At 42.2% G+C, this 528,288-nt stretch overlaps 1 protein-coding gene and 1 non-coding gene across 2 annotated transcripts; both read right to left on the bottom strand.

The window, feature by feature from the left end:
• Window positions 1-143,314: 143,314 nt before the first annotated feature.
• On the bottom strand, window positions 143,315-477,111 carry LOC126175231 (low-density lipoprotein receptor-related protein 6). Its single transcript, XM_049921865.1, has 22 exons — window positions 476,838-477,111; window positions 218,760-218,845; window positions 200,578-200,697; window positions 198,728-198,918; window positions 198,324-198,614; window positions 197,949-198,190; window positions 197,677-197,840; window positions 195,900-196,073; window positions 190,841-191,074; window positions 189,167-189,476; window positions 186,399-186,543; window positions 186,182-186,312; window positions 185,232-185,385; window positions 183,939-184,188; window positions 180,451-180,739; window positions 180,221-180,372; window positions 177,450-177,700; window positions 172,128-172,316; window positions 167,964-168,150; window positions 163,813-164,125; window positions 152,789-152,977; window positions 143,315-148,693 (listed from the first exon to the last, which is right to left on the bottom strand). The coding sequence occupies exons 1-22, from the start codon at window positions 476,890-476,892 to the stop codon at window positions 147,822-147,824; spliced, it is 4,989 nt and encodes a 1,662-aa protein (XP_049777822.1). The 5' UTR covers window positions 476,893-477,111; the 3' UTR covers window positions 143,315-147,821.
• Trnas-uga (transfer RNA serine (anticodon UGA)) lies at window positions 189,901-189,975 on the bottom strand. Its single transcript has one exon. It is a non-coding gene; the product is annotated as a tRNA-Ser (tRNA).
• Window positions 477,112-528,288: the final 51,177 nt, after the last annotated feature.

Here is a 528,288-nt window from a genome sequence, read left to right as displayed (position 1 = left end):
TTATCAGGGACTAAACTTGTATATAAATTGCCAAAGGAGACGAAAAAATTACTAAAATAGATCTATTTCGAACGACAGCTAAAAGCAATGCTTACTGCACAATTAAAAATTACTTGTGGACTCAGAGTAGTGATTGATAATGAAAGGAAAGGGCTGTCACATTATAATCCATAAGCCAAGTGTATTTCTTTTACAAAAGTACCATGCGCAAGGAGATTACCGTGCATGATAGAAATCTCTTTTCATTCTCCTGAGCTCGTGAAGCATCGCCTACTCCACATAAGCCAGAGCCATCAATATGACAATATCATGCACTGTCAAATAGATGCCCAGATGTGCAGATCGGACATTCCATTGCACATTAAAAATGAAACTTTTTTACTCCCTAATACATGCTGTTGTACATTTAATACGTGAATACAATAAAGACTTATTGATATCTTCCCATTTTTGACAAAAACTTGTTTTTAGTGAGCATTGAAAATTATGAGAGACGAAAACGGAAAAATGTGCAGAAATCAAGTACCTGGAGGGACATATTGTATGCTCAGACATAAACACAATGGTACGATTGATATATCTACATCTGTACTCTATGAACTATTGTGAAGTGGATGGTAGGGGATATGTCCCACTTTACCAGTTATTAGGGCTTTTTCCCTTTGCATTCACGTATGGAGCGTGGGAAAAATGACTGTTTAGATGCCTCTGATAGTGCTGTAATTAATCTATCGTATCCTCACGATCACTATGGGAGCGATATGTAGGGGGTTGTAGTATATTCCTTGAATCATCATCTAAAGTTGGTTCTTGAAATTTTGTTAGTAGGCTCTCTCGGGATATCTTCAAGAATCTGCAAGTTCAGTTCCTTCAACTTCACTCCCTAGGGTCAAACAAACATGTGATCATTCATGCTGCCCTTATTTGTACACGTTTGATATCCCTTGCCAGTCCTATTTGGGAACAGTCCCAAACACACTTAGATGGGTTGCATGAACGATTTGCAATCAATCTCCTTTGTAGACTGATTGCATTTCCCTAGTAATCTACCAACAAACCGAAAACTAGTACCTCCTTTACCCACAACTGAGCCCATGTGATTATTCCACATCATGTCCCTGCTCAGTGTTATACCAAAGTATTTGTATGAGTTTACAGATTCCAAATGTGACTCAGTAATATTATATTCATAGGATACTATGTTTTTTTTTTAGTTTCGTGAAGTGCACAACTTTACATTTTTGTACATTTATAGCTAACAGCCAATCATTGTATCACTTAGAAATTTTACCAAGGTCTGATGGAATATTTGCACAGCTTCATTTAAACCATATTTCGTTGTAGATAAGTGCATCATTTGCAAAAAGCCTGAGGTTACTATTAATACTGTCTGCAAGGTCATTAATATACAATAATAATAGCAAGGGATCCAATATATCATATGTGCAGAGAGTTGAATCAGTATCACTGTTCCCATTTCAACAGACAAGAAAGGACTTTTAAAAAATGATGACAATTATGAAACAAGAAAAAAACGTTATGCAGCTGTCAAGTATATGACAGCACAAATGGTACACATATACATAACACATCAAGAAACCTTTTTTCCACGGCAACAAATGTAAAAGATGATGACAAATTGTCTCATGTATTAAAATGCTAAAAAGGTATGTAGTTCCATGTTGTATAAGGGCAATATAATAGCGACATTGCATGGTGTAGTGATATAACAACATCTTATTTTGCATTGTTAATACACTACGGTAAGACATGTTTGCATTACAAGAAGGCATAGAACATAGACTGTACTGTCTCCCCACGAAATGGGACCAAAGGAAGTACATGCCTTGGAGAGAAATCACTTGTCAGTGGTGTTACTTTGCGTGTAATTCCCACAAGATGCTCTGCCCCCTCTTACCCATCCTGCAGAACAATGGAAGGAAGGTACTGAGGTTATCAGAGCGCTGCATGGAGTTGAAAATACTGCAGCTATGTGGGTGGGTAGAGCATGCAGCCGAGGCAGAATTGTTCCACAGCGATCAGTGTTATGGGCGATCTGTTAAGGTCACGTTGTATGAACCATCCTTACTTAGTATTGTTGCTGTCTTGGTGGTTAGTGCAAATCGAGAGGATTTGAGGAAGATTGAGGAAGCCATCGGAAGAGTGGTATGATGAGACGCCAGCTGTGTCAGCGTCCGCAGGCAGTATGTGAGAACAGGCGAACTGGTAACTCATGGACCCATTCTCAGTATGGTGTTTGGGATAGTTGCCTTTGAAGACGAGAAGGTTGTCTATTAATTTGATACTGACATCTTCAAGTTGAAACTCGTTGGTGTCCATCGTGATTATGAAGTTGGCGATGGGCAGAGTGTGTGTGTGAGCACATTGTCGAGGAGATTGGCGGGGGTCGATGCTTCAGCACTGATCAGATCATCAGGAAGATTCCATGCTGGCTTCAAGCGATTTGTTGAAACCTTGGTAGGTTTTTAGGATTGCGAATGTGTGTGCACTGCATTTTAACAGCTTTTGTGGGCCCATATAAGGGGGCTGCACCGTGAGGCTGTGGGAGCGTGATTTTTAGGCGAGCAGTGTGTTCTTTAAATCTCATGACAAGATCAGGATGTTCAGTGGTATCCACTGGCAGTACCTAATGCACGAAATCGGTGGGAAGGGCGAGTGATTTGCCATATAAGAGTTCAGCGAAGGTTGCGTTTTGTTCTTTCTTGTGAGTGGTATGTATGCCTAGCAGCGCCCACGGCAGTACTTCTGTCCAGCAACCTCCATGGCACATTAAAGCAGCCTTTAGTGTGGAGTGCCACCCTTCTACTATACAATCCGTTTGGGAGCAGTGGGCACCACATGGGGAGCACACTACACGAAGCAGCTATCGACCCTGGTCATTGGTAATGGATTCAGGACATTGGTAGCAAGAGGTTCAGGTATGGAGTAAGGCCCTAGCAGTAGATTCTGCTGACATGTCACATAGGGCAACAGCTTCGATCTAAGGTGCAACGCTGTCAATCATTGATGGTATACACTGGTAACCATCGGATTTGGGTAAGTCAGTGTGGTTGTGTTGCAACTGTTCTTTCGGTATGCTAAATTCTCCAAGCGGTAGTTGTGCATATCGTCCTACTTTGTTCCTCTGGCGAGGTATACATGTGCATATCCATTCTCTGTAGTCTTTTTTGATATGTGTCCACACAAAACAATCGGTAACTAATTTTGTCGTTGCTCGGATTCCATTATGTGCTAAGCTGTGCATTTGATCGAAAAGAAGTTTCTGCAACTGCTGTGGTACAAGAGAACGAACTCGTCTCTGTGAGCCATCACATAATATCTGCCGTGTTGTGCCTGGATTGAAGTGATTTTCAATCTTGAGGTTTGCTGCAGTGTCACTGAGCAATTCTTAGGTTTGTGCATCTAGTACTTGTGCTTCTGCAAACTCGTCTTAATTAATTTGTGTGGATATGACGTTGATACGATGGTAATTGGCGAGACATTGTCTATACCTTTAACGTGACAATCATTTGTCAGGAACTGAGCAATGTAATAGAGGTGCCAGAAGCGTCTTGAGGATAAATCTTTTTATTGCTTACGGATGGAGTCCGCTACTGTCCTGTGGTCTGTGTAGATGGTTAAAGCTCAGTCTTCGACGTCGCCTTTAAAGTGGTAGATTGCCTTGTAGACTGTGAGGAGTTCACGAGTCTAAGCCGACCATTTGTGCTGTGAGGCAGTGAGCTTCTGAGAAAAGAATCTGAGGGGTTGTTGCATGCTTGACACCTCCTATTGAAGAATAACGCCTATTGCAAAGTCACTCGCTTCCATCGTTATTCATAACTGTGTGTGAGGGAGTGGCTGTGCCAGAGTTGTCGCCTCAGTAAGGCAGTCTTTTAGTTTTTCGAAGGCTGTCTACACAACGATACTCTACTGCAGCTTCAGTTTTCTGTTGACGTTTTCACCGTTTAGTGCTTTAGTGGCAATTGAATCTCAATGTAGACAAGTGTAATGTGCTGCGAATATACAGAAAGATAGATCCTTTGTCATTTAGCTACAAAATAGCAGGTCAGCAACTGGAAGCAGTTAATACCATAAATTATCTGGGAGTACGCATTAGGAGTGATTTAAAATGGAATGATCATATAATGTTGATCGTCGGTAAAGCAGATGCCAGACTGAGATTCATTGGAAGAATCCTAAGGAAATGCAATCCGAAAACAAAGGAAGTAGGTTACAGTACGCTTGTTCGCCCACTGCTTGAATACTGCTCAGCAGTGTGGGATCCGTACTAGATAGGGTTGATAGAAGATATAGAGAAGATCCAACGGAGAGCAGCGCGCTTCGTTACAGGATCATTTAGTAATCGCGAAAGCGTTACGGAGATGATAGATAAACTCCAGTGGAAGACTCTGCAGGAGAGACGCTCAGTAGCTCGGTACGGGCTTTTGTCAAAGTTTCGAGAACATACCTTCACCGAAGAGTCGAGCAGTATATTGCTCCCTCCTACGTATATCTCGCGAAGAGACCATGAGGATAAAATCAGAGAGATTAGAGCCCACACAGAGGCATACAGACAATCCTTCTTTCCACGAACAATACGAGACTGGAATAGAAGGGAGAACCGATAGAGGTACTCAAGGTACCCTCCGCCACACACCGTCAGGTGGTTTGCGGAGTATGGATGTAGATGTAGATGTAGATGTATCGGTGGGGCCTTTAAGGTGGGTGCCTGTGGCAGGTGGCACAAGTGAAAAGTTACCATCCCTAGGAAACAGAGTAGTTCATGGAGTCTTGGTGACAGGGTAATTGACAGATGAGTTCTTTGTTGGGTTAGGCTGATGCCGATGGCAGAAACCACGTGACATAGAAAAGTAACTTTGGCTTGTTTTTGTACTTGACTTTTTCGTTGGTGTCGTTATTTTGCAAGAATATGAGAAAGTCATGTAAGTACGCATAGCAGAAGGGAAGTTCGAAGAGGATGCTATTGTAGAATCTTTACCACATTTGAGCTACCTTTTTGAGGCTGTATAGCATAAAAAGATATTCAAACAGGCCAAACGGTGTAATGATTGCCATCTTCTGGATATCATCTGTGTGCATCGGAATTTGGTGATAAGTCTGTTTGCAGTCCAACATGCTAAACACAAATTTGCCCATGAGGTAGTGGGTGAAGTCCTATCAGATAGCTTTCTATGTTAGTACATGCGTTAAGGATTCTGTAACCACCAGATAGGTATAGAGTATCGCCTTTTTTAGACGCTTGCTTGATGTGTGAAGCCCATGAGCGGTCTGAGGATTGAACTGTCCCAGCTGTTATGAGTTCATCACTCATGCAAAGTTTATCAGGTGTGAACTGGCGTGGGTCTGTGCCAAACCAAGGGCCCTGGCATGGTAAGGTTTCGATGCACTGTACTGTTGGTAGCTGTGCATTGGAAGAAAGTCACACATAAATGGGCCTTCAGAGGCTGAGATGAGAAATGGGTAGGGGAGAGGTAAGACGCACATCTGCAAGAAATACGTTATTGACCTCATTGGTATGTGAAGGTAGCATAGGCAGTGGCATGAGTTGTGAGGTGGGTGGAGGGGTGGTGAGGCAGTATGGTGTTGCAGATCGTGAAGACAAAGACATGGTTTAGTGACCTCGCTGGATAACCTGTTGCAGCGAGTGGTTGTCCATTTGGAGGCAGAGAGATTCTAAGCATTCTTCGATATAACGAAACTGGTTTCACTGAATTTGTTCAAGTGTGCGGCACATCCAAGGGGTTGGCAGCAATTTTCATCTGTATCAGTATTGTATCGTTCTTCATTATAGATAACTGTAGGAATGTTGTGTCACTTTGGAGGGAGGTCATCGCTCATGGCGCCTGAGACTGTGCGAGCAGTGACCCACTGAATGAGCGTACCTTTCACTGAAACTGATAGTATCCATAATGACAGAGCAAATCAGCTACAGCTCTGAGGGTGGTTTCGGTAACTCCTGAAACTTCAAAGTTCCACGGAAATGTCGTTTTGAAGCCAAGGTTCAATGTGTATGTTTCAGAGCTGTAAACAGTAATTGTAGGATTGTTCACTGCACAAAGTTGAACAGCCATTGCTGTGGAGTTGGCAGTTGGAGGTGCCATGCTGCCATCCAAGCTCGAGTTGATTAAATAGAATTGTTGTCCCATCAGGTCGAGGATGTAGACCTTGCCAGTATTTAAGGGGAGTGTTATATATAGCTAAATAGTTACATGTTCCATTGATCATTTGAATGATTCTTTTATCGAAATTATATCTATGAGTCAAATGGTTCAAATGGTTCTGAGCACTATGGGACTTAACATCTGTCGTCATAAGTCCCCTAGACTTAGAACAACTTAAACCTAAAGACATCACACACATGCATGTCCGAGGCAGGATTCGAACCTGCGACCGTAGCAGTCGCGCGGTTCCGAACTGAAGTGCTTAGAACCCTTGGCCACCGTGGCCGGCTATAATGAGTCAGTTTACAGTATATTTATACATTATTACTGTTAACATTAATGAACACATTATAATTTTATTCCTACTCATGCAATTATACTTAAAAACTTTCTTTTTACTTACTGCCAGAGTTAAGTAGAAATTCATCAGTGGAATAGAAAGAGTTGTCCAGGAGAAATGATTTTAAATTAGATTTAAAACTTACTTTGCTACCTGTCAGACATTATATGTTACTGGTCACATGATCAAAACATTTTATTGCTGAATATTGAACTCTTCTCTGCACCACTGACAGCTTAAACAATGGTTAATGAAGATCATTTTTCCCTCTAGTTTTGTAGGCTTGTACTTCACTGTTCTCAAATTGTGGTGGATTATTCAGGGTGTATTTCATTAGCAAAAATATGTATTTAATGCACTTAAATTGCCTAGCTCCTTGGAGAGGGACCTGCATGACGTCCATGGGCGAACACCACACGTTATTCTCACTGTTCGCTTTTGTGCAACCAAGACTTTCTTTGTAAGTGTGGTATTACACCAGAAAATTAATCCACATGACATTAATGAGTGGAAGTACTCGAAAACATCAGTAAGTTGATATATTTGTTTCCAAGATTAGCAATTATACAAAGAGTAAAAACAGCTGAACTAAATTGTTTCAGAAGCTCAGTAATATGCTTCTTCCAGTTCAAACTTTCATCAGTATGTAAATCCAAAAATATGGAGCATTCCACTCTACTTACAGAATGCTGCTCATGCGCTACATCAGTTGCTGGTATGACTATTTGTTGTACAGAACTGAATATAGTGTGCTTTTTCAAAATTTTGGGAGAGGCTATTTTTTAAGAACTACTTAATAATTCTTCGGAAAATATCATTGACTAACTCTTCTGTTGCATTCTCTCTAACTGAATTTGTTATAAAACTAGTATTTTCTGCAAAAGGTACCAATTTTGCCCATAGAATGTTAAGTGGAAGGCCCTTCACACACACACACACACACACACACACACGCACGCACACACACACACACACACACACACACACACACACACACATATATATATATATATATATATATATATATATATATATATATATATATATATGATTCTGGACAAAAAAAGTCATATGAACGTGTGTCCTGTGCTTAACAGATTCCGAGGAAGGTAATGAAAACTATGAGGAATAGGAAAAATGCAGGTGATAGTAAATGAAACATTTTGAACTCATTATAACATAGCCTCTGGTAAAAAAGGAGTATAAATAGGCTATCGATACACAATAATAAAGAAGCGTGATCTGCATTTTCTGAATCGAAATAATTATGATCTTTGTCCATTTGTATAAAAAGAATGATCGTTTTTTGTTTCATTGTCTTCTCGATTCTGATGTTCACGGTCTGTAATTCATACAATTATCTGTAGCAATATTAGAATTTGTTTGAATATATACAAAATTACTGGTTATAAAATGTGTTTTTGTCAGTAGCGAGTACCTTTCCTGAATATGATTTAGTTATGTAAAAATTAAATGTTGCCCTGGCCATTTTTGTGTAGGCTCATTGTTGTAGTGTCGCCATTAATGATAAAAATGATATAAACTCTTTTAATAGTCCTTTCATGCTAAAAGTATTAAAAAGAATAATCGCAATAAATGGAAAACGGCGTCTTGTAATATTTTCCAATTCATATTAGGCCAGAGGTACAGTTTTTTTATTAACAGGAATTTCTATAAATGCTTATGCAGTCATTGCACCTAGGCAGCTATCCTGGAGCATCAAGCTTCATAGAAAAAAAACTAAATATTGTGTTTAATGGATTATTGTGTAACATTAAAGAAAGAGTTTTAATCCATTGTGAGTAAGACAGATGTCTTCATGTTGGGATACATATGATATTTCTGGCGATAGCGCGCTGAGAAAATTTAACCGTGGCTTTTAAGAAACACAAAAGAGTATTTTCAAAACCATTTCATATAATAGAAATAACAGCACAGTTATCGTTGTGTGAATTCACAGCATTTTCAAAAAGTTACACAATATCATGTGCACAGGTTGCTCAAAAAGTCTACCATAAACTGCAATGCATTTTGCTGCCCTTGTAGACAGCTGCTGTGCTGCTGATCTTATTCATATGGTCCTTTACTTGAGCACACACATGTAAAATACGGGTTAGATACTCCTCCTTTGTGTCGAGTCTTGTGGTCAGTAAAGACAACACTACCCAGCCTAACGTTGCTTTCTTTGTATTTGCTTGTGAGTACTGGTAAGGAGGACATGTGACTGACAACTATGATTTTGGAACACTTGTATGTCGGATGCAGTTGAGAAAAATTCATATGTTCATTTGAAATTTTTCCCAATACTATCAGCCTTCAAAGCATGTACCTTTCCTCCTGACTCATCCTATATATATATATATATATATATATATATATATATATATATATATATATATATATATATATATACATTGTGAGTCACTAACTATTTCCACCTAGAATAACTCTGAAAGTATGATAGTAGCTGAAAAGTTCGTGGGACAAATGTTGGATGGGACAATGGGAGCCATAATATGATGTTGGTTTTTGGTTGCTAGGTGGGGTCACGTCAGAGATATGAAGGTCAACTTTGTTTTTTCAAATGGGATGGTATAGTTTTGCGACATGCAGCAGCTGTTGCATGAATGTCCATTTACAGTAGGTGCTCGAAGTGATGACCACAGGTATCAATATAGTACTGCAATCTGCTTATCAATTCTCAGTCGAGAGGCCTTTCTACAATCTAAACTGTGATGTGCCAAATAAATTGTTTCGACTTAAGTGTGTGACTACTCTTCAACATATTGCTTTTTGAATATTTTTTTAAAAAATATGAAAACTGGACAATAATTGTTTAAGTCTGTGTTGTCACCATTGTTATGAAGTGGTTTAATCATTGCATATTTTAACCTTTCTGGCAAAATTCCCTAAGCCAGTCATGCACTGCATGCATCACTGAGGACATTACCTATTAAGCTGGAACAACTCTTCAGAATTCTGTTTCTTAGAATATTTACAACTGCATTACTTTCACTGTTGGATGTTGGTTGTACTTTTAGTTGCTTAAAATTTCGTACAATTTTTATATATTCTCTTGCTTCTTCAACTGAAACATTTATTCATATATTTGCTGCTACGTTTAGAAAGTGATTGTTAAAAGTACTTGCAACTTCTGACTTATCAGTCATAACATCTCATTTAATTTGTTATGGGATCTTGTGCAATGGATGGATTTACTGTCTTCCATTTGACAATGTCCCATATAGTTTTAATTTTATTATCTGCACTATTTCTTTCCATCAGTACATACATACATCTAGACATTTTAATTACTTTTCGTAAAATTATACAGTTTTTTTGTAGTACCATATGCAATTAATGACAGATCTTGACTTATTCTGGCTTTCACATAAATTTCTCTCTTCCTCTTAAATGAGATTTTAGTTCCCATGATTATCCATGACTTACTTGTTTTTAATAGATTTTTGGCTAATTTTTTTAGGAAAACAACTTGCAAATACTGACACAAATTTACTAAGGAATAAATTTAATTTGGCGTTAACATCTCTTTCTACACAAACCTCATCCTATATCACTCCTCTTAGCTCTTATAATGTTGTATTATGTTTTCATTAATAAGCCTCACTGCTTTGTATCACCCTGCCTCTGATGTAAGGTGCAATACTGTTTATTTCCATTAACTGTGCATCACGATCAGATAGTCCATTAGCAGTTGAGTATACAATAATTGGTTCAGTCTGATCAATGTATATGTTATCAGCCAGTGACCTACTATTTTACAGCACATGAGTTGGAAAACTGGCTACTGAAATTAGATTGAAACACACAAATAATAATTCTAGTTCATTTTTCTGTCTGTATCTTTTAAGAAATCTAAGTTGAAATGTCCACAAACTACTAACTGCTCTTTCAGGCAGCTCAATAGTCGATTTAGATTTCTCATAAACAGCTGAAAGTTTCTTAGAGGGGATCTGTAGACTGTTACAATTATCAGAGAAGTATTCTGCAGTAAAAACTCACAAGCACATGCTTTTAAGTTCTGAACAACACAAAAACTGTTTGATTCAATATTTTTAACTTTATGTCCAACTTCTTCTTTTTCCATGTTAACACTATACGAAAATGATGCAAGTCTGATCATTCAACTTCTCTAGCCCTGCGGTTACACTGTGTTCAGAGAGCCACAGAACATCTATCCATTCAGAATTTCTCTCACCTTCTGGGGATGCAGTAAGCTCATGTACCTTGTTTTTCAACCCTGTAGTGTTCTGATAAAACAAATTAATTTTTCTGGAAACTTTTACACATATTATGATCTTGTACTGCTCTAATTTCTTCCAATACATTCTGTCTGTAATCTGACTATAAAATAAAAACGTACCCCTTTGATTCCAGGAATCATGGGGGTTTTACCTTGTCTGCTTGTGGGTCCCCTTACACTTTTTTCAAGATGCACATGATGAACCCTCGATTCTTGAAACGATGTGACCTTTTTTGGGCATCCCCATTTGGTGCCCTGCTGTGAACCCTATGCACCATTTGGGTGGTCACAAGGAAGACGACATTTATGAGTGTCACCACTGAATTATGTGCGATACCAGTAGTTTGGTAAGGTGCCATATTTTTGGATAGTTAAGGAAATTAAAGGATATGATTGGTTTAAAATCATCTGAAAGCTTTAGAAAATGTTTGATGCATGTAAAACATAATAGATTTTAGTTATATATAAACTTTCATAGAAAAATTAAAAGAAATTTAAAAATTTCATAATTTATGACAAAGAAACTTGTGCATTGTGGAGAGTGTAGTAAAAGTGTGCACAATTTGCGATAGTGTGGTTCTTAATTTCGGATAGGATTATTTCATAAGGAAAATTCAAAATTGCTTACCTATAAAAATATTATTTTATTACAAAAAATACAAAAAGTAATGTAGAGATGTCCCAATTTCTTTACAATATGATGTATTTATAACTATATTGAGGCTATCATTAGCAGTTTTCACATCTATACATCTTCCAGCTATGTTCCTCAGTCCCAGCACACAATTCATGTACCTAGTACAAACATCCTAAACACTTTATCCAATGTTCTCCAGATTTATCTTCCTGGTATAGGACAGAATAATAGATGCATTCCTCATCTGCACTGTCTTCATCATCTTTCGAAACAAGGAAACAGAACTTTCGTAATCATCAGCAGATGATAACTCACATGTTGGTCTTCTTTGTTAGCTACTTGTTTTAGCTTTCTTGGTGTTTTGGTTGGCCTTTTGGGTGCTTTGATTTTTCCCCCTTTTGGAAGATCCTGCTACTTCTTCTAAAATTGCCAAGTTGCATTTTAGCCTGTCTTGAGCTGAAGGCTCTTCCTGAAGCACATTTTCTGTGTATCCCAGACGCCAGTTCCTCTTCCAAGTATTCTGCCTTTATGTGCCAAGTGTACTGCTGTTATGTAATCTAAAAGTGTAGTTTTTGATACTTGAAACATTTTGTACACCTTTAAGAATCCCATTTCTTTAATTCTAATGGCTTCTATTGCCTTCTTAATATTTTCCTCTGCCCAACACTTTCTTTTATTTCCAGCTACCTCCAGAAAAGCAATAAAAAGCGAAATCTATAAAGGGCTCATTTGTCTGAGGGTCGAAATTAGGCACCCCAGCAGTATCCAAAATTAGGTACCAGTTGACAAACATGGGTGAACTATCGAAACATTTAATAATTATTGCATTTAAAAGCTACTCACAAATTTCATTAATTATGATATGTTACTAATAAATAAGGCTAAAGCATCAAAACTACATGCCATGTAGCTGTGATGCTTACACTGTGTTTGCAAAATATCACATTCAAATGAAAGATATTAAGAAAAACTCAACTGCAAGCACAGAATGTGACAGATGTGCTTAGCAGTTAGCAGTACTCTAAAATGCCGGACATACAAGCATTTCAGCTAGTTTCTGCATCGGCAGCACTGACCAGGGAGCAAATATCCACCTACCTGGAATTGGGTCACCTTATCCTAGCATGGGGCAGTAGTCCGCTTCTTTCCAGAAATATGAATTTAGCAGTGAGTGGATACGCTAAAATTAATTGTGGGAAAGAAAAAAAAGAACAATTAAGCGGGATTCTCCAAGTTAATTGTGCCAAAACATAAAGGAATATAAGATTATAATTCAACCTTACGATCTTTTCGCATTTTCTGAACTAATACCTAGAGGAAAGTGGCACCTTTAATAGCAATGCTTAAAAAAAAGCTCTCATATGTGTGTACTGTTATTAGAATCTAAATCTTTACCAGAGGATAAAACTCGGATGTCTCGCCTAGCGCAGGGCTACAAGCAATACAGTGTTAGCCCCTGAGTGCAATGCTTCATCGTACAGTGCTCCACAAGCAACCTTCCCACGAAGTGTTCTAGTAAAAAGTGACAGGTGACACATGTTACTGCTGGGACTAAAAAACAGTATCAGTGCCGAATAATAGTGGTGGATTTACTGTGCCACTTTGACACCACCACCTCTTTGCATGCAGTACCCACTGAACATTTACCATACTCATCTCTCATCCATGCAACCACCTACCGCGATCTACTTTTCTAATACACCGCATGAAACAGATTTCGAATTGGCTCCTGCGTATGCATTACATAGCTCGCACTATAGTACACACTACCAACTACACCACGTACTTCAATGAGACATTCGACTGCATTATCACTGCACACGCTTCCATGGCAACAAATGCAATCAACCACTGACTTCAACCCTTCAGATTTAGCGTTTTACCAAAACTTTCACTATTTTGCTTGGCTCAGCCTTTCGTATAGTTCGTCATATTGGACAATGACCTTGCTGCCCATAACATCATGAATGACATCTAAATTCGTCACACTCCTAACCAACCTTGGGGAAAATGTAGACTTGGTTAGTGACATCGTCTTGGCTCCACTAGCAGAAAGCAAATATTCGACACCAAGTTCGACATTACTGCAGCATCCCTCTAGGACGTTAGAACGACAACCATGTGCAGTTTGCATACAATAAAGTTATATCCTGTTGTGATTAAGATAATTTAATGGATACTGCAGTTGTGTGAGTATTAAGTCCTTGTTGTAAGCGGAAATAAATAACTTTTTATGTTACATCATACACTTGAAGCACTAATCTGTAGGCCTAATTTTTGGTGCTCATATGTAACAAAACCGCGTGTAGTGTAAAGTGTGTTGAGTGATTTAATTCTACGGGGGGTGGATCTTTAATAGTGGCAACTATTCATTTACAGCTCGTACAAAATAGATACATCTACATCTACATTTATACTTCGCAAGCCACCCAACGGTGTGTGGCGGAGGGCACTTTACGTGCCACTGTCACTACCACCCTTTCCTGTTCCGGTCGCGTATGGTTCGCGGGAAGAACGACTGCCGGAAAGCGTCCATGCGCGCTCGAATCTCTCTAATTTTACATTCGTGATCTCCTCGGGAGGTATAAGTAGAGGGAAGCAATATATTCGATACCTCAGCCAGAAACGCACCCTCTCGAAACCTGGACAGCAAGCTACACCGCGATACAGAGCGCCTCTCTTGCAGAGTCTGCCACTTGAGTTTGCTAAACATGTCCGTAACACTATCACACTTACCAAATAACCCTGTGACGAAACGCATCGCTCTCCTTTGGATCTTCTCTATCTCCTCTGTCAACCCGACCTGGTACAGATCCCACACTGATGAGCAATACTCAAGTATAGGTCGAACTAGTGTTTTGTAAGCCACCTCCTTTGTTGATGGACTACATTTTCTAAGGCCTCTCCCAATGAATCTCAACCTGGCATCCGCCTTACCAACAATTAATTTTATATGATCATTCCACTTCAAATCGTTCCGAACGCATACTCCCAGGTATTTTACAGAAGTAACTGCTACCAGTGTTTGTTCCACTATCATATAATCATACAATAAAGGATCCTTCTTTCTATGTATTCGCAATACCATACATTTGTCTATGTCAAGGGTCACTCCCTACACCAAGTGCCTACCCGCTGCAGATCTTCCTGCATTTCGCTGCAACTTTCTAATGCTGCAACTTCTCTGTATACTACAGCATCATCCGCGAAAAGCCGCATGGAACTTCCGACACTATCTACCAGGTCATTTATATATATTGTGAAAAGCAATGGTCCCATAACACTCCCCTCTGGCACGCCAGAGGTTACTTTAACGTCTGTAGACGTCTCTCCATTGAGAACAACATGCTATGTTCTGTTTGCTAAAAACTCTTCAATCCAGCCGCACAGCTGGTCTGATATTCCGTAGGCTCTTATTTTGTTTATCAGGCGACAGTGCGGAACTGTATCGAACGCCTTCCGGAAGTCAAGGAAAATGGCATCTACCTGGGATCCTGTATCTAATATTTTCTGGGTCTCATGAACAAATAAAGCGAGTTGGGTCTCACACGATCGCTGTTTCCGGAATCCATGTTGATTCCTACAGAGTAGATTCTGGGTTTCCAGAAATGACATGATACGCGAGCAAAAAACATGTTCTAAAATTCTGCAACAGATTGATGTCAGAGATATAGGTCTATAATTTTGCGCATCTGCTCGACGACCCTTCTTGAAGACTGGGACTACCTGTGCTCTTTTCCAATCATTTGGTACCTTCCGTTCCTCTAGAGACTTGCTATACACGGCTGTTAGAAGGGGGCAAGTTCTTTCGAGTACTCTTTGTAGAATCGAATTGGTATCCCGTCAGGTCCAGTGGACTTTCCTCTGTTGAGTGATTTCAGTTTCTTTTCTATTCCTTGGACGCTTATTTCTATGTCAGCCATTTTTTCGTTTGTGCGAGGATTTAGAGAAGGAACTGCAGTGCGGTCTTCCTCTGCGAAACAGCTTTGGAAAAAGGTGTTTAGTATTTCAGCATTACGCGTGTCATCCTCTGTTTCAATGCCATCATCATCCCGGAGTGTCTGGATATGCTGTTTCGAGCCACTTACTGATTTAACGTAAGACCAGAACTTCCTAGGATATTCTGTAAAGTCGGTACATAGAATTTTACTTTCGAATCCACTGAACGCTTCACGCATAGCCCTCCTTACGCTAACCTTGACATCGTTTAGCTTCTGTTTCTCTGAGAGATTTTGTGTTTCAAAGTTTTACTGACCTTCGAAGTAGTTACCAGTATCATGTATAACCCGTTGCCAGCGATGTGGAAGTCGTAGGATACTCTTAGCAGTGCCAGTTGTGTTGACAGTTCGAGTGGCGCGATCTATTGCCTGACGAATTTGTAGCAGTTCTGAAGCGAATGCCGTGACGTGTTTCCTTCAGTTTAGAAATCGAGTTGAACTTACGAGGGCTTAAGTCAGGGGAGTGCAGTAGGTGGTATAGCACTTAGCAGCCCCATCAGTCAAACAAATCAGTAACAGCTTGCACTGTATGTGTGTGAGCATTGTCCTGCAAAATGATGGTCAGGTCCTGCGGAAAGTGTCATCACTTCTATCTCTAAGCTGATCTGTTTTGGAACACAACCTATGACCAGCTTAGAGACAGAAGGGATGACACTTTCTGCGGGACCTGATCACCATTTTGCAGGACAATGCTCAAGCACGTACAGTGCAAACTGTTACTGATTTATTTGACTGATGTGGCTGCTAAGTGCTATACCACCTACTGCACTCCCCTGTCAGAAGCTCTCGTAAGTTCAACTCGATTTCTAAACTGAAGGAAACACTTCACGACATTCGCTTCGGAACTGTTACAAATTCGTCAGGCAATAGACCGTGCCGCTCGAACTGTCAACACATCTGGCACTGTTAAGACTATCCTACAACTTCCTCATCGCTGGCAACGGGTTATACAAAATGCTGGTGACTTCTTGGAAGGTCAGTAAAACTTTGAAACACGTATCTGTTTTGTACAAGTTGTAAATAAATAGTTGCCACTATTAAAGTTCCAACCCTCGTATTTTGAAGCATGTAATCAGTGTTCAATGTGCATTAAGTGTGGGTTCTGCTGTAGGATAGTCAAAGAGGGAGTGGTATGTGTAGACTGTACGATGGAATTTCACTGGGGTGAACGTAGTGGGGAAATGAATGAGGCTCTCCCATAGGACTGCAGTATCTGCAAAAAAGAAAAGAAAATCGCTGAGCAGATGGCCAAGATCTGTGACTTTCAGGCTGAATTAGATCACACGAAATTTGAACTAGATAGACTGAAATGGAAAAAGATATTGGTAACTGGGCAACGGTAACAAGCAATGGGGGAAAGGAGAACAGCTCTTCAATTTCACCTACATTTCAGCTAACAGTATCGAATAAAGTTGACTTTTTACCTGAAGTAGGAGGGGAAGAGCCTCATCCAGCCACAGGTTTCAGTAGGGTGCAGCAGATTTCTAGCAAAGAAAAATGTAGGTCGGTAGCAAAAGAGAGTAGGAAGAAAAGAGTCTTGCTGCTAGGTAGTAGTCATGGGAGGGATGTAGGCCAGATGGTACAGGACAAATTAGGGACAAGGGTACCAGGTTACAAGCATTATGAAGTCAAGTGCCAGCCTTAGCCACGTGACAGAGGTCACAGGAAGTTTTTTGCAAAGGTTTTGGCAAATAGTGTCAGGTTATTATAGTTGGTGGAGTAGGGAACAGCCTGGCTAAGAACAGTAATCACAGCATTACGGTGACCTGGATGTAATATTAACAACAAATGCACACACAAATGTGAGTTTCGTGGAGGTCCTGCAGTGCCATGACCAGCCCCAGGTACACACTGTTGTGAGCCATGTGAACAATGAGATGAGCAAAGCTGCTGCTGACTAAAACAAAGTCTCATATCAGTGCAGTGCCAATTGCTACAATTGGGAGATGGGAGTATACTAGATATGGCCTAAACCTGAATAAGAGAGGCGAAGATAGGTTGGCTGAGCTTCTTGCTGATAATTTGTAATTTATGGGAGAGGGGGGTAGGTAGGGGGTGGCGCAATTACAAGCAGCAAGATCCCTGTGGTTACTGATGTCAGAGGGGCACCTTTTTTAGGTTGGAATCAGAATTCTGACAGCCTGTTTCGAAAGAAGTGAAAATAATATAATATCCCCACAAAATGATTAATAATGCACAAAACTATGAGGTTATCTTATTTCATCAAAATATTAGAGCACTGAGTAGTAAGGTATAAGAGCTTCTTGTCTGTGTGGAAAATGTAGAGAGCTCTGTAAAGATAGACATCCTGTACCTGTCTGAAAACCACACAACCACAGGGTTAGGTAAGTTACGTATAAAAGCTTACACTATTGCAGTTTACTCATGCAGAAGTAACATGGGAAAAGGAGAAGTTGTTACAGACATTAAGACAGAACACAAGTTCCAAAATACTGAGACAAGTAGATTTAGTACTGATTAGCACAAGAAGTGTGTGCTTGTGAACTTTTGCTGAAAAATAGTTCACTTTTAATAGTAACTGTATATAGATACCCACTGGGAACTTTTGAACTACTTATGACGAATCTGGATTCCTTATTGACTTATCTGTCAAACAGTAGTGATTTCAATGCAGATTATCTGTGTTTGGGAAAATAAATCTGGAAACTTTATTCAGATCCTAAAATTTCATCTCTGCATTTAACTCTCCAACATGGGTGGATAAAGTCAGTAGGAACCTAATCAATAATGTTTTCTTTGGTGAAGCTCAAAGTAAGAAAATAATTGCTGACTCACTAGCAAATTCTCTCTCTGGTCGTGGTGCACACTTAGTAAGGTTAAATAACATATCACCTTACAGTATGGATATGTCCCAGTGGAAAGTAGTTGGAATAATTAGTGACTCGAGGACAAATGTTTTTAAGAATAGTTTACAGAGATGACATGGAATGTAATTTATAATGAACCAAATGTTAACATAAAATTTAATCTATTCCATGATAGATTCATATCATTATTTGAAAATAGCTTTCTGCAGAAGCTAATCAGAAAGGACACTAAACAGCCATGTGGAAAACTATGGATCACTAAGAAAAGAGAAATGTATCTTTTGACAAGGAGAAGTAGGGATCCTGCAGTAGTAGCATACTACAAAAACAACTCAGAATTATTAAGAAAAATTATTAAAAATTAAGGAACATGCTTATAATGTCATAAATCAGTACTTCCGACAACATACTCGAGGCTATATGGAATGTAGTGAAAAGAGAGACAGAGCAAGCAGCGACAGAACAAGACAGCATCACTACTGAACTGAATCAAAGGGCTATAAATGATGAGTAAATGCATTTTATAATCATTCCTTAAATTTAGTAGAAAGCATAGGGACAAATAGTCCAAGAGTAAAATCACAGCAGTGTGTCGAAAACGTAACTTTCACAAAATTCAGTCATATAAATCTATCACCAACTTCTCCTTCTGAAATTATGAAAATTATACATTCCCTCAAAAATAAAAACTCATATATGTAAGGAAATGAAACACTTACAGCCATCATTATGATGTTATTTATTGTGTGGCTACCAGTTTTAGTGCTTCAGTGCATCATTCTGAGACCATAGCTGATGTAGCGAATGTGAACACCATCCCTCTGCATCAGCTAAGGGCTCAAGACAGTGCACTGAAACTCTGAAACTGGTAGCCATACAATAAATGACATCAGAAGGACAGCTGTAGGTATTTCATTTCCCAACATAATTGAACTGGTGTAGTCCCCCAGACCTCCAATCACAAAGATGGACATACAAAAAAGCTCATCTGGTTTGGATGATGTTTCCAATGGAGTACTAAAAATTTGTTCCAATGTAATAAGCCCAGTCTTATTTAAAATATGTACTGCATCATTAACTCAAGGCATTTTTCCAGAGAGACTGAAATATGTCAGTGTTAAAGCCCTCTTTTAAAAAGGTGAAAAGAGATATGTCAATAGCAATGGGCCTGTTTCACTGCCAATATCATTCTTCAAAATTTTTGAGAAGATGATGTGTTCCAGATTAGCATCACACCTTATCAATAATAGTATCATTAACAAATCACAGTTTGGGTTTCAGAAGGGTTGCTCTACTGGGAATGCCATTTATAGGTTCACAAACCAGATTTTACAAGCATTAAATAATAAAATAGCATGTGTTGGTATTTTATGTGACCTCTCTAAGGCATTTGACCATGTGATATCATAGTATTCTCCTAAATAAATTGACGTTTTGTGGGATTAATGGTATAGCCAACCAATGGATAATTCCACATCTAACCAAAAGAGGGCAGAAAGCTGTAATTAATAATTCAAGTAATATAGTCCAGAGTCATAATTCTGACTGGGAAGAAATCATTCTATGGAATTCCCCAAGGTTCAGTCTTAGGTCCACTACTATTCCTCATATTTATAAACAATCTTCAGTCTATTATACAACAAGCAGCATTAGTTCTTTCTCCAGATGATACTAGTATTGCAATAAATCGAAGCATATGTACAGAAATATAAGAAATGGTAAACAAAGTTCTTAAAATTATCATTGACTGATTTCCTGCAATTGCTTTCACCCTCAATTTTAAATAGACACAAACATATTCAGTTCTGCACATCTAGAAGTACTACACCAATGTTAAATGTAACACATGGTGAGGAAATAATAAATAGGGTGTAAACTTCAAAATTCTTAGGGGTCTATATTGATGAGAATATAAATAGGAAAAACACATTTTGGAACTCCTAAAACAATGTAGCTCAAACACACTTGTACTTGAAATATTGCAAATTTTGGAAAGAGATAAATCAGCAAGTTGACATATTTTGCACATGTCCATTTAGTAATGTCATAGAGATTAATGTTCTGAGGTAACTTATCGTTAAGAAAGGAAGTCTTCATTGCGCAAAATCATCCTGTAAGAATAATATGTGGTGCTCACCCACGATTATCTTATTTTAAAGAGTTGAGTATTCTGATTACTGCTTCACAGTGTATTTGTTCTCTCATGAAGTTTGTCATAAAAAATCCACTACAGTTCAAAAGGAACAATGAAGTACATAATTATAATAACAGAAGGAAAAGCGATATTCATTACTCCACAGTAAGGTTGTCTTTAGTACAAAAAGGGTGCACAATGCCTCAACAAAAATTTTTGGTCACTTACCCAGTGACATAAAATGTCTGACAGACAGCAAAGTAAAATTTGATAGCAAACTGAGAAAGTTACTCCTTGACAATTCCTTTTGTGCCACAGAGGAAATTCTATTACTATATTAATGTAATGTGTAAAAGGTGGTGGCTAGGAATTACTAACTCACATCTGTATATCTTTTCTCTTTTTATAAAAAAAAATGAAAAATGACTCATTCCACATCATTACGATCTATCTTGGAAAATGATCCCTGGAACATGTAACTTACTAACCAAATAATTTGTTAATTACAACGTGCATAGCTGCATGCTGACTTCATTGTTATTGTACAATATCCAGTTAATGATGTATTTGCCATAATGTATGGCCATCACATGTCACTAACGTATGCCATGATCAAGATACAAGAAGTAAATATGATCTTCACATAGATATAAAAAATCGAAGTGTGATACAGAGAGAAGTACATTATTCAAGCACAAAAGCATACTCTAAACTTCCAGTTCAATAGAGACACATCATGGTGTAATGGAATGATGATATTTCATTTTGCACAATTGAGAGAAAGTGGTAAGACACATCTGTGTTACAATGAGGCATAGGCAGTACTGCCTCACCACACAGTAGTGCCAAAGATTGTACACTTTGGAGAGAAGTCACTTGTCAGTGGCGATACTTTGTGTGTAGTTGATACAGGTATTTCAACTGAAAATGCCATTTTCTCATTTGTGAAGCACAAGCCGGAATCTTCTGTGGTCTAACTAAAGCATTTGATGACATAGATCATAAAATTATCCTTAAGAAGGCTGAGCACTACAGATTAAACTGTAAAGTAGGGATGTGGCTTCAGTCATATCAAGAAGACAGAAATTCTGTAATGGCACAGTGAAATGTGGAGCACCACAGGCCTGAGTGTCTGGTCCTTTCCTATTCTTAATCTTCATCAATGACCTACTATGGTGTATGAAACAAAAAGCATGCATCATCTTATTTGCAACAACACAAACATTAGCATCGACAAAGCACCCAACTCCAGTCAAGAGAACATTTTGACCAAAATTTTTAAAGAAAATCTAGATTGGTTATTTCAAATGTTGTGTCCTTCAACATTAACAAAATTAAGTTCACTCGATTTCACACAACACACAAGAAACAGGAAGTTTCGAAATAAAGTGTCACGACAAATAAGTATTTAGAGTCAAGTCTTCCAAATTTCTGGGACAACACATTAAGGATAAACCAAACAACGTAATAAAAGTGAACTTGTCAGCATTTGCCATTCACTCGATTGCATCTCTTTATGACACAGAAACAGCAAAGTTGCCTGTATTAGATAGTTCCATTCATTTATGACAAATGGCATCATATTTTTGGGAAACTAGTTACAAGTTACCACAGTCTTATTGCACAGAAAAGGGTCATCAGAATTATGTCTGAAGCTCTTGTAAAAAATTATTCAAACAAAGTGATTTCTCACCATGCGATGGCAGAACATTTTACACTTATGTGCTTTGTCACCAAGAGTCGTACAATGTACAAAATACACAGTAGATGCCATGATCAAGATACAAGAAGTAAATATGATCTTCACAAAGACATAAAAAATCGAAGCATGAAACAGAGAGAAGTACATTATTCAAGCAGAAAAGCATACTATAAACTTCCAGGTCATGAAAAATCAGTCATTGAGGATCTAACCAAATTCAAAAAAACAGCTAAAAGTTTACCCTTTGAATAACTGTTTTCATTATTTACAGGATATTTTTGACAACAAGCAATAATTTGTGAACTGAGTTTAATTCTAAGGGCTATATCGTCAAATTTTTTGTAATAGCACTGTATAACACTTATTGACATATTACTTTATGTATCAATTAGAGAGTAAACCTTATAATTAGTCTGCAAAGCTCTTATTGCTACTAGAATCTGAGTTATATGAACATCTGTACCTCAGTTTTCATGTATCTACTTACACATGATGCACACGGTAAGCGTTATGAACATTTTCACATGATTATTTCTGTGTTCTACATCGATAATGTACAAACAATAATGAATCAGAAACATACAAATTTCAGAATACATGAGATGTACCTCACAACAAATATTATAATAATATGTTACAATTTCAATCAAAGTTCAGTCATAATGAAGTAGTACCAACATTATAAGGTGTGTAATCGATGTATTAAGAAAGTAAGACATATGAATGTATAGGACAGAATGACAGTTAAGAAAAGAGAAAATGTATCACTAGAAATCGAATCATTTAAAGAAGCACCACATGGCTAGGGGTGTGTTTACCAGACACTGATACGCATAGGAATTACATTATCCCTGAGGAACAAGTTTTCACATCTGAGAACCAAAAAGTAAATTGTACACAATTGATACTGGGTTATAGCTTTCTTTTAATGTTTGAACTTAGCTACCAACATTGCTTCCATTTTTATATTGTTGCAACTGTGCAATGCTTCTTAGACCAAATAGTTTCATAGATTTTGGATAAAGTAACCTATAAGCATTTAGATGAGGAATTTCAAATAACTCATACTGTCTGATACAACTGATAAAGATTTTTGATTTAGAAGTTTCATAAAAATAAGAACACCTATCTTAAATAATGTCACTCCCAACACTGTTTTCTGATGTTACATTGCTGTTCCATTGTTTTCCTGGCTACTTCTGCAGTAAGATGTCATTTAGCCAGGAATTCTTTAAACTCATTTATGACATTGACGGATTCCTTTTTATAACAGATTTCTTAAGGAGAAAAGCCGGTTGTTGAATACTGTAAATCACTTAAAACGTCTTCAAAACTACCTGCATGTTCTGTCCTATGAGAGTGTTCCTAGTGGCAATAAGTCTTATATAGGCTCCATATCTCTTTCATATATTTCTTCTTCTTGGGTTGCTAGATGGATGATATGCTGAAATTAATGCATGCTTAATGCTTTCTTCTTCTGAAATATTCTTCAAAGTTTTAAAGGTGAACTAGGATCCATTAGGATCCACATATTTAAAATAATCTCTTTTAATTTCTAGTATTATGTTTTTAGTGGTTGCTTTCTTTAAAGGATGCAGTTGCATAAATTTAGAAAATAGATCTACCATAACAAATATGTAACTGCAACCTCCTTTTGCTTTAAGCAATTCTGCAAACAAGTCAACTCTCTCCAGTTATATCCATTTTTTTGGAACTTTGTTCTGCATGCACCCTGTACTTATTTCGTTTCTGACTTTCACATGTTGACGTCTTTTACAAGTGGTAGAATCGTAAAAATATAAATTTTCCTGAATTTTTGACTACAGTTTACGGCTCTACAATGTACAAAACGTTTGTGTATATATTTTATCAGAGTACCTGTCAACTTTTCTGTCCAACATAACCTCCAATTACCATTGTCTGGGCTGTTTCAGCTAAATAATACACTCTTGTGAACTTTATAATATTGTTCTAACTTCTCTGTTTCTTTCTTTCCCAAATAATTCTTTACAAGTCACTAATTCCTATGATACTACTTGTTTCACCTTATTTCTTTACAATTTCTTCCAACTTCTTTTCCATCTCTAATTCCTTCCATATATGTAATTTTGTAATCTTTCTTTGTGACCACTGCTGGTTTCACATTCACACCTCCCAACCCCCACCCCACCCCTACTGGCAGTCTACATAGGGCATTGGCAATAATTTCCTTTCATATATTTTACCGAATTATCAAACTGTTGTAAGGAAAGTGCTCATCTTCCGATACTACTGTGATACAGTTTACATTCTACAGATAACTTAAAGCCTTATTCTTATAATATACATTGATTTTGTGTCCAGTAAATAGTTTCTTAACTTAGTAAAAGCCCAGTGAATTGTTAAAATTTCTGTTTCAGCGACAGGGCAATACTTCTCATAATTTTGTAGTGTTTTGCTTTCAAAAGCCTGCCAGTTAGTTTGTCCTCTTGGAATAAATGAGCTCAATTTCCTGTTTCACTACTATTAATCAGGTAATATTTGGTCTGTGTAAAATGTTGTTATCACTGAGCTGACTCTTGCTCTCATCAAAAGTTAGTTAACACTCAACAAACCATACCCAATTTTTTTTTTATAGAGGAGAGGTTATTCAAACTTACTACTTGTGTGCTATCAAAATTGGCTTTCTTGTCTTAGGGGCACAAAACTTTGCTGTGGCTAAGATTTTGTCACTATCAAGCCAAATTCGACCCTCAGTAGCGCTGTCGCCAAGAAATTTCAATTGTTTCATAGCAAAGTTGCCTATTCCAATTTGAATAACATACAACTTAATTTTCTACTTACTTCCGTTAACAGTTCTAAATGTTCTTCGCAACTTCTACCTGAAATCGGAATCTCATCTACGAAAGTAGTAAACTTTGGTAACAATTCCTTCCCCAGAACAAAATTTTAACCTCATATAAATTCTGCTACAGAAATTTATAAACCAAAGTACTGATAGCCTCTATCAACATACAGGAAAGGAGTGTATTTTCCAGACTTGGGTTCAAGTGATGTGTGATGAAGTCCACAAGTATGGTCAAGACTGGACTTACAGGTTACATGTGAAAGTTGTGTAATAACAAGTATATATTTTTATGATGATTGGCTTCTCTTTCTAAAACTTTGTTTAAATATCTTGATTGTAACACTAGCCATATTCGTCCACCTTTTTCGCATACCACAACAAGCCGATTACTGTATACAATACAGCTCCTATCTATAATTCCCGAGCTCTCCATCTTTCGTAGTTCTCTCTCTACAGGCTCCCTTCTTGACATTGGTATACCATAGTTTAATAAAGAGCTGTTTGTGCGATTTTAGTTTTAGTTTACACTGGTAATTCTTTACTCTCCCAGGCATCTCATTATCTAAATACATCATAATACTTCCATAAAAAGTCCTTAAATCCTTTTTCTGATTCTGCCTCAGCTTCTCTACACATTCTACTTTGACTTCCACTGAACTATGGTATTGTTCATCTCCTCTCCTTTCCTCAAGACACTTCTATTTTTCATCATAGCTTCTATTATCTACATATTCCATCCTTCTGACTTAAGTAATATCGCGTATTGGGTTCACCATGATTAATTTTGTTTGAGATGAAATTGCACTTCTAGGTTCTGTAAGAATTATTTCCTTGTTTGTTCAACATTATCCTACTTTGGAGAACTCAAACCCATGCTCAGAATACGTTTCTCACTCAACTTGAGCATTACAAGGCAACCTTGTACAAATGCTTTGTTGTTAATTCTGAATGGCTGTAATATTTGTTTATTCACAACTTTGCTATATATTTCAATAGTTTCTCTAATTTAATCCCTGTCACAGGTAACTCAACAAAATTGAACTGTGTTTACTTCTAGCTCTCAGTTTTTTAGAAACCCCACAAATTGAACTCCCAGTGTCAATTAAACAGTTACCATCCCAGTTATCTATTTCAGTATGAATATATGGACTCCCTTGTACATCACAATCATTTTTCTTCTCAGCTTTACATAAAAGATTTTCTTCCATTTCTCTGAACCCTCTTTTCCTTTATCTCATCTTTGTTGCTGTATGGTTCGAGTTTTGGTTTCATTGCACTTAGAACCATATCAAATTTTTCTGACTCAAATGATTTATTGTCTGTTTCCAACATTCTGTATGTGGACTTTCACACATCCTTTCTAAGGTACGTATATTTTCACTGCTACAACAATCACTACTGATGTTTTCCTAAGCTACTTTCAATATTTCATCATTTACACATTTTGCATATTCCGTTTATCTTTAGAAGTGCTCACTGTTTTACTAATATCATCGGGAAAACTTTCACACTCATGTACCTCCCTACAATAGTTCTGGCCTCCCCAGATACTGTTCACAAAATTATCTTCCTCTATTGCATCTTCCTTAAAATCACACCACCTGAGATGCATACATCCAGAACAAAGCGACAAATGAAAATTCATATTAGGCAGATGCGCTAACCACTATGCTGTGCTTGCACAATAGCATTGCACAACTTTATGGACTACCCTTTCCTGCCTACCTGCTCAAACCAAATTCCCATTCATGCCTCAGCCTGCTGTTATTGCCTCTAAACTCGAACAGCATTGCAGATGCACTCTAACTATATTGGATCCTGCCCGAAATGTAGGCATGTGTGCTTTACTCAAATGAAACTATGTGGTTTCAGAGACCTTTTCCAAGTCTCAAACATCTATGATGTTTGTATGTAGACTGGAGTCTCTGCAATAGCATTTTGGTTTAGAGGGAATACCAGTGGACTGTAGCATGAATGGGAATTTGGATTGAGAAGGGAGGCATGCTAGGGTAGTCCACGTAGTTGTGCAAAGACACTGTGCTAGGGTGGCATAGCAGTTAGCACATCTGCCTACCCTGAGCAAGAGACACAACTCCAGATCCCAGTCTCAGTACAAATTTTCATTCATTGCTTCATTCTGAACACATACATCACAGATGTTGAAAAGGTCACTTGATCACACTACCTAACTTCTCACAAAAATCAATCTCACTTTCCATGATTTCTTCAACAGCATCTTCACTATTCGCAATACTGTTCTCTTATACAACCTCCTTACTAATGTCATCCTCCGCAGCCTTCTCTTTATGAATACCTGACATAACTTCTTCCCTCCTAGGTACACAATTGTGAGGCTCACCAGCCTCAATATCAGAAACAGTAAGTTCACCTTTCGTTTCTATTGCGTCCACAATCATCAGCTTCATCAAAGCCTTTACTTGTCATATCTTCTCCCACCAAAATTTCATTATGCGATATGCTGTAAAGATTTTTTAGTGATTCTGCATTCTGTTCTACTTCCTCAGTGTGAGTAAGGTATACCTTTCTTTCCCTGCGCCCCCCCCCCCCCCCACACATACACAAATCAATGTTAATTGCCTTCCAAAACTCTGTCTCAAAATACATTCTATTCCTCCTTGCCTGATAATTTTCTCAGTGATTTTTAGTCCAGTTTTGATCATTTCTTCATGTTCCAAACTGACAAGCACCCAATGGGATGACCCTTTGTTTTACTGGTTATTACCTCTTTTCTCATTATTCCTGTTATCAAATGGTCTGTTATTCTCTTCTTGTGGTTCATTCCTGTTTTCATGCTCTCTACTCTCATTTCCATTTCTGTAATTCCACTGTGAATCTCTCCTGTCAACTCTTCCTTGATAATAATCTCTCTAGAACTTCTTTCTCTTCTCTAATAAGTCCCTATATTATTGGCATTTTGATTTCACCCTTTACTGAGACCCAATGTATCTATTCTATGAAAATTAGGTATATATCATTTCTCTCTAATGATCTGTCCAATTTTTCTATATACTTTAAAAATTGTTCAATAGAATCATCTGCCCCAAAATCAATCCTACTGAACTTTTCCTACTCTTTAATGTATCTGTTTGTGTAAGTTCATCAGATATTTTATATAAATGGATTAATTATCTTAATTGCTTCTCACAAAATTCCTTCTCTACAATTCCCCTGTAGCTTACTTCCAAATTTTTGTCCTTTTTACAATATGAGAAGTCTGTTGGTTCAGAAGTTTCCAACCTATCCTCCACCAGACTGATGCAGCATCATAGTATGCAATCTCAATACCAATGTTTTAAATCTTCAGTTTGTCAGAGTAGCACTTTATTTCTGTAAAATGGGTGATTGATTTGTATTGATATTACTGGAATTCCTTAAGGAATTTCTGAAAAATTTTCTAGCGCTCTAACTGCTAAATTATCAACTGCACGCTGTAACGTTTGCTTAAGTTGTTTATTATGTTATGAAAAATATACACAGACTCTAAAACTGACCAACAGTAACTGACTGTGAAACTGAGCAACAACTCGACCATGTGGCCTCCACCACATCAAAAAAATGCAGGTTGAACAATTACATTGTTAAATCTCTACATTAAGAAGTTTACAGTTATAATATTTCATATCTGCGTAATTTGGGAGTATATTAGACTTGGTTTGGAGCATAGAATAATTGCATTGATAATTTATTAACAGTAAATTTTGTAAATATGTGATTTAAGTTGGATTAACAGCATTATTACGAATTATTAAATAACTTTCCAATCAAGTTGATTTTGATATTCCTAACATGTTCGCAATATTAGAAATTTGTGTGCTTCAGATACAATTTCTGTGGAACAATCTAAATAATATGAGAATCCTACTACTTGCATTTGTTTACATTCTGAATTTGGTCACATGGTTTGACTAGTAATACATACTGAATTTATAATGACACATAGCCCATTACATTCCAATTGGAATTCACACACAAGCTAAATTATCAATGGTAATTGTAACTTCCATGTACCATTGCAATGATCACCATGTGGTACTGTAGTTTTTTATGGATATGTTATTGAAATGTTCTTAATAAACTACCACTTTACAGGATGTGCAGAGTGGTTTCTAATGTTGTTATGCTATCGTTTAATTCTAAGGGAATTTCATTACCAAATTCCTTGGTGTTAACAATTTATTTATATATTTATTTATCATGCTTTGGTCACTTCTGTAGTGATTTTGCAAATTTCAGAATATAAATACATGAGTTATGACGTTTTTTGTATTTATGCAAGTACAGAAAAAGTATGCACTGTCTTACACTTTTGTGACAAAATTGTGATGATTTGAAGTTTACACCATGTAATATAAAGACAATCAACAGCGGTTTTCTGTAAACGCACACACACACACACACACACCAACACACACAGTATAGTTTCACACAGAGTTAAAAAGTATAGTGGTGCATAGATACAGTTACCAGCACAATGTCATTGCATGATTTTATGTGGAATATGTAGAAGAATTTCTGATTTAAGGATTTATATCACTGGTTTTAAGAATTCCCTCACATTGTAAAACAGGTTGAGACCAGGTGAAAGCTTAGTTTTGTTTCAATGTAGACGGTGTTTTTAAGTTACTGATGCTACATGGAAGTTTGTTATATTATACATGCACATGTGGTTATTATCTTCACACATACTGTTGTAATAACTTACATTTTTGTTCTGCAAAACTGTGCAGTTTATCTTTAACAACATAATTGTTTAATATATGTACAGTGTAGGCACTGTCAATATTTGGAATTCTTTATATTTATTTTTGCAGTATTGGCTTCATGATGGATTTAAAATGCACCTGAGACACTTCTTTTATGTAATTTAAATATATACACATTAGCTACAGTGATCAACACAGGTATACATTACAAGATATCTGGCGAAATAAGACCGTAATAAGTATTTCATTAAGTTGCACAATCAGCAGTTTGTGACATTTTTCTTAGGAGAAATATATTGGTGCTGATTTTTTAACAGATTTTTTTCTATATACAGCTCCCATGACGTGAAACTGTCCACAGTGAATGCCAGACTTGGTGCAATAAACTTCTGGAACAGTATTGAGTCACCAAGCTTGATATCAAGAATATCGGTTTTGACTGCCCTGTCTACTTGTGTTCATGTGAAAGTTGTTTTACTTCCATTTATAAAAAGGTTGGACCCCAAAATTTTGTATGCCTATCTATTTCAAAATATTTACTCATTACTGGGTTCTTTGCACATTCACTGGTCACTGCCAAAGATGTATCAAGAGCAAACATAGTCATTGTTTCTTTAACAGTTTCTGGCATGTCATTTACACATAGGGTAGACAGTAATGGTCCCAGTACTGAAACTTGCAGTACATTATACACTGAACGGAAAAAGTCATAGGATAGCGATATGCACACAGAAAGATAGCGGCAGTATCGCATACACAATGTATAAAATGGCTGTGCATTAGCACAGCTTTCATTTGTACAAGTTGATCCATGCAAAATGGTTTCCTATGTGGTTATGGCCGGACGACGGGAATTAACTGACTCTAAACACAGAATGGCAGTTGGAGCCAGACGTATGGGACATTCCCTTTCATAAATCGTTAGGAATTCAGTATTTCGAGATCTGCAGTGTCAATAGTGTGCCAAAAATACCAAATTTCAGGCATTAAATCTCACCACAGACAACAACGCAATGGCCGATGGCCTTGACTTAAAGATCGCGAGCAGCGGCGTTTCCGTAGAGTTGTGAGTGCTCACAGAAAGCAAGACTGCGTGAATAACCACAGAAATCAGAATGGTACGTACGACGAACGCATCTGTTTGGATAGTGCAGCGAAATTTGGCGTTAATGGCCTTTGGCAACAGACGACCTACGCGAGTGCCTCTGCTAACAGCAGAGACCACACTGACTGGAAAACCATGATCTGCTCAGAAGTGTCCCGATTTCAAATGGTAAAAGCTGTTGGTAGGGTCCAAGTTGGTAGTGGTTCCATAATGGTGTGGACTGTGTTTACATGGGATGGAGTGGGTCCTCTAGTCCTAATGAGCTGATCACTGATTGTATGTAAACGGCTATGTTTGGGTACTTGCAGACAATTTGTAACCATTGATGAACTTCATGTGTCGAAACAACGGTGGAATTTTTATCGATGACAATACGCCATGTCACAGGGCCGCAATTGTTCGCAACTGGTTTGAAAAATATTCTGCACAACTCAAGCGAATGATTTTACCACTCACATCGCCCAACATGAATCCCCCTGAACATTCATGGGACATAATCGAGTTTGAGGTCATAATCCTGCACTGGCAACACATGAGAACTTATGGGCTGCTACAGAGGCAACATGGCTCACTATTTCTGCAGGGGACTTACAGCGAGTTGTTAAGTCCATGCCACGTCTAGCTGCTACCCCTCACCAGAGAAAAAGAGGTCCGAAATGATAAGAAGTATCTTATGACTGTTGTTACCTTATTGTAGTTTAACTCTGTGAATGTTGAAAGCTTGTTCTGCACCCGTAAAATATAATCTCTGCAACTTGTTGTCTATTTTCAGTAAATGTGCTCATAATATTTATTGTTCTACCTCTTATGCCATAATCGTTTAATTTTTTTGCCCCAACGAAAGACGCCTTTGTTTTAATGATGTCCATCCCAAATCCTGTATCATTTCAGTGATACTCTCTCCCCTATTTTGCGATAATACAAAATGTGCTGCTTCTCTGACTTTCCCGATTTATTCCGTCAATCCTATATGGTAAGTACCCACACCATGCAGCCTCATTCTAAAATAGGACGAAAAGGTGTAGTGTAGGCAGTCTCATTAGTAGATTTGTTACATTTTCTAAGTGTCTTGCCAATAAAATACAGTCTTTGGTTAGCCTTCCCCATAAGATTTTCTGTGTGTTCCTTCCAATTTAAGTTGTTCATAATTGTAATTCCTAGGTATTTAGTTGAAATCACGTCCTTTAGATTTGATTGGTTTATCGTGTAACCGTAGTTTAACGGATTCCTTATAGCACTAATTGGATAACCTCACACGTTTTGTCATTTAGGGTCAACTGCCAACTTTTGCGCCATACAGTTACCTTTCCTAAGTACAGATATCTTTTGCAATTTGTTTTGATCTTCTGATGAATTTACTAGTCGATAAACGACAGCATTGTCCGCAAAAATCCTAATATGGCTACTCAGATTGTCTCCTAAATCGTTTATGCAGATAAGGAACAGCAAAGGGACTACAACACTGCTCTGGAACGCCAGAAATCACATTTGTTTTATTCGATGATTTTCTGTCAATTACTACTAACTGTGACCTCTCTGACACGACATTACGAATCCAGTCACATAACTGAGACGATATTCCATAAGCACACAATTTCACTACAAGCTTCTTGTGTGGTACAGTGTCAAAAGCCTTCTGAAAATCTAGAAACATGGAATCATTTGTAATCCCTTGTCAATAGCACTCAACACTTTATGTGGGCAAAGAGCTAGTTGTGTTTTACAAGAACAATGTTTTCTAAAACCGTGTTGACTGTTTGTAAATAGACCATTCTCTTCAAGGTAATTCATAATGTTCGAATACAATATATGTTCCAAAATCCTGCTGCATATCGACGTTGATGATATGTGTCTGTAATTTAGTCTATTACTACAACTACCTATCTTGAATATTGGTGTGACCTGTGCAACTATCCAATCTCTGGTACAGATCTTTAGTCGAGCGAACGGTTGTATGTGATTGTTAAGTATGGAGCTATTGTATCATCACACTCTGAAAGGAACCTAGCTGGTATATAGTCTGGACCAGAAGACTTTCTTTTGTTAAGTGATTTAAGTTGCTTCACTACTCCAAGGATATCTACTTCTACATTAGTCATATTGGCAGCTGTTCTTGATTCGAATTCTGGCATATTTACTTCGTCTTCGGTGAAGGAATTTCGGAAAGCTGTGTTTAATAGCTCTGCTTTGGCAGCACTGTCGTCTGTAGTATTTCCATTGCTATCACACAGAGTAGGCATTTATTGTGACTTGCCGCTAGCATACTTCACATACGACCAGAATCTCTTTGGATTTTCTGCCAGGTTTGGAGACAAAGTTTCACTGTGGATACTATTATAAGCATCTCTCATTGAAGTCCGCACTAAATTTCGAGTGTCTGTAAAACATCGCCAATCTTGGAGATTTTGCGTCCATTTAAATTTGGCACATTTTTTTCGTTGTTTCTGCAACAGTGTTCTGACCCTTTTGTATACCAATAAGGATCAGCTCTGTCGTTTATTAATCTATTTCGTATAAATATTTCAATTGCCACCAATACTACTACTTTGAATTTAAGCCACATCGGGTTTACTCTTACATTGTTAATTTGGAAGGAGTGGAATTGGCTCTCAGGAAGGCATCAAGTGAATGTTTATCTGTTTTTTTTAATAGGTATATTTTTCGAATATTTTGGAGGATTTGGAGGCTACAATATTCAGTCTTGTTACAACAACCCTGTGTTCACTAATCCCTATATCCATGTTGATTCTTGTTATAAGCTCAGGATTATTTGTCGCTAAGATGTCAAGTGCGTTTTCACAACCATTTACTATTCACATCGGTTCATGAACTAACTGCTTGAAATAATTTTCAGAGAATGCACTTAGCACAATTTGTTTTATGCATACCTATGGATTTAAACATGTATTTTCGCCAACATATCTTGGGTAAGTTAAAGCCACCACCAACTATAATTGTTATGAGTTGGGTATGTGTTTGAAATTAAACTCTAGTTTTCTTTTAACCTTTCAGCAATTGTGTCATCTGAAATGGAAGGTCGGTAAAAGAATCAAATTATTATTTTATTCTGGTTGCCAAGAATGATGTCTGCCCATACTAACTTACAGGAACTATCTACTTCAATTTCGCTACAGCATTGTACTCTGACATCAGATCTGCCACAGATCGCTGCCTAACCAAGATTACACAATGGAGGATTCTCTGACCTCCATGTTGTGCAATGAGACGTGATCGTCCAGTAACATATGTCCTACTCGTTATTTCACCATCCTTCAACCACTTTCCATAGATGCTCAAGACAGTAGTAGATTAGATTAGATTACTTTTTCGCTCCATAGATCCATGCTGAGGAGACCCTCGTGGATATGGAATATGTAATTTTTTTTAAAGCTGAAATAACAATACTAATAGTATGAATATATACAATGCAGCATTTGTTTCTATTAAAAAATTCGTCAATGGAGTAGAAGGAGTTGGCCACTAGTAAGTCTTTCAGGCTCCTTTTAAACTGATATTTATTTGTAACTACATTTTTTATGTTTGCTGGTAAATTATTGATGATGACTGTTCCTGAGTAGTGGACCCCTTTTTGAACTAAAGTAAGTGCTTTTAAGTCCTTGTGCAGATCAGTTTTGTTCCTGGTATTGTATGTATGAACTGAAGTGTTTGTTGGAAAAACAGATGCATTATTTAGGACAAATTTCATTACGTAGTAAATATAATGAGAGGCAGTAGTTAGTATACCCAGTTCTTTGAAGAGGTTTCTACAGGACGTCCATGAATTTACTCCACAAATAATATGTATTACACGCTTTTGGACTCTGAAAACTTTTCTTTGACTTGAAGAGTTACCCCAAAATGTTATACCATATGACATTATGCCATGAAAGTAGGCAAAGTATGCAAGCTTTTTCATTCTTATGTCGCCTATGTCTACTAACAATCGAATTGTAAATACAGATTTGTTAAGGTGATTCTACAGTTCTGTGGTAGGCTCCTCCCAACTAAATTTATTATCAAGTTGTAATCCCAGGAATTTAAGACTGTCAACCTCTTCTATCTGCTCTTCTTCATACTTTATGCATATGCTGGGTGGAAACCTCTTACAGGTTCTGAATTGCATATAGTGAGTCTTTTTGAAGTTTAATGTCAGTGAGTTGGCTTTAAACCATTTATTAATATCCATGAAAATATCATTAGCAGATCTTTCTATAACTACACTCGACATACTATTTATTGCAATATTTGTGTCATCTGCAAACAAAACGAACTCTGCTTCTGGAAGTGTAACTGATGAGAGATCATTAATGTACACAAGAAAAAGCAATTGCCCTAAGATGAATCCTTGTGGGACACCACATGAAATTTCTTCCCATTCTCATGATGACTGATGACTTAATTCACTAGTCCCTTGCACTGACACCCTTTGTTTTCTGTTAGCGAGGTATGACTTGAACCATTTTGCAGCACTGCCCGTGACACCATAGAATTCTAATTTATTTAAAAGGATGTTGTGGTTCACACAATCGAATGCCTTTGACAAATCACAGAAAATACCTGCTGCTTGTAACATGTTATTTAATGAATTAAGTACATTTTCACTGTAGTTGTAAATAGCCTTCTCGATATCAGAACCCTTCAGAAATCCAAACTGTGTTTTGATAATATGTTATTTGTGGTTAGATGGTGTGGCGAAATAAATAAAAAAACATTTGATTTAATTGTGTTTTTTAACTTTATAATTTTTGAAAGGCTTTTCTACGGATTGTATTGACCGGCTTGAATGCGGACAAATACAGTGCTGCGTGAAATATGCCTGTAATATAATTTACCATTTCGATTAATTACATTTTGAATTCTACGTCATTGTTGATTTAATCAGAGTTCTCACCTTAGACGTAGAATTAGTCCTTCTGCCACAATATTAATTCATCAGTCGCCATCGAAGTTCTTCTCTTTGTTGACCGTGTGTATCTTCCTAAGTCGGCATCGGTTCACTTCACGAAGACGGTGGAAACCAAGGAATACAATGCTACGTTGCTTTAAATAATTTTCGTAACACTTCGATACTTCTCACTATTTTTATTCACAAGACAATAAGACTTGCTCTGCTAGTCGCACAAACCATAATTACTAACAATATGGCTGCCTTTCCGCACAGTCCAAAAATCACGTCCATCCTCCATGAGGCAACAATCGAGAGTGTCCCTTAGCTCCTTGGAGTATGAAACAAAAGAGAATCCAATGTGAACTTTACAAAGATTATAATATACATGCCTCTCAATTTATCTTTGGCGCAGCTTTTAAGATATTGTATGTCTCTGCATAGGAATGTGTCATTACAACTGCCCCCCTACTGTATACTGTCACTAGAAAATTTTATTTGATTGACAGGATACAGTAGTCGACCTTGCAATTGATAGGTTTGGGGGTCTTTTATTTACAACCTTCATTTTTATTGTCTCATTTTCATGGCACTGTAAATTCTTTGGTATTACTGAGTGTGTGTCAGTTTTTGGTATACTTATGCTAATATTTACAAACCTTAATCCTAATATACAAAGTTTTGGTTAACATTGAGAAAACATCATGTGGTAAAGTTTGTACAATAAAATATACAATGAATACAACGTTATTTACAAATGTTTCCTTCCTCATCAGAGGTGAAAATTAAGTCCTTGTATTGCTTTCTGTATTTATTCTGGGGCGACGAGCTTTGTTCGCTAGCCCGTGTTGAATGTGGGCGGGTGATACGCGCGCCTGATTGTTTGGTCGTCCGTTAGCGGGCGACGTTGGTTGAATGCGCGCGCCAGTGCACTGAATATACACCGACGTGAGGGTACCGTCAAGACTTCCGAACCTCAGTATGCGTGTGCTTTTTGTTGTTCCTTCCAGTACTTACACTGGATATGACGAGGTACATTGGAATATGTGCCCCGAAGAACACACCACACTATGTGCGAGGTGGAGGACGATCCCGTCGATGCCGCTCCAGGTAAGAAGCGTACCATGTCAAACTTGTTTGGCATTGTCCTTTCCTATTGTGACGCCATGGGTCGTTTGACGATACTAGCTTCAATTTTTCGATGTCCCTTGTTTAGGCTCGCTGACACTTGCAACGTAGCACTACTTTGCACAATTTCAATTTCTACACACACCACTTTAACCGCGAGTATTGCGATCGAAACTTTCTTTTCACTACACTTTTTCCTTCGTATTAACCCCTTTTACCTATTGTACCGAGATTCATTCCCCTCAATATTTCTGGTCAATGTACATAAATATTCACAAATTTGTAAGTCACGGGACTTGGTATGAAATACAAAGTACATCACATACAATGGAATAACATAAAACACATACAATACATTGGTTACATTAATTACAGGAAAAAACTATCGACGAAAATTGAAAAAAAATTTTTGACCACTCATAGTGGCTTCTTCGTCTTGGATTTTACTGACACACACACACCTTTTTCCATTAATCAGTTAGAAGGAACAAGTCCTTTGTTTTCTTTCTTGAACTCGAGTATAAGTTAAGGTTTACCTTCGTTACGTATTCTTCATACGCAACGACATGCATCAGCATGCAGAGAATACACCTGTAGCCGCTCCACTGCACCTTGGGAAGGGAATTTTCTACCTTCTACTTAGGGTAATGGCAACGACTACGTGTATGCTACGGTTTTTACCTATAAAATCTGAAAATGCACGAAATAATCATTTATATGCAGCGTAACCCTAATATGTACAGTGTTTTGTGCTTAAGCACGTTCTGGTGTGCTTGTAAATCATTACCTCTAATAAAATTTCCTACATTAACATAGACATATAAACATAAAATTTTGAAGTTCAGGGTGTAACTACTATTAATATGTACAGTGTTTCATAATAGCGGCACACCCTTGTGTGCGTGTATCATCTTCAATTAAAGTGCGCTTATAGGCGTCTTGTGTTATCATGGGAGAAAAAATACAGTCATTTTAATGCATCGGTTGTCATGAAAATCTATGTACACGAATAATCCGACTTTCATAGCTTCAGTGCAGCATGAAATTCTGTATGACGTCTCTTTTTTTTCAGTTTATTTTATAGACGATTCCTTTGCTTACAGGTCGTCGATCACACTACTTACCTGTTTCTCGTACAGCGGCGATATTATTTTCATTCTTTGTGACTGTAAATCGTGATATGTATGTAAGATATAATTTTAACGTGATTTATCATTTCATGTTTCAAGTGTGTAAAGTAATCCATACCTTCCTTCTGCATACATGAGTGAAGAATCGCTAATGTTGCACTTTGTATCAGGTTTTTCGCATTTTCTCGTAAACTCGTAGAGTCTTACGGTTTTAATTAAGTTGGTTCTTGACGTTAGGTATACCTGTTTATACGAAGTTGTCTTAGAGTTTAATTTTCCTTATACACTTCTACGTTGTTTAAGTTCCGTACATGTACAGAGCTTCTTTCGCCTTTCACACATTCATATATACGTTTCTACACACAAAAAATATCTACCACTTAATCTACACATTGCTGGTGAGGCCCTTTTTCGGTACCTTGCACCATTCCTTCAATATTCCAAAATAGTTCAGGGTGTGCTGAGCATCGTCCCTTCATACTAATAATACTTACAACTAAATATTTCTTCTTACATACATAACTGCCTTACGGTCCATTAATGCGCAATCATTCCATATTTTCCTCCTTTACACTTTAGCCTTCGTACATGTAACCTCGTGTATAGCTTATATATTCTACGAAGTTGTTTGCTGAGTGCTTTAGGTGTTTCCTAACGTTAATGTGTTTCAAATCCTAGGTATTTGTTTTGAGAGCGATTCAGTTCATTACTCAAGCTGCATAGATCTGTTTATTTTTTTCCTATTTTAACGCTTGTGTCATTCTTTTCCTTAGTCACAAAAATTCACACGTTTACCTTGTTGTTCATTCTAAAAATCGCTAGCTACTGTGTAATGTAAATGTATGCGTTATCTCTTTGCTTTCCTCTTTGCTGCTTTTTCCCAATATGTAATTGTGTGTTGTTCTCGTGTACATAGCCTTTCTTCCGGTTATCTATCTGCATTATTTATTTATTTATTTTTTTTATTTTCTTTCTCCTTCCGTACAAGCTAAGATTTTACTCAATATAATATAATATTACAATACCGTCCATGACCAGTATGTCCTTGTATGTTCACTTTTATTACGTAATACCAGCTTATAATTAAATTTTCTAAGCTACTATTTACAAGACTTGAGTATCCTTTTCTTTCTTGTTTTTGAATGGCTCTCGTCACTGTGTCTCATAGTAAGCGTGGTCTCAAAACTTTTAAACGTTCCGCGCATGCGCGCTTGTGTACCATGACTGGACTGCAGGCGCGGAGAAAACTCTGCATTGTTGGTGAACATTATTCGTGATAGCCGCCATCGTGTAATATGAGTCACGTGTCGTCTGGACTCGACCGCGCATGCGCCTTCGCGCTTTGTATACACTCAGCTGATCGGACAGGGAAGGGGGAAGATTTCTCCCCGGCTCGCTGCCTACAGCGCGGCCAATGACCTTGTCTTGACATGCAGCTATCGCGTGCACATCAGCTGAGCGTCGAATTGCAACTTCGACGCGTGGCTTGTTGCTCGTCTCAAGCGAACAAACCCTGGCCTTCGCGTTAATTTGGCATTGTTCCTCTCTCTTAAATAACTGAGTTGGACTACAAAAGTACCGTATGGTTTATTTTATAGTGTTAAAGACTCACAGTATCACATATTTCATTAGGTGTGGTTAACTATGCGTTGTTCAGCTGGCATATGCCCCCAGTTGGTTACTAGTTTCGATGTTTACTTTATGCTGCCGGAAAACTTCCATACCTAAAATACAATTGACGATTACTTTCTCAACGATTAAGAATGTACAGTTTATCGTGACATCGCTAATGGTAACAGGTATTTGCGTCTGCCACTTAATACTTTTTGACTTGTTACCTACAGCTGTCAAGATTTTACAATTTTCCGTTGGCAACACTGGTACTTTTAATGCTTTCGAAACTTCTTTAAATAAACTGTTAGAAATAATATTCGTAGATGCGCCTGTATCTAAAATTACGTTGGTAATTATAGTTCCTATCTTTGCTGTTATTACAGCCTGCACGAGGTCACTTACCTTGTCCGGTGCTTTCTTCTCTTCTTCACATAGATCATCTTCTACGGTCGCATCCTGATCATATCTTAAAAATAATTGTCTAAGATGTAATGTGTGCTTGTTTGTGCCCCCTGTCGTCAAATCGGTCGGCCGGTGGGGGCTCATTACGACCGATTGTTATTTACCGGGGGAGACAACGGCGTTGCTTCAGTACTGTCCGTTACCTCTACAAAGTGTACTGAGTGGTTATTCTGTCGCCAATTAGTTTCCGGACCGCTGCGTGCAACATTTTCTTGCGACCGGCCGTCGCTATTCCTCCTTGGTCTGTCATTCCTATTACTGTAACTATTGTAATTTTCATTTGTGTGCCGCCTTTCATCACGCGGGCCTGACCAATCATTCTCGTGATTTCTATCATTTCCATACCGGCGTGGACCGTAATCTGTACTATACCTTCGGTCTTCACGTCTCTGTGGCGCCGAATTCCTCCGATTCCCGTAATTCCAGGTTCCATTATTTGGCCTTGTCGCATACGGATGCCAACTGTGTGGGTTTTGTCCACTGCCATTAAAATGATTTCCGTTACCGTTGTTTTGATTGGTTACGGAGTGTTCATTCCGATTACTTGTGCTCGGCTCTTCTTCGTATATTAGATCAATTGAGTCAAGCACGGAAAGAAAGTATTCAAGGTCGTTCTCCGGTATGGTTACCAATTTTTCGCGTAAGTTCGCGGGTAGTCTGTTTTTCAGAATTTTGAGAACGTCTACGTGCGGTATTGGATTATTCCAATAGCGCGTCTTATTCAAGTACTTTTCGAAATACTTTCTCAACCCGCCGTTTTTTAGGTTGAACGGTTGTGGGTTGAATACCTCACGTCGCAGTCTTTCTTGGACCCCAGCAGACCAATATTTCTCCAAGAAAGCCCGTTCAAATTGTTCGTAGGTGACGCACTGTTCAGCCATGTCTGTGGCCCACAAAAGTGCGTCGCCTTGTGTGAAGCCTACTACATATCTAATCTTCTGTGCCTCAGTCCAGTTTCTTGGTAAGACATTTTTAAATGCTCTTACAAATACGACTGGATGAGTTTTTCTGGATTCTGTGGAGAAAACTGGAAACTGTCTATGTTTCAACAGGCTCTCATCGACTAGAATCGTCGAGATGCAAGGCGACACGCCTACTGCCTGTTGCAGCACCGCGTTTGGAGAATAGCCATTGTTTGCCTGCGCCGGTGCGTGCACATACGCCGAACTGGGCGCGTGATGTTCTGCGTTATTGACATCGTAATTTGGCACGGGTGAATAAGTGTCAGGCTGCCTGTTGCTTGACGTAGGCAAATCATTTGAAACATTTAGTCTACCAGCAATTTCCTTACGTATTCTGTCCTCAGCTACTTTGATTTCATTACCTAATTTTTCAAAAAGTTTTGTTTCCCGGTCAGTTATTGATTCATTTACATTACCGTTTTCTAAAGTTTCATTTATTTTGATAATGTCCGCGTTGATACGTCGAGTCTCCTGTTTCAGAAAACCGACTTCTTCGTTAACTTTATTAACTTGGTCAGGTATTTCTTCACATGCGGACTGTACTCTTGTTAAATTTAATTGAATAGCCTGTACGTTTTCATGTATTTCTTTTTGTACGGTTTGTGTTTGATTGTGTGTTTCTACTATTTCTGACAGTTCCTGTTCCTGTTTGTTTGTAAGATCTGACAATTTCTTTTCTAAGTCATTTGCTAATACATTGTATACACTATTGACGGTTTTTATGACTTTGTCTTCGATCTTTTGATCGATTTCATTGGTGAGTTTATTTAAGCGTTGATCGAAATGTCTGTGCATGTTTTCAAATTGCGTGTTTACACTTGAAAACTGCTGTTGGAACCCAATTTCCATGTTTGACAATTTTGTGTTTGTCATGTTGTGGCTGATTTCTAGATTCGACAGATTTGTGTTGGTTGTGTTGTGGCTGACTTCTAGATTCGCCAGTTTTGTGTTCGTTGTGTTGTGGCTGATCTTTAAATCAGATAATTGCTCGCTCACGTTTGACATCAGACTATATAATGCCTCAAGCGTAACTGACGAAGCTTGTGTGTTTGTATTTATGCCATTATTTGTAGCCATTGTTTCTCTACCACGATCTGATTGAATCGAAACCGGGCTAGGTTCACTGATTTCACGCGAAATATTTTCATCTGATCTGGTAATCGATGCTTCATCGACTGTGCACAAGGTTTCATTTGCAAGTGGTTCATTATTGTTAATCCCTGTGGAGTGCAATTGAATCGTATTTACTTCTACATTATGTTGTGCTGAAAAACTAATTGCGTCATCATTTACGTCACTATTGTCAGAATCGGTGACGTGTCCATGAACATTTGTCAAATTAAAGTTCTCCGATTCCATTGTGGAGATATTATTTTTATCTGTACTTTACTGTTAATCTAAATCTTTAAATTCTCTCGCAGTTGAATTAATAGAAATATCTCGCAATTGTTATTTGTTGCGCGTCGGAAGTTTACAAGATGGCGCACTACGTCTTCTAATTCTGCGATTGTTGAACATAAAAAAGTAATTATCAAAGTGTAATTGTGTGTTGCCACAAACACTACCAGGATTTTAATATGGAAAGGAAAAGGTTCTGCTTTAAGTGGAGCTAAGCCAAGGTGCAGCCACTGCATGCGTTTGCGCTTTCCTACCTTAATTCCGGCTGAGCTGCGTCACTCACGATTACGTTAGTTTTGTAAATCCTTGTCCTTGTTCCTTCTGGTTATTGTGCCATCCGTTTATACAGTTAATATTGTTTCACTTTATTCGTCATTTTCCATGTGCGTCATGTAACAGAGAAACAGTAATTAGTACAAGTACATTTGTAGCACAACAATCAAGTACTTACTCTTTGTTCCACCAGCACTGTCCCTGTCAGCGGTCGCCAGTGTGGCGAAATAAATAAAAAAACATTTGATTTAATTGTGTTTTTTAACTTTATAATTTTTGAAAGGCTTTTCTACGGATTGTATTGACCGGCTTGAATGCGGACAAATACAGTGCTGCGTGAAATATGCCTGTAATATAATTTACCATTTCGATTAATTACATTTTGAATTCTACGTCATTGTTGATTTAATCAGAGTTCTCACCTTAGACGTAGAATTAGTCCTTCTGCCACAATATTAATTCATCAGTCGCCATCGAAGTTCTTCTCTTTGTTGACCGTGTGTATCTTCCTAAGTCGGCATCGGTTCACTTCACGAAGACGGTGGAAACCAAGGAATACAATGCTACGTTGCTTTAAATAATTTTCGTAACACTTCGATACTTCTCACTATTTTTATTCACAAGACAATAAGACTTGCTCTGCTAGTCGCACAAACCATAATTACTAACAATATGGCTGCCTTTCCGCACAGTCCAAAAATCACGTCCATCCTCCACGAGGCAACAATCGAGAGTGTCCCTTAGCTCCTTGGAGTATGAAACAAAAGAGAATCCAATGTGAACTTTACAAAGATTATAATATACATGCCTCTCAATTTATCTTTGGCGCAGCTTTTAAGATATTGTATGTCTCTGCATAGGAATGTGTCATTACAATGGTTGAGAAGCTGCCTGTACATTACTTTTTCTAAAATTTTGAGAATTCTGGCAAAAGTGAAATCGGTCTGTAGTTTGATGGCCTTCTCGATATCAGAACCCTTCAGAAATCCAAACTGTGTTTTGATAATATGTTATTTGTGGTTAGATGGTTGAGAAGCTGCCTGTACATTACTTTTTCTAAAATTTTTTAGAATTCTGGCAAAAGTGAAATCGGTCTGTAGTTTGATGGTATCTCTTTATCCCCTTTCTTGAATAGAGGCTTAGCATTTGCATATTTTAGCCAGTCAGCTTCGCTGTGTCGAAGATTCTCATTTCCAGTCACAGCGCCACAACAAACCTCTTGCATCAGTGGATTTCTACATTTGTGGGCGGTATCTTAGCTGTTATGGCTGCCCACTCATCTCTTTTCAGCTTACATTCTTTCCTTAGTGCGTCAAGAGCCCGCAACACCATCAGGAGGCATTCAGTCTCGAGTTGGGCAGTGGTCATAATGTTTTGCCTCATCAGTGTGTTTGTTAGTTTGGGTGTCTGATAAAATGTACTGAGTGTTATGTACGTCAAGGGTTAAAGGAATGATTGGATATTATGTAATGACTTGTTGAACAGCGTTCTCAAATTCATTGTGAAGAATTGGGTCAACGCCTTTCAATGGGTCTGCGTAATCTCACAGTTAGTATAATCACTGCTTCCCAATCTCAGAGCCTTGTTCTATGACTTATTTTTGATATGAACTTGTTTCTGTAACAAATGCTTGTAACCCATTACTGTCTTACACTCACTGTTTCCTGTCATAGACCTCTTAGTGAATGGATTTAATATAAGGTTACATCTTATTATGACTGTTTAAAGAACTTGAATTATATAAATCTGAAGATTTACTACGTTCACCTGTGTTATCTAACTTACTCCTTGACCTCATCTATTAATTTTTAATGTTCTTGAGCAAATATTCGTTGGTCGTCTTAGTACGATGATGTAACGGATAGGCCGCCACTGTCACAGCCTTAAGTGCTCGCAACATGTTCCAGGAAACGAATCTATCTTCATTTAATTACTTGATAACAGTCCAATTCCGATTATTAGTGTCGTTTTACTGCAAAGTTAATTCGCCTGCACAAAACTGAATAATAATCTTTCCACAGTCCTTTTAAGGATATGCCAACAACATAGGCTTAGCCGATTTTCGTTGTTCTGTCTGCTCTCTTCTGACTAACTGACTAAAAGCTTACTAAATGGAAGAGCGATCTATAAGACGAGGTGCATGGGGATGTGTTCTGTACCAGGTACCAACTCCATGCAAGTGACAAAGCTTGGTAGGTTCTGTGACATGAGTTGCAACAATATTTTGAGACATATAAGAAGGCCACCCTGCCCATTCACCATTATACAGAGGGGATGCAGGAATTACAGTCTACACTGGATACCAGCTCCAATAAGGTGATGAAATTTGTTAGGTTATGTGGCACAAGATGTAAAAATAATATTTTTTGTCACTTCATGTCTGAGACATTGTATTGTATTGTATTGTATGTTAACTGGGGACATAGAAACGATGGAGAGGCTCTGTCCCCCCACAGCCGCAGTGGTCCACAACCCCCCGATGACTATTGCAGCCGCACGGGATTAGCCAAGCAGTCTAAGACGCTGCAGTTATGATCTGTGCGGCTGGTCCCGGTGGAGGGTCGAGTCCTCCCTCGGGCATGGTTGCGTGTGTTTGTCCTTAGGATAATTTAGGTTAAGTAGTGTGTAAGCTTAGCAGTTAAGACCCATAGGACGTCATACACATATGAAAATTTGAACATTTGACTACCACAGTCCACTTCACCCCTCCACCGCCCCACGCCGAAACCAGGGTTATTGTGTGGTTCGGCTCCCAGTGGACCCCTCCCAGCTCACACCAGACGAATGTAACTCTTATGTTTGTGTGGTAGAGTAATGGTAGTGTACGCATATGTGGCGAACTTGTTGGCACAGCAATAGCCGACATAGCGTAGCTGAGGCGGAATAACGGGAAGCAGCCCGCATTTGCCGAGGCAGATGGGAAAACCCCTAAAAACCATCCACAGACTGGCTGGTTCACCGGACCTAGACGCAAATCCGCTGGGTGGATCCGTGCCAGGGACCAGACGCTCCTTCCTTCCTGGAAAGCTGTGTGCTGTCTGTGACATACAGGAGCAGGAGGGCAACTAGAGAGTTTATAGTCTCGGTCTGACCCTTTTGCATGCCTACATGCGTTTTACCGATAAAATAGTGTATAAACAAAACTTATTTCCATACAGCACTTGATATAATGACGTCAATGATATTAGTTTGATATTTTTTGTATAGAGGCCTTGTTAATATAGCTTTCCAGGAATTCAAATTTTTTACAATCTGCTTTTGCTGTAAAGGTTTTCGTGATGATACATTCTGGAGTAAGCAGAGTTCTGAGACTGTAAAATTTGAAAAAAACCGATTCCGTTTTAGTGCAGGTACTGTGATCATAAAGAAATTTGAAGTCATTAGTGAAGGAGACATCCGTTTTTGGGTCTTCTGCCTCCAAAAAAATTGTTTTTCTACAAAATCCATAGCTCAGCATGTGTATTCATGTAAGTTTATTAAATTATACTTCTCAGCCAAAAATTGATTATTTTAGGACACTCCTCAGAGACATTCACTGGACTGATGTTTACAGTGCTCATGGCATGAATGAAAAATATAACATTTTTGCTAATAAAGTGCTTACCTTATTCGAACACTGCTTTCCCCCAAAACTTATCAAGGTTAGAGCAAAGTCTACAAAGAAGCCATGGATTACTCGAGGAATAGGGGTATCTTGTAAAACAAAAAGAAAACTGTATCTGTCAATCCGAAACATTTCCAATGTTGATGCTATAGCACATTATAAGAAATACTGCAAAATATTAAAGACTGTAATACGGATGTCAAAGCAAATATATTACAAGGAAAAGATAGTCATATCAGATAACAAAATAAAGACAATATGGGATATAGTGAAGGAGGAGACCGGTAGAACCAGACATGGAGAGGAACAAATAGCATTAAGAGTAAATGATACATTGGTGACAGATATGTATAGTGTTGCAGAACTTTTTAACAAACATTTTATAACTGTTACTGAAAAGATATTGTTGTCAGGTTCGGTAGATGCTGCTATGGATTACCTTAGACCAGACATTTCAAGTAACTTCCATAATATGAATTTGACCCTCACTACCCCAACAGAAATAATGTCCATCATAAAATCTTTAAAATCAAAAACATCTAGTGGGTATGATGAAATATCAACAAAGTTAATTAAAGAATGTGATTCTGAGCTAAGTAACATATTAAGCTATCTTTGTAACCAGTCGTTTATCAGTGGAATATTTCCTGAATGGCTGAAATATGCTGAGGTTAAGCCACTGTTTAAGAAGGGAGATAAAGAAATAGCATCAAATTTCCGTCCAATTTCACTGTTGCCAGCATTCTCAAAAATTTTCGAAAAAGTAATGTACAGTCGTCTTTATAACCATCTTATCTCAAATAACATACTGTCAAAGTCACAGTTTGGATTTCTAAAAGGTTCTGATATTGAGAAGGCTATCTACACTTACAGTGAAAATGTGCTTAATTCATTAGACAAAAAATTGTAGGCAACTGGTATATTTTGTGATCTGTCAAAGGCATTTGACTGTGTAAATCACAATATCCTTTTAAGTAAACTAGAATATTATAGTGTAACAGGAAATGCTGCAAAATGGTTCAAATCTTATATCTCTGGCAGGAAACAAAGGGTGTTATTAGGAAAGAGACATGTATCAAGCTATCAGGCATCATCCAACTGGGAGCTAATTACATGTGGGGTCCCACAAGGTTCCATTTTGGGGCCCTTCTTTTTCTTGTGTATATCAATGACCTTTCATCAGTAACATTACCAGATGCCAAGTTTGTTTTGTTTGCCAATGATACAAACATTGCAATAAATAGCAAATCAAGTGTAGTCTTAGAAAGATCAGCCAATAAAATATTTGTGGACATTAATCACTGGTTCCTAGCCAATTCTTTGTCACTAAACTTTGAAAAAACACACTACATGCAGTTCAGAACTTGTAAGGGGTGTCCCAAGAGTATATGTCTAACATACGATGACAAGAAGATAGAAGAAGTGGACAGTGTTAAATTCTTGGGATTACAGCTTGATAATAAATTCAACTGGGAGGAGCACACAACAGAACTGCTGAAGCGTCTTAACAAATCTCTGTTTGCAATGCGAATTTTGTCAGACATAGGGGATACAAAAATGAAAAATCTGGCATACTATGCTTACTTTCATTCCATAATGTCACATGGGATTATTTTTTGGGGTAATTCATCAAGCCAAGCTAAAGTTTTCCAGGCACAAAAACGTGCAGTAAGAATTATATGTGGTGTGAACTCAAGAACATCCTGCAGAAGCCTGTTTAGGGAACTAGGGATACTAACTACAGCTTCCCAATATATTTATTCCTTAATGAAATTTGTCATTAAAAATATATCACTTTTTCAAACCAACAGCTCAATTCATGGAATCAATACTAGAAATAAGAATAATCTTCACAAGGATTTGTGTGTGTGTGTAAGTATAATCTAACTTCTGCACCATTTCAGTGCAGTAATGTGTTTATTGTAAATAAGTATTACAGTAGTTGTATTACATGATTATTACCTTATAAATAAATAAAAAACTTTTTTATTTTAAATTCAGTGCATTAGTATTTGTAAAATGACTCTTAGTGTTCATTAAAAAATGACGATCATTGCACTTGGGACCTGTGGAATGGTACATTAGCTTATTTGTTTTAGTTGTAAATATTTGTCATGTATTGTTGTTTTTCTGACATGTTCCACATCCTGGAGGACCTCCTCACTAAGGATCAATTGGAATGAAAGTAAATCTAATCTAATCTAATCATCCAGATGAATTACTCTAGTTGGTCATATGTGTTTACAATGAAGACATGCCTGTTACATTTGTTAAATCATGTAGTTGAGATAGCACATTCTTCGATACAGCATTCTTTCCAGAACTGTTTTACATTTTTAATTATGTGATGCAAATTTATAAGTACTCACAACAGAATAAAATAAGCCAAGAGAATTTTGCCTTGTCTAGTTTTAAACTCTCTGCTGCAACATATTCACTTTTATTGTGCCCATGTTTGCAATAGTGTAATCAGACTTATAACTGATATCATAGTTTCACATTAAACTTCCATTACTGTGTGTCTGACTCATTGTCAATGCAACTGCTAGGGTTCTTCTATCATTCTGCTTGACCCAAAGCCAGTGACCATCTTCAGTTGCAAGACAGTCTACAGAAAATCAAATAAAGTATTAATTTATTTGTATATAAGCAAATGAAAATTACTTGCAAATGTTTCTTGTATATCATTTGTTCCTCGTAAGAAACATTACAAGACACTTCTTTTTCCTTGATGCAAAATTCCTGAAAATTCTGCAGGATTACTTTGTGATGATGACGATGATGATGGTGATGATGATGTGGTACTTGTGAGATGTTTCTCCATGCTTAAACATAATAATGTTAAAGAAAGTGGATATGATGTTTATTCACTTATTACAGCACCAGGCTATCCAACAATGGAATCTAAAACTGATCAAGAAACTTCTTGAAACAGGCCTCAAACTCTCATGAATTGTCCATGAATATATTATTCTGCTGAAAATCAGTAATGTTATTTCCTGTAATGTGAGTAAACGATATACTAATTTTTGCTAGCAATCAACGAAACAAACTACAATGGACAGAAAATCTGAAAGACAAATTTTGCATGGAAGATACTGATAAAGTGAAACAGTTTATTGGCATGAACATAACCAGAAATAGTGAAACAGATGTGATTAAGTTAGATCGAAAGAAGTATACCAATGAAGTGTTGAATTTTTTTGGAATGTCTGATTGCAGACTGATTTGGACTCCTGGCGGGCTAAATGCAAAATTTGATAAAAATCCTACTGAAAGAAGAGATAATATGCCCAACAGGCAAGTGATACAGTAACTGCTTTATCTTGCACAAGTGACAAGACAAGATATTTCATATGCTGTAAACAAGTTAAGTCAATACTGCAGTGATCCACAGAACCAGCACTGGCCTTGCTGTGAAATGAGTTTTCAGGTATCATCAGTGACCCAAGGATCTGCAGCTATGGTTCACTAAAGAAGACTCCACAGAATTAACTGGATGTTGTGATGCAGATTGGGTTAATGACCCTACATATTGGAGATTCTGTACTGGCTACGTTATTCTGTTACAGAAAGGTAGTAGTGCGTGCAATCTGTGCAAATTGCTTTCTATGGCGGAGGCAGAATACATGGTGATGGCAAAAGTAGTTCAGGAAGGGTATCAGATGGATGCCATATTCCTTGACTTCCAGAAAACGTTTGACTTGGTGCCCCACTGCATACTCATAACTAAGGTACGAGCATATGGGATTGGTTCCCAAATATGTGAGTGGCTCGAAGACTTCTTAAGTAATAGAACCCAGTACGTTGTCCGCAATGGAGAGTGTTCATCAGAGGTGAGGATATCATCTGGAGTGCCCCAGGGAAGTGTGCTAGGTCCGCTGTTGTTTTTTATCTACATAAATGATCATAGCAATGTGCGGCTGTTTGCTGATGATGCTGTGGTGTATGGGAAGGTGTCGTCGTTGAGTGACTGTAGGAGGATACAAGATACTTAGACAGGATTTGTGATTGGTGTAAAGAATGGCAGCTAACTCTAAATATAGATAAATGTAAATTAATGCAGATGAATAGGAAAAAGAATCCCGTAATGTTTGAATACTCCATTAGTAGCGGAGCATTTGACACAGTCATGTCGATTAAATATTTGGACGTAACATTTCAGAGCGATATGAAGTGGGACAAGCATGTAATGGCAGTTGTGGGGAAGGCGGATAGTCGTCTTCGGTTCATTGGTAGAATTTTGGGAAGATGTGATCCGTCTGTAACGGAGACCCCTTATAAAACACTAATACGACCTATTCTTGAGTACTGCTCGACCGTTTGGGATCCCTATTAGGTCGGATTGAGGGTGGACGTAGAAACAGTTCAGAGACGGGCTGCTAGATTTGTTACTGGTAGGTTTGATCATCACGCAAGTGTTATGGAAATGCTTCAGGAACTTGGGTGGGAGTCTGTGGAGGAAAGGAGGCGTTCTTTTCGGAATCGCTACTGAGGAAATTTAGAGAACCAGCATTTAAGGCTGACTGCAGTACAATTTTACTGCCGCCAACTTATATTTCGCGGAAAGACCACAAAGATAAGATAAGAGAGATTAGGGCTCGTACAGAGGCATATAGGCAGTCATTTTTCCCTCGTTCTGTTTGGGTGTGGAACAGGGAGAGAAGATGCTAGTTGTGGTACGAGTTACCCTCCGCCACGCACCCTATGGTGGATTGCGGAGTATGTATGTAGATGTAGATGTATATGTAGGAAGCTCTGTGATTTCAACAGCAACAAACTGAACTCGGTCAACAAGGAAATAACGCGGTAATTATGCACTGTGTCAGATAAAGTGCAATAAAATCAGCCTCAATAGACTGCTCTCATCCAAAAGTGAAACATGTAAATATCCATCACATGTTCTAAAGCAAAATATTACGAGGACAAAAATCAAGCATGTGTTCATTAACAGATATGACATGGTATCTGATAGCTTGAATAAAGGAACTATATTCTGGAGTGGGAAGTAGCGCCTGGTCCCCGGCACGAATCCGCCTGGCGGACTTGTGTCGAGGTCCAGTGAGCCGACCAGTCTGTTGATCGTTTTTAGGCGGTTTTCCATCTGCCTCGTCGAATGCGGGCTGCTTCCCCTTATTCTGCCTCAGCTACACTATGTCGGTGATTGCTGTGCCAACAAGTTCTCCAGATACGCGCACACTACCATTACTCTACCACACAAACATAAGAGTTACACTCGTCTGGTGTGAGACGTTCCCTGGAAGGGGTCCACCGCACCGGGAGCTGAACTGCACAATAACTCTGGGTTTGGTGTGGGGTAGCAGAGGTGTGAAGTGGACTGTGGTAGTCGTCGTGGGGTTGTGGCCCACTGTGGCTGTGGCAGGAACGGAGTGTCTCCATTGTTTCAAGGTCTCCAGTTAACATACAATACAATACAATACAAAGTAACTATATGTGAAGAACATTTGTATTGTGTCAGTAAAATGGGTTTTCCTTCTAGTGAATATGATAGATATTAAAATGTGAGTTATTGTGTGCTCACACAGTCTTAACAACTTACAAAGTATATATAAGTATCCACTGACTGCAAACTTTCAAAGATTACATTCTGGTTATGTGTGATCTTTGGGGTTAATTAGCTTAAATTTTTCTGTCATTGAGTTGGACTGTTAAAGGAAGTCTTATCATTTACTGCAAATAACTGCATAAAATTTCCTTCAAGTTTTGTAGTTGAAACAGTCACTGTGAATAATGGCTCCTTTTTTCTGATGCGAAGAGTAAAACCAAATGAGACAAGTAACCATTTAGCCAAAGCATTCCTGCAATAAATCACAATATTACTATCACATATTTACCTGTATCTAGACTGACCAAGTGGCCAGCTGTGAAAAGCAAAACATAACTGTAAAGCTGGTCTAATATAAACCCAGAACTGTTTTTCTCCACAGTTACCTGTTTGGTATGTTGTATCAATTATTGTAGCAAAAAGGCATTGAAAACTACAAGAAAATACAATATCAACTGATCATTTAAAGCAATCGTGGCATCAATTTACATATTAAGCACGTGATTATGAGATGGAGAAATGTGCCTGTTATTGGCTATTTGTGAATTTCTGATCCTCATAGGAAAAAAAACTGCATCAAAGCTTGTACCCCTACAGTATATTTAACGAATGAGTAGTATCTCACTTAAACCTAAAAATCCAAAGGGATCTGGAATAAAATGTGGTTCTTATAGTAGAATGTAGAAATACATTTGAAGTGTATGTAGGAATGCAGCCTGATGGTTTGTTCGGGCAGCCTATCCGTCTTTCACCTGAAAAACGACATCTTATTACTCATATAAAAGATTCAGACAGGAACATAACTACTGATAAATGCAGGTAACCAGTGTCCCACTTGCCAGAAATTTGATTGGCCTGTAGAGGACTTTAGTGGGAACATTATTAAAAAATAAACTTGAAATTTTTTTTCAGGTCTCCTGCCTAATAAATACAGAGATGTTGAGTTCAAGTTTACTTGGTCTTACAAAACAAATGCGTATTATGTCCTGTATTCTGAAGAACCTTCACTGTTTAGTTCTAATGTAAGGAATACTAAACAATACCGAAATATATGAAGTAAAATAAAGTTACTTTCTACAGCTGCACTAAGCAAGAGCTGGACACATGAAACCATCTACTGAATAAGTGTAGTGTTGGCCACAAAACAACCACATGCCACCTTGCTGTGTTCTAATTCTTAAATGTCTGCACATTAAACTCCTATGTCGTTTACAAAATGAACACCAGTAAAAATAAATACAAAGAAGAGCATTTCTTGTTAGTAGCAGACCTGGGTTCAAATTCTGGCTATGTCACAGATTTTAATTCATTTCTTCAACTTCTGTCATCATCAAAGATGAAATGGAGACTCTCATATGTCTTAAGGAAAATGTAATTCCATTTCTCAAGGAGATTAAAACTAACATTTCATGTAAAACATTGGTAATGGTAATGGTCACATATCCCTTATGATTAGTTGGAATGAAATTGTTTCTAATGGATTGTGGAACAGAACCACCAACTCAGCAGCCACAGAAGGAACAACAAGAAAATGAGCAGGTAAGGACTGAGTGGACATGTAGAAAATGAAGAAACATCACATCTACTCTAGCACAAACATTAACTAGCATTCAACATAGCATGCTACTTGCAAGGTAAGTGTATGCCAAATGAGTAAGAAAATCGTATGCACAAAATGTTTAGTGAAGTGAAGTACTTTAATGCTACAAAGCATTTTGTGTTATAATTTTGAAACATTGGATACATACTAAGTTTTATTTTCTGAATTTTGCATACAATAATTTCAGTGTCATTAAGTACTGGTAAGTAAATGATGCTTGTACTTAAGGAATTAACTGTTTTTTTTATAATTATTACGTTTCCATCAAAGAAAAGTTGTTCTCATTGAGTAACATAAAAATTATTTAACAAAATTTATTTCTTTTTGCATAAATATAATTTAAAATATATACAAAAACATAAAATAACATGGTCTAAGAGGAGCACAGAAAATAAAATATCAGAGCACGAAAGTTTTGAAAGACCAATCGCTGGCCAACTCAGTACTGAAATTTGATAAACGTTCTATCCAGCATCAACTGTTCAAAAAGTGCCAGTCCCAAACAACAAGGAAGATGATAATGGAAAATTATCTCAATCTGAGAGTGACTTTTTAGGGAGTAAACAAACTGACAGAAGTAACAAAAATGGAGAACCAGTTAGAGAAGATATTCACAAATAATCTGAACAGCTCAAACGAAATGTTCAAAATCTTCTAGATAACTGTAACATAAATGAAAATAGATTGGGAAACTGTGCATCAGATGAAGAGTGAGCAAACGAAGAAGAAACCACAGAAAATAGTAGTAATGTCTTGTCTCCTCACATCAATCGGCGGCAATTCCCTGTTACAGACAGTATACCGCTTGACTTAATTAAAATAGGAAGCTTCGTATTTCAGAACAAAGATGGACCATTTGTTTCTGTTAACACTAGCCAAAAAGGATAACATGAAAGACTGTCATCTAGTTGGTTCCATACCAGTCAACCAAATGGTGAGAAAATTCTGAGAACCTGGATGGCACACTCAACTTAAAACCAAAGTTTGCAGTGTTTTTGTTGTAATCTATTTAGCAAAGATGCAAGTTTGAACAACACATCTCAATTGTAACTGCTTGTCAAGATTGGTAGAAAGTTTACAGCCACAAAACCTCAGAAACACACGAAGCTTGTTTTGAAAAATGGAAAACTTTATGAACAATTCTAAATGGGTATTACAATGATGATGATGATGAGGACGATGTGGTGATGGGAGGCACATGACAGCAACGTCTTTAGTGCTTGTACTAAAATGTAATCAGATGAATTAAGGTCGCATTTATGAAAATGGGTTCTGGAAATAGAAACTTTAAGAACATCCTAAATATCTGCATAGCAATAAGATTAGAATGTGAATATATACTGAAGAGCCAAAGAAACTGCTACACCTGTCTAATATCATGTAGGGCCCCTGCAAGCATGCAGAAGTGCCACAACACAAAATGGCATGGACTTGGCATATCTGAAGTAATGTTGGAGGGCACTGACACCACGAATCCTGCAGGGCTGTCCACAAATCCGTAAGAGCACAAAGGGATGGAGATGTCTTCTGAACAGCCCATTGCAAGGCATCCCAGATACGTTCAATAATGTTCATGTTGGGGGAGTTTGATGGCCAATGGAAGTGTTTAAACTCAGAACAGTGTTCCTGGAAGTACACTGTAGCAATTCTGGACGTCTAGGGTGTCGCATTGTCCTACTGTAATTGTCCAAGTCCGCCGGAATGCACAGTGGACATGAATAGATGCAAGTAATCAGACAGGATCCTTACGCATGTGTCACCCATCAGAGTTGTATCTAGACGTCTCAAGCGTCCCATATCTCTCCAACGGCACATGCCCCACACCATTACAGTACATCCAACAGCTTGAACAGTCCCCTGCTGACATGCAAGGTCCAAGGATTCAAGAGGTTGTCTCCTTACCTGTACATGTTTATCTTCTTGATACAATTTGAAACGAGACTCGTCCGACCAGGCAACACGTTTCCAGTCATCAACAGTCCAATGTTGGTGTTGACAGACCCAGATGAGGCGTGTAGCATAGTGTCGTGCAGTCATCAAGGGTACATGAGTGGGTCTTCAGCTTCAAAGGCCCATATCAATGATGTTTCGTTTAATGGTTCGAATGATGACACTTGTTGATGTCCCAGCATTGAAATCTACAGCAGTTTGCGGAAGGGTTGCACTTCTGTCATGTTGAACTATTTTCTTTACTCGTCTTTGGTCCAGTTCTTGCAGGATCTTTTTCTGGCCGCAGCGAGTCGGAGATCTGATATTTTACCGGGTGAAATGGTCGTATGGGAAAGTCCCCACTTCATCTCTACCTCGAGGATTGTATGTCCTATCGCTCGTATATCGGCGAAAACACCACGTTTACACTCGCTTTAATCTTGGTAATCTGTCATTGTAGCAGCAGTAACCGATCTAACAACTGCGCCAGACACTTGTTGTCTTGTATAGGCGTTGCAGATCGCAGAGCCATGTTCTGCCTGCTTACATATCTCTGTATTTGAATAGTCATCCTGATACCAGTTCCTTTAGTGTGTGTGTATATATATATATATATATATATATATATATATATATATATATGTGTGTGTGTGTGTGTGTGTGTGTGTGTGTGTGTGTGTGTGTGTTGCGTGTTGTATAAGTTTGTAGGACGTTCCTAATGTTTTTATTAGCAGTTCCCATTTTAATAATTTTGTGATCTTTATTCATACTCATCTCATTATATTTTAGTAGGAACACTAAGGACCTTGCTTGTGTGTGCCCTAATTACAACATCATCATCATCATCATCATCATCACTGTCACAGCCAGTTAGACTTGTTCATAAAGGTTTCCATTTTTCAAAACAAATGTGATACCTTTCTGATGTTTCGTGGTTGTAAACTTTCAACCCAGCTTCCAAAGCAGTGTATATTACATCTTCTGACGATGTTATATTCGTTGTTTTGTATATATATATATATATATATATATATATATATATATGAGTGTTTGTGTGTGTGTGTGTGTGTGTGTGTGTGTGTGTGTGTGATCAGAATGACATCTCCTTCCCCTGACACTGTAGGACCATTTTCTCTGCTGGGTACAAGTGCTGCAACGAAGGGAGGGCGCTAAGAGAATCGGAGCATAAGAGAAACTGTTTGTTCGGATGACACAGTCAATACAACAGTGAATCACGTTACCCAGACATTAAAAAGGAAGTGGTGCAGTACTTTAAAAAACTGCTTGACGTTTTTGGCTGAATAAAATATTCTGTTCTGTTCTGAGGCCTCAGAGAGCATACACCTGCAGAAAATGAAGGAAATTTTCGGCAGTTGATTAAACATTCATCTAAATACCATGCGGTACGAAAAGATCAGTTGGTCGAGCTCAAAATTCCACTCATCCACAGTCAGGCAAAAGATTTACAAATTATTTTTCCCCAGTACAAAAAATGATTTTATCTTACTTCTAAGTGGAATTGTTAAGGAATAAAATTTAAATCTCATAAAAAATTTTAAGTTTTTGCAACATCTTTTACAGCGCACCAGACATCTCACACATAGGTCAAATCAGTGAAATCATTCATTACTTTTGTGGGTACTATGATTCACAATTGAATAAAAGCTTTGTCAGTACTACACATTCTATTACTCGAATCAGAACAAAAATCAAGGAACAAAATTTCAGGAGAGAACCAGAAAGATAACTCAAAAAAAATTGTTAAACATAACCAAAGATGCTACTAGATCGTCCGCCATGTAGGCACAAAGATGGCCCACACTGTCGATTACATGTTCGACTGCTTGTGTCACCACACAGCCCTGTTCTCTTGTAGAGTGGAGCTCCTAGTATGAAAAGGGAAATTGTGCTGAATTGTCCTGCCCAATCTTGTGAGGACTGACACTGGTATCAGTGAGAACACTTACTGAAAGGAGAAGGGACTGACGACATGTGATTGACTGTCGTGGCAGACACCATTGGCAATGATGGTGGGGTGCAGATGGAGACAGTGGGGTTGAGGGCAGTTCAGCAGAGAAAGGTCTAGAAGGAGGTGCCAGCCGACAGAGAGGGGCTGTTGTGCACTGTCATACGGTGGTTTTACTAGTGTAATAGAAACCCTGTTTGGTTTGAAGTTAATTAAGAGCTACACTGTGTGAGGGTCTCTGTCTAAGACTGCAAAGGGGGCAGTGTAAAGTGGTTGCAGGTGTGCTCTAACGACATCTGTCCAGAACATGACTTGCATACATTGAACATTGTGTTTTCAAATAACGTCTTGATCACCATTTGGGGGTACTGTGATGTGCAGCTGAAGGAGGGTGGTGTGAGTACTGTATAATTTATTACTACAGTCAGTACAAAAATCGAGGAATAAAAACGCAGGAGAAAACCAGAGTGATACCTCAAATGCAGTGGTTAAACGTAACCAAAGTTGCTGCTAGATCATCCATCCAATAGGCAAGAGGTAATTCAAACTTTCAAACATATGTTCACATAGGAAACAAAAGAGTATAAGTGAAGGAATTTTTTTCTAGATAATGTTCAGCAAACTGGCACAAGAGCCATTAGCAAAACTGAAGATATTTTAAAAGTTATTGAACGGGATGATCTGGATATAACAATGAGGTGAGGACAAGGACACAACAAGGCTCCTACAGTGGCTGCAGTACATTGAGAAATTCAAGTAAGGGTTTGTTAACTTAATCCTAAGGCATTGTTTGTACAGTGCATGAACCACTCTCTCAATCTGTTTGAGTTACACACTTTTGCAACAGTTCTGTCATGTGTGACTTTTTTTGGGACCTTAGTGTGAAAGTATTAATGTTTAATTGTTGTTATATATATATGAATCATATATATACTTACGTATCGTTCATATTCTTTGAAGGTTGTCTATCACGTCTCATAAATTCTTTGGTTCATTTTTGGTGTAATTGTGATGATCTCTGGCTATGTTTTGAAATGTGCAATTGGTGTTTCGTATCACGTTGCCATACTGTGTGGTGCTTAATAAATGATTCGTTTCTAAAACTGCATTTGATGATTTGATAACACTTAGGGATTGAAAAATAAAATTGATGAGTTTCTGCTTTGTTTAGAAGATATAGAAACTGAGAATGTAATAGATTTACTATGCCTGTCTGAGCATCACATTGTCACTGATATGCAAAAGGTTAGCATCAATGGGTACAAATTAGCTGCACATGTAAATAGAGATAATATGATGAGAGGAGGAGTTGCCATAAATGTCAAAAGCTTCCACAGTGTAAAAAAATTTAGAAACTAAAAATTTTTGTGTAGAGCAACATATGGAAGCATGTGCCACTGAACTAAAGTTAAATGATGGCACTTTCATAATTGTACAGTGTATATGTCCCCCTCAGGGAATTTGCAGCTATTTCTAGAAAACTTGGATGCTTTGTTGTGCTATCTGTCAGACAGTGGGAAGCAAATTATCATTTGTGGGGATTTCAATGTTGACTCACTGAAAGAGTGTAATAGGAAGAATGACCTTGTAGTATTACTCAGTTCTTTCAATTTCAGCTCCGTCATTGATTTTCCTACTTGGATAACAAAGAACAGCAGGACATTGAGGGATAACTTTTTTATAGACCAAGATAAGTTTAAGGTCATAAGTGCTTATCCTGTTGAGAATGGTCTTTCAGATCATGGTGCACAGCTAGTTACAGTACATGACATAGCTCCATGCAGTATATCAAATCAGAATTTCAAAGCAGTGTGTTCAATTAACAATATAAATATTGCAAACTTTAGGGAAAGCCTACAGCAGCTAGACTGGGATGAAGTGTATAAGGAACCCGATGCAAACTTGAAATATAACCTATTTCACGATACATTTTTATGGGTATTTGAAAATTGTTTTCCCAAGAAAATAGTTAAACATAATTCCAAGAAAACATATAAAAAACCTTGGCTAACTAAAGGAATAAGAATATCTTGCAACCATAATAGAGAACTGTATCTAACAGCAAGAGGGAGTACTGACCCCAAAATTGTTCAATATTATAAAAACTATTGTGCAGTACTAAGAAAAGTTATTAAAAAGTCCAGAAGCATGTGTATCATGTCTGAGATCAGTAACTCTGATAATAAAATTAAAGCAATTTGGAATATCCAAGAGCACAGGAAGACTTTAATGCCGTAAAACTGAATGACAAGTGTACTAACAAACAATCAGAAACTGAAAATATTTTCAATAATCATTTTTTTAAATGTTGTGGAGAAAATAGGATCTAGATCTTCACTAGAAGAGGCAAGGCTACTAATAGAAGAGGCCATACCTGTGCAGTTTGAAACAACTGTATTTCCACCAACTTCTCCCTCTGAAATCAGTAAAATAATAAACTCACTGAAAAGTAAAAGCTCTTACAGAATTGATGGCATTTCCAGCAAGGTACTTAAAGCTTGTTCCCCACAGATAAGTAGGATTCTCAGCCACGTATGTAATAGCTCTTTGGAACAGGGTGTTTTCCCCGATAGACTGAAATATGCCATTGTAAAACCATTGCATAAAAAGGGGGATACGTCGGATGTCAACAACTATCGCCCAATCTCTCTTCTGACATCTCTATCAAAAATTTTGAGAAAGTAATGTATTCAAGAGTAGCCTCCCATATTTGTAAAAATAAAGTACTAACAAAATGTCAGTTTGGTTTTCAGAAAGGCTTTTCAACAGAAAATGCTATATACACTTTCACTGATCAAATATTAAATACTCTGAATAACCGGACATCACCCATTGGTATTTTTTGTGATGTCTCAAAGGCCTTTGATTGTGTAAATCATGGAATTCTGTTAGATAAGCTAAATCATTATGGTTTGAGGGGGGCAGTGCACAAATGGTTTAATTCATACTTAACTGGAATAAAGTTGAAATAAGTGGTTCATGTAATGTTAAAACAACAGCTGATTCCTCAAACTGGGGGGGCTATCAAGCACAGGGTCCCGCAGGGTTCGGTCTTAGGTCCTTTACTGTTCTTGATATATATTAATGACTTACCATTCCACATTGATGAAGATGCAAAGTTAGTTCTTTTTGCTGATGATACAAGTATAGTAATAATATCCAAAAACCAAGAACTAAGTGATGTAATTGTAAATGATGTTTTTCACAAAATTATTAAGTGGTTTTCAGCAAACGGACTCTCTTTAAATTTTGATAAAACACAGTATATATAGTTCCGCACAGTAAATGGCACAACTCCAGTAATAAATATAGACTTTGAACAGAAGTCTGTAGCTAGGCTAGAATTTTCAAAATTTTTAGATGTGTCCATTGATGAGAGGTTAAACTGGAAGCAACACATTGATGGTCTGCTGAAACGTCTGAGTTCAGCTACGTATGCTATTAGGATTATTGCAAATTTTGGTGATAAGAATCTCAGTAAATTAGCTTACAATGCCTACTTTCATTCACTGCTTTCGTATGGCACCATATTCTTGGGTAATTCATCGTTGAGTAGAAAAGTATTCATTGCTCAAAAACGTGTAATCAGAATAATTGCTGGAGCCCACCCACGGTCATCCTGCAGACATCTATTTAAGGATGATACAAGTATAGTAATAACATCCAAAAACCAAGAACTAAGTGATGTAATTGTAAATGATGTTTTTCACAAAATTATTAAGTGGTTCTCAGCAAACGGACTCTCTTTAAATTTTGATAAGACATAGTATATACAGTTCCGTACAGTAAATGGCACAACTCCAGTAATAAATATAGACTTCGAACAGAAGTCTGTATATAGGGTAGAATTTTCAAAATTTTTAGGTGTGTCCATTGATGAGAGGTTAAACTGGAAGCAACACATCCTCACAGTAACCTCACAGTATATATATTCACTTATGAAATTTGTTGTTAATAATCCAACCCAGTTCAAAAGTAATAGCAGTGTGCATAGCTATAACACCAGGAGAAAGGATGATCTTCACTATGCAGGATTAAATCTGACTTTGGCACAGAAAGGGATAAATTATGCTGCCACAAAAGTCTTTGGTCACCTACCAAAGAGCATCAGAAGCCTGACAGATAGCCAACCAACATTTAAAAATAAATTAAAAGAATTTCTAGATGACAACTCCTTCTACTCATTGGCTGAATTTTTAGATATAAATTAAGGGAGGGTAAAAAAAAAACAACTTAAACATTAGTGTCATGCAATATTTTGTGTAATGTAATATCTTGTACAGACATCTTTTATTAACCTGACACGTTCCACATCATTACGAAGTGTCGTATTCATGATCCATAGAAGAAGTATTAATCTAATCTAATCTGTAAGTGGTTTACTTCACGTCTACCTACAGTTTACAATCTTTCTGAAAAACGTAACTGTTAGGGGTTACAGTTACGAATCTTCCAGATATATGATAAAGGGCTTACTGTGCAGCTGTTAAACCTGTGTTTCCACGCCTTAAAAATGGCATTTGATGATTTTTCAACATGGTAGCAGAACATGGTTGATGAAGTTTGTGTGACGTGCGACAGCTGTGGCGATTTCGGAAAAGAATTACTCGACGATACAGAAGTGCAAAGACAAGACAATGGCCGATGGAAGACAACAATTAGATAAACACACCGGCACAGAAAACTGGGGGAGCTGTAGAATTATTATGAGAACTATTTTAGAGTGTGACGAAATCATTGATGTCGTAAGTGGTGAACTGATTAGGCCAGAAGGAAGCGGACAGAGTTACGAAACCGAACTTTCAACATGGAGAAAGGCTAATGCAAAGACAAGGAAAAGACTAATTCTGTCACTTGACACGAAGCCTTTACTTCGTGTTGGGGAATCCAAGACTGCTAAAGAGGTTTGTGCAATCAGCTGAAAACAATTATCTGCTTAGACATAAATCCTACAACATTGTGTGGGAGGCATCTGGTGGTATACAAGGTCATTCAGCCAAATTTGATGATGTACAAACTCAGCTTTCGTTGTTGGCCAAGCCGATTGACGATGGTGACCTTTGTGCACGATTTTTGCAAACTCTGCCAGAAGTATTCGATTATATTTATATTATGTGGCATGATCTACCTGCTTAAGAAAAGATATGGAATAAATTACAAAAACGGTGTTTGAATTATGAACTAAGAATAACAGATCGCGATGACCAAAGTGCTGCCACAGCAATGATGTCGAAAATGAAGATTAACAAACCACAACAGAAGCGCAAACAAGCCTCCTCTGAAGCAGATTCGTTAAAAACACCTCATTATAAAAGGAATGAAGACAGAAAATGCTTTTCGTGTGGGGAAGTAGGTCACTTATCAAAACAATGTAAGACAGGGTTGGTTTGTTTTAAATGTAAGAAAAAGGGCCATCGATCAAGTGAATGTAGTAGTGTAGACAAAAGAGAAGATTGTGCTATGTTGTTAACTAATGTAACGTCAGTGGATAATTCAAGAAGATGCAGCTACACTGATACTTCAAAATCGGTGGAAACAGTATCCAGTTTTTCAGTAGATGTGAATACACTGGACTGTGATGGGTGGTACATTGACAGTGGTGCAACACATCACATAACAAATTGGCGGGATTGGTACACTACATATGACCAATATGAAAATCCAAGGAAGATGGATAGTGTCAAGAATGTGTACATATTGAAGCATTTGGTACAGGCTGAATTGATGTACAGGTGTTCAATGGACAGACATGGACAGAATCATATTTTGAAGATGTTTGGTTTTGCCCTGATGGATCCTGTAACTTGTTTTCTGTTAACAAAGCTGCACAGAAGGGAATAAAACAAATAATCGAAAATGATGGCAAATCATAGGTATTTTTCAAAAATAATATTGCAATTGCTATTGCCACATCCTGCTGTGAAAATGTGCTTTATCATTTGACTGTGAAGGTTGTACATCAAGAAAAGTCTTGTGTTGTTACTGAAATTAATGACACTTTACAGAGCTGGCGTGAAAAAAATGGGTCATCCAAGTAAACGCTTTGTGCACCAATTTTTGAAGGATCTTGGTGTAGATACAACAACTGATAACAATTTTTGTGCAGAGTGTGTCTATGGTAAACATCACCAGATGCTGTTTGGTGAAAGAGTGCAGAAACACTCTAAACCTGGAGAGTTAGTGAGTGCAGATGTTTGTGGTCTGATGGAAGAAAATGATTTGCAGGATCATCGATACTTTTCTGTTTTTAAGGATGATTTTTCCAGTTTTAGAGTAACAAACCTTTTGCAACACAAAGATGAAATTAAAGGAAAGGTACTACTGTTCATTAAAATGCTAAAGACTCAGGCTGATGTTACTGTGAAAGAATTATGTACAGATTGTGGCAAGAAGTTCTATAATGAAGATGTGCAAACTTTGCTGGCTCAGTTGGACAGAAATATTCAAACACAGCACCATAACCGCCTCAATAGATTGGAACTGCTGAATGGGAAAATAGGATCCTGTGTGAGATGGCATGTTCTTGGCTTTGCTCTGCTGAACATCTGTCAAAATCATTGTGGGGTGCAGCTGCTCTGGCTGCAACATACACTTTGAATCGGATGAGTCCCACAAAAATTAAAGGTAAAAACTCCAATTTAAATATTTTAGAAGAAAGATGGTTGTTTTGATAATTTGGTGATACTTGGAACTGAATGCTATGCTTGGATTCCTACACAGAAATGGAAGATGTCTGATGCAAAATCGTCAAAAGGATATGTGATTGATTATGATGATTGTGGATACCATGTTTATTTTCCTAAAAAAAGGTGCATGTGTGTTTGCAGAGATCTAAAGTTCAATTGCAAGCCATTACAGAAACCTCTTATTGGTACTCAAAAGTCTAAAAGGTTTGTTGATATATCAGCTGTAGATAAGAATGCAAATATTTTGGAGACTGAGCATGACGATGTTTATTTAGAAGAGGATTGCATGAACCAAGATGTTGCTATAAGTGATTAAGGTGTTAACAACCAGTCATATGACACTGAGGGAGAAGTTGGAAGTAGCTCAGAAGCAAGAAATGAGGAAATAGGAAGCCACAATTTACGTGAACAGCGACTATCTTGTTACTGTGAAGATTCAGTTCATCAGCCAAGAATGATGTTTCTTTGTGAGACACCAAGAAGCTATAAAGAAGCATTGCAGTCAGAGAATTCTGAAGAATGGAAGAAAGCAATGGAAGAAGAGATGGATACTCTAAAGAAAAATGGAACATGGGAATTAGTTTACAAAATTTTAACCAAACAATGTGATTGGAAATCGATGGGTCTTTGTTACAAAATTAAATGCAAATAATGATGTTGTTTGATATAAGGCTCGACTGGTGGCAAGAGGATACACTCAACAGTTAGGAGTAGATTATTTTGACACATTTACCCCTGTTGCAGGATTTGAGACAATGGGATGTCTTTTGAGTGTTGCAATTCAACTTGATTGGTGTATAAGGCAATTTGATGTGAGGACAGCATTTCTCGATGGTATTTTGAAGGAAGAAATCTGCATGAGTCAACCAGAGGGATTTGATGATGGTACTGGATGGGTGTGTAAGTTACTGAAGAGTCTATGTGGTTTAAAGCAAGCCTCAAAATGCTGGTATGAATGTCTTGTTGGGTTCCTTACTGAATGTAACTTACAGAAGACAAGTTCGGATCCATGTATGTTTTATGGTGAAAACCTGGTTTTATTGTTTTATGTTGATGATGGATTGGCTATGGGCTCTACTAATGTCACAGCTACGTTCATTGAACAGTTGGGTAAAAGTTTTCAAATCAGTGTGGAAAAAGTTGATTACTTCTTGGGTTTACAAATCAAGAGGTTTGACAACTGTATTCAAATAAATAAATCTGCATATGTGAAGAGAATTTTGGATAAATATGATATGATGGATGCAAAACCATTGTCTTTACCAACTGACCAAGGATGAACACCAGGTGAGTCACCTCCTTTTAATAATACAGGACTGTATCGAGAAATAATTGGAAGTTTGATGTATTTAACACAAGGCACAAGACTAGATTTATCATATGCTGTCAATGTTGCCTCAAGAGTTCAAGACTCGCCAACTCAGGCGCACTTTGCATTACTCAAACGAATATTTAGGTATCGTAAATCAACAATTACAGATGGCTTACGAAGGATAAAGACTGCAGTATAGAAGGCTATAGTGATGCTGAGCATGGTAGAGACAGAGGCACTAGACGATCAACAAGTGGCATCCTGCTCAAGTTCCATGGGGGGCCAGTTGTGTGGAAAAGTAAATTACAGCAGTGTGTTTGCTCTTTCTTCAATGGAGGCAGAATATCTGGCTGCAAGTGAAACTTGCAAATCACTTGTACGATTATACTGACTTCTGAAAGAAATTGGAGCTGTTGATGAGTCATCAGTTCCTGTTTTACAAATTGATAACCAAAATGCTATCAAATTTATTAACGGATCAAAGTTTTATGAACAATCAAAACACATAGAGACAAGGTATCATTACATTCGTCAACTGGTTAGAGAGAGGAAGATTGAAGTGAATTACATACCAACTGATGGACAGGCAGCAGACATTCTGACAAGAGGGGTACCATTCACAATGTTACAAATGATGAAGGAACTTGTTGGTGTAGTGACTGCTTCATCATATATATAAAACATTGTGGGAGAGTGTGAAAGTATTAATGTTTCATTGTTGTTATATATATGTATACATATGTATCATTCATATTCTATGATGGTTGTCTGTCGCATGTCTCATAAATTCTTTGGTTCATTTTTGGTGTAGTTGTGATGATCTCTGGCTATGTATTGAAATGTGCAATTGGTGTTTCGACTCATATTGCCACACTGTGTGATGCTTAATAAATGATTTGTTTCTAAAATGGCATTTGATGATTTGTATGATAGTTTGTAAGTGTTTTACTTGATGTCTATCTACAGTTTACAATCTTTCTGAAAAAGTAGTTGTTAGGGGGTACAGTTAAGAAACTTCCAGCTTTATGATAAAGTGCTTAATGTGAAGCTATTAAACCTGTGTTTCCATGCCCTAAAAATTATTGATGACTGTGAGGATTTGTCTGATTCCATGTAAACAGAACCAGAGGCGCTGCACAAACTCTTTTTCCTGCATTGTATGATTACTCTTTTTTGTTTTTATGAAGCACTGCATTCGAAGAAGTCGACCATGCTCAAAAGTATTTACAGGTTCCTGGAATCAGCTTTGCAATGTATATTACTAAGATAAGAAGCCTTAAGCTCTTTTTGAAAGACAAGAGAAATTATTTTGTTGACAAAGCACTTTGATTTGCAAAGGACACATGTTACAGAATTGGAATTCCTGTAGGAAAAAGTAGGTCTATCTGGATGAAGAAAATGATACTTGTAGGAAGGTTGCAGACAAGACGCTGATTTTACACCAAGAACTAGAAGGCCCATGTTATCGATAGGTTTCTACAAAAAATCGATACACATTGCAAATCCATGGAATGTATGAGACCGTAATGCCGTTTTAAGGCCAGCAATCTAATTGAAGCCCCAAAAACGGAACTACCAACGATTTTAAAAAGTTTTGTTGACAATTATGATGAGATTTCTGAAGATGCATGCTTTTAGAAATTCCACATCTAAGAAGATTACTGAAAGCTTCCAGAGTTCTGAAAGAAAGTCTCTTTATTGGACATCTTTAAGATTATTACAGTTCAATAATACGAATTTTCCAGATTTTTCTCAACCTCATTTTGGCGTTAAGATCTGCTTGTTTCGGTAGTATCATGTGAGAGAAATTTTTCAAAACTCAAACTAATTAAGAATTATCTTAGGTCCATCATGACTGAAACATGACTCTTAAGTCTGACAGTTACGTCAATTGAAAATAGAGTAGCTAAACGTATCGATTTTGAAGTCATAGTTTCAAAACTTGAAACAGAAAAGGTTACTATTCGTGTTGCTTTATTACCACTCAATTACGCTGTGTTATCTATAAAAATGCAATTTACTTGTTTCTGTTTATAAAAACTATTAGCAAAATACTTAATATTATACCTTGCATACTTAACCACTTGAATTAAAAAGCTTCTTCCTCAAAAAGTGTTATTCGATACTTTGTGAGTTTTGTTGAAGTAAGGGTTGGTGTGACAAAACTCTACACCAGAAGCTAAACTACGTATCTAGCTGTACCACTGCCAGTATATTGATAAGATATATATGACAACAATCAAATAGGAGAAGTTGACAGTGCTAAAGTCTTTGGAATATTTCTTGATGATGAATTCAGTTGTGGAAAAAATACCACAAAACTGCTGAAGGCCCAAAATAAATACTTATTTACAATTTGGATATCGAGGAAAAATGTAATTTAAAAACAAGAAAGTTAGCACAATTTGCTTGTTTTCATTCTACAATTTCATACCGTTTCGTTTTGGGGTAACTCATTAACACAAACTGAAGTTCTCTGAGCCCAAAAACGTATAATATAAATTGTTTGTAGTTTGAGCTCAAGACCATCCTGTAAAGACCTGTCCAACAAACTGAGGATGCTCACTACTGCTTCCCAGCATATTTATTCCTTCGTGAAATTTGTCGTTAAAAATACATCTTTTTCAAACCAACAGCTCAGCTCATGGAAACAATACTAGAAATAAGACGATTTAAAGTCACTTACTTTGATTCAGAAAAGTTTTCATTGTTCAGAAACACACATTTTCAATAATTTTCCAAGAGCCCTATCCAGTTTAACTACAAATTAAGCTCATTCTGTATGAGAAGCTTAAAGCATTTATTGGTGATTAACAACTTCTACTCTTCTACTTCAAAATTCGGCAAAGGAGTAGATCATGTTAATTCTGATTTCTGTATAAACTCAGTGCATTAATGCGATTAATGTAAATAAGTATTGTAAATTTGCTTTCCTGTTTGGTCATGCCTGGATACAACAGCCTAACATAAGCCATAGGATATGTGTCTCATTTCATAGCACGCCAGACATAGCTTCTGTCATCAAGAAACGTGCTCCTCATCGTGATTTGCCTCAGTGCCCTCCAGTTGCAGTCTACAGCATCTGGCGTGGCATCTAGCTTGTAAATCAGTTTCTTGCCAAAAATGAGCACACGTAAAATAGCTGTCTTAACTCTGTTAGCGACTGTCGAAAAAAAGTGGGTGAACTCATGGAGAAGACTTTGGATTCATCAGTGGCTTGAATAGCGAATACTGCTCGATAATGACCTGACATATACACTGGTAGAAGTTATTCGCTTACTCAACTGAATCTTCATCCCATTTTCGGTTTTAAATGGAATATATAGTGTCTAATGTCAGTTTGTACATGCGGTATGGGAGCTAAGAATGTGTGTTTTCATATGGTCACTCATTCTGTGCAATCATTGGTGTGACCAAGGCTCTAATTACCTCTGCAGTTGTGCCACGTCTTACTGGCAAACTTCAACTTACACCACTGAAGAGTGGTATGGGACTTAATGTCCCACCGCCACACTCCTCCAGCGTGAAATACTATGACGTCATTGCTGTGCCGTCATCGTAAGATATACAAACATTACTGTGATGCCAAGACAGTTACACCAATCTCCACCAGTGACACTGTACCGCACTTCACACAAAAAAGAATTGTACTTATATCATATTTATATTCTTGATGTTGCATTGATTGCCATCACTCTCAAGTAATGTACTTCACCACATAGATTTTGAGATGAAGGTTGGTCTCGTTTCGCAGTTTCCTTTGAATGGAAGAGGAAACTCTTTTCGGAGCGACTATTTGCCAACAATAAAAACATGACGCAGTCCGAAAACACTCAGTACCACAGTCACTGTAGTGTAGTGGTAATTATTCTGGACTGCTGCGGAGAGTCGTGAGTTCAAAACTCACCTGAGCCGTAAAATTTTAGTTTCTATATTTTGTCCGAATACATTCCAGAAGTATCCCCAAATGTCAAGAATGATTATATTGGAATGCTCTGTAATTGTATATATACCGTATGTGTCCTGTCCGGAGGCAGTTCGCTCCGTGCTCTTGTATGTGCAAGTGCCGAATAAACCTTCGTTAAGTCAAGTTAGTTTTCGTCATTCATCTAATTACACCTCCTTCTGCGTGACATTATTCTGGTGGAGGCGCTGGGTATTGGAACTTTTGATAGCACACGCTATCGGCGACCCAGTGGCTCTCATCAGGCCACGACAGAGCCGCCGTTTATGTGGCGAGAAACCCGGAGCCATAGTCAACAGATCGTAATCTATCGGAGACAGAAGAAGAAGAGGACGTTACAATGACAGCAACTGTGTGCCACCACCTGAAAATCCTTCCGAGCTCTCTGGTGACTATGGCCAAGATCCAAACAAGTGGCTGAAGATGCATGAGCGTATAGCGAAATTTAACAAATGGGATGACACCTTGTATTTGGCTAACGTATGTTTCTACTTGTAAGGGCCTGCCAAGCAATGGTATGAGAACAACCAGGAGAAGTTCACAAGCTGGGAAGTATTCCAGGTGGAACTGCGCAAGTATTTTGGCGACACAACGACAGAAGTGCAAGGCTGAAGATAAATTAAAGTGCAGAGCACAGCGTCCAGGAGAAACTACAGAATCCTACATTCAAGACGTCTTGGAGCTGGGTAAATTGTGGATCCTAGAATGAAGGAGGAAGATAAGGTTGCACATCTCATGAAGGGTGTTGCTGAGGACATGTATCAAGCCCTACTCCTGAAGGAGGTTTCGACAGCAGACGACTTCATAAAATGGTGCCAGTATATCGAGACAATGCATCAAAAAAGAATTACACGCAACAAGTTTGAACGGCTTCCAAAAGTAGTAAAAATGTCTGTGATGGAGGAAGGAACTGATTTCACAAGTGTTCTTCGTCAGAGAGTGAGCGAGGAAGTTCAGAAGGCACTTGGATTGTAGGGCGAGCAAAAAACTGAGACGCTTAAAGAGGTCATAAGGGAGGAAGTGGAACAGACATTGAACACAATCTCTCGTCCTTCATTTCCCTTTTAAACGGTGAAAAACTGAAGCCCCAGGAGAAGTTACGTTACTACAATGCCGCATGAGAAACCTGTTTGGGCACCAAGGAAGAATGACGTCTGGATATCCAGGATAACCAACCAGTATGTTTCCGCTGCGGAAGACCGGGACATGTGGCGCGCTGATATTTGTTGACGCCCGCACCAGAAGACAGCAGACCGATCTCAGCCGACGCCAACTCCGGGATGATGAAGATGGGTGCAGGACGACGTAGGTCACCATTGCCACAAGCTATCCGCTGGATAGGTCGCTCCCCAACACACTGATCAAGGTCTCCATCGCCGTTTCGGAGCTCCAGCCGATCACCTAGCTCAAGCTCTTGTGGGCTCTAGAGCATCATATTCAGTCATTTCGGAGAAGTACCGTCCCAGTTGCAGAAAACCGTATTCGTCGACAACAAAACATCTCTGCTAAAGGTGGCTAATGGGAAATATGTAAAACCTACAGAAGATGGTGTCATTTGTGTAGGTATAAGTGGCCATATACAAGCCTTAGAATTTACAAGAGTGTAGTCGTGACGTCATTCTCGATTGGGATTTTTTGAAAACTTCTCACACAATTATAGATTGTTGTTGGTCGAAGATTATGCTAGACGAGATGAGATTCTGTGGACAGGAAGATCCGCATCCGAGCGTGTGGAGACTATGTATGCTGGATGAAGCGATCATTCTTGCAGTCAGCGCTAGAAAGGTAACTGTCATGTGTCATGCCATGCATCAACCCATGGATCTCGTAGTGGAATGTAAGAGAAGCATACAACTGAAGAATAACTTGGTCATCCCAGTCTCTGTCGTCTCGTTTAAGAACGGACTCGGTGAATTGTGGATAGTTAACTGTCGCCGAGAATCGCAGATCCTTCCAAGACGCATGTGTGTAGCAAACGCTGAGCCGTTAATTGCAGATCAGCTGAACGTAATAGAAACCTCCCATGCCGAGTCTGTGGGCGAAATTAGCGCTACCACTATGAGACAAGATCTTCTAGCTCAACTATCACTACATCTCAATAAGGAACAACAGAAAAGCTACTTGCCATTCTTCAAGAGTTCTCTGAATGCTTCAATCCACAGGTGAAGGGAAAATTTGACAAATCGGAGGTGAAGCACCGGATTATCACTGGAGACCATTAACCAATAAACCAGAGAGCGTACCGTGTGTCAGCAACAGAACGTCGAATAATTCGCGACGAGGTAGAGAAAATGACGAAGAATGACATCATTCAACCTTCGCAGAGCCCATGGTCGTCACCAGTGGTTCTCGTCAGGAAGAAAAATGGCAGTTGGTGCTTTTGTGTTGGTTACAGGAAGCTTAGTAAGATGATTAAAAAGGACGTTTACCCCCTTCCACGACTGACGATACACTAGATTGCCAGAAGGGTGCTAAATTTTTCTCAACCATGGACATTTACTGGCAAATGGAAGTAGATGAGTCTGATCTTGCGAATACTGCATTCCCCGCCCCTGAGGGCCTGTATGAGTTTAAGGAAATGCCGTTTGGTTTGTGTAATGCACCAGCAACTTTTGACTGGATGATAGATAATCTTCTAAGTCACCTTAAGTGGACGATGTGTCTTTGTTATTTATATGACATTATAGTGTACTCAGAGACATTTGATTAACATGTAAATAGACTGAGGCCGTTCTTAAGTGTCTCCAACAAGGCGGACTGAAACTTAATCAAAAAACGTATCTCTTTGGAGCAAAAGAAATCACATTACTTGGACATCTTGTGTCAAACGAAGGTGTGCAGCCAGACCCAGAAAAGGTGAGATATATAACGGAATTTGCTATTCCTAAAAGTATTACAGATGTGAGGAGCTCCCTCGGAGAATGTTCTTATTACCGATGTTTTATAAAGACATTTGTATCAAAGCCAGGCCACTCCAAGAGTTGTTAAAAGCCAATGCTAAATTTATCTGGGGTGGTGCTCAACAGGATTCTTTCGATATGTTGCGAAAAGCTCTGTGACTGACCCTGTACTTGGTCTTTATGATGAGAGAGCACCTACAGAACTACACTCAGATGCCAGTGGCTATGGGATTGGTGTTGTTCTGGTGCAAATTTCGGATGGAAAAGAGAAGGTTATAGCCTATGTTTCTAGGACACTTATAAAAGCCGAGAGAAACTACTCAACTACAGAAAGAGAATGTCTTGCTGTGATCTGGGTCATGCGCAGATTTCGACAGTATCTCTATGGAAGCCCATTCACAGATGTTACAGAACATCATTCACTTTGTTGGTTGACAGGTCTTAAGGATCCAACAGGACGACTCACCAGGTGGGCACTATGTCTTCAAGAGTATGACATTTTCATAGTGGAGAAAAGTGGAAGAAAACACCAAGGTGCCGACTGTCTCTCAAGAAACATTGTACAAGAACATCAAGACTTTGATGAAGATAGTGACTGTCTCGCTGCAGAGCAAAGGAAGGACGCCAAGATATCTCAAATTATGCTTGCCTTAAATCGGTCTGAGGATGTGAAAGGACAATTTAAGGTAGTTAATGGATTACTTTGCAAAAAAAACTTTGATCCGTTTGGAAAGAGGTGCCTACCAGTGATTCCTAAACACATGCGCTTAGATGTTCTACAGAAATTCCATGACACACCTGAGGCTGGACATTTAGGATTTATTAAGACATATGATAGGATCCACAAGAGATTTTCCTGGCCATATTTATTTAGGAGTGTCCATTACTATGTGTCGCACTGTCAGGAATGCCAGAGGAGAAAGACACTCCCTCAGAAACCACCCGGCCGACTCATACCAATTCCACCAGCCGAAACGCCTTTCCAGCGTGTTGGGCTTGACCTCCTTGGACAATTTCCAATGTCCGGTAGTGGCAGTAGATGGAGTATTGTTTGCACTGACTATCTGACACGCTGTGCCATTACAAAAGACGTGAAAAGGGGGGAGCAATGTCGCAGAAGAAGCTGAGTAGCACAGTCACAGTAGTGTAGTGGTAATGTTACTAATTTATATATTCATTTCGAGTGCATTCATTTTTTACTAGAAGTATCCAGAAATGTCAAGAATCATTGTATTGGAATGTTTTGTAACTGTATATATACCATATGTGTTCTACTCGGAGGTAGGTCACTCTGCGCTTTCGTATGTGCAAGTGCTGAATAAACCTTTGTTAAGCGAAGTTAGTGTTCATCGTTCATCTAATTACATACCTTCTTCTACGTGACAATATATATATTAGCAAAAACTTCCAGTGTGTGACTGACTTATCATTGCCCAGTTCAAACCGCTAAGGATAGGAACTTGAAATTTGGGGAAGGTGTGGATCTTATACTGATATTGCTGGCATTGTTTAAGAAGGCCTTTTTCGAAATTCCAAACGTAAGGGGTTGAAATAGGGGTTTATGTGTTTGTTTTGAAAAATGTAGCTACTGAGGAAATTTTGAAGCTAGACCTACGAAAATTGGCATTTGGTTTCTCAGTTAGAAGTAAATAAATACATGTTTCAGCATTTTTTTAAATTTAACCCTATTTGGGTGAAATGGTGGGGGACAGCTTTTTTTGAAAATATATCATTAATAAAGAAATACCAAAGTATTTTTGGTTACAAATAAAAGTTACATGTTTCAGTGTTTTTGAAAACTGAATCCCTAAGTGGAGGAAATAGGGGACAAGATTTTTTTGAAAATATTTCATTATAAAGGAAATTTTAAAGTTCAATCAATGAAAATTTAAATGTGGCATCTCATTTTCACTGTTTTTGTAAATTCAGCCTCCCTGGGAGCGAAATGAGGAATGACAGTTTTTGTGCGAATATTTCACTGCACAAGCGTTTTTGAAGCTAAATCTACAAAAATTTGTGTTTGGCTTCTCTGTTAGAAATAAAACATGTGCATGTCACTCTTTTTGGAAATTCAACTCCTAACTGGGTGAAATAGGGGATGAAACGATTTATGAAAAATATTTCATTGTGAAAGCATTTTTAAAGATAAATCTTAGAAGACTGGTGTTTGGCTTCTCGGTTAAGGATGAAGCAACACACGTTTCACTGTTTTTGGAAATTCAATCCTAAGGGAGTGAAATAGGGTCAGACTGATTCATAGACTCATTATCGCTGAGGATAGAAACCCGAAGTTTGGAGAGGCTGTGGATCTTATAGTGTAGTCATTGTTTAAGAATGGATTGTCCAAAATTCCACTCGTAAGGAGGCGAAGTAGGGGTGAAAGGCTTTTTGGAAGTAAGTCGCTATTAAGGGAATTTTGAAGCTAGAACTACGAAAATTGGTATTTGGTTTCTCAGTCATAAAATAAGAAACAATTTTTTGGCAGTTTTTAAAATTCAACAACTAAGGCAGTAAAACTGTGACTGATAGTGTTTTGAAAGTAAATAATTAGTAAAGAATTACTAAATGATTTTCAAGGCTACATCTTTGATAATTGGTATTTGACTTCTCAATTAGAAATCAAAAAAATATGTGTTGCAGTGTTTCTGAAAATTAACCCCTAAGGAAGTCCAACACAGGATGAAAATCTTTAAGAAATTATTTCGTTTCATTAAAAAATTTTAAAGCTAAATTTATGAAAGTTGGTATTGCACTTCTCAGTTATATCTGTTAGTTCCTGAAATTTGCTATGGAAATATATCCACAAGAACGCAAAAGGCATGGTTAGCAAAACCTTTGGACTCTAGCTGCCAGGATCGTTTTTTGGTTAGAAGTGCATTGGGAAAAGATCATGTTCATACAGCCTTAATTAGCATGAAACACTTGGATGTTGCAATTTATGAAACACATAAAAATTCCATTAAATAAAAACAAAAAAATCTCTGCAGACCATACAGTCTATGCAAGTGAAGCAGTGTATGCTAAGCTGATGATGCTATACTCTGGTGGGCAAATCAAGCGTGTCACTTTGCAGTACGAAGTTGGACTTTTTATGGCGTGGCAAAAAGTGGCACAACAGCAGTGATGCCACCGAAAACTAGATATTCACACTTTCAATGGCAGTGCCAATAGAGTATGGCATGAGCAGGGACCTCACTAGTGGCATATGCGAATGTGACTGAATTATTGCTCCTGAAGTCCATTCGATTTCGTATGTTGCCGTTTTCTTACTGAAAAAAGGTCAAAGTGGTAACAGGCACAACTTCAGAGTTTCTGGAACTACATGAAGAGCAACCTAATATCACTGTTAGTGTGTGTGTGTGTGTGTGTGTGTGTGTGTGTGTGTGTGCGCGCGCGCGCATGTGTGGCGTCGATAGGTCATATCGACCACACAAATTACAATCTTTGGAACATTAACTGCTCTGACGAGCCGCCACGTCTAATTCAGTCTGCCTTTGTACTTCATGTAGTGTTCATATGTATCAGTCTTTATGGTAAAATATATGTGTATACAGAAAACTTGGGAACTGTTTATTACATATATCACGATCCGTATCCAAAATCCCATATTGGCGACCCCGGACAAAAAAGTTCTACGTCTTCCGCGACTTCCACGCTGGTAGTATAGAATCAGCAGGTTTCACGTCTGACGCCATCGCTACATCACCGAACATTCTTTACGAAGATTTGGAGGCCCATATCTTACGATCAGGCCAACACAACCTTCCGCCATCGGTTATTTCGCAGCTAACGGACAATGATCTATGATCTTCGACAAGAATAACCTCTACTTTAGCAACTCCACAACGACTGAGTGTTATGCAGTTACTTCAAGCAATGTACTCAGGTTTCGTTTCGCCGGATTACGGACAACGACAAGTGAAAAGTGAAGTGGACGATCTACTAAATAGTGTGACGATCGATCACTCGTACGAGTTCAAAGTGACCGAAATTCGCACACGTGCTTTGATCCTCTACGCGACACGACGTCGGTTACAGTAGTGCCGTGTGCAACGCTGCCATTTGTGCAAAACGCACATGCGGTCAACTATTACCAAGCTATGCCAGCCTCGCCTTCCTACAGTAATAGACGTTTTTATGCATCCAGTTCGCCACAACAGACCACCGGATCGATGGCCCAGTTTCGCAACCATTATCTTAGTAAAATGGAAGTTCAGGATCGCTTGCCATGAAGGGAAACGAAACGGGACAAAGAATATCGTCGACGTACCACTGTGCTGTAAGGCTGTAACGGATGACAGCCAAACAAGTCCTGCTATGGAAAGAAATGGCATCCAAGATCATCACACCTGGTTCCTATGCCATTTGGCGGGCGACAGTCAGGTTGGTATCCCATTGCTGTCTGGAGCATCTCCACATACATCTTTGCTGCTCATCGGAGTTCAGTGTAACGTGGCACTTATCGCTGAAGACAATTGTACTCGAGTCAATGATATTCCAGGCTGAAAGTGCCCAACATCACTGCAGATGGGCTTGTTGGTGTACAGAGGTCAACTGGTACTCAGTGCAAAAGGCGCTGTGAGCTCATCTCCTTTCTGTGAGTCGCCTGTTAACGGTGCTTGTGGTCACTGAAGCACCAGTTGCACGCAGAGTTGATGAAAATCAGTAATCCAGGGCTCTGAGTCCTCTCTGACGATTGCTCGTTCCTCACATTCTGTCGTCTCTAGGTCGACTGCTTCCTGTATTCGGCCATGGTTCACCCATTCCGGTCACCATCGATGAATATTGGCATCGCTCCTTTTCAAATGTTTTTCAAATGTCGAACGATTTGCTGATTACTCCAACTAGCTTCTCTGAGCCCGGTTACATGTCCTCTCTCAAATGTTGACGTCTGTGCATACTGTTCATTCACCTGTCTGCGAGGCATAGTTACTGTCCAACTGAAATTCGCAAAGACTTCATGCCCTTGTATCGACATGTCCCCTGTTTACTAACCTTGCCAGCTGCGTAGTGAAATTGTGGTAAAGCGTCACACATTCATTCATCAGTCACAAATATTTAGAGCGTTGAATTTTCTGTCGATATCTGTATGAATATCAATTTGTGATCGATTTGCAGAACTCCTTCGTGGTGAGGAGGTTTTTATTGTCTTAGAGTGTACCTTATGTAGGAGGTGAATGCTAACACAGACAACATGGGTAGTATATGTATGTGATGTATTTCAGCTGGGTAGAAATTTTTTTCCTTCTCGATCCAGGATCCTGTTAAAGTGATATAATTGACATCAAAGTTCTATACCGAGATCAGTAATACCTAACTTGCCTTTTAGGGGTGACAGATTCAAAAGCCACAACACCCTTCTGTTGTCAACTGAAAAACATGATTGGAGATTTTAGCGTGAAAAACATGGATGATCGACTTTCTATTGCATGTATGCTTCAGCAGTAGCAGCATAAAGTCTCGAAGGAATCTATATGACAACAGGAATTGAGAGTAAAGTTATAATGTCATCCATATCAGCTTCTCCACCCACCATTTCACAGTTATCTAGTACGGAAGTACAGATTGCTGACAACTGTCTGTCTACATATTTTATTATTTAAGTACTAATACAAAATATTGCATTTTGGGACATTTATTACCAAGGATGCATATGTTTGGGTTAGGTCAAGATGGGAAGGGGGGGGGGGGGGGTATATCGACTGAGTCCTGCTCTAAGAAACCTATCTGGTAAGGCCATCATATTGCACATCAGTACTCTAGATGAGGGCAGACATTATTAGTAGCTGGATACATCTCGTAAGTGTTTCACAGTTGTTGTCTGCTGTTCCACATGCTATGGCCATTCTTACTGCATAATTGTGTGTGTGTGTGTGTGTGTGTGTGTGTGTGTGTGTGTGTTTGTGTGCGTTTGTCCCACAGCCATTCAACAGTAAACAATGGGGATTACGAAAATATTTTGATAAATATATAAATAAAACGAGGTAATGGAGCAAACCTATCTCTCATGTAGATGTGCAAAAAATTTTGAAAGTTAGGTTGACACCGAATTTCCGCAAAAAATTAGTCACAATACCAGAAACAGATCTTGAATATTTTATCTCTGAGTCAGACTCCATTGACTTAATTTATGAAGAAATGCGAGATCAAGGCGGCAACATGAGCATGGAACCAAATTTTCATGGCAATGGGACCACACAACCCAGTAATAAAAACAACATTCATGGCTGGCACCCTTTATGCCACCACAAAACAATAGATAAGAAAACTCTGGCTATCGAGGAAGTAACCATTATCAAAAGAAAGGGGACCTTAGCTACAAACACAAATACCAGAACCCCTCGAATCATGACAACAGGAATGGATACAACAACTGGCAAGACGCTCTATATAATAAGCCAGTAAACAATAAGACATGTAATAAGTATATGCCAATGAGTGCTGGTCCAGACAAAACACAGAAGTCAGACAAGGGGATCAAGGCTACTGTAGTAATCAGTATACTACTTGGGTAATAAAGAACATGTAGTATGAATAGTTGAAGAGGTGAACAACAACGGTGTTACTCCACCTGGTCGATGGAAAACACCAGTCAGTCATGCCAAGCCTCCCAATAATGATTGCACACAAAGTGAACATGTACACTTTTCAAGGTATGACCGAGAGCAGGCTATCTGAGATAATATCTATCTGAGAGAATAATGTCTCGTAGAGGAAGGTGTAATTAGATGGATGATGAAAAATAACTTCACCTAAAGAAGGTTTACTCAGCACTTGCACATACAAGAGCACAGAGCGAACTGCCTCCGGTCAGAACACATACACTATATATACATATATATATATACACTCCTGGAAATGGAAAAAAGAACACATTGACACCGGTGTGTCAGACCCACCATACTTGCTCCGGACACTGCGAGAGGGCTGTACAAGCAATGATCACTCCTGGAAATTGAATAAGAACACCGTGAATTCATTGTCCCAGGAAGGGGAAACTTTATTGACACATTCCTGGGGTCAGATACATCACATGATCACACTGACAGAACCACAGGCACATAGACACAGGCAACAGAGCATGCACAATGTCGGCACTAGTACAGTGTATATCCACCTTTCGCAGCAATGCAGGCTGCTATTTTCCCATGGAGACGATCGTAGAGATGCTGGATGTAGTCCTGTGGAACGGCTTGCCATGCCATTTCCACCTGGCGCCTCAGTTGGACCAGCGTTCGTGCTGGACGTGCAGACCGCGTGAGACGACACTTCATCCAGTCCCAAACTTGCTCAATGGGGCACAGATCCGGAGATCTTGCTGGCCAGGGTAGTTGACTTACACCTTCTAGAGCACGTTGGGTGGCACGGGATACATGCGGACGTGCATTGTCCTGTTGGAACAGCAAGTTCCCTTGCCGGTCTAGGAATGGTAGAACGATGGGTTCGATGACGGTTTGGATGTACCGTGCACTATTCAGTGTCCCCTCGACGATCACCAGTGGTGTACGGCCAGTGTAGGAGATCGCTCCCCACACCATGATGCCGGGTGTTGGCCCTGTGTGCCTCGGTCGTATGCAGTCCTGATTGTGGCGCTCACCTGCACGGCGCCAAACACGCATACGACCATCATTGGCACCAAGGCAGAAGCGACTCTCATCGCTGAAGACGACACGTCTCCATTCGTCCCTCCATTCACGCCTGTCGCGACACCACTGGAGGCGGGCTGCACGATGTTGGGGCGTGAGCGGAAGACGGCCTAACGGTGTGCGGGACCGTAGCCCAGCTTCATGGAGACGGTTGCGAATGGTCCTCGCCGATACCCCAGGAGCAACAGTGTCCCTAATTTGCTGGGAAGTGGCGGTGCGGTCCCCTACGGCACTGCGTAGGATCCTACGGTCTTGGCGTGCATCCGTGTGTCGCTGCGGTCCGGTCCCAGGTCGACGGGCACGTGCACCTTCCGCCGACCACTGGCGACAACATCGATGTCCTGTGGAGACCTCACGCCCCACGTGTTGAGCAATTCGGCGGTACGTCCACCCGGTCTCCCGCATGCCCACTATACGCCCTCGCTCAAAGTCCGTCAACTGCACATACGGTTCACGTCTACGCTGTCGCGGCATGCTACCAGTGTTAAAGACTGCGATGGAGCTCCGTATGCCACGGCAAACTGGCTGACACTGACGGCGGCGGTGCACAAATGCTGCGCAGCTAGCGCCATTCGACGGCCAACACCGCGGTTCCTGGTGTGTCCGCTGTGCAGTGCGTGTGATCATTGCTTGTACAGCCCTCTCGCAGTGTCCGGAGCAAGTATGGTGGGTCTGACACACCGGTGTCAATGTGTTCTTTTTTCCATTTCCAGGAGTGTATATATATATATATATATATATATATATATATATATATATATATATATATATATATATACAGAACATTTCGGTACAATGAAACGTGACATTTGTGGATACTTCTAGAATGTAATCGAACTAAATATAGAAATTAAAATTTTACACCCCATAGGAGTTTTTAACTCACGACCCTCCACCTAACAGTATAGTATCATAAGCACTACACCCCGGTGACTGTGCTACTCAGCTTTTTTGCGACATTGCTCCTTCCTTAAGAGAATAGCCTCTAGGTGTTAGGTCCTCCTAGTCCAGGAACGAGATAATATCTGAGAGAATAACGTCACAGGAAGGTGTAATACTCCGACTCCCGATAACTGATGTTCGCCCTGGCAGTGATCTTCTTAGAACTTCCCTTGCCGCTACGCTCTTCGTCACCTTTCCGCTTGTTGCTTGCCGCTGGAGCTTCGAATTTACCCTGTGTTGCAGGATCCATATAGGGCTTCATTCAAAGGACATGGACCATACCTCTGATCTTTCGTCGTCTTGTGTCTTCAACTTCATAAGTAACATTAGATAACTGTTTTACTACCTAATAAGGTCTAAAGTAGCGCCTGAGGAGCTTCTCAGAGAGACCAATCTTCCGAGCAGGAGTGAAGATCCAGACGAGGTCACCAGGCTGGTAGTCAACAGGGCGGTGGCTTGTGTCATACCTTCAGCGATTGCTTTCTTGAGCCTGCAGCGTGTGGAGTCGAGCGAACTGGGGAGCTTCCTCAGCTCTGGTTAACACCTGGCTGATGTAGTCGTTGTAAACCTCATCAGGATGTAACGGAAACACAGTGCCCATCGTCGTAGTCGCCTCATGCCCATGCACCAGTAAAAAAGGTGTAAATCTGTGGTGTCTTGTTTGGAGGTGTTGTAGGCAAACGTCATGACAGATAGCACCTCATCCTATTTGCTCTGCTCAACATTGACGAACATTGATAGCATGTCGGCCAAGGTCTTATTTAGGCGTTCAGTAAGCCAGTTAGTTTGCAGATGGTAGGCAGTCGTCATGTGATGAGTAATATTGCACCAACGGTTTATCTCTGTCACAAGATACGATTGAAAAACTTTCCCTCGATTCGCAATTAACGACCTTGGGTCACTGTGTTTTAATACAATGTGTTCCACGATGACTTTGGCTACCTCAAATGCTTCGACTGTTTCCACGTCTTTTGTAATGGCACAGCGTGTCAGATAATCAGTGCAAACAATACTCCATCTATTGCCACTAGCAGATAGAAATAGTCCAAGGAGGTCAATCCCAACATGCTGTAAAGGTGTTTCAGCTGGTGGAATTGGTATGAGTCGGCCAGGTGGTTTCTGAGGAGCTGCCTTTCTCCTCTGGCACTCTTGACCTGGCCAGAAAAATCTCTTGTGGATCCTATCATATGTCTTAATAAATCCTAAATCTCCAGCCTCAGGTGTGTCATGGAATTTCTGTAGAACATCTAAGTGCACTCTGGTAGCCACCACTTTCCAAACGGATCAAAGTTTTTCTTGCAAAGTAATCCATTATCTACCTTAAATTGTCCTTTCACATCCTCAAACCGATATAAGGCAAGCAAAATTAGAGATATCTTGGCGTCCTTCTTCTGCTCAGCAGAGAGATCCTGGAGTGCAGCGAGACAGTCACTATCTTCATCAAAGTCTTGATGTTCTTACACAATGTTTCTTGAGAGACAGTCAGCACCTTGGTGTTTTCTTCCACTTTTCTACACTATGTAATGTCATACTCTCGAAGACGTAGAGCCTTAAGACCTGTCAACCAGCGAAGTGAATAATGGTCTGTAACAACTGTGAATGGCCTTCCATAGAGACATTGTCGAAATTTGCACATGGCTCAGACCACAGCAAGACATTCTCTTTCTGTAGTTGAGTAGTTTCTCTCAGCTTAGGTAAGTGTCCTAGATTCATTTCTTTTGCTCCAAAGAGATAATTTCTTGGATTAAATCCCAGTCCGTCTTGTTGGAGACACTTAAGAACGGCCCTAAGTGTATTTACATGTTCATCAAATGTCTCTGAGAACACCATAATGTCATCTAAATAACAAAGACACATCGTCCACTTCAGGTGACTTAGAAGATTATCCATCATCCGTTCAAAAGTTGCTGGTGCATTACACAAACCAAACGGCATTTCCTTAAACTCATACTGGCCCTCTGGGGTGATGAATGCAGTTTTCTCACGATCAGCCACATCTACTTCGGTTTGCCGGTATCCCGAGTACATATCCATCGTTGAGAAAAACTTAGCCCCCTTCAGACAATCTAGTGTATCGTCAATTCGTGGAAGAGGTAAACGAACTTTTTAGTCATCTCATTAAGCTTCCTGTAATCAATACAAAAGCGCCAACTGTCATTCTTCTTCCTGACGAGAACCACTGGTGACGACCATGGGCACTGCGAAGGCTGAATGATGTCATTCTTCATCAGTTTCTCTACCTCGTCGCGAATTATTCGACGTTCTGTTGCTGACACACGGCATGCTCTCTGGCTTATTGGTTGATGGTCTCCAGTGATAATCTGGTGCTTCACCGCCGATTTGTCAAATTTTCCCTTCACCTGTGGATTGAATCATTCAGAGAACTCTTGAAGAATGGCAAGTAGCTTCTTCTGTTGTTCCTTAGTGAGATCTTGTGACAGTCAAGCTAGAAGATCTTGTCTCGTAGTGGTAGCGCCAATTTCGCCCGTAGGCATTGGAGGTTTCTATGACGCTAAGCTGTTTGGCAGTGAAAGCTCAGCGTTTGCTATGCACATGCGTCTTGGAAGGATCTGCTGTTCTCAGCGACAGTTAACTATCCACAATTCAGCGAATCCGTTCTTAAACGAGACGACAGAGGCTGGAATGACCAAGTTATTCTTCAGTGGTATGCTTCTCTTACATTCCACTATGAGATCTATGGGTTGATGCATGGCATGACACATGACAGTTACCTTCCTACCGCTGATTGCAAGAATGATCACTTAGTCTCCACACACTCGGAGGCGCATCTGTCTGTCTACAGTACCTCATCTCGTCTAGTATAATCTACGAGCGACCACAGTCTATAATTGCCTGAGACGCTTTCAAAAAGTCCCATCCGGGAATGACGTCATGACTACACTCTTGTAATACGATGCATTCTAAGGGCTATGTATGGTCATTTATACCCACACAAACGACACATCTTCTGTAGGTTTTACATATTTCCCATTAGCCACCTTCAGCAGAGATGTTTTGCTGTCGACGAATACGGTTCTCTGCAACTGGGATGGTACTTCTCCGAAATGACTGAATATGATGCTCCAGAGTCAACAAGAGCTTGGGCTGGTCAGCCATCCATGAGGATACCAACGTAGTTTCCTATCATTTTTGTAGTGATCGACGGCAGAGGATTATTCTCTTCGGCGACCTCACCTCCAAGGCAAGTCGCACCCTTTAGTTTTCCAGGTTGCGGCGGCTATGTGATCAAAAAATAGCTCTGAGCACTATGGGATTCAACTTCTGAGGTCAGTAGTCCCCTAGAACTTAGAACTAGTTAAACCTAACTAACCTAAGGACATCACACACATCCATGCCCGAGGCAGGATTCTAACCTGCGACCGTAGCGGTCTCGCGGTTCCAGACTGCAGTGCCTAGAACCGCACGCCCACTTCGGCCGGCGGCTATGTGATCGCCTGGAGCTTCGAAACAGCGATGGAGACCTTGATCGGCGTATTGGGGAGCGTCCTATCCAGCGGATAGCTTGTGGCAATGGTGACCTACGTCGTCCTGCACCCATCTTCATCATCCCGGAGTTGGCGTCGGCTGAGATCGGTCTGCTGTCTTCTGGTGCGGGCGTCAACAAATATCAGCGCGCCACATGTCCCGGTCTTCCGCAGCGGAAACATACTGGTTGGTTATCCTGGATATCCAGACGTCATTCTTCCTTGGTGCCCAAACAGGTTTCTCATGCGGCATTGTAGTAACGTAACTTCTCCTGGGGCTTCAGTTTTTCACCGTTTAAAAGGGAAATGAAGGACGAGTGATTGTGTTCAATGTCTGTTCCACTTCCTCCCTTATGACCTCTTTAAGCGTCTCAGTTTTTTGCTCGCCGTACAATCCAAGTGCCTTCTGAACTTCCTCGCTCACTCTCTGACGAAGAACACTTGTGAAATCAGCTCCTTCCTCCATCACAGACATTTTTACTACTTTTGGAAGCCGTTCAAACTTGTTGCGTGTAATTCTTTTTTGATGCATTGTCTCGATATACTGGCACCATTTTATGAAGTCGTCTGCTGTCGAAACCTCCTTCAGGAGTAGGACTTTATACATGTCCTCAGCAACACCCTTCATGAGATGTGCAACCTTATCTTCCTCCTTCATTCTAGGATCCACTATTTTACACAGCTCCAGGACGTCTTGAATGTAGGATTCTGTAGTTTCTCCTGGACGCTGTGCTCTGCACTTTAATTTATCTTCAGCCTTGCACTTCTGTCGTTGTGTCGCCAAAATACTTGCGCAGTTCCACCTGGAATACTTCCCAGCTTGTGAACTTCTCCTGGTTGTTCTCATACCATTGCTTGGCAGGCCCTTACAAGTAGAAAAATACGTTAGCCAAATACAAGGTGTCATCCCATTTGTTAAATTTCGCTATACGCTCATCCACCTTCAGCCACATGTTTGGATCTTGGCCATCGTCGCCATAGAACCCGGAAGTATTCTCATGTGGTGGCACACAGTTGCTGTCATCGTAACGTCCTTTTCTTCTTCTGTCTCCGATAGATTGCGATCTGTTGAATATGGCCTGAACTCGGGCTTATCGCCGCGTAAACGGCGGCTCTGTCACGGCCTGATGGGAGCCACTGTGTCGTCGATAATGTGCGCTATCAAAAGTTCCAATGCCCAGCGCATCCAACAGAATAATGTCACGTAGAAGAAGGTGTAATTAGAAGAATGACGAACACTAACTTCACCTAACGAAGGTTTATTCAGCACTTGCACATATAAGCACGCTGAGCGAATGCCTCCGGCCAGAACACAATCGTATATATATTGTTACAGAACATTCCAATACAATGATTCTTGACATTTGTGGATACTTCTAGAATGTACTCGAACCGAATATAGATGAGTTTTGAACTCACGACCCTTCATGCAACAGTTTAGTATCATAAGCACTACACCACCATAACTATGCTACTCAGTTTCTTCTGCGACAATATTTAGATGACGTACATGATGATGAAGAACCTGATGACGTTGTACGGGCGGTGCCTCAACAAATATAGTGCCAGCAAGTTTACTTAATGAAATTAAGAGGAACATGCATGTACCTACCTTAAAAAAAAACTTTAGGATTGTGAAAGCAGTGGATAAAAAATGACGAAGGGTAAAAACACGGACCTATATACCTATTACTCTTCATAATACCACAATAAAGCGGACCTTCCTCGTAGTGGAGAAATAGATTGTCAGTTGTATTTTGAGATGGATTCCTTCTGACAGGTGAGGTGAAAATGGATTTAGATAATGACAAACTGACAATTGCATAATTCCTCTCGATCTAGTTCAGATAAAAATAGGTCACAACAAAGGTTGAAGTAAGGTATATCTACAGCTTGATTGTTCAGAGATATTTTTTTTATAAATGAACAATATGTTGAACAGTTGTGTGAGATTAAGTACAACAGTCTTCCTGCTTATCCATGATGCGAGGGATGAAATGTAAATTATTCTTACAGTATGTACTGGTAATTGAAAAGTGCACTTGAATTATTAAAGGTTGTTGTTGTGGTCTTCAGTCCAAAGACTGGTTTGATGCAGCTCTCCATGCTATTCTATCCTGTGCAAGCTCCTTCATCTCCCAGTACCTACTGCAACCTACATCCTTCTGAATCTGCTTAGTGTATTCATATCTTTGTCTCCCTCTATGATTTTTACCCTCCACACTGCCCTCCAATACTAAATTGGTGTTCCCTCGATGCCTCAGAACATGTCCTACCAACCAATCCCTTCTTTTGGTCAAGTTGCGCTACAAATTTCTCTTCTACCCAATTCTATTCAATACCTCCTGATTACTTATGTGATCTACCCATCTAATCTTCAGCATTTTTCTGTAGCACCACATTTCGAAAGCTTCTATTCTCTTCTTCTCCAAACTATTTGTCGTCCATGTTTCACTTCCATACATGACTACACTCCATGCAAATACTTTCAGAAACGACTTCCTGACACTTAAATCTATACTCGATGTTAACAAATTTCTCTTCTTCAGAAACGTTTTCCTTGCCATTGCCAGTCTACATTTTATATCCTCTCTACTTCGACCATCATCAGTTATTTTGCTCCCCAAATAGCAAAACTCATTTACTACTTTAAGTGTCTCATTTCCTAATCTAATTCCCTTGGCATCACCAGACTTAATTCGACTACATTTCATTATCCTCGTTTTGCTTTTGTTGATGTTCATCGTATATCCCCCTTTCAAGACATTGTCCATTCTGTTCAACTGCTCTTCTAGGTCCTTTGCTGTCTCTGACAGAATTACAATGTCATTGGAGAACCTCAAAGTTTTTATTTCTTCTCCATGGATTTTAATTCCTACTCCGAATTTTTCTTTTGTTTCCTTTACTGCTTGCCTAACGTACAGATTGAATAACATCAGGGATAGGCTACAACCCTGTCTCACTCCCTTCCCAACCACCGCTTCCCCTTCATGTCCCTCGACTCTTATAACTGCCATCTGGTTTCTGTACAAATTGTAAATAGCCTTTTGCTCCCTGTATTTTACCCCTGCCACCTTCAGAATTTGAAAGTGAGTATTCCAGTTCACATTGTCAAAAGCTTTCTCCAAGTCTACAAATGCTAGAAACGAAGGGTTTGCCTTTCCTTAATCTATCTTCTAAGATAAATCGTAGGGTCAGTATTCCCTCACGTGTTCCAACATTTCTACGGAATCCAGACTGATCTTCCCCAAAGTCAGCTTCCACCAGTTTTTCCATTCGTCTGTAAAGAATTCGCGTTAGAATTTTGCAACCATGACTTATTAAACTGCTAGTTTTGTAATTTTCACATCTGTCAACACTTGCTTTTTTTGGGATTGGAATTATTATATTCTTTTTGAAGTCTGAGGGAATTTCGCCTGTCTCGTACATCTTGCTCACCAGATGGTAGAGTTTCGTCAGGACTGGCTCTCCCAAGGCCGTCAGTAGTTCTAATGGAATGTTGTCTACTCCCGGGGCCTTGTTTCGACTCAGGTCTTTCAGATCTCTGTCAAACTCTTCACGCAGTATCATATCTCCCATTTCATCTTCATCTACATCCTCTTCCATTTCCATAATATTGTCCTCAAGAACATAGCCCCTGTATAGATCCTCTATATACTCCTTCCACCTTTCTGCTTTCCCTTCTTTGCTTAGAACTGGGTTTCCATCTGAGCTCTTAATATTCATATAAGTGGCTCTCTTTTCTCCAAAAGTCTCTTTAATTTTCCTGTAGGCAGTATCTATCTTACCCCTAGTGAGATATGCCTCTACATCCTTACATTTGTCCTCTAGCCATCCCTGCTTAGCCATTTTGTGCTTCCTGTCGATCCCATTTTTGAGAAGTGTACCCCCACCAAACCTTCTGCCAAATCGAAAGCATCATGACTTGGAGGATAACAGAACCACTCCATCATCGTACTGTAGTTCTCTCTTGACAGTCAGAAAACTGAATGGAAATGTCAACTGGGTGTTAGATGCAAGGGAAATCAACAAAATTATTGTCCCTCTTAGGACAAATCCAGTGAACTTGGCTGAATAATTGTTGCATGCTTACTACTGGCAGATTGCATTTCACCCAGAGAACTAAAGTATATTTCTTTGTTCATTTAGGCAGAAATTATCATTTTCCGTCTTCTCTTTTGGATTAACATAATTGCTGGGGAATTTCTCGCATCCCTGGATGCAGTACTGGTCCCAGAGTTGCTAAATACAACAACAGTATACGTAGATGATCTACTAATTGCAATTCAATATAGGAAGAACACACAATTTTCTGAGCAAAGTGCTGGAATAGTTTCTGAAACATGGTGTTACACTAAACCTACGAATGTCTGAATCTGACGGTGACAAAATTAAATTTTTGGCCCACATCATCTCCCAGCTGGAATCCTTCTGGATCAAGAAAAAATTGAGTCAGTTAAACATTTTCTGGCGCCTCAGACCAATGGACAACTAAAGGCATTTCTAGGATTAACATATTTCTTTAAAAAATTGTATCAAACTAGTTACCGTTAGATTTATTACAGAAAAACACTACATAATTATGGACAGAATAGTGTCAAAACTAATCTGATGCAATCAAAGAAGCTTTAGTGAATGCCAACTTATTATACTACCCTATCATGAGCAAGGATATTTGCCTGAGCATGATTGCATCAGTACAAGGAGTGGGGACATCCAGATTAGAGAAATTGATGGGGAGTTTACTGTATGCTTAATCAGTATCTTGAGTAGAACCCATACTGAGTGTCAAATATCTTATTCTGTGATGGAGCTGGAGGCATGACGGATGTCTAAACTTTCAGAAAATTCCAATACTATATATGGGGTAAACACATATGGATGTTTTGCGATCGCCAAACCTTTTAATTTATTTTGACTTGCAAGCTGTTACACAAATATATAGCACGTTCCTCCCTCTTTCTACAGGAGTTCAGTTAAGAAACTGTATATATAAACGAAGAACAAAACAACATTGCAGATGCACTTTCGTTTCTACTACAAGGTCTAATCGAATTTATTGAGTTAACAGAACAAAACTCTGATTTTCGTATTTTGTTTATGCAAACGCCACTCATTGCCCTTATTATTTGAAAATGTGTCGAAATATGAATCGATTGCAAGAGGAGGACATGCGTTGGAAGAGTGTAAATTAGAAACTCCAAGGAAATGATAGGGAACTGAGCAGGTATTATACCTTACACCAAGGAGTACTGCTCAATCACCACATATCTGAGTCATCTCAGTGGTGTGTATATTCACCTGATGCTTGTGTTAATGATTTTAGTAAGTACACCCGTCATGCTTGGGGACACTATGGAATGTCAAAATGCACTGACAAAATTGTATCCTACTGTTATTTTCCAAAGGACCAACACTGAGTATAACAAGTTTTAAGAACATGTGTCATATGTAAAGGCAAAACACTTAAATCAGTCTTGGAACTGCATCCAATAATTTTTACCAGACCATTAGAATTGGTATCACTGGATGCAACTGGCCCTCTACCACGAGCTAGGGATGGGGTGACGTATGTGATTGCGTTATATGACTTTTTTACGAAATACCTGTGTATGTATCAATCAAAACAATAACTGCAGCCCCTATAATAAGAGTATTACAGAGAACTATTTACCAAATATTGGCAAACCAGCAGAAATCTTAAAATATTATGCCACAAATTTCAGAAGTAGCGAATGGAAGGATTTTTTGAAGGAACAACAAATAATGCATATTTTGGTTTCAGGTTTTCACCAAAAGGCAAGTCCAGCTGGGAGAGTGTTTAAGAGTTCAACAGGGGTATTAGAATGAATGTTCCCTGCAAACAGATTCAATGGCTAGAGTTTTCAGCTCTATTTCAATCAATTGTCTATAACCTATCTCACACTTCCACTAGCTTCATGCTGACAGAGTTAATGTTCTAAAAAACTGAAATGATGAGTAGGCAAAACCATTACCACAAATGCCTCATGATAAGGTATCGTTGGGAAGAAACGATGTGACCATTTGCGTTTTATACGAATTTAATACACAACCAGTAATAGATGGTAAAATGCTTATGTAAGTTGCATTTCCTGGAATGGTCTCAACACCTATACTATGTCAGTACGTTAGTAGAATAGTCACACATATCTGTATAAGGATATGAACGAGATGAGGGTTACTGTGACTTTCCATGCAAGAGAACGAGATTAATTTTGTAAATATTTATAGTTATAAGAATGATTGATGGAAAAACGACCAAAAGTAGATGCATAGCTGTATCACTATTAAGGTCAAATGACAGTTGCAATAATGAATGTATGTTGCAAATGTATCAAAAGTATAGAAGTTGGAGAGTTCATAACAGTACTAACAATGTGAATGTACATTATACTGAGTTTTATCTCGATTTCTGCAACTGAAAGAGGGCTTCTAAGTAGATACAGTAATCAAGTCTTCCTTAGATGCTGTTGAATATGTTTGCAGATATGTGGATTACAGATTTTCAGTTAAGATTTTGCAATGACCAGTGTAAAACTGATAACAAACAATGTGTCCCTTGAGAAAATTACTCGATACAGCACATTATGAATTAACAGATCACATGAAAAGCCCAAAACAGATAACAAAGGAGAACTATGTGACGTAGTTATTACATAGGAAAGTTTTCATTGTAACACAAATGTAAGATACTGAACTTTAATGTTCTTTTATACATAAAAGTGTATATGGAAGGTGAACTTAACTATGACTGTTATCACGACATTGAGGGAGAGATAAATGAGATTTACATAAAGTAAGTTTGTAGAAGGTAAATAATTATACAATTTTACGATGAATATGTGTAAATGGTTTTCAGTTAACGTGATAAAGTGATTTGTACTGTGAAGAGTAGGCTTCGTATCAGAATTTCAAATATGAGTGGAGCTAAGCATGCAACTGGCGCCATAAGGTGGACTACATCAAAGTAAATTACAATTACATGGCGAACTTACTGGACTGATGTCTTGGCTGTACATACCATGTCTGGTACAATGTTTGGTTTCTACCAGGCCATGGGTGAACCATCGTAATATACTGGAGATGTGCCATGGAGGCATGAGGCAAACACCAATGTATGTCTAGTGTACTTATTCACTCACACAAACCAAAGTTCCGACAACAGTGTGCATTCCAATGGTCGGCCCAAAACAATGCAACTCGATAGGAAAACAGTGCAACCATAATACCGAATGTACAATGGTTGGTTGGCACAAATTAACGAAAAGTTATAAAATCATTCCCTGAGAAAGAACTAAATGATATTTTTATATAGAAAATGCTCTCCCATAAAGCATAAAGCACAAAGCAAAAAAACGTTCAAAAACAATAACTTTTGTGTAGCTTTAAGTATTTTATAATTATTGTTTGTAGATTTTGTGTTTCTGTAGAATTTAAGTTTTACCTTTCATTATGGTAGATACATGCCAATAATGAAGTTAAGGTATAAAATAATTTCTGATACCACATACCTATCTTTCGTACAATAATAAAGGAGTTATAGCCCCAGACCATGATCTTAACCCAATGGTATTCAAGTGTGCAAGGGAAACAAAATCGTACCTTATAAATATAAAAACGAACTTGAAACATATTGTCAATGTGTTATGACTTTGTGATCATTTACACAAAAATTTTAATTTCATGCATTCAATGAAGGACATAACTGCTGTCATCAACAATTAATGATGTTTTCGCTTCTAGGAGACAGTGGGGGCATATGTGATATAATGTATGTATGGTAAAAATAAGCTGATTTTCTTAAAATTAGAGATGGTAGTAGAACTGATGATAAAAACAAATTTTTATTGACTCTCTGTAATTAAGTTGTATAAGATGTACAGGAAAGTTAAGATATAATATCGCTGAAGAGGTCAAAGGACTCTTAATTAAAACTGAAGATTTTCTATCTTCTTTTATTACTTGTTACCTCTTGTCCTATGACCTGCACTTTAAGTAGAGCCTGTTTGAATACTTCATGATAAAATCGGTATATTTTTATTGAAATAAACTTCAAGAAAGTTGAAATGTTTTCTGAAAGTTATCTAAAACCAGTATGCAAATACTAACCAGCAGTGGAAGACAAGAAAGCACAGCTAAAAAGTTCGATTGTCTTTCGTTATAATTGTACATGGCATAAAAATCATTATTAGGAGATTGGAGAAAACTACAACCTCCTGGGAAAAGGAAAATCTCAAAAAGGTCATCTTTCTTGGATGCCAATTATAGCAGGGCCTACTGGCTAAACATCCGAAAATACAGGTACAAATATGAAATCCAGCTTTAAAGCTAAATCCAGCTTTATTTTATTTCCTTACAATATTAATTTTTATTTCTTTCTATCTACACATAACATTAAAAATACTATAAGTCTCAGTATTGCTGTCATGAATACATAAAGAAGAGCATCGAACATTATTTATGCCTTTTAAAGTTCATTATCTTAATAGAATTTGGCAGGATGGGATGGAAAACATTATAATGGCAAGAAAATTTACTAAAATAATTAAAGGTTTAATAAATTTTATATGGTACTCATCGAAGTACTTTTCTCAGTTCAAAGACCTGTCAATTGAAGTTGAGAAAGAAACTGTAAAATGTTTACCTATTGTCCAACAAGCTATATACACTGAAGAGCAAAGGAAATGGTACACCTGCCTAATATCATGTAGGGCCCCCACGAGCATGCAGAAGTGCCACAACACAACGTGGCATGGACTTGACTAATGTCTGAAGTATTGCTGGAGGGAAATGAAACCATGAATCCTGTAGGGCTGTCCATAAACCCGTAATAGTACGAACGGATGGACATCTCTTCTGAACAGCACATCACAAGGCAGCCCAGATATCCTCAATAATGTTCATGTCTGGGGAGTTTGGTGACCAGCGAAAGTGCTTAAATTTATAAGAGTGTTCCTGGAACCACACTGTATCAATTCTGAACGTGTGGGGTGTCACACTGTCCTGCTGGAATTGTCCAAGTCCGTCGGAATGCCCAATGGACATTAATGGATGCAGGTGATCAGACAGGATGCTTACGTACATGTCACCTGTCAGAGTCGTATCTAGACGTATCAGGGGTCCCATATCACTCTAAATGCCCATGTGCCACACCATTACAGAACCTCCAACAGCATTGAACAGTCCCCTGCTGACATGCAAGGTCTATGGATTTATGAGGTTTTCTCCATACGCATACACATCCATCAGCTCGATACAATTCGAAACGAGACTCGTCCGACCAGGCAACATGTTTCCAGTCATCAACAGCCCAATGTCGATGTTGACAAGCCCAGGCGAGGCGTAGAGCTTTGTGCTGTGCAATCATCAAGGGTACACAAGTGGGCCTTCGGCTCCGAAAGCCCATATCGATGATGTTTCATTGAACAGTTCACACGTTAACACTTGTTGATGTCCCAGCACTGAAATCTGCAGCAATTTGCGGAAGGGTTGCGCTTCGGTCACGTTCAAGGATTCACTTCAGTCGTCGTCGGTCCCGTTCTTGCACGATCTTCTTCCGGCCACAGCGATTTCGGAGATTTGATGTTTTACCGGATTCCCGATATTCACGGTAACTCGTGAAATGGTCGTACGGGAAAATCCTCACTTCATCGCTACCTGGGAGATGCTGTGTCCCATCTATTGTGCGCAGTCTATAACACCATGTTCAAACTCACTTAAATCTTATTAATCTGCCATTGTAACAGCAGTAACCGATCTAACAATTGCGCCAGGCACTTGTCTTATACAGGGTGTTACAAAAAGGTACGGCCAAACTTTCAGGAAACATTCCTCACGCACAAAGAAAGAAAATATGTTATGTGGACATGTGTCCAGAAACGCTTACTTTCCATGTTAGAGCTCATTCTATTACTTCTCTTCAAATCACATTAATCATAGAATGGAAACACACAGCAACAGAACGTACCAGGATGACTTCAAACACTTTGTTACAGGAAATGTTCAAAATGTCCTCCGTTAGTGAGGATACATGCATCCACCCTCCATCGCATGGAATCCCTGATGGTCTGATGCAGCCCTGGAGAATGGCGTATTGTATCACAGCCGTCCACAATACGAGCACGAAGAGTCTCTACATTTGGTACCGGGGTTGCGTAGACTAGAGCTTTCAAATGCCCCCATAAATGAAAGTCAAGAGGGTTGAGGTCAGGAGAGCGTGGAGACCATGGAATTGTTCCGCCTCTACCAATCCATTGGTCACTGAATCTGTTGTTGCGAAGCATACGAACACTTCGACTGAAATGTGCAGGAGCTCCATCGTGCATGAACCACATGTTGCTTCGTACTTGTAAAAGCACATGTTCTAGCAGCACAGGTAGAGTATCCCATGTGAAATCATGATAACGTGCTCCATTGAGCGTAGGTGGAAGAACATGGGGCCCAATCAAGACATCACCAACAATGCCTGCCCAAACGTTCACACAAAATCTGTGTTGATGACGTGATTGCACAGTTGCGTGCGGATTCTCGTCAGCCCACACATGCTGATTGTGAAAATTTACAATTTGATCACGTTGGAATGAAGCCTCATCTGCAAAGAGAACATTTGCACTGAAATGAGGATTGACACATTGTTGGATGAACCATTCACAGAAGTGTACCTGTGGAGGCCAATCAGCTGGTGATAGTGCCTGCACACGCTGTACATGGTACGGAAACAACTAGTCCTCCCATAGCACTCTCCATACAGTGACGTGGTCAACGTTACCTTGTACAGCAGCAACGTCTCTGACGCTGACATTAGGGTTGTCGTCAACTGCACGAAGAATTGCCTCGTCCATTGCAGGTGTACTCGTCGTTCTAGGTCTTCCCCAGTCGCGAGTCATAGGCTGGAATGTTCCGAGCTCCCTAAGACGCCGATCAATTGCTTCGAACGTCTTCCTGTCGGGACACCTTCGTTCTGGAAATCTGTCTCGATACAAACGTACCGCGCCACGGCTATTGCCCCGTGCTAATCCATACATCAAATGGGCATCTGCCAACTCCGCATTTGTAAACATTGCACTGACTGTGCTTGATGCTAGTACTGTAGAGCAATGAGTCGCATGGTAACACAAGCACCGAAGTCAACATTACCTTCTTTCAATTGGGCCAATTGGCGGTGAATGGAGGAAGTACAGTACATACTGACGAAACTAAAATGAGCTCTAACATGGAAATTAAGCGTTTCCGGACACATGTCCACATAACACCTTTTCTTTATTTGTGTGTGAGGAATGTTTGCTGAAAGTTTGGCCATACCTTTTTGTAACACCCTATATAGGTGTTGCCGACCGCAGCGCCGTATTCTGCCTGTTTATATATCTCTGTATTTAAATACGCATGCCTATACAAATTTCTTTGGCGCTTCAATGTATTTCGATTACAAATTTTACTGAATTTTGATTACCGTGTTAAAGCAAACTGATAGACTGATATCTGCCAAAGCATCAAGATTCCATGATTATCAAGTGCACATCCTGCTTTAACATTTCCTATTGAATTTTTCCATCGAGTAGAAATTTTAAACACAGGATAATGGAAGTCTAATGTATGTGTCATCGAATCCTATGAAAAATAGAAGCAGTAACTGATGTTTTCAGCACTTCTCGTGATTTCAATCTTGAGGAAATTTGGTGTGAATGTGATCACATGTTTACATGGGACACATTTTCCAAGAGACGAAAACCGAATTTGGAAAACCGTTTTTCGCATGCAAGTCATGTTATTTTGTAAACTTACTGCGGTATTACCGATAAATTAGATTTCAGTCATTTGTTAACTACATTTATTTTGTAACATGCAATGCGCAATGTAGCTGTTTCATTATATGTGTGACTTTTTGTACTGAACAGCATTTAATAAATAATGTTTCCTGAATTATTTTGAATTATTTTTGTAGGAGGAGGGACCCTCTTTTGGACAACTGTCAACTCACACAAAACATCAACAGCTGGGCTTCAAAGTGCTTGTAAAAAATCCTTTCTTTACAGCTTTTGGAGATTTTATTTTTCCAGCGATGTCTTCGATTTGTACAATATCGTTCAGTTTTGGCTTTTTCCACTTCATGCAGTCGATTAGAGAATCCCTGTCTTTTATTCGCTAATTACAGAAAAAACTGAATAAACAACATTTGTGCCATTCTCCATTTCAACAATTTGTGCCATTCTCCATTTCAACAATGATACTTTCGCACCAGTTTTGAATACACACACATCGTCTGTAGATTTGAAATTTCCACGAAAAGACAAATTCGACAAGTACATGCAGCAAAGTGCAATAATAAGCTATAAAGAATTTTCACCCCACAGCGGAGTAAGCACTGCTCTCAAACTTCCTTACAAATTAAGACTATGTCCCAGGCCGAGACTCGAATCTGGGAACCCGATCTGGCACAATTTTAATTTGTCAGGAAGCTCCATGTAAGAAACTGTTTCAACTAACTTGGGAACTTCTTGAATTTGACGAAACTAGTGGATGTAGATGGGAGAGGGGAGGGAAGCTTGCATATATGGTCGTTCGTAACATTCTACGCAATTCTGTGATTGTGTGGATAAAACGGCATAAATTTGGTTTCAGGATTACGATGTTAGAGTGGTTGCAAGATAGTCAAAAAAACTGCAACAACTCTATGAGGAAGGCTGAATTTTTATCTACAATAAAGGAAAACAAACCAGTCATGAAAGTGTACGTCGTGGATAAAATCGCTGAGAGCAGAGGTTACAAAGTAGTGCTTTTACCGCCCTACAATTGCGATCTAAATCCCACAAAATTGGCATAGGCCAAAATAATGCACAGTTTCAGGGACAACAATGTCGCTGGTGACATGTGGCTCTGAGCACTATGGGACTCAACTGCTGAGGTCATAAGTCCCCTAGAACTTAGAACTACTTAAACCTAACTAACCTAAGGACATCACACACATCCATGCCCGAGGCAGGATTTGAACCTGCGACCATAGCGGTCGCGCGGCTCCAGACTGTAGCGCCTAGAACCGCTCAGCCACTTCGGCCAGGTGACATGTGGAAGGAAAGATTGCAGTCTTTTTAATGCTGCTTTCGTTCTAGTTACTGCACAGGACTGGCAAGGCTCATGCAGGAAAATGCAGCAGCTGGAGCAAGAGTGTTGGACACGAAGATGGAATAATGGAGATGGCCATCGAAGAAGTTATCAATACCATGTCCTCCAGCGGTGATGCTGTTGATTATCTTGAAATAAACATAAATGACAGTGATCTTTAGTGAACATCATTCTGATAGTTCTTTCAGGCACAATTAAGCACATTTTGTACACTTTATTGCTGTCTTCGTGTAATAAATGCTATATGTAGGCAGATTCCAATCATCAGTTTTTTTTTCGATTTATAGTATCATAAGTCGTACATTCATCTACATTAGCCAGCCAGGGTGGCCGAGCTGTTCTAGGCGTTACAGTCTGGAACCGCGCGACCGCTATGGTCGCAGGTTCGAATCCTGCCTCGGGCATGGATGTGTGTGATGTCCTTACGTTAGTTAGGTTTAAGTAGTTCTAAGTTCTAGGGGACTGATGACCTCAGCAGTTAAGTCCCATAGTGCTCAGAGTCATTTGAACCATCTACATTAATTTTTCGTTGTTTTCAATACATAAAGAACAGATAATTTATAGGTAAAACTCTCGAGCATGAATATGTCAGCAAATTAGGTGATTTCTGATCCGACAGAAATAATTCCGCGGTTGTCACCTGCAATTTCATGTTAAGCATAAAACACGGGTAGTGGTGCCAGGACTGCTGCAAGCAGCCGAAGCTGCCTTCCCCTGATCTCTCCTCTTCCCTTGGTGGCCTAATCCGGGGACAGGGCCGTTCCCGACGCCATCGCTCTAATGGTCAACTTAGCATGGATGAACAGTATTTAATGCGCGTCTTGAGCTCATAGTAATATCGCATTTGAAGGTTAGATATGTGGTTCAGGGTCACTTGAGCCCAAACCTCGAGACAAAAACAATGGACTCAGGACATCCACTTTTATATTTTATATTTACAAGTTTTTAATCTGCATGTTTATATGGTTTACATTATAAAATTATTAAGATGACTAAGGGTAAAGTTGTTAAAGGTATGACATTTTAAAAATTACACTTATCAACCAACTGTAACCATTGATGGTGCATGCATAGACGCAGGTTGAGACGTAAGTGAAACAATAATTTGTCGCTGTGCCAAACGAGCCAGAAAAGAGCCTTTGGTGGCCAGTATATGAACTACATCAAGGGTGCTCATACCAAGGGGCAATGAGAGGAGCCCACTCCAGTTCTCGTTCCAGACTTTAAAAGCAGCTGCAGAGAGCAGTAGCTGTCGTCTCCACAGCTTCCCATGGCTACAGGGAGCAGGGGGCCATGGCACTGAGTGGCACAGATTGGGGTGGGGGAGGGGCGGCAGGTACAGGCCAAGCTGGATAATCCTGTCTGTGTGATCATTAGATCAGATAACTGTATGGTCAGTGGGACCAGGTACTTACGCAGAATTTCAAAGCTATTTGATAAGTGGAAGTGGTTCAGCATAGTGTTGTAAGGTGCACCTAAACAAATTCACTGTAAGCTGCCCTAGCTATTACTTGAACCCCAAGGGTTATCGTTCACCCAAAATAGAACGAAGTTTCGGTCTGTTGTCAGAGGCAACAGTTATTGATGAGAGTGTTAGTACCATGATTCACTGATAGATAGCAGCAGTAGCTTTAGTAAAGATAGAATTTTTACATAGTTCAAGGGCACCTTTACGATACTTTGTAGGCTGGCGATTGTGGCTAAACCTGGACGTATCCATGATTTAAAATCAGTATTACACAGGTTTTTAAAAGGGTTGAAAGTGGAACTTTTTTGTGGCTACTCATGAGTTCCCATTCGTCTGCCAAAAAATACCCTATACGTCCAGGTTTAGCCACAACTTCCAGCCTACAAAGTATCATATGGGTGCCCTTGAACTATGTAACAAATCTGTCTGTAGTAAAGATACTGTTGCTATCTATCAGTGAATCATAGTACTAACACTCTCATCAATAACTGTTGCCTCTGACAACAGGCTGAAACTTCTTTCTATTTCGGGAGGACGATAATCCTTGGGGTTCAAGTAGCCCTAGCTTACAGCAAATTTGCTTAGGTAAGTCTTACAACAGTGTGCTGAACCACTTCCAGTTATCCAATTGCTTTGAAATTCTGCGTAAGTACCTAGTCCCACTGACCATACAGTTATCTGATCTAATGATCACACAGACAGGATTATGCAGCTTGGCCTGTACCTGCCCCTCCCCCCCCCCCCCCCCACACTCCAATCTGTGCCACTCAGAGCCATGGCCCCCTACTTCCTGTAGCCATGGCACTCTCCCCCCCCCCCCCCCCCCCCCCCACACACACAAACACTACACCTCTGCTTTGGCCACTGTTTGATCAGAAAGCTCTGGAGACGACAGCTACTGCTCTCTGCAGCTGTTTTTAGAGTCTGGAACATTGATTGAGAAAAAACGTCTTAAGAAAGATGACATAGTTGCATTCATGGATATGGTGAGGTCAGAATGGACTGGAAACTGTCAAAAGGAAACAGAAACATGTATAATAAATGGCTGCAAGAGAAAACAGATGTCTGGACAAAGCTTTGAGAATACTTTGCACAAGCACAAACGTTTAGGAAGAAAAATAATCAGTAGGAGGAGATATAAGTTTGTTAATAGTAATATATACGTCAAACTTACTTTTTTTCACAGTTGCTACACATGTTGAATCTCCCTCATGACCAGATGTTGGGTGACAGACGAAGTTCGTTGACTGTTGCTCCAGTAAGGTACTATAGACAACCGCCAGTGCAGTGTCTGCAACACTAAATGAGGAATAGCATGCTTGAGTTACAGCAGGTAGAAAATGTAAGATTTTTAACAATAATACACTCCTGGAAATGGAAAAAAGAACACATTGACACCGGTGTGTCAGACCCACCATACTTGCTCCGGACACTGCGAGAGGGCTGTACAAGCAATGATCACACGCACGGCACAGCGGACACACCAGGAACCGCGGTGTTGGCCGTCGAATGGCGCTAGCTGCGCAGCATTTGTGCACCGCCGCCGTCAGTGTCAGCCAGTTTGCCGTGGCATACGGAGCTCCATCGCAGTCTTTAACACTGGTAGCATGCCGCGACAGCGTGGACGTGAACCGTATGTGCAGTTGACGGACTTTGAGCGAGGGCGTATAGTGGGCATGCGGGAGGCCGGGTGGACGTACCGCCGAATTGCTCAACACGTGGGGCGTGAGGTCTCCACAGTACATCGATGTTGTCGCCAGTGGTCGGCTGAAGGTGCACGTGCCCGTCGACCTGGGACCTGACCACAGCGACGCACGGATGCACGCCAAGACCGTAGGATCCTACGCAGTGCCGTAGGGGACCGCACCGCCACTCCCCAGCAAATTAGGGACACTGTTGCTCCTGGGGTATCGGCGAGGACCATTCGCAACCGTCTCCATGAAGCTGGGCTACGGTCCCGCACACCGTTAGGCCGTCTTCCGCTCACGCCCCAACATCGTGCAGCCCGCCTCCAGTGGTGTCGCGACAGGCGTGAATGGAGGGACGAATGGAGACGTGTCGTCTTCAGCGATGAGAGTCGCTTCTGCCTTGGTGCCAATGATGGTCGTATGCGTGTTTGGCGCCGTGCAGGTGAGCGCCACAATCAGGACTGCATACGACCGAGGCACACAGGGCCAACACCCGGCATCATGGTGTGGGGAGCGATCTCCTACACTGGCCGTACACCACTGGTGATCGTCAAGGGGACACTGAATAGTGCACGGTACATCCAAACCGTCATCGAGCCCATCGTTCTACCATTCCTAGACCGGCAAGGGAACTTGCTGTTCCAACAGGACAATGCACGTCCGCATGTATCCCGTGCCACCCAACGTGCTCTAGAAGGTGTAAGTCAACTACCCTGGCCAGCAAGATCTCCGGATCTGTCCCCCATTGAGCATGTTTGGGACTGGATGAAGCGTCGTCTCACGCGGTCTGCACGTCCAGCACGAACGCTGGTCCAACTGAGGCGCCAGGTGGAAATGGCATGGCAAGCCGTTCCACAGGACTACATCCAGCATCTCTACGATCGTCTCCATGGGAGAATAGCAGCCTGCATTGCTGCAAAAGGTGGATATACACTGTACTAGTGCCGACATTGTGCATGCTCTGTTGCCTGTGTCTATGTGCCTGTGGTTCTGTCAGTGTGATCATGTGATGTATCTGACCCCAGGAATGTGTCAATAAAGTTTCCCCTTCCTGGGACAATGAATTCACGGTGTTCTTATTTCAATTTCCAGGAGTGTATATGTGTCTGACATATTTTTGGAGAGTTGTGCATGTGTCAAAACAGAAGGAAGTGTTGAATGACAGGTATTGTGGTCATCATCAGCCAAGAGAGGCTGCTCCTGCTATTATAACCCCCTTTAAGCTGAGTCAGCAATTGCTGATGTCTGCACATGCACATTGATGTAATTTTCAAGTGTATCATAACAAAATGAAATGTTTTATAGAAACATGAAACTTATTTCTTCAAGCATCATACCATTAACTTACATCCATAACACCAGTAGTATGATAAAAAGTAGAGCATTATTATAACATCCAACAGATCATTCAGATAATATCAATATTGATGCTAATTTATGAAGTTTGGCTTTAAAATTATGGGACTACTGCTGCAAAACATTTTATTTCAAAAACATATATATTTTCAATCTCACCCACCATATATTCCCCTTCTTTATCCCTACAACACTCTATGCAAATTTTCCATTGATGGAAACAGTGCGAGAAGTCTTCCTCTGTGAGCTCCTTGATAACACGCGCTGCTTTCTCTTCCACTCCTTCAATGGATTGAAACATTGTTCCTTTTGTTTGGACTTTGCTATAAACCTCTTAGCAGACAGTGCAGCATGAGCTGGTGCATTGTCTTGATACGGAACCAATGACTTCTTGTTCTTCCACAGTTGGCGTTCACTGGAAACTCCCCCCCCCCTCCCCTCCTCCACTCTGCTGGGGTTGAGCAAGAACCTCCACATAGTAATGTTCATTAATAGTTTGACCTGCAAGAACCCCAGTGAAGGTATACAATTCCATGAATATATGAAAAAAAATCATCATTGCTTCTAATCTTTATTTGCTCATTCAAGCATTTACACCCTCGGTGAAGCTGGGCCTTTCCATTGAATGAATTGGCACTTATTTTCACAGTCATAAATGAGAAACCAAGATTGGTCATATGTTATACTCTTTCCAAGAAATTATAATCACTTTCAATGGTATTCAAAGCTTTAGTACAAACATTTTCTGGTCTTTTGGGTACTTTTCAACATGGTGCTAATTTATGCATGTTCAGATTTTCCAGGTACTTTTGATTATGATGCTACTTTATGCCTAATTCAGGTCATTCTGATACTTTTGATCATGATACAAAATTCAGATTGTTCAGATACTTTTGGCCACCATGCAAAATTCTGGTCATTTGGGTACTTTCAATCATGATGCAAAATTCAGGTTATTTGCACACTTTTGATCACTGTGCAAAAAAATTCAGATCATTCAGAAAACTTCTGAATGGGGCGTTAATTTACACAATTTTGGTGAAACTTACCTATTTTGGTAAATAATACAAGTAATTCAGAAAACTTTTGAATATGACAGGCTGTGTTATTGCATGCCAGTTCATTTGTGGTGATGTGGCAGCAATCATTTACAAGTGTATTTCACAGTTGTCTCATTAGCTGCCCTCCGCCACACACCATTGGGTGGCTTGCGGAGTATAAATGTAGATGTAGACATTATGTGTCTCATGCAGTATTAAGTTGTGTTGGCTCGTAACCATGAATTCACAATCATCTCACAAACAGCTTGTTCACTGCAAACATTTCTTGCATTTACTTTATGCTACTTTTTTACTGTTAGTTATGATATGGTACTTCCTGTGTATGTAAGATGTAATCACTATTTACAAATGTGTTTACCAAAATGCAACACCGCACTATGTGAACTGCCACCTCAGACTGTGATATCAATATAGCATACCTCAGCTGAGATCAGTTAATCTTGTGATTATGATTCAAATAATCAGACAAATTGGAAGCACTTTCTTGGTGTTCTGAAAGCATTCTCTACAAGAAGATAGCAATCCCAGAAGTTTGTAACAAAATGCAGGAACATGGGATAAATTTGTTGCAGTTCTGCTGTAACATGGAGACAATTTGTTACAATTTTGCTGTAACATGGGTCAATTTGTGACAATTTTTGCTATAACAGGGTAATTTGTTGCAATTTTACTATAACTTGGCAGTGTATGAAGCAAATTGTTAAAATTTTGCAGTAACATGATGCCGTATGGAGGTGAAGTATCATGTAGTCTCCACTGTGTGAATGCAGAAGTTCATTTTATCAGCAGAAGGAGACAAACATTTTTACTGCAAAATAAAGTTAATACCCTAGCATTACACACATTAAATTTACAATGAGGGGATGAAAGTTATGGTATACCTTCTAATATTGTGTCAAACCTCCTTTGGCGGTAGTGCAACAGATTGACACAGCGTGGACTCAGCAAGTCGTTGGAAGTCCCCTGCAGAACTATTGAACCATGCTGCCTCTATAGCTGTCCACAATTGTAAAAGTATTGCCAGAGTAGGATTTTGTATGTGAACTGACCTCTCAATTACATCCCATAAATGTTGGATGGGATTCATGTCAAGTGATCTGGGTGGCCAGATCACTCATGCGAATTGACCAGAATGTTCTCCAAACCAATCATGAACAATTCTAGCCCAGTGACATAGTGCATTGTCATCCACAAAAATTCCATCTTTGTTTGGGAACATGAAGTGCTCCGATGGCTGCAAATGATCTCCAAGTAGCTGAACATAACAATTTCCAGTCAATGCTGAGTTCAGTTGGGTGAGAGGACCCAGTCCATTCCAAGTACACACAGCCCAAACCATTATTGAGCCGCCACCAGCTTGCACAGTGCCTTGTTGACAACTTGGGTCCATGGGTTTGTGGGAACTGCACTGCACTCGAACCCTACCTTAAGCTCCTACCAACTGAAATCCAGACTCATCTGACCAGGCCATGGTTTTCCAGTTGTCTAGGGTCCAACTAAAATAGTCACAAGTCCAGGAGAGACACCGATGTCATGCTGTCAGCAAAGGCACTCGCATGAGTCTTGTGCTGCCATAGTCTATTAATGCCAAATTTCACTGCACCGTCCTAACTGATATATTCGTTATATGTCCCACACTGATTTCTGTGGTTATTTCATGCAGTGTTGCTTGTCTGTTAGCACTGACAGCTCCACGCAAACGCTGCAGCTCTCGGTCGTTAAGTGAAGGCCGCTGGCTGCTGCATTGTCCATGGTGACAGGTAATGCCTGATTTTTGATATTCTTATCACACCCTTGACATCGTGGATCTCAGAACATTGAATTCCCTAAATATTACCGAAATGGAATGTCCCATGCATCTAGCTCCAACCAACATTCCGAGTTCAAAATCAGTTAATTCCCATTGTGCAGCCATAATCATGTCAGACATCTTTCTACATGAATGACCTGAGTACAAACAACAGCTCCATCAATGCTCACCATTTTATACCTGGTGTAAATGATACTACAGCCACCTGTCGCAATCCCATGGCTTTTGTCACCTCAGTGTAGAATGCTTCTAGGGCTTCATTCGACATTGCTCGTACTGCAGAAACATAGGGACGCAGAATTGGTAACTGAGGCAGTTGTACAGGATGTTTCAATGTGCACTTGTTGACTTTTCTGTTTGTTTATAAGACTGAAATAAAAAATGTGTGACCTTGAGACCAGGTCTGTACACATTATGTGCGTAGCAAAGGGTATTAAGCAGTCTTCTGTTAATAGGTTAAACATTGGTGGTTACAGGTAATGTTGTTGGATTCAGAAGTTAAAAAAACTGCACAGTATTTAATTCAATCAAAGCAGCATGTAGTTTCTACTGTAAAAGAGAAGCAAACTATGTTTATCTGCACAGGATAATAAACGTTTTATACTTCCAGATGAGGTGAGCATTTAGCTTGGGGTTACTACTATCTCCTCATCATTTGGCCTCACAAGGCTGAGACAAAATTCCATTCCAGACCTCTCCACCTCAGAATACTCTGAGGAGTAATAGGAAACAAACCCGGCTTGTTCTGCACCAAAGGCAGCGATGCTAATCATTTGCCAATGGAAGTGGTCAGTTTTGCGTATGTGTGAAAATACCAACTGAAACATCATGAAGAATTATTTTGTTTTGTGTGTGTTTGTGTGTGTGTGTGTGTGTGTGTGTGTGTGTGTGTGTGTCTTTATTTGGTGCACACCCTTGTGATAAATGGCATCAATTTACACCATTTAGGTAAAGAAACTTACATAATTTCTTTGCAAATACTGAAAAGTATAATTTTTAATAGGGTACAAAATATTCAGATGCTTTTGAACATGGTAGGCCATACATACTGCCTGATCTATTTCATTTTAAGCCAAAAAAATAATAATAATTGCACTGCTGTCATTGGGTGTTTTGTTTTAATGAAGTTACAAAATAGTTTCCCACTGGTGCCAGTTTGGATTTTTTTAAATTTCCACTATTGCCATCCTGGATTTTTAAATTTCCTGCCAACATCGTCTTCCATATTTGTAAATTTTCAAGTCTACTGCCATATTCCATACATTTGTATTTCTTACTGCTGCCATTTTTTATTCAAAATTATCTGCCATCTTGGATTTTTTAATTTCCTGCTGCCACCATCTTGATGACATGATGCGAATGCAGCATTTAATGTCAGTGGAAACTTGTACTGTGAGCCAAGTAGTATCATGATATACTACTTAGACACTTGTCTGCATACTCATTTTAAAATTGAACTGTTGAACTGAACATTGTCATGGAACTTGCTGGCATCCTGTACAAGTTTCCTCCATCTGCTGCAGTCTTTGACAAGCTCCTCTTATTTGTCACAGTCTACATTACAAGAGTTCATATCACACTTGGTCCAATACTTAAAACTGCAATGCAGGTCTTTCAGATGGTATTTTAGCAAGTTTTATCTCACTTAGTAGCATGCATTGGGGAAGATGGAAGTGGTCCATATGAGATAAGTATCCTAGGCAATGTCCTTGAGAATGGCAGTGATGCACTGTAGTTTAAAAGTATTAAGGACTGTCTCCTTCATGACATGGTCTCTCCATGTAATGCCTAGAACATTGCATAAGCACTGTACATGAAAGATGTTGAGTTTACATTCATTCTTGTTTAGCTTATGATGTTCAAGTCTCCGTACCTTACAAAAGATTTCTTAACACACGTGCTTGATGGATGAGTATTTTTGTGGCCATCATAAGTTGTTTGTCATCCCATACTCTTGTGTAGATTTTCCCAAAAGTATTCACCAATTCACATGTTATTTTGTTATCCAGAAAGAGGTACTGAGGTACCAGAATTTGTCAATTTCATTCAACAAGCAGCCATCTAATCTTATGGCAGGAATATCCATGTAGCCTTGCACCACATGTATAGACATAGATAAGAGGTTGCATGCAGTAGCAGATTAGTCAAGAAGCCTGAAGGTCATCTTGAGTATGTGCTATGAATGCTGCATCATCAATGAATAAAAAGTTTCTTCAAAGTAAGCCCTTACAGTAGTGCTTGGATCCAAATAGCATGGTGTTGTAAAGTTTCCCATCAGTCCTGGTATGTAGATGAATGTCCAAGTTTGTTTCACTAAAAGCAACTTTGAGAATTAGTGAGAAGAACATAGCAAACAAGGTAGTGGCCAGTACAGAGCCTTGATGACCTCTGTTTTTCACACGAAAGCTTCTGCCAAATATCAGAACACTCTCTACATATCACTGTTAAAGCCACTGATAATCTGCAGGAGACACCTTGTCTTCCCTGCAGATGGCATCAAATACCACATTGAGGTCAATGATAGGAATGGACAGAGGAGGTCTTCTGCTCATGGAGTGTGAAAATTATATCAATAGTAGTTCACTGAGCTGCTGGATGAAGGATTTCATGGTCTTCTTCCATGCCCAAAGCTACTGTGGAGAAGTTCTCCCAGCGAGCCCCTAAAGAGATCCGAGCGAGCAAGCAGACATAGAAGAAGTCTGCTGAGAAACAGGACCCTCTGATGGCCCCAAAACCACCACTCACTACCAGTTCTGCACCTGAGGATGAATTGGAGATTTTAACGTCCCTCAAGGACCTGGATCTCTCAGACACCTCATCCGCAATGGAAATGGATGCAAAAACTCAGCCGGTAGTGCCAGCCGGTAGTGGGATGCTGAGGCATAAACTACCTCCTTGGTCACTTCATGCCTTCCCTGACTACAAAAAGCATTATCCTCCAGTGGAACTGTGATGGTTTTTTCTCCCCCCTGACTGAGTTATGACAATTCTTAAGAGTCACACCTGCTTTTTGTGTTGCCTTTCAGGAAACCTGGTTTCCCACAGTGCGGACCCACACCCTTTGTGGCTATCGGGGGGGTTCTATGAAAACAGTACTGACTGTGACAGACTGTGACACTGTCTGTAACGAACCTGTGCCACTTCCAACACTTTTCGAAGTTGTGACCGTCAGGGTGAGGACAGCGCAGGAAATTACCATCTATCTTGCTCCAGATGGTGAAGCACTGTCCCATGTACTGGCTGCACTAATTTCCCATCTCCCTCCACCTTTTGTGCTTCTGGTTGATTTTTACACCCATAACCCTTTGTGGGGTGGAACCAAGGTTACTGGTCCTGGTAAAGATGTCGAGGACATACTAACTCAACTTGACCTTTACCACCTAAATACTGGTGCCCCCACACATTTCAGTGTGACACATGGGACATACTTGGTCATTGATCTCTCGGTTTGCAGTCTTGGCCTTCTCCTGTCTATCCACTGGAGAGAGCTCACAACGGCTTGTGTGGTAGTGACCACTTTCCACTCTTCCTGACCCTATCCCAGCATCACTCATCTTGATGCTTGCCCAGATGGGCTCTTCCCAAGACTGAATGGGATGCTTTCACCTCCGCTACCACCACAGAATCTCAGTTGCATGCTAACTTCGATGAGGTGATCCACACCATCACTGCTACCATTGTTGCTGCAGCTGAATTGGCTATACCTTGTTCCTCAGGTTGTCCCCCCACAGAAGTCAGTGCCTTGATGGTAGTCAGAAATTGCTGCAGCCATTAGAGACCATAGATGGCCCTCCAACATCATAAGCACCACCCATCCCTGGAGAACTTCATTGCCTTCAAAAGGCTCTATGCCCAGGTCTGCCTAATTATCAAACGATGGAAGCAGGAGTGTTGGGAACGATAAGTCTCTTCCATTGGAACATGAACCTCTCCTTCCCAAGCTAGGCCCAAGATCTGACAGCTTTACGGCTATCAGACACCTGCAGGTTTAACTGGATTTTCCATACATGGAGCTGTATCTGCCGATCCAGACATAATTGCAGAGCGTCTTGCTAAGCATTATGCTCGCACCTCTGCATCTGAGAATTACCACCCCACCTTTCATCTCCTCAAACTGCGGGTTGACTGACAACACCTATCTTTTGCTCCACACCACCCAGAGCCATATAATACTCCCTTCAGTGAGTGGGAATTTCTCAGTGCCCTTGTTGACTGTCCTGACACACTCCTGGCCCAGACTGCATCCATTCCCAAATTATTTGTAGTAACAACTTCTGACATCAAATGTAACAGCAACACCAAATGTAGTGGGAAGAGGTAGAAGGCACCATATTAAGACTTGTCCGAGCTGTTCAAGTGATTTATTGTTTCCAACTACAGTGCCGTGTTCCCCTCAGTCTGTGTCACCGGGTCCAGCAATGCTGAGGACACCACTTCACCGACTGCAAAATGGCTTGGCATGGAATGGCTGCCTCAGCAACCCATACACACACTGCTGTGTGTTGGCCTTGTACAGTCGCGACACTAGGATGCACTAGCAGCCGACACAGTGGCCTTTGCCTCTGCTGCCTCAGTGCCATCCGCTGCAAAGTGACCCGCAGTGCGTTCCCTCGCCAGCATGGCTAAGGAAGTGGCAACAATGAGCGCCCACGATCCAGCATCCAAATCTGTGGCCCTCATCCTGGATATCTCTGGTGCATGTTGGGAGCCAAGAGGGACTGCCCGCAGTAGCGAGCTGTGGCATGGCCCACTGCTGGCTGGCTGCAGACCCCACATTGGCCTCAGAGGGTCGAACCTGTGACCTGCCATGGACTGGAATGCTGGCACCCCATCTGCTGCTGTGTCCACTAGACTCAGGTGGAGTGACACACCCCGCCTTCCAGGAGAGCTGTCACATTTGAATGTCCCGCGTTGGCCTCAGAGGTTCGAACCAGCGACTCGCTGTGGACTGGAATGCTGGTGCCCCATCTTCTGCTATGTGTAGCCACTGGTGTAACACGACCTGCCATCCAGGAGAGCTGTCACACTTCAGTGCTTTGTTAGTGAACCGGCACCTATTTATATGGGGCTGTGCATGTCTGTTTTGCTAAATGCATCATTCCGGGTCACGTACTCATAACACTTAGGTTGGCCAGTGGACCTCTTCTGCCTGTGACTTGCATGATGCAAACTGTTGCATGTACTTTTCCCAGCGGTTCTACACCCCTGTGGCCTCTATTTTACTTCACAGCTGTTGGTGAGCATAACTCAATGTAAACAGGCCCGCACCTAGCTGCAACTTGTACGCTCATAAATATTGCACCAAAATTGACTTTTCCTATCCCAAATGGTAGTGCTATTACATTATTCCCCCCTTCGGAAAGATCCAGTCCCTGGATTGACCTTTAATTAACTCTTAACTTGTTTGGGTCGGCACCTGTGACATATTTCCTTATTTTTAGAAAACTTTAGTGTGGTCTAGTGCCCCTTAAAATGCAAAAATTCCTTACTGGATGACCATTGCTCGATCAACCCCTTACCTACTCATCTCACACCCTCAGTATCCAATCCACTGGGATTTGGACCACCCTAGGTTCCCTCTTGGAATTGGCTCTCCACCTAATCAGAATGAAAACAACACATAACAAAGTTAAGGCTGTGAAGACACTTGGCACAGAGGTGCTCAAAATGATCGTTGTTTGCCGTTGCCTTTCCCTATTCTGAGTGACATGTTGCACAAGCTGTTCGGTTGATATGCGCCCCTCTTTCTCTAAAATGAACTGGTTTGCAGATCTCAACAGACCTAGCTCCAGAGTTTGATTTAACAAGGTCAGTTTCTGCCTTGGCAAAACTCTAAAATGGCTTCTGGCCAATACAACTGTGGCTGCGTAACATTCAATTGCGTGACTCCTGAAATTGGCACTGGCAGGTGGAAGGTTGGTCCTATTATGTTACACACAGTTCCATTGATTAAAATTCTGCTCCCCTCGAGCTCTATATGTTTCACTTCTGCAAATACTCCCTGCTCAAAGCAACTTGCTACTACTACCAAATTCTCGTAGGTGGAGAAGATCCAATGCATCCCGACCCATTGCAAGCTCAGTTTTGGCTCCACAATGTCCCTTGGACAGTCTATTTCTTTCCTCCTGGCTAAAAATAACTGCACCATGCATGTGTCCGGATTGGTGCTTATCACCCTGGCTGGACATACCGTTACCTTCCCTCTATGGTAGCTCTGTAATTCCTCCCTTGTCAATTCGGCGTACTGGCTGTTAACTGCTGAGATCAGGAATACCTTCTCAGTTTTTACTTCTACCAACTTGCTCAACACTTCTCTTTTCAGTGACCTGAGGACAGGGATCACCATCACACTTCCTCCCTCATCCAAAGGACTGCTGCCCGCAGCAGGCTATACTCGAAAAAACATATACAAAAATATGATGCCTAATTAATCTATTAATGTATCACAAAAAACTACAAATACTGTACTACTTTCTGGATCACAAAGCATATGGTACATCATGCTGTACTCTATATTCCTGGTTTTCTCTGTGCTGAACACCTCTCTTCACTCTCTCTTTCCTCCTCTTTCCTTCCTGTGACACGCCTGGAATCACATCCGGGCAACCCTTAAATGGCCATAACTGCCCAATGTGTACTATCGTTGTTCTAGTTGGCAGCTGAAGCTTAACATTAATGGGGGATGTGGTTTCAACTACTTGGTATGGCCCTTGACACCTCGTGGCGAACTTCTTCGTTTTTCCCTTTTTGCGTATAGGGGATGGATAGCATTACTCATTGCCCTACTCTATATTGCGGTAAACTTCCTTTTCACTTCACTGTGTCTTCCTGCCTTTCCAAAGCCTTTGTATTTCACTTTTGTACTCGTTTCCAAACATCCTGAATTGTTGTCGCAAATTGATGTAAAGATTCACTGGTCCTTCCTTTCTGTAGCTTCACTAAATCAAATAGTGACAGCATCTTTCGCCCTTGCACTACCTCATATAGAGACAACCCAGTATTGGTATGGACTTTTGCATTGTATGCGCATACAATATGCTTCAAATACTTGTCCCACAGACAGTGATGAGAATCTACATAAAAACTCAGCATCTTCCCGATTGTCCTGTGTACTCATTCTGTTCTTCTGTTGGCCTGTGGCTGCAACAAGCTCGTCCTCAACTTCTTTACATTCAACAGTTTACACAGTTCCTTCATTAAATCCAACATGAAATTGGTCCCTTGGTCAGTAATTATTCTCTGCTGTACACCAAACTTCAAAATCCAGTTGTTTACTAATGCTTGTGTGACCAATGCTGCCTGTTGATTTGGCATAGCCACCATCTCCACATACCTCAGAAAATGCTCTATTAATGTCAGAACAAATCTGTTTCCTGATGGTGTTTGCCTGCAAGGTCCTAAGACATCAATCCCCAACATAGAGAATGGGCATGTCGCTTCCGGCAATCGTTGTAGCTGCATCTGTTTCCAACTCAAATCTGCTCTCTGCGCACATGGTATACAATTCTTGAATGCTGATCCACATCTGCTTTCCTACCTCTCCACCAATATCTCTCTGCCACTCTCCTATTCATCGCTCTACACCCTCCATGACCAGATAACACATGATCATGTGCTTCCTTTAAAACCTCATCTCTCAGCTTCGCTGGCACTACTACCCTTGGTCCTAACTTCATTTCCCTGCACAAAGACTGACGTACATATTAAATTGTGGCTGTGTCCGATACAATTTACAGTCGTTGTCCACGTCCTGTAATTCTTGCCATACCGCTAGGTCATAACCTATGACTTCTACTTTTGCCACCTTCCTACTTAGTGCATCCGCATTACCATGCTTCTTTCCAGGCTTGTGCACCACCTCATAGCCAAATTCACTACGCCTCAGAGCCCATCAAGTGAGTCTAGTGGACAGATCCTTAAACCCCAACAACCACTTCAACGCAGCATGATCTGTCACTACCCAAAATCTTCTCCCACATAAATAACATTTAACATATGTGATTACATAGATTACGCTAAGCATCCCCCTCTCTGTTGTTGAGAAATTCCTCTCTGCTGCATTCAACTGCCTAGACACATAGGCTACAGGACGTTGTTTCCCATCAATTTCCTGACTAAGAACACACTCTAATGCTTGATTCAATGCATCACAAGCTAGTATAAACACCTTTTCAAAATCTGGAAACACAAGAACCGGACTTGATGCTAACACTTCCCTCAGTCTGTCAAATGCTTTCTGACACTCTTCTGTTCCCTCAAATTTCACACCCTTCCATAACAATTGCATCAATGGCTGTAATAATCTGTAAAATCCTTCATGAACTTTTGATAGAAATTGCAAATTCCAATGAATGACTGCACTTCCTTAACTGTTTTCGGTTCCTGAAAATCCCTTACAGCCTGTACCAACCTCGGATCTGTTCGCACTCCGTCCTTACTGATAATATGACCCAAATATTTTACTTCTTCTAATGCAAAATGACACTTCTCCAGGCTCTACGTCAAACGAGCTGCTCTTAACCTCATAAAGACTTCTCTTAACTGCCGTTTATGTTGCTCTATACTACTTGAAAACACTATAATGTCATCCAAATAGAAAAGACACTGCCGTGGTTTCAAACCCCTCAAGACACTGTCTAGCAACATTTGAAACGTTGCTGGAGCATTTTTCAAACCACATGGCATTCTGATGTACTGGTAATGGCCTCCAGGCGTAGAGAAAGCAGTTTTTGGGTGATCCTCTCGAGCCACCTCTAACTGATGATAACCACTTGTCAAATCCATCGTAGAAAAGTACTGGCACTATCCTAAGTGATCCAAAGTCTCCAATATGTTTGGAATGGGATATGCGTCCATTACTATCTTATTATTGAGGTATTGGTAGTCACAACAGAACCTGTATTTCTTAGTTCCATCCATAGATTTTTTAGGCACAATGACAATGCCCGCTCCGCAGCAACTATTACTATTTTCTATAATACCGTCCGCAAGCTGCTGATCAATGAAATCCTCCACAATCGGCTGCAAATACCTTGGTATTCCATGTGGTTTATGGTAAACAGGTGCTTCATTTCCTGTTGGTATCCTATGTTGAACTAATGGAGTTTCTGGCAATGGCCCTTGTGGAAAAAACAAATCCTTAAATTCCCACAATAATTCTTCCATATGCTCTCTTTCTCCTCCTTTCACATGCTTCATTTTGTCACACAATGCAGTTCTGTCGGCAGTTAGTGGTTGATCGCTTCGCCTACCTCTCAAACAACAGTCTTCATCATCTGGCACATCCAAATTTGCTATTAAAACTCCTTTTCTCAAATTCGCGTCTACAGTGCTAAAATTATCCACGTTCACGGGAGATACTCACCTGTCATTCCCCTCCTGTACGTGTACAATACGACATTTCACAAAACAACCCAATGGACCCAAAACTTCATTATCCTCCAATGGTTCAATAACAGATACTGTACCCACAGGTAGATTCAACTCCACACTTACCCAAAGCGACTTCCCGGTGCCACCAGACACACACTCATGTGAATTAAGCCTTAATGCTAATGTACGTGGTTCAATTTGTTTGTTCATTACATTGAACGCCCATCGCGACAGCTTTGCATCGATAACAGTTTCCCCTAGCTGAAATAACATTCCACCAAGTTCCACAGTTTGTTTTCCAAGGTCAAGTTTGGCATGATGTTGATGCAAGAAATCTACTCCTAGGATCTTGTCGTAGCCCTCGCTTACCCGTGGTACTACCTCCATACATGCATCAAATTGGACTTTCCCTATGTGAAAGTCAACTGTCACTGACCCCAAAGGTGTGACCTCCTTATCCCCCACTCCATGCAACCTATTAAGTGGTGGGTCTAACTTCCTTCATCCCATTAAACGCTTAGTAGCTATTGACACTTGCATCCCTGTGTCCAACAACATGTTAAACGTTTTAGTTCCTATGGATCCTACCACTGAACATTCCACCTCTGCATACATATTTGTAGCATGGAAATTAAACGGGAGCTCCCTTAGGTGGCTCTTGGGCCCCCTCTGCCATTTAACGATTGTCCACCTATACTAACTCCACTTCTCCATCCTCCATGCTGCTGATTTCCACCCCTTCCTCTATTCCTCGGTGGCTGGGTACATTGCCTCTGCACATGTCCCATAAGACCACACTTATAACATTTTATACCCGCTGTAAACACTGTTCGTCTGTCACATACCTCTGTTGCCACATCTGTTTCCTTGGATTGCCAGCTGAATGGCCGAATACAAATCTTTCGGAGTCCCTTCACTCACTTTCCAATATATATGCGCTGGTAACCCCCTCAAAAATACATCAAGTGCCCTTTGCTCAGCCTCCTGCAACAGAACACCATTTGCTTCATTGCTTTGACCCAACTCATAAGTGTACTTGTTAATTTCTCTTATTCTTCCGCACATTTCTCTACCATCTCCCCCTGTCTGATCGTCATTGTACTCAACCTATCCCTAAAGTACCAAGCGCTATTCTGTTTCTTGTATCTTTGTAAAAGCCCCTCCTTCAACTGCTTAAACTTTCCTGCCTTCCTTCAGGCCTCAGAACACCTTACATATGCCTTCGCTACACCCGTTAATCTAATCTTGGCAACATGTAACAACTGTTCATCCGACCAACCATTCATCACAGCTGAAGTTTCCAAGTCCTCCACAAACCAATGCTCATCCTCAGATGCCTTACCAGAAAATGGAATAATCAAACTTGCAGCAGCTGGATCAATCTCCTGCTGCAGCATTGTAGGCAACAATGACTGATCCAATCAGATCCGATGCGATTTCCTGCTCACTTCTAGATGTTAATTCATTCCTCAACTGTGTATTGTCTGCTGTGAAATGTGCTTATTTTCCCAACAAAATCTGTACCACTTCTGGTCCCGACACACCTCACATTCCTGACTCTACCATTGTGTTGGTTTCATTCCCCATTAATCCTGAAACAAAACAATTAAGTACAAAAATAACCCAACTCCCTACACCTCAGTACCATCATACTCAGTAACATCATTCTCAAACCAATACAAAAGTAATCAAATGCCATGAAAAACAACGTCTTACTGCCCCAAACACACTAACACTTATTCTGACAAAAAAATAGTATGCCTACGCAAAACATCGACAATGGCCTCCCATGAGCCATACTCAAAAACACAAAAATAAAGAAAATGTCCAACACTCAAAAGAAAAGTGGTCAAAACTCACCACACCTTGTGACTGTAATGCAGGCAGTGGGCTCAAACGTCGTACTGTACAGACGACATCCACTGTTCTGACACCAAATGTAGAGGGAAGAGGTAAAAGGCACCATATTATCGCTAGTCCGAACTTTCCAAGTGATTTATTGTTTCCAACTACAGTGCCGCATTCCCCTCAGTCTGCGTCACCATGTCCCACAATGCTGACACCACTTTGCTGACTGCAAAACAGCTTGGCACAGAATGGCTGCCTCAGTGACCCGTGCTGCTGTGTGACGGCCTTGTATGGCCGCAATGTCAGGATGCACCAGCAACTGACAACAAACGCCTGAGATCCGGCGTCCGAATCTGCGGCCCTCACCCTGGATGTCTCCGTGTTGGGAGCCAAGATGACTGCCCACGGTAGCGAGCTGTAGTGTGGCCCACCACTGGCTGACTGCGGACCCCGCGTTGGCCTCAGAGGGTCGAAGCAGCGACTTGCCATGGACTGGAATGCTGGCACCCCATCTGCTGCTGTGTGTAGCAGGTGGTGTGACACACCCCGCCTTCCAGGAGAGCTGTCACACTTCAATGCTTTGTTAGTGAACCGGCACCTATTTATATGCGACTGTGCACCTCTGTTTTGCTAAACGCGCCACTCCGGGTCACGTACTCATAACACTTAGGTTGGTCAGTGGGCCCCTTCTGCCTCTGAGTCGCACGAAGCAAACTGCTGCGTCTACTTTCTATGGTGGTTCTACACCACTGTGGCTTCTATTTTACTTTGCAACTGCTGGTGAGCGTAACTCACTGTAAACAGACCTGCGCCTTGCTGTAACTTGCGTGCTCATAAATATTGCACCAAAACTGACTTTTCCTGTCCCAAACGGTAGTGCCGCTACAGATTAAACATCTGTCAGTACATTGCTAGCGCCACCTTCTTGCCATATTCAGCTGCATCTGGAGCAATGGTAAATTCCTGTTGCAATGGTGGGACCACTCACAACTTGATCCACCTCGATTCTGCCATTTGATTAACCTTTTCTCAACAACAACACCATTGCCGTCTTTTTCGACCTGACAAAGGCCTGCAATACCCCTTGGTGACACCACATCTTCGCTACTCTGCATGAGTGGGGTCTCCAAGGCACACTGCTGATTTTTATAAGGAACTTCTTGTCACTCGGCACTTCAGAGTTTGCGTCAGTGCTTCCCACAGTGCGCCCCATATAAAAGAGAATGGGGTCACACAGGGCTCTGTCCTGAGTGTACCACTCTTTTTAATTGCCGTTAATGGTCTTGCATTTGCAGTGGGGTCCTCAGTATCTCCTCTCCTATAGCCTGACGAGTTTTGTATTTCCTTCTGCTCTTCTTCTATTAGTGTGGCTGAACGCCAGCTGCAGGGAGCCATACAAAAGGTGCAGCCGTGGGCCCTCACTCATGGCTTTCAGTTTTCAGCCACCAAGATTTACATCATGCACTTCTGTTGTCATTGTACTGTCCACCCCCATCCAGAACTTTACCTCGATGACCAACTACTTGATGTTGTGGAGACATACCACTTTTTGGGACTGGCGTTTGATGCCCGCTTAACTTGGTTTCCCCTCTTCAGCAGCTTAAGGTAAAGTGCTGGTGGCATCTTAATATTCTACAATGCCAGACTCACACCGACTGGTGTGTTGATCACCCTACATTGTTGCAGCTGAACAAAGTCCTTGTGCAGTCCCGTATTGACTATGGGAGCCTGTTGTATGGTTCAGCATCACCCTCTGCACTGCAGCTGTTGGAACCTATCCATCACTCTGGAGTTCGGTTTGTGATGGGAGCTTTCTAAATGAGCCCAGTGAACAGCCTCCTCATGGAAGCTGGCATTCCTCCATTGCAGCTCCGGTGGAAACTACTGCTTGCAAATTAAACCACCCACATTCATAGTTCACCTTACCACCCAAATTACCATCTCCTTTCCCCTAAAATGGCGAGTCATCTTCTGCAACGGTGGCCCAGACCGGGAAATCCTCTTGCAGTCCATGTTCGGTTGCTTCTTACTGAAATTGATACCACCTTTCCTGTGGGTCCACTTATGTACACCTCCATTATCCATGCCACGGTCACAGCTACATCTGGTCCTATCGCGAGTACCCAAAAGGCTCAGTTCTGCCTGAGGTCCTCCACTGGCAAATTTTCTCTATCCTCAGTGAGTTCCAGGGCTCAGAAATAGTCTACACCAGTGGATCAATGGTCGATGGTCTCATTGGCTTCACTTACGCTTACATTGGACATACTGAATAGTGCTCCTTACTGGATGGCTGCAGTGTTTTCACTGCGCTCTTGGATATATCTGCTCCTGTGTTGGTGAGTCCTTCGTCATCTGTAGTGTCTTCTTAAGCAGCCTAAAGCTCTCAACCAGAGCTTCCCTCGCCATCCTTTGGCCAGGAGTCTCTTTAAGCCCTCAGCAACAGTGGATGTTCAGTGACCATCATTTGGACCCCAGGACATTTCAGGATTCCAGGCAATGAACTTGATGACAGCCTGGCCAAACAGGCCACCAGTAAACCAGCTCTTGAGACTGATGTGCTGGGGAATGATCTTTGATCAATCTTCTGCTGTAAAGTTTTCGTGATCTGGAATACTGAATGGTGCACCCTCAGTACACCAAATGAACTACATGTTGTCAAGGAAACAACAAATGTGTGGCGATCATCCATGTAAGCCACTCACAGAGACTCCATTGTCCTTTGCCAGCTCTGCATCAGCTGTACTTGGCTAACACATGGTCACCTCTTCCATCGCGAGGACCCACCTCGGTGTCGCTGTGGCTCTCACATGACTGTCATCCACATTTTGTTAGACTGGCCAATTCTAGTTGCTCTGCGGTGGCCTTTTAACCTTTGCAGCACCCTTCCTTCGGTATTTGGTGACAAGGCCTCAATGGCTGATGTCATTTTACATTTTATTGGTAAGGTGGGTTTTTTTCACACAACCTAAGGATGGGTGTCTGGCCTTCTCTCCCAGGCCTCCACCATCCCCCTATTATAACTCTTTCTCACTCTTTCTTTGCTGTTTGTTTGCCTTTTTGTTCTTGTCCCTATGTGTGTTCATCTCGCCTTGTCTTTTAGGCTGGAGATTTTAGTGTGTTGCAGAGTGGCTGGCTCATCCTTTTTTATTCATGTGATCAGCCAGCCTAGATCATCTGCTATATTAATACCTTCCATGACTTTTCCTTTTAGTGTACATTTCCACTTTTGGTTAGCTTCTTTCATTTTCTGTTTTCCTGTGGTTCCCTGTTAGTTTTCTGACATTTTACTTTCCCAGACTCCTTTTTGGGAATTGTGTTAACTTGAGACTTGTTTGCATGAGGAAAAAGGGACTGATGACCCTATAGTTTGGTCCCTTTGTACCCCAAACCAACCAACCAACCAACCAGCATTTTTCATTCAGTCCTTTATTCTAGATGACATCATCATTGCTAAAAGTCTTAGGTTGCTATTAATATTGTCTGCAAAGTAAATATGCAACATAAGCAGCAAGGCTGCCAACACACTTTCCTGGGGCATGCCTGAAGTTTCTCCTACATCTTTTAAGGGCTCCCCATCCAGGATAACACATTTGTCCTATGAAGAAATCCTCAGTATTTACAAATACTTCTCAATACCATATATGATTGTACTTTTGATAACAAGAGTAAGTGTGGGATTGAGTCAAATGCTTTTTGGAAGTCAATATAACTGCACCTAATTGACTGTCTTGATCTATGATTTCAGGATGTCATGCAAGAAAAAGCACACATTCGGTTTTGTGTGGCCAATGTTTTCAGAATCCATGCTGGTTGTCAATGAGGAGCTCATTCTATTTGAGATATCTCTTTATGTTTGAGTTCAGAATGTGTGCTTTTTGCAATAGAAGAGTGTAACTTGTGCTTTCTTCCAACTAGTGGGCATAGCCTTTTTGTTTAAATCATCAAATCTACATTGTGGCTGAGAGTGGGATTAACTCAGGTGCAAATTCCATACAGAATCTGATAGGGATTCCATCAGATCTTGTAGCTTTCTTTAATTTCAGTGCTTTCCACTTTTTCTCAACACCAGACATATATCATTCAAATCTTTAACATATTGCAGCGTGTCAGCAACTGTGAAATGTACAGCAAATAAACAATTTTTTCAGCCTTCAGTTGCAAGGTAATTTTACTCGTTTACCTAGGTTTCGATTCCAGTAATGGAATCTTCTTCAGAACAAAAATGAAATTATTTTGTGAGCCAAACACTGGCCATGTCACAGATTAAAAATTAAAACATTAAAGACGCATAATCATAAGATTATGTCAGTCAAAATTAAAACCATTAGGGCGAACGTAGATGGAGCTGCGCCGGCCATAAATCAGGACCACACGTAAGCGGCTCGAAAAGTTCTATTTGGGGTATTTAAGTTTCTTGTCTACAGTGATAAATAGACCATTTTCATCTCCCATCAGCTTAGTCTATTAATATACAGTTAAATCTATGAAGAGGTGTCTTAGAAATGTTTGTTGTCACTGCAACTTCCATCAGTAAAACTTCTGGCCAGTGGAAGAAGCAGTCAGCTATAGTCAGATAGTAACTATATCCTCCTCAGGACAGCAATGGGTGTATAATGTTGATGTACACTTGATCAAATCAGAACTTGATGACACGGAAGTGAGTTGTGGTGCTGTCATGTGCCATCTGATTTTGTTGCATTGTCATGTGTTACATTGTGGGACAAACATCTCAGAATCCTGGTCACTACTTTTCCAGAAAAATGTTATCTTTTCTAGACATGGTATGTCTCCAGCCTGGGTGTGAAATTGTAACACTACCGCCCAGTCGGACGTGCGTTAGCTCAATAAAGCCTGTACTGTAATAAGTTCACGGGCTTCACCTTGTAAACAAGGATTTAGTACATAAGTTGACCGCGTGTACCTAATGGAAGCAATTCGGACTTATTCAGTAAGTAACTACAGTGATGCGTCAAGTAAATGTAAAGTACAATTACGCGTTCTCATGGACAAGAAGTACACACAGTAGATACTACCAATGATTAATAATACGGTCGCCAGCCTAATTAGGCATTGAGTGAGTTTTTCCCTGTACAAGTATGTGCATGTACAAGCATAATGACACGTAGTAATGTTGCGTTTTATAGCAAAATTTAGAACCAGAAAGAATCTACTGAACTAAGGTTTTCTTCTATTGTACTAATTTGGATGAGCTAAACTTACACAACACCACACAGCAATGATTACTACGAGCTGCACGTTGTATATTGATCAGACTGGAATCGGGCATAGATTACCCTAGAATCAGCAATTTTGAAAACACACATACAATGTCACTATTAAAATTGGAAAAAAAACACTAATACACTTAGGTTTAACATAGAAATTAATTTTACTATTCAATTCTGATCAGTACACTTCAAAATGTGCAAGAATAGGCAAGAGGAGGGGGGGGGGGCCTGAAACTGTTACGGTCGTTATGCTGAAACTAGTAAGTCCTGAAGGTACATTAACACTCAAAATTATCAACCTATGGATTACTATTCTTTTGTCACGCTTCTGGAGTAATTGACTAACATTCTTTCAATCTCAAATGAATTAAATATCATTGCTAGCTCAATTCATAATTTATCTTTCAATTTAATCACACTGTAGTTCTTTACTAACATTTACATTGGCATTCCTAACTCTCAAACTGCTTTATAGCTTAAATTGGTCTGCAGATAATTTAGTACTAACAGTAAACTTTCAATTCAGGATACTCGGGTTGCACAATATGTGGTAAGGACCCTGTCTAGGTCAATGATAAGGATAAATGACGGCTAAGGCAATTCTGGTAAAAGTCACATTATTATTTAACAGTCAGAACAGTTTCAACACTGGTCCACACAGATACCCTTCTAAAGAAGAAATAAATGTTTGACCTGTGCACGTCGTTGCGGCGGATGGCGGGCAGCGAGATAGCGGGCAGCACAGCACACATACAAGCACGGCTAAGGCTCTCACAGTACCGGCACTTTCATTCTTCTTGGCGTCGTAATCTTTCCAGTTTTGTGCCTGAGAATATAGCCATGCCAAGTAGTCGTCGGAATCGGCCCATCCGAGGCTCAATGGAATCCACTTTTCCTAGACAGCCTCCTCGGTACAGTACAAGTTCCTCTGACCGATGCTCAACTCCGACTGTTTCACTGAGCCCGTTGTGCCGATCCGCGCCAGTGTGCGTTTTCCCGCGCTCGCCAGCATCCACCTTTTCCCGCGCCCCTACAGGTAGGGTATTCACCACAGGTTTTCTACTACACATATTCTAATGCATTACCTACGTATGGACCAAGTGTTTAAATTACAATTTACACATTTTACAATAGTTTTAACATTAAATACATTTTCCTTTGGTTATCAAATTGCTTAAAATCTAACATAAGTAATGACATTCATTTCAAAAGTTGTGTACAGTTTCTTTAACATGACACGAAAAGAAAAAAATCTAAAATAATATTTACATTATTTCACATAAATTCAGAAAGGAACATTTATCTAAATGCATAAAGAAAAAAATTATTATAGGTACATTATTGTTACACATGCCCCTGTTTCCAGAAATTTTCTTAAGTCCAAATTTTATGGGAACACTAAATTTAACAATAATACACTGGTTCTGAATCTTTACGTAAAAGTTCAAGAAGATTTACACTACATATTTCCTTCCACTCACTGTATATAGGTTCATACTATATTAATATATTAAGACCAATATCTTGTTATTTACTTAAGTGCCTTTTGCACAGCCCAACTTCCCTTCATAACATTACTAAAATAGCAATTTAATCATTTTTTTTTTCCAAATTTCTTAAAGAAATAATTTAAAATTCTGGAATACACACATTTAACTACAAAAAGAAATGCATATTTCGTATACACTATAGGATAATTTGTCGCTGCTTGCTTTGAATAGCAGTCCAGTTCTTAATTTATTAAACAAAACACACCCACAAAATTTTCAGAAATTATTTACACATATTTGCTGCCTATTATGTGGATTTGGGCAGTCCATTTCACTTCATATTGTCACATCCTCTGGATTACATTTACTATTTACCATCAATTATTTATCTGCCCTCATTGGTATTTGGCAGTCCTTCATATTCTGGTTCATACACTGCCCATTTTCATTTTAGACAGTTCCATCTTTTATCTGGCTGAAAGCATTTATCCTTTCCTTTCAGTCCTTTCCTCCATACATTTTTATAGTTACAGTACAATTGGTAATCTGAAACTCACATAACTACATTAGCACACTTTCAAGATTATACAGACATTTACAAAGAATAGTTACATTTGAAATAACTTGGGTTCAGCATAAAATACAGCATAATTACTCGTTCCTGGGAACATACAGTTTCAGATCCACTATATTTCTTACACCTAAAGGTCTTTTGGATTTTGGGTAGATTAGGTAGTAAGCATTTTCGTGTGGAATGTTCTGTATTATATATGGTCCATTATAGATATATTTAAATTTTGAAATTTCATGGTTTAGTTCACTAGATTTTTCGTGGGTTTTCAGAAGAACATGATCTCCAATTTTAAACTTTGAAACTTTTAGATTCTTATCGTGTCTTCTAGATCTAGATTCGGCTCTTTGCCTTGCCCTTTTTATTACCAATTTTTTCTTTTGATTCAATCCCAAACTTGTACAAGGTGGAAACTCTAATTTTTCTTCAATTAAACTTTTACTACTTCTATCTAACAAAATTTCTTCCGGTGGGAATCCTGTCGTTTCATGATGTAATGTGTTCATGACATTCTCAAAATCCGATATGAATCTGCCCCAAGCTCTATTTTAACAAAACAATAATTCATTTTCAGATAACACTGAGCTATAGTAACAATCAAGTAATGCATAATATTAATAATATCTACAAATACAGCATCCTGCCCCTGCTCGTCTCTTTATTAACAAGGTAGCCTTTTGTGGTTCATAAAACAGTCACTCAAGTCTGGTGGCTTCTTAGGCCTCTGGAGTTATAAGTCTTTGCTCACTTGAACTCTTCGCAAAATAAACACTGAGTCGTCAGGCGGCTCTTTCTTTCTTTGTTCAGTCACAACATCTGGATTCTGTTTTGACACTTCGTCATTGTTAGGTACAATATCGTACTTAACTACATCCCCTTTGATTTCACTGATTTTTTCATACCCTCTTTCGGTAAAAGTATATTCACTTTCTTTTACCCCGAAAAATTCATCTTCACTAGAGTCATCACTACTTTCTTCCTCCACATCAGATTCATTTAAGTACGCTACTTTTGCACAACAGGGAAAGCTAGTATATTCAATTTTGTCTGTATTTACGTATATTTCATCATCTGAACTATCGTCGGAATCCGACCATTCCGGATCGCTATCAGGTTCTAACATAAAGGCTTTTCTGAGACAGGCACTAAGTTCCTCCTCGGTATTGTCGTCAGGCTTAGATTTTAATTCAATCTCCTCTTTCGGCGAAACGGCCTCATCATCAGCTTTATTTACATCTACTGTGACTTCATATTCATTGTAATCCTCGTGGACTTTAATTACTTTCATGTAATCATCTGCCCCTTCTCCACGGTGCCTCTCGGTAGCAGCTTGCACTATTGGCGGATTGTTAGCAGAAGTTATTTCTTCGTCAATGCTGAGGATTTCATCCTCCAAATCCTTCCTATCATTAACCTTCCCCTTATCGGCAGCACGCGTACTTTTCGCGGCGCTATTTATTCTCCCTTCTTCAAATTTGGGCCACGTCACTATATTGACTCCCCTATCATTTCCCTTTCTATCAACTAATTTCTTCGTCTCATACTCCTTCTTAACATCCTCCCACTCACATTGCTTTAGGCCCTTGTACAGATCGTCGATCTGCACACGCCAATCAGTTACTTCTGCTAATTCATTATCGCCCTTTTCCTCATTGCAAACACTGCTAACCGCACCTCTCTGTGTTTTCACAGTCTCATCTATTGTTTCCTTTGCCACGGAATTATCACTCGTAAAATTTTCATTATCTCTTACGGCTACGTTCGCACCTACTGCTGCCGTATTGCTAGCTGCTTCTCTCTGAACAGATGTTCCGCTAGGCTGGGCCGTTGCCCTCTGATGCTCCACTCGCCCCTTAATCTGGAGTATTCTGTGCGGCCTATATGACTCACGCTGGCTCGCACCTGACGCTTGTCTCGCCACAACACATTGCGTCGCTTCACGCCTGTCTCTAGCCTGTCTCATTACATTACGGTCGGACCGGTATCTTTTCTTAATTCGGGGCCGGTATGTATTGTCCGCTTCCGTTTGGCCCGCAACGTTCGCGGAAATTAGTTTCCCGCGTCGTTATTATTTTGCGCGGCATACCCTCTACCGCGACCTTGATAATTTCCCCTGCCTCTTCCTCTGCCTCTTCCTCTCTGTATCATATTGACGCGAAATCCATCGCCGTCATTTCTTTCGTCATTGTGTCGGTTATTATGGTTACCAAAATTTTGATAATTGGCACGACTTGCGCGCCAATGGTCTTCGTCTTCGACCCTTTCCAGAAATGCTTGGAAGCTACGATGGTTGCTTCCTACATACCTCTTGGAATCTTCTGGGAGCTTTTTATACAGTTCCCAGATAATTTCTGAATCTGATCTTCGGCCTTTTAAATGTGTCAATTTCCGGTACCAATACTCGCAGAAATCTTTCAAAGAATTCCTGCCCCTGCTATCATGCTGTTTTGCCATGATAAACTCGCGCCATAAATGGTCCTGTTTTTGTTCTGACCAATATTCTTCGGTAAAATTTTGCCTAAATTCTTCGAACGTCATTCGTTCGGTATTTAAATTTATTCCCCAGCGCTTAGCGTCACCTGCTAAGGCGCTAATTACAACGTTTATCTTTTCCTGATCAGACAAGTGCTCAGGAAATACTCTCTCGCAATTTTTGATGAAGTCTAACGGATGCCACCCGTTATGTTTCTTGGCTGGATCGAAGCGTTCCTCGCCTTCTAACAGCTTCGTAATTGGTGCGCCATTACAGACCACACCAGGCCTATCTTTAATTTTGCTCTCTAGATCGAAAATTTTGCCTTGAATTTTCGTACAATTTTGAACACATCCGGTTACTTTTTCACCTAATTCTTTTTCAGTGTCTACAACTACCTTTTTCAACTGAGATATTCCGTATTGACATTCGTTTACGATCTCAGTTTTAAGACCGAAAACTTTTTCGTCTACCTTAGTTTCAACCAGCGGTTCTACTTTCTCTTGGATGTTGAGAATTTCGACATCGAATCTACTGTTAATGTTACTAATTTCCTCCTGCATAGTATCCATATTTTTGTTAATGGTGTCAATTTCAAATTTCATATTATTTACCACAGAACTTAAATTTCCCACTTTTTGTTCTACCTGCTCTATTTGTTTACTAATTCTAATTCCTTGATCTTTGACCTGTGCTTTAATTTGATCAACGTGTGTTTTAAGCTGCTCGTTCTGTGTTTTGATCTGATGGCCCTGTGTTTTGAGTTGCTCGTCAACGTGCGTTTTAAGCTGATCAACCTGATTACCGACTTGTTTTTGAAGCTGATTACTCTGTGTTTTAAGCTGCGCATCAACGTGCGTTTTAAGCTGCTCGTTCTGTGTTTTGAGCTGCTCATCAACGTGTGTTTTGAGCTGATTAACCTGATTGCCGACTTGTTTTTGAAGTTGCTCATTCTGTCCTACAATTTGTTTGGTTAATTGTTCAAATAAGTCATTCATGCTTAAAATTTTTACACTGTTTTGTTCTACGGAATCCGTGTTTTCCGGTCCTACTTCATAAGTTTCTTTCGGTTCTTTCTTTATTTGTGGTGAATCAAATATGCCAGTGGATTCGTTCACGTACCCACTATCATCTACAAAGTCACCCTCTACTTCCTGTTTTGTCCCTTTCTGTGTTCGAGGCGATCGCGACATTTCAAGCTGTTCATTGACGTGTTCATGGTATTGTATGTACGCCAATTGTCTTCCGCTAACGCCATCTGTTATCTGGCCGCGTAAACTCCTGATACTGCAAGCTGAATTCTCCATTTCGCTCGGCACATCTATCCTGTCCCCGTTCTTGTCCATATTGAATGCCAATCACACACACTATTATACTTGACTCACACTGCAGTTTAATTTACTGAACTTTATTGCTATTCGTGCCACTGAACATCCACTGTTCGGTCTTTAGTTTATCACCGACCACAACTGGATGTCCTGTCACCGGGAAGCCACGTGTAACACTACCGCCCAGTCGGACGTGCGTTAGCTCAATAAAGCCTGTACTGTAATAAGTTCACGGGCTTCACCTTGTAAACAAGGATTTAGTACATAAGTTGACCGCGTGTACCTAATGGAAGCAATTCGGACTTATTCAGTAAGTAACTACAGTGATGCGTCAAGTAAATGTAAAGTACAATTACGCGTTCTCATGGACAAGAAGTACACACAGTAGATACTACCAATGATTAATAATACGGTCGCCAGCCTAATTAGGCATTGAGTGAGTTTTTCCCTGTACAAGTATGTGCATGTACAAGCATAATGACACGTAGTAATGTTGCGTTTTATAGCAAAATTTAGAACCAGAAAGAATCTACTGAACTAAGGTTTTCTTCTATTGTACTAATTTGGATGAGCTAAACTTACACAACACCACACAGCAATGATTACTACGAGCTGCACGTTGTATATTGATCAGACTGGAATCGGGCATAGATTACCCTAGAATCAGCAATTTTGAAAACACACATACAATGTCACTATTAAAATTGGAAAAAAAACACTAATACACTTAGGTTTAACATAGAAATTAATTTTACTATTCAATTCTGATCAGTACACTTCAAAATGTGCAAGAATAGGCAAGAGGAGGGGGGGGGGGGCCTGAAACTGTTACGGTCGTTATGCTGAAACTAGTAAGTCCTGAAGGTACATTAACACTCAAAATTATCAACCTATGGATTACTATTCTTTTGTCACGCTTCTGGAGTAATTGACTAACATTCTTTCAATCTCAAATGAATTAAATATCATTGCTAGCTCAATTCATAATTTATCTTTCAATTTAATCACACTGTAGTTCTTTACTAACATTTACATTGGCATTCCTAACTCTCAAACTGCTTTATAGCTTAAATTGGTCTGCAGATAATTTAGTACTAACAGTAAACTTTCAATTCAGGATACTCGGGTTGCACAATATGTGGTAAGGACCCTGTCTAGGTCAATGATAAGGATAAATGACGGCTAAGGCAATTCTGGTAAAAGTCACATTATTATTTAACAGTCAGAACAGTTTCAACACTGGTCCACACAGATACCCTTCTAAAGAAGAAATAAATGTTTGACCTGTGCACGTCGTTGCGGCGGATGGCGGGCAGCGAGATAGCGGGCAGCACAGCACACATACAAGCACGGCTAAGGCTCTCACAGTACCGGCACTTTCATTCTTCTTGGCGTCGTAATCTTTCCAGTTTTGTGCCTGAGAATATAGCCATGCCAAGTAGTCGTCGGAATCGGCCCATCCGAGGCTCAATGGAATCCACTTTTCCTAGACAGCCTCCTCGGTACAGTACAAGTTCCTCTGACCGATGCTCAACTCCGACTGTTTCACTGAGCCCGTTGTGCCGATCCGCGCCAGTGTGCGTTTTCCCGCGCTCGCCAGCATCCACCTTTTCCCGCGCCCCTACAGGTAGGGTATTCACCACAGGTTTTCTACTACACATATTCTAATGCATTACCTACGTATGGACCAAGTGTTTAAATTACAATTTACACATTTTACAATAGTTTTAACATTAAATACATTTTCCTTTGGTTATCAAATTGCTTAAAATCTAACATAAGTAATGACATTCATTTCAAAAGTTGTGTACAGTTTCTTTAACATGACACGAAAAGAAAAAAATCTAAAATAATATTTACATTATTTCACATAAATTCAGAAAGGAACATTTATCTAAATGCATAAAGAAAAAAATTATTATAGGTACATTATTGTTACAAAATGACTGTGGGCGAGGAGTTGGCAGTCCGGCAAAATTTCACAAATGGTAGCACTAACCATGTGTCAATGTCACAATACAACTTTACTTTGGAGCTTGGCAGTGTGAACATCAAAATTGTATACCACACTCCAGCATGAGTTAAGGCTAAAACATTGTTGGTCATTTGCCGATGAGTGGATACCTCTAATTCCAAAGTTCTGCATTAGCATCAATGTGAGATAGTGCTGCACTGGCCAGCGACATTTGTTCTTCTTCACAGTGTCTAATATCTGCAGTAAAACGTGCTTGTAGGTCCAAGTAAGTGAAATGTCACTGAATTTTCCAACTCCTTTAAAGGCTTGACCACCTATGAAAACAGTCATGTCATATGAACAAACTATCCAGCTGTATGAGTGCCCATCACAAATTGTGGCCAAAGGCAACTAGACTACCCATTTTCACAGCATGGTGCACAACATCATGATGTTGATTTCAGTAGCTGCCCCATGTCGTGTCATTTACATTCTCTTCTCCCTCACCTCACTCGTATCCATAAAAGCCTCTAACTCCTCCTGTTTTCCTGTCCACCCTGGTTTACCCAGTGTGTTGCTGTTGTTGTTGTTGTGGTCTTCAGTCCCGAGACTGGTTTGATGCAGCTCTCCATACTATTCTATCCTGTGCAAGCTGCTTCATCTCCCAGTACATACTGCAGCCTACATCCTTCTGAATCTGCTTACTTTATTCATCTCTTGATCTCCCTCTACGATTTTTACCCTCCACGCTGCCCTCCAATACTAAATTGGTGATCCCTTGATGCCTCAGAACATGTCCTACCAACCGATCCCTTCTTCTAGTCAAGTTGTGTCACAAACTCCTCTTCTCCCCAATTCTATTCAATACCTCCTCATTAGTTATGTGATCTACCCATCTAATCTTCAGCATTCTTCTGTAGTATCACATTTCGAAAGCTTCTATTCACTTCTTGTCCAAACTATTTATCACCCATGTTTCACTTCCATACATGGCTACACTCCAAATACTTTTAGAAATGACTTCCTGACGCTTAAATCAATACTCGATGTTAACAAATTTCTCTTCTTCAGAAACGGTTTCCTTGCCATTGCCAGTCTACATTTTATATCCTCTCTACTTCGATCATCATTAGTTATTTTGCTCCCTAAATAGCAAAACTCCTTTACTACTTTAAGTGTCTCATTTCCTAATCTAACTCCCTCAGCATCGCCCGACTTAATTCAACTACATTCCATTATCCTCGTTTTGCTTTTGTTGATGTTCATCTTATATCCTCCTTTCAAGACGCTGTCCATTCCGTTCAACTGCTCTTCCAAGTCCTTTGCTGTCTCTGACAGAATTACAGTGTCATCTTCTCCATGGATTTTAATACCTACTTCGAATTTTTCTTTTGTTTCCTTTACTGCTCAATATACAGATTGAATAACATCGGGGAGAGGCTACAACCATGTCTCACTCCCTTCCCAACCACTGCTTCCCTTTCATGTCCCTCGACTCTTATAACTGCCATCTGGTTTCTGTTCAAATTGTAAATAGCCTTTTGCTCCCTGTATTTTACCCCTGCCACCTTCAGAATTTGAAAGTGAGTATTCCAGTTCACATTGTCAAAAGCTTTCTCTAAGTCTACAAATGCCAGAAACGAAGGGTTTGCCTTTCCTTAATCTAGCTTCTAAGATAAGTCGTAGGGTCAGTATTGCCTCACGTGTTCCAATATTTCTACGGAATCCAAACTGATCTTCCCCGAGGTCAGCTTCTACCAGTTTTTCTATTCGTCTGTAAAGAATTCACATTAGTATTTTGCAGCTATGACTTATGGTCGGCTTCTACCAGTTTTTCTATTCGTCTGTAAAGAATTCACGTTAGTATTTTGCAGCTGTGACTTATTAAACTGATAGTTCTTCCCTTCTGTCAACACCTGCTTTCTTTGGGATTGTAATTATTATATTCTTCTTGATGTCTGAGGGTATTTCGCCTGTCTCATACATTTTGCTCACCGGATAGTAGAATTTTGTCAGGACTGGCTCTCCCAAGGCTGTCAGTAGTTCTAATGGAATGTTGTCTACTCCCGGGGCCTTGTTTCGACTTAGGTCTTTCAGTGCTCTGTCAAACTCTTCACGCAGTATCATATCTCCCATTTCATCTTCATCTACATCCTCTTCCATTTCCATAATATTGTCCTCAAGTACATCACCCTTGTATAGATCCTCTATATACTCCTTCCACCTTTCTGCTTTCCCTTCTTTGCTTAGAACTGTTTTTCCATCTGAGCTCTTGATATTCATACAAGTCATGCTCTTTTCTCCAAAGGTCTCTTTAATTTTCCTGTAGGCAGTATCTATCATACCCCTAGTGAGATAAGCCTCTACATCCTTACATTTGTCCTCTAGCCATCCCGGCTTAGCCATTTTGCACTTCCTGTCAATCTCATTTTTGAGATGTTTGTATTCCTTTTTCCTGCTTCATTTACTGCATTTTTATATTTTCTCCTTTCATCAATTAAATTCAATATATCTTCTGTTACCCAAGAATTTCTACTTGCCCTCGTCTTTTTACTTACTTGATCCTCTCCCATTCCTGTCAATTGTTCCCTTATGCTCCTTCTGAAACTCTGTACAACCACTGGTTTAGTCAGTTCATCCAGGTCCCATCTCCTTAAATTCCCACCTTTTTGCAGTTTCTTCAGTTTTAATCTGCAGGTCATAACCAATAGATTGTGGTCAAAGTCCACATCTGCCCCTGGAAATGTCTTACAATTTAAAACCTGGTTCCTAAATCCCTGTCTTACCATTATATAATGTATCTGATACCTTCTAGTATCTCCAGGCTTCTTCCATATATACAACCTTCTTTCGTGGTTCTTGAACCAAGTGTTAGGTATGATTAAGTTATGCTCTGTGCAAAATACTACCAGGCGGCTTCCTCTTTCATTTCTTACCCCCCAGTCCACATTCACCTACTATGTTTCCTTCTCTTCCTTTTCCTACAATCGAATTCCAGTCACCCATGACTATTAAATTTTCGTCTCCCTTCACTATCTGAATAATTTCTTTTATCTCATCATACATTTCTCCAATTTCTTCGTCATCTGCAGAGCTAGTTGGCATATAAACTTTTACTACTGTAGTAGGTGTGGCCTTCGTGTCTATCTTGGCCACAATAAGGCGTTCACTATGCTGTTTGTAGTAGCTTACTCGCACTCCTATTTTTTTATTCATTATTAAACCTACTTCTGCATTACCCCTATTTGATTTTGTATTTATAGCCCTGTATTCACCTGACCAAAAGTCTTGTTCCTCCTGCCACTGAACTTTGCTAATTCCCACTATATCTAACTTTAACCTATCCATTTCCCTTTTTAAATTTTCTAACCTACCCACCGATTAAGGGATCTGACATTCCACACTCCGATCCATAGAACGCCAGTTTTCTTTCTCCTGATAATAACGTCCTCTTGAGTAGTCTCCACCCGGAGATCTGACTGGGGACTATTTTACCTCCGGAATATTTTACTCAGGAGGATGCCATCATCATTTAACCATACAGTAAAGCTGCATGTCCTCGGGAAACCTCTCTTTATATATTTCTCTTCCCTGAATTCTTCATCTTTCAGCTCTTCTCTCCTTTTCTTTTCTCTCTGAGTTTTCCTCCTGGCAGTCCCCAACTCTATTAACCCTGCATGAGAAACATGTTCCTTTCCAGCACATTTTTCCATACGTCATTCTTCACTCCAGAAATAAACGTTTTTCCAATCATAATTTTTTAAAGTATAGTTACCAACACAGCCATACTGGTCATACATCACCATGATAGTTACTAACACAGTCATACTGGTCATACATCCCCATGATTTTTGTTCTCTGCTTCATAAAAAATGTCCTTGTGCGGATTAAAGCAACTGTAAAGATTCTTGCTTTGTTCCAAGAAATGATCCAGAACTGAACAAAATCTGGTTCATAGTCTGAACCTATGGAAAAATTTTATACAGTCTCCACAAGTCTTAACAATGTTTGTAAAATCTTTATTGAACAACAGATTTTCCATTATAACTGATAAATTTCATATAATCCCACAATTAAGAGATATTTTGGTAAATCAAAGAACAGACTTGTACGGCACTGTTAAAAATACTAACAAAAATGAAGAGGAACAATTTGAGTAGCAGATACACAATGGACATGTACTGAGACGTTATGCACATAGGTACTGCAGATTTTTAGGAGGAATGTGCAGATGAAGGGGTCACTAAAGTCAAAAATATAAAGCAACAAGTAGGTATTGGGTTAGAAACAAGCCTGCTATTCAGCTTGGTTGTTTTGCCATAATACAGCAGGATTTGTTTGACTGGAAGTGAGAGATCATTTTAAACACCATTAGATGTTTCAAATGCCATAATTTTGGGCTTATTACTATGGAATGGAATGTTCAGGTAGCTTGAGTAAATTTGGAATGGTGACTCCTGCTGAAGGAATGAAATCTGTTACTGCTATATTTCATTAGTTAGTCAAGATATCATCCAGTGTTGAACAAGAATGTCTTATCTTTGGGCAGTGAGAGAAAAAAAAATCCAGTAGCACATATCATATGCTAAGGTGAAAGAGAAACACAAGGCTCTTCAAGTAGCCCCTTGATTTACATCTTTTCAGCAACACTTGAGAAAAGCAACAACAAAAAACGCATCAACAAAAACAAAGATGCAGACCACAGATACCAGTGCAAACCAGTTCTTGTACAAATTAACAAGTAAAAGTAAAGTTTTAAGTGGGCCTATTACTAACTCGAACCAGCTCCAGCAGTTGGTAAAAAAAAATAAAAAAAAAAGTTTAAATGATTATGAAAAGTGATGCTGGTGAAGTAGGAAATGCTTTAATAGCAAAACATTGCCAATTTCATCAAAGAAGAAGTATAAATCTGCAACTGAACAAACTGACAGGAGTTTATAGGCAAAACAAGCATACCATAAATCACCAGTTATGTCAGATAACAATTCCGTATGTTACACATTGAGGTCTACTACAGTTTCTCCTCTCAGTTCTGCCCCATCTGGTTCTTATTCTCCAGTTGAGAAATGGTAAAAATGGAGACAAAAACTTCATTATTAAATGGCTACTATATTACTGTGAAACATGAATGGATTCAGAACAAAAGTGGAGAAATTGAAACTGTTAGCATAGGAAAGATCCTTGTGGTTGTGTCCACAGGAGACAAATTTTAACCAAATGACATCCCTGTGCTCAGGACAGATGTCCGTATCAGAAAGAAAGCAAGAAGGGGAGTAAAAAAAACTATACAAACTGCCTATATCACTCCACCCCCATCTCTTTCACAGCAGCTGTTCAAACTGGTGTTGAGAAAGTAATAATTTCATGTGCAGCTCCACTGTGGAAAATTTACCAACCGCTCAACAAAGTTCTGAATAATCCATGTAAGAGACATGGGGATCAGTACCAGTCTCTTCTATGCTTCAAGTCTATGTATACCATTTGTTGGAAGAGCTATGTTTTTATAAATATGTTTTTGGGGCGGGGGTGTCATTTGTCACTATTGCCCTCACATTCTGTTGTTGCACATGCTGTGCAATGGGAATTAGTCAAAGAATTACACTCAAAAGACCACTTCTCTGTCTGAAAACATCTCATAAATACATCAGTCCCTTTTTTTTTTTTTTTTTTTTTTTTTTTTTTTTTTTTTTTTTTTTTTTTGTTGTGGTTTTAGGGCGCAAAACTTCTATGGTCATTAGCGCCCAGCCCGTGACTTAAGACAGTAAAAAACCGAAATTTAAAACCAGCAGCAATGGGAACAGTCAGAAAATTGGAGAAACTAAAAATAGAAGACTGCTTAAAAATCCACTACAGAAAGGGGGTGATTGTCCCCAAAAAAAGCTTCAAATGACTGACGTCATTTCACTGTCACTAATAAACTGTAGAACGCGGTCGGCGGAGCGCGTGTCATCTGCTAAAATCGACGATAGATCAGGCGATAGCTGTAGACGGGAGCGTAACGGATTAAAATAGGGGCATTCAATTAAAAGGTGTCTTACCGTCCACAGCTGAGAGCAGTGGGGACAGAGTGGGGGAGGATCGCCGCTTAAAAGATGTCGATGGCTAAAACGACAATGCCCTATCCGGAGTCTAGCTAAAATTACCTCCTCCCGACGACGCGTTCGGGAGGAAGAGGTCCAAGCGCAAGGAAGGGCTTTCACTTCCCGCAATTTATTACAGGGAAGTGCCGACCAATGGGCATGCCATAATTGAGCAACATGGCGACATAAATCGTTCCGAAGATCGGTGAAGGGAAGCGACTGAATAGCTGGCCGAGGAAGAGAGACTGCGGCCTTGGCCGCTATATCGGCCGCCTCATTCCCACAGATACCAGCGTGTCCCGGGAGCCAGAGGAACGCCACCGAGACGCCCCTCAGGTGAAGCAAGCGCAGACAGTCCTGAATCCGGTGGACCAGAGGGTGCACAGGGTAAAGAGCTTGGAGACTGAGGAGAGAGCTGAGAGAATCTGAGCAGATAACGTACTGTATCCGCTGATGGCGGCGGATGTAGTGGACAGCCTGGAGAACAGCGTAAAGCTCCGCAGTATAAACCGAACACTGGTCGGGAAGCCGAAAGCGATTTGGGGTGTCGCCAACAATATAGGCACTCCCTACACCTAACGATGTTTTCGAGCCGTCGGTGTAAATAAATGTGGCGTCCGTCATTTCTGCACATAGAGCAGCAAATGCCCGACGATAAACAAGTGTAGGGGTACCATCCTTGGGAAATTGACAAAGGTCACGGAGCAGGCAGATCCGGGGACGGAGCCAAGGCGGAGCTGTACCCTAAGTTGTCAAGAAGGTTTTAGGAAAGCGGAAGGAAAGAGAATGGAGCAGTTGACGGAAGCGGACTCCCGGGGGTAGTAGGGAGGAGGGGCGGCCTGCATACCCTACATCAAAGGAGGCGTCGAAAAAAAGGTCGTGGGCTGGATTAGCAGGCATGGAAGACAGACGGCTAGCATAACGACTCAGGAGGACTGCTCGCCGATTGGACAGCGGAGGTTCAGCAGTCTCAGCATAAAGGCTTTCCACAGGGCTAGTGTAAAAAGCTCCAGACACTAAACGTAATCCACGGTGGTGGATAGAGTCGAGACGCCGAAGAATAGACGGCCGAGCAGAGGAGTAGACTATGCTTCCATAATCCAATTTCGAGCGCACTAAGGCGCGATAGAGGCGGAGAAGGGCCACTCGGTCCGCTCCCCAGGAGGTACCATTCAGGACACGGAGGGTGTTAAGCGATCGCAGACAGCGAGCCGAAAGATAGGAAACGTGGGAGGACCAGCATAGTTTTCTGTCAAACATAAGACCCAAGAATTTAGCGACGTCTGAAAACGGAAGGTTGACAGGACCTAGATGTAAGGAGGGCGGAAGAAACTCCGTACGTCGCCAAAAATTGACACAAACGGTCTTACTGGGTGAAAAACGGAAGCCAGTTTCGATGCTCCACGAGTGGAGGCGATCGAGACATCCTTGAAGACGTCGTTCAAGAAGGCTGGTCCGTTGAGAGCTGTAGTAGATCGCAAAATCGTCCACAAAGAGGGAGCCCGAGACATCAGGAGGGAGACAATCCATAATTGGATTTATGGCGATGGCAAACAGTACAACACTCAGCACGGATCCCTGGGGTACCCCGTTTTCTTGGGAGAAAGTACGGGAGAGAGTAGTGTTCACCCGCACCCGAAAAGTGCGCTCTGCCATAAATTCGCGAAGAAAAAGGGGCAGCCGGCCTCGAAAGCCCCAAGAGAACAGTGTGCGGAGGATGCCTGTCCTCCAACAGGTATCGTATGCTCTCTCCAGATCAAAAAATATTGCTACCGTTTGGCGTTGCCGGAGAAAATTGTTCATGATATAAGTGGAGAGAGCGACAAGATGGTCAACTGCAGAACGATGCTTCCGAAATCCGCATTGGGCTGGTGTTAAAAGGCTGCGGGATTCCAGCCACCAAGCTAAACGGTAATTCACCATACGCTCCAAAACCTTACAGACACTACTCGTGAGAGAAATGGGGCGATAGCTAGAGGGGAGATGTTTGTCCTTTCCAGGTTTCGGAACGGGAACGACAATAGCTTCCCGCCACCGTCTGGGAAAGGTGCTGCCGGTCCAAATTCGATTATAAAGGCGAAGGAGGTAACGCAGACTATGGGTGGATAAATGCAGCAACATTTGGACATGGATACCATCCGGTCCTGGGGCGGAGGAGCGAGAAGATGAGAGGGCATGTTGGAGTTCCCGCATGGAGAAAACAGTATTGTAGCTTTCGTGATTTTGGGAGGAGAAAGCAAGAGGTCGCACTTCCGCTGCACGTTTCTTCGGGAGAAACGCTGGCGGGTAATTTGAAGAGCTCGAAATCTCAGCAAAGTGCTGACCCAACGAGTTAGAAATTGCGACGGGGTCCACTAAGGTATCATGCGCGACAGTGAGCCCAGAAACCGGGGAGAAACTAGGCGCGCCTGAGAACCGTCGAAGCCGACTCCAAACTTCCGAGGAGGGAGTGAAGGTGTTAAATGAGCTAATAAAGAATTTCCAGCTTGCCTTCTTGCTATCGCGGATGACGCGACGGCATCGCGCACGGAGCTGCTTATAGCGGATACAGTTGGCCAAAGTAGGATGGTGACGGAAAATGCGAAGAGCACGTCGCCGCTCACGTATTGCGTCACGGCATGCCTCGTTCCACCAAGGAACTGGGGGGCGCCGGGGCAATTCGGAGGTGCGTGGTATTGAACGTTCCGCAGCTGTAAGGATAACGTCGGTAATGTGTGTGACCTCATCGTCGACGCTGGGAAAGCGACGGTCATCGAATGTCGCGAGAGACGAAAAAAGTGTCCAATCGGCTTGGGCAAACTTCCAGCGTCGCGGGCGCATATATGGCAGTTGAGGCTGCAGTCTGAGGACACATGGAATGTGGTCACTCGAGTGTGTATCGTCAAGGGCGAACCATTCGAAGCGCCGAGCTAGCGGAACAGTACCGACCGCAAGGTCCAAATGAGATAAGGTTGTCGTGGAGGCAGACAAAAATGTGGGGACCCCAGTGTTGAGGCAAACTAGATCCGCTTGGTGGAAGACGTCTAGCAATACGGAGCCACGTGGACAAGGGTGTGGAGATCCCCAAAGCGGGTGGTGGGCATTGAAGTCCCCAACCAGCAAATAGGGGGGTGGAAGCTGACCAAGAAGATGAAGGAGATCAGCTCGTGCCATTGGTGTGGACGATGGAATGTATACAGTACAAAGAGAGAACGTGTATCCGGAAAGTGAAAGACGGACGGCGACAGCTTGGAAGGAAGTGTTTAAGGGGATTGGGTGATAATGGAGAGTATCACGGAGAAGAATCATGAGTCCTCCATGGGCTGGAGAGCCTTCAACAGAGGGGAGATCATATCGGACAGACTGAAAATGAGGGAGAACAAAGCGGTCATGGGGACGCAGCTTTGTTTCCTGAAGACAGAAGATGACCGGCGAGTAGGAGCGTAAGAGGACCGACAATTCATCCCGATTGGCTCGAATGCCGCGGATATTCCAGTGGATAATGGACATGGGGTGAAAAGAGAATGGAGGAATGGGACCAAAGTTGCTGTCAACTCAAAGACTGCTCGGAGCTAGCAACCGACAGCATGGAATGGCATTCAGCCGAAGGCAGAAGATCCTGATCCATAAGTTGGTCAGGAGCAGTCCCTGCCACCAGCGATCGGCCGGTTGACCGGCCACCAGCAGTGCGCCTCGGCGACACAGAAGATGGCCGAGGGCGATTTCCGCCAGGTGGTGCTGTAGAGGGGGCACGCCTTGGCGGAGAAGGAGAGGAACTGGGTTTCTTTGTAGCCTTCTTGGAAGAATGTTGTTTAGAGGAAGGAGGAACCGATGGTTGTGAAGCTGCGGTCCGTAAAAACTCTTCACGAGTATGCTCTTTTTTCGAAGACTTGGCGTCCGACTTTTGGGCTCGAGATGTAGCAGAACCCGACGAAGGCTGAGCCATAGAGTGGGCAGGCGAAAGTGGTGAGGTTGAACGAGCGATCTTTGCGCTGGCCGATCTGACGACCGTGGTACTAAAGGTGAGGTCGCAAGTCTGCGTGGCCGCCTCCTTTGTTGGCCGAGGAGAAGCAAGGACAGTGCTGTATTTTCCTGTCTGAGGCATGGTGGGCTTGCGACTGGCGAATAATTTTCGAGCAGCAAAGGTCGACACCTTTTCCTTCACCCTTATTTCCTGGATGAGCTTCTCATCCTTAAAAACGGGGCAATCTCGAGAGGAAGCAGCGTGGTCACCCATACAGTTGATGCAGCGAGGGGATGGAGGTGGACAAGCACCCTCATGGGCATCCGTGCCACACGTAACACATTTGGCTGGATTGGAACAGGACTGGCTGGTGTGATTGAACCGCTGACATCGATAGCAACGCGTAGGGTTTGGGACGTAAGGGCGAACGGAAATTATCTCATAGCCTGCTTTGATTTTCGATGGGAGTTGAACTGTGTCAAATGTCAAGAAGACAGTGCGGGTTGGAATGATGTTCGTGTCAACCCGTTTCATTACTCTATGAACTGCCGTTACGCCCTGGTCAGACAGATAGTGCTGAATTTCTTCGTCAGACAATCCATCGAGGGAGCGTGTATAAACGACTCCACGCGAGGAATTCAAGGTACGGTGCGGTTCCACCCGGACGGGGAAGGTGTGGAGCAGAGAAGTACGCAGCAATTTTTGTGACTGGAGGGCACTGTGTGTTTCTAACAACAGGGTGCCATTCCGTAATCTGGAACAAGACTTTACAGGACCTGCTATTGCGTCGACTCCTTTCTGAATAATGAAAGGGTTGACCGTAGAGAAGTCGTGACCTTCATCAGACCGAGAAACAACAAGGAACTGTGGCAACGATGGAAGAATCGTCTGTGGCTGAGACTCAGTATGCTTACGTTTGTGACTAGACTTAGTGGAAGGTGAGGAAACCATTGCGGAAGAATCCCCCATGATTACCGGCGTCTCCGATGGCGCGCTCCTCCCTTGTGGGGGCCCTCTCTGAGGGCACTCCCGCCTTAGGTGATTGTTCACACCTCAGGTCACACCTCCCGACAAACGGACGGAGGGACCAATCGGCATTTTCGGAAGGTATCAGCTCGGGTAAGCACCCCTCCCTGGGCCTGGCCGTTACCAGGGGGTACGTACGTGTCCTACCTGTCTACCCGGGGCGGGGAATTACGCGTTACCCCGTCACCGGCTACGCACGAAGGGCGTGGGTCGGCCTTCAGACACGCACAGGGAGGAAGAAAGAGAAAGGGAAGGGAAGGAAGAGAGGTCTCAAACGCCGCAGCGGAGAAAAGAGAAAGAGAAGAGGTAAGGAAAAGAGAAGGACAAAGGAAGGAAAAAGACAGAGAAGGACAAAGGAAGGAAGAAGACATAAAAGCAAGGAAGGCAAGAAATGCAGTACTTTTACGAGCGTCCGTCTCCGGACGTAGGCACAAACCATACTCCCAGATGGGGAGAAAGAGAAGGAAAGAGCCAGAGGTGAGGGGAGGAGGGGCGAAGATAAGGATGGGGAAGGATGCGGAATGGGAAGGTATGCAGCCCGGAAAGGAAGGAAGGCCACATTAGCTCGGGGTCCCGTGCTCGCTACGCACGTATCCACAAAAGAGTTGTGGACCCCCTGGGGGGACATCAGTCCCTGAAAACAACCCCCACCCCCTTCCAAAATGGATGTTCAGAAGAGCTAACTGAATGTTGAACAGAAAACTGGCTGTTTTTGATTACCAAGACGGTACTCAGGGTTTATGTAGTGTCGTTTTGACTTTTTTAAGAAAAGGAAAGTGCGCAACTCTGGAAGGAAGATTGAGTTTAATGCCCCGCCAACATTGAGGTCATTACAGACGGAGCACAAGCTCAGATTGTGTCAAGGATAGGGATGGAAGCTGGCCATGCCCTTTCAAAGAAACTGTGCCAGCATTTGCCTGGAGCAATTAAGGAAAACCATGAAAAACCTAAATCTGGATGGCAGGATCCAGTTTAAACCCTTGTCCTCCTGATTGTGAGTACAGTGTGCTAACCACTGTGCCACCTTGCTCAGAAATATGTGCAACTCTAATTGTTCAAAAGCCACATATTTGACGAGAGCCATTTAGCCTTTTGAGTAACAAGGGCAAAGCCAGAACTATCAAATAGATCAAGCATAAGTGTTCTACTAGCTCTATACAGATATTATTTCTAGAAAAAGTTGGCTCTAAACAGTTGTATTTTACCAGAACCACTCTTTATTGCTGAAGAAACACATGAAATGGGATATGTTTGTCCCTCTTTCAGATAATTTGTAAAACAGATTTTTCCCTCATTTGTCCTGCCTTCGTGGGACAGTGGACTTATTAATTTGTCTGTCACAGCACTAAATAACTTAGATGTAGATGGTTGTAATCCTTAACTAATAAATATGTCGGATGAATAACAGCACCAGTCTTCAAACTGTGAATTATAAAGTAAGTTTAGTTTAATGTGCCATTGTAGATCACATCATTGGAGACCAAGTAAACAAGAGCTCAGTTTGGTCACGGACAGCTAAGGAAATCAGTTTCATTATTGTTAAATGAACAATCCATTAAGTTATTTTGGGGACTCACAGAAAACTCAAATTTCAGTGTTCAGTTTATAGATAAATATTGCTGGATGGAGACTTCCTGTATGCAAACTTGCACAGCCAGTAACTCTTGTTAGTTTTTGGAGCAAATGTTTGGAGACTCAGAGGGGACGAATTGTCTGAAGTACTGCTTAAGACAATGGATAATGTATAGTTTTTAAAACTATCAATTACTTTGGCATATGTGACAATCTTCTCCTTTGCCCCACATTGTGAAAATAACCTTTTGCATTGAAATATCCTTAGCAGTATTTGGTACAAAAACAGTCAAGCCAATAACATAGATACCAATGTTGAGCTTCACCTGTAATCAATTTTGCTGTAACATTTTAAAAGATGGGCACTTCTACGGCTTAAATAGTCCCCATCATAGAGTTTTGTCACAAATTAGGAAACCAAAAGACAACTTAACATTCAAGAATATAATTTATAATACAACATCATGTTGTGGTCATCAGTCAAAAGAGTTGTGTGATGTAGCTCTCCATACTTTCCTGTCACATGCAAATCTTTCATCTGAGTAAGTACTGCTACCTACATTCATGTGGACCTACCAGCTGTATTCAAACCTTTTTGGTCTTCCTCTACAGTTTTCATCTCCCACACTTACCTCCATCAGTGAATTAACTATTCCTTGATGCCTAAAGATCTGTCTTAGAAACTTAAACCTTGTTTGTCAATTTCAGCTATAACATTTTGTTGTCAAATTTGAGTTACTACCTCCTCATTAGTTATCCAGTCTACCTGTCTAACCTTCAGAACTATTCTGTAGCACAACATTTCAGAAGCCTCTATTCTCTTCTTGTATGAACCATTTATGATCGTCATTTCAGTTCCATATAAGGCTACACTGCGGGCAAATTATTTCAGAAAAGACTTCCTTACAATGAATTTTAAATTAGATGTCAACAGTTACTTTGCTTCCAAAATAGCAAAACATTTCTAGAGCTTTCAGTCTCTCTCTCTCTCTCTTTTTTAAATCTAATTCCCTCAGTGTTTTCCGATTTAATTTGATTACTCTCCTTTACATTTGTTTTCATCTTGTTGCCATTAATGTTATAACTGCTTTTCCACACACTATCCTTTGCAGTCAGTGCTTTATAGTCTCTAATAGAATAACATTGTCACTGGTAAACCTTCTTCCCCCCACACTTTTACTCCATTCTCAAATTGCTTTTTTGTTCTCTTTACAGCTTGCCCAACATGTTTGGTTAACATCCAAGATATTTTACATCTCTTGTCTCACTTCCTTTTCAATGACAGTCTCCCTTTCATGTCCCTTGATTGTGAGAGCTGCAGTCTGTATTTTTCCTGATCATGTCACAGTTATAAAAAACTTAAAATGAGCAGCAATAGAGAAGTTACATAAACTGAAGGAAGATTAGGGTTTAATGTTCTTTCGATGACTAGGGCATTAGAGACAGCACATGCTTAGTTACGTAAAGAAAAACTGGTTGTGTTCTTTTTTGATGAAACCATCTTTGAATTTTTGTCTTGTTTCAAGAAATCGTGGAAAACCAAAATCTATATGGCTGGATGGGGATTTGAGCTGCTGTCTTCTCTAATGCAAGTTAAATGTCTTAACTATTGCACCACTTAATCTGAAGCTACCTACAGCAACACATTAATTTGGGCGATGGGAGAGTGAACAGGTTTTCTTGATATCTAACAAGTAAAGATAACTCACAATATACAAATTCTTTTGAGAATTTATTGCAGTTAGCAATTGCGGCAGCAAGAATATATTCTACAAACACAATGTACACTTATTTACATTTTCTTATATCTTTGACCTTTGTACAAGAATTACAACAACAATGAATAGAACCATGTCTTAAGCTTCACTTTTATGGCACAGTAATTTAAAAACAAAAATATCAACATTTAAATGCTATTTTCAGGAACATTTGACTATGCAACTAATGTACAAGCTCAATGCACATGATTCTGTATATATACACACACACATAAGTCCTGAGTAATGTTTTGCACTTTAATAAATCACACACTGAAAAAAGAGGCACTTTTCCAAGCACATATACAGGGGTGTACACAGTTACCATCATACACAGATTTACATAATGACAATAGGTACCTTCATATTACCAAGTAAGTACTCATCTTTAACTTAAAAAATAAAATGTGCAGCAATTAGGTGCTTTTGAGATGAAATGACCAGGCAAAATTCGATACTTAAATATAATATATTTTATGTAAGTATTAGATGTACTGACAAAATACAGCATAGCACATACTGTGGAAAATCCAGGATGAATAATGGCAATATCATGAGAAGGATAGATTGCAACTCACCATTCAGCAGAGATGTTGAGTTGTAGATAGGCACAACACAAAGACTGTCAAACAAGTTACCTTTGGGCCAAAAATGCTTTCTTCGGAATTAGACCACACACACACACACACACACACACACACACACACACACACACACACACACACACAGAGAGAGAGAGAGAGAGAGAGAGAGAGAGAGAGAGTTAGTTGTATGTGCATGTTGTCTTATTCAGAAGAAGCCCTTTTTGGCCAAAACCCAATTTGTTTGACAGTCTTTTTGTTGTTCGTATCTGTGACTCAACACCTCTGCTTTGTTGTGAGTAGCAATCTGTCCTTTTCATAATATTGTCATAGCACGTATTGTCATTGTGTAAACTGTGGCTATCAAATAATGGACCTATACATATCTATTGTCTTAAGAACAATCAGTCACTTTAAACAGGAAATCACAAGAAATAAAAGTAAGGAAAGTCTGTTAGATCTTAATATTCTAACTCAATATTTTTCTCTCATAGCCAAGGTTACAACACTTGAATTTGTAAACGGGATCTGACGGTGGATGTAAAGAGGGTACCTTTTATATCAGTCTCTGAAATACAGCTACTGAATACGGGACAAGTAAATATTCTGTCAGTCACTGAATTTGTCTATGAAGAGTGTGACAGATGTGTCCTTGGTGAACATTTCAGAATGTCACACTTCCTAAAAATCCAACAGGATGAAGCAAAATGGAATAATTAAGTACACTGCTAACAAAGATAAACACATTTAGTTTATGACACAGCTTATATGCCTTCCAACAGATTTCTTCAGCCTCCAAAACAAATTACTACAATGTCTTTGCACCATGCAATATGATTACAAAAATAGGATATGTTATTGTTGCACAACATGTTATTAAAATTATAAATGGCAAATGCCATTTCAAAAAATTGTTCCTAGTTTACAGTTTATTTTAACACTTATTTAAGGCACCCTTTTAGAATAATGTTTAACATTTACCAAATATTGTATGTGTGTCTCCTGTCTAAATAATTATAGCCATTACTTTGTTTACAATACCTTCAAATAATAGGAATGCCATCCTATAATTTGCATTTCAAAAATTAACCAAATTACACGAACAATTGAATATGTCTGCAATTCAATTGGAAGTCTGATATCTGCGACAATTTGACTAAATGAATACTGGAAATAATTATTTTTAATAAAATGTTTGTTACTGTAATTTAAGAGATAAGCCTCATACCACTGAATCTAAATTGGTATCAGTTTTAAATGATGTGTTGCAAAATAAAATAGACTGTATCAACTGACAACTACAGAGAAGATGCAAAAACTGAGTTGGTAGTTCTTGCATGTTCAAGTCATAAGTGTAAAAGGCAATATTAAAAACATATATACACATTTACAACACGCCATTATAATAAAGGTGAAATACTGAATATAGAGACATGACATGCAAAGTAATGAAAATGGAAAGTAGTGAAAAGAAACTTTAATAAATAAATGAGGAGAAAGTTAATGAGTGTACTTTTTAACATAAATGCCGATGTGGGAATAAAGAAGCTCACTTGTTCCTGTATGTGTAAGTGCAAAGTTTGCTTAGTCTAAGTCCATTTCTGATCAGGTTAACATTATACAAATTAAACTGTTTCATAAATTATTCTCAAATTAAATCAGAAGTGAATTCTGTGTGCAAGGGTACAAAAACGCACAAAAGCTCTGGAGAAACAGAAACTGGTTATTAATTGAATGCCCATAATTTTTTCCATTTAATAAAAGAAATTCATAATGCTTTGACCAATATTTTGAAAGGACAGGACTGATATGAATGTGCCACATATCAACCCATTTCTCAAAGATTTGATCAAAGCAGCTCACAAAGTTAAAATTAAATTTACACGTTAGATTACATTCAAATCAACATAAATGTTACAAGCTGTTCTGAATAAGACTATCATATTAACACAGTTAAGGAAGTAAACACCTCTGAAGTATTTCTCTAGCTGCCCCCAAATCAAACAGTTTGTGCGATTGAATGTTTTTGTTTACACAAATAACATAAGGCAATATTATGACACTGCACAAATATGCTTCACTACCGATAGTGTGTTGAGCATAACAGGTAAGAAATTTTTTTCCATTAATGAAACATATTAGACTATCATGCTGCTCATCAAAGTAAACGGTAGCAAAGCAAGTTACAAGCATAAGCCTAATGTATTATAAAAATTCTCTCACTGAAGGACAATTACACAACTGAAACGAACAATCATTATATAGAAACTGTTAAGTACAAAAATGTTGAGCAACACACCATTCTGTTTATAAAATGGGAAATTTGACAACAAATAAGCCAATACAGCCCATTTCTTGGAAAATTAGCCTCATATAATATACACATGTACATAAATCACACATTTTAAAAAACACTCTAAATAAACAAATGTACATCATTTTATAAAAATACTTATTATCAACATAATTATATATAAATATACAGAAAAGCTAAATTTCCAACAAGACGAAGTATGAACTAACTGAAACTCGATAGAAATACAATTTTTGATACATGTAGTTTGTAAGCCATGAACATCATAAATTATTTTGACATAAAATTCACATCAATTGTTTCAAATCGCTAGGCTATGTTATTACACGTATTTTCAGTGACTGTCTAGCTTCACAGAAGCACATACACTAGAAATGTCAAATTATGCTCCTTAGAGAAACAAAACATATTTAGAGTTTGAAATGGCACATAACATTACAGATGATTTATTGATTATTAAAAACGTACTAGTTTTTAAATGAAATCAGTTTTAGTATACTTTTCAAAGTGAAGGATCATTTTCAAATTTAGGGAAGATCTTGTATTTGCTGACATTAAATTAATGTGTAAAATTTGAATATAAAGCTCTCATCAATTAATAATGTACCAGAAGATTAATGTCTACACGTACTACAAATTAACATCGCTTGCCACATTTTTCTGCCTGTAGGTGAAAGTTTATCCCAGGAACTATGGTAGATATTTTGATATGGTTTTCTCTAATAGGTAGACTTATTTATGAGGAAGGTTTGTGTATATAATTTATTTCTGTTTTTCCAGACAAGTCGTCCACTTTTAGATACCTGTGTGAAGCCAGGGTGAGGCAGGTCAATAGTTGTAACGTATAAGTTAATTATATTTTCACATTTCAGATCTAATACAAAAAATATTTTCCCTATTTACAATGTCAGCAACTACCAGAAGGCGCAGTTAATATTTCATATTTATAATATACAAGAAAAAACAAAGTCTCAATAAAAAAAAGTCTGCTGTGTTAACTAATATTATCAGTCTAATACAATGCAGTCATCACAACATGCTGAAACATTGCATGCAAGTGACACAACATTAATGTCATATAAAATTTTATTTTAACAGTTATTAAAGATTAATACTCCACATGTAACAAAAATAATTTTCATATATATGTTTATACGTATATGGCATTAACGTTAATGTACAAAGGATATGGCTGCATAGGATATAGCAAACATTCTGCGGAACTTCTTCCTCCAACAATAGCTAAACATAAAAAATTGTTTCAGTACATATGCTATCATGATTTTAATAAAAACTCATTCATTATATATGCTTAATTTCTATTCAACAGAAAACTCTCACTAACTGTCTTTCTGATCAATATTATATCATAAAACAAAAATTAGATTACAGAATTGTTTTTTTTTTCACTTACATTCTTTTGAAACACTTCTGTTTTCATTCTTAGCACCAGAAATAATCCTCTTACTCAAACTGATCACATCATGTTGCAGCTGCTGTACTGTTCAGATGTTCAATGTTACGAGTCTGAAAACAATGATGCCTCCAATCCACACACTGATTCACTATCAGCAATCACAGCGGCTACCAGGAGATGGCACTGGTGAAGGTGGAGGTGGAAGGGGATTGAAGTACGTGGACGATCTCCCTGCAGTAGACGATGGTGATGGGGGACACGAAGTTGGTATTCCGCCTTCACTATGATAGTGAGATCTTGGTGTGGGAGGTGGAGGAAATGGATCTGAGTCATACTCAGAGGCAGGAGGAGCATAATACCTGCCACCACGCAGTGGATAATTTGAATCTGATTCATCACATACATCTGTGCTACACGGTGTTGGAGGAGGTGGCTGGTTAATAGCCCGGTAATGCCTATAGGGTCTATATCTAGAAGCACCAGAAGAAGAACAACAATAATCCTCATTGTAACTATGGTGAAGTCTTCTTGTAGAATCAGCTGTGGTTGCAGGACTAGGAGGTGGATTCAGTGTTTCACGAGGATAACAAAGCAGAGATGAAGATGACATTAACATTGGAGCAACTACAGGTCCACCACCTTCAGTTGTGGAGCTGGAAGCTCCAGTAATGTGATTCCTATCATAGCTATTTGTAGTAGTTGTACTGCCATTCAGCATTGACATGTGCACACCATCAATCCCTGGTTTTGTGGGTCCTTTAACTAAACGATGTCCATTCTTCTGCAGTGTGGTCACAGTACAAATAGGTTTGGGAACACCTCTTAAAGGCTTAGGTGATAACGGATCACCTGCAGAGTCATCTAGTTCATCATCTAGAGCTATATTGTTGGAACCCATTAAGCGTTTTCGGCAGTAATACAAGAAAAGACCAATTGTTATCAGTGCAGCTACAGCAATGATGACACCAACAGCTAATGCACTTTTGTGTGATTTTTCTGCCAATGCTGGGTCCCCTTTTGAAGCTGTAAAATGAAAATGTTAAAGCATTAGCACATTATTAACACAGGTACTTATTTGTTAAATCTTTAACAAATAGGTTTAGATTCAGAATATTTTATTATAGACAGCTTTTGTAAAAGGAAAGGGAAAGAACTATACAGGGTGCTGGAGGAAAGAGAAAGTGTGTGTGAGACTGGAGTGGGAGCAGGGAGGGCTAAGAGGCAGGTAAAGGAATTAGCGAGGTTTTTGGCTACTGAGGTTACAGGAATGAAGTACGTTATTGGAGGAGTTTCCACCTGCGCAATTCAGAAAAGCTGCTGTTGGCGTCCAGAATCCATAGGGCATGCACTGTGACGCAGCCGTTGAAGTCAAGAACACAGTTTTAGGCGGCATGCTTGGCAACTGGGCGGTCCTTCTGTCTATTAGGTGGAGTTTGGCAGCAGCTGTTCATGCAAAGACAGACAGCTTGTTAGTGCTCATGCCTACATAGAATACATCACAGTGGTTGCTGCTTAGTTGGTAGAACACATGGCTGTTTTTACAGATGGCCCTGGCTTTGTCAGAGCAGGTAATGCCTGTGACGATTGAAATAGGCAGCAGCAGGTGGATGGATGGAACAGGTCTTGCAGCTAGCCACGTGGCAAGAGGTTAGGAGCAGGGGTGGAATAGTCCCTATTCCAAGCTAGGGCTAGCTCAAAACAGCCATGTGGTTCACCATCTTATCCACTATTTGGCATTCTGTATGGTCACGACCACTAACAAGCTGTATGTCTGCATGAATGACCACTGCCAAACTGTGGCCAAGAGACACCTGGGCCACCCAGTTGCTTACCATGCCATCCAACATGGTGTGCTCATCTTCAACTAACTGCTTCACAGCCCATGCCATATGGATTCTTCCGGCCAACATCAGCTTTTCTGAGCTGCACAGGTGGGAAGTCTCCCTGCATCCCACTAGTCTCAACCTACACTTGTCCCTGTCCTCCACCTTTTTCTGTGCCATTCCCTATTCCCACTCAAACCTCACAAATGCCTTCTGTCCTCCCAACACACCTACATATCCCTTCCACTTATTTGCATACCTGCTGTCCATCTCCCCCCCCCCCCCCCCCCCAAAGAAAAAAAAGCTTCCCAGTGCCTAGAGATGACAAAGGTACCGTGTGTGTGTGTGTGTGTGTGTGTGTGTGTGTGTGTGTGTGTGTGTGTGTGTGTGTGTGTGAATATAAATCTGAAGAAGGAAGGACAGTGTCCACTTGCCTTGTCTACTTTTAAATGTGCCTATCTGCTGCTCAGCACCTCCTCTATGTGGTGAGTCGCAATCTATCCTAATCCTTATTGTTAATAATAAGATTGTAATTTAATTTTTGAGTTTCTGGTATTCTAATTTTCATTTCCTTGTGTAAGAGAATTGTTTCAAAGAATGCAGAACTCTACTATGAATTTAAGTATCCATCATAAACTTTTCTTGGACACTGCTTTCATAATCTTCTGCTATGGTCATATGCTGAAAGGAACACACAAGGCCTGCAAGTGTAAAATTCTTGAAAATAAATTTGTGGGTTGGTGGATCAACTCTGAATACTATGCTAAGGACAAACAATGGTTGCAAAATTATGTGGGCAAGTTTGTTTGAAGGGCAACATAATGCAAGGCACATCAAAACTGAAAGCAAGCCGTACACCCAGAAAAGTTGTGTTTGGGATTCTTTATTAGCTCTCTCATACTATTAAGAAACTTTTCTTTTAATGTCTTTGTTACATATCTTATGCAGGACAAGAAGAGGTGCACACCAAATAGTGAATGTTTACAGTTAAGTTATTTTATATTACTTAAGTCTCATTTTAGTTTTATTCCAGTGGCTGTAAAACTTTAAATGCTTAGGTTTCCATGTATGACAGTTTTTGGTGAAACCAACAACAAAGAACTTGGGAAACCTCAAAAAATTCTTTTACAACTTTAATCATGTAGTGATATAAAATTACAAGTATTGCATTAAATACTGTGATCCCATTGCTTTGTATTGCTTGGAATACATTATAAAGAAATAAGCAATGTAAAAAGCTCAAGTTGATCACACATCTCAAGTTCATTCACAGTCAGATCCGCATGGGTTCAATTTATTTTCTCTGCAGCTCCACAAAACCAAGATATAAAACATTCATTCAGCATCTTCTACCACACAAAAACACCAGGAATAATACGTACTGGCCAACAGCAGTGATGCTAACAAAAAGCCAACCAAACATTGAGTAGAATAAAAACTGAAAAATATTTTGAAACTAAATACACTATAACAGTCATTTCCCTTCTTCAGAAATAATATGAAAATCTGAAGATGTTCATTTCTCATTCTCTTCAAAGGTATACCGTATTTACTCGAATCTAAGCCGCACTTTTTTTCCCAGTTTTCGTAATCCAAAAAACCGCCTGCGGCTTAGAATCAAGTGCAAAGCAAGCGGAAGTTATGAAAAATGTTGGTACGTGCCGCCACAACTAACTTCTGCCGTCGAATATATGTAGCGCTACGCAGGCATGCTTTGTAGGCACAAAGATAAATACTGGCGCCAAAACCTCTGCGTCAGTAAAAAAAAAAAAAAAGTGGAAGACGAGCTTTTTTTCTCCGCCACGAGTTTCGACCACTGCATTTTCATACATTGTCCAACGAAGTAAATACAAATTCCGTATTGTTCATCTTCGAATGTAGCACAATTTCAGTGTACTACGAAAATCTGACTGGGGAGACTGTTTGGGATGTTTGTCAATATGGCCAACTCTACGTTCTGAATTTTTTCCTATCTGTGAGAAGAGATGGTTGCTAATAGGAACCTGATGAAATTTGAATCACATACAGTATTCTCTTCACCATAAGAATAATACAAATATAAACATTTTGCCATGTATTCTTTCGTGTTTGCTGCTATCTCATTTAAATCCTGTCTCCCTAATAAACTACGAAACTAGAGTGAGACAACAGCAAACGCGGAAGAATATACGTATCGTGTCATGTTTATATTCATATTATTCTTATGCCTAATAGTGATACAGTCAGAAATGAAGCACAGCAAGTGACTAGATTTTTAAATCTAAGATGACTAATTTCTGTGCAGAATTTGATGTAATAAAGAAGCGGCCGCAAAGATTTTCAAACAGAGAAAAATTTTCGCCTAACTCTCGTTCAGAACATGTTCTATCATACGCAGTCTATTATTTGATTCTTGTTGATCATTATCAAAGAAAGCAGCAGTGTAAGTAACAACAAATAGCAGTCTCTTGCCATTGTTTCGCTAATGAGATGATTCCTCTCTTTTTTTTTTTTAATTGTACGTGACGGTAGCACGCACAAAAGAAAGCCATGCGGCGAACCGCGTCAGGCCGTAAACACGCACTATCAGAATGCAACAAACAATGCATGACACAGTGCAGTAATGCATTTTCAGCTTAAGAATGACGCAAACACCTATAACAAAGAAAACGGCACTTATCAGATCAAAGCAAAATAAGCAATCGATTCAAACCAGACGAAGCACGTGAAAAAGGAAGGGTACCTGTATAAATACGGACGGAGCGCCTGACGCATAGCAATGGCTACGTGGTAAAGCTTAACTGCTAAGCTTACGACTCGAACCAAACTACTGTAGCTGTATCGTCATTCATTCGACCTAAATTGTGTCTCATATTACAATGGAACAACTTTGTTTCGATTTGGAGGTGCGGCCTAAAACTTTTCTCTCCCCTTGAATTTCGAGTCTCAAATATCAGGTGCGGCTTAGATTCGGGAATTTTTTTTTTTTCCTTTATTTTGAGTCTCATTTTTCAGGTGCGGCTTAGATTCGAGTGCGGCTTAGATTCGAGTAAATACGGTATATTTTAGTGCTTTCTTTATCAGCATGGGAAAAAGGAGCTAAATCACGATAGTAGAAAGCTCAATTACTTTGTAGATTTTATACACATATCTGAAATGTTGACAGGATTGTACCTATTGTTGATGATTCTAATACAAGAATAATAAATGTAACCTGATTCAAAACACACTGATGAAGCTCCTAATACTGATAAATTTAACTTAGTGTTTTCAGATACTTTAATTTAATGTGAACAACACAAAAATAAGTACTCACATCCCAATATACAAAGAGCATGGGCTTCATCACTGCCATCATTACAGTTTTTTATACCATCACATTTCATTGTGTTTGAGATGCATATTCCCGTATCAATACACAGAAATTCATCTCTCGACTTGCAACAATGTGATTCGTCAAAACCATCTGGACACTGTGGGGTACCATCACATACCCACGCCTTCTCTGTAGAGAAAGGAACCAAAAGAATAAGAACTATTAAATATAATCAAAACATTCATCTGGCAATCCAAATATTAGGACTATGTAATTAAAACAAACATCATTTCTGTACTTGATATGCAATAACTGCAGCATGACAGACAACGCTGTGTAACATTTACAGAAAATAATATCCTGTTATAATTTTGAAATTTTGTAGACTGCTAGTTATAAATGTGTAATGCTGAGTTCATCATCTTTCATTTGTTCCTTTAAACAATGGTATGAATGGAGAGATTGTTATTCACCACATCAAGTCACAGCAGCCAAAGACAACGGAGGCCATAAATGTTAGAGTTTAGTGTTCTTATTTGAACCTGGATTTCTCCTTTGTTTATTTAAGGTATATTAAATGAAGTAAAATGCTACAGTGTGAGAGTATGTAGAGTTATAGAGACATGCATCTCATGAAAATTTATCTGCTGATAAAAATATACCAAATCTAATACCACACTGAGAAACAAGAACATCCATAGGCTTCACTAATTTTGGATGCAAGAGATAAAAGTGGCACTTTTGAGTCACTTTTCACATAATTCTGATACCTATGTAACATTATTTCCAGGCAACCCAGATGATGTAGCACTGTTTTTGTATGGTAGTCAGCTCAGCCAATTTCCGGCGGCCGGGGAAAGGAGTGTTCTGCTTGAAGAGGATGGACTGGATTTTCTATAAACCTTCTGAATGGTTGGTTTCACAGGGAGATAAATTTTCCCATTACAGCCATGCAGAAAGGGTTCTAAATGTCCTGTCAGATGGCAGCACCTTCCACTAGTTCTGTAAGCAGGAGTAGGGGAATGGCCAATGACAGTGCCTATTGTTTGCTCCTTTTTTCCAACTGACTGAAAAGCCTGTATTTTAAACAATTTTGTGGAGTGGTGAGGAGCACACAAAATAGAGAAAGCCAGTCATCAGCCCTTTTGGGTTGGGGTGGCAAATCATGACACCTCTGTGCTGGAATTTTTATTTGAGTGTAGTTTTCATTTCGGAGTTGTGGAGTGAAGGATCCACCATGATTAACCAAGTCACATGTCTGCAACAGAAAGCTGACAAAGTATTCGGAAGTGCATTCCTCTATGCGGGAGTTAATTACAGGTTGGGCATTTTCCTGCTGTTGTCTGTGACCATTGCGGAGTAACATGTGTGGACTTTTTTGATGAGTTATGAGGTCGCGGTGAAAAAGGAGCCAGTGGCTTGGCTACAGTTAATTCTGGTCAATAAATTTCACTGGTTTCTACGTAAATTGGAGAGTAGTGCTTTTGGGTGACCTTTTCTCTGTTGGCATTGAACTATGTTCCCATCTAGTTGTCAGATGTTGTCAATAGCAATCACTAATAGATAGTTGAAGGTATTCACTGAACAGTTAGTGGTGAATCTTTCCAATCCACTGGTCACGTCTAGGAATCTTACCTGAAAGCAGTTAAGTCATCATCACAAGGAATGGATTAGCTAACACTGATGTGGCACTATATGAGTTTTGTGATGTCACTTCTGCTATTTCACATTGAGGAGCCATTTCATTATGTGAAACACAAAATAAGTTCTGTGATATTTCGGCACATGCCACGTAAAGTTGAACCAATAGGAAGCAGGAATGCTCCCTAAATCACATGCAGAAAGAGAGATGCCATATTGTATTTGTCATATCAGTAGACATATATATTTGGTGGGTTTTACATTAAACCTTACACTCAATGAGTATATGTTGTTTGTAAGCACCTGCACATTGAATATCTTGAGAAAGAATCATTATTGGTACAATTTGTTGTAATAAAATGATAGGAAACTTCTGGTGATTAAATAATTCTCATATCATTATTTTTGTGTTATAACTCTCATGTTATGAAAGTAAGCTATTTCAAGGAAATGGCTCAGGGAAGATTCGTGAAAAAATGTCGTTCTTGTTGGGATTTATTAGAAACATCAATAAATAACAGTTTGACAATTAAAGCCTTTAAAAGACCACAACATAAAAAACAGCTAACCAATAGCAAAGCTTTAGTGCAGTGTAGTTAGTAGATGCGTCACATTACAGAACAGAGGGTAGATCAAAACAGGATTTGTGTTCCACTATTCCCACCCTTTCATTTTCTAAAAGATTGTGATATTTTCATATGATAGAAATAATTTATGTACTATTTGATGTTGTGTAAATATAAGTGCACACTCTGTAAGGAACAAGTTTGTTCAGTTTGGTGAATTTTTATAAGTTGACATTGTTACTGACTGGACATGTATCTTACCTTTTTGCCTTGTTACATGTTCATGTACAATAAAGCTTTAATTTATGTACACCACAAACAGAACAACATGAGCAACATATTCACAAGAGAGGAAATTTGTATTTTAAAAGGGCTAATGTAAGAAATTTATACTTGCCCATTTTTGTGGACAAACTGTAAGGTTTGCTAGCCAAATAAAATCAACAACTCCACTAACTGCCACTGGAGAGCACTGGGAGCAAAATGACATTTACCAGCTCATCCTGCATGCTTATGGCAGTATTTCTCATGACACTGGATATCCTGTCTGCATGCATGTCAATCACAGCTGCCTTGTCTCATGTGGCAATGGCTTTACATAGCAACACAGCTTTTCATAAACAACTGTGGAGCTGAGAGACGTATAATTTTGTGTCAAAGGTCAACCCTTATTTCACCTGACTGAATAGTGCAGTACAGTAGACACTTAATCTGGGTCCATGAAATCTGAGGAGCACTACATTGCATCACCAGTCTCGTGCTCCACATACTGCCAAGAGCACGTTGATTCTGGCTGCAGCTGTGAGTGTGACTTTGCGCAGCACTACGGAAGCTTTGAGAACGGACAAAAGGAACTGTACAGGAGATAGTGATAAGCCTTGTAATGTTTCGAGAATTTTCGCATAAATTCTAGAACCACTCAGCCTTTGATCATCTCAAATGCACGATATTTTAAATATAAGTGTGAGAGAGCCTATCAACTATGTGACGCCTGTCTGTGTGTGCACGTCCAAAGTGTGTAGTAAAATGCCTGTAGACACAGCAGTCGAACAGCACCAACCAGTGTTTGCTGGTCGCGCCATGGAAGTTTAATGAAAGAATGTGGCAGACGCAAGGAACTTCTGTGTTATTCTGTACTGTTTTACAACTTAGATTATTGTAGAGAAAAAAAAAAGAAAGGGAAGGAAAGTTGAAATATTGTTAAATGGATACTCGTTGGTTGGTTGGTTGTTTGAGGTTTAAGGGACCAAACAGCAAGGTCATCAGTACCTTGTTTCAAATATGGTCCATTCCGCTAATGGAACATCTCAAGAAAGTCAGAACAATAAAAGGGAAAAAGCTAAAAACATAAAAGAGCAGTCATGTTGTCAATGGTAAAAACAAAATGAGGGAAGTCAGCAAGAGAACGAACCCAATGCTATGCTGAAGCAGCATAGGCAAGACCACCTGTGACTTAAAAGGTGCAATCGCTAGAATGTAGAAGTACGTATGGGAAAAGGAGACTAACCAATCCTTAAAAAAAAAGAGTAAAAACAGAGTAAAAGGGGAAGAAAAGAGGATCTCGGTCAGGGAGGTGAATCGGGAATCTCCGAACACGGCATACAGTGGGAGACACCCAAACACTCACCGCCCTGCCCCAACACCAGAGAGAGATTAAAAACCTTAAAACTGAGAATAAAAACCACTTTCCCGGAGGAAACCGAGAACCAGAGATACCATCCGGGAATCGTCAGCCAACATCAAAGGTAAGGTGTGGGGGAGTCTGTACTTAGTACGCAGAGCCAAAAGAAGGGGGCATTCAACCAAAATGTGGGCTACTGACTGGAAGGCTCCACAACCACACAGTAGGGGTGGCTCATCACGCAAAAGAAAACCATGGGTCAGCCTGGTATAGCCAATGCGGAGACGACACAGTGTGGTCAAGTCCTTTCGGGAGAGGCGAAAGGAAGAACACCACGGGCCTGGTGTCACCTTAATCGCACGAAGTTTATTAGACAGGGGAGTAGCCACCCAAGAATTGGCCCATGACTGTGCGAAGTGGGATTTGATATGAAGCCGTAAATCCGCTGCAGGAGGGGTTACAGAAAACGGGGGATAAGTGACTGCTCCCCCAGCCAAACGATCAGCGAGCTCATTACCCAGGATACCCACATGGCCAGGGACCCAAAGGAAGTCAATGGAACAAGCAGCACGGTGAATATCAGCAAGATGGTCATGGATGGCAGAGACCAAGAGATGGCGCAAAAAACACCGGTCAATAGCAAGAAGGCCGCTCATCGAGTCCATACATAACAAAACACGGTTGTGTTGGGACTGTTTAATAAAGGTAAGGGCCTGGGAAATTGCCATCAATTCGGCAGTAAACACCCCACATGTTGGTGGCAGTAGATGATTTTCCGTTCCAACAGAGGATGTGAAGGCATACCCCAGATGATCAGCAGATTTAGAGCCATCAGTGTAAAAAACAACAGCATCCCAAAACTCCCATAAAATTTGGCAGAAAAAAGAACGGAACACCATCAGGGGGATGGAATATTTCAGACCTCAGCGGCGATCCATCCGAATTCGAGGCCGAGGAACTAACCAAGGGGTGGGGGTGGGGGTGGGGGTGGGGGTGGGGGGTGGGGGGGTGGAGGGGAGGGAGTGTGGAAGACAGGACAAAGAAGGAAGCTGAAAATCACAGCAAAGAGACGCAAGGCAGAGCCCAACCGGTAAACCCGCCCGTGGGCGGGAGTCGGGTGGGCGATGTCCATGGTCTGGGAACAGGATAGAATAGGAAGGATGAGTGGGAGAGGAACGGATAGCGAGTGCATAAGACACCAGAAGCTGGGACCGCCGAACGGAAAGGGGGAGGATCCCAGCTTCAACCAGGAGACTATCAACAGGGCTAGTAGGGAAGGCACTGGTGGCCAAACAGATACCACGATGGTGAACTGGATCCAGCATGTGCAGTGTGGAAGGAGCAGCTGAACCATAAACTTGACAACCATAGTCCAAGCGAGACAGAACTAGAGCACGATAATGACGGAGAAGGAGGGAACGGTCCGCATCCCAAGAGGAGTGGGCAAGGAAGCGAAGGACATTGAGTTTACGGAAACATCCTACCTTCAGAAGTCTGATATGGGGCAGCCAAGTGAGCTTGTTGTTGAAAAGAAGACCCAAGAAACGAAACTGTGGGACCACAGGCAATCTTTGTGCAGCGAGATAGAGCTCTGGATCAGGGTAGATCGTAATACGGCGACAGAAGTGGACCACTCGCGATTTTAAAGGAGAGAATTGAAACCCGTGTGAGAGGGTCCATGCAGAGGCATGCCGTATAGCTCCCTGGAGCAGCTGTTCTGCAGATGCCATCGAGGAGGAACTAACCCAAATGCAGAAATCACCCACATACAGGGCAGGGGCGACCAAGGGACCAACAGAGGCCACAAGTCCATCGATAGCAATGAGGAAAAGAAGGACACTCAAGACAGAACCCTGTGGGATGCCTGTCTCCTGGGTCCGTGGAGAACTAAAAACAGTACCAACTCGAACTCTGAATGACCTATGGAACAGGAACTGGTGGATAAAAATCGGGAGTGGGCCCCGAAGACCCCACTGATGAAGGGTAAGTAAGATTTGATGTTGTCAGGCCGTGTCATAGGCCTTGCGAAGGTCAAAAACCACTGCAACCATATGGCGGCGCTGGGAAAAAGCCTGCCGAACTGCGGATTCCAAGCGAAGTAAATGATCGATTGGAGACCGTCCCTCTCGAAAGCCACACTGGTAAGGGGACAATAGATCCCGAGATTCGAGGACCCAATTGAGCCAACGGGCTACCATCCGTTCACGTAACTTACAAACAACATTGGTCAAACTAATCGACCGATAGCTGTCAACAGATATGGGGTTCTTACCAGACTTAAGGACAGGAACCACGATGCTATCCCTCCACTGAGAAGGGAGGTCACCCTGGAGGCAGATACGGTTAAACACCCGAAGCAGATGTTGCCGTTGTGGAGCACTGAGATGTTGAAGCAGTTGGTTATGAATGGAATCTGGACCAGGGGCCGTATCATGAGAAGAAGATAGAGCAGAAAGAAATTCCCATTCAGTAAAAGGTTTGTTGTAAGATTCTGACTCACAAGGGGTGAAACAGAAGGTGGAAGCTTCAGCCCGCTGTTTCTGGTGAAGGAAAGCAGCTGGATACGAGGCTGATGCTGATGCCACTGCAAAATGGGTCGCAAGATGTTCTGCAAGAACTAATGGGTCCGTAGAAAGGCCATCTGGGAGGTGAAGGCCTGGGAGGGTGGACTGCCGATGGCAACCTTGGAGAGAGCGAAGTGTAGCCCATACCCATGACAAAGGGACAGTAGAACCAAGGGAAGAAACGAATCGTTCCCATCATATCCACTTGCTCTGTTTGATTAAATAACGGGCTTTAGTGCAGAGGCGTTTAAAGGTAGTAAGGCTGGCTACGGATGGGTGCCTCTTAAAGTGTTGCAAAGCTCGACGGCGATCACGGATGGCAATGGCCATGGCCGTACTCCACCATGGGACTTGCCGGCGACGAAATGGCCCAGATGAGTGTGGGACAGCAAGGCTAGCAGCGCGAACAATCGCGTCAGACACGTCACGTAGGACGTCATCAATACAACTCGACAAAGAGGGAGAAAACACGACCTGTGCAGTGTATAGAGGCCAATCAGCACGTTGGAAAGACCAACGAGGTAACTTGTCCACCGGGGAGCAGGAAGGGAGCGAGATAATAAACGGGAAATGGTCACTATCACAAAGGTCGTCGTGTGGCGACCAGTGTAATGAAGGGAGGAGAGAGGGAGAAGAAAGAGAAAGATCAATGGCAGAAAAGGTTACCATGACCGGTACTGAAATGAGTAGGGGAGCCATCATTAAGAAGGCACAAGTCGTGGTCTGCAATAAACTGGTCATAAGAAGAACTCATCTAGACGGAAAGGCACTGCCCCACAAGGGATGATGAGCATGAAAATCCCCAAGGAGGAGGAGGAGGGGAGGAGGAAGTTGCTGAAAAAGGGCAGTTAAGGCAGCAGGTGTAAGAGTACTGTCAGGAGGGAGATAAAGATTGCAAACTGTGACCGCAGAGTCTAAGTGGACTCTAACAGCAACCGGTTCCAATGTAGTTTGAAGAGGAATCCACGTGCTAGCAATGTCTGTACGGACCAACGTACAAACGCAACCAGAAGCCCGCAGGGGTCCGACCCGATTTCGACAGAAAACGCGGAACCCACGGAGGGTCGGTGAGTGAGCATCAGTAAAATGAGATTCCTCAGAACCACACAAGCTGCAGAGTAGGACGAAAGAAGGGATTTCAATTCCGAAAGGTGACGATAGTATCCATTACAATTCCATTGGAGAACCACAGAACGATGATTTAAATGGGGGCTGAACACGCTAAAGCCAGTCATACCGCCGGGTCCCCAGCTGTCACCGACAAGGAGGGGGCGACATCCATGAACGACAGGTCAGAATCCGGTTGTGAAGTCGGGGAAGGGACCTCTGGTGAAACCAGAGGCTCTTTCCCCGGGACTTATGTTTCTTCTTATTTTCAGGCCGAGATCGAGGATGGGCTGTGTGGCATAAAGGAGCCAGCTGCAGCAAGATCAGCAACAGAAAGACACCGGGCGACCTGGGGGCCGACAGACCGCGGTTCTTGCGGTCGTCGCGTGGCAGCAGACCTTTGGCCTGGAAGGTGCGGGGAAGGGGCATCCCGGGAGAGGCGCCCTTGACTGGCAGACGCCGAAGGAGTGGGACACTTCTCCGGCTGGGGAGGGGGAGCAGCGCCCAGAGGAGAAGGAAGGTGTGGGAGCCGCAGGGGAGGGGGGGAGGAGAGGGGTCCAGGATGGGGGGGGGGGGGGAGGAAGGGATGAAGACGTAACCAAGACATAACTAGATGTCATGGACACAGGGTGAAGACGTGTATATTTCTTACGGGCCTCTGTGTAGGTTAAACGATCGAGGGACTTATACTCCTGTATCTTCTTTTCCTTCTTATATACTGGGCAATCTGGTGAACGTGGAGAATGACTACCATGACAATTTACACACACAGGAGGGGGAACACAGGGATTCCCTTCATGGAGTGGACATCCACAGTCACCACAGAGAGGGGCCTGTGAACAGCGGGAAGACATGTGTCCAAAACGCAAGCACTTAAAACACCTCATAGGAGGTGGGATGTACGGCTTCACATCACATCGATAAACCATAATCTTAACTTTCTCAGGGAGGGTATCCCCTTCAAAGGCCAGGATAAAGGCACCAGGAAACAAAGGAAGTAGGTTACAGTACGCTTGTTCGCCCACTGCTTGAATACTGCTCAGCAGTGTGGGATCCGTACCAGATAGGGTTGATAGAAGAGATAGAGAAGATCAAACGGAGAGCAGCGCGCTTCGTTACAGGATCATTTAGTAATCGCAAAAGCGTTACGGAGATGACAGACAAACTCCAGTGGAAGACTCTGCAGGAGAGACACTCAGTTGCTCGGTACGGCCTTTGGCAAAGTTTCGAGAACATACCTTCACCGAAGAGTCAAGCAGTATATTGCTCCCTCCTACGTATATCTCGCGAAGAGACCATGAGGATAAAATCAGAGAGATTAGAGCCCACACAGAGGCATACCGACAATCCTTCTTTCCACGAACAATACGAGACTGGAATAGAAGGGAGAACCGATAGAGGTACTGAAGGTACCCTCCGCCACACACCGTCAGGTGGCTTGCGGAGTATGGCTGTAGATGTATATGTAGATGTAGATGTATCAATGTGATTGTCTTTAGGACCCTTCCGAACACGCCGAACAAAGTGAACACCCTGCCGTCCGAGATTGTCCCGAAGTTCCTCATCAGTTTGAAGGATGAGGTCCCTGTGAAAATTCACACCTTGTACCATATTTAGAGACTGGTGGGGGGTAATGGACACAGGAATTGTGCCAAGATGGGTACAGGCATGAAGAGCCGCAGATTGGGCAGCTGAAGCAGTTTTGATCAGCAACGAACCCGACCGCATCTTGCTCAGGGAGTCCACTTCGCCAAACTTGTCTTCAATGTTTTCCACAAAGAATAAAGGTTTGGTATTGGTGAAAGTATCCCCATCAGTCCTGGTGCAAACCAGATAATGGGGGAAAGGTTTCGCCCCTAGCCGACGGGCCTGACCCTCTTCCCAGGGGGCAGCCATGGAAGGGAAGGCCGAAGGGGCAAGAGAAGCAGCACTTGAAGAATCAGTTCCACGCAGAGAGATGGCCACAGAAGAACGGCCAGAGTCCTGGACCCGTATGTGTTTCATGTGCATAGCGTCTGCCCTGATACCACCCACTCCGATCAGGGGCTCTCCACACGGGCGCCACCCAGCCACAGCAAGGGCCGCCTGGCATGGCGGCCACTGCCGGGAGTTCCGATGCTCCAGGATGACGCGCAACCACTCCAAGGCATGCATGATGAGGTCACTGCTCAGGTATCAGAAGTGTGATCCCTGTGTGTTCAGGGGGCTCAACCAAAAGGGTACATAGCGACCCCACCACACAGGCTGGCTACCGTGCTGGCTATGCACCCTAGCATCAGACAACGACGTGAAAGAAGAGGTGGAATGTACTAGGAGGGCGCACGTCGGAGACACAAGGTAAGGTGCTCTTCCCCAAATGGCTCACACTATGGAGGAGAAATTTTGTAATGGAGGTCAAACCGCAGAGGGGGACCAAGGAATGCCAAAAGGAGGAGATGATTACGCAACAAAGCAGAATTGTAAAACCAACAGAACCAGGAGAATAGCGGGGGCCAACATAAGCAAGGACACCAAGAGAGGGAAAGGAGAGGGGGACAGGAAAGGAGCAAGGAGTGGAAAGGAGTGGAAAGGAGTGGAAGGGAAAGGAAGTGCAGCCCTGGAGAGAAAGAAGGCTGCAATAGCTCAGGGCCCCGTGCTCGCCACGCACATATCCACAAAAGAGTTGTGGACCCCCTGGGGGAATGGATACTCTTCTTGGACTTGGAGAGGATAAGATGTGTATTCAGATTCCGGATGAGAATGGACTTGGTTTTTTAAGCCAACTTTCTTTTATGTGTAAGTGAACTTCGTTTCTAACCTTTGGATATGCGAAGAGACTTACCTGACATTGTTTGTTTACGTGGAGAAGGAGATTTGTAAAAGTTTTGATGTTTGAATATACATCGTTAAGTGAAGCAAAAGAAACTGTGTATGTCTGCTTATTTTTTTTATAAATAGAAAGAGTCTTGAGAAATACCTGTTCCTAGCAAATATACTTCAGAGAAGAAGAGAAAAGGAGGTTGCAGAAGCAAGCTAACCAGCAAGGAAAGTCGGCTGACAATGTCAAGTAAGTCATACTGTTAAAGAAGTGGGAGTTTACACACATACTTCACCACTTTTAAGTTGTCCAAAGCATTAGAGCCTCCCACATGAAAAAACAAATACAGGTTTGACATGCATCATCAGTGGAGCTACCTTTGTGTAATGAGAAACAATGCTAAAAGAAATTATAACAATGTCTTAAAATTTCAATACTCTGAGGAAAGTTTATAGCTGACGAACTGATGGCAAGACTTTAGAAATGACACAAGTGACAAATCACAACATTTATGTTTAGTTATATAAATAAATAACTACACTGATAGGAGAACAATACTTTTTCCACAGATATTCTTGACAGAAGGTGGTTGATTTATATGTCAGTTAAATCTAGAGACTTAATTCTAAACAACTTATAGTGGCTTTGTAATAACCCTACCAGATTTTGCAGATGTCAGTAAACATAAAAAGAGAGATTATAAATTTGTAAATCACGAAAGACAGTACCAATGCATCGTCCACTCTGGCATTTAAATTGATCTGGTGGACAAGCAGGACAATCCTCTTCATCACTGCCGTCAGCACAATCCTTGTGACCATCACAGCGCCAAGATGCAGGCAGACAGTCCTTTAATGAAATGCTCCCTGTGGCACATGTAAAATGATCTTGCCCACATGCAGGTGGTGGAATGCATGTTCGTTCATCATCCTGCAGCCCTAAACCAGCTGGGCAACCACAGGCAGGACCATCACTACCAACTGCCCCTTGCAACTGTAGGCATATATGTGAGCATCCCTCACATGTTCTTTCCACATATAACTGTAAACAAAAAGAAATTTTTGTTGGTCAGAGACTGAGTACTAAATCTTCACAAGTTTCACTTGCATACTGCCAGTGGCAAGGGATATGAGAGGATTAACATACCTTCCCCAGCCTGAATAGCAAGACAGAAAATATTTAGTAGTACAAATATATTGTGGAAAGTTTTAGCAGAATGTAAATAATTTAGGAGTAAAGGTAACAACTCAGTGAACAGCATAAACAATACTGAACAGTTATTTTGGTTTCAGAGAAATAATTTTTTTACACTCTCACTCACTCACTCACTCTCCCCACCCCCCCACCCCACCCCCCCTCTCCTCTCTCTCTCGTTCTCTCTCTCTTTCTTCATTGTTATATTTGTTTCACATATAATGCATGGGTGTTTTGGTTGAAAACCTCAATGTACAGCAGTCTTTCCCTTATGCATGCTGCAACTCACTCCTCTGTATGATGAATAGCAAACTCTTCTTTTCATAATATTCTCGTTATTCCAAATGAATGTAAGGACTTCGGTAACAACAGGAAGCTGCCTGTGAGAATTTTATTATTTTTCCCTTGCTTTCAATATTATTTGAACTCTAGCAGTAGTGAGCTTGTCTACACTGAAAGGAACTATTTAGGCAAAGTAAAAGAAAAACAAGTCTAAGAGCTTTTCAGTAGAATGGTATCCATTAACAATGAAAATGTACTTCATGATCTACATTATCTACACTTGTTTTATGAATCTACAGGTGTATACAATGAAATTGAACTTGTTTACAAGTGCAAACAAACCTGTTTTGAATGCACACCACAGATGCGATTGAGCAGCATTTTTCTAAAGTACTGATATATGCACATAAGAACTCGGTATAAATATTTATTTGTTTATTAATCTATTTTTTCCTCTTAGATGTACTTCCACATGAAGTTTGTTGTCAGCAGTCATTCACCATAGGAAAACAACAGTAAGATTTACTAGTACTAGAAGGACAAATGACTAATAATATTAATCACTCAGTCTTTAAGAAAATACATAAACAGTCAGCTTGTTGCCATACTGACTTGTTCCATATCATAACAGGAGGTCACAATTATGATCCACAAAATATGGAAATGACCAACACATCCAACTTCAGGCAAATGTGATACGATCAAACTATTGTACTCATGACAATAGTTTATGAGTACCATCCTGTTAAATATACTAACATGGATGGGTCAGTATTTTAAAATCCATTCAATTTCTACAAGCAGCAATTACATACACTGAACATATGACAATGGACATATTGCATGAGGAGCTATGGTGTTACAGAGTCCAAGTACGCTGCTGTGCCTTTTGTAGAAGATATCAGGACCTGAATTCTATGAATGTAACAATATTGTGATTTCCATTCTAGAAAGTGCAAGTGTTTGTACAACAAATTCTAAACATTGCAGACCTGATCTCTCTAGTTTTCTCAATGTTTGAGATTAATAATGAGCTTTCCAGTGTTCTGCCATGTTACTGATAGCATTGTTTCTACATCTGAAGGAGACAACTGGGTCATTCATCAAAATATTGAGCAGAAAAATGGCAACAACAACTTGGCTGAAACCCTGAAAGCACACTAGTAACTGCTGACACACATTTATAGTCTGATAATAGCAACTGGATTTTCTTCCCATACACAAATGATTATTTCAGTTGCTTCCAGAAATTGACGTATTAACAAAAGTATCACCAGAGTACAGCATTCACATCTCTCTTCACCTTTCAGTATAATAAAATAGCATTAAAACTTTTACTTTGGTGTGTATCCACAGACCTCCCAAGCACACCTGCATTTAGTTGTCAAAACTGTTATCGTTAATGCTAATTAACCATACTTTCTGCATGTGGTCTTATATTCTAGAGGGAGAGATAGTGGTACAATTACCAGGTGTACCAGTATGAAATGAGTGTCTTTTTTGAAAATGAAACACTAATTTTGAATTGAAAAGTAAAAACATTTTATTCAAAGTACTGACCATTGCTTTCTATAGATTTTGACCACCTTTCTGGCAATTTGTGGACACCACACCAATAGAAATGTTCATATTTTAAAGCAAACCAATCAGACACCCAATTTTTGACTTCTTAGCAGGAATCGAAGTGTTCCTCAGCTAATGCACGTCCCATTGATGAAAACAAATGGTAGTCGGAAGGGGCAAAGTCTGGTTAATACGGCGGGTGGGGTAGCAGCTCCCAGCCAACTGTTTTGATTGTATCCTGAACCAGTTTTGCTTTGTGTGCATGTGCATTGTCGGGTAAAAAAATTACTTTGCCACGTCTTCTGGCCCATTCTGGTCTTTTTTCGATCAATGCATAGTTCAAATTGATCATTTGTTGTCTGTAGCGATTAGTATTCACAGTTTCACCGGGTTTTAGAAGCTCATGATACACCACACCTTTCTGATCCCACCAGACACAGAGCATTGTCTTCTTGCCGAATTGATCTGGTTTTGCAGTCGATGTTGATGGTTGTCCCGGATTAACCCATGATTTTTCCCATTTAGGATCCTTAAAATAAATCCATTTTTCATCGCCAGTAACAATTCGATGCAAAATTGATTTTCTTTCATGTCTTTGAAGCAAAATTTGACAAATGGTTTTTCGGTTTTCCATCTGTCTTTCACTCAATTCATGTGGCACCCATTTTCCACACTTTTGGATCTTTCCCATAGCTTTCAAACGGTCAGAAATTGTTTGTTGTGCAACATTTCCGCATTGCTGCCATTTGCTTCTCACTCAAAGTATCATCTTCATCCAATATTGATCGCAATTCGGTGTCTTCGAACTTTTTTGGTGGTCTTCCACATTCTTCATTTCTTACATCAAAATCATTATTTCTGAACTGTTGAAACCATCTTTTCTATGTTGCTTCTGATAGAGCATGATCACCATATGCCTCGACAAGCATTCGATGCGACTCTGCAGCACTTTTTTTCAAATGAAAACAAAAAATTAATGCTTTCTGCAAATCATCACTTTCTGGTACAAAATTCGACATTGTTAACACGATGAAAACATATGATGTTGTTTGTTCCATGACTTGATGTATACTAAATGTCTTTGACAGATGTCATACCAACCAAACAAAAAAAATTAAGGCTCACTCACAACAAATGTTCCCTATCGACACATTTGTATCTTAACGCTCATTTCATACCGCTACACCTGGTAGTACCCTCTACCATACACCATAAGGTGACCTTTTGTACACTTGTAAATGTAAATGGGACTATTTATGTCTGGAGTAGTAGTGTGATGATATAAGGTAAGGTAAGTGTCAGCCACATTAGCACACTGTAATGTTATAGAATCAGCAGTTACTATATTACAATGGTTCGGGAGGTACTTGGTCGAAAGTTCACTTAGTCTGAACCACTTGACATGGTGGAATCACAGATTAATACATATAGTGTATTAGACTAGAAGCAGTTATTTCTCATATGCGACTCCAAAACTGCTTAATCCAGTGTCAGAAAAATCTAATGCTATTGTAAGAAATAGCATAATAAAAAAGCAAATCAGTTATAGCTAATGATATTCAAGCTCCTAAATCAGAACAGTATTTTTAAGGGGCACTAATTCCAGAAAATCAGAATAAATACAATGAGGCTTCAAAAAATATGCCAACAGTTTTTTTTCTTTTTTCTTTTTTGTGATGTCATTACAAAGCCAGCAGCTTTATACCTCTGTTACTCAAAAGAATACTTTACACTTTGGTTTCAATAATACCTCACTATTCCAGAAATATTTTTAAAGCACAGAATACAGTTACTTTTTAGTTGTCCTTAAGTTATAATATTCTTTAATGTCTTTATTTACCTTTTCATCAAATGGAAGCACAGCAACAAGTTCAGTGAGATGAGATGCTCTAACAACAGCTTCCTGATGTTTGCCTGTGAGTTTATCTGCTCGTTCTACTTGTTGTTGATCACCATCAACCCAGTATAAGTAGTCTCCCCAAACAGCAAGATGCTCTTTAACTACTACTTCTGCCAATACCATCCTTCTGAAAAATAGTTATTTGCTTGGTTAAAATTTGTACATATTGTGAATTATTCTTAGAGTTACTTCTGGCATCCGCAATTCTACTTTCCAACAGTATACTTAAACCCATAGCTGTTTTTGTATGGCCTTCCTAAGTAAAATTACTCAACATTACAGAAGCCAACATGTTTTAAAATAATGGTTAACAGAATCATCTAATTGATATTGTTGTCATTAAGATAATGAAGCAAATGAATCAAAGATGATGTTATTTTTGTAAACTAAATTAATAGGATATGACATTTTAACAAATATATCTTGGAGAAGAAATGCAATTACATACTCTTGGAAAAGAAATGCAAAACCCAGGAATACAATCTCTGAAGTTTGTCCACTTTCTTCTTTATAGCATTGTGCAGCTACTTCTCCATTTGCACTCGCTTTCTGAAATATCTCTCAACACTTCTTCTTTTAAGTCTTTGAAAACGTCATATCTCTACAACAGTTAGTTTTGATTTGAGAGAAAAAAGCAAGAGTTCTTGGCTTTTAGCATCATTTCTTGCTCATTTCTGAGTGTTATTTCCCTGTCTTTTTGCTTTCAATATATCTTATGCAGCATGAAAAATGTCATTTGTCACTAATTAAATGGGTTTTAAAAAATAACCCAAAAACATGCCTAACAAATTTTTACAACATTTAAACAGACAAATATTGTTATCACCAGAATTTTTAGATTTTTTTCGTAGCCTAGTGATTTATTCAGTGCGCTATTTGAAACAGTGTCAATGGTAATACATTGTGCATCCACTTTTCCAATTTTTTACTTCTTTCTCTTGGCAATCTGTTTACCTTTTTCCTAGGTATACCTCTTTTCTATTTATTCAACACAACTTTTTTTTTCCTTTTTTAGTGATCTGAATCCTGAAAATGTCAAATAACACTATCAATCCTATGAACTAATTTTTCTGCCTTGCTTACTTTCAATCCAATGGACTATGCCATTTGTCATTATTAATGATGCTTCATTTTCCATCCACTGTCAGCCAGGCTTTGAACTTTCACTTCATTCCTTCTTCAACAGACAAGATACAGGTATACAGCAAGTATAAATTACATTACTGTCTAACACAATTTACGAAAAATAGGATAGGATTAAGGACTCCTTGAAAGACAGAAAACAACATTTAACACAACGCATACAGATGAGAGTATCTCATTATTAATCTCTGCTACTCTATCAGCAAGCTACTTGAAAATTGCACATAACCAAAATAGATTTGTTGTTTATCAAGAGAAACATTCATCCTCATCTTTCCCCAGTTCAACAATTGGTAAGCAGGTGTTCTTATTATGTGCCTCCAAATACTACATTTTCAACAATCACATTTCTAAAAAAAGTTCCTTAACATGTTAACAACACCCTTAGAAGCCAAAGAGTATGTAATGTGATGTTATTTTGTGTAACAGATGTTTAAAGTTGAGACACTCCAGAAAATTCAATGAACACCTTAAGGAAAAAATGATTATTTGCACACTTTTGAAGCTTTGCTGCCTACCTTATCCAGAACATCAATGCTGAATTCTGTCAGTCAGTAATTTTTCATAACCAATTAAAAATCATGGTTCACAGTGACATTCATAGGAGCACTTAAATGGCAGGTAGTAACCTGTTATGTGAGTTGAACATGACTACGAGTCTACTCAGAGTCTGTTTCTAACATACTGGAATTGTTCATTTTTCTGAATAACAATCTTCTTCATGATTTTGATTAACTGGCTTCAATGTTCTTGCAGCTTCATGGACTGAAAGTATCTGGTAAAATTCATCATGTACTCGTGGCAAAAGAGAAAGTAGAGTCTGTAACTCCCTATACCTTGTACATTTTAACTTACTTTATTCACTTCTTATTTCTAGAGCTGGGAAGACACTGACATTTCTGCTGCAACAATGTGTTTTCTCGTTATTAATATTTTGAAAATCTTCCAGCTCTTCATTGAGGGATTCTTTGTAAAACAACATCAAGGGTGACTTCTTTTGCAAATGCAGCCACTGCATTTGTCTCAAGCCATTCACCGAGTCCTTGAGATAATCACTGTGTCCACTTAGTGTGATGTCAGTGATTGAATTTCCTGATGGCCTTGGAAATAAGCAATGCCCCTCATCAAGTACAAAAAATTTCAAGTATTTTTCCTGGCATCCTTCTCAATAATTCCACAATTTTGATTGCATCTCACCATAAATAATTAATTTTTGAACTACAGTTTAAATGTATTTATTCTGGGTAATGTAAGGCCAGAACTTTACAATGTATTTACTTGACCTTCAGAATTTTCACTAAAAGCTGTGATGTGTTGAACTGATGTGGGCAATTTACTTATGCAGTGCAAAACACAGGAAGCGTCCATGAGCAGCTTGACTCTCATGCCAAATGTACATCATTGCAACTCCAGAGACAAAATCGTGTACACAAAAATTGTGGGTCCACAGCTGTTGCAAGAGGGAGTGTCTTGGACAGGTCAAAACATATTGCTATTTTTGAACTATCATACTTTGAACATTCTTTGGTCCTGTCTTTTGCTTCACTAGCTGCCTGTGACTTATGCAAATGTAATTCTTATTCAAGAGTCAGCATCTGAACATTTTTGGTTCTCCATGAACCACCAAGTTCTGCAAACTGTTACATGTCACACAATTATCAGTACAAGACGTATGGAAACCCAGAGTAAAGGCCATATTGAACATAAATCTATAGTAACACTCTTTAATAGTGGGTAAATTATTTTCTGCACAAAACTCTTTAAAAACTTCAGACTTTTTCCACAGATGGGTCTTATTTTTTATAGTTTAAAAACCATCAATAACATTAATATTATGTAGGAAATAAAATAGTAACAATAAATCATGAATAACCAATATAATAACTTTAAATTAAATATCTTCTGTTAAACACTCAGCCAGGAAAACAGAGCTGTTTGCTATCACATGGTAGCCAAGAGGTACAAGTGCACTTATACCCTTGGACCTCCAAAGAAAATAGGAGATAGTCTTAGCAGTTTTCCTTTCAGCTACTAGATGCCAGCACTGTACTGCTTGTTAATTGTATCTATTGGCCACAAAGATTTGTGTCGGCTTTAACAACTAACATCTACACTTACTTCCAAAATTTGTCACTTATACCGCTTGACTTTTAAGGGTCTCTATTTCAGTGCTAAAACACTTAATGAAGAAAAGTGGTGCAGTGGGCAGTAATAATCTCTAAAGTCAAGAGCTGGGTGGCAGATTTGAACCATCATAAACAGAGATGACTATATGCAAGAACAACAACCCACCACCCAACATGTTGCATGTTGTCTTACAGGGAGCTGTGATCTCTCCTTTCAATCATGACTTGCACACAATATACAACTTTCCACTGTCATCATATAATACATTAATAATGGATCTTTGTGTGGCATATGCATGTTCATAATTTAGGAGATTCTTACTACAGAACCACAACTGATAATATGTAAGGAAAATGACAACAGCTTATCTCTGCCAGAAGAAGATTCACAATAACCAAGTTGCTACAGATAGTGACCCATAGCTTGTTAATATTACATTTTTCTTTCACATATTGCTATTGCAAAAGTAGCCTCTCACAACACATTTTTCAACAGTACTGTCACAAAACATTTTAAAGGTTTATTTTTCAATGAATGAATTACTTTCATTAACACTGTTCATACATTGGAATTTGTATAAAACCAAAAGAAAAGCACAATACTATTGGAAAAGCAGATTTTCTCAACTTTATGTTTTATTTGCAACCTTTCTTCAAGTCACTGTACATAATTTCTTTAGAAATACTCATTAATGAATAGTATATATTGTTATTAATACTCAAATGAAAAACAGAAAACTAATTGTTTGATTAAAATTAATTAAGACAATTTATCAATAACACTGTCACATGTGGTCATAGTTCTCCTGAATATACATCTACATGAAGGGCTCACCTTTCTCTCCCATCCAACGTAGCTCTCTCTATTCCCTTAGAAGAAGCCCAAAACACCAGGTCATCCAACCTATCAACAGCCAATGCCATTGGATTCTTCACATCTGATGCAATTATAGTTTTCTTTTCACCATCAACACGGGATCGTCTAACACTTGGCTCAGCCCCAACATCAGTCCAAAACAGGAAACTGTAATTCAGGAAAACTTTCAACATCACCACACAGACACAGAGAAGTCACAAATCAATAACAACTATATTTTCTCAGTCTTTAGCTACAATATAATAATAACAACAATAATAGCCCACCCACAATCTATGCTCTGTTATATCTGTTACTTAAGGATTTTGACTATTAGAAATGGAAAAAAAACTGAATATTCTACAGACCCAGTCTTTTTTATAATTATGATATTATTACCTCTGCTAATAGGGCAGAAAAAGTTATCAGTCCAATGTAAGAGAAATCTGTAGCCAGTGAGGTGAGTTAATGCATACAGTGTGTTTTTCAGGAAATGTTACAAACCACATAGAGCTTGGTACTCCTTGTCAGCAACTTTTGACTGTGAAGCAGATTCTACTCATATTAGAGTGTGGAGTGGTGTCTGGGAACAATTACAAAACACTGTGAATTTTTGCTGGATTTCTGGGCTAAACTTTGGCCAACCAGTTGTTTCTGCAATGTGAGGGCAATCTTTCCAGTCATTCACTAGTTTGCAAAACTACGTTATAAATGGATTGTCAGACGTCATCTTAAAACAGAAAATTGATTTTTGACTGTAAAGGGATTGTACCAATGGTAATGGTCACAACTAAGAAACAAATCACTCATTCTGCAGTCCCAATGTGGACCAGCTGAGAGCATATTTTAATGCAGGTATCCATGATTTTATGGCTTGTTATCTGACAGGTAATTATGAGTTTCAAACTTGATTATATAATCATTTATTGGCTGTTATAAGGTGGCAGTCATTTATCAGATGAGGAAGCTGTGAATTAGCTGAAGGAGATGCTGGTCAAATACTTTACCAGATCTACTGAAGTGGGGGAAAACTAGATTGTAGACAAGGAAACAGATGTAAAATTTTTCTATGGCTTTCTGTTGCCAAAGTGTCACCACCTGCTGATAAACAGCAACACAGAGATCGTTGGAGGAAATGGAAGAACTAGTGGGCCAAGGTACAAGGACTGCAGGCTTGGCAGCGTCAGTGCTCATTTCACATCAGGTCAGCATGACCATTGACCCAAATAAACATCACAGGGGCTCCATGAAGAAAGAGAAAGTGAAAGCTCTCCTGGACTCATTGCACTAATGGATGGACAGTTCACAGCACACAGAAGCTCTGTAGGGCACTGAGAGAGTTGGAGCACAATACATAATTGAAAAGCCTGTGTTGCCAGATGTATTGCATGGTCCGATACAGGACGAAAAGCTCTGCTGTAAATACTGAGCAGTGTTCCGGAAGCCGACACTGAAAGTCATTGGTGCCAATGACGAATGCACACCCAACACCACGGTCAATCTGAGAGCCATCAGTGTACATGAAGTTACTATCGCGAGGCTGGAGTAGCATCCCTAGGAAGCGAATACAGTACAAGGTGAACACGGGCTGCCACACACGAAGCCAAGGTAGTGAAGGGTTCACACCCATTGGGAAACTTGCAGCTAGTGTGAAGTTAAGCTGCTACAGCAATATCCGAAAGCAAACTCTAGGAGGTAACAGAGAAGAGGGACATGACATGTACTGGTGATCAAAGGAGTCACTGAAGAAGGAGACATAGGATGGGTAGTTAGACATGGCAGACAAATGATATGCGTGTCTGCTGAGGAGAAAAATCACAGCTGTATGACAGCAGTTGTTTGGTAGCTTCGGCATACGGACTCTCAACCGAGCTAATGTAAAAGGTGCCAGTGGCCAAACAGATACCATGATGGTGGATTGTATTGAGATGGTATAAGAGGGATAGATGTGCAGATGCATAAATGAAACACCCATGGTCTAGTTATGAACAGACAAGGGACCCGTACAAATGGAGGAGGGTGGTCTGATCCACTCCCGAAGAGGTACCACTAAGGACACATAGGACACTGAGGGACCGTGTACAGTGGGCAGCCAGGGAATATTCATACAAGGACCAAGATAGTTTCCTATCGAGCATGAGCCCCAGGAATTTCATAGTTTCAATGAACAGAAGAGGAACAGGCCCAATATGCACCACCAGAAATTCATACAAATGGTTTTGTCAGTGAAAGAAAAATGCACTGACGATGCTCCACAAGTAGACGATCGAGACAATGCTGAAGACGCCGCTCAAAGAGACAAGCACCACCTACAGTGACACCTACTGCTATATCGTCTTTTTGACAATTTTGTGAACAAGAGGAATGGCTCCTGTGGTTGTCCCAATCTGAAGTTCGTGTCATCGTTCACAATGTACCAGCTACCGTGAAACTTTCCTATCTATTATCGACAGGACAAAGTACAATGTTCCGCCTAATCAACGAACTTTTTCCTAATGCCACTTTGAGTGAACTTAGTTATGAACAGGTGACACAGTTGTTAACTGACTATTATGAACCAACAAGTGAATGTACTAACAGCTACGTATCAATTCTTTACTTGCAAAAAACAGTCAGAACAAACTTATCACGAGCAGGTAAGAGATTTGCAGGGTATGACAAGTACATGCAAATTCAAATGCGTTCATGGTGCTTTATATTCAGACGTTGCGTGATGCGATCGCGTACGATGTAACTGATGTCAAACTTGGAGTACAGCTTTTGAAACAGTCCGATCCATTTCAGCCGGTAGTGCAAATACTAGATCAGTAAAATTCAGGTGCCCTGTTGGCTGATAAATTTGAGCATGCGGCTATTTGTCGGGTTGAGTCCCTTGGTTGCGATCAGCCCCTTCCACGGCAGCTTGCGCTAGCCCAGCGTAGCAAAGGGCTGACAGGCTTCAGTACACGCAACCATGAGGAATCGTGGTGCAGCTTGAAGGGTCTTTGAATCATTAGCCTCATTCCATTGACTTTAAGTAAATGTTTATGGTGAAGATGATGATTGGTTCATTGTGAGAAAATCCCTCATGATTTCCAGCGTCTCCGATGGTGTGCCCCTTCCAACTGGGCACCCCCCTCAGTGGAGGCACACTTACTTTAGTGTGATTGTTCATACCTCAGGTCACACCTGACAGAGGGACCAACTGGAAATTTGGGAAGGTAGCAGCTCAGGCAATCACCCCTCCCTGGGCCTGGTGTGTTCCAGGGGGTATGTGCAAATCCTACCTGTTGACCCAGGGCTGGGAATTACACATTACCCAGTCACCTGTTATGCGTCAGATGCATGGGCCAGCCTTCAGGAGCACATAGGGAGGAAGAAGAAAAAGATGAACCTCAAACACCAAAGCAAAGGAGGGGTAGGAGCCAGGGAATGAAGAAAGAAACAAAGAACAAAAAAACAGTGGAGGATCTGTTCTGCTGTCAGGCTACTGAAAATGCACAAATTATGCTAATTAACTGATATCTAATTCCTATTTTTATGAAAAATGCTCTTCTTTTTATTTCTAATTACTGCACAAGTAAGTTTAGTTTACATTGCAAATATAAATCTTTAATTACTGATATATTATGAGATTGTTTAAATTTTTAAAAGAATTCCAAATTAAATTCTTTTTCATCCTTATTTATTTTACTGTTCACGGAAATGTTTATGTTTAAAATTTTGGAAGGACTGGGAATCAAAACTGCAGCACACAAATGGTAGGCAAGAATTATACCACACAGCTGCATGACCTAAGGAGAAAAATTGATCTTGCTTTAACATATTAAAGATGGCCCGAAAACTTCGAAGTCGATTTTCTCAAGAACTTTTGAGATTCCCAGTGAACTAATTTGGGGAATTAATATTTGAGTTCTGAATTTCAAGTACTATAAATATAAAAATTTCAAAAATCAGTTTCCCGTGTGGTCCCCTTGTAAGATAGGATAACAGTATAGTTACATTTTCCAACTGGAACCAATATCCAGAAACTCCTAACCACCAACTGGAAGTCTTATCATTGGCCACACAGAATAAGACTCAACGGCATTGCGTGGTTTCACTTTGAGGATATGAATAACACAAGTGCATGTTTGGTTGCTGTTTTGCTCATTTGGTCTCTGGAGCTGTGGGTTGCTAGAATTTGCACAGCTTACAGCAGGAATCTTAGAGCTATTGCTTACTATTGAGTTTTGGATGGTAGTAAATGAGAGAGGAATTGAGGAACAGGTGGTGTGGCTGCCACTCAGGTGAAAAAGGACTGAAATAAATTCATTAGAGTCAGAAATTGTGAAACTATGAATGGAGACAGAGACCAGGAAAATGTAGTAAAACCATTTAACTACACATTGAAGCCAAGTGTTAACAGGACGAAGTGCTAGTAGAAGGATTTTCAAGGTTCATTAAAATGCTAAGAAACTTGTGAAGCAGGAACAGTGTTCTTCAAGAACAGTGAAGGTAAAGAAAAGGAATGGGAGCAGCACAATATACAAGGAAAAAAAAAAATGCGAGACTGCCAAGTTCCACTGATGCGTACAAATTACAGGCAAGAACATTTAAAAAAAATAAAAAAAATATGCTTGGCGATCTTCTGTATGGGTAAACTGAAGTCTGTATGAAAACATGGAGACTAGCCAACACAGATGGAAGGACATCGTGGTAAGGATGCAAAAACAGCAGCAAAATGCACAGCAAAAACATTTTCAACAAATGCTTGTGGCCAGAACATAGTCACCAAACAAGAGTTTCCAGAAATCGCAGACACTGAGATTCCACAGCACATGCACTGTGGTGAAAAGGCTGAAGCCAAATTTAAAACAGAATCTAGTAATTGGAAGACTTGGAAGACGAATATGAAATTAACAGGGCACTGGCAAAATATATACATCTTCTAAAAATAAAATCTCTTTTTGGATATGAGGAATTTAACACATACGAGAAAAATACAAGAATCATGAACATGTTACAAAATATGACGACAACCCCCACACACAAGTGTATGAAAATGCATTATCCATACAAGAATTGAATAAAATCTTGCCAATTTTCTTTAATACCAAATCTGTGGTAACTGCTGAAGAAACACATTCACTAGAATCTCACTGACAATCTGGAGTTTATATAACACCCCCCCCCCGGAAAGGTTTACTTTCTTTCTTCTTTTAATGTTCTTAGAACATAGAAAAATAGATGTAATTTATTAATTATAAAAACTGTTACTTGGCAGTTTATGAAACACTCCCAATAACTGCACAAGATGTTAAGTAGCATAAAAAAGCCTACCCTTTCTCTGGATGCAGTGCAATACTTCGTGGCTTTTCACCCTTTCCTTTGATGACAAAGCCCACTTTCGAAGCATTATCAAGCCGTGTAACATTTATAACATCAGCCATAGCACATGACCAGTAGAGCAATCTGCGATAGGGGTCCACTGCTAAGTCATAAGGGTGACGTTCGCTGCTCGCACTCACAAACACGGATGCATGTGTACCGTTGTCAAAAGCTCGTTTCACTGACTGTGTTCGTCCATCAACCTAGAACAAGAAAGCTGTCCATTACATTCTTGTTTCAATGGGTACAATAATTCCTAACTTTTTTTTCAGAATCTAAAGGTTACCAACTATTTCTTCCTTTATACATCTACTCTCATCTGCAGATAATTTATGCTTTTTTTTAATAGAAACCATTAAAAATACATACTACAGGAAGGAAAAGTGTGTTCAAAATTAACTCACAATTAAATATATGTAAACAACATTTCTACTTACCTAGCAGAGAGAGGCACACACAGCTAATCACACAATTGTTATTTTTTGGAACTGGTGTTCCTTCTCCTGGCAAAAGACAGTAAAGGTTTGAGAAAACAGTACCTCATGTCAAAGAAGGTTCAGTAGGGAGAGAAGAGAGATAAACAACAAGTTTTTGCTTTTCTTATCCCCTTCTCCCCTTCATTGTCAGTGCTATTATTTTCCTATATCTTAACTTTTTTGTCTCTTTCATGGTTTTTTGTTTCTGGCTGGTTCTTGACCAATATTTTCAGCTCTTTCTCCTTCGATTTTCCTGCTGCACTTTTTTGTACTCATGTACATCTACATTTACATCTCTGTACATTCTCCGTAAGCCACTGTACGGTGCAAGATGGAGGATACCATGTACTACTACTAGTAATTTCCTTTCCTGCCCAACTTTTTAACTGAGTGAGGGGAAAATAACTTTTTACAAGCCTCTCTATGTTCTCTAATTTCTCTCATCTTATCTTCACAGTCCTTGCACGAAAGTAAGCTGATAGCAATAGAATCACTCTGCAGTCTACCTCAAGTGGCGGATCTCTACATTTGCTCAATAATGCCTAAGGGAAAAGGATGTCATCATTCCTTCAAGGATCTCCACTCAAGTTCACAAAGCATCTACATAATACTTTCATGCGGACTTAACCTACTAGTAACAAATCTACCAGCATGCCTCTGAACTGCTTCAACATCTTCCTTCAAGTCTGACCAAATGGGATCCCAACACTCAATCATTAGTCAAGAATGCGTAGGCGTCGCACTAGTTTTCTATAAGCCATCTTTATAGATGAGCTACACTTTCCCAAAATTTTCCCAATAAAATGAAGTTGAGCATTTTCTTCCCTACTACCAATCTGACATGGTCATTCCATTTCATATCATTTTGCAATATTATGCCTAGATGTTTAACTGACATGACTGTGTCAGCAGCATGCTACTAACGCTGTATTTGAATGTTATAGGATTGTTTTTCCTAGTTATCCACATTAACTTAGACTTTTCTATATTTAGAACAAGCTGCCATTCATCACACCAACTAGAAATTTTGTCTAGGTCATCCAGTATCCTCGTATAAACAACAGAAAATCTAAGATGGAAAGTAACAATAGTATGAAATGGATAGTTGCTACTTACCACATGGCAGAGATGTTAAGTCACAGGTAGGCACAACAAAAAGACTGTCAGAAAGTGAGCTTTTGGACTTAGCCTTCCGACAGAAATAGACACCACACACGCGCGTGCGCACGTACGCACACAAATGCATTTGAATTTTTTTTTTTTTTTTTTTTGCCTTATTGGCTGAAAGCTCACTTTTTTACAATCTTTTTGTTGTGCCTATCTGTGACTCAGCACCTCCACTATGCGGTGTGTAGCAACTATCCTTTCCATAATGTTATTATCCTCTTACAGCCGCTCGATGACAAACCTTTCCCTATACCCAGTGTCATCAGCAAACAACTGTAAATCGCTGCTCACTCTGCCTGTTAGATATTTAAGTACACAGTCAATAAGAGCAGTCCTATCACACTTCCCTAGGACATTCCTGGTGATATCCTTGTTTCTGATGAATACTCACTGTAGAGGACAATATATTGGGTTCTATTTGTTAAGAAGTCTTTGAGCTACTTGTATATCTGGGAACCAAATCCATATGCTCAGACCTTCATCAAGAGTCTTCAGTGGGGCACCTAAACTTCTATTACTGTTTGATCTTTAAACTATCCTCTCTAGCACCCTTTCAAGTTTGAAAGCTTCTATGTTGGTAGGTTTTTATTGTTAACATCTTTCCGCTATGCCCAGCAGTTTTTGCCTTGACCCAGGGTTCTTGGTGACTAAACCTCACAGCTGTATTTCCTCAGAGGCATGCTTCCTCTCTCTCTCTCTCTCTCTCTCTCTCACACACACACACACACACACACACACACACACACACACACACACACTCAAGACTTTGTCTATAATAACTATTCTGGATTCTGGTTATACCTGTATGAAACTGATCAATGTAATTTCTATTTTGCATAATTTATTAAGAAGCATCTTCAAAGAACTGAAATATATACCTACTTACACTTTCATACAGTTGCAGATGTTTATCAAGAAAAAAAAGGTGAAACACACATGATACAATATGAATCACATTCACTCAGTTGCACATACATGTTAGCCTCAAAGTCTATAATACATTATTAACAGAAATTAAATATCAACAAGATTAAAGATTTTTGCACCTATTTAATCATACAAAGCAAGAAAGTTACTCACCCAATATAAGAACTGTGTTTTTGGATCAAATTCAACAGCCCGTACACTTTTCAGGTTCTGAATGGGTAAAACCAAAGATGGGCAGTCAGTTGTATTTGGTATCAGACGACTCAAAGTATTCTTCTGACTATACAGCAGGAATGATTGTGGTGCTGTAAGAACAATGACAATTAATTAAATGTTCACTGAAGAAGACTGCAAACATTTCATGTTAATACACTTCCACATACCAGAGCATGTCTTGTTGTCTGCATTAAGGACATAATGTGTGGGGCAAGCACAATGTAGAGTTGTTGCTTGGCCCATGCTAGGTGTAAAAGCTGGAACAGCAAGACATAAATGAGAGCATCCACCATTGTTTATCTCACACTGATTCCAACCCCACTGTCTTGATGTATGGAATATGGACATATCAGTGACATCTCCCAGACGTTCTTGTACTACAGACCGATTCTGGCCATTTGTCTTATTGGCTCGCTCAATGTGTAATGTTTTCAGGTCTGTCCAATAGATATAGTCCTGGCGGCAAAAATACACAAAGTAAAAAATTATGACACTTTAATAACAGAAAATGGTTTATAAGACTCCTGTCATGTATGAATGGTTCTTCAGTGGACAGTTTATTAAGCTTAATGCTTATTCATTATGTAGGAAAGTTTTTGTAGAATGCAAATACTTTGGTATTAAAGGATACCACTCACGAAAAACAAGAAGCACTGAGTTGTCGTGGCTCAGAGGGAGGCGGATGGTTTGCTATCTAGGAACGCAAGGAGGGGGGGGGGGGGGGGGGGGATGGCAGGTATATTGGTTGGCACAACTGTAGCAGCCGGTGGGAAGCAGTAAGAAGACAGAGGAAGTTTAAACTGTTGGGTCGAGAGGGGGGGGGGGGGGGGGGCAGGGACAGTGGGTTACCCAGCATTGAGGTCATGATGATTGTGGGAGCGAAGGTTCAGAGAAGCTGGTGGTGGAGGGAAGGATTCAGATGGCTCGAGTTGTGAAGCAGCCACTGAGAATGAGCATGTTGTGCTCAACTGCATGTTGTGCCACCGAGTGGTCAACTTTGTTCTTGACAACAGTTTGGCAGTGGCCAATTCATTCAGGTCGACAGCTGCTTGGTGGTCATACCAATGTAAAAAGCTGTGCAGGGTTTGCAGCAGAGTTGGCGTATGACACGACTGCTTTCACAGGTGGCGCGGCCTCTGATGGCACAGGATAAGCCTTTGCTAGGACTGGAGTAGGAGGTGCAGTCTGGGTGGATTGGAATTGTCTTGCCCCTTGGTTTCTTACAGGGATATGACCTCTGTGGAAATGGGTTGTGTGTGGGAGTGACATAGTGATGGACTAAGGTGTTGCGCAGATTGGATGGATAACAGAACACCAATTTAGGAGAGGTGGGAAGGATCTTGTATAGGGTGTCATTCATTTCAGGTCAGGATGAGAGATAAAACCCTGGCAAACGATATGGTTCAGTTGTTCCAGTCTAGAGTAATACTAGATGATTAGGGGGTGCACATCTTTGTAGCTGATTCGGAGGGGAGGGGGGGGGGGTGATGAGATTACTGGAATGTATGAGGATATGGCACAGGAAATCTGTATGTGGGCTAGGTCTGGGAGGTATTGCCTGTCTCCCTCCTCACACCAACACCACCCTACACACCAAACTTATACATGCTCCCAAAATCGACAAACCCAATCCTGGATGTCCCATTGTAGCTTCCTATTGTGCTCCCAGTGAATGACTTTCCACTCTTGTTGACCAACACCTCTAATCAATTGTCCAAAACCTAGCTTCTTGCATCAAAGGTACTACCTACTTCCTTCACTGACTTTCCACAGACCAACCCCTTTACCTCCTGGATCCCTACTCATCACTGCTAGTGCCACTTCCCTACACATCAATATTCATCATGCTTTGCCACTATCTAACACTACCTCTCCCAGTGTCCTACAGATTCTAAACCAACCACATCACTCCTTATATACCTTACTAACTATATCCTGACCCACAACTACTTTTCCTTTGAAGGGAAAGTTTACAAACAAGTCTGCAGCACAGCTGTGGGCACTCGCATGGCACCCTCCAATGCCAGCCTGTTTATGGGCCATGTAGAGGAAACCTTCCTAGCCTCTCAAAACTTCCAATCCCTAGTCTGGTTAAGGTTCATTAATGATATCTTCATGATCCAGACTCAGGGTCGAGATATGCCATCCACATTCCTTCACAACCTCAACATGTTTTCTTCTTCCACCCGTTTCACCTACACAACGGGCCATCTTCCTGGATGTTCACTTCCACCTCTCTGATGGCTCCATCCACACCTCTGTGCATATTAATGGTTGGTGGCTACAAACAGCACCTACATTTTGACAGCTGCCATCCCTTCCACACCAAAAAATCCCTCCCACACAGCCTACCCACCTGGGGATAATGTATCTGCAGTGATGAGAACTCCCCTTGCCCATATCCTGAAGGCCTCACAAAAGCCTTCAGTGACAGGAAATATGCCCAAAACCTAGTCCACAAACAGATTTCCCATGCCACATCCTCAAACACCCAGTTCACCCACCAACCCAAAACCAACTACAAAGAGCGCCCCTCTCACCACTCAATATCACCCAGAACTGGAACAACTAAACATATTCTTTGCCAGGGCTTTGATTATCTCTCATCCTGGCCTGGAATTAGGTACTTACTACCCAGGATTCTTCCCACCCCTCCTAAAGTTGTGCTCCATCATCCACTCAACCTACACAATATCCTACTCCATCGATATGCCACTCCTACTCCCTAACCCTTGCCACAGAGGTTATAGCCCTGAGGCAGACCAAGATGCCAAACCTGCCATATAGACTGACCCAGCACTTTGTACTCTAGTCCTGTCACAGGCTTATCCTCTCCTATCAGAGACTGGGCCATCTGTGAAAGCAGCCATGTTATATACCAACTCTGCTGCAAACACTGCAAAGCTTCTTACATTAGTATGACTGACAGCCAGCTGTCCACCAGTACAAATGGCCAAGACCAAACTGTTGCCAAACACAAAGTCGACAACCTGGTGGCACAACATGCTGCTGCTCCGCAACCCAAGTCATCTGGATCCTTCCCTCCACCACCACTCCTCTGAACTACATAGATGGGAGTTATCCTTACAACACATTCTCCACTCCTGTAATCATCCTGGTCCCAATCTGAGGTAACCCACTGACCCCGCACCCTCCTCCAACACATTTCCCTTCCTCTACCACATCGCATCCACACAATTCAAATTTCCACATTACTTCAGTGTGTGCCACTTGCCATTAGCCACTATAATCGTGCCAGCCCATATAGCTTCCACCCCTCCCTCCCACATTCCCAGTCAGCAAATCGGGTGTCTCCCTCCAAGCCGCTAGCAGTCCACCTCCAGATCCTCTCCCTGCCTCCCACCTCACTCTCACTCTCCCTCTACCCACTCCAACTGACACTACACCCACCACAACCAGTCCACTTGCCAAAAAATAGTGCTGGCACTGTTAGTCCAGAGAGGGGGAGGCATGTGTTTTTTTATAGTTCATTAAAGGATAACTTTGAAAGCTAGCAAGGTTTCTTTCTTCTGTATGTGCCTGCTGACAAGTCAAGGCTTCTGTTTTTCGGTAAATGGGGTCCCTTTACACAATTCAGTCAATGGTCTCCCTTAATCCAAAAGTATTTAATGCTTATTCACATTGTTTCACTTACCTGATACTGTGTTATTCCTTTGGGGTGTTCAATATCTTTTCCAACAACTTGGATTCTGTTCTGACCTTCTAAGTCTGTGCTTTCAATAGATGATGGATTAAGCTGAGTCCAGTAAATACGGCGTTGAACATAATCAATAGTAAGACCTTTCACGTCACCAACTTCTGATATCAGAACAGTACGTTTTGACCCATCTAATGCTGCTCTTTCAATTACACCAAAAGTAACCCAGTCACACCAATACATATACCTGTAAATGGAACATCATTCTATTAAAAATTATGTGGTTCTCATTAATTTATAAATGAAATAACAATCATATTGCCAACAATGAGTCATGCAATTACCGAGACAATTTCTTTAATATTATATTCTGACAATTTATGTCATGGCATGTATCTACTACTTGTTTTGCTCTGGTTCTCACTAGTACAATGTGTTGGGCTGTTACAGAAAAAGTGTAAGATTTTGGTGAAACTTACGATAATGGAAGTTATACAGTATATCATGACTGCCCTCTAAATGTCAGATGTATTAATATGATTTCAGTCAGTAATTCAATGACTCACAATTACGTACACTCTCACATACTGATTAACACACACTTAAAACACAAAAATGAGGGCAGGTTACCACTCATCAGCAGATACTGTTGGCACAATAGCACAATCCAAGCCTATTTCAGTTTCTGATCTAGAATTAATGAAAGCTTTGACAATGTTCCAGCAATGTTTCTGTTATTATACAAAATCAATGAATGCCATTAGATATTATAACTTAATTTTATATTTTTATATAGTTAGTAGTAATTAAAAATTAAGAAGTAGGAGACTGCAATGGGCTGGACATGTGGCTAGAACGGAAAACAACAGAATCACCAAGAAAGCATTTGAAGGAACTCTCTAGGCAACAAGACCGTTGGGCTGACTTCGTACAAGGTGGAAAGATGACATAGGGAAGGACATCGTAGCATTAGGAATTTCCACAGGGTGGAGAGAGAGATAGAAAGTGGTGGAAGCAGATCGCTGATGCAGTGCCTGGTCTACAGGGCATGTGATTGCTGAGAAGAAGAAGAAGAAGAAGAAGAAGAAGTAATATTATTGCATCAGAAAGTGGGGTATATACCTAAAAATTAGGTCTCATGAAAAAAAATTGCTTAGGTGAGTAGATATTAGAGTAAAATAGTTGAAGGTTTTTCAAAAGTAAAAGGTATAGATGTGTAACATGATGCTAAAGTTAACATTAACACTATTTCTCGCCAACAATATCCAGAAAACTAAATTCCAATCTCACCCATCACGTGGATTCAGTGCAAGGCTCCGAGGTTCACCCAAGCCTTCCCATAACAATACTTTACGGGACCGGCCATCAAGCCTTGCGACTTCTATCCTCTTGCTGCCTGTATCACTCCAATAGAGATTGTGTGCAACCCAGTCAACAGCCATGCCTTTTCACAAGAGAAAAAGAAAATACACCATATTTCATTATGGATCATAAACAACATATGAATTCATTATGGAATAGGGAAGTGATGAAGGGAAGTACAGTGCCAATTTTTTGACAGTATTGTGCACCTGTGACTACATTTAATCTTTAGATTATCACATATACTGGGAGGGGAAACAGTATATACATAAGTTAACAAAAATTAATTCACATTCACATCAAATGTAAATGAACTGAAGAACTGCAGCTCACAACAGAGAGGTTAAGTGTTATTTTTATTGTTTTAGATTCTACCTTGACCCAATGCTCTTTTAAATAATATGATAATTTTGTCATTGTAGTAGCAAAATATATAACAAACAATTGTATAAACCACTCTTACTTTTTAACATGATAATGCAGAGGTTACAAAATAAGGAAAATAACTTTCAAAAAGATTAAATTAACTGACAATTAACAGCTATGAAATTAAATTTCACTAAAATTCTCTTTTCATAACATGAAGACGCTAACAACACAAGCACTGAAACTGAGGAATGCAAAACAGCAACCTGATTCTCACTGAGATCTTTACCTTCTGAACAGCTGAGAACTAAAAACTGGTAAAATTGAAGTCTATAAACTCTTTCACTGTATCCTCTTTCTACCACCCTCCTCTTTTTAATGTCTTGTTTCAGATCATATCAATTAAAGCAAGTTCTTCAATTAGAACACCATTATACTCCAGTACCTTTTCTTAAGGAATTCAGAATTACCAATAAAGAGTAAAGTGAACGGAGGGGAAAAAAACTGCTCACCTTCGGGAGAGTCCAATCCAAACTCCACAATTTTTTCTACATTTGATCCATTCATGAATGACCTGGTGATTGTTTTTGCTTTGACATCTGTCCAATAGATACGGTTATCATTTATGTCAAAATCCAAGGCACTGAGGGAAAAAAATGTGAGTTATGTAGCAAATGCTAAAATCAATAATCACTTACACTTCCTCATAACAAAAACTTTCTTGAATACCTTGCATCCTTAATGCCAGTAACTGGTATGTTTACCACATTATTGTTGTTCTCAATGCTTATTCTTCCTATATTTTCTTTACGAACAAACAATAAGAAGGCTTCTGGAATAACGCATGTCCTGTTGTCTGTAGCCAGTTCATAACCTGAAAAACATGATTTCATTTTTGTAAGTGCTATTGATTTCCTTTAAGAAACACCCAAAATTGGACTGAAGTATACGAAGGGAAACAACTAGCTTGTTTCACTATCGTGTATTCCATTTTCTATTAACCCTTTCACTGCAACTCATGTGCTCTATGCATTCCATGCGAAGGCAGCTTTTGTTATGGCTGCACTGCTCACCAAACGCTTGTGCCTGCGCTCAGGAAAGGCGTTCTGGCCGATATGAAATATGTATTATCCGATTTTTTGAAATCTATTTGGTGAAAAAATTTGATTTTTGCGTATCTTGCAGTCTGATATCTTCAATCAATAAAGAACTGAATTTATTTTCCATTATCCATCGTACTTCCTATGTTGAAACATTTTACGTAGAATGTTGCATGAACTTTTTAAAGAATTTGCAGCAGTAAAAACACATTGCATAAACTTTGCATTTGCCAGATTTTAGCTCTACACTGCAATGAATGAAATGTAAATACGATACTGAAATTTTATTTAAAATTGGAAGCAGAATGATGTCCGATTTCTTTTTAAAGTCATTGGGTTTTATATCTGATTGGACAGTCACCCACGACGCACTCATTCATGTCCTTCCTCACGATCATAGCAATCACCATGTCTCATATACAATTCAAAATACTGGAACAAGGTTATTCACAAATGACAGCAAACAAGAAGGCATGTATGGTTTAAGACAAATATTCAAAACTTTTTTATTCACTGCGATATGGAAGTAACTCATCCGCAGCAGTGAGAGATTGGTGACTCAGGACATGTACAGATGTCCATAAAACTGTAGAAAAACCTAAGCGTCATGCATATACACGTCCACAACACTTGAGGAATGGCGTACCAGGTCATTTGTACATGCCCGCAGTAGTGAAAGGGTTAATAGGTGAAGAACTATACCTCCCACACAGTTTTGTCTTGAAACAGAAATGTATGCTAATGTGGCAGAGAGAGAGAGAGAGAGAGAGAGAGAGAGAGAGAGAGAGAGAGAGAGAGCTATTCTTGTTGGTCTGGAGTATATATTATTTCTCATCACATCTTTCTTGGAGTCCTCTCTCATAGTTGGTTCTTTATCATGACTTAGAGAATCTCATGTCTTAGAGATAAAGTTACTGACCATGCTCTTTTATTTTTATATTTATTGACACAATCATATAAGCATTTCTAATGCCATTATCAGTTTTGGCCAGTCAGGAGTCGTCTTCATACTATCAACAGATAAAAAAGGACACAAATAATCATTATATAATAGGTGAAGGCTGTCAACTAATTACCTGTGTAATGATAAAAAGACAATAAAATCATACTCAAAGAAATATGCTGCAAATTGGTTTCCTTTACAATGTCAATAACACTGAAAGCAACAGTAGATAGGGTGCAAGATTTTGTCTACTTGCAAAATGGAGATATCATTCTGCCTACAAAACCTCGATCTCTACTTACTGCTGGCTTCAGTACTATTGACAATGCAACAGAAACTGCTAGCAGCACAAACCTTTAGATATGATTTCATTGTTTTTATAACACACTGATAACTACCTGTCAGATTTTATAGATAATACAATGATTCTTGTGTTCTCTTTTTATCTACTGACTGTCAATGACGACCACCGAATGAACAACTAAAACTGGTAACAGCATTTTGAAATTCTCTTGAGATTCTGCCAAAAAAATAAATAACTAATAAAAAAATGTGCATATCTTTTAGAACAACAAATAAGGGGACCAAACAATAAATAGCAATAAAAAGAGACACCTTTGTTTCTCAATGCTGTTCTGGGCTTCTATATCAGCATTGTTTTGCTACGTGTTTTCTGTAGGTAACGCAAGGCTGTTTTGTACATGTAAGTGCAGACTTTATGCTGTACAACATTAAAAAGCCATTTAATTTGGAACTATAATATGAACGGACTGAAAATACCATGTTTATTCTCTGAACTTTTCTAATATTTTATGGAAATAAACTGTACTCAAAACAATGTGTTTCTGATAAATCTTTAATGCTTTGGTGGCTCTAAGCATAGCATTTTCTTAGCATACATATTACTGTACAAAAGCCACCAAATAATCACACTTTAGCTGCAAAATGATGGAATCAAATGTTGCATCAAAATAAGATCTGCATTAATAATTAGCACTGCAACTGACTGGACTATGAAGAGAGAAACAATTATTTGACCACAGCAGAGATCTTAAACTTCATAATCACACATTCACAGCTGTGCCAATTCACATAATATCACAGATCGCCATTCAAACAAAGCTAGCATTTGTATCAGAACAAGATTATTGAGTCCTTAACCGTGAAACTTCATGCAGATTAAAACTGTCTGCAGGATAAGGATTCAATGCTGAACCCATGCCTATCTCAGGGAGCTGGTCTGTGCTGGATTCCAAACACAGCACAGTTTTAATCTGTCAGGATGTTTCTTTACAATATGTATTTGTTGCAGACAATTTCAAGTTTTTAAAATGCAAATCAGAATAAAAAATTTTGAATACTGACCAATTGGAAACCAGTTATGATAACTTCTACTATTTTTAAATAATTTAAGTTAAATAAATAATATTCATCTTCTTATTCACTTTACTTACCCATTTTACATGCACAAATATAGTCATTTCCTGGTCTGTTAAGGCACAGCTGATCACAACCACCATTATTTTTTGCACATGGGTTTGTTCCCTTCACTTCACCAAGGCGTATAACTTTTAGGCCCATAACATTTGGTAACTGATCTGCAATCAGTTTGCGTTCATTTCCGGTTATTTTGTTCACCCGCTCAATTGACCTTCGCTGCCAATCGGTCCAATAAAGATAATCTCCAAGAAGACTCAAGCCAAATGGATGTGGCAAGTTGTCACTAATAATCTCTCGCCTATCACTTCCATCCATATTTGCCACCTGAAATGATAAGATTAATTATACATTGCTAAACAAAGATAATTCTTTTTTCACTTTTTTAAGTATTATTTTACACAATAGCAGCTTCTTATAGTTCTAAAATACACAGGCATGCTCAAAAGCAATGCCTCTGAACATTTTATGTGAAAGCTCGTAATGCCTATTAAATAAAATAAACATTATTAATATTTTACATTTTTAGTCTTCATGTTAACACATTTGAATCTTCTGCTACTAGATGGCTCTGAATTTTAGAGTTTAACATGGCAGTGTGTAACCAAATTATGTCGGTGCATTAGAAACAGCATGCTGTAACCAAGTTTTGAATGCCAGGAGTTCATCCAAACAGGGAGCACCTTAATGAGATTTTCACTCTGCAGAGGAGCGTGCGCTGATATGAAACTTCCTGGCAGATTAAAACTGTGTGCCCGACCGAGACTCGAACTCGGGACCTTTGCCTTTCACGGGCAAGTGCTCTACCAACTGAGCTACCGAAGCACGACTCACGCCCGGTCCTCACAGCTTTACTTCTGCCAGTATCTCGTCTCCTACCTTCCAAACTTTACAGAAGCTCTCCTCCTCGCAGGAGAGCTTCTGTAAAGTTTGGAAGGTAGGAGACGAGATACTGGCAGAAGTAAAGCTGTGAGGACCGGGCGTGAGTCGTGCTACGGTAGCTCAGTTGGTAGAGCACTTGCCCGCGAAAGGCAAAGGTCCCGAGTTCGAGTCTCGGTCGGGCACACAGTTTTAATCTGCCAGGAAGTTTCAGGGAGCACCTTCTCCTTCAGCACAACAATGCGAAACCACATGAGTGCTGTGACATCTACAACAATCCGATGACTTGGTTCACTGTCATCAACCATTCTCTACACAGTGCCAACTTGGTCCCATTCGATTTTCATCTACATCCAAAACTTAAAGAACACCTTTGAATCCTTCACTTTGATAGTGATGAAGTAGTGCAAGCAGAGGTGAGATGGTGGCTCCGTCAGCCAAGTCAAATATTCTACAGAGACAGTCTCAACAAACTGATCTGTTTATTGAAGAAATGTGTTCGTTGCCAGGGTAATTACGATGAGAAATAAATATGTAAATATGAATAACAAAGATGTAGAATGTTAATAATGTTTGCTTTATTTAAAAAGCTTTAAGATTTTTCACATACAAAATACAGAGATCACACCCCTACATTCAGCTAATAAATGACTGATGTAGGTTCAGTTAAAATTACTATTATGCATTTGATTGTTTGCATTTGTAACTTTTCAGTTAAGACTACAATATAATGACACTTTTCTACAGGATTGTTTGTTATTAACAAAATAAATTCAATTAGTTTTTATTTTCTACCATATGAATATACAGACCTCAAGTCTATCTTTCTTAGCATCACACCAATATATCTTATCGTATGCAAGATCAAGAGTTATTCCATTTGGCCAGCCTAGATCCTTAGAAATGAGCATGGTTCGATCTGAGCCATCTAAAGATGCTCGTTCGATTTTGGGTGCTTCACTGTCCCAGTCAGACCAAAACATCCACCCCTTCTCTGGTGCCACAGCAATCGCTCTCGGTTCACCTAGATCTTCTGTTATTAAAACCTGAAACACGAGAACAGGTATAGTACACAATAGCAGTATTCAAATCAACTTTCAGATTGACAACAGCTTTACTGTTTTTTCATGACTTCTTGACTCCGTTCTGTGTAGCCCACGGGGAGTGGAGGATGCAAGAACATCCAAACCACAGACAGACACGGGGTGGTGACAATGTGGGTGAAACAAGCTGTGCTTTCCTCATTTGATGTTGGCACTGCAGGTGTGCTTACTATTTCAGCACAGCACAACATGATAATAACCTCAAAACAGCTACCATACACATTGGTACTGTATATTGAGATTGCTAAAAATTGCAGCAGCTAGACATAACACACTCACACATGGCCTGAAGTCTACATCTACACCTAAACCTACATCTGCACGATTACTCTACACAATTACATGCCCGGCAGAGGATTCATCAAACCTGGTTGAAGATATTTCTCTACCTTTCCATGCTCGAATGGCATGTGAGAAAACAAGCATGAGCCTCGATTCCTCTTATTTTATTATGATGATTATTCCTCCCTATGTAGGTGAGCACCAACAGAATATTTTTGCGATCTGAGGAGAAAGTTGGTGACTGAAGTTTCATGAAAAGATCCTGCCACAACAAAAAACCCTTTGTTTTAATAATTGCTACCCCAATCCAAGAATCATGTTCATGGCACTCTCCCCCCTTTTTCACGATAATACAAAATGAGCTGCCCTTCTTTGAAATGACTTCTACTGATTTTTGCTGATCCACGACTAGCAAGCTTTAAGCTCAGGATGTGGTGAGGTGGTGAGAAGATAGTACCTTTACCTTACTAACCACTGCTATATTACGGTTGGATTAACTGTAGCAAGCTGCCAACTCACTGTTGGCATACTTAGCACAAACCAATATTCCTTACACAGCATTTAGAGTGTACAGTTTCAGTGAAAACATTAAAGTTTGAAAAATGTTGTAAATTACAATACACCAGAGTAAAAAGGTGAAAAATCAAGAATTAAATTTTCTGAGATTTAGTACTTCCTTACCATTCTTTGCTTACTACACAAATGTGCACCAAATACCACAATTATACATATTATAGAAGGAATACAAACTGTGATAATTAACCTCTTTCTTCTTGAACACCGAAATTTCACTCCCCGCAGTATCATGTGCCATGTAATTTGCATACCATTGACTTATTCAACATTAAATAAAATGTTGTAAGCACACACATTGTCCATTAGCACAGTCACACATTTCCACTCCTCACTGTCAATGAATTTGATGCAGTTGATAACTAGATATTTCTACAGTCACATGCATGGTCACCAGTGGAGGGGAGGGTGCAGGGTGGGGGGGGGGGGGGGGTTGTAGGTAGGGAACAAACTGCAATTTGTTGAACTGACAAGAGTTGTACCTATTCACACAGCACACAGGGTTCTTGCTATGGATGAGAGTTATCCTTGTTGCATTACACTATTCTAATCACCGTAACAACATTACTTAATTCTGAGGTAAAGTTCATCTTTGAGTGTTGGTCCAGAAATACAAAAGGTGTTTTAACAAGTGATGGTGTTTCATACAGTGGTCTTCCTTTAATAGATCCACAAGGCAGCAACATTCAATTCACAGAGAGATGAAGAAAGTCAACCTAAGTGAAGAGCATCATCAAAGCACTTCTCCACTGCCAGCATTTGAGAAATACTGTACAGCAAGACCAAATGCCAGTTACCTGCGTTTAGTGTGACTTTTTTTTATATACGGGGGTGAGTCAAATGAAAACCTTAAATATTTTTTTAAATATTATTTATTGTGCAGAAGTGGTACAAAGCTGTATTACTTTTCAACATAATCTCCCCCACGCTCAATGCAAGTCCTCAAGCAATTACAAAGTGCATAAATTCCTTTAGAAAAAAATTCTTTTGGTAGTCTGTGCAACCACTCATGCACTGCATAGCGTACCTCTTCATCAGAACGGAACTTCTTTCCTCACATTGCGTCTTTGAGTGGTCCAAACATATGGACATCACTTAGGGCAAGGTCTGGTGAGTATGGTGGATGAGGAAGACACTCAAAATGCAGGTCTGTGATTGTTGCAACTGTTGTACAGGCAGTGCTGGGCCTCGAATTGTCATGTTGCAAAAGGACACCTGTTGACAGGAATCCACATCGCTTTGATTTCATTGCAGGCCACAGATGATTTTTTAGGAGATCTGTGTATGTTGCACTGGTGACAGTGGTCCCTCTAGGCATGTAATGCTCCAAAATGACGCCTTTTTCGTCCCAAAAGAGAGTGAGCGTAACCTTCCCTGCTGATGGTTCTGCTCGAAACTTCTTTGGTTTTCGTGATGAGGAATGGTGCCATTCCTTGCTCGCTCACTTCGTTCCCGGTTGGTGGAAGTGAACCCATGTTTTGTCCCAGTAACGATTCTTGCAAGGAAGCCATCATCTTCTCGTTCAAAGTGCCGAAGAAGTTCTTCACAAACATCAACATGTTGTTCTCTCATTTCAGGAGTCAGCTGCCGTGGCACCCACCTTGCAGACAATTTGTGAAACTGGAGCTCATCACGCACAATGTGGTGTGCTGACCCATGACTAATCTGTAAATATGCTGCAATGTCATTCAGTGTCACTCGGCAGTTTTCCTTCACTATGGCTTCAACTGCTGCAATGTTCTGTGGAGTCACAACTTATTGTGCCTGGCCTGGACGAGAAGTATCTTCCACTGAAGTCACACCATTTGCGAACTTCCTACTCCATTCGTAGACTTGCTGCTGTGACAAACATGCATCATCATACTGAACCTTCATTCGTTGATGAATTTCAACAGGTTTCACACCTTCACTATGCAAAAACTGAATAACAGAATGCTGTTCTTCCCTGGTGCAAGTCGCAAGTGGGGCGGCCATCTTTATACTGATACTGCGACGGTATGTGAGCATCTGCACTAGGCTGCCACCTACAGGGCATTCTGCACACTGTTTTTTGCATGCTTACCAACTTACAGGATAATGGCACGAAATTTCGATTTATTCTTACAAATTTAACGTTTTCATTTGACTCGCCCTCGTAAAACCAATTGAGATGATGCAATGGTTAGGGCAATGGACACTCATTGTAGAGAAATGAGGTTCAAATCTGTTTCAGGCCAACATGATTTGGGTCTTCAGTGGTTTCCCTAAATTGTGTACGGCAAATGCAGGATGATTCTTTAGAAACAACATATCTGATTTCCATCCCAACCTTGTGCAATCTAAACATGAGGTCCATCACAAATAGCTTGGTGTTTATAGCATGTTAACTGCAATCTACCCTTCTTCCTTCTTGATGCTACATGTACAACAGCTATGAAAAACATATGAGCAGTTAAAGCTTTGGTTACAACATATGAATGTACAGGATTCAGGATTATTTAAAAAAAATACTAGTACCTTTTGTATAAACAGTCTTCCATGCACACACTGGCTAATCAGTGGTAAAGCCTCGTGTATGTGATTGTTTATTTTTAAGTTTACCAGTTCTTGTTACGTATCATTGATCACTTTAAACATGAGAGACTAATGCTCCTGGAAGTGATACAACTGAAACTGCTAAATTCAGAGACCTTTGCATTCAGGCAGTTCACTAGTAAATTATTCCCAAACAGTAAATGTTACAAATGGTAAACTGCTTCAGGGGAAAACAGAGGAAATTATAAGCTGTCTTGTCATTTCACAGCATATATTATATTCTTCATTTATGTGTGCATTTTTTAAACTGAATGTTACCTTATGAAAAAAAAAAAAAGTCAAGCATCTTACGACAGTATATAGTGCATGACTCTTCATGTAGAAATGCCTATTCATTATAACACACACAAAAAATACTGCACTGGATACTCCATCTATCATTTCTCCTAATACCGCATTTGAGTTGACCTCACAAGACAACTAGCTTTTAAGTACGCAAATAGTTTTAAAAAATTAAAAAATATTGAAAAACTTTTTTAAAAAAAAAGCAAATGTGATGTTCTATTGGAAGCTACCAAAGCCATTAACAACTACAAAGCAAGTAAAATATCTAGTACAATTACAATACATTTTGTTTGGAATATGATAATAAGCGAATATTACGTACAGAGAAATAAAGCAGTCGCGTCCTAAAGAGCTCCATGCTATAATTCACTCAGATAAAACAGAGACTTTATGTGGCTCAATGTGTCCATAAAATGAATATTTAATTACAGACATGTGTGTAAAAATTAATTTGGTAACCACGTTACACACTTGCCATCACTACTATAGTAGAATCCGACATGGATGACCAGTGGACGTAGAGATATAGCACGTAAGGTGAATATTTTCACATTTCACATGTAGCTTAGCACTGGGCATTCTTGCCAGATTAGTTACTTGATTACAAACATAGAAGTTAGCAATCATAGGAAAGTACTGAAACAGTTACATTCCACAAAGACTGGAAATCTTTATTGTTCACATTTGTACTTGTAGCACAGGAAGAGTTCATCTCAGATGTGGGTACCTATTCAAATCAGCAACTACCCAGCACACACTACACATCCTGGAAATTTATGAGATGCATTTAGACATAATTGTGTACAATACATGACCATAAAATAAGCATGTATAAATTATAGATACAAAATGGCAACAGAAACAAACGACACAGTGGTTATAAACAGAGCTGTATCTGGCATTAGACTGTGTTATAAACACATAATTTTATGTATAGTCAGAGAGAGAGAGAGAGAGAGAGATCTACAAACTACAGTACTTAACACTGCAATAGAAGGCATACCTCGCAAATGAATAACTAACTACTGAACACAATACTTAATGATGCTCTTACAATTCTTAATTCACCATTCAGACGTGCCACTTCAATACGGTCCATCCCTGTATCTGTCCAGTACATATTACGTGCCACCCAGTCAACGGCAATTCCATCAGGATGGCCCACCTCTGTCACGATTAGATCTTCCTGACCTGTTCCATTCAGATGAGCTCGTCTTATTGCCTTGGCCTGTAGGCAGCAGCAGAAAAGAGCAACTCTAAAAAATGATGTTGTGACTGACAGAGAAACAGGATCATAAATAAAGCAGCTATAAATTAAAACAGACAGCTTGAGCACAGAGACATACTACTGTCAGGGATAATCTTTACCCCTCTGTATGGTAAGATTTCTTCCTTGCTATTGAAAGAAGGGCACACATGAAGTTGGCGAAAGTATGAAGTATACTTATATGTAGGCCAATGACGAAAAGGATAAAAGATGGTGTTTTCTAGTGTGTTCTTATTTCCATCCAGCACTCAAAGAAGGAACCGCCCTGGCCCACAGTCCTGTACACTTGGTCATTATTTTAGTATTGTATACTGTAATGTATTATATGAAGTTATTCTATTGGTATTGTGAAGGGTACTAAGTAAAATGTAGCTTGGGTGAATTGCGTACTTCAATTTGAATTTTCTTTATTTTCTTTATTTATTTATTTTTTTTTTTTTTTAAATGCACGACATGAGCTGAGCAATGCGATCCTGTCACTAGTTGTTTGACTAGCTTATGGTGAATAGAAGGTGTAGGTTGAGATGGTGGTTAGACTGAAATGTGATACTTTGACTTTCTAGAAACCATACAGTACATTTCAAAATCTTATTTTTAAGAGTCATTAATGACATCAGAAGATAGCAATACAACAATTTAACTCCCATATTTACATGCTCTAAGTTTTGCTCCCATATAACTGATTCAATCACATCATTGTTTCCCCCGTTGGTAATTATGGCCACTAGCCTACTTCCATTTATCTTTTAGACCATATCACAGCCTTTGTTTGAGATATGTACAAATATTAACTACAAGCAAGTGGAGAAAATGTAGAGATCAATTTAACGTTGAATTAGTTTAACAATGGTTACAGAACTCTTTAATGTTTAAAGGTAAATTAAAAAATAAAGAGAGGTAAGTGACTTTCTGTCTGAAATAAACATACAATAAAATTGCACTGCACCCTGCAAAATAATAGCAAAATATGAAGACACTACTTTTTCGTCTACATGGATTCCAGAATATGGAAAACTGTGTTAATCAGTAAATGCTTACATTCCTCTAGTTACATAACAGCCAAAGTGAAAATGGTAACTTCATACATAATTTTTTTCAGATTTGTAAACCCTCTTACCCAGTATTGCTGCTGCTGCTGCTTATCCCTCTCACTTGCCTTTCATGCTACAGAAGATCATCTAAGATTTCTTTTTGGCAAGCTGAATACCATAAGACAATAAGAGACATATTGGATTCAGATATGCAAGTGAGAGCAATGAAGGATCAGCAGAAGACAATAAAAGACTCAAAATATAGCATTCAAATGGAAATTGGACACCTGGCAGAACTTTTAAGTGTTTGTGATATATTACTATTTTTCTAAAAAATTAGTTAACTTGGTTGCAGCGATTAGTATGTAAACAAATAATGGGATGTAAGTGATATGTAAGATGTTATTAAAAGGCATGTAGATCATGGTATATTCTCATCAACACCACTTGTGTACCAGTAGTGACTGGCAAACACAGATAAAGTTTAAAACAAGTTACACAGTAATATTACTGTTAAAACTATCAGTACTCACATCATCATCTGTCCAATAGATAAAATTTTCAACTGGATCAAAATCTATTGCAATAGCATGCCTCACATTTTTAAGAGGTAGAATAAAATTTGTATAATCAGGAGAATCAAGTGATATTTTAGAAATATCTGTTCTTTGTACGAGAATTAACAGCTCTTGAGGCCCTGAAAAGAACAATTGGCATAATGGCAATATTTACATGACAAGGAGTAATAGAATTCTTTCAACACATCCCAACTTACTCTCTACATTACATGTAAATCATACAATACCGTTGGCACAGGTACGGTTATCCAGCAGCTTTACTCCAGTGGGGCAAGCACAAGTGAAGCCTGGAGGTCTGGGTGACAGAAGACATAAATGAGAGCAACCACCATTATTTGTTTGACATGGTGAATAACCTTTAGGCTGACGGCTCTTATCCCACACACGAATATCGAGGGGCATTATGTCCTTGTTGTGAGCTATTTCCTTTGGCTTCCCACCTTCTTCCAGATTGTAAGAATGTATGCCCCTACAATTATAAAGATCATTTCATTATACTACATACCTGTCATACATGAAGATATTACTCAGCTACTTTTTGCTCACATGTACTACAATAATTCAATAAAATAATAATCATTCAAAAGAAACAATGAGCTTACCATGTTTCCCAGTCAGTGAAGTACAGCTTGTTATGGAAAAAAGAAACAGCAAATGGACATTTTAAATCTTGACTAGCAAACTTGTGTCTGTTGTTCCCTTCATAATCAACTGAAGCAAGAAATAGCAGCTTAGCATCCAGCCAATAGACTTTGGAATTGTTGAAATCTAAAGTGAGGCCATTAGGCCACATTATGTCCTCTATCACAAGGACCTTGCGCGTCAAGTTGTCACCATTCATTCCAGCGCGTTCAATTTTTGGAATCTCACCCCAGTCAGTCCAAAACATAAGGCTGGAATAAATATTTGGATGCATTAAAACAATAAAGTTGTGAACAAAAATATCTATGGTGTTACACAATGTAAATAAAAACTTAATTACTCATGGAAACATCAAAGTACATACCCTCTCATTGGATCAAGTGCTATTGCTCGGGGCTGGTCTATATCTTCCCAGAACAGTACCTTCCTGTGTTCACCACTAATAGATACAACTTCAATTCTGTTTGTTTCTGCATCAGTCCAATAGATTTTTTTGGTGAACCAATCACATGCTAGGCCATCTGGAGAACTTAATCCAGTTGTAAGAACATCGATCTGCAGGACACATGCATACAACAAATTAATCACCAAAATAATAGCATAGGAATGGAAACTTAATAGAATGAACTAGAGGGAAAAGATTGCCTTTGTGTTGCATATCCCGTGCAGCACTGACAGGAGCTCAGCATTATAGCAATAAAGTAGCTGTTGAGATCAAGCATGTTGATAAATCATTTTTGTCATCACACACCAAACATATTATTTATAGGTATATGCTGTACAATAAAACTAAAATTTGTGCTCATGTTCAACAAGTTTGCACTGCACTCCTAAAAATTTAAACTCGCCACGACATGCCACAGTTTTATAGACCAAAACCCTAGAATGTATTAGAAAATACTGACAACATACATTAGATTTATCCTGTGGCAGAAATACAGCTCCAAACGGCACATTAGCATCAAGCGTCATTGTAGACACGATTCTCTGAATATTCCCAAGTTTGCGTCGCTTCCTGACAACTTTATCTGCGGCAAACTCTCTCTCTCCGTTTTCGTGTTCAGCAAAGTGTGGAAATGTAGTGAAACAATTTTCAATGGCCATATTTGTTTACGTGCAACTGTCTTATAGGACCAGGAAATATAAACAAAGGGTTATCCCCCCTACACACACACACTTCACAGTTTGCAATTATAGAAAAGTGGAGGAGGATGATGATCACTGCCCTGCATTATGAGCTATGAGATTACCAGGTGGTTTTAATATTCTAAAACCGTAACAGAACGATTACGTTGCAATTACAGAAAAAAAAAAATGATTGGCGCGCCTATCGCTATTAAAAATTTGGATCTGGTTCCACAGTCGACTCGCGAAAGCTGAAACTGAACTTAATTTCTATGAAGATTGATATTAGTGATGTTGGCGTTATCGCGTAAACAGTAATTTCCGCTTCAAGAACATGAGGCATTTCATTTCACATGATTCGATGGGTTGGCTATTTTCTTAACGGCTAAATATAAATGTTCTTGCTATATCTAAAGAATGTGCCATTGAGGAGCTGCGTGAGACGTCGGGATTTACAAATGACACAGGGTTCCTGTCGACTGTCTTTTATTGCGATTTTGGAGCTAAGAATAGTTATTTCTCAAATCCTAGCGTGCTGTTTTCATTCATTTGCCTATACGCACGCAAGAAGTAAAGAGAAACGGGAAATCTATCTATTGTCCTTTATTTACTGTACCGCATCAATAGTAACTACATTCTCAAAGCATCCTCTAAATATCACACGATACGACTGTATTCGTCCTGCTGTCCCACTACAAAACATTTAATTTCTCGGACAAAAGCTCTTCTTCCGAAAAAGAACACACACACACACACGCACACACACTCTTTCTTGCAAGCTCGGCTCATATGCACATGGCTACTGTCTCCGGTCGCTAAGCGAACGTGTGTGTGTGTTTTATATCGGAAGGATGATTTTCTTCCGAAAAATTAAATGTGTAGCAGTCTTTTCATTGTGCCTGTCTTCAACTCAACGCTTCCTGGCGCGTAGTAATCTATTCTTCTGATACTGCTGTTAAATGATGTGTCCTGTTTTTTTCCGCGAGGAAAACTTAAGCGACGGAATCTGAAATTGCTGGAGGAATCGTGTTTAACGCAATATGCCGTCGTAACAAATTCGGGGCTCCCTTGGAGAAGATATGTACGTACCTTGGCTCCAGGAACCTTCCCGTCATAGGAAACGCATTGTATCATCTCCAGTCCATTGTCTGTCCAACACAACAGTCCTTCATCGTATAGGAAGTCCACTGCTCCTGCAGCAACAAGCCCCTGCAAAAATATAACAATCAATATTCGCAGCTAGTTAATCGCACTGATAACAACATATCATATGACCTCGTTGTCTTTCCGGCAAGTTTAACTTCATACAAAGTACTATGGTTGTCCGCCGGGCGGGTTCAACGAAATGGTGCGACGTTACCATGGACATACTCGGCAGAAAACAGAATAAGAGGGGAAAAAGTATTGATAGATCCTGCCATGACAGGTTCGTACAAAAAGTATATCTGCAGCTTGCATTTCCCAAACGTAAAAGCAGAAAGACATATCAATTTCAAAGGATTCTCTGCTATCAGGACTGATATACCAGATGGAAAAGAAGGTGTTACTACACTGCTACGAAAAAAAAAAAAAATACGTTCCTAGAAGTACAGATCAATTCTCCAACCGCAAAGCTGCTACTAACAGTAGTAAGAATTAAATTACATTCTGTACCTTTCACCCATATTCTCCCAGAGAAGCGAAACAGATCCGAACGCACTGTGTTGACAGACGATCCAGGACAAAGCTCAGTCAGTTCAATAGCAGATAATCACTCTTTATGAGCCTCAATGATTAGTCAGTTACTTTGATGTCTGTTCCCCACGACAGCGGCTCTGTTGTATATATCACGTTATGCCCGAACCAACTGTCAAAGTTTATATTTGGTCGATACTGCACGCCACATTAGGATCAGATTATTTCCCTATTATTCGGACGGAAGATGCGACAGCACAAGACGTGAAATTCTTTCCTATACGTAACAATCCTTCGAAAACCAACAAATCAAACTAGCACTACTAAAGAATACACACACAGAGAATTCAACTACCGAGGTACCAGAAATGTAGTCTACTACGCATTCCGCAAGGTGTTAAATGACCCAGCACACCTCTCTGTCCCCAAACGCATGCTACTTTGTTACAGGTTAGAAGGCCGGTGATACTGTGGAATACGAAATGCTCACGAGTGTTGGCCAACGCCGACTAGTACATAAGCGGTTTAAGATCTACTCATCAGAAGATTATCTGCAATACCAGAAGGCAGATGTACAAGATAGGGGGCTTTTAAAAAAGCAAAAAGACCTTTGATGTGTGGAATGCAATAAGCAAACTCAAAAAGCGACAGCAAAAGACGTGAAATTCTTTCCTATACGTAACAATCCTTCGAAAACCAACAAATCAAATGAATGGGCGGAATCTGTTCCCTGTGAAAACCTGGCGCTAACGATTCCCGGAAACAATAGCCATCTATGCAGCTGTGACAACATTGCGTCGTTGCCATAGAGTTTACGAAATTACGCTATTGGCTGATGCAGGCTCACGAACCTGCTGCGTCCAGCCCACTGCAACTGTGAGGGGTCAACTTACTGTGACTCAAATATTGTCTGACACGGGGGACCCACTATGGGTCGTTCGCTGGACAGTCCGAACTTCGCTTAGCGAAAGTAAGCTGAGAATAAAGGGACACCTATTTTCTCTTAGGTTCCAACACTCGATAGTTTGCGAGAAAATGACGAAGTTTTGTTGCTACTTCATCAGCTCTCGCGCGCGGCGTTAAACCAAGTGATTCGGTGGGGTAGTGGCAAAGGTAAGAGCCCAGTTCTCAATTTTTGCGCTCAGTGCTCGAATCCAAACGTATGTTGTTGTTTATTTTTCTTTACGTCAATGACATCAATATTTTTTGTGACATCGAGAATTATAATGGGATTATTAACCAAAGAAATGCGTATTTCAAATATTATTAAAGATAAATTTTATTACTACAAATCGTATATAACCTTACATAACTAACAGTAACTGAAAATTAAAAACATATAAATTCTAGTATTTCAATTTTTGCTTTGATATTAAGCTTTTATACTTTAAGAGAAGCACTGCATTCCCAATAGTCATATATGGCACAAAAACAGCAAAAAGCATAGAAATTCGAAGCACCGCCAGCAACGTGCGAACGCGTATACGCCGCAGTCACATTTGTAGTGTGAAAATGATTACAAAAAGAAACCTTGTTAATGTTGTTAAACACCATCTGGCGACACTTTCACAACAAATCAAGCACATCAAAGCATTTTCTCGAAAGTTGGGGCCTGCAAATGGTTACGGATCAAAGAGAGTGTTTTTTAATTACTAACTGACAAACCCAACATTGTCTGAGTATCCATTTGGCCTATTTTCTATTACAAACGAAAACTAAAAATGAACTGTGTTTTTAGTGTAACATCGAAAAAATTTGATTTCCACCTATTTGTGAAAACACCTTTAAAATGTTAACTATCGTACAAAGAAAAACGCATAATATACTGACGTATAAGTAAAGTAACCCCGAACAGTTTCTGTACGGTGGGCGCAACTGCTTCGCGCTTCCATAACGCGGTTTTGTAGACGTCTCTATGGAACAGCCTCTTCATAGCGCTATTGTTTTCGCCTACTGTCATTTGCGCTTCGCAGTTGAAAGCTCTCGAACACGCTGCCAAACGTCTGCGACTTCCTTGAGCTGACTGGACTGTTGGAGTCTTAGTAGTAAAGAATAAATATACAGAGTGGAGAAAATGCAACTTGCCCAGAGAACAGAGTTCCAGGGCACAATAAAACACAGCAGAGGAAAGGAAATACAGTCCTAACCTGACTATAGCAGATGTTGAAAGTAACCATTTTCCAACAGGCTGGAGCGACTGCCCATACAGCCGGCCGACCCTTGGAGTACATTTACGCAGTCTTCTCGCCTGACAGAGTTGTTAGCAGAGGTCAGTCTGGTCGCGGCCCTAGGTGGCCACCAAGGTCACCCGATCTATCAGTGTGCGATTATTTTCTGTGGGGAGCCCTCAAGTCTAAGGCGTATCGCAAAAAGAATTGCAGCAGAACATTTCGGATGAGACTGCAGCAGCCATCTTCGATCCACCTTCAGTGACTTGCTGACCAAGGCCCAAACGTGCCAAGAGATGAATTACGGTCACTTTCAAGATCTACTATGGTCAGATTAGTACAGTATTTCCTTTCCTCTGCTATGTTTCTTCGTAACCTCCAACTCTGTCTCCTAACTACTTCTATTTGCCTCACCCTGTATAACAACTTCGTACACGAAGCGGCTGTTTTTAACGCACCTCAGTGTTAATAACGTCATATCCCCTGAACTATGACAGGTAGGTGGTTCTTACCGCCACAGCGTTTGTTTCCTGACAGTGAGGGATATATGTATCAGGTTTGGTTGAAATCGGTCACGTAATTCAGGAGGAGAGGTGGAGCATACATATGGTTCAAATGGCTCTGAGCACTATGGGACTTAACATCTGAGGACATCAGTCCCCTAGAACTTAGAACTACTTAAACCTAACTAACCTAAGGACATCACACACATCCATGCCCGAGGCAGGATTCGAACCTGCGACCGTAGCAGTCGCGCGGTTCCGGACTGAGCGCCTAGAACCGCTAGACCACCGTGGCCGGCCGAGCATACATACATCCATTGTTATAATATTTATGGACATCCCTTCTACTTGTCATTTCTGTTAGGTGTGCGATGAGAATACGGCATTCCTGTAATGGGCGAATGTAATTCTTCAGCTGTCAGTGACAGTAGTCATAGCGTTGACAGAACGGCATGCACTTTGGAGGAATGACTTTTATTGAATACGTCGATATTCTGATTTCATCGACAACTAGGCCATCGAACGTGGCCCACTCCACGAGTCAATAATACATAGAAAATTTTTAGGTCGGATCGCAAAACTTTTTCCAAAAATTGATGATAGGTTTCTTTTTTTTTCAACTGACAGACAGCTTTCTCTCCTCAAAATCATAACGTTCTCTTACCAGAGACGTGATACATTCTGTTTCATCTGCACTTAAAACGTAATCAATTATACTGGTGGTTTGAAGTTCTAACAATCTTGCTGTTTCCAATAATTTATCAAACGTACGCTTGTCTTTGGTGCAGGTTTATTTGGCGACACGATGCCACTGAATTCTGTGTTGCCCCTAGAAAGAATCGCACCACGTTGTGAGACTTTGCTGCCTGCAGCCATTGGCCACGGCCACAATGCCCGCGTAGGCTTGGTAACCACATATCCACTGAAACTTCCTGGCAGATTAAAACTGTGTGCCCGACCGAGACTCGAACACGGGACCTTTGCCTTTCGCGGGCAAATGCTCTACCATCTGAGCTACCGAAGCACGACTCACGCCCGGTACTCACAGCTTTACTTCTGCCAGTACCTCGTCTCCTACCTTCCAAACTTTACAGAAGCTCTCCTGCGAAACTTGCAGAACTAGCACTCCTGAAAGAAAGGATATTGCGGAGACATGGCTTAGCCACAGCCTGGGGGATGTTTCCAGAATGAGATTTTCACTCTGCAGCGGAGTACGAATTAGCAGTTTCCGAAAAACTGTTACCAACAGTTTTTGTTTGTCTCCAAGAAGTTAGTGGCAAATTTAATTCTCGAGTTCAACAAGACGTAAACCAGTTAACGGAACAGCATCATCATGAGTGCTACAGCCACAAAATCTGGAAAGCTCACGAATATACCTATCGTCAATTTTTTTGACAAAGTTTTGTGCCTTTACATAAAAGTGAAGGCGTTTCTGTACATTGTTGACTCGTGATATGTGCATAGTTATCCCTCTTTATACGATGGCCTGGTTGTCAATGAAATCGGAATATAGACGTGTTAATTTAAGAAGTTATTCCTCCAGAGCCTATGCAGTTCTACCACCCTTACGACGTATACCTCAAGAGGCAGGTGAAGAATTACATTGTCCATTACAGAAGTGCCCTATTCTCATTGCGCAGCAAACGGAAATCGTATTTAGAAGCTATGCGATTCATAAAATATACGACTGAATCCGTAGTCAATGCGCGTTCCAGCTTTCGGGAAAATGCTTTGATATTTCCTGGAAATTGGAAGTTATGGAAAAGACTGTGACTCTTTTATTTTCAAAGACACTACGCTGTGGAAATCAATTGAAAGTGGTTCACATAATCTACCGGAAGAGATGTGCCTACCAGGAACAGAAAGCCCGAAAGTACCTTATTTCTTTGTTGCTGACGCTGCATTCGGCTTACATAAACATTTGTTGAGACCTTACGCTGGTACTCATTTGACTGTTGAAAAGGAGGATATTTAACTACAGACTGTGTAGAGCAAGTAAATAGAGTGCCCTTTCGGAATACTCAGTAACAAAGGGCGAATATTTAATCGTCCCTTGAATGTACAACCTGATTTTGCTACTGATGTTGTCAAGGTCTGTATTGTGCTTCACAATTATGTTAGAGACAGAGATGTTGTTATTGTAAGATCTTTGTTGTTTTGTAATTATGCTTTAGTGTCTTGTTTTCCCTTTTGTGTAACGTACGGTGTTTTTTATTCGTTTTTAAAATTTTGATTCTTTGCATTTGTTAGTAAGTATAAAACTGCAAATAAAAAATAAATAAATTTAAGACTGTTAAGGACTAGGAAAAACTAGTAGAAGCCGACCTCGGGGAAGATCAGTTTGGAATCCGTAGAAATATTGGAACACGTGAGGCAATACTGACCCTACGACTTATCTTAGAAGCTAGCTTAAGGAAAGGCAAACCTATGTTTCTACCATTTGTAGACTTAGAGAAAGCTTTTGAAAATGTAGACTGGAATACTCTCTTTCAAATTCTGAAAGTGGCAGGGGTAAAATACAGGGAGCGAAAGACTATTTACAATTTGTACAGAAACCAGAGGCCAGTTATAAGAGTCGAGGGACATCAAAGGGAAGCAGTGGTTGGGAAGGGAGTGAGACAGGGTTGTAGCCTCTCCCCGATGTTATTCAATCTCTATATTGAGCAAGCGTGAAGGAAGCAAAAGAAAAATTCGGAGTAGGTATTAAAATCCATGGAGAAGAAATAAAAATTTTGAGGTTCGCCGATGACACTGTAATTCTGTCAGAGACAGCAAAGGACTTGGAAGAGCAGTTGAACGGAATGGATAGTGTCTTGAAAGGAAGATATAAGATTAACATCAACAAAAGCAAAACGAGGATAATGGAATGTAGTCGAATTAAGTCGGGTGATGCTGAGAGAATTAGATTAGGAAATGAGACACTTAAAGTAGTAAAGGAGTTTTGCTATTTGGGGATCAAAATAACTGATGATGGTCGAAGTAGAGAGGATATAAAATGTAGACTGGCAATGGCAAGGAAAGCGTTTCTGAAGAAGAGAAATCCGTTAACATCGAGTATATATTTAAATGTCAGGAAGTCATTTCTGAAAGTATTTGTATGGATTGTAGCCATTATGGAAGTGAAACATGGACGATAAATAGTTTGGACAAGAAGAGAATAGAAGCTTTCGAAATGTGGTGCTACAGAAGAATGCTGAAGATTAGATGGGTAGATCACATAACTAATGAGGAGGTATTGAATAGAATTGGGGAGAAGAGGAGTTTGTGGCACAACTTGACTAGAAGAAGGGATTGGCTGGTAGGGCTTATTCTGAGGCATCAAGGGATCACCAATTTAGTATTGGAGGGCAGTGTGGAGGGTAAAAATCGTAGAGGGAGACCAAGAGATGAATACACTAAGCAGATTCAGAGGGATGTAGGTTCAGTAGGTACTGGGAGATGAAGCAGTTTGCACAGGATAGAGTAGCATGGAGAGCTGCATCAAACCAGTCTCTGGACTGAAGACCCCAACAACAACAACAACAACAATTCAATAGCATTATAAAGTAAATGGGTAAAACTGTTTTTTCTAACCAAAGTCATTCTTTTCGCTGTCTTCCAGCTTATCAAAAACATTCCTAAGTTTAAGACAAACTTCATGCCACGCACTCCTTGTGGCGTTCCTATCTTTAAAAACGTCCAAGGTTTTGTCCCAGAGCACAGGCCTTTCTTGTACAAAATGAATCAATAACTCATTGTCAATACAACCACTTCGGCCATGATTAAATCACACCACTACGCCACTCTAAACGCGTACACGACAGCGGTCGGCGGCAGACTTGACGGTGTGTAACGGCGCTTTTAGTCACGCAGGCCACCATTTCGGCGGAGAGTAAAAAACATCCGTCGATTGTAGTGGGTAGCTGCATTGCTGCCGTCAGCGTTAAATAATCCGATCGTCCAGTATTCCACACAATGTGTACGTCGCAATACTATCCTACGCCCCACTACTGGTACGGCGGCGACGGTAAAAATTCCGATCGGACAAAAACGCCAACTGTGTTCCTGTGTTCAACAGCTGACCGCCCAGGTGAACCAAGGTGCTACCAACAGTATCTCCTCAACGATCGTTCAGTGTCTGGTTCATGCACCTATGCTGACTGCTGTTCATCTGCGATCAAAGCTGGAATTTGCGCGCCAATAACGCAGCTGGACATCCACTGAGCGGCGACAGGTGACCTTTTCAAATGAATCACTTTTTATGCTCCATCGGACAGACGGCTGTTGGCATGCACGGCCCTGTAACAATCTCGGGAAGAGATCAGGTCGGAGGAGGGGCCATTATGGTCTGGGGAATGTTTTCGTGACATTCTCTGGGCCATCTTGTCATTCTGGAAGGCATACTCGATCAACACAATTTTGCATCTATGTTCACCCCTACATGCCGCTTGTTCTTTCTCCGCACGATGGCCTTTCCCAGCAGGACAATGCAACGTGCTACACAGCTCGCAGTGTACTTGCGTTGCTTGAAGAGCATCAGGAGTTTACCGCACTCGCCTGACCACCAAACACCCCGGATTTAAATCCAGTCGAGAAAGCTAATACAGCTGGCCACGACACTGGTGTCGGTATGGCCCACATCCGTGTCGGTACCTTCCAGAACCTCACTGACGCTGCCTACACATCTGCCAGCGGCCTGAACTGCGAAAGGTTGTTATTGAAGCTTCTGACAAGTGGACAGTGCTGCTAAACGTGCACTTCATAACCTTGACATAGTACAATTCCGACATCCTGCCACAGGAGCAATGCGATCGACTCCGACGAACGCCTTACTAATAGAGGCTCCTGAAACTCTGCTGTGCGTTCGACGTCAGTTCTTTACGAGAACATTTATTTGCCAAAAGATTCAGCAGCTCAGTAGTAGACTAATCACCATCCTACGAGATATGAGAGAATCTTCCGCTCATAAGCGGAAGTACGAAGCATCTGCCCTCTACTTGTGATAACATTAGTCAGTGCGTAACATCGACCATTGGATTCAAACAGATAGCTACATAGCCCCATTTGGAATTACAACTGAAGAACCTAGACATTCATTATTACAGAATGCGAAAAATTGATTTGGCAGAGTTTCAATGTTTACCTTCATCCTTAACGGCCACACTTTGTTTATGTATACACTGATGCTTTCAACATCAAGAAACTTCTGCAGTAGGTTGTGCATTTCTTGTCACCGAGCTGATATATTTCAAGCAATTTCTTTTGCCCCACATTCAATTTTTACCGCAAACGCTATACCGATTCTAGACACACTCTAATATGGTCGTCGAACAGGGCTCCAGAACCTTCTGATGGAGTCAGACTAAAAACGTGTACTGCAATCAACTGAAAACCAAAAGTGGAACAATGTAAACACATAAAACTGCAACTAGTCACTTTTTTTTTGAAATAGTTATTATTCCGCGAACCGGTTTTCGAACCTTTTTAGGCTCATCTTCAGATGGTTTTCCAAAAGTTACACATCTATTTCAAGCATAATGCTGGGTGCTGGCATGAGAAGTGTGGGCGGCTCTTTTTGTTAGGATCCAGCACGTGGTGGATGCTGGTAAAGTTTCGCTAGCACAGTGTATATGTATACATACTGTGTAAAAGTGTGTGATATGGTGCCAAGTGGCCATCACAATGGAAGCAGGCAGATGGATACTAACAAAAATAGCCGCCCGTACTGTCGCAAGCCAGCACCTAACATTATACTTGAAACAGATATGGTTCAAATGGCTCTGAGCACTATGGGACTCAACTGCTGAGGTCATTAGTCCCCTAGAACTTAGAACTAGTTAAACCTAACTAAACTAAGGACATCACAAACATCCATGCCCGAGGCAGGATTCGAACCTGCGACCGTAGCGGTCTTGCGGTTCCATACTGCAGCGCCTTTAACCGCACGGCCACTACGGCCGGAGAAACAGATATGTAACTTAGGGAAAACCATCTAAAGATGATCCTGAAAAGGTTTGGAATAATAAATAACTATTTCAAAAAAGTAACTGGTTGCAGTTTTATATATTTACACTGAATAAACAGTCACGGGTTCTGAGACATCCATAACGGATAATATTAATCTTAGAAATGGAACAGTAAAACGAATATTCAAATACTGGAAATTGTATGAGAATCATATGTTGGTCCATATGGACATATGGTGAGGTATGAGAATTTCCTTTCTATGCGCGTCATAGAATGTAGGATTGGTTTACAATAGCAAAGTTGTCCTGTTAGAGAAGGGGACCAGTGTTTTTGGCCTTGTAATGAATGTCAGCCTACCACCCCACGATTTCAAGTTGTGGATGTGAAAACGCCTGTTCCCCACAGCTTTGCTACCCCACGATTTCAAGTTGTGGATGTGAAAACGCCTGTTCCCCACAGCTTTGCTTGCATACGTGTTTGTCACATATATTTAACACACTTCCTCCTTTCCCTCTCTGTGGCCACCTTCTCCTCCTCCTCCTCCTCTTGCCTATCTCCTCCCCTTGTTCTCTTCATCTCTTCACCTCCTCATTCCCCTGTCCTTGTCCATTTCCTTCACACCTTCTCTCTGACCGTATGTTTCTACCCACTCCCTCTGACCATATCCACGTGCCCCTCTCTCTCTCTTTACATCTCTGCCACACTCTCTTCCTTTTGCACGTGCTTAATGCATCCCCACCTCCTCTCATCTCTCTGTCCATTCCCTCCTCCCCCTTAATTTGTCCCCAGCCATGATCATCAGCATGTGTAGCCCCTGAAATATAGTTCAATAACGCAGGCTGGTACTACTCCCACAACATGTCTGTCATGCAGGGTCTGGGAAATTGTTTCTTGTACCTGACATGTAACTCCTCCATTGCCGGTCCCAAGCCCGGGCCCCATCTCGCAAGTCATGGGGAGGAGTAACAACCTCGTAAAAAAACCTGGGTCCATCTGGCTCCGGATGGTAGCACCCAGTTAGTGCCCCTACCTAGGGTTAGAGGCGAAGCCTGGCCAACGGACTCGAAGGCGGAAGAGGAACGTCGCTTCCCAACGGCGAAGAGAGCAGAAGAGCCATATATCAGGTAGCGGCTGTACTCCATGTTAGGGGCGGCTACCAAAGGCGTCTGTCCCCCCATGTCAGAGGCGGCCTGAACAGATGTTCTGGGGCTAACAACTTCAGTCGTATAACTGGACGGACATGAGGCGTCCCATCAAAAAAATTTTTTTAGCTCATGGAATGTATAGCACTATGGAATCGAGATTACCCCAGGGGGACAATCCCCCGTTGACCAAGGTCGACGCAAGCAGGCATTCGGATTCTGGGGGACCTGCCAAAAAGTGCATAAGGGAAGCGTCGGAGCTCCCAAGAGCCTCATAGAAGATTAAAACCAAAAAGACTTTCAGAATTGGAACCATAAATGTACAGACAATGATTAAGACTGGTAAACTTAAACAGGTAATAGATGAGATGAAAGAGAGAAGCATTGGAATATTAGCGATGCAAGAAACAAGAAACACTGACGAAGATACAGTGGAGTCAAAAGGCTTCATAATACTGAAGGGGAAACCAGAAGTTAAAGTGGGAAAGAAAAGACATGCACCTAGATGCTTTGTTACAGGGTTCATAGTGGACAAGAGATACGAGGATGGCATAACTGAAATGAAGAGCAGGTCAGAAAGGATATCAACACTGACATTTCAAGCAGGGAACAGAAAGTATACAATAATAAATGGACATGCACCTACAAATGACAAGAACAGGAAAGACAAGACAGTTGCAGATAATTTCTGGGAAGAGCTAGACATGTAAAGATACTCGTGGGAGATTATAATACACAGATTGGAAGAGAGAAGCAACACAAAGGAGTAGTGGACGAGTACCCTGCACACCAGCGGACAAACAAAAATGGAGAAAGACTAATTGAACTGTGTCAAGAACAAAAAATGAGACTGATGACAACACACTTCAGGGTCAAACTGTGCAAGAAAAAGACATGGGCAAACCCATGCACCCGCCTTGGGGAATTCAAAATTGACCACATAGCAATCAGCTGGACAAATGCTAAAGAGATCATGAACACAATGGTCAGGAAGAACACAAGAATAGAATCGGATCACTATCTTACAGAAGTTAAGTGCCTCTGGATTCCAAACTGCCACAGACGAATAGAAGAACAGAAAACAAAGGTAGACAGAGACAAATTAAGACACAATCGATCCAGATATGAGGAAGGCATTGAATCATTCAATGAATGGGACGACATGAAGCGAAATATGGCGAAACAGGCTGAACTATGGGGAAAGGAAGAAAAGAAACGGAAGCACTGGTGGTGGAACAAGAATGTGAGGAAGCGGTAGAGACTCCAGGAAAGCCTGGAGAGACTGGAGCAGCAAGAAGGACCCAGAAAAATGGAAAGTGTTCTTAGGAGCAAGAAAGGAAGCGGCCCGAACAATAAGATAGACCAGAAGACAGAAGATGAAGCAGGAATTGGACGAGATTCAGACCAACTTCAGGAAAAACAACAGCAGGCACTTTTTCGGGAAATTCAAAGAGAGTCTGATTGGATACAAGGGTAGAGAACTGTTTATAAGAGATAAGAAAGGGGAGCTGGCTGTTAGTGCAAAGGAGAACTGTCGGATCTTTGCAGGGCACTTTCACGACCTGCTGAACTGTGAACCACCTGAAGAAGAGCTGGGACTGGGGACTGACACAGAAGAGAGAGAGCTACGCCCTCCAACCAGGGATGAAGTCGCACGTACCATAAGCGATCTAAAGAATGATAAGGCAACTGGAGAAGATGGTGTAGCAGCCGAGATGATAAAGTGGGGAGGCAACAAAGCAATAGACAACATGACCAACATAATTCACGAGATCTGGAGAACAAAGAAGTTGCCAGAAGGATGGAAGAATGCAATTGTAGTACCAATACATAAGAAGGGGGACAAGAGAGATGCAAACAACTACAGAAGAGTATCGCTACTAGAGGTCGGATACAAAGTGCTGTCATAACTATTGCTCAAGAGGTCGGATACAAAGTGCTGTCATAACTATTGCTCAAGAGAGTAGAAGAACAGGTAGAAAGTACAGTTGGCGACTACCAAGCAGGATTCAGGAAGGGAAGAGGCCGTATAGAACAGATATTTATCCTGAAGCAACTGATAGAACATAGGGCCTTAAAAAACAAAAAGACAGTAATAACCTTCGTGGACTTCATAAAGGCATATGACTCCATCGACATACAAACTCTTGTTAGGATCCTGAAGAACAGAGGACTTGATGGAAGTACACAAGAACTCATAAAAGAAATTCTGACAGACACAAAAGCAAGGGTGAGATTCAGAGGAGCACTGTCAGAACAATTTGAGATCAAGATTTGGTTTAAACAGGGAGATGGATTGTCACCATTGTTGTTCAACATAGCACTGGACGAAGTGATCAGGCAGTGGAGAGCAATAAACGAGGAAATGGGAATACCAAAGACCCATGTGGGGGACAAAAAGGACAACAGGGCTCAAGTGGACTGCCTAGCCTTTGCAGACGACATAGCAATATTAAATGAGACGGAAGAAGACGCAAAGACACAACTCGACAACTTATGTAAGGTAGCCAGAAAGGTGGGACTAAGGATCGCCTATAACAAGACAAAGACATTAAATACCACTGCAGACTGGGAAACACCGGAAGGCACTGTGCAAATGGTGTACAAATTTAAATAAATGCGAGAATTTATAACAGGAAGGAACAGGAGCAAGGAGGGAATAACAGAGAGGATAAAGAAGATGAGGTCAGCCTTCTGCATGACGAGAGACACATACAATGAAAAGAATATATCCACAGAGGCAAAGATACGCCACTACAAGGCAACGGTGAGGAATGCAGTATTATATGCTGCTGAGACGATGACACTAGGGAGAAATGGGGCAGAACAATTAGAGAAAGAAGAGAGAAAAATACTAGGTCCCAAAAGAGGTGGAGAGAGGTGGATGGGAAGACCTAGGGAAGAACTGTACCGGAACATGAGAAGAATATCCACAGAAATCAGACTCAAAAGGATATGTAATTAGAATGAGTATGGACAGAATGACGAAGAGAGTGTGAAAACAACAGGGAGGACAAGGGGAAAGACAGAAACCAAGTGGGTTGTTGAACCTCGGAAGCACTGGTTGGAATTGGGGATCAAGGTCGAAGGAAAGGAAAATTGGAGGAACAAATATACACCGACCAATATGCCGGAGATCAATGACAGAGAAGAATACAGGAAAAGATTAGAGTGTCACCAGTGGAGCAGCCAGGAGAAACGGAAACTGAAGATCACGGAAGAAGAGCGGGAGAGAAGAAGAGAAAGAATGAAGAGGTTCTGGGAATAGAAGAGGAAAATGCAGTCCACGAAGGGGCTACCCGTGGTCCTTCATTCACAGGCCGTAACGCAAGAAGAAGAAGACATGTAGGTTGCCCTCCAAAGCAGGTTGATTTGGCATGTCGATACCGTTACCCCCCAGCACACCTGTCATGCAAGGCATACTATAAGCCAGGGAGGGGAAAGCACGGTTTCGCCCGTATCTCCGCTCCTATTGGAGCTAGGAGCTTATAAGCCCAACCGTCCTGATAGCCACGAGGCCTGCTGTTTCTGTGCCGAATTTAGCTGAAATCGATACACGGGTTTGAGAGGAGATCCTGGACACACACACGTACACACTGCTTTCCATATATCAGACAATGCATGGCTGCACAGAGCTGCGCATTTGGAAGAGCTCTGCAATGAGAGAATATTCAGCAAAAGGACTGGCCTGCCCATTTCTGCGACTTAAATTCCATCAGGCACGTGTGGGACGCATTGAGGTGACGGATTACAGCACATGCACATGCACCAGCGACCATCCAGTAGTTGTCATGTCAATCCCAATGATGGAGAAATGGAATGCCCTATGATGAACTCCTTACTACCCTTTTGTCCAGCATGGGAAACACTTTGGAGAACACGCTCTGCTGTCCGTGATGAACACACACCCTACTACGAACCATATTCCAAATTTTAATATATAGGGAACCATCATGAATTACAGTGACTTAAGTGGGAGTTATTGCCTTTGAATAAAAGTATCATTTCTATTTGTCTCATTGCTTTTTTTTCAGTTACTTTCTGTATTGGTGTGTGTTACAGAAAAAACATTTGTCTCAAGCTGAGGGGGGAGGCCTTCTTGTCCCGGATTCTGACAGGTGATTAAATCTGGGTTCCCCATTTTGAGCCCGAAACAAAACGACAGTCGATGGAATGGTGCCATTCCAACTCCCCACAGAAGAAAAAATTCAAAGTAACTGCTTCTGCCGGTAAGGTCATGATCACAGTGGTCTGGGTCTGTGAAGGTGTGAGTCTCATTGATGCGATGCCAAGAGGCGGCACCATTAATTCAGAAGCACATGTCAACATATTAACAAAACTCAAGACGCGCTTCCGGTGACGTCGGCATTACAGCAACCCTGGAGATGTTTTGCTGCAACACGATAACGCTAGGCGCCACACAAGTCTTAGGACTGCTGACCACATCGCTAAACAGGGTTGGACAGTGTTACTCCATCCACCATACAGCTCTGACCTAGTCCCCTCGGACTTCCACTTGTTTGGACCATTAAAGGATGCCATTCGTGGAAGACATTTCGAGGACGATGAGGAGGTGATTCACACAGTGAAGCACTGACTTCGCCACCAGGACAAAGGTTGGTACCGACAGGGCATACACACCCTTGTTTCGCGGTGGAAGAAGGCGACAGAACGGGATGGAGATTACGTGGAAAAATAGGGTGTGTAGATAAAACAACATTATTTCCATGTGTGTAATTCTCACTATAGTCAATAAAGAATTGTTGGAGGAAAAAATGCGGCACATAACCTTCTGGACATCCCTCGTATTTTAGAAAATACGGTTTTTTTTATTTTTGTCGTCCTATCTCAAACATTCGATGGAGGGAGGAGGAGGGGGGGGGGGTGCGCCTCTGTCAAGTATTCGCCCCAATTCGGAAATATCGTAGATCCGGAGTTGGTTGCCTCCTGGTACAGACGTAACTGGCGCCTGTGCGGGCGGCATCTTTCGGCTGCCACTCCGGCAGGCAACGTCCGGCACGCCGAAGAGAAAACAGGATGGGCCGGTGGGGCGCTGAGCAGCTCAGTCGGCACCCGCCAGAGGCGCCACCGACATCGCCGCCGGCGCCCCATTGGCGCCTCCGCTTTTTGTGCCAGCCTGATCTGCCCGCGTCTTTTTATTGCACGAGTCCAGCTCTCCATGATGGACCATCTCCAGACATTAACTGCAGTTAATTTTTGTTCTGAAACTTCCTTAAGTCTCGTTCCTCCTATCTGCTTGCGCTTTATATAGGCAGCTTCTTGTTTGTTGACGAGCAGTCTGAGGGGACACGGCACGCAACAATCCTACCCGCATGCGGCATCGCTTTTATGCTTCAGCAGGGAAACTGTTTCTCCGATGTGGTCCAATGTATATCACCGTGAATGTGGTCTATCGTATTACCACTGGGCGATGGAAATAGATGACTGTAAACGACTTGTTATTGTAGGGAAGATGTATAAAGACCATCCAGCAAAACGTCTGCAGCGTATTCGAAACAATCTTTGCTACATGAGGGCATGCCCACATGTTGCCAAGGTAGTTGCGAGTACACTGGACACATTTTGCCGGGAAGACCTCACATATCCTCCTTACAATTCCGATCTGTTCCAATGTGACTTCCACATTTTTAGCGTCCGTCGATTTGTTTCGTACGAAGAGGTGCACGCCTGGGTGAAATCATTTTTCCGTAGAAAAGCCAGAAACATTTTTCCAGGAAGGCACTGACCATCTTGTATCACAGAGGTATAAATGTATTAACAGTTACGGCAATTACTCTTGAAAAGTCAACTGCCCCCCCCCCCCCCCCCTCCGGCAGCAACCTGATACGTATTCAACCGCCATATCTGTAGCATGAGGATTAAGACACGTGCAAGTTTGAGCACGTCAACATGTGTCGGATTGTCTGAGACCTTACTAAGCACACTGAAGTGGATGCTCTTGCTGGCTATCCACGTCTCTCTCTTGATGAAGATAGAACACAGTAATATGTTAATGACACATACAATGTGACAAAGACACTTAGAATCATAAAGTCGGATATGGCATGACTCCAGAGGTAGTACTAGCTATGTACGCTTGATCTTCCTTTATTGGGATTCCCACAGAACGGGCTTTGTGCAGGCAGATGAACAGGCGTTAGACTTCGGTTCCTGGCGGGTAGCCATGCGAACTCCAATATCTTTTCATCATCCCAGCCTGCGGTTTGAAAGTAATTTCTTGTCAGGCGTCGTATCTACCCTGAAATCGCGCTGGCAAACATCTTGTCGCTGTTGTTCATCGGCATTCAACAGCGCGGGTATTTGGATCCATAGCTTTCTTCGTTGTCGAAAATACACAGTAGACGGAAAAAATATAACTTTACCATAGGAACAAGCCTCGTATATAAATATAGTTGGTTTGTTTTGCATTGGTATGATAGGATTTTTTTGTAATGGAATGGTATGAAGCGGTGACCAAGCGAGCCCTATACACTGAGGTGACGAAAAGTCATAGGGTAGCGATATGCACATATACAGATGGCGGCAGCAGCGTGTACACAAGGTATAAAAGAGTAGAGCACTGGCGACGCTGTCACTTGTACTCAGGTGATTCATGTGAAAAGGTGTCCGACGTGATTATGGCTGCACGACGGGAATTAACAGACTTAACGCGGCTAGACGCATGAGACCTTTCATTTCGGAAATCGTTAGGGAATTCAATATTCCGAGATCCATAGTGTCAAGAATGTGTCGAGAATACCAAATCCCAGCAATTACCTCTCACCACGTACAACGCAGTGAGTTATTATGACCTTTACTTAACGACCGACAGCAGCGGCGTTTGCGTAGAGACAAGCAACAGTGCGTCAAATAATCACAGAAATCAATGTGGGGCGTACGACGAACTTATCCTTTAGGACAGGCGGCGAAATTTGGAGTTAATGGGCTATGTTAGCAGACAACCGACCCGAATGGCTCTGTTGACAGCACAACATCGTCTGCAGCATCTCTACTGGGCTCGTGGCCATATCGGTTGCACCCTAGACGACTGGAAAACCGTGACTTGATCAGATGAGTCCCGATTTCAGCTTGTAAGAGCTGATGGTAGGGTTCGACTGTGGCGCAGACCCCATGAAGCAATGGTCCCAAGTTGTCAACAAGGCACTGTGCAAGCTTGTGGTGGTTTCATAATGCTATGGGCGATATTTCCATGGAATGGACTGGTTCCTTTAGTCCAAATGAACCTCTTGAAGACCATTTGCGGGCATTGATAGGCTTCATGTTCACGAAAAACGATGCAATTTTTATGGGCCATGTCACCGGGCCACAATTGTTCATGACTTGTTTGAAGAACAGTATGAACAATTCCAGCGAATGATCTGGCCACTTAGATCGCCCGACACGAATGCCATAGAACATTTATGGGACACAATCAAGCGGCCAGTATGTGCACAAAATCCTGCACTGGCATCACTTTCGCATTTACTGACGGTTATAAGGGCAGCAAGGCTCAGTATCTCCGCAGCGGATTTCCAACGACTTGTTGAGTCCATGCGATGTCGAGATGTTGCACTACGCCGGGCAAAAGAGGGCTCGACACGGCATTAGAAGGTATCCAATGACTTTTGTCACTTCAATGTAAGCCTCGTACTTACATAGAGTTGGTTTGATTTACACTCACCTATACTATAGTCACATCAAGTGGCTGAGCTACAGGGTATCTTCGAGATTAACTTTCTCAATAATGCGTGCGTTTTAGAACCATTTACGAGTACGTTTTGAGAGTCTTAATGAGGATAATGTTCAGCATTTTTAGATCAATGGACAGGATTACTTACCCTGACGATTGTAGAAATCTTCGTCGGTTTGGAGACATTGGCAATCCGAATCTCTTTGGAAGTGGCGAAAATCAGGTACGGATACGCTGTAAACAAAAATTTTAAATATTAACAATATGCCAATTTTGTGCTTTCATCAGATAAATTTAAGCAAACAGCGCATGCATAATATTTAAGGATGGTTTCATGAGCTCTGAAACGACGAATGATTAGCCCGTTAATGAAATATATAAGCTACAGATGAAAAAAAAAAATAGTTCATTTGTGCGGTTCACACAATTTTGTACGCATCTGCATTGAACAAACCATGGCTCCATCCCTTCATAGTAGAATACGAAGCAATACGTAGAATACGAAGCAATCCCACCGAGCGAGGGCGTTAAGTCGTTAGCATTCTGGACCCGCTTCCAGGACGACGATGGTTCAAATCCCTGTCCGGTATTCCAGATTTAGGTTTTCTGTGATTTCGCTAAATTGCTCCAAAGTCGGGATGGTTCCTTCGAAAAGGGCACGTACGATTTCCTTCCCCATTCTTTCGTAATTCGGGCTTGCGGCTCCGTCTGTATTGACTGGACTGTCACCGGGACGATAAACACTAATCGTCCTTTCCTTTTTTTTTTTTTGTTTTGATGGGATCCATTTACGAATGAGCTGCCAGCATAACACCAATTCTATGAAACTTTCTGACATTAAAACCTTGTACAGGTCTCTGCTCTGACTAACGCGATCCTTTCCAACTGCAGTAATGCAGCTACCAAGTTAGCTACCGGAGTCCCCACCTCCACAGCTTCATTATCGTGCAGCAACTACTGTCCTTGGCTTATGCACATAAATTATTTGTGGTACCCTTTCGCGTTTGAGAGGTGTACGTTATACACAGTTCTCCTTTTACTAGCGTAAATATTACACGCATTTTTGTCGTCTAAAGTGAATGCTTCTTTTTTGGTGATTTATCATGAAACTCTGCGTTATTCTTCTCAATAAATCATTGCGGTTTTTCACCAGAAACACAGTTTACGTGAAAGGCAACTGCGAATTTGTCTCGGACTAAAAATTCATCACACACAAAAGGGCATTATTTCCGTAGGCAGGGTGTAAATCAACAGTAAAAAATGTTTATTTTAAAATCATGCAGAAGCTAGGCTATCTAATTGGAAAATTAGGTTAGATACATTTTTCCCAGAAATTTTACTTTATTCTATTAGCTAGTAAGTGAACTTTTGTTTGTTCGAAAACTGAAACAGAAGTATAAGAGAACAACATTATGGTTCATCTCTAGTAGCAACTAGTTGTGATGTGTATGTTAGCATAAATTATCGACTGCATAGAGGTGCAAACAGGTCCACAGTGGCTTGGGCAGCAGAAACCTCCGAAATAGGGTGACACATAAGCTTGTCTTTCTACTTCAACAGCAAGCGAAAGTGCTGTTCTTTACTTTTCTCTTAAATGCAGTTCTAGTGTGCGCCGACGGAAAACGAAGTGGCCCGTTGAATGCCTTCTGTAGTTGCAGCACTCCAAGAACTGCAGCTGGGCGACAGCCGGAAGCTGGGCGTTCGGCTTGGAGGGGTAAGAAAATACGCAAGTCCGCCGAAGGAGCCAGCATTCCAAAGTCGAAGAGAGCGCCGTGGGAAGGCTACGCTTTTGCGTCGCGTCATTCTTTCAAATAAGCGTCCCTGTTTCACTTTTTCTGCGCCCTCGAGAGGGGCAGCCGATGAAAGACTGCTGGCGTCATTCCAATGGGGGAGTGTGACTTCATTCACTGGCGGACACGACTCAGGCTGCGACCGCTGACAACCGGCGGTTCCAGCCGAGAGGGTTCTCAACGCTCCGATGCTGTCTAAACATGCGCCTGTCCTATCATAGACTTTTTTTCTTCCTGTCACTCAGCGAATAAACGCATCACACTTTTGCAAAACATGTTATATCGTCTTTTGCTCCGGTGACACCGAATAGACTGCATGCTTCGTTTTGACAGACTCGCCGATGTTTCTATATCGAAACTGTGCTTGTACGTTTCTCCCCCACCCCCGTCCCACGATTTTCTTTACGCTGACGTTTCCTTATAATATACTACAGTGAACTCTAGAATTACCAGGCTCTATCGGCGAAGTCCCTGTCGCTGTGATGCAATGGAACTCAACCACGGAAATAATCGACCACAATCGTAATGTTGGGAGAGATGTAGTTGAAAAAGGGAGGAGATAGGTCGAAGCACGACAAAACTCTTACAGCATGTGCAATTTTACACAAACTGTGTTCGTCAACGTTGACTAGAATAATCTCTTTCAAACTTGGAAATCATCGGGAAGAAAACAGAGAGAGCGACAGGTTATCTACAACTTGTACAGGAAGGGGCAGCAGTTATAGTAGTCGAAGGACATCAAAGGGAAGCAGTAGTTGAGAAGGGCGTGGGCCAGAGTCCCAATCTATCCTCGATGTTATTCAATCTTTATAGAGAACAAGCAGTAAGAGAAACAAAGGAGCAATCTGAAAAAATTACTGAAGTTGGAAGGACACGAAATAAATTCGTTAAGGTTTGCCGATGACATAATTCTGTCAGAGCCTGCAAAGGACTAGAAAGATCAGTTGAACCGGACTGGATTGTGTCTTTAAGAGAGGTTATAGAGTGAATATCGACAAAAGCAAGACAAGGGTAACGGTATGTAGTCTAATTAATCAGGCGATACTGAAGGAATTTAATGACACACTAAAAGTAGGAGATGAGTTTTACCATTTTGGCAGTATAATGACTGCCGACGGCCAAAGAGAAGTGGACGAAAAATGCAGACTGGCAATACCAAGAAATTAGTTTTTGAAGAAGAGAAATTTGTTAATATCCAATATACATCCAAGTTATTAAAATCCCTAAAAACAATTTACGAAAATCTTTTACTCAAAAAATGGTTGAAATGGCTCTGAGCACTATGCGACTTAACTTCTGAGGTCATCAGTCGCCTAGAACTTAGAACTAATTAAACCTAACTAACCTAAGGACATCACACACATCCATGCCCGAGGCAGGATTCGAACCTGCGACCGTAGCGGTCGCTCGGCTCCAGACTGTAGCGCCTAGAACCGCACGGCCACTCCGGCCGGCAATCTTTTACTCCCTAGAACGCATTCACACAAGGCAAACTACGATGAAAAGCTATATTTCGATTTTAAGTAGCGACCACCTTCATATGTAAAATGCGGGTTGAACACGATCTGCAAATACTAATAGTGATCGCCATGCTGCGACAGACGCTCCTGTATAAAACAACATGAATACGAAAAATTTTGTTTGGTCAGCAACAAAAGGACTGAGCCAGACTGTACGCCATATTCTTATGAGACGCAAGTTGAACAAACCCGCTGTACCAGTAAAAATCACACTAATCAATAACTAGCAAATGAACGGAAGGTAAGTTCAGCCAAAAGATGCTTTATACGACGGCACAAAAGTTGAGAAAAACTCAACAGGCTGGTTGATAAGTACTACTCTTTCAATTCTTGTGCTGTTGCATAAGAACCTTTTTGGCTGAACTTGTCTTTCATTCATTTGCTACTTACTGATTGGTGTGATTTTTACTGACACAGCCGGTTTGTTCAACCTGTGTCTCTAAAGAATATGGCGTACAGCCTGGCTCAGGCTTGTAGTTGCTGTTCAAACAAAATTTTTCTTATTCATGTTACTTTCTACACGAACGCATGTCACAGCATGACGATTACTGCTGTTATTTCCGGTTCGTGCTCAAACCCCATTTTGCTTGTGTACGATCTGAAGATGGCTGCTACTTGTAACCGAAACAAGCTAGTCATTTTAAGCGTTTTATCTAAATGCGGTCACGACATTAAAAGATTTTCTTAACTTTTTTATTTTAAGAAATTACATAAATGCCGCTTCTTCCATTCCTGTAAGGTTAAGTGTTAAGGAAATATCTTCTGAAAGTACTTGTACTGACAATAGGAGAACAGAATCCTTTGAAGTGTGGTTTTACTGGGGAATGCTGAAGATCAGATGGGTAGACCGAGTAATTAATGAAGAGGTACTGCAGTGAAATGGGGAGGAAATAGCTTTGCACCACCAAGTGATACGGTGATAGGATACGTCCCGTGGTATCAATGAATTGTTAATTTGTAATTATGGGAAGTGTGTAGATTAAAAATTGTAGAGCGACATCAACACATGATTACAGTAAGCAGGTTTACTTGGATGAGGAGTGTAGCAGTTATGCAGAAGTGAAGAGGCTAACACAGGATAGACAAACTTTGAGAGCTGCATCAAGCAACAACAATTGAGTAGAATTAGTAGCCTACAATTCCTGATCATTAAGTTGGTGCTCCAACCTCTTGGATGAAACTTTAATCCACCACACAAACTCTTACAGATTAGAAACTCAAGACTGAGGCAACTGAGATCTGTCGGTGGCTTAGGAAAACTAACTTTGTTGGTCCCTTTAGTGATTTTCACGAGGATCAGATTCTGTGTTAGTCGTCATATCAGCGAACAACAACACTAATAATACGTGCACCACACTATGCTAACACTTCCAATGTTCCAATTATACATGTGACACCTCGGCTACAAGTCAGAGGCGATGAAATGCTACACCACATTCAAAGAATATTTGAAACTGAATAACACGGAAGAATAAATGAGCTGTGTTATCATAAAAACAAACACTGTTAGTCATTACACATGTGATACGTCGGCTACAAGTCAGAGGCGAGGAAATGCTACACCACATTCAAAGAATATTTGAAACTGAATAACACGGAAGAATAAATGAGATGTGTTGTAATAAAAACAAACACTGTTAGTCATTACAAAATGAAACGTGAAAGGAAGAGTGGTCAAGCCTCATCGGTGTGGAGATCACTTAAGACTGAGCACCGAGCATTTGTATGAATCGATTTAGGGAAATCACGGAAAACCTAAATCTGGATTGCCGAACGGGGATTTGAACCGTGTTCCTACTGAATATGAGTCCAGTGTGCTGACCACTGCGCTACCTCGCTCGGTCAGCCATCGAAGGACACCAGCAGAATCCTGAAAATGACCACAGCAAAGAAAAAGAAACGTCGATAACTTACGAAGTTTTAAGAGGTATACGACGCCGCCTAACGACTCAAGACTTTATCGTGAGAAACCGAAGTTAAACGTTAATGCTTTTGTATGTAAACTCCTTCAATAGTGCACGTCGCATTATTTTAACAATCATTGCTTACTAGTTTCGGCTGAGGAATCGGCAGACTTCGGATCAATTAAAAGAATGAGTGCAGTGTCTAATACATTATTGGGTGAAACCACATTGTCATCAATATAACGCATGCTTCTGCACGAAAGTGGGCACAGGAAAAGTTTTGAACGTTAGAAATCGATGAAACGCAATACCATTCTTACGTTCCTGAATAAGAACATTACATACTCCGAAGTAATATTGCACCACTTAATAACAAATGTTACGCGCCCAATTGAGAACAGTGAACAGACTGCAACCATAACACAAGATCAGTCAAACAACAGTATTGTGTGGCCAATTCAGAGCAATAAGCGAACTTAATTGCAGACTCAAGTGGGCACAAATCACTGTTGTTGAGTGATATTACGTTATGGTTAGGGTCTGTTCACTGTTCAGAATTGGGCGCGTAACATTTGTTATTTAATGGTACCATATTGTACAGCAGTGCTTAATTTCTAAAATTTTGGGTACTGGAACACACCTCTTCAATCATGCACCCGCCCTCCACCCCAGCCATAATTTCTTATAATCAAAACAATAACACCACTGCTCCATTTAAAGTCATGGAAAAAGTGTTCATGCACCGTCTTTCATGCACAATAACTTCATTTATTAGGACTAAAGAGCACAACCAGAGATGTTATTTGATATACTGATAATATGGAATATGGGGTTTCTGTAATGGATTAACTAAAATAGTCTTTTGTGAAGAGTAAGTAAACATTTCTGTACCAGCTGTCTCCAGACAGGTTGGAAAAAAGTATTCATACACTACTGGAAATGTAAACATGAAACGAATACCGAGCCGCTTGCAGCAAGGAACGCCTTTATTGGCGATCTGCGTCTCGAGAATGTTGGTTCTAATATGTGATGAACGCTAAGCAAAAGCAAAATTGACCGCAAAGGGAAGGAAACAACTGTAAAGAAAAGGCAAATACTTATCTCCCAGTAAGAAAAGGAAATATCACTTGCAGAAATTGCTGCTATTATTGGAAGAAGCAGGGCAACCGTGCTGTCCATAGCATCGCTATTTAGAGAAAGATATACTCTCATTAATAGCGAAAGAAGCAATCGACGACAGATGCTAATGCAAAGATACGGCTGTGTGTTAATGACGATCGTATGGAAAGATCCTAAATTGACAGCTTCTATATTGTATGTGCATGTTAATGATCAGCTCGGGAAGCAAACCGCAACAACAGCTTTTCGCTATATTTTAAATAGTGAAGGTTATGGAGCCACAGTACCTAGAAGAAAACCATACATGAGCAAGGAGAACAAGAAACTGAGACTTGAGTTCGCTCGAGAGCATATAAGGAAGATCACAAGTTTCTGCGTCGACGTATTGTTCACAGATGAAAGGAAATTTAACATATTTGTAAATAATGCCAAAATCTGGGTGTGGAGAGGAGCAAACACTGAGCTGGCTCCCAAGCACATACAACCCACAGTACGGCACGGCGATGGAGGAATTATGATATGGGGATGTACGACTGCATCTGCTGTTGGGCAACTTGTTTCTGTTAAAGATAATGTGGATAGATTTCAGTATTTAAATATCCTAAAGGAAAATCTGCAAAAAAGTGTTGATACCTTAGGTTTAGGCACAGACTACTACGTTGAACAAAACAATGATCCTAAGCATACAACGGAAACAGTTCTGTCTGTTGTTATTGTTGCGTCATATTCCCCACGTTCTCAAGTTTCCAGCACAGAGCGCTGACCTTAATGTAATTGAACATCTTTGAAGTGCGCTTGAAATAGTGGTCAGAAAAAAATGAGTGCTCTGAAACAATGTATACACCAAGAATGCCAAAATATTATCTCAGAGACTGCAAAAAAAAAAAAAAAAAAAAAAAAAATATTCATTCCATGCCAAAGAGGTTAACAGAAGCTATACATAGTAGAGGAATGCCTACAAAGTATTAACACTGTCATTATATTCATATACGCTACAATTTTCTTTGAATGTATGAATACTTTTTTCCTCCACGGTGTGAAGTCAGCTGGCACAGAACTTTTATTTACTTTTGGCAGAAGGCTAGTTTAGTTAATTCCTTTATATACATCGATTACGAAGGAAACCTCAAACTGTTAGTATACCAAATAACATCTCTGGTCGTGTTCTTTAGTTCTAATAAATAAAGTTATTCTACATGAACAGCGGTGTATAAATACTTTTTTCCATGACTATATATCGGTAGTCTTCGTGACTATGACGTCATGTTTTAAACTGCTACAATCCGCAACGTTGAAACAGATGCGCCGCAGCTGCTCGATCAACCTGTGTCCAATATTAATTAATAAAGCATTTATAGTTGAACAGCGATGAAAATATTCCTGGCCAAAATTCCGACTTCTCGAAGAATTAGCAGAAACAAAAAACGATTGAAAAGAGACAGATGTGATGATGCGTGAAGTAGTCTCTGAAATACTTCAAATAAACACGTTTATTGCGAAAAAATAAGAAATATAATATTACCCCGTCTCAGGGTATATCTGTACCTATATAAAGGCGAGAGGAGCGGTCGGCCATCCACTGCCGCAATAAAACTTGGTGCCGTAGGAATGCCAGAAACCCTACTGGACGCCCTTGTCCCTCGATCCCTCGCGCCACCGATTATTCACACCTGCAATCCGAGGGGCTCAGAAATGCTGCCCGACGCATCTCAATGGGATAAGCACACAAGCGCGAAATAATTTTCTTTTCTTCTCCGTCCATTGAGGTGCGGCGCCACCGTTTAAAGCACAAAAGGCGTAAGCGGACGACGCGAGGGCTGCGGCACGAACGGCGATGGGGAAGGGCGTGGGGGGAAGAGGGGCGGAAAGGGGGGGAGGGGGCGCAAAGCCGGAGTTGAAATGGGCAGGTGGTGGAAAATGCCACTGCAAAAAGAGCCCGCAGACTTCACGCGCCACCTACGCAATGCTGCAGGCAGCTGCACCGAAGTGCGGATCCAGACACGCTTCTTCAGTAATGCACTCGGGCTAAACCAACGCCACGACGTTTGATCTTTGTACGTTACAAACGCATGAATGTCTCGTTGTCGGTAGAAACGATCACAAACGAGAGAAAGGACCTGCAACCCGCTCCCAATCAAATAACTTACGGGTTTGTTGCCGGGTGACGTCGTCGAACACCGCCGATATTTCGACAGGAGCACACCCTGCCATTCTCAAGACACAAATGTTCTGTTTGTGGTGTCTTCCTTGTTTCTCCTCTGCGAACCGAGGTATTAAATTTGCTTGCACATTTTTTCTTCCTTGCATTTGTGCCTTGAGAATGGCAGGGTGTGCTCCTGTCGAAATATCGGCGGTGTTCGACGATGTCACCCGGCAGCAAACCCGTAAGTTATTTGAACATTCAATTCGCCTGGAGAAGTTAAAGCGCTCCCAATCAATTTGCCCGCCAAAGAGTGGAATTTAATGTTATGTCCCAGAGTCTCTTAGTTATATACAATTCTTACCCTGTCAGTCCAAAAAGTTTCGAGAGTAGATTAATTAAAAAAAAATTGATAAAAGTTAAGGTAGTGGGTTTCATGCTAACGTATTTTACATGGTCTTCCCCGACTTAAGTACAACGCAAAGAACGTTCATACAACCACATAAAACTGTCAGAAAGTCCTCCTTTGGGATTTTGTTCAGGTCGTACGTCAGAGTCGTGCTTCTTTTAGTCTTTGATAACAGTCATAGAAAGATTCTGTTCGTTTTGTGGTATATTCATACTGATGACACCAAATCTCAACGTCCATGATGCATTTACAGAAAATAATTGTTTTTTTTTCTTTTTTTCATTCCAATCAAGTAGTGGCTGGCCTAAACACAACGTTTTTTGTTCAGGAGGCAAGGCGTACAGAACAAACTTCGATCCCCTTCAAAACATTCTGGAAAATGTCTTGCACACTTGAGTTAGATATGTTGCTACATTGGACGAAACAACGTTTAGACACTACGACCGCCTGCCCACTGCTTAACACTGCCTGCTCACAACTGACTGGCTGAAAGCACTTCATCTGCCTACAATTGTTAGTTCAAGCTGTCAGCTTAGTTACTGCGCTAACTTCGCTTATACGCCAGGTATAAAACCAGTCTCAGTACTTTTTTGGATGGACAGCGTACGTGTACGCAATTGCACGCAATTCCCCAGAATTTTTTGGGGAACCAATGCACAAAATAAGAGAACAGTTTTCAAACTGCAGAAGAGGACGATTAGCATAATAATAAAAAATAGTAATCAGGCTCATCGTAAAAATCTGTCCAAACTATTGAGGATGTTAGCCTCACCACGTGACTGGATTTACCGAACAGCTGTGATTTCAAAAGTAACCTTGATAATTATTTAACAAAGATCTCTATCCATGACGATGGAACGTGATCTAGACTGAACTTACATTTACCAAGAAAGAATAAGTCCAGTACTCATTTTTTACGTGGAATGAATTTGTCTGGTACTTTGCCCAGAGAGATAAAGAGATTGCTAAAACAAATGAACTTACAAAACAGAAAGTATCTGATACGCAATACATGCTGTATACAGAAGGATTACTTGGACAACTAAAGTATACTGCAGTTCCAGCGATTGATGTCAACTGACTGTTCTTCGCAACATCAAGTTCAGCTGATGGTGCTCTCTGAAGACTGCCTAAACGTAGGCCGAAACCGGCCATTTTAAAAAAATAACCATCGCGATTAAGACTGTTTTTTTCACTGATTTTACGTACATTACAAAATCGTTGTTTTCCCAAAAATGTTACCAAAAATTTTGAAAAATGTTTTTTTATCTGAGAAACTATGCTCCAGAGACCTGCAATGGCTAATAGAAAAATTTTATCCTCTTTCTGATCTCATGTGCTTTCCTGAGAAGTTGAGTCAGTATTCCACACTAACAACTGAGCTGAGAAGTTCCCGTGCACAAAATGAAAACCGATCATCATCGTCATGGTCGTGATGTCAACTGATAGTGTGTGTAATGTGGGCGACGATCGGTAATGAGAAATTAATGAACAATGTTGCATTAGCTTTTTTTCATTAATGAATACTTCGCTGCAAAACAGTATCGCACAACAGCGACATATAGAATGAATATCCGTCGTTTTTAAAAGACTAGCCTTGTACTCGGGAAGATTGAGGATGCACTATTCAGGCCACCCAGCCAGCGATCCTGATTTAGGTTTTCCGTGACTTCCCTAAGTTAGTTCAGGCAAAATACCGGATTGGTTGCTATTATAAAGCCATCCTTATCAAGGATGGCTAACCTAGGTTCGCAAATGTTTAGTTTCGGAGTTACGGCTAATAAAAGATTTTGACTGAAATTTAGCAACTTCGCTAACATGAAGCCATCGCAAAACTGAACGAGGTTCAAGTAAAGCACGATTTCCATTCATTTTGTAGTTATTGGTCTGGTGAATCTAATAAAACATGTCCCAGACGTGTATCTACAGTAGTTTTTCAGATCATACCTTTACTGGCCATTAAAATTGCTGCACCAAGAAGAAATGCAGATGATAAACGGGTATTAATTGGACAAATATACTAGAACTGTCATGTGATTACATTTTCACGCATTTTGGGTGCATAGATCCTGAGAAATCAGTATCCAAAACAACCACCTCCGGCCGTAATAACGGCCTTAATACGCCTGGGCATTGAGTCAAACAGAGCTTGGATGGCGTGTACAGGTACAGCTGCCCGTGCAGCTTCAACACGATACCACAGTTCATCAAGAGTAGTGACTGGCGTATTGTGACGAGCCAGTTGCTCGGCCACCATTGACCAGACTTTTCAATTGGTATGGATCTGGAGAATGTGGTGGCCAGGGCTGCAGTCGAACATTTTCTGTATCCAGAAAGGCCCGTACAGGACCTACAACATGCGGTCGTGCATTATCCTGCTGAAATGTAGGGTTTCGCAGGGATCGAATGAAGGGTAGAGCCACGGGTCGTAACACATCTGAAATATAACGTCCACTGTTCAAAGCGCCATCAATGCAAACACGAGGTGACCGAGACGTGAACCAATGGCACCCCATGCCATCACGCCGGGTGATACGCCAGTATGGCGATGACGAATACACGCTTCCAATGTGCGTTCATCGCGATGTCGCCAAACACGGATGCGACCATCATGATGCTGTAAACAGAACCTGGATTCATCCGAAAAAACGACGTTTTGCCATTCGTGCACCCAGGTTGGCCGTTGAGTACACCGTCGCAGGCGCTCCTGTCTGTGATGCAGCGTCAAGGGTAACCGCAGCCATGGTCTCCGAGCTGCTAGTCCGTGCTGCTGTAAACGTCGTCGAACTGTTGGTGCAGATGGTTGTTGTCTTGCAAACCTCCCCATCTGTTGACTCAGGGATCGAGACGTGGCTGCACGATCCGTTACAGCCATGCGGACAAGATGCCTGTCATCTCGACTGCTAGTGATACGAGGCCGTTGGGATCCAGCACGGCGTTCCGTATTACCCTCCTGAACCCACCGATTCCATATTCTGCTAACAGTCATTGGACCTCGACCAACGCGAGCAGCAATGTCGGCGATACGATAAATCGCAATCGCGTTAGTCTACAATCCGACCTGTATCAAGGTCTGAAACGTAATGGTACGCATTTCTCCTCCTTACACGAGGCATCACAACAACGTTTCACCAGGCAACGCCGGTCAACTGCTGCTTGTGTATGAGAAATCGGTGGGAAACTTTCCTCGTGTCAGCACGTTGTAGGTGTCGCCACCGGCGCCAACCTTGTGTGAATGCTCTGAAAAGCTAATCATTTGCATATCATAGCATCTTCTTCCTGTCGGTTAAATTTCGCGTCTGTAGCACGTCATCTTCGTAGTGTAGCAATTTTAATGGCCAGTAGTGTATATATAAACTATGTTTTTGTTCTGAACTGTAATACCACAGATCCGACGTTCTAATGAAAGTGATCTACGGATGAATAATGAATGTGATCCGCGGGCCCAATACAGAAGTATAGAGCTAGTTGTTTAACTCATCGGTATCGATCTGTCACAACGGGTTTCCACATGAAGAAGAAGAAGAAGAAGAAGAAGAAAAGGTCATTTCTACCTGCTGCTACACAGGCTGTCTGCTATTTTCGAACGAAAGGAAACTGTTTCCCTACGAGGCTTGGGAAAGCACCGTGAAATCGTCGCTGATGGAGTGGCGCAACCGAGCGGACACAGCCCGTCACACGCTCCCTGCGGCGGGAGGACATTCCGTGCCGAGCAGGAGCAGCGCCTTTGAGAGCGCCCAGCTGCCACGGCCAGAAGCAGCGGCAGCAGCAAAGCCAGCCCCGCCCTCTCCACGTCCCACACCGACGGCAGGAAAGTGCCCTGGCTTGGGCCAGCCATGTTTGGCTAGGCATCGGTTTCCCTTCACTGGCAACATCACGCCACGTATGTCCAGGTACAGTCGAACCTCGTTCACCCGACCCTCATTAATCTGCATCTTCGGTACATCCGGATTTGTGTGTGTGTGTGTGTGTGTGTGTGTGTGTGTGTGTGTGTGTGTGTGAGAGAGAGAGAGAGAGAGAGAGAGAGAGAGAGAGAGAGAGAGAGAGAGAGAGCGTGCGCGCGTGGCTGCCTCCGTAGCCTAAGTCGCTAACGCTAGTGCGGTGGCGCTCGACTCTAAGGTAAGCCGATTCGAATCCTGGTTATGTATGAAATTTTCACTGCCAGTATTTGGATGCCAAGGGGAGGAGAGGTGGTGGCGTGAAGTACCTGATCATCAGTCTTTGCGCCAACGTCCTGGGTTAAGCTCCAAAACTCTCCGCAGTGTCTCATGAAGCGGGGCCATGTGACACTGTTGATAGTGATCGTCCGTCGTGATTGGAACGTTAAGCTCCGCTACCCACTTCGTGGTTTTCGCGAGGAATAGCCTATGTGATGGCACCGGGATTGACCCTATTCCTTCCCTTCATCCGCAACAACACAAACCGAACATTAGACTACACTGTCCCCGACATTCATCACAGTCATTCACACGTCATATCAGGTCGGAGGAAAGCAACGGAAAACAACCTCCACTACGACCCTGTAACAAGCGGTGGTGCAGGAGTCCTGCATCTGCTCCCCTACGCCCACATCATGAGTACGGCAGAAACTGCACTTTTTTGCGTTACAGTAACTGTAAAGTACTTGATACTCCGGACGTAATAGCGATAACATTCGACGAAGACAATTATGAAGTGTAAATCGGGCCATCCGTCAATACATAAATCGTAGCACGGTATCAATTACCAAGTTAAAATTGAGTTGGACAGTACTGTGTTGCACCCGTTTGATGCGAGTGTAAAATGACATCGGAGAGACAGGAGGTGATGGTGCCCATGGACAAAAAGTTAAATGCGCTCCATGTGAGGGACAAAGCGGAAATGAAAAAACAGCGCCGCTGAATTTGGTGTTTGAACTTCGTGTCAGCTTGGAAGTCTAACCGAAAATAAATTGAACACTTGTTTCACATTGATGACAAACGGTAGTTTAGACAGTTGCGAAAAAAGTGAAAAATTAATCGCTAGACGACACATTTTTCGTGTGGTTTAGTGGGCAAAGGGGAAGAGAAAGAGAAACAGAAAGAGAGAGACGTTTTCTTATTTAAGCGCCCTCCGCCTTCCCCCTAGGAAAAAAAACAAGTTACCTAGTCGTAAACAAAACTCGTATCCGCCCTGTCACAGAAAGACGTATCACGAAGCAGTCCCACTGCGAAGGCACGACAAATGTTAATAATAAGAGAGAGAGTGAGTTTCTTGTTTTTATCAAGTTAAATAAAGTATTTGGAATATTCCTGGGAGACTGAACGCAATTAGGAGTTAACGCTGCCAAGAAACTTGTAGCAACCTCTCTGAAGCTGTGAAGTATTCCTGTCATCCATATCGATACACGGGTTGGTGCACTTATAACAAAAGGCAGTGGGACTATCCGAGCAATTCTTGTCAGTGTCCTCCTCGATGTTCTAAATCCTGCTTCTTCAGAATTAGTGGCGAACAAAAAGATATTCTGATGTGCGAGAACCCCTACCAGCGACAGATGGCTCTGGGACAATTGCAAGTAGTCAGTTATACGTTCTGGATTTCTTCCAACCGATACTGAAATGATACGTGTTCCTGTGTGACAGGTCAGGAAATAATCTATGTTTACGAAGCAGTAATCTATTATTTCCTAAGAGGAAGGAGGGTGCTGCTTCAGTTCCCTGTCTCGGGAGCTAACGCGCTGCGCGTTAAGCTACGTCGTAGTAGTAGTCGTCGTCGTGGGCTTCAACCCGAAGACTTATTTGATACAGCTCTCCATGTTATTTTATCTTCGCTAGTTTCTTCATTTCTGCATAACTACCACAACCTGCATCCATTTGAACCTGTTTCCTGTAATCAAGTCTTTATCGCCCTCTACAGTTTTATTCTTCTCTTCCTTCCATTACCAAACTGACAATTCCTTGATGCCTAAGGATGTGTCCTATCAACCAGTCCCTTCGTGAAGATATGCCACGAGCTTCTTTTCTCCGCAGTTCTATTCAGTGCTTCCTCATTAGTTATTCGATCTACAAATATTTCTGCATTCTTCTGTACCAGCACATCTCAAAAGCTTATACTCTCTTTTTGTCTGAACTGCTTACCATGCACGTTTCACTCCAGCACGCCACTTAAATTTGTACTGTATGTTAAGAAATTCCTATTTTCAGAAGTAATTTTCTTGTTATTTCCGGTACGCATTTTTTATCTCTACTTCGGCAGTTATTTTAATACCTAAACAGCAAAACTCGACTACTACTGTTAAGTGTCTCTTTTCCTAATCTAATTCACTCAGAATCGCCTGATTTATCGATTACACTCTATTTCCGTTGTTGTTCATTTTATAATCTCTCTCCAGCTTTCTCCATTCCAGCCGACTGTTCTTTCAAGTCCTTTGCCGTCTTTGACAGAATTAGACTGTCATCGGCAAATGTTACACTTTTTTTTTATTTCTTGTGCATGAACTTCAATTCCCTTTCCAAATTTTCTTTGATTTCCTTTACTGTTACTGTTGAATAAGACTGGAGATTGGCAACAACCCTGCATGGATCCCTTCCCTTTCACTTCCCTCGACTCATATAACTGAAACATGGTTTCTGTACAGCGTGTAATAGACCTTTCTCTTGCGTTATATTCTCCCTAACACCTTCAGAATTTGAAAGAGGGTAGGTCAGTCAACACAAAAGGTTCTCTAAGGCGTTAAGCTATACTCGTATGAACAGGTAAATGAAATATTAGATGCTGATATAAAAAATATATAGAACAGTATTGATCGCATAAAAACACTTTTATTGATACTTTTATTATTTGATGCCTACACCAGCGAGTGGTATCCACAGTTCCTGCTCCGTCCCATCGTCTCCACGCGTCGTCACTGGCGTATGGTCGAAACATGATCCAGATCGGATCGAAACAGGTCACCACTTATGAATAACAGTGTTTTTATGCGATTAATACTCTTCTATATAATATTTTATTGCTAGTTCTTTGCGGTCACTGTCGCTCCTAATATGTTTACGAAGTTGGTCTAAGAATTCAGGAGCTCCAGAAATGTGTGTTCACTATAAAGAAAGATGATGGCGATGATGACAGTTTAAGGACAGCGGACATATGCGTCTTTAGTGCCTTGAAAAGAAATAAATTTGTCACGAAGAACACAGACAAAACTGTCGTTACTAATTTCTCCGTGCCAGTCTAATTATCTATGTATACCTCTGTACTGATGCAGGCCCTATATTATATATATATAACTTGAAGGGGAAGTAAGAGAAGAAAAGTAGATACGCAGAGCACCTGACAAGGGGCAGGAAAGTGGTCCACAGAGTAAGGTGTTTCGTAAGCAGTCGATCCCCGTACTGTTACAGAAATACTACTCAGACACGCTCAGTGCGTGCTGCAGTAGGTGAGTAAGAAGGTGCCGCTAAGGCAAGATGGCACACGAGTAATCACAGAAGAAAAGCAGAATAAAGCCGCTAATTCGTCCCCCGTGAACACCTGCGTCGGTTACACGGGCGGCTTAAGCCATAACTTGATACATGCGTGACGAAACTCAATTTGCACGCTAAAACTGAATGTGGGAGGGGGAGGTGGAAGGAATTACGGCGTTTAAGAACATCCAGTGCGGCCGTGGACAAGGCCGCTCGGGAGCGAGAGGAGGTAGAAGAGGAGGAGAATGACAGTGTGAGAAGGGAAGCCACAAACAAGGCGGCTGGCGCCCGCTCGGACACGGCGAGTGCGGCCGCACGCCGCCAAATTGAAAATTAACGCGCGGTGGCAACCGGGCTAACGAGGCGTGGCCCGCCACGAGCCCGCACTCCAGCTGACCGGTTACGAGGCGGCCGGCGCGAGCGCTTTCACGGGCACGCATGCGACCGGAGCCGTGTCGCTGGTCACATAACCAGGCCGCTAGTCGTGCCTTACAATAGCACACTTAAAAATACGTTCTTTCCGAGAATCAGGGAACCGACAAAAACAGCCATCACTCAGGCAAAGAAAGCAAGTGTGATGAAAGTTGATTATACTGGATCCGGCAGAATGAACTGTACGATATAAAAAGGACATAACTCCGAAACAAATTAACAAGTTTCTTGAAACACAGTACAAAAATACACTCCATTACATATCGTATAAGTCTTTAACTTTGTTTTGAACGTAATACCACACAGATGGTTGGCATCACGTCCCGTACATTCCTCCAAGCGAACAGATTCCATCAAGATTCAGCGCCTTCAATAGGATTTCCTCCACCGTTGTACGTATCCTTTCCTGTAGTTCAGCCACAGTATGAGGGCGTGTAGCGTGCACGGTGGAGGATGGCTTTATACTAACACCGTTTTGAATGAGTCGCCAGTGACTGGAGTACTTACTCTTCAAGTACCCCCACAAGAAGAAGTCAGCGGCAATCAAATCGGGCGACCGCGCTGGCCAATGAATGTCTTCAAATCTGTAAAACAATAGATCCGCAAAATGATGCCGCAAGACATTCATGGAATGATCGGCCGTACGAGCTGTTGCCCTACCATCTTGGAGCCATAGATCGTCGTTCAAACGTGGAAGGCGTTAAGTCATTTTATATCTGGACACAGCGATAGCTAGTAACCGTTACTACACTGTCATGAAGGTTCTCAAAAAATATCGACCGATGATGCCAAACAAGCCACGTTGCACCCCACACACTCACGTTCACAGTCGCAGGGATGTCTTATGCAGCCGACGACGATTACCTTGGTTACGTGGCGCCCCCTACCTGTAATCAATATATGTCATAAAAGTTAGTGTACAATGTGTGTGCCGCTAAAACTCAGAAACGAGTCCTGGAACAAACAAGGGAGTTATATGGTGTGGTAGTCTCCCCCCCCCTCCCCATCCATGAAGAAGGTCCCCATCTTTACCTGAAGGGCGTGATTTTTAAGGTATAAGGGCTCGGAAGTTTCGCCCTCCACAAATTTCCAGAACATCTGAGAGTACTCGAAAGCATTCCACAACGTTTCGGAATGTTCCACAACGATCTGGGATGTTCTGGAGTGTTCGGGAATAGTCTGGAACATTGTGGACCATTCCGAAGCCTTTTTGGTAAGTTCTGGAATTTGCCACTGGTGGAGCTACCCATTGGCAGGATTTATAAAACAAGGCCCGTCTTGGGTTCTAACGCCAGTTTCTCATCAGTGACGAAGGGAGGAACCGAAGACGTAGTAAAAAGAGTGAATAAAACAAACGGAGAAGTTGAGTAGTCAAAGTGACATAGTGGCTGAATATAAATCGAAAATAAAGTGTGAAAAGAGTGTAAAGCGTACTTTTTGTATTTGTTAATAAGAAGTTGATTTGATTTATATTTCAGACAATTACCAAACGTAAAAGAGGAGGAGATTTTGCCACCTCTGAAGCAAAACGACGAAAACAAGAAACAGCGAAAAAACTAAACAGACGAAGAGAGAGAATCACGTTTAAGTTCCCAATGAACGACACTGAGCACCGTGAGAAGCTGAGGAACCAAAAGAACAACGAAATGAACGGATTGACGAATCAAGAATAGCGACACAATCTTATAATAAAAAACTGCGAACTCAAGCCAGCCATGAAAATATCACCCTACGAGAAGCACGGAGAAGGAAGTAAACAGTACAACCTAACAAATGAAGCCGTCCACAACGGCTTCACCTGGACTGCAGCATTTGAGTGAGAGTTGCGTTTGCGTGCGCGCTGCAGACGAGCTGCAGACCAGTACAGAAAAATTGGCGGAAAGCACAGGCGGTTGCCTTCTATGACGAGGGGGGAAGTTGGTACAACTCTAAGACAAATGTCTAATTCGGAGCGGCTACTATGCAGAGAACTCGCTGGAAAGGGTAGCCTACTGTTGCAAATAATACGTTTGATTTTCACAGTGGTTTTCATTTCGCAACCGATCGGACCTTACTTTCCGAATAGCCCTCGTATTATATCTGCGAATATTGCTAAACTTTACGTGTTTGACAGTTTTATGTATATTGAGATTTATCCTTCCAAACTTCTGCTGTAGGCCACTTTGAAATGCCTAACAGGAAGTCCATAACACGTACCTAAATACATGTATATCGCATTTCCAGAATGACAAGTGAATATGCGGTGTAAATAAAATGAGATGCGTCTGGTGCAAAACACTTTTACAATTCAGTACGATTAAAAAAACAACAATAACTTATACATCAGAGCTGCTGCGGAAGATGGCCACGCAAACAAACAATCCAGTAATCAAATAAGTGTTAGTCCTGTGCTGCTTGACACAATCACATCGATCAATATTTTGGCGCAATGTTGCACAGTGACATGAAATAGACCGAGCACGTAAGGCCGATTACAGTGAAGGCAAATCTTGGACTTCGGTTTACTGCGATAATTCTAGGAAAGTGTAGTTCCCAGTGTAGTGAGCTTCGGTTCACATCAGGTATGTGGACGTGGCCTTAAACCAGTCAGTCCGCTTAAGTTACAGGATGCATCAGAACCAACCTCCATCCCAGAAGTCTACCCCCTTGTCGCCGTTGGACCCCCACCCATAGTACGTATAGTGGCGGCAAGAACAGAACGGAAGGGGGAGAATGAACACGCAAAACGCCTGATGTACAATTACATACCTGCAACACGTCACATGAAGCCGAGGAAAGTTTTTTGCAGTCAGCGTTACTATTAGACGTCATGCCAGATGTCAGACGTGTTTTCATGTGGCAAGGAAGTGTTTCTAGCAATGAGGGCTTCATTGTAAGCGAAGAAATTAGCTGCGGTTACCACCTACATTAGATTACCTGGAGAACCCTTAATAGATGAAGAACAGGAGTCTCAAGACGCATAATGAATTTGGTTATATGGGTGTATGAGGAGGGCGCTACGTACAACTACGGAGCAACGCAGTAACTTAACCACCTACTAATATGCCAAAACATGAACGAGACTATCTTTTGAAGATCTTTTAAATTCTGGAGAGGAAATGTGTGATGTCTTTCTTCCGGATACGGAAAAAGAACGCGTACAGAACGCTTGTGTGGCCGATTCTTGAGGACCGCGAAGACAAGACAGAAGAAATCAGGGCTCGTACAATCGTCCTTCCCTCGCTCCATTTGCGAGTGGAAGAGCGGAGGGAATGACTAGAAGTGGTATAAGGTACCCATCGCCATACACTGTATGATGGCTATCGGAGTATTTATGTAAATGTAGTGGTGACGACGACGACGTCGTTCATAGTAATGGTCATAATTATGGTAACAGTTTCAAGCGACAACACATGTAAAATTGTTTCCGAGCATGTGACGAACATGCATGTATCGATTTATTAATCACGAACATGCATGTATCGATTTATTAATCAATCACGGTTTTACGATCCTTACTCGAAAAGTAGGAGCCGTCTGCTTATATTTAAAGGTCGAGTCACATCGGACACCAACGTAACAGGACAGAAATAGCGCAACGCAACGTCTTCGTCAACGGAATTTCGTTCACGCTATATAGATCATCAACACGCTACTTCGTTTAACTCAGCACCGAACGGTTTCAGTGAGGCTATGAAATACCAACGCTGACACATGCAGTCTGAATGCAGTATCAGAATTTGGGAACTGGCAATGCTAAAGTTTCCTAAACGCCAAAGTGAAATTCATAACGAATGTTCTTGACACAGGTTGTATTTTAAATTTCCCACACTGCTGAGACGTCAAAGAATAGGATAAGAGTTGTCCAAACGTTTCAGAACACTGATATTTATTTGGTCGACCAAACATATACAAACACATGAATAATACTTTAAAGGCGACATATAAAGGATTTGTGCATTATCCATCACGTTTTGTTGTCTTTCTAAATACAACATAATGTGAGAAACTATAATATTTTCCTCCTAAAAAAATGCTTCAAATGACTATGAGTACTATGAGACTTGACATCTGAGGTCATCAGTCCCCTATAACGTAGAAATACTTAAACCTAACTAACCTAAGGACATCACACACATCCATGCCCGAGGCAGCATTCGAACCTGCGACCGTAGTGGTCGCACGGTTCCACACTGAAGCGCCTAGAACCGCTCGGCCACAATGGCCGACTTTCTCCTAAAACACAGCTGACTTCTCCACTGACCAAGAAACTTTTCTCACGAAAATTTATGTATCTATTTGTGTTCTTATTTAGACAGTAAATATAGGGTGCTTCTTTATCGACCTATTGTAAAACGAAAATCACTTCTCGTTTGCAGTTATTTCGGCACTTGTGGCAGAACACTCATAAAGAAGTACGTGTTTCAGGAAACTTCGCTATGTGTCACGAGAACGATGTAAACAATAAAATAAAGAAACCACAAAGGCACAAAATGCACTGCTCAAAAACGGGCTCAGGCAACAATGTTGTAAGAGGGGTAGGCAAGGGTTCCTGCGGTAGAGCTGCACCGTGAGAAGATCGTACGATTGTTCGACTGGCACCGACAACTAGACAGATGACAATAGGTCAAGTATGGGCAGAGATTAGGCCGCGTCACCACGAGCCGTCAAGTATGGGAACATTGAGTGGCATTCTGTGGTGTTCAGCGATGAGTCTCACTTCCGTTATGGCGTCTGATCGGTGTACACGACCTCGTGAAAGGTCACAGGACGCAGCGATTCTAGAGACACTTACAATTCATGGAATCGTGGAATGGGGAGCTTGTGGACATGGCTGAATTTGTAACTGTTGAAGGGATCCCGAAAGCTAGCCGCAAAATTGGTTTCAGTGTTCTGGGAAAGGTAAGTATCCCGCACCAGTTCACGAATAAAAATTGTGGCAACAGATCAGTTGCTTAAAAGAAAAAAGAACACATCCAAAATGGCCGACATCTCTTTTTCTTGCAAAGTTTTTTCCTTGTAGAATGCAAACGCAAAGGCGCTGCACTTACTTTCACTATTTAAAGAAGTAGATAGCTCGCTTTCGTCCATTTCTCGACCATACTGTGGTTATGTAAACTTTTCTGACCCGGAAATGTATTGCCGAGCTTCAGAGGACGGCAATGCTGCCTAACACGTGCCTGCAGTTCTTGTGGCTGGCAATAATGCCAGACTATATTGTCCACAATACGCAATTTCCATGACCCGTGTAAACGTACCGTTAGTCATTCTGCTACGGCAGTCTACGCGTACCTCAGGGCAAAGCCATTTTCTCCTACGCAGCCGCTGCTCACTCTTCAAGTCCAGTCGTTCTTGGGACTTACGAAACTACATGTATGTGGAAGTATTTGAATGGTCCTTTCAAATGCAGACACATATAATACCAACGAGCTGAGCGCAGGTACACGTGACGGTGGTAAATAACACCCCGCCACCTACGTAGCGACGCAACGCGCGGACTGCACGCTGTTTTACAGCGGCGCTCCCCGTGGCGCAGGCGAGCGGGACAATGCGAAGAGGTTCCTGCGAGGCTGGGCGCTGTGGCCAGGGTGCGGCAGCGGCGGAGGACGAGGGCAGGTGTCAAGGTGGGCGCTGGGCTGGGGACGCGGCCTGGTGCTCCATCACCGCAGACGTTTACTGCCGCCGGGGGACCGGCCGCGGCCGCCTCCGCCCGGAATGCCTTGCCAGCCAGCCCTCTCCCACACGCCACCGCCACCACCACTACCTTCCCGCCTGCCTGCCAGGCCACACTCGTTATCCAAACCCACAGCACTCTACTACGCCACTACACTAGGCAGCTTCATATCTTGTCGATACTTACACTATGTGATCAAAAGTATCCGAATACCTGGCTGAAAATGACGTTCTTGGCGCCCTCCATCGGCAATGCTGGAATTCAATATGGTGTTGGCTCACCCTTAACCTTGATGACAACTTCCAATCTCGCAGGCATACGTTCAATCAGGCGCTGGAAGGTTTCCTGGGGAATGGCAGCCCATTCTTCACGCAGTGCCGCACTGAAGAGAGTATCCATGTCAGTCGGCGAGGACTGGCACGAAGTCGGCGTTCCAAAACATGAGGATTCAGGTCAGGACTCTGTGCAGGCCAGTCCAGGCCAGTCCATTACATGGATATTATTGCCGTGTAGCCACTCCGCCACAGGCCGTGCATTATGAACAGGTGCTCCATCCTGTTGAAAGATGCAATCGCCATCCCCGAATTGCTCTTCAACAGTAGGATGCAATAAGGTGCTTAGAACATCACTGTAGGCCTGTGCTGTGATATTGCCACGCAAAACAACAATGGGTGCAAGCCTCCTACATGAAAAAAAAAAAAAACGACCACACCATAACACCACTGCCCAGGAAGTTTGCGCTACACACGCTGGGAGATGACGTTCTTCAACGGGCATTCGTCATACCCACAGCTGCCATCGGATTGCCACAATTTGTACCTTGATTCGTCATTCCACACAATGTTTTCCCACAGTTCAGTCGCCCAATGTTAACGCTCCTTACACCAAGCGGGGCGCCGTTTGGCATTTACGGCGTGATGTGTACCTCGTGAGCAGCCGCTCGACCATGAAATCCAAGTTTTCTCACCTCCCGCCTGTCATAGTACAGGGTGTCCCACTCAAACCTCCCTGATTTCAAGGACCCAGCAGAGAAACCACAGTACGAGGTGCATTCAAGTTCTAAGGCCTCCGATTTTTTTTCTGATTAACTACTCACCCGAAATCGATGAAACTGGCGTTACTTCTCGACGTAATCGCCCTGCAGACGTACACATTTTTCACAACGCTGACGCCATCATTCCATGTCAGCGGCGAAGACTTCTTTAGGAGTCTGTTTTGACCACTGGAAAATCGCTGAGGCAATAGCAGCACGGCTGGTGAATGTGCGGCCACGGAGAGTGTCTTTCATTGTTGGAAAAAAGCCAAAAGTCACTAGGAGCCAGGTCAGGTGAGTAGGGAGCATGAGGAATCACTTCAAAGTTGTTATCACGAAGAAACTGTTGCATAACGTTAGCTCGATGTGCGGGTGCGTTGTCTTGGTGCAACAGCACACGCGTAGCCCTTCCCGGACGTTTTTGTTGCAGTGCAGGAAGGAATTTGTTCTTCAAGACATTTTCGTAGGATGCATCTGTTACCGTAGTGCCCTTTGGAACGTAATGGGTAAGGATTACGCCCTCGCTGTCCCAGAACATGGACACCATCATTTTTTCAGCACTGGCGCTTACCCGAAATGTTTTTGGTGGCGGTGAATCTGTGTGCTTCGATTGAGCTGACTGGCGCTTTGTTTCTGGATTGAAAAATGGCATCCACGTCTCATCCATTGTCACAACCGACGAAAAGAAAGTCCCATTCATGCTGTCGTTGCGCGTCAACATTGCTTGGCAACATGCCACACGGGCAGCCATGTGGTCGTCCGTCAGCATTCGTGGCACCCACCTGGATGACACTTTTCGCATTTTCAGGCCGTCATGCAGGATTGTGTGCACAGAAACCACAGAAATGCCAACTCTGGAGGCGATCTGTTCAACAGCCATTCGGCGATCCCCCTAAACAAATCTCTCCACTTTCTCGATCATGTCGTCAGACTGGCTTGTGCGAGCCCGAGGTTGTTTCGGTTTGTTGTCACACGATGTTCTGCCTTCATTAAACTGTCGCACCCACAAACGCACTTTCGACACATCCATAACTCCATCACCACATGTCTCCTTCAACTGTCGATGAATTTCAATTGGTTTCACACCACGCAAATTCAGAAAACGAATGATTGCATACTGTTCAAGTAAGGAAAACATCGCCATTTTAAGTATTTAAAACAGTTCTCATTCTCGCCGCTGGCGGTAAAATTCCATCTGCCGTACAGTGCTGCCATCTCTGGGACGTATTGACAATGAACGCGGCCTCATTTTAAAACAATGCGCATGTTTCTATCTCCGGTCCGGAGAAAAAAAATCGGAGGCCTTAGAACTTGAATGCACCTTGTACATACGCCAATGAAAAACGCACCACATTGTAGAGCATCTCAACGAACTTATATTCCCGCGTCAGAAGTGCCAAGTATCGTTGCAAGAGAGCAGCATGGTCGCGTGAAGTGAAAATGGCGACTCTACAGCAGTGCGCGCAAGCAGCAGTGTGGTTTGCAGTAACAAAATCGCCGATTACTGTGCAAAGAAATTAACGTCGTGTGTATGAATGTGATCCACCTGATGTGAACCAATTAAGGAATGGTATAGGAAGTTTCTGGCAACTGGAAGTGCTCTGAAACATTCTGGCGGTGCACGTTACGGAGTTTCAGAAGAGACAGTGGAGGACATCACACAAACGTTTCTCAGAAGCCCACGTAAGTCAATTCGTCAAGAATCTAGGCAAGTTTATGTACCTCGATTAACACTGCGTAGTGTAGTTCACCAGAGTCTTCGTTTGTGTGCTTACAAAGTGCAAATTCTGCAGCATCTGACGGCGAACGACAAACCACACCAACAATTTGCTGCGGATATGCTGCACCGTACTGATATGGATGCCAGCTTCCTGGAAAGATATTTATTCTCAGATGAGGCAGCCTTCATGTATCAGGGAGGGTTAATAGGCATAATGTTCGGATTTGGGGTTCGCAAAATCCGCACGTTCTCATTGAACATGTTCGTGATAGTCCTAAATGGGTGCGGGCTAATGCACGACACGATTGTTGGACTGTTCTTCTTTGCGGAACAAACAGTGAATGGGTCAGTGTATCTGGACATGTTGGAGCAATTTGTGTACCCTCAGATACAATACTTGCAACTCAACATCATTTTTCAACAAAATGGAGCTCCGCCGTATTGGTCAACAGCTGTTCGCAAGTTCCTGGATGGGAAATTTCCCAATCGTTGGATCGGACGCGGAGGACCAATGGCCTGGCCACCACATTCATCGGACATTACGCCGTTTGATTTCTTCATGTGGGGATTGGTGAAGGGCCGCGTGTATGCGACCAAAGTGGACGCTATTCCTACGTTGCGACATCGTATCACTATTGGAATTGCAACAAAAGCAGAGGAAATGTCACAAAGAACTTGGCAAGAAACTGGATATTCTTCGTGCTACAAATGGTTCACATGTACAGGTGTAATGATGATAAATACTTCGTGCTACAAATGGTTCACATGTAGAGGTGTAATAATGATAAACAAATAAATTCTTTGAGATGCTCTACATGCTGCATTTTTCATTGTCGTATCTACTGTGGTGTTTTTTTTTTTCCTGGGTCTTTGAAACCAGGGACGTTTGAGTGGGACACCCTGTACTAGCAGGGGATCCTGATGCAGTTTGGAATTCCTGTGTGATGGTCTGGACTGACGTCTGCCTATTACCCATTACGACCCTCTTCAACTATCGGCGGTCTCTGTCAGTCAACAGACTAGGTTGGCCTGTACGCTTTTGTGCTGTACTTGTCCCTTCACGTTTCCACTTCACTATCACAACGGAAAAAGTGGACCTAGGGATGTTTAGGAGTTTGGAAATCTCACGTACAGACGTATGGCACAAGTAACACCCGATCACCTGATGCCGGCCGGTTTGGCCGAGCGGTTCTAGGCGCTTCAATCTGGATCCGCGCGACCGCTACGGTCGCAGGTTCGAATCCTGCTACGGGCATGGATGTGTGTGATGTCCTTAGGTTAGTTAGGTTTAAGTAGTTCTAAGTTCTAGGGGACTGATGACCTCAGATGTTAAGTCCTATAGTCCTCAGAGCCGTTTGATCACCTGACCTCGTTCGAAGTCCGTGAGTTCCGCGGAGCGCCCTATTCTATTCTCTCACGATGTCTAATGACTACAGAGATTGCTGATATGAAGTACCTGGCAGCAGGTGGTAGCACAATGCACCTAATCTGAAAAACGCATGTTTTTGGGGTTTCCGGATACTTTTGATCACATAGTGTACATGTACTGGTATGCAAGTGAATGGCGATTCACACTAGAAGTAAACAGAATGGGACGACATAGAGCTCCTATATAATAGGTTGAATCGTCCGTCATGTTTTCCTGCAACTCTCAGCGTTCGGCAATGTTCACCTTGTGGGTTATTAACTTATACACACAAAATTTTACAATATTTATCAAATATTTTACATCGCATGTATGATATGCACCGAATAGTAATTAATGTCTGTAGAGACATCTTTTTCATACAACAGAAAAAAGCAAAGGTACTATTACACAACTATAGAAAGGTTAGCTTAGAACTTGTGTGGTAGTTTGTAAATATTAAATGTAGTGAGTTAAGGGCTCGGTACCAATGTTTTCAAATATGGGTGTTATGCAGTAACGATCTGTGCCTATTTATCAGTTTTTACCCTATAAAGTCACTTGCAAAAGTAGTTTTTATTTTTCCGTCATAAAATAGTTCAAATGGCTCTGAGCACTATGGGACTTAACATCTATGGTCATCAGTCCCCTAGAACTTAGAACTACTTAAACCTAACTAACCTAAGGACATCACACACATCCATGCCCGAGGCAGGATTCGAACCTGCGACCGTAGCAGTCGCGCGGCTCCGGACTGAGCGCCTAGAACCGCTAGACCACCGTGGCCGGCTTTCAGTCATAAGTAGGTACTTTGAGAAATGTGGCATTTTTATTGAACAGGGGCGAATTGTACCACGCATTAATTCAACCCTAGAGGTGTGTTCATATAGGCCTGTTACCCAAAAATAACATTTTATTTTTTATTCAGTACGTTAAATTAGTTCTTGCCTAGTATGGAGATCTAAGTAACCAACCCACCAAACACCAAATGTAAAATGGTTCAAATGGCTCTGAGCACTATGGGAGTTAACTTCTGAGGTCATCAGTCCCCTAGAACATAGAACTACTTAAACCTAACTAACCTAAGAACATCACACTCACCCATGCCCGAGACAGGATTCGAACGTGCGACCGTAGCAGTCGCGCGGTTCCAGACTGTAGCGCCTAGAACCGCTCGGCCACCCCAGCCGCCACCAAATGTTAATTTTGTTTATCTGGAATTCATGCTTTTATTAGGATGTCTTTATCAGTACCACAAAAATAGACAGAAACTTTGTCGGTCCTCGAGTTCTGATCAAAACTTTTGTCTTTGAAGGTTATGTTACTTGTGCAGGCCCCCCTCACAATGACCAGTCTGCTATAAAATGTAATTATCACTCGTTCTACCGTACCTATACAAGAAATGGGGATAAATATTATTCAGTTTGTGTATATGTGACTATCATAACGACCTATAAATACACCACAATAAATATTCCTCTCCACTTTGCGAATTTCGAAAATATCTCAGGAATCGGAAAATTTTAAGACGAAGTGCTTCAGTGTAGTTTTCGACTGGAGGAAGAAACGCTGTTGTATACAATTGGTTTCATTTTTATAACTACTATTATTAAAATATAGGAGTACTTGCAGTACACAATTGCGCACCCGGTCTTGATTCCCAGTTGTCTCTGAGGTAATTTATGGTCCATCTTTCTTCGTTCAGGACTACCTACAAATCTAAACATCCGAAAACCATTTTTGCACTGGTTAGTGCATTTTACAGCTATAATTTTCGAATACACGATTCCAGAGGAATCACTGAAAGCAGTTACTTCTATGAAAAGTAGAAAATATATAAAATGCATACGAAGCTATCTGAAATGGAACGATCACATGAAATTAATGGCAGGAAGAGCAGATACCAGACAGATTCAAAACTCGTTTCACCAATATTTGGAATACTTCTCGACAGCTTGGGATCCGCACCAGATATCAGTGATAGAGTACACACACAGGATACCAGGATGAGCAACATGTTTCGTTACAGGTTCATTTAATAAATGCGAAAGCGCCCGGAGATGTTCGATTGACTCCAGAGACAGACGCTGCAATACAGGCGCTCTGCATCACCGTATCGTCTACCGTTAAAATTTCGAGAGCATAAACTCTTAGAATATTCAGCCATTATATTGCTTTTTCCTGCGCGAAAGTCCACGAAGATAAAACTAGATCTCTCAGTCCACTCGGAGGCTTACCAGAAATCTCTCTTCCCGCGGCTGGAAAAGGAACGGAGGAAATGACAGCGGTGCATGAAGTGCCCTCCGCCACACACAGTAAGGTGGCTTGCTGAGTATAGATGTAGATGTAGAATTGCCCATTTGGTCTTCTGGATGATGGATCTAAGGAGTATCATTTGATTCCAGAAGTCTCTACGTGAGGGCGCATGCTTCGATACCAGAAGTAGCAGCTGAACATAAACGATTTCGGTTTACCCAGAATCATGTCGTCCTCCATAAAAGGGTTCTCACTCGGTAAAATTGAGTACTTTTTTGCACTCTCTTGGCATCTCCCGTATAATCGAATTACCCCTGGGGATTACACTTCCGTGTTACGGAACACTGTGTACAAACTGTGGCTCGTGGTCTCATAGTTTTACACTAGCGGAATGTCAATCTCTGTTGACTGCCATTACCACTATCTCGGTTTCGCTGATGTGGAGGTTGTATTCCTGGAATTAGGATTTCCAAATATTGGGTCTGGTCTGAACTAACTCTTCTGTTTCAGCCCAAATCACAACATCGGCAACGGTAACGGCATTAAGCTCACCAAAACTTTACTGATAAAGTTACCAAAAACATCTGTTATAAAGTTCGCTTTGGCAATTACTTTTGAACGGTGAGCTGCTGAGAGGTGAAACACTTGAAGTGAGGACCAAAAACATTTCAAAACATCAACTTTTTTTGCTAATGAATATGTAGACATACCAACATATCAAAAATATATTTATCAGTCAATACGCAGTAGGGCCTGTTTACCTTAGCCATTGAGGTATTCTTTTCCTAAATATCACATGTCGGCATTCTCCTCCTTCAATAAACCTGACTTGTTCACCGTTAACGAAAATTGTGTTATCAATTTGTCTTCTTATTTATACACAGTATAGCCTGCTTATCTGCCCAGTTATTCTAAAGTTAAATCATTTTTTGTTTTCAGATATCTGGCTGGCCTGTCATGTGGAAGAACACCCGGTGGAAAAAATGTCCAACGCGTTGTGGAAAAGTTACACATGTAAAATAAAGACTATGAAGATGCAGAAGCGCGAAAGCCACTAGTATACCGTGAGAGGGGGCGGTGAAATGAGCTAACTTCCAACGTTAGCAAACGACGATGACGACGCCGTCAGCCCCCCCCCCCTCCAAAAAAAAAAAGGAACATTGACGTCAAAGCTTTATTGCCGTGAAACCCGGACTTCAACAACTCGTCCCGTCATTTTCCTTTTGACGAGCTGTGTGAATGCTGCCATTTGAAATGCATTTGACGTTCTGTTCTGTCCCGTCAAGTTAGGCGGCATATGCGAGTTGTGTTTTCCTCAGAGAGGGACGGACCATACCTCGCGGCGTCGCCACAGTGCTCGCCGTCTGTTCCACACCACACATTCTAGCCGTTACAATTGTATGCGATACTGAGAGCACTGAAGCAGATGAGGCGTCATCGAGGCAAAAAGTTTCTTATCTGCTTCTATTCACTTACTGCCCTACAAACATTGTGGGAAATGTACCCAACTGAGGAAACGAACCAATTAAAACCAGAGAAACCGTTCTTTTCCAACAGCAGAGGAAGCAGGCGAAGCAGGTATCACTCTTCTGCGTACCAGGGCATGTAAGAATTTGAAGAAATGAGCAAGTAAACGCAACAGCCAACGATGCCGGCAGAACATTCAATGTGACTATTTACCACACTCTGCTGGCTGTCATTTCATTGTTTCGTCAAAAAGTCATTCAACTGTGGGAGGAGGTAGGACAAGGCACGAGGAACAATAAGCTGAGTCGTTGAAGCAACCAACCGCCCACAGAGCACCTTACAGCGCCCATTATGACGGGATGAAATCAGCCTATCCAGTCTCCGAGTAGTACACTGTCTATCAACGCATGGCTTCGTATTTCGGCAGGAAGATCCCCGAGTCTGTGCTGCCTGTGGCGTGCGACTGCCCATACACAACTTCTTAATAAAGTGCCTATGGCGTGCAGACCAGAGGACTGTTGCTACGGTTTGAATCTGCCCCTTGCTTAGCTAAAGATTAGACGATGAGAGGGTCAACAAAGCTTTCAAAATTTTGTGTACCATCTCGATTCCAGTTTTTTTTTAGAGAGAGAGAGAGAGAGAGAGAGAGAGAGAGAGAGAGAGGGAGAGAGGGGGGGGGAGGAAGCAGCTAATTACCTATACCAAACGGATGGATCAATACAAATCATCTACGAACGTAAGGACACTGCCGTATTATTGTGATCGGGAACTGTAGGTGACAACTTTCCTTCCTCTAAATACGAAAATTCCTTCCGTTACTAGGATTCGAACTGTTCCCACAGAATCTGATACAACTGTGTCATCGCTATTTCAGACATGAACACGGATTTTCTTATGCTCCTCTGGCAATAACATAGTAACACAGTAAAGGGCGCTGTGCTTTCTGGCAAATAAAAATGGTACACCACAAAGTGAAGGTTCTGCGTGGGGACAAGTACAGAAAGGAGAAGTAAAATAGTTTATTCTATGATCAACGAATTATTCTGTTTGAACGTTGAACAAAAGTTCCGAAATGTAACAAAGGTAGTTCATCTACTTCTACGGAAACGGAGGTTTCATATTTTTAAAAAGAAAATTCCGTATGTATGCTGAGAAAGATAAAGTATTAACACGTTCGTTTCAAGGGAACTTGCATCATAAAGAAAGAAGCAGTTGTTATCGAATATTTATAAGATAACCAAATTTTTCAAACCTTAACCGACAGAATGCTCCTAGGAATGTGGCACTGTTCGAATACTGAGATGAAGGAAATCAGCTACCGTGTCAATTTAATGGTGCAGAACAACGTTGAAAATTAAATCTCGGCGGAACAGATCGTAGAGGAAGAAATGTAACAGTAGAAGAAATGGCAGGAAATTACTATAAGAAGGACAGGGCATAAGAAAACAGCCTGACTCAGGCAGAGTGGACTAATTTGCCACTCGAATGAACTCGAGCAAAGAAAGTGAAGGCCCTCGAATTAGCGAAGAAACAAAATGGTCAGTCCGTTTCAGCAGTTCAAAGAAGGGGTGACCGCACGATAAAACGTGAAACCACAGTGGCTTCAACTCTAAACTCATCGAGATATGCATCGTAACTCTGACGATGACTCTTTTCTTGTTTCCTCTATTCACCTAGGGTTGTCAGGTTTTTTCCTACTTGGCACTGTGCCATAAAATTCAATATTTCAGTTACGAGTAGTAATCTGCGTTGTGCAGGGTCGTCACTGTTGCTACTCAGGAAGTCAGAAAGTAACATGGCAAACGCGTGACTTGTAATCGTCACTGAGAAAAAATTCCTCTAGTGCAAGAGAGTTGCGGGAAAAAGCCAAAGCAGGTGAATATTAACATCACTGCGGGTAAAGCAAAACTCAGCGTCTACACCTAAAGGACAACTCAAATTTAAGTGCCTCGCAGACGGTACATCGAATCACTTTCATATCTCTCCGTGCGAATTCGGATTTCTCTGACGTTATTACGATGATCATCCCTAAGTAGGTGGATATCAACAAAATAAGGGGAGGCGAAAACATCTTGCAGAAATGAAGAACGGCGTTGTTTTAATGACCGCCACCGCAAACTCTCGTATCATATCCATGATGCTCTCTCCCCTATTTCGCGAATGTGCAAAACGAGCTGCCCTTCTTTTGAACACTCTCGATTTCCTCCGTCTATTCTGCCTGGTAAGGATGCCATCCTGCACAGCAATACTCTAGCAGAGGACGGCCAAGCTTAGTGTAGACAGTCTTTTTAGTGGATTTGTTGCATCTTCTAAGTGATCTGCCGGAAGAAAGCGATCTTTGATGCACCTTCCCCACACCATTATCTATGTCATCGTCCCAATTTACGTTGCACGTATTTGTTACCCCTTGGTATTTAACTGCACCAACAACCTCGTTAAAAATATTTATGGAAATTTGTGGTATTGTCTTACGGGACCAAACTGCTGAGGTCATCGGTCCCTACAACTTTCATATTTGTGTTGTTTATAGTGTAACCAAAATTCAACAGATTCCTTCTATGTGGATGTCTCACAATTTTAATTATTTGGAATCAATTGCCACTTTCCGCATCATGCAGATACCTCGTCTAATTATTTTGCAGTTGAGCTTGTGATGAACTTGCTAAACGGCAAACGACAGCATCATCTGCAAAAATCTAAGAAGTCTGCTCAGATTGTCTTCCAAATCACTTATGCATATTAGGGAAAAAAAGGTCTGTAACACTGCCTTGGGGACCGCCAGATATCACTTCTGTTTTACTCGAAGTCTTTCCGTTAATAACTACGCACTGTGATCTTTCTGACAAGAAATCGCGAATCCAGTACAAAAAATCACGAATCCAATCGCGCAACGGATATGCTCCATAGGCATGCAATCTGATTAGAAGCCACTTGTAAGGAATGGTATGAAAAGCCACGTAGAAAGCCAGCCTTGCAGAAAGCCTAGCATTTCTCTTAGTTGTTAAAAAAAAAAAGCTATTCATGAAACAACACAACTGTACCGTAAACCACCCCCCCCCCCCCACGCCGCCTCCCTCACCCAATCTCTCTCTCTCTCTCTCTCTCTCTCTCTCTCTCTCTCACACACACACACACACACACACACACACACACACACACACAGTAAATGGACACCGCCTGTCCACTTGCGCAAGTTTTGCAATTTGTTTATTACAGTCACACGTATAAACATACAGAATACTGAATAATCAGTTGCGAAAATTCAGATTATACGATAAATGGTTAATTTTTTAATTCTGAAGAGAGATAGGAATAAAACACATTCCACTTATCCTAGACATTTCAAGCCGTTTGAAATAATCTTGGCTGTATGTTTTTAATTCCTTCTGTGTTTTGTTACAAGTAGTCTTTAATCACTTCCACGTCTTCAGTAAACTGCCACTTTGGGCCCCGATACGAGATGTACTTCATCAAAAACAAAATATTTTCACACAAAAAAACTGACCTTTGGAAATTACAAACACAATTCTTGAACTACTGAGGGATTACAATGCAGATGGTTTATTTTCAGAATAAATTATTAAGGAAGGCCCAAGTAACTTTTATTGAATACTGCATTACACTTGTGACACGTCCAAGCAACCTTTATTGAATGCCGCAGTACACTTCCAAAGTGACACAGATAAATGACACTATGGTTCAACTTCGTCAGTAAGTCCCTTAAACAACGGCCGGAACGTTCTCCGCCAATCGTTCAGTTCCTCGACTACAGAAATCCGCTCCTTTGTCACGGAGACATTCGAAATCGTCCTCATAGTTAGAAAATCTCTTTCCCTTCACATGTTCTCTCATCTTTCTGTAAAAAAAGAGAGAGAAAAATCAGCAGGGTGCATGATCTGGAGTTTCTTCCGACCTTGGCCAAATTGTTGTTATCAATTCAATACGGATTGACGAGACATTGTATTTGATCCACATACCGCAAGAACTTCATTGTGAATCCATGCGCTGTTTGCTTGTTTTGCCCACTACAATCGTACTGCCCCACATAGATAGACTTGTTCATAACTTTTAGTACCGTACGTTTCCCGTTGCCGCGCCGTTTCAGTTTCGCACTCTGATGCGTCTGTTGTTACGGGTACCGCAGCAGTAAATGCAACATATATGCAGGAAGCCCACAACATGTACTCTATTCTGACAATGAGCCACTACTGTTGCGCTATGGTCTTCCCTTGGGTCGACATATGTATCTTTACCTTACTTTCAGAAGTCCCTACGTATTATCGATCTTATGGACCTTGCGTATTGTTGGTTTGCTGAATGCTATTATTCGGCCTACAACAAACAAAGAAAATATTTATTGAATATTCTGTCGGTTCTTGGAGGAACATAGACATATTAATAACTTCAAAACATGGTATTAATGTTCCACAATAATATTAAGTTATCTGGTGATGGTCTAAGAAGCCGAAAGCCGATTCGTAACGAATTATTAAATAAATACTAAAGTTATTTGACGACGGCCAAAGAAGCCGAAAGCCGTAACTATTTGTTAGCGTTGGCCCACTACTGCTCTTGCATGTCAATATCTGCAGTTTTATTTGAATCATGATGCAGAGTTAGCCCTGTTTGTGGATGATACAACCGTTGTTGTGAAGCCGAGCAAAGGAGTATCAACCGGGAAAATGGTAAATGGTGTGTTTTGTGCAAGTTACCGACCCGTTTTGCACAAATGGTATATCTTTAAATACATAAATAAGCTCATTCAATTTTTTACTGTCACAAATATCCGATCTCCTATTAACCTAGAATACCAAGAAGACATAATAAATAGGACTGAAAGTACTCATTTGTTAGATGTGTATGCTGATGAATATTTGAAGTGGAAAAACTACATAACATAAACGCTAAAAAGTTTCGATTCGGCTATTTTTGCCATAAGAATAATCGGAAACTTCGGAGATATGAAAGTCAGTAAGCTAAGATACTGTGCATATTTTTACTACTGAGGTCTGGGGTAAGTCTCCAACTTAGCTAGAAAGTAGTCATTGCAGAAAAGAAAATAATGACAATTATGTGTAAGGTGTTTTCATATATAGATAGAAGATATTTCTCCTTACCAAATCATCCTGTACCATAGACGAATTTATTCTTAAATAAAAATGCTTAGGTATTTCTACACAGAAACCTGTAGATGGCACGCACGCACACACACACACACACACACACACACACACACATTCCGCATGATAGTGAATATGAAGTATAACGAAATTTTATTGCCTACTTCAGTTATTTTCCTCGCATAATGGCAATGCATTGGCTTTGTCCTCGGAAGCTGCATGCTTCGGGGCGTCAAGGGAGTTCTACACTGGTGTACGAACCGTTCTGGGAATTTCTTTTCCGTGACGGCAAGTTTCCGCCTTACCCAGGTTCCGGCTTTAAGAGGATCCAAGGTCCCTAAATCTTTGTTTCGGAAAGACTTTCTGTGACTATCTTTGTAACGGTAATGCGGAAAGACCACCTGTGGACTATCTGGGAAAGCCTGCGAGTCCGGCCGAACTCTGGAAACAGCACAATGTTCTTCCGGCCGTGAGGGGAATCGCTTTGTCTGCGGGCAGCTGTGGCGCAGCGCGGCCCGTCCAGCGGGAAGCCGTGGTGCAGGGGCAAGTTAGGAGACGACGCGTGCTTTGGTCAATAGGGTCAAGCCAGCATCTCTCGCCCTCCAAGGCATCCATCGTCTGTAACACAGCTAGCATTTTTAAGCTCTGTGGCCGTCTCTATCACAGTAAAGCAACCTGCGCAAGAATGCAATAACTAGCGGAACTCGTGTTCCAGTAAGCGCGACTCGGTTGTCACTACCGTTGTTTTATGCAACGGAAATGTTATATCTGGCCATCAAAAACCATGCGCGAGATTTGCATAATCTCTCGCTCGCTTTGAGCAAACTATTAGTTTTAAAGAAAAAAAAAAATAAGGGCGCCTTTTTGTAGGAAATTTGCTGTAGTTAAATTTTGTACTGGGACCCGTTTTGCTAGAGGCCGCAGTTTTCAATTTGTTCAAGAAAAACGTACAAACTGACATAAAACGCACCCCTATTCCCATACTCAGCCTCCACCGATCAGGGTTTCTAGTATTTTGTTCATGGCACTCCCTCCTATCACTGTAGAAATTTTTACAACTGCGTGAATTATTTCCCGCATTCGATCATTTTTGGTCTTCATTTACTGGCTATATTACGCTACCGACTTAGTCAAGCACTTACAAATTGTAAAATAAAAACAATTTAGTGACTTTTAATAGCATAAAATAAACAATTATAGCGTTGTATTAGTCAGGCCCTCTGATTACGAAGCTGTTGTGATTACAAGGGCCAAATTTGGATCGAACTGTCAGCGTAATTAGTTTTAGCACAAACTTTACAAAAGTCATTTCTCTTTCATTACCTCCACGAGCACGTTTAAATTAATAATGTTAATGAAGTGGTCGACTGTGCCGGTGGCGTAATAGCCGAATGAAGACCCCCAAAAATGTGTGTTATCGGAAATAGTTCGTGTTATCGGAAATTTTTGTGCTATTGCAGGAGGGAGTGCCACGAACAACACACTAGAAATCCTGTTGAGAATAGAGTGTGGGATGGAAGTGCGTTTGAAGGTAATTTTTATAACTTTTTCTTGAACAAGACGAAATCTGTGGCCTCCAGTGAAAAGATACCCCGTAACAAAAATTAACTACATTAACTCTCCTACAAAAAGGCCCCCTTCACTTTTTTCTGTAGGACTAACAGTTTCTGCGTAGCGAGACAGAGAATATGAAAATGTCACGCGTGGTTTTTGAAGACCAAATATAACATTGTGGGTTGCATAAAAATCAGTAGGGACAGTTGGATCATCCCATATATGTTGCATGAACAAAGCCCATCGCCAGCCGGTGTGGCAGAGTGGTTCTAGGCGCTACAGTCTGGAACCGCGCGACCGTTACGGTCGCAGGTTCGAATCCAGCCTCGGGCATGGATGTGTGTACTGGCCTTAGGTTAGTTAGGTTTAAGTAGGTCTAAGTTCTAGGCGACTGATGACCTCAAGAACCATTTGAACCAATAAAGCCCATCTCCTGCGAGTGTTCTCGTTTTCAAAATTTTTTGGAGCGAAAATTCCATCGTCAAGGAAAGTCGACCGATTTTATCCATAACAATATATCTTCACTGGTCCTGTGCGGGGCATGAAGCCATTACGGCTTCGTTAAAATCCACGACCCAGTGTTTTATTATTTGCCCTGTCCTCAGAAATTGATAAATTGCGTTATTACAGCTTTTAATTATAATGTCTACATATTCGATAATATAAGACTACGTTGTTAAGGGACAGAGTGGGGCAGTAATTCCATTAATGTTTCTTCATCAGTACTACTAACAATGGAAATAAAGAAGGTTAAAATTAGAAAACCTTTAGGTTAACTAACTACAGAGGGAGATGAATTCATTTACGGTGTCTTCTGCCTGCCTTCCTCTTCATTTCCCGCGTAAGTAGCACATCGGACATCATTCACAATCTGCTACATGTATGATATCCTTGGTTGTCCCCGACGATTTCTTCTCTCAATAGTAAGCACCTTCTCCTATTGTTTCAATGATGTTATTGCGTCTTAAAATGTGTCCTACAAGTTTGTCTTTTGTATGAATGTGCCACCAGAAAATTCTGGTTTCCTGTACTCTTCTCAGCACCTCTTCATGGGGAACGCCAGCTCTCCAGCTGATCACAATCGTCATCATCATCATCATCATCATCTTTCTGTAGTACCAAGTTTCAGGGCTTCTAGTCGTCTTCTCTCTTGTTTTTCTATTGTCTAAGTTCCAAACCCGTAAAGCGCACACCATTTCCTTATTTACAGACTTATGTACCTCAGTGAAACAAAATGTATTTGAGATCCTTCGCATACAGCTAGGAAGAAAAATAGGAATCTGTTAGCATATCAGTGTCTTCGAGAAAAAAATGGTCGAAAGTGTGGAGAGTATGCGTTTCAACAAAGTGTGTTAAAAATCTAAGATAATGCCGAAATACGTGCATGTAAAATAAATCTTAAATTCTGTGTTGATATACATGTGAAAAAGGCGCAAATACCACCTAACTACAAAAGAATGAGAAACCACGTAACTGGCGCGTCGCAAGCTCTGGTGAGACGGGCTGCGGACGACGCTGTTGTCTATGCGGAGGCTACAACGCCAGAAGCCCGTTGCGAAATGCACGAAGACTTGAAGGAGGTCAGTGGTTGGTGCAGTATCTGGTAGCTGTCAATCACTCTCAAAAACAAATCTTCACTTTCATACGCTACTTTCAAGTGGGGAACGACTTCTGCCTCCGTGAAAAGTTCGTCCTGTGAAACGCTGTTTATATCCATCAACTGAGGCCTTCACTGAAGAACTGCTTGCCAACACGAGATACCCGAAACGGACAATAGCAAATTACAGTGGCTATGTGCGTTTTTGCATTAGCGCGACAAACTGACACAGAGTCCGGTACTGTTTCTTCAATGACGATACAGTAACGGCAAATTAAAAAAAAAATTATTCATCATGATTTCCATCACCTTTGAAGGAGAATTTTACTGACGGGTCCGTAGCTGATAAACTGTTTTGGAAGTGGTCGTACACAGCTACATTTGTTCTTGATTTATTTATCTTTCGTTATTTGTAACTACACTCCTGGAAATGGAAAAAAGAACACATTGACACCGGTGTGTCAGACCCACCATACTTGCTCCGGACACTGCGAGAGGGCTGTACAAGCAATGATCACACGCACGGCACAGCGGACACACCAGGAACCGCGGTGTTGGCCGTCGAATGGCGCTAGCTGCGCAGCATTTGTGCACCGCCGCCGTCAGTGTCAGCCAGTTTGCCGTGGCATACGGAGCTCCATCGCAGTCTTTAACACTGGTAGCATGCCGCGACAGCGTGGACGTGAACCGTATGTGCAGTTGACGGACTTTGAGCGAGGGCGTATAGTGGGCATGCGGGAGGCCGGGTGGACGAATTGCTCAACACGTGGGGCGTGAGGTCTCCACAGTACATCGATGTTGTCGCCAGTGGTCGGCGGAAGGTGCACGTGCCCGTCGACCTGGGACCGGACCGCAGCGACGCACGGATGCACGCCAAGACCGTAGGATCCTACGCAGTGCCGTAGGGGACCGCACCGCCACTTCCCAGCAAATTAGGGACACTGTTGCTCCTGGGGTATCGGCGAGGACCATTCGCAACCGTCTCCATGAAGCTGGGCTACGGTCCCGCACACCGTTAGGCCGTCTTCCGCTCACGCCCCAACATCGTGCAGCCCGCCTCCAGTGGTGTCGCGACAGGCGTGAATGGAGGGACGAATGGAGACGTGTCGTCTTCAGCGATGAGAGTCGCTTCTGCCTTGGTGCCAATGATGGTCGTATGCGTGTTTGGCGCCGTGCAGGTGAGCGCCACAATCAGGACTGCATACGACCGAGGCACACAGGGCCAAAACCGGCATCATGGTGTGGGGAGCGATCTCCTACACTGGCCGTACACCACTGGTGATCGTCGAGGGGACACTGAATAGTGCACGGTACATCCAAACCGTCATCGAACCCATCGTTCTACCATTCCTACACCGGCAAGGAACTTGCTGTTCCAACAGGACAATGCACGTCCGCATGTATCCCGTGCCACCCAACGTGCTCTAGAAGGTGTAAGTCAACTACCCTGGCCAGCAAGATCTCCGGATCTGTCCCCCATTGAGCATGTTTGGGACTGGATGAAGCGTCGTCTCACGCGGTCTGCACGTCCAGCACGAACGCTGGTCCAACTGAGGCGCCAGGTGGAAATGGCATGGCAAGCCGTTCCACAGGACTACATCCAGCATCTCTACGATCGTCTCCATGGGAGAATAGCAGCCTGCATTGCTGCGAAAGGTGGATATACACTGTACTAGTGCCGACATTGTGCATGCTCTGTTGCCTGTGTCTATGTGATGATGATGATGATGTTTGGTTTGTGGGGCGCTCAACTGCGTGGTTATCAGCGCCCGTACAATTACCCAATCTTTGCTCAGTCCAATTTCGCCACTTTCCTGGATGATGATGAAATGATGAGGACAGCACAAACACCCAGTCATCTCGAGGCAGGTGAAAATCCCTGACCCCGCCGGGAATCGAACCCGGGACCCCGTGCTCGGGAAGCGAGAACGCTACCGCGAGACCACGAGCGGCGGACCGCCTGTGTCTATGTGCCTGTGGTTCTGTCAGTGTGATCATGTGATGTATCTGACCCCAGGAATGTGTCAATAAAGTTTCCCCTTCCTGGGACAATGAATTCACGGTGTTCTTATTTCAATTTCCAGGAGTGTAGTTTCGGGATCGTTGCCCCCTTCACAAGCAATCAATCCTGCCATTAGTCAAGCTGTTACGCTGCAACCAATAACTGTGTAGGACTTGTGAAACTTCCGAGTTTCATGGTGGACAGAAATTCACATGGCAAGAGCACACTGCACATATGTGTGACAAACTGTCACGAGTTATGTACCTGCTGAGGAAATTGAAATTTCTGACACCTTATCAGCATCTGCTAATGATATACTGTTCACTGCTTCACAGCCACGTACCCATTTTTTCATACGTCTCAGCGCGAAATCTATTTTCACACAATGTGCCTTCAACTATCTCATGTTATGAAGGAAAATTACGAACCACTCAGTAACAGAAGTGATATCCGCAATTACAGCACACGCAATAAGGAAAACATTGACATGCCAACCTGTCGACTCTCCGTTACACAGGACAGTATTCCAGCAATGCCTATTAAAATGTTCACTCATCTAAATACTGGAATTCAGTCCTTGGAATTAGTGACATGCAGAGGAAAGGTGTCACACTGTCTAATGTACGTCAAAAATTACTGAACAGTTTGAATGAATTTTTTGACAGTGGTACAGCAAAGGACTGCGCAAAGAGCGCACCACTGCATGAATTTAATTACTGTTTAGTGAACATGTACTTGTAAAAAAAATTATCTGTATGTTATTAAGTATTATACTATACTTGTGCTAATTTGTTATTGTATTATTATGATTGTTAATCTTAACCTGGTAACATTAACACAGTCTGTCCAGTAATGACTGCAAAAACACGTAGCTATGGTGATAAATCAATGGCATCATGTCTGATGGCTTGAGAATACCACTGCGATCTCAAAACTAATCACAAATAACGAAACACAAATGCATAACATAAAAACAATGGGTAGTTGTGGAACGTACGTTTCCAAAACAAGCAAAAAATTGAAAGCACACATCTATGGCAGAAGAAACTCTGTTAACGACCGACTTGCTCATTACGAGTCTATAACCCTTGAACCACGTAGTTGAAAAACGCTCGTCCTTTGGGAGCCAGGTGTACAGCGGTGCCCTTTAAACTGCGCCCAGTGAGATTTGTACCCAATTAAAGTTGTGCTCGGAGAAGATCAAGGAAAGGTCCACTAACCCAAACTGCCCTCCTCCGGTCGAACTACGCAACTGGCCCGGCAATTAGAAGAGCCAAAGGCTTTTTATGTAGCGTTTCAGTTTCTAATAACTACTGATCGCAATGGAGATACTCTAACAAGAACTTCAATGTCAAATTTATGTAATCGAAAGCAATCATTGTTTTATTTTCCGTCTGACGCAAAACAGTCAAAAAACTGAGAAAGGTCAGTGGCATCCTGAGCTTGTGAGTGTATCTCGAGCCGACCATTTTCGGACGTCTTGAAGTGCACTGAATGTCAAGAGCACCGCACATATCTATTTTCAGCCTTACTTCTCTATTTTCTGTTTCGCCAGTAATTCTCAAATCTTGCACTTCCCTCTCTTCGTGTACAAATTCATCCATGTACATCAACCGATGAGAGTACGACTTTCAGCGCAGAAACTGCTACATGATGACAGTTTTTGGATTCCATTCCGTTATTTTACTGATCGTATTGCGGAAGGGACGGATAAAGGTTTGTTTCCTTTTGTAGGCTAAGAGTGCAAAGACCACCTGATAGACGTTTCTTTCATTCTTTAACTTCACAAGTATGCATGAATAGTACATATTTGGAAAAAAAATGCTTACTACTGCACTGAAAGTACTATGCATAGAAAGTATTCTTTACTCTTTACAGATTCCCTGTTTTTTCCATAGCAACTGTGGATCTATTCTCAAAGTTGTTGTCACTTAAAAGAAAACTACTGGCCTCTGCTTGATTTGCTTTTCCGCTATTTCCCTAACAAAATCGTGCGGATTATCTAACTCTTCGGAATACATTTTGGATGCCGAAATCTCTAACGTTTCGCCGCGTTGTCTGAGCCGCCTTGCCACGGTTCGCGTGGCTCCCCCTGTCGGAGGTTCGAGTCCTCCCTCGGGCGCAATGACCCTCAGCAGTTTGGTCCCATAGAAAGTTACCACGAATTTCCAAATTTTCTCTGACCTTTCGTCGTCCTCCTGCGCCTGAATGGGTCTTACATATATCTAAGCAAGCGTCATCCACAGCTCCACACTGAAGATCATTTGGACAAAGCGATTTACAGTCTTTGCTCTTAAGCAGTCCTCCGTTCTGAACAGTGACAAATCACTGCCCCGTCTACTTCGGGTCTCTTGATAATGCACGAGTAACTTTAATGGTATCCACAAGGCGTACCGTGGATGGTCGCTAACACTTCTATATCGAATACCGTGAAAGTCCGTGTCGTATCAAGGGTGAATGGTCAAGCAGTGATTCGCCGAGGTGGACGAGCACGTAGAATTGCAGGTAAGCCGTGATTTTTCGATAAACTTGAGTGCGAGGTCGCAAGAGGCCAATGATGTTTACGGCATTCGACGACCCACATACTGTCTACCATGCAACCAAAATATTGCTGCACAGCCCCAAAATTTGTAGATCAGATAAACAAACTTATCTCACCGTTCAGTAAGGAATTTGTTTTCAAATCCGACCAATCGGGATTTGAAGAGGAAATGCATATGAAAGGAAACCTGGAAATTAGAGGTACCAAAAGAGTTGTTGTATCAAGATCAACTAACATGAATGCCTTAACCCATGCATATACAATTATGCCGACTGTTAATCTGGAGGACAAATTGACTGGGAAGTAATTTGTTGTGCTCCAAGAAGTTGGAGGTGGTTTGCCCCCTTCGATTATTTCTCGTGTGCATGACCTTGCAAGAGCAGTAGGGAATATTTACGTCACAGCAATCAAGAGTGGGAAAATGGGCGTAGCGTAAGAAAACTATAACTGTGGATGAGCACTGCTTTTTGGCCAACAGCAGGTCATAATAACTTGCTTTTTCTTTATTCATGGTCTGTTATAAGAATCATACTCCTTTAGAGCAAACTATTCCTCCTGAAAAGTGTGTGACACTGCATTTCTTACCACCTGGAACCACTAGACAAAATCCAGTCTCTGGGTGTTTGTTTTTACCGTGCCTATAAAACATATTATAGCACTCTCTGCAGCTACGGCTTAAAGGATAACCAGTATCGTGATAAGTTCCAAGACAGACTGTTTCACATTCGGCCGCATGGCACCACGTTCCATCAGTTCTCATTACCCAGTTACACCAATATGATTCTATCTGCATTTTTTAAGAGTGGATACCTAGCTGAACATCAAGCATTGTTTGTAACTCATAAGGAGTTCGCCATCGATTTTGATGGTGCAGCCCTTCGTGATCACTGTGGCGCGTCATTTTTATTCGGTGTTCACGGTGCAAGTTAATGTTATTTTGGGTATTTCTTGAATGTCGACGATGCTCATTTTGTGAAGCGTAATACGTACACCCCATAGAAGATAGATCTCTGCACCTCCAGTACACTAATTTTCTGTCGTCCTCCTGATGAACATAAGCAGCTAATATTTTTCCTGTCGTAATTGTTAACGCAACACTTTCAAATGAGCCTTAAAGATTGAACTTGCGACCTCGCACTTCTTAGCGCACAGGCAGTTTCCACGGCGCAGTTCTCATACATCAGTATCGGCGACCAAAACCCAGACAACAAAGAACAAAAAAGGAACAGTAGAAACTGAATAAGGTGTCAGCACAAGGCGCAAAACAAAACAGCATCCGTTCCCACACACTGTCGCCCGTCCGACTGCCGACGCTTACAACAGCACGCAGCACGTCAGTTTTAATCTACTGCGTTATGAACAAGAAATACGGCTGCAATAACTTACCCTTATTATTATTGTCAGAAAAGAAGATGGGAGAGGCTAAGATTTACGGACAAGGAGAACCAGCGGAGGCGATGGACCAAGAGCGAACACGTGGATGGAGGAACACCGAAGAGCGCGAGGAACGACACCCGAGGTCTGCTTGCTCGCCGGGAAGACGCGGGCCAGGGTGGAGTGGGGCGTGGTGGACGCGGCTAAATAGTACGCGACGGCGACGGAGGCGCGTCAGAAATCATGTAGGCAAACACCGGCTCGAAATAAGGTCCGGGCGACGCGACGCCTTCACCCGTTCCCCTCCTGTTCTTTTTTCAAGAAATACTATATTTCCTGCGGCGGGGAACGCGCGACTGCGCAACCTGAGAGGCTTTTTGTGGGTTCGTCCTTGTGGCCAAGCAGGCACCCCCCCGCCACGCCTCTGCCGGTCAACTCCGTAGCCACAGCCGCCTAAGGATGAGGGGGACGGAGGGGGGGGGGCAAGGAGGGGGGTTGCAGCACTAGGGGGAGGAAGATGAGGAGGTGGGAGAAGAAGGTGGAGAAGGACGGGAGGAGGCCAGGGAGAGGAGGAAGCGGGATAGGACGAGGGGATCAGGTGTTGGGACAGGGGAGCGATTTATTTTCCTGCCACGGTGCGCGTGTGTGCGTGCGTGTGTGTTTATTCAGGCAGCCCCCTCGCCCCGGCTTGTAAAAGGGAATGCCACGGCACGCCGTGCCCTCGCTCACCCGCCTAGTTCCCTCCGGTGGACCACTAACTGCACGGCCATTGGGAACTTGAAGGCGGCTGTTGCTGCTGCTACCGAAGTCATCAGGCCGACAATTTCGTCTGAGGTAGCTCTCAACCACGCCTTCCAATCTTCAAACCAATTTCTAGAATCATCACGAAAATTCTGATCTAGAATTCTTCAACTCGCAGGCTACCAAAAAAAAAAAAATAAAAAAATGAGGGCGTTCTTGAACGCTGCGACTGTGGCATACATCTACGTATTCTCGTACATAGCTATTCTACAATTCACACGTAAGTGCTTGGCAGAGGGCTCACAGAACATCTTGTAGATTATATCTCGACCGTTCCACTCTCTAATAGTACACGGAAAAAAATCAATACCTAAACTTTTTCGTTAGAGCTCCGGCTTCCCTTATTGTTACGAAAGCTACATCTCCTAATGTACGTGGAAGGCAACAATATATTTTCGCATCTGAGGAGAATCTGTGACTGAAATTTCGTGAAAAGATTTCGCAGCAACGAGAAACGCTTGTTGCCATCCCAGTACACTTAACGTACCCCTTACACTCTGTCCCATATTTCATGATAATACACAAGGAGCTCCAAGGTCTCTTTAGTAGATTTGCTGCATCCGCTGGCAATAAAACGCAGGTTGTTTAGGGGGAATTGCCACTTTTCACACCATACAGATATCTTGTCTAAATCATTTAGTATTTAGTTTTGATCTCCTGGTGACTTTCCATGTAATTCTGTCGTTTATCGTCTAACAAACAATCTAAGAAGGCTGTTCAGATAGTCTCCTAAATCGTTTATATAGATTAAGAACAGCAGAATGCCGATAATACCTCCTTCGGGAACTCTGGATATCATTTCGGTTTCACTCGATTGGGAAACAGAATGACTACCGTCCTCCTACAACAGCCCTTACATTTAGAAGAAGCTTCAACCATAGATGTTGCACAAAAAAGTAAATACCATATTTTGAAAATAAAATGTCCCGACGATCGAAAGGAAAATTTGATTAACTGTCTTATGCCTACACTACGTATACAGTAGTGTTTACAATGTCTGTAGGTAACTTTCCAATTTTTTCTTTTGTGACGGCCAGACGCGTATAGCTACTTTGCGCACAAGCATCGTTTTAAACATTCATAAAACGAAACGTGTATGGTAAAATCAATATTGTTTTTAGTAGCTGCAACGGCGCATCTGAAATACCGAAAGTTATTGTACAGCAACTGGGCACTATGATCACACAAATGAAGGATCGTCAGTAGTGCTGCTGTTTTGTAAGAGTAACATCAACGAAAACTAAAGTAGATCAAACAAAGTCTTCGTGCGTACAACTGAAATGCATTTGTCAACGATTCAAAAAGCAAGTGAGTTGTTACCCGGAAACATTTTCTTAATCTTATCATCTAGGAAATTATTTGCTTAGAAAAATCGAAACGTAATGAATAGGATTTCGAACACGCTAAATTAATTTTTTGAAACTTTGGGGCCGGAACATAGCCACGAGAGCAACGTTGAATAGTAGTCCGACAGTTCAGTCAGAGGGTTTCTCCAGCCTCTGTGCTTTACACTAAGCAAAGATCAGGGATAGTATAGCATCAGATATTCATAAGGGAGGGGAAGGAGGGGGTAACAGAAATACGATGTCACACTCAATTTGCTACATGGAAAGAAACTTTTTATCAACGTGTCCAAATTTCCACACTGTCGCCGTTGCCTATATAATTTTTATCGCGCTATTGTCTTGGGATCGTCTTGTTCAGTCATGATACACCTCCGTTTGCTGACAAGTTACGACGAATCTAATTTAATTACTCGTCAGGTACAATCCTTCCTCTGTTAGCACAGCTCTGTTAACGGCGTTATTATTTTTTAAAAAAGTCATCGCTAAAATCAGCACACTTACACTTCATTGTGCATTCCTCATCTTCCGCTGGTCATTTTCACGTGCTCCTGCAGGAAGTAAAGCTAGTATTTAACGTCCTGTAGATGTCATTTGGAACGAAGCTCAACCCCGCATTGGACACGAATGGTGAAAGAAATCAGACATGCTTGTGTTTAAGGAACCAGTCCCTATAGTCTCTCAAAGCGATTTGGGGTAACACTCGAGTTGAATCGGTTTAACAGCACAGAAAACTTGTGCAGCAGTAGTGGAGTAGACCTGAAACTGCCCATTCCGTTGAGTTTCAACATGAATAAGGAAAGAATGAACCACAACTTATATTTAGGCAAATATAATCTTGTAAGTGCGTGTGGTAACATTTCATGTTCATGAAAATGTTTAGCTTTTTGCACTTAATGTAATTTGTGAATCAGCATTTCTCTTACATACATTGACAAACACACATTTCAATTCTTACTGCATTGGGAAGTGTAGCACGTTAACACGATTCAATATTATGTTGAATTAATCTACATTTGATGAACGAACTACCTTAGAAACATTTGATATGCAATATACACTGCCGGAAAAAAAAACAGTGCACCTGGAAAGACGACGTCTGTTTTGATTCGATGGTGACATGTGCCACCTGGAGGACAGAAGAGACCCTGATAAAAGGTTTCAACGTCGTCCACCAACAGACAGCGTGGGGGCATAGCTACCAGAGCGACATCTGTGTCTACACTTTAATACGGAATATTCGCAGCCAGAAGGCTCAGTGTGGTGCACACGTGTGAAGCAAACAGGAAACCATGCCACGGAGACGCACTCGTGCTTCCCACAGCCAAATGAGCGAGTTTAAAAAGGGGTCAAATTGTGGCCTTCCGACTGCGGGATAGTCCAGTCAGAGAACTGTTACAGTTGAACGTGCTGCGTCAGTTGTGTAACAACGGAGGTATCAGTGGTCAAGTGAACGTTCTCACTCCCATAGATGAGGTTCTGGACGTCCACGCAGCAAAGACACCTGTCAGAACCGTCGTAGTTAAAAAGAACGCAAAACCCTCAACATTAGAGAAGTTGCATAGTCGTTCGAAATGTAGCGCGAACGTCAATGAGAGATGCTTTTAATAGTTTCCATAACGAAACTCTGTCCCGAAATCCGTCAGAAAATCCAAAGAGATTGTAGTCGTAAGTATAGTACACCTGCGGAGAGACACAATCAATACCTTTACGGCACATCATCAGTGCCACTTAAGAAGAGTTACCAATGAAAACTAGATAAATATTCCAGAATTCGAACCAAGAACAACTTCCTACATGAATAACTTAGAAGTAGATAACCTCGGTGTAGCAAAGCAGCTTAAATCACTTAATAAAGGTGAAACGTCCCCTTAGAACAAATTATACACGACTGTGCTTAAACTGACACAATATTTTTTTAGCGCAGCGCAATCTATCAAAAATCCCTACAAAAGAATGGCCCAGACGAACATTAAACTATACCTTTCACAAATCACTTACCTCACAAAAATCTTCGTTACTCGAACTACTGCAATACAGCGAGCGCCACTATTGCCAGCTAAATAAAAGATTCAAACTACGGAAGTCACTAACTACCGATAGGGATAGTTAGCAATTGAAAGATGATAATAGAGAACAAACAATGTATTTACCTTAACAGTCATCATATATATAGTAGTTCATAATATCCAGTATTACAAATTATCAAAACTCCGCCATCTCTCTCCCCACATCCACCACTGCTGGCGGCTCACCTCCAACTGCGCAACGCTATGCGCTAACATCCAGCTGCTCAACACTACAATGGCAGACAACAATGCAAACTAACCACAGACTGCACACAGCACAGCCAGTGATTTTCATACAGAGCGCTACGTAACGTTGCCAATAAGAAAACATAAACAGCCTACTTACAAAGGCAAGGCGTCCGTTCCTGATTGTATGCCAGTCAGGTTCCTCTCAGAGTATGCTGACACAATACCTCCATATTTAGCAGTCATGTACAACCGATCGCTCGTTGAAAGATCCGTACCTAAAGACTGGAAAGTTGCACAAGTCACATCAATAGTCAGGAGGAAATAGGAGTAACTAACGTTAACTTGCAGTATGATTTTGGAAGATATACTGCGTTCGCATATTATGAGTTATCTCGAAGAAAACGGTTTATTGACGAACAGCCAACATGGATTCGAAAATATCGTACTTGTGAAACACAACTAGCACTTTGTTTTCAGGAAGTAATGAGTGCTATTGACAGAGGCTGTCAAACTGATTCCATATTTTTAGATTTCCGTACCTCACAAGCGACTTCTAACCAAACTGCGTGCCCATGAACTACCGTCTCAGTTGTGTGACTGGATTCGCGATTTCCTGTCAGAAAAGTCACAGTTCGTAGTAACTGACGGCAAGTCATCCAGTAAAAGATAAATAATATCTGGTGTTGCCCAAGGAAGTGTTATAGGCTCTCTGTTGTCTCGTAGAGCGCATTTGTCGAAGACACACCAGTCCCACCTCCGTTATGGTGGTGTTCACCTTTTGTGTTTCTGGTGGGGACACTAACCAGCGCTCGGTACGCGCAAAGTGTTGTTAGACCAGTTCTCTTGCCGTTCTTTCAACAGGAAGGTGACGTGTTGCTCCAACAGGATAATGCCCTCCCACACTCTGCCCGTGAAACTCAACGTGCTCTGCAAGACGTGCAAAAACCTCCTTGACCAGCACGATGTCCGGACTTGTCTCCAATCGAGCGCACGTGGGATGTGATGGGACGAGATGTGACTCGTGCGACTCGCCAACAAACAACTCTTACAGAACAACGTGAACAGGTCAAGTAGGCGTGGCATAACGTATCCCAGGACATTATTAGTCATCTGTACGATTGAATGGATGCCCTAGTCAGCGCCTGCATTGCCGCTCGTGGAGGCTACACCATTTGTTAACATTGCTGTTTCAGCATGGGTCTACATGATACCTCAGAACAGCTTGCGCTATTGATCTGCAGATTTAACCATTTGATGCAATACATATGCACTGTTGTAACAATAAATCTTGAGTGAATTGGAGACGTCAAAAGGATGTACTAATTTTTTTATGATCGTGTAACAACTTATAACGCCTTCACTTGATTTTCCAGTGTAGAGGAATTGAACCGCAGAAAACTTAACAAACCGGTTTCAGTAATTGCGAAGAAACGTGTAATTGAACATATGATGGATATGTTATGCTGCTTTGTGTTAAAGTATGCTCGAGACAGGTCCTACTTTCTACGTCTGACCGAAGCAGACGAAACTGCAGGTCGAGCGCAGGCCTACCGCCAGTGCTTCGGCGTGCGGAACGAATTATTGTGGTTTACAAAATTTTACGTGCGGACAGGGATAAGAAAGTTGCAGATTGCATTAAATGCAGAAATTTTCTGTTAGCCGCACTGACCTCTAGCAAATGTCACGTTGTCGTCGTGATCTTCAGTCTGATGATCGGTTTAAGCAGCTCTCTTCACGCTATTCTATACTCTACAATTATCTCCATCTCTGCATACCAATCACAAGCTGCATTCATTAAAATCTACTTACTCTATTTGAGATTAGGCTCCCTTCTACAGTTTTTACTTAACAGATTTGCCTCTATTACGGAACACGATTTCTTGATGCCGCAGGATATCCTATCAACCGATTCCTTTATTTTCATCAGGTTGTGCCACAAATTTATTCTCCTCCCAATTCATTTAATTATCTTCTCATTAGATGTGTAATCTACCCATCTAGTCTTCAGCGTTCTTCTGCAGCGAAGCATTTCAAAAGCGTGAATTCTGTTTTTATATGAACCACTTTCACATCTGTACGAGGCTATACTCCTGCAGAAAACCAGCAAAAGGTACTTCCAGACCATCAAATTTATATTCGATGTTAACAAATTTCTTTTTTTTTTTTTTCTTCAGAAACGCTTTTCTTGCTATTGCCAGTCTGCAGTTTATATACTCTCTGCTAGGGTCATCATCATTTATTTTGCTATCCAAACAGCACAATTAATTTACAACTTTTGGTGTTTCATTCACTAATGTGACCCTCCCCGCCCCCCTCCCTTATTCAATTCGACTACATACCATTACCCTTGTTTTACTTTTCTTAATATTCAAATTATAACGCCTTTTAAAGACACTATTCATTCCGTCCAACTGCTCTTCGAAGACTGCAGACAGAACTACAATGTCATCAGCATACTGTCGACACTATAGCCGACAAATACGTCTTGACAGAACAACTGCCGTGTTGATATTTAAAACAATTATTATTTACTTTTCTGTCTCAACTGCACATTTTTTAAAATATATGACACATTCCGATGTCTCTAGATCATCTTCAAATCTTTCCCTCTCCCAGTCAACCGCTCTTCATTATTCCCTTACGTGCGTCCCCTCTCACCCACATCCACCAAATACCAATTTACAACACTGGCTGCAGTCGCAAAACACAGTACTCTGATAAGAGGTTGTGACACAGACACAGCGGATTGCTGATGCGACTACACAGATCAAATCTACATTTATGTAGTATTCATTTCTACTTATTGTAAAATATTTAGTTTTACTTTGTTTTAGATCTGAGGATGATCCACAGAGATCGAAACATGTCCTGTATCTAAAAAGTATGCAACTGAGATTGAAGAATAAAGGAGAATTTTCCAATTACTTCTCCCCTGAGCCAACCTTTTCAAATTCTGGTTTCCTTTACAGTTTGTTCAATATACATGTTGAGCAACATCGGGGATAGATTACAACCCCTTCTCACTAACTTACGACAATTGCTCCTCTTTCCTGCCCTGTAACTCATAACTGCAATCCGCTCTCTGTGCAAGTTGGAGATAACCTTTTGCTCCATGCGTTTTACCCAACTCCTTTCAGAATTTCGAAGACTGTTGTTCAGTACCATTTCCAATAGGAGCATGCGTGGGAACGCACTGTGGTGTTCAACCAACGTTCAGGTTGATGACAAATTTTATTAGGAAGAATGACTTTTCACATTTTTGTCGTATTGCACATTGAAAGCACCATTAGGACAAATTGGAAAGGGCGGTACCTAATTGCTGAGAAGGGGACCTGTAACAGAGTTGATAGAGATATGGAGATAAAAGTTGTCTCCGATCGTTACGTCACAGTTCCGGCTGCATACGCTGAACACCTGCTCCATGTGGAACACATTTTGCCGCATATCAACAGCTCATCCCTCCCACGCCGACTTCACGAGTACCGCAGCTGACAGAAATCATTAAGGACGGGCTTACGGACAGTAAAAAAGGAGCGAGAAGAACAAAGGAGAGCATTTGAGTCGGGAAAGGCGGAATCTTCCAGGGGTCTGCGCCGCCCCCTCGAGAGGCCCAGATGGCCGTACCTGCGCAGCGATGAATGACTGTGGGAGAGCAGGAAGGGGCTGCCAGCCAACCCTGAGACAGATAAGCCCTGCCCCGCGGCTGCGCCTCGGTAGCCCGCGCCATCTCCAAGCACTGTGAGAATGACTGCGGTGGCACACCTGCCTGCGAAGTCGTTCGCCCTCTCCGTGCACCCTGTTTCTCTCCGTCTACCTCGGTTACTCACATTATCTCACGTTGTCCCACACACCTTAAATGCGCTCTGGGAGGTGTTAAGCTGTACATCAGAGAGGTCACGGTGCGTTAGCATGGGCAGAGATGGTTCCACAATATTTTTCCAGAGAAGACACGTAACGATAAAATGCTCTCGCGCTTCGAGCCGCGTCACGTAGTTTGAAATCCACGAGCTTTCGGCCCAGTGCTCCTCGGCCACTGCCAACTACTGAATGAAAACTGACAATGGCCGATGAGCAATCGGACGAAACCTCGTGGATATTAAACCACTTGACGCGGCTCGATGCTCGCGACAATATTATCAGTAAACACTGAGGTGACACAAGTCATGGGATACCTCCTAACATCATATCGGACCTTCTTTTCTCCCGGCGTAGTGCAGCAACCCGACGTGGCACGAACTCAACATGTCGCTGGAAGTCTCCTGCAAAATATTGAGTCATTGAGTCTATAGCCGACCATAATTGCGAAGGTGTTGCTGGTGCACGATTTTGTGCACGAACTGACCTCTCGATTATGTCGGACAACCGGTGTGGCCAAATCATTTGCTCGAACTGTCCATAATGTACTTCAAACTAATCGCGAACAACTGTGGCCCACTGACATGGCGCATCGTTGTTTGCGAATATGAAGTTCATGAATGGCTGCCAATGGTCTCCAATTAGCCGAACATGATCGTTTCAAGTCAGTGATGGGTTGAACTGGACCAGGGGACCAAGTTCATTCCATGTAAACACAGCAAGTACCATTATGGAGCCACCATTACCTTAAACATTGCCTTGTTAACAACTTCGGGCCATGGCTTCGTGGGGTCTGCTCCACACTCGAACCCTAGCATCAGCTCTTACCAACTGAACTAGGGCCTCATCTGACCAAGCCACGGTTTTACATTCGTCTAGGGTCCAACCGATATGGTCACGAGCTCAAGAGAGGCGCTGTCTAGTGTCTGTCACCATAAGCCATCGACGCCAAATTTCGCCGGACATGTCCATCGTACGTCCCACGTCGATTTCTGTAGTTATTTTACGCAGTGTTGCTTTTCTGTTAGCCCTGACAACTGCATGCAAACAGTACTCCTCTCGGTCGGTAAGTGAAGGCCGTCGGCTACTGCGTTGTTCGTGGTGAGAGGTAATGCCTGAAATCTGGTATTTTCGGCACACACTTCGCACTGTGGATTTTGGAATATTGAATACACTAACGATTTCAGAAGTGTCATGTCCGATGTGTCTAGTTCCAACTACCATTATGCGTTCGAAGCCTGGTAAATTTTCATGATGCGGCCATAATCACGTCAGAAACATTTTTACATGAATAAAAATGACATTATGCCAGTGCACTGCCCTTTTATACCGAGTGTACGACACTACAGCCATCTGTATATGTACGTATCACTATCCCATGACTTTGTAGGATGTAAGGTCCGCCAGTTATGCAAAATACCGTTTTTTCCACATTCCCAAACATGTTTCAGCACCACTGTGCCATCATCAATACGTTTCCGTTTTATTTAACCTGTAATGTGAACATTTTTACTAAATGATTACAAAAATTATGTAGATATTTAGTTCAAACAATTCAATCTTTCGACCAACTTTGTTGTATGGGAGCGAAAGCTGGGTGGATTCAGAATACCTTATCAATAAGGTTGAGGTTACGGATATGAAAGTAGCTAGGATGATTGCAGGTACTAGTAGATGGGAGCAATGGCAGGAGGGTGTCCACAATGAGGAAATCAAAGAAAAACTGGGAATGAACTCTATAGATGTAGCAGTCAGGGCGAACAGGGTTAGATGGTGGCGTCATGTTACACGCATGGGAGAAGCAAGGTTACCCAAGAGACTCATGGGTTCAGCAGCAGAGGGTAGGAGGAGTCGGGGCAGACCAAGGAGAAGGTACCTGGATTCGGTTAAGAATGATTTTGAAGTAATAGGCTTAACATCAGAAGAGGCATCAATGTTAGCACTGAATAGGGGATCATGGAGGAATTTTATAAGGGGGACTATGCTCCAGACTGAACGCTGAAAGGCATAATCAGTCTTAAATGATGATGATGATGAATAATTCGTTTTTGTTAATACCTTTACACTTGGTGGGCAAGATTTTTCAGAACAACTTGTATATTATTTATTACAGGTAACTTGTCATCTGCCACCAAACGGTGTTGATGAGAAATTTTGTTGGGAGTTAACCTATCATCTAAACGTAATTTAGTTTTTCGCGATATTTCACGCATATACTCGTTTTTACTTACGTTTTCGTGTGGCAACCCTTTTATTCTCAGCATCATGGCTTGCCACGTGCACTACGTGATCCAATATGGAGTCTCCCAAGTTCAGCTTCTGACGTGGAACGCGATCTTGTACCACAGTGCGCCACGTTGCTCTCTACGAATCAAAAATCGAACTTCACGCTCCGCAACGCCGTGGAACGTGAAATTCCACGGTGCGGCGTCACAGAACTTCATCAACTCCTCGTCCACGAACGGTTTCACGTCCCGTGTACGCACAACTTTAAGGGAGCGACGTCGACTGCAACCTTGCAGTTTGATGATGGGTAAGTTTTGCGGGCGACCTGGCTCGTGTGGAGAGTGTAGAGGCAGCAGGAGAGCAGCGCGCGCCGTCGATGCGTCGGCAGATAGGCCAGCCCAGCCCGGCCCGGCCTGCCTATCCCTGCCCGGTCCGCATTCCCAGGCCCGGGGCCGTGGCCAGCTCCCCGGGCGGTCGTGCCTCCTGCCGCGTCATCGGCGCCTTGTTAGCCGCGCCGGCCGGCGGGCTAACAAGCCGGCCGGCGGCGTGACGCCGCAATAAGCGAGCGACGCCTTTTTATCTGACACCACGGCATGGCACGGCACAGCACAGCACAGCACGGCTGCATCACCCAGCCACCGGCTCTCTGTACAACTCTCTGCTGTCGGCCGCCCGCTGCGCCGCTGCCGAATTTGTGGCGCACCTAGTCCGTATTTCAGCCGAGAAGCAACAGGTGCGTGCTGTTGCCAAAGTTCTCTCGCGGCTGGCCCGCTCCTCCATAAACTGGCAGGGGTGCATGATAAATACCTTTCTTTTGCACGCTGCTTATGTTTCCGTAGCCTCTGTTACGTTTTTAACACAAGTTTATGTGAATGCTGAACTGCGATAAGTCAACAACCTTGCCGCAGTGGTAACACCGATTCCTTTCGCCTAAGTTAAGCACTGTCGGGGGTTGGCTAGCGCTTGGTTGGGTGACCGTCCGGGTCTTCCGACAGCTGTTGGCAAGTGGGGTACACTCAGCCCGTATGAGGCCAACTGAGGAGCTACTTGATGGAGAAGTAGCGTCTCCGGTCACGAAAACTAACAACGACTGGGAGAGCAGTGTACTGATCACATGATCCTCCATATCCGCATCCACTGACGCCTGAGGGCTCAGGATGACACGGCAGTCGGTCAGTCTGAACCGTTGAGCCTCCGAGGTCTGTTTGGACTGATTCTACACTGTCATACATTATTGAACGGACCTAGAGGAAAGGAAGCAAATACAATCTTCAACGAAACATCTATACTGATTACAATATTGCATTATCCTCAGTGGCGAGGAATCTTCTGGCTTAAAATTAACTTCCAGCGTGCCATAGAAGTGTTAAAAGGACCGTTAATCTGCACTATACAGTGTCCTATTTATCTTGACCATCCGAAACAACTTTTGTACAGAAACAAAATGAGAAACACATCAAGCGAATGTTGTCCAGCCCCTAAGGCCGTCCTCAAAACGGCTCTGAGCACTATGCGACTTAACTTCTGAGGTCATCAGTCGCCTAGAACTTAGAACTAATTAAACCTAACTAACCTAACGACATCAGACACATCCATGCCCGAGGCAGGATTTGAACCTGCGACCGTAGCGGTCGCTCGGCTCCAGACTGTGGCGCCTAGAACCACACGGCCACTCCGGCCGGCTAAGGCCGTCCTCAAAGGGGACGCGGCAGCTGACATTGACGAAGCCGCGGACGGGAAATCCGACCTCAGGAAACACAGTGTCGTCGGTATAGGAGACGTGCTGGGTAATGTGATTTCCGCTCTCAGCGCTTTCCAGCGATCGTTATCGGCTTTATTTGGCTCTCAAACCACACAGTTTGTTTACGAAAAGGAAAGCGCGTAAAGTAACTGCGTTAACTCTGTTAGCGATTGTCGGAGAACAGCGGAAAAAATCGCGTAAAAGATTCTGTACTCATCAACAGGTTGAGCAGGTAACTAGTGGTATTGGAACACTACACAATGCTGTGTAACGATCTGAGATACATACTTGAAGTAATTCGTTAACACAATTGAATTTTCATCCCGTTTTCGGTTTTAAATTGAATCTAGTGGAAGTATAGTGTCAAATGTCAGTTTCTGCATGCGTAATATAGATATTCTCGATGTTGCACTGAGTACCAAAACACTCATATAACATTATTCATCACATAGATTTGAAGATCGAGGTCCGTTTCGTAATTTCATTCGAATGAAAGATGACATTTTTTTCCAAGCTGCTCACCATCAATAGAAAAGATATTTACCGGCAGGATACAAATATAAGTGAATCATTACACCCAGAGACAGGTGTAGTGTATATTTTACAGAAATTTCACAATACCAAGAACGTCCAGTGTGTAACTTGTGTTTACTTTCAAAGATTCGCGTTGAACTTTCTGACCACTGGCGAAATATTTGAGTCGTTGGCCTTTGCAACAAAAATTCCATCAAATACATTATTTACAACAAATTACATCGACGTTTGAGATAATGCTTCCATTAAATTAATAAGAAAAACGTATAATATTTTAGAAGTCACAGGTGAAAAATTTGGAAAGAGTCGGACTCTAATCTCCTACCTTTTTCTTCGCAACTCAAAATTTTTGATATTTCACTATCCAAATTGTACCAAAAAGACGCGCTTTTGATAAATCATCATTGTACCATAGCACTGACCGGTATACTCTCCCAGCACTAAACCATGAACTGCAGGAAGTCTTTATCTGCTGATACGTAGTTTCCTGTCATTTTACTACAACAAGTCGTAGTTAAACCAACACGTTATTGAGATATCCTCGTTTTGCTGATGCTTTGAAACAGCTTATATACATACCGCGCACTCTGTGAGAAAGAAAACCCACAAAATACCATGTTTAATGCCATACAATATGGGAACTCTTCAGTTCTGCTTGTGACTTAAAACGATGCTGCATCTCACTGGCCACGTTCCTCTTCACGACACAAAAATCTGATATATCAGAGTCTTTATTTCACGCTCGGCACTATAGTGAAACGTCGAATTCCACGCTGTGACGTCACCAGCTCCTCGTTCAACGTTCCAGAGTGAACTGAAGAAGAGAAGAAACAAAATTTTTCCGAGGTGTGGTCGTTACAGACGCTTGCTCAAAGTAATACGGACGGACATGATTACAAACGAGGAGGCCTTAAAAACGCAGATTAGGAGACAAGTTTTCCGAAGTCTGTTGCCAAAAGAAGAGTGCAACTCATTGGGCACCTAATGAGAAATGAACACAATACTATTGCCGAATGTTAATGGAAAGAGACCTGAAGCAACATAACGATTAAGATACATAGGCCAAATTATGTAAGATGTGGGATGTAAAATTGGAAATTGGTGGTAAGGACTATGAGACCAAACTGCTGCGGTCATCGGTACCTAGGCTTATACACTAAGTCTGCTAACTTACGCTAAGGACAACGCACAAACCCATGCCCGAGGGAGGACTCGAACCTCCGACGGGGGGAGCCGCGCGAACCCCTGACAAGACGCCTAAGACCGCACGGCTACCCCGCGCGGCTGTGGGATGTAAGATCTCCGGAGAAATGAAGAGGTAATCGGAAAAACGTGAAGAGAGGCGATCTGCAGCTAACCTGTCCTCGGACTGATCGCTACAGAAGAAAGAATGACGGGTCCGGAAACGAGCCATTTACGAGACAACTGCGAATAAATGGTTAACAGCTATCACTGACTACAGTGTCAAATACTGTCTCGATAAAGTCTTGTATATGATGATATAGTGTTAAACACTGAAATGTCTTAGTCTCGGTGGGCCAAACAATACTATTCGTTTACAAAACGGATAGCAGTAACGAAGTTTCTTCCTAGGCTTCCCTTTTCTCTTTTACCTTAAGGGTGCAAAATGGTGGCGCAGTGGTTTAGCATACTGGACTCGCATTCGGGAGGACGGCGGTTCAAACCCGTCTCCGGCCATCCTGATTTAGGTTTTCCGTGATTTCCCTAAATCTTTTCAGACAAATGTCGGGATGGTTCCTTTGAAATGGCAAGACCGGTATCCTTCCCTAATCCGAGCTTGTCCTCCGTCTCTAATGACCTTCCTCCTCCTCCTCCTCCTCCTCCTCCTCAAAACGCCGAAATCATAAAAAGGGCCGGTTTGCGAGTAAAGCACTCAGGGGTTCTTGACTTCAAGTAACACACAGGGGCCTAAACGGCAATAAAACTCGAAGGACCAGTGAGTGCAATGCCAGTTAAAAAGCAACAAACATGGCGGAGAGGTGAAATGAACAATTATAACGAACCACACTTTTAAAAGGCCGCATCGTAACAGCTACTTCTTCGCCATGTGAGGAGCAGAACACGTTCTGCAGCCTGTGCTGTATCTGCTAGAACGTCGAACAGCGGTGACAGACACACATTAGAACGTAAATCTGTTAAAACACAGACACTGGCGCACAGTCAGTGGTTCGTTGCAGTGAGAGCAAAGCAGGTGCTAGGTCGCCGCTTAAAAGGTGATGAAAGCTGCAAGGACAGCACCCAATACGTGGTCTAGCTTAACAGTCTCCTCGCGACGAGATGGGCGAGACACAGTTGTTGGGGTTAATATCGTTTAGTTAGTTCCTACGAAGAGACAACCAGTGTTTGTGCCAAATCGGCAGTATCTTCCTACCGTCAGCAACACCACGCTCGTCCGTGGCAACAGAATAACTAAGAGGCTACATAGTAGAATTGCAGCCTTAGCAGCAGTATCAGCGCCCTAATTCCAAGAAAGGCCATCGTGTCCAGGAACCACACGGACGACACGTTGGCGACATCAGCGAGAGAAACCTTGATTCGCCATACACTAAAGAATGGTACGTGTACCGCTCACAGTGGCTATGGAGAGCACCGAGGGAATCAGAGTATATAACTTTTGGAGAATCTGTGTCGCCTGATAAAGGGTAAAGAGCTGCGCAGTAAAAATCGAACACCGGTCTAAAAGGCGAAAACTCAACGTTCTTGGTCGACAACAAAAGCTTATCATACACCACGTTGAAGCTTACAGCCATTGTCCCCAAGCTGCGTTCGAAGCCTCAGAAATGTCGAGCTAATGATCGACGCCAGAGTTATTTTCTTCGGAAACGAAGTAAGTCCAAGATGGACAAGGATCTCTTCATTTTCGATGAAGCTGTAAAACCTAATCCCAATGCTGGATTCAGTCCTCAAACATTATGTAGTCCGAGCATCTAGTCCGTCTGTGATGATCTCTACGTTGAACTATAATCTTACACGCCTAAAGAATTACGTGCCCGAGGACCGGAATGAATTAGTCATACAATTCGTCCAGAAGTCCTTACAGCAGAAAGTGTTTTCATGTAATTACGTTGAAAGCCAAACACATGCAGAGAGAGAGAGAGAGAGAGAGACCAAGTTTTAATTAGAACGTGCATGTTTTATTAACCGTTCCAGCATCTAGCAACACAAACGAGCAAATTTAATTTCCGGTGCCGAATTACTTTCATTCTGCGCGTCTATACTAAACATTGCAGCTTTAGCAAAGGTTCGAAACTTTACAGATTATAATATTCTCTTAAATGACACTGATGCCATTCCTAAACGTATTGCTGAGTCAAGGCAGATATGTTTTCAAAAGCACCTACGCAACAAATTCTGACTGACTGCTCTCTCTTAGAAAGCAACATCGAGAAATAACATGCTTCTAAGCTTTTTCAGCTTAAAGCAAGAATTTCTTAAGTTTTCCTCCTGTCCATACTATGCTGTGCTCCACAGATAAAATTTCAATGTCATTACAGAAAAACGCTCTATTCACATCGGTAGCCCCACACAACGTTCCTGTTTAGCACATATCATAATACTTCGATTTATGATCACAAGTAATACTTCAAATGTCCCTAAGTCATGAATAAACGATACCAAGACATTCCCGTAGGGAAACTCTCAAGTTCTAATGCAAGAACTTTTGTTGAGGACAGTGCAATGCACTGAAATCGGATATTAGACGGGCCACAAAAATAGGTGCCTAAACTGAAATTTAAAGAGGATAAGAGTCTTCGTGTCGCCAACTCTAACTGTGACGCATCTTTTATTGAGCACTTGTTTCAGTACGTTCTCGAAATACTGAACACACACAGACGTCTAGTTTTGAAACTAACAGCTCCCGAACAGTGGAATTTTCTGGCGGTTCATCACAGTCGTAATCATTCTGCATCATCATCATCATCATCATCATCATCATCACCATCACCATCACTATCACCATCATTGTGCTGCAGCACATGAACTGGCAAACGCTTCCCTTTGCAAAGTCCTGTATTAAGGGAACTGCACCGGAGCACACCTGACCCATGATTCCCTTGTCTTTGACTAAGATATTAACCACGTTTGCAACATGTCGTCAAGAACCAGTTTCGCCAGAACATTCCGCCCAACTTTTGCTGATGAAATGAGCATTGTATCAAATGCTCATCCCCAATTTAATGAGCACTTAAGCAGATAAGGACGAAATGAACAGAGATTCCACTGTGCGCGGTGAAAGACAATGCTACATGAAGTTACGGTTCCCTGCATGGCTTCCCCAGCCATTCCGTTTATCTCCATGATGTAGCTGCAGTAACCGTGTCAGACTCCTTTTACTGGTGTCCTGGCGGCTTCTATTCGCAGTGAGCGACACGTAAGAACTTCTCGATACGGTAAAGAGAACAAACAAAATCCGTTGCGTGAAGCCGACCCTTGGGAAACACGGAAATTTGTCGACCAATGGACCTCAAAGGTCAACACTACATCAACACTATTTAATTACATTATCAGCAGCACATTCGCCCACTGCTATCGAATATGAAAGAGGCGATTTTTTTCCGGTTAGTGAAATGAGAACATTATCGGTTTTCAGACTATAGGGCCTGAAACGAACAGCAAATTTTCTGAATTGTCAGTGTGCCTCTCGGGTGAAAATGTTTCGTGAGTATCCGTTGAAGTTCGACGACAGCCATCGGTTGCTGGGTGGGAGGGGGGAGATGGGAGTGATAGTCGATCACTGCTCTGCAGACAAACCCACAGAGCGACCTACAGAAATTCTATTATTAAAAAAAAAAAAAAAAAAAAAAAGCCATCAAGAAAGATAGTGCAGCAACATTAACCGCAGTGTCCTACGGAAGCCATGCTCGATTCTGACACGTTTCAGAGGGCAATTGCATGGCGCCACTGGGGTAAAGCGCTAGCCAATCTGTTTTGCCACTGACATACACTGAGTATCCCCTCTTATGGTGCAAGTCCACCACTACAGTCCAGATGTATGTACAAGAATAGTGCGCACGGAAACCGAAAGAAAGGGATTGCCCTAACACATGGACTGTAGTTACGTGCCTTGATTAAACACTAATTAAATAATTATTAAGTAGTGATGTGAATTAAATGGCTGCTCACAACAAAGATCAAATTCTCATCGCTATAGAATAAGTGCATACACACATATGAGCATGTTTTAATTCTGGATCTTCAGACGGAAAGGGCCGGAAAAGTTCTCTTAAAATAGGCTGAACGAACAAGAAATCGTGTTAACTGAATGCTAATCGCGAAATTGGTGATTATTAAGAACGGAAGATTAGTGAGTAAAAAGAAATAGAATCCCAAAGAATAAAATCATAGTTGAAAGGTCGCCACACAGTGACTGATTGATTAGTCTTCACCAGTGCGCCTATCACCCCGTACGAACTTCGTAGGCTGTTGCTGCGACACTTGCATCATACGCGGGAGACGGGGCACGGTGAAGTCGCAGGCGGGAACTGACGCTGTCATGGCGCGGCCGTCTGCTCGGGAATCGACTGCTCCTTTCCGGGTCCGTTGCTCTCTCGCGCCAACCAAGGGTATTCCCTCAACACCTCGGTGACGAAATCTTTTCTCTACCCTTTCCATGAAGAGGAGGAGGAGATTAGTGTTTAACGTCCCGTCGACAACGAGGTCATTAGAGACGGAGCGCAAGCTCGGGTAAGGGAAGGATGGAGAAGGAAATCGGCCGTGCCCTTTCAAAGGAACCATCCCGGCACTTGCCTGAAGCGATTTAGGGAAATCACGGAAAACCTAAATCAGGATGGCCGGAGACGGGATTGAACCGTCGTACTCCCGAATGCGAGTCCAGTGTGCTAACCACTGCGCCACCTTGCTCGGTCTCTACCCTTTCCAACTAGGAAGGTCTTGATACTATGCTCTCCTGCTCCTTAGACGTGTGGGCCCGACTAGAATTGCCCTTCTGACCAATCTGAAACCGGATACTTTATTTCTTCAATCCGAAAAGTCCTAATAATTTTGTTTTGGAAGGTTTGACGTGGCTTTTTTGGAAGACTCCGTACGCCGACATATCCCAACTCCTCGTTCCAAAAACTTGCGAGTGCTGCCCTACGGCACCTCGTCTCCGAGTACCGACCTATCATCGAGCGTCCCAACAATAACTTTCCGTAACTTTGTTTTCTCAGTGTTTACGTCTAAGGCGCCAGCGGCTTGTCGGTATTAGAAAAAAGACTCGCTCGTGGAGGTGTCCCATGGCAACTGCACAACATTGCCACTTTATCATAAGGGACACGCCATTTGCATTGGTGGTGTGTCCTTCGAATAAACCTCCATATCCACATTCACCAACTGGCGAGAACAGGTCGAGTTCCCTGTACTCAGCACGCTAGTGGATCCTTCACCGAGCGTTGCTAACTAGAGATGGGGGATCCGCTCCTGAACTGATTCATAGAGTTGAATCTTTCAAAGGAGTGAACAATCAGTGATTCAGAAAAAAAGAACGGTAGCTCCAAACGTTTCCCACGGCAGAGAGAGAGAGAGAGAGAGAGAGAGAGACGGAGCATATCAGCGGCGCCTCTGCTGGTCAGAGCACAGTGCACGCCACACAACACAGCCGGCGCCGGCCTCTGCCTTGCTTCTACCTTGGCTGCCTGCATTGTGCAGTGCCCCATTGGATTTTGTGTTTCACATATGCCATGCCGTCTCTGTGCGTCCTCTGCCGCGTGCAGTGTCAGGCGCACCTTAGCTTAGCATCACACTCTGTCGGCGATCGTTTCAGTCGCACGTCCTGCCCTCTGGGCAGTTGATGCGAGCAGCAGGACAGAGAGCCTCCTAGCGGAGAACATAACAACTACTTGCAACAACCTGCTCGCAAGAGAACGGACGATTTGTCTCGGAGCGGGTGACTGGTGGCCTTTCACCGCTCCCCCCACCCTCGTAACTCGCCCACTCAACGCTCACCCCACCGTTCTCCACTCTAGCCAGAGCGTTGAGCAAAGCAACTCAGGTGTCACTCTGGTCTCTGCGGTCTTAGCTCACGCAGTAATACAGCTCACAACTCGACCTGCTTGACTCAGCGCCTCTGCATCGGAATTCGTCCCTACTGGATATTGTTCTTCGTAGTAATACCGCTATGTATATTACATTATTATGTTATGTATACATCATTTGTTTTTATTTTATTTTTATTTGTTTAAACTGATCAGATTAGGTCCCTGACAACTCCTCTCACTATAGGATTTTTATTATGGACACTCGAATTTACGCTTTAATTACGAGGGAACCGATAAACGTATCGCAAAATGTGATACACCAATATTTTCCTTGTTTTACTCTGCGTAAGGCTATATGCAGCACTTTAGTCTTACAGTCAAATTTATATATATTTTTTTCTTATTCTGGTACGGATTTTGCTATTTTAGGCGTCTTCGGAAGGAAACGTTCACTTTAAAAATATATGGCTTGCAATGTATTTGTACGAGGTTAATGAAATTTTAATACATTATAGCCAAATATATTGTTAATGTAAATCTCAATTTACAACATTTTCCGATCACCCAAAAAACCACGATAGTGCAAAATAAATCAATAATCAAAAACTTTGTCATATCGTGGAAATTTCAATAAACAATACAAAATTCTTACTCATTATCTGTGTTACTTCAAAATAGGATCAAATAAGATCAAAATACAGGTATAGTACTGGAATAAACCAAGTTTAAAGGGCAATGTGCCTTCCATTTATTTTCTATTGTGAATGAGTGGTGAGTCATGAAAAAGAGCTAGTTCATTTCAGGGAGTGAACAGTTCTGATCTGATCTCTGAAAAGAACAGTTTTGCCCATCTCTATTGCTAACTAGGCAAAGACGCTCGCCCTACTCTGCCGTGGTGAATGTGACAGCTAAGGGCCGCTCACCCTCGCACGGCTCACGTTCAGTCACCCGCCTCGTCCGCTGGCCATGTTTCCACCCCCACTAACTACCAGAATGAATTCAACGTGCATCTCAGAACTAAGAGAAGTTAAAGGAAATTCTCTACAATCATCACCCACCCCCGTCTAACACCGCTCTTTTGCATATGCATCGGAATTTATTGATTAATTAGACCCATCCTTTTTTGTCATCAGTCTTCTGACTGGTTTGATGTGGCCCGTCACGAATTCCTCTCCTGTGCAACCTCTTCATCTAAGAGTAGCACTTGCAACCTAAGTCCTCAACTCTTTGCTGGATGTATTCCAATCTCTGTCTTCGTCTACAGTTTTTGCCCTCTACAGCTCCCTCTAGTACCTTGGAAATCATTCCCTCGTGTCTTAACAGAAGTCCTATCATCGTGTCTCTTCTCCTTATCAATGTTTTCCACATGTTCCTTTCCTCTCCCATTCTGTGCGGAACCTTCTCATTCCTTACTTTATCAGTCCATCTAATTTTCAACATTCGTCTGTAGCAACACATCTCAAATGCTTCGATTCTCTTCTGTTCCGGTTTTCCCACAGTCCATGTTTCACTACCTTATAATGCTGTATTCTAGTCGTACATTCTCAGAAATTTCTTCCTCAAATTAAGGCCGATATTTGATATTAGTAGACTTCTCTTGGCCAGGAATGCCCTTTTTGCCATTGATAGTCTGCTTTTGATGTCCTCCTTACTCCGTCCGTCATTGGTTATTTTACTGCCTAGGTAGTAGAATTCCTTAACTTCATCTACTTCGTGACCATCAATCCTGATGTTAAGCTTCTCGTTGTTCTCATTTCCACTACTTCTCATTACCTTCGTTTTTCTTCGATTTACTCTCAATCCATACTCTGTACTCATTAGACTGTTCATTCCGTTCAGCAGATTATGTAATTCTTCTTCAATTTCACTCAAGACAGCAATGTCATCAGTGAATCGTATCATTGATATCCTTTCACCGTGAATTTTAATTCCACTGTTGAACCTTTCTTTTATTTCCATCATTGCCTCTTCGATATACGCATTGAACAGTAGGGGCGAAAGGCTACATCTTTGTCTTACACCCTCTTTATGTTATTCCCTCTACGTTGTTGCACATATTGTATATGACGCGTCTCTCCTTATAGCTTACCCCTACTATTTTCAGAATTTCGAACATCTTGCACCATTTAACATTGTCGAACGCTTTTCCCGGATCGACAAATTCTACGTACATGCGTTGATTTTTCTTTAGTCTTGCTTCCATTATTAACCGCAACGTCAGAGTTGCCTCTCTCGTGCTTTTCCCTTTCCTAAAGCCTAACTGATCGTTATCTAGCGCATTCTCAAGTTTCTTTTCCATTCTTTTGTATATTATTCTTGTAAGCAACTTGGATGCATGAGCTGTTAAGTTGATTGTGCGATAATTCTCGCACTTGTCAGCTGTTGCCGTCTTCGGAATTGTGTGAATGATGCTTTTCCGAAAGTCAGATGGTATGTCTCCATACTCATACGTTCTACACATTAACGTGGATAGTCGTTTAGTTGACACTGTCCCCAACGATTTTCGAAATTCTGACGGAATGTTATCTATTCCTTCTGCCTATGTTCTCCAAAGCTCTTTTAAATTTTGATTCTAATACTGGATCCCCTACCTCTTCTAAATCGACTCCTGTTTCTTCTTCTATCACATCAGACAAATCTTCCCCTCATAGAGGCTTTGAATGTATTCTTTCTACGTATCCGCTCTCTCCTCTGCATTTAACAGTAGAATTCCCGTTGCACTCTTAATGTTATCACCCTTGCTTTTATTGTCACCGAAGGTTGTTTTGACTTTCCTGTATCCTGAATCTGTCCTTCCGACAATCATTTCTTTTTCGATGTCTTCACATTTTTCCGCAGCCATTTCGTCTTAGCTTCCCTGCACTTCCTATTTCTTTCATTCCTCAGCGACTTTTATTCTGTATTCCTGAGTTTCCCGGAACATTTTTGTACTTCCTCATTTCATCGATCAATTGAAGTATTTCTCCTGTTACCCCTGGTTTCTTCGCAGTTACCTTCTTTGGACCTATGTTTTCCTTCCCAACTTCTGTCCCTTTTTAGAGATATCTGTTTTCGGAATCTCTGTCTGACCATGATGTAATCTACCTGAAATCTTCCCGTATCACCCGGCCTTTAGCAAGTATACCTCCTCCTCTTGTGACTCTTGAACAGAGTATTCGTTGTTACTAGCTGAAACTTGTTACAGAACTCAATTAGTGTTTCTCCTCTCTCATTCCTTGTCCCAAGCCCATATTCTCCTGTAACCTTTTCTTCTATTCCTTCTCCTACAGCTGCATTCCAGTCCCCCATGACTATTATTTTTTCATCCCCTTTTACGTACTGTATTACCCTTTCAACATCCTCATACATTTTCTCTATCTCTTCATCTTCAGCTTGCGACGTCGGCGTGTATACCTGAACTATCGTTGTCGGCTTGCTGTCGCTTCTGATAAGAACAACCCTGCCACTGAACAGTTCACAGTAACACACTCTCTGCACTACCTTCCTATTCATAACGAATTCTACTCCCGTTATACTATTTGCTGCTGCTGTTAGTATTACCCTATACTCATCTGACCAGAAACCCTTGCCATCTTTCCACTTCACTCACACCTACTATATCTAGAGAGAGCCTTTGCATTTCCCTTTTCAGATTTTCTAGTTTCCCTAGCACGTCCAAGCTTCTGACATTCCACGCCCCGACTCTTAGAACGTTATCCTTTCGTTCATTATTCAATCATTTTCTCATGGTAACCTCTCCCTTGGCAGTCCCCTCCAGGAGATCCGAATGAGGGACTGTACCGGTATCTTTTGCCAACGGGGAGATCATGATGACACTTCTTCAATTACAGGCCACATGTCCTATGGATACACGTTACGTGTCTTTAATTCAGTGGTTTCCATTGCCTTCTGCATCCTCATGCTGTTAATTACTGCTGACTCTTCCGCCTTTAGGGGCAGTTTCCCACCCCTAGGACAAGAGAGTGCCATGAACCTTTGTCCGCTCCTCCGCCCTCTTTGACAAGGTCGTTGGCAGAATGAGGGTGAGTTCTTATGGCGGAAGTCTTCGTTCGATCATGTCGATAGATTAATCTATCTGCCTACAGCCTGACGCGTTTCACAATGCTTAGTTGTTCACTTTCGAAGGAGATCGGTGGCTCTGTAAGAGCCGCTCCATCTTTGATATAATCACTAATAATATTTTTAGAATACCTTTGTCTTTAAGACGTCATCTGGATGGAACTCTGACGACAGTTTCTGTTGATGGGGAAGGCTTTGTAAGCTTTAAAATACCGTTTACGCCTAACGCGCCAAAAAACCGAGAGCATTTTATCTATGAACGTAGAAGCAAAAAATAATGATCCCACAATAGAGGCTGATTAACAGCATGGAAACTGGACTATAGTCGACTGGCCACGAATAGCCACAACCGATGAGTCAGTTTTCTGCTCGAACGGACGTCAATGGGCCTGGAGAAAAACTACAACATTTAGCCTTTCAGCTATCAGACTACGACCTCAATAACGAAACTTTTGATTGGTTACGCTCGCGCTCCCCCATTTCGCTACTTACATTTCTCTACTTTGTCCATCATCCTCCTCTCTTTGCTGTTATTTATGTGTTTCCTTCCATAACAATCTCTGCCGACGTTTTAAAAATCATTCTGACATTAAGATTACTTCAGGAGCTGCCGGGAAAGATTTCTGTAACTACTGATATCATTGTTGAACGTCACGTAGGCTTGTCTTAGGGAAACTCAACCAAAGCTACTGTTTACCAGCAAAAGAAATTCCTACTGCCCGTGAGTGGAATGGGTCTTTCTCGTAGATAGCGAACGGAACACTCGCTGCAGTCCTAATTATTAGAAATTCATATCAGGCTGTGGCCCTCTCACGTGCCACATTCATAATCTACTTCTCTAGTAAAATCATTATCGGATAATTCTCTACCAGGAAAGTTTGTATCAGCAAGGCTCGGAAACAAGTTCTTATGGGCCCTGAAATCAGTTTTTCTTGTCCGCTAAAGCAAAACCCGTAGCTCAGAAAAAAGGTTAGGTATATATCAAATCCTAAGGTCAACCGAGTATACATTAGTCAGTGTCCAAGGTAATAGACTTTATGCTAATTCAGGCTTGTCTGTTAAACAAACAATTTTATAGAATGAATTTTCACTCTGCAGCGGAGTATAAGCTGATATGAAATTTCTTGGCAGATTGAAACTGTGTGCCGGTCGTTCCAAACAAATTTTCTGTTTGGCTCAAATGGCTCTGAGCACTATGGGACTCAACATCTTAGGTCATAAGTCCCCTAGAACTTAGAACTACTTAAACGTAACTAACCTAAGGACATCACACACACCCATGCCCGAGGCAGGATTCGAACCTGCGACCGTAGCAGTCCCGCGGTTCCGGACTGCAGTGCCAGAACCGCACGGTCACCGCGGCCGGCAGTGGGTTCTTTCATTCAGGTCTTTATTGTCTAGAATGTTAAGATCAGTAGAACCTTCTTTACATTATTACACAGCTTACCGCAGTTATTGGCGGGGTACATATCCTCGTTGGAGAAGTACGTACGGAAACAGAGTACAAGTTAAAACACCGAACTTCAAAAAGCATGCAGATGAGGACAGGTACATGGAAAATAATTATGACAAGGTCTATAATGATGTAATAAAGGTCCTACCGAGTCTCATACATTAGACAGTGAGATCTGAATGAATATACCCAATACGATGGTACAAATTTGCCGACATGTTAGTAGATCTACGCCGCAGGGGGGAAAAATAGCTGATTCTGGCATCCATTCGATAGTACAGGCGGTGAATACTGTACTGGGATACGTTACGCCAGGCCTGCTCGACCTGTTCACCTTGTTCTGTAAGAGTTGTCGGTTGATGAGTCGCACGAATCACTTCTCGTTCCATCGTATCCCACAAGTGCTCGGTTGGAGACAAGTCGGCAGATCGTGCTGGCCAGGGAAGTTGCTGCACGTCTTGCATAGGACGCTGTGTTTCACGGGCAGTGTGTGGGAGGGCATTATCCTGTTGGAGCAACACATCACCTTCCTGTGGAAAGAAAGACGAAAGAACGGATCTAACATTTTAAACGTACCGAGCGCTGGTTAGTGTCCCCTCGAGAAATACCAAATATTAACGAGCGTTGTAGTTTATTGCACCTCAGACCATAAAAGGCCTGGGGTTGAGGCACTGCGTCTTTGGACGAATGCACTCCGCGAGACAGCACTCATCAGGTCTATGTCGTACACGGTAAAGACCATCACTTGTGTGCAGGCAGAATCTGCTTTCATCGCTGAAGGCCATGGCACGGCATTGCATCTTCCAGGTGATCCTCTGACGGCACGAGTCGAGCCCTGCATGTTGGTGCCTTGGCATGAGTGGAAGACGGGCTAGAGGTTGTGTGCCCCTAGTCCTCCTGCTGATAACCGGTTCGAAATATCGTGTTGACACGTCTGGGCTCACAAGCCATCTTATCTGTGCTGCGGTAGCTACACGATCTGCCACTGCTGACCTTACAACACGATGATCCTGGAGGGCGTCTCTTATGCGTGGACGTCCAGAAACTCGTCTACCGGCGTGAGGACGGTCACGTGACCACTGGAACCAGCGGGTCCAACTTGGGTGGAAATTCTTCGAAGGGACCATTCTGCCACTAGGAAGACCAATCTCACCTCCTTCAAACTCGCTCAGTTCGCTGTAGGAAGCACGAATTCCTCTCCGTGGCATGGTTCCCTGCTTGCTTCATACGTTTGTACCAAGCTGAGGCTTCTGGCTGTGAATATTTCCTATTAGAGGGTGGACACGGATGGCGCCCTCGTAGCTACATCACTACACTATTTCTCGGCGGACGACGTTGAAACCATCATCAATACATCTACCATGCCCCATGTGCCATATGCCGTCATCGGATCAAAATCGGCGTTGTCTTTCCAGGCGTGCAGGATGGTGATCTAAAGGCATCAAGAGCTATAATCTTATGTTAAAGGTTTAACAACTCTAGTCTAGTACTTGATTTGAAAACTGTTTATACGTTTTTAGGCAGCGTAATTCACGGTTTGTAAATTACGCAAACTATATTCATCCAGTATTTGAGAATGAGAGCACTTTGCGACTTCCAACCAATTTTAAACATAATACGAAACTATACGTAACTTTCTCTCGCTTATATGCCCCACAAAATAATGAGAGGAAAATAGTTTGTCGCTAACATTTTTTCGGTTCACGCAGTAAAATTTTTGCATCAAGCATAACGTTTACTTTAGTACTTCTTTATTGCTATTTCTACTCGCAACACATTTTGCGCATTGTGTCCGCATACAACGCTGGACATAAGCTACCTGCAAAATTATACGATGTGTGAAAAACTTTGATTCTGACATTTTCATTAACCTTTCGGTGAATTAATCGGCAACTATAGTCAGATCCACGAACGATGGCGGTTCGTGCAGGTCGAGACAAGGAAGGACAGGGTATTCATTGTTCCCGGTTCCATGCTACAGTTGCGGCACGCGCATACACGTGCTTTGCGCTCGATGAAAGCATGTATCCGCAAATTATGTCTCTCGCTTGCTTAGCCGCGCGGGCTAGACGCGCGAGCGCCTTATCACGGTCCGCGCGGCTCCCCCCCCCCCCCCCCCCATCGGAGATTCGAGTCCTCCCTCGTGCATGGGTGTGTGTTCTTAGCGGAAGTTAGTTTAAGTTAGATTAAGTACTGTAAAAGTTTAGGGACCGGTAACCTCAGCAGTTTGGTCCCATTAGATGTTGCCACAAAGTTCCAAAATTTCTCGCTGGCTTGTGTAGAATTTTTCGCTGACCTCCATCATCGGCCATGACAACTCGCAGCAAACGGAAGAAAAATTCACTAAATAACTCGGTGCAATCACATTTAATCCACGCACGGCTTACAACATTCAGAGCAGAGCGCTCAGCACAATGCGGAACGCTCACTGGCTGTCGGAGAACGCGTGACATAGGTGCGTAGAAGGCTAAACTCGACCGTCGTCGTTCGTGACTCCCCAACTATAGTAAAATCAACATCATTATGGTTTTTGCGACTACAGTCATAAAGGTTTTAAGTGCGAAACATCAAATATGTGGCATAATTACTTATTTGTAAAGTAATCAAACGTATTAACTATTTTATGCACGGGAATTCGAATCCTTAAATAGTATAGGGTGGAGGAGGGGTGGTTGGTTGCTGTTAAAAAAAAAGTTGTTGAATAATAAGCGGACGAGAATCCAGATTATCTGCAAACGCGGCTGCTGTCAGAGGTTCAAAAGTACACTACTGGCCATTAAAATTGCTACACCAAGAAGAAATGCAGATGATAAACGGGTATTAATTGGACAAATATACTAGAACTTACATGTGATTACATTTTCACGTAATTTGGGTGGATAGATCTTGAGAAATCAGTACCCAGAACAACCACCTCTGGCCGTAATAACGGCCTTGATACGCCTGGGCATTGAGTCACAGGTACAGCTGCCCATGCAGCTTCAACACGATACCACCGTTCATCAAGAGTAGTGACTGGCGTATTGTGACGAGCCAGTTGCTCGGCCACCACTGGCCAGACGTTTTCAATTGGTGAGAGATCTGGAGAATGTGCTGGCCAGGGCAGCAGTCGAACATTTTCTGTATCCAGAAAGGCCCGTACAGGACCTGCAACATGCGGTCGTGCATTATCCTGCTGAAATGTCGGGTTTCCCAGGGACTGAATGAAGGGTAGAGCCACGGGTCGTAACACATCTGAAATATAACGTCGACTGTTCAAAGTGCCGTCAATGCGAACAAGAGGTGACCGAGATGTGTAACCAATGGCACCCCATACCATCACGCCGGGTGATACGCCAGTATAGCAATGACGAATACGCACTTCCAATGTGTGTTCACCGCGATGTCGCCAAACACGGATGCGACCATCATGATGCTGTAAACAGAACCTGGATTCATCCGAAAAAGTGACGTTTTGCCATTCGTGCACCCAGGTTCGTCGTTGAGTACACCATCGCAGGCGCTCCTGTCTGTGATGCAGTGTCAAGGGTAACCGCAGCCATGGTCTCCGAGCTGACAGTCCATGCTGCTGCAAACGTCGTCGAACTGTTCGTGCTGATGGTTGTTGTCTTGCAAACGTCCCCATCTGTTGACTCAGGGATCGAGACGTGGCTGCACGATCCGTTACAGCCATGCAGATCAGATGCCTGTCATCTCGACTGTTAGTGATAAGAGGCCGTTGGGATCCAGCAAGGCGTTCCGTATTACCCTCCTGAACCCACCGATTCCATATTCTGCTAACAGTCATTGGATCTCGACCAACGCGAGCAGCAGTGTCGGCGATACGATAAACCGCAATCGTGTTAGTCTACAATGGTACGCATTTCTCCTCCTTACACGAGGCATCACAACAACGTTTCACCAGGCAACGCCGGTCAACTGCTGTTTGTGTATGAGAAATCGGTTGGAAACTTTCCTAATGTCAGAACGTTGTAGGTGTCGCCACCGGCGCCAACCTTGTGTGAATGCTCTGAAAAGCTAATCATTTGCATTTCACAGCATCTTCTTCCTGTCGGTTAAATTTCGCCTCTGTAGCACGTCATCTTCGTGGTGTCGCAATTTTAATGGCCAGTAGTGTATTATTGGGTGGGGGAGGGGTGGTTGGTTACTGTTAGAGAAACAGTTTTTGAATAATAAGCGGACCTGAATTCCGTTAATCTGCAAACGCGGCTGGTGTCAAAGGTTCAAAAACAAATGGTAATGCACTTTGGTGCGGCACGAGTGCCTCCGGGGCACGGTGCCGCTGCACGCGCCCACCCCTACAAAAACAAGGCCCGGACGCCGGCTTTCGCCGGAGGCCGCGGCCGCGGCAGACGGCGGCGCCTCAGGCCTGCTTTCCGGCGGCGCCGACGGATCGACGGCAGCTCCTTCAGCACGTGGCGCGCCGCATGTGCAGCGAGACCCGGAAGCCAAGTTTACGCGCGCCGCCGCGGCCAGGCAGAAACGCAGAAATAGCGGCGCACAGAGCCGGCCGGCCGGCCGCCCGCTGCATTGGCGCTCTTCCTGTAGAGCACGAGGCCCTCAGCCACGCACCGTTACCGTATTCCGCCCGCGTGGTACTGCTGCTTGGTAACTTACAACTGTTCATGAAACTAATCAAAACCTAACAATTATCCGTGTCAGTCATCCACGACGTTTAGGACAGTTTGTACCGAAGATGACTTCGAGTAGGCGCAGTCGATAATACGGGGCCGGCAGTCAAAATTTTAGACCTCGAAAAAACAGAGTTTTGTTTGTTTGCAGGCACCTATCTGCAGTACAGGTACACATTGAAATCCAGCGACATAGCAGCATAGCACGCCGCTATGGGAATCAAAATGGCGCTGCCCGTCTCACTTTATCAGTGGGATTGCCACCGGCTTCTGCGGGGAAGACCATTTCTTAACACTGATTGACCTCAAAGAGGAATGGGCTGTAAGGAGCGTACGGATCGCGCAGATTACAGCACTGGCTTTCAAGGCTGCCTGATATACAAAAGGGGCGTTCAATAAGTAATTCAACACTTTTTCTTCTCGGCCAGTTTTGGTTGAAACAATGCGGAATTTGTTGTGGGACATTGTGGAATATTCCCGAGTCAGTCGATAGCTTCTCGAAATTCCGATAGGTGGCGGCGCTATATGTAGCCTTCACAATGGCACCTGTAATGAAGGTGCGTTCCAAGCAGAGAGCTGTCATTCAGTTTCTTTTGGCGCAAAACTACAGAACTGCGCATATTCATAGGCGCTTACAGAATGTCTACGAAGACCTAGCAGTGAACAAAAGTACGATGCGTCTGTCATATCGCAACACGGTCGCGCAAACCTATCTGCAAACAGCTGTCCCCCTGCAATGTTGGAACGTGCGGACACTCTCATTCGAGGTGATCGACGGATAAGAAACACCTCGCTGCTCAAATGGACGTCTCTGTTGGTAGTGCTGACACATTCATCAGTCGGGGTCCTCAAGGTGTGTATCCGCTGCGTTCCTCGACGCGTAACAAAAAAAATGGTTCAAATGGCTCGGAGCACTATGGGACTTAACTTCTGAGGTCATCAGTCCCCTAGAACTTAGAACTACTTAAACCTAACTAACCTAAGGACATCATACACATCCATGCCCGAGGCAGGATTCGAACCTGCGACCGTAGCGGTCACGCGGTTCCAGACTGAAGCGCCTAGAACCGCACGGCCACACCGGCTGGCCATCGCGTAACAGAAAACCATAAAGACAATGAAGAACCATCTGTGCGGAATTGCTTGCGCGTTACGATGCTGACTGTGAAAATTTTTTGTCGAATATCGTCACGGGCAATGAAACATGGGTTCGTTACTTAGAACTGGAAACAAAACAGCAATCGATGGTCTGGCGACGCACCACTTCTCCTCCGAAGAAAAAGTTCAAAGCTGCACCTTCAGTCGGCAAAGTCATGGCAACTGTCTTCTGAGACTGACTCTGAACGGATTATTCTCTTCGATGTCCTCCATGATGGTGCAACAATCAACTGTTGAAGTGTATTGTGCTACCCTCAGTAAACTGAGGAAACGACATAGCCCGCATCTCGTGGTCGTGCGGTAGCGTTCTCGCTTCCCACGCCCGGGTTCCCGGGTTCGATTCCCGGCGGGGTCAGGGATTTTCTCTGCCTCGTGATGACTGGGTGTTGTGTGCTGTCCTTAGGTTAGTTAGGTTTAAGTAGTTCTAAGTTCTAGGGGACTGATGACCATAGCTGTTAAGTCCCATAGTCATTTGAACCATTTGGAAACGACTTAAGCGCATTCGTCGCCACAAAAATGCAAACGAACCTCTTCATGTCAACGAAAAGCCTCACACAAATCTGAGCACCCAAGAGCAGCTCACAAAACTTCATTAGTCTGTTCTTCCTCATCCAACCTACAGCTCAGACCTCGTACCTTCCGGTTTTCAGGTTTTCATCTGTTTGGCCCAATGAAGGATGCAGTCTGCAGGAAGCAGAACGTGGATGATGCAGCAAGACGTTGGCTCCGACGTCGACCAGTGCAGTGGTACCATGTGCGCAACAAGCCTTCCCAGGAGGGTTGTGTAAGGTCGTCGCACCGAACGGAAATTATGTTGCAGAATAGGAGACACATAACGTGATAAATGCACCGAATACATTTCATCAGTGTGTAGCATGATGTGTTAATGGCATTCCTTTTCCCAATTTGGTCAGATATTTGGGCAGAGCTACTGGGAAGCTTCCAAGGACCGTTCCTGAGTTAAGGGGTCATAAGGGGTCATGCGTTGGCAGTCTTTTTCTCGGTGAAGCGTTTCCGACGGAGGCGGCGCACAGATGTGGGCTGCGCGGCAGGGCAGGAGAGAGAGAGAGAGAGAGAGAGAGAGAGAGAGAGGAGAGCTCGCAGAGCCGGCGTGCTGCCCTCGTCTGTTGCTGAGGGTGCTCGTAGCTCAACAGCCCTAGCCAGCCAGCCAGCCAGCAACAGGTAGCGGCAGGCGCGCAGTCGCCACGCGCAGCACAGCCCAGCCCAGGGGGTGCGCCCACTCGCTCGCCTTCATCTCTTACAGGTCCTTGTCTATTCGCCATTGCTCGTCGTCGATTGGTCGCAGGTTGCTTCACATAAGTATGAGGAACAAAGCAAAAGAAGATGCATTAAAGCATCTGGAAAGATGCGCATGGAAAACTTTAACGCCACACAATACATTGCAAACTTAACTCTATACAAACAAAGCAGTTTACAGTGTCAGTCATTTATTTCACTGGTTCACACCGTCGTCTTCAGGTAGAGAATTGTGTTGTTACGTTGCTTGTGTTGGTGGAGAGCAGCAAAATGTAAGGTAGGTTCTGTTGAGTCTTTTGAAGGCTAGTTAAGTCGAAAAAACACTGCATACTGCTACTTGTTGTATGTGCTCCTTAATGCACATCTTTGAAGTGGCCGCGCGGGGTAGCCGTGCGGTCTGGGCGCCTTGCCACGGTTCGCGCGGCTTCCCCCGTCGGAGGTTCGAGTCCTCCCTCGGGCATGGGAGGGTGTGTTGCCCTTAGCGTAAGTCAGATTAAGTAGTGTGTAAGCCTAGGGACCGATGACACCAGTTTTGTCCCATAGGAACTTACTACCACCACCACCACCACTCTTTGAAATTACAGTGTACACAAATGCACGGACAAGAGCACATCCAACAAGTAACAGTATGCAATATTTTTTCGACTCTACTTGCCTTCAAAAGACGCAACGTAACCTGCTTTGTTCTTGGTCTGCTACTATAAAAAGGCACCTGTGTTGTTCACTCGACAGCAATGTAACTACTAAATTCTCCACCTAAAGATAATGGTGTGGAGCATCGAAACGCGTGGTGAAAAAATAAATAAGCGACTGATGCAGTAAAATGTTTCTTTTAAATCAACAGTCACAGCCCTCATGCCATCCGTTATGGACGTCATATTAAAGTGTCTATACGATTTACCCGTAGCAAACAGTTGTTCTGCCAAGTCGGCTATCACATCTTTAAGTTGAAGCTTCGCTCTTCTTGTCACATCAACAAACGTTCTAAAAGAGGAGTCTGTTCTCCGTCAGCGTATTCGCCGAGGAGTGCATCATTATCATCGTCATCATCGTCACTGAAGGCACAACTCACATACAAACGTACATCGAATTGCCAAAGGAGATGGAATACTTATATAGTGCCGTCGAAGTGCAATTACTCACGTACCAGTCTTTTTAAGCAAGCAGAGTTTCCCAGACGACAAACGGTTACAGAATTAGCATGCAGCTATTGTTCAGAATACGTCTCACTATCTAGGTACACAAGTCAACAAAACTATTCAAAAATTCCTCTATTCCTCTCCAGACGACTAGGAGATGATTTTGTCTCCGCGACAAGGCACGCAATCGTCGCGGATGACTGTGTCAATTATAATGTCAAATAAGTTCAAGAGAAAGAGCACTTGCGCATCCAGCGTGGCCAATTCCGTCACAGAATTAGAAAATATCACTTCACAAAAATACGCCCCATAACAACAGCAAGTTACCAACATGGCGCATGGCTTGTAGGGACGCGTTCACCGCGCAGTGTCGTCTGAGTCACATCCGAATCGAACCCTCAAGGTCATAGCCTACCAATTAAAACCTTGGTTCATCGTCCCAAACAACGGTCCGCTGAATACGTTCGCCCACCCTGAAGAACCACGGGCTCTGGCTTTCTACTCCTCCTCCCTGCACAAGCCAAATATCGCTTTACTGGCCTCGTCAACTGAGGAAGGAAACTTTGAACTAACGTTTCAAAAAAATGGTTCAAATGGCTCTGAGCACTATGGGACTTAACATCTATGGTCATCAGTCCCCTAGAACTTAGAGCTACTTAAACCTAACTAACCTAAGGACATCACACAACACCCACTCATCACGAGCTTAACGCTTCATCGACATTACTAGGGACGTAGAATTAGCTCAGTCAGAACAGGATGAGCGAGAAAGACGTCGTCCTATGTTTCCGAGAAAACACAACTTTCTCCAGTAACGTATTTTATTTAATCGACATGGCAAATAAAAGTAATTTAATAGTTTGTTATAGCCATACAGCGTCGAAATATTTCATGTGTTTGTGCCGATCATCGAGCATTACTTTTCTAATTCCAGCAATCCACTTTTAGGGGTGCTACACGGTGAGTTTCAAACATTGATCTACATTACACATAGCGCAGGGAAGTCTTAACTGAATATTCTGAGGTAAGAAAACAGGCGTCGGAAATGAATATTTCTGGCGGTAGGAGATCTTGAATAAACAATACTTGCATGGCACGTATTAGTAAACTGCTTGTGTTTCTTAACAAACGACCGACTGTTGTGTTCACTTTCACCGCGTTACCATGACAAACAACACACACTCATCTGTTATGTTCCATGGCCAAGTTCACCATTGTTTCCAGTTAATGACTCATCACAGAGACTGGGCACCACTAGTTACAGGAACTTACTTTACTGGTATACAACATGTGACGCATCATGATGTTGTGATACGAAGGCGAGCGAATGCACAGGACAAAATCTCGCGGCAGGCGTCATCCTAAACGAACGGATAGAAATTTTCGAGAGACTCGGTCGTTGAGGCCGCAGATATTTGACCAAATGCCTCTACAAAGAATGGTTTCTATAGCGTAGATTTTGATATGGCGTCAAATTGGTTATGAAAAGCACACATCATTGAATATAGTGTGAACAGTACTGTTGAAGCACCAATTACGCCCCTTATACTACACAATGTGTGCAAATAATGGGCCACATTATTTTGAACCCAGAGGTTAACTCCGTCAATCGATTACTCAGCAGTGACACAGGCACCCGTCACTTTTTGCAGTTGTTATGATCAGAGTTACAAGCGGTTTATATCAATTAAAGGCTAAGCACAGTAGAAGCCCGATATAACGCGGTTGTCAGGGGACATGCTTTATCCTTGCGTCACACCGTAACCGCGCTATATCGGCGCGCTAATCGGGAGTGAGCCGAGGAGAATGACAAGCAAAGCATTGGGGGTTTGGAAAAGCACGTAATACAACCTTATACTGAACTAAATGTTGTACAGTACTTCAATTTAGAAAACAGAAATAAAACATTTAAAAAGCTTACTAATTAAAGCAATTACCTAAACATCAAGCACACGGCGAGCAAACAATAACACTACAAAACTTCCAAATAAAATACTGTACTGCAGAGTGGTATAGCCTATAAAACACAATAAAAAATGTACGACTAATTACAACACTGTCTCCTAGTTACTGTAGGTTCTTTTTTCACTGCTTTAAAGAAGTCTTTTTTTTTTTACCGGATCGAATGTGTGAAATATTATGGGACTTAACTGTTGTCATCAGTCCCTAAGCTTACACACTACTTAACCTAAATTATCCTAAGGACAAACACACACATCCATCCCCAAGTGAGGACTCGAACCTCCGCCGGGACCAGCCGCACAGTCCATGACTACAGCGCCTTCGACTGCTCGGCTAATTTTACTGGATCATTTCAGGAATTTTTTTGTGTGCGCGTAGTTAGATGCTCACCAGCTGCAACAACTGAGTATGGTTTGATTCACTTTGTTCTTGTTGCACATAACCACCTTGTTTATACACTCCTGGAAATTGAAATAAGAACACCGTGAATTCATTGTCCCAGGAAGGGGAAACTTTATTGACACATTCCTGGGGTCAGATACATCACATGATCACACTGACAGAACCACAGGCACATAGACACAGGCAACAGAGCATGCACAATGTCGGCACTAGTACAGTGTATATCCACCTTTCGCAGCAATGCAGGCTGCTATTCTCCCATGGAGACGATCGTAGAGATGCTGGATGTAGTCCTGTGGAACGGCTTGCCATGCCATTTTCACCTGGCGCCTCAATTGGACCAGCGTTCGTGCTGGACGTGCAGACCGCGTGAGACGACGCTTCATCCAGTCCCAAACATGCTCAATGGGGGACAGATCCGGAGATCTTGCTGGCCAGGGTAGTTGACTTACACCTTCTAGAGCACGTTGGGTGGCACGGGATACATGCGGACGTGCATTGTCCTGTTGGAACAGCAAGTTCCCTTGCCGGTCTAGGAATGGTAGAACGATGGGTTCGATGACGGTTTGGATGTACCGTGCACTATTCAGTGTCCCCTCGACGATCACCAGTGGTGTACGGCCAGTGTAGGAGATCGCTCCCCACACCATGATGCCGGGTGTTGGCCCTGAGTGCCTCGGTCGTATGCAGTCCTGATTGTGGCGCTCACCTGCACGGCGCCAAACACGCATACAACCATCATTGGCACCAAGGCAGAAGCGACTCTCATCGCTGAAGACGACACGTCTCCATTCGTCCCTCCATTCACGCCTGTCGCGACACCACTGGAGGCGGGCTGCACGATGTTGGGGCGTGAGCGGAAGACGGCCTAACGGTGTGCGGGACCGTAGCCCAGCTTCATGGAGACGGTTGCGAATGGTCCTCGCCGATACCCCAGGAGCAACAGTGTCCCTAATTTGCTGGGAAGTGGCGGTGCGGTCCCCTACGGCACTGCGTAGGATCCTACGGTCTTGGCGTGCATCCGTGCGTCGCTGCGGTCCGGTCCCAGGTCGACGGGCACGTGCACCTTCCGCCGACCACTGGCGACAACATCGATGTACTGTGGAGACCTCACGCCCCACGTGTTGAGCAATTCGGCGGTACGTCCACCCGGCCTCCCGCATGCCCACTATACGCCCTCGCTCAAAGTCCGTCAACTGCACATACGGTTCACGTCCACGCTGTCGCGGCATGCTACCAGTGTTAAAGACTGCGATGGAGCTCCGTATGCCACGGCAAACTGGCTGACACTGACGGCGGCGGTGCACAAATGCTGCGCAGCTAGCGCCATTCGACGGCCAACACCGCGGTTCCTGGTGTGTCCGCTGTGCCGTGCGTGTGATCATTGCTTGTACAGCCCTCTCGCAGTGTCCGGAGCAAGTATGGTGGGTCTGACACACCGGTGTCAATGTGTTCTTTTTTCCATTTCCAGGAGTGTATTATCCAAAATTTCACGTGTACTGGAAATTTCTTGACACTTACGTTGGCGACAGCAGAATCTTTCAGCAGTAGCTGAAAATACCAGTTCTCTAAATTTTCTCAGTAGAGTTTAGCAAAAAGAACGGTCTTACCTCCAGAGATTCGAAATGAGTTCACGAAGCGTTTTCGTAATACTCGCGTGTTGATCGAACCTGCCGGTAACAGATCTAGAAGCCGGCCTCTAAGTTGTTTAAATGTGTCCCTTTTGTCCGAGCTGAGGGGTTCCTAGGCACTAGAGCAGTATTCAAGAGTTGTTCGCACTAGTGTTCGATTCACTATCTCCTTTACGGATGAGCTAAATTTTCCTGAAATTCTCCCAATAAATCGCCTTCCTTAATACCTGGCCTTGCGTGCTCGTTCCACTATATGCCGTTTTGCAACGTTACGACTAGATATTTAATCGTTGTGGTTGTGTCAAGCAGCACACCACCGATATCGCTTTCGAACATTACAGGATTGTTGCTCCTACTCAGCTGCATTTTCCTACATTTATGGCAAGCTGCCATTCGTCACAGTAAATAGAAATTCAGTGTAAGTCATCCTGTGTCCACCTACAGCCACAGAACGACGTCGTTTTCCCGTACATTACAGTGTCATCAGCGAACTATCCCAGATTGCTACTCAACCTATCAGTAAGATCACTTATATACAAAGATAACAAGAACAGCTCCGCCGCACTTCGCTGGGTACTCCTGACCATACCCTTGTCTCTGATGAACACTAGCCGTCCAGAACAACATTCCGAGTCTTCAGAAACGTTTCAAATGTGTGTGAATCACACACACACACGCACACAACCACACACATACACCCGTGTCCGAGGGAGGACTCGAACCTCCGGCGGGAAGAGCCACGCAATCCGTGACATGGCACCTCAAACCACGCGACTACTCCGCACTGCTCGTAAGTGTTGGAGGCACTCCATTTCTGGGAACCTATTCTGTATGCTCGGACCTTTTTGAACGGTCTGTAGTGGGACACTATCAAACGCTTTCGGGAAATATAGGAATCTGCCTATATATATATATATATATATATATATATATATATATATATATATATATATCGTATTGACCAACTAGGATCATGTTAAGAACTTCAGTTCCTCTTCTTCATTTTTTGTTGTTTCCCATTTTTCCGGTATTCCCTCATTTTCTTGTCATGAAATCTCTTCCTTTCTTCTGTCCATGTAGTTCCCGATTTTTTATTTCCTCTGCTTTGAAAGCCTTCCATATTTAGTATTTTATTTTTAAAACTGTTACTTTCTGATATTTCTGATTCTTTGGTGTTGTTTCTTTCTAGATCTTTCCTTACTTCTGTGATCCATGCTACTGTCGATTTCTTGTTCCAGTAATATAGGAGTAATTTCTTTTGTTAGACTATTTCCATCCATTCGGTAGATGTGTCTGAAAAAGGTTTATCTTCGTTTGACCATTACTTCAGATATTTTCTCTATATTCTTGTAGATCTCCTCATTACTTTTTATTTTCTTAACATCTGCAGTTTTTATTGAACCCATTATTTTTCTGATAATCCTTCTTTCCAGTATCTCTAGTTTGTCCATTTTATAGTTCATCGTTAGGCATAAACATTCTGGTCGTACCACTATAGTGTAGTGTTTTAGTTTTGTTTCTCTAGATATACATTTCTTGTAAATAGTTTTGGTCAAACCATATGCTCCTTCCATTTTGTTAATTCTTACATTATTGCAGATTTTTCTAGTCCATTCTGTTGTACAGTTTCTCCAAGATATTTAAATTTATTTACTCGCTCTGTTTTATCTATTTATGTTTCTATGAATTTTGGTGCAATTTTTTATATTTGTCATGAATTTTGTGTTTCCAGCTGAAATTGAGAGACCAATTCTGTTTGCTATTTTTTCCATAAGGTTTACTTGAATAACTGCTTCTGTCAGTCTTTCTGAAAGTACAGCAAAATCATCCGCAAAAGCCAAGCAGTTTACCTTAATTGCATTTGTTTTCCTTCCCGGAGTTATTGGTTCAATTTTGCGGTTTTTAGCTCCGAATTCCAGACCTTCAGTGTTTTTTCTAGAACACAATTAAACAGTAAAGGTGATAAACCGTCACCTTGTCTAACATCAGTTTTTATTTCAAATGCCTGAGATACTTCTCCCATTACTTTAGATGTTGTACCTGTTGATGTTTCACGAATTATATTTGCTAATTTTGATTTAACATCGAATTCTCTAATGACCTTATCTATTGTTTGTTTGTCTACACAATCAAATGCTTTCTTAAAATCAGTTAATGGCTATTATTGGTTTGCTGGTTAACATTCTATGGCGAATTTTTGACTTTAGGTTAAAAATTTGTTCTGCACAGGATCCTCCCTGTCGGAAATCTCCCAGTTGTTTGTCTAAAGTATCTGCCACTCTGTGCAGGAGAATTTTTGATAATATTTTGTATGCCACTGGCAGAAGTGACATTCCTCTCCCATTTTATGGGAGAATTGTTCAAGATGTTCCACTTTTTTCGAACATCTCCATTTTTGATCTCTTTGTATTAGTGCTTCTTTACACTCCTCATTGCACCATGTCTCCTTTTTATTCTTGGCCTATATTATTATTATAGATATTTTCTCAGACGTTATATTTGGTCAAAAATGGAAAGTGACGCGGACCTTGATCAAGCGTGACTTCCTTTTAACTGTACGGTATATGTTGTATTGCATTTAGGAATTTGCAATATGGCAAAATGGCCAATGCTTGTAATTTCTGCTTCTTTTCATCTAACTGCTCTATCACTTCTTGTCGTGAGATTTTACCTAACCTTTTTCGTTTTTTGTCAGATATTTCATTTCTTATAAATTGTGTTAGCTGTCCGATGTCTTTTCTCAGTTTTTCTATTCTGATCTGTAGCCTGTGTTGCCATGCTGGTTTTGTGGGTTTCTTCTGCGTGTTGGTTGGTTCTGATCTCTGCCTAGTGTGTATATTAAGTGTAGTGAGTGCTCCTATATAAACCAGTAGTTGTAACTCTTCCATAGTTTTGTTTTCATTTATTTTAGCCGGCCGCGGTGGTCTTGCGGTTCTAGGCGCTGCAGTCCGGAACGGCGGGACTGCTACGATCGCAGGTTCGAATCCTGCCTCGGGCATGGATGTGTGTGATGTCTTTAGGTTAGTTAGGTTTAAGTAGTTCTAAGTTCTAGGTGACTGATGACCTAAGATGTTAAGCCCCATAGGGCTCAGAGCCATTTGAACCATTTTCATTTATTTTGTTGTGTATGATTGTGTTGATAGTTTTTATTGTTGTTTCGACTTGTGGATTATTTGGCGGTCTTGTTGTGACTTGGCAAGACAGCCAAGCCACTCTGATTGGTAGCCGAAAGGCACGCGTTTAAGCTCACGCAGGCTGGCGTGAGGTCTGGAACAGGACAATGTAATTAATATAGCCAATAAGGTACGTTGCTGCTGGAATACTTAACTTTAATCCATAATTGGTGAACATCTGTCTTGACGGTACATGCATCACAAGATAAATAGCAAATGATAATGGCGCCTTGCTAGGTCGTAACAAATGACGTAGCTGAAGGCTATGCTAACTATCGTCTCGGCAACTGAGAGCTTAATGTGTCAGTGAACCATTGCTAGCAACGTCTGCTGTACAACTGTGGCGAGTGCTAGGAAGTCTCTCTAGACCTGCCGTGTGGCGGCGCTCGGTCTGCAATCACTGACAGTGGCGACACGCGGGTCCGTCGTATACTAGCGGACCGCGGCCGATTTAAAGGCTACCACCTAGCAAGTGTGGTGTCTGGCGGTGACACCACAGGTCTATGCAAGAATGGTCTAATGTCTGTATTTGTGTCTTTGTATTCTATATATGTCAGCTGAAATTTTTCTTCTATATCTAACATGTGTGTCATTTCGTGTTCTATTTGTGCTTTTTCTGGTGGCTGTCTTAAGATTTCGTTTTCCTCTGACTGTTTAATTGATGCGTGTTGTTCTTTGTTTGTTTGCTCTGGGATGTTTGAGTCCATTACGATATTTTCTTCTTCTTCTGATTGCACATTATTTTGTTCCAGTATTTGTTGTACTTGTTGTTTGATGTTTTCTAATTCTGACTGGGGTATCCTGTTATTTTTTATTATTACACGGATCTGATCAGCTAGTCGTTGTTCTGTTAAAAATTTTAATTCTGGGTATCTGGTAATAAATGTTGTGTATACTTGTGATCTGTATCCAGTTGTGTTGGTTCCTAGGTTTGTTGCTTGGTAATAACAGAACATAAGGTGTCGATTAACTTCATCTGACCATCTCATCCTCTGTCTGTTTTCCTTCTAGGGTGGTTGCAGGAAGCATATCCTGCAAAACACCTCTATTTGGATTTGAATCATTTTCCAGTTGGCTAGCAGTGTCGTTACCATTGTGGGCGGGCATAGGGTTCAAGCGTCGTCCCCGACCACGACGGCGCTTGTCCGAGGCTTCTTTAGTTCTGCCCTGAACCAACTAATCACACACTAAAAGGGGGGGGGGGGTGGGTTAGCCCTATTAGTGGTTTGTTCTTTTCGTCGCCTTTTACGACTGGCAGAACATACCGGAGGCCTATTCTTTTCCCGGGCCTCCACGGGGTTTATTATCATTATTATTATTATTATTTATTACTCTGTCTTGCTGGTCGCTTAACACTTTAGTTACTATGTGACTAGTTTCGAAGTTATTCTTTCATTTTCCAACTATTAACCGAGTCGTTCTCATGCGATTAATGAAATAATTTGAATAATAATTTACATTCTGGACTGTCAGTACTGTTCACGTTAAAACACACTGTGTCCATGATTCCAGCCGGCCGCGGTGGCCGAGCGGTTCTAGGCGCTTCAGTCCGGAACCACGCGGCTGCTGCGGTCGCAGGTTCGAATTCTGCCTCGGCAAGGATGTGTATGATGTTCTTAGGTTGGTTAGGTTTAAGTAGTTCTAATTCTAGGGGACTGATGACCTCAGATATTAAGTCCCATAGTGCTTAGAGCCATTTGAACCATGATGACTCTGTCTACAACAGAATGAGTAAGGAGTAAAGGTACATGCTTTTGAGTGGTGTTAGTGTTGGTGATACTGAACAAAAAACTTCAAATGAAAAAATGCCTTTTTCTTAACCGTAACCGACATACAGCTGTTTGAAAATCACGACGTCAGTCGCGTCTCCTTCTTCACCAGCACTCACATGCGAAAACCAACACAGAGGCATTAGGCTGCGTAGTGTTGTCTTTACTAAACATTTCAACGTGCACTTCACATAGTACCTCACCGGAACGTATCGAGGGTGTTGGACTGGTCCCCTTAAACTCAATTCGTGGCCATAGAGGTCACCCTATGTTAGCCCTTTAGATTACTGTTTGGGGGTTGACTGAAGAGCGACGTCCACAAGCGCAGATTGTACACAAACGAGGAACTTCTCGCTCGTGTTTTACATCGTGTGCTCAAGTAAAGGACCGTACGAATGAGCTCGAATTGGTAACAAAGCAGCTGTCTAGACTGCATTGCACTTGACGGTGGACGTTTTGAGCATCTTTTGTGAGGAAATATACACAATTTAGCAGAACATTAGTTCAGAATGTTTCATTTACTGTCACCTGCATTTTTACTGTTCCCCAATGTTTTCGATAATTTCTTCGGAAACTGTAACGAATAGGATGTATGTTCATGTGACTTTTTTTGTTCAGAATCACTAATACACTAACGCCCCTCAAAGCATGTACTTTTCTCTCCTGACTTACTCTGTGTACAGTGAGCTGGTTCAAATTGTTCAACTGGCTTTGAGCACTATGGAACAACAACAGTCCCCTAGAACTTAAAAAAATGGTTCAAATGGTTCTGAGCACTATGGGACTTAACATCTATGGTCATCAATCCCCTAGAACTTAGATCTACTTAAGCCTAACTAATCTAAGGACATTACACACATCCATGCCCGAGGCAGTATTCGAACCTGTTTCCGTAGCAGTCGCGCGGTTCTGGACTGAAGCGCCTAGAACCGCTCGGCCACAACGGCCGGCTGTTTATAGTGAGTCAGCGAAATTTTATTAGCATTATTCGACAGGCGCCAGCTGCGTGTAGTATGTATTGTTCATCATTATTACTATTGTTCCTAACCAATGAAGCACAATTCGCTGTAATGGTAAAACTGATTAGTGGAAGATTAGGAAAAAAAAATGGCGAGAGTTCGAGAGTTGAACGCAGTACAGACAGTCTCCCAGTCACTGCGCTAATGCCGCTGCTTGTTGGCTGCCGCTCTCGTGTGTTATTCTACACGGTCGTAAAGCTTTAAACCCAGATTTGTGTTCAGAAGCATATCGCACTAGAGCAGCATTAATTATGACATCTAAATAATGATCCGTTTGGGTCTATGCTTCCTCTGTGAGACTTTATTGAATTGGAGGGAGGAGGGAGAGAAACAAGTAAGCTGCTGCCATGGCCTCTGTGGGAATCCCTGAATTCGCCTGGAGTGAGTCCGGGAAACGACAGAAAACCTACATTAAGGTAGCCGGACGATATTTGACCACTGTGACGCCTCGTCCCGCAACAACGCTAATTCCACATCAATGGCAGATTCTGGAAGTCCCACGTTTCTGCAACATCCGCGATTACCACTGCACGGCCTGAGAGGACAGTGCACAGCGGTCACTTCCTCTACCGTTCCCAGCATTTCCCGCAGTAATCTCTCTCTCCGGCGAAGCACTCGCCTAAATGTAAATCGTGGGCCAGGCATATACATAGTGATGAAGCGGTTTTTGTCGGGGGTGTGCGGCGGCGGCGGGCGGGGCTCCGGACCGCTAACAAGGCGGGAGGAGCAAAACGAGCAGGTAATTGGCCCCAAACAGCGCCCCCCGGCTGTGTACATTCCATCGTGGCCCGCACAGCCACCGCGCTCATTATTATTATCTCCCGCCGGCGACCGGAAAAACTGTCATAACGTTTCGTTTGAGCGACTCGAGACACTCGTCTTGCGGTCGTGCCCTCAAAAAAATAAGAGCACTTTCCGATCGTAAAACGTTTCTTGACGAGCTGCGTGAGGTCAGCTACTTGGTACTGGCGCACATTGCTCAGGAGTTATACGACGGCACACACAACTTCCTTCTTACAGCGCTCTACGAGGTTCTGAATATGTTGTTTCAGGCGGAATGGTACATAATTTAGCTGGTATAACAAGCTAATTAGAATAAAATATTCCATATGGTATGTGTCCAATTTTTATTGGTTACAGACACACACCTGTTAGAATGTAATCCAAATACTCACATACTCACCCATGGTGTTAAGCAAAGAAAAACGTTGAAGCACATTTCGAGCTCGCAGCCGATCGTCATTTAATTCATTGCACGACACTTCGACTGGGCGCCTGCCGGTCACTTTCAGGTGAGCCATCAATGACCGCAGGCGAAGGTCACAAGTACACAAACTATACTCGTCGTCGGCTGATACTCGTATCCGAGTTTTCATTTCTCTCCTGAGATTTCCTTTGTCACGGTACAGGCGTGGAAGTGTCGTTGATGGCTTAGCAATCCAATCCTAGCGTGGAACAGACGGCCACAGACATTACAGCTGATGGAAGGTGGAGGACGTGGCTGAGCCTGGAGGAGTTTACGCCTCCGGCGTTTGTCATTCTCCATTCTTAGACGTTCCAGCTCAAAGTTTTGAAGATCATTTGAGGTAACTGAGCGCCAGCGACTTCTGGACATGTCCGACCCATCTGAGTTGATGCCCAATGATGAGAGCTTCCATGCCATACATTTTTGCTTTCGCAAGAACAGCCGTGTTGGATATGAAGTCATTCCATTTCAGGTTCATGATATATCTTAGCTTCTGTTGGTTGAAGCGTTCTAGTTTCTACAGATCACAGCAATATAACGTCCAGGTTTCGCAACCATATAGCAGGGTGGAAATGACTACAGCTTTGTACACCATCAGTTTGGTGTACAGTGTTAGGTCTTTATTCAGGAAGACACGCTTTGTAAGACGTTCAAATGATACATGGGCAGCACGTAATCTATTCTCCACATCTTTTCCAGATGAGCAGTCAGATGACAGTACACTTCCTAGGTAGACGAAATGGTCCACTTGTTCCAAGGGTGTATCATGAATGGATATGCTGAAATCAGGAACGGAGGAGCCAGGAGTTGGCTGTGCCATCACGTTTGTCTTTGGAATATTGATGGAGAGACCAAATCGTTCGTACGCCCTGCTGAAGGAATCAACTGACAGCTGCAATTCTGCAGGTGAATGAGCTGGAGAAGCATTGTCATCAGCGTACTGCAGCTCTGTGATACGAGTGGTACTAGTGAACCTTTCTGAATGGAGTCTGGACTGGTTGAATAATCCTCCATCGAACCTGTACTTTAGTTATATTCCTGCATTGTTTACGGACGTCTCGTAAAGCATAGCTGCCAGATACAATGCATATAATGTTGGTGCCACATCGCATCCTTGTTTAAGCCCACTTGTTATTGGGAATTCACCAGTAGCTTCTCGGCTTACGGCAAGACCAATGTCTAGTTTTTGTTTTTTTTTGGGGGGGGGGCTAGATCTGGGTTTTGTATTAAGATAATATACATTCAAAGCCAACAAGGTTTACATCTTTAAAAACAACATAACCTTTGCACCATACATAAATAGCTTCATCTCGATCTACCTTACGACGTCAACAAAAGGCATCGGTTCATAAAAGTAAATTGTACCAATATTCTTACTAAAAACTTGTCCAATATTGAAAGTACGGCAAGTTATGACGTTCATTCACGCACTACAGTTTACAATGTCACTGACAATACTGAGATCAGTACCGGTGACGAGAAGAAAAATAAAGTGAAGGTGAAAGGCATTGCTTGCCATGTTGTCCTTTATGATCTTTGTGTTTTTGCAGGTGGTATTTTCAATTTTTCCCTTATAAAGGATGATAAATTTAGTCGTGCCTCGCCTGAAGATGAGTGGTAGGTGCCCAGCCAAAATATCGTCCAATGCATTGAACGACGGCCGGTTGCAAGCTTGAAATTTGATTGAACATTCAGTTCACCGGGAAAATTTTAAAATTCACGGAGAAATACGGTTAATTTCAAAGTCGATTTTCATATAAATTCCACCTCTGACTCCAATGCACTTTCGAACTGTCTTGACAAAACCACATATAACTCCTCTGTGGACGTCTTGGCGTTCCTTTATGGGGGCAGCACTTACTCGTAATCTGAACGACCACTTACTCTCTAGTTTTTTTTTTTTCAGCCAAGGTTGGAACACGTGTGCAAAGTGACCCGCGAAGAGAGATTGCTGCGAAGCCTTGGGATTCTTGCTGGGATAATGGCTTTTCGCAAGTAGTCTGAGAGGCCAAAGAATGTGAAAGTGAAAAGCCTGGTTCTGGAGACAGACTTATCTGTAGCTTAGCCCGAGGTTTAGGTTAGACTGAAATGTGACAGTCTGGTTGAGAGTTGGCGAAGCAACGAAAGTCTAAGAAGAAACTACCTCAGAAATGTCAACACAATGCATATCCACACAAATGTCTCTTCGCACAACTGTCACAAACTCCTTTCAACCAATCCCACAGGCAAAAATCTAGAGCGGTAACGTCAGGGGACCTAGATGGCCAAGAAACGTGACCATTTCTGCCAAACTACCTTTTGTGGACTGTTAGGAAGAAAGTAAGATTAATGTCTCGTCGAGGTCATTAGAGACGGAGCAAAAGCTCGCATTGCTTCAGGAATGGGGAAAGAAATGGGCCGCGCTCTATTAAAGGAACAGTTCAGGCATTTGCCTGGAGCAATTTATGGAAATCGTGGTAAACCTGGATCTGAATGACTGAACGCAAATTTCAACCTACTTCCTTCCGAATGCCAGTCCAGTGTGTTAACCGCTACGCCGCCTGGCTCGTTACCTTTATGTAATGAGTCACCTGACGAGTAGATTGTGCAGCGGTCTGATCAAGCTAAAAGAACATGCCCATCCTTGTAACCATAGTAACTTCTTCCAGGCCGGCCGGAGTGGTCGTGCGGTTCTAGGCGCTACAGTCTGGAACCGAGCGACCACTACGGTCGCAGGTTCGAATCCTGCCTCGGGCATGGATGTGTGTTATGTCCTTAGGTTAGTAAGGTTTAATTAGTTCTAGGCGACTGATGACCACAGAAGTTAAGTCGCATAGTGCTCAGAGCCATTTGAACCATTTTGAACTTCTTCCAGTAACGCTGGGACCTCGTTTTCAAGGAAGTCTAAGTAACTGGGCCCCGAAGACGATGCGGTAACACAATAAGCCCAATCAACTTGTTATTATATACTTAAAAAAATGCGACGCACCACTAAGGAATTACCCGAATGGGACGGAAATAGGTAGATGTGATCCCCACGTACAGACAAACAAATGATTACAAATTCAGAAAAAAATTGGATGCTTTATTCACGAGAAACAGCTTTACAAACTGAGCAACTCGATGACGCGTTGGTCCACCTGTGACCATTATACAAGCAGTTATTCGACTTCGTACTACTGATAAAGTTGTCGGATGTCATCCTGAGGGATATCATACCAAATTCTGTCCAGTTAGTCCGTTAGATGGTTAAAATCACGAGACGGTTTGAGGGACGTTCTCAATTCAGGAGAGATCGGCGCCCTTGTTGGTCAAGGTATGGTTTGACAAGCACGAAGACGAGCAGCAGAGGCTCTCGCCGTATGCGGGCGGACATTATCTTGCTGAAATGTAAGCCCAAGATGTCTTACCATCACGGGCAACAAAACGTGGCGTAGAATATCTTCGACGTACCGCTGTGCTGCAAGGGCGCCGTGGATAACAACCAAAAGGTTCTTGCTATGAAAATAAATGGCACCCCGGTACACGGGCCATACGGCGGGCGACAGTCAGGTTCGCATTCCACCGTTGTCCAGGGCGTCTCCAGACACGTGTTTGACCTGGAATGTCATTGACTGGAGTAGAATTGTCTTCAGTGATGAGTCCACATTCCAATTTAGCCCCAATGACCAGCGAAGCGTATTTGGAGACGTCCCGGACAGTGGTTGGACACTAACATGACTGTCGACTGTCATACGGACCGACAAGTTGATGGCTGGAGAGAGAACATTGCCCTTACAGGTAGTCTACGAAAACCATCAGCTAAGGCCTGAAGATGGTGCGCTGAAGCACCGAAACTGGTAGCCATACAATAAATGACATCATAAGGACGTCTGTAGGTGTTCCATTGTATTACAAATTTGTTAATCATGTAAGGAAAGAAATATTATATATAGGTTGAACCAGAAATCCACTAACCAACTTACAGAGGTTGGTCAGGGATACCTTCAGAGCACTCTGGTACAAGGGACCCATGGTCTCCGGCAACTCATTAGAGAGTAATAATGTAATTATGATTTATTCTGTTTGTTATAGAAGTCACTTTTGTTTCTCTGAAAATAGTTTCCCAACAGTGAAAAAGCCTATAATTTACAATCACCAACAGGCAAAATATAAAACACGGAGTAAGGCAACAACCCTCAGATGCAAAATTGCTGCCACAAGGTTGCCGTCTGTACGGGAACAGCTCACCATAGTGTCGTCGTATCGCTTTTCCACTACATCAATAAACCTCTCCATAGTACTGCTGTATATCACTGTTCACGCGCAACTAACACTTCCGCAAAACAAATACCTAGACAGAGCCGAGCAGTACTGAATGCGAACTTGAGGACAAGGCGTTGACCCTTTGAAGCCAGTGGTTTCTGCCACAAACCTATTTTATTAATTTTGTTTTGAAGTACCAGTACCTTTAGCATGAAATCACTGATGGTATTTCAACACAGAGACATCTAATGGTACACTGAGATGCTTCTACGAATGTAGTTCATCGTAGGTCAGCGTTCAAAGTGACAGTGGCGCGGAGATTGTGCTGCGTGATTGTAAGAACTTGTGAAATGTGGTTTTTCTTTTTTGTGGTGTAGATCATTGACAGTGAAAGTAAGCATTTTTTAAATTTATTTATTTGCAAGAAATGGCCAACTAAGGACCGCGTTACAAATTCTATTTGATGTTCACCTCTTTCTTTCACCCTCTGGATTAACTCTCCAGTTGTATCTCGACCAATCTTCGGAAAGTTCCACCACTCCAACCTTACAAATTTTATGGATTATGAGTGGAAAAGAAAGTAAGCATATCTTAAGTTATTTTAACGTAAATTTGAGTGTTTTACTGTTTTTATTAGTAGTTTCGAAATGAAAGCACTGGGGCAGTATGCATTTTTGATACATATATTTTTTTTAATTTTAGGCTGATTTTGTTTGTTATTTGGTACTATAATTTGTTTTCGGCACTATGAGTTCATGGAAGTTTCGAAATGTTCGACTGTGTCTAGGAAAAAAGCGAAATTGCTTCCAAATTTATCACATGAAATGATGGGCGGTTGGAAACTGTATGTCCCAGTGGTTCCAAAGTGAAACCACCCTTCAAAACAAGTGATTATTTAGTGTTTAACAATTTCTCTTATATTCGTTGCTTACTATGATTGTTCATTTCGTGAAAAATTTTAAAATTATATATTTCTCCATATTGTTGGGAATCAAAGGGTTACAGAGGAGATTACTGTTGTCAACAGCAGGCACCGTGAGCGGATTTAAACAAAACACAAACCGCATGCCTTCGACATTTGCACTGTTGTGCATTATTTTCAGTAAAATACAGATACTGTGGGGTTAAAATAAAAGCGCAGCCTACTGACAGAGGTCCAATGTGATCTGCAATTATTGTATGCAGCGGAATTGTGTATATTTCTAAAGCGTTAATGCGGGATCCACTAACGTTTTGGCCACCAGGTGCAAATCTGGCGCTTTGAATACAAGACATGCGTATATAAATGTTTCCATGTGTAAATTATTAGGAACTGGACGTGAACAGAAAAAGTGAAATAAGTGAAAGAAGCATAATGTTGACTTTATGATTAACCGTCGCCTTCACATTTTGTCCAATATGAGAACATGAGACGACGAGATGCTGTACAGCGCCAGACTTGCGCCTGGTGGCCAAAATTGTAACTAACTATTTTCCTACGTAAATCGGTAACGCATTAGCATATCTACCAAGTTCCACTGCATATGATAATGACAGCCAGGAGTGGACCTCCGTGAGTAGCTGCACTTTAACCACCCCGTACAAAATCAACTGGGGCAAGATACCATACGAAATGCAATACCTCTGTAACGAGCCGCCAGGTATCGTTGGTCCCTTATGCCAAAATACACAGAAGCCATCTCTGAACAATGTCTGAAAGTTTGTCTGTGGAGTTTTGGTTCACACTGTATTTTACTTAGTTGCGATACAGTACATAAACCTTGTAAGGCAGCCTCTCAGGCAAACTGTACTTACGTGGTTGGTACAAAGGCTTTTCTCAGCGCCGCCAACCAAATTTCTTAGGTACTTTTCCTGCAATAAAGTTGCTCCGCGGTTTCCTATTGACAATCTTGTACTGTATGGACCCGCGAGGGTACTTGTGCGACGCACGCTGCACGCTATAGAACGAGGGTCTTATCAAACGTGAGTACGGTCAAAGCAGTGACAGGGCTGGCAGCATATGAAACGCCGCAGGCAACCGGAGACACGTTCGGCCTTATAAACTCGGCTCCTGCAGGGATAAAAAAAGAGGGGAGAAAAAAGCTGCAAAGGGGCCGCCGGTTCATATTCTGCGCATACTGATCGCGAACGGCGCGGGTCGAAGCGGCGAGGGGTAGGAGTGGATAAAGGGGAAGGGGGGGGGGGGAGGAAGGGGCAGTAGAGAACAGATGCACGCGGCGGACCAGTCAAGCCCGCCTCATCCCACCGCGTGGGCCTTTTTCCTCTTTGTCGGCGCCGCCTCTGTGATTACTCGTCGTCAGTAATTTGCCTGCGCCTCGCATTATCTCCACAATCCGGCAGACTGTGGCGCTGTAGTCGCCGAGTCACAGAACTCTTCTGCCTTCGGCCCGCTGGCTCACTCAACTCACTCACTATCCTCGGCCGCTGCTCCGCTCGTTCGTCAAATCACGACTTGGCGCACTTTTCTTTTGGCCCGGACGCCCTCTAATCACAGGACGGAACTGGGCACGCCATATTGCTTCCTTTTTACCAGTCGCTCGTCGGGACGTAATCACGAGGATGCTGGAGAAGGAACGGCCGCTCCGAGGGAGCACGGTGGCGATGAGAAACAACGCGGTGGAGGAGGAGGAGGAAGGAAGGGAGAGAGGAGGAAGGGACAGAGGAGGAGGAAGGGACAGGGACAGAGGAGGAGGAAGAGCGAACGGAAGGATGCGAGGAGCGGAAGGCTGCGAGAAGCAGCCGCCACCCAGGACGCGTGGAAGCCGCCCTAAATACGTGTTAACAAGGTCGCACCGCATCACGCCGCGCCGCCTGTAGGAACGCACGATCGCATGTCGGCGCCGACACGTGGCGACGGCGACCGTCGTTACGGCTCACCGTGTACTTCCATCACCACCATAGGTGCTCACAGGAATTTATCCAAGAGGGGGTAAAACTTGTAAAATTGTCATTTTCTTATTACATAAGCGATTCAATGAGCTTGAGAACGTGACGTGTCAAAACAAATTTTACAGGAAGTACAAGAAACTTTGCCTCAAACTCTTAATAGTTATCTAACAATTTTTTTAAAGATCAATTATTTTGATACCAAAATGGTAAGCATATTTCTCTAGCACATGCAAGGTAATCGAGATTCCGCATCTCAGTCGGTAAAAACCGAACCCTTATAGGATCACTGTCTTGTCCTTCCATCTGTCTGTCTGTCTGTCCGTCCCACTGTTAAAAACCCTTTTCTCATGACGGGTAGACGTATCAAGTTCAAATTTATGTTACATACTAAAGTGTACGGTCCTTTGGCGGTGCAAAAAAATTGAATGTTCTAAGTTTATACAATAAAAAGCTACGGCCATTTACGTCGCATATTTTTACACTCGCAAACTCACTCTTAAAACCTATTGGGTAGTTCCCGTTGACCTACAATCATGGAATTCCGCAAGAAGCAAGGTTTTACAGTACAAGTAAAAGGAAAAACCAGAAAATTGTTGATTTGTAATTGTGTCAAACGAGAAACTATCATTTGTTATCCGACTTCAAACCAGAACATTTATTCTCGAAAGTGTAGGAATCCCCGGGCCTGATATCTTACCCGTATCAATGTCGATAACACGCAAAAATCTTAGAGATCCTCAATTACTGTAATGGATCAATTTTCGCACTCTGACAGTTTTTACATTGATAATAAGGATGCCACGTTGTCGCGTCTCGGCACAGGTCCTATCATTAGCTTTGGACGAAGGTGTGCTCTGCGTGGCGCGACCAGGACGTTGACAATGCGGGCTGAGACCCACTAAGTTACCTTTAACGAAGTGCGAGGGAGGAAGTCCCCTAGGACGCTTAGTACTACTGATTTTGGAACGGAGATAAGGTGTTGACTTCGTAGAAGGTGAATAAGGGTGTAAACACTTAAGGGTTAAATTTAAAACAGTTTATTTCCTAACTGTTCAATGTTATTCGACGAGGTGTCTTACAGTGGCTTTAAACTTCTGACTACGCCCTGTCGTTCTACATGTTAGTCCTTTCCAGTAACTCCCTTTGGTTCCCGAGTTCCACCTCTCGCTATCCGAGACGAGCGTTGTGCCCGCAACATGTTACGACAACACGCAGTCAATCGAGAGAAGTGCGAAACAGCGCTTCTTCCTTTCCATGCTTCAACACACAGAAAATGTCAACTATTACTCGTTGCTACTACCAGAGACAAATTTTGCAGAGCTTGTTCTTTACTAACAGGAAGAAAATTCAAGATCTTAACTGCTGCTGGATCCTTATTGGAAACTCACTTAGCCTCCCCCTAACGTGTAAAGATTTCTCCTGGTTTTTATTGTATCCGTATCAAACTGTCACTCTACAATGACGGCTCCCGACGACTCGGCTGTTGTACTAGCTGCTTCCTGGTAATGATTCCTTCATGGTACTGACTCCGACTGACTTGGACCTGTGCGATAGTCTAGCATACACTCACTTTAAAGATAGTTCTAAGCGAGTTTCTATAGCAGTTTTGCTTTCTCCTGATGATTCTAAAGGTCTTCCTAATTTTTGGAAATGTCCAACCACAACAGAAAATGACTCTCAAATACGGCAGCCTTGCTACCATTTCCGCGATGGCCCCCGCTGTCTGGCTGCGGTTACTGCTCCTGGATACACACGTATTATCGTCCCGGCAGTATCCGCCGCTGTGACGCACCGCCTTCGTCCCCGTGTTGGCAGACAAGCTCACTCTACTTTCCACCGGCCGGTTACTACACGCACCAAGTGTCTCCTTACATTACTAGATTCTAACAGCCATGAAACTTCTTACAACAGCAAAACTTGATGGCCATCACAACCTTTTTTCAACAAACACTCTGAAACTACACCTTTACTAGACTGACGTCAACCGCTCCAATGACTTAGTAAAATATTCAAAACGCCTATTTTTATTTAAACACAAATAATATTGCGATGATAACGAATATTAAAAATATGAAAAAGGAAAAAATCTGAACGACTGATTAAATACTCGCAAAAAATGCCACACATTACTACTCCTCAGAGTGGAGAAACAGGAAACTTTAAAAAAAAAAAAAAACTTTGATGCCATCCGTCTATAATACTCTTATTCTTACAAAACGTGACAGCTGCTCATCTTAATGGACTCAGGCATTATTTTCATGTCTTCCGTTTTTTAATACTGACTGGCACAATTAAAATTGAATCAAATGTGTTTAGAAAGCTCCAATTTTTGCCTTGTGTGGATGAATTTTTACCTAGGAAGACCAGAATTCCACAAAATTAACGTGGAAAACCGTCCAAAATAAGCCTTAAATTAGCCGGTAGAACTAATTCTTAGCAGCCTAGGCCTGAACCAAGACAGTCCTCATATCCATCGTGTGACGCGCTTGTTATCAAGCCTTGCCAAATGAACTCCAGAGGATGTAACTACAACACTGCATGTGGCCCTGTGCTGCACCACATACAGATTCGAATTATTACAACTCACCTTCTCGACCTTGACGTTAAACACTTTTTCAGTGTCTTCCAGTGTGTAAAATGGTATTTCTTCTTTTCGACTGATTTTCATCCCTACATTAAATATACATGAACGCTACCACAGTACACCATAACACTGTCCTTCAGAGTCCACTGCAATCTCTCTACCATTAATGTAGTATGGCGCGTCTTCTTTGTCCACAGATAAACGTTAACTACGTTTGTGATTAAATTGTGTAGCAAGGAATGGGCCATGTTTGCTTTGTGATACGAATTGATTGTACGTTTCTGCAACTTCATACGTGGTGTACGAGTAATCGACCGAGACGAGATTCAGCACCCTGTTTCGGCAGATTTATGTAGAGCATCACATTCATCAGGACTCAACAATCAAGCCGAAAACGCCGGCGCGACGAGAAAACAGTATATTTACTGGGAACGGTCTGAAAAACTGAATTTCTGTAGCGCTATCTAAATCCACAGTGTTTGCCGTTGCATTCGGTGATGCTGAAACAGCTGTCGAATCACAGACAATCGTTTCTAGAAATGCGTGAAAATTCAGTAATAATGAAAGTCTGTAACTAAGATTTTGCCCCTCTTCACCTCTCACGCAGACCCCAATGATCATCACGCATAATCTGTATGCAAACTGAAAAGTGAACAGCGCTCATGGTGTGGAATGCAATCTTTTATAGAAAAATGGTACAAATGACGTACAAGATGACTTAGGTATAAAAATTACTTTCCCTTTCGCAGTGCTAGTTAGTTACCTACTTCGTTAATTACATGTTTCATAGATCTGAAAGACTTTTTTTTCTTTTCTTCGAAACATATGGAACGGGATTCTTAACAGAATCTGTATACATGACCAGCGTCAGTGAATGGCTGCAAACTGGCCATTTACAAGTTCCTAAGTAGCAAACTGACCTAAATTTATCAATAAATATATTTTTCAGTCACAGTCATCTACTACATTTGAGTGTAAGTGTTTTTCTTTCTTTTTATTTTCATTTTTAAAAAGGCTACCAGCTTTCAAACAAAAATTGGTCTACGGAATAGATCGAATAGTCCACAAGAAATGATTTTAGGTTACACTTAAAACTTGCATTACTACTTGTCAGTCGTTTTAATTATTTGGCAAATGACCAAAATTTTTATTGATGTATGCTGAACTCCTTTGAGAATCTCTGACTACTTAAGTAATAAAGGTCGTTTTTTTTTCTCCTAGTGCCGTAGGTATGGACGTCACTATTACGAAGAAACTCATTAGCTCCCTGAAGTGGCATCTACAATATGACAGCGAGTAGATAACACATATTACTTTTACTGCTCGTTTTTGTGCAATCAATATTTTCTCCCTAAGTGAAGACATTTTCCAGAAAATTATCCCGTAAGACATTAATGAGAAGAAATATAATGTAAAATACATTAGGAGGTTTATTCTTTTATTTCCAGGTATAGCAATTATACGAAGAGCAAAAGTAGCTAAACTTAATTGTTTGAGCAGCTCAGTAATATGCTTCTTCCAGTTGAAGTTTTCGTCAATATGCACGCCCAAAAATTTGGAGGATTCTACCTCGACTAATGTCTTCTGTGTCGCGAGTGGAATCGATTGACGCCTCCTCTCTGTACGTTTGGAGACGAAAGAGACTCGAACAACGTCGTATCAGGTTGTCCTGAAACGTTTACTATCGTCATCAAAGAAGATGCAATACTGATGAACAACACTGAGGAAGATTTTACACATGGAAAGGGAGGTAAAGTGAGCAAGGAACTACACTGAACAGAAAAGAAGCTAAGGGCACAGTTACCAGCCGCAGTCCCATGTCCTCCGCTTAGCAAAACAAGGACAAAAGGTATTTGGAAGCCCTGAAAATCAGTAAACTGCTGGCAGTCAGTCATCATTTAACATTAAACGACGAAACACAGCGCACCATTTCGCCGTTCCCAAACTTCATTTTACTAGCACATTTCTCAAGTTCTTCCCACACCGTCTCACTCGCCCGCCCCCCCCCCCCCCCAATCTTTTCCTGTATTTATTTTACAGTAATTGTCTAAGTATTCCACATATTCTGTTGTTTTTATGATACGTACGTGTACTTTATATTAACAAAAATTCTTCGTACCGCTGATATATACTTTAACTTATGTATTTCGTGCTACAGCTGATAATTCTATTTTTTACTGTGTTTCTCAAAAATGGTTCAAATGGCTCTGAGCCTTATGGGACTTAACTTCTGAGGTCATCAGTCCCCTAGAACTTAGAACTACTTAAACCTAACTAACCTAAGGACATCACACACATCCATGCCCGAGGCAGGATTCGAACTTGCGACCGTAGCGGTCGCGCGGTTCCAGACTGTAGCGCCTAGAACCGGTCGGCCACTCCGGCCGGCTGTGTTTCTCCATTACCTTGCATATGTAATACCTTTTCTTTGACGACGATTATTGAAGCCTAACACTTGGGTGATATGGGACAAACAAGCTCTCACTGCGTTACTACTCTGTACGGAGCAACAGACATCAGAGATTCTGAACATAGTTTTCAAAGCGGTTGGGAGTGCCTGACTACAGGCACTAGAAATTTTCAATCCTGCAAGTAAGTTGCTATTTTCCGCTGTAGACATCACTTGAAAGACATACGAAACGCCGGCCGCAATGGCCATGCGGTTCTAGTCTGGAACCGCGCGGTCGCTACGGTCGCAGGTTCGAATACTGCCTCAGGCATGGATGTGTGGATGTCCTTAGGTTAGTTAGGTTTACGAAGTTCTAAGTTCTAGGGGACTGATGGGCAAAGAATTTAAGTCCCATAGTGCTCAGAGCCATTTCAACAAACGAAACCAGGAAAGAGCCGGAGAAGACCAGCAGTATGCCGCGCGGGATTAGCCGCGCGGTCTCAGGCGCTGCAGTCATGACTGTGCGGCTGGTCCCGGCGGAGGTTCGAGTCCTCCCTCGGGCATGGGTGTGTGTGCTTGTCCTTAGGATAGTTTAGGTTAGGTAGTGTGTAAGCTTAGGGACTGATGACCTTAGCAGTTAAGTCCTATAAGATTTCACACACATCTGAACACACCAGCAGTACGAGACCACATATGAATACGCAGATTCCTCAATGTTAGCATCAGATGGGGAACAGAATCGAATAAAACATCGCTTGTAGGAGCGAAGTTCAGCTACTCAAAGCGACACAAAACAAAATGGACATACTCATTGTGGTGCATACATACGGAAAATTTTACTACGAATTAATGAAATTATACTAATCATTTCGTAAGTGATTTAATGATTTTTCCCTCTGTAATTGCCAGTAATATTATTATTAGTGTACGCATATCACTGAACATGGATAAGTCAAAGCTAAGTACCGTTAATATGTGTAAATTTTGGATGGCAGTATACACTTGAGGGGAAAAAAAGCAGCAAGCAAGTCTGCTCTATGGCGTGGAAACGTCCCTTAAATCGTTAGAGTACATGGTACCACTCGTGAAGAAGACATGCAGCCAGAGACTCCCCCTCTCCGTGTGGGACGTGCGTGCATGCGCGCTTACATCATCGAGAGGGAACCGCGAAAGTAGCCTCGCTTCCCCCCCCCCCCCCCCCCCCCCCGCCCTTGGGCGCTTTTACTTTATTCTACACGATATTTATTGTCGATGCTAATACCTAAAATTACACCCATGCTTAGATAATATCTGAAGAAAGGCGACAGTATAGCAAGGTTTTTACTCGTGTTTTTTAAGCTTTTCTTGGACAGAGAAGCACATACTTCAATACAAGGCGACGTGAGTTGTAAGTAACTCAATGAGAGACAAAGTTCTCTCTGGCCCGTTCGTCGCATGGTATGGCTTTACATGACAGACTACGTTCTTACACTTGCAAGTAGTTATGTTTCATTACAAATGGTTCAAATGGCTCTGAGCGCTATGCGACTTAACTTCTGAGGTCATCAGTCGCCTAAAACTTAGAACTAAGTAAACCTAACTAACCCAAGGACACCACACACATCCATGCCCGAGGCAGGATTCGAACCTGCGACCGTAGCGGTCGCTCGGTTCCAGACTGTAGCACCTAGAACCGCACGGCCACTCCGGCCGGCGTTTCATTACAGCTCTTGAAGAAACACTGTGTGTCACGTTTGTTTATTTTAAATTCCGCCACGTCCACCGCATTTAACGATGCATTACCAACTTAAGGTCCGACTGTAAGCCAAATATGTACGTTTGACAGGTTGTACCACACGTTTGAAAACGGCCACACAAAACAAAAACATACATTAACCGAAGCAACGACAGCCATTGTGGCGGATTACTGTCATCGTACTCGCTGTGGACCACATTGCAACTAAATTACTAGGGTTTCAATGTAACTTCTAAAATCCTCTCGTTGCAATGTTAACAGTATTTCTTTCGAGTATATTTCCTGAGATCACTAATGAACTCTAGAGATAAATTTGTATCTCGCTTTCTCTGGAGACTGCCGTTCACCCACTCTCACACAGTAAATTCTAATGAAGTGACGGCCAGCAAAATCGTTGCTAACGAAGGTCACAGGTGCAATAAGACATCAGTAAGGTACTGTTAGATTTATATGACGTGTTACGTTGTGTGGTGGATGGAAAAAGCAAGGCATGCAAAAGAAGTTTCCCAGACAGTAAAGTCTTCTGATATGTGTATTACCACATTTCGAAACAAGAGTTGACAGGTGACCCCTGGTAGTCGATTCGGCAAGATAGCAATCCCACTTAATCGACTGTCGAGCAAGCAGTACCATCACCGCACCACAAGTCTCTACAGTTTACGAACGTCAGTTGGTGCCGACGCTTACAACTGTAACTGCCGATTTCAGCCCACGTACAAAGCTTACAATGAGACGGCTGATGTTTGTCTGAACACGTGTTGCGCAAGCGCCCAGAGAGGGCACTTTCCTCTATCCCCACTGACAAGACGACTTCTCGTGCAGCGACCAGAGTACACATGGAATGTTTACAATGTACCAACATAACTTAAATGGGTATTTGTCTTGCCATAGTCTGCTTTACATGTGGCGTTACTGTTGTCACCCGCCAAACCCAGTTATCACTAGACAGTACAAATATAATTAATCTGGCATTAGCGATCATCCACCGGCAGGATTCTATAAGCTATGCAACCTCTGTGAAGGCGTTGCGCCCGCCGATATAGCATGAACACAAATAACTTTGACGTAATGCCTGTCAAACTTTAGTGGGCGCGATACAAAAGTATAGTGAATTTCCTTTCGTTTTTCGGATGGTATGTTCTGCCGGTTGAACAATGGCTCTTACTTCATCGCCCCGCGGGATTAGCCGAGCGGTCTCAGGCGCTGCAGTCATGCACTGTGCGGCTGGTCCCGGCGGAGGTTCGAGTCCTCCCTCGGGCATGGGTGTGTGTGTGTTTATCCTTAGGATAATTTAGATTAAGTAGTGTGTAAGCTTAGGGACTGATGACCTTAGCAGTTAAGTCCCATAAGATTTCATACACATTTGAACATTTTTTCTTACTTCATCCACGTTTTGTTTAATTGCTCGTCTAGAAGAAACCAGTAAAATCCCCACCTCTGATTCTTTAAACAATTAAACTCCCATGTATAAACGGCTTCAAACTTCTGATAACTTCACAAATGAATTCATGTGCTAAATATGTGACAGCATGTAAGCGAGAAAAAGGTTAGTACACCTTTGGAATTATGTTTAACGTTTGTTGGTAGTTGTTGAACGCTCCCATTATCAAATTCTGTATGAGTATAGTCTGGGGACTGCTCCGACTGAAGCAAAAGATAGTTTATCATGAAACCCAGTGTTTCATGTCTTCTGACTGTGTGCCGTACAACGATATAATTTTATAGTTGTACTGAGTGGTACATGTGGATAATGCTGCAAAATATGTTGCAAATAGAATTAGTAGCAAAAAAATTAAAACAACCTGTCAGATGCTCAAGTTTTGCTGCATGAACAGCGGGAATGCAGTAAGCGACAAACATTTTTTCCGTTCCATCATACGGGAGGGAGGGAGGGGGGGAATGGTCACCGCGAAAATGTTTCGTTAAGGTTTGAAATTATGTGGAAAGTTTGTTGGTAGTCGGTAAGTTCCCTCATCCTCAAATACTGGGTGAATACAGTCCACGTAATTTGCGTGCCACGAGTTACAGTGCCTGAAGTAGAGCGTTTCACATACAAACTGAAACGCCAATTGTACGTGCAGCAATCGCTCCTGGATATCTGATAATGGACAAATTCCGAAACGCGCCATATGAAGAATAACGTCATACCTTGCCTGACGTTTGACTATTACCTTTGCGACTCAGTCAACTGAACGGAGAACCACTGATGACTTTAATTTCAAGTTTGGCATCCGATAACAAACGATAATTTTTTTTCGTGTGAAATAATTACAACTTAACAATTTTCGGATTTTTCCTTTACTTTTGTTGTGAAAACTTGCTTCTTGCTAAATTTCACGATTCTAGGTCAACGGGAAGTACTGTACAGGTTTTGATAATTGAGTCTGCGAGTATCAAAATATGTCACATAAATTGATTGTATTTACTTGGGAGCTTACTTTTGTTACATAGCCAAGGGTCTATAGATCTTAATATGTGACAAATTTCAACTTGATACGTCTACCCGTTCCTGAGAAAAACAGAGTTCTTAACAGAAGGACGAACAGAGAGAGAGTCAGTCAGTTTACAAAGGACAAAAATTTGTTTTTTTCGTGTGATATATTTGCAGATTTACAGTTTTCGGACTTTCAGCTTTGGCTGTACTGTGTACCTTCCTTTTTGTCAACTATCATAATTGTAAGCCAAGTACACTATCGGTTTTGATGAGTAAGTTTGCGAGGATCAAAATATGTAACATAAACGGACGTAGCTTTTGATTGTATTGACTTAGAAGCTTCAATTTATTATTCCGCCAAAGAACCACAGACCTCAATATGTGAGATAAATGTCTACTTGATACGTGTACCCGTTCCTGAAAGAAGGAAATTGTTTTTAAGAGACAGAGAACAAAGTGATTCTATAAGGGTTCCAGATTTACCGACTGAGGTATGGAACCTGGAAGTTAAATTTTTTTGACCCTGGAAGCTGTTAGATAGGCAACTTGTAGCTTAAATCGCTCCCTGTGTTAGTCGTTTAGTAATATACGCTGAAGAGCCAAAGAAACTTGAACACCTGTCCAATATCGTGTAGGGCCCCCGCAAGCACGCAGAAGTGCCGCAACACGACGTGGCATGAACCCGATTGTTGTCTGAAGTAGTGATGGAGGGAATTGACACCGTTAATCCTATATGGCTGTCCATAAACCAATAAGAGTACGACAGCGTGGATATCTCTCCTGAACAGCACGTTGCAAGGCATCCAGCTATGATCAATAATGTTCATGTCTGGGGAGTTTGGTGGCCAGTGGAAGTGTTTAACACAGAAGAATGTTCCTGAAACCACTCTGTAGCAGTTCTGGACGTGTGGGTTGTCGCGTTGTCCGGCTGGAATTGTCCAATTCCGTCGGAATGCAGAATGGATATGAATGGATTCAGGTGATCAGACAGTATGCTTACATACGTGTCACCTGTCAGAGTCGTATCTAGACGTATCAGGGGTCCCGTATCACTCCAACTGCACACGGCCCACTCCATTACAGATCCTCCAGTCGGCTTCAACAGCCCCTGGTTTGAAGAGGTTGTCGCCGTAACCGTACACGTCCATCCGCTCTATACAATTTGAAACGAGACTCGGACGACCAGGCAGCGTGTTTCCAGTCATCAACAGTCCAGTGTCGGTGTTGACGGGCCCCGACGAGGGGTAAAGCTTTGTGTCGTGCAGTTATCAAGGGTATACGAGTGGGCCTTCGGCTCCGAAAGCCCATATCGATGACGTTTCGTTGAATGGTCCGCACACTGACACTTGTTGATGGCCCAGCCTTGAAATCTGCAGCAGTTTGCGAAAGCGTTGCACTTCTATCGCGATGAACGATTCTCTGCAGTCTTCGTTGGCCGCGTTCAATTTCCGCCCGCAACGATGTCGGAGATATGATGTTTTTCCGGATTCCTGATATTCACGGTACACTCGTGAAATGGTCTTAACGGGAAAATCCCCAAGTTCATCGCTAACTCGAAGACGCTGTGTCCCATCGCTTTTGCGCTGCCTGTAACACCACGTTCAAATTCACTTAAATCTTGATAACCTGCCATTGTAGCAGCAACCGATCTAACAACTGCACCAGACATTTGTTATCTTATGTAGGTGTTGCCGACGGCAGCGCCATATTCTGCCTGTTTACATATATCTGTATTTGAATACGCACGCCTATACCAGTTTGGCGCTTCGGTGTATATCTGAGGTAAAATGTGATGGCTGTATTATTTCAGGCCTAGGGAGCCATAATGCATGTAATTCAGCAGTCTCCCGAATTCTGTCGACAAAATGATTTAACGTTTTTGTATCAGATATAAAACGGTTAGGATATTGACTAATGAGTTCTTCACTATCAGCAACGACATTTCCTCAAAAGGTTTTCGAAGATGTTGACTCACAGTCATGTAAGTTTTTTTGACAGAGTAAACCGCCATTTGACGGGGTCTAACTATCTTTATCAGTTCAAAGCAAGACTGCCTTAACAGATATGGCATCATAATGGCCAAAAAACTTTTAGCTTTGTGCTTTGTAATGGCACAGAAGCCGAAATCTAGAGAGAACAGAATATTAATGTAGTTATATACAGTTCAAAAAAGTCATTTCCTCAGTAAACCCATATACAACCAATACGGCAAATTCAGCATGTGTAAAGATGCGTAATATTATATTATTGCCACAGTCATAACTGCTGCTGCGAATGAGGTACATGAGTCGACAGTGCACACGCACGCACACACATTAAGGCAGAATGCCCAAGCACGCTTACACACACACACACACACACACACACACACACACACACACACACAATCCCAAACGCGCGCGCGTATCGAAGACGCCACGCACTGTTAATCGTCTTGTATGTTAATGTCGTCATCTCGGGTCGCTTTCAGCGCGAGCAGAGTACAATGAGATAATACTTCATTGTCTCCCAGTCATCAGCATACAACAGACCGCTAACCGCGAACGACACGCTGCGACTGCATATTACGATGGCGTGGCGCCTGAACACAGCTGATTCACACCGCGTCACATCACATCGAGATATCTGCAGCTACGCTTAGCGCATCGAATGCCGCCAGGCAATTGACGTCCAATGAACGCAATACATTCCCGGCTGTATTATATGATATCAAGATCTGACCTTAAGCGTTTCTTAAAAATTCATTCAGGGCAAGAACGATCAGATACAGCAAGTATCAAGAAACAACTTGAAGGGATTTCACGATAAACAGCTAACAGCACAGCCAGGTCTTGTCACTCATTTCGCGCTCCGCTGCATCTCGGGGGATCAGTAACACTTACAGGATTTCCCTGAAGGTCAAGCTACCTCCCTTGCGCAACCAAGTATGACACGCGTCTACCTCCTCTGTCGGAACTTAACCATCCGAAACGCCGCGGACAGCTCGTGCTACGGGCCAACGTCCACGACAATAGGCCAGCTGCAATTCCACATTTTGTCGCACAGGCTTTTTAGTCCACATTTCTTAGCTGACGCGACCACGGTCTGCTTACCATCAAAAGTGGATGGAATTCAGCGATGCATCACGAGGTGAATGAATTCAGCTGCCTCTCTAAGCAACTACAGAGTGACAACTATTTAACTATATGAAAGAAAGTAAATTATTTGCAAATTACGGCGTACACACACTTTATTCAAAATGCAAATGTCACTACAGATATTCGGATTTAGATTATGATAAGTTCGATACGCCTGCCATAATTGGCGATGATGTGGCGCTGGTGAATAGCGAACTTCTGCATGACCCGTTGCAATTTTGTAACATCCATGCTGTCTATGACCTCCTGAATGGCTGTATTCAGCTCAGCAATGGTTTTGGGGTTATTGTTGTACACCTTGTCTTTAATATAACCCCAAAAAAGAAGTCTCCTGTGTCCAGATCCGAAGAATATGGCAGTCAATCGAGGCCCATGCCAGTGGCCTCTGGGTACCCCCGAGCCAGGATGCGGTCCTCAAAGTACTCCTCCAAGACATCAAACACACTCCTCCTTCGATTGGGGTCGAGCTCCATCTTGCATGGAGCACGTCTTGTCGAAATCAGCGTCACTCTGGATAATGGGAATGAATTCATCTTCCAAAATCTTCACGTACCGTTCGGTAGTCATCGTGCCATCAAGGAATATCGCACCGATTATTCTGTGACTGGATACTGCACACCACACAGTCACACAGAGTCATCCGTCGAGGGTGAAGAGACTTCTCGATTGCGAATTCTCAGTCGCCCAAATGCGCCAATTTTGCTTACTGACGAACCCAGTCAAAAGAAAGTGGGCTTCGTCGCTAAACCAAACCATACTACTTCCCATCAAGCCCGGCGGCCAACCATGCAGTTTGAACGTGCTACCGCAAACCGTTCAGAAGTTATGACGATTTCATTTCATAGAGTTACATAGCTGTCATCCTGTAGTCCTAAATGTCAAAATGGTTTAGACACTTACAACTGGCAGTTTACAAACTGGACTCTCAATCAGGAGTGTGTCGATTTTTAGAGGCACGACAGTCACACCGTACAAGCATCGTCTCTTCCGACTGTACTTCTCACCAAAAAGCGATTCTGGCAGGTGGAGCCCAAAGTTTTTGTCAATAATGCCTGTTGCGTTCTTGTGGAGATATTTCCATAGCAACTTTCATCCCATAATAAATATTTCTTTATGTCTAGCCGAGAAGTGAATATCAATTTTCATAAATTTAGCTTTAAATTTTTTTAAATCTAAGGAAATATTTTCTTACAAATTTTCATCCCCTACTGCACTCCCTTCGGCATTGAATTTCCAGAGACACTAAAAGACGTATTTTTTATTTCCAACCGAGAAATCAAATACCAATTGTCATAGATGTGGCCTTAAAAATCCTTTAGTAGTTCTTTCGAAATTATTTAAAAAAAAACTTCCACCTACCATTTTACCCCACTGAATTTCCAAACACGCTGAAACACGTATTTTTTACTTTCTGACTGAGAAGCCAAATACCAATTTTCGTATTTCTGGCTTCAAAATTCCATTAATAGCGCCATACTTTCAAAAAGCCCTTCATCCCCCATTTCACCCTCTTAGAGGTTGAATTTTCAGAAACAGTGAAACATGTAATTCTGAGAATTTCTAACTGAGAAGCCAAATTTAAAATTTAATAGATTTAGCTTCGAAAATTCTTTCATAGTAAAATATTTTCATAGAAATCTCATCCCGTATTTCACCTCCTTAGGGGTTCAATTTCCAAGAACACTGGAACTCATTTTTTTTTTATTTTTAACGGAGAAGTTAAATACCAATGTTCATAGATGCAGCTTTAAAAATACTTTAGTAGTTCTTTAATAATGATATATTTTTAAAAAGCTTTCTCCCACTACTTCACCTCCACAGGGTTAAATTTCCAAAAGGCTGAAACACGTATTTCTAAGCGGGAAACCAAATACCATTTTCGTAGGTCTAGCTTCAAAATTGGTTTAACAGCCACATTTTTCAAAAAAGCCGCTCACTCCGTATTTCACCCCATTACGTTCGGAATTTCGAAAAATCCCGTCTTAAACAACGCCTACGGTATAAGATCTACACCTTCATCGAATTTCACGTTTCTATTCTTGGCAGTTTAGGCTGGGCGATGACGAGTGAGTGAGTGAGTGAGTGAGTCAGTCAGGACATTGCCTTTTATATGAAGTGATAACTATTATCATCATCATCACCACCACCATTACCATTACCATACTGGGAGACAAGCGGTTTTCCTAAATTATTACAGGCGAATTGAAGAAGGCTCACTTCAACATGGGCAGCGGCGATTTTTTTGGCTTATTATTTTTTCATTAAGTGGTTTCCGACGAGTTATTACAATGGCACGTAGAAAGAAGACAGTAAGTTCAACTTTTTTCAGTTTCAACATTTTGTTGAGAGGGAACTAGAAACTTCATTAAAGTTGCTAAAGCGTTTGTTAATGAATCTGTCACCAGAGTTTAATTTGAACTTGCTAAGAAGCGCTTGTGGTTTGGGACATTTATTCTGCAAACATTTTGTATAGTATGTGTTGCCGCTTTGGTGTTTATCATTGAAATCAGGAATTATCAGAGCAGCCTCAGTAAGAGAGACTTTAAAATGAAGCTGTACGGTTTGAAACTAGTGGCCAAATACTGTGTGAGTACTGCAACTGTTGACAGAATTGTTATAATCGCTTTATGAAATAAGTTTAACAACTTCACCGAAAAAGAGGAAATTGATAAAGAAGGCCATATTATTTTCAAAGCTATGTGTGTTCATGCTCCCCAGCAAGCAGTCATGACCCGTAACTATTAGTGGTGTTGATTCTGTTTCGTTCTGTAGATACTGTTCTCTGTAATGTCTTTCTGCTTCATATTTTAATAATGCGGTATAAGATATTCTGTGCGATCTTTCCGAAAATGTTCGTTTATATACAGAGTGTATCAAAATTAATGGCGAAAATGTATAAAATTGATAGTACACGATACTAGAAGCAAAAAGTCCACTAAACACGGGCCCTAAATTGTATACCTTAAAAGTTATGAGCACTTGTTCACTTTCTATAATGTGAACTACGTTTCTTCTACTGCAAGGTCATTGGTTTGTATTTTTGGAAGAAGTAGAGTGGACCAAAACAATAAAAAAAATCCAAGAAATATGGGATCTAAAATGCATACCTTAACAGCTATGAACACTTGTTCAGCAGAAGATATGTGTTTCACAGTAGCGAAGATGAGCAAGTGCTTATAGCTGTTAAGGTATGCATTTTAAAGCCCATGTTGACAACAGTTTTTTTCTCCTAGTACCGGGCACTTTCAATTGCATGCGTTTAGTGAGAAAGCCTGCGCTGTATACTAGTATTAAGAAAATCGTAGACAAGTATAAAAACAAACGCTGAAAAAAGGCATAAATTCCTGATTTAATTGCCATGCATTCGTTAATCAATAGGCAATGCTAAAGGCTGCTACATTACCTCCACTGCGCTACTATCACCTTTACTTTGCAGGATGGTTGTCGTGGCCGGAAATCATAAACAATGTCCCACAGGCAACAACACTAAGAAGAGTTTAAAACGCCTCTGGACTGGGCGCCAAGACCCGTTACACGCGGGGAGATTTACTGCTTGCTCTCTGCAGTGCATAAAAGAGAATACCGTGACCTCCTCCCCTGTGTAGAAGCAACTTAACAGGAACTGTGAGAAAAAGAGTCACGTGCCACGAAGAACTTAGAAAGAGCTACTGGAGTAAATACCTTACCTCCAGCTGCAGTCCAAGATGCGAGAGACAACAGCACTCAGACAACTACCACTAAAAGCCGATCTGGTGAACAAACATCTACAACTTCAAGCTGTCAGCTCCCTTGCAAAAACTACTTTATGAATGACAGATGCGTCAAGGACGTAACAGCGTTTATTATGCTGCAGTTTTATGCAACAGTGTGTCAGGTTTTCATACGGCGTAAGTCTAATTTTAAGCGCTTTAAGTACCTGTCATAACGGATGACATAACAAATAGAAGACTCACTGTCAGTATGTACTCGTTTAAGCCTGAACTTTTGAACAGCTTTTCCGATTACGCTATCAAGGCACGTTCCCATATCACCAATGCTTTTTCCCTATCATTTCCGAACACCATAATCGGTTGTTCTCGGACGGAGTATACAGGAATAGCACCACCAGAGAAACGGATGTTACAGACCTGGGGACATGAATACTCATAGAAACAGTGACGTAAAGGAAATCAATTCATGGCCGCAGTCGTCGCGATGTTACTCATCACGACAGTTGAAAAACCGTGACGGACCTAGATTCGAATGCGCATCTCTGTTTTACCTATGCCCATCCCGCTATGTATGCCCACGTCGCAGCTACGTTAATGTGGATGTTCCACCTTAAATCGATCTAAATCAGTGATATCCAACATCCTCGGAGTTAAAATTATATTTTCTGATGAATGAAAACAAAGAGTTTCAGTATGGCGACGTCATGACTGCCTTTTGACAGACACATGGATAAAGACTCTTCTAGACTTTTCCTTGTATTAAGTAAGTTGCAAACAGACGTAACCCCAAATCACAATATTAAACGTAAGTTGCATTATATTCTTGACTAATAACATTACATTTTCGCGATACCTTTTTTTCAAAAATGCATTATCGTGTGCTACTTGTTCTTACATATTCTTACTTCAGGAAATTTTTCCTTTTTTTCAGCAACCATGCCACCTGAAAAAGATCATGCAACGACGCTTTTTTGTAATGGGATTTACGATTAAAGTTGATAAATCTAATTAAAATCCCCAGAATGTTCTGAGCAGTGAAGTGCTAACAGCAGAGAATAAGAAACCCAGCAAATAAAAAGGCCACTTTGAAGAAAGTCATTTTAGAGTTCGTTGGAAAAGAAACAACTGTACAAACGCATAGATGCTACACCAGAAAATTCATTCATGCATTGATCACGTAATTTTTTCAGGTCAACAGAGACTGGTCTTGAAACTACACATCGTATTCGAAATGCTGAAACCAAGAACCCTCATACATAGGAGAGGATCTCACTACGCCTTGTTTACTAGACGAAGCTAATTCTAGAAGTTACACGTGATGAAGAAGATATCTCTTTCTAACAACACACTCACAAGCTCTAACGAGGACATGACATATCTTCGATTTTATACTCAACTAAATAAGATAAAGTCATTTCTCTGCGCTAGAGTTAGATGAATCGACTGATGTTGCATCTTGTTCCCAGCTGCTTGTATATTTCGATACATGAAAGATGACGGTCTGAAAGAAGAATGCTTGTTCTCTAAGTCACTGAACACTACTACACGTGTCGAAGACGTTTTCCGGTAAGTAATTCGTTGAGGAAAATGAGATGCATTGGTCGAAGTAGGCAGGTGTATGCAAAGACGGGGAACCTTCCATGTTGGTTGTTCGCGCTGAGTAAACACACATTGATGAGAGAATTTGCTACAAACACAACGTTCAGCCCCTACATTATACCTCGTTAAGGTTTGTCAGTGAAAACCTAATTTGTAAACCACGTTCGAGGTACTGCAACAACACAGGAGCGCTCAAAGAACTGTGCAATGAGATTGGAGCCAAGTTCGATGGGTTTCTATTTCACGCAGAAGTGCGATGACTTCTACGTGGCAAGGTATTGCATAGCTTGCTCGAGCTTCGACAAGATAGTGCTTTGTTTCTGGAAAGAACGAGGACGGAAAAAGGTGGAGGCTCGTTACACAAAATAACAGGGAATACTTTTACTTCCTAAATGGCATATATTGCTGATTTCTTTGTAGAAATAAATCCTCTTAACTACGGCTTGCAAGGAAATACAATGAACATTTTTACAGCACAAAATGCAGTTGCTAATTTTCTTCGAAGATTTGAGATTTACCAACGCAGGGCTGAAGTTCAAGACATTTCGATGTTCCCAGAACATCAACAGTGAAAAATGATCATTCACACGGGAAGTCATGAAGTGTTAGCACTTATCATCAGTAATAAACTCTATCAATAACTATTTTCTTGAACTGCGGAATCGACAAGTAAATGCCCCGGTTTAGAGACGGTTTTCAGTGAATGAAGGAATATTTTCGGATAGTGAAGTTCAAGCCAAAGCAGAATTTGTTGGGCCACGTGAAGACAGGACACTGGAAATATGTATCTCTGAAACAGAACAGGGACATTTTGCAGAATGATTGGTGACGATTATTCATTGTTATCCGAAAACGTCTTAAGAATGCTGACTGTATTTGCCACAACTTATAAATATGCAAATGGATTTGCGACTTTGGCAATGAGAACAAAAGCAAGGAACCGACTGAACTCTGAACACAATTTACGATGTGCATTGACAGAGATCAAGCCGAATGTAAAAAGGGTTATTAGAAATAAGCAATACCAACCATCTCACACGTAAAAAACATGCGAGTTTTAATTGTTGAACGTTAATTCAACGTTGCGTATTTACCTACAGTTTTAAAAATTCAAACAATTATTTTACAGTCTAAACTACAGTCAGAAACTAAACCATGTACAAAGAATCGGTTTCTAAATGATCTAAACGGATATGTCGTGATATCTGATGTAAGGCGCGTTATGGTGACTGCTAGGCGTTGTTTTAACGAAACGATATCGGGTTTAGCATTTCATCTTCGAGAGGTAGCCGTGAAGATTAATCACCGTCCCAAAGTATAAAGTTACGTAATTAATTTTTTCGAACAACGGAAAATCCAGGATGGAATGTAACAATATTATAAGAAGGAAAGTTGCTACTCACCATATAGCGGAGATGCTGAGTCGCAGATAGGCACAACAAAAAGATTTTCACACTTAAAGCTTTCGGTCAATGTCCTCTGTCAACAATACACACACACACACACACACACACACACACACACACACACACACACACACACACACGACTGCAGTCTCAGGCAATTGAAACCATCATGACGACGAATCTCGTCACACGGCCACTTTCTTCACGGAGTTTTTGACCTCAAAAAGTATTCCTGTTTAATCAGATGCTGGAAGGTTTCTTGGGGAACGGCTTCCCACTATTCACGGCGTGCTGCATTGAGGACAAGTATCGATGTTGGTCGGTGAGGCCTAGCACGAAGTCGGCGTTCCAAAACATTCCAAAGGTGTTCTACAGGATTCAGGTCAGACACTGTACCCACTCCGCCACATGCCGTGCATTATCAACAGGTGCTCGACCGTATTGAAAGACGCAATCGCGATCTCCGAATTGCTCTTCAATAGTGGTAAGCAAGAAGGTGCTTAAAACATCGCTGTAGGCCTGCGCTGTGATAGTGGCGCGCTAAACAAGGGGTAACCCCCTCCATGAAAAACACGACCACACCGTATAACACCACCGCCCCCGAATTTTACTGTTGGCACTACACACGCTGGCAGATTACGTTCACCGGGCATTCGCAATACCCACACCCTCCCATCTGATCTCAACATTGTGTACCGTGATTCGTCACTCCACACAACTTTTTCCGACTGTTCAATCGTCCAATGTTTACTCTCCTTACACCAAGCGAGGAGTCGTCTGGCATTTACCGGCGTGATGTGTGGCTTATGAGCAGCCGCTCGACCATGAAATCCAACTTTTCTCACCTCCCGCCTAACTGTCATAGTACTTGCAGTGGATCCTGATGCAGTTCGGAATTTCTGTGTGATGGTCTGGATAGATGTCTGCCTATTACACATTACGACCCTATTCAACTGTAGGCGGTCTCTGTCAGTCAACAGACGAGGTCGGCCTTTACGCTTTTGTGCTGTACTTGTTCCTTCACGTTTCCACTTCACTATCACATCGGAAACAGTGGACCTAGGGATGTTTAGGAGTGTGGAAATCTCGCGTACAGACGTATGACACAAGTGACACCCAATCACCTGATCACGTTAGAAGTCGTTGAGTTCCGCGGAGCGCCCCATTCTGCTCTCTCACGATGTGTAATGACTACTGAGGTCGCTGATATGGAGTACCTGGCAGCAGGTGGCAGCACAATGCACCTAATATGAAAAATATATGTTTTTGGGCGTGTCCGGATACTTTTGATCACATAGTGTAAGCCAAACATGGTGTGAATGTCTTAATTAGTTTGGATGGTATAACACATTAAATCTGAACTGTACCTTTTGAGACACCCTGTATTGTGGCGAAGTTAAACCATTACAGATCGCTTCTTTATCTGTCTAATCAACGTGGATTAGTGCTGAGTTTATCATTTTGACTTGGAGGGGAAGGAACAAGGCAAGCAATGGAAACACATGGATTCACCGCCGATGAAAACGTCAAAATCTCAACAGTCATCGAACAAGGTGACGGTGAGTGTTGTTAAGGAGTATCATCTGGTGCAAACCGATTCTGCCCGTAAGGCACAAACCGCCACAGGAGCACTCTACCGAAACATCCTAATAAGGTAACGGGAGCTCGTGAGAACGAAGCGCCGTGGAACAGCTGTACAAGAGGATGTGTTCACGACAACGCACAGCTGATTTTGCACAGGACAAAGATGCTGCTTCTATGAGCTATCAAACTTCCCTCATCCGCGTATTCTCCTTACACGCCGGCTATTGATTTTTTTATCTTCCCTTCGGGTGAAGAAACCTTTGTCAGCACGACGGCGAAGCCATTTTCGAGTTATAGCGTTTCCTAAACAGCGAGAAACGTCTCTGGCAAGTCGTCCAACATTGGGAAAAGTGCCGCATTGAAGGGAGAATATGTGGAGGACTAGGACAATCGCCAACAATCGTGGCCGTGAAGGTTTAAGATATTATGACTACTAAGCGTTGCTGGAAGGGTCAACTGGGTCTAAGGGCACGACGAAGCAACTGATAGGCACATTTACTCCCGCGTGGAGTGTCGTCCAGTCGGTTAATGAGACTTCCCACGGCAGTGCGTGCAGGAAGTGAACGATATTTTTGTTCTCTGGGCTTGTTATCGAGCGTAGTAAGCGGCATTCACTTTTCACGAGGTGATGATCGAGACAATTGGCGGAGATACGGCGATTAAAAAACAATCGGGCAGAAACGACGCCAAACGAAGGGCGACGGCGGGCAGCAATTAAAGCGTGAATGCGTGCTGTGGAGCGGAAGGCAACCAGCCGCGAACAGCGCGCCGGTGCCGAAATTACAGGGGCGGCCGCTTTAAAGTAAAGCCGACAACGAGATGCACGACGCCGCGCCGGCCAAAATAAACCAGCGAGAACCGCCGGACGACCGGTTCCCCGAGGGTTCTGCGGCCAGGGAACACACCGCGCCGCTTTCTGCTCGCCATAGCAGCCGAAGCCAAGGCCGCCGCCTAGCCGCTGGCTCAGCTCAAGAACGCAGGGGAAACTCCACTGACAAAGCTCTGATGGCCAATTCTTGCAAAAGCTCAGTAGAGGGAAAGTCTGGTGAGCTTCCCGTATATTAATACGTAATGCACGGCCCTTTCAGGAGGAATCCTATAAAATTTCGCTTCCTTGTGGCATCCAAAAACGCGGCTGACAATATAGTACCATGGCACTGCTTCAGTCGAAACTTCTCAAAATACGCATCTTATGCTATACAGGACGGCCCAATAGGGCCAGAAGTAGCTCATAATGTGACTTTAGTCAATTATGAGCCGCAGACGGTGTCAAATGGGGGTACACTTTCGCTGCACGAGGAGGAGGTTGAAGTTTTAATTGCCACGTAAAAAAATTGAAGTTACGTAAGTTTGCAGTCCTAGTACGCATCGAAATCCTCGAGCCACAGTACCACAGCACACTGCTATGCGATCCAAATGATAATGATGCAGCTCATTGATCAAGCGCAGTTCATACGAATGACTGACTTACTGTCCTTCATATACAAGGAACTGTACAAAATGGTTCAAATGGCTCTGAGCACTATGCCTCTTAACTTCTGAGGTCATCAGTCGCCTAGAACTTAGGACTAGTTAAACCTAACTAACCTAAGGACACCACACATCCATGCCCGAGGCAGGATTCGAACCTGCGACCGTAGCGGTCGCTCGGTTCCAGACTGTAGCGCCTAGAACCGCACGGCCACTCCAGCCGGCCGGAACTGTACAATGAGGTGCCAAATGTCATCGGATTTTTCTAATATTGTGTCGGACCTACTTTTGCACGGCGCAGTGCAGCAACGCGACATGGCATGGACCCAACAAGTCGTTGGAATATTGAGCCATGCTGCCTCCATAATTGTGGAAGTATTACCCGTGCAGGATTTTGTGCACGGACTGACCTCTCGGTTATGTCCCATAAATGTTCGATGGAATGGAGGTCGGATGATCTGGAAGGCCAAATCATTCGCTCGAATTGTCCAGAATGTTCTTAAAGCCAATCGTGAGCAATTGTGCACCGGTGACATGGTGCTTCGTCATTCACAAAAATGCCCTTTTTGTTTGGGAACATTAAGTCCCTAAATGGCTGCAAATGGTCTCAAAGTAACCGAATGTAACCATTTCAAGTCAATGATCGGTTCAGTTGGACCAGAGGACTCAGTCAATTCCATTTAAACACAAGCCACATCATTATGGAGTCGTCACCAGCTTGCACACTGCCTTGTTGTCAACATGGATCCTTGGCTTCGTGGAGTCCGCCACACGCGAACCCTGCCATCAGCTCTTACTAATTGAAATCTGACCACGCCATTGTTTACAAGTCTTCTAGGTCCCAACCGATATAGTCACGAGCCCAGGAGAGGCGTTGCTGGCGATGTTGTGCTGTTAGCAAAGACACACGTCGGTCGTCTGCTGCCATAGCCCATTAACGTCTGATTTCGCCGCACTGTCCTAACGGATACGTTCGTCGTACGTCCCACATTGATTTCTGTGGATATTTCAGGCCATGTTGTTTGTCTGTTAGCACTGACAACTTCACGCAAATGTCGCTGCTCTCGGTCGTTAAGTGAAGGCCGTCGCCCAATGCTTTGTCCTTGGTGAGAGTTAATGCCCGAAATGTGGTATTCTCGGTACACTCTTGACACTGTGGATCTCGGAATATTAAAATTCCCAACGATTCCCTACATGGAATGTCTCATGGGTCTCGCTCCAGCTACCATTCCGCTTTCAAAGTCTGTTAATTTCCGTCGTACGTCCATAATCATGTCTGAAACCTTTTCATATGAATCACCTGAGTACAAATGACAGCTCTGCCAACGCACTGCGCTTTAATACCTTGTGTAAGCGATACAACCGCCATCTGTGTATGTGTACGCCATGTATTTAGTCACATCAGTGTACACTGCAGCGTAAAGGCGACAGACACTAACGGTTGGTAACGACGAAGTCCATTTTGCGTGAAGTATGTTAACAGTTGAATAGGCTGAATACAATACTCTGTTTTCATTGTGGTTCAACATGTTCAAATGCGTGAAATCTTATGGGATTTAACTGCTAAGGTCATCAGTCCCTACGCTTACACACTACTTAACCTAAATAATCCTAAGGACAAACACACACACCCATGCCCGAGGGAGGACTCGAACCTCCGCCGGGACCAGCCGCACTTTCATTGTGGTCAACCCACTCTTGTGGCACGACGAAGGTGACGGTGAGTACCAAGAGGGCTTTTACTCCGCGGTATAGACAGAGAGAGAGAGAGAGAGAGAGAGAGAGAGAGAGAGAGAGAGAGATGAATCCGAACCTCACAGACATAGAAGTTAAAGAATATATTCTGCAGTATTTTACTATGAGGGAATATTCGTGTCCGGTGGTTCGCTACCAAGTATTTGCATTTCGTTTGGTTTATTATCCCCATTTCTCTTTGTATCTGTATTGCACTGAAAATATCTACAGTACGTATTAGGACAAATGTCGACGGCGTGCGGTGCGTGTCTTGTTTGGAAACTACTGATTCCATTCACCTGCTGTTGACAGTAATCCCCACTCTACTTTTCACCTTCAAGATTCCATCCCGTACTGCTCGATTCAGTCCGGCAACGTTATTTATATGTACACAGTAATACACAGCATTATGAATACGTTTACTGGTTAAGAGTTGCCAGACGTGCACCTCGTGCATTGGTTTCCTGAAAGCAGTGGAAGAGCGGCATAACGGCGCAACGCTCAGACGGCAACCACATTAAAATTCATTTGCTTCTCTCTAAGGATTGTTTGTTGCCTTACTCTCTCTTGGATATTTCAGGACTCTTAACTGTTGTAGTGATATTCTCAGAGAAACAAATTTAGCTGGCGTAACAAACTGAATAAGCTACAATTACATTATTATTCTAGCTAGAAGACTACTCGTCCTTCACGCCAAAAAAACTCAGGAAACATCACTGACAAATACAGAATTTTTGGCGACAGAATTCAATTTCACCCAGTATAGTCAAGACAATTTGTGATGCACACGATTCAGAACCACGATCCAATGTCCCCACATATGGCAAAACAAATAGGTCCGGAGCAACCTCCTCGATTACCAAGCCCAACAAGTAATTTTAATTAGAGTTATCAACATCGCTGTAGCTCACAATTCAGGGTTGGTTAGTTTCCGCTAGTGCACAACTGATTCGAGAACTGCTGCTAGCTGCCCCTGATGCGGACGTTGAAGTATAGAATACAATTTTTGTTAAACAAAATCCTCTAATTTCGAGAAAGAAAGGAGGATCAAGGTTTAACGTCCCGTCGACGACGAGGTTATTAGAGACGGAACGTAAGCACTGACTGCGGAAGGATGGCGAAGGAAAGGAAAAGCTGAAATCTGGATCGCCGAACGGGGATCTGAACCAATCGAGGTGGCTTTCTGCTCTCCTCTATTTGTAATCGAAAGCAGCCCACATCGTTCAACATACAGCATTCAACCGTGTCAGTCAACACTGTGGCTACACACTGGTTATTGCCTCAACATCCCAATTGACATCAGCCCCTCTAACTAATTATCCTTATCTACTTGTTGCTCTATCGTCAACTTAGGTCAACACAGCACCACTGCAGAAGGATTTCGCTTGCACGAAGAATAATGCCAGCCACACTACGGCTTCGGAACTGTGAGCGCATCGGACGCATCTTCCGCAAGCATGCCGCAAAACGTTCAAAAAATTACGTGCATGTTGTGATGGTCGCAGATGTCATCCCTTATGTGTGTAAAACCACTCATTGAATTTATAACCGCATGCGATGGCTAACTACTGCCAAAACCTGTTCTCTCTTAGCTTGTAAATAAGACGCCAATGACAGTAAAGTGCTGGATGGCGACTTGCTTAGCACAAAAATGCGAGAAAACAAGTCGTTACGAAGCAATATTACTGGAGGTGGGCTACGCGTAAATTATATAAGAAGGAGATTTCCACGAATAAAAAACAACAATTCATTACAATAAGATGTCAGACATATTGACTTAAAATCAAGGGAACAGCTCTTGTAACTGCAGGACTGGGTGCACAGCGTAGCATGGAACTAAAATGGAGACTGTACGCAAACCTGAGAAACTGTACTCATTTGAAATGTTGAAAACTATACAAAGAGGTAATATGCGAGATGGGAAATAGGTCACCTTAACCTGGAGAGGCGGTAGTTGACTAGGAGATCAGTTAATGCGTACAGCGCTTAGTTAACTTGGAGCTGGAACAGGAAGAAAAGGGAAGAAGCAATAGTGATTTTGAAAACATTAGAATAAGACAGATATTTAAAATATTATCGAGGTTCTTCGGTAAAATACATATGTATGGAAGCATAAGCATAAAAAAAGGAAGAGGAGGAGGACAGCATGAATCCAATCGAAAAGGTAATAAAAAACTGAAAAACTGCAAACTAAAGGGTGGTGAGTGTTTTTACTAGTTATTTGACCCATTTGAGCCGATACTGGATACTTCATTATAGAAAACAGTGACGGAGAATGTGTATCTCTGTTCTCGTACGAAAAACTGGCGGCCTCAAACTTCTACTTTACTTCTGGAATGTGAAAAACACTTAAAAAGGACCCATATCTGGCTACTATGACTGAATGTTAGCAGGTCATCTTCGTTTACTATTCAGGCTGAACTAGACGATATGTGGAGGCACATACACAGCCGAAAAAAATGCAACACTCTCAAGGACTGTGTTCACTGGCACCAAGTTATAATACATGCACACTGAGGGGTTGCAGTGTTAGTGATTCATTTGTCACGGTCATCGGCGACCACGTGGCGTCCAGGAGGCAGTCAGTAACTGTGCTAAGTTTCGAGTTGAAGAGTGTTTGCAACATTCATTCTAGGGTACAACCATGCTCCACTGATGACCTAATGCTGCTGAGCAATTTCAGCCGTTTGAAAGCGGTCATATTGTGCGTCTGCGGGAAGCCCCACACCCGTACCCGTCCGCGTAGTACAGACACACGACAAAACCATGAATTTGCGAGCAGCGGTGAACAAATCTGATGTGTCACCAACAACCACTGGGAACTGTCTGTTTGCAGCAAGGCTAATAACACGTGTGGTTCTGGTCAAGCTAGCACTGGCATGATGACACTGTCGAGGTCGGATACTGTGGTGTCGTGAAAGAGTCAACTGGATAATAGAACGACACAGTTGATGTGCGGCGTAGAGCTAGTGAGCCGCTAATTCCGGAGTGCATCCGCCCATGACAACACACATAGTTTGTTACGCCCGCACTACTGCCGTGCTGTGCCTCTTCAGCATGACAATCCACGTCTGCAACGCAATGTTCTCTTTGTAGTATACAATAACTTCCCTGGCCAACGAGATCATCACATCTCTCGCCAACTGAAGACGTACAAGTGAGATGGTAAAGTGGGAACTACTTCGTTCTCCAGGCTCTATAAGAACCATCGCCAAACTGCAACAAAAGCCTACTTGGGATAGTCCTATAGCAGGATGCCATTCGGCACCTTTACGATCGTTTGCATGCGACAATACACCCCTGCATTGCCGCCAAAATAGGGTACACTGTGTACTGATGCGACTGTTTGGGTACACTTTCCTGCAACGTATGTGTTTTATTTGGTCTGAATATACTCCTACAATCACAAATTACCTGTGACTTCACTTGTCAATAAAATGACTTATCGTTGAGGGTGTCGCAAGTTTCTTCTCTGGTAGTGTATACACTGAGGTGACAAAATTCATAGGATTGCGATATGCACATATACAGATGGTGGTAGTATCGTGTACAGAAGATATAAAAGGGCAGTGCATTGGCAGAGCTGTTATTTGTATTCAGGTGATTCATATAAAAAAATTTACCAAGTGATTATGGCCGCACGACGGGAATTAACAGACTTTGAACGCGGAATGGTAGCTGGAGCTAGACGCATGGGACTCTCCATTTCGGAAATCGTTGGGAAATTCAATATTCCGAGATCTACAGGGTCAAGAGTGTGCCGAGAATATCAAATCTCAGGCCTTACCTCTCACCATGGACAACACAGTGGTTGACGGCCTTCACTTAACGACCGAGAGCAGTGGCGTTTGGGCAGAGTTGTCAGTCATAACAGACAAGCAACACTGCCTGAAAAACACACAGAAATCAAGACGAACGTATCCGATAGGACAGGGTGGCGAAATTTGGCGTTAATGGACTATGGCGGCAGACGGCCGACCCGAGTGCTTTTACTAACAGCACGACATCGCCAGCAGCGCCTCTCTTGGGCTCGTGACCATATCGGTTGGACCCTAGACGAATGAAAAACCGTGGCCTGGTCAGATGAGCTCTATTTCAGTTGGTAAGCTGATGGTAGGTCTCAAGCGTAGCGCAGACCCCACGAAGCTATGGACCCAAGTTGTTAACAAGGCTCTGTGCAAGTTGGTGGTGGCTGTGTTTACATGGAATGTACTGGGTCCTCTGGTCCAATTCAACCGATCATTAAATGAAAATGGTTATCTTCGGCTACTTGGAGAACATTTACAGCCATTCATGGACTTTATTTTTTTTGAATGAAAATGTGCCATGAACCAGGCCACAATTGTTCGCGACTGGTTTGAAGAACGTTCTGGACAATTCGAACGAATTATCTAGCCACAAAGATCACCTGACACGAATCCAATCTAACATTTATGGAGCATAATCGAGAGTTCATTTCGTTCACAAATACCCGTACCAACAAAACTTTTGGAATTACGGACGGCTACAGAGGCAGCATTGCTCATATTTCTGCAGGGGACTTCTAACAACTTGTTGAGTTCATCCCAAGACGAGGAATCATTCGTGCACAGCAATAAAGTCGAAAAGTAAGAGGAATCTCGTTCTTCTCCATCAGTCCTCATTCTTCATTACTAATGGGTGATTAGTGATCATTGAATTGCATAGTTTTCCACCAAGACAAGAAGGATTTTCGATGGAGGTTTCTTGTGCATATGACTCGGTGGGCTACATTTTAAATATTACAAACGTTTCATTTTGTGTGTTACAAGTTAGGCTCAGTCTGGAACCGCGCGACCGCTACGGTCGCAGGTTCGAATCCTGCCTCGGGCATGGATGTGTGTGATGTAGTTAGGTTTAAGTAGTTCTAAGTTCTAGGGGACTGATGACCTCAGAAGTCAAGTCCCATAGTGCTCAGAGCCATTTGAATTCTTTTCTGATGAACGAGGACTAGCCCATCTGGATGTGGATGTGCATGAGGCCTGGCCTACAGCAGGAAACATTCTAGACAAGACACAACGCACATCCACAGGCTCACCATACGCTCAAGTAAGGCAAAACAGAAAGAGAAACACGCTCCACCATGACCCAGGCAACAAAATGATGAACTTTTCCGAACAGTCGGGAACGGCTGAAGGAGCAGCATTTTCCCTATTTACATGCTCGCACAGCCATAGTCAGTCAACGGCCTTGCCATAGTGGTAACACCGGTTCCCGTCAGATCACCGAAGTAAAGCGCTGTCAGGCTGGGCTAGCACTTGGATTGGTGACCATCCGGTCTGCCGACCGCTCTTGGCAAGTGGGGTGCTCTCAGCCCTTGTGAGGCAAACTGAGGAGCTATTTGACTGAAAAGTAGCGGCTCCGGCGGCGGGAGAGCGGTGTGCTGACCACATGCCCCTTCATATCCGCATCCAGTGACGCCGATGACACGGCGGCTGATCGGTACCGTTGGGCCTTCATGGCCAGTTCGGGCGGAGTTTAGTTTTTCGCAGCCGTTGTCCACAAACCTGAGCTCACAATCTTAGTGCACGCTTCGATTTTATGTCGTGTAACCTATGATGTAGTCAAAGTTGTTGACACTTTGATTTAAGAACTATAATAGCAACTATCACATGACTTGTACTTCTCAATTTTTTTGACAAATGTTCTTCAAATGACATTTCTTTGACTGATCACTGATACAAAGCAACTAGTATTGTTATATTATTCGTAATACATTTTATACATAGTTAGGTATCATATTGAAGTCCTAGGCATCTAAAGTACATTAAAATTGAGGGCTGATGGTAATTTGTATTTAGAGGGAGGGGGAGGACTGAATTATCAAAACTGGTGATCTTATCTCCTCCAACTCGTTCCCTCAGAACATAACGCTGAATCCAGAGCTGATCTGCTTTCACCAATCGCTGTACCAGAATGTTTCCAAGGAGATGACAATTTTCCCCGGAAAGGTAATTGTCGACCGGTTGCTCTAACGATGGTAGCACAACTTCGCACGGCAGCACGTGAGAAGAGACGCCGTCGATGAAATGCTGCCAGCCTACTGTACACGTAAATGAGCAAGCTTTCATCGGGCGGCGGAGAAATCTCTGGGATGAGCCTTTCGCAGAATATACGCAACAGTGATGCATCTAAGATGAATCACGCGAGTCGGTGACAGTATCAGATATCTATACGTGACCGTTTAAAGGGTTACAAGTTGGAACGATTACATGTCTGTTGTGAAAAGCAGGAAAACTAGATTCCGATTCATTGTGTATATTCTGATGACGCGTACCCCACAAAAGAAAGAAAGAATAAGAACCTTGTGGACCTGTATGTGAAGAATGGTTACTAGTCACTACTGAATTCTAGCGGTCAAGTGCGCGTATGGAAACCGACAGGTTGCAAGACAGAATCCCAGTCGGACCAGGGATTCTTCAGTCTGCGTTATACCATAGCCTTCCTCTCTCGACAATGTGAGGAGTCTCCAGAAACAACACATGGTTCGGTTTTCACGTTAAACAGTAGTTACAGCAGGCCATTGAGACACAAGAAATTATTATTGTCAGAATGTTATAAAAATATTCAGCGGAGAGTTAGCCGTTGCGAGAGATCAACGTATATTTGACATATTTGACTGCACTGCAGTTACAGAAACTGCTGCAACACGCTGAGTGATTTATGACGTTGACCAAAATCAAGGGCACAAGTCACATGCTGTTATCTCGTAGCAATATATCATACTGAACTACGCTTGATTCGATGTGTGTAGTTCCTACACACGATGTGTATATAGCGTTTCTCGTCTATTCTTGAAATGCCACCACGATTTTCATGTGTCAAAAGGACGTACCCTGGAAAGCATACGTAAATAAATCTGAATAGTTACAGAACACGAACTGGGGCGAACTATTAGCTGTGCCGTAAATGACAAGGAAGCCACATAAATATCAATATGTGATGCTGAGATGTATACACTTATGTTAATATGTAATAAATATAAATACCACAATTCTGCAACTGCATATATTACCATGCGGAATTTTTTCATTGTATTTGACAAAATATATGAACTCATTGGGCACTTTAAACTTAGCCGTCAAGTGCTTGCTGTTTAATAATATGCGTTTGCTCGCCGTATTTTCATAATTATCCACTTGAAAGAGAACATGGCCTTAAAATGAGCTTCAAGGACAACATGACGAGAAAGGCGTTTTAAAAAAAAAAGTATGTTCGGCGCAGCAATAGCCTATTACTCTGTTTCATTTGATTGAGGAATTTAAAAAGTGCTTCAGCTGAAATCGTCTTTTCGCGAGAGGATTTAGACAAAATTGTACAGCTAGAAGGACTGGAAGCACAAAACGCAGGAGCCAGCAGCCACTGACTGGAATTCAAGTAGAATATAACAGCGCACCTGAAACTCATTCTGCAAGTGCTGCATGGTGGGCCGGAAGTCACAAGAAATGACACCGGCGGTTTCCAACCACGATGTCGAAGAGCCAAGAGGGACAAGGGTAAGAAAATGGAAGAGAGGACACAAAAAACACATAGAAGGCGAGCGACGGCAATCTCTATTAGCTCGTGAAGTTTTTCGCCCAGAAACTAAATGGCCAAAGCCATACCGATGTGCGCCGCCTCTGTGATACAATCTCAAACGTTAAAAGTAATGGTCCTATTCTGCCGCGCTGCTGTGTGGGGAGAGCACACGGCACTACCTTTCCGTCAACGCTGATCGCTGCTGCTGCTGCCGCCGCCGCCTCCTCCTCCCCGTCAAGACACAATCCGCTGTCGCCCCGGAGCCGGCCCGTAATAACAATAATTGCGTTTACTTCAAGGCTACGGCCAAGTAACAATTTAGATGGTAACAACAAGCCATGTCCTGCTCGAGGTCCATAAATAAGAAGTACAGAGAGGATAGAGGGAGGGGAGGGAGACCGGCGGGTGGGGGCGGGGGGGGGGGGGGGGGAGAAAAAAAACAAGAAGCCGCCGTGCTTGCAGTGTACTTCGCATTTACAATCAACAAGGCTACAAACTGTGCTTTATAATTCCGGCGTCGCGGTGTTCGTTTTGCCGCGGCGGCTACAGTCAGGTGCTGGTGGAGGCGGAGGCTGCAGGAGGAGAAACGGGTACGCTGGCGTCGGCGGACGGCCAGGACCGGTTAGGGCGGCCGGGTGGACGCGGCACCCACGGCTGCCGCAGCGGGCCGCGAGTGTACTTAACGAGCGACTCGGATCCCTGAAACGATATGGCAGGCACGCACACGTACTTATATATCATGTGGCCCATCTTAAAGTCAACACCCAACATTATCTAGGAAACACGAATTCCTGGGCTTGCCCCACGCACACACACAGCGGGCCTGTATAATGGCTCACCGTCGGAGAGCGCCGAGACCCCTGTCTGCTAGCCGAGCTGCGTTCGCCTCCAATAAGACGCTGCTCGATAACCGATGTTCAGTATCGCTGCAAGGGAGTTGCTGTTCTTGAGTGCAAACCGTTAGCTACGGACTGTTCTACTGTGTTAGAACAGGTGTTTTCCCAAACTTCTGCCCAGTATGACGCTGTCAAGTTGTGCCTGCAGAATGTGATACACAGCGCAGGGGGTCGGGGGATTGCTGGGAGCGGACGTAAGTGATCCACTATTCTTCTTCTTCTTCCTCCTCCTCCTCCTCCTCCTCCTGTTCCCCTACGAGGGTCGGCATTGTTTTCCCAATGCTTATGACAGTTCGTCGCCAGATGCCACCCTCCTCACGCCACGACTCACCCCCAGGCTGAATCTGTGCGACATGTCAGTCTGCGTCCACAGGATGATTCCGTGATCGTGTCACAAACTTTGAGAGATGATGGAAAACGGTAACTTTTTATCATTTTGAGGTAAGAGTCCATGGTCCGGAAACGACCTGCTCGAGAGTTGGACGAGGAAATCGTTCTGACACCTCTGACAGTTGAATACCTGTACCGGTGTGTTTTTCCTAAGATTGTAGGGTACGCAAATTTCTGAGGTGGTAGTATGGGCCAAAATAAGAGAAAAATATCTAGTAAACATGGGTTCTACAATGCATACCTTAAGAACTATGAGCATTTGTTCAATAGAAGAGATTGTTTCACAGGATTGAATGCAGACAAGTGCTTATAGCTCTTAAAAAAGGCATTTTAGAGCCCGTGTTTTCTTCTTATTTCGTTCCTTACTACGACCTCTGAAAGTAACCTACACTGCAAGCATTGCAACAACAGTACCGGTGTATGTATTCCACTGTCAGAAGTATCAGAGCGTTTCCGGACCAGGGTTCCTCATCTCAAATTGATACATTTAACCTTTTCCTTCATCCCTGAAAGTTTGTAAGTTCATCACGGAAATCATCATGTAGAATAAATCTCGTCTTTAAGTGTGGGAACGTTCCATAAACATCATCGTAGCGTTTATCTGAAGCGAGACATGGGTACCTGCCCGGTATTCACCTAGTTGAATGTATGAAACCGCCTGAGAGCCATATCTTTCTTGGTCTCAGTCACTGGCCCTCTTCGTTAATCCGCCAGGCGGTATCCGAGGGAGGCTCGATTCCCCGAATCCCGGAAGCGGTGGATTGGCTTCTTCCGCTATCCACGCTGTTACCAGAACAAGTTGAGTTATGTTGGCCTTTTTTGCTTGTTTCCAGTCTCTGGAAATTTCAGCTGGTAAATGCACTGTGTTTGACAAAAGTGCAGTAGTAATTACGCCTCAGCACTGAGCGCACTGCACATAGGTCGTGCTTATTTGGTTAAAGTGAATGAAGAGGCTATCTCTGTTCTATCGTCTGGTTTTTCTGTTCGCCACTGGCATTTTTATAGAAGTAAATAATACAAATAATTATGCTATCACTGCGAGATGAAGTCGCTGCTACTTCCCTCTACATCACTCCTCTCCCCGAAACACTATGTACGAGGGCGAGTAATGCCTCCGAATTCTCCATGTGACAACTCTTAACGATTTAAAAAAATAAAACAAACGTTATTAAGGTTTTATATATTTATTCTTCATGTCTAATATTTACTTCTCAACATGTCATACTGGCGATGAACAAATTTCTTCCAATGACAGACCAGTTTGTTGATACCGTCATTGTAGAATGTTTGACTTCTTTGACGGAGCCACAAGCTTACTTCTGCTTGCACCGTTTCATAGCTATCAAAGTAAAGTCATCGAAGGTGTTCTTTAAGTTTTCGAAACATGAAAACCGGATGGGGGCCAAGACGGGTCTGTATGGTGGATGATCGATGACAGTAAACTCAAGGCGTCGGATTTTTACAGACGTCGCAGCGCTGGTCTGTGGTCGGGCAGTGTCATGCTGAAGCGTGCTCCAGGTGTAGACAAACTCTGCGAATTCCAAACTCGATTACAGCACGCTGTTTCTCAGCCAACGACGGAGTTGTCTAGCGGCGGAGGACTGCAAATACGTAGACAAGAAGAATAAAGATATAGGATGTTTAGTAATGTTTGTTTTACTTATAAAGCTTTAAGGATTGAGTCATAAAAAGCTCGGAGGCATGACTTTTCAGCACGCCCTCTTAGTAGCGAGTGTCACATCCTTCTGGTCCTGACCACCACTGCAGCAAAAAATCTTGTTATCGCGGACACATCATGGAACATATATGCACCTGTGATTCTAAGAAATAAAAGGGAACACACGGAAGAAAATGACACCGATCAAAATATAAGATAACATTGCAGAAACGTTCGAGTACTCATGAGTCTGTGAACAAGGCGTTTGCAAAGTATCTGCGAATGTGTGGTGCCGTGCAGCCACTGACTTCAGTAGGAAACATTGTCCTAGTAAACGCATATAAATTCGACATGTTAACTTTTCGAAGACGTCGCATTTAACTGCGCTCAAATCCCCCCCCCCCCCCTCCCCCCGTCCTGCCTTAACGAGAAATATAATACTGCTTCAGCACGTTACATGTTACAAATTACTATAGGCTCGTACGTGATAAATTTTTATAAACATGAATACACGCTGCATAGCCCAAACTTAAATCTTGTTGCTGCAAAATGCTGTACAGTTCTACTGCTGGACAGAAGCGAAGAGCTCTTACATTCAGGGCAAATGCACTTTTCTACGGAACGTAGCAACGATGCAGCTGGAACAGAATGTGGAGAGACCACTTCATGATGCCCCAACAGTTGAAATTACTTGCAGTGTGCGACACACGTTACTTAAATGTCATTCTGACAGACTATTTATATAATGTAAATAATTTAGCGATCAGGGTTGTAAGCAGTGACTTCAAGCCGTGGTGTATTGGAGGTGGAAGGTGACGGGGGAAGGGTAGGGGGGGGGGGAGGAAGATTACAATTTAACTTACCGTCGACGACTAAGTCATTAGAGAAAAAGAACAATCTCGGATTGGGGAAGGGACAAGGAGATAGTATCTTTTCAGAGAAATCATCCCGGTATTTACCGCCAACGATTTAGCTAAACTAATAATAACCTACATCTGGACGGTCAAGCGGGGATTTGAGCTCACGAATGCGAGTCCACTATGGTAATCACTACACCAAAGTGTTCGGTCAAGGACTTCCTGTATGAACCTCGTCGTTGTTCCTCGCAAACATGTTACTCGTTGACAATACGAAACGCTCAGTGTCAAAGACAGTTAAGCCACCCAAGCGGTAAGCATTTACTTTTCAATGCAGATGTACTAATGGTCGGCTATACTAGTAAACTTAGCCTATTCTGCACCAGGTAACATTCACTCGTCTACACGCTATAAGAAGCAACCATAGAAATTCACGTGTTGCCGAGAACTCTAGACCTGAGGTCGGGCGTTTCTAACTAACGGGGGCAAGATACTGCCGTGCGGTCTCTGCGCGAGACTGTGTATTAGCCAACGAGCAAATTATGCATGCCTACAAGATGTTTCCTAGCAAACAATGTGAGGCTGCTGTTGATATTTGCAGAACTAACAGACTGCTTATGTGCCTGACATGAAAGAGACCGCGCTCTGTACCGGCAAGTGTCGCAATCCAAGCGAATACGCAGGCTTATAGTTCCTTGCTTCTCTATGTACAGTTTGTTAAGTTAGAGTAACTGTTGTAGGAAAAACTGGGCATTCCAATCGCTTTACACTTTTAACGTGAAGCTCTAAATACGATTTCACGTGACGACTTTGACACTTTTCAGACATGATAGTCATTAAGTAGTGCCGGAACTCTCACATTTACATCTAAAAATACTCGCATACTCCTTAAGCCACTCAACAGTGCGCGGAGGAGGTTACTTGGCACTAATACTGGACATTTTTTGTTCCATTCGTTCTATTTGCTTATTGGGCGGTGCACAGTCCCTGAACGAGATTTGAGATGGTGGCAGCCAGCAGAACTGTAGCACAGTTTCCCTCGAATGCAGGTTTTCTAAATTTTTACCCAACAAGGTTTAGCAAAAACAAGGTGCTCTTTCTTCCACAAACTCCACTAAATTCTCCGAGGATTCTAGCAGCGCGCCTCTGCATTCGTTTGGTATCTGTTGCCACACCTACTTGAAACGGGATACGAGCGCTGGGGCAATATTCTATAAATGGTCGCACTAGCGCCTCATTCGCTGTTTCCACTACTAATACGTCCCACTTTCTGAGAGTCCTCGAAAACGATCTGTATCCCACTAGTCTTCCCTAATATTTGTTTTACGTGATAGTCCCATTTCGAATCACTTCCTTATCTTGTTCTTCTTCACTTCATGTATTAGCTAAATTGTCTATTACGGTATTTCATGTCTTTTGTGGCCTTCCTATAGTGTTTCTTCCAGTGCATTTATAACAGAGTCTTTGCCGGGAATCTTTCTCCACGCATAGGGTCACCATGTTCCTACAATTTTCCGTTTTCTTTTATTTTTTCGTTTACGTTATATATATGTCTAAATCGTTCTTTATCTCCTCATTTCTCTTACAATCTTCTCTTGTCCATTTTTCTCTTCTTGGTGTGTCACCCCTAAATATTTAAACGATGTAAGGTGGTGCAAATGTTCGCCACTCATATTGTAATCGCATACTATCGTGCTCTTTATCTCTTTTCTTCTTCTTCTTTTCATTTGGGCCTGCTTAGGACCAAGGGGATTGTTTCGACTCTCACAAGTGTCTTTTGTTTCTTCGTAGCCCAGGAACCTTTCATTTTCTGGCTGTGCACTTCATTCTGCTGGCTGCTGTACTCTTTTTGATGGCAAGGGAACACTGCCAACACCCCTTGCAGGGTCTGCTGGAATCTAGACCGGTCCTATATGGTTTCTCGTATAATTTCAAGATGCCTCAGATTTGATTTTACTATGACAATCCACTTGTTCTTGGACGCCTTTCCTCCAACTGTCGTGGTGAAGATCCTGTTCGGGAGCCAACAGGAGTACATGCTAGTTAAATGTCCGTAGAATGGTGCATTTTCCTCATAGGTGTGTTAATGTCTTCTTGGAGATGGCACAGCTCACTGTTACGTCTGGTCCTACAGGTGCCATCCTCTTCTCTTTTGGCCCTAGTATTTTCCTTATGATTTTCCGTTCTTTCAGCTCTAGTTCCCAGAGTGGAACCTTCCTGTTTTCTCTCTCTGTTATTGGCGTTACAATTCATTTATTCTAGTTCTGATCGCAAGAATTTTCGAGCTACTAAAGCGATAATCAGCGTATGAATCATCGAGGGATCCACAAGCCTCTTCTCTAACTGGACCTGAGAGCTCCAATCTGATTTTTTTACGCAGTATTGCAATCCAGCCGCGTTTTTTTTTTTTTTAAATCTTTCGCTCCATGTCGCATAACGAGAATATCGGGATATGACAGTATGACAGTTAGTCGCCTCCTACACGGATTAACATCCACTCCGATTCGCTCTTTGTGGACACCCTGAAGATTATAACGGTAAACTGCGGTTTTTACAGTACGTGGAATTCATCCATTCTAGTGCTACGTTAGATCATCTGCACAACGAAAAAGCGTGCATAAATTTCAGAAGAAACTAGAAATAAATACACAATGAAAGACCTGTCTTGGCAGAGATTTGCAGCCTATCTTCAATAAAGCCTTACAGCAAGCCGTATTTCAACACGAAGCTCGTTAGCAGTACACGAGTTAAAAGTTCGCAAGACCGGATACTCTTACATATTTATAAGCTCGCGGGTAAGAAATTTCTGGAGTGGCACTAACGCGGCTACATCATTTTCTGTGGCAGCGCCAGTGTAGTACACGCAATATATTGCACAGAAATGCCTATAATTACGATCAACAGCCAAAAAACTGTGACACTGAATGCGTATAACCAAGTGGCAGTCAAGTCTATAAATCTCGACAGTTTTATGCATCTGCAGCGCAGTACACGCTTTAGAAAATTTATCGACGCTTTTTCAGCTGTACTAAGTATAAATGACTAAGTAATGTGGTGACCTGCATCAGTACAGTGTAAAATTCTACCTTCAGCAATAATTCCGCAGAATTTTACACAAAACGTCTGTTTGATCGTCACTGTGATCGAAAGAAATGTTTGTAGCTTTTCAGTGAACAGGTCATTTGTCAGCTGTGTTCAGTCTGGTGGTGAATGTATCAAGAGACAGTCTTCTACGAAGGTGTCAGGACGTCTAAGAATGTCGACGTTTATGACAATGAAAGGTCGGCGCAACCAATATTATTTTATTACAGACTATGAGGACCGTCAGGAAGCTGTCCTGTCGCAGTCTTAATACCACATGCCCGTCACGTAAGAGGAGAGGTAGCATTAACGTTCTGTGACTGTGTGTAAGAAGAGCGGGTTGCCTGAAAAGGCTTGTACCTCCTGTACAATGTTAAAGAACAGGCTCGGGCTATTAGAGACTGATTGCGTATCACATTTGCATAGTACTGGATTTGTTAGGAATGGCTATCAAATATGCCCCACGCTAGCCAGACTCTGATAGATTAAGCTTCTTGGTGTAAGTTAAATCTACGGCGAACAGCGAGAAGATTCGAGACTGCATCTCTATCTCTGTGTCCTCGAAAATTTATAAATCTCCATACAAACTAATACCCAAAGTCAGTTTAACAAATAACTTTCATGGCTTCACTTTTAATTATTACTTATTTTCCACTATTTGTCAGTTTCGGTTGTCAGGGAATTTTCAAGCAGTATAACGTTCATGAGAGCATGCCACGAAGCTATCAAGCCACCGACATGGCAAATAGACATAAAACGTACAATCGACATATAAACACTTTGAAAGTACAGTAGTAGCTGAAACGAAAATACTTCACAATGGAGTCAACTTATTTTTGAAGTGTTTTTGTGCCGATTGCACACATGTCTATTTGCGCAGGTTTTAAGTGTGTCTTCTATGTGGTGGTGGATGAACAGTTTGGTGGCTTGTGCTAATGCACGTCAACTACAGCTTTAAAACGGCCTAACAGCCTAAACTGACCTCTAATGGAAAATAAAGAAAGCTGAAGTGGTCGGTGAAAGAAAGAGCGAATAAATAAAAACCTATTAAGAGGCATTACCTGTTATATGTTTGGTTTAATTCAAACACAAGAACATAAATACATCTATACACGACAATATATATTTTCGACACCTACTTCTAGTGGTACATAGGGAACAACCTGTTATCAGCATACGGAGCATTCTAAACTACAACAGACTATGTGATCAGAATAATCTTTTATAAGCTGAGGGTTAGCACTTTCTTCCGGCGGCCCCTATAGTTACAGTCGAAGATGTAAAATGCCGTCATTTCAGGAATTACTGAAGTATTGCCGACGGTGAGGCATTTTGCAGATACCCTAAAAATGACGCTTTTTGGCGCAGTGTGTGTATTTTGTTCATTTGTCATAGTAAATACAACTGCGTATCTTCCCTGTGAACGGCCATATTATTAAGAATGGATTTCCATTCGAAAACAATGAATGACAACATTTCGATCATTTCACCAACTGAGGTCTAACCGATCTACCTTCGGAGAAATGAGTAGTCGTCAACTTCAATAAGGCGTACGGCCGCTACCACATCCAACAAAAAATTATTACGAAAGCGACACAACATGTAATCCACAGCCTGTGGGCTTATCATTTAAATGAATTCAGTTCAAATATGAAAACATTTTCTAACAACAGGAAATGTATGATCTCAAACGGCTTTGACGAAACGAAGGTAGTCTTCAACTTCTAATTTCTTTTTAAATTAGTACACACATATTTACGCTAGAGGAGTGTTCCATTATTGAATTTCCCTACAATGGCGCCAACAATATTTTTTTACATGTGGTTTGCATTTCAAAACAGTGCAATTGCTAAAATAAGTGTATAAGACGAAAACGAACAGAAAACACAATTGTTTAATGTGATTGTCAACTACTATCGGTACTTCTGACGGTCTCTGTAATTCATCTTACGGAAAATGAATTACGACGCCAAAAGCAAGTCTTTCTCGACGTTACAGAAAGTTTTTAGTATATTGTCACTTCATAAAATGACAACCAGAGAGGCAAGAAACCGCTAACATATACCCATATCTCAAAGAAAAGACCAGAATGTAACACAGACCGTACAAATGTGAAGCTTTATTTCATCAAGACGGAGCTTTAAGCTCGAAGTCCACATTATGGTTTTTCGTCTTTTTTTTTGTAGATGCCTGCGCGCTCTCAGTGTCTAATGGGATAAAAAAACTGCATATAAATACACAACGCAACGACTACAGTAGGCCTGAAAATCGCTGCCGGCTGGTGTGGCCGAGCGGTTCTAGGCGCTACAGTCTGGAACCGCGCGACCGCTACGGTCGCAGGTTCGAATCCTGCCTCGGGCATGGATGTGTGTGATGTCCTTAGGTTAGTTAGGTTTAAGTAGTTCTAAGTTCTAGGCGACTGATGACCTCAGAAGTTAAGTCCCATAGTCCTCAGAGCCATTTGAACCATTTTTTGAAAATCGCAGATAACAGAAGTGTTTCTGACCATCAGAGCGGCTCTTGACTGTCCTTGCAATGATCAGCAGTTGCAGAAAATTTTATATATTCTTAGAAAGTTGATAAAATCTTCCAAAGTCTACAGCGCTCTTACTTTACCTTCAGATTATAGAGTACCGTAGTAGAATTCATATATTTTTATAAATGAGAACGCCTAAACAAGGTTAAATAGTGGCAACTCAAAACCCTGTTGACAGATCGAAAGGTCCTGAAGAAATTATGGCACTCGTTAAGAACGCAGATACGTACGGAACTAGGCACAATGGACTGAGCATTACACAGTTCGTCTCAGAAACATAAGCTTAACTGAAAACTGGAAATGCCAAACGTTGTAAGTGTCAAATCTCACATTTGCTAGGAGATAGAAAAATAGTATATAATTTTAGACATGACTCTTCGTATGTAAAAAAAAAAAAAAAAAAAAAAAAGAAAAGAAAGAGGTGTTGTGATGTCTTAGAATTATGCTGCTCCCTTTTTCATTGCAAAAAATGAGACAAATTAGAAAATGAATAATTTATTAAGAACGTTCTAGGAGCCCTACCAGGGAACTGACTGGTTCTAAGAGCCAATAATGGAGTTTTTGTAAATAGTCTTCACGGGTTTGCCGCCGGATCACGTTGTGCAAATTCCACAATATTCCCTCGGAGCAACTGTCCGACATCTTCAAGTGGTTCAACCTTGTTGGTGGAAGGCAAACAATAGCTAAGGTGACAAAATTAACTCTCAAATTCATACAACAATTATGCATCGGTATCAGAGTATTACAAAATTATTATCTAACGTTCCCTAATCGTAAACAGCTATATCAATGGAGTAGGTGTGAAATGGACACTACATAGAAACACTTTCACTTTCATAGCAGTAACGATGAGTACTGAGCTAAGACGAGCCAGATTTATGTACTACATGAACCACCCCTAAATAGAAAAGGAGCAGGAATCGGCGGTAGCTTAGAGCCAATTCTCAGCAACTTCCTACTAACATTAGATGTTAGCTGTATAGCATTTATTTTTAAAAAATTCAAATCTTCCAAGCACGACCGGTATTAAGTGTCAAGCCTATGTACGGAGGTACACTTCAATCATCGTTACAAAAAAATGGTTCAAATGGCTCTGAGCACTATGGGACTTAACATCTATAGTCATCAGTCCCCTAGAACTTAGAACTACTTAAACCTAACTAACCTAAGGACAGCACACAACACCCAGCCATCACGAGGCAGAGAAAATCCCTGACCCCGCCGGGAATCGAACCCGGGAACCCGGTCGTGGGAAGCGAGAACGCTACCGCACAGTATCGTTACAACACAGGAACAATCTTCAATACTTTTGTTACAGTCAATCGTACGTATATGTATGATTATCCTTATTTTCACTGTATATCGCCTTATGGTATCACGTTTTGGGGCGTTGTGCACTCCCAATGAACATCCTTAGCCCAGAAAAGGGCAGTCCGATCTGCCGCCTGAATGAGCGAACTTCGTTTACAAGAATACTAACTACGCGATCCCTTTGTATATACTCCACCGTGGGATTTGTTGTTCATAATACTGACTTGTTCAGAAGAAGTTGCAACATTCACTCGGTGAACACTAGACAGAAAAGCGTTCAGCGCTTATATAACACTTCCTTAAGCACTGTATGAATAAATTTGCACTACTGAACAAATTTCATATTCGATTAGCTTCAAGCAGAACTGAAGCGAATTGAGTGATAATCCCCAAGTATTCAAATCTGAGCTGAAAGGTTTCTCTGTGATACACTTCTCAGTGTCCACATATCGAAGAACGGAGACGAGACGCCCCCAGCCTATCCCTTTCGTTTGTTTTGGACTTCCGCGCTTTTATTGTTAAGAAAAAAAATGCTCCACACATCAAAGTTACATTTCTGCTGTGAAAAAGAAAAGAATTTTATATTAGTAGACAATGAACAAGCTTGACTAATTTTTGTTACGTTTTCGGACGGGAGAGAAACGCAATAGCCCTTTCATCTGAGAGAAGTACAGAAACAAATAAGGTCGACTGTGATTTAATCACAGAAATAAACCAAGTAAATGTATTTCACAGGAAGATACTAAGTAAATTTATTTCAATGTTAAATCAGAACTATAGGGCAGCTAGGATAAGCTATTTTTTAAAAAAACCTCGCCCTCCACTGAAAACAGCTATTAACCAAACGCTACGCTGCTGACAGTTGTTCCGACTTGCCTTTCATGTTAAATACGTGCAACTCATCTTTATTTTTTGTGTGAGCAAGCCTACCGAAAATAGATGCACCGATCGAGGTCACACGGTGACCCGTTTGCTCACGGTGCCCCAGGCCGTGTATACCCTCTCATAAATTTTCTTTCCTTATTAATACGTTTCTTTCGTTTTTAAATGTTCTATCACAATTCTGTAATCTGCACTATCTGACCAAATGCAGCTAGACACCTATTCGTGGACATTAATGTGTGGTATGTCGGCTCTCGCCTTTATGATAGCTTTCACTCTGCTTGCGACACTTTTGATGAGGTGTCTGTGGAGGAATGGCAGTTCGTTCTTCATCGGGAGCCGAAACCATAGAAGGCAGTGATGTTGGGTGCTGGGTCTGGAGCGAAGTCTGCGTTACATCTCATCCCAAAGGTGATCCACTCGGTTCAAGTGTGGACTTAGGGCAAGCCAGTCCATTTCAGAAATGTTACTGTCCACAAGCATTCCCTCAGTGATGCTGCTTTATGACACGGTACATCCTCATGCTGATACAATCAAGCATCGTCTCCGAACTTTAGCTCTATCACACGCAGTACGCAATGCTGTACCGTGACACAAGCTTCTGCGCGCTTCACTGTTGGCACTACACAAGATGGAAGGTAATGTTCTCCATGCATTCGCCAATACCAGAAACCCTTACATCGGATTGCCAAAACGTATAGAGTCATTTACCACTCCAAATCATTTGTTTTCAGTCATGCACTGCCGAGTGTCGTCGTTCTTCGCACAACCTGAAGTCTCCCTCATCACCGATTAAAGAAATGCGTGACTTATGAGGAGCTGCTCGACCAGTGTACACCATTCTTTTCCATTCCCGACGCACAGCTGCTAAGCTGGATCGTTGGCGGGGCTTTGGAACTCAAGAGTGATTCGTTCCGCCGACTCCACGCGAATTTTTACAACCAACCTCCGCAATCTGTATGGGAAGTCTGCCTGGTCTTGGGTCAGCCGTGGTTGTTCCTTCGCGTTACCACTCTACAGTCTTATCACCAACAGGCGACTGGGAAAGCTTAAGATGGGTTGAAATGTCCCTGATGGATTTGTTACTCAGGTTACTTACGAAGTCACTGAGCTCCTCTGACACACACATTCTGCTGTTTCTGCTTCTCTACAGACAACACAACACTCCTTTTAGACAACGACAATACCGATTTACTTAACTTGTTTGTTAACCTTTATAGCGAAGATGAGAGGGAGGAGCTCTTCTTGTTTGGGATGGGTGTTCGGTTACAAAAGGTTGGTCATTCTCGCGGAGTTGGCAGGCGTGATCGGCTGAAGTAGCAAGTTATTTTTAGTCAGTTCGTTTATTGTTCTAACCAACACATTTGTTTATTGAGCTGTCAGACTAAAGCCCCTTAACGGAACGTCAGATACTTTCAATAATCACTAGGAAGGACTTCTTATCAGAGAGACGAGTGCTTTCACTGCTACTCGGCTTGGTAACTAGTGGCCACTTGGCCTAACTCAGAAATTATCAAGAGTTTGAAATAATTCACTATCAGTCAAGGGCCACTTGCTCTATAGTACAAGAGACACAATACCAATAATTAACTTGTTCCTGCTATTCACTGAAATTCCTCAAACTTAATATTTTGAGACAGAAACACGCACACACTGTTCAATGCTATTCCAATGATTACTGAAAATTGCTACTCAGCCTGCAGTTGTTTTTTGTCCACCAGAGACTATCGCCGCCTTCTTGTATCTGAAATGTCTAATGCTCCATTAGGTGCTCCTGAGGAGTGTCACTGCACTCCGACTGCTTGGATTACTGGTTGAATCTCTATCCTCCTCTAATCTGCCCCCTCTGAGCTTTTATTACTTTCTATATTGATTCTGGGTGCTCGCGGACCTCTGCAATATCTGTTGCGAATGTTCCATTGGAAGCTTTCCTAGAGATGTAATCGTCTTAATGAGTCACTATCGTTCTACCTTCCACAAGAAAATTCTCCATTACGTACATCGGAAGGTTACCTGTCGCCTATGACCTCGCAGAATAATCCTCACTGTCGTGTTTGTTCAGCAACTGAGAAGCAACCAGCTTTTAGTTGCCTTGAGACTCGATACCTCATCCTGTTTCTCATCCATCTGCTCCATGCGCCTGAAAGACTGTGTCCGCTTGTAGCTGCAATCTAACATGTAATCAAAATTATTAAGATTTCATATAATTAAAATTATCAATGTTTTCTATGGTCGTCACAACTGGCTAGCCATTAGATCGGCAACAGAATCCTAAGCAGCCGGTGTTGACTTTAGTCGCCAGGAAGTTTTGAGATTTGTTCGAGCTGCATAACACTCTGTATACACCTATATCTGTATATACCTAATAGCCGGTGTGTCAACCTTTGGCACGGGTTAACAACGGCGACGCGTCTTGGCAATTAGGCCTTTGTAGGTAGCTGGAGGGAGTTAACACCATATCTGCACACTAAAGTCACCTAATTCCCGTAAATTTCTGGGAGGGGGACCATGAGCTCTGACGCAACGTTCAATCACATTACAGATGTGTTCGATCGGGTTCAGATCTGGCGATTTGGGTGGCCAGTGCATCAATTTTAACTCTCCAATCTGTGCCTCGAACCACTCCATCACACACCTGGCCTTGTGAAATGGCGCATTATCTTGTTGAAAAACGCCATTGCCGTCGGAAAACACGGTCGTCATGGCGCCTTGCGCGTGCTCCACTGGACCTATGGATGCCCACGTGAATGTTCCCCAGAGCACAATGGAGCCGCCGCCATCTTGTCTCCGTCCCGCAGTACAGGTGTCAGGGAGCTGTTAACTCTGGATGATGATGTTTGGTTTGTGGGGCACTCAACTGCGCGGTTATCAGCGCCCGTATAAATTTCCAACCTTTGCTCAGCCCAATTTCGCCACTTTCATGAATGAGGATGAAATGATGAGGTCAACACAAACACACAGTCATCTCGAGGCAGGTGAAAATGCCTGACCCCGCCGGGAATCGAACCCGGGACCCCGTGCTCGGGAAGCGAGAACGCGACCACGAGACCACGAGCTGCGGATTGTTCCTGTAGAAGACGAAGGTTTTGTGCCCACCCATCGGCATGGTGAAGATGGTATCGGGGTTCATCAGATCATGCTACGCTCTGGCACTGCGCCAACGTCCAGGGCCGATATTCACGTGCCCGTATCAGTCGTAGTTGCCAATTCGTGGTGTTAACATTGGCACATGCATGGGTAGACGGCTGCGGAGGCCCATCGTTAGTAGAGTTCGGTGCAATGTGTTCAGACACACTTGTACTCTGCCCAGTATTAAAGTCTGATGTTAGGTCCCACACAGTCCGCAGCCTGTCCTGTTTTACCAGTCTGCCAGCCTACGACGTCCAACATTTGTCATGAAGGATGGCCGGCCAACCCCATGACGCCTGGATGTGGTTTCACCTTTGTTTCGTCACGTGTTGAAGACACTCATCACAGTATTCCTCAAACACTTGACAAGTCGTGCAGTTTCCGAAATGCCCGTGCCTAGCCTCCGGGACATCACACTCTGTCCTCGGAGAAACTCTTAGATCGCTAGATTGCGCGCCTTCCTCATTCTAAACACGGACAGCACGATCACTGTTACTACATACACCGTGCATGTTTCTGACTAGTAGTCATTCCTCGATAGGTGACGCTGCTATCGCCTGGACGTGTTTATATCAATAGTAGGTCGGTGGTAGTGATGTTCTGGCTAATCAGCGTACGAAACAGCGTCAGTTCTGAAGGTGACAGCACGTACGGGGTAGTCTACGGAGAATTTTGTCCTTCAGACTAGGCCGCACGGCTAAGCAGGGCGCGCTCTGCGGAGCACGTGGCGCGTGGCAGCGCGGGCTGTGGCCTGCGCCAGCCGGCCAGACACTCGAGCCGCAGCCTCCTCCGCCTCCGCAGCATCTGATAGGACGGGGTGGTGCGTGTGGCGTGGTGCGGTGGGGGTGGGCGGCAGAATGCCACTACAAAGGGGCCGTCCCCCTGTGTAGGAGCGGCGCGACCGCGACCTCTGAGGCGGCCCGGAAGCGCTCTACCAGGAAACGTCTTTAACGTCCGCGCGGTGGCACACGTCTGACCGGCCATGTCCCTGGGTCACGACGGCCGCTTTGAGCGCCACAAGCAGCGCTTGAAACGATGTCAACCGTGTCTTCTGCACAGCTGACTTCTCTTACATCGTTATGTTAGCTGCGTACTGCGCGAATACATCGTCAAAGGAATGTCTCCCGTGAAATGTGCGATAGCGGTGCACCACACTCCACTACAAGGTCAAAATGTATTATTTTGCAAGAGGTACCCGACGCCAGGAAGAAAACAAAGCTGTATGCAGAGTACTATTGCCACCAAAACTCATATTTACAAGGCAACCATGTACTCAACGGGCGGCCGACTAGAAATCCGCCCGCACTAGGCTCGAACCCCGTCTTTCCACCACCACCACCACCAGACACTTGTGTCGCTACAATGAATGATGTTTCTTCGGAGAGGGCACAAATATCAATAATGATGATCATAGCGATACCTTCAAGGTGAGGGACGAAGGCCGTACAATAAGTAATATATATATATATATATATATATTCCTGAAATCAGCTTGGCTTTGTTCAGGATTCCAATACACCATACTGTTCCACACATTCCCCACTACTTTGGCAACAAAACCATATTTTTCAACATACTCTCCGTTCAAAGCGACGAACTTATACTGATACCACTCTACTGGTCGACGTCGGAGCCAACGTCTCGAAGCATGAATAATCTCCCATCATCCACGTACTGCTTCCCGCAGATTGCATCGTTTATTGGGCCAGACAGATGGAAGTCGGAAGATGCGAGATCCGGACTGTAGGGTGGGTGAGGGAGAACAGTCCAATGAAGTTTTGGGGGCCGCTCTCGGGTGCGCAGACTTGCGCGAGGCGTTGCATTGTTGTGAAGGAGAAGTTCGTTTGCATTTTCGTAGCGACGAGCACACTAAAGTCGTCTCTTCGATTTCCTGAGGGTAGCACAAGACACTTCCGAGTTGATAGTTGCACACTGAGGGGGAACATCAAACGGAATAACCCCATCAGAATCGCAGAAGACCGTCGCCATGACTTCACCGGCTGAAGGTGCGGAGAAAAACGCAGTGTGGCGCCATTCCATGGATTGCCGTTTTATTTCTGGTTCAAAGTGATGAATACACGGATTTCCGATTCGATGAACCCATGCTTCATCGGCTCTGAGAAATCACGATCAACCTCGTAACGCGTAAGCAACTCCGCACAGATCGTCCTTTGTTGGTCTTTATGGTCTTCTGTTAAGCGGCGAGGACTTTAGCTGGCACACACCGTTGAATACCCCAAATGGTGAAGGAGTGTGTCAGCACGTTCCAACACTGCAAGAGTTGCAGCTGTGTGCGTCTGGCCAGCACGCGGGAAAGGTTTGCGAGACCTTGTTGTGATGACAGATGCCTCACCCTAACAATCACAGCTCTCTGCTTGGGAAGCGCCTCCGGTACAGTCGCCATTTTGAAGGCTAGGTATAGTGCCGCCACCTACTGGAACGTCATGAAACTACAGGGGCTGAGGCGGGAGTATTCCACAGTGTTCCACTACAAATTCCGCATTTTTTCAACCGAAATAGGCCGAGGTAAAAAATGAGTTGTATTATTCATTGAACGCCCCTCGTATAATAACGAATCGTGGTGAAACTAACATTTATTTCAAGCTCGCCCGGTTGGCCGTGCGGTCTAACGCACGGCTTTCCGGGCGAGGAGTGCCTGGTCCCCGGCACGAATCCGCCCGGCAGACTTGTGTCGAGGTCCGGTAAGCCGGCCAGTCTGTGGATGGTTTTTAGGCAGTTTTCCATCTGCCACGGCGAATGCGCGCTGGTTCCCCTTATTCCGCCTCAGCTACACTATTTCGGCGATTACTGCGCAAACAAGTTCTCCAGGTACGCGTACAACACCATTACTTTACCACACAAACATAGGGGGTTACACTCGTCTGGCGTGAGACCTTGCCTGGGGGGTCCACCGGGGGCTGAACCGCACAATAACCCTGGGTTCGGTGGGGGGCGGCGGAGGGGTGAAGTGGACTGCGGTAGTCATCGTGGGGTTGTGGACCACTGCGACTGCGGCGGGGACGGAACCTCTCCGTCGTTTCTAGGCCCCCAGTTAACATGCAATACAATACAATACAATACAACATTTATTTCAATGTCAGATTTTTCTTGGTCGCAAATTGAGGGCCTGCTTCGATTTGTCAGGCAATCGCCTTGACATCATTAAAACGTCATTATTCTAACACGTAGGATGTAGTTTAAGGACATATAGTGTCATTAACAACTGTATTTCTACTACATTTGGCAAGACACTTCCTCTACCGAGCGAGGTGGCGCAGTGGTTCGACACTGGACTCGCATTCGGGAGGACGACGGTTCAATCCCGCGTCCGGCCATCCTGATTTAGGTTTTCCGTGATTTCCCTAAATCGCTCCAGGCAAATGCCGGGATGGTTCCGGTCAAAGGGCACGGCCGACTTCCCTACCTGTCCTTCCCTAATCCGATGAGACCGATGACCTCGCTGTCTGGTCTTCCCCAAAAACAACCAACAACAACACTTCCTCTACTGTAATGACGTTTTAATGACCGGATAATCATTTCCCGAGAAGTGGAAACTGGCAAATTTCCAAAGAAGACCTACTTCACACTGAAAATTAAGACGGCATACTCCAAAAACTTCACACATTCAAGTCTTATAAAAATATGCAATACTTATTTTGCTAACGGAGGACAGCCCATACTAACCCGGCAATTCACTAACTTAGGGACCGATACACGAATTGCCTGATGCGTATAAGTTTTTTGATCATCTTTCCAGCTTTTGTACAGAGTGATGGGAAGGAAGATTAGTTTAGCCATCATAAAGCTTGTTCTCAAACTAACTATCTTTTGTAGGACTTTGGACTTCACATAGTTCTTTGTGTACACTTGCCCTTTTAGAGATGGTGCTTATTATTACAGTTCTTTCCGATGTCGTAAGTTATTATTACCATATGCTAATTTCGTACTGACTCTACAAGATCAGGCCTGCTCCAGAACACACAGCCCTCTCGTTTCGTTGTTTATTCTACGTGGCTGCCTGTCACTCTTTCATATCGCACTCCCACTTCCATAGTGTTGGACGCGCGGACACATTCGAGGTGGGACCACAAACACTTCGCAGCACAACTGAATGTCGCTGTTGGTAATGCAGACACACTCGTCCACCAGTTGGTGTACTCAAAGGTGTGTGGCCGCTGCTTCCCTCGCCGCCTAACAAAAGACCATAAAAAGTAACGAAGGGCCATCTGTTTGGACAATGAAAGATGCAAGTGGATGATGCGTAGGTTATTGGTCCAGCAATATGATGGCTCCGACATCGAGCAGTAAAGTGGCACCATTTGGGCATACGTGCCCTTTCAGTAAGGTGGCGTAAGGCCGTCGCATTGAACGGAGACTACGTTGAAAAATAGGGTTTTCTAGCCAAAAGAGTGGGGGAATAACACGGTGTATCGGAATCCTGAATAAAACCAACCTGCTTACTGAAAAAAAAAAAATGTTTCATTACTTATTGAATGCCCCTCGTACATAACACTGAAATAAAACTGGTCAAGAGCTGCTAATAACTTTTTTTTTTTCAAATAGTTACGATTTGTGGAGCATCAACTACACAAAATATACCAAGCGATATAATGAACTCCCGTGTTACAAAAACAAGTATTTACCAAAAATAGCACTGTCTGTCATACGTCGACCAGCGATACTAACAAACTCACTCTCCTTACGTTTGCCTCATGGCCACTATTTTCTGCTAGAATTGTCACAGATTTTTTCATAGACGTACGAATACGGAAAATTCTGGTCTCTTACTGGTGATGAAGCTGTATTTTTTTTCTTTTTTTGCCATTCTAAACTGTTACTGGTGCCTTAACATTTCCAGTGACTTTGGATATTTGAACTCCGTTTTAGAATGTTGAGGTCTATCTGTAAAATGGATTACACTGATGTCGAGCATCAATCTCCGCGAACTTATTCGCTACAAACAGCCTTTCAAGACTACAGTGGAACTGTACGTGATACACGCGAAGAGAACGTCATTCGCAGTGAGCTCTTGCAATAATAAACTGAGACCTTATCAAACCAGACGTTTCCGTTAGGCGGCCTGCTCGAGAGGAGGCTGCTCGTAAATCACGTCAGTTAAGAAGACGGGACAGGGCAACAAATACAGCAGAGCTTGGGCGTTTCGGCTCAAAAATACCTTCAAATGGCTCTGAGCACTATGGGACTTAACTTCTGTGGTCATCAGTCCCCTAGAACTTAGAACTACTTAAACCTAACTAACCTAAGGACATCAGACACATCCATGCCCGAGGCAGGATTCGAACCTGCGACCGTAGCAGTCCCGCGGTTCAAAAATACCTTCACCTTGCAGTTTTGTCTAAAGGCAAACCATTCCATATCAAGACAAGGAACAGCACAAATACTGAAGTCACTCTTCAGAAAATTGGATCGAATCGCAGTCGAAGATATCCGGACATCCAGATCATAAACATGAAAAACAAATTAAACAGAATTTCAGAAATATGGGCTCAAAACTAAATGTAAATATTTACTAACTAAATCAAAATTAGCGCTTCTCCAAATAGATACGAATAGAGACGAACTAAACAGAACATACATAAAACAATGACACTTCGATAAGCAGAGCCTGTGTCGAAGGCCACTGCGTAGTTACACCCTCAGTTTTACAGCAATAAATAATTTGTCTACGACTTACTATATTTACTTTCGACCCACTCGCTAGTAAAATTAAAGCTAAATTACCGGAAGACACTATTAATGATGCCTGAATTACCAGATCAATGTGAGCATAAATCGACCCTCGGCTTATAGCGAAACAGTAACTTCTACTAGAGTGAAAAATGGGCTCCGGTACACAGCAATATGTTTTAATAATATAAATGTTTGCGTTCCAGTTTCAAAACATTTCAACGCATCTGCCCCATGGTTTTCACGAAAGTCCACTTCGCTCTCTTTCATCATCAGATAAACATGTCAGTAACTTACATTCTATTAAATCTTCTTCTTCTTAAGTTGCCAATCCTAAGATTGATTTGCAGCAGCTCTCCATTCAGTGCGATTGTCGGCCAGCCTCTTCAATTCCGTGAAACTTCCGCATCCTAGGTCCTGCATTATCTGGCTTATGTACTTTCTTCTAGGTCTGCCTTTTGCCCTCCACAAGGCCTTCCGTTATATTGTGGAGAAGACTTTCATGTCTCAGAATGTGTCCCAACCATATATCTCTCCTCTTCTTGACCGTCTTCCAAAGAACTGGAACTTCCTCCGCTCTCTGCAGGACTTCTTCATTTGTCATCCTGGCCGTCCATGGAATTTTTAACATCCTTCGCAGACACCACATTTCGAATCCTTCAATCCTTCTTCTTTCGTCCTCTCCAAGTGTCCAGGTTTCGCTGCCGTAGAGAAGCACACTCCCAACAAAGGTCTTTATTAACCGCTTCCTTAACGACAGACTTATCATATTTGATGTGAGGAGTCCTTTCCTTTTATAGAATGCAATCTTTGCCTGATTTATTCTACTTATTACATCTTTCCTACTACGACCATCTGATGTTATTCTGCTTCCCAAGTAGACAAAGTCTTGTATTTCTTTCAGTTTCTCTCCATTCAGCCTTATATTCGTAATTGCTTGATTATTTTGTTTGCTTCCAACTAAGATTTTTGTTTTTGACTTATTAATTTTCATGTTGTACCGTGTAGCAAGAGTGTTTTCCATTTCCTCCAACACTACTTGTAATTCTTCCTCATTTTCCGCTAGGACAGCAATGTCATCCGCAAAACGCAGCATATCAACTATTTTTCCCTGGATCCTGATTCCATTAGCTTGTCCTAACTTTTCTCTGACCTCGTCCATTGCTTTCTGTACGTACATATTAAATAGGACAGGGGAGAGTGCACATCCCTGTCACACACCCTGTTTAATTTTTGCTTGTTGTTGATGTTCCCCACATCTCACTATTGCCACCTCTTCTTTGTATATGTTCCATATCGTTCTCCTGTCCTTTACTTAGCTCCAGTTTCCCTCAATATCTGGAATAGCTTTTTTCCATTCAACCTTATCAAAGGCTTTTTCCATTCTTTTTTCTATTATGAGCCTTAGGGCCATAATGGCTTTTCGCGTAACTCTCCCTCTTCTAAAGCCAAACTGGTCTTCTGTGAGCATGCATTCCACGTTCCCTTCAATTCTTCTGAGGAGGATGGTCGTCAAAATTTTTTATGCATGTGATGTTAGGCTGAGGGTTCTGTATTGTGCACACGATTTTGCTGGCATTTTCTTTGGTAATGGAACAATAATACACTTTTTGAAGTCCTCAGGCAGCTCTCCAGTATCATATATTTGGCAGATTAATTTATACAATTTATCTTTTATTTCTGTTCCAGCTGCTTTGATGATTTCTGCAGGCAATGAGTCAATTCCTGGTGCTATTAAATACATACAACAAAAAAAGATTTGCATCACCTCGGTTCCGAGAGTTCCGGAACCTGTACAGAAAATTGGAAGAGAGATCAACATAAACATCATTTCCGCCCTTTTTATTGCTCATGAAAACCATACATTGCATGTTGTACCACCATACAACGAGACCTTCAGAGGTGGTGGTCCAGATTGCTGTACACACCGGTACCTCTAATGCTCAGTAGCACGTCCTCTAGCAAGGATGCATGCCTGTATTCGTCGAGGCGTACTATCCACCAGTTCATCAAGGCACTGTTGGACAAGATTGTCCCACTCCTCAACGGCGATTCGGCGTAGATACCTCAGAGTGGTTGGTTGGTCACGTCGTCCATAAAGAGCCCTTTTCAATATATCCCAGGCATGTTCGATGGGGTTCATATCTGGAGAACATGCTGGCCATTCTAGTCGACCGATGTCGTTATCCTGAAGGAAGTTATTCACAAGATGTGCACGACGGGAGCGCGAACTGTCGTCCATGAAGATGAGTGCCTCGCCAATATGTTGCCGATATGGTTGCTCTATCGGTCGGAGGATGGCGTTCACGTATAGAACAGCCGTTACGGCGCCTTCCATGACCACCAGCGACGTACGTCGGCCCCATATAATGCCACCCCGAAACAGCAGGGAACCTCTACCTTGCTACACTCGCTGGACAGTGTGTCTAAGGCGCTCAGCCTGACCGGGTTGCCTCCAAAAACATCTCCGTCGATTGTCTGGTTGAAGGCATATGTGAGACTCATCGGTGAAATAAAACGTGATGCCAATCCTGAGCGGTCCATTCGGCCTGTGGTTGAGCCCATATGTACCGCGCTGCATAGTGTCGTAGTTGCAAAGAAGGACCTCGCAGCCAATTGCGCACAGTTTGAGTCGTAACACGACGTCCTGTGGCTGCACGAAAAGCATTATTCAACATAGTGGCGTTGCTGTCAGGGTTCCTTCGAGCCATAATCCATAGGTAGCGGTCATCCAATGCAGTAGTAGCCTGAGCGAGGTATGTCATCGACAGTTGCTGCCTCTGTTCTCCTCCATGTCCGAACAACATCGCTGTGGTTCACTCCGAGACGCCTGGAACTTTCCTTGTTGAGAGCCCTTCCTGGCACAAAGTAACAATGCGGACGCGATCGAACTGTGGTACTGACCGTCTAGACATGACGAAACTACAAACAACACGAGCCGCGTACCTCCTTCCTGTTGGAATAACTGGAACTGATCGGCTGTCAGACCCCCTCCGTCTAATAGGCGCTGCTCATGCATGGTTGTTTACCTCTTTGGACGGTTTTAGCCTGAACAGTCAAAGGGACTGTGTCTGTGATACAATATCCACAGGCAACGTCTATCTTCAGGAGTTCTGGGAAACAGGGTGATGCAAAACTTTTTTGATGTGTGTATAATCCGAGCAGACATTTTTGTATAGCGCATGCAGGTGTGCGTGTGTGTGTGTGTGTGTGTGTGTGTGTGTGTGTGTGAGAGAGAGAGAGAGAGAGAGAGAGAGACTAGAGCACGCGCGCCCCTACACACACACACACACACACACACACAGCAGCTTTTAGTTTTTGTTCGGCTGCAGAACACTTGGATAAATCCACAGAGCAGGGAGACGAATTACCCAGTCGCTAATGGCGTGATGAAGATAGGACCGAGACTAGAATGAGACTTCTTGGTATAATTTATATCGCAGCGCTAATGATTTAAGCAAAGTCTCGGCTGCTAATCAGGCGACCGTGATTGGTAGCTCAGATAGCAGCAATTGTCTTCCTTTTCTCTTACTTTAAAGAAATCGACATGATACACAAACGTAATTAAATGGAGTTGTATGAACTAGCCGAAAAGATAACGAAGAGAAATATGTTGCCGTGATAGGCGATCTTAATATAAAGAACTTCTCTTTCGTTCCCTTGCAGCGTCGTCCTTTCCTCGAAGAAATTACACATTTCAGCATCCTCTTTCTTTCTAAGAGGTGCTCAAACTAATTACTTCTTTCTGATAGAGGAAGCTCTTCAATGTCGAAGCAGACGACGTGAGGAATAACGAATATCGTACAGCACAACACATAGCGTAAACGAAAACAGTGCGACACAACAATGATTTATGTGGAGTACACTACATTCCGAACGAGGTTCCCGCTACTCACTGAGACACGTGACAATTCTACCTTTACGGTAGAAAATGGGTACAAACCCAACCGACGATACTAAAGTAAATATACAACCTCAGAATAAGCAGAGACAGCTTAAAAGTAAACATAAGCATACGTTACTGTCGATTTTGCTGCGATGCCTATTCTTTCTCTAACAGCAAATGTATTCCAGTAATTGCGTCCTTAATTTATTGTCAGATTTTTGGGACTTCATTCCACAAAAACGATTTTATTTGAAAGCCCGTAAAACGGAAGCTTAGCGACCTGCATCTATTAGATTACTCTACAGTTCCCTTAAGTGTTTGGTAGATGGTTCGTAGAAACACACTCTACTGTTCCACTCTCTAATAGCATGCGGGAAAAATGAGCACCTCTGTCCTCATGTACGAACTTTGTCTTCTCTATTTTATTCACGACGGTCGTTTCTCCCAACGTAGGTAGGAGTCCACAAAATATTCTGAATTTGGTGTTTGAGATTTGATGAAAGGATATCGCCACAACTAAAACCGCCTTTGTTTTAATTATTGCCACCAAAACTTGCACAAAATACCCGTGACTCCCCGCCCCCCCCCCCCCCCCAATACCCTAGTCAGCGGTAATACAAAACGAACTGACCTTCGTTCAACTTTTTCCATAGTCTCTGTCAGATTTATCTGGTAAGATCCTATATCGCGCAGCAAAACTCCAGAAGAGAACGGGCAAGAGTAGTGTAGGCAGTTTTGTGGCAGACTTATTGCACCTCATAAGTGTTCTGCCAACAAAACACAGTTTCTGGCTCGTTTACAAAATCATTTTCTACGTGATGGTTACCACCCTTGCACAGGATTAACATCCGAGTGACTCTGTCAGGGGTTACCGTCAACTGCTATAGGGTGATAATTTAATTTGAAAAATTTCTGTGTGAACGTGGGATACATTTAAATACTAAAATGAGATGGTTCGGTCTAGCTATTATTAGTAAGTGCGTTACTTACGAATTCAATAAACAAAGTAAATGGTATGAACTACTTATACTTTCCTTGCAAACCTACCATTTTCACTTAAAACAGAATACCACTAATGTTCGCGAAGAAAAGAAAACGTTTTCGTTTTAGGCAACACAGTACGAAGCGTGTTCTCTTTGTTAAAATCCCTTACGCATGATTAACGATAAAAGAAAAAACAGTTTCACTTACAAATTAGCACAAAATATAGCGGGAGACAGGTTACACCTACCGACTACTACATCAAAAATTTTCGATTTAAAATCATCTAGACAGTTAATCGCCCGTGAGTGTTTCAAGTTATAAAGTACCATGTACTCATGCAACATACTAAACTGTCGAAACACACAAACTTTAACATTCGTTTTACAGAATATACTATCTCAGACTTGATAAAATTAATAGGTCAGCTATAGCGATGCACATGGACAAAACATGACACTATTCCAATAGCAGAAGAAAGATAGGGTTTGTCCTATCGACACCGCAATCATTAGAGACAGTGTTGCAATATACAACGAACTTACAGTACTGCATGCTTTAGAGAAGATCTCAAAAATGGACATTATCATTCTTGGCCAAAACTGGGAAAACGAGATCCTAAATTAAGTTACAGATTTCAAGAACTCTGAATTCTTTACCAACTTCAACTCAATAACGTTAAAAAAGAAAATATGTAAAAATTGAGAATATGCATGAATCTGACTTGCAGTAGCAGTATCTTCGTAATTCTTTAAAATTATTTTCATACTGTCACTTTAACATCAAATTGTCAATCTCTTTTATGTAATACATTTCGTTGAACAATATCAACGAAGCGACAGCAAGACGTGCCGAGGGCATTGCAAGTGACTGATAACGCCAGGAATGTCACATCACGTCAACCGTTAAAGTGAAACAAGTTTTGCTCTGACCGCCACTTTGTTTCTACTGCTGAGTAGAGTTGATAGTGATCTTGTGTTTTAAGTGACCCTTGCAAGTTCATGAATGGATCTTGCGAAGACCTAAGAAGCCACAGCAATGTAGGCAACTGAACTTCCCCCAAGAAGAAAGCCATTTCATATAAACAAAGCGAATGAACATTTGAAATTCCTGGTGTTCAAAGCAGCCTTACAAACGAAGTGAGTTATCCATCGAATTTGGATTTTCCTTCTCTTTCTCAGCAGGACGGCCACGGCACATGCCAAGAGTTATATAGAATAACTTTTAGTTAAACGTCTCCGTATCACCATTGTTGCCTGAAGACGAAGTTTATACTTCGAAACATGTTGCATCATTAGGGGGGAACGTATGAGGAAATACACGGGTACATATAAGCTCGTGTAACTTCCATTATTTGAGAGAAAATTAAAACAAATTTCGCTCGTGTTGTCAGTGTGTTATTGGTTATAAACTGGATACTTTTCAGTTTTTTGTCAAATAATTTCATCAGTAAGCTGCTGGATACTTTTAGAACACATACTATCGCATGAGGATTTCTTTCTCAAAGGTTCCTTTGCTTATATGAGTTTCAAAATGTGATAGGTTGTTCTTCGTAATTAGTTATACGGATCTGTACACCAGATTTTTAATATTAGTCTTAGAACTCTCGCAACAATTTTTTAAATCTATGTGTATTATACATAGCAATTTTAATGTCAAAAAAATTTGACAGTAACGCTGAAAATTTTTCTACCCCAGGTGTTATAGTATGCACAAAGTCTATAGCAAAGTTCAGCAGAAAATGTTCATATAAAATGAAAAATAAAAGTTGCAGGAATTGTAGGAAAAATATTTTACTACCATTTACGCCAGGAACAAGTACACTATGTGATCGAAAGTATCCGGACACCCCCCAAAACATACGTTTTTCATATTAGGTGCATTGTGTGTGCCACCTACTACCAAGATACTCCATATCAGCGACCTCAGTAGTCACTAGACATCGTGATAGAGCAGAATGGGGCGTTCCGCGGAACTCTTGGACATCGAACGTGGTCAGGTGATTGGGTGTCACTTTTGTCATACGTCTGTACGTGAGACTTCCATACTCCTAAACATCCCTAGGTCCACTGATTTCGATGTGACAGTGAAGTGGAAACGTGAAGGGACACGTGCAGCACAAAAGCCTACAGGCCGATCTCATCTGTTGACTGACAGAGACCGCCGACAGTTTAAGAGGGTCGTATTGTGTAACCGGCAGACATCTATCCAGACCATCATACTCGAATTCGAAACTGCATCAGGATGCACTGCAAGTACTATGACAGTTAGGCGGGAGGTGAGAAAACTTGGATTACATGGTCGAGCGGCTGCTCATAAGCCACACATCACGTCGGTAAATGGCAAACGACACATCGCTTCTTATAAGGAGCTTAAACATCGGACGATTGCACAGCGGAAAAACATTGTGTGGAGTGACGAATCACGGTACACAATGTGAGGATCCGGTGGAAGGTTGTGGGTACGGCGAACGCCCGGTGAACGTCATCTGCAAGCGTGTGTACTGCCAATAGTAAAATCCGGAGGCGGTAGTATTATGGTGTTGTTGTTGTTGTTGTGGTCTTCAGTCCTGAGACTGGTTTGATGCAGCTCTCCATGCTACTCTATCCTGTGCAAGCTTCTTCATCTCCCAGTACCTACTGCAGCCTACATCCTTCTGAATCTGCTTACTGTATTCATCTCTTTACGATTTTTACCCTCCACGCTGCCCTCCAGTACTAAATTGGTGATCCCTTGATGCTTCAGGACATGTCCTACCAACCAATCCCTTCTTCTAGTCAAGTTGTGCCACAAACTCCTCTTCTCCCCAATTCTATTCAATACCTCCTCATTAGTTATGTGATCTACCCATCTAATCTTCAGCATTCTTCTGTAGCACCACATTTCGAAAGCTTCTATTCTCTTCTTGTCTAAACTATTTATCGTCCATGTTTCACTTCCATGCATGGCTAAACTCCATACAAATACTTTCAGAAACGACTTCCTGACACTTACTCGACGTTAACAAATTTCTCTTCTTCAGAAACGCTTTCTTTGCCATTGCCAGTCTACATTTTATATCCTCTCTACTTCGTCCATCATCAGTTATTTTGCTCCCCAAATAGCAAAACTCCTTTACTACTTTAAGTGTCTCATTTCCTAACCTAATTCCCTCGGCATCACCCGATTTAATTCGACTACATTCCATTATCCTCGTTTTGCTTTTGTTGATGTTCATCTTATATCCTCCTTTCAAGACACTGTCCATTCCGTTCAACTGCTTTTCCAAGTTCTTTGCTGTCTCTGACAGAATTACAATGTCATCGGCGAACCTCAAAGTTTTTCTCCTGATAACGACGTCCTCCTGAGTAGTCCCCGCCCGGAGATCCGAATGGGGGACTATTTTAGCTCCGGAATATTTTACCCAAGAGGACGCCATCATCATTTAATCATACAGTAAAGCTGCATGCCCTCGGGAAAAATTACGCCTGTAGTTTCCCCTTGCTTTCAGCCGTTCGCAGTACCACAACAGCAAGGCCGTTCTGGTTAGTGTTACAGGGCCAGATCAGTCAATCATCCAGACTGTTGCCCCTGCAACTACTGAAAAGACTGCTGCCCCTGTTCAGGAACCACACGTTTGTCTGTCCTCTCAACAGATACCCCTCCGTTGTGGTTGCACCTACGGTACGGCTATCTGTGTCGTTGAGGCACGCAAGCCTCCCCACCAACGGCAAGGTCCATGGTTCGTGGGGGGAGTATTATGGTATGGTCGTGTTTGTCATGGAGGGGGCTTGCACCCATTGTTGTTTTGCGCGGCACTATCAAGCACAGGCCTTCACTGATGTTTTGAGCACCTTCTTGCTTACCACTGTTGAAGAGCAATTCGGGGATGGCGGTTGCATCTTTCAACACGGTCGAGCACCTGTTCATAATGCACGGCCTTACAGTACAATAACATCCCTGCAATGGATGGCCTGCACAGAGTCCTGCCCTGAATCCTACAGAACACCTTTGGCATCTTTTCGAACGCCGACTTTGTGCCAGGTCTCGCCGACCGATAACGATCTCTGTCCTCAGTGCAGCACTCCATGAAGAATGGGCTGCCATTCCCCAAGAAACCTTCCAGTACCTGACTGAACGTATGCCTGCGAGAGTGGAAGCTGGCATCAAGACTAAGGGTGGGCCAACACCACATTGAATCCCAGCATTACCGAGGGAGTACGCCACGAAATTGTAAGTCATATCTCTCCTTACAAATAAAGAAAGAAGAAAGTTTTCTCCCTCCGGAATGAGAGTCTGCGCCATCCTACCCATACGACACGCCACTGGACGTGGCATCGTTCCCGACGGACATCAGGAAAGTTAGAAATTACGCGCGAAACAAAAGAGTGAGAAATGTTGCTAAGTAATAGCCGGCTGAGAATGCGGGCAGAAGGGAATCGGTTGGCTGGCGCAGTGCGTCAGAACGCCGAGGCGAGAGGCTGGCGTGGAGCAGGCGAAGGCGGCCTTTGATCTGCATGCATTTCCCCCGAGAGCCGGCGGGACGGGCGAGGCGAGGCGAGGCGTGGCCGCTAATACCCGGGATCACGGCGCGCCTTACTGGCAGATAGCGCCGCCCGCTGCCGCGCAGGGGCGCCACTTGTCGAGAGGGCGGCGGCTTCCCAAAGTACACAGGGAGGACGGCGCCGTCGTCCTGTGCCGGAACGAAGACAACACAGCAACAGGGGACGTGGCTACGAGCTGCCGTTTACAACCAACGCGGTTCGGTAGTTTTGGTACACTACATAAATGAATGTGAAAGAAAAACTGGGACCGAAGATTTCTCTGTTTCTTATTCGTTTGTTTCTTTGTTTTGCACATAATTAGAGCCTCACATCATTCCGTGCTAGTCCATTATGTACTTTATATGCTGACGGAATATAAATTGCATTTCATTAGTGCTAAAAATTAGTCGGTCGCGTAACTTCCGTGCTTTTTGTAACAATAGCAGTTACTTTTGATTGTAAGTATAGTTCACAGGCACAAACATAAAAATGCTTCAAATGGCTCTGAGCACTATGGGACTTAACATCTGTTGTCATCAGTCCCCTAGAACTTAGAACTACTTAAACCTAACTAACCTAAGGACATCACACACATCCATGCCCGAGGCAGGATTCGAACCTGCGACCGTAGCAGTCCCCCGGTTCCGGACTGAGCGCCTAGAACCGCTAGACCACTGCGGCCGGCGCACAAACATAAAAAATATATATAATTATTGTTGTTGTTTTGCACTCAACAGAATGTTCTTCATCATGATCGATGGCAATTGTTTCCTATTACCCAATGCGAAAGTTATTCATAAACAACAAATGCATGTTTTATATAAATTCGAAGAAATCTTGAAGCGATGTTTGATATAGGCCTATTATTGTTTTTCGATTTTTTATTTTACCTTATTGTTGAGGAAATTGCAAATTATATTGCTATATGATTAATTTCTATTGCTTCCTTTATCTTTACTACAAAATCCCTCTGTTTCACGTTACAAAACAACACTTTTCGAACAAAACCTGAACTAAACATTGGCAGTTTCAATTTTGCTATAAATACTGTTCATTTCTAAGTATCAGACAGTAGGATAACTATGTAGAATAAAAATATTCCTTAGGATATCCGGCCCTTTAAAATATCTCCACTCAATTTCTACACGGTTCACCGCTTCCGATGTTTACGGGAACGTAATAAGACACTGATCGCATACGTGAAGAAAGAAAGAGACCGTTATTAGGTAAGGCCCGACAGGTACGCAAAACACCTAACGTACAGGTAATGCGGATGGTACGACCTTAACTGCCCAGAGCTACAAGGAAAACCCCGGTAGTCTATGCTTGCTTATGGTGGCCAGTATCCAGACACCACTACATGTTGCGAGAGGTGGAATCACCAGTATAAAAGTGGTGAGTATTGTGTTATCAGTAGAGAAGCAGTAATAGCAGTATGTGTCGGTCAGGAGAGGTCAGGGACTTCGGACGTGGACTAGTCACTGGATGTCACCAGAATAACGAATCCAACAGGGATGTTACAACCCTTCTAAAACAGCCCAAGTCCACTGCTGGTAATGTGACTGAAGTGCAAAAGCGAAGGACCACAGCTAAACCGAGACCAGACAGATTTCATGTACCGACAGACAGAGAACGTCGAGCACTGCAGAAGATGGTTGTAAAGAATCGCATGAAATCAGCGGAAGGAATCACTCCTGAGTTCCGAAGTCCTACCACCAGTTCATCTAGAGCTATGCGTCAGGAGTGAAAAAGAATGGGGTACAATGGTCGAGCAGCTTCTCATATGTCACGCAGTTCAGTAGTCAATGATGAGCGGTGGTTGAGGTTGTGTAAAGGAACAAGTGATTTAGAGTGAGGAACGACGATGTACTCTTTGGCAATCCAGAGTAAAGGTTAGCGATTGGTGAATGCATGGAGAACGTATTCTGCCATCACGCGTAGTTTTTTGGTTTGGTTTTGGGGTTTGATGGGGACTAAACATCGAGGTCATCAGTCCCCTGTTCCAAACAGACGTACTTGTAAAAGGCCTATACAGTAAAAGCGTAACCTTTGCACCCAGAGGGAGGGAACACCAAGCGGTACAGATCTAAAATGAACACCGCAGTAACACAAAATAGAGGACACTTAAAAGGAGCAGAGCAAATAGTTGACTAGAGTAAAACAGACTACAGTGGTTGGTGGATCAGGTAAAACGTCAAGCACTCAACTACAAACGAAGAACCTCCAGCTGGAAAGCGTTGATAGAGGTACCAACACAACTTGTTACCAGAAAAGACACTAATTTGGTATACACGTCACAATTATAAGCGCTAGTGGGTGTAGCCTGAGAAATCATGCGGGAGCGCCCACACTAGAGTGAGTGATAAAATCCAGCTGCACAGATAAAACGTAAAACTGAGTCAGCTATAGAGGCATCGTCACCTAGAATTAAAGGAAGTGCAGCTGGTAAATTAAAGGACTGCCGCAAGGGGGCTAAAAGGGGACAGTCCATCAGAAGATGGACCACTGTCAGCCCTGCATCACAGAGACACTTGGGCGGGTTCTCACGGCGAAGGAGACAGCTGTGGGTCAACCGCGTATGTCCAATTCGGAGACGGCAGAGAGCAACTGAGTCCCTACGCGTGCTCCTCAAGGATGAGTTCCATACTGCCGTGGATGACTTGATCACATGCGGAGCTTATTTGGCGTGTTCACGACAGACCATTCAGAGCTCCAGACATAGCGGACCTTGCGATGTAGGGCTGACCGGAGGTCTCTTTCCACGAGGCCAAGCTCCAGGGATGGCGAAGTGGTGGCCTGCTTGGCCAACCGATCGACACGTACGTTTCCTGGAATGCCGATGTGGTCCGGGGTCCACACAAACGTCGCTGAAATAACACACTCGGCGAGAGCAAAAACAGCATCTTGAACACCGCGCACCAAAGGGTCCCGAGAAAAACACTGGTCGAGTGCTTGCAATCCACTCAGGGAGTCACTGCATTTGACAAATGACTCCCCAGGGCCGGAGGAAAGGTGAGAGAGTGCACGGTAAAGAGCAACCAGCTCCGCAGTGAAAACACTGCTCCCACAAGGCAGGGAATGCTGCTCAACGTAGTCGCCGTGGATGAAAGCAAACCCAGTGCGTCCGTCGACCACAGCACCATCGGTGTAGACTACATCTGCATCGCGAAACGAGGCAGGAAGTGCCATGAAATGTTGACCAAGACTGGCAGGTGGAACAGAGGACTTGGGGTCGCAGGACAAATCCAAGCAAAGCATCACGCGTAGTGCCGACAGCGAAGTTTGGAGATGGTGGTGCTACACTACGGACGTATTTTTCATAGCTAGGGCGTAGTCCCCTTATTGCGCTAATGAAAACCCTACATGTGGAAGGATATAACATATTTTACAGCATTATGTGCTCCGTACGTTAGAGTAACAAATCGGATGTAATGATGGATTGTATCGGCTTGACAGTTCACCCTGTCATAAAGCGGCATCTGTGAGCCAATGGTTTGTGAACAATAACATTCAACAAATAGACTGGCCAGACCAGAGTCCCAACCTGAGCCCAATGGAACACCTTTGGTATGAGTTAAAACGTCGCTCCAGATCTCAGCGTCTAACTTCACAACCTCTCTCGTTTCTGCTATCGAGGAAGAATGGGCTGTCACTGCTCCACAGACATACGGTCACCTCACTGAATGTGTCCCAAGTAGAGTTCAAGTCGTCATAAAGGCGAAGGCTGCTCACACCCCGTATTAATATCCACTAATGTGTTTCGAGAGAGGAATTAAAATTCGAACTCAACGGATATCACTGATAAGATTCACAGATGACATTGCTGTTCTCAGTGAAGGTGAAGAATTACAGGATCTTCTGTAAGGAATGGACAGTCTAATGAGTACAGAATATGGATTGAGAGTAAAACGAAGAAATACTAAAGTAATGAGAAGCAGCAGAAAAGAAAACAGCGAGGAACTTTACATCACGATTTATGATCACGAAGTAGATGAAGTTCAGGAATTCTACTACTTAGGCAGCAAACTAATCCATGGCGAACGGAACAAATAGGACATTGAAATGGCCAAGCAAAGTCTACTGGTATAAAACATGGGCCTAAATTTGGGAAAGAAATTTCTGAGAATGTACGTTTGAAGCGCAGCATCGTATGGTAGTGAAACTTGGATTGAGGGATGACCTGAAGGAAAGAGATGGTTCAAATGGCTCTGAGCGCTATGGGACTTAACTTCTGAGGACATCAATCCCCTAGAACTTAGAACTACGTAAACCTAACTAACCTAAGGACATCACACACATCCATGCCTGCGGCAGGATTCGAACCCGTGACCGTAGCGGTCGCGCGGTTCCAGACTGTAGCGTCTAGAACCGCTCGGCCACATCGGCCGGCGAAGGAAAGAGAATCGAAGCATTTGAGACGTAGTCCTAAATATGAATGTTGAAAATTAGGTGGACTGATAAGGTAAGAAATGAGGAGCTTCTGCGCAGAATTAAAGAGGAAAGTAATATATGGAAGACACTGACAAGCAGATAGGTCAAGATGATAGGACATCTGTTAAGATATCAGGGAATAACGTCCATGGTACTAGAGGGACCTGTATAGGATAAAAACTGTAGAGCAAGACAGAGATTGGAACATATACAGCATATAACTCAGGAAACAGGCTGCAAGTGCTACACTGAAATGAAGAGGTCGGCACAGGTGAGGAATTCGTGGCCGGCCACATCAAACCAGTTGGAAGACTGGTGACTCAAGAAAAACTGTCCAGATACTTTAGATCAGTTGGTGTATTTCCAGCACAATATGCGGCCGGCCGGGGTGGCCGAGCGGTTCTAGGCGCTACAGTCTGGAACCGCGCGACCGCCACGGTCGCAGGTTCGAATCCTGCCTCGGGCATGGATGTGTGTGATGCCCTTAGGTTAGTTAGGTTTAAGTAGTTATAAGTTCTAGGGGACTGATGACCTCAGAAGTTAAGTCCCATAGTGCTCAGAGCCATTTGAATCATCTGAACCACAATATGCGTTAATATCAAATAATGCTGGAGCGACAGTGACAAAGTATAATAGAAACGACATACACTAAACATCAAAATTTAAAAAAATACAAATGACACAATATATGTAAGTCACTTTATCGAAACTATGAGTTTCGGTGAAACAATGGGTCATCCTCAGGCATAGGAAACTACATAAACGGCAGGACATTGGCAAATCATGATCATTTGTACATAGATCGTTATACATTACTGGGTCAAATTATAGGATTCTAGGATATATCCGTTATGCATTAGACAATATGTTGATGGGGAGAAGCATAATGCCAGACATAATTAATATACCTTCCTTTTGATTTTATTTTCAAGTATTAGAAGACTTTTCACGAGTTATTTGTGTGAGGGTGTATCTGCGTATGATAACAAAACGTGCACCACGACCAGTTCAGGTAAGAAAATATTAATGAAATGGTATGCTACAGAAGAAAGCTTGACATGAGATGGGTAGATCTAATAGCTAGTGAAGAGGTCCTGAATAGAACTGGAGAAAAAAAGAAATTTGTGGCACGACTTGACAAAAAGAATGGATCGGTTGATAGGACACTTTGTGAAGCATCAAGGAATTGTCAATTTCGTAATGGGAGGAAGCGGAGACGGAGACCATGGCTTGAATGCAGCCAGCAGGTTGAAGCGATTGTAGGATGTAGTAGCTACGCAGAAGTGAAGTGGGTTCTTGCAGAATAAACTAGCGTGGAAAGGTGCACAAAACCAGTCTTCGGACTGAAGAACACTATATCCTCTTGTGTCATAAAAACAGCGCCCAGTGTGTTCGACACTGTTTTTATGATGCAGGAGATTATGCCACCCAAGTCTGGCAATGTGCTTCGTCAGTTAACACACAGCCCGATGTGTAAATCGGGTACTTTCCTGCAGTTAATTTATATCATTTATTCTAGATATAAATGATTATGGCTGGATGCATATCGTCTAATTAATGTCTTTTTTATGCCTGAGGATGGTCTGTTTGGCCAAAATTGGTAGTTTCAATTCAGTTACTTACAAATATTGGACTAAATCGTGCTTTTTCAAAAATATTTCGTAGCTGGGAATCATCGTTCCCTTCAAGTATTCAAAATTTACGCTTCCAGAAGATGTAAAAGAATTCCATCTAGAAAGCCACACTACGCAAGATGAATAACGTGACATTGCCTTTAAACTGTCCAATAGAGGACCTTAGTGAAACTTGCACCACGGGAAGCCATATGGAAAAAAAGCTAACTTCTCCTATTCCACTCAGAAGTCACTTCATAGATACTCTTACATGCAATGTCTTAAGTCCATTTATAATTAGAATTAGTACTATACTGAAATTAAATGTATGTCTTCCCACACCCGAGAGATCCTTCTCCGTGGGATCCCCGGAATACAACTAACGTAATATAAAAAAGTAGTTTAATATGTGACAGTGAGGAATGTGTTAAAAGCGAAGTTGACAGTTGAAATGCGAGATGTTGAAACAGAAAGGGCAATAGTAGATAATTTCTATTGTAACTCTCACCGAAAGAAGGAACCGTTAGCGAGACTGAGGGATAGTTACCTAGGAAACGGAAGGAGCACTCGTGGGGAGCATCGCAGCAGCAGAGAAATATAAAGACGCTGTACAGGAGTGCACGTTGGTGACGTTTGGCGTAGAGGGTATATCGAGATAAAACGATTTGCGCGTGATACATACCGATGTAGAAACAAAAGACGCATCTAACTTTTCTATAGAAAGATCCCTAAACAAAGTACGAGTAAACTATCACAGGTCACTTAGTATTTAATTTACCAGTAAAGCCCCGTTTCTGTAAAGGCTCGAACACCCACGTATAAAACAGCTTCAAACTTCTAATTACTAGACAAATGAGTTAACGCGTTTAATGTTTGACATTAAGCAAGTAATTTAGAAAAAGTTTAGTGTCAAGTTTGCTGAAAGTCGCTATGCTCTCTCATTCTCAAATACTGGTTGAATATAGTCTACGTAATTTGCGCGCCATGAGTTACGCTGCCACAGTTTCTAACTGTAATACTTGATTTATTTCGTTAAACCTGTATCGTAGCATTATACCTGTTAACGAGTATATTATAACGGCATTTTAGATTTTTAAATTCGTCCAATAATTATATGAAATACTGATAATCAAATTTTTGTTGCCCCTGGGATCCGTTTGGTAGATTACATGCAACTCTGACCGTGCACCATGAAGCACGACCCATGAACCCAGCTAGTCATTAAGTAATATAGATGATAACTTTCGCTGACCATACGCGAGCACTTTCAGGTGTGCATTTCCTTAACGGCACCACGTTAAAGATTTAAAGCTCCACTCGGAACCATAGTCTAACAAAGTGGTGCGAGTTGGGGGTGCACGGTGTTTTAAACCATTAACATGTTGTCAGCAGGGAAAAGATTACCTGAAGATGCTAGCGTCTGATACACGAAATTCGTCAAATAACTCTTATAACACGTGAACTGTGGCCGTTTATCTGTAAATTAATTCCAGCGGGCGCTGTGTCGCCCATACGCGATACCTGCGTTTGCTAAAAAAGTACAAATAAAAAATATTACCACGGTTCTATCCTTACTGATATGGATATGTTTTAGCTTTCCTGAAACTAGGGATTTTTCCGAGAGTTAACCATTGACCCACGAAGTCACATAAACCTTTACTTTAGAGGTTATTAATACAGAGGTCGCTCGATAATCAATTAATATTTTCATCGGAAGTCGGAAAAGAGAAGAGATACTTCCACTGAAGTACGTCAGTTCTTCAAGAGACTGAGTGTCCATACATCGCCGGCACCACTGTATAAATAACTGAGTTGTTTTTAGAGTTCCGTGCCTCGATCGGTAAAAACAGAACCCTAAGATCACTTTCTTCTCAGTCATGTCTGTCTGTCCATCTGTTGAGCCATCTTTCTCTAACGAACAGGCACACGCATCAAGCTGGAACTTCTGTCACATACTAAGGTCTATAATCACTGGGTGGTGTAGTACATGTAAGCTTCTAAGCCAATACAATCGAAAGATACATCCATTTATGTTACATATTCTGATACTCGCAAACTCAATCATCTAAAACTGCAGGTTACTTCCCGGTGGTCTAGAATAATGAAATTTGGTAAGAAGCAAGGTTTCGTGGTACAATAAGCAAGGTTTCGTGCTACAATCAAAGAAAAAAATCCGAAAACTTTTAATTGGTAATTATATCCTACGAAGAAATTTTTTTCTCATTTGTTATCAGGCTGTCTGTCTGTCCATCCATCCATCCATCCATCCAGACCCCTTTTCTTCGGAACAAACAGACGAATCAAGTTGAAATTTATGTCACATACTAATGTCTATGGTCCCTTGGCGGTATAATAAACGTTAGCTTCTAAGTCAATGCGATCAGGCCGTGCGGTTCTAGGCGCTACAGTCTGGAGCCGAGTGACCGCTACGGTCGCAGGTTCGAATCCTGCCTCGAGCATAGATGTGTGTGTTGTCCTTAGGTTGGTTAGGTTTAATTAGTTCTAAGTTATAGGCGACTGATGACCTCAGAAGTTAAGTCGCATAGTGCTCAGAGCCATTTGAACCATCAATGCGATCACTCACAAAGCATACAGCGTACTTCCCATTGGTCTAGAATCATGAAATTTGGTCCGAAGAAAGGCTTCACGATAAAAGTAAAGGAAAAAATCAGAAACTTAATTTTAATTAATTGTATCACACAAAAAATATTTCTTTTCTCCTTTGTTATCCAATATTACACTTGAAATTAAGGCATTCTCGAATGTCCTGGGATCCCTGGGACGGAAATGTCGATAATAGGCAAAAATCGTCATGTGCTCGAAAGGATGAACTGTCTGTACATGTAATTAAGTCTGTACAGAGCCGTAAACCCGCTAGTTCTATTGGCACCTGGTCAGTTTATTGTGTGGAGGGTTGTGGTTGCTGACGTAGCCACAATATAGAACGTTTACAATATTAAAAACGTTTCTCATTTATTCTCTCAGAAGAGCTCTTTGCTGATTGGAAGGGAATGGATGATAGGAAACGTCTTGAGACATCGAGGGATAGCACATTTAGAGAGAGAGTGTGTGTGATAAAAACTGAAGAGGGAGATCAAGGCATGACTACACTAAGCAGGTTCAAGAGACGTGCACAAGGGCAGACTAGAGTCGACAGCTGCATCAAACCAGTCTTGGGACTGAATGCAACAACAACAACAACAACAACAACGTAGGTGAATTTAGGAATGCATGGAAGACGGAGCGAAGGCTTCTAGAGGAGGACTACAGTACAGGGTGGTTATAATTACACATTCCCTATTCGATCCAGCGTAGACGGAAATATATTTGCCGTAACTGTAACCAACTTCATAAGGAATACGGAGAGGTTGAAGAACATGATTCGGAAGTTCGAACTAACTGGCGATTTAGGAATTGCTCCTGGGAGAGGGAAGGCTGCCAACTGCGCCACAAACTGTTGAAGTTGGTGTTGCCATGGCTGACAATGCTGGACGCAATGTGCGATTTTCAAGTAGTGCACGAGCTGTATCACGGTAGCTGAACTTTCCATAGTCCACCGTTCGAAAAGTGCTGCAGACAACTGCGAAATGGTAACTCAACTATGGTTCCGAGCTGTTGTGGATGGTGATGATCGTCACGATGAGCAAAGTTTGTAACCTGGAACGTCGACATGGTAGGCAGTTAACACACGTTACCATATCACGTGGAAATTGTGTTTCTTTCAATGGTCCATTCGTTTTTCTTTCGCATGTTCTTACAAATGTTTCCACAAAGTTTCATCGTCTTACGATCATTTGTTTTTGATAGGGGCCTTATCAAGCAGAAGTAGTTTAATTATAACCCCCCACCTGTATATTACTGTTTGTTGGTTCAGGAATGTCATTCGGAATAACAGGATTAAGACGTCGTCTGGGGCCGTCTATGTTCCCTACGACAATGTCCTTATCCGCATGGCAAATAAAACTGTACCAACTACAAGCTGGTTATATTTACATTTCACTGTCAAATAGTTGTCTGTCTACACTGACTGTACACAGTATTAACTGTGCCTCTCTCTTTCGAGACATCCACACGCATCGCACCATTCACGTCACAGAAGTCTGTCTCCATCACACCTCCTGTTCACTGTTCCAGAAGACCAGTTCTCCTGTCGTCAATATGTTTTATTACGAAAGGGTTTTTTCAAACTAATAACTGTGAAACTAAAAATCAATTTTAGACCACGTCAGAACGCACCCTTTCCCTAGTTATGGGTGTGAGCGCGCCATTTTGTGGCGTAATTTCTGGAAGCCACGTAGCTCCAATCAGACATACATAACAATGTGTGAAAGCCGCTACATATGCGAATAAATGCACTCTCCACTACAACTGCCCAATCCCTTATGGTGTGTCACCAAGACTCCTGGCATTCCACACTCATTGTATACAGCATCCAGCTGCTACCACGTGCGCCGGTTGCCAACAGAGGAGGAAGAGCGGTCGTTGTGTCCGCAAGAGGGAAAGTCCTTTCAAAAGATGCCGCCGCTGCCGTCGCCGGTTCTCACAACTTCAATGGCAGCGCCAGGGCCAGAGGTCAGGCCCGGGCAAAACTTCGCGGCGATACGGCGGCGCCTTCGCTTGGACACAATGACGTGACAACAACGATAAGCATATATCAATCTGCTGACCGTGACAAGGTTTTCAATGAAGGGCGCAATTATCGCTGACCCGTAGCTAAATGTCTGTGACCCTATTCTGGCTACGTCAGCTAGTTTGGAGGAAATCAGTGCGGGTTAACTCTCAAAGGAAACATCAGTATTTATGTTAATAAATCAGTTGCAGCAATCAACATTAGCATCACGTCCCCGTATTTCTTGTACACCGATTTCTACACACAATACAATATCTTCTAACAAACAGCTGCAGGAAACAACACCAAAATTTTGTGCACCGAATTGCTTGGTGGCCCCTCAGCACAAAGCTATACAGTACATCATTCTCCCATCCCCACTGTCATGTAATATCACCACCATTACGATCACGGATAAATACATCACCTCGCTTCATCCCTCTCGGTCTTTAACTCAGGTCTACTCAATAATTTACTTCTTCATTCACTGTTTTTCTCCCTTTGAATTTGTGCCGGCCAGGGTGGCCGAGCGGTTCTAGGCGCTACAGTCTGGAACCGCGCGACCGCTCCGGTCGCAGGTTCGAATCCTGCCTTTGGCATGGATGTGTGTGATGTCCGTAGGTTAGTTAGGTTTAATTAGTTCTAAGTTCTAGGGGACTGATGACCTTAGAAGTTAAGTCCCATAGTGCTCAGAGTCATTTGAACCATTTTTTAAAATTTGTTTTGTTTTCTACTGGATCTTCATATATTATTAGCTTGGTACCTAAGTTCGTTGGGTTTCTGTTTACCATGTTGGTATTCTGGTTGCTATGGATTTATTTGTCGACTGTCATTTTTTATTTGTAGTTCGTTGTTGCTATGGGTTTAAATGTCATTTTGTCATTTGGTAATAATGAGTGGAGCTGTGAAGGCTAGAAAAATGGAGTGGCAAGTGGAGAAATTTGAACATTTACTAGATATTCTTCTGCTTGAGTTCAGTAGAAGGGTGACAGAAGCGGAGGCAGCCAGAAACTTTGTGCAGTGTGTGGGGATAATGCCACTGGACACAGCACAGGAAAAAAATGGTTTTTTGTTTTGAGAAGGATCGTTTTGACATTACTCTCGACGTTCAGGAAGACCTTCGGGGTTTGATGAAGTTCGTCTAAACGCATTAATCCACTATGATCCAAGTCAGCGTATTAGAGAACTGGCAGACGTCACGAACTGTGAGCACCCCACAGTCGTGCGACATTTGCATGCAATGGGGAAGGCTCACTAATTGGGTGTACTGATACCACTTGCTCTAGGCCAAAATCACAAAAATTCACCGTTGGCCATATGTGCATCTCTACTTTCTCGTGATCAATTACCTCGTAAACAACAGAATTCGCATCCTCTATGATTACTCGTGGCGACAAATTACGACTTCACGCTAATATAAGGAATAGAAAGGCATGGCTGATACCAAACAAAGCACCAACTCACCGTACGAAGATCTGCGCGCATCCACAAAAGATAATGTGCATCTGGTGGAACAGCTGCGGTGTGGTGTACCATAAATTGTCGACAACTGAGACGTCTTGTAGACGAAACCCAGAACGACTACCAAGAAGACTGCGCGCAGTGATGCTACTACACGATAACGGCCTCCCGCATTCTGATGGACTGACAAAAAACACTGTCTAGGAGTTGGGTTGGGAAGTCATTCTGCACCCACCTTATTCACCCGATCTTCCGCCCTCAGATTTTCATCTTTTCCGCTCTCTATCGAACAACCTTCAAGAGACTTCCTTTCCGGATGAAAATGCGCTCCGAACATGGTTCGACGGGTTCTTCGACTCATAACCATATGATTTCTACAGTTCAGAATCGAAAAGTTATCCCAGCGTTATAAATACTGAACTGTTATAAATAGTGAAGGAGAATATAGTATTGATGGCTGAAATCTCTGTTATATGTAACTGTTTTATAAACTTATGGAAAAACGCTACGAACTTTGCACCAACTTACTACATAAATCATTATTCTACCAGAATATTTGAGCAGCCCATTATAATAAGAGACATCAACAAGAATGCGTGTTTTTTTGTTGCTTGATCATTTATCTAAATCTAGTGAAGCGGAATCCACTCCTGCCTCGGACATACGTATGAGTTTTGTATATGCCCCACTCGGATGAAACAATTAACAGTAGACATTTGTATGTTGGATTCATACTAACGGCTAATCTGAGGAGTCGTCGACTAAAGTAATTAGTCGGTTATGTTAAAAATCAACGTGCACGGTGATTTAAAGACAAAGAACAGATTTCAGTTGTTTATTACAGAGAAATTATGAAAGACAGAAACACATTGCGCATGTCATTGGATGGAGGAAGGTTCAAAGTTTTATGTTGGCACAGACACTACACCAACACTCAATATAAGTATCATGAGTTGCTCGGGCAAAATCGAAACGTTAGGCCATTTCATTCATTTCACAGGTCCCTGGTGCTGTATCGACAGCTTCAACCATTTGAGTCCTCAGCTCTAGAAGAGTAGCTGCCACAGATCTGAAAGACTTGTCTTATGCACCCCCACAGAAAAAAAGTCGCAAGGTGTGGGGTCTGGTGAGCTGCGAGGCCAAAACCAATGAAAAATTTCTTGTGTCCACCTCTTCCAGCACAACGTTGTGGGTGGTAGTGTTAAGGTAACGCCGAAGTCAAGGTGAAAGTGTGCCGAGGCGCCGTCATGTCCAAAAATGAAATCATTGGTATCTTCATGAAGTTGCAGAAACAACCAATTTTGCAGCATGTCCAGGTATGATATACCCGTCAGTTTCCTCCACAAAAAACAATGGTCCATAAAGTTTGTGAACGGAAACAACAAACAACACCGCCAGTTTCGGTGAGCCTCTTTGATGTTCTATGACGATGACAGGATTTTGTGAGCCTCAAGTTCTTATAGTACGACGGCTTACTTTACCCGATAGAGAAAACGTCAATTCGTCCGAAAAGATGAGTCGTTCGGAAAAGTGCCCTCTGCCATGTCCTGGAGAACTGAAATGCAAAATTCGAACCTTCTGTTATGGTCGCCGGGACGCAGTTGCTTCAGTAACTGCAACGTGTAAGGCTTCAAGTGCAGGCATAAAAAAAAAAAAGGTTCAAATGGCTCTGAGCAATTTGCGACTTAACTTCTGAGGTCATCAGTCGCCTAGAACTTAGAACTAATTAAACCTAACTAACCTAAGGACATCACACACATCCATGCCCGGGGCAGGATTCGAACCTGCGACCGTAGCGGTCGCTCGGCTCTAGACTGTAGCGCCTAGAACCGCACGGCCACTCCGGCCGGCATGCAGGCATCGTTTCAGAACACGCCATATCATTGTTTTGGGAAGTTGAAGTTCCTGACACGCCCGTCTTGTGGACTTTCGCTGACTGTGTAAACGCATCTCGAATATGCTCGACATTTTCATCGGACGTTCGTGGCCGATCATCTCTCTTCCCTTTGCACATGCAACCCCCTTCCAAGAACTCTTTATCCCAGTCATGAATCTGCTTATGCGGAGGCCACTTCTCGCTGAATCGACGGCGGAATGCATGTTGCACTTGAACAATGGATTGACTTCGCGCAAATTCCAATACACAAAAGGATTTCTCTCGTGTTGCAGTCGCCATGTTGCTACAAACAAACAACAGCGCGCAACTGCGTCAAAACTTTGAACCTTCCTCTATCCAGTGACATGCGCAACGTGTTTTCTCTGTTTTGTAGTTTATTTCCAACAATTGAAGTACGTTCTTTCTTTTTGAATCACCCTGCATGTGTCTTTCTTCCAATAGAGAAATGAAAAGAGTATCGTTAAAAATGGACAATTGGCCCCAAACGGGTCCGACATAATAACTTTAAAATAAGTCTTAGACTTAGTTATCAAAAATGAAGTTCCTGAGTTTCGTAAGACCTGCAGAGCACCGAGTGTTTAAAAGATTAATACTGCTTCCTGACGAAGTAATCTGAATTAATTTGCATCGAGACCAGCGCGCAATTTCACCATTAGATGTTATACCGCTGTGCGGCGTAATTTATCTCCAGATTCTATCGTTTTAGCAGGAATACATTCACTAAGTAAACAGCAGCAAGTGTAGTTCTGTACTACTCGAAGCACAACTGGAAGGCGCCCGCAGTCGTCTCCGATGGCCTCGATGAGTGCGAGACGCTGTAAAAACGGCCCACAGGCGCTGCTGCTGCATATTCATGACCGCCTTGCTGCTTGCTGTACTCGCGTGTGGGACGTGGTGTTGGTGGCACAACGACTGGACTCGGCTGGGAGTGCCTTCTCTCTGTGAATTACTCCCGCTGCTGCTGCTGCTGCTGCTGCTGCACTCGTTCCGTGGGCAGCTGAAGTGGCGGGCAGTCTGAGATAACTTTGTCTAGCCATTTAAATTGTGCAGGCGGTTAACAAACTAACTGAAACACACGTGGACGACTAAAGTTTATTTTTCTTTAATTTTATTTGCCGCGTCTTTGAAGAGTAGAAATCTCAAGCATGTTTGACTGGTCGTCAAAAACAGGAAACTACTTCCGTATTTCGGGATTTAGTACTGAGTGAGGTAAAGGTTCTCGAATCATTTGGCCTGCTCTCTCCTTTGTGTTGATGGAACATCAGAGCGCTTCTCTCCTGCATTTTGTAAGGTTTTATTTAGTTCACATATCTTTGTCCATTAAAATCTTCAATCTGTGTCTGCTTCTTGTTATACGATTAAACAGAGTGTAAGGTGACTTCCGGAGTACAGATGTGGAACGCAGGGGTTCGCACGTGTGAAGGAGTGGTAATGAGATATTTACTGCGTTACACGTATTTTTTTTTTTTTTTTTATGGGGAGGGGACGGGGTGGCCTGGTGCACACAGTAACTATTTGATGAAAAGTATCCGAACACCTTTTAGTGGACTTTAATATGGAGTGTGACCACCCTTCCCCTTTACGCCGCTCGAATTCTGCTTGGCGCACTTTCATCGACGTGTCTGTGGAGGAATGGCAATCCATTTTTCCCCAAGTCTTGAAACCAGAGAAAGCAGTGATGTTGGACGCTGAGGTCTGGAGCGACATTCAAACTCATCCCAAAGATGTTCCATTGGTTTCATGTCGGGACTCTGGGCAGGCCAGTCCATTTCTGGAATGTTATTGTCCACAAACCATTGCCTCTCAGATGTTGCTTTATGACAGAGTAGATTCTCATGCTGGAACAATCAAACATCGTTTCCAAACTGTTTCTCTAACATATGAAGTACATAATGCTGTAAAATGTTTTCACTTCACTATTACATTACCAACAGTCTACTTTGCAGCTTCAGAAGGGTTGAAATGTCCATGATTGAACTGTTACTCAGGTGATACCCACTGACTAGCCCACGTTCGAATTCAATGACTTCTCCTGACCAACCTATTCGGCTGCCATTGCTTCTCTTACTGACAAAACACAGCTCTTTTACATTAATGGTCAATTCCGCATTACACATGGTTACCCGAATAGTTTTAACCAAATAGTGTAGTGTGGGCTAATTGGGGAGCTTTGATGTAAAGAGTTTGTGGGTCCGGAAAAAAGAGGGGAGGGGAGAGGAGAGAGAGGGAGAGAGGGAGGCGAGTAATATATATATTGCAGGTGTTGCTGTGAGAGCCTGCCTGGCTCTTGGTCGTTACGAAAAGAATCACATCTGAGAGCTGGCGAAATATAGATATCACGATAGATTTCGTCGATTGGGAGTGTTATGTGGTTCAATTTGCGCAGCGAGAAGTTTCTTAGTGTGTGTAGATCTGTTCAATAAGTAATGCAACCGTTTTCTGTAAGTAGGTTGGTTTTGTTCAAGATTGCAATACACCATATTATTTCCCCACTCTTTGGCTAGAAAACTATTTTTCAACACAATCTCCATTCAATGCGATTGCCTTACGCCTCCTTACTGGGAGGATCTGTATGACCACAAGGTACCATTCTACAGGAAGATGTCGGAGCCAAAGTTTTGCTACATCAATAACCTACCCGTCACCCACGTACCGCTTCCCACGATGTGCATCCTTCATTGAACCAAACAGATGGAAGTTGGAAGATACGAGATACGGGCTGTAGGGTGGATGAAAAAGATCAATCCAATGAAGTTGTTTGAGCTCCTCTCGAGTGCGCAGACTTGTGTGAGGCCTTGTGTTATCACGGAGAAGGAAAAGTTCGTTTGAATTTTTGTGGCAACGAACACGTTGAAGTCGTTTCTTCAGTTTCCTGACGGTAGCACAATACACTTCAGAATTGGTCGGTGCACCACGAGGGAGGGAATGGAACAGAATATCCCCTTCAGAGCTCCAGAAGATCGTCACCATGACTTTACCGGCAAAGGGTGCGGCTCTCAACTTTTCCTTGGGAGGAGAGGTGGTGTGTCGCTACTCCATGTTTCCGGTTCGAAGCCATCAACCCGTGTTTCATATCTGTGAGGATGTTCGACAAAAGATTGTCACTATCAGCCTCGTAGCGGTGAAGCAATTCCGCACAGATGGCCCTTTGTTGCTCTTTTTGGCCTTTTGTTACGCGGCGAGGAACCCAGTGGGCAAGCACATTTGATTACCCCTGCAGCGAGGTGTTTGCCTGTGATCTGTCTATCGCCTCGAATGAGTGTGCCCGCACGATCCAACATTGCAGGAGTCACATCTGTGTGCGGTCGACCGGCGCGCTGGAAATCGGACAACATTTGCCCGATATTGTTACTATGATGACAGACACTTTACACAACGTTTCACCGTGCTTTTGTTTCCTGCAAGGTTTCCGCAGACATTTTGGTAGCGCTTATGAACATCTGCGATGTTCTGGTTTCCCGCCAACAGAAACTCAATGACAGCTCTCTGCTTGCGCGCCCAGTTACAGCAACACAGACTAAAAGGAAGGCCTCGGCGCTTGTTCGTGACGTCACGTCAGCTAGACACGGCGAACGCCAGGACTGTTGCAGGCATACTCATAATGGTGGTGTCTCCCTCTCTGACACAGGAAAATGTGAAACTATCGGCGGTAGTTGAGCAACACACATTGTTCTGAGAGATTTCTGCAATCAATTAATTGTGCAATTCATTACACTTATTAACAAATAGTGTACTCCTCAACTTAAATTTCAACCTGTTTTAAGGACTGACATAGAAGAACAACTTCATGGTCCAGCAGCAACAGAATTCGAGCTTATTTACCTTATTTGTAAATCTGAGGAAGTTACGTTTGTACCGGGTTGCTTTCACAAGAAACTGTGAACATATTGGTGCTCTTCTTTAGGTATCTTGGTTGACTATGGGGTGAGGAGCACTGAATGTTAATGAAATATCTTGCGATTGTACACGTTGGGGGAGGGGGTGGGGGACAGAAGAAGAGGCAAAAGACAGACACTTGTTTTACCAAATAAAATTTTTTTATCATAGAAAGTTTCTCCTTTCAGTTGCAAGAGGGGAATATTTATCTTTTCTAATGTGCATGTTTAAAAAAGTTTAAGCTCAGTAGTATTTTCGATGATGAAGCTATTTTGTTTGCTGTTTAGAATTCCTTTCGTTGAAAACGACTGTAATCTAATGACTAGCTTTACGATAGTAAGAAAATCATCTAAATAAAACTGCAGAATCCAAAACAATACCAAATATTTTGTCCAAAAATAAGAGATTTATAGTGATAAGCACGCCCAGGCGTTTCTGCCTGCAACAGACCTAGCGTTCGCCGTGTATAGCTGACGTGACGTCACCAACAAGCGCCGAGGCCTTCCTTTGAGTCGGTGTTGGTTACAGCCGACATTTTGAAGGCCACATATGTCGCCGCCCACCTATTGGAACTTCATTAAACTATAGGGGCCGAAGTGGGAATATTGTTACGTTGTCCCACAAGAAATTCCACTATTTATCAACCGAGTTCGAGACAAAAAAAAAGTGTGTTGCATTACTAGTTGAACGCTCCTCGTATTATAGTCAAGGTTTTGTATTAGAATTAGAAAGTTAGGCTGTTATTGGTACAGTCTTACGTAGAATGTGTGGGGCTGAGCGTGTGCGTAGCAGGACGGAATTTCACAATTCAAAAAGCCAGAAGCAAGTCCCCGCTGCAGCCCACACGCGACTCCAGAAAGCAGCGCGAGCGCGGCGACCATGAATATGTAGGAGCGAGTGGGGTGGTGGTGGTGGTGGCGTTTTTCTGGGCCCATTGAGCGCGCCGGAATTACGCGGCTCGTGACGGACGAGGCGGCGGCCATCAGTTCTCGTTACTGCCCGCCCGCCCGCCCACCTGTCTGCATTCCGACTTCCCGCCGATCCGGCACGCGACTCCGCGGCGCATGCAAGCAAAAACCCCAGGCTACGTCCGGCCCCACCAAAAACACGTCAAACTCTTCACACACCATACCAAGCCACACCTGGCCGGCACCATCGAAGCCTTTTTGTCGCACTGGCTTCCCAGTCCTCTGCATCGCCAACAACGTTAATTCCTGTTGCGTTTCTCGAATATTGTCGCGTTAACTGTGAGCTACGGAGGCGCTTAATGCATCTCTCCTTCCGGCCGTAACTGCACGCGCCCGATGTCGACAACAATCGCTCGGTCGAGTCATTGTGGCGAGAGATCGCATAAGCGCTTTACAGCGATTTTCCTTGCTATTTTATACTACTGATTTTGACGTCATGTCTGTAGATGAATAATTGTGCAAGGCAAGCTTTCACGGCCGGAATTTGCATACTCAGTAATTTAAACACTTTTTTTAGGCCGCTTTTTTGTCCGGCTCTTTGTCTGTTCGTTACAAATCTTGCAATTGATCTGAACTTCCCGGCGAACTAGAGACTTGAAACATTCAACATAGCTGGAACTGGATAACAAGGATTTATTAACTTGCTTTCTTGTTTGGTGCGTGGCGGACGGTACGTTGTCTATCACTTCCATTTCCTCCTTTCCTGTTCCAGGTCGTTATTGACTCACGGGAATAACGATTGCTGGTATGTCTCTATATGTGGTCAAATCTCTCTAATTTTTGCCATCCGGTCTTTTCGCAAAATATACGATGCAGAGAGCAATATACTGGCAGACTCAGGTGAACAGAAACTGAAATAAACTTGAAAGTTATCACATATATCTGTTTTAATCTCATAAAAATGTTTGAAATCGACTGAAAAATTACACACACACACACACACACACACACACACACACACGAGACTCAAAGCAGAATATAACTGTTTACATAAAAATGAATTTTTAATTCGCCATGTCTTAAATCGGAGTGGAAAGTACAGAACAATTTCTCCTAGCCCCAGAAAGATTGTGCATTTTTATGGCTATGAAAATACTTGCAGGATTTAAAACCGAAAATGTTGGGTGCATCCAATACACAACTGATGTATGAATGGCTCATCTGCTTACTATCATCTGTTACATGCACCCCAAGCCTTTCGTATAAATTTTACAAGTATTTTCATAGCTATTAAAAATTCACAATCACAACTTTTCAAGATAATTTGTACGCCTTTAACTGCATGAGTCTATTTTGTAGTCCTATATAAAAAAACATTACATTAAAAAACTGAGTGATAGTTAAATAACGAGCCTTTTGCCCATTGCTTTGCCCACATATGCATTCGATGAATGTATTGAAAACACACAATCTGCTTCCCATCTCTGTGTCCCTGACACCTTCACTTTTTGTCTATCTCCCCCTCCCCACTCTGTCTGTTCCCGCCTCCTCCCCCATTCTTTGTCCATTTTTTCCATCCCCTCTCTCTGATCATACCTTCTTCCCCCTCGATCAAGGGGTTTGGGAGGAGAGTCTGGACATATGCACACACATATTCTTTGCTTTCTATGTCTTTTAAATAATGATTAGTTATATGAACATCAGACCACAGCCTTAGGCATGTTTTTGTGGCTGAAGTTTAGTCTTCTAAGCCTGGAGACATCGTAAGAGACTATTAAGACTCAGAAAAAAAAGACTGTGTCCTCCAGCATTAGTAGACGAAAAATTAGGCACGTGCCAGAGACCACAGCTTAATGTCCATGAAACCAAAATTGCCAAGCATGAATAATTTTAATTCACATTTTGTCACATGTTTTACGCCACAATAATTTGAAGCATCTTCATTGGTCAGAAATAGATTCAAATTTTCTGCCACTGAACTCATTTTTAAAATACTTAACTTGAAGTACTGCATCTAACTGAAAATGTTCTTGTATTCATGCCACTGAAGATACTTCATCAAACAGCGACGAAACAAGTACAACAAAACGTAAATTGCATTTGTTCATTGTACTGAGACATCTAAATCATTAGAATGTTACTAGGAACTTAGAACTGACAGAACAGCGTCAAAAAATATTCCTTGTTACACTTTAATTAAAGCGTTTCATCAAAAGAAAACGCGCTGACGCTGACCGTAGCCGCATGGAAAGAAAATCGAAGGCGAATCACTGGAAGGACCATCGACTTACGAAAAACACGCGAAGGCAGCGTTATATCGAAGGCAGCAGTAGGCAGTACAAACAAAACAAAGCATCCACGCAATTAGTGATAATTAATTGGGCAGTTGCATACGTTTGTATACTCGGAATGAGCCGCCGTTTGTTCTCGCGATTTCAAGAGCAATCATGACCCTCTCCAGAGGCTAGAAGACGTAGGAACGTCCTCGAACAGTCTATTTTTCTCCTTCGAGTTAAGCTGTATTTCCGTGAAGTATCATCGTACACAAACCTCCCGCCTCGCCCCCATTCTTCTCCCTCACGTCGCCATGACAAATGAATTGACTACTGTACAATTACTTCGTTAACGTCATAAAATTTATATTTATTTGATTCTATTGCAGCTCCCTCAAGATTTGCTCTTCGCGAGTACGCAAATAGCTTATCTTGAAATTAGCTTCATTTTATCCCTTTCGCCGATTACCTTTCGCGTTTCTACACTACAACCTTACACAAAGCCGAGGGGGACACAGAAACGTTACACATACTGTTAGATATCGTATAATGTGCATTTTGTTATGTAAGTTTTCATTTTTTATCCGAGTACCGTATTTCTGATGTGCGTATGAAGAAGAAACACAGGTCTCTCCTAAGCTGATGTGGGCAACTTACTCACAGCTATACTTGGACAGGCCAGTATCCATGCCACCCCACTCTTATGTCACGAGATGCACTCAAAAATAATCACGACACGCATTAAGACATTTATCCCACTGGGAGATCAATTCCTGTTTCCTAGAAGGAAGTCGGCCGCTGACAGATGCACAACCGCACACTGTCTTGCACTCCACTTCTTCGTCCGTCTGAAACCGACGCCCACGCGTGTTCTTCTTCAGGTCGCCAATCACAAAGACGTGAAAATCACACGGTGAAAGATTCGGGGTGTACGAAGGATGATGCAGTGTTTTCCAACCAAATCGTTGAATCGTAGCCTTCGACTGGCAGTGTGGGGGCGGGCATCATCGTGCAACGTGATAATTCTGTCCGACATCATGAGACTGCAAACGGAAACGCCAACAGTGGAAACATCCCACATCTCCAACGCCAAATAAATCCAAAGCTGTTCACAAAAGTTCCGGTAAGGGCATGATGACCTCCTCCGATCGGAGAGGCTCGCAGTCCGTCCAGTTCTTCGAGCGTGGAACCACAATCAACGCGGTGCGCTTTGATGACACTTTGCAGAGAATTCGATGCGCCGTAAAGTGAAAACACCCAGGAATGCTGTCGGACGGAATCATCCTGTTACACGATAACGCCCGCCTCCACATTGCCAATCGGACGAAGGCCACACTTCAGTGATTTGGTTGGGAAATGCTGCAACATTCTCTGTAAAGACTGGGTGTTTCATCGAGTGATTTTCACATCTTTGGTGACCCGAAGAAAGACTAGCGTGGACTCGGTTTCTGTCGGACGACGAAGTGCAAGAGTGGGTGCGGATGTGCACCCCATCAGCGGTCGAGCGCATTCTACGAAACAGACCATCTCGTCTCCCAGTGGGGTAGATGTCTTAACGCGGGTGGTGGTTAATTTTGAATGGAACCATTCCATGGTCCCGTTGTGTCAGGTGTTCAGTTTTCGTTTATCTGCCGCTTATATTCTTCAAACTTTCCAACAAATTATTGCTCATGTAAGATAATACTCAGTTCCCATTAGTTGAGCCACATCCGATAAAATGTGTGTGCTGGGTTATGCAAAATTTATTTCATTTACTAACATCATGTACAGGACTCTCAACTTCTCGCGTTACATTAAACTAAATATTGTCAGGAGGTAGGTAATAATCGATCATTAAAAAAATAAAACAAGGATAAAAGGCGAGCCGTATACCACTGGATGATTAACGTCGGGAAAGAATATATTCTCATAACATGTTTTCATTCTGCAGAGGAATAAACACTGATTTGAAACCTGTGAGATTAAAACAGTGTGCCGGAGCGAGACTCGAATCTTCCCCTTTCGACTGGCAAGAGCTCTACCACCTGAGCAATTCAATTCGAATCTCGATCCGCCTTAACCGCTACACTTTCGCCAATACCTTTATCAATAAGAATTTACCCAGAGATACTGGATGTGCGCTCAAGACCTGCATGAACTATCAGTATCAATTTCGCAATGACATGGCGCTATAAACATGGAGCGGCGTTTCTGAGAAAGCCTTTTGGCTGTTTGTGTATTTGCTACAAAATCGTTTGACTATAAAAATGCTACTGTCGTGCTTTTAGTGTAGATTATCGTGAAGTCAGACAGACTGGCTCACTACAATTTAACGTCCTATCGACAGTAAGGTCATTACAGACGGAGCGCAGGTTCTGATTACGGAAGGATAGGCAAGCAAATAGGCCGCGTCCTCCCTGAATGACGAGACGGGAAACTTAGGTTTTACCGAAAGCGAGTCTTAGCGACATCGATCTGTTCAACTGTTGGAATGATAGTGGTAATTTCACGGTGTCATCACATTCCACAAAAAGATTCTCGAACTCTATGTTCTGCTGCTGCCGCTTCTTTAAATTCTCACACACACGCACACACACACACACACACACACACACACACACACACACGAGAATGCACCAGACAAATACTGCTAATAGTAAACTCGGGCTGTTTGAGGGGATAAAAACACGCTTAAGTAAGAACGTACCCACACTAACACTGACATCCACATTTTTCGGCAAGCCACTTCAGAGCGAGCAGTAAGCCACCAGCATTAGCAACAAACTTCCTTTGACAGCCACTGAATACTGCGTTCTGTTTAGGTAGATGAAAGACACATATTAATCAGCAGAATGGTGTGCGTTTCCTGAGTCTGGAACTAAGCATCGCAGGCCTTTTGAGTCCACAAGGCTGGAGAATATGAGCTTTCAAATCAGCCGTGCCTCAGGCTAGAAAAAGTTTTGCCGAATGTCCCGAATGTCGGGGTAGTGCGCGGCTCACTGCGCTTTAATCCGCGCAATTGCGTTTCCTCTCCGCCTTAAAAGAGCAACCGTCTCGCAACATTCTTCGGATATTTTCGTACTGGTAACCCATATCGATCGCAAGTGGTGCCAATTAAGCGAAGCATGAACGACCGCCTAAACCAACAGCTAAATTTATCTTTGATGGAAGCCAGTTTGTGACATTCATGCACTGCTACTGATACGAATGATGATGTTACCCACATACCTAGTACTACGCACTGCTGATTTCTACAACTAATCTCTTTTACAACTTAGGGTAAACGTCCATCTGTTTTCCTCCATGTTAGCTTCGTGTAGGACAGTCTGCATACTTAGGGAAACCTCAAAATGTCTGGTTCATACTTGGGAAGACCGGATTTGAAACACCAATCTCAGGAGAATGTTCTGAACCAGTGGTTCACAACCATTATTCATCTCAGAGCTCCCTTGCTACCATGAATTGGTGGCTAGCGCCTTGTTCTGACAGTACCGTACCGTTGTAAACATTCACGGGTCTTAAAACAACCGTGTTTCAACGAAGTTATGAGTGAATTGCAGGTTCAAGCTTCGAAGCATATGATAGGTGAAAACAGAGAAATAAGGCGACTCCAGAACTTGACTGCTGTTACATCTGACTCTGCCGTCTTAAGAGTCCCATGGTTGGTCGTTATACACAGAAAAAAGAATCGCAACACCAAGGAAGAGTTGTGCGACATAAACGAATATTGGTAGGCGTGTGTCTACATAGGAACAATGATGCCTACTCAAATTTCGCGCCAATCGTATAAGAGTAGCGCTACTATCGCCACTATGAGGATGCAAAACAGATTTGCTTCAAACAGAAGCTGTAACGGTCGTGAGCGTTAGTTATCTTTGAGACTGGACGTGTTGAGTTGATGTTAATCAAGAATGCATTTAAGGCGACAAAGACGCTATTATCTGTTGAACGAGGTCGTGAAAGGGCTATGAGAAGCTGGAGGTCTTTCTGCTGAATATGCAGCAGCAATTTGAGCAGCAGTTGGCACCACAGTGACACAACAAGCTGTTCCAAATCTGTTACATCAAGGACAGCTCCGTGCCAGATGCCCTTTAGCGTTCATTCCACTCAGCCCAAACCATCATCACTAGCGGCTTCAGTGATGCAAAGCGGGAGCTCATTGGAGGGCACGGTGGAGGTCTGCTGTGTTTTCTGATGAAAGCTGGTTCTGCCTCGGTGCCAGTGAAGGCCACATGTTGTTTAGGAGGATGCCAGTGAAGAGCATGCAACCACCCTGTCTGCACACTGGGCACATTGGATCTACACCAGGAATTATGGTCTGGGGTTTGATTTCGCAGGACAGCACGAGCACTCTCGTTGTCATCCCACACACCCCGGCAGCAAATGTGTGCGGTAATCTTGTGATTCAAAGTGTTGTGCTGCTATTCATGAACAGCATTCCAAGGGTTGTTTTCCAACAGGATAACACTCGTCCACATACCGCTGTTGTAGCCCAACATGCCTTACAGAGTGTGGAGATGTTGCCTTGGGCTGTTCGATCACCACATCTGTCTTCAACAGAGCACATACGGGACATCATTGGACGACAACTCCAGCGTCACCCACAAACAGCATTAATCGTCCGTGTACTGACCGACTAAGTGCAACAGGAATGAGCTCCATCCCACAAACTGAGATCCATCACCTGTACAACACAATGTATGTACGTTTGCAAGTTTGCGTTCAACATTCTGGTGGTTACGCCTGTTATTAATGTACCAGGATCCCTTGTTTTCACTATTCTACACTACTGCAAAACAATCCTACGTGGCACGGGACTACAACCTCCGTTTGACCACCTGGGCTCCGGTGTCTAAAACTATGCTTCCACAACAGTGAAACGTGTCGTTCGATAGCATTCGACTTTTGGCAATACTGCTTGGTACTTGACTGACAAAAAAACAATTAACAACACAGCAAAACGAGGTTATTTACGCCATTCCCCATGCACCATATACGCCTGCTTACCCGAGGTAGCTAAGGCACATCTCTGCGGTGGCGCTCGACTCTAGGTAAGCCGGTTCAAATTCTGATGGTGAAAAATTTTTATTGGCGGTATCTGGTCGGCAGAAGGAGGAGAGACGCTCATGTAAAGCTCCTGATCACCAGCCTTTGCTTCAATGTCCTGGATTGAATTTCAAACCTCTCTGCAGTGTCACATGAAGTGACGGTGATTCGTCCATGGTATGGGGATGTTCAGCGCGACGGCCCCTTGGTGCTATTCGATAGGAATAGGCTCCCTACCCTTTATCCACAACAACACAAACCCAACACTACAATATACAAGCACTAATCGCAGTCATCCACACTAGGCCCATACACTCTTCGACACTTCATAAAAGGTTGGAGGAAGACAACGGCAAACCGTATCTACTATAATCTTGCTTGGAACAGAGGCGCAGAATTCCTACAGGTCCTCCCCTACACTCATTCTCTTAATATGGAACTAATTTGAAATACGAGGGCTATTTTTTTCGATCGGTCGCGAAATTAAAACTACAGTGAAAATCCGATGACGTCTTGTCCAAATGTGTTGCACGGGGTCTCTAAGACGCCCGGTCACTCACGTCACGTCCCACATTTCAGTTCTGAGCGCACAGTGAGCAGGTAAAGATGAAAAGTTGAGCCTCCTGGCAAGTACGGGCTGTCATTAGATTTCCTCATGCTGAGATGTTTCTTCCACTTTCATACAGCGCACGCGACTTGACTGTCATGCGTGGCAGCAAAGTCGGCAATGCTGCAAGGAACTTTTGAAGCAGGGCGTATAGATGTTCATGATGCAGAGAAGAAAGCGAGTGACCACCTATTGTCTTGCTAAGCGAGTGGATCAGGCGATTTGAGAAATTCGTCTACCAAAGGAAATTCAGAACAGGTGAAGAGGAATGTTGTTACTAGGTACCGTCCTCCTTCATGACAATGCTCGGCCGCACCACTATAGCTGCAACAAAAACGCTCCTACAGCACTTCCGATAGGAAGTGTTTGAACAACCACCATACGGCCCGGCCTAGGCTTCCTCTGATTTCCATCTCTTTGCTCACATGAACTGATGGCTACGAGCCGGCCGGTGTGGCCAAGCGGTTCTAGGCGCTTCAGTCCGGAACCGCGCGACCGCTACGTCGCAGGTTCGAATCCTGCCTCGGGCATAGATGCGTGTGATGTCCTTAGGTTAGTTAGGTTTAAGTAGTACTAAGTTCTAGGGGACTGATGACCACAGATGTTAAGTCCCATAGTGCTCAGAGCCATTTGAACCAATTTTTTTATGGCTACGATAACAGCATTTTGGCACAGACGACAAGTGGCGGATCAGCGTAGAGAACTGGCGGTAAGCACAGGCGGCTGCCTTCTATGACGAGTGTATGGAAAAAAAGATGGTACGACAAATGTCTCCGAGTCGCAGCGGCTATTATGTAGCTGGAAGGTGTAGCTAAATGTTGCAAATAAAATATTTTTTATTTTCGCTGTGGTTTCCATTTCGCGACCGATCGGATCTTGGAAAAAAGCGCCCTCATGCATATGATATGATGAGCCCCAACTAGGGCAGCTTTCTCTAATAAATTGTCTAGCGAACAATTGGCTAGCCGACAAATGACTGCGGCGCACAACGCACAAATCTCCTGCGCAGCCCAAACACACAAGATTCAAGCTGCCTCCGACAGATTTAGCCGCCTATCCCCCCACTTCCACGGCCGCCGGCACGGGGACTGAACTATTCCATACATTTTAATGACCAGGGTCCGGACCGACTGATGAGCTCTCCTCGCTCTCTCGCTGTACTCTTCCCTCCCCCCACCACCACCTTGGGCTGGAGCCCAGCATGGCGCAGTCCCGAGAACCGGAGATCCGGCCGCGCTGGACATCCAATCAGGCGTATCTCGGATGTTCTAACGACCTGTGATGTGTGAGAGTAGTTTCAGCGGCGGCGGCGCCTTTGTGACGTCACTGGTTCCTCGCCTCGCCCCTCCATCACGCCTTGTCTTAGACGGCTGCCCCATTCCTCTCTGCACGGACACACACACACACACACACACACACACACACACACACACACACACACGAAGAGAGGGGGAAGGGGGGAAGGGAGAGTGCATACTCCACTTAAATCAGTACAGAAAGCAACGGAACATTGTGTTTAGACACCTAAATTCACTGGTGTGCTACTGTGCAGTTTGGCGGACACCTGATTACCAGGGAAACAATGGGGTTGAAAACTCTACAACTGGTCATTCTTAAGTGCTGGTTTTAAGGACGAACTTGAGATGCCGCATTTCAAAGAGGAAGAAGAATGGCGAAATACTGCAAAATGCCGTAAACTATGAACAGTTAAAAAGCGTCAACCACGTCTGGCAGACATCGCTATGAGGCTCAGGAAGAGAAGCCGCTGTCCGATGTCACGGCCTAATTTCACATACAGGGTGGCGCACGAAATGTGTTACCATTTTGTTTTTGAATATAAACTTTATTGTCAATACAATCTGAAAGGAACATATACTACAATGAGTGATGCAATCTCCATGGAGATTTGTTCTAACTCAGCACATGCTCAATATGTCCACCATTTCGTTTCCTAACTTCCTTCAAACGAACACTGAAGTTTGTGATTACCCTACGGCACATGTCTTCCGTAATTTCGCTGCAAGCTTGAAGAACAAATCTTCTCAGTTCCATTAAATCACGTGGACGTTTCGGGAAATTTTTTTCCTTTTGATACCCCCAAAGAAAAAAGTCACATGGATTGAGGTCTGGACTATTGGGGGGCCAATTTTGTCCGTCATTGGAGCGACCTGGAAACCTTAGTGAAATGATCCGCATGTCGAAATGCTCGTGTAAAAGCTCCAACACAGTGCCTTGCTCCATCTTGCATGAACCACTGCGTGTTGAAGGGCAAGGCAGTAGCAAGAAGCTGTGGAATGAAGCTATTGCGAAGCATGCTCAAATAACGCTCGCTGTTCACAGTTTCTTCAAAGAAAAAGGGTCCAATAAGTCCGTGACTGGAAATTGCTGCCCACGCTGTAATCCTCGGAGCATAATGTTGCCGTTCATGAAGCACTTGTGGGTTTTCAGTGCCCCAAAAGCGTACATTTGGTTTGTTACCCCACCGTCCAAATGAAAATGCGTCTCGTCTGAAAACCAAATGTTGTTGAGAGTTTCTTCCCTATCCTCCGCCCACTGAGCAAACAGTAGTCTCTGCTGCTTGTGTTCTTCAGTGAGCTTTTGTGCACAGGTCATCTTGTATGGGTACATATGGTGGTCACTTAAGAATGCGTTGGACGGAGCGTCTGGATATTCCAAGTTGCACTGCTGCCTTTCTACACGATTTCCCGGGACTTCTCTGTGCAGCAACTCGTACCGCTTCAATATTCTCCGGCGAACAAACAGGTTTAGGCCGAGATCGCTTCGCTTCCAATACTGTTCCTTCCTGTAATAATTTATCATACAACCTGTGGATGGTTGTCTTGCAAGGGACCCATCGTGTGTTAAACTGTTGTCGAAAACGCCTCTGAGTCACAACAAGGCTTTTCGTTTCATGAAAAAGTAACACAATTGCCGATCGTTGCTGTGTCGTCAGTCTGCCATTGCCAGCCATTGCTGCTTACTAGTCTCCTAGCGGCAGTATCGTGAATTACACGTAATTTCGTTACTCATTTGTTTTTCCAAGCTCTGCTGGTACTGCTGTAGAGATCCCAGCGGGATATTTAATGTGCGTCGTAAATTGTGATAGACACAATTGGTAACACATTTCGTGCGCCACCCTGTACAAAAATTACTAACGAATTTATTACTACGGCACAGAGCTTCTATGGAGCACATCCTCACGACTGAACAGCTGCACAAACATATGTGACGTCACCTGGACCTAGGACACCACCACCAACAGATCCTGGCGGACAGCGAAACGTCAATAACCCGTGTATTACGCTTCCTACGAAGAAGTGGATATTACATTATCTGAACTCTGTACAGTTGGATGTTGGACGCAGTAGAGAGGCGGTTGGAGAGGGAAGACGTCTAGCCCTGAAGCGCAACCCATTCCGTGTCTTCTTGCCTACTCTCACTTAAAACGATGAAATATCTCTCTATCTCTATTATTGGCCATACCAAATACAAACTGCAGTCTTTAGGTCGCAACTATTTTTTAAGTAATAACCTGAGTTTTATTCCGCCTCGGTAGCCGCACGGTCAGCGCGACGGATTGCTACCCGAAGGGGCCCGCGTTCGATTCAGGGCTCGGGCGCTTGGTTTTGTCCTCACGTTCGTATTGTCATAATTGACATTCCCCTATCGAAATGGCTGTACAGGCAAGTACCGAAGCAATTAAAATTTTAATTAAAAAATCTTAGTTTTACCTTGTATTGTATTGTATGTTGATCGGGGACCTAGAAACGACAGAGAGGCTCCGTCCCCGCCGCAGCTGCATTGGTTCACAACCCCACGACGACTACCGCAGTCCACTTCACCCCTCCGCCGCCCAACACGGAACCCAGGGTTATTGTGCGGTTCGACCCCGGTGGACCCCTCCCCCCAGGGAACGTCTCACACCAGACGAGTGTAGCCCCTATGTTTGCGTGGTTGAGTAAAGGTGGTGTACACGTACGTGGAGAACTTGTTTGCGCAGCAATCGCCGACATAGTGTAACTGAGGTGGAATACGGGGAACCAGCCCGCATTCGCCGAGGCAGATGGAAAAGCGTCCAAAAACCATGCACAGACTAGCCGGTTCAGCGGACCTCGACAGAAATCCGCCGGACGGGTTCGTGCCGGGGACCAGGTGCTGCTTCCCGCCCGGAAAGCCGTGCGTTAGACCGCACGGCCAACCGGGCGGGCTAGTTTTACATTAATGAAGGGCAAATTTTATTTGTTTATTTACCGGGTATAACACACATGATAGCATAACTATTATTTTTTAAGGAAGTTTCATATCTATCTCCGGGAACGCTATGAGGAGATTGAGGGACTACTAACCCAACACTCTGGCTAGGTACTTTTAAAATCGTTATCATCGTAATACTATGCAGTTATTCAGTCAATACGAAGTTTCACAGAGATCCTAAACAAACGAGGACTGAATCAATCGAGACAAGCTGCTGAGTAATTTACTCACATGTGCAACAACTGTGCGGATCAATTCGAATCACAAAAGAAGTAGAATGCTGTACAAAGAACCGAGAATCAGAGCTCGGAGGAGGGGGCGGGGACAGGGAGCTCATTAGTTTCGCGGTGAATGGCGATATACTGAATTGATATATGTGTGGTGAGGCAGGATTCGCGTTCGGTATGTGGAGATCATTTTTTTCCTATGGTTCATACTATAACTTACTGTCACGCCCACTTTTAAAACGCCACAAATGCCTACGAGTTAAGGTAATAATAGCAATAACATGGCTAACATAAAAATTTGTTCATATTACTGCTTAGTATACCTTCCTGGCGTAACTTCCCAGAGTCTGTAATTCAGGGAAATACAGCTCTCGAAAAAGTATAAAACGCACAGTGCAGATTCTTATGAGGCCTGCTGTCTCTGTGCAAAATTTAGCTGAAATCGATCCAGGCGTTTGTGGAGGATATCCCACACACACACACGTACACTCTTCTCTATACAGGGTGAACATTAATAAAACCGACAAACTGCAGGGACGGATTACTGAGTAGAAATGGAGGAAAAAATGCCCTATGAACGTGTGTCCGGTAAATGGACAGTGTTAGTGAGGCGACAAAAAGTTGTCCCGGAACACAATACGGAGATGCAACGCATCCAAGTTGAAACATCCCCTTAGAAAAATTAATGAATTACTGTGCTGGTCAACCTCTTGCGTTATTTGATTTTCAAACAGCTGAGCAAAACTGAACGTACTCAGCCATTTCTCTCTTTACTTATTCTGATCAACATTAAACTGGCACACAATATTTTTAGCGCAACGCAATCTGACTTCCAATAATCCCTACAAAAGAATGGCCCTGACTAACAATAACCTATACCTTTCATGAACCGCATACCACGCAAAAATCTTCGTTACTCGAACTACTCCAATACAGAGGGTGCCAATACTGCCAGCTAAATAGAAGATTCTAACTACTGAAGGCACTAACTACTGATAGGCATATTTAGCAACTGAAAGATTTTGATAGAGAACAAACGTTGTATTTACCTTAATAGTGTTCAAAAGTCATAATATATCTATCAGTTCATGACATCCAGTCTTACAAATTTCCTTTTTCTGATGGACACACGTCCAGATCGTCCGCTCTCAAAACTCTGCCATCTCTCTCCCCACATCCACCACTGCTGGCCGCTCACCTCCAACCGCACAACGCTACGGGCTGTTCACATCCAACTGCTCAACATTACAATAGAAAAAATTCCAACAATGCAAACCAGCCACAGACTGCACACAGCACAGTCAGTGATTTTCATACAGAGCGCTACGTGGCGTTACCAACATAAAAACCTAAATGGCCTACTTACAAAGTGACAACAGATGTTGCAGATGACAAGGAATACACGCACTTGGTCAGAGGAACTTTCATTCGTCAGCAGCATCTACCGATGCAATTCCGGACAGATGTTCATAGAACCTCTTTTCCTCCATTTCCAGACAGGAGTTCGTCCATGCAATTTGTCGATTTTATTGACGTCCACCCTTTATACAGAAAAACAGATCTTCTAATAAGATAAAATGTGGTATCATACGGTGTTTGACCACTACGCACCTAATTGTCAGGCGTAAGAGTGGGCGCTTCATTCGACAAACTCCGTCCACCTCCCAGCCCAGTCGCCCCTCCAGAAGGAAACCTAACAGTAAATCGTGAAGCTTCTAAATTAAAGAAAACAGATCAATGAAAGCAGTTTCGGGAAGACGTCCAGCCGCGGCAACGCTGCCCGGGGAAATGAAAGGGACGTGGGAGATTAGAGCCGGAGGAAAAAAAAATCGAGAGCAGCCCGGCGGTACGGAACAGGGCGTGGAGATGGCGATTGCCGCGGGGGATTGGTTTCGGACGGCAGCGGCCGGCTTTGAACGCGCGCCGGCAACAGGGCCTTCTCGCCTCGCCTCGTGCAGCACTCTTGTTACAGCAGCGGAAAGAAAGGATTACGGCCGGCGCCCTCCCCCTTAATCTAGCCTGGCGCGAGGTGCACTAATCGGACTCTTCCCTCGTCGCAGGCGGCGGCCGGCTGCGCTCTCAACAGCCTCCTCACAGCGCAGAGCTCTCGAGGTCACCACAGCACGTCCAGTGCGGGCGTACTCCTTACAAATAGTCTTATAGCAAACACAGAGAAGACCTTGATGGACATACCTGTTAAAATAGTTTATTTTCCCGCAACAATTACAACTATGTCTCCAGATAACCGGCGACTCGGTGGTTTAGCGAACTTGTAAAGCCCCTTTTACACGAGTGATTATCGCCTGCTCGTGGTAAGCCTACTGCAGCGCTCCTGGTGTTTTATTCCAGCAGTGACTCTCCTGCGTCGAGAGTGTTCGTTTCCGTTTACAAAGCTGTCCCAAAATTGTCTGTGCTGTCAGGGCTGCCTGCTGGACAGTTAGGCACACGAACACTGAATGTGCGGTTATGAAAGACCACCCTTTTTTTTACGAAAAAATCTCTATAGCGTAACAGAATAATCAGGAATTTACTAATGACAACACAAAATTCATTGCTGCTTTTCGTGACAAACGTCATATGGTTAATTCTCCACACTCCTGAGAACTGAAAGAATAGGTATAGTGCCGTGAAACATTTCAAAACTAAATTGATTTGCTCGAGAAAATGCGTAATTACAAAAGCAAGAAATAATATTTAGAAGGCAGAAGATGGTGCCTTTTTTACTTTATCCTGTGTATCTTGTTTTCTTTACGTGTCAAATAATATCGAAAATAATTTTTCTCATTAGACACATTCAACTTTGCCAAAGTTTAAATAACTTTTCTTAAAATTTTCATCAATTTACGTTATTGATTATGAACATGTATTTTTCTTTGTCCATGTATTTTAAAACTTAAATATATCTTCGCTTTCAGATAAACATCAAAATAAACGTTAAGATGACACAAAATCCATTACTGTCACAGAAGTGAGTGTGGCAAGACTGATAAACTTCCTATGTTAGCAGACGACCCCACAGTCCCGTGTGTCTGTGCATGCGCGGTCTCCAGCATACTCAACATTTTAGAGGCCCCGCCCCAAAGACACACACAGTCAACTGATCACTGACGTCACTTGCTACATAGCTGGCGGCTTTTTTCCACGCGAGCACATGACGAGTATCCACACCGAGTACTCTATTTTGGCCAGAAAGCAGCTCTTTTAACGGGTTTACGATTCTCACATTTGGTCGTGATGCCACCACCAAGCAAATATTTAATCTATTTAAGCCCAGTAATTTGACACTATCAACCAACCAACGTCAATTCCGTTGACGCGAGATTCACTATAAGCATATTCTTAGGGACTACCTTCATTGGAGAAGGTACACTTGAAAAGTCGACGTGCTATACTTATCACACGCGATGATACTTAAATTTCAACGTTACAATTGAATTAAAATTTAGGATAATGTTCACCACTCTCTACTGCCAATATACGTTAGATCCGCTTGGTACGACGATACTACGGACGCCGTAACAAAACAAAAACTGTATCAAATTCCTTTAGAATGGACACCGAAATGCGGCAAGTCCCCCCTCGTTCGTTTGTCGCGATTAAGTCCATATTTGAAAGAGATCGAGTTTTGACCAGCGTTACTAACTTCCTTGTTTAAGTTGTGTGGTTTTCTTTTTTTTCCTCTCACGGGAGAGATTTTATACCGAACAACGAAATAATATATATTAAAGAAACAGTGAACGATCAGAAAAATACTTATCACCAAGGATTTAGCTGCAAGAAGTTTTTACATCTGAAAAAGATTATTAATCCCAAGAACATTTTATTTTAGATGTAGAGATTTTGTTTGGTTTTTATTGTTATTTGTGGTTCATTGATACACGCAGAATCTGCTAAACAGATATTTAAAAAAAATCAAATGTTTATGAATTCCTAAGGGACCAAACTGCTTAGGTCGTCGGTCCCTAGACTTACACACTACTTAAACTAACTTAAACTAACCTATGCTAAGAACAACACACACACACACACACACACACACACACACACCCATGCCAGAGGGAGGACTCGAACCTCCGCCGGGAGGGGTTGTACTGCGACATGACGCCTCAAACCTCGCGGGCATTCCGCGCGGCAAACGGATATTTTACATGTCATTACTACAGTTCTTTCAGCCAGCAGTCTACTGACTAATTTGATGCAGGTCGGCACGAATTCCTCTTCTGTCCCTCCCTCTTCATCTCTGACTAGCACTAACACGCCGCCCCCCCCCCCCCCTCCTTCCCTACAGTTTTTACCTTTAGAACCATGGAAGTTATTCCCTGATGTCGCAACGCATGTCCCACCATTCTGCCTCTTCTTCTTGTCGATGTTTCCCACATGTTCATCTCCTCGCCGATTCTGCGGAGAGCTTCCTGGTATGAACATATGAGGGGTTGCTGAAAAGTTCCTGGTTTTGTTGCCTTATAGTTGGAAAGCTCATTTGAAAGTCTGAAATTTTAATATGTAACTGAGTAAATATTACGTGTTCACTGTTCGTGCAATTTGATCTGTTGCAGGCGACAGCCGAGATGGCAGAGTCACAATCAAGTTTCTCCTCACTGGAGTTACGGGTCGTCAAGTAGTTTTCGTTTCTCTGAGGAAAGTCGGCAAAGGAGACTCATACTGAGGTATCACATACCCTGGAAGAGAAGTGTGCTTACTATAGCACTATGAAAACTTTGATATCTCGTTTCAGGACTGGCCATTTCACAGTTGAAGACGAGCCCCGCAGTGGTCGCACTAAACCGCAACAGACACTGCGACGTCCGAAGCTGTTCAAGAGCTGATTTCTTCGGGACCGACAAATATCCGCCAGAAATATAGCCGAGGTCCTGGACATCTCCCGGGACCGTGTTGGTTTCACTGAAGTGTTTGAACTGTGGTCAACGGAAAGAATGCGTTAAGACATCGAAAGCTATTTTTTTCCATTTTGAAGCTCCTTGAACCTTTTTGGCGACGTCAATGACTGGGGATGAAACTTAGCTTCACGTTTACGATACTGAAACCAAAGAACAAGCAAAAGAATGGCGTCACTGAAGGCCTCCACGGACGGAGAAGTTCCGCACCCAGGAATCGGCCAAAAAAAGTGATGGCGTCCGTTTTCTGGGACACATTATGTTGGTGGGCTATTTACCTCAGGGATCTGCTATAACCGGGCAATATTGTGCTAACGTGCTGGACGAGTTGGAGGAAAGAATGAAGAATAAAGGAAAGTTGGCCAAAGGGATTCTTTTGTTCTATGACACGTCCAATTTGACGACCCTGGGCTTCCAACTATTCAACCATCCTCTCACTATTTTCCAGACCTAGGTCTCTCGGACTCTTTTATGTTTCCGAACTTGAAGTAACATCTGAAGGGTAACCTTTTCCAAGACACTGAAGATGTCAAAGAGACTGAGAGGAGATTGTTTCGCGACCGACCGCATGACTTGTTTGCACGGACTAGAAAAGCTGGAACAACAACAGACCAAGTGTACCAGTAGCCGGTGGGAATATACTGAATAAATGGGTAATTTCAAAACGCTAACTTTATTCATCCTAGGCAAAGTCAGAAACTTTTCAGTAATCCCTCGTATGTACCCCACGCTAGCGCTGACAAGTTGTGAATAATAAAACTGTTGTACACTTTTCAGAGGCTGTGTGAATGTCACAAACTCTCCCCTCCCCCCTCCATTTCTCCACAACCTCAGTTTTTCATCATACGGCGGATTTCTGGGAGCTGCGCAAAAGGGCAACGATCCGCGTCTAGCGGTATCACAAACAAGCGTCTAATTGCTGAAGCAATAGGAAGGGTGGTGGTGGACAGGAGGATTAAAAGTGTTGGGAGGCGGAGTAACGGATGGGGGAGAGGGGAGCTGTTGGGAGGGGGAAGGACACAAGGACGCATGCGCAGAGAGAGGAGCGGGCACGAGCTCATTAGGATGCGGCGCCATTACGGGAGAGTGATGCACACGTAATAACGGCGTGAGTAACGAGCGGCCAGCCCTGGCCACCTTGACAAACGGGCGGCGGGCTGGCCCCCGACGACGGGAAACAAATGACGAGCTGCGGGCGTGACTGCTCCGCGGCGCTCAATTACCGGCTCCGTTTTAACCGGCAGCGGCGGCGGTGGCGCCCAAGTGCACGGACGCTGTGAAACGCGGGCGCCGATTACGGGCTCTGCGTCGCGTACCGCTAAGCGCGCTGCTCTCAACTCGCTGGTCCGAGGCTAGTACTGTCAACGAGCGTTCTGCGCAAAACGATCGCCGCTACCGCCTTTTGCCAGCACCACAATATTATCTCCGCCATGGCAGAATTTAACAAAAAGGCGCTGTTGCCTGATGTCTGAAAAATGCGCAAATCAATTCTCGTATTAGTTTCTGCACTCTACAGCTCATCACGCAGGAAAACTCGTATGTAGCTGGCGCACATAATTTGTCCCGATTCTACCATACGGCGAGAAATGCGACCGATCGCGCGGAAACTTGCAACTGCATATGGCGGCAGTGCAAAAAAGCGCTTTGTGGATCGTATTCCCCCCACGGTGTTACCACACATCGCACTTTACTGTCTTCATTTTTACTGTGATTGCAGGACGTTTGAGGAGACGCCTTTTTGTCCCCTGCCGAATCTAAGCAGAACACTTAGGTTCCGTCCGTCTGCTTAGCCGAGTGGTAACGTGTTCGCCTACAATGTAACGTGCCCGGGTTCGATTCCCGGCGGGATTGGAGATTTTCTTCGCTCTTGGTCTGGGTGTTGGGTTGACATCATACTTTCACCACCACCGACACTCAAGTCGTCCAATGTCTCGTCACCTGAAATAAGACTTGCAACCCGGCGGCCGAACTCCCCTGGTTGGGGTCTCCCGGCCAACAATGTCACACGATCATTTCATTTTTTACTTAAATTCCAAAAAATATCCAGCGATTTGGCATCTTCTAGTGATGTATTTGTCCCTGCATGAAAGTTAGCACTCAGGTAATGAAGATACACAGTGAACTAAGATTCAAACGGCTCTTTCATTAACGGAACATGCAGCAGTGAAAGCCATAAACTGCTAACAACAGATTTAACAAACGCACGGATACAAAGTAACACATACCATAGTTTAAGCATAATACTTACCCTGATCAATTACATGTATTGTGGCTCCCTAGGCCAGAAATAGTACAGCCATAATATTTTATCTCAAATATACATTGAAGCGCCAAAGAAACTGGTATACACATGCGTATTCAAATACAGAGAGATGTAAACAAGCAGAATAAGGCACTGCATTCGGCAACGCCTTTATAAGATAAGAAGTGTCTGGCGCAGTTGTTAGATCGGTTACTGCTGCTACAAGGGCAGGTTATCAAGATTCAAGTGAGTTATAACGTAGTGTTACAGTGGGCGCACGGGCAATGTGATACGGCAAATCAGAGTTAGCGATGAAATGGGGATTTTTCCCTACACGGCCATTTCACGAGTGCACCGTGAACTTCAGGAATCCAGTAAAACAGCAAATCTCCGACATGGCTGCGGCCGGAGAAAGATCCTGCAAGAACAGTACTAATGACGACTGAAGGTAATCGTTGAGAGTGACAGAAGCGCAACCCGTCCGCAAACTGCAGCAGATTTCAATGCTGGGCCATCAACAAGTGACAGCCTGCGAACCATTCAGCGAAACATCATCGATATGGGCTTCCGGAGCCGAATGCCCACACGTGTACCCTTGATGACTGGATGACACAAAGCTTTAGGCCTCACCTGGGCCCGACAACACCGACATTGGACTGTTGGTGACTAGAAACATGTTGCTTGGTCGGACGAATCTCGTTTCAAATTGTATCGAGCGGACGGACGTCGGGTATGGAGACAAACTCATGAATCCATAGACCCTGCGTGTCAGCAGGGGCCTGTTCAAGCCGGTGGAGGCTCTGTTATGGTGCGGGGCGTGTGCAGTTGGCGTGATATGGGACCCCTGATATGTCTAGAGACGACGCTGATGAGTGACAGGTACGCAAGCATCCTGTGACCACCTGCATCTATTCATGTCCACTGCGGATTCCGAAGGACTTGGGCAATTCCAGCACGGCAATGCGACACCTCACATGTCCAGAATTGCTACAGAGTGGCTCCAGGAACACTCTTCCGAGTTTAAACGCGTCCGTTGGCCACGAAACTCCCCAGACATAAATATTATTGAGCATATGTTTGATGCCTTGCAACCTCGTATTCCTACGGATTTATGGACAGCCCTGCATGATTCATGGTGTCAATTCCCTCCAGCCTACTTGAGACATTAGTCGAGTCCATGCCACGTCGTGTTGTGGTACTTCTGCGTGGTCGCGGGGGCCCTACACGGTATTAGACAGGTGTACCGGTTTCTTTGGCTCTTCAGTGTGTCACACTACATTTACCCCCTTAGGAACTATTTTGGCAACTATCAATCATAGCTTGAAAAGAAAAGAACAATTAATGGGTACACAGCTTGAAACAATCATGTAAATGGTCAGCATGTTGCCATATTTTTCACTGAGAAAGTAGCGAAAGGTCCCCATTACGATCCACGGAACATGGAAAACAACTATATCTCTGCCAGCAACGAAGACTGGTGTAGCTGCTGGCATGAACTGCAGTTACTGTTTCCTGCTTGCTTGCAATACACACAATGAAATTATTGATAACCTTGGTGAACGTTATTCCACCGATTACAAAAATCAGTCTCCAGATCTTTAATAGTCGTGCGAGATGGTCGTTAGGTTGTATAACATCTGAAATACAGTAATTACGTCCGCTAAGCACGCTTACCACAGAATTTGAGTGATACCTTCAACCTGTATCACACAGTCCACCAACGAGCATAAAAAGAAAAGAATAAACATATAGTACAAGGAAAGTCTGCACCTCTGTCGACCTGACAAAAAATTATTTAGGGTGGTGTGGGGATCTGCACGTTCTCCAATGCTGATTCTCCCTCACATCATCAGGTCACCAACATTCTGCCACTTTCCGCGTATAAATCTGGGGTTGTTTTGCATCCCACAGTCACTATGCAATTTTTAATCAATAAATTTGGTCCAGAAACGAATGAAAAATAGTTCAGCTCCCTCTGTTTCGATCTAGGTTTTCGGAAAGTTTCCCTTCGGTATTAAGCGAATACCGAAACTGAAAATTCCCCATGAACTGTTCTAAACTAAGAATCCCTTTGCTCCATTTCCAGCTTGCAGGCATTTGGCTGGAAACAATCAAGTTTTCCAGCAGTCCGCCCTATTCTCATTAGTGTCCAATGACAGATGTAAAAAAAGTTCAAAATGTTCAATAAGGAATCGAATCTCGGGCTCGACGTAAGATCGCAACTCTTTATAAAACGGAACACGACTCAATTTACAATGTCCTTTCCACGACTTTTCTCTGCGCATTACCTTCCGAGAAGAAGGTGGTGGTGTTGTTGTTGGGCCTCCCACCATACACTAACGTATTGTCCTCAGTTCAAATAATGACAATAGTTTAAGCAGGTCAGCTCACAGAATGGTGGTGCAGACTCAGCTGCCATCGTCGGTCATGACGCGCTGTTGATTGGGCACCACTTACCTGCAACAAAGAGAAAGACATTAAGGTGTTGTGATGTTAGTGATCCTCCTACAACAGGGTAATGTAAATAGGTCATTAACACGAAGACGACAGCAGAAAGTTGTTGATCTACAGAAGAGGCAAAATAAGCACTACGAAAATTAAAAACACACCGTCAAGAAAATCAATGTGCACAAATAACCCAGTTGAATGAAAAAGAAAGAAACTAGTCTCTGCAGCCAAGTCAGCTGTATGCACGTTTTCACTCACTCTCCAAACTTCAACGGTTCCACTTAAGGTGATACAACTGTCTGGCAACTCTCTCATGATTTGGCCGGTTATATGTTTTCACTCAGTCTCAGTCACGATGACTAGAGTTGCCAACTTTATAGACACAAATAACGGATCTTATTTCAAGGAGATGTGAATAAAAATAATATTCCTAAACTGATGCTACGATACAGAATTTATGTTTAAATAAATGAACAAATTCTTCTTTATTTAAATTTATTGAAGCTCTGTCTCTCTCTCTCTTCTCGCTGGTTTGCTCCCATCGCCGATAATTCCGTTTCGGTAAACGCTGAGGTGACGCGAACATAAAGCATCGAAGATACAATTTTTTTAACTGTTTGGTGGCTTAATTACTTGCCTTTTAAGCATATACTGTCACCTGTCGCAAGTATTTATTCCGAGAAGGATTTGTCATCATTTGTTAACTTCGTTTGAATTTCTTTAATATAGTCTCAGAATGCGAATTATTTTTGCACATACTATATACCGCACTGAATTTGTTCCGGCATATCGAGAAGCGCCGACACGAAGACAAAGAATGCAAGAGCAGAGAAGGCTGTGAGACGACGTAAGCCAATAGCGCGCTGACTAGAACGTCACCACGACAGGAGCGCCCTCTACCCGAAGAGAATATAAGAGCCGCTCCTGCCAGCCTCGGCCAGGCAGTAGTAGACAGGTACTAGTAAACCACGCAGTAGAGGAGCCGTCAGCCTAACTTATACTGAGACAAGTGCTTTATATTAATCGCTTGTATGGACACTTGCGGCAACCCTTTGAAACCAAAGTTAAGTATTGTCAATCTACTTTACTGCAATAAAAACCATTAATGTGATTTGCTTGAATTGTTGTGTAGCTATTCGAGAAAGCAGCATCCTTTAGGCACCCTATTAGAGACGAGTGGGTAGAGCCCCACAGAATTTATCTTGAGGATCACTTTTTATCCAGTTATATAGTTTGTTCCATTCCCACGCCATTGAATGTTTCGGCATTCTGATACAATGTTCATTATTAACAAAACGTTTATTCATAAACATGGAAGAAAAACTGAACTAAAAATTACTTACTGGCACAATATCGGAACAACGGTGACGACAGGCAATAACATAGCACTGTCAACAATAATGGTTTAATTGTTTGGTCCCATAGACAGATTTCAGTCAAAAGAATGAATGATAAACAGAACCGATGTGTAAAACTACAAGCGAACGAGTCGATTGTTTTTCGACAACCGAATGTATCGACTGTTTCTATTCGGTTGTTGTCATTACTATTCAACAGCGCAGCGTCTGTAACGGCGTTCAGTAGCCGGACACAGCAGGCAGCAGGATAGGACCCAAGCTTGTAACGAGCTGATGAACGCTTTTGGTAGGGCCGGCTTGCTTGTTCGTGGAAGCACATGCTGAGAGGGGAAGGAGCGGGTGCTTTGCATCGCAGGCGGCCATGCGACCAGCTGTGGCTTCTGGGAAGCGCCCTTTTCTCCAAGTCACTGTCGCTCCGTTAAATACCATTCCCGGCAGCAACAGCTCCAAGTAACAGCTGGAGCTAACGAGGCGCGAGCGAGGCTCCACTCTACATATTTAACGGCTTTCACCGTGGAATTCACCTCAAGCCTAGGCAGGCGCTTCTGTGCTCGTCTCCAAGTGCAGTGTTACGAACGATATACGTTACACTCAGCACCTATGTAGCTCCTCTTCAACTTTGGCCCCAGTATCTCATAACAATGTGGCTTGGATTTTGGTTGTTTGCGAAAATCCGAACTTCTGAAAAAATGGAAATGAGCGAACAGCATTGTGGGCCGGGAGTCTCCCATTCGGGGAAGTTCGGCTGCTGAGGGCAAGTACTTATTGCATTCGACGCCACATTGGGCGTCGGAGATGGGGATGAAATGATGAGGACAACACAATACCCAGTCCCTGAGCGGAGAAAATCTCTGAAAACTAACAACCAAACATTTTCAACGAACGTTCATTTGCAATATTCAGAGGGATGCATCTTCTTACAGTGGCGATGGAAAACTGGAAATGCATTTCTGTCCTTTGTGTGGATATGTCGATCAAAAGCAACCTTCTACAGATGGATGAAATAATCGTAAGCAACTATTTTTCTCCTCCGCAGATTTACAGCAGTGATCGAACAATGGCATGCATTTACGTCACTCTTGCTCTTGAGCGTTATCTGCGTTGGTTCGGTGGACAGCTCTATTCGTGTGGATTTCAGAGGATTCATTATTAGTGACCCGTAGCCCCTATGCACCAAGGAAGAAGAAAAAGAGAATAATACGTTTTCAGTACTCTGAGGGACTAAAGCTGCGGTGATTATTCGCAGAGAGCAGCTACAGTATGGGCATGGCTGTATTGGAGCACGAAAAATTTACAAGCAGACGCAAATCTGTCTGGCGAAGAGCGTTGGGCTAGACTATCCACATTGAAATTGGACAAAAACTTCGAGAAATGTGAGCATATGATACGCGATGGTGATGGTGGTCGTCGTCGTGCCATAATTGATGACATCGCACATGAAGTGAACACCAGCCACCGTTCAGCATTTGCAGTCGCCCAGGAATCTATAAATTATCGACACGTTTGTGCTCGTCGGATATAGGTCAACCGACAACACGACCATGCGCGTCTGGGAATATCGAATTCACTTAAGGCGTTTTGAAGAGGAAGGAGAAGATTTTCTCAGTCGCATAGAATTCACTGATGAAACGAGCGTCCATCAGGACAAGGTGCACAGCAACTGGCAGAGCATGGTGCGGAAACATCGGTTTTCGCCTACAGTAAAAAAGTTAGAAAGCCAAGTTTCTGCAGGGAAATTTATTTTGCCAGTGTTTTCGGACATGAAAGGTCCACTTCTGATACATTACACCACTAAACGTCGAGCAGTGTATAATGACAGATACTATGGGCTACTGCGAGACCTGGAAACCAAAATCAAAACGAACAGAAGAGGGAAGCTTTCAAAAGCTGTGACTTTGCTTTAGGACAACGCCCGCTCTCACACACAAGAAAAAAAAAAAAATGCAGTGCATTCGGGAACTTGGTTCTGAGCTGCTTGATCGGCTATCGTACAGTCCTGACCTAACGCCAAGTGGTCTTCATCTTTTTAGTCAGACGAATTACAGTTTTCGTCGGACGACCAGGTTACGGAAGCGGCGCAATATGAGGGTGCATCCAGCACTGTCGTACGTGACCGTTTTGGTGATCCAGGTGCCGTGGTGTAATGAGGCATAGTGTTGCGTGGTCGGACTGACCTCCAAATCTTTGAACACAGTACACTAACCGGTCACCGTTCTTTTTCAGAGGTGTAATCGGCCGTAACTTCATTTTTATCGATGAGAATAAGCGACCGCATCCAACAGCGCAGGAGAATGAATTTGCCTGCCCGTTACCGCGACTTAAAACCCATCGAACATGTTTGGGATACGTTGGAAAGAAGTACTGCAGCACGTCCACATGCACCAAAGATCATCCTGCAGTTATGAACAACGCTGCCAGAGGAATGGAACGCCCTGCCGCAGATACTCTTTACCAATCTTGTGGCCAGCATGGGAGCACATTCCAGAGCGTGTATGGCCTAACATGGTAATTACGTTCCCTATTAAGAACAATGGCCGGGGGACTATCATTATTCGCGGTGATTCCAATGCAATTATTGTCTTTTATGTGCGTCTCACTGCGTATTTCTTTCAGTTACCTTCTGTAGCATACTGTACCGGTTCTTTGTACGAAAGGTCGAAGCTTCATCGAGCTATGTTACTTGGCAGTGAATATCATGCAAAAGTTACTTTCGTCCTTCAGTTTTGCACACAAGTGCACACTGAGGTGACAAAAGTCATAGGATACCTCCTTTCGCCCGGCGTGGAGCAGCAGCCCGACGTGGCATAGGCTCAACCAGTCGGTGGAAGTCCCCTGCAGAAGTACTGAGCCGCGCTGCCTCTACAGTCTACCGCAACTGCGAAAGTGTGCCGGTGAAGGAATTTGTTCGCCAACTCACCTCTCGATTATGTCCCATAAATGTTCGATAGGTGGCTAAATCATTCCCTCGAATTGTCCAGAATGTTCTTCAAACCAATCGCGAACGAGTGCGGCCCGGTAACATGGCGCAGTGTCATCCATAAAAATTCCATCGTTGTTTGGGAACCTGAAGTCCATGAATGCCTGTGAATGGTCTACAGGTAGCCGAACATAACCATTTGCTGTCAATCGATTCAGTTGTACCAGAGGGCCCAGTCCATTCCACGTAAGACAACGCACAACATTATAGAGCCAACAGCAGCTTACATAGTGCCTTGTTGACAACTTGGGTCCATGGCTTGATGAGGTCTGCGCCATACTCGACACCAACCATCAGCTCTTAGCAAATGAAATTGGGACTCATCTGACCAGGCCTCGGTTTCCCAGTCGTCTAGGGTCCTACTGATACGGTCACGAGCCCAACACAGGCGCTGCAGGCAATGTCGTGGCGTTAGCAAAGGCACTCGCATCGGTCGTTTGCTGCCGTAGCAAATTAGCGCCAAATTTCGCCACACCGTCCTAACACATACATTCGTCGTTATGTCCCACACTGATTTCTATGGTTATTTCACGCAGTGGTGCTCCTCTGTAAGCACTGACAACTCGACGCAAATACCAGGTCATTAAGAGCCCATCTGAGTGGCAATGCCTGAAATGTGGTATTCTTGGCACACTCTTGACATTGTGAACCTCGGAATATTGAATACCCTAACGATTTCCGAGATGGAATGTCTCATGCGTCTACCTCCAACAACCACTCTGCGTTCAGAGTCTTAATTGCTGTCGTGCGACGATAATCACGAAGGACACCTTTTCACATGAATCACCTTAGTACAAATGACAGCTCCGCCAACACACAGCCCTTTTATACCTTGCATACGCGATATTACCGCCATCTGTATATGTGCACATCGCTATTCTATGACTTTGTATCGTGCGACAGAGATCGGGTGCGTCTGTGCAGCTCTCTCGAGAATTATTTTCTCGCGCGCCTGGTTTATCGCATCGCTCGAGTCCCCAGCCACAATGGTGGGGGAGTGCAGAGAGGCGGCAGGTACGGCCCCGGCCAAGATCCACTAGCGAGCGCCCCGTGTGTTGACCCGAGCGCCAACGCAGACGCCGGCGCCGCGGAGGCGGCTACTATTAGGCACTATTTCTATTTTCTGTGCGCCGCCAGGTGCCCAACTCAGCAGGCCGGCAGCTAACGGTACGCAGTTTCACCACAGCCGTGGTGCACGCCCGGAATGCGTGGCCCAACTGCTGGTCAAGCACCTTCGTTGCGTGCCTTTCATCTACATATATATCGATACTCTGCAAATCACATTTAAGTGCCTGGCAGTGGGTTCATCGAACCACCTTCACAGTTCTCTGTCATTCCAATCTCGTATAGCGCACGGAAAGACGAACACCTATATCTTTCCGTGCGAGCTCTGATTCCCCTTATTTTATCATTGTGATCGTTTCTCCCTACGTAGGTCGGTGTCAACAAAATATTTTCGCATCCAGAGGAGAAAGTTGGTGATTGCAATTCGTGAGCATGTTCCGCCGCAATGAAAAACGCCTTTGTTTTAATGATGTCCACCCCAAATCGTGTATCATTTCAGTGACACTCTCTCCACTATTTCGCGATAATACAAAACGTATTGCCCTTCTTTGAACTTTTTCGATGTACTGTCGTCAGTCCTATCTGGTAAGGATCTCGCACAGCAGTATTCTAAAAGACGACGGACAAGCGTAGTACATCTCTTACATTTTCTGAGTGTCCTGCCAATAAAACGTAGTCTTTGGTTAGCCTTCCCCACAACATCTTCTGTGTATTCCCTCCAATTTAAGTTGTTCGTAATGGTAATTCCTAGTTATTTAGTTGAATTTACGGCCTTTAGATCTGACAGATTTATCGTATAAGCGAAGTTTAATGGATTCCCTTTGGCACTCATGTGGATAACCTCACACTTTTCGTTATTTAGTGTCAACTGCCAATTTTTGCACCATACAGATATCTTTTCTAAATCTGTTTAACAATTTGTTTTGATCTTCTGATGACTTTATTAGTAGGTAAAAGACAGTGTCATCTGCAAACAACCTAAGACGGCTGCTCAGATTGCGCCTCCCAAATCGTTTATATAGAAACGAACAGAAAAGGGCCTATAACACTACCTTGGGGAACGCCAGAAATCACTTCTGTTTTACTCGATGACCTGTCAGTTACTATGAACTGTGACCTCTGACAGGAAATCACTAATCTAGTCACATAAATGAGACTATATTCCATAAGCACGCAATTTCACTACAAGCCGCTTATGTGGTACAGTGTCAAAAGCCTTCCGGAAATCCAAAAATACGGAATCAATCTGAAATCCCTTGTCAATAGCACTCACCACTTCATGCGAGTAAAGAGCTGGCTGTTTTTCACAAGAACGATGTATTCTAAATCCATGTTGACTGTGTGTCAACTGATCGTTTTCTTCGAGGTAATTCATAATGTTTGAACAGTATAGCAGCTAACAGTTATGGTCACGTCTCTCCACGAAAGGCAGCTTTTTTATTATTATAATATATTTGGTTTCAAGCAGAGCCCATTTCAGCAGACCATTATTCCACCAAATGATGGAACAGGACTCGGTCAGATTTCATTACAAAATATAAAACATAACTGAACAAGATATTTAGTCAACGAAGTCATTATCCTGGCTACACTGTTACAATAAAAACCACGAATTTTACCGTAAAGCCCAGTTATAGAAAAATAACCTCAAATTCTATAGTTCCCTTTTAAAAAGACTGACGAAATGACATATACATCGGGCAAAGGGAACGGGCCTATCCAAGGAACTAAGAGCTATTCTAAGAGAAAGACAGTCGTTATTTCTTGAAATGCTGTACAGTGTAAATATTCTTGGATGTTTCTATGCATCACAATTTACCGGGTGTTCTTTTTACGAGTCGTCATGCACACTTTCTCTGATGCTTCGGCGGGTATTTCCAATTTCATTCTTGAAATGTGTAGCTTTTGTCAACCTAAAGAAATATAGTTCAGTATATCTTCCATGCGTCTCCCAGTGTCGACGAAAGCGTCAGTTTGTGTCCCGTTACAAACTAAACTATTTTTAAAGCGGAATTTTACGTTCTCATTTAGTGAAGCTGTCTCCAGTTGGTGCGATACTTGTTTTATCGTTATTCTTCGTTGCTTACTGTGCCTGTTAACACAGAACGATAGAACTAGTCTAATTTGGGATCACTATCAAAGGCACACGACATCATCTCTGGCAGTTCCCTTACTCGTCTCCCTGACAATCCAGCCAGCCAGATACCAAAGTACCACACGGTCTAATAGCAACGGCAATTATTACGATACAGGCGATCATTGAAACACATCTGACGCGGCAAGAAAACAGAGAAACATTTAGCCACCTATAGCTCAATCAGAATACAAGTATAATTCCTCCATAATTGTTGCTCAGGGAAGAAGAGGGCCTATCCAGCAGTCTCACGACAGAGAATAGAGCTGCGCGCATGACGCGTCGTTCCACCAAGTTAAATAGGGCGCTAAAATCGCCAGTCGAGGACAATTCGTCTTCACCGCAGCTTGTGTAGTGAAACGGTGGCTGAATCTGAAACATATCTCGGAAATTAGGTCTAATCAACTTTTAGAGTTATCTGGTGAAACAGTTTCCGCACTCTGAATCTTAAAACTTTCGCGGTGTACTGAATACTCAATGTTCCGTGAGTTCAGCTGATCGTCGTTTACTATCGAAAGATATTTCATCTGGCCGCCTGCCAGACACCTGTAGGTGAGCCTTCGAAGACTGATATCGGCTACGCACGTCGCATAATTTATGAGCACGCTGTATGCGTTTCGTGAATGCGGCGCGATCGTAAAACAGAAAGACCGACCACAACGCTAGCAGGCAGCGCCGTCGATGACGAAAATGCGGAACTAAGCTGTCTGGTGGGTTGCCGCTCGTCGCGGCCTGCGGCGTACTCCGTCGCCTCCGGTGAGGGCGAATCTTCGAAATAAAGCGATCAACCAACTGATGGCCACTGTTCTGTTTAATACAGTTATTCGGTCTCATCATATTTCACTTTATGCCTGATTGAGATATAAGGGCCGATCAAAAAATTTCCGTTCGAAGGTCGTACAGTCCAGAATCGGTATGCCGATCAGGCAAAATTGCCACGAACAATGAAGCAGTCATTTCACCGACGCACCATGTTGCAGATAACCGTTTGGTAAAACACGCAGTCCTTCGTGAAGAAGAACGTAACTGCCAACTTCGCATCCTCGCGACAGGAATCACCGACCCTTCAAAGCCTTTTTTAAGGAACCCAAAGCGTGATAATCGTATGGGGAGCGATCTGGTCTACAGGGCAGGAGCTGGAGTCTCTCCCACTTGAGTTGGCGTAACTTCTGAGCTACGACATTGCGATATCGGGACGTTATCAAGAAGTAGTACGGAAAATTGCATACCACTCAACAACGGTAGTTTTCGACATATATCATATCACGTCCTCATACGTATTCTTCACTCTCCAACGGATGACCACTGGTGTCTGTTCGTCGGATGCCAAAAACAGAAGCACGCTGGTTCTGTTTCGGCGCATTTGATAATAACGTCGCCATAGTTCACGATGCCGCATTTACTGCACGCACGTCGGAAATACACGAATCCCACACTGATCCCTTGGCTACATGTCGGCGCTTATATGCTGCAGCAGTTGCCTCAAATGGAAACTTTTGGTCGCCCCCTTATACAATATTCACAAAATATCACTGTTCATGGGTTGCACAAGGCGAATGCAGTTCTCATTCTACGCACCATGTGTGTCGTCAGACCTGTATAGGCGATGCCACTTTGGCAAGATTTATAAATACTCCAGTATTCCGTAATAACAAATCGTACTTCACTGATCCAACACAATCTTTAACCGTATATGCTGGACAGAAGAGACATTGCAACTTGAAATTTCCGGAGGATTCTGCCTATCTCGAATGAGATGCTGCTAACAAACCTACGAATATTGCCGGTTTATCATCCTCATTGCCCGATTATTGGTTTTTTACTTTACCAGGATGCCCTGTTGATCTGCCGGACGTAGTATCCATTTACCAGGAAGACTGCTCTTAGACGGGACGCTTGATGACAACTCTAGGACTGTAAACGTAAGTGCGTGTGAGCGAGCTTACGGCAAACTGAATGACAGAGCCATCATTCTACCGTCCAAGCAAGACATCCCAGAACGACAGACAACTATCTTTTTCTGTTTTCGTGGTAGGCTGGACGTTCTCAAGAATGGTGCAGGGATGGCCAAAAATCGCCACTAACTTGTCCTCTCCCTGGGGCCATGCAACGGAAGTGTGAGCAGCATAACTCAAAAAACCAGTCAGTTTGAGTCCCGCCGATTCAAGAGCTCGAGCAGAATCCTCCATGCAACGCCACCAAGAGGGAGAGGGGGCTTCCCATGAGTCCCCATTAGTCTGTTCAAAAGTTACTTATTAAATATGAAATAGACTAAGGTAAGAGAAATCCCGAATTATGTCCATTTATTGTACGTTAGTGCCAAGGAGCCCACGAGTGGAACCCTTTTAAAAAGAGTGACCATATCACAGCTCATTAAGCGTACTGAGAAGCTTGTGTTCCATATCTACTGACAAAATCCGGCAAGTTGCAAATGTAGTGCGAACATTTTCCCACAACTGGTCTCAACGTGGATCAAGTGTCAGTACTTAGTAACCAACTATGTCCCACGCTTGGTGTGTGTGTGTGTGTGTGTGTGTGTGTGTGTGTGTGTTTTTTTTGTGCTGTGTTTGCTCTCAGATTGCCCAACGCGCAACAGTAGCAGGTAGATACGGGAGTGGACACGCGTCACACCTACTTTAGAAGTACCTGAGGAGATATTTATTTGCACGCTGGCGCCAGACTGATACGATACAAGGGCACACACTACATCGCCGATGTTTCAATATTACTTCTGTGTATTTCTGGAGTCAGTGGCCGTTACTCAAGTGAATGCATTAGAGAGACTGTCCAGTAACAATAACCCATTGTAATACAGCACTACTGATTTTCCTATATCGTGCAGATTATGTCCGCCTGTACTGGAACGAAAATTAATTTAAGCGGAGGCGTTTGTGTGAAAGATTTAATTTATGATCTAAGTTTCCTACTGTCGGACGCAGTAAACATAGCGCTTTGGATAACATATTTCGTCTCTTACCTAGAACAATTTACAACACGCGGTTTAATATAACCCTTCGAAATTGATGCAGCTATCTGGAGTATCTGTTAATTTCAGACCCCGAAAAAAGAAAGGAAAATTTTACTACCACACAACACGTCAAGATGAAACCGGTTGCCATTAAAAACTACCTAAACGCGAATCTGTGATAATGGGAGAATTATCACCTCTTTCTCTCGTCCCTTTAAGGTAATTCAATGCGTCGATTTAACTACTCAGACTTCTGTAGTCATACGGTTAAAACTTGCATGTGACGTCGAGGATAACGCCCTGAGAAATGTAGTTCGAGGTAGCATGAAATACGCAAAAACGTATTTTGGGAGAAAATACGAATTACCTTGCAAAACATACTTCTGCAACACTGCATATCGTTTTGCCCTATGTTTGCACCTGTGTGCTCCATACAACAAATATGACAAATTATCTATACTTCTGTCTAATCCTTCACTCTAGCTGGAGGCCTGCGCGTTTGTCAAGAACTAAAAATGAACTCTCTCTTCCATTCAATGCATTATGATTCACTCTAACTGTGGGTGACTAATTCATCTTGTCACACAGGAACCCACTTATTTTCGTCTACAATTTTACCGATTTGTTGGCCACGACCCTTGTTTTGAACTGTGTCCGTCTGTTTATATTTGCTAATCTCCTAAACATAATGGCTGATAATGCTGCACAAAAAAAGCTTTTTTAATCGCCACAACCTATCTTGTGTAACAGCAGTGTCTCCCATTTCTTCTCTTAAGATGGTCTCTCTGCCAATGTTTTATGCTCCTGTTATTTTAAGAGTCTGTATGTCGTATACGTAAATCGCAAAGGCATTCAAGTCCTAGAAACTCCTCAGATCCTAATGGCAGTGCTATTCTTGAGCACAATTCAATGCGCTAAGGAGAGTTGGCTAAGAGGATATCGAATTAAGCTTGATGCCTTTGGGTCCCCGGTTCTTGCTCTGTGACGTGCTCTCCATTCCCTGTTTGTCCAAGTATGTACACGAACACTCCAAATACAAAGGTGAGGTATTCGTGAGAAGGCCGCATCAAACCAGTCAGAAATCTGATGACTCCAAAAGTACCAACAGTAGACTCACCGTAAAAATAATTCTGTATCAGCATCGTGATGGCTCACTCGAATTGGCAGACGCGTCCTTTCCGACAGTCAATTGAATCTATTTATATTTTATTATCGTTTATTAGTTACTTAAACTTTACTTTTTTTTTTTAGTCGTCAGTCTTCTGACTGGTCTGATGCGGCCCGCCACGAATTCCTCTCCTGCGCTAAACATTTCATCTCAGAATAGCACTTGCACCCTAAGTCCTCAATTGTTTGTTGGATGTACTGGAATCTCCGTCTTCCCCTACTGTTCCCTTTAATACCTGATGCCATGTCGTATCATCTGTCCCTTCTTCTTGTCGGTGTTTTCATATTTTCCTTCCTTCGTCGATTCTGCGGAGTACCTCCTCATTTCTTAACTTATCAGTCCACCTGATTTTCAACATTGTTCTGTAGCACGACATCTTGAACGCTTCGATTCTCTTCTGTTTAGGTTTTCCCTCTGTCGATGATCCACTATCACAAAATGCTGTGCGCTCCAAACGTACATTCTAAGAAACTTCTTCCTCAAATCCTCTTGGCCCGGAATGCCCTCTTTGCCTACGCCAGCCTGTTTTTTTCGTCGTCCTTGCTTCGTCCGTCAGGAGTAATTTTGCTTCCAAGGTAGTAGAACTCCTAAACCTTCGTCAATTTCATGATCGCCAATTTTGATGTTACGTTTCTCCCTATTCCCATTTCTGATACATCTCATTATCTTTGTCTTTTATGGGTTTCCTCTCAATCCATATGCTTTATCTTTAGACTGTTCGTGCCGTACATCATTACCTGTATTGCTTCATCAAATTCTCTGAGGATGGCAATGACAACAGCAAATCTTATCACTGATGTCCTTTCAGCCTGCATTTTAATCCCACTCTTCCACTTTTCCACTTTTCTATTATATCGGTGATCGACTCATAGATTGAACAGTAAGAGCGAAAGACTGTAACAAGTCTTACACCCTTTTTAATCCGAGAATTTCGTTCTAAGTCTTCCATTCTTATTGTTCCCTTTTGGTTCTTGTACATATAGTATATTAAATGTCTTTCCCTACAATTTACTCCGAATTTGGAGCATCTTGCACTATTTCACATTGTCGATAGCATTTTCTAAGTCGACGAATGTTATGAGCGTCTCTTAATTTTTCTTCAACCTTTCTTCCACAATCAATAGTTTTGTTATTGTGGTCTTCAGTCCAGAGACTGGTTTGATGCAGCTCTCCATGCTACTCTATCCTGTGCAAGCTTCTTCATCTCCCAGTACCTACTGCAATCTACATCCTTCTGAATCTGCTTAGTGTATTCATCTCTTGGTCTCAAAAATGGCTCTGAGTACTATGGGACTTAACATCTCAGGTCATCAGTCCCCTAGAACTTAGCGGTCGCGCGGTTCCAGACTGAAGCGCCTAGAACCACTCGGCCACCAACGGCCGGCTCTTTGTCTCCCTCTACGATTTTTACCCTCCACGCTCCTCTCCAATACTAAATTGGTGATCCCTTGATCCCTCAGAACATGTCCTACCAACCGATCCCTTCTAGTCAAGTTGTGCCACAAACTCCTCATCTTCCCAATTCTTTTCAATACCTCCTCATTAGTTATGTGATCTACCCATCTAATCTTCAGCATTCTTCCGTAGCACCACATTTCGAAAGCTTCTATTCTCTTCTTGTCTAAACTATTTATCGGCCACGTTTCACTTCCATACATGGTTACACTCCACACAAATATTTTCAGAAACGACGTCCTGACACTTAACTCTATACTCGATGTTAACAAATTTCCCTTCTTCAGAAATGCTTTCCTTTCCATTGCCAGTCTACATTTTATATCCTCTCTACTTCGACCATCATCAGTTATTTTGCTCCCCAAATAGCAAAACGCATTTACTATTTTAAGCGTCTCATTTCCTAATCTAATTCCTCTGCATCACCCGATTTAATTCGACTACAATCGTAACGTGAGAATTACTACTCTGGTATCTTTACTTTCCTAAAGCCAAACTGATCATCACCAAACTGTTCCTCAATTTTCTGTTTTGTTCTCTGTGTATTATTCTTGTCAACAGCTTAGAGACACGAGCTGTTAAGCTGATTGTATGGCAGTTTTCGCAGTTATCTGCTCTTACTAGCTTATAAACTGTATGGATGATATTTTTCCGAAAGTCTCATAGAATCTACACACCAATCTGAATAGCCGTTTCACTGCCACTTCCCTCAATGGTTATAGAAATTCCGGGGGAATATTGTATATACCTTCTGCCTTATTTGATCTCAGGTCTTCCCAGCTCTTTTAAATTCTGACTAATACTGGATCCTCGGAAAACATTACTAAAATGTTCCAACAAACTGTGCTGCCCAGTGATAACTAGCGCCACCGAAGGCAATCTCCACGGAGGGTCCTCAAGAAGCAGTTTCGCTGGCCTTTTGCTTGTTTTATCTCCTTAGCATCTCATCACCGCTATCGCACATTAGCCATTTACAGCATGTTTATCAGGCCGCCGGTGCAGTTAGTACCACCCATTACGCTCTCCAGAAGATTGGTTCGGCAATCTGTGTAGCATACTGACAAGTCATTCACACCAGCATGCGTAATACGCCTGTTACAACAGCATTTCATTACGGAGAGGTGCGAATGGGGCGCGTTAAATCCATAAAACGCTCGGCACAGAGTACAAGACGGAAAGTCAAGCAAATTTAAACTGTTGAAAGGTGTTTCAGTAGACTAAAATGTCTTTCAACAACAAGATCACACAAAGGCACTAGCCTCAGCGGACCTACAGGGGGAGAAGAAAATACTGTGCTTGTCTCTGACATGTCTGATTGTATTAAAAGAAAGCAGAAATGTCTCTAGTAATTTACACATTGTGCCATGTCCGTCAGAGAATTTTTGCCGCTGCAACGCAAATTTTGGTTTAGTAAAGAGAAGCACAGTATACCTAAATAGACAACTAAGATCCGCGGCTGTTGTAAATGACCACCCCTGTGAGGTGACGGAGCGATATAAGGCAATAAGCATAATGTCTCGTTGGTTCCGTCTCCGCACTTCTCTGCTGTTTCGATTGATTAGGTTTGAGCAGTGCAATTGACTCATCTGTGTAGTCGACTCCTGGCAAAAGTTATTTAATATTTTCGAGTGTAAAAAATATACTGAAAAAGGAAAGATTTACGGTACTTCAGTTCTGACTGGGTGATTTCATGGACTGCGCTGTCTACAAAACACGCTATTTCTGTACTCTGAAGAATAATTCATCCTGAGTTACAAAACTGACATGTTTTTTTATTCAGATACAATTAAATTACTATCTGTATCTGATACAACTTTCATCAGCCGCCGACTTCCGGAGAACGAATAATATACCGCAGCTCGAAATAATAAGAAAGGGTGTTTCTGTTGGTTTGCAGTAATGAGCAGGGATTTTACAGTACCGCAGTAAGATCGAAAGACATATCAACACTGGTTGCGCTCAGTTCACTTTCAAGACAGTTCGAACCATCATACAGAAAAAGCTGTGGAGAAGGCAAACCAAAGACAACGTTTATTGGCAGAACGCTTAGAAGATGCAACGAATGTACTACCAAAGGGACCGCCTTCACTGCGCTTGTCCGTCCTCTTCTACAGTACTGTTGCGCGGTGTGGGACACGTACCAGGTACGATTGACGAGGGCATCGAAAAATTTCAAATAAGAGCAGGTCATTTTGTATTATCATTAAATATGGGAGACAAGTGTCACGGGTAACATTTCGCGAGCTGCGTTGGCAATCTTTAAAACATAGGGGTTTTTCGTTGTGGTGACATCAACAATTTTCTCCTCCGAACGCGAAACTAGATTGTTGAGTGCCAACTACACAAGGCAAAATGACAATCGTAATAAAACAAGAGACGTCAGAGCTCGCAAGGAAAGATTTAGGTGCTCATTTTTCCCGCGTGCTGTTCGAAAGTGGAACGGTCGAAAAAAGCCTCATAGTGGTTCTACGAACCCTCTGCCGAACACTTTAGAGTAGTCGTGTAGATATATACCTGTGAACAAGAAGGACCCTTCCATACTTGCTTGGCAGAGTAATAAGTAGCAAGTACGAGGGTAAGGTCAAAAGTTCTTGGCAAGGCAATCGAAGTCTATGGTTTAAAAAAAAAAGAAAAAAAAGAATTAACTTATACCTGAAGCGTGGTTCTAGACGTTCTGTAAAATACCTATCAACAGCTGCCACACAAAAGTTTCCTGGCAGATACGTAGAAGACAAATGGTGCAGAAACCGGGGAGTAGAATGAACGTTCCAACAATTTGTACTTTCAAAGGTTTTTGTTCCCCCACTGCCAAAAATATCACGTGGGGGGTGATTCATCCTGAATAAAGATTCGGCTGCTTTTTTTCTGCAGTGTCATTTGCTTCCATCTACTGTTTTATCGGTGTTTTGATTGTGGAGTGACATGAATCCATGTCTGACCCACATTAAAAAAGGACACGAAAAATCAAGTTCACACACTTTAAAACAATGGTGTTCAGTTTTCACATTGATCTATATTCAAAAGCGCCGGCCCCGGTGGCCGTGCGGTTCTAGGCACTTCAGTCCGGAACCGCGTGACTGCTACGGTCGCAGGTTCGAATCCTGCCTCGGGCATGGATGTGTGTGATGTGCTTAGGTTGGTTAGGTTTAAGTCGTTCTAGGTTCTAGGGGACTGATGCCCTAACATGTTAAGTCCTCTAGTGCTCAGAGCCATTTTGATATTCAAAAGCTGCCCATCGTAAATAACACTTTCTCGTAGATAACTTTTCTATGGTAAAACAGCACCATGTTATTACTTGTGACATGTCTAATCTTTAATCGTCTACAGTCCAATACGATACTGCGCATCTTCTCTACGTATTTCCCTGCGTTAGCTGTTTTGGGGCAGACTTCAGGTGGTTCAACTTAATCAGGGCCACATTTGAAATCAATTTCCCATTTCCTGTCTTCTCTTTATCAAGGTTCGCCAGCATTGTTAGACAGTTCGTTGATCACAAATCACACAAATCTGAGGGTGTCCCAGAAGGAATGTTCAATATTCAAGAATATGACAGGACCGATCGTTCGAAGCAAACAAGTTTTTATTAAACATGTTCCGCAACAAAAAAAAAAAAAAAAGAAAAAAAAAAACATGGATTCTGAAGTTCCGCAGTCGCAAAAATGAAGAAGTGCTCATCATAGCTCTTAAAGCATGCATTTAGAGCCCATGTTTTTTTTTAAGTCAAACCAATTTTCGTAAAGCGCAATATTGAAGCTCATGCGTTTCAATGAAACACACGCAGCCCACAAAACTATTCTCCAGATATCGTAAACACTTAACATTATTGTGCAACCTGACCCAACATATGAATTAAATTTGGCTAAAGACGATTCACACTGTGCGTGAGGTTGTGAAATGTCTTCTCGATCACGCACACCACTTGCCTCCTCAAAAGCACGTCGAGGTTTGAGGTGCCGCCCGAAATTCTACCATCGGAGTTACGGTATTTTCCTTTCGGTACTCTTCTTTCTTTCCTCAACACGCTCCAGCTCGAGTGAGAATTTTACTCCCCACACACTAGGTTTTAAGCATCATACCAAGACCCACGTTGAACGGCTTTAGGAATTTTAGTGTCCGTTGCAACTGTAGAGGGTGGGTGGGTGGGTGGGTGGGTGGGTGGGTGGGTGGGTGGGTGGGTGGGAGGGAGGGAGGGTGGGAAGGGGTTGCGCGTGTTAAACGAAAAAAAAAAAAAGCGAAACGCATCTGGCGACTGTGTACATCCAGCCGCAACGACTGTAGTTAGACTGTTCGGCACGCGCTCTCCTGCGGTCACAGATGGAGAGAGCAATATGGTGCTGCAGGGCATTTTAAAAGTTCTCTGTGACTGCGCTGACCGCAGCCAGTTATGGAAATCATGCGACAGCGAAATTTGTTGTATCTGCAGCTGTCCCTACTGGAGAACGCAGCTGCTGCTGTGTTAGCTCTACGTCTGGCTCCTAACATTTATTTATTTATTTCCGGGACCATGTTACAAAGCGTTGCTATCGAAAGCACTGAGTTTCTTACAGTACACTACCATAGCGCCTTTCGTTGCTCAAAAATATTCTCAACGGGAGTCGTTCTTGACTGTTGGAATGAAAGCAATTTGGAGGGTGCCATAACTGTAAAAAAGGCACCGGAAGCTGTAGGGGACCTATCTCTGCGAGAATTCTCAAAAACAGACTGTAGTCTTTTAACGCTAAGTCCACGGTCCAACGACGCATCAGAAAGGTATTATCCAAATCGGACGGATATCGACAGAAGTGATTTACATTTACAGACAAACAAATGATTAAAGTTTCAGAAAAATTTGTTTTATTCAAGAGGAATGGCTTCAGAAACTGAGAAAGTCAATAACGCTTCGGTCCACCTTTGGACCTTATGCAAGTTTAGTAACAGCTTGGCTTTGTTTGATACGATTGTTGGATGTCTTCCTTTGGCATGTCGTGCTAAATTCAGATCAACTGGGGCGTTAGATCGTCAAAATCCTGAGCTGCTTAGAGGGGCCTGCCCATAATTCTCCAAACGTTCTCAGTCGGGGAGAGATCCGGCGACCTTGTTGGTCAAGGCATGGTCTGGCAAGCACGAAGACAAGAAGTAGACACACTCGCCGTGTGGAGGCGTGTATTATCTTGCTGAAATGTAAGACCAGGATGGCTTGCCATGAAAGGCAACAAAACGGGGCGGAGAATTTAGTCGGTTACCGCTGTAAGGGTGTCACGTATGACAACTAAAGCGTCCTGCTAAAAAAAGAAATTGGACCCCAGACCATCACTCATGGATGTCGGGTCATATAGCGGGTTGGAATCTCTCTGACTGGAGTACAGTTTTCTTCAGTGACAAGTTCCGCTTTGAAATGAGCCCCAATGAATAGCGAAGACGTGTCTACAGACGCCGCAGACACAGATGGGACACTAACCTGACTATCATCTGCCATACGATCAGACAACCAGCAGTGATGGTCTGGGGGTGCTATTTCCTGGCAGGACCCCTTTGGTTGTCATCCGCGACACCGTAACAGCACAGCCGTACGTCCACGATGTTCTATGCCCCGTTTTGTTGCCCTTCATGGCAAGCCAGCCTTGGCTTATATTTCAACAACATAATGCCGCCAGAACACGGCGGGAGTATCTACAGCTTGTCTTCATACTTGCCAAACCCTACCTTGGCCAGCGAGGTCGCAGAATCTCTCCTCAATTGAGAACGTTTGGAGCATTGTGGACAGGGTCGTCCAATGGACTCGGGATTTTGACGATTTATTGCACCAACTGGACAGAATTTGTCACGATATCTCTCAGTGCCAACTGCTTGCACAAGGCTACAGGTTATTGACTTGCTCAATTTGTGAAGTTTTTCTCTTGAATAAATCATCCATTCTTTTCTGACATTGTAATCATTTGTTTGTCTGTACATGTACATCACGTCTACCAATTTGCGTCCCATTTGGATAATTCCTTCGTGGTGCGTTTTTTCCTTCTCGTGTCTTTCCTAAAAGCCTATCAGTATGCTATTATTGAGCACCACAGCACAGTTTCTTGGTGCGCCTTTGGGGGTGGGGTTGGGGGGTGGAGGTGGATTGGATGGCTGAAGGGGAGGGGGACGGAAGGAGAGGGATAGAGAAATCAGGCGGCTAGCGGGGACAATGCCCCAGGGCGCACCGCTCTGGCCTCGGCCGATGACTCTGGCGTTGATGAATGGTAGCGCATCGTCGGACGTCCATCCATCGCGCTGTCGCTGGGCCCCCGGCGGATGTTACACAAATAGCTGTCGAGCCGTTTTGATTTACGCCCGCCCCGGGCACTGCATCAGCTATGAGGCAGACGCACGGGCGGCACGACATCCGGGAACCGCGGGCGACATTACGCCCTACACGACGGGCCCACATGCGCTGCGCAGGCGTCATAACAATGAGGGTCATGACCACGTCGTATTGGAAGCCCCTTCGCCCAGCATGTACGTAAGGGAGGGGTGGGGGGAGGTAAACATTTCCGAACGTACTGTGGAAGAGTGAATTTTCAGGTAAGAATTTCCAATTACTTTTCAATGTAGTTCTCTTGTACGTTTTGTACGTCAATGAACTTCGTCGAAAGTTTATCTAGTGAGCACATTTCATCTCTAAAGTGGGATTAATACCCGTACGTCGAGTATGGGTGGCTGATGAGTAGTTGAACAGGAAGGAAATGCTCCAATCCGATGGGATTTCCATTAACAGTGTCATTTGCCAAAATTCTGTGGGACACAGAGAAAAGTGTTTGTAAATCAATGTAGAAGAATGGCTCACACCCCAGTGCCTCTTGTTCCCCTGTCAGTCAAGTACCGAGACTGGAGTTTGTGGCCTTTGGGTCGTGTGTGCCACCACACTAACGCCCGTCAGTGCTTCGATTTGTGGAGGCAGTAATCGAGCTATGAAGGCCACTGAATCTTGTTCGCGCGGTGAATGTCAATGGGCAGTAGTCGCAGTGCCGGTGACGTCGTCGTTGTCGTCGTCGTCGTCGTCGTCGTCGTCGTCACCCATACAAGAGACGCGCGAGAATAATAAACAATGTTTGTTATCTTATTTTTAGACGGTTCAGCATAGTATTGGACGATGTACACTTTGTAATCTGTTCAAGAACACAGTTACGATTATGTACACTACGGTTTCTCTCCGAAAGCTACAAGTTTACCAGACTTCATTCTACGACTCAACGCCTCCGGCATGTGGTAAGCAGCAATCTATCGTTTTCATATTGTTATTCCAGCCTGGGATTTCATTGTTACATATTAATGTAATTATGATTTATTTGGCTTGTTACAACAGTTATGTCTGTTCCTATCAAAATACCTTCACAACAGTCAAAAAAACTTGCACTACATGCAATCACAAGACTTCTGTTCATCACTGTTAACGTACAATTAACACTATTGGAAAAACATTAAGGCAGAACTCTTGAGTACCGAAAACAAGTTTGAGAACGAAGAGTAAAGTGGCCGTTACTGTGGTCAGCAGAAAGTACCGTGACCGAAAGGTACAAATTTGTTTACAGACGAGACAGAGCGCGTTCACAGCTGCACTTTTGTGGAAAAGTTTACGGTAGAATGCAGGTACAAAGATAAATGGGAGTAATTCAATTACTCTCAAATGAGCCATCGGCCACGACGGGTGCCTTGTACCAAAATAGAAAATATCCCTGAATAATCTTCGAAATTACAGTATGTCGGTGCACATCCAGTTCACATTGCATACTCCGTAAGCCAACTCCACCTTGCGGTGTGCGCCGAGTGTAACCTCTACTGCCACTCTCACTCCCCTCCCCACCTCTTCTTGCTCCATTCGCGAATGATACGTGGGAATACCGCTTATTTGTTTACCTCCGTATGAGATCTAATTTGCTGATTTTCTCTGTTTGGACATTTCAAGAGTTGGTTATGCGACAAAGTGATATGTTATACGACATTCTTGGAATGTAAGATCACAAAATTTTATCAGGAAACCTCTCCGTGATGCACAACGCCTCTCTCGTAGCGTGTGTCGTAGTTGTTTGTTGAGCACCTACTAAACGATCGTCTGATGAAATACGTTTCTCTCCGTTCGATCTTCTCTCCCTATCCTATTAATCGAACCTCGCAGTGATCCCAGAATTAAGGGTTCATACCCGAAAAAAGGTCGAACATGTTTTCTGAAAGCCAATTTTTTCGTGGAAGAATTACATTTCCTCAAAATTCCTCTGATGGACGACAGCCTGGAATCTGCCTACCCTACAACCAGCTTCATGTGGTCGTTGCACTTACAGTCGCTCCATGCGCTTACTCAAAGGTATTTTACAGTTGCTATTGTTTTCAATGATTTATCGCCATTAGTGTAGCTGTAGCTGATCAGAGGTAGTGGGGGGGGGGGGGGGAGGTAAGATGATTTGGTCTAAGGAAGAAAGCATCAAGGCATTAGCCAAGAGAAGAAAAGCCGACGATTTTCCTCAAGGCGAAGCACAGTTCGAACAGAGAACTACCCAAGAAACTCTGAGAAGAGCAATGAGAATATACGTCACAAGACTTATACAGGAGGCTCAACTCGATTTCTTGCGAAAAGAGGCGCAAAAGATGTACCGCAAAGGTAACTTCTTGAAGACGGGATGCCAGAGCCGCCAAAAATTTGACAAGGACAATAATGGAATCATACTCACGAATGAGTTCATAATTGCTGAGATGCAGACAATAAATACTTCACGGTGCTTCTCAACTGTGATGAACCTAAAGATCTGTACACTGTACATTTAGATTAACCGTCACCTACATTGGAGGAAAAAAAGAATCAGATAATGAAGCTGAAAAGAAAGAATGTCCAAAAGAATATGGTATCAAGGCAGAAGTCATCAAGCTGGAGGAGAGAGAATCCGCAAGAAAATTCATCAACTAATCAAGAGGATCTGGATTATGAGGAGATCCTAGAAGATTGGAAGATAGCGATCATCTGCTGTGTACACAAGAAAGGTGAAAAAATGGACTGCACCAACTACAGAGGAATCGTCGTCCTGAACTTCTGCTACACGATTTTGTCCAATTGGATACTGAATATAATCCAGCCATTTGCAGAAGAAGTGACTCGGAAATATCAAGGAGGTTTCAGAAAGGGTTATTCGACTGTTGACAACGTCTATGTCCCGTGACAGCTCACCCAGAATATGTGGGAATCTGGCGAAGACCTGCATGTGCTCTTCATGGATTTTAAGAAGACATATTGAAACTTAGTTCTTAGGTAATTATGATGTAAAAAACGTACTGTAAGTCTAAAACCCTGGTCCGATGTAAGAGAGGGTCTGGTGGCCCTAATAAGATTAGGTTAAATAAATAAATAAAACTGTCTGGAATAGCCAGGAAGCTCGTCAGCCTAGTTCGAGCTGGCCTTCTAAACCCATGGATTTTCCTCCCAGCGGAAGAAGACCACCAGCAAGACCAAAGAAAAGGTGGGGAGATGGAGTCCATGAGGGCGAGAGGCATAGAGGGCGACTAGAGACAAAAGAAACAAAACAGAATCTAATGGAAGAGAAACCTTGTAGTTGTGCGTGGTCCTTTGGGTTGATGGCGTAAAGTATAATCGAACAGTGAATCTTTACGCCTATTTAAGTGCAATGCATTACATTTCTTTACGTTCAGGGCCAACTGCCAGTCATTGTACCAAGTCGTTTATCCTCTGCAGGCGTTCTTGCATTTTGCAACATTCCTCTGACGTTCCGCATTCGAGTCATAGTCCGGCACTGAGTTTTAATATCCTGCGAAACATTTGCTAATTTCGTTCCGTTAAGAACGACTTGATGAGTTCAGCAGGCTACGAAATCTAGCTCAATACTCAATGTAGTCGTATTTTGTACACTAAACGACAGCGCGGAACCTTATGTCTTTCGAAAGTCAGGGAAAACGGTATGGGCCTGGGCGCCTATGCCTACGATGCTCCGAATCTCGTGAAAGTACAGAGGGAATGAACTCACAATAGCTCTGCTAGCGGCCCCTGGAGAAGGCCAGCACTGAGCTCAAAAACTTAGCGACCCAGCAATCAGTACGCAGGATAGCAACCGCGGCGTCGCGGTTAGTCCAGCGGGGGAAAGGGGGGGGGAAAGGGGGGGGAAGGGGGGAGAGGGGGGGGGACGGTCAGAGGAAGATTCTCGGGGAATCGTAAAGCAAACGATCACGTAGTCGCAAATTGCACGTTGTGGTCAGGCGGCCGATCGTGACTGCCCAGATAACTATCTAGGCCGGCTGTGGTCGCCCGCGAAGAAAGCCGCCTAGACTCGTTCATACAGCGGCCAACGAGGGTGGCGATGGATGCACAAAGCTGCAGAGCGACTGCGCGCAGACTAGGCTGGCCGCGATCCTAGTTGCTGCTCACCACCCTTTGGACATCAGTCTCTCCTCCTCACGACCAGCGCATGAAGGCCCTTATAGCTAAACAATAAAGGTCTGACGCACTATTTAGGTATCTGACTTGGTATTCGGGATGAATGGAAAGCAAGCTCCCGTCCAGAAATTCCAGACCAGATATTCCACAGTTTTATACAAAATCGGTTATGCTGAATGCCGGGCTGGCTCCTTCGGTAAGGCTACGACCGATTTCTTCTCCTACCCTACTTCACATGAACTAGTTCGACTCTAATGACCCTACTGCTGTCGATGATACATTAATGTGTAACGTACCGGCCACGAATCACTTGTGGGTAGATGACAGGTTGGAATTAAGTAGTAACATGGGTCTGCTACTTAAGATCAGACTCCGCAGCTGAGTGGTCAGTGTTCCTGACACGGGTTCGATTCCTGGTACTGCTATGGATTTTTCCTTGGTAGGAGGACTGGAACGGGATGCACTCCGCCTCGTGAAGCCGATTAAGGAGTTACTTGAGCGAGTGGTAGAGACACGAGGTCTGCTAACCCGACAAAGGCCGGAAGTGCTGTGTGCTGAACCCCCGCTCCATACTGCATCCACATGACGTCACTGGATGATGTGTGACACGTGGGTCGGTCGGGCCCGATTGGCCCATCTGTGGCCGGAACGGAGGTGCTTATACTAAGAGTAATTCGATTACGAAGCCAGTCGCTTACAAATAAAGCGTCCGACTTTCTTTGACTCATCAGTCTAGCATTCAGTGGTACGCACAAAGGTGAGCCGAAATTGGAATAACGGAGAAAAGTAAGTACGCAGTTTCTTGAGTAAAGTGTGATAGGATATCTCCAGTTCTCCTTGTGCATAAATGATATGTCAGATATGGTAGACATCGGATTGAGACTTCGCTGACAATGCTATTGTGTACGGCAACGTACCACTACTGAGTAGACTGCAGGGCGGTTCAGGATGACTTACACAGAATTTCCAATGGCAGCTTTCTTAAAATGTGAGAAAATTCAAGTTATTGCAGATAGGTAGGAAAAAATTTCATGTAGTGTATAAGATCAACTGCGAGAAAGTCGAATGGCTGACTAAGATTTATTGGGAGCGTTGTGGGGAAAATGTATGGCACTATAAACGAGATCACGCCCAGAACACTTCCGCAACCATTCTTGAGTACTGCTCGAGTGTTTCACATCCCAACCAGGTTGCATAAAAAGAAGACATCAAAGCAACTCAGACTCGCGCTTCTATATTTGTTATTGATCTGTTCGAGAATTGCGCGAGTGTTGAGGAAATGTCCCTGGAGGGCAAAAGACGATCTTTTCGTGAAACTTCATTGACGAAGGTTAAAGAAACAGCGTTTCCGATAGACTGCAGAACTTCTACTGTCTCCAGCATTCGTTTCATGTAAAAACCGTGACAAAATAAGGGAGATTTGGGGCCGTATAGAGAGACATGCAGGAAACCAATAATCTCTTGCTCCATTTGCGAGTGGAACAAAATAGGGAATGACTAGCAGTGATACAAAGTACTCTCCGCCATACACTGTACATTGGCTTGTAAAGTACGCACGTAGCTCTAAAAACAGAAAACCGCAGCAAGTCTGTCGAAACGTCCGCAATTTAGTTGTTTTAGTATTTTATAATGACACGACCTAATATACAAAATTATTTCATTCAAAAACAAAACTCAAATATCAGATGCATGAGTCGTGGTGGATTCATATAGCCATCGCAAAAACTGCAGATACATATATGATGGTCTCCTATCAAAGGCGATGCAGGGAAGCTGCTATTCCCGTTTATTATATCTCTTACATATGAGTATCACTTAGTGATCATTGCGATTAAGTCTGAAAACTTTTGATTACTCAGAGGCGTGTCATGTTTAATGGACAACTTCCGAGAACGTTATTAGTACCTTATACCACATAACTTTGCGGTAGATTGCTGAGAATTGGTGTAAATATAGGACCTTGTTCCTTTCCTTCTGACAGAGTCCGCTCGCAACACAATGAAAAATGCACTCATGTTTTGCCTGCCCAGAACTCAATGCAATGTTTTTCGTTTTCACCCACTTGACTAACCTGGATAGAGGTGATAGTATGGTTCCGCTTTGCGTAAAAGAATGTGGAAGCGAATTTATCAAAACTTTACCATTACAACCAACCATCCCTCGCATCAGGCTTACGGCTGAAGTAACTGGAAATGATTACTAATCGTGTTCTGGAAAATCATGGTAGACTACGTGAGCCGTAAAAGAACAACCCTCTCCAATCTCCCAAATGATATTCCCCAGACAGCAACTTCCCAGTCAAGCGTCCAATGGTTTTCAGTTATTTCCAGTATTTAGAAATATTTGGAAAATATAGCACTAGCATATAAAACTACAGAATCGTGCCAGTAGATAAATAAAACTACACATTTAATCAACACAAGGGTTTCTGCTGTTCAGTCTGTTACTCTGAAGCTCCTTGGGGACAGGCGAAGAGGCACAGTGTGTTGTGGGGTAACAGCATTTGCCTCTTGGGTCCACTCCATTTTTGGAAACCGCTCCAATAATCCTTCTGGGGCATGCATTTCAAAAGCTTTTTATTTTTTAACAATAAAAGATTTCTAACATTCTGATGGGAAGGTCATCAGGATGCAACTTTGTTGAAGAAACGGATTAGGCGAAGCACTTATATTAAATACTTCGCACATTTTTTTTAAAAAAAAGTTCAGAAACCTCAGAAATAAGGTTTGGACTACAATAATAACAACTGATCGATCACTGTGATGGAACTTAAAAGATAAATCCAAATGAAAGGTTTCATAGAGTTTACCCATTTTGTCTGGACAACGGCAATGAGCAGTTTGGAAATTAATTTTCTTTTCCTTTAATTCTTCGTCACAGTTTATCTAGTTTTAAGAACTGTGCAGTTTATGTCGAAACTTGGGTACTTGTTTTCGATTATCGCTTATGTTGTGTCTGGCACCACTACGCTTACTCCGCATGGAGATTGACTATCGGCACTTCATTGATTACACAGTCGTTATCACTGCCCACCATCGTAGTTCATAAGCTACTCTCAGCTTCCTTGACTTCACAGTCGATAGCCGTAACTTTTACTACCCTTTTGATATTTAAATTGGAACAGACATCTAAAACTCTCCTTGCTGATCGGGTTTGGGTTGAGCTGAAGGTCTCCGTTCCCAATAACTCAATGCTCCCAAAACACGCGCAGACAGGCTAAAGTGATCCTATGACCATAATTGGCAGATGGTGAAGCGCTACACAAACAATGGTCTACCGCCCAATCAAGCTGTGGCTGACTGGAAGGGGAGCGGTGTGTTATTAGTGCCCATGGAGAGGGGGCTGAGGCGACGATGGGAGAGGGGAGGGAGAAGAGGAGCGGGGTTGCACACGGCATCTGTGGCAGGTATCGGGCTTTCCTCGCATAAGCAATCCCCTCACCTTTCACTCCTTTAGTTTTTTTCTCCAAACTAGAATGCTTTACCATTGCAGGCAACAGCGCACTTCAATCATCCCTGTGTTCTGTTGTTATTGCATTGGCGTCAAGGCAGAGCGAATACCGCGTAATGATTTTGGTCGCCACTGCGATCTCAAGTCCCGTAACGGTCAACATCTTACGAATCCACATCTCTGAAATGTTCAGTGTCACAACAAACAGGGTATAAAACGTATCTACCAAATATTTCTGTACAGAGTAGCCAGCATCGAGATCATATTCCGCACTGAAGACAGAAGTGCCGATTAACTCAAGGAAAATGAACCACATGAGAACTGAAATACTTGTGCTGTCTATGTTGTGGTCTTCAGTCCAAAGCCTTGTATGATGCAGCATTTCACGCTCCTGTACTACGAGGTTGGTTTGATAAGTATGGTAAATTTTCATGAAAGAATGGAATATTTGTGTTGTGCCTTCATAGTTGGTAAGCTTGATCGTTCCAAGGATCGAATAAGGAACGTCAAAAATGTACAGCGTACAGTTCTCTGTTGATAGCCATCTGAGTTGGTCAGCGTGTCCACTGCCATTGAAAATGGTTACTTTTGGATTAATGAATTTAAACGCAGCTGCACAAGCGCCGAAGACGAAGCGCGCTCCGGCCGTCCAGTTGAGACCGCCACAAAGGAAACCGCTAACAAAACCCATGATAGGGCAATGCAACACTGCCGAATTAAAAATCGTGACACTGCTGAGACTGCAGCCACTTCAATTGGGCGAGTGCATAACATCCAGCACGGAGAACTGGCTACGAATAAGCTGCATACGAGGTGGGTGCCGTGATTGTTTACAGCCGATCAAAAGCGCATCCAGCACAACTTTTCAACACATGTCTGGCGGTGTTTAATCGCTACCTGTAAGAATTTTTGCACCACCTTGCGACGGTAGATGAAACCTTGATCCATTATTACACACCAGAGTGAAAACGGCAGCCAAAACAAGAGGCAAAGGCTGGTGGAAGCGCACCGAAGAATGCAACGATCATTTTATCAACTGGTAAGATGATGGCCACTGTTTTTCGTATGTCCAAAGAATAATCCTCACAGATTACTTGGAAAAAGGCAGGACCGTAACTAGACCATATTATGCTTCATTTTAGGATCGTTTGAAGCTTGCGCTGGCTGAAAAGAGACCAGGTTTGGTAAGCAAAGAAGTGCTCTTTCACCAGGATAATGCACCATCCCACACGTCAGCGAAAGACAATGGCGAAAGAGTACGAATTGGTGCCTCATCCACGCTATTCAGTAGACTCAGGCCCCAAGTGACTTCCGTCTGTTCCCTGAAACCTTGTCTTGTTGCGAAAAAAAATTCATAATGTGAGGAAAGTGATGGCTGTAGTCAACGAGTACTTTGCTGAGTCTGACAGAACCTATTTCTCGATGGTATGCAAATGTTTGAGGATCGGGGAAACAAGTGTATATCCCTCAAAGGAGACTTCGTCGAGTAGTAAGACGAGTTGTTCACGAAACAAAAATTTCTTTCTTGTGTGTGTGTGTGTGTGTGTGTGTGTTTGTTTGTTTTACCAAGCCTATCAAAAAACACTCAATATATATAGAGTAACGACAAGGGATTAAGCGAAGTTCATTGTCTTATACTCGGCGCATTGGTGAATGAAGAGCTCATTTCCCCTAATATTATGTGAAAACCGTGTCACATGTGATGTAACTGGCCCTTCCTTGACGTTCCATTATTTTTTATTCTAATCTTTTACTAATTTGTGACTTGTAGAAAAGAAGTAGTTTTGTTTTCAAACTAACGGATGCCGACATAACTCTCCTTCGAGTTGTTCTGACGAGAAGATTTAAGCCATAAATTTGCTTTTTGTTAAACTTGTCCGTAACACTTTTATTATCATTCTTTTCTCGATAACGAAGCACAACTTAAAATTTCTGTCTCGTCTGAACTATTGCATAGGTCTGAGACTGTATGCAAGTATAACATCACGTCAGAGGGCGGTAAAAAATGTACACATAAACGGACAGTGTAAACAAATTTAACCGATAACACGCCTCGAAACTGAAAAGTGATACGTAGCTGTCGTGCGAAATATGAGTGCAGTGCTGCAGCAGGTGTAGCCTGCAGAACTTAGGTACTTGTAATGCTGATAATATTTCAGATTCATAATGCCACCACGTATTTCAAAATAATATATTTACAGTTAAAGAAGTATTTCTTATATATCTTTGTAGCCCACTAAAGATGCCTAAAACACGCACAAAAAAAATCAAATACTGTACGCTAATTTCAAGTCCTACAGCAAGCATCCAAAATTAGTTCCACAGTGCGCAAAACCCAACACTACAAATAAATGAGCAACGGCAGTAACATCTTTCCACGAGAGTGAAGACAGAAGTTTACTCAAATTTCGTCTTTGCTTCTTAAATTTGCGATACCTGGCGAGAACGAAGCAAAATAGGTGTGAAATACAGTGCATATAATTACAACGCACAAAGGATACACTATATGACGAAGTACGGAACATCCACTACATTAGTCTCGGGAAAAAGTATTCAAAAATCAGCTAACTGATTCTTCCATCACTTCTTGGTATTTCATAATTATAAACCAAAAGCGTCAAGCTGTTGGTGTTCTCCATATTATTAAGTTATTTCGTTAACCGATTTTCGGCTCACAACGCCATGATCAGACCACGACTCTGATCACTGACGTGACTGACCATCGTTATCAAAGATGATACAGTAATGGATAACAACATTGAAGACACACATTTTATCCTCTTACAATTGCCAGTTCTGTCCTTTACTCTCTTTCTGCATTACTTTCCATGTGTAATACTCCTTCCAGCTGTTCTTCAATACTTTCGTCTTTAATTATCTTTGTATTTTAGCGATTGTCAATTTCATTTAAATTGTTATATATTTGTTTTAGCACAAGTACATCCACTCTTCTGTTAAGTGTAATTATTTGATACCTATCTGATAAACCCGGGTATGCGTTTTGCCAATTTTCTATTAGAAAGGAAAACAAAAAATGAACTGCATTTGTAGTGCAAGACACCGGACAGTTTCTGTAAGCCAGGCGCAGCTTCTCCGCATGTCAACAAGAGGTTCTGTAAATGTCTCCATGACAACCCGTCTTTATAGCTATATAGATGGCGATTTCACAGTTTAAAGCTCTCAAAAGCGCAGCCAGATGTCAGGTATTTCTTCCAATTGACTCGATTGTAGGAGTGTCTTAGTAGCAAAGAATAAATGTATTAATACTTCATGCATAGATGCGGCATTTTTTCACATATATCAATGTTTATGTTGTTATCAAACACACACACACACACACACACACACACACACACACACACACACACACAAAATAGTAAAAGCGCATCTTATTAGACCTGAAACAGAAAGCCAACCGAAAGTTTTGTATAATATTTTATAGGTATAAAACGAGAAGCTCTGAAATGGCAAGTAATACGAGGTGCATTCAAGTTCTAAGGCCTCCGATTTTTTTTCTCCGGACTGGAAAGAGATAGAAACATGAGCATTGTTTTAAAACCAGGCCGCGTTCATTGTTAATACGTCCCAGAGATGGCAGCACCGTACGGCAGATGGAATTTTCCACCAGCGGCGAGAATGAGAACTGTTTTAAATACTTAAAATGGCGACGTTTTCCTTACTTGAACAGCGTGCAATCATTCGTTTTCTGAATTTGCGTGGTGTGAAACCAATTGAAATTCATCGACAGTTGAAGGAGACATGTGGTGATGGAGTTATGGATGTGTCTAAAGTGCGTTCGTGGGTGCGACAGTTTAATGAAGGTAGAACATCGTGTGACAACAAACCGAAACAACCTTGGGCTCGCACAAGCCGGTCTGACGACATGATCGAGAAAGTGGAGAGAATTGTTTTGGGGGATCGTCGAATGACTGTTGAACAGATCGCCTCCAGAGTTGGCATTTCTGTGGGTTCTGTGCACACAATCCTGCATGACGACCTGAAAATGCGAAAAGTGTCATCCAGGTGGGTGCCACGAATGCTGACGGACGACCACATGGCTGCCCGTGTGGCATGTTGCCAAGCAATGTTGACGCGCAACGACAGCATGAATGGGACTTTCTTTTCGTCGGTTGTGACAATGGATGAGACGTGGATGCCATTTTTCAATCCAGAAACAAAGCGCCAGTCAGCTCAATCGAAGCACACAGATTCACCGCCACCAAAAAAATTTCGGGTAACCGCCAGTGCTGAAAAAATGATGGTGTCCATGTTCTGGGACAGGGAGGGCGTAATCCTTACCCATTGCGTTCCAATGGGCATTGCGGTAACAGGTGCATCCTACGAAAATGTTTTGAAGAACAAATTCCTTCCTGCACTGCAACAAAAACGTCCGGGAAGGGCTGCACGTGTGCTGTTTCACCAAGACAACGCACCCGCACATCGAGCTAACGTTACACAACAGTTTCTTCGTAATAACAACTTTGAAGTGATTCCTCATGCTCCCTACTCACCTGACCTGGCTCCTAGTGACTTTTGGCTTTTTCCAACGATGAAAGACACCCTCCGTGGCCGCACATTCACCAGCCGTGCTGCTATTGCCTCAGCGATTTTCCAGTGGTCAAAACAGACTCCTAAAGAAGCCTTCGCCGCTGCCATGGAATCATGGCGTCAGCGTTGTGAAAAATGTGTACGTCTGCAGGGCGATTACGTCGAGAGGTAACGCCAATTTAATCGATTTCAGGTAAGTAGTTAATTAGGAAAAAAATCGGGGGCCTTAGAACTTGAATGCACCTCGTATGCTCAGGTAAAGAATAAATAAATAAATACAAAAAATAGGTTGTGTTCGGCAGTACGAGCCCAGATTTACGTGTGAAACAATTCGGTGAAACAGGCTTGATTAAAAATAATAAAAATAATAATAGCGCTCCTGCTGCTAAAGACGAGTTAATAGTTATTTACAAGACAAATAGCACTGAAATTGCAAATTGAAAAGAAAGGCTGCAAATTTCCCTATGGCACCGAAAATCAGTTTCACATGGCCAAATCTTGCACGTAATGCAATCTTCTCAGGTGTGTGTGTGTGTGGGGGGGGGGGGGGGGGGGGTAATTCTCTGCACTAATCCCCACCGCCTCCACGATTTCTCTTCTTTATAGAACTGTCCGTTCCAATTTTCCGTCCTTTTTGCGCCTAATGTTCTCCGGCAGTGAGGTAGAGAATTTTTCATACGCAAACCCAAATCGAAACGTTCGCACGCACTGAGCGCAGTACTCGGAAGGGTCTTGCGCAGTTTTATAGCCGTGGCGACAAGGGCCGAGTAGTAAAGAAGCCGAGACCACCGCAGCACCTCGGGCCCGAGCGCGCAGAGTGGTGTTTCTTCTGTTCCTAAACGAGGAGAAAATTACAGCCGGCTCGTGAAGGGCGCGGCGGCAGCGCCGGCTGCGGGGAAAAAGGACAGAGAGGAAGGAATAAAAACGAGCAACGCAGACTCGGAGGAAAGGGGGAGGGAAATTACGCCCAGCGCAGCAAGACGGAAAGCGGCAGGAGAGTAGAATGAGGAGTGGAGGGGACAGAGTACATGGAATCGACGCTAACGAATGATAAGGCTGCCTCGCGCTGTTTTGACAGCACCAATCAGGCGCCGTAGTTAGGATGTACTGCGCGGTGCGGCCTCTTTCCTAAGATTCCTCTCTGCCTAGCAAGCGGGCGGCGACCTTCCCTTGTAGCTTCGTGTCGGTGAAGCTGCTGCTGAAGGCCAAAGTTACGACCGGATATCCTCACTTATCCACCCTCCCCTGAACATTCGATTCGGGAATGAGGTAGACGCAGCAGGCACTGGCCCAATATTTCTTGCACTCATGCTTGTGTCATGTGTGTGAAGCGAGAAGACAATCTCCACCAGAATTTTTAGTCCGCAGACCACCGTACGGTGCGCAGCACAGTGCTGCTTACGAGGGACTCAACATCGTGTTTTTTTGTATCTTCATCCTCATAAACAACAAAACAGAAGTTTTGTGAGTAATATGGACAATCCGGTAAAGAGCTCTGATGCTGTCACAAGAAATGACTAAAGGTGAGCAATGAAATGAGAGCATCGATGAAAGAATATGTAAGTGAATATGTAAGTGAAGGTCAAGCGGCGGGAAGAAGTGCGCTGTCGAAGGTTCCTCCAGAGTACGCGCTGGGAAGATGTATACAGTGATTCCCTTTCCTTTTCCTCGCCTGCGTCGAAACCAGACTGTGGTAACACATTGTGCATTTTGAGTACACAAAGGAGTGCCGCGAAGAGTTAAGTGATGAAACAAATACAGAAACAAGTGACGAAACAATTCGCATTACCGAAGGTGAAATAGTCGCTAACTTTGCATTATAAGCGTGTTTGCGGGCGACGTGTCCTGACTATCCATTCGAATTATTGACTGTACCAAAACATACGTGATTTATTTCAAATATCGATGTTTTTCCAAAGGACCGCACAACTATTCCCAATTATTGAGATTCGAATGTGTAAGAGTCGACTGTACCACGTTCAAATGCGCTCCTTGAGTGGAATAAACGAAAGAACAAGAACTATGCTTTCTTATAAGGGAGGGAAGAAAATGAAGAGAACAGAAGATTAGGTTTAACATTCCTTCGACAAAGAGGTCACCAGAGAGACAGCACAAGCCCGCTTTTAGGAAGTAAACCGGCCGTGTATGCAGGAACGCAGGACCGACGCCTCGTGCGGGGATTAGCAGTTGACCCTCAACAGATGCAAACGTAACGAACTGTGCACACATAGGCAGGTAAATCCATTGTCGTATCATGACACGATTGCCGGACAATCACTGGAAGCAATCACACCCACGAAAGACGTAGCTTAGAAAACCCTCCTCGTCTGACCCATATTTGATGTATGAAATAGAGAGATCCAAAGAAAAGCGGCGCGCTTCGTCACAAGTAAGGGCGAAAGCTTAACTGCAGTGGCAGACCCTACTCGAGAGGTGTTGTGTACAAGTGTGTGATTTACTGATTAAAATTCCGAAAGCGTACGTTTCTAAAATTGTCGATCAATATATTGCTTCCGCCCACGTATATCTCACGAAAAGACAATGAAGATAAAATTAGAAAGATTCTAATTCACGCGGAGACTTAAAAAATGGCTCTGATCACTATGGGACTTAACATGTGAGGTCATCAGTCCCCTAGAACTTAGAACTACTTAAACCTAACTCACCTAAGGACATCACTCAGGTCCATGCCCGAGGCAGGATTCGAACCTGCGACCGTAGCGGTCGCGCGGTTCCAGACTGAAGCGCCTAGAACCGCAAGGCCACACCGGCCGGCCACGCGGAGACTTACCAACCATCGTTCTTGCCGCGCGCCATTCGCCACTTGAACAGGGGAGTAGTGACAGTAGTATACGAGTTCAATATATCCTCTGTCCACCATACGGTTGCTTGCGGAGTACACACGTGTAGCTTAATGCTCGTCTTTTTTATTTACAGTGGACCTTGTTTATCCGGTCCTCGTTATTCCGGGAACTCTTGTTCATTCCGACTGATAATCCGGAAGAAACAGCGGCAACGATCGACAATGATCATAGTTGAATTTAAATTCAGCCAATGGGTACACATTAATCTTGGCATGGTGTCAATTAACTTTTTAACATTGAATCTTACTGTACTGTATCGCCCCTGTTTGCTGAGAGTGCAAAACAACACCAAAGAGAAATTGTGTGTGTCCACGGGCAGCATTTAGATGCTCTGAGAGGATGGATAAAGGAGAATTGTTAGATAAATTGCTGCGGAATTTTGTTTGAATTTCAACGACGTCAGATTCCAAAAATAACCGGAAAAGTTGAAGACTTTGGATTCTTTCGTGGAGAAATTATCGCCGTTCATTTGTCTACAGACAGATGTTAGCAATGACAAATTAGCTGGCGAAGTTTGCATCTAATCTGAGGACATTATGGCACCTACAGAGACAACAACACAGCTGCACAAAGTAATAGTTTACTTGGAACGCCAGGAGGGCACAGCATCAGCCGAACTAATGTTGGCGAAACACCTTGTGATCGTACTAAGCATAAACAATGTGCGAATGTGGCGCAAATGAAACTTACAAGTCCGCAGCTCGTGGTCGTGCGGTAGCGCTCTCGCTTCCCGCACCCGGGTTCGATTCCCGGCGGGGTCAGGGATTTTCTCTGCCTCGTGATGACTTGGTGTTGTGTGATGTCCTTAGGTTAGTTCGGTTTAAGTAGTTCGAAGTTCTAGGGGACTGATGACCATAGATGTCAAGTCCCATAGTGCTCAGAGCCATTTTTTGAAACTTACAGATCACTTTAGTACGTAAAAGTCACTGAGTGTGTATTGTATTTACACCTTGTTAGTCTAACTTTTTTCTTAATATCTGGAATCTAGGGATTTTCGATAATATCGATGATCTGCGGCCTCACCTAGTCCTTATTAACGAGGTTCCACTGTATCTTCTAAGAAAAGGCATTCGGTCAAGTACTGCAGTACTTGTATAAATGATGAAGGGAATTATTTACCGTTGAAAACGGCCTTCCAGACACTGTACAGCAAGACCTGATAAGGAACTGACAGAACAGGAGCAATATAAGGCAGGCCAGCGACAAGCAAATACTGCGCGCGGCAATCATAGCGGGCAAGGCGAGCTGCGGATGTCGCCTTTGAAGGCAGCGCCCTCCCTTCCATATGAGGCCCGGTGGCGGCCGCGTATCCTGGCGCACAGACGGCGCCAGCCGGGGCTGCCTCTGAAGTGCTCCGCAGCCACGCAAAACCTATCGCAGAGCGGGGAATAGCGGTGGGCGAGAGAAGTGCCAACCGCTGGCTGGCTCCAATACTCGGCGTGTTCTACCCTACTCCCCTTTTCCTTTTTATTCTTCGCCTCTTCTCATTCGCTTTCTTTGCTCCATTTCGTACGTCATCCTACGGTTACGGAAGAAACTGTGCGCTTATTTGTTCCTAGTTCTGTTTATCACGAACATCATCTCTAGCACGCACTTAATTGATAAACGACTTACCCATTTTTTTCTAGAATAAATGAAGTGCTGGCGCTTTGGCATTTGGGAGAATGGTAACAAATGTTTCATGTTCAAGTACTTTGTCTGCGTGCGGTGTAGAAAGCCTGTGACGTCCTTCTACAGTGTCAGGTTCTCTTTCCAAGATCTTGTATCTACATACACACCCCACAAATCTCCATACGGCGAATGGCGCAGGGCATCTTGTATCACTGTCATTCAGCTTCCTGTTCAACTCGCAAATGGAGCGAAGGAAACACGAATGTCTACAGGGTGGTCGAAACAGTCTGAGAAGCTTGTAATTGTGTTGCAGGGGAGTTTGTGCTGAGAAATAATTGTTAAGAAAAAATTCCATACCCTGCGGTGTTTCCTAGTTATTCAGCATTGAAGTTAGGCAATCAGGTCGTCGTGCGTGAAAATCCAAGCAACCTGCCAGAGGCGGTGTCACCAAACGTGTTCTTCGTTTCGTTTCCTCAAATCGAACAGACGTAGCTTTTGCTCACCTAGCTTAAATTTATAACTTCCTTTAAAGGCACATTTTTAACTGGTAATGAGCGTTTAAACAAGTGGTAACTCAAAGACCCACAGATGTTTGTGCATTATCACATTTTAGGGCGTGCAAGTGCTTGAATTTGCGCGCCCAACGACCTGACTGGCTAACTTCATTGCTAAATGATCTGGAAATGGAGCAACGTATCGAACTTTTTCGTTAACAATTATTTCTCGGTACAACTTCCCTTGCTTCATCCTTACAAACTTTTGGACTGTATCGAACCACCCTGTATAGACTCTTCTTGATTTTCCTTGTCTTGTCTTCGCGGTCCTTAGGCGAGATATACGTTAGTGGCAGTAGGATCGTTCTGCAGTCTGCCGGTACTCTCAAGTTTCTCAACAGTGCTTCGCGAAAAGAAAGTCTTCTACGCTCCTGCGATTTCCATTTCAGTTCACGGAGCATTTCCATAACAATCGCTTGTTGATGACATCTACCGCTAAAAACTACCAACGCGCCTCAGAATTGTTTCGAAGTCTTCTTATAATCAGACCCAATGGGCATCCCTAAAACTCCCGCAATACTCGAGATTATGTCTAAGAAGTGTTCTGTAGGCTCTCTCTCTCTTATAAATAATCTACGCTTTTCTAGGATTCCCCCATTAAACCATTGACTATTCGCTTTCCCTACAGTCGATCTTACCTTCCAGTTCTATTTCCTGTCGCTTTTAAATGTTACGCCAAAGCATTTAATCGACCTGATCCGTAAACTTACAAAACTTAGTCATCACAAAGCAGCACATGTAATTTGCTGGAACGGGTACTTAACCTCGCAGGTTCGCTGCCGATTTCCACTAACGTGTTCCATTTTCCGGCTGGAAGTTCTCAGCGCTGGAAATGGATGATATCGCCGGGGAATTTAAATCACAACGTGTACATCATTCACATATGCGAAAGAGGAGATCAGTTCACTGCATCTGACGAGAAGCGTTTTGAACATTCTGATATCTTTATTTTGCCTGAATTTTTCTAAGGTGTATCGAGAAGAGGCACTAATAATGTTTCACCAAATGCAAGGGAGGCGTTGTACAGCATAATATGCTTCATTATTAAAATTCCAAGAGCGTAAGTTACTAGGTTCCTCTCGCGCTGCACCCTTCGCAACCGTAACAGGAAAGCGAAAGAGGGAAGGGGATGGGGGGGGGGAGAGGGAGGGGTAACAATGGTACCCAAAGTATGACTGCCCTCCGCTAAACGCAATAGAGGTGCCTTTCGAAATTTGGATGTTCAAATGGTTCAAATGGCTCTGAGCACTATGGGACGCAACTGCTGTGGTCATAAGTCCTCTAGAACTTAGAACTACTTAAACCTAACTAACCTAAGGACATCACACACATCCATGCCCGAGGCAGGATTCGAACCTGCGACCGTAGCGGTCGTGCGGTTCCAGACTGTAGCGCCTTTAACCGCGAGGCCACTCCGGCCGGCAAATTTGGATGTAGAACTTTTTGTCTTACATCGCCCAGCAATCGCCATTATTGCCTCTATTGGATCCTTGTGCGACTATGTAGGAAACTACATCTCTGCGGAGACCTCAGAATACAATAATGCACCTCGTGCCTGCTGCACTCATAAGAATGGCAACCGGCAGGCCACTCACGACACCGGCCTACAGCCTGCTATGTCCACCGGATGAGCGCCACTGATAGACTCTGCGGTATCACTTGTGCGTGGGTGACCACCCGCTGACACGGAGCGAATAAATGCTTCTGCCGCTACGGCACATAAGCGTCCAAACAGAGATGTTTTGTTACATATTGTATTACGCAAACTTCTGTCAGTTTATGGTCAAAAGACACTCTGTCGAACAAGATGGATTTCTCCTGACTCGACAGAATATCTTTCTTTTCGTTAGTGCTGCAGGCGTTCGTAGTCTTACATTCCGAATTATTATTATTATTTAAACACGCAATACACACGCAAAAAAAATTATTACAGTATCCTTGTTATACGATTCGGAAGAGAGTGACTCAACCGAGAAATTAGCTACAGAACAGAGGTAGCTGCCAACGGCCTTGCGGCAGAGATAACACCGGTTCCTGTCAGATCACCGAAGTTAAGCGCTGTCGGGCTGGGCTAGCACTTTGATGGGTGACCATCCGATTTGCCGAGCGCTATTTGCAAGCGGGTGCACCCAGTCCTTGTGAGGCAAACTGAGGAGCTACTTGATTGAGAAGTAGCGGCTCCGGTCTCGGGAACTGATATACGGCAGGCAGAGCGTTGTGCTGACCACATTCCCCTCTGTATCCGCATCCAGAGACGCCTTTAGGTGAGGATGCCACGGCGACCGGTCGGTACCGTAGGGCCTTCAAGGCCTGTTCGAGAGGAGTTTAGTTTTTTGACAGAGGTAGCTTGTGCAAATTTCAATAGAACAAGAATACAGCTTAGTAGTAATATCATCAATCACACAATATGAAAATAAATTGCATAAAATCACTATAAAAAAAACAATAACAACAACAATCATCATCGTTGTCGTCGTCACCACCACCAACGTCAAACGAAACAAATTCGGTTACGTTCTACATCCACTGAAAGATTTTAAATGTCTACCGAAGAACCATTTGGTTACATTAGACTAGAAAAGGGTAAAGAACATTAAAATCTTTCACAGATTGAAATGCGAATGTGAACTCTCGTCCCTAGTACCTTGGCCTTATTATTAGAGGAAACAAACTTTTATTGGAAATTGATACCACAGGACGAGAATAGAGAAGTGTGGTTTTGGATAAGAGAAAAATCATGTTTGGGCGACAGAGAAGAATGTAGAAGGGTTTCGAAGCACCAATGCCAATTTGATTTGCTGCATGACTGACGAACCAACGTTCGGGAGCCCGGAAAAAACACACGAAGAAGAAGAAGGAGGCTTATCATGTGCTCCTGTGATTACAGCTTACCGTTTTACACAGAGGGCTGTTAGAGTTGTCAATACTATCATTTTTATCTGTCACTTATCTCTTCTTTCACCTCTGGCTATGTTTCTCGTGCGGAAAAGATGCCAAGTTACACCGCGGTTCGGAATCCTCGTTAATCTGTATGTGCCCCTATAACTGGCTGGGTAAGTCACCTCAAAGGTCGGAGGGAGACAACAATGTCACCAACAATACAGTACCTACAAAGAACTGTAGCGTTGAAAACAATTTTCGGACTGACGACTGGTTTACTTTAAACGTCAAAAATCCATGAAATATTAACAGCACTGGACTACCTGCAATGAAAATGATAAAGATAGCGATAGAATTCTTTATTCTGTTCTCAATACTGGTGGAGGTATTACATGTCACGCGTACTGGTCGGTCGACTTTCTCCGCTTTGCTTCTCGGTCGGCCTTTCCGCTTCGCTTGCAACTATCTGCCGCTAGAGGGCTCCGAATTGTAGCGTGTAACATGACGGTGTGTACTGTTACTGCATCGGTGCATGAGTAATAGCCTGCTGCAATAGTTTCTAACCGCAGAAAACGTGCCTCCGATTGGAATCCGGAGAAGAATCAATTCTGTTTACCGTGATGATTGTATCGACATCAGTAATGTGCAATGCTGGGTCATTCGTGGTCGTAATTAACGAAACAGCCCTCAACGTGTGCGTGACATAGCTCGACGTGGACGATCACGTACAGCAACCAAGAATAGTCGGAATTGTATTGCTGAACTTGTCAGAGAAAACCGCCGAATAACACGGACACAGCTCCAACGTAAGTAAGGCATATCACGAGAGCGTGTATGGGCCATCACTGCAGAATTGCGGTACAGAAATGGACATCAGTCAATAATTTATTTTGCGTTTCGGGCGTGAGGGTAAATGGATTTCTTAACGACACTGTGACAGGTAATGAAATCTAGGTTCACCATTTTGACCCCGAAAGCAAGAGTAGTTCCCCACTAAGGATGACAGACATCAAAACATTTCAAGATCATGCCATCATCAGAAAAAGTCATCCTCACATTGTTCTGTTATGTTCAATGTATGGTGCATTTGGAATTCATACTTAAAGGCACCACTATAAGCACCGCAAGGTACTTCAAGACCCTCATAAAACTGAAAGCACAAACTCTAGGAGTTTGTCCACACATGGAGCTCCAATCTTTCAGCATGACAACGCCACACCACACATGAGCGCTGCGACTTGTGCAACTATCCGATGCCTTAGGTTCACTGTCGTCGATCACCTTCCTTACTGTCCCGACTTGGTCCCATCCGATTTTCACCTGTTTCCAAACTTTGGGGACTTCTCTTTGATAGTGATGAAGCGGCGCAAGCAGAAGTGAGTGTGTGGCTCCGTCAACAAAGTCAAACATTCTACAGTGACGATGTCAACAAACTGACCTATCGTTGCGAGAAAGTGCTCGTCGCCAGGGTGATTATGTTGGGAAATAAAGGTATAGACTTGAAGAATAATGATGTAATATGTTAATACGGTTTGTTTTATTTAAAAAGCTTTTGAGTTTTCACGTAAAAAATTCGGAGGCTTTACTTTTCAGCATGTCCTGGTAGCTTCTAGGTTCCTTGCGTTTTACAATGGAAATGCTACACAAAGGTGCTTCACCAATAATTCAAATATTTTAGACCATTTCCAACAGACTAAAAATTTAAGGCTTGTTACGCGGGCTTGTGATTCCAACATATGTAAAAAAAATTCAGTCGTTTGTACTTGGCCCGAAAGTGAAGAAATACATGGAAGTAAATCGAGAACTTTACAAAATACAGTGAGACAAAAAGTGTGCATATAGTCCCATTCCTGCCCGGCGGTAAGTTTGATAACTCTACACTCTTTCTAGGTCTGACATTTAGAAACAGATAACAATACGATTGCTGCAATTATCTCCTGCATTTCTATTTCGCGCTATTCGTATGATATCACCGTTGCTGATCAACACTGGTTCATCAAATGATTTTTTTCTGTGGATTTATCTCCTTCTTGGCAACACTTCACTGTCTCAGGTCAGAGCGCAAACTTTTCAACCTGTACATCGAAGAAGCAATGACGGAAATAAAAAAAATGTTCAGGAGTGGAACTGAAATTCAAGGTGAAAGGATATCTATAATACGATTCGCTGATGACAGTACTATCCTGAGTGAAAGTGAAGAAGAATTACTTGATATGCTGATTGGAATGAACGATCTAATGAGTACAGAATATAGACAGAGAGCAAAACGAAAAAAGACGAATGTACTGAGAAGTAGCAGAAGTGAGAACAGCGAGAAACTTATCAGGACTGATGAACACGAAGCAGATGAAGTTAAGGAATTCTGCTACCTAGGCGGCAAATTAACCAATGATGGACGGAGCAAGGAGGACATCAAAAGCAGACTAGCACTAGCAAAAAGGGCATTCCGCCAAGAGAAATCTACTAGTATCAAACATGGGCTTTTATTCGAGGAAGAAATTTCTGAGAATGTACGTATGGAGCACAGTATTGTATAGTAGTGAACCATGGACTGTGGGAAACCCTTAACGGAAGAGAATCAGACTATGAGATGTGGTGCTGCAGAAGAATGTTGAAAATTGGGTGGACTGATAAGGTAACGAATGAGATTTTGCGCAGAATCGGAGAGGAAAGGAATATGTGGAAAACATTGACTTCCATGGCACCAGAGGGAGCTATAGAGGGCAAAAACTGTAGAGAAAGACAGAGATTGGAATACATCGAGCAAATAATTGAGGAAGTAGATTGCAAGTGCTACTCTGAGATCAAGAGATTGGCATAGGAGAGGAATCTGCGGTGGGCCGCATCAAACCAGTCAGAAGATTTATGACTCCCCCCCCCCCCCCAAAAAAAAAGAAAAATCTGCCACAAATTTACTGCGGTGAGGGCTTGTGTACTAGGCCAACACCTTTCAGCCTAGCACATTTTCACTAACTATTCCACGAAAGTGAAATCTCTATGTTCCATGATGTACAAGTAGGGCTTAACCATAGCTCCGCGCGTTATGTCGAGTAAATCATACAAATTTATGGATTGTCGAGTCAACAATATACCCACGACTTACAATTAAGAATAACAAACCGGAAGTACTGCGGAGAACTTCTGTGAGGAAAAACAAACCAAAGACTGCACTTTATTGACAGAACTCTTATTAAGTAATCAAATCTACTGAAGATGATGAAGTTTGGTTAGTTGGGTGCTCAGTCCAATCTCTCCACTTTCATGAATGATGATGATGAGGATGAAATGATGAGGACAACACAAATACCCAGTCCCCAGGCGGAGAAAATCCCCAACCCGGCCGAGAATCGAACCCCCATGATCCAGACGCACCAACGCTAGCCACTAGACCACGAGCTACTACGGACAAATCTGCTGAAGAGATTATTACAAAACAGTTGCCCGAAATCTCTCTAAGCGCTGCTGTGAAATATGCGATCCTTACCATATAGGACAGAGAGGGTATTGAAAAAGTTGAAAGACGGACAGCTATTTTCGTATTATAGCGAAACAGGGGAGAGAATGTCACATATGACAAGCGATTTGAAATGTAAATCATTAAAACAACAGTATTTTTCGTTGCGGCGAAATCTTTCCACGAAGTTTCAATCACCATCTTTTTCCTTCAAAAGTGAAAATATTTTGTTGACTCTCACCTACATAGTTAGAAAGGTCCGCTGAGATAAAATAAGAGAAGTCAGTGCTCACGCATCAAGATTTAGGTGTTCATTTTTCCCCACTTGCTATTCGAGAATGGGTAGGCGGAGAAATGGCCAAACTGGTTCTATGAACCCTCTGTCAAGTACTTCGATGTGAACTGCAAAGCAGTCATGTAGAAGTTGATTTAGGAAAGGAAGAATTTACACAAAAAATGTATATCAATTAGGTCACCTCAAGATACGCTAAATTACCACACAATAAATCAAGAGTTAAGTAACGGGATTACATCAGAAAAACACGACTTTTGGGAAGGAATTCATTAAAATTGAATAGTTTAACAGATGGATCATAAGCCACAGAAGTGTGAAGGACAATTACAAGTATGAAAAAATGGGTTTAAAAAGCTGTAAACAAGTTAATTCCTTTAAATAAATGGAAAAATTGTTTTACAGATCTTCTAATTGAAGACAGACCCCAGTTCACAATAGAGGAAGATGGTAAGACTGAAGGAACTGTTCGAAATATGACTGTTACCATACAGGAAGTGATTACGATACAGGAAGTGAACAGCACATCAGCTAAAATGAAGGCTGGGGGACACAACTTATAAAAAAGAAATGCACCTGACGAACAACTGCTTTCAACGGATTAAAATTCCATCAGATTGGAAAGGATTATAAAGTTTCCAGATTTAAGACGGATAATAAAAGAGACATCAACTGCTACAGAGGCATTAGTGTGAGCTGCATGATGATCCACTTTTTTGGCAAAAATTTGTGTTCATCTACATCTACATTTATACTCCGCAAGCCACCCAACGGTGTGTGGCGGAGGGCACTTTACGTGCCACTGTCATTATCTCCCTTTCCTGTTCCAGTCGCGTATGGTTCGCGGGAAGAACGACTGTCTGAAAGCCTCTGTGCGCGCTCTAATCTCTCTAATTTTACATTCGTGATCTCCTCGGGAGGTATAAGTAGGGGGAAGCAATATATTCGATACCTCATCCAGAAACGCACCCTCTCGAAACCTGGCGAGCAAGCTACACCGCGATGCAGAGCGCCTCTCTTGCAGAGTCTGCCACTTGAGTTTGTTAAACATCTCCGTAACGCTATCACGGTTACCAAATAACCCTGTGACGAAACGCGCCGCTCTTCTTTGGATCTTCTCTATCTCCTCCGTCAACCCGATCTGGTACGGATCCCACACTGATGAGCAATACTCAAGTATAGGTCGAACGAGTGTTTTGTAAGCCACCTCCTTTGTTGATGGACTACATTTTCTAAGGACTCTCCCAATGAATCTCAACCTGGTACCCGCCTTACCAACAATTAATTTTATATGATCATTCCACTTCAAATCGTTCCGCACGCATACTCCCAGATATTTTACAGAAGTAACTGCTACCAGTGTTTGTTCCGCTATCATATAATCATACAATAAAGGATCCTTCTTTCTATGTATTCGCAATACATTACATTTGTCTATGTTAAGGGTCAGTTGCCACTCCCTGCACCAAGTGCCTATCCGCTGCAGATCTTCCTGCATTTCGCTACAATTTTCTAATGCTGCAACTTCTCTGTATACTACAGCATCATCCGCGAAAAGCCGCATGGAACTTCCGACACTATCTACTAGGTCATTTATATATATTGTGAAAAGCAATGGTCCCATAACACTCCCCTGTGGCACGCCAGAGGTTACTTTAACGTCTGTAGATGTCTCTCCATTGAGAACAACATGCTGTGTTCTGTTTGCTAAAAACTCTTCAATCCAGCCACACAGCTGGTCTGATATTCCGTAGGCTCTTACTTTGTTTATCAGGCGACAGTGCGGAACTGTATCGAACGCCTTCCGGAAGTCAAGGAAAATGGCATCTACCTGGGAGCCTGTATCTAATATTTTCTGGGTTTCATGAACAAATAATGCGAGTTGGGTTTCACACGATCGCTGTTTCCGGAATCCATGTTGATTCCTACATAGTAGATTCTGAGTGTCCAAAAACGACATGATACTCGAGCAAAAGACATGTTCTAAAATTCTACAACAGATCGACGTCAGAGAGATAGGTCTATAGTTTTGCGCATCTGCTCGACGACCCTTCTTGAAGACTGGGACTACCTGTGCTCTTTTCCAATCATTTGGAACCTTCTGTTCCTCTAGAGACTTGCGGTACACGGCTGTTAGAAGGGGGGCAAGTTCTTTCGCGTACTCTGTGTAGAATCGAATTGGTATCCCGTCAGGTCCAGTGGACTTTCCTCTGTTGAGTGATTCCAGTTGCTTTTCTATTCCTTGGACACTTATTTCAATGTCAGCCATTTTTTCGTTGGTGCGAGGATTTAGAGAAGGAACTGCAGTGCGGTCTTCCTCTGTGAAGCAGCTTTGGAAAAAGGTGTTTAGTATTTCAGTTTTACGCTTGTCATCCTCTGTTTCAATGCCATCATCATCCCGGAGTGTCTGGACATGATGTTTCGAGCCACTTACTGATTTAACGTAAGACCAGAACTTCCTAGGATTTTCTGTCAAGTCGGTACCTAGTATTTTACTTTCGAATTCACTGAACGCTTCACGCATAGCCCTCCTTACGCTAACTTTGTCATCGTTTAGCTTCTGTTTGTCTGAGAGGTTTTGGCTGCGTTTAAACTTGGAGTGAAGCTCTCTTTGCTTTCGCAGTAGTTTCCTAACTTTGTTGTTGTACCACGGTGGGTTTTTCCCGTCCCTCACAGTTTTGCTCGGCACGTACCTGTCTAAAACGCATTTTACGATTGCCTTGAACTTTTTCCATAAACACTCAACATTGTCAGTGTCGGAACAGAAATTTTCGTTTTGATCTGTTAGGTAGTCTGAAATCTGCCTTCTATTACTCTTGCTAAACAGATAAACCTTCCTCCCTTTTTTTATATTCCTATTAACTTCCATATTCAGGGATGCTGCAACGGCCTTATGATCACTGATTCCCTGTTCTGCACTTACAGAGTCGAAAAGTTCGGGTCTGTTTGTTATCAGTAGGTCCAAGATGTTATCTCCACGAGTCGGTTCTCTGTTTAATTGCTCGAGGTAATTTTCGGATAGTGCACTCAGTATAATGTCACTCGATGCTCTGTCCCTACCACCCGTCCTAAACATCTGAGTGTCCCAGTCTATATCTGGTAAATTGAAATCTCCACCTAAGACCATAACATGCTGAGAAAATGTATGTGAAATGTATTCCAAATTTTCTCTCAGTTGTTCTGCCACTAATGCTGCTGAGTCGGGGGGTCGGTAAAAGGAGCCAATTATTAACCTTGCTCGGTTGTTGAGTGTAACCTCCACCCATAATAATTCACAGGAACTATCCACTTCTACTTCACTACAGGATAAACTACTACTAACAGCGACGAACACTCCGCCACCGGTTGCATGCAATCTATCCTTTCTAAACACCGTCTGTGCCTTTGTAAAAATTTCGGCAGAATTTATCTCTGGTTTCAGCCAGCTTTCTGTACCTATAACGATTTCAGCTTCGGTGCTTTCTATCAGCGCTTGAAGTTCCGGTACTTTACCAACGCAGCTTCGACAGTTTACAATTACAATACCGATTGCTGCTTGGTCCCCGCATGTCCTGACTTTGCCCCGCACCCGTTGAGGCTGTTGCCCTTTCTGCACTTGCCCGAGGCCATCTAACCTAAAAAACCGCCCAGCCCACGCCACACAACCCCTGCTACCCGTGTAGCCGCTTGTTGCGTGTAGTGGACTCCTGACCTATCCAGCGGAACCCGAAACCCCACCACCCTATGGCGCAAGTCGAGGAATCTGCAGCCCACACGGTCGCAGAACCGTCTCAACCTCTGATTCAGACCCTCCACTCGGCTCTGTACCAAAGGTCCGCAGTCAGTCCTGTCGACGATGCTGCAGATGGTGAGCTCTGCTTTCATCCCGCTAGCGAGACTGGCAGTCTTCACCAAATCAGATAGCCGCCGGAAGCCAGAGAGGATTTCCTCCGATCCATAGCGACACACATCATTGGTGCCGACATGAGTGACCACCTGCAGATGGGTGCACCCTGTACCCTTCATGGCATCCGGAAGGACCCTTTCCACATCTGGAATGACTCCCCCCGGTATGCACACGGAGTGCACTTTGGTTTTCTTCCCCTCCCTTGCTGCCATATCCCTAAGGGGCCCCATTACGCGCCTGACGTTGGAGCTCCCAACTACCAGTAAGCCCACCCTCTGCGACTGCCCGGATCTTGCAGACTGAGGGGCAACCTCTGGAACAGGACAAGCAGCCATGTCAGGCTGAAGATCAGTATCAGCCTGAGACAGAGCCTGAAACCGGTTCGTCAGACAAACTGGAGAGGCCTTCCGTTCAGCCCTCCGGAATGTCTTTCGCCCCCTGCCACACCTTGAGACGACCTCACTCTACCACAGGTGAGGGATCAGCCTCAATGCGGGCAGTATCCCGGGCAACCACAGTCGTAGTCCGATCGGGGGATGCGTGGGACGAGCTGGCCGTCCCCGACAAACCCCCATCCGGACCACCACAGTGATGCCCATTGGCAACAGCCTCAAGCTGTGTGACCGAAGCCAACACTGCCTGAAGCTGGGAGCGAAGGCATGCCAACTCAGCCTGCATCCGAACACAGCAGTTGCAGTCCCTATCCATGCTAAAAACTTGTGCAAAGAACGTCTGAACTAATCTACAGAGAGCGCAAACAAAACGACACAAAATTGAAGCGGTTATTAAAATACAAGATTGCCTAGTAAATGCAGTAATGCTGCCACTTGTGCACTGCTGACACACTGCTCGGCGGCGGAAGGAGACTACGCGATTTAACACTATTCGAGTACTAAAACGTGATGCTACAACTCTCAAATACTATAATACGCCCGAAATTTATGAATTAAACAATGCAAGTACCAAAAACACGCAAAGAAATTAAGAATTAAACTATGTAACAAATGAGTGAGCTAGGAGTATACGACTTGCTGCTGCAGCTGCTTATCCAACGGCGGCAGGGAGCACACTGACTGTGACCAACCGACACTGGCCGTTCAAAACAAAAACAGTTGACAGACGACTACGCGAATTTACACTATTCAGGTACTAAAACGCGATGCTACAACTCTCAAATACTATAATACGCCCGAAATTTATGAATTAAACAATGCAAGTACCAAAAAAGTAAGTAAGGCAGAATTTGGGCACCATACTGGGGAAGACTAGAGTGGGCTCAGGCAGAACAGATCTTGTTCAGATAACCTCTATTTTAGAATAGCTAATGGAGAAATGTATAGCAGTGGGGAAGGAGTTACACACTGTCTTTGTAGATTTAGCGAAAGCTTATGGCATGGTTCCTACAGCAAAACACTGGGATGCTATGAAAGATACAGATGACAATCTTTAGCACATAATTATTGAAATTCACAGAGATAATAAGGTACATATTAAAAAAGGGTCAAAATTACTAGAGCCCATTAATGTCAAAAAAGGGCTAAGACATCTTATTCAGCACATATATAGAAGTGGCTCTCACGAGGTGGAACATCTGTGAAGGTTTGGGAATCATTGTTAATGATGTAGATGTGTTAATGAAATTTTGCCAATAATCAGTCCATTCTAGATTATTAGCATAAGATGAAAATGATATTGAGTTCATATTACGACCTTTGCATCAGGAATATGATCAATGGGGACTACAGTTGCGTCTAATAAAAACCGAATATCTGGTAGTGACTGGTGACACATCAGCGACAGAGCAGATACGAGCAGGTAGAAAAACTTACATCTCGAGTAACATATATTGACGATAGTGGATTGGGCGATACAGAAGTAAAACACAGAATAAAAGAAAACACAGAAGAACAAAAATAGGGTGTATGATTTCTGTTTGGTAGGGCACGAACATTTCTAACAACAATTAGAAGGAAGTGGGTAGGCTAATGGTTGAATCTGTCCTCTGCTAGGGATCACAATTATGGATTATAAATGTTGATCTTAAAAGAAGACGAATAGCTGTAGAAATGGATTATTTACGAAGGAGGGCGTAATTATCAAGAAACGCGAAAAAGAACGACGAAGTAAGAGCTTGAATCAGTGCAAAAGAAACCGTGATAGATAGAATTAAAAAACATCGTTAACGTGCTATATGCATTTGTTAAGAATGCCTCATCATCGGTGATCAAAGAAAAATTTGACTGGAAACCATCTGGCATGCGGCAGACCCGACGTTCTTGAAAGATACATCAACGAAATAATAGAGCGCGTGGTATACACCGAGTGGCTTAGCAGAATACAACAGGAATACAGCAAAATGTTGTTATTAACTGACAATCCTGCAATGTAATAATAATAATAATAATAATAATGAACACGTGGGCTTTAAGAAATGTCAGAGTTAGTAACATTAAGCAATCTCCTCGTAACGTGCTTGTTGAATGTGAGTAATCAAAATAACAAACCTATGACAACAGTGCAATAAGGCATCAATGGAGAGAAGAAGTTCACAAGCTTGAGGAAGAGAGAGAAATAATAGGCTAAGAGTAGCAGTTAGGGTGAAAGGAAGGAAACGGAAATAGAAAGGGGGAAGAAAAGCACTGTTAGTTTACAATGTGACTGAGATAATGGTTCACAGTAGGACATTAAGGAAATAGCTGGGGGCACAGGTATGCTATCTGCTGCTTGAATAGCAGAAGTGTAACTGTCGAGCTTAACGTTCAGATTCTACAACAGATAATAGTCAACATTTTCAAGTACCCTCCCACTAAAAGACACTGCGATACTGTTGTCACGAGGTAGAATATTCCAACAGTTTTACTCTATGTTTTACGCAGAAATTACAGTCTAATTAGTCTACAAGCAGAATACTGCTCCGGAGGGTTGTCAGCGACATGGAGTGTTTCTCGTCACCGCATTATTGGTCAGGCGCCACGTCCTTAGTGGTCATACGTGCGAGCTCTTCAAGCACTTGACCTTTTTAGAGACGTACGTAAAAAGCGATGGTATTCGAGGAAGCCTGGAGTACAAGCTCCTTGCCACCGGGTCTCACGAATGTCGTCGTCAGAGCGCTGTTGCAGCTCGAGTGCGAATAAGCAAAGGCAGACAGCTGCCATTCAAGAGAGGCGGGCAGCAGCGCGGAGTGGTTAATTAGAATTACTGCCCCGGCTGTCTCTAGACCGCCAGGTTGCCGGCAGCCTTGAACGGACTTGTCATACGGCAGGGCGTGTCTGTCCCCGTCAATCTGATAATGGAACGCTGCAGCAAGATAACAACGTCGCCGCCTAAATGTTCGTTGTGGTCTGAACACGATAGATTGTTCAGATAACGCTGGAAATTGAGTCTTGTCATTCATAGAATTCCAAGAAACTCTCCGCACATCACAGATCCACTTTTTGTACGACGGGGTGAGATGCCAATTGGTAAAAAGCTAGTCTCATTAACGGATTACAATCTAAAACCAACATACACAGTATTCATTAACAAAAAGACTTTACTTGCGTAAGTAACGAAAGCCCTACTTGTCTTCATATCAAGCGAGAGGTGTTCAAAAGAATAATGGATTTTTTTCTGTTTTTGAACAGACTTATTTACTCGTCTGCAACAACATTCGCAAAACTGCTAGACCTCGAGGGCCACATATCAAGTTTTGAATCTCAGTGGGACCGAATAACATATTTTCTCAGAAATCCAAGAAGAAAATTATGAAGCTGTTTACTGTCTTTAACAAAAATCAAGTATTCAGTGAAAACGTCAAATACACTTTATTACTCTTTACTAGGCCTCCGTTTAGTGAGAGGTAAGATATTTATCTCTTGGATCCAAAATTTTCTCAAACTGTGGCTCTAACTTAAGTCTGTTGTATGAGTAAAATATCCCATAAATGAAACTTCCTGGCAGATTAAAACTGTGTGCCGGACCGAGACTCGAACTCGGGACCTTTCTTTCAGGAGTGCTATCCTGCAAGGCTCGCAGGTGAGCTTCTGTAAAGTTTGGAAGGTAGGAGACGAGGTACTGGCGGAAGTACTGCTGTGAGGACGGGGCGTGAGTCGTGCTTGGGTAGCTCAGTTGGTAGAGCACTTGCCCGCGAAAGGCAAAGGTCCCGAGTTCGAGTCTCGGTCCGGCACACAGTGTTAATCTGCCAGGAAGTACAGATAACAAACCTCGTGCAAAAGTCTTTGGTCTTGGAGCTGTCTTCTTGCGGAAGAAATTTGTAAAACTTAACAAGGATTGTTCTTTAAATGCGACCTTCACTGTTACATCGGTCTGCAGAGCAGATGAATGATTTCCATTTGCAGTGCTGCTTGAACATCTTCCATTTCATAAGAAAATGGATTCTAGAAATTTTTCTCCTTGGAAAGAACTTATAACTCTGAGAACCTGGAAGAGAGCTTTTTCTTCAGATCATCGAAAAATTCCATTCCAAAGTGGAAAACCTGAACCATGTCCACCATTCAACGACTGGCGAAGTGCGAAGAAATGTACTGTCTCACGATGTGTTCAAAAAGTATGAATTTCTGCCTGAAAGCTTTACCATGTGTGTAAATGCTATAAATAATATTGTCCTCTTCAAATTTTTCATTCAAATGGAGATCAGTACCAGCCAACAAACGATATCTATTCTTTGTCCGGCAGGACTTACAAAGGACTGTTTTTCTCATCCAGAACTATTTCAATCTCTGTTCTCAAAGTAAAGAAGCTTGGTATACTTTTACCACAGGTTAACCGTTTCATTCCCGCGTGGTATGACATAACTTGACAGAGATATCCTCTTCTAGGAAAGACTTGAATTGACGATGTAATGAAATCGACGACATAAATTACAGGCTTCAACACACAGGACATGTCCACTGACTTTTTTAGAAAATGCTTCCTGATGAATGACACAGTGCATTGTCAAGGGCTGGTAACACCACTGGCTTCACATTCTGCTTTTTCACATGGTCTCCTTTACCCGTCCTCACCACGCAACCTTCGGTCTTCCTTTTCTCCTTCTTCTCTGAGGATAATATTTCAGGATCTTCGGGTATCTATCGGGTATCGCATTGCATATTTTCCACACATATTTCTCCCTCCATACCTTGCAAGGAAATCGGATCAGCTAGATCTTCAGTAACTTTGAATGCCTCTATAATCACCACCACTTCAGCAGCGTCAAGACATGTCTGAAGGTTCATTCAGGGCTACTGACTACCAAGCAAACTTAGATGGCTTTTCCTATAACTGTTTGGATGAATTACACACCATACCTTGAACAGCGTTTTTTCGTGGTGTATCGCTTAACCTATCAAGGCCCAAAGTTGCACTAACGCAACACTTCATTCGTAACTTTTTTATATATAAAATGTGTTGCACTAATTTCAAATTTCTTTATTACAAATTGAGAGGACATCTGAAAAAACTAATTTTGGCATTTTAATTATATCATTGACCGTAACGTTGACCACCGTGAATTTTCAAACTTCCAGGTAAATTTGTGTATTTCACTGCGAAAGTTTTCATTTTATTTCCTAATTAGCACGTGATCATTTTTAAAAGAATATTATACAATGAACTTCTTTCAAACTTCTGTTATCATACTACATTACTGTTCAGAGACGTCAGAATTAGAACTATTTTTTTGCTATTTACAATAATGTAGCGTTTACGCAACTTTGGGACCGCCGAGTATATTTGTGAAACACGGCTGCTTCATTCTACTATAATAACATGTCGGTATTCCATTGTTTACCGAACAATTTATTACTGTTATCCTTTGTTTGAAAGATATTCATTCAGTTTGGTTGTAGTTTCAGTGTGTTTACAGACGGAACAATAACTCTGATCAAATATTCGCTACCGGCAAGTCGGTTTTATTGAAATTTTGCATTTTATTTACTTTTGCGTATTACGAATTGAATCGTAATTTGCCACAGCTCTACCGTAAACGAATGCAGACATTACATACAGCGATAACTGCTTGTATAGGAACGTCTTATTATTACACGAAACCCTTATCTACTGCGGAACTTAAGAAGATATTGAATAAAGATGAACTTGAGGTTGCAGACAGCATCGATTGCACGTACATTCCACCAGATGTTGATCGCAGATGAAGAATACACTGATGAAGATCTTGTTGAGGAAGAGAAAGCAACTGATATCGCTGGTACATTTGAAATACATGCACACAGTGAGCAAGACAAAGTGAATTCAGCTGTAGGGTCAGAACTCAGTGCACTTGCTAGGAAAAGAAAACGAATTGGTGTGAATGCAACGAAAAGAAATGTTCCGAACTGGAAGAATGTTCAACCAACTTACACTTCTTCACCAACAACAGTGGAGCTAACCAAGACAGAAGACATAAAGAAAAGCCTTATGAATTTTTTTCACTTTACTTTGACTCAGAAGTGTTTTCAAAAATTACTGAATACACAAATAAATATGCACAAGATAATAATCGCCATTAATTTCAAATAACTGTTCCCTTGCTGAAGCAGTTTCTAGGAATGAAACTGGACTGGTCGAAAGACGAAGACAAAGGATTACCAACTGCAAGAAGTTGCATTAAGTCGTAATAAATTCTTGTCAATCAAACAAAACATCCATTTGTCTGATAATAACAGACTGGATGAAACTGAGAAGTTCTCTAAAGTGAGGCCAACCTTTGATGCAATCAATGAAAAAAATCTTCAATTTGGAATATTTTCATGTAATTTGCCTTTTGACGAGGAAATGGTCCCTTATTTTGAGAGACATTCAAGCAAGATGTTCATCAAAGGAAAACCTGTCAGACTTGGCTTCAGACTGTGGTGTTTACGCGGTTCAAATTCATTCCTTGTACAAATTCATTCCTTAAGTGGCAAGATGGCAGGATGTGGAACATCTGAATTTTCTCTCTCTGGCTGAAAACCCGCCTCGGCATTGTATGTATTTTGATACCTTCTTTTCCTCTTACTCTTTATTTCGCATTTTAAAACAAAAGAGATTTTTTTGCCACAGGCACTATTCCGGAGAACCGCACTGCAAAGTGCCCTTTCGAATTCACCTCAAGCATGAAGAAAAAAGGCAAGGGTATGAGTGACTTTCTCTTTGACGACAAAACTGAAGTAATGACGGTAAAGTGGAATGACTTCTATGCTCCAACCCAAGGTAATCGCTCAGTACAATCAGCATATGGTTGGCAGTGATTTACACGATAATGCTATTGCCATTGATTACAGAATTTGGATAAGAGGCAAGAAATGGTGGTGGCCTGTCTTCACCAACTTGATAGACAGTGTAACTGTGAATTCATGGAAAATATACAATCTTGCAAATGAAGGAAATATGTCACAATTTGAATTTCGATCATACTTATGCAAGATCCTAATGAAATCAGAAGATACTGCAACCGAGAATGAAGGAAACAATGAAACTGCAGCCCCCCAGGACACAGGAAAATGCATTTACGGATGTCCCTCCAAATGCTCCCTTCTCAAAGAAATACACTGTGATGATGTAGGTCACATGATAATAGAGGAGGAAAACAAAGCAAGAAGATGTAGGTTATGTAAGACTCCTTATAGTCCCAAGTTCCGTAAACGCAATATTTTGCTATGCTTTAATTAGGACCTGTATATCTCTTTTTTGTATATTTATGTCTATATTAGTGTACAATTAGCTCAAATAAACATTTTTTTCAAAAACTGTATTATCTTAATGCTTGGTCCTCAATGGATTAAGAACAGCAATAATTTCTTTACATGTAACATATATTGGTTTGTTGTCTTCCTCTATACCGAAATATTTTACGGCCCTTGTTGTACTGAAAATACTACACTCACTATTCACTTTCCTCTTTCTAGTGCGAACGGACATATTTCATACAGTATTCGAAAGAAAGAAAACTTGAAACAACAGAGCTAAACGCGTGGGAAGATAGTGCGCTACTTAAAAAAACGTTCGCTCAAGCGCGGGCCGGGTAACATTCATTCGCTGACCGCATTCTGGAGACCCCTACTCGACAACAACGTTACCCCCTTCAAAATAGATCCCATCAGATATGCCCGCGCCTTTTCCATTCCCCGAAACATTTCTGGAACAATCTTTGCGTATCAGCTGCGTTTTTAATCCCATCTATATTCGTGAAACAGCGACCCTTTACTTCTGGAAACAGGAAAAGTCACATCGAACCAAGTCTGGCTAATATGGAGGCTGGAGCATCATTACAGTATTATCTTTTGATAAAAATCCAACAACGGACGACGAAGTAGGTGACTGCGTGATGCAAAAGACTCGAATTGTTTAGCGTATTTTGGTTTGCTTAATGCAAACGGCGTTATGTTTTTACTGGCGATTCGACGTTGTTGCAATATGCTGTTAAAAACTACGAACATAGTGCGCATACTTCCACATATGACTGGACTTGTTCGAGCTCTTTTCGGTCTTGGCGATATTGAAAGCTACCACCAGGTCGATTGAGTTTTATTTTCGACGTCACATTCTTAAAACCTTGCTCCGCCACCCGTTACGTCGTCCTGTATTGTTGTTGACTTCATCTAGCGACTCCTCAGCAACTTTCATTCGCCTCTGCTTTTATTCTAAATTCTCAAATTTTGCTGTCACGTGTTTCAAGCGAAAAAAATTAAATGGCATGTGACAACTGATACACCAACATTATCAGAGACTTTTCCGATTGTACTCTGACGAAAAGCGTCAGGGATCTCCACGATAGACAGCGTACTCTATTTATATTTTGTTTATTATACGGTTTCACAATGTAACATTTTACATTTTCCGGTAGCCCAAGATTACACAGTAAATTTGATTTTCAGCCTCCATTTTTGTTTATCTGTCCATAAATTTTCTTCAATGTTTCTTCTTCTCACAGAGGTCTGAATTCCTTTAAGCCATGTGGTCGGCTGTCTCCCTCTTTTTCGTTCTTCCTGGTGGCTCCCATTCCATAGCCGGCCGAGCGGTTCTAGTCCGGAACTGCGCGACTACTACGGTCGCAGGTTCGAATCCTGCCTCGGGCATGGATGTGTGTGATGTCCTTAGGTTAGTTAGGTTTAAGTAGTTCTAAGTGACTGATGACCTCAGATGTTAAGTCCCATAGTGCTCAGAGCCATTTGAACCATTTTTGAACCCATTCCATAATTCTCTGTGGTAATCTCTCCTCTGACATCCTATCCAGCCAGCACGGCTCAACATTTCTGCAGAGTACTTCCCAACGACTTGTTAAAGTCAATTTCACGTCGAGTTGCTGCACTACGTCTGGATAACGGAGGTCTGACACGATATTCGGAGGTATCCCACACCTCAGCGTAGAGTGTCACTTGTTTCTTGCTTAGTACACGAAACGAAAAGGGCAGCCTATGAATAATATTGGTACCTTCGCTGTACACTATATACGTAAATACAGTAGTAGATAGATGTACACCATGAACTGTGATACTACGATTTGCTGGGCAAGTCCGAAGTTACTCTTGCCTCAGATGAAAACTACACGTTTAGCATTCTGCATTAGATTCTTAGACGTAAAGTAAGGCTCTCATCAACTTTAAGGTTGACTTCATATTTGCGCGCACACACACCTCCCTCTGCCTCCTTTCGCCGTTGGGAACAAGATTAGTGTTTAACGTCCCTTTGATGACGAGGTCATTTAAATACAGAGCACAAGCTCGGACAGTAAAAGGAAATGTGTCTTCATCAGAGAACTCTGCTGTCATTTGCCTTAATCGATTTTGGGAAAGTCAGCAAATCCTAAATCTGGATGGCCGAATAGGGAACTGAACCCCAGTCCTCCCGAATGCGAATCCAGTCTCATGACCACTCCCCATCTCGCGTTCCCACCGAGGGACACTTCATCCTTAATGTTTTTAAAACGACGTCTACTAGAAACCATATGAAGTCAGATGATAGGAAAAATTCATTGTTTTTTGGTTAGCGGCGGTGTACAGCTTCTTTTACTTGGATACGCATCAACAACTGCTTATTATTAGCGTAACTATATTAGTTCACCGGTGGGCGACTTAAGCCTGCTTATAAGCCTGGTTCCTCTTACGAGAATCTGATCATGTACGATGATGCATACTTCCGCTCTTTGCTTTGCTTCGAACACATCCCATTATTATACAAATAATATTTACTTGCAACATACCTAACACACTACAGTATCAGGAAAGGGCAATGACAAATTCAACCTTTAATGTAACGACTAGACGAAAATCCCCTTGGTTTACGACACTCGATCGAATATCAGGACCAAATGTGATTTGAACGTAGGTATTTCATCATATATACATTTGCGTAAACCACCACAAGTCATCCAGAAATTCTGATCCTACAGAAAAGTTGAGTCGCATACGATTTTTTTCGATGCTTGTCCTGATAACCGATCTCCCTCGCGTGTGTTTCGGTCCAAAGGAAAAGATGTGTCTTAACCAGCGTGTCAACACACAACTGATCCCCAAGAGTGGAATACAACAATGCATTGCGGAACACGCTCCACAGTGGCCGTTTGGAGAACCCAGAGCAACAAGTGTTTTCCAGAGAGTAATTAGCCATCTGAGATACCACTGGACTGTGGACATTTCTATGCCTTTCCCTTCCTACTCAATTGTCCTAAGAATGAGCAGAGCACTGATCCAATTCTGGTCAGCGAAAGACACCGAAACCGCACAGCGGCGATGTAGTGACCATTACTGGAGGGGAAAAAAAATTGTCCTCGAGATAAATATCGGAGAAGTTAATTCCACATAGTTGAGAAGGAATTAAAAAATAAACCTTCCAAAGGAACTTCCACTGATGCATATTAGAAGAAACTCGTAATGTTTCTACAGACTAATGAAAACATTGAAAAGTTTATACTGATACTACAAGTGGTTTGTATGAGATGACGCCGTCTTGCGCGTTTGATTCCCGTCCGAATATGCCAATATAAATCCGTACACTGTCACTACGTGGAAAATTATATTTTTGCTCTTTTGTATATCGAATGAGCCGAAGTGCCCTTTCCCATTAATTAGTAATTGTCTTTACATGTTCAAGATTTTATTTATTTTACGGGTTTGCGAATGCATTAAGTACTAACCCCTCTTTTCCTTTTTAACAGATATATCGCTGCAGTTAACTGGTAGTCAATCGTCAGATAATCGGTGCAGTACCCATCACGTACTTTCGTACGGTCAATTTAATCCCCAATCGCATTTCTGCACAACATTCCTCAAAGTATGCCTTATTTTATTAAAACGTAAATGGGCTAACTTTGCTTGCTGACAAGTTTCGCAGAAATCAATAAAATGCGAATTGTATTTCAAAGCTGTCCCCAGTACCTGAAAACAAGTTTTGTCAACGATAACTGATCTGTCCAAAATTCCTCCTGAAAGCAGTAATAACTACAACGTTCACCATCTGTGCTGCTACCTGTCACGGCAACATGTGACGCAGCGTCTGCACCTCGAAGACCTGTCAACATTAGGCAAACTAGTGTGGCCTACTAGTTACGAGACGGTGTTACCTATTCACTGACAACCAGTTAAAAAATTGCGACTCGAAAAACCCGAGGTTATGAATTCTTGGGATTTTGCGGCCCGAAGACATCATTCTCAAAAAACATAACATTGCCTTACTTGACCAAGAACGGATATGCAAAATGAACGATTTTAACATTGGTTACTACTATCAGGAGAACTGAAACAGCTGGCCACTTAAATGAATATTTTAAACCAAGGTCCTCATGCCCCCAGTATCCAAAGGCATTGGTAGGCTGATGAACGCTTTTGGGGTGGCGCCTAAGAGAACACTGCTGATTCCTATCTTTCTGTTCAGGTGAATTTCGCCTCGATGTTAGTCTTTTGCCGAAACACGAATAAAAGAAAACAAACTAAATAACGGCCATGTAAGATTCTTGGAATTTTAAAATTCAGTTCTCTAGTGTAACTGCTGTTCATCGTGGTGAAAAAAAGTAATATTTTCCCAAGTTATGGCTTGTAAATGAGTTTCACATCTGTCTAGGCGAATTGTCGGCTACGCCCACCGTACATTTTGTCATTGTCAACAATATGAGCAACAAGAAAAGAAAGAAAACATTCAAACTCCAAATACAGGTGCACCTACTGTAAACATCAACCGAACTTCGTAAAATCATCTGCAGCCGACACATCGGGTTGTAAGAGGAAGCACGAAAATTGCTTTACAGAGTTACATCGTGAAGAGTTTGAATTACTTAACTGAGTTCACCGAACAACGAAATCCAAACAGTTCCATGCAACCATCACTGTTGCTATGATAAAAATACATACGCTCCAAGTATTGTATACGATACGAACAACAGCTTTTAGCGTGTTTACAGTCATCAGGTGCTATATATTCATACCTCCTTAACCCCTTCATATGAAATGCTAAGGCACTTTACACAAAAGCAGACTGTTGTAATGGTTTGAAACGAACTAACAGTAAATCATACGCTCTACACTCATACCAGCTTCAAATACAACATGAAAGGAGTGATACCAACTACTCGTTTGTTTATGGCTCGTTACTAGTCACACGTGAAACAAGCAATAGCTTAACTACAGTAGCATCACAATGATGTTCATAACATATAGACGAGCAGTTTAATAACAGTTATCTGTTACACAGAAGCTTCAGTCTCTCCATATTTTTCGAAGGAGTTTTACACCAAAATTTAGATTACCCTTGATGAAAATAACATTTCGTCAAATCAGTACATACACGAATTGAGAAAGAATAATGCACGTTATTTTTAAATATTACCCCTTCACTTTATACTTATCTTTACTGGCAATGGGCACGTTAAAAGGCAAATAGAGAAACACAAATCAAACAGAAGTCAAACAAGTCTCTGGAAGTAAATTGCTTGCGCTTATCTAATGCTTATTCAAACGTAGGAAATGTTTCCGTGCACTCAACTGACAAGAGATCACAAATGAAATTGGGAGGCCTACTCATGTCATAATAACTTGCCACTAATAAGCCACACAACTGTAGGGATATAATACAAAAATTTAATGCATACGTGGATACATACCGGTCACACATGTTAAGAAACAACTGCTGAACACGATCCACGAAGCCACTAACATTCTACTGGTGAAATGAACGTTCGCTCCACATAACTACCAAGCCTTGGAAATAAATAGACTCAAGACGATGGGAACACCAGTCCACGAAAAGAGCTGTGTTCTTAAGATCGCCCGAACAGTTCTAAAATTATAGTCGATGTATTCCAAACCGGCGTTTGTTCACAGTGTATACAAACACCTGCACCACTCGGTTTGTTGTCAGTCATACCACAACATAGCGTCACCTACACACCACTGCTCCAAGGCTTTTTAGGTACTGTTTGTACAAGGTTTCTGGCAAAGATACTCTAGTCTAAGCAACCGCCGCCAAGCGGCGTATCAGAGAACTACTCGTCGCGCGGAGTCGATAAGTAGTTCGATAAGTGTTTCCACGTCGACTGCGGAAGCGGAGCAAAGATATACACACAACTTCTATTGAGCTTGACGCCGTGAAGGTTGTCTACGATTGCTTTTTGTTGGTAATATCTGTCGTGTGCACGCGACGGTTGTTTTAAATAGTAAATATTACATTTAGGGTGGCCTATTCAAACGTTTCTCAGGCTTTAAATGCGTATTTCATCCAGTAATACGACGCATTTGCCCTCGTAAATTTAACTTTCTTTTTGTTTATTTTATTTATACGTTTCAAATAACGAAGACGAGAAGTATGTAACGCGAAAAGGATATTTTCGTAACCCATTTCGATCCCTTTCACTGTATTTGCGTCGATAGCTGATGAAGCTAAAACTCTGAAAACAGTGCTTGTTAGCTTACTGGTACTTATTATTATTCGGTACATTTACAACTTTCAAATTATTTGCACCACATGCCTAATGCTCAGGTTTGGTACAAACTAATTACGTTTCCTTCTTCGTCCATAAATGTGTGCATTGAGGAAACAAGTAAGCAAGATGTGCTGTCATGACTTGTGGATGTCAACAAAGTGGAAGATTCTTGAAAGTAAAGAACTGCATAGAGGTACAGCTCTGTGCAGAATTGAGTTTATTAGACTGTCAGTGAATCAATGTCATTGTATTTTACACATCTTCTCGCTATGAAGAGTTATTCAGTGTGTGGCCAATAATAGCAAAAAACAATAAATTCATTTTTGAAAGCATATTCCAGCAATTTGCAATTCAATAAACATTACTAGTAGACAATTCTGATGGTATAAATAAGGATTTAAACTTATACCTCCTATATTAGTTAGTTCAAAAGACCTCATTGTGAGTAAAGGAATGGTCTCAATAGCCTAAACCCTGTAAATATTTTGCTTCCACAAGTATGATATGTAACTCATTTTTTTAGTAAGGATAGCTTAACCACTGTAGCATGTACATAGGTCTTAAACAGATGTTTCAACTACATTGCAATAAACATCTAAATAACAACATTTGGTTTTCCTACTAAATTGTTGTATATTTTCAACATTAGCCCATTTGCTTCATATCCCAGAATATTTATTGCCAGGTCCTCTCTATGTCAGTTCTTCAGGAGTAAACTGCCTGATTTTACTTCTGAATTTCATTTTGAGGTTTTCAAAGTACATAAGTATACACTAAGCTTTGTGAGAAACCAATGATAATAATACTAGGATGCCACCCAAGTACTGCATTTATTTATTCATTCGTCCGTAAGATTGGAGATCAAATTTGGCACAGTGTACTTGTCAGACACAATCATGCAGAATAAGAAATATTGTGTATATATAACGGATCTACAGGAATAATGATCAATGTCCATCAAAACTTGAAATTTAGTTCATAATACCATATTATAGGTGAATGCAAGTTATGTAATGTGGAAAGGTTAGTTTTTGTAGAAACAGTCAAGGTGCTCGATAACCTAAGCTAAGGTTTTGATGTATGTGAAAGAAAACGATCAATCACCATTCAGTGCTGAGGAAGAACGATCAAACTCCATTTTCTACTTAGAATTTTTCCTTCTGCTTTTCTACTTCTTCTTATATTGCCATAGCTTCAAGTTTCTGGAATTCCAACAATATCTGCCAGTCACTGACAAATTTTAAACTAAGTTCAAACTGTTCTATTGTTTAGTAATAAAGCAAAGACTGATGTAAATCTGCGCCACCTTGGGCATCCGAATAGGCTGTGAAAGGAGTCTTTCTCAGTGAGTTAAGCAGAACCACTCATTTGTTACTGTTACTGAGATCGTTGGTGAAGTTATTTCTTACGAGAAAGAAGGCAACAGAAATGTTGGAGAATGAAGATGAACATTCCAGTCCTGTGCAGAATACAAGGGGAAGAAAAGTGTTGGGGCGTGTTTCTGATTCCTCAAATAGATTATAGGACGTTGTTACAGGTAATGATTGTAAGTGCTTGGGATTGCTAAGTTTTCAGAACGTTCCATATATAGAAATGAATAGATTAATGAAGGAATTCAGTCAAATGGCTTCCTATGATACACAAAATTCGTTTGATTGGACTTACCAGTGTAAAGTCTGTGATGCGAAGAAGACAATAGAAAAGTCCAGATGAATCTGTGTGCGACGACTTTCTTATGTATGTAAGGTGCATATTAATCGAGGTGGACAAAGGATGTTCAGGTATGTTAATCAGAATTCTTGGCACTTCATGCCAACACTAACAGATGTCTAATTATTTGTAAAAAGTTATTGGATACTACAGATAAAGCACTTGTATAGGCCAGAGGATAACATAACACTAGACCAAACAAACATAAAGAAGAAACTGTACCTAAAGGACATTAACATATACAGTTACTGAGAGGCTGCAAATCACACTATAGTTTTCATGATGGCAGACAGCTATATTTACCAGAAGAACTTAATATCCGAAAGTTACACCTGTTATATTTTAAAAATCGCAGAAATAATATTGATCGATTTTGATGACTAACTACAACAGAGATGAGATGTGTTCTATGTGTGAGAAATGTAAAGCTTACTGTTGTAAACTTGATTTACAGATGAACAGCAAGAAAGAAATACGTAACTCACATACAAACCTTGAATAAGCTGAAACAATATCTAACGACTTAAAATAAACTGCAAGAGGAAAGTAGACATGTTTTATGAGATGAGAGCTTCTGAATGTTTGAAGCCCAGAAAATCTGTTACTAAGAAAGCAGAGTCTCCCACTTCCTGCTATTCCAACCAACGAAGCATATTATCGCAGCTGATCATCATTTTAATTATTAAAGATTTATTTGCTTTCTTCTGGGAAATATGTATTTTATGCATATGAGAAAATACTTTCCAACAAAGGACCTAATGAAATGTCTCTTCAGTGAGTTAACTTGGAAATGAAATGCAATTTCTTTACACGTCAAACTCCGATCAGACCAAGTAAAACACTGACAACCGATGCAAGCTGGCGTTTTTGATCAAACAACTTTCATGACTTGAAACAATTCAAAACACCTGAAGGTACTGTTTTGAGGCAACTAAGATGGTGGACATCAGCTTTATGTTTTTGAGGTTATGACAACTCTAATTATTTTTACCCCCATGGTGCCACACACTGCACTTTGTGTTGGTATCTGTGCAGATGTCTGTGCATGCAATAACTTGGCGCAAATTTCATGTGTCATAGTGGAAATTTATATCTATTGAAATGAATTATGGCTTTTTGTGACTGACAGTTGACCTTTAGATTTAAATCCAATTACTTACTGAAGTTCGTTAAATCCTCAAATAATACGACTGAACACCGGTATGTGGAAAGCAAATTTATCTAGTTGCAACATTACGATTTTTGGCAACTATAGAAAGCTATAAAGATTTGGAATTTTCGACTGTGCTGACGAAAAAAGTCACTGAGTGAAAGAAAACCGAAGACTTGCAATGCTGTACAATAGCACACTGTTCTGATGAAGCCTTTTATGAAGGTCCATACAGAAATTCGAATTAAATAGGTTTCATTACTTTACTTAATTCTTCATGGTAAACAGTCCACAGTGGTTTTGATTACTGTCTTCCCATTTGCCACAGTCAATAGCATTTAGTAGTCTGTTACAGAATAATTAGCAGCTGTTTTCCATATTTCCTGCTCTTAATTTTCCACAAATGTTTGTGGCTCCTATGTATGTCAATAAATTCATAAATTAACTGAGAGCATTGTTGCATATAAGCGTTTCTGAAATTCAGTTCCACACAGACAAGCATATTAGACTGAACAAACAGCTAAGTCAGACGTGTTTCGCACCCCAGTTTTGCGCCGACCTCGAGTCCATTTGCCATTATTTGACTTCGAAGATGTGATTTATGTCCACAGATTGGAGCTATTTCGCTCTGCCCTACGACTTCAACTTCGAGGTTTGTGCACATGTCATATCTGCGAAAAATGTCTGGTCCACACATTACAATGTGTCTGTGTAGATGTGATGTACACAGACAATTCGTGATTTGTGAACCAACCTTAAAAATCTGTCCACGCCCTGCATCTAGATCTACATCTATACTCCATAACTAACTTTATAGTGTGTGATGGAAGGAAATTTGTGTACTAGTGTCACTTCCCCTTTTCCTATTCTAATCGCAAATGCTTCTGGGGAAGCACGGTTTCTGTTAAGTCTCTGTGTCAGCTCCAATCCCTGATTCCCTCTTCATGGTATTTTCGCGAGAATACTTAGTGAGAAGCAATATATAGGTTGAATCTTCTAGGAATGTATGCTCTTGGAACTTCAGCAGTAGACCACACCCCGATGCAGCATGTTACTCACCCCACAACTGCCACTGGAGTTGGCTCAGCATCTCCATGACAGAACCATGGTTACCCTTTGTGTCTTTTCAGTTCCCTCTTTCAATATCCCAGGCAGACGAGAAATATTCAGCTACTGGTTGAACCAGTGTTTTATAAGGTATTGCCTTACTTAACAGATTCTTCCAATGAATCTCAGTTTAGCATCTGCCTTACCTGCGATTAATTTTATGTGGTCATTCCACTTCAGATTGCTCCATACAGATATTCCTAGATAATTTATGGAAGCAACTGCTTCCAGTAATTTATCTGCAATTGTATGGTCCTACAATAAAGGATCTTTCTGTCTGTATATTCACAACACATTACATTTGTTTATGTTGATGGACAGTTGTCATTTCTAAACTGTTCTTTTTTCTTTCCAGCAATTTAAGTAGAGCATATCCCTTTATTATTTAGCTCATTTTTTAAAAGTAGTGTGAACTTTAAATTGTCTGATCAGAAACATTGCACCAATAGTTTGTTTACTTACAGTCTAATTTTGGAGGACTAATTTTGGTAAACATGTTTTTTGTTTTATTGGCAACGTAATTGACTTTTTCTTACAAAAATATTATTTTTATTACAAGGCAAGATGCCTGACTTATCGTAGAATCGTTAGTTTTGAGTTTTGGAGTGACAGATGCTGTAGTTTTATCCAATCGGTTGTCTATACTGACTTGGGATGTGTGGAATTAAAAAAGGTTCTTCAGTGGTTTTGTACAATATATAGTAATGGTAGAAAGCTAATGGAATAGAAAAGTAAAATTGCTACCCTTCAGTGTGTATTAGACAAGGATAGGAAATACCTTGACAGATTAAGGAGGCAGAAGGGTAAAGAGATATAATAAGTGGCAACAGATGACAGAAGGATCGGGTTTAGAACTTCATCTGAAGCTTTATGACGAATGTGAAAAAATTGTTTGACTTGCTGCTTCAGTTAGAAACTGACAAGCCTCAGCAGGTATCGGTGTATGCAGTGGACAACAACCTTTCACTAATAAACAGAAAACTGAGAATCTAGGGAAGTCAGTACAAAGAAAGAAAGTTTTGTTGTTAGGTAGCAATCATGGTAGAGGTGTTTGTCAAATTCTGCAGAATGAACTGGGATCGGGATACCAGGTCAACATTTTTAACCCTACCCTGTTGGTCTGGAGCAGCTGATAGAGGATTTAGAATCACTTTTCAAAGATTTCACCAAGGAAGACACTTATAGTGGGTGACCCAGTGATAGTGTTGATGGAGACACTGGGTACAAATGTAGAATGCAACATGGTGAAGACTGCATCAGCATCAAGACATACCAATCTTGACTTTGTATCTGCTCTGAGACGCCATAATTTGTAGTTGGAATGTCTGCTTACATCAGGTGCAGGGTCACATATTAGCAAAATTCGTGTTGATTCTGACAGAAGATGGGATTTACTAGCCATGGCTTTCATCTCAACTGAAAAGGGAATGGTACACTGGCTGGGCTACTAGCAAAAATTAAAGGGGGGGTGGGGGAGGTACTGGCATAAGTGATAAAATAGCAGCAGAAACAAGGTTCAAAATAAAATGTATTTTTTTTAGTATAGGGAGGACAGAAAATAACCAAGTTTTAAGACATGTTAGGATTGCAACAAAACTCCATATTGAGGAAGGAACCAAGTAATATAATTCTGGCCTCTTTCATCAGCACAAGCAACTGTTGTTTCAAAATTTCCAGCAATCAGCACAATTTTATTTTCACCCAATTTTATTTCAGCAAATGTGATATATTGCATCAAAATATTCTAGAATTTCGAAGTAAAATTCACGAATTACTTACCTCCATTTATGAGTTAGAATCATTAATCCACTGACATAATATGATTCTCTGAACATCATATAATCACTGATCTAGATATTCTGATGTTACTGTATTTAGGTTAGCATCTTACTTTTGTGGAGCAGAAATGGAAAAAGGAGTTGCCACATTCATCAGGAATTGTTATAAATTCAAGAGCATAGACATTTATAAATCTTGCATGAAGCAGCATCTGGAAGCATGTGTAACATAAGTAGAACTTCATAATAAATCCTTCATAATGGTAAGTGGATATCAAGGACTTGCAGGTAATTTTAATCTGTTCATAAATGACTTTGAAGCTCTATTGGGCTGTTGAACAACAAAAGAAAAAAATAGCGGTTTATGGTGATTTTGATGTAGATTTTCTTAAAAAATCTTCCAGCAAGAATTTATTACAGTCAGTAACACTATTATGATTTTCTTAAAAAATCTTCCAGCAAGAATTTATTACAGTCAGTAACACTATTATTATACTTAAGTTCTGTCATGAATTTCCCATCTAGGGCAGCTAGTTGTTCAGAAACCGGCACAGATAATAGCTTCATAGAAAGACCTAATGAACAAAGTTATATTATAAAATCTGTGGTCAATGGCCTCTCATACCATGACATGCAGTTCCTTTATTAAATGTTAATACTGAACACGATATATTTAAATCTACTAAACATGACTGCTAGAGAGTAGTCAGTAAGCCGAAAATTGATTGTTTTAGGACATTGCTGAAAGACACGAACTGGAATGTACATAGTATTCATGGCATGAATGCAAAATATAACACTTTGTTTTCAATAACACTTAGTTTTTAATCTTCATATTCACCATTTAGGATCATATAACAACTTTAGTTTCTCATCTTTCCTTGTTGTTTCCTGTTATCTTCTTCTTCTTCTTCCTGTCAGTGTTCTTGTTTTCTTATTTCTTCTGTATTGAAAGCCTACTAAATTAAGTATTTTATTCTATAAAAGGTTTCCGTCTGTTATTTCCGATTCTTTTCTTACTAGTTCTTTCCTTGTTTCCATAATCCAGGCTATTGCCGATTTATTCTTCTAGAAATTCAAGAGTAATAGTTTCGTTAGCCTGTTCTCATTCATTCAGTAGAGGTGTCGAAAAAAGATTAATTTTTTTCTGATATTCTCTCTATATTTTTGTAGATCTCCTCATTACTTCTCATTTTCCCGTCATCTTTAGATTCTATGGGACCCAGTATTTTTCTAATAATCTGTCATTCAAATAACTGTGTTCTGTACAATCATTAGACATTTACAGCCATATAAACGTTCTGGTCATACCAATGTGGTATAATGTACTAATTTTGTTTTTACAGATATGCACATCTTGTTGTAAAAACCCTTTGCCAAACGATATGCTATCTCAATTTTGTTAACTCTTACATTTCTTGCAACCATTTATAGTCCATTCTGTACTTTCTCCAAAACATTTAAATTTACTTCCTCACTCTACTCGTATTTTGTCTATTTGTGTTTCTGTGAATTTTGGTGCATTTTTAATATTTCCCATGAATTTAGTTTCTTTAGCTAAAATTTTGAGACCAGTTCTGTTTGCTATTTCTTCCAGAAGATTTATCTGAATAACTGTCTGTCAGATTTTCTGAAAGTATACCAAAAATGTCTGCAAAAGTGAGGCATTTTACCTCAGTTCCATTTGTTTCCCTTTGTAGAATTATTGGTTCGATTTTGTGATTTTCTTAGCTCCAAATTCCATTTGATTAGCATTTTTTCTAAAATACAGTTAACCAGTAAAAGTGTTAAGCCATCCCATTGACTAACATAAGTTTTTATTATAAATGGCTGAGATACTTTTTCCATAATTTAATTTTAGAAATAGTATTTGTTAGTTTTTCCACAAATTATGTTTGCTAATTTTGCTTTAACACCAGAATCTCTAATCATTTTATGTATTGTTTCTCTGTCTACTGAATCGAAAGCTTTCTTGAAATCAGTCAACCTTTCGCCACTTCTGTTTATTTGAAAGTGGGATGGATGTTCACCTACAATATACTTAAATTCCTTTTCCTTACCAACTAGCCCATTGAAGTCACTGATAAGTATCTTAACGTTGTTTTTAGGTATGTTGGTGATTTCTGATTCTAAAAGATCCCAAAACTGATTTACTTTCTGCATATTTCTTCTGTTATTATTTACAGGTGCATCGAATTTATAAGAGTGTAGCTTTTATCCTTGCTCTTTGTTGTTAACATGGACATTTTAAAATCGACTTAAATTCAGTTACACTATCTACGAATTTTTTTAATGTAGAATGCTGTCCAAACCTTGGCATCTTTTCCATTATTCTAACTGCTGTAAATTCTGTAGTGTTGTGTATCAGCTAGATTTTCATCTAAGAATCTCGTTTCCTGAACTGTTAAAATCTGTAAACACAGAGGTGATAGATGTCGTGGGATAACTCCTAACATCGTGTTGGACCTCCTTTTGCCCAGTGTAATATCGATTTGAGATGGAAAGGTTTTTTAAGTCGAAAACTGTGGTCAATCAGAAGAATGGTACAAATTTTTATATTTCTAGAGGCACGGCCGTCAGGACGGGGGTACTTACGATACTTTTCTCATTGTAGAATATCAGCAGATTGATACTGCAGCCGTAATAATTAATTGTAATTACAGTGATAAATATGTCACTGGCTTCCTAGGACGATTCCGATGCGGTAGCCTGTGGCCGGAATGATTGACGTTTCCGGCTTACAGAGGGAGACGTCTAAACTAGAGGGGCTGGAGTACAAACATGCAGCTGACCTAACCACATCGCTCCCTATGCAGCTGATTAGTGAACTAATACTCAGTATGTGTTGAGCGTCCTTCATGATCACATGTGTTCTCCATGGAAATTTTAGCAGACTCAATATGGTCATGTGTGTGTGTGCTCGACAATTATTCCTTCCCATGTACATTGCCCAATTGACTACTTGTACACATTTCCCGTCCTTGTTTGGTTGAGAGAACATGGATTGTGATGTGTGTTGTGTGCATCTAGATAGTGAAAAACAGGTGAAGAGACGTTTGCTGGTTCTCTAGACATGAGAAACCCAGAACAGTACAAGGATGATTTGGAATATGTTATATAATTGACATAGATATTCATTATGGAGCTCTCAGTTCTTTGAGTTTTCGAGTAAAACTCTTAGCAGGAGAGATAGGTTTCTAGTTACTTAGTAGTTTGCAGCATGTTCCGCCTCGCTGCACCTCGCTAAAGTTTCGGGTTTCTAGAGGTATAATTTCCACTCCATCTTCAGAATTACACTGTGTAAGCGATTGGTAGTATACTTCTATGTGGCTGATATCGAGAACTATCGCGTAAATGATATATTCTGGCAAAGGATGTGAAAATATATCTCCTCTGGTTCGGAGGGATGCTGTCCCTCAAACGCCATTGTGACGTTAGAGTATCTCCAGACCACCAGCTGTTGGACATCGAAAAATCACCGAAACTTTCAGCCATTTCTCTCGTCTGTAGGACAGTGCTTCGGATTCTGCTTGTGTAATCGTCCTGATTTTCCCGCCTGTGTTTAGACAGCAGTGTGTGCTTCGAGAAGTAAGGAAAATAACGTCTCTGACGCCAGCAGAAAATATAAACTAAGCCCACTCATCGTTTCAGAACAGTGGTGAACACCACAGCAGCTGTAAGACTCAGAATTTTTTTTCTTTCTCTCTCTCCGGCAGTGCCTTCAAACAAGCAGCTAAAACTCGAAAAGTGGTGAGCGTCCTTTTTAGAGCTACAGAGATATTTATTTCGAGTTCCAAATACCCTCGTTTTGACGTGTAAAATCAGACATTGTAGATGATATCGGTTTCGGGATCTATTTCCCACAAAAGCGTGTGAAGTGTCTCAAGGAGGGTTCATAAGTGCGCAGCAATGTTTTTAAGGTGGGATTCCCATGCAGCGTCTGTCGCATGTGGCAGCCGTTGTGCCTCTGCCACACTGTACTGCTACAGATGGTGTTAAACGGGACTGTGTCCCAAGTTGCGTCAGCTGTATTCAGCTGACTCTATGGCCGCATGCTGCTGCGGCCCAGCCAGTCTGACAGCAGTCTAGACGCAGCCGCAAAGGAGAACATGTCGGCATGTCCGAGGAAAAAGTACTGTTCACAGTGGTGGAAGATGAGAAACTGGTTGAAATGGTTTCTAAATTTCCTTGTATCTACGATGTATCGTTACCAGTACACGAGGACCAAACTGTGAAGCATAATGGATGGAGAGAGATAGCGGAATTCGTGGAAAGAACAAGTAAGAAAAGTACTATATACTTTCTGTTTATTCATAATTTTTATTACTTAGTTGTCACGCAAATAATGCATGCTGTAATAAACAAGAATAAGTAGCATCGTCCCACATAATATTCAATTATTATTATAATAATGAAGTGTACACAAAGTGAATACCAAAACATGATCTATGTTATAAAAGCTGAATTTATTATAATGTGCATATACATTTTTAAAGATTATTCAGTAACGCTTGGGAGTTCAAAGCCTACTGAGTTCTGTGAACCGAGTAACAGAGAGGTGTGCCAGACATTACCAACTTTTTCAGAAAAAGAGTTTTTTTCCGAAGACGTGGAAGACATCGCGTCGGTTAGACCACCTAGGAAAAGGTCATGACAAAATGAAAAAATCATGGAGTTGATGAATTGTCGGCGGGCCGAGAGAGAAACCTTAATGAAAAGACTGGCTGAAGAAAAGCGTGATGATGACATCGATTTATTTTTTAAAAGTATTGCCCACAGCATAAAAAATTGAATCATAATTTGACCAATGAAGCCTAACTGAAATCCTTGCAGATGCTTTTTGATTTGGAGAATCGCAGTTCATTTGAATACTACTCTTCCATGTGTCTTTCATCTCCGAGTACCTTCTCATACTCAAGAACTCCAATGACATCAAGTTGTGGATAACACTGCCATCACACCATCTGTCAAGGCAGAGACCGAAATGCCACCTTACGATTCCATTTAATGTTGGGATAAGTGTTAATTTCATATTTTTGTATTGTGCTATTTTCATTTTTACATTGTGTGCATTATTAATAAAGCAATAATACATTAGCAAATTTTATTGTACATACTTCAATGTTAAAGCTAGTTTTTCATCTGTTGTTATAGGGTATAGATATCTGGGAGACGAATCCTTCCTGATATCTTCTTTGACGAGATCGATAAAGTAGTTAAACTGCACTGTGTTCAACCTGAAATACTCTCTAAATTTCTGGTCATTTTTTAACAAGTGCTGATGAGTTATTCAACACAGCCCTCCTCAGTTCTTGTGAGGTAAATCAGATGAGTTTCAACATTTCTCTGACATAGCTGAAGCTGAATTTCTTCATCTTCAATGTCTTCTAACATTAGATAAAACAACAAATCGCCCTCACTCATCCTTTTGGCAGAGACGCAGCAGACCAACTAAAGACTGTGCAGCTGCCGCTCTATAGGAATCGCAAGCTATGTGTCAGCCGCACTACGTCAGATGCTCAACGGCTGCTGCATGCATCAAACGTGGCATATGAATCCCACCTTTAGAGTCTGTTTTCGAATGTGGCGGTATACATCGCAAAATTGAAGCAAACTACTGTGCAGCGACCTTTTTTGAAAGTGTATTTGGAGATGCATTCAGTTGGATTTAGTAACTCCTGAAGCAGCCCATGCTCAAAGACAAGGAAAGGTTATGATATTTCGCACAAAAGCGCGCAAAGTGTATCTGGCAGGATTCACAAGTGTGCCACGATCTTTTTTTAGAGAACTTGTTCGTGTGTGATGATATTTAGTTCCCATGACAACTTCAAGTTATGTATGTGACTGTATTCCACACACTGTTTAAACATCAGATTTAATAACATCTGAAACAGTTCGTGTTCAACGACAAAGAGTATACATGCACTGGGGACGGGAAGGAGGAGGCTGCGGGTATATCCGACGTTCAGGGAGTACTCAGCATGCGGGAGCACATGCAACTACCACATGACGGTGCCCTGAGCCCAGTGCAACGCTCCTCTTCCAGCAGATGTGCAGACTCTGGGGTGAATGCCTTGTCTCTTGCACTTCAGAGGACTGACTGGACTTTTATCGAATTATCTTCAGTGACAGCACAGGCATTTATCACTATGAATTTGCCCCATCCTGCTGCATCTTCATTATTTGATGAAGGGTATTCATCTTCTTCATACGTTCACCAAATATTTTTTTCCAAACATAATGCAGGTGGCTATTGACACAGTGCTTAGCCATGTAGTGTGTGTGCGCATGTATATATATATATATATATATATATATAATTATAGTGTAAAATATTTTATGAAGTTCTTTTGGTTCACATCACAACTGTTTGAAACGTTTTTCACATAATTTTTTGGTTCAGATCGCTGATTCAGAGTTGTGCTATTTGAAACATTTTGATTCATATCACAGATTCAAAGTAGCACTGTTTGAAACATCTTAGCTCACATCACAATACAAAGGATTATAACTAATGCAGAGGTAAGTTATTTCTTACACAATACTAAAGAAATTCCATCTAAATAGGAGAAATAATTTACAATGAACTGGATGGAGCTACATGTCCACCATAAAAGATGAAATAGAGGTTTTTCACAATGGACTGTAAGGGTCCAACGAAAAATGTATATTACAAATGAACTGTTTGGATCTTCACTTTTCCATGCAAACAGATGATATAATAATTTATGACTGAATTGGAATAGATCTACACTCCCATCCCACCCCAAATGCACAAAATAATTTATAATGAAATGAGAGGATCTATATACATTTTTACTTAAAAAGTAGTTGCACTAGATGGCTAGCAGTATGTGAAACTTAAACACACACACACACACGCACACACACACACACACACACACACACACATACACTCCTGGAAATTGAAATAAGAACACCGTGAATTCATTGTCCCAGAAAGGGGAAACTTTATTGACACATTCCTGGGGTCAGATACATCACATGATCACACTGACAGAACCACAGGCACATAGACACAGGCAACAGAGCATGCACAATGTCGGCACTAGTACAGTGTATATCCACCTTTCGCTGCAATGCAGGCTGCTATTCTCCCATGGAGACGATCGTAGAGATGCTGGATGTAGTCCTGTGGAATGGCTTGCCATGCCATTTCCACCTGGCGCCTCAGTTGGACCAGCGTTCGTGCTGGACGTGCAGACCGCGTGAGACGACGCTTCATCCAGTCCCAAACATGCTCAATGGGGGACAGATCCGGAGATCTTGCTGGCCAGGGTAGTTGACTTACACCTTCTAGAGCACGTTGGGTGGCACGGGATACATGCGGACGTGCATTGTCCTGTTGGAACAGCAAGTTCCCTTGCCAGTCTAGGAATGGTAGAACGATGGGTTCAATGACGGTTTGGATGTACCGTGCACTATTCAGTGTCCCCTCGACGATCACCAGTGGTGTACGGCCAGTGTAGGAGATCGCTCCCCACACCATGATGCCGGGTGTTGGCCCTGTGTGCCTCGGTCGTATGCAGTCCTGATTGTGGCGCTCACCTGCACGGCGCCAAACACGCATACGACCATCATTGGCACCAAGGCAGAAGCAACTCTCATCGCTGAAGACGACACGTCTCCATTCGTCCCTCCATTCACGCCTGTCGCGACACCACTGGAGGCGGGCTGCACGATGTTGGGGCGTGAGCGGAAGACGGACTAACGGTGTGCGGGACCGTAGCCCAGCTTCATGGAGACGGTTGCGAATGGTCCTCTCCGATACCCCAGGAGCAACAGTGTCCCTAATTTGCTGGGAAGTGGTGGTGCGGTCCCCTACGGCACTGCGTAGGATCCTACGGTCTTGGCGTGCATCCGTGCGTCGCTGCGGTCCGGTCCCAGGTCGACGGGCACGTGCACCTTCCGCCGACCACTGGCGACAACATCGATGTACTGTGGAGACCTCACGCCCCACGTGTTGAGCAATTCGGCGGTACGTCCACCCGGCCTTCCGCATGCCCACTATACGCCCTCGCTCAAAGTCCGTTAACTGCACATACGGTTCACGTCCACGCTGTCGCGGCATGCTACCAGTGTTAAAGACTGCGATGGAGCTCCGTATGCCACGGCAAACTGGCTGACACAGACGGCGGCGGTGCACAAATGCTTTGCAGCTAGCGCCATTCGACGGCCAACACCGCGGTTCCTGGTGTGTCCGCTGTGCCGTGCGTGTGATCATTGCTTGTACAGCCCTCTCGCAGTGTCCGGAGCAAGTATGGTGTGTCTGCGGTGTCAATGTGTTCTTTTTTCCATTTCCAGGAGTATATATATATATATATATATATATATATATATATATATATATATATATATATATATGTGTGTGTGTGTGTGTGTGTGTGTGTGTGTGTGTGTGTGTGTGTGTGTGTGTGTGTGTGTGTGTGTGTGTGGATAAATGGGCCCCCACTTGGTTTTTTGATATAACATCTATTTTTATTATAATCACCTGAAATTAACATAAAACATTTCTCTAGTATGGCCTGCAATAGTTACGACATGTTTTTGTTCAACTTTTTAATTTTTTATTTTTTTCCTGATAGTCTGCATTTTGTTGTGTCAAGAATTTGTGCTGGTAATATGGGCCCCAAGGTAGTTTGAAATGAAAAGAAACAAACAATTGAAAAAAATTATTTAATTTAATTTCTGTGTATAATGAAAGAAAGATTCACTCTGAACATTGTTAATTAGTCTACTGGTGGGATGATTTTCACAGCCTATGGCTATTCTATTTACAATAGTCAGACACATAAGCATCTTTTTCGCATCCAGTGCATTCGTTGCAAGCTCACATCTCACAGGCTATACACTGAACCCAAAGTTCACCTTTTGTGTCCTTTGAAAAAACCCCTTCACAAAATAGAGATACAGCATCATCAACATCAGAGACAGAAACACCAACTTCAATATTTGGGAGGGATTCTCCCGAATCAAAACCTACACTTGCCTCTTCACCTTCATCTGATTCATGTTCATACACTAACTTATTTCTCCTACTTGTTCTAGAATTTGGTTGTTTTTCATTGCCGCCATTCTTCATTGTACTACTATTTTCTTTTCTGTCTTGTTTCTTCTTAGTTTTCTTATTTTTTTTCTTCTGTCTCTTCTTATACACGTTTATAAGGAGAAGTTACAACAGCACAAGTAATGGGTTTAGGGCATTTGTTTGTCAATTTTCTTTTTGGTCTTGGTACCGGCAATATGTCTTGGGGAGAAACATGACCAAAAAGTTGTTGGGAAGAGCACCCTGAGGGCCCAGCTTCTGCCAAGTCTCTTGCAGATGGTGTAGTTAACGTCGATGATGTGCCAGGATGAATGCATTGAGCTTATTGACTTGAAGGCTTGTCGTTAGCAGTCCGCCCTTTACTGGCTTTCAGAGCATCTACAGTCAGACTTTGAACATCAATATCTTCAGAGGGAACAAAGTCAATATTATTAAACACTTTGCGATTTACAGGAAAAATTCCTGTGACTCTGAACCCTGAAATGGCTATTTCAGCTGCTTGACATTTCAGGAATGCATTCCCAAGTAGCTCCGCAATATCGTATAGTCCAAGAGGCCTATTGTTGTACAGCATCCATTGCCTTATGTAGTCACTATGATTTTTAAGGGGTCGCATGAAGCTCCTATTTAGTGGTTGCAGCTTGTGTGTAGTGTGAGGAGGCCAGATAACTATTGTCACGTTGTGTTCACGAGCTATGTCAATTACGTCAATATTCTTTGTGTGGGTATGGTGGCCATCTAAAATAAGCAAAAAAGGATCATCTTTTGATGGCTTAGTTTTAGAGATGAAATGGATTAACCCGTCAGTGAAAAGGTTGCTCTGAATCCAACCAGAGGGATGACACCTTCCTATAGAGCCAGGCGGAGCCCCTTTCATCAGTGTATCCATCATATTTTTCCTGGGGAAAATTAGCATTGGTGGGACGAAAGTACCAGATGCGCTAATGCCGAACACACACGTTACAAGTGATCCTCTTTCAGCTGCAGATAATGCACCAACTTGCCTTTTTCGCCACAGGCCGATGACACGAGACATTTTGCTTTGAATGACACTAAGGCCTGACTCATCTACATCAAAAACTCTGTCCGCAGGATATTTGTACGTACTGAACGCAGCTTCAAGTAAATTGAAGAAATTGTCGACAGCTTGTTTATTAAACCTATTAGCACATGAAATCGAAGTTGCGGATGGCTTCAAAATAGACAGAATATTTGTGTGTTGTAACATAAAATGGTTAAACCAAGCTCGACCAGCAACTTCGCCCTTTACAAATGGATGAGGGATTTTATTTGTTGTGCAAAGCTGGTAGGCCATGCACCTGGCGCCATTTCTGGTAAGGCTGTAGAATTTGGATTCCATAATAAGAAGATATTTAACCAGTTCGTCCTCAAGTCCCTGTGCTAAAACCTGTGGACGGACCCATTTAACATTAACTATTTCTTCGATCGGTTTATCGATTCGTGAAAGACTTTGGAGCGTAGAACGAGGGACAGTACACTTTAACCGCTTTTTTCAACTCCATTTTTTTTTCTCTTTAATAGCTACAATAGCATTTGCCATATTTGCTTTGTTCCACGATTGCCGTTTAGATTTTTTTGGGGGTACAAGATGTCTTCGAGACATCTGAAACATAAAGAGTAGCAATATTTGTAAATGGGACCATAAAATCTGATTGATTTTATGGCGCCCATAATACCAGCAGCAAAAGGGGCCCATGTATCCACCCTCGCCATCTTGAGAAAAACGATTTTGCCTACAGTTAGTTTGGTTCGCAACCGACGTTAATTAATGTAAAACGGCATCCCAACAACAAGCCAAATACGTGCCTTACCTTAGTTTTACTAATAACATGTTAGAAATTTGAGTTTTATTCAAGTAAACACTAACCTTTCAAACTTTCGATGACAGCGCAAAAATTCTCAGCACAACTACACACATACCAAGACAGCTACTATGTCTGCGCACTCTACAGTGAAGTTTGGCAACTAGTTCTAGTAGTTCATGTGTTCTCCGCTAGAATTTGTGGCCTGTACTTCCAAATATATAGGAGGCCCATAATAGCAGCACGTGCCCATTTTTCCACCTTTGCCTCTATACAAATGTGTGTACATGGTACACAGTCCACACATATGTAAATAAATATTTACACCACACACACACACACACACACACACACACAGTTACTTACACTTTGATAAAAGGACCCTAATATTCTGCACGTACACTCTCTCACTCATTCTCTCCCTCTCCCTCAGACTCTCTCACCTCCTCCTTCGCAACAAGTGAATGGTGTGAGTATGGGGCGAGTTTCAGTCCCATCATCACAAATGACACTTTTATCGTCACAAGGCAACAGGCTGATTTTAGATTGCAGCACAGTGTACACTTCATGTCCTCTCGCTCCAATACTAGTTAGGCATATCATGTGCCATGGCTGCGTCTGCGGCACAGCACCGTGAAGACCACTGCACAGACACTGCAGGTAGTCTTCGATAGAGAGGCTTTCAGAACCATACAATGCACACCTGTAACCTGCCTCTGGGTGGCACCTTCCAACGTGCGATACACATACATTTTTTCTCACAGGCTGCCAAACTCCACAATCGGCAATCCATTCGTATCGTCCTTCATAAGGCCAATAACCTTGTTCTGTGGAACAATACTGTAAGGATTATAGCCCATGTATGAGGACGTGTCGAATTCATTGCCATGGTACCTCATTACTTCATATGGATCGCAGTTCTTCACCTAGTAGATGAAACCACCTGGACCCATATAAATTAATTTAGGATCTGTGGAACGAGTTTCGCAAACTCATAATGAAAGTAGTACATGTGGAGTTTGGTTAAGTCTAGTATGCACATCCCTACATAAACAGGTTTCTTGAAACCTATTGCAACCTTTGCAATCTCCACAGCAACAAAGATCTCGCTGAATATTGCGACCCATTTAAAATTTGGTCTGGCAATGCATTTTCTTACCCCCACTGCCCATCCCACTCGGTTCTACTCGAAATTTCACGTAGTTCCCTCAAATTCTCCATTATTTCGCCAGAAATAGAATTATACATTAATTTTTAAAAATACACTCCTGGAAATGGAAAAAAGAACACATTGACACCGGTGTGTCAGACCCACCATACTTGCTCCGGACGCTGCGAGAGGGCTGTACAAGCAATGATCACACGCACGGCACAGCGGACACACCAGGAACCGCGGTGTTGGCCGTCGAATGGCGCTAGCTGCGCAGCATTTGTGCACCGCCGCCGTCAGTGTCAGCCAGTTTGCCGTGGCATACGGAGCTCCATCGCAGTCTTTAACACTGGTAGCATGCCGCGACAGCGTGGACGTGAACCGTATGTGCAGTTGACGGACTTTGAGCGAGGGCGTATATAGTGGGCATGCGGGAGGCCGGGTGGACGTACCGCCGAATTGCTCAACACGTGGGGCGTGAGGTCTCCACAGTACATCGATGTTGTCGCCAGTGGTCGGCGGAAGGTGCACGTGCCCGTCGACCTGGGACCGGACCGCAGCGACGCACGAATGCACGCCAAGACCGTAGGATCCTACGCAGTGCCGTAGGGGACCGCACCGCCACTTCCCAGCAAATTAGGGACACTGTTGCTCCTGGGGTATCGGCGAGGACCATTCGCAACCGTCTCCATGAAGCTGGGCTACGGTCCCGCACACCGTTAGGCCGTCTTCCGCTCACGCCCCAACATCGTGCAGCCCGCCTCCAGTGGTGTCGCGACAGGCGTGAATGGAGGGACGAATGGAGACGTGTCGTCTTCAGCGATGAGAGTCGCTTCTGCCTTGGTGCCAATGATGGTCGTATGCGTGTTTGGCGCCGTGCAGGTGAGCGCCACAATCAGGACTGCATACGACCGAGGCACACAGGGCCAACACCCGGCATCATGGTGTGGGGAGCGATCTCCTACACTGGCCGTACACCACTGGTGATCGTCGAGGGGACACTGAATAGTGCACGGTACATCCAAACCGTCATCGAACCCATCGTTCTACCATTCCTAGACCGGCAAGGGAACTTGCTGTTCCAACAGGACAATGCACGTCCGCATGTATCCCGTGCCACCCAACGTGCTCTAGAAGGTGTAAGTCAACTACCCTGGCCAGCAAGATCTCCGGATCTGTCCCCCATTGAGCATGTTTGGGACTGGATGAAGCGTCGTCTCACGCGGTCTGCACGTCCAGCACGAACGCTGGTCCAACTGAGGCGCCAGGTGGAAATGGCATGGCAAGCCGTTCCACAGGACTACATCCAGCATCTCTACGATCGTCTCCATGGGAGAATAGCAGCCTGCATTGCTGCGAAAGGTGGATATACACTGTACTAGTGCCGACATTGTGCATGCTCTGTTGCCTGTGTCTATGTGCCTGTGGTTCTGTCAGTGTGATCATGTGATGTATCTGACCCCAGGAATGTGTTAATAAAGTTTCCCCTTCCTGGGACAATAAATTCACGGTGTTCTTATTTCAATTTCCAGGAGTGTATTTCACTAAGTTACACATCACGGAAACTCTTTGTTTCATATTCAAATCGATATACCCCTTCAACCAGGGGGATTGCTTGAAGGAGATAGCCTTGGTGATTCTAACCAGTTTCTTCCCAAACTTTAGACACTGCTGCAGATTACATAGGGAATAATGTATCTCTGCTTACTCCCCAGCGTTAACATAGTTTTGGGATGGAGCCTTCTCGCAGAACTAGTTGCTACAGACACAGCAGTAAATCGGCGTGCGCATCATGCAAACCAATAGGTTATGTGAATTCTGTCTCCACTACATAACCGCTATCAGAATCAGCCACCATACCCTTGATTTTTCCACCTAATCCGTTACATTCTTCTTTGAGCGCCTGCTGAAACACACTAATGGGCAGTGATTGTTGCATGGCGCGCACGTATGAGTTATTGACATCCAAGTACACTAAGTAACTCGAATAAAGGGATGCGTTGAACCTGTCACTCATACGTGGGTTATTTGACTTGGCGTGCGTATGGACACATTGGCAAAATCTCCCACGGATCCTTCACTCAAAGAAGAGGAGCAAGTCAGCACCGGTCAAAATTCGATACAGTACTTCGTTTTCTTGAGCATTGCGTCCCAAGACAATGCAGGTGCCATACAATAAAAGGCAGGATCCAGAGAACATGTGGTCACGCACAGACTCATGAATTTCTCAAAAACGTCCGCAAGCAAGTGCACGTCTGTGTCCATGTAAAGCTGTTCACACACTGCTGAAGTGGACATATTGTATTCCTGCCAGACATTCACAGAATGCTCATACTCTGCATCCTTCATGGCACCGCGTGTAAGGTTACTGGAAAATGCACTTATGTCATGTTGCCTGGTTTCGTTGAGTTTTGTCATACTATCCAGATACTCGTATGGAAAAACCACATTCCTAGTGACAAGCTGGAACCTTTCCTCAACGGAAATTGGAGATCGAGTGATGTGCATATCCCCCCGACGTAGAATTTCAACGAGTTTCTGGAGTGGTGCCTGCAAAGTGAGTCAAGGAAGTGGAGCTTCATTCTTGGTATCGTTCGTTTGGTTAATGAAATGTATTTCTCAATCCTCTCAGGCAGGACACTAATCTTTCTTCACGCTGAAACTAGGCAAGTTCTCAGAAAGGGAGTGAGCGTCATACTAGCTTCAATTACGGAAGAATACGGTTATGTGCCTTGGTAACTGGTACTTCAAGTTACAGGTATTGTGAGGTGCGCCACGGAACTTCCCCATAAGATGACAGTGGTCCCTACAAGGAGTTTCCCCTTTTCTATCTAACGGCAGCTCAGAAATATGACAGTCAACCGCGTTATTGTACAAATCTTCATTTCCTTCGATTTATTCACGTGAACGTAGTCGCGGTGAAGCTCTTAAACCTTCCATGGTTTGTCAGATTCAGTGAGAAGCCAAACCATAGGATTATCCCCAACATAAGATTTGTAGCGGTTTGGACGTAAAACATGGGACGTTACAATCTGGAATGCACCAGCATATGAGTTTTTCCGTGAAGGTAGTATGTGAGGCTGTGGGGTTACCTTCAGAGTGGGCCATAGGAGCGAACAGGCATTCAAAGTGAGTGTACACCGTAGATGGGCACAGCTCCTGGTGGTTGGCATTTTTAAACTTTATGAATTTTTTTTCCTCAATAGGCATAATAACACATACTGTGTCCTTGGAAGTGCAATCTACTAGATGCTTTGCTAATAATGTCTGAGGAAAAAGGCATTTTGGCACCTTAAGTAAATATGCTTTTTACACTTGCGGTTACTCAGTTGAGAGAGTAGAAGTCGAGGCATGTCTTTGATCCAAACGTAATGATAACTGCCTTTCTCTTTATTTTTGTCACCAGAGAATAAGAGCATATTCACACGCATGTTGCGCTCACTGGCAAACTTTGAAAAATGGAGGGGATCGACCGACTATACGCTGTTCTGGTCATCTGACTTGCATTTCTCCAGGTCATAGACATTAACGGATATGCCGGTATTATGAGGCTCAAATTTAGGTATATCCTGGAGTTTAACGGGGAACTCGATACCGTCAAAGTTATAACACTTACGAAAGTCAATAACTATGCTGTGTCGTGACGTACACTGCAGATTTTTCTCGTAATTTCTTTCGTAAGCCAGGATTGACCATGCAAAACAAGCCTGGTCGGTTTTATTTTTGACATTAATGCATGCGTGCTTAGCAGGTGTATCCTTAGGAAGCTCGATATAATTTGACCCTCCATTTATTGGATTACAGAGATATACGTGGATGTCGAGGTGTAGTATTTGGCTGAGAGCTTAACGTGATCCCCTAACTTCCATCTCGGAAAATCGGGACAGTATAGCTCTAAAGGTGGATTCACAAAACCCCTCGGCGACTGATGTGCTCTGTGATATGACGCCATTATCCCCCCAAATGTAATTAAGGCTCTTCTCCTGAACACCGCCTTGCTATTTTGGGAGGATACTTTAACTCTCAGCAGAAAGCAGCACTGCATTTAATGTCGGGATACCGCGAACCGCAAATGACTTAAACGAGCTTTGTTCCCTACACAGGAAGGGACGCTTCCAGAAACCTGGCTGGCTCTTGGAGCCCTCCTGTTGAGTTCTCAGTTCTTGTGAAAGAGATTCGCCCTCAAAGGCCTTAGCAGCCGCCGAATATTCTAATGGAACATGACGTCACTGACCTTATGTACTTCATTAAAAGTATTGGAAAGAGAACAACCACTAGCCACAGGATCATCACTACTAATAATACTGCTACTACTACGTGTGGATGTCCATCTGGTTGATGATGAAGCTGGCGAGAAGCTAACGGCTATGAACCGAGGCGCACACACACCTTTCCTTGACGCTGATTCTGGCGGGGACGAGATGACGTAGGAGGCGTGGCTTCATGGTCAGGCCAGTGAGGGCAGCCTGGCTTTGGTGATGCTTCTCTATGCTGCTGTTGCTGTTGTTGCAGGCCTGACCCACTAGCCAGAGGGTTGGGGGCCCATTGCTCTTCGCGATGCCCCATCCAGGGGCGCCAAGCGGAGGTGGAGCCGTGGCAGCACAAGGAGCGGGCTGAGCGGCGGCCGCGGCTGCAGCAGCTTCATGCGCCGCGACTGTATACAGGGTGTTACAAAAAGGTACGGCCAAACTTTCAGGAAACATTCCTCACACACAAATAAAGAAAAGCTGTTATGTAGACATGTGTCCGGAAACGCTTAATTTCCATGTTAGAGCTCATTTTAGTTTCGTCAGTATGTACTGTACTTCCTCGATTCACCGCCAGTTGGCCCAATTGAAGGAAGGTAATGTTGACTTCGGTGCTTGTGTTGACATGCGACTCATTGCTCTACAGTACTAGCAACAAGCACATCAGTACGTAGCATCAACAGATTAGTGTTCATCACGAACGTGGTTTTGCAGTCAGTGCAATGTTTACAAATGCGGAGTTGGCAGATGCTAATTTGATGTATGGATTAGCACGGGGCAATAGCCGTGGCCCGGTACGTTTGTATCGAGACAGATTTCCAGAACGAAGGTGTCCCAACAGGAAGACGTTCGAAGCAATTGATCGGCGTCTTAGGGAGCTCGGAACATTCCAGCCTATGACTCGCGACTGGGGAAGACCTAGAACGACGAGGACACCTGCAATGGACGAGGCAATTCTTCGTGCAGTTGACGATAACCCTAATGTCAGCGTCAGAGACGTTGCTGCTGTACAAGGTAACGTTGACCACGTCACTGTATGGAGAGTGCTACTTGAGAACCAGTTGTTTCCGTACCATGTATAGCGTGTGCAGGCACTATCAGCAGCTGATTGGCCTCCACGGGTACACTTCTGCGAATGGTTCATCCAACAATGTGTCAATCCTCATTTCAGTGCAAATTTTCTCTTTACGGATGAGGCTTCATTCCAACGTGATCAAATTGTAAATTTTCACAATCAACATGTGTGGGCTGACGAGAATCCGCACGCAATTGTGCAATCACGTCATCAACACAGATTTTGTGTGAACGTTTGGGCAGGCATTGTTGGTGATGTCTTGATTGGGCCCCATGTTCTTCCACCTACGCTCAATGGAGCACGTTATCATGATTTCATACGGGATACTCTACCTGTGCTGCTAGAACATGTGCCTTTACAAGTACGACACAAGTTGTGGTTCATGCACGATGGAGCTCCTGCACATTTCAGTCAAAGTGTTCGTACGCTTCTCAACAACAGATTCGGTGACCGATGGATTGGTAGAGGCGGACCAATTCCATGGCCTCCACGCTCTCCTGACCTCAACCCTCTTGACTTTCATTTATGGGGGCATTTGAAAGCTCTTGTCTACGCAGCCCAGGTACCAAATATAAAGGCTCTTCGTGTTCGTATTGTGGACGGCTGTGATACAATACGCCATCTCCAGGGCTACATCAGCGTATCAGGGATTCATGCGACGAAGGGTGGATGCATGTATCCTCGCTAACGGAGGACATTTTGAACATTTCCTGTAACAAAGTGTTTGAAGTCACGCTGGTACGTTCTGTTGCTGTGTGTTTCCATTCCATGATTAATGTGATTGGAAGAGAAGTAATAAAATGAGCTCTAACATGGAAAGTAAGCGTTTCCGGACACATGTCCACATAACATATTTTCTTTCTTTCTGTGTGAGGAATGTTTCCTGAAAGTTTGGCTGTACCTTTTTGTAACACCCTGTAGTCAGTCTGTCGGTAAACTGAAGAGCGAGCGAGCGAGTCCCCACTCTGCCTACCATGCTACGTCACAAGGCGCTTCTACAGGCTGTTTCACAACACAGTAGATGCCCTGCCGCGGCGCGCGCTTTAAATCGGTGGCGACGCCCTGTTACAGATACGTTCCGGCTGCGTTTATATTTAGACAATTGCGTTAAGACTATAAGGAATACAAAAGACGATAGCTTCTTCCGAAACACAACATTATAAACAATATTAACATAAGAACGGAAGTCAGAATTCTACTACAAACATAGAACCGAATGCCTGTTCATGTCAATGTATGTTTCTCTATTGCTACTCGTAAAACGAATCCCATATAGTGCAGTCAATCTGTAGAATTTAAGGTTTTTTCCTACTATGTGTTTCTACTCAAAGATAGAAGTTTCCTTTGAGGGGCTGCATTGAAACTCGACATTTCTTGCAATACGAAGTGTGTTTAACAAGTAACTAGAAATTTATTGCTTCGTGTGTTGTATTACTTTTTTTGCCTGTCTTCGTAAACAAGTCTGAAAAGTATCTGCACAACGTTATGCATATTGGGTACTTACTCTGTTGTCAGTTGTCAAAAAAGTTTCTGTGTTTTGGTAGCAGCAACGATTGTTTGTTTTGTATAAACATAGATTAAAGAATCTGTATTAAATTTTGTTATGAGAATGGAATAAAGTGTATCAACGTTTTCTGTAAGTAATGCTGTTGTCCACCAAACTTTCATTAATGTAAAAAAAATTCTGTCCAGCTCCCTTAATTTCCTCACTTGGCTCAGGTACTTACATCTCCAGTCAATTATATCCGTTCTCTCTACCAGAATCTTTCGTTTACTTAAGATATTTCCCAGGTAAATCCCATTTCACGCAGTGTCTTCTGTAAAACATCTTTCTGCCAAGGACAATCTATTTTTTGTTTCACGGCAGTAAGCAGTTTCCGTAATGTCGGCACTAGTTTTTGGTTTATGTAAAAGTCCATCGTTTGTCGTATGACCGACTTTGTGAAACTGTCTATAACGATGGGTTTCCTCCCGAAATTATTAATTTTCTTTGGTGGCGATTCCAGTAAACCATGTGGGTTATTTTCGCGTTTCTTCCTTATGTGTCCTATTGTGGCGAGGCTGACGTTTGCATGAACTGCAGCCGTTTGATTGGGACTGGTAAAATTAGCAAACAGTTGTTTTTGTGTCGCCTCCTTACACACGCTGTTATAACATTAGAGACGACTGAACGCTCGTTACTCCGCAGATACCTCCTCTTCGTATTCTGCACATTTTCTTGCAATGCAGGGCGATTATCCATCACTTCCGGATACCTAAGTATATCAATGAGTATAGTTAACTGACCGACACTGGAAACTACGATCCCCGAACAGAAACAGCAGATATCGCTACACGCCGCTCTACACCGCTGGACAGGCAACGGGTAACTGATTTTGGGTACCCCTATAGGCCAGTGACAGCGTTCTTCCGGGAAAGGCCACTTCCCCACCGAAAGCGCTGCTCGCTATTGAGTTTACAGACAGGTATCTTGCACGGGTACCCGTGCCTCGTCAGGCCACGCATTGCAGCCATTGGTTTGGCCGCCACCACCCCTGGAACCCTAACCACCGCTGTAGAAGAGAGAGAGAGAGAGAGAGAGAGTAAAGATAATTAAGTATAACGTTCTAGAGAGAAGAAGAAGAAGAAGAATACCGGTTTTATATAGGACCATCATATCGCTATAAGCAGAGTGAGTAATTAGCACTATCCTCCACTCATTCAGATAAGTCCTCTTCCTCTAAAAGGATCAGATCACGGAGCCTTTGCACCTCTTCTTCCGCCGCCATTTCCCTGACCCATTCTTGTATCTCGTGCTCGTCAGAATCGGCATGGTGCCCTCGATCTAACTCCATGAAATTGCCTTCAACAAGATATCGATTTTAAAACTTACACACAAATCTACGAAAAATGTCTATAGAATCGTTACTTACTACTCAGGTCATAAGATATGACGAAAAAAATATATGTACTCACTTTCTTGATGTACTGCTGCCTCAACTTTGCTGGAGGCTACCTCTACTGTCTTTCAGCCTCTAGCTGTTGATCGAGGTCAGCTAAGATCTCGTGGAAAACTGCTGTAAAAAGAAAAAAAAAAATGCTATGAAACTCGTTTATGAATAGATGTTACAAAAATCAGACCTGAATGTCTACTTAAAGGATAATCCAGTGTCTTTCGACTCTATGTCGTTTGCAGGCACCACTATCGTTGGTATTGCTGCTGCTACTCTTCATTTTTCTCAGAAAACTGGCAACGAGACACAGAGTATAAAGGAGACTCACTGACAAGTTAGCACAGTCATGAGCGATAACTGACTGAGCACGAGATTGGGGTAGGGTGGGGAGGTACGGGTTTAAATACCTTCACCGATTCTGTATTAGCCAATAGGAGAGCTGTACTGAAGTATGCGTGTCGAAACCTGTTTAAGGTGTTCACAAAGAGAATATCCCAAGTGTCAGGTTTCGTAGTAACAGCTTAAGACAGAGAGAGAGTAGATAGTTCCGAGCAGGCTCGACGACTGCCCTCACACAGCCTGCTCCACAGGTGTTGCAACAGGAAGTGACTGCTTAAGATCAGTGCCACCTTTAATCACCGTTTCCTGTCGGGACTCCCAGCCACGACGCGGCATTTCAAAACCCTGGCGGGGCAGTATTGGCGTGAGGCATACTGCACGCGGTGTTCGTCGCTTATTCAGCTGTTATTAGAGCGTGATATATAATGTTAGACTTGTTGTCGCAACAGTATTCTCGCCTGAAGACTTCGTATATATTCATGTTTTTCAGAATTTAATTACATGGTTTGTACTACGATTCTCAAGACCATGTTTAGTGTCACGATCTGTTGAACTGAGACGTCTCCCAATGTGCGTGTTATATTACATTGTAGAATATAATGATCCTGATGTGGAAGGTTCCAACTATCCATGGTGGCTCGGTATATCAGAATTTAAGGGTTTTCTCTTTTTTTATCGCTATCTATTACTTTGTAAAACAAAGCAGCCCAGAATGTCGGAATTTAACTACGTTTTTTATCGCGATCTATTGCTTTGTAGAACAAATTGTTCCAAGTGGCTCAGTATGTCGGAATCTAACTACTTTTTTAATCGTGATCTATTACAGAAAGAGTTTGTAATGTTTTAAATATGTGATATTGTTGTCGAACTTCTTGCCTGTGAGTGGGTAGCACATAGGAAAATTTCTCCTGCAAATTGTTTAAATAAACATCGGTATTATGATCACACGAAGACACTCCAGCAATATTTGGTAATGGGTGTGAATCCATCCCTCACACAGTTTAAATAAATAAAGGGTGTGAAATTGTTTCCAATTGTTTAAATAAATAAATAAAGTAGGTTGAAATTGTTTAAATAAATACTGTAGTGATCCTCCCAGTCTAGCAGCTCAACACAGACTGAGCGAGTTTCCCGCCATTTCTTATCAGGGTGGGAGGAGGGGAGGTGGAGGGGAGAAGGGAAGGACAAGGGGGCCAGGATCTCCCAGAAGGGTGGGCGAAGGGACCCTCGTGCCCACTGTGAAAAACCATGACATTATCAAGGCGTGTGGGTAATTAATTGATCAGTTTAATTTGCATAATTACTTTGATATTAAAAGTGTGCTTCCACCCCCATCACCCCCTACTGATTATGTCCCTTAAATGTTCGATGGGATTCACGCTGGGCGACCTGAGAGGCGAAATTATTCTTAGAAATTTCCAGAATATTCTTTAAACCAATCATGAACAACTGTGGCCTGGTGACACGGCGCATTGTCATCCATAAAAGTCCCGTTATTCCTTGGGCATATGAAGTTCATGAATGGCTACAAACGGTCTCCAAGTAGCCAAACATAAGCATTTCCAGACAATGATCCATTCAGTTAGACCAGAGGACCAAATGATCCATGTAAACACAGCCTACACCATTATGGACACACCACCAGCTGTACAGTGCCTTATTGACAAATTGGATCCATGGCTTCGTGGGATCTGTACCACACTCGAACCCTACCATCAGCTGTTACCAACTGAAATCGGAGCTCATTTGACCAGGCCACAGTCTGACCAATATGCTCACAAACCCAGAAGAGGCACTGTAGGTGATGTAATGATGTTAGTAAAGGCATTCGTGTCAGTTATCTGCTGCCATAGCCCATTAACGCCAAATTTCGCTGCAGTGTCGTAACGAATAAGTTTGTCGTACGTCCCACATTGATTTCTGCAGTTATTTCACACAGTGTTGTTTGTCTGTCAGCACTGAAAATTGTACAGAAACGCTGCTGGCCTCGATCGTTAAGTAAAGACCGTCGGCCACTGCATTATCCATGGTGAGAGGTAATTCCTGAAATTAGGTATCCTCGGCACACCCTTGACACTGTGGATGTCAGACTGTTGAATCCCTTAACGATTTCCGATATGGAATGTCGCATGCGTCTATCTCCAACTACCATTCCTCGTTCAGAGTCGGGTAATCCCCGTCGTGAGATCATAATCATGTCGGAAACCTTTTGTCATGAATCACCTGAGTACAAATGACAGTTCGACAAATGAACTGAATGGTTATACCTTGAGTACTACCGCCATCCGTATATGTACGTATCGCTATCCCATGGCTTTCGCAACCACTGTGTATGTTTATTCTGTAAAAATAATTTCAGTTATTTGTTTCCCAGCTTTCATTGGAGAATTTACATTTGATGTTCCGAAGCAATACTTCTTCTGGAACTTCAACATAGAAGGCTTTTTAAATGTAGTCTATCTCTTTATCACCGCGGATGTTCCGACACCCCACCTCCCTGCACCCCCGCCCCTCCTCAGCAAAAAAAAAAAATCCTTGGCCTCAGCGCATTACAAGATGTAATGGTGGATTCCTCATTAGAGTTACCACCAAGGATATTACATTCATTGTGCGAACTACCCATTTTGTGATTTGATGTAAATTGCAGAGAGCAGGAAATCCAGGCTAATCCTGTATTCACAAAATCAGAGCAGGTTGTTAGCATGGAATATTACTTATTCAGCCGCTACTAAGTTGTGGAGCAGACACTGTCGAGGTGCCAGCACTACATGTGGAACTACCATGCCTGTCTTGGACAAGAGACTGTCTCTTCTGACAGTCTGGAACCTGAAGATTGCCTGCCACAAGTCAGGATGAAGGAGGAGTGAGAACTGTGTTTCAGCTAGCCTGGCTGATAGTACCTTGTAAGGACCCATTGCCAGAGTTACGGTGAAGACCTGAACAGCAGTCAAAATAACCCAGATTAGTCCATAGTCTGGAAAGATGCCACGGATTATTCAAGGAATAAAGGCATATAGTGAAACAAAAAGTAAACTACCTGGCAATCAGAAACAGCCCTGATGTTGATCCTATAGCTCAATACAAGACATAGTGCTTAATATTTTAGTTAGTAACAGAGACATCAGAGGAAATACATAAGAAAAGAAATAATGAAACCAAGTAAAATATTAAAGACATTATTTGATATAGTAAAGAAGGTGACTGCTGCAATCAGACATGAAGAGGAGCAGCCAGCATTAAGAATAAAAAATACATTGGTAGTAGATTTGTGCAGTGTTGAAAGCTTTTCAACAAGCATTTGTAATGGTATGCTGTTTCAAAATCTGCTGAAGTGTAGAAGAATTTGTCGCTGTTCATGACAACAGCTAATATAGCTAATATTGCGAATAGTTCATTGGACATGGATGTAAATTCAGTTAAGCACAAATATTTATCTTTTTCTTTTCTTCTTTGCTGCAGCAGCTGATTTTCATAGATAATGTGGTATTCTTATGATCTGCAGATTTTCGTGTGACATGTGTAATAATAAAGTCTACAGACACATAATTTTAAATAATGCTGTTTGTCACATTGTTAAGACCAACAACAAACACAGATTCTGCCTCAAAATCTGATGGAAGACTGACCTGCTGGTTACAAAAATCTGCTAGTATTTATGGTAAAAACTATAATGGGTCAGTTGTTATAAAGAAACTAAGTGAGTCACAATTAAAAGTTTTCCATTTAGCTGATAATTCAGATGGCAAAATATTTCTAATTTATTGGTACATGTACATGCTTTTAAATACAAGGGCCACAGTAATTTTTGAGCTCATAGTGATATAAGAGATGTTCAATTTAACAATAATTCAATTGCCTTTTTTATTTACAGTCAAACTACTTAATAAAAGAAGTTCCTACAATATTGACAGATGAAATTAAATATAGAATTTCGTGCTACATGCAAAATTTATGGGATATAAGAGATGTTCAATTTAAGAATAATTCAATTACTTTTTTTTACTTACAGCCAAACTAGTTAATAAAAGGAGTTCCTACAATATTGAGAGATGAAATTAAATATAGAATTTCGTGCTACATGCAAAATTTATGTATCTGGCTTGGTTGTCAGAAAGTCAGATTTGTCTACATTTTCTAATAAAACCCTCGTCATGAACTGTACAATTTTAAAAATAACTTGTTTTAAAATAGTAACTTGTTTCTGTAGTTCTGAAGACATTAGAAGTTTAAGAACATTTAATGGAAATACATTTGAGTTAATATTACATTGAAATATAATTGTAGTGATGTTTGAAAAATTATATTGCATCATTCATTTTTGTCATTATGTTTTTGCAAATTACAAAAGAGCGAGATAATCTTATTCATCCTTACCTATGTCAGCAGTACATTTCAATACATAGGATGTTATTACATAGTTATTTCCATAATATTCCCCTAAGATGATTTCTACTCATGTTTGGCTGTTTTGTGTTATTGTCTGTTGATATTGCTTACTTCTATAGTTACATGTAATTGCAAGTAAATTCTAATATATATATATATATATATATATATATATATATATATCAGATCTGGACATCAGTATCTAGTAAATGAATATTCTATATGTGACTTTGGGCTATTACAATTCACATTTCATAACTATTACTGAAACAATATTGTTGTCAGGTTCAGTAGAGGCTGTGGTGGAATATCTTGACCACTCATTACAAACAACTTCAGTGATATGAATATGACCTTCATTATACCAGCACAAGTAATGTAAACCATAAAATCTTTAAAATAAAAAATACTAGTGTTTCCTATAAAATCCTATAAAATATCAACAAAGTTAATTAAAGAGTGTGATTCTGAGTTTAGTAATATTTATTTATCTGCATAAGCAGTTGTTTATTAGTGGAACATTTCCTGAATGCATGGAATGTACAAAAGTTAAGCCCTTCTTTAATAAATGAATATAGAAATGCAATCAAATTTTTGTCCAATATTACTTTCGCCAGTATTCTTGAAAATTTTGGAATAGGTAATATTCAACTGACATCTTACCTATATAACAGCAAGTAATATATTGTTAAAGTCACAGTTCTGATTTCTAAGAGTTCTGATATTAAGAACGCTATTTGCACATAGTGCAAGATTGTACTTAATTCATTCAATGATAAATTACAGGCTACTTTTATACTTTGTGATATGTAAAAGGAATTTGACTGTACATCACAATATCCTAACAGAATGCTGCAAAATGGTTCAAATCTCAACGTCTCATCTTTAACATGACTGCAAGCCCAGTTCGTTTTGTTTGCAGGTGCTATGAATGTTGCAAAAAATAGGAAATCAAGTGTAGTGTTAGAAAGATCAGAGAATGGAATTTTCACCACCATTAATAAATGGTTCCTAGCCAATTATTTACCACTAACCTTTGAAAAAACAGGTTCCATGCAGCTTTGGAAGTTGTAAGAGATTTACCACCAATATATGCTAAAATATGATGACAGACAATTATAAGGAATTAACAGAATTAAATTCTTGGGGTAACAGCTTGATAATAAATTCATCTGGGAGGAGCATACCACAGAAGTACTGAAGCACCTAAGCAAATATCCCTGTTTGCAATGTGAATGTTGTCAGACATAGCTGATACAGAAATCAAAAAGCTTGCACACTATGCTTACATTCATTCTATAATATCTTCAGGATTATTTTTAGCGTAATTTAGCAAGCCAAGCTAAAGTTTCCCAGCTGCAGAAGGGTGTAATAAGAATTATTTGTGGTGCAGAGGTCAATTTAGGGAATTGGAACTACTGCTACCCAATGTATTCATTCTGTAACGAAATTAGGCATTAAAAATATATCTATTTTTCAGACCAACAGCACAGTTCATTTGATCAATACTAGAAATAAGAATAATCTTCAGAAAGATTTAAAGTCATTTAAAAAAGGCGCTAAGTTCAAATTCCAACATGATAATGCTGCACACCTAAGAAAAGGGCGGAAAAAAAGGACTTGTCTTTATTATTTAACCAATTTCAAGCTGATGTATTCTCCACTGGGTCCGGATGCCAACCGGCTTATTTCATATTGTCGCCACCAGAGGACGCCACTGTGACATCAGCTGATGACGCAAGTACTGTTACTCAAGATGGTCGTACCCAGTGTGTTCACCACGAGCTCCAGACCCCAGCTAGCTTAGTTCATATTGGTGCCACCAGCGGGCGCTCTCTTGATGTCAGATCATGACACAAGCAGCGGTATTCAAGATGACTACACCCAGTGTGTTCACCGCCAGCTCCAGAGTCCAACTGACTTAGTTCATATCGTGGCCACCAGAGTGCGCTATTGTGTAGTCGGGTGATGACAAGATTGTTCACTCACTCTCTCATGTGCGCGTTATAACAGGACACGCACCAGGTCACGGCCTGCAAGCAAGAGACCACTTACATCACAGCCTCAAATGGCAACTTAAACTCGCGCCAGACAGTGTTCTGCAAATATGCTAACGAATTTAACTGAACACAAGTGACACCAACATCGCTCATCTAACCTATCAATTACCTAAGTACTTAAATGCATTTCAATTTTAATCATATTCAATAAGTCAATTTACAATTTCAATATTCAATGATCAAATGAGAAGTTCCACATTTTCTCCACTAGCAGCGCGGTGTTCATTCATGACCTAGTGAAAATTCCACTTAGAAAAATTAATGATTTACTGTGCTGATAAACCTCTTACGTTATTTGATTTTCAAACAGCTGAGCAAAACTCAAGGTACTCAGACATTTCTCTCTTTACTTATGCTGATCATCACTAAACTGACACACAATATTTTTAGCGCAACGCAGTCTGACTTTCAATAATCCCTACAAAAGAATGGCCATGACTAACAATAACCTATACCTTTCATGAATCACTTACCTCACAAAAATCTTCGTTACTTGAACTACTACAATACAGTGAGCGCCAATACTGCCAGCTAAATAAAGGATTCTAACTACTGAAGGCACTAACTACTGATAGGCCTAGTTAGGAAATGAAAGATTTTGATAGAGACAAACAATATATTTACCTTTATAATGTTCAAAAGTCATCATATATATATATATCAGTTCACGATATCCACTATTACAAATTTACTCTTTCTGATGGACACACGTCCAGATCGTCCGCTCTCAAAATTCTGTCATCTCTCTCCCCACATCCACCACTGCTGGCGGCTCACCAACTGCGCAACGTTACACGCTGTTCACATCCAACTGCCCAACACTACAATAGCAAATATTCCAACAATGCAAACCAGCCACAGACAGCACACAGCAAAGTCAGTGATTTTCATATAGAGCGCTACATGGCGTTACCAACATAAAAACCTAAACAGCCTACTTAGATAGCCACCACGCTCCCCATAAAAAATTTTACAAATTGTTTTGGCCAGTAGCCAATACAGATTTGAAAAATTTTTCATAATTACAATAACAAAGATATAAAATGCACACACTTATTGATACAGTGTTGGTCAAAAGCAAAAATTGTCCTCACAGTCCATAAAGACAGACCTGATCAATCATCACAGTAGTAATTGCAGCCTCCCATGAACCGTGAACCTTGCTGTTGGTGGGGAGGCTTGTGTGCCTCAGTGATACAGATAGCCATACTGTAGGTGCAACCACAATGGAGGGGTATCTGTTGAGAGGCCAGACAAACGTGTGGTTCCTGAAGAGGAGCAACAGCCTTTTCAGTAGTTGCAGGGGCAACAGTCTGGATGATTTACTGATCTGACTTTGTAACACTAACCAAAACAGCCTTGCCGTGATGGTACTGCAAACGGCTGAAAGCAAGGGGAAACTACAGCAGTAATTTTTCCCGAGGGCATCTAGCTTTACTGTATGGTTAAATGACAATGACGTCCTCTTGGGTACAATATTCCGGAGGTACACTCTGCAGCAGAGTGAAAATCTCATTCTGGAAACCTCCCCCAGGCTGTGGCTAAGCCATGTCTCCGCAGTATCCTTTCTTTCAGTAGTGCTAGTTCTGCAAAGTTCGCAGGAGAGCTTCTGTAAAGTTTGGAAGGTAGGAGACGAGATACTGGTAGAAGTAAAGCTGTGAGTACCGGGCGTGAGTCGCGCTTCGGTAGCTCCAATGGTAGAGCACTTGCCCTCGAAAGGCGAAGGTCCCGAGTTCGAGTTTCGGTCGGGCACACAGTTTTAATCTGCCAGGAAGTTTCAGAATTAATAATGTCTTAACATCTTTACAAAAAAAATCCACAACATAACTGTTATCAGATAAACATATAAAGACAGGAAGAACGCAAATACGCATGGGTACACAAACACATAGCGGAATAACACGAAAGGAAAGGACAGGGTTTGTTTTCAGTGAAACGTCTGGTACTGCAGTCCAACCCAAAAACTTCATTCCATAGATTTTTCCTCTTATTTCAGCATTTGCTCCTGCAAAAAAAAAAAAAAAAAAGAAAAAAGAAATCCTATCTAAGCCTGTTGTCCCTAAACCCTACTGTTTTGTACATATCCTCTTTCAACCTAAATATTTATCATTGTACAAAACTCATTTTTGCCCAAATATTTTTCGTATAACTTCTCAATGGATTCTTTCTCTATTCTTCACAGTTAGTTTCTTATATAGTCTACCCCCTCTTAAGTTAATTTAAATGTACTGAGCTCAGATATATATACTAAGGACGACGCAATGCAGCAACAACAAAAAAAATTAACACAAACAGCAATAACGAAAAAAGGCAAATTGGCAAAGCAAGCAGCAGTATAAATTAGCTAAGCAAATGCAACATTACAACTAATATAAGGTAATGTGCAGCAAACAAGAAAAATAAATCAGTAGTAAAACTGGCTTAACAGAGTAATACAAAGTGAAATTCAGCAGCACTATGCCTGGCAAACAGCAGCAGCAAATGCAATAACTTATATCTAAACATGACAAACCCACAAGCAGAAAAAATGTCTATTCACATCTTAATGTCTATGTCATTAAAGTGGTGCACCATAACTTATTCTACAAAAAAATTTCGAAGTACTTGAAAAGAAAATTATGTATGCAGTTACTGTTATTAGTCCCTTCTTATTGTTCTTTCCTTTCCAAGTCCTTTTTTGAAGAATGTGGATCATAAAATTATTATTTAACAGATCTGTTGACAGGAAGTGTTCACATTAGCAAATGCATTTAATTTTATTTTATATAACCAATACTGCAATACAGCTGGAAACCAGATATCAAATGAAATAAGCAACTATGTACAAAGCAAAGCATAAAAGAATCATTCAATATCCATGTGGCATTTCATAAGCTAGTAGAAATTCTCTCAACTCTTGTAGAAAGACACTTGTCATAAACAGGTGTGCAGATGTAAGAATATTTCCCATCAATTCATAAGCATTTCAGTAAGTAGCACAAACTACGAGCTCCAAAATGTAATCATATGTTTCCAAGTAATGAGCGTGTCGTATTTGCGATGATTTCTACAAAGGAATGTCAATAGCGGGGTTAATGGCCTCTTTTTTCTCCAACTAATGGCTTTTTCTCCAGGTGAATGGCGCAGCTGGGCGCCCACAACGTATTCCGTCAAGGTGACTTAGCTTTCTTTCCGAAATATTTATGACAGCAGTTTGCGCTACAGTGACAGTCTCATAAAAAAATTTCACAGGTCGAGAATTTGCATTTCAAATGTGTAGAAACAAAATCCTATAAATATAACAGGGTCCAAAAAATTTTCGCCGGCATTGTGATACATTCACACATGTACACACATTTCATAACTGTTAAAGTATGATTCTTGGTTTCCAACATTCTTTTTCACAAATCAGGGTCCCTAACCACTACTCATTATTCCTTACTTTATTACACATATACATATTCGTCGACACTTCAATATTTCATCATAATAAATACGTAGCATAATCAAATTCCTCATATAGCATCAGCTTATTGATTATAAACATACCTCAAGAGCATAATACACATTGTCGTCGTAACAACGTTATCATAACAGATCAGTCACTATGAAATACAACATTCAAAGCTCTCAGAGTATCACAATGGTTCCGAAAAAATATGAAGCGTTCACAAGGTACAGACAAAATACAATTTCATAAGTGTGAAGTTATCCAACTGTGTAATTGCATAAACATGCGTCACTGATGCAGTAAAAAAATGTTTGTCTCTCTCAGTTAAATGATCAGATAGCTGCGTAATTCTGTGTTAGAGAAATATGGTACCGATGTGTAAAATTGTATAAGCAAATACCATATTAGCTAGAGCTCCTAGCACTTGCCACGCTTAGTACACAAAGTAGGCGTGTACCCACTGAGGATTAATGTAATTATACCCTCAGGTGTTACAGATTACAGCAATGGAATGAAATGTATCGTGGGAAACCTTTATATTTTTGTAATTAAAAAATTTTTAAAAATAAATGTTTTAAGTACAAAATTAATCACTCAAATACATGTACTGTAGCGCTAAACTGTGCATATTGTGAGATAATCTCCGTCATTACTTAAGGGTAAAAAATGTGCCAAGTGTCGTAATTATCGTTGTCCATAAGCAAAGTTCTGTAGAAGTCAATGTACTTACCTCGTAATAAACAAAAGTGAAATGCTATGTGTATAGATATCGTAGTTATTACGTACATTACCGTGATCAAGAAAGTACTATACTGTAATGTATTGTGCTACAGAAAAGGCTGTCTCATTGTAGCTATACCACAAAAGTTACTACCAAAACATGTTTTACTTTCCAGAAGAATTCAGAAAAACTGTGCAGATATAAAACAGATACAGTACGAAAGAAATAATGTAAATTGTGTGACTCATTAGTAGCGTCGTGATATAATCGTGTAGCTGTCAAACTAGCCCCTGTGTCATCTGGTATCTATCAGAAAGTACTTTAAATCCAGAATGTATTTTCAAGTAAACCATAATGTTGCATTAAAATCTCATTAGTAGTACCGGTATATGTTCTAAGTATGCAAGCCTTATAGTCGTTACGTAATTGTGCAACTAACAAGGAAGAATGTACACATAATAACATCATGTCGTCTGTTCACTACAAAAATGCATTTGTAATTACTGTCTAAATAAGTTCCCTAGGTCCTTGACTGGATAGTTAACTTTAAAACATAGTTGAATGTTAACAGTTTTTAAGTGTGACAAAGCGTACTAGTAATGTGGAGTGAAAGATTTTATGGCAAAGACTAAGTTAAAAAGCAGATTATCTCTCAATAAATGGTTTTACATGTGAAATGTGGTGCAATCCATTACTCTTCCTAGTATGCAGAGTTTCTGCTTCAACGCAATTATCATGTGGTATACATCAGTAAAGAATGCTCAAATTTTTCTCAAGGTTAACGTCTACGCTATTTTTCTCTGAGCCAGCTGGCGCACAAGGCTGCCTGCGGTGTGAGTCATTGTCTGTTACCTTTGTTGTCGTGTGTCGTTACTGCGATTTGGAGATCTAACTTCTACAAATTCACCTTGTCGAGAGGGCCTGCCCTGTTTGAATCCCCCCAGTTCTGATGAAATTCAGGTCTGTCGTTATGATTATATCATCTGTCGTCATGTCGGTAGTTCCCATAGTTTCTTTCTTGTTGGTCATGTGGTGGAGAATTTTTCCCGGAATCGTAACTGCGCACTGAACTGTTGCTTCTGAAGTTATTCTGTCTCCCTTGATAATTGTTTTGGTTCCCATTTTGTCCGTTTCTATAGTTGTATCTGTCATATTCATTACTACGGAAATGCGATCTTTCTCTGTAACTATTATTCTGCCAATGGTTGTCATACGTGTGGTGTCTGTTTTGGTCACGATTTGCGTTGTAAGAATAGCCTTGTCGTGTCCAGTTATTTCTGTCATCGTGGAATTGTGACGGATGTGACCTGTAACTGTTGTGTTCCTGTTTTCGCGTCCCGCGATTGTCAGTGTCAATTTCCAATTCTTGTAACAGTCCCTGAAAAGCTTCAATATCGCCTTTGCAACGTCCTACCAAAATAATATGTCTTAAATGTTCAGGCAGTTTGATTAAGCAAATGCGGAAGAGTTCTGAGGAGCTGTATGGTTTTGACAGGTACTGATTCTTGTGCAACATGTCTTCAAAATATTTGACGAGACTGGAAAATTTAGATTGTTCGAAATGTTTCATCATTATGATGCTATGTTTTACACGATCTTGAGTAGCTGGAGACCAATATGCTGAGAGGAAGGCATGATAAAATTCTCCTTCACTGTGACACTCGTGAATGACCGATCGCATTCTTACAGCTGGTTCATTCTCTAAGTAGCCACACATCAATTCTAACCTGTGATCCAATGACCAGTTGGGAGGAAAACAATGAGAGAACTGATGAAGCCACGCTTGTGAATGTCGTTGCCAGAATTCTTAAATGATTTGAATTTATGTGTAGTAATGAACACCTTATAGTCAAAATCATCATGTCGGCGAGTCGCGTATCGGTCATTGTTACGTCGTGTCAGCGGTTCCATCTCAAAATTCGGTGCACCTTGCCAATTTCTTTCATAATTTCCGAAATGCCCTGTGTTACTATTTTGTGGCTTTTCCGTATTTCTAAGTCCCTCTTCCCGTGTTGGAGCGCGAGTGTCCTCTGAAATACGTAATTCTTGTATTACTTGTGCCAATTGATCTTGTACTTCCCGCATTTCTCTTCTGTACTGTGTATTGATTTGATTTTGATTTTGTTTGAATTTTATAATTTGTTGATACTCTTCTGTGTCAGTGAAGGCTACCGGTCTTGTGTCATTCAGATCATCTACCTTTGTAGAGAAGTTAGTGAATTGTTCCGAAAGTTCGGCTACTGTCTCCGATAATGAGCTAATTTCCTCAGTGTGTTTTTCTGAACCAAGCTTCAGAGTGTGCATTTATGTTGAAAGCGTATCTACCATGTCCTTTAAGTTTCCTTGAGTTTTTGCAAGTTGCGTAACCGAATCGGTAGATGCAACTGAGTCAGTTTTAGCTTGCAAGGTGTCGTGATTTTCATGAACAATAGTTAGCAGTTCTTTTATGGCTGCTTCGTGATTCTGTAATGCATTTTCATGACGTGAAAAAACAGGTTGAAAATGCTCACAAATTTGTGTTTTCACGTCATTACAGACTTTTTGACATTTCGATTCGATTTTAAGTAACTCAGCAGTTAAACCTTCACGTGTTTGTTCAAGTGTGGTGTCTTAATTTTTGAAGATTTTGTTCCATTGTGGCTAACTTTTGAAGATTTTGTTCCATTGTGTCTAACTTTTGAAGATTTTGTCCCATTTGTTGCATTAATTGTAATAACAATGCACTGGTGTCTGAAACATGCTCTTCAGTGCTATACGGCAGTGCATTTGAACCGGCAATATTCGCATTTTGAAAAGTAGAAAATGTGTCTTGACTTATTTGAGAAAACTGTGAGGACGCTAAACCTGAATCTACAGTATTTGCAAAATTGTGTCCTGTCACTTCGGATTCCTGAGGCGAGCTGTCGCTGGCCGATCGATCGATAATGCTTCCCTGTTCACTAATTGTTTCACTATCTACACCACTATTTGCCGCCTGGTCCATTTCTCTATGCACAATTACCAAATTACTATGTTGAACAGTAGTTAATTCATTACACGGTGGCGCTAACACATTACTCTCGTCTTCACTGTCATTTCTCAGTTTACTTTGGAGCCTAGTATTACGTTTTTTACACGCCATAATTGTCACAATATTTCACACGATAACACAGAAAAGCACAATTTGAAGAGTAAAATAAGAAAACACATTAACATAGCACTGAAAATAATATCTAGTTAATTGCGAGCACAGCTGCGAAATATTTAGTGCAAATCTACATGCATGCCACAACTGTTTTACAGTACAACAATGAAAAACTACAACTACAAAGAAGATTCTCTCTACAATTACGCGCTAGCAACAAACAACAACAAACAATAGCTACACTAATTACACAAACTACAAGAAAAAAATCAGAAGATTCCAGTGAGGTATCCTCGGCTAAGGGTCGACATATGAAACATACACTTAGAAAATTTTTATAAATGACAGTGCAGGAAAACCTCTACATTATTTGATTTTCAAACAGCTGAGCAAAACTGAACGTACTCTGACATTTCTCTCTTTACTTATTCTGATCATCAATAAACTGACACACAATATTTTTAGCGGAACACAATCTGACTTTCAATAATCCCTACAAAAGAATGGCCCTGACTAACAATAACCTATACCTTTCATGAATCACTTACCTCACAAAAATCTTCATTACTCGAACTACTGCAATACAGTGAGCGCCAATACTGCCAGCTAAATAAAGGATTCTAACTACTGAAGGCACTAGCTACTGATAGGCATAGTTAGCAAATGAAAGATTTTGATAGAGAACAAACAATGTATTTACCTTTATAATGTTCAAAAGTCATATCAGTTCAGATATCCAATACTACAAATTTACTATTTCTGATGGACACACGTCCAGATCGTCCGCTCTCAAAATTCTGCCATCTCTCTCCCCACATCCACCACTGCTGGCGGCTCACCTCCAACTGCGCAACGTTACGCGCTGTTCACATCCAACTGCCCAACACTACAATAGCAAATATTCCAACAATGCAAACCAGCCAGACTGCACACAGCACAGTCAGTGATTTTCATATAGAGTTCTACACGGCATTACCAACATAAAAACCCAAACAGCCTACTTACACTAGCACCCCCCATCCCTAGAATGCTGCACTCCTATTGGCTACTGCATTAGTCATGTGATTCGACTACATAGAACCTAGGACTTGGAATCAAATAGATAAACTCTCCACCACAATCCACAATCCAGCACCACGTCCCTTACTGACCCATGCTGGCGGGCAACATGTACTGACGTGCACTAACATGCACTAACCTGTACTAACACTTACTAACGTGCATAGCTCATTATATCATCCAAGATGGTGGGGGCGAAATGGAGGAAAACAGATCTGAACACAAGTCTTTATTTTGCAGGCGTTCTCTCCACCACAAGATTTACTGTCCAACTGACGGAGTACACATTACTGCCAGACCGTCTGTCATCTCTCCTATGACCTAATCCCAGATGGTGGTCTGTAGGGGTAAAATGGCGCGAAAATGACTTGCTGTGCTGGGCTGCTGGGGAGAGTAAGGAACGAGTGCACACTATTTATTTTGAAACAACTTATTTAGGCATGCAGTATATCTATTACACCGATACAAAACACTCGCCATCTTATGCTTGGGATCACGTTGCACAGCCCACAGACATGTCAACAACTAATTTCAGTACAGACCTGCAAACTCCTCCTAAATAATGGTTCTCACTGATGTGTAGACACGCTCAGTAATCGTGAACTGCCCAGATAGCGCATAGTATGGCCTACAGACCTGCTCGCGAAATAATGCAATCAACGCACGGAAGCACAGTCCGCCGCCCCCTGTCCAGTAGAGTACACAGGAGGTAGCGATAAGTGACGCTTCTGTCAGATGTCAAACTTTGCACAGACCACTGCTCGGCTTCCGGAAGCATGAGGTGGCGGCACCCCCATTCACACGTAACACCTGAGAAATTCCTAACGGTTAGACAACGATGACGACGCGGCCGTCAGCTGTCAAAGCACTCATGGATGTCCATTTAGGGCCGCGCGCGCCACAACCCCCGCAAAGTGAGTCAGTCGTAGCTGAGGTCACGCGCTCCACCACACTGCCTGTGCCAGCGTCGTCGAACGCCAGTAAAAGTTGCATGCCCCTGTACAGTCACGGTTATACTGACGTCATAGCATTCTAAAGTGAGCTCATGCGAGTCTCAATTGAGGCATCTCTAGGTGTCTTTACCATTGAAGGCAGAATAGCACAGAGTGTGTTGACAAGAATTCAGCCACGCTTACGCGCCATCAAAAACATTCTCAATGAATTCTCACATGGCTTTGGGGGAAAAAAGTTATCAGCCAAGTCCAGCTCTCCGTAATATCGACGAATCCAGTTCTCCTCCCAGACATAACACGATAGCCTTCGTGCTCTCAACATACGCAAATGTTCTCACTGGTCCTATATCCCAGCACAATCATTCGAGCATTCTCATTCGCTCTTGTCGAATTTACCAGTCGAATTACTACCGCCATTGGTATCGAAGCACCATCCACCTCTTCTTTCTGGGGCTTTCTGTGGTTATTTTGCACAGATTGCTAAATTGCACCGACACTTCCCTCGATCTGTACGTCCCCAACCTGCTCTTTCTTTCTACAGACGCTACACTCAGCGGTAACAAACTATTTTACACTGATCACCATTTTGCACCGACAACTAAACATCGCAAAGTTGTCTACAGGTCATCAAATACATACTAGACTCGCAAGAATATTGGAGCGTCAAACTCATTTCCAACCAGGAAATATATCACTGCCTTACGTGTCGATGTAGTAAAGATACAGTTCATATCCTCCATCATACAAAATCATCCCTTTTACTTCAGTGGACCGAAGTCGCTCTCAGAACTTTTCAACAAATTCGGGATCGTTTCTACTCAGCACAAACGCGTTACTCTCTCCGATTCCTTGCTCGCTTTTCTACAGACAACTCCTGACTCGGGGATAGCAAGAACACCCATATTTTCGCTATAATATAATACAATTTTTGCTGTACTTGTCTGTATCAAGAACTAGGCAGCATCCTACCGATCGCTAACGCAACATAATGCACAAGATATACACTGTAAATTATTTCTCCACAAACACCAAACTTTAGCGAGGTGCAGCGTGCTGTAAACCATTGAATAACTGGAAACAAATAGAGTAAACTGATATTTGCACTCTCGAATACCGAAGTCAGTGATGTAACAGATTCCAGATGATCAATATAGTTTACAAACCAACTAAGGTCTTTCCCACGTCTAGACAACAGGCAAACGTGTGTCAAACACAGCACAATCTATCTTCCCTCAACTAAATAAAGGCGCCAAATGTGCAAAAGCAGTCGACCGAACAATTTACGTGGGAGAGAATAACGCTCCAACGCAAACGCACTATCTTCTCAGAGTTCCGCTTGATCACGAAAGCCGCCAACACATTAAGTATTAAGTTCGCTGTTCGATCGTCTAGAGGATGGTAAAGTTAACTCTGATACATTCCTACACTCCACCTGGTCTTTGCATTTGGAAGACTGCTACTGTTAACATGGGAACGCGAATTAATACCACCACAGACTTTGCATACACGGACACATTCTAGAAAACCATCACGTATATCTTGTATCATTATACTTACAATTAAATGTTACGATTGCGGTCTCAATTGAACGGTATTCGGCAGTGAGCGAAGTATCGGAAATACACTCTGCTGACCGCTGTGGCTCTGGAAATACCTGTACCCTCCTTATGACTAGACATGGCTCAAAAGGTTCAAATGGCTCTGAGCACTATGGGACTTAACATCTTAGGTCATCAGTCCCCTAGAACTTAGAACTACTTAAACCTAACTAACCTAAGGACATCACACACATCCATGCCCGAGGCAGGATTCGAACCTGCGACCGTAGCAGTCCCGCGGTTCCGGACTGCATCGCCTAGAACCGCACGACCACCGCGGCCGGTGACTAGACATATTCTTCCCTTTGCTATCACATTAGTCCAAGTAAAATTCATACCCTCCCTACAGCAGAACATAGACATTTCCTTTACACAAACATATACTTTCAACCTGATGCTCAAATGCAAACATATCACACACCCAACAATAATTCTAAGTATAACATTACCTCGTCAATAACTGTTCGCATACGATACGAAATAATACTGATCGCAAATCAACGATTCCTTCTCTACTTTGCGAGTATGATTGCGAACATGGATAGATGACTGCTCAGTACGCCCATTCACAGTTAATTCTCAAACACATAATTCATCAAACTATACCAGACATTGCCCTACATGTTTCTAAGACCTCTAGAATAGTACTTAATTTACGATCCAACTCCCTGCGTATGGGAGTAACTGAGCATTCCCACGTCTTAGGGTTAAAGACCATCGTCACACGATCATTGACCAACCCACCCTGCAGCGCCGTCACCGAATTAATTTGCAACCGAGCAGAAGAAAACCGCTACACTCCACGTCTCGTGAATGAAGAGTGCTTTCAGGGTTGTAACCCGTCCAAGTGCATGAGATTTCTCGAGATGTAACAAAGTCGAGGAGCTTATCACTCCTTATCGAAGTATAGTAACAGATTTCAAAGTGCCGTGATGTAACAGCATGCAGTTAAGAAGAAACGACTCATTTTTATACATGATCGAGTTGCAGACGAGTGGAGGTCTACACATTTATTCGCGTTCCCATGTTAACAGCAGCAGTCTTCCAAATGCAGAGGCCTGGTGGAATGTAGGTATGTATCAGAGTTAACTTTACCATCCTCTAGACGATCGAACAGCTAACTTAATACTTAGTATGTGTTGGGCGGCTTTCGTGATCAAGTGGAACTCTGAGAAGATGGTGCGTTTGCGTTGGAGCGTTATTCCCTCCCATGTAAATTGTTCGGTCGACTGCTTTTGCACATTTGGCGCCTTTATTTAGTTGAGGGAAGATAGATTGTGCTGTGTTTGACACACGTTTGCCTGTGCTCTAGACTTGGGAAAGACCTTAGTTGGTTTGTAAACTATATTGATCATCTGGAATCTATTACATCACCGACTTCGGTATTGGAGAGTGCAAATATCAGTTTACTCTATTTGTTTCCAGTTATTCAATGGTTTACAGCACGCTGCACCTCGCTAAAGTTTGGTGTTTGTGGAGAAATAATTTACAGTGTATATCTTGTGCATTATGTTGCGTTAGCGATCGGTAGGATGCTGCCTAGTGCTTGATGTAGAAAAGTACAGCGAAAATTGTATTATATTATAGCGAAAATATGGGTGTTCTTGTTATCCCCGAGTCAGGAGATGTCTGTAGAAAAGCGAGCAAGGAATTGGAAAGAGTAACGCGTTTGTACTGAGGGGAAACGATCCCGAATTTGTTGAAAAGTTCCGAGAGCGACTTCGGTCTACTGATGTAAAAGGGATGATTTTGTATGATGGAGGATATGAACTGTATCTTTACTACATCGTCACGTTAGGCAGTGACATATTTCCTGGTTGGAAATGAGTTTGACGCCCCAATATTCTTGCGAGTCTAGTATGTATTTGATGACCTGTAGACAACTTTTCGATGTTAGGTGTCGGTGCAAAATGGTGATCAGTGTAAAATAGTTTGTTACCGCTGAGTGTAGCGTCTGTAGAAAGAAAGAACAGGTTGGGGACGTACAGATCGAGGGAAGTGTCGGTGCAATTTAGCAATCTGTGCAAAATAACCACAGAAAGCCCCAGAAAGAAAAGGTGGATGGTGCTTCGATACCAATGGCGTTAGTAATTCGACTGGTAAATTCGATAAGAGCGAATGAGAATGCTCGAATGATTGTGCTGGGATATAGGACCAGTGAGAACATTTGCGTATGTTGAGAGCAGGGAGGCTATCACGTTATGTCTGGGAGGAGAACTGGATTCGGCGATATTATCGTAAACAGGTTCTATTAGGGTAGGAATTTTGGTGCATACAAGCTGAGACAACTAGTAAGGGAGCGTTAAATATTTCTGGGGCAGTATAAAATTAGAGAGAGCTGAACTTGGCTGATATTTTTTTTCCCAAAGCCATGTGACGTAAAAATAAGATTGAGAATGTTTTAGATGGCAGGTATGTGCTTTTTCTTAGGTGTGACGCATTATCATGTTGGAATTTGAACATAATGCCATTTTTCTGGGGGAGGGTGCTGTGGCACTTTCCTGCCAAAATTCTTACTTCCCACCAAAATCCGCCATCTTGATTGACGTCACAGCCGCCATCGTCGATGACGTCATCGTAGCCATCTTGGATAACGGTACAATGCGCTCATATCTCCCTTGTTCCAATACTGAAGGGTGCTACTTTTATCAGTCATAGCAACCACAAATGATACATATGTTTCCCAAGCTATGCAACGTTCGAAGTGGAAGTGCTGCACAGTAACCTGCTGTCACATTTCACTGATAGGCCTCTCTGCATACAGTAAAAAAATACCTACCTGTGTGTGGTCTTCTGCAGTTTGTCTGCTGGAGTAATAAGGCCCTAAGGGTGGTTAATTTGTTATTTATGTGCAAAAAAGCAGAAAGAATTTGCTAGGTCCTTTTATAAGCCCCCAGCTTGTCAGAACGAACATTGTGTCTACTGGTCAAATTGGATATTGTGTGTGAAACAATGACTCTTTCACAATGCAAGTATTATGTAAAAGCGGCTTTTCTTTCTTCACAGTATCTTTATTTAGTAGGTCTTAAGAAAAACGAACAAGTGTACTAAATGTAAACTATTATCTAACTGTCTAAAGTTGTACTTATTTAACGAAGAAATCGAGATACTGTTCTTTCACATGTTACGATATATGGCAGTCTATTTCGTGTGTTACGCTTCGATGTGTTTTTGCAGTATTGACACCTCGTATATGAGGAAAAAGATATTACACGAATGCACTGCGGGTGTAATGATATATGCATGTCGACATATCGGCCTTCTCAAATATATCCAGCCATATAAATGGTGGAATAGACCAAATCGGAAGCATAAAAAAATCGAAGAATTAGCTGCTTTTTGAGTAACTGTGTGGTTTGCTTCAGCATGATTAGAAACACTGCCTTCATTAGAAAAGACGAACTTTTACTAGCCACCACAGCGTCAATGTGTTTAGAGATAAAAAAGTGGTGAGCTCAAATACTTGGACACTGTAGCGTGTATGAGATCATAGGATAGTCAGTAAAATGTTGGTAAGTAATATGTAAGATATTTCGAGCCCCTAAGCACAGTGAATATGTCATGTATATAAAAAACCTAAAATTATTGACTAGGTACGTTTGGAAAACCCAGCTTCTCAGGCTGAACATTCCGTTTACCGGTCAAATCGGATGTCGTGTGGAAAATAACGTCTATGTCACTCTGCAAGTGTTATATTAAAGCAACAGGATAAACATTTTTTTCTCCTCAATATCGTCGTGCAATATTATTTCGTAGGTCTTAAGAAAAACGAACAAATTTGCTAAACGTGAACTGTTGTCTACCTGTCTATAGTTTTAATTATTTAGCGAGGAAATCGAGATGCTGTTGTATCACATGTTACGATACATGGGTGTCTATTTCGTGTTTTACGCTTCGATTTATTTTTACTGTATTTACCCTACACATATGAGGAAGAAGATGTTACATAACTGCTCTGCGGGTGTACTGATATATGCATGTCGAAATATCGCTCTTGTCAAGTGTAAAAAGCCATAAAATATGGCGGAATAGACCAAACTGCAAGCATAAAAAACATTCGTTGAGTTAGCAGACTGACGGAGAAAAACACACACACACACACATATATATATATATGCTTTTTTAGTAACTGCTTGGTTGACTTCAACACGATGAGGAACACTGCCTTCACTAGAAAGGACGACGAACACAGTGTGTCTAGAAATTTAACAAAGTGGTGAGCTAAAACACTTTTGAGCTTGGAGTGTGTGTGAAATGAAATAAGCGTGTGGTATTGTTGGCCGGTAGGCCCCATCCGGGGAAATTCGGCTGACGAGTGCGTCTTATTTCAGTTAACGTCACATTGGGCGACTTGCGTCAAAAGGAGTTATTCCACCGGTTTTAAATTCTGCAGAAACGGTTGTTATGTTGCTAGGTATACAACAATTAGTCCAGGAGTTTTATGAACAAATTTTTTCGTATGTCCCTTAATGCAGTAAATGGACTCGATTGTGGCATTTTCCAACGAAGAATTTATATCTATTGTAGATTTAAATTCTCCGGCAAGTACACTAATGGCCATTAAAATTGCTGCACCAAGAAGAAATGCAGATGATAAACGGGTATTCATTGGACAAATATATTATACTAGAACTGACATGTGATTACATTTTCACGCAATTTGGGTGCATAGATCCTGAGAAATCGGTACCCAGAACAACCACCTCTGGCCGTAATAACGGCCTTGATACGCCTGAGCATTGAGTCAGAGCTTGGATGGCGTGTACAGGTACAGCTGCCTATGCAGCTTCAACATCAAGAGTAGTAACTGGCGTATTGTGACGAGCCAGTTGCTCGGTCACCATTGATCAGACTTTTCAATTGGTGAGAGATGTGGAGAATGTGCTGGCCAGGGCAGCAGTCTAACATTTTCTGTATCCAGAAAGGCCCGTACAGGACCTGCAAAATGCGGTCGTGCATTATCCTGCTGCAATGTAGTGTTTCGCAGGGATCGAATGAAGGGTAGAGCCACGGGTCGTAACACATCTGAAATGTAACGTCCACTGTTCAAAGTACCGTCAATGCGAACAAGAGGTGACCGAGGCGTGTAACCAATGGCACCCCATACCATCACGCCGAGTGATACGCCAGTATGGCGATGACGAATACACGCTTCCCCTTGTGCATTCACCGCGATGTGGCCAAACACGGATGTGGCCATGATAAACAGAACCTGGATTCATCCGGAAAAATGACGTTTCGTCATTCGTGCACCCAGGTTCGTCGTTGAGTACACCATCGCAGGCGCTCCTGTCTGATGCAGCGTCAAGGGTAACCGCAGCCATGGCCTCCGAGCTGATAGTCCATGCTGCTGCAAACGTCGTCGAACTGTTGTTGTCTTGCAATCGTCCCCATCTGTTGACTCAGGGATCGAGACGTGGCTGCACGATCCGTTACAGCCATGCGGATAAGATGCATGTCATCTCGACTGCTAGTGATATGAGACCGTTGGGATCCAGCACGGCGTTCCGTATTACCCACCTGAACCCACTGATTCCATATTATGCTAACGGTCATTGGATCTCGACCAACGCGAACAGCAATGTCGCGATACGATAAACCGCAATCGCGATAGGCTGCAATCCGACCTTTATCAAAGTCTTTACACGAGGCATCACAACAACGTTACACCAGGCAACGCCGGTCAACTTCTGTTTGTGTATGAGAAATCCGTTGGAAACTTTCCTCATGTCAGCACGTTGTAGGCGTCGCCACCGGCGCCAACCTTGTGTGAATGCTCCGAAAAGCTAATCATTTGCATATCACAGCATCATCTTCCTGTCGGTTAAATTTCGCGTCTGTAGCACGTCACCTTCGTGGTGTAGCAATTTTAATGGCCAGTAGTGTATTTTGACAAGTACAGGGATGGTAGGATAATTTACCTCTTATCTCCTACATAAGGCTATGATAAAACACTTCTCCTCCACCTGTGTTACGCCAGTAGCTGTTCTCTTCCACAGTCTTGCAGAATTTCTGTGTGGAGCTTTAACAATTCTTGCTAACGAATTACCGTTAAAAGCTCTTATTACATCGGCTTTTAACTTTAGAAAAGTGGTTGTTAAACTGCTATCGTATCACGACATGTGTGTGTGTGTGTGTGTGTGTGTGTGTGTATGTGTGTGTGTGTAGGACAGCAAAACAGCGAGCTGCCTAATAGGGATATTACGTTGAATAAATTCGTTAATGTATGCGACCAATAACGCATATTCGCAGCACCTGAATAAAATGTAAAGACGTTACACAGTTTCGATATTTGTCGAGTGCTTCCAGAAAATCTCCAAGTACGTCACTGCTAGATACAAAAGACATTAATTCCGCTTATATTTAGGTTCTGCTGTAAATGCAGATCGCCGAGTGGACCAAAATTTTTTGTAGATTTCAGACGCATTGGAATGTCGAAGTGTCTTATGTTAATATTTACCACTATTTTGCGGACTATGCTGTGACATCAAACACACTGCAGTGTCGAAGTGCCTCACCTCACCACTTTTTAAATTCTAAACACATCGACTTTTCGTGAGGGTAGTAAAAATTCGTCTCTTTCTCGTGGAGGCAGTGGCCCTAATTGTGTTAATGCTGCCATGGAGTTTTTCCTTCCTCATTTGTGTAGGTAGTAAACACTGTAGCTATAAATCTAAGATTAACACACGAAATAGATAAAACATATGCAGCAAGATGTGATACAACAGTGTCTTGTTTTCCTTACTAATAATTAAAACTATAGAGAGGTAGGTAATAGTCTGCATTTGATACAATTATTCTCTTTTTTCAAAACCTACGAAATACATTACTTGACTTTACTGTGGCGAAAAAAATACGTTTCTCCTGATGCTTTAATGTAACATTTTCATATTGACATAGGCCTTGACTTACATACGACATG

The sequence above is a fragment of the Schistocerca cancellata genome, chromosome 3, assembly GCF_023864275.1.
Source record: "Schistocerca cancellata isolate TAMUIC-IGC-003103 chromosome 3, iqSchCanc2.1, whole genome shotgun sequence".
Lineage (NCBI taxonomy): Eukaryota > Metazoa > Arthropoda > Insecta > Orthoptera > Acrididae > Schistocerca > Schistocerca cancellata.
The sequence above is the reverse complement of the archived record's forward strand: the minus strand, read 5'-3'. Positions and strand labels throughout refer to the sequence as shown.

What these genes read in the sequence shown, in the direction of transcription:
- LOC126175231 (XM_049921865.1), bottom strand. Translation starts at nt 476,892, where the DNA reads ATGTTAGTGGCTTCGTGGATCGTGTTCAGCAGTTGTTTCTTAACATGT. An exon ending in TGGATTGGACTCTCCCGAAG is followed by an intron (nt 185,386 to 186,181) that starts GTGAGCAGTTTT and finishes TCTTGTGAAAAG; the next exon opens with GCATGGCTGTTGACTGGGTT. An exon ending in GCACTGAATCCACGTGATGG is followed by an intron (nt 184,189 to 185,231) that starts GTGAGATTGGAA and finishes TTCCATTTACAG; the next exon opens with GTATATGTATTGGTGTGACT.